Here is a 523519-nt window from a genome sequence, read left to right as displayed (position 1 = left end):
TACTTAACACCTCTTAATTTATTAAGTTCACCTTTTGTAGTTACTTAACACCTTTTTGTGATTCACCTTTGTAGTTACTTAACACCTTTTTGTAGTTAAAATCTAAAAATAGATTGGAACTTACAATTCTAGCTTCACTATAAAGGAAGAGCTAAGTATCTTCATTGTTACAATCAGGAGATAACTAAATCCAATCTTCACATTTCTTTTGAGATCCAAACCTGCATCTCTAACTGCCTTAGAGAACATCTTCCCAGAGATGTCTCCCCAGGTATTCAAATCACATAAACTGAAACACCACTCTCTCCTGGGTCTCTTACATCTCTAATATTTTTCTGTCCTAGTTTCCATTCTTTGTTCCTCTTCCTGACCATTCAGTGTGATGGTTCTCCAAGACCCAATCCTCAGATCACTTTCCTTCCCTCAGTAATGTCTCCCCTTGGAATCATATATATTTGCTAAGTTTTAACCACCATGTCCAAGCAGCTAAATCACTCATTTCCTACTATCTTATCTTCAGCCATGCCCTCCATTCATTCAAGTCTCCAATAACCCAAGGAACATCTTCACTTGAATGACCTATTTACGTCTTAAAACTCAACAAGTCCAAAACCAAAGTAATCATTCTTCCTCCTAAAACTTATTCTTCTTCTGACTTTCCTTTTTCTGTCAATGGCATCCACCATTCTATCCAGTGGCCCAGATGAAAAACCTTGGTGTTATCTTGGCTTTTTCCCTCCTCTCTTTCTCCCCCTGACATTTAATAAAATTACCAATTACTACTGTCTAGATAACCTTTGAATCATCTCTCCCACAGCATTCCCTTCTTTTTTATTCCCATAGTCCACACTGTTGTTTAGATCTTCATCTTCATTACCACTCATCTATTCTATGATGATAGCTTCCTGCCAAGTATTTCTTCCTTCAGTCTCTTTCCCTTTCTAATCCTTTCTTCTATACCACTTTTTAGAAAAATCATCTTTATGCTTAGATTTGATCACTTTACTCAGTACAACATTCTTTAATTGACCCCTTAGACCTCTTGTCAGAAGCAGTTGGTCTACAAGCTGTATATGCCAAGCACATAGAGCAGGTAAGTGGCACTAGGATTGGAATCAGGAAGACTCGCCTTCATGAGTTCAAATCCTGACTCAGATGCTTACTATCAGTATGACCCTTGGCAAGTCACTTAACCCTGTTTGCCTCAGTTTCCTCATCTATAAAATGAACTGGAGAAGGAAATGGCAAACTACTCAGACACAACTAAACAACAAAAAAATATGCTAGGCACTAACTTGGCATATGAAGCTTTTTTACCACCATAATTTTGCAACCTACATTTATTTTGTAGTTAGCTAATATACACCTCACATACTGCACTTTAATCAAACTATTACTTGCCATAGTTATAGAAATTACACATTTTCACACCATTTCTTTTTTATTCCATTATTTCCTAGAATACCTCCCCAACTATATCCACCTACTGAAATCTTACCCATCTTTTCATACCCAGCTCAAATGCTGAGGCCTCCATGAAATTTTCTCTGATTTTCCAGTAAGAAAAGAGCCAACTTTTCTTAGACTTTGTACAAATAGCACTTTGTTTTTATTTCTGAAAGGCAGAGAGGCATGATGGAAAGAGCACTGGACTCAAATCAGATGATCTCAGTTTTAGTCCTACTATAACATGGCTATTTCTTATAATAAAAACTTACATTTGCATTTAAGGTTTATAAAATACTTTCCTCATAACAACCCTTGTGAAATAGATTGATGACCCTGTGGAAGTAATTTAATCACTTTGAGCCTCAGTTTCCCTATCTCTAAAATTGGTATAAATTATACTTGTATTACTTGTCATTCAAGGTTGCCCTGAAGAGATCCTTTTGTAAACCTGAAAACATTATATAGATGTTAGCTAGTATTATTACCTCTTTATAATGTAATTAATTCTGTTTTCTATGATAATTATTTGCATGGACTATATACAGTTCTCATATTAGATTATAAATTAAACAAGAAACATGCATTTATATCTTTTTTGCATCTACCCTAGCACTAAACATACTGTTCTGAAAGTAGTAGGTGCTAAGTTTATTGAATGAGAGGGGAAGGATGAAGAGATCCCTAGTTTAATTTGAAGTGATTATTTTTTAATGATTTTATATTTCCAAAAGATTATTGCCTTCTCTAAGGTGATCTCCAGAGAGGTCTTACATTGATGCCCAGGAGGCTGCCATTTTAAAAAATATTCTTAAGAAATAGACTTAGGGATGGCTGAACAAATTGTGATATGATAGTGATGGAATACTATTGTGCTATAAGGAATAAAGAACAGTATGACTTCAGAAAGAGCTGGAGAGATCTGTGTGAATTGATGCTGAGTGAAATAATCAGAACCAGGAGAACTTTATACACAGTAAAAGCAATACTGTGGAATGATCAACTAGGATAGATTTAGGTACTATTACCAGTACAATAATCCAGGACAATTCTAAAGAATTTAGGATAAAGAATGCTCTCTAACTCCAGAGAAAGAACTGCAGAGAAAAGCACATACTTTTTCAGTTGTTTATTTCGGTTTGTGTTTTGGGGTTTGGGTTTTATGAGATTATTTAAAAAAAGAACAGTATAGAAATATGTTTTGAACAATAATACAAGTATAATCCAGATTGAATTGCCTGCCAGCACCAGGAGCTGGGAGGGAAGGGAAGAAGGGAGATAAGTTCAAATTGGTATCTTGGGAATGTTTGTGTGGAAATTTATTACATGTAATTGGTAAAAAACAAAATAAATAAAATATACATTGAGTCATCAAGAAATAGACTTGGGCCCATAAGAAAGGCATCCTTATGACTTTAGAATCACACTGCTAAAACCAGGAGAACATTGTACACGAGACTGAAATATTGTGGCACAATCAAATGTAATGGACTTCTTTACTAGCAGCAATGCAAAGACTTGGGACAATCCAGAGAAACTTATGAGAAAGAACGCTATCTACATCCAGAGAAAGAAATATGGGAACAGAAATGCAGAAGAAAAACATGATTGATCACATGGTTCGATGGGTATATGAGTGCAGATGTTGACTTTGAATGATCACTCTATTGCAAATATTAATGATATGGAAATAGGTTTTGAACAACCCAGTGGAATTGCTCTTTGGTTCTGGGAAGGGAGAGGGAGATGGGGAGGGAAAGAACATGAATCATGTAACCATGGAAAAAATTCTAAATTAATAAAATTTTTAAAAAATAATTTTAAAAAAGAATCACTGAGCTAAAAGGCTCAGTAGAGAGACAATCAAGCCTAGGGATGAGAGGTCCTGGTTCAAATCTGGCCTGACTTAACCTGATTTAACCCCAATTACCTACTTGCCTTGAAACTGATGAAACTTGGTATTGATTCTAAGACTGAAGGGAAGGATTTTTTTTTAAGCCTTTCCTTTGTAAGAATTAAAATGGGTTTTGGTCAAATTAAGAGTTATAAAAAGTTGTCATGGTCACCATTTATAAAAATTAACTCTTAAAGTCATGAGGCTATTAGTAGCTTTATTACAGCAAAGTAGAGATAGTAACCTCCAGCCAGGAGTCAGGTAGTCTCTTTGTCCAAGAGTCTCACAGAGTAAGTGTCCTTTAGCCTGAGCCACAAATGCAGTAATCTGAATCCAAATGGGAATTAGAATGGGGAATTGCTAAATCCAAATCAGAAACCAGAATCAGAAAGCAGATTGAGAATGTTACCAGCCCACAAGAGTGACTCCTTCAGTCAGCTCGCCAGTTCAAATCAGAATCTGAATCAGGAAGCGAAACCAAATCTGAAATGAGAGAGACTCACTTCCTCTTGGGTCTTGCCTTTTCTCCACCCAATAGTTCTCCCACATCTCAGGAACCAATCATAGTTCCTTAATTTGTCTAGCACTGCCCTCTGAGGGATTCATCTGTCTCTTGAGGGTGTGAGCTTTTTCTAGCAAAAGGTTCTTCAAGTGTCTGATTAAGTGGAACACTCCAAGTACTTGATTAAGTTAAAATTCCCTTTCACACCTCCCTTAGAATCAATAATATGTATTGGTTCTGAGGCAGAAGAGAGGTCAGGGCTAGGCAATAGGGGTTAAGTGATTTGCTCACGGTCACACAACTGGGATCCATCTGAGGCCAGATATGAACCTAGGATCTCCCATCTCTAGGCGTAGCTCTCGATCCATTGAACCATCTGGCTATACCCCCAGAAGAGAATTCCAAAAAAGGGGTGGGGGGGCATCTGGATGGCTCCATGGATTGAGAACCAGGCCCAAAGATGGGAGTTCTTGGGTTCAAATGTGACCTGAAAAACAGCCCAGCTGTGTGACCCTAGGCAAGTCACTTACCTCCTATTGCCTAGCTTTACTGCTCTTCTGCTTTAGAACCAATGCACAGTATTTATTCTAAGATGGAAGGTAAGGGCTTAAAAAATTTTTAATTTAAAATCACTGCCGGGTTTTTTTTAACCCTAACCTATCTTAGTATCAATTCTAAGTGTAGCATACCAGGCATGTTGGCATTTGGGAAGTATGTTTGATGTGTTGATATTGTACTACCAGACACATGGTCAGACCTCTTGATGTTAAAGGGACAGTCCAACGGACTAGAAACAGACGGGCAAATTCTTGGGCTGGGTGTCCACAGCCACTCTGCCTCAGCTCAGATTACTTTTATTTACAAAATGAGGGTACTTTCGCTTGGAGCACATTCATTTGCAAAGCGGGGGATGGATTAAACTCCACCTCTTTTATCTAGTCATTGTCAATTCAACCAATGTTAAAACCTATGTCATGTTACCTATACGTTCCTAAAACCCTCAATAAATACTGGGAACAAGTGGAAAACTTTGCTCTTTCTAACTCCACTCTTACTAACGCTCTCTTACCAGCTCTCTCGAACTAACTCTCTCCCTTCACTTCCTCTCTCCCTCTGTTCCCTCCTCTCCACTTACTCTCTTGCTTCACTGTATCTCTTTCATAGCGATGTGGTCGCCCCAGTGCCTTCTATTGCTATAGAGGCACCAGGAGATGAGACTCCACCTTTCTTATCGAAGCTGTTGCCCCAGTACCTCGGCACCAGGGAGTGGTGACTCCCCCCACTTTTCTAGCAACGTTGTCGCCCCCAAATCAGACTCTCTTGTCTATAGAGTATCAAGGGGTTGATACTCCCCACCTATTCTCTTGTTCCTCTTACTTCCTTGGAGTTCGCGTTACTCCCCATGTGTTTCTACTTTTGTCTTTGAGTCATTATTCTCCCATTTCCTTAGCCCCCTCTTTCCACCTCAGGTTATTCCCACAGATAAATGTTGTAGGACTCCCATGGGGAGGTGGGTCCCTATACTAAGATAGAAGAAAAGTAAAGGCTAGGCAATTGAGGTTAAATGACTTGCCCAGAGTCACATAGCTAAAAACTGTCAGAGGCCAGATTCAAACTTGGGACCTCTCAGCTCCAGACCTGGCACTCTATCCACTGTGCTATCTAATTGCCTCCATTTTGACATTTTGACATCTCCATTTTTGACACCAATGTAATGATAACAGACCAATGTGATGATCCACCTTTATCACCAGACTTTACTGGGAATGACTGATAGTAGTTTCCCCAAATCAAATCCACTCTCAGAGGAAAAAGATTTTCCCTCTCTTGGGGCATTCAAAAGTATATAACATAGGCCCCAAAGGCCATTTTCAAGTTATTTCAGGCAATGGTAGCATTTTGGAAATGAATTAAGATAAGTGTATATTGTTCACCCAAGGGGAGCATTTTGACGAGCATAGTATTCCCTTCTAGTCCTAATTTTTAGATAATAAAAATGCAATTTGACATGAATTTGTTACATTTAGCATTAAAGTTAATAGAATGTAAGGTCCTTGGAGTCCTGGTTGACTTTTTTTTGGGGGGGGAAGAGTTGGCAGGGGGGATTATTTTTGCATAAATAGCATCTTGAATAGTACCAGACACATATGCATAAGCACTAAACATTTGTTGAATTGAATATAGTCACTTCCTCATCTTATAGTCCACTCATGATTAGCAATACTTGAGTCAAGGGGAGGAAAGGTTACAAGAAGCAGTGACTCAATTCCCAACAAGGATAATCCAAAATTTATTTGCTTTTAAAATGAGAGGGCAGCTGGGTGGCTCAGTGGATTGAGAGTCAGTCCTAGAGATGGGAGGCCCTAGGTTCAAATCTGGTCTCAGATACTTCCCAGCTGTATGACCCTGGGCAAGTCACTGAACCTCCATTGCCTAGCCCTTACCACTCTTCTGCCTTGGTACCAATACACAGTATTGATTCTAAGATGGAAGGTATGTAAAGATTAAAATTTAGGGGAGACGGGGAGACTGAGGCAGGTAGAAATTAGTTTCTCTCTGCAAGGAGTATTATATTTTTTAGAGGTTTATTAAAGGTTAAAGATTAAAGAATATACAAGTAAGAAACATGTGCCTAGGCCAGAGGCCTAGACAAAATAACCTCACATCACCAAAGAGACCGCCTACTCCAAACGGAAGTCCAAAAGACCCAAGAGAGAGCCTCTCAAAAGCCTTTGAATCAGCTTAAATACCTTCTCGATCTCGGCCCAGGTGAGATTACAAGGCATTCTGGGGAAGTGGGGCAAAGGCTCATGGGGATTGTAGTCCTGTATTCGAGTCTATTTTTTACAGGTAAGGGTTTAAAAAAAATAATAAAGTAAAATAAGATGAGTTAGAGGACATAGAATTGATTTGTGGTCATTATAACTTTTCCTTTCATAGGAATTCTAGGCAAGCATGATCAAGTTGATTGATTACTGGATTTGGAATAAGGGAGAACTTTTTCAAACTCTGTATCTGCCACTGTGATCCTCAGGAAATTATTTACCTTCCATGAAACTCTTCATTTGTAAAATCTGGACTTTGGATAAAATGGCCTCTCAGGTCCCTTCCAACTGTGGTTCCCTTGTATCTTTTGCACATATTGGTTGGGCAACAGAATCAGGAGAAGTCTCCTTATAGTGTACTAAGTACAGAAGGAGTCAGCCTTGTCTGGAAAAATGACATCTGAAATTTGAGCTTAAGCTTTGGTATATTTGTTTAAAATTTAGTCTCGTTGATAACATTTGTACAACTTGGGAATTACTTGTTGGCTGGAGGGGGAGGGGAGAAGAAAATAAATCATGGAAACATGGAAAAATATTTTAAAATAAAAATTAATTTAAAAATAAATAAAACTTATTTTCTTTAGTTTAGAACTTCATGAGTTCAAATCTGACCAGATACTTCATAGCTGTGTGACCCTGGGTAAGTGATTTCATTCTGCCTCAGTTCCTCATCTGTAAAAACAAGCTGGAGAAAGAAATGGCAAACCACTCCAGTATCTTTACCAAAAAAACCTCAAATGGAATCATGAAGAGTTGGACACTAATGAAACAACTCTGCAACAGCAACTAACTGATAGGAGAGGGTTTAAAAAGGAAAAAAATTCAAAATTCAAATTCTTTAAATGAGCATATTCTTTATCACTTCACTCTCACCCTAATTTATTTCAGATATTGGGGAGGTAGAATTGTCAAATTTTCGAGTTAAGGAGCCTTAGAGGTCCTCTAGTAGACATTTTTTAGAGTTTGAAAAAATTATTTTCAATGGAGGGAAATAGTTCACATCCATTAAAAAGTCTGTGGTACAAATTGATTATAGCTATTTCATAAATTAAGACAGATGGAAAGCTGAATGATATTTCTAACTTTAACAGTTGGCAGAGGGAAGCTGAGTGTGTGGGGAAGCTGGGAGAAGAACCAGGAGGAAAATTCTATGATTAAAAAGAACTGACAGGGGCAGTTAGATAGCTCAGTGGATAGAGCTACAGACCTGAAGTCCAAAGAACCTGAGTTCTAATTTGACCTCAAGATATTTCCTAGATGTGTGACTCAGGGGAAGTTTCTTAACCCTATTTACCTAGACCTTATCCTTCTGTTTTAGAGCTGTTATTAGGACAAAAGTAAGGGTTTAAAAAAAATAACTATTAAACCTGAGAAGCCCTGCGCAGAACCAGACGAGAGTATCAGGCAGAAGAAAGAAAACCTTTGGTTCCTCCAGGAATATTGAAGGGTCATTGACATATCTCTAGAAGAGACTTTAGAGTTCATCTAATGACTACCTGTTAGTCATACGTTCTCATTTTACAGATGAAGAAACTTGAGGCCAAAAAAGTTTAAGTGCCTTGCCTAAGGTGTCACAAACAATATGGCAACCCCAGTCCCCAGACTTCTAGGTCCAATAGTTTTCCCATTGTACCACATTCTCTCCCTCTAGGTGGATATGTGGATTGTGTTCAGATATTTGGGGACAGAGAGCCTGAATGATAATAATGGTTTTAAAGTATAGCCCTTTATGATTTGCAAGTCTTATGCAAATATTTTATCCTCACAACAATACTGGGAGGGAGGTATTATCCCATTTTACAGATGAAGAAATTGAGACTGACAATGGTTAAGTGACTTGCCCAGCATTGGACAGCTAGTTAGTATCTGAGGTTGGATTTCAACTTGGGTCTTTTATCACTGCATTTTACCACTTAAGTGCTAAAGAAGGAAATGGCTAAAAGTGGTGAAACCAACAATACAATAGAGCTTTGTTGAGGGAGAGGGAAAGGGATGGCGAAAGAGAGACAGACAGAGAGAGACAGACAGACAGAGAAAACGTGAAAAATCAATACTATTTCCTCTTCCTCTATAACCTAGTCCAAAACCCTGACACTGTGTGGGATCTTAACTACCACCTGAGAAATGGCCCACCATTCACCAGCCACTTTTTCCTAAATGCACATGGATCAACATTGACTACCTTCACAATATCTCTTGTATCCATCCCTTTCTCTATATAGATAGCCACTACCCCAGTTCAGTTCATCACCTTTGCCTAGACTATTACAATAATTCCTTCTGCATCAAGTCTCTACTCCAATTCATGTGCCATTCAATTGCCCAAGTTATTTTTTTAAAGGATAAACTCTGTCACCCTCATTCTCCCCACTTAATAAATTCAAGTGACTCCATATTAAAAGGATCAAAAATAAAATCTATTATTTTATATTTAAAGTTCTTCAAAACCTGGTCCCTTCCTTTCAGCCTTCTTGCATCTGATTCCTCTCTACTACATATACTCTACTACAAATCAGTTCCACTAGGCCATGCCACTTTACCTCGCTTCATTTTGAATCTGTGTCTTTGTGCTGACTGTATCCTGTTCTTGAATTGTTTGTTCTTCCTTCTCACAACCTGTTTTCAAAAATCATTTTAATTTCCCCCTTCTGTGAGGCCTTTTCTGATCTCCCTCACCTATACTTGGTGCTCTGAGATTACCTTCTATTTTCTCTATATATTTCTGACATGTACCTTATGAGTTAACATGTTATTTCTACCTTAGACATGAGCTCCTTGAGGGCAGAGAATATTTTTTCCCTTTTCTTTCCCAAAAAAGCCACATGTCTCATTTTGGGATTTCTTTCAGGAGGTGTCTTGTGGATTATTTTGATTCTACTTTGCCCTCTGATTCTAAGATATCTGGACAGTTTTATGATTTCTCCAAATGTCTTCGCTTTTTTTGTTCATGATTTTCAGAAAGTCCATTAATTCATAAATTATCTTTCCTTGATCTGTTTTCCAGAGAAGTTTTTTTTTTCTGTAACATAGATCACATTTTTTTCCATTTTTTAAGCCTTTTGACTTTGTCTTATTGTTTCTTGATGTGTAATGGACTCCTTAGGTTCAATTTGCCAATTCTAATTATTAAGAAATTGTTTCCATTGACAAAATTTTGTACCTCCTTTTCCTAGCTGTAAACTCTCTTTTTATAGCCTTCTAACTCTCACTTCTTTTCCCACTTTTTCCTCTACTGCTCTCATTTGATTTTCAAAATCACTTTTAGCTTCTAATTTTTTACAGCATAGTAGTAGTCTATCACAATCAGATACCACAACCTTTGCATTCTCCAATTAATGGGCATCCCCTAAATTTCCACACTAAGTATATTTAGCAGCAACTCTGCAAAGGTTTCCAAGAAAAGCTGAATCTGGTAGACTATCCAAAAGGACTGATGATGTTAACCAATTAGTTATGGATACATAGAATCCTTCCTTTGAAAACCTGCCCTACTTACTGCTTAAGTTTTCCTGGCTTTTGAAATAAAGCCAGTCTTTTTTTTTGGGGGGGGGGGGGGAGCTGTGGAGGGATAGATGAGAATGGAGTAAGGGATAGGGCAAAATAACTTGACATTATCTAGAAGATTTTGAGAACCAAAGATGGTTTCATCCCTCATTTGAAAATAAAGAACTTTGGTGTTAGGAATTAGAACTGGGATCTAGTTTGGTTCCACAGCTTACTAATAGCCTTACAGAGGTTACTTTACCTCACTGAAATTTGTTTCCACATCTGCCTAAAGCAACTGTTATCTTCCCTTACTATATACCTCAGAGGATAGCTATGGAACAATTAGATAATAATGTGGAAGAGCCTCCCAAATAATTTAATACTAAACATTTACAAAGGGAACATTGTTCTATTATTATCCTGACCCAGATTTGTGAAGCAGTGCACTTCACAAGTGAGTTCAAACACCTAAAATTTCAATTATTGGAACCGTGATTTATTAATAAAAGAACAAATAAAGAATGTACCAGCTGGGACAGCCTTCCCTAGTGGAAGACTGCACTGGTTTAACATTAGGAAACAGTTTATATAAGGTTACAAGATACAGTTATTTCCTTTCACATAGAGATTCTGACAATAAAACAAACCTTAACTTAGGAATGTGAGGTCCGAGATGAGGAGACAATCCTCAGATTTATGTGGGGGCTGTTATTTAGGGGTGTTTATTTTCACATTCATTAAGTAACTTAGCTCTAGTTAGCCATATGTTATCTTGCTTCTATCCTGACCTTTTGATATTTCTGAAATTCCTCTTTGTCTCCTGCCTCTTTCTAATCCACATCCCCCAAGCTAAGTAGAGACTGGTGTAAAATGGAGATTTGAACCCTAGACTTCAATCCCCAGAAGTCCTTGGTATTTCCCAGAATTCCCTATAATCTCACCTGAGTTTCCACCTGGGTGAGATCACAATGAGTATTTAACTGGCTCTCTGCCTCAGATGCACTCTCTTCCATTGAAGTGATGTAGTGGGTAAGCTAAGCGCAGGGGTTTTGAATGGGCTAATCAGCCCTAGGCATGTGGTTTTCTTATTTTGTATTTCTTTATTCCTTGATTTCTAATAATCCTCAATAAATCTCATAAAATATAATATTTCTATTACTAGAGACCAAATTTAATTTTTATACTGGTCTGTGGTCTGCATAAATAGTTCAACCTCCTGGGAGGGGGGGGGGAAGCCAGGTCTGTTCCCTAAAAAATGCTGGCAGGGATCTGTCTGCTTTATCTACTTTTAATTTTTCCATCTTGCCCCTTTTTTGGACCACTTCATTTGGGCCCATCAGCTTGTTCCTCTAGGAAGTTTCAGTAGACTGCTGCCCCCAACAGAACTGGCTTGCAGTCCCTTTGATGTTGCAATGTTGCCTCCAGGAAACCACTGCCATTTACTTCTTGTCTTATTTATTAGTGCAATAGTTCTATCACTTTCAATTTTATTAATTTCTCCCTTAGTTTTTAGGATTTACAACTTGGTTTTCTTCTGGGGGGTTTTAATTTGTTCGCTTTCAAGTTTTTTGATTTGCATGTCCAATTCATTGATCTCTGCCCTCCCTAATCTGTTAACATATGCCCTCAGGGATATGAATTTTCCTCTGAGTACTGCTTTGGCTGCATCCCATAAGGTTTGAAAGGATGTCTCACCATTGTAATTTTCTTCAATGAAATTATTGTTTCTATGATTTGTTCTCTAACCAATTTTGGAGCATCATATTATTTAACTTTGAATTGATTTTTGATTTTGCTCTCCATGTACCCTTACTGATCATTATTTTTATTGCCTTATGATCTGAAAAGGTTGCATTAATTATTTCTGATTTTCTGCATTTGTATGCCATGTTTTTTTATGACCTAGTGTATGGTCAATCTTTGTGCCATGTGCTGCTGAAAAGGTGTATTCCTTTCTGTCCCTATTTATTTTTCTCCATATATCTATTAACTCTAATTTTTCCAAGATTTCATTCACCTCTTTTACCTCTTTTTTATTTATTTCTTTATTTAATTTATCTAAATTTGATAGTGGTTGGTTCAGATCTCCCACTAGTATAGTTTTATTATCTATTTCCTCCTTCAATTCTCCTAGTTTCTCCATTATAAATTTGGGTACTATACTATTTGGTGCATACATGTTGATTAGTGAAATTTCCTTGTTGTCTATACTCCCTTTTATCAGGATGTATTTACCTTCCCTATCCCTTTTAATCAGGTCTATTTTTGCTTTGGCTTTGTCAGATATCATGATTGCAACTCCTGCCTTCTTTCTGTCAATTGAGGCCCAATAGGTCTTACTCCAACCTTTAATTCTGACCTTGTGAGTATCTACCCGCCTCATGTGTGTTTCTTGAAGACAGCATATGGTAGGGTTTTGGATTCTAATCCATTCTGCTATTTGTCTACATTTTATGGGTGAGTTCATCCCATTCACGTTCAATGTTATGATTGTCATTTGTGAATTCCCCAGCATTTTAATATCTTCCCCTGATTCTGACCTTTCATCTTTTGCTATAACCTTTTGAACCAGTGGTTTACTCTAGATCAGTCTCCCTAGTCCCCTCCCTTGTTATGCTTCTCTTTATTGCCCCTCCCTTTTTGTTCCCTTCCCCTCCCCCCTCTCCTTCCCTCACTTATTGTACTCCCTCCCCCCCAGGCCCCTTTGGTTTCCCCTCTCCCTTACCCTGTTGGATAAGATAGAATTCAAGATCCCAATGGATCTAGATGCTCTTCCCTCTCAGAGTTGATTTCACTGAGAATAAGGTTTAAGTAATACCAATTAGCACTCTTTTCTTCTCCTTCTTATAAGAGAATTCTTCCCCTCCCCTTCCCGTGTGTATCTTTGTGTGACAAAGATTGTTCTATTTAATTTATTTCTATTTCTTCAAGTATATCTTAGTACCATCATTGATTTCCCCCTCCCTTTTTCTTTCTTTTTGTTTTTTCCCCTCCAAATCATGTTAATGCCCCAATCTTTCCCTATGAGTGATTCTTCTGATTACTCTATTATTGCATACAATTTTTGAAAGTTAAACATAACATTTTCCCCATATGTTAGTATATATGATTTGATCTAATTGTAGCCCTTAGAGAAGAGAGTTTGAATAAAAGAAAAAAAAACACTTTTCTCCTTTTCCCTTTCTTTCATATTTACCTTTTCATGTTTCTCTTGCTCTTTGTGTTTGGATGTCAAACTTTCCACTGAGTTCTGGTCTTTTCTTTACAAATACTTGGAAATCTTCTATTTTGTTGAATGCCCATACTTTCCCCTGGACGTATATAGTCAGTTTTGATGGCTAGCTGATTCTTGGTTGAAGACCCTATTCTCTTGCCTTTCTGAATATCGTGTTCCAGGCTTTGTGGTCTCTTAGCATGACCGCTGCTAGGTCTTGTTTAATCTTTATTGGTGCTCCTCTGTATCTGAAGTTCCTCTTTTTAGCTTCTTGTAAGATTTTTTCCTTAGCTTGGAAGCTCTTGAATTTGGCGATTACATTCCTGGGAGTTGTCTTTTGGGGATTTAGTATAGAGGGTGTTCTATGAACCCTTTCAATTTCTATTTTTCCCCCTTGTTTGAGAATATCAGGGCAATTCTCTTCGATGATTTTTTGTAGTATGGCATCGAGACTTTTGCTAATCTCTGGTTTTTCAAGTAGACCAATGGTTCTCAAATTGTCTCTCCTTCCTCTGTTTTCCTGGTCTGTCACCTTGTCAGTGTGATATTTTATGTTTTCTTCTAATTCATTAATTTTTTGACTTTGCTTTATTAATTCTTGCTGTTTTGCAAGATCACTGTCTTCCAGTTGCTCAATTCTGGTCCTTAAGGCCTGGTTTTCTGCTTTAATCTTTTGGCATTCAGCTGTAATTTTTTGGTTCTCTAATATAATTTGTTGATTTTCTTTTTGAACCATTTCCCACTTCTCTTTCCAGAGGACTTCCATCTTTCTGATGATAAACTCCATTTGAGACTCTTCCAGGGCTTGTAGACAATTTTCTTTTTTTTCAGTTTTGCCTTTGTTTGAGTTTCATCCAGTATTTCCTCTGTAGCCTGGGGTTTTCCTCCATAAAAATTTTCGAGAGTGACAGCTTACTCTTTTGATCTCCTGGTGGGATTTTGAGGCTCCTGTGCACAGTTAGCCATTTTTTCTGGATGTTTTCAGTTCCCTCTTTACTCTTCCAGGTTTTTTGTGTATGGAGTTAATGAGCAGGTTCTAGATTTTCCTCAGTCCTTTGCAGCTTTTCTCAGTACCTTCCTCCAGGGGGTGCTCAGTATCTGCACTCTCTTGCCCACCTGGTTTTCCGGTTTAGCTACTTTCGGGGGTGGGTCCCCTGCAGATCTAGTCAATTCCCAAGGACCCAAAAAACACTCCCTGTTCATTCCAGAGGCACTCCTGTCTTACTCCCTGGCTCCGGAAGGCGCGCTGGCTCTGGACACCTGAAGTCTGTGCTCTCTCACGTCTTGAGTTTTTCTGCCTAGCTGCCTTCAGGGGGGAGGTCCCCTGCTGTCCTAGTCAGCTCCCAAGGGAGCAGAAGTGCCCTCTCCTCACTTCAGAGGTGCCCCTTGCTCGTTTGTCTTGGCATTCACTGGCCCCCAGCTCTGGCCCTATAGGTGGGGGTGGGGGAGGGTGAATCCATTCGCCCTTTCCCCCTCTTATAGGCTGATAAAGCCCTGATCCCATGCACCTTCACTGCTGTGCCTCGCTCTACAGCTCCTCCTCTCCTCTGATAAAGATTATTAAGGTCTTTTGGGGTGATCCTTATCAGTGTATATCGGGGAAAGTGAGTAAGCCACGTTTAGCTGGCTGCCATGCTTACCCAAAAGTCCCCTCAAACACCTCATCTTGCAGGAGGCCTTCACTATTCTCCCATCTCAATCCCATTATTAACAGCCCACCAATTTGGATCTCACATAGTACTTTGTTTCACATCTTTCTAGCATGTTTATCATATATAACCCTTGAATCAGAGACTCATGACGCAAAGAACAAAAGGTTCTCTTTGAAGAATTTATTTACTCTCTTGGCTCCCACCCAGTAAACTAGAACAATGTGTACTCTTCAGATCTCAGGATTACCTCCCCAAGATATAACCTGCTTCAGAAAAATAATTCAAAATTCAACAGAAAAAAATTATTAAAAAAAGAGAGATGCTACACAAAAATCATCTATCTAATGAGCAACCATTAGCCCAAAAGAGAAAAAAAAATCTCCAGAGTTATTTATAGTCCCAGGTAAAGACTTCTGGAAGGATGGACATTCTCCCCACTCCCTTCAGCCCACAAAATATTGTTTTTTTACTCTCTGAAGGATCTGAGTTTTTGAGCTATACAGATGTTATGAAGGGGATCATACAATCATAAATTTTAAAGTTGGAAACAGTATTAGAATTTCTTATATTTGACTCCTGAATGTCAAACCAGAAGCAATGGAAAGAAACTGCAGAGAGGAATTTTAGACTTGATAGAAGGAAGCCCTTGCTAACAATTAGAGCTGTACAAAAGTGGAATGACCTGCTTGAAGCAAGTGAGTTCTCGCTTTGATTGCTTATCAGGTAAGTTATAGGGGGGGACTACTTTCAGGTAGAGTTTGGAATAGATGGCCTTAGACGTGCCTTCTAACTGGCAAATTCTGTGATTCTATGGAATCTTTATTATACAATAAAAAGTAATGTAAATTTTTTACTACATTCCTTTTCAGATTACCTATATATAACCTTTTAATCACCATAATAGCATTTTAATATAGTAGATAGATTTGTTTTTTTCACTGTAGTTTCTCAAAACATAGTGTCAATATTACTACAAATTATATTTTTACTAGTAAGTTGAGATTGACATTTTTGTCTCTATAACAGCTCCTGAAAAAAAAAACAATTTGCTTCACACAAATAAGATGCTATTAACAGTGATAAAATATGTATTACATTGATAAGTCAGAAAAAAAAAACATTATTCCTATCTAGTGACAATAAAAAGATTTATAGGCAAATGCTTGTTTCAATATCTCATCACAACACAAACTCAATGATTCTTGTTCAAATGGAGTAAAATTAAATGGATCCTCATTCACTTATATTTAGAAATATCTGAGTTTTTAAAACAACATAATAAAGGCAACTATAGGTGGCTCAGTGCATTGAGCAGCAGGCCTAGAGTTGGGAAGTCTTGGGTTAAAATTTGACCTCAGATACTTCCTGTCTGACCCTGGGCAAGTCATTTAACCCCCATTACCTAACCCTTACCACTCTTCTGCTTTAGAAATGCTACTTAGTAGTGATTCTAAGACAGAAGGTAAAAGTTTAAAAAACATAAAGCTTATATAGACTTGTCAAGCAGTTCTTCATTTTCACAGTAGTGCTTTTTTACAGGAAAATATAAAAATATTTTGTATATTTATTATCCATAACTCTCATAAATATAGCCACTCCATACAAATCTTAGGAGGAAAAGTTTGTTATAAAGTTAATTTCCTTCATCTTTATAATTGTTACTAAGAGCAATCACTTCTTTTAGGTCAAATACCTTTCAAAGTACTTTGGTGTGAAAAGGCCAGTATGTTTTTATGTAAGGGAACCCCTTCCTCCCAGGGTCGTGAACTTTCTGCACCTCCTGAGCCAGTCCATTAGCTTGGCTGGAGTACTCCAAACAGACTTTGATTGGCTCCTGAGATGCGGTAGACCAGTGCACAGGGAAAGGAAGTGAGATGAAGAAATGAGACTGTAGAGGAGAGGAGGTGCTTCTCTGGAGGTCTTGGGCTGGAGGTCTTTCTGCAATTCAGGGTTGGCAACTGGGCCGGTAGGCATCCTCATGGGCTGGTAAGATTAGGGTGGTAGGCTAGGAAATATTTTTATTTCCTTCCCTCCTTATTCCTTTCTTAGACTATATTTAAATTAAAATTATACTGTTAAAAGCTACTATCATCCTCCTGACTTACGGATAAATTTATAAATGGTGACCACAATCATCTTTTTTTTTTAAACTAATATTATATTTCCAAACCAATTTCTAAAGTATTACATTTGGCATAATATTAATTTTTCAATATTACATTTTGTTCTTTTAAAACCCTTAACTTCTGCTCGAGAATGGATACTAAGACAGAAAATCAGTAGGGATAATGTATAGATAGAAACCATTCCCTAAGTTTGTCCTACCCTGCATCCCATTTAACTGCACACTTTGTGTGACAGAGGGAGACAGAAATAAAAAGCTCTCTCTCTCTCTGTCTCTCTCTCTCTCTGTCTCTGTCTCTCTCTCTCTCTTTGTCTCTCTGTTTCTCTCTTTGTCTCTCTCTCTGTCTCTCTGTCTCTCTCTCTCTTTGTCTCTCTCTCTCTGCCTCTGTCTCTCTCTGTCTCTCTCTCTCTCTCTGTTGTTGCTGGGGTAGAACAGGCTTGAGCAGGAGCTGTGGTGCCTGCTGTAGGTTCCAGGGCTTTTGCAGGCTTAAGCCCTTTGGATTGCTGCAGATTTCAGCTTTCTGATTCACCTTAGGTATTTAGCTAGGCGATATTTTCTGTCTCCTTCCTATATTTCCCTCTCTTTGCTTTATCTCCATTTTTATTAAAACTCAATTGTTGGGGGCAGCTGGGTAGCACAGTGGATTGAGAGCAAGGCCTAGAGACGGGAGGTCCTGGGTTCAAATGTGACCTCAGACACTTCCCAGCTAAGTGACCCTGGGCAAGTCACTTAACCCCCCCCCCCCATTGCCTAGCCCTTACCACTCTTCTGCCTTGGAGCCAATACACAGTATAGATTCCAAGATGGAAGGTAAGGGTTTAAAAAAAAACTCAGTTGTTAAGAGCTACTAATGGACTTCTGACTTGAGAGTTAATTTTATAGATGGCAACCACAATCTTTTTTAAAATTAATAGAACATTTAATATTTTACTTTCATTATTACAGTAAGCAATTGGGTTTAAGTTTCTTGCCCATACATCTAGAAAATGTCCAAAGTCATTTTTGAATCCAGGTCCTCCTGACTTCAGGCACTGTGCTGCCCAGATGCCCCAAGCCAATATGTTTTGCAAAAACACAGATATGCCCTATGCTCTGTCCCCAAACTGTCATACAATCTGTAAAGAACTTTTTAATGGACTGCTTTTTAAAAATTGTACTTTTCATTGATACCAAATCTTAAATTAAATATGTAATTCCTCATACATAATAGAATAGAAAAGAGGATTATTCATAAAATTGTCAATCTCTTCTGTATAGATTATTCTTCTTTTAAAATACAAATTAATCTGGAGAGACTTTTTTTCCTCTCCAAGAATGACTGACAGCAAAGACAAAAAGCAAAAAAAAAAATTCAAATTTAAAAAATGTAACCATGAGGTATTGGTTGAACAAATCACACCACCCTATATCACTTTATGTATGAAAATAAATGTTTTAGTACATTAATTGGGTGAAAAGAATGATTTAAAAAATTAATCATAAATAAAATCATGGGCTTTAGTTTTAATTACTTAATCACAAAGGCTTTAGTCTAAGTGTGAAAAGTCCTTGGAACTGAAAGTTTCACAAGAATCATATTAAGATAGGCTGAGGAAATCTTGCCACACTCTGGAGAACTTAATATAAAATACCAAGCAAGTTGAGAATGTTAAGTCATTCTGTCTCCTGGAGTGAATTTGATGTTCTAGTGAAACCCTTGAGGAGGAACAACTTTGGAGGGAGATGGTGGGGTGGAGTGGGAAGGAAGAGAACATGCTTTGTTCTCATTCTAGGTCTCCTTCCCTCTTCCTCTGTTGAGGACCTTGTGGAAGTGTCAGGGTCTGGAATACTTTGGACTTCCCATTATAACATGGAAATCCTACCATTGTCCTACATCCCTAGACTATAGTAGCTAACAAAGAGTGTTTGCATTAGGAGCCAAGAACAGATTGAAATGTTACAAGGGAATCACTTTAAAAGACTGATATATATTAATTTAAGGTCGCCAAGGAATCAGCTATGTAATTCCTAAATGAAAAACTCAAGTCAGCCGTCAGCCTTTTTTGGAGTTTAATTACAATAGGAGCAAGAAAGGAATTAGAGATATATATAGAGAGAGAAAGGGGAGAGAAGGGAATAGGGCTTAAATACCCCTTCTGTTTAGGCTGGGCCAAAAGGCCCAAGCCCTTAGATAGCTGGGGCAAAGAAAAGAGATCAGTCCCTATTACTCACGTGTCCAAAATGGAGAAACAGTCTCAGAGGCCCCCACCTTCAGCTTCCTTCCGAGCAAGCTTCCTCAGAGCCCAGGAACCACACCGACCCAAAAACTCAACCCCTCCAGTCTCCAGACCCTCCTATCTTTAAGGACACCATCCAAGTTGCCTCCCCTCAGTCCTCACATCTACCAATCACTCTTCATCAATTTCCCTGTCAATGGAGGCTCTCACTTAACCCAGGACCGCCCAGAGGTTTCTGGCTTTTGCACATGTCTGTTGAAGGTCATATTTTTCAAATGATTAAATCTTTACTCCTTTGTTACAACCCTTTCTAAATCCTGTTAACTTGAGTATGGTAGAGATTGGAATAATTAAATTTTGATCTAGGCTGCAGCCCTTACTCAATCCTATTAGGACTGAATAGGGTGGAGATTTATTCCAAGTATCTCCATTGTATCAATTCTAAAATCAATCAAGACTCAAAGAAATTCCTGTTCTATAGGTCAAAGTCCTTTCCATTGTTCAGCAAAAGGTTTCTGTCCTAAAGTAATCTTAAGAAGGGAAGAGAAGGAACCTCCCATGCCAATGGGGTTCCCATTCCAATAGACTATCAGTAAGAAATTTTCCAAGTATGAAATATCCCAATGGTGAAATTACCAACATTTATAAGTCTAAGGAAATTTGAGGTTTACAGAATATAGATTCACAGCTCCACAAAGAGCCCAGAAAAAAAAAAAAGCTGGTCTGTGGTCCTAGGTTCAAATCTGGCCTAACACTTCCCAGCTGTGTGGCCCTAGACAAGTCACTTACCTCCCATTGCCTAGCCTTTACCATTCTTCTGCCTTGGAACCAATACACAGTATAGATTCCAAGATGGAAGGTAAGGATTAAAAAAAAAAAGAAATGACAAACTGGATGAGTTTAGAAAAACCTGGAAAGACATAGATGAACTGATGCAAAATGAAGTGAGCTTAATTAAGAAGACTCTGTATACAGTAACAAAAGTATTATACGACAATCAACTCTGAAGGACTAAATTGTTATCAGCAAAGTAAGTTTCTCAGATATCCAGAAGGAATTCATGATGAAAAATGCTCTCCACAGTCAAAGAAGGACTTGGAGCTGAGTGCAGATCAAAACACTTCCACTTTATTTCCTTCATGAGTTTTTTTTTATTATTATATGTGTGATATACATCTTCTGAAATAGCATGAACAATGTGGAAATATATATTGGATGAAAGTACTGGTATAATCCATATCAGGCTATTTACCACCTGGGGGAAGGGGCAGGGAGGGAATCTGTATCCTAAAATGTCAGAAACCAATTGTCAAAAATTCTACATGTAACATAATGAAAAAAGTTAAAAAGAAAAGAGTCTATACCATGCTGAAGGGGAACTGCTTGAGCAGGATACAAAGGCAAAAAGAGAACTTCCAGCAAGTAGGAGTATGAGTCTATCACAGGAGAGGAAATAAAGCCCCCTCATGAGCTGCCCATGTAAGTAGTCAGACATAAAGTCTTCATAAGTAGGGAGCTGGATGGACATAGGTGCAACCAGAGGCTATATTAGTGATATATAGAACTGAGCTATACTCTCATGTTTCTGTCTGGAGAATTCTCAGCTACTGACAAATCTTGATAGATTTTGGTCAGATGGCTTCAGACAGCACTGAAACAGGTAAAATGACACTAGAAAGGCCCAGTGTCTGGAGAAAAGTTGAAAGCAACAGCCAGTCTCTTCAGCTTCACCAACAGCCCTCATCTCTATGAAACTTCCTTGTGACTTGGCTTTTGCTCAAGGGCTTTGTATTTAGCCTAAGGAATGATTATTTTAGGGGCCAATAAGTGGTATAGTGGATAGAGGAAAGAGATTAGAGACAGGAAGATCTGAATTCAAATCCAGCATCACTTGTAGCTGTATGACCCTGGATAAGTCACTTAACCCCTATTTACCTCAGTTTCTCATCTATAAAATGGGATCACACTGGAAAAAAAACCAAACCACTCCAGTAAAATTTGCCAAGAAAACTCCATAGACAAGGTCCATGGGGTCAGGTAGAGTCAGGCATGTATGAACAATAGTAATTATTTTAGTACATTCTCTTCTCCAAGAGATCTGTGGCTTTCCTTATCACCCCTTCAGCTGATACTGAAAAGGAATAGTGTCTTCGGTTTCTTTAAAGGCAAAACCTCTTCCCAAACTTGCCCCAAACCATTTCATTCTTTTAAAAACTCTTACCTTCTGCCTTAGAAAATTGATACTAAGTAATGAATATAGATGCAAAAATGTTAAATAGGATACTAGCAAAAAGACTCCAGCAAGTGATCAGAAGGGTCATCCACCATGATCAAGTAGAATTTATACCAGGGATGCAGGGCTGGTTCAACATTAAGAAAACTATCCACATAATTGACCACATCAACAAGCAAACCAACAAGAACCACATGATTATCTCAATAGATGCAGAAAAAGCCTTTGATAAAATACAACACCCATTCCTACTAAAAACACTAGAAAGCATAGGAATAGAAGGGTCATTCCTAAAAATAATAAACAGTATATATCTAAAACCATCAGCTAATATCATCTGCAATGGGGATAAACTAAATCAGGAGTGAAACAAGGATGCCCATTATCACCTCTATTATTTGACATTGTATTAGAAACACTAGCAGTAGCAATTAGAGAAGAAAAAGAAACTGAAGGCATTAAAATAGGCAAGGAGGAGACCAAGTTATCACCTTTTGCAGATGACATGATGGTCTACTTAAAGAATCCTAGAGATTCAACCAAAAAGCTAATCGAAATAATCAACAACTTTAGCAAAGTTGCAGGATACAAAATAAACCCACATAAGTCATCAGCATTTCTATATAATTCCAACACAGCTCAGCAGCAAGAACTAGAAAGAGAAATCCCATTCAAAATTACCTTAGACAAAATAAAATACTTAGGAATCTATCTCCCGAGACAAACACAGGATCTATATGAACACAACTACAAAACACTTTCCACACAACTAAAACTAGACTTGAACAATTGGAAGAACATTAACTGCTCATGGGTAGGACGAGCCAATATAATAAAAATGACCATCCTACCCAAACTCATCTATCTATTTAGTGCTATACCCATGGAACTTCCAAAAAATTTTTTTACTGATTTAGAAAAAACCATAACAAAGTTCACTTGGAAGAACAAAAGATCAAGGATATCCAGGGAAATAATGAAAAAAAAACACAAAGGAAGGGGGTCTTGCAGTCCCAGATCTCAGAGTATATTATAAAGCAGCGGTCATCAAAACAATTTGGTACTGGCTAAGAGACAGAAAGGAGGATCAGTGGAATAGACTGGGGGCAAGCAACCTCAGCAAGACAGTATATGACAAACCCAAAGATCCCAACTTTTGGGACAAAAATCCACTATTTCATAAAAACTGCTGGGAAAATTGGAGGACAGTGTGGGAAAGATTAGGTTTAGATCAACACCTCACACCCTACACCAAGATAAATTCAAAATGGGTGAATGACTTGAACATAAAGAAGGAAACTATAAGAAAATTAGGCGAACACAGAATAGTATACATGTCAGACCTTTGGGAAGGGAAAGACTTCAAAACCAAGCAAGAATTAGAAAGAGTTACAAAATGCAAAATAAATAATCTGGATTACATCAAATTAAAAAGTTTTTGTACAAACAAAACCAATGTAACCAAAATCAGAAGGGTAGCAACAAATTGGGAAACAATCTTCATAAAAACCTCTGACAAAGGTTTAATTACTCAAATTTATAAAGAACTAAATCAATTGTACAAAAAATCAAGCCATTCTCCAATTGACAAATGGGCAAGGGACATGAACAGGCAGTTCTCAGCCAAAGAAATCAAAACTATTAATAAGCACATGAAAAAGTGCTCTACATCTCTTATAATCAGAGAGATGCAAATCAAAACAACTCTGAGGTATCACCTCACACCTAGCAGATTGGCTAACAGGACAGCTATGGAAAGTAATGAATGCTGGAGGGGATGTGGCAAAGTGGGGACATTAATTCATTGCTGGTGGAGTTGTGAATTGATCCAACCATTCTGGAGGGCAATTTGGAACTATGCCCAAAGGGTGATAAAAGACTGTCTGCCCTTTGATCCAGCTATAGCACTGCTGGGTTTGTACCCCAAAGAGATAATAAGGAAAAAGACTTGTACAAGAATATTCATAGCTGCACTCTTTGTGGTGGCCAAAAATTGGAAAACGAGGGGATGCCCGTCAATTGGGGAATGGCTGAGCAAATTGTGGTATATGTTGGTGATGGAATACTATTGTGCTAAAAGGAATAATAAAGTGGAGGAGTTCCATGCAAACTGGAACAACCTCCAGGAAGTGATGCAGAGCGAAAGGAGCAGAACCAAAAAAACATTGTACACAGAGACTGATACACTGTGGTACAATCGAAGGTAATGGACTTCTCCATTAGTATCAATGCAATGTCCCTGAACAATCTGCAGGGATCTAAAAAATACTATCCACAAGCAGAGGATAAACTGTGGGAGTAAAAACACCGATGAAAAGCAACTGCTTGACTACAGGGTTGGAGGGGATAAGACTGAGGAGAGACTCTAAATGAACACTCTAATGCAAATTCTAACAACAGGGAAATGGGTTTGAGTCAAGAACACATGTGATAACCAGTGGAATCGTGTGTCGGCTATGGGAGAGGGAAAGGTGGGGAGGGGGAGGGGAGGGAAAAAATGATCTTTGTTTCCAGTGAATAATGTATGGAAACAACCAAATAAAATAATGTTTAAAAAAAAAGAAAAGAAAATTGATACTAAGAATCGATTCTAAGGCAAAAAAAAAAGTGGTAAGGACTAGACAACTGGAGTTAAAGGACTTGCCCAGGGTCACACAATGAGAAAGTATCTGAGGCAATATTTGAACTCATGTCCTCCCTACTTCAGGCCTGGTGTTCTATCCACTGTGCTTCCTAGCTACCCCCAAACCACTCATTTCTTTTTAAATTTTAAATTAAAAAAATTTTTCCCCATGGTTACATGATTCATGTTGTCTCCCTCCCCTTTTCCTTCCCCCTCCCTGAGTTGACAAGCTATTATTCCACTGGGTTTATATATATATATATAATCACTCAAAACCCATTTCCTTATCTTCATTTTCGTAACAGAGTAATCCTTTAAAACCAAAACCCCAAATCATATACCCATATAAACAAATGATAAATCATATTTCTTCTGGATTTCTAATCCCACAGTTCTTTCTCTGGATGTGGATAGCATTTCTTTTTCATAAGTCCCTCAGAATTGTCCCAGATCATTGCATTGCTATTAGTAGCAAGGTCTATAACATTTGATCATCCCACAGTGTTTTAGTTATGGGCATAATGTTCTCCTGGTTCTGCTTATTTCACTCTGCATCAGTTCATGTAGGTTGCTCTAGTTCTTTTAGAAATCCATTGATTCATCATTCCTTACCACATAATAGTACTCCATCACATATCACAATTTGTTCAGCCATTCCCCGGTTGAGGGACATTGCCTCATTTTCCAATTTTTTTGCCACCACAAAAAGCACAGCTATAAATATTTTTGTATAAATAGTTCCTTTCCCATTAAAAAAAAATGTCTTTGGGATACAAACCTAATAGTGGAATGGCTGGATCAAAGGGCATGCATTCTTTTAAACCCCTTTGGGAGTTCCAAATTGCCTTCCAGAATGGTTGGATCAATTCACAACTCCTCCAGTAATGCATTAATGTCCCAATTTTGCCACACCCCCTCCAACATCTATTATTTTCCTTTGCTGTCATATTAGCCACTCTGCTAGGTTTAAGGTGGTACAACTCTTATTAAATCAAGCCAGTTCCTATTTTGTGGTTGCTTAATTTTCATTCATTTCAAAGGACATTAATTAGCAATGAAAAAGACAATAAGCAATGGGAGAAACAATCCAGATTTCTGGCAGCCTTGGGGCTGCAGCTAGATGGAAGAAAAGCCTTCTTCTGACTCCCTCCCTAGAAGATTAGAGATGGAAAGTAGACAGTTGAGCAGTTAGGGAGGACAGGGAAGAGAACAAAGATGTTAGGGGCTTGGGGTGTGTTTTGTTTCATTCATGCACTTGATCTTCTACTAATAATCATCATCTGTATGATTCATGTATTCTGTCTATAGTAACAACCTAGCAACACAGTCTTGAGGGCTGTAGAAATTGTAGGGGTATCATGTCTAATGCTTGATATCATCTCTCTAACCTTCATTCCTCTCAAGGACTTTTCAAGACAGTCACTTTTCAAGAGGAAAGGACCTACTTGTACAAAAATATTTATGGCTACTCTTTTTGTGGTGGCAAAGAATTGGAATCTAAAGGGATGTCCCTTAATTGGGGAAGGCCTGAACAAGTTGTGGAATATGATGGTGATGGAATACTATTGTACTGTAAGAAAGAATGAGTATAATGATTTCAGAAAGAGCTGGAACATGAATTGATGCAGAGTGAAATACGCAAAACCAAGAAAACATTGTACCTGGTAACAACAAAATTGTGGAATGGTCAACTGGGAGAGACTTAGCTACTATGAGCATTCCAATGATCCAAGACAATTCTGAGGGATTTAAGGCAAAGATTGCTATCTACTTCCAGAGAAAAAACTGTTGGAGTTGGGATGTATATGAAAATTTGGGTTTTTTGTTTCATATTTATTCACTTACAAAAATGAACAATGTAGAAATAAGTTTTGCATGATAAGACATGTATATCCCAGCTTGAATTGCTTACCAGCTCTGGGAGGGAGGAGGGGAAGGGAGGCAGAGACAATTTAGATCATATAACTTTGGGAAACGTGGAAATTTACCAACATGTAGTTGGTAAAAAAAAATTAAACTTTTTTTTTAAAAGGTAGCTTTCATCTTCTAAAATTTTCAGTGCCAGATTGAAATATGACTGTCAACTTTGGGGCAGAAATCTGGCTTGGATTACACCCTGTCCTCCTGAGTTCCTGTGGCATTGCTCACTACCTGGACAGTTGTATAAAGGATTCCACATCAGAGGGAAGAGAAGAAAATAAGCATCTATTTAGTGTCTACCATATATCAGGTGTATGCTAGGTTCTCTTTATGAACTGTATCTCATTTGATCCTCACAACAACCCTGCAAGATAGGTAGGTGCTATTATTATAATGCATTTTGCATTTGAGGAAACTGAGGCAAAGAGGTTAAGCAACTTACTCAGAATCTCACAGATATTAAGTATCTGAGGCTGGATTTGAACTCGGGTCTTCCTAACTTGAGGCTCAACTTTACCACCAGCTGCTGAATATTACATGTATGGTGAATTCTGAAATACATACCCTTTCTCCTCTCCCTTTCCCCATGTGGATGTAGTAAGTATGCTCTTGCTGATCTATCCCAGAGCTAGACTACTTACTACATCTCTCCCTTAGCTTTCTAGGGTACCATAAGGGGTAGTGGAGGGTCTTCTCTAATATGCTCAGCTTGAGCCATCAGAAGTTGTATTTCATCTACTGTCAAATGCCAGTGACTCATGCCCCAATTCCATTTGACAACTTAATATCAATTAGCTGTTTTACAAATATAGCAATAAAACAGCAAACTTCCCTTCCACCCCAATACCTTGGTGGGACACTTTCCCTTCTACCAGCTCCATCTCTAGAGAGAATGGGCTCAAGTTAAGTATAGTTTCTACATCACAGCTAAAGTTAGTATCACGGCAGATGAATCCTCATCTCTATTGTTTGTTGTTAGTGTTCAGTTGTTCAGCCGAGTATGATTCTTTGTGACCCCACATACTGATGTGGGCTGAAAGGTCCCACAAACCCTGCTAAAAAGCTGTACACAATCAAAACAATTTAGAAAAAAATAACTAGTTGATTAGAATGGGGTACATTGCATATAAGACATGAGTTGCTTAGATTCACAATTATGAGAAAACTCACGTAATCTTTAGATATAACCTAGGTCATTGAAGGTTTCTGGTCAACAAGTACAGGTTGTTCAGTTTCTCAGTCACACATGACTAGGATCAAACAATATTCTATTTCCACACTCACTGCCTTTCTTGGTGTCTATGCAAAAAAGAGCAAAACTTAACCCAAAGTTGCCCCAGGATATTTAACAAATTAATATCCCATTTACATTGCAGTTTGGACCCCCACAGTGGGTAGTAAACCATGGGTAAAGTAGCATAGACCAAAGTGAACTATGGGTACAGTAACAACAGTTCCTGGAGACACCGGGCAACAACTGCCCAAACAAATGTCCCCTTCCTTAGTGACTAATCAAAATTAAAAAAAAAAAAGCAGTCCTGAACATCCCTATCCACCTTTTACTCTCTATCAATCTTTATCTTTATTTACTAGACCTCCCTACCTTAATTACTTACTATACTAGCTATTCTTTTACTATACTCTCTTATAATAAAGCTTGGTTCCTTGAAATGGAGTCAGTTTGAGCCATCAATCAGTTCTTCGGACGAGACCCCAAAACTTAACTGCATCAATACCATAGCATGCCAGGCTCTTCTATCCCCCACTCTCTCCCAAAGTTTGTCCAAGTTCATGTTCATTGCTTCCATGACACTATCCATCTTGCCCTTTGCTGTCTCCTTGGCCTCAATCTTTCCCAACATCAGGGTCTTTTCCAATGAATACTGTTTTCTCATTGTGTGGCCAGAATAGTTAAGCTTCAGCTCCAGTATTTGACCTTCCAGGGGATAGTCTGAATTAATTTCTCTAAGTAGTGACTGATTTGATCTCTTCCCTGTTCATGGGACTTTCAAAAGTAGATGGACTGAATCCTTCATTCCTGCCACTCCATGCCCCTTGGAGTACAAAAACCTAGCCTCCTCTTGCCTTCCCAGTTTTCTCATACCTTATTCCCCTCCATATAGTTGGCAATTCAGTGATACTGGCCTCCTTGTTGTTCCTTGTACAAGACATTCCATCTCTCAAATCCAAAGTCTTCTCCAATTGTTCTCCTTACTTAGAACTTTCTCCCTTCTTATCTCTGTCTTCTGGTTTCTCTGGCTTCCTTCAAATTCTACTTTCTTCTCTTGACCTTTCAAAATACACAAAGTTGGAGCCTCCAAATTAATTTGCTTTAAACCTGAAAAGAGCATCTGGCAAAGCAAAAGGACCTAGACCTTTTTTTATATGGTCCCATGTCAATCTCAGGAGGAGAAAGTTCAAAGCTTTTCTTCATATAACATCTTCTTACATCAGACACCATTAACAAAGGGGTCAAATGAAGAAAGAACAGCTGGAGAGAATTGAGTGTCCTACCAAGCGAGTTTCTGCTCACTAGTGCCTGTTGAAGGCATCCACAGTTCAGCTCCACAACCAAAGAACCTATTATATATATATATATATATCACAATTTGCAAACCTGAACCAGTTAAGTCATATCTAGAAATGCACCAAGGCATTTCCATTACACATCATGATGATTCTCCTTAAGGTGGCTTACCCAGCCTCTGTTCTTGGGGAGACATCATCAGAGGCCCTTTGGACATGGGCCAGACCCTGTTATACCTATAATTAAGAAAGGAGAAATTATCTTGCTGAAGGAATCTGCATAGTGATAAAGACAGATCTTCCCCTGGAAAAATTACGGTAAAGAAGTTTTCCAGGCAGAGAAACACCAAAGGGCCTCCATCTCCCCTGCAAGGTAACAAGACATTAGAGAGAAAATCTTTTATTCAATCAAAACAGAAAGAGACTTTCCCTAAGGTTAGTTACAATAAACTTTCTCAATCCTTCCCATTTTGTTTCTGACATATGACCTCCCACCCACCTTTTTTTTTTCTTTCAAAAGGTCACTAGAGTCAATTTTCTCCATTTTCATCCTCTCTTCTCTATCCTGGAACCCTAACAAACCCTGGAACCACATAGTCCAAGTGATTCACATTACTAGTGAAGGGCAAAATCATGCTGGTTCCACTATGCCCCACCTCTGGGTTCCTCAGTTTTGGGGTTCCTTGGCTGACCTTTCTTTCCTGTTTCAACTTCAGACACCTCAAGGTGGTTTAGGAGTTGGGGAAGGTGGGAATGATAGGCGAAAAGTATTACATAGATGCAGCAGCTTTCAGTACCCACCTCACTCCAGGTCCACAGGTGTGACTCAACCCCAGGCTGGCACTAGCTCCTTTCCTCCAGGAATTGTACAAAGGCAGCATTCAGTGTTTTCATCTTTCTGGCTGACTGAAACCTCCAGATCTAAATGAAGTCATTTGCTTTAAATATCTCCCGAAGGTGTCCTAGTGCTTCTTATGCAGAAGTGGCACCCTTATTAAATACAACTGGGGAGTCTTTTGTGTACCAAGTAAGAGACACTTCCCCTGCCCCATAGTGCACGTCTGTTAACAAAAAAATGTGAAGTCTCTGGAAATTACTCCAGGCAATTCCATACAACCTAAAGATATACATTATGCAACATCTATATATAGGAAGGGGTCTTAGGAGCAGCTAAATTACCCAGTGGATAGATAGAGTGAAGCCTAGAGTTGGGAACTCCTGGGTTCAAATCGGGCTTCAGACACTTCTAGCTGTGTGACCCTGGACAAGTCACTTAACTCTGTTTGCTTTGCCTTTGTCCATGCCTTGCCTTTCTGTCTTAGAGATGTTACAAAGAGAGAAAGTAAGGATTTTAAAAATCCAAAAAAAGCAACCCCCCTATTATGTGCCAGGCACTGTGAATGGGTTACAAATCCAAGTGTAAAAAACCATTCCTATCCTCAAAAGGCTTACATTTTTATCAGAGGCAACATGTTACATAAGTAAATACAAAATTTATACAAAGTAAATAAAAGGCAATTCCACTGCAGAGGCAACAGTGGCTAAGAGAATGAGGGAAGGGGAGGAGGGGGCTGGCTTTAAAGGGAACTTTGAAGGAGTTTTAAAAGGCAGAAGTGAGAAGGGTATATATTATGGGCATAAGGGTTGGGTGGAGCAATCTGAACAAAATCTTAGGGATTACGGATAGAGTGCTGTGGGTGAGCAACAGCAGGTAGCCAGTTTAGTCCAACCATAGGGTGGAGTAATATATAATAAGCCTGGAAAGGGAATTTGGAGCCAGATTGTGAAGGTTGTCCTTCCCCATTCTCCAGTGCTATATCCAAACTCAAGATCTTGTTCATTTGAACTTCATTAAACCCCTACCTTCTGTTTAGTATCAATTCTAAGCTAGAAGAGTGACAAGGGCTAGGTAATTGGTGTTAAGTGACTTACCTGAGATCAGAGTTGAACCCAGATTCTCCCAGAGTCTAGACATGGTGCTTTATCCATTCTACTACTCTAGCTCTGGGGCTCATTTGTATATTGGGCTAGATCCTTCTGCTGATCCTTTGGTGCCAACTATCAAATGCAAACTACTGGATAAGACCCTTGTGGTAGTCAAAATCTTGATTTTTTCTATACTCTTGTCTTATTATTTCCAAGTTGTCCAACAGACTCTTTACTTGCCAACAAGTCATTGCAATGCAACATCTTTAGAAGGCCTCCGCCATTCAATGGCGTTATTGGGCAGACAGGTAGACTGTCTTATTTCTCAGCTATTTGGTGATGGAGCAGCTTGCCATCAGTCTTCAAGCTTGTGTTTTTCCTAAGCCATCAGCCATCATGGCAGAACTTTCTGTCATGGATGGAGTTCACTCATTTGATAAGTGTTTATGAAGTTGGGTTGGGAGCAGCAGTGTTGATGTCGAGGGAGTACATTCCAGGCATTGCAGACAGTCTGTGCAAAGGTTCATAAAAAGGAAATGGATTTGAGATAGCTAGATAGCTCAGTAGAGTGCGAGCCAGACATGGAGACTGGAGGTCCTAGGTTCAAATATTCCCTCAGATACTTCTTGACTGTGTGATCCTGGGCAAGTTACCTGACCCCAATTGCCTAGCCCTCACTGCTTTTCTGCCGTAGAGTATTGATTCTAAGACAGAAGGTAAGGGTTTTTGTTTGTTTTTTAAAGGAGATTGGAATGTGGAGTACAGAGAATAATAGCAAATGGACTGATTTAGCTGAAATATGGAGTATATGAAGGGATATAGTTTGCAAGCCTAGGGGCATAAGGGAGAGTTTCAAGACTGTTGAGAGGGTTTTAAGAGATAGAAGTTTATATTTTAAGCTAGGGCTAATAGACAGCTATTGGAGCATTTTGATTTGAAGAGTGACATGGTCTTTATATCATTAATACATAGCACAGTGCTGCTACATCCTTGACAACAAGCCTTTCTGAGTTCTCCCTTAATTCTGGTGCCTTCCTTCTTTGAATCATTCCTGGTTTTCCCATACAGAGCTCCTCTGTACAGATTTGTTCTTTGAGGGCAAGGGTTATATTTTGTCTCTTTTTGTCTCCCCAGGACCTAGGACTGTGTCAACACCTAATAAATGTTTATTGATGGCCTGCCTGATGGTTCCTGGATATTTAATAAATACTGGTCGAATTGAACCAGATCGTTTTAACCTTGTTTTTCTAGAACAGAAAAAGATCTGAAGCAAGCTGAAAAAAAGAGCCAAGAGCCTAGAAACTGCCCTACGGGCTAGAAGGTGTGGGATTCTTATTTCTTCCCTTTTCCTTGGGGGCCAAAGATGAGGTTCTGGAGCTCAGCTGCCAGCTTTACCCCCCCCCCCCCCCCATCCCAGTGTTTCTGGTGTCTTTTCCAGGCTTACTTATGCTTCTAGGTGATTTTCATGCTGGAGTACAGGGTCTGAGAAGAGGAAACAGGAGGCTGAGCTGAAGAGCACCAAGAGACAGGCATAGAAACACAGTATGGAGTAATCCCTGGCTCTGTGTCACACAGAACATGGCAGTTCTAAAGGAAGGCATGATCCACCAGAAGGGAAGATTGGCTGACTCCTTAGATCTTTCTGAAGTTAGGAAAGCCTCAACCCCAGGGAGCACCATCAGTCTGGAGAGACTGAGAGGGCTATGATGGGGGTTCACCAGAGAAGAAAGTTATTTTGGTTGTGCAGACCTAATCAGGTACACAAGTCCTGTATGTGCTATTTATAGCCTAGGAAAAAAAAATGAGTTCTGGGTTCCATGCCATGTTGCTGACTTTCTCTCTGTTTTTTCCTTATGAATCTCTTTCTCCTATCTCAGTGACTTTGCACTGCCCTTCCTCCCTGGTGCCCAAAATAGATTCCCTACTTTCTTCCACTCAATTTAAGTTGCAGCTTAAACGGTCTTCTGCATGAAGTCTTTTTGACCCCCATCTCCATCTGCCAGTGCCCTTTTTTCTATTACCTTGTATTTAACTAATTAGAAATATATTTTGGGGGGCAGCTGGGTAGCCCAGTGGATTGAGAGTCAGACCCAGAGATGGGAGGTCCTAGGTTCAAATTTGACCTCAGTTACTTCCTAGTTGTGTGACCCTGGGCAAGTCACTTAACCCCCATTGTCTAGCCCTTACTACTCTTCTGCCTTGAAACCAATACACGATATTGATTCTAAGGCGGAAGGTAAGTTTTTTTTTTTTTTAAGAAATATATTTTGTTGTTATTCAGCTGTTTTTAGTCATATCTGACTCTTTGTGATCCCATTTGGGGTTTTCTTGGCAAAGATATTAGAGTGGCTTGCCATTTCCTTCTCTAGTTCATTTTCCAGATTGAGGAAACTCAGACCAATAGGGTTAAGAGATTGCCAGGGTCACACAACTAGTAAGGGGTCTGAGGCTGTATCTGAGCACAGTTCTTTTTTTAAAAAATTTTATTTAATTAGATGATTTAGAATATTTTTTCATGGTTACAAGACTCATGTTCTTTCCCTCCCCTCCCCCCACCCTCTTCTCCTATCTGATGCACAATTCCACTGGGTTTAACATGTGTCATTGATCAAGACACATTTCCATATTATTAATATTTGCACTGGGGTGATCATTTAGAGTCTACTTTTCCAGTCATAGCCCCACTGACCCATGTGATCAAGCAGTTGTTTTTCTTCTAAACACATATCTTCTTGAATTCCAGGCCTTGGCACTCTATCCATTCTACTACCTAGCTGCCCTTCAAAATATCTATTCTCTCTATATAAATTATATATTCATGCTGTCTATATTTTCATATATATTTGTTCCCCCTTAGCATATAAACTTTTTAATTTAAAATTTAATTTTTTTACCAATTACATGTAATAACAAATTTCTGCATAAGTTTTCCAAAGTTATATGCTCCATATTGTCTCCCTCCCTCATAAACTTCTTAAGGTAGGAATAATATTTCATTCTTTATACTTTTGCCCCCAGAATCTAGCACCATGCCTGATGCAACAAATACTCACTGATTGATGGATTGAAGGGGACTGAAGATACATAGATGAGAGCTAGAGTGGGTCAGGTGTTCCCAAGGAAACCCTAAAGTATGATAGCATTATTGATAAAGTCTCCCGTATCCAACATGGGTTCCATGTCTATAATGCTTTTTAATATAATAATATAATATAATACAATAAATATAATTAATATAATATATAAACTAATAATATTTTTAGGAGACTGAGCAGGAAGAGCCTCTGAAAACGGGTCAGGCAAGATTCCTTTTCCTACCCTCACTATTTCCTACAACAAGCAATGGGAAGAATAGCAGAAAGGACTGTTGAAGGGCAGATAAGAGAGGTCTGGGCGATGGTGGATATTATCTCCCATACGCTCCACTGACCCTCTCTCTGCTAAGACATTCTGTTGTTTCCCTCTGTTCTGGGGACACATTACTAAATGTTTGGCTCCCGCGAAGGGGCGATCACCGAAAATTTGAATCCATAAACTGTTCCATACCAGGTAGCTTGGAGTCTTGAGTCACCTATGAACCTAAAGGACTGGCAGCTTTCCTAGTCAAATCCGCAATAAAGAGAACCATGGCGTGGTCTGCTGCCATCTTGTGGCCAAAGGTAGAATTGCATCTACTCAGTAATAAAAGGATTGGCTTCCTGTCAACAAACTTGTAACTTGGACTATGGTCACCTGAAGCAAGAACAGATAGGAAGGAGGTGGGGCAGCTGCAGGAAGTATCACACCCAGAAAGCTGTTCAACCACTGGGGGGTAGTACCCCCACATACCCCAGAAAAGGGGAGATTAACAGCAATGGGGTCCCAGGGAACAACCTGGTGATGGTTGTTCCTCTTGGCTGCTTAGTAGATATTCAGTTATTATTTTTTTTATTTTTAAATCTTTTCCCCTGGTTACATGATTCATTTTCTTTCCTTCCCCTCTTCCCTTTCCCCCCTCCCCCCCCCCAGCTGACAAGCAATTCCGTTGGGTTACACATGTCTTGATACCTCTTTCCATATTATTCCACTTAGCAGATATTCAAAACATGAGATGTGGGATGGGAAAGACTGACATTTTTTTGATGAAGTGGGTCCCTACCCCCACCTCCCATCCCCCAATGTCTGTACTACATTTAAGGGATGTATCAGTACCCAAAAGAAAAAGTATGCATACTCCACTTTTCAGTTTAATTTGGATTATTAACTTTTTCTTCATCACTTTCTTAACTCTAGGCAACCAAGAAAACAATAAATCTAGCCCTGCCTTATCCAGTGTGTTGATTTCAAAGGCTCACACTGAAAATTTAATAAGGCTCTCAGACACTTGTTAGAGCTGACTCTAGCATAATGCTGACTATTTCTATTGGAGATGGGATACTTCAGAGATATCTGATGCAAAGATTTTTCCCCCTAATAAACTATCTGTCTTTTTAAAAAAAAAAATACAATTGCATTGATTTTGTTCAAGTAAAATGTTTCAATTTCATGTTATTGAAATTATTTTATCTTTTGTGATTGCCTCTATATCTTGCTTGGTTAAGAGGTGTAAGGACCAGTCCCTGACCATTTTTAGATTTAGTCACAGACCTCTCCCACTTAAGGAGAAATGGGGTGTATATGATTTTGGCAATTAAATCTAAAAATGGGCAGGAGAGAGATTTGTATTCTGAAGAGGTTTTGTTTTTTTTTTAATGGGAAAGGTTCTATTCGTATTTATAGCTTTATATTTATAGCTGTGCTTTCTGTGGTGGCAAAAAATTGGAAAATGGGGCGATGCCCCTCAATTGGGGAATGACTAAAGAAATTCATAGCTTTTAAATGCTGTCTGAGCAAGTTAATGCCTTTTCAACACAAGGCAATGACCTTTCCAGGTTAACATATTAATCACATTTTATATTAACCACATTAATAGCATTGTGCCTTGACATTTCTTTTTGGCCCCCAATAAATGATTTGGGGATTCAAAGCCTAGGCTACTCATGTTTTTTTAAATCATGTTTCATACTTTTATGACTTTGTTTAAGTCATTTAACTTCTCTGGGCCTCAGTTTCCTCATTTGTAAAATGAAAGGGTTGGATAGATGGCTACTGAGGTCTCACCTAGCTTCTAATCTTTGATCCTATAAAATAAGGTGAAGGGTTCCAGGTATGAACGAATCATGAAAGTATTAAAGATGTATTCAAAAGCTGACTCTAATGAGCAAAGTGCTCATGGACCACACTTATGGATAGATTTCTGATATTTCACAACATTGATACTTGAATTAAATTGGGGCTCTAATTCTGTGGAACTCAAACCTCTCCCCATGGCTGCCATCTGGAAGGCTGACATGCAATTTCTATAGCTTCTTTGTAATGGCAAAGGCATGCATTCAACATTTGGAGGAGATGGTGCCAGAGTTATAGAGGAAGTAGAACTTCCAATTGAGCTTCTGGTTTGGAAACCAGCTAGACCAGTATGTTGGGTTCCTTTCTTTTGTCTTGTTGCTGATTGCTAATAGGATGCTAATGTCTCTATCACTCTACCTGTTTGATTGACTATCCCACATCCCCCATTCCTGAAAACCTCATTAAAACTCAGTTCACCTGCAGGTCTCCCTCTGTCACCATCAGAGGAGGACCAGACAGGCTGGAAGAATCCTATGTCTCTGTGTCTATTTTCTCTCTTTTTGTTCTTACTACCTTAATCTTTAACCCTTCCACCCATATTCCCTCAGTCCCCAGCTTCCCTTTCAGGTGCTCAACACATACAACAATATCTTGTAGCTGCAGGATGGCTACATGAGGTATAAGGGGCACAGTTTGGTAGCACACTGGAAAGAGCACCACACCTCAAGTTGGGAGGACCCAGATTCAAAACTGGTCTCAGACACTTCCTAGCTGTAGGAGTCTGGACAAGTTACTTAATTCCTCTTTGCCCATCCCTTGCCCTTCTGTCTTAGAGTTTTTACTAAGACAGAAAGTAAAGGTTATAAAAAAAAAATATATATATATATATATATATATATATATATATATATATATGAGGAAGTTGGATTGGAACACTTCTCAAAATGCTGACTGCATAGGCTTTGGCACTACGTACTTTGATCCCTCTGTGCCCAAGCATGCGTGTCAAAGTCCTTTGGAAGTACTATAATACAAACTTCCACTACAATTGTAAAGTAATAATCGTCAGAATCATTTTGTTTTTAGCCAGTTGGTTAAAAATTGATCAATGGAGTAATAACTAGATAAGGAAGAATTAAAAATAAATTAACTTATAAATCAGTGTTAGATGAACACAGGAATTCAGTTACTTGGAGAAGAACACTTTAACTGACAAAAACTACTAGAAAAACTGAAAGGCACTGTGGCATAAATTAAGTCTAGATCAGCATCTTACACCATATATTCTACTGATAAGCTCAAAAATAGACATGAAACATAAAGATGAGCCCACAACATAAAAAATTAGAAGATAATAAGATCAGGTGTCTTTCATAGCCAGAGATGGAGAGTGGTGGGGTATACCCTAACCTGTAAACAAAAAAAAAGAAGCAATCACAAAACATTTTTTTTTTAACTTTTGATTTTATGCAACAAAATAACAACATAAACAATAGCAATACATTTTTTTCAAACCCTTACCTTCCATCTTGGAATCAGTACTATATATTGGTTCCAAGGTAGAAGAACAGTAAGGGCTGGGCAATGGGGGTTAAGTGACTTGCCCAGGGTCACATAGCTAAGAAGTGTCTGAGGTCGAATTTTAACCTAGGATCACCTGGCTCTAAATCCACCAACACACCTATCTGCCCCTAATGCGTCTAGAATAAGAAGAAAGGGACAAATTGTGAAAAATGTTCACATCATATATCTCTGACATAGGTCTGATATTCAAATGTATAAATCCAAGAGTCATTCCTCAAGGGATAAGTGGTTAAAAACTATGAAACAGTTAATTGATTAAAGGATTAGATTTAGAAATGGAAGGATTTCAGTGGCCATCTGGGCTAACTCCTTCATTTTTCAGATAATGCAGCTGAGGCTTAGTGAAGTTAAGTGAATTACCCAAGGTTATACAAGTAGGAAGTATCATAAGTGGGATTTGAAGTCAGGTCCTCTAATTCCACAACCAGTGCTATTTTCACTATATCATGTTCTGAAAAGAAGAATTACCAAGTATTTAGTAATTCTATGAAATATTATTCAAAATTACTAATAATAAGAGAGACACAAATCAAAATTACTTTGAGGATTCACTTTATGCCAGTAGCTACTGGGGCAGATGTGAATTGGTCTAATCATTCTGAATAAAGAGGTGGAATTATGGGAGTAAAGTGTCCAAAATGTCTATGCCCTTTGACCCAGGGATCTTGCTACAGTGCATATATCCCAAGAAAGAAAGATCCCATATACACTAAAACGTTCCTTTTTTTGTGGTAGCAAAGAACTAGAAACCAAGATGTCTATAAAGAGTGGAATTTCTAAACAGGTTGTAGTATATTATTGCAACTGAATTTTAGTGCATTGCAAGAAGTGATTACAAAGAATCCAGAGCAGTGTGGGAAAACTTGTGAACTGAAAAAGAGTGAAGGAAGCAGAATCAGAAAAACAGCATATATGGCTATAACAAGGTGAATAGAAGGAACAACAGCAAAAGGCATTGAGTGCCACATAAACAGAATGTCTAAAGTTGGCCTTTGGAGAATAGGTGAGAATATGAACCTCTCTCTCTTCTTTACAAAGATTGGGGGTATGGGGGTGGATTATTGCCTATGCCATCAGATGTAGTGATTGTGTTGATTTTTTTGTTGACTCCCCCTTTTTTCTTTTTAATTCTTTTTAAAAAGGGATACAGAGGGTGGAGGACAGTTGGGTGGCTTAGTGGATTGAGAGCCAGGCTCAGAGTGTGAGATCCTGGATTCAAATCTGACCTCTGACACTTCCTATCTATCCTATTACTATCTATCCTATCTGGGGCAAGTCACTTAACAACCCCATTGCCTAGCCTTTACCTTTCTGCCTTAAAACCAATACATAGTATTGATTCTAAGATGGAAGATAAAGGTTTAAAAAAAGAAAAGGGATATCTGGGAGAGTAGGAAGGGATATAGTCAAAAATTAACATGATGCAAAAGATATCAGTGAAACTAAGATGGGAGAAAGTCTCCTTATGTCAAGACTCCTGATGTGGGTACCCAGAACTTCTTTGCTTATTTATTATCCAGATCTTGATTCAGTAACAGCCAAAGATGGATAAATTTGAACAGATGCTCTGCTCCTAGACAACAGTGAAGGGAATCTATGTCTTAGAGGAATTTGTATCTTGCATACATGCATAGAGGAATGCATGTATCTTGTCCTTCTTGCACATGCTCCCAGTTCATTACCTCCTGAGAGTCCATGTGTAGACTCTTTCTTTATCCTTCACATAAAATATAACTTGATGAAAGGCTTTTCTCTAGGACTAAAGTGAACTCTGTTGGTCAACATAGCCCAAAGTGGCATGACAGAGAAAGCTGTGATAGTGAACATGCCTGTAGGAGGCAATTGTCGGTCAAATTAACCTAGGTCTCAACTATCCAAAGCCAGAATATGCCAATATAATAATATTATTGATGATACTACTTCAATTAGTTTATATACTTAATGTTATACCACTCAAGCTATCAAGAGATTTCTTAATAGAACCAGACAGAATAATAGCAAAACTCATCTGGTACGAAAGGTTAAGAATTTCAAGGAAAATAATTTTAAGAATACAAATGAAGAAAGCCTGACCAGATGCATGACCAGATAGAAATTATCTAGAAATTAGCAGTAACTAAACTTATTTGGAACTGGTTAAGAAATAGAAAAGTTGATCAATGGAGTACATATTCAAATATAGTATCCTAGTGTTCAAGGAAGCCATGGAAACCAATTACTGAGATAAAGGAATCCTATTTTTTAAAAAAAGCATCTGGGAAAACTTGAGAATACTCTGGAAGAAATTAGGCTTAGACTGTTATTTTACAAATCATATTTAGCATAATAAGTTCCAAACAGATCCATGACCTAAATATAAAAGGTCATATTATTACAAAAACAAAATAGGGCAGACTAGAAGGCGGTACCTAACAAAATTATTACTAGGGTGAAAATTTCTAACTAAATAAGGGACAGAAGTCATAGAAGATAAAAGTTATCATTTTGATTACATAAAGTTGAACATCTATTGCACAAACAAAATCAATTTGGCTAAAATTATGGGAGAAGCAATTCATTGAGAGAAAATCTTCTCAGTAAATCTCTTTTATAATTGTCTGATGTCCAAGATATAGAGTGAATGAATAAGAATATTGTGATTGAAGAAAATTGGGCACAGATAGGAAGACATGATCTGCAGAGAAATCTTGGGGATTTGTGGAGGATCTTAGGGCAGTAAACAACTTTATAAAAAAGACATATACAGTGACACCTTTTCCAAATGATACTATCACATAGATTCCACCAGATGCCTGGTGGTACACAGTGACAGATCTGAGCAATGCATAATTCACCATACCATTGCACCCTGACTCCCAAAACATTTTTGCTTTCCAATGGGCACAAAATCAGCTCTTCTGGACAAGGCTTGTCCAGGGATGTTGTGAATCATCTTCAATGTTCTGTCAACTACTTCAGAGAGATCTAGCAACAATCAATTTCAAGCACAGCAAGTTGGTGCACTATGTGGACGATTTACTTTTAGCATCACCAGACCCAAAGACATTCTTGGAAGACTCAAAAAGGCTACTGATAGAGCTTTATAAGAGAGGATACAAGGTCTCTAGGAAGAAGATTCAGTGGGTACTCCCCAAAGTAGAATATCTTGGATTTATCCTGGAAGAGGGCACCAGGAAAATTTCAAGCAAAAGGATAGCTGATATATAGAAGCTAGGCATCCCTAAAACCAAGAAACAACTCAGGGCATTCCTAGAGGTTGCTGGTTTCTCAAGACAGTATATCATAGGGTATTCCCATATTTCAAAGTTCTTGACTGACTTGACAAAGAATGAAGTTAAAGAACCATTACAACTAACTAAAGAATGTAAAAGTTAAATTTAGTCTCTACTGATAAAAATATTATATTTTATGGGGTTTATTAGGATTATTAGAAATCAAGGAAATAAGAAAATAAAAAATAAGAAGGGCACGTGCCTAGGGCTGATTAGCCCATTCACAATTAACTTATATCTTGTTGCAATCTCTGAGTAGAGGAAGAGGAAGAAGTAGGAGTTACAGCCAGTTTAAATACAAATTTTGATCTCGCTCAGGTGGGGATCTTAGGTGAGATTATAGGGAATTCTGGGAAGTACCAAGGACTTCTGGGAATTGAAGTCTGGGGTTCAAATCTTCATTTTTACATTCCCCCTTTGATTGTTATTGGGAAACCAGTTTCCCCAAAAGGATCATGAAAACATAATCAACTTAAAGATTACAATAATTTGAGGATAAGAGGAAAAAAGAACAAAACCAATAATTGCTGGATGCATTGACAAATAACCAGTTAGGGGGCAGTCCCCTTTGGCATGAAAGTATGCATACAAATAAATATTCAATGAACCACACCCAAAGTTCATTCTTGATCTTCTCATGCAGCTTGTGGTCTGGAGGCATCTTCATGGTGTCTTCTCCAAACAGTTCCGTTTCTGGATTCGGAGAGTTAGCATGTTTCTTAACCTAAAATTATTCTCAAAAGAAATTTAAACTTTGCAATTTAAAATAAGAATATTTTTACATTTCCCCCTTGAAGAGGGTGCTTGAAAAACACAGGGATCATTTAGCAATGCAGTCAAGGCAGAAAAGGGTCAGAGGCTGGAAAGCTGCCCTAAGAGGGCACGAAAAGTCCTCCATACCAGAGATACTACCCCTCCCTGAGCACCCCATACACCCCAGGGGCAGCATGTAAACCTTAAAATTTCTTAGACTTATGAATGTTGGAAATTTCCCTATTGGGAAATTTCATACTGGAAAAAATTTCCTACTGATAGTAAGAAACTCTATTGGAATGTGAAACCCAATGGGGAAATTTCCAACATTCCAACATTCATAAGTCTAAGAAATTTTAAGGTTTACAAGCAGTAGTAAATAATGATAAAATGCTTTGGCATGCATCATTACCAAGTCATGGTAGTGCCCAGAGCACCTACTTAAAAGCAAATCTCTGAGCCCCAGAGATGGCAAAAAGCAAAAGAGTGAAAATTTTCACCAATTCCTCTTAACTTTTTTCTGTGATTCATCCCACAGGTTTTATTTGGAAGAACAGAGATTTTATAACAAAGCTGAAAAACCAATTGCATATAGTAAACTTATTGGTCGTCTGATAGAAGCTGTTGATTTGCCAAAAGAGTTAGCCATGATCCATTGCAGGGTACATACTTATGGCAAGGTCAGGATATCCCTAGGAAACCAAAGAGCAGATATAATAGCCAAATATGCAGCTAGATTTGGTCCCTACTATGTGCTGAATCTTTCCCTGGTAGAAAAGCATGATCTTACTAAGGCTTACCATGGAGATGAGGTTCAGCCATGGAAAAAACATCTAGGGGCTAGATTAGTTAAAGGCATCTGAATAGCTCAAGGAGGGAAACAGATTCTCCCCAGAAAATTATACCAACATCTGTGCAATGTGATTCATTCCAAAGGTCATTATGGAGTACAATCCATTCTAGATGTGGTACAAAGATTCTGGACAGCTCCAGAGATTTCACCAAATGCTATCAGAATTTATCAGGCATGTGACATATGTAGGAAATTTAATCAAGGTCATTTTAAGAACATAGCATTGAAAAGCAGACCTCTAAGTTATATGCCTTTCCAATGTCTGCAAATAGACTACATAAACATGCCTAATGACAAAGGATTCAAATATGCATTGGTTATTGTGGATAGATTAACAAGATGGGTTGAGGCATATCCGACTAGAAAAAATGATACAGCCACAGTAGTGAGATCTTTACTGAAAGAAATAATTCCTAGGTATGGCATTCCTGGCACCATAGACTCGGATCAAGGGACTCATTTCACCTCTCAGATGCTGCAAGAAGTATATAAGAACTTGGGTATAAAAAGCAGTCTACATGATGTATATAGACCCCAGAGTTCAGGCCAAGTTGAGAGAATGAATAAAGAATTGAAAACATCCATAGGAAAACTTTGTTCCAAAACCCACTTAAAATGGACAGACACTATTCCTTTAGCATTGTTTCAGCTAAGAATAAGACAGAGAGGAGACTTGCACATATCTCCATTCAAGATGTTATACAGTCAACTTTTATGGCATGGTAGAACTGCAAAAGCATCATATATATCCATGTTAAAAGGAGAATGCCAACTTCATTCCTATTTAGTAGAAATACAAAATAGGTTGGAGGAATTGAGGAAGCTAGGATTGTTAGTGCAACAGGTGCCACTGGATTTTTCATTACATAATATAAAACCAGAAGACAAAGTATCTGTGAAAAATTTTAATAGAGAGACATCTATAGAGCCAAGATGGATAGGCCCTCTAAACATGATTATGATTACTCCCATGTATATCAAAGGGTCTGGGGAAGATTAGTGGTATCATGCATCGCATGTAAAACAGCATTATTCCCATAATATTACCAGCAATGTAGAAGAGCAAGGAGTTACATCCTGAATCTGAAGTATTGCTAATAGTCCTAACAATATCTTAACAATTGTCCCTATAAATGGAAATCAATACATGAGAATAAAAGAAGAATAACAAAATGAAAGCGCTGTACACAACAACACAATAAAAACAACAACACAAATGAGAGAAATGAGAATACAAGATAAAACAGAATATAAGCACTAAAAAACAATGATGAAATAGTCCCAAATATGAAAGAAAATAGCTCCAATAAGAAAATATCTCTGCTAATAACAACAATAATTAATACTGAAACAAGGTTAATTAACAAAGAAAACACATCTCTGCAAAAAAAAAATATTACCTCATATATAATTCTATCTATGCCATCAAGAAAATAGGAACCAAAGAGTAAAGGAAAATTCTATCTCCAAGAAAAATTCAAAAGTCAAAACAATCTCCTAATATAAATATCTCAAAGAAGCCAAATCTCCATGAAATAAAATCCCATGATAATTAAACATCAAAGGATAAAAGACAATATCACATTTCAAAATTATAAGACATATCTTAAAATTTACTTAGTACAGCACATTACATACACCCATACATGAAGATTATCACATGGGAAAAGCATACATCCATTCATGAAGAATCAAACCATTAAAGATTGACAGGCATACATGAAGAATTCAAATTTCCATGCACATGCAAACAAGAAAAAAATCAATCTTACACACAGGCATAGAATGATCTTACACACATGTATGTTCCTGTATGTTAAAGAACACAGGACTTCAATCAAGGTGAAACAACAGACAGCACATGTAACCTGAACAGATAAAGAACCCAAGACATGTATGTTTCTTACAATCAAAACCAAGGACATGGAAAGACTTTGAAATCTAGAACTTATAGTGATAAGGTCATGTAAGAATTCATCCTACATGTTAACTTCACACATAGGTACATGCATATACAATCACATATAAGCACAATGTGGAAAGAAATCTCATGGATGGGGTAAGTATGTAACATCTCATAACTAGAACACACACAAAAATTCATACTGATATAATTTTGAGTTTCTGTGAAAAGCTCAAAGGAAAAAAATCTTATCTGCATGAACTTCGAACAGAACTCACATGCAAATGTATCATAATTGTACATATGTAAAATTTGTACAGACAGAACCATGTACATTTGTAAAATACTAATGAAACTAACATTCTAACAATATAATTTTAAGTTACTAACATTTCTAATGGCTAACACACAGAGTAAAATTAGATAAGGCAGTTGAAATTCTAGATAGATTAGGGAAAGATTGATATCATATTTAAGATAAGTTACATAGTTGTTTTAGGAATTGATATTGTTTATAAAAGTCTTACTTAGAACAGGTTATAGTTCATTAGGAAATAAGAAAGTTTACATTGTTGCTAAAAACTGTTTGAATTGTATTGGTTATTGTTTTCAAAACCATATTTCTGTATTTCATTTGTATTTTATGGCCTATTCCATTTCCCTTTAATTGCAAATCTTAAAATAGGGTTAGAGAGATTAGAATAGTAAAGATAGATTTAGATTTTTTATTTTGGGGGGTTGTAGAATACTTTAAAATAGTATAGTCTCATAGCTTAGACAAAAGAAATTAAGAGATAATAGGTAAGTATGAGAAATGGAGTACAGAATTTCTGGTTGAAAGTCTGCCAAAGACAGAAATGAGAATATTTGTGATTGAAGAAAATTGGGCATAGACAGGAACACATGATCTGCAGATCATCGGGGGAGGTGAGAGAGAGAGTTCCACAGAAGTTTGAAGGAGGGACAGTTGGACCCCCCAGCTGCCTGGACTTCATTATTCTTCTGCCTGAAGGTGGTTTGAGGACAGACCACTTCATCTCCTCTCTGGCCATTCCCTTACTACTTCTACTGTGAACTGAAGGAATAGTTAGTCTTGCCCAGAAGAGACCCTGACAGAGTTGTTGCCATCTTGCCTCTGAGGAAAATATTTCATTTCTTTCTTTTGAAGAGACTTATTTCAAAGCCTTCAAACTTACAATTCAAAAGAATAGGGAAACCTTTTTATCTTTTCCCCAACCTCATCACTATTCCCTTTCCCCCCAAAAGAACAAAAGAATAGAAGATCCTTTCACTAAAGAAATTAGTTTCAAGAATTATTGTTACTAGAGAGAAGAATTAATTTAGCATCTGTGAAGAAACCCTCCATTAGATTGATTGGTGAAGGAAGGACAGGAAGTAGAGAGGGGAGGGGCCCAAGATTCAGCCTCTCTCATTTGCTTACTTCCTGGTGTAACTTCTTTTGATTTCCCAATTATATCTCACAAACTTCCCTCTCTAGTATGTGATAATTAAAATGTTTTTGGAGCAAAGGAAATATATAACAATTATGACCGCTGAAATATGTTTTCTACTGTGTCTTGGGTTTATATAAATATAAGATGGTCGCCAGGGAATATATTCCCAATTTATGAATATGCCCAAGCCAACTGGGTTTTATAGAGAAATTTAATTTATAATACACTGATTAATCAATAGAAAAAGAGAGAAAGTAATAAAGGAATAAGAATGAATAAATCAGTCAGTTGGTTTTATCACTCACCCAAGATCTCTCTAGGTAAGGCTTCTCATGCCAACCTCAGGCTCCACCTTCAAGAGAACCTCCTTTCAAGAAATGTTCCAGATAATTCTCCTCCATCAGAGCCAGCCTTCTCTCCTGGTCCTCCAACAGAGCAACCTCCTCAGTCCTCCTTCAGAGCCACCTCACTCAGAGCAAAACCTCCTTCCTCTCTCCTCAGACTCCACTATCTTTAAGGAAACCATCTAAGTCCCCTCCCCTCAGTTCTCACATCTACCAATCACTGTCGATGTCTCCCCTGTGCCAATGGTGGCTCTAGCTTAACCCAGGACCGCCCAGAGGTCTGTTTCCTTTGCACATGTCTGTTGTAGGTCATATTCTCAAATAATTAAATCTTGATCTATGCTACAGCCCTTCCTAAATCCTGTTAGACTGAGTAGGGTGGAGATTGTAAGTTCCAAGACCTGGTTCTGTCATTCCAAGTATCTCTATTGTATCAATTCTAAAATCAATCATGACTCAAAGAACTTCCTGTTCTATGCTTAAGCATAGGTCAAAGCCCTTTCCATTGTTTAGCAAAAGGTTTCTGTCCTAAAGTAGTCTTAAGTAGGGAGGAGAAGGATCCTCCCATGCCAGGGGGTTTCACATTCCAATAGAGTTCTTACTATCAGTAGGAAATTTTTTCCAAGTATGAAATTTCCCAATGGTGAAATTTCCAACATTCATAAGTCTAAGAAATTTTAAGGTTTACAATCCCCCCTGATGATCTTTGGGAGACTAGTCTCCCCATTGATCATTTAACGTAATCATTTTGTAGTTCTAAACGCACTTCTAACTATAGATATACACAATATTCAATTTTCTAAGAGAAATTAGAATAGTGAGAGAGGACATAGAAAAGAAAAGAAAGCAAAACCAATGTTTTGCTAGGCACATTGACAGAAAGCCAAATTAGGGGCAGTCCCTTTTGGCATAAATGTGTACAATTACAATAAATGTTCAATCAAAAGTTCAGTCCAATCAATCATATCCAAAGTTCATTCTTCATCTTCTTGATGAAGTGTAGGTTTTCGGCATCTTTCTGCAACAGTTCATTCTCTGGATATAAAAGTTTCAAGCTTATTTCTTGAAGATCTTTTCTCGAACAAAATCAAATCTTGAATTTTTACAAAAGTACAATCTTAAACAAAATTCAAAATTCTTGGATTTTTATAAAAATACAATCTCAAACAAAAAAATTCAAAAATAAAAAAATTCTTAGATTTTAAATTAAAATACAAGTACAATATCTAAGAGAGATCTGATCTTAGTTTAGAAGCCACTATAGGACATAGAAAGTTTTTAAAGGAAGAAAAGCATACTGTCAACAACCATCTGAAAGAATGCTCCAAATAACAATAGGAGAAATACAAATGAAGACATCTCCCAGACACCAAATTGGCAAATATGGCAGAAGATAAACATGGAAAAGTATTAAAAGCACAGTAGAAAAACAAACCAACTGTTGGTAGAGCTATACATTAATCCCACTATGCTGGAAATATAGTCCAAAAGTCACTAAACTGTAATATATATCCTTTAATCTGGCAATACTATTATTACACACATATCCCCAACAATGTTTAATACAAAAGACAAGTTTCAAAGATTCTGGAGACAGTTTGACCTGCCTCTCAAAAGCTTATTGTTAAATTCTCATTGTGAGTACATATATATATATATATATATATCTTGGAGGTCATTGAACACTACAAATCAGGTTTTGACTTATAGTTTTCTTGATTTCTAGGTTTGAGAAAGTGACGAAGAAAATGTTAATAATTCATATTAAACTTAAAAGTGTGTGGCAAACCATTTCAGCATCTTTGTCAAGAAAATCCCAAATGGAATCATGAAGAATTAGACACTTGAAAGAATGGGGAGGAAAAGTGTATTGTATTTAGATTTCTTTCAGAAGACCAATTGTTAAAGATTTTCCAGCATACCAGTAGAAAAATTCCACCTATACTAAAATATTAGCCACTTTTTGTCATAGCAAACAAGTACACACAGAACAGATATCCATTATTTGGGGAGGGGTTAACAAATTGTGGTATAGAAATGCAACATATTACTAGTATGGTATAGACATGATGAATATGAAGAATTCAGAGAAACTTGGATAGTCATATGGAATGGAAGCAAAACAAAATAAGCAGAACTAATAAGAGGAGCTCTTATCTTTCATAGGACTTGACCAAGATCCTAAATAAGGGACTTTGGGAACTATAAAATTGTGTATACCCTTTGATTCCATGATACCACTACTAGATTTGTATCAAAGAGAGTAAAGAAAAAGGAAGAAGTAAGAATCTCTTGTATCTACTCACTTCACTTTATATCTGTTCATATAAATCTTCCCAGGGTTTTCTGAACTCTGGCTCATTTCTTATAGCACAATAGTATTCCATCACAATCATGTGCTGCAACTTATTCAGCCATTCCCCAAATGATGGGCCTCCTTTCAATTTCCAACTCTTTGGTACCACAAAAAGAGCTATTGTTAATATTTTGTACATATAGGATCTTTTCCTTTTTCTTTGCTCTCTTTGGGATATTGCTGAATCAAAGGGTATGTAAAGCTTTATAGCCCCCAAAATCCCTTAATTGAGATGTTAGTCAAGATCTGGTAATGGAAAAGGGCTCTCCTTGTTTATTCACCCTCAACAGTACCTAAGGCAATTTATCTATGGAATGATGCATTGGCTCAAAAGAAATGACAAAGTGTTCAGGATCTTCTAGACCCTAAACTGATTCAGAAGTGACATTGATTTTATGAGAAGGAATGCTATCCACATCTAGAGAACAAACTGTGGGAGTAGAAATGCAGATGAAAAACATATGATTTATCATTTGTTTCTATGGGTGTATGATTTGGGGTTTTGGTTTTAAAAGATTGCTCTATTACAAAAATGAATAATATGGAAATAGGTTTTGAGTGATAATACATGTATAACCTTACTCCATATCTACTTTTCTTATGACCCCATTGTATCTGGGCAACCTCCAATTAGATATTATTTCAATCTATTGACCTCATCTTTATTCCCTTCTTCAATGATGGAGACATTTTTAGTGGAATATAACATGGAACATATAATTGGTTAAGTAACAATCCCATCCATAAAGATCAACACATATATTGTTAACTATATGGTTGGAGTGAATATTTAATTGGTTGCCAGGGATTTAATTTCTAAATCCCAAAAATGAATTACTAAAGTAAAATGGAATTTATGGTAGTTAATTTTTACAATAGAGGGAAGATATTAAGGAAGAGAGAAAAGGGGGGGGGAGAGAGAGAGAGAGAGAGAAAGAGAGAGAGAGAGAGAGAGAGAGAGAGAGAGAGAGAAGAGATGTAAAAAATGGACTCGAATCCAGGATGTCAATCCCCAGAAATCCTTGCTCTACTTCCCCAGAGTGCTTTGTAATCTCACTGGGTTCTCACCTGGGCTGAGAACAAAATCATTATTTAGAGAGTCTCCCCCCACGGCAGGTGCTTCTTTTTTTCCTGTTGCAGCTTCCAAGCAGTTGCATCTCTTTTGATACTGTAGGTGAGGTTGTGTCTAGGCCTCTCTGGGCCTAGACACGTGTTTTCTTATTTTGTATTTTCTTTAATCCTTAATATTTAATAAAACCTCTAAAAATATAATACTCCTTGCAGAGAGAAACTAATTTCTACCTGCCTCAGTATCCCCAAAATTTTAATCTTTACAGAAAGGCGAGAGAAAGAGAGAGAGCAAGCTCAGGCTTCCTCTGAGCCAGATAGAAATTCTAAGGCCTCAGCCAGGGGAAAGGAGTCTCAAGATAATGAGCCTTTCCTGGAGGCTCACACCTCCAGAAAGGGCAAGGAAGGAAGTCAGCCTTTACACTCACCACGTTGTCAGTTCAATCAGCAGATTCTTTTATCAGCCTCAACTCCAAGTGACTTCACTCCAAGTGACTCCCTTTAAGTCTGTCTTCACTGTAAGTCTGAGTGTCTGTCCTCTGTGTGTCTGTTACCACTTTTAAATACCTTTTTCTCTTGTGTCACTTCCCCTAAATTTTTACATCTACCAATCACAGCTGATGCTCCACTCCAGGACTGCCCACTCTTTCACACATGGGTCACAGACCTCCCACTCAATGTATGAAATAGATGTTCACATCTTTTTGTGGTTAAAATCCAAAATGGATAGATCTCCATACTCAACTTTAAATACTGTGCTTTACACTTTGGGGATTAAGTACCTCCATTGTTACAATCAGGGGAGAGCCAAATCCAATCTTTGCAATATGCAGCATCTAGAGACTCTTATCAAGCACAAGGAATTCTCTTTTAACTTGATTTTGTATTGGTGTCCTCCATCTTGATGGTGAATACCTTTAGTGAATATATGTAGTCTTTTTTTTTAATATTTTATTTGGTGTTTCTGAACATGGGGTCATTTGAACAAAATTATTTCTGCTCTTATATCTTTCAAGGAATCTTGAATTGTTTTGATATATGGATAAGAGACTCTGCGACTTCCGGTTAAGATGGCGGCTTAGAGAAAGCTAAAGCTCAGATCTCCTGAAAACCCTTCCTGACCGATCTCAAACTATAAGCTCCTAAGGCGCCGAAACTCAAAACGATCAACAGCACAGACCCTGGGAACCCTCCTCCTGGACCTGGACCCGGATCAAAAGGTACGGCTCCCCTTAAAAGCCAGAACCCGAGATCCCTCGGACCTCAGGGGTAGGAGCGCAGAGTCCAAGGCTCCCGGAAGCCGCAGCCGGCGGGGCTCAGAGAGCAGGGTCCTCAGAACAACAACCCTCAGGGCCTTCTATCCGAGTCCTAGTGAAAGTCACTGCCTGGAGCAAGACAGCCTCACGGGCTGGATCCTGCTATCCAAGTCTCAGTGAAAGTCCCTGCCCTCGGAGCTTGGGTTAGCTGCAGCCCATCCCCCCGCAGGCCGATGAAACAGCCTCACGGCCAGCGATTCTGAAGGCAACTTCCTGAAAGCAACGTGGTCCGACCCTTCCATTCCAGTTCCAGTGAGGCATATTCAGTTTAACCCAGGGAAAGCTCATAGAACCATCTGCCCAGGACTAAAGCCTCTGAACACCAGACAGAGACAAGAAAAGCTAATCCTCCACATTCAGAAATGGCAAACTCCACAGAACCACAGAAGCCCCAAAATACCAAGAAAAATAAGAAGAAAGGGGCGACTTTGGACACATTCTATGGAGCCAAAATACAAAATACAGAGCAGATAGGAGATAATATAAAAGAAAATGCTCCAAAACCTTCCAAAGGAAATGGATATATGGATAAGACTCCTTTTTGTAATAAAGCCTATGTGCCAAGGGGTTTTTAACCAGGTCTCTGGAGAGATTTCAGGAGGTCAGTGAATTTGGATGGAGGGGAAAAAATTTGCATCTTTATTTTCACTAGTTTGGTTTCCTTTGTGCTCCTATTTGGATTTTATTTTATCATTTTAAGAACATTCTTCTGAGAAGGGGTCATAAGCAAATTATTAAAGGGGTAGATGATATACCAAAAAATGTTAAGAAGTCCTTTCCTGATTTAAATGCTTTTTCATAATCAACAAACAATAGAGTAAAATTTAAAATTTGTCTACATCTTTCAGTTAATTAATGGGAAAAAAATAGTCAGCATTGACTACTGCATGTCAAAAATCTATGCTTGGTATATAGGTGACTCAGTGGATAGAGAGCCAGAGAGCCTGGAGAAGGGAGGTCCTGGGTTCAAATCTGACCTCAGACACTTCCTGCCTGTGTGACCCTGGGCAAGTCACTTAACCCCATTGCCTAGCCTTTAGCATGCTTCTGCCTTGAAACCAATACACAGTATCAATTCTAAGATGGAAAGTATTGGTTTAAAAACTAAACAAAACAATCTATGTTTATTCTTTCCTAATACCCTGATTAAGGATGTCCATGATTCATATACATATATGTATATATGATTATCATAAAGATTTGTATATAGGTGGGAGAGGGGACACAGATTGGTGGTTATTGGTGTTCTCTCAGGCCCCTTTTTTGGTATTAATAAGTGCTGAGATTCCCCCACATATGCCATGCCTTTGGCATCTTCCCCTTCCTTCTAATATTTTATATTCCTTAATACTACCCACAATTATATTTTCTCAGCACTAATTGCCTCTATCTACACTCTGCCAAATGTGTCTGATTTTTCCATTTTTGATCTTTTCAGTGTCATTTCTACCCCTTCCATAAACACACTTAGGACTGATGTTATGGTCCAAGTGTAGCAGTTCCATTGTCTTCAATGTATAGCAGTTAAAAATTAGTTTCTCTGCTAGAAGTATTATATTTATGAAGTTTATTAAAGATTAAGAATTTAAGACAATACAAGTAAGAAAACACGCGCCTAGGAGGGCCGAAAGGCCCATTCAATTCCACTTACATCATGAGAGATGCATCTGCTTGGAAATGGAAATAGGAAGAGACCTCAGTAGGCTTTTACAGCCAGTTAAATAGAAATTTTGATCCCGCACAAGTGGGAACTCAGGTGAGACTAGAGGGCATCCTGGGAACTAGAGCAAGAACTTCTGGGGATTGAAGTCCGGGGTTCAAATCTCCATTTTTACAAATGAAGAAAATGGTGTGTTATAATGGTTTTTACAAATCTTTTCCATTTTTTCTTGTTCGTTTGTTGACCTTCCATTTTCATTCTTGGGATGACTGCTTAGTTGTATATCATGCTAAGCTTCATTTAAATTTGATTAAGGAACTTTCCTTTACTACTTCTCTCTTCCATATGAAATGATACTGCTTGAAATTGTTCATTGTGTTGTATGACAACATTCCTCCAGTGGAGAAGCTTGCCATTTTGTGCCAGATCGTTGATATGGGGGAGGAAGGGATTTGCCCTGATATGTGTTGACATATACTCCATTTGGCTTGGTATTCCCAGGTTGCTGAGCAACAGCAGAAACAACCTTTTGGGGGTTTACAACACTTGACATGCTGCCATGGTGCTCTATATTCTATTGGTGAAACTTTTCCGTTCGAGTGCCCAGAGGACAAATTCAAACTGTGAGCCCCAGAATCCCTGAAGAAAGTTGAGGCAGAAAGAGCTTCCTTTGAGAGACTGGATAGAGGGATGGGGCATGCAAAAAATGTCATGGAATGGAGCACTTACCCAAGTGCCAGCTCTGCACGCGTGCCATGTCTTCCTCAATGCTGCTCTCTAGCTTCTGGTGAGACATCCCACTTGACCACTAAGGAAGTCTCAAGAGCGAGTCCATTACCACAGATTAAAATGGTCTTTCTATGTACCCTCTCACCCTTATATAGCTGACATTAAAGAACACTAGAATGGGCTGTAAAAAACTCAAATAAAGTGAATGTTAGAAAGCCAATCCTTCCAAGTGTAGGGGAGTGTATGACAGGCAGCAGGCATCTTAATGCAGTCTCTCCTTTGGTTAAGACGCAGGGGTTAGATGAGTGAATAACCATAGTTAGTTGGAATGGTAAAGCTTTACAAAGACTTTAATATCTTCCCAGTCCACTTGGGGACCATCTTGTGCCTTACAATGGCTCCATGGTGGTGGAACTCTCCCATTCTATCCCTCTAACATAGGTGGTGGCCAGCAAGCAATATAAGGGAATATCTACCAATGGGCCTCTCAGATATCCGTGGAGATCACTTATCTGCTCTCACAAGGGTGTGCTCCCTGTTCTACTTGCACTACACATATTATATGCTCAGAATATTACAGTGCCAGCTCATGTAAGTTCATGCCCTGCCAGGCAGGTAGATGGTATGACTGGCAGAGCACTTGACCTGGAGTTGGAAAGATCTGAATTGAGCCTCAGCCACTGACTAGCTGTGTGACCTTGGGGGCATCACTTAACTTCTGTCTGTCTCAGTTTCCTTATCTGTAAAATGGGGTTAAGGGTAAGACTTACCTCCCAGGGCTGTTGTGAGGATAAAATGATTAAATATTTGTAAATAACTTTGCAAACCTTAAAGTGCTATGGAAATGCTATATGACATCCTCCTCTTCCTCCTTGTCCTCATCTCTTAACTATAGAGAAAGCTCATGTGTTACCAGTTTTCCCAGCAAAGTAATCCAATATTTAAATTGTCCAGCAGGTGGTGCTATATTCAAACCGCTAGCTAAGTGGTCTCGGAGCTTTTCTGGCCCACTTGTAAAAAAAAGCTTCTAGTGCTTCAGTCACATGGTTCTAAGTGCTTGGACAAGGAAAAGCTAGCTGGGTTTGGGACTTAGTCCAGGGGACGAGTGATTAAATAGTGTTCAGAATTATTTTTGAAAATTTGAAGTCAAATGAGATAATTGTAAGGCACTCCTGCCACATAGTAAACACTATACCGATGTTAGCTGCTGTTTTATAATAGCTGTTATTAGTAATTACATATTAGAGACCCAGATATTATTAGCTATCTAATTTTATATTACAATAATAGCTAGTATTAGTTCTTGTAAAATAGGAAAATTTACTACTCCATTCCCATTCCGAAACTATATTTTCCTTTCTAGCAAACAACTCTTTAACATGATGAAATACAGGCAAACAACAGGCTTGACTAGATAATTAATTAAATTTTTTTTTCGGTTACATGTAGAAACAATTTTTGACATTTGTTTTCTGACATTTTGGGGTTCAGATTTTCTCCCTTCCCACCTCCCCTCCTCCACCCCTGGTGGGTTTATATATATATATATATAAAACTGATACAGGTTATAACAGTACTTTCATGCAACACATATTTCAACATTTCTCATGTCAGACCACAGAATTTTTTAGGCAAAGTAAAAATGAGAAGAAAAGGATTAAGAATGCCCTCAGACATGGGAAATCATATGGCGGAGTCTGGGAATAGACCAACATCTCACACTGTATACCAAGATAAGGTCCACGTGGGTATGTGATCTAAACATAAAGGGTAATACCATAAACATACCATAAACAAATTAGAGGAGGCATAGAATAGCCTACGTGTCTGATCTATGGAGAAGGGAAGGCATTAGGACCAAACAAAAGCTGACATGAAGCTGATGACTCCTGTGTCTCTGTGTCTATTTTCTCTCTTTCTGTCCTTACCACCTTAATCTTTAACCCTTCCACCCATATTCCCTCAGTTCCCAGCTTCCCTTTCAGGTGCTCAACCCACATAAGAATATTCTTGTAGCTACAGGATGTCTACAATCTGCATGCCCTCGAACAGATCGTGCCATTCCTGAGTAACTCACAAATCAATTTCCCCTGTCAGAACTTCCATATGCCCCTCAGATCCCAATAGAGATGAGATCTCTGCCACTCTGGTAAAAGAGAGAGGGAGGTGTTAGCAGTGTAAGCATTGTGTGCTGTATATTTGGAATGCTTGATAAGTATTCTTATAGAAGATGAGGGCAAAGGGATGAGGAGGCTGTCCAAGTGTTATTACACATATCTATTGTTAGTCTTTTGTTTCCAAAGAGTACTGATGACTTCATGGGTGATATCTTAATTTGCTCCTGGATTCAATTGAAGTGAGACAGAGTTGCACAAAGTCATCAGCCTCACTTTCTCTTCTATAGTCAACCAAGCCCAGTGGCAAGACAAGTCAGGACAACTGGCAGTGGCCCAGGGTGCAGTGGATGACCACGGCATCTTTGAAGTTGACCTAGCTCTAGGTGCTCCATAGAGCCTGATTTGGCCGCCTTCGTGGCTATTTGAACAGATTGTTCTCATCCTTCCGTTCCTCTGGTGGAAGTCTTCACACACTTGGAGTAGACACTCCCCTAACTCACTGATGGGTTTGAAGTGTGTCAGTTATCCTCCACCTGGTTTAGGTCCAATTGCTAAGACAATTTTATTGGGGTCTGGCCACTGAGCATGCTACAGCTTCATGGAGCCACAGGTGAGAGTTGGGTGACAGGTAGACACCAAAGGTGGATGAGCAGCCCTGAAAAGGGTTTGACAAGTTCTCACTCTAGAGGAGCTGTTCCTCCCTGAATACTCCGTACACTACTACAGATACCTATGATGCCTAAAAACAATGATGGCAAAGAAAGGGAGAATATGAAGAATATCTATATCAACAGGAATTAATTGCTGTTTGAAAGTTAATTCATGATGTGTGAGATATCAAAGATTGATCAGTATTGCTAAATAATATATATAATCTCATTGTTTTCTTTTAAGATGTTCTTGATCACATATATGATAAGAAAGGGGTGGAATGTATTAGGGAAAGTTGTGATATTCAATTTATCATAAATATTCTATTGTTGTGCTTGTAACTGTAATTCTACCTCTGAGATAGTGTATCAACCTGTACTTTAACTCACAATTTAGGTTCCCAGAGGATTATTGCTACCTTGGATGCTAGGAGTAATCCAATGGGCTATTCCTCCTGCTCTAAGCTCATGAGCCCCCACTCTTCTGCTTCTCATGAACAAACAGAGAGAGTAAATTTAATTAGCTTTTATTTTATTTATTTATTTTTTTAAACCCTTATCTTCCATCTTGGAATCAATACTGGGTATTGGCTCCAAGGCAGAAGAGTGGTAAGGGCTAGGCAATGGAGGTTAAGTGACTTGCTTAGGGTCACACAGCTGGGAAGTATCTGAGGCTAGATTTGAACCTAGGACCTCCCATCCCTAGGTCTGGCTCTCAATCCACTGAGCTACCCACCTGCCCCCTAATTAGCTTTTAGGAAAGGCATTTAATAAAATAGTATGGTTAAAAACATTCCCCTCAAAACCTGGCTCCCCACACAACATTCTTGGAAAGGGTGGGTTGACATTTTAAGTATGATGTTGAGACAGACATTGAGATGGGGAGGGAACTCCCTTCTCTGCAGTGATTACATTCTAGAACTTCTGTGATTATATTAATTGCAAAGGTGGATGCAAAAATTAATTTTGACCAGTGAAGGAATTTCCCTTCCCCCATGTATTTTTATTTTCCCTTGATACTCCATTACTTAGAACTAGGCATTGGTTTAACTAATTGATCAGAGTTGTCATAGAAGGATTTTTCATAAGAAGAGAATAAATTTTGTCAACCGTTTGGTTAAGTGCAACTTTGGGAAGTACCATTTGGAAGCTGCTGTGGCCAAAATGAAGACTATAAGAATTTAGTTGGACATTAAGACTGAAAAGGCACTGAGTCAGAAGTTGTTGATAAATGTAATCTCGGGCCTTAAAAACCAATTAAAATTTTCTGTACCTTTAGAGACAGGCAGACTGGACTCTGAACCTGCACAGGAATCCTAGATGAAAAATTTGCACAATCAGTTGGTACATGTGATAACCAACTCTGGCCCCAAGAGACAGCACAACTTCAGAATTTGTGGCTTCAGGCAATTTCAACATGAACTGTGGCGAAAAGGCAGCAGTGCCATTGCAGTGCTAACTTCCCAGGCAAGGCACCAGATGAGTTGTGACCACCAGATCGGAGTAGGAAGTCAGTGCTTTCTCTGTGGTCCAATTCAACCTCCAACCAAAGAAATACAATAACTGGACTTGGCCACAAAACCATGGTTATGCATCAGTTTTTGCTCTGATGTATTATTGAAACAGGAAGACAGAGGCTGCAGAACAGCCTGTTACTTGCTCATATCTCTTGAGGTCTATTAGAAGGGAATTTGTGACTTCTAACTGGACAATGTGGCTGTCTCAATGAACTCAGGCTACTCAGTTCCCTCACATATTACAAGAAAAACCTGAAATTCATTAATAGGCTAAGTAACTACCAAGAAATCTAATGAGAAACCAGTAGCTTCTTCCATTCCAGAACTGTACGAAAAGTCAGCCAGAAAGCAACAATGATGGAAATAGGAAAATGTGCCACCAGCAAAGTTGGAGCCAACCCAGACAAGCCCAGTTTCCATTGTCAAGGGATGAGAAACACCTTTCAGTAAGACCTGAGGGCATTCTTCCTCCCCCATATCCTCAAGAATGTCCAAAAGCTCCAAGGTGGGGCTCTTAGAAGTCCCAGGGAATAGCAGTAGCAGGATTCAAACCAGGACACCCTAGGAAACAAGGAGCTTTGAAGTCCCACTTTGTCTTAAAATGCCATAGAGGGTCCTGGAGGTCCAGTGCTCTGAACCTAAGAGATGTATGTAAGGGAGACTAACCGGAAAGGGTAGTCAGTGCAGTAACTCAGAGGACTCAAGTTAAGAATAAACAGGGCAGATAATCTCATTCAAATGTTCTTCTTCAAGTATTAAATCTGTATGAACAACTGTGAAAACTTGATTCCTGTAAGCAATGTAATGATGTGGGACAATCCTGAAAGACCTATGCCAGGAAATGCTCTCCACCTCCAGAGAAAGAGCTGGTGGAGTTGCCTTTCAAATCAGTGTATTTAGGGGTTTATATTGGGGTTTGGGTTATGTATGAGTGTGTTCTTACAACAATGACCATATATGGAAATGTTTTGTATGATAATAAAAATAAAAATTTAAAAAGTATTAAATCTGTACCTGATATTCTCATCATTTTGCTGTTCATTGCCATGTAGGTGTAAAGATTAAAATTTAGAGGAGACTAAGGCAGGTAGAAATTAGTTTCTCTCTGCAAGGAGTATTATATTTTTAGAGGTTTATTGAAGATTAAGGATTAAAGAAAATAAGAATAAGAATAAGAATAAGAAACACGTGCCTAGGCCAGAGAGGCCTAGATAAGACCTCACCTACATTACGGAAAGAGCAACGTGTGCCCCAAAATGGAAGTCCAAAAGAGCCCACAAAAGCCTTTGCGATCAGGTTAAATCCCTTCTCGATCTTGGCCCACCTCAGAATTCCGTGAGACTACAAAGCATTTTGGGGAAGTGGAGCAAGGGCTTGTGGGGATTGAAGTCCAGAGTTTGAGTCTATTTTTACATAGGTCTTTACAAGTTTGTTTTTGTTTTTTTAAATTGGCCTGCTCATTGTTTCTTATTGTGCAGTAATATTCCACTGCAATTATCTAACACAATTTATTTATCCATTCCCCAATCGATGGGCATCCTATTGGATTCTAGTTTTTTGCCACCACAAAGAGAGATGCTATAAATATTTTGGGGTTTGTAGATTCTTTTCCTTTTTCTTTTTTTTTTTTAAAACACTTACCTTCCATCTCGGAATCAATTGATTCCAAGGCAGAAGAGTGGTAAGGGCCAGGCAATGGGGGTTAAGTGACTTGCCCAGAGTCACACTCCTGGAAAGTGTCTGAGGTCAGATTTGAACCTAGGACCTCCCATCTCTGGGCCTGGCTATCAATCCACTGAGCTACCCAGCTGCCCCCTCTTTTACTTTTTCCTTGATCAGACATTTTTGATGAAACAAAAGCCTAAGGTAGTAACTTTGAAATACAAATACCAGTCAAGAAAAATTAATTTATTTGAGCAATTGGAAGAGTTTGTTATGATATAGTGCTAACATTCTAAGTAGTAAAAGAAACAAATGTCCCTCTAGAACTTTAATGTCTTTGAAGAATATTGAGAGAGTTAAAGAAGAAAAATAAAAAACCTGAGGTGGATTAATTTTATTCTTTTTTTTTAATTAAAATATAAAACCTCCCGGCCTGCGAGAGGTTTCAAGGAAGGAAAATAGAAACAGGATAGAAGTTTTGGATTCTGCGAAGGGCGTGAACGAGCCGGCTTTAGAGATGTAAATAATCGAGTCAGTAATCAATTATTGAGCAGCCACAGCCTGCTCCGACCACTGGACGTTACTACTCAGGCTATTCCCATCCAATGATCTCAATTTAACACTGCACTGGTCAGAGGATAATGCTAGCTCAGAAGGAAAGGAGATCAGAAACTAGAGGAGGTAGATAATGCTAGGTATTAGCAGACCAAAGGCCAGGCCTCAGGGAGAAAGATAGAGAGGAGAGAGAAAGGGGAGAAGTTGTTCCATTGCAAACCTGTCTATGTCCTCCAAGTGCTCGAGCTGGCTGTGTCTTGTTCCCCTTATTCTCTTTGATATACAAATGAGTTCAATACATATTGATCAGTTACATGATGCCTCAATACATATGGATGAGTTACCTAGTGTATTGCCATTGGATAATTGCAACTTATGACAAGGTGAAGGTGGGGTTATTATCTTCAGGTGAGTGAGACAGGAGGAAGCAAGGTTTCGTGCCTAAACTTCAGCCATGCTGGGAATAGAGCTCATTGCCATGCGCAGGATGGCCATGTGCTCACTCACAATCCTTGTCTCTCCATAACACCTATGGGCTGGACTGCTACAAAATACATTTTATTTTCCAAATAACATGTAATCATTTTCAACATATGTTTTCCAAAATTTTAAAATCCAAATTGGTTCCCTCTCTCCCTCCTTTCCCTCCATCATCCCAGAAATGGTAAGTAATTTGATCTGGTTTATACATGTATTATTATGCAAAACATTCTTCCATGTTGTAAGAGAATACTTATGTAGAAACAAAACCCTAAAATAAACTAATGTGGACGATCTACTTTGTTCTGCTGCCGGGAGCCATCAAAGACCATGCTGTTTGATATGGTCCACGTGGACTACAAAGCAGCCCCCAGGAAGGATGGAAACACTCACTGAAATCCCCCTAAGTAACTTTCCTTATTAACATCCCCTTATTATTAGAACTTCTATGATTATTATTCTTACTTGGCGCCAGGAAAAATAGATGAGAGCAACATGCTTGCAGGGTTAATACATTTTCCATCTTTGTCACTTTAGTCAATATTGGTATGAAGTGATACGTCAGAGTTGGTTTGGTTTTTTTTTTAAACCCTTACCTTCCATCATAGAATCTACTGTGTATTGGTTCCAAGGCAGAAGAGTGGTAAGGGTTAGGAAATGGGAGTTAAGTTAAGTCCAGGTCCTCACAGCTAGGAAGTGCCTAAAGTCAGATTTCAACCAGGACCTCCAGTCTCTAGGCCTGGCTCTCAATCCACTGAGCCACTCAGTTACCCCTTGGTTGTTTTAATTTATATTTTTCTACCTGCTTGCAATTTAGAGCATTTTTGTATATACTATTGATAGCTTTGATTTCTTCTGCTGAAAATTGCTTAGTCATAGCACTCGGCCATTTTTCATTTGGGGAATGGCTCTTATTCTCATGAATTTGACAGTTTACTATATATCTTAGAAATAAGACCTTTATCAGAGAAATTTACTGCAAATATTCCCCTTCCCCTAATTTCCTGCTTTTCCTCTCATTTTAACTGCACTGATTTTGTTTGTTAAACAAAAACAATTGTTAAGTTACAATTTTTTAATCTAAACTTTTAAATATTATATATAACCACAATAGTTTCTTTTACCTTCTACAAATCTCTCTATCTCATTTGGTCATGAACTCTTCCTCTACTTTTAGATCTTGCAGTTAATTTCTTCTATGCTTCTCTCATTTACTTATGATGAAGGACAACAAAATTATAAAGAGAAACCACTTTGAAAGACTTAAAAATCTCTAATCAATGCAAATACTGGCCATCTTAATTCTTGAAGACCAATGATGGAGCACATTAAGGTAATGGGCTCAAAATAGAGAATGAGACACATTTTTGGACATTGCCAACATGAGTATTTGTGTTGCTTAATTGTACTTGTTACAAGGTTGTTGGGGGGGGTTGTTTTGTTTTGGTTTTTTGCTATTTTAATTGGGTGGATGGGTTAAAAATAACAATGCAAAGGGCCACTGAAATATTTTAGAATGCATAGAAAGAAGTTCAAAAGGAAGCACAGCCAATCAGTACTGTTTTAAAAGAAATGTAGAATTATATACTGTTTAAAACGATCAAGTGGTACAAAATGGAGATTTACAGTATTATTATAACCCACTCTGGGTCTTCTAATAGAAATGCTCTTTATTGGGTGTTTGAGTTTATATGAATATGACTGTTATCCAACTTCAGGCTGTAATCTCAAAAATTATCACAGGGAAGCAGCAGCTTTTGTTCCCTTTCCCATAAGATTGTGTCCTAGCTACCCTTTTAGAAGACAGAATTGTGTCCCAGAGTTCTCCACCAAGGTTTTTCACCCTTGGAGAGATGCAGTAAGTGGGGTAGAAAGTGGAGATCTCTGGAGTTAGGGTATGTGGGCTGCCCTAGGTGGCTGTGATGGAGATGATGTGTATCAGATACTGGTCCTATTTATAGGAAGATCTCTCACTCAGGACCATTCTTGGCACTAACTCAGTCTTTCCTTTCCTGCCCCCCCTCCCTAAATTATAGAGCAGCATCTGACATATTGTAGGATGGGAGGTCCGTTGAGTCCTTTGTGATTGAATCTAAGACTCTCAGGCATTTCAGGGAGTCACCTGCCACAGCTCTCTCTGCCCACTTATCTCAGAGGGAGCTCTTTTTGGTCAGTTATGGTGTGGGCATTGGATCTGTGTTCCTCTCCTCCTTATCTCCTGGTGTTTAAGTTTTTCCTCGTCAGAGCTGGTTGGATCAGAGCAGGAGGGCTTTCCCCCCTTAGTCACACAACCACTATTCAGAGGATTTGGGGCTCAAGCTGGGGTGCCCAGTGGTCATGCTGCCTATTTCTGGATTAGTAAAAAAAAAAAAAAAGTTCCTGTGTTTCACTTTGCTACTGTCTTGATGTCTGACATTGGACAAATGTCTTCCTTTCTCCTGGCCTCAATTTCCTTTCTCCATAAAGCAAGGGGGTTGGACCAGTGGCTTCCAGGGTACCTTCCTGCTCCAGCATCCCAAGGGTCTTATTGACCTTTGAGACCAAAAGTGTTGTACATGCCCAACACCATTAGATGGTGCCAGAGACCATCCCTTGCCTCCTTTCTCTCTCCTTGGCCAGACATGCAAATGATACTTCTCTTAAAAAGGAACTGCTTGTGGGGAGGGCTACGGGCCAAGGAAGTTTCTGGGCTGTTGCAAGGATACCCACACAGCATTTAGCCCAGCGGTTCTCAACCTGTGGGTCGCAACCCTGGCAGGGGTCAAATGACCAAAACACAGGGGTCTCCTAAAGCCATTGGAAAATTCATATTTCCGATGGCTTTAGCCGCTAAGAAATCCCGCTAGTTTACAGCAAGATCTTGGAAAGAACGGGGACCCTGCTGCCAGTACATTGTACTAATATTAGTTACCTATCAGCAGCCCTCCCCCTATGAGGGGCGATGGATTTACCCTGTTGCCTGGAGACGGGACTCAAACAGAGACCCAGAGAGCACCCTGGTGCTGGCTCCGGAGGGGTTAAGAATGAATCCTGGAGCAGATAACTCATGGAGCGGATGACAGAGCTGAGTAACCCCAGCAAAGTGAAGCCTCAGCTCGAGCTGGAGGGAGACGACAAGAAGAAGAAGGCAGCGTCTGCAGACCCCCTCCCCAGGCAGAATTTACCTCCTGCTGTATTAATATTTCTCAACATATAATTAAATATTGTTTTTGTGATTAATCATTATGTTTAAATTATGTTTGATTTGTAGCAATGAAAATACATAATGCATATCAGGAATTTACATTCTGAATCATAACTGTAGAAAAATTACAGTTTTGAAGTAGCCACCAAAATAATTTTTTGGTTTGGGGTCACCACAACATGAGGAACTGTATTGCAGGGTCAAGGCATTAGAAAGGTTGAGAACCACTGCTTTAGCCTCTTACCTCCCCGAGGGCAAGGACTGCATTATCTTGGGCCATACCTAATCTAGAGGTGTCTGCACAAATGACTAGTTTGACATATGAAAAGAGCCTAGTTTTGAACAATGAGACATGTGAAACCCAGTGGAATTGCTGGTTGGTTCCGGGAGGGAAAGAACATGAATCGTGGAACCATGGAAAAATATTCTAAATTAATTAAATAAATTTATTTTGAAAAAGAGAAGAAAAGAGCCTAGAATAAAGGATCTGGAGACTTGGGTTCTAGTTCCAACTTTGCTACTAATTCATTAGGTGACCATGACTCCAATGCACCTCAAGTTCTTCATCTGTTAAAGGAAACCAACATTATTCTTCCTTTAGAACCAAACATCGGACACGTGACAAGGTAGAGGCAAAGTGTAAAGTGCAAACCAAACATTTATTTATTGCAAGGCACCAGGTCTGGGCTGTATCCTTCTGTCTTTCCTGGGATTGGGCCCTTTTAGGTACCCAACTCATCCTCTGTCAGCAATGGCCTGCCGAAGGAGCTAAAGAAAGGGGGTGGAGAGGGTTTCCCAGGCTGCTGGTAAAATCAAATACCTGAAATAGGGTCATTCAGCCTTGCTACCACTGATGGGGGTTATGTCATCCATTCATGAGGGTTCTATCTTGCTGCCTAGTGGTAGTGGGGAGCCCAGTGGCCAGCCTCAGCTTCCTTGTCCTTGTTTCTTCTGTAGTTTCCTCAGCCTGGGAGATTTCCAAATCCCCTGCCTTTCCTCAGCTCTCCCTTCTGAGGAAGAGGGATAGGGGATGGCGTGGGGTGAGAGAGGAAAAGGGGACAGCTCTAAGTTCTAGGGAGCCAGCCAAGAACCCCAGGGGTTTTTTTCCTTACCCTCAATGGGGAAGATCCTTGAGCATTGAGGCTAAAGGGGGGTGGGTGTATGGGTGTGACCTTAAGAGAGATTCTCTGGGCCTCAGTTTCCATCTACCTTCTGTCAAAAAGAGCAGGCAGCTGGATAGCAGTTCCCTGGCCCTAGCACCGTGGTGGAGAAGGGGAGTGGTTTGCTGTAGTTCTGGGAAAGAGGTGTGGGGAATCACAGTGGTAATGGCCCTGGTTTTGACATAGGAAAGGAAACACCGAAATGAACAGCAGCGATCTCTCTCCCCTGGACCTAGGAAAGCCATGATTTCTTCCAGCTACTCCTGGTTCCTGGCTGGAGACCTTAGTATTTCCTCTGCTTGTGGAGGCTCACTCATTGATCCGTAGTCAGCCCTGAGAGCTGGGAGGGAGAGAGTAAGGAGAAACCAAAAGGGAGAGAAAAAAAGAGCAAAACACAGAACCAGAAAGAGACAGGAACAGAGAAACAAAGAGTGAGGAAGGTGAAACAAAGACAAGAGGGTCACATACCCAACCCTGACGTCCTAGAAGGCAAGAGAGTCTTGGCCAGAGGACCAAAGGATGAAGGTGCTCCCAAGGTCTTCTCCCTCCCTCCCTCCCTCCCTCCTTCTTCATGGAGCTCGCTTACCCCTCAGCTAGAGCTCATCGTGAGAAGTGGAATGGAAACTGTGTCCACTGCTGCCCACCCTGTCCAGCCGCGGGTCCCTAAGGGTCTTTCGAGAGCCACTCCAACCAGTGGCCTGAGTGTCATCATCCCAGATGGTGGACGTCTCTGTGTCGCTCAGCCACTGAGCATCCCCTGCGTAGTGGGTGGGAAAGGCAAGCAGGGGCCTCACAGCAAAGGCTCTCAGGTCTCGGGGAGAGAAGTGCCCCTTGTAGTCTTCACTGCAGGGAAGAGGTGGCCAGGAAGCCTGGTGTGAGTGAGGCTTCCCGTACTGGGCCAGGAGGGGAAAGCCAACCAACTGGAGCTCGCAGAGCCCCAGGGCGAAGGGCATTAGCCCCATCTCCACCCCAGCCCCGAATCCCGAGCCTCACTTTGGATGCTGGTCATACATGATGGGCAGGAACTCATCCACAGGAAGCATCTTGCCCAGCGGTTGAGCGGCCAGCAGTTTCCCAGCCCCACTCAGAGACAGAGCGTAGGCCAGAGTCCAGTAGGAGTAGTTGGCCACCACGAGGTGGCGCACCCCTTCCACGGCTGGCTCCTCGTCCCAGGTAACTTGCTTGCGCCCTAGGTAACTAGAGGTGGAGAGAGAAGCTGGGAGAATCACAGAGAGTTCCCCACCCCAGCATCACCTCCTAGCCTGGCTCTGTCTGGCCAGCTCCCTCCAGGGCAAGCTCAGAGGCCCGCCTGGACAGGAAGGGCCCCAGCTAGTTAAAACTTGTTCCACCGGCCCAAGCAGTTTTTTGCTGGCACAGGTCCTAAGGGGGCCGCACCACCCCCTCCCCATCATTTACATCAGGTCCCACGGCAGCTGCTCCTGGGCCACCTCCTCCATCAGCCGCTCCAGGCGCTTCCTGAAGCCGGCTTCGAAGCGCACATCATCCTCAAACACCACGACCCTTTCCAGGCCCCGAGTGACCATCTGTAGGCACAGGGTAGGAGGGGATCCACCTTCAGCTCCCCCCAGCTTCTCCTGCATCCCCATCACCTCTACCTTCATTCCCCTAAAAGCACCACCTGCAGGGTACCGTGACTCCCCTAATTCTTACTCCAATAGACTAATTCAAACGCCACCTCCTCTAGGAAGCCTTCACTGATCCTCCCAGACAGGACCCAATCTCTTCTTTCTCTGAAACCTTTAAAGCACTATTCCTGTTTCTCACAAACTTAGTGCATTCTACCTAGTTTGTCCGTTTCTCATCTCCTCTACGAGAAAATAAAGTTCTTGAGGTAGGCACCCCACCTTCAATTGTTTTTGTGCCCTCTTCCATCCCTGGCACAGGGTCAGGTAGTTTTCTGTTAGCAAAGGTCCCAAGGGTGCTACTCCCTCCTTACAATCATTTATTAAGCACTCATTGTATGCAGAGCACTGTGCCAGGAGATTCCTGCCCTCTTGAAACTGTAAGGATAGGAATATCCCAAAAATTTTAATGTAGGGGTAGCTAGGCTGGACAGAGAGCCAGGCCTAGAGATGGAAGGTCCTGCATTCAAATCTGACCTCAAATACTTCCTAGCTGTGTGACCCAGGACAAGTTATTTAACCCCTAGTGCCTAGCCTTTACTGTTCTTCTGCCCTGGAACCAACATACAGCATCGATTCTAAGACAGAAAGTTGAGGATTAAAAAAAAAAAAGAAATAAGAAATAGGGACAGACTCCTGATTGCAAGGAATGGGGCTGGATTAGTTAGGGAAGGTGCAGAAACATTACGCGTGGCCTACTTCTTTGAAAAGTGGCAGGGAAGGGGAGGTGGGCCAGCAATTGGAATGAGGAGAAGAGTCAAAGATCGTTTTAGAGCAGCTTATCTGTGGATAGGGAGACAGAGAGATTGGAAGACGCGTGAGAGGCTGGCTGGCATCTGGGGCAAGAGCCTAGGAAGGGCCAGGGTGAGGAAATATCAAAGGTAGTGAGAGAAATAACCCTTAGAGAGGCCCTCCTTATGACCGAAGAAAAGGGCTCTGCCTGGGTGTTCGGTCAACATTTATAAAGTTGAAATGCACACTTCCTCCTGCCTTGATTTAGCCAAGGCCTTTATGCTCACCTCCTCCCAGATGGAGTAGTGGCTGAGGAAGCAGCCCACCTCTCCCTTGGTCAGCGTGCGGCCCGAGTAGGGGTCATAGTAGCCAGGGAGAAGGTCCACACCCAGGCTTTTGATGGTGCTGCTGTTGAGTGCCCTGGAAGGAGATGTGGATGGGACCTGGCTTGGATTTCAAATCATACTCTCCCTACACACCCATCCGAGTCTTCACATCTGACATAGATTTCCCCCCTCCGCTTTCATCAGCCATTCAGGGGTCAGTTATGCCCCTTTTTCTGGATCCCTGTCAGGTCAGCTCAGGGCCCAGGGTCCTCACCCGCCATCCACAGCTTCCAGTACTCGTCCAGCAACCTCCATCTCCCACAGGGAGCTCAGCATTCGTTGTCGGCGTTCAGGCCGACGGGCTAGACTGATGACAAAAACCTTGGAAAACAGAATTAGTAGGCATCATCTCTCTCTCATTTATCTTCAATATCTCAAAATTAATTAACCCAAAACATTGCTAAGGGCTGGAAATACAAAATCAGGCAAAAGATAGTCTTTGCCCTCAAGAAACTTATAATCGAATCGCATCTACATTTGCCTACAAATGTACTCAAGAAGGCAGAATAGGGGTTCAAGGAAGGAGATTCATCCAAGCCCCTCCCTCCATGATCTGGAACCTCCAGGACACATACCTCATCAAAGCCCATTTTGTTGGGCCTTTTCGGGGGCAGGAACACATGGGCTGAAGGCTGCATAGGAGGGCCATCCACTGTCAAGGAAAGATTTACCCCCAGAATCTGGTTATGAACTTAGCCTAGTTCCTTCTGGCTCTCAGCCTCTTCCACACCTTCTCCCCAATGCCATATATCATAGGATATTAAAGTTAAAAGGGATCTTAGCCATCATTTAATCCAACCCTATTATTTTATAGCTGGGGAAGTTAGCAGCAAAGTAATGTCCTATCTGGGAGCCAGGAAACTTGAGATCCAGGGAAGAAGAATTCCAAGGGAAAGTTAGGGACCCATTATCCTATATTCCACTGTAGAAAGAGTTCAGAATTGGGTAACAGCAACTCTGGACTCTGGTTCTGGTTCTGCCATGAAATTAGCTACATGGCTTTTGGAGCATCATTTTCTCTTGCCTGGGTTTCCCTTTCCACAACTGTAAAATGAGGGGATGAGCATAACCTCTAAGACTCTTCCAATTCTAACAGCCCTTGGTGCTTGCTGGGCCACTGAGTGACACTGGCAGCTTGGTCCAGGGCTTTGGAGCTGTTTGAAGTAATGGACACAGTTCTGAGGCCTTGGATTAGAAGGTCTGAGGTATTCTGATAGAGCTACCAGTGGAGGGCCAGCTACCATGGACAAGTCCTTTAAACCCTCTGAGTTTCAGTTTCTTTATCTGTAAAATGGGGGATTTAGATACAATGACCCCTGAGATTCCCTTCTAAGTCTAAAACTACTCTCCTATAATCCTGAGTGCTATAACAAGGCCAAGAGTATATGGAGACCAAAAAAAGGGCTGGAACTAAAATCCAGGGAAGGTAAGAAGAGAGACAAAGCATGAATGTACGGGGAGGGAAAGAGATTGTCACTGAAGCCTTCTAAGAAAGAGAAGGTGCTGCTGTCCGTGGCCCAACACGTACCCAGAGCCTCCAAAATCAGATGGATAAAATTGATCTTCTCATCTTCCAGCCCCTGATATGATTTGACTGGAACATTCATGTACCCAAAACGATGCTGATTGCAAATGTGGACCGAAACACCTGAAGGAATGAAGCAAAGTAGAGGGGAAGAGAAAAGATCTCAAAGCACCAAGCTCTACCCACCCTTTAACGAAGTCTCCTTCCTAGTGGCACCCTATCTAGCAAAAAAGAAAGGAATGCTCTGCCCTACCCCATATTCCCATCCTGGGCTGGTTTATCTGCTTTCCTCCCAGGGAGGATCTCAAACTTTTTTTATGGTCCCATCATTCTATGAATATATTTTTTTTTCTTTAATCCTTACCTTTATCTTAGAATTGATACTAAGTATTGGTTTCCAAGGCAGGAGCATGGTAAGGGCTAGGTCATGGGGGTTAAGTGACTTGCTTAGGGTCACACAGCTAGGAAGTATCTGAGGCCAGATTTGGACCCAGATCTCCTATCCCCAGATCTGGCTCTCTGAATCTATGTGCTAACATGTTATGGTCTAAAGTCTCTTCTAGTTCTAACATTCTGTGTTCTAAGATCTCTTCCCACCCTAACACTTTATGTTTTAGGGCTCCTTCCAGCTCTAACACTTTGAGTTCCCTGGCCTCTTCCAGCTCTAATATGGTGTTCTAAGTCCTTTCTAGTTCTGATATGGTGTTCTAGGTCCTTTCTAGCTCTGATACTGTGTTTTAGGTTCTCTTTTTGATCTAAAATTCTATGAGTCTAATTTCATGATTCCAAATCCAACTTGAGACCACTCACCTGCAGCCTGGCAAGAGTAGGCAAAGACAATAATGTCATCAAAGGGCCATGTATAGTTGGGATGTGGGGGATAGAAGGCCAGTTGGTCAACACCCTCGCCCTGAAGGGCCAGCAGAAAGGTGGAGTGTACCATGGGCACTCGGAAACAGCCCTGACGCTGCCGATTCTTGGTAGGGAAGTAATCTGATGTACGCCGGTAATAGCCCTGAGGTGGGGCAAAAGGGACTATGACTGTTGGAGAGTCACCAGGCCCTTGTCTCCTCCAGCCCCCCAACCCCACTCCCATGCAAAATCAGACGCCAAACCTCCACACCAGCCACCCTTGCCATTAGGGCTAGATATTTTCTAGGAAGAAGTTATTCCAGTCTCAATGCCCAACTCCATTTAAATCAGGTTAAGAAGGTTGTTTGCTCCTTGAATATCAAAACAGATTACGTTCTATCCATCCAGGATCTCACCTGTGGGGTGATTCCACACCAGAAGTTGGAGTAGTAAGTCTGGGAGTCCAGCATAGGGGCCACCACTGGCAGACCCTCTCCAATCAGGAACTTCAAGGTTTGGTTGTTGGTTAGGATGTTGTCTGTGTCTGCAAACTGAGGGTGGATGATATAGGATTAGTCATGGCCCACTCACAGATCAGTGCTCAATCCCTAGCAAGGGTCAGCCGAGGAGGGTCCAGAGTAGCTGCAGGTCCTGATTTGGGGGAACTGATGTAGTGCCTGGATCCAGGATCTAGCCCAATGGAGGTGAGGAGCCTCCCTGAGATTCTGTAGGTCAAATGGCCAGAAGAGACGATGCTCTGAGACTCTTACCAGGATGTAGTCAGCCCCCCAAGCCCGGGCAAAGTCTAGGGCTTCTTGTTTTAGCTCCATGAGGAACTGGTGACGTTCCTTGGTCCACTGTTTGGGACTCTCTTCATCTGGGTACAACCTGTACCAAAGATCAGATCAAGTCAAAGATCAGAAACCAGGACAGTTCTTCAGGGGAAAGGATCTCACCTACCCTTTGGGGTAACTGGCCTGGGAGCCCAGAGAGCTGGGTCCTAGAATTCCAACTTTCCCAACAACCAACTGTGTATGACCTTGAGCAAGAGTTCCTTTCCTATCTCTTTAGTTTAAGACTTAGCTCTATTAAAATTCCACTATAAGAGACTTGCTTTACTCAATAGCAGCCATTAGTAATTTAGAATAAATTAATTAATTGGAACCTGTCATGTATGCCCTTTCATGCACTGGGTTTTGGGAAGGAGAGATCATTCATTCATCATATATTGCCTACTACATAAAAAGCTTTGTGCTAAGGGCCTGTTAGAATAACAAGTTAAGTAAGGGGGCAGCTAGGTAGCTCAGAGGATAGAGAGCCAGGCCTGGAGATTGTAATTTTCTGAGTTCAAGTCTGTATAAATTTCTGAGTTCAAATCTGGCTTTAGACCCTTCCTAGCTGTATGATTCTGAGCAAGTCACTTAACCCCAGTTGCCTAGTTTTTACCATTCTTCTAGCTCCATACTAAGTAGCAATTCTAAGACAGAAGATAAAGGTTAAAAAAAAAAGTTAAGGCACATAGTCCCCATTAAGACTAGCCCCCTATCCAATACTACCAGCTTTATAGGATAAGATGAATACACTCAACACTATTGTCTCCTTGACAATTGCAGGTCCCAGGTAATATAAACAAGAAGAAACTTAGAATATCATACCTAGAAGAAGACTTAGAGATCATTAACTCAATCCATTTCAGAGGAAGAAAAAGGAGAAAGCTAGGAAGAGGTAAGTAAGCTAAACTTTATGGGGAAATGACTCAGGCTTCTTAGTGGACCACAAGCTTGACATAAGGAAACTTTTTTGTTTAAAACAACAGAGCTAAATGGAGTGGGGAAAAGACCTAGAATTGAGGCTGGGAATTCCAATACTAAACTTCACAACTTATATTTTTGTTAAGGCCGACACAGTTTATGGCCCAGCTACTTCTATAGCTTGGCTTCTAGCTCAGAGAAGGTTAGATACAGGAAGAGCCCTCAGAGCCTTTCTGTGAACTAGACATTCTCTTACACTCCTCCCCTTGTCTCTACCTTACCTTTCCAATTTTATTCCATATTATTTTCTTCACACATGCTACATTTTAGCCAAACTCTCCCAATAGCTGTTCCCTGGACTTGGCATTTTCCTCAGACTTCATATTCCATCTCTCTGCTCTGCACCTTCACACATGTTTGTTCCTCCTTCCTGGAACCCTTTTCAGGTCTGCCTCCTAGAATCCTGAGCTTCCTTTGTGTCTCAGCTGAGGTGCAGCCCTAACCCACAGGGCCATGCTGGGCCAGGCCAATAGGTTTCTCAATATAGTATAGGCCAGTGATGGTGAACCTTTTAGAGGCTGAATCCTAGGCCCTACCCCTACTACACCCCTCAGACTGAGTGCAGTGTCTGCTTCCCCCAGATTCCAAGTGCCCTCCCCCATACTGAATATTCCCCCCACCCCTTACCCCATTGGGCTGCTAGGAGGAGGGGTGGGAGAAGTGAGAAATATCCTTAGCAAGTATAGAGAGGGAGAGGGGAGTGGCCCTGAGCACTCTGCTCTCCTCCAGCTCTGCCACCTGTGAGCCACTCCCCTTACCCCCATGCATTCCTATTGGCTGCTGGGCAAAGGGATGGGGCATGTGAAAATGTCATCAAGCATGACAAGTATAGAGCGGGGGAGGGGAGCAGTCTGGCCTAAGGCCCTTTGCCTTTTTAGTAACAAATTCTGGGAAGTGGGGGTTGGGGGTGGAAAGTGAGATGAGTGCCTACAGAGAATGCTTTGTGTACCATCTTTGGCACCTGTGCCATAGGTTCACCATCACTAGTATAGGCCCTTTCTGGCTTTTCCAGTTGGGAGTGCTCCCCATGCCCCTGTCCTTTTCTCTGTGTCTGTCTTGTCTCTGTGTGGCTCTTTCTGTTTGTCTGTCTCTGTCTCTCTGTCTAAATTATTTTGCTGTTTCTTATCTGATTACCAGTTGTATATCCCAGTAAAATGCAAGCTCTGGGAGGACAGGTGCAACAGTTTCATTTTTGTCTTTGTATTCCGATCCTAGCACAGTGTTTATATACAGTAGGTACTAAATGGGTGTTGAATTCAGTTGATTTGAATAAACTCATGATCCCCACCTTGGTTCTCCTTCGGGGCGCCATACCACCTCAGCATACTCCTTGCCCATAGCAGCCAGCCACTCCTGAAGTATCTCTGTCGTGTTGTCTACATTATGGTCTGTGGCACACCTGAGGTCAGAACAATAATGAGGATGGGGCAACTCTAAATCATCTGTGACCTGGGCACTGGTGTAGAGTTGGCTCAGTGGGGGAAACTGGACAGTCACCAAGGTCTTCATCTGGGGTCTGAATCCCACATTCTGTCCCAGACCTGTCCAGTTACATCCCCCCCTGAACTCTAAGGGCAAGGTTAGTAGCCTCCAAAGAGTCCTAACCAAGACAGGGACACAGGAACTTTGCCCAAGGGCTGGACAAGCTTTCAATCCTTCAGCAGCATTGCAAAAATTCAGCTTACTGCCCCCTAATAAAATAATTAGTGACCATGAAAAGTTGAGGATTAACTGATGGAAATGAAGTAAGCATAAGGGAAAACAATATAAGTGATATATGCAGAAAAAACACCAGGCAGAACTGAATGCTATAAAATGATAACACCCATGTTTTGCCATGAAGGAGAAATAGCAATAGATACTTCTTGGTCTGGTTTGCAGAGGTGGAACGCTACCTAGAACATTAAATTTTGTGATATTTTGGTTAGCTTTGTTAGACGTTTTTGTTGTTGTTACATGGGTTAGCTTTCTGGGAAGAGGAATATAGTTTCCTAAAAGCTTTAGTAACTTGAGTTTTAGTAGCTTAAATCTGCACTAAGACTTTGGGAAAATTATGTTGGGAATTGTAGGTGATTTAAATTAAACATAAAATACAATAGGAAACCACTAGATGCTGACTTGCCCCCACTAGAGGCACCCTTAAACTAGCTTCTCCCTGGTTTGGTCCTAACTCCATCCCCAGAGTGGCCTCCTCAGCAACCCCTGCATGATGCCTCCAGAGACTCTGCCTCCCCTCTTCAACTCTTCTCTCTTGAAAGTCAGTTTCAGGTTGTTTATCCAGGGCACAAAAATTGCAAGTTATGGCTCTGAGGTCAGGCCTTCAGAGCTAACAAAATTGCATGTGTAGGGGGAGGAGGAAGTATATACAGAGAATCCTCATTTTGCAAATAAGGAAACTGAGCCCCAGTGAGGATTGGTTGATTGGGAAATAGTTCAAGTTGACCTCCTGCTCAGTGAAAGATTGCCAAGAGTTCAAGGAGTGGGAGTTGGGGAGTTGGGAAGCTGGGGAGAGACCCCTAGGCTGTGAGACTGAGGCTGGACTCTGATCAGGACCCTGCCCTTGATTTAGTGGTAACCTTCAACAAATTGCTCTCCCAGTCACAGTCTCCAGATCTATAATACTGGGAGTGCGACCACTCCCATGGATCTCCTGTCACAAACTCACTGTGAAGGAGGACAATTAACAAAAGATACACTGTGTTAAGTCAAGGGTACCATTAGGCTTAGGGGAGAGGGGAGCAAATTTAAACAGAATCTCCAGTTTTAAATGTTCCTGGCCCTTTAAAGAACTAAGAGATGAGAGCACACAACGTGTCATTCTCAGCTAGGGGTGGGGACCAACTCCCAGTCTCCAAAATTGTGGGAATTGTGGGAGACCTCACTTGGTCACCAGCCCACACCACCCCTCACTAGCCAAGGGCTGAAGGTTAAAGGGGGGAGTTAGTCACTCCACCCAGTACAATCCAGCTCTCTCTCCCTAACAAGTCTGATCCCCTTACTGGTTTCCAGAGATGAAGGAGGCCTTTTGGGCTGCAGGGTGTGTCCTCCGATACCCTTTTTAGTCTGCTTCAGGGCCCAGGATAGAAAACACACTATGGGGGAGCCTGAGAAACTGACAGGTCCCAAGTGGGATACCCTTAACCCTTTGATTTCCTCCTTTTTTTCCCAGGTCTTTGAGATGAGGGCAGGAATTCCCCTGTTACTCCCCCAAAGGGAAAGATGTATGAGAAGAGAAGGTATATCTTCTGATTTGATTGGGTCCCAGACTCTAAGAGATCTTGTAGAAAGTGGGTGGAATTCTCCATGAGAGAAGGGATGAGTTTCAGAGGGAAAGGGATGGGGTCCTATTAGAGCTGAAGATGCCAGTCACTTGAGACTGTTCCCTGGCTTCAGAGTACACCCTTTCTCCTCCACAAGTCTAACCAAATCCAGCTGGGGAAGGAAAGACACTGAACAAGCAGCCAGCTGTACATACTCCTCTCCACCAGATCAAACCACAGGTCCCGAGAGAGCAAATAAGGTTGGAATGGGAAGAAGAGAATGGAGATAGTTGTTAGGGAAAAGAGGCTAAAGTTTGGAGACAGGAGGGTGGATAGAAGTGGACATAAAGGAAGGGATAATAGGTAGGTAGGGAAAGCCAGGGAAAGTGAGAAAGAAAAGAAAGGGGTGAGGCTAAAGGAGAAAATTCCCAGAAAGGGGAACCAAGGAGAAAAGCCAAGAAGAAAGAGGCAAAACCTCAGCTTGAGCCCAGTGTTTAGGACCCCAGTCCCTCTTGGGGTGGGAAAGGGGAAGTGGGGTGGAGCCCTCGAGTCTGAGGAATCTCCGAGACTGGGGATGGGGCGCAGAGAGGTGGTCCTTCTCCCTCTCCCGCCATGGGCAGTGTCCTGGCAAAACAGATTGTGGGGGGAGAGCAAAAGGAGGGTTCTCGTGAGCTGCGGGCAGGGAGGTTCCCTGGGGTCTCTCACCAGAGGGCAAGGCGGGCCCGGGGGTAGTCCAGACGCTCCAGAGCCCCAAGATAGTGCGGCAGGGAGTATCCGGCGTTTCGAGCCAGCACGGCGATGACCACGGTTGGGAGCGGGGGCTCAGGGGTCCCCCGGGCTGGGCTGCCTCCGAGCAGCAGGAGAAGCAGGAGGAGAGAAGAAGGCGGCAGGGGCATTGCAAAGCAGGCAAGGGAGCAGCGTCGGCCCCCAGGGCTCGGAGAGCCGAGCCAGGCTGGGGGCAGACTTAAGCTCCAAGAAATGGGGGGACCGAGGTTAGAAGAAAGGGGGAGGATGGGGGCGGGGCCAGGGGAGGAGCGACAGGAGGGGTGGGGCTAGCCCCGGGGCTGGGGAGACAGGTCCGAAGGGTACCGGTTCTGCAGCCCCTCCCACTTCCAAATCTGGGAACCTCCAGGCATCTCCTGCCCTCCTTGGGATCCAAACTTCCCAGAGAATCACAGCCTCTCGGGAGCTCGAGTTCCCGCCGAGGATGGAGCTCGGAAGGCCCCGCCCCCCGGCTTTGACCTTGGGGCGTGGCACGATGGGTCTGAGGGCCGTGGCTCCCCGTGCCACCCTGCCAGACCCCTCCTCCTCCGCCCCACCTTCTCTAGCCTCCCGACTGCAGACGCAGGGTCTGGCCGGGACTGAACATCAGCTTCTGGCAGAGACCCAGGACATGATCTGATGGGGAGGGGCGGGGCGGGGGCTGGGACTGGGGGATTCTCAGGCATAGTCTTAGAGTACTAGGACCAGAGAATGTCAGAACTGGGAGTCGGAGAGAACCTCAAAGAGTAGCTAGCTCAACCCCTCTCATTTTACAGATGGAGAAACTGAGTTCAATTTAGTTCTGACCCCAAGGAGGAGGAAAATACCAGCTGCTATTCCTTCTAAGGAAGAGCGAGGGATCGCGGAGATCTTCGAGCAAACTTTGCCAGGATTCCCCGACACCCCTCTTACTCAGCCCCCCTCCGCGCCATCTCCTGGCTAAAGACTAAAACGGCAGGAAATGAGAGAGTGGAATCTGGCAACTCCAGGCTTCCCAGGTTCTCCTTCTGCAGTAATGAGGTGGAGGGGGAGCAGGAAACGGGGCTTGCCTGGGAGTAGCCGGGGACTTCCCCCACCATTCTGAGGCTCTGCATTAGTTGTAGGGTCTAGGAAAGAGTGGGCCAGTGCTGGGGATGGCAGGCGAAGGAGTCTGGAGTGGGAGGAAAGGAATCGAGCAAGTGTTCATCTGACCTTTTTTATTCTTTCAGTCTTTCTCCATCAGTCGGTAGCGTTGAAATGGGAGGGAGATGTCCAGCGGGCTAACTGTCCTCTTTCTCACGGTGGCTCTTCTGAGACACAGGTCAGCAGTTCCACCGAGGGCGAGGACATATAGACCTTGATGTCCCACCACTTCAAACTGCAAAGTTAAAACCAAAGTCTTTATCTTTCCCCCAAACCTGCTTTTCCTCACTTCACTCCTGATCTCCCCGTATGTAATCCTGGAGTTACTTTTGATTTTTTCCTCTTCTTTAGCTCTCATACATTGCCCAGGTCCTGTCAATTCCAGCCTCTATCCTGTCTTCTCTCTCCTTCTTGCTGCCACCCCATCCAGATGGTCCTTGTTACCACCAGCCTGGGTTACTGAAATAGTCTGTGAGACATCATAAGGGGGGGAAGGAGGGAGGGAAGTCTTGGATTTAAATCTGCCTAAGACACTTGCTAGTAGCTGCCTACCTTGGGACAAATCACTAGACCTCTCTTCCTCATCTGTAACATTAAGAGCTTGGACTCTGAAGTTCCTTTCAAACCTTAAATCTATTGTTCTAACAAGTTATCCTGCTTCTAGTCTCTCTTTTCCACTCCCATGACCGAATAATCTTTCTTATGCATGGATCTGGTTATGTCATTTTTCTACTAGTCATCCGTGCCTCCCAAGGAAAATCCAAAGTTTTGAAAGGGTTTGGGCTTTGTATTAAAAACTCTCCAGCCTGTTTTTATGATAATACCACTAAAATTATAATTATTTAATGTGATATTCTGTATTTTTATTATGTATAATGAATTATATTGATATATGTATCAATATAATTATTATATTATATATCATATATTATATATACAATATATTATTATAATAGTTAAAATTTATATAGCCTTGTCCATATATTATCTCATTTGATCCTTAGAACAACCCTGTGAGTCGAATGCTTCTATTCTGTCCCTTTTTAGAGATAAGGAAACTGAAGCCCTGAGAAATAAAGTGGATTTTGAAGAACCTTTTAGCTAGCCTGTGACTCGGGTAGGATTTGAATTCCAGGCCTCCCAGCTCCAAGTCCAGCACTCTATTCACCTAACTGTATCTAGCAGGCTATGGACAGACATGGCTCATATTCGTCTTGTCTGCTTCCTCTTTGCTCTAACCCAACTGAACAGTGTTTTGTCTGTTTCTTATGTCTCGGTGGAATAATCGTTGGTTTTTGAAAGCTCAGCTGAAACCACACTTCCTCCAAGGAACCTTCTTTAATAGATGGACTCAGTTGGTAGCAATTTTCCTCCTTTATTAAGAAGAAAATCACAGGTTCTGTCGCTATCACTATCTAATGCATTTATCATGTATCACTGTGTGTTCTGGTCATCTGTGTTTTATCGCCCTGCTTTGATTAAACTTAGAAAGCAAAGACTGGGTTGATTTAGGCTTTGGATCTTCCCTCAGACTTCACAAAGTGCTTTGTACACTGTAGACATTAAATAGATATTGATTGATTGATGTCACCTTTATCGTCATTATCATTGATATAAGCTGCATAGTCAGTGGGCCTCATCTTCAGACACCTGCTTCCTTAGAGTGGGCCTGAATCTACTCCAAGTAACCGTCTCACACTCATTCCATTCATAAAACTGCCACCCTAGTTCAGGATATTGTAGTTTCTCCCTTGACTAGTACAACAATTGCTGTCCTCCGGTCTCTTGTCTCTACAACATATCCTCCATATAGATACAAAATTATCTTCCTAGGTAATAAATCTAACCATATAATAATTCTCCTATTCCATAATCCGCAATGGCTCCCTATTACTTCTAGAACAAAGTACAAATTCCCCTGCTGGCATTTAAAGTCCTTTATAGTCTGGCTCCAGCTTATACCTTTCTAGACTTATTTTCCATTAGCCCCCCCCATTACACCCTTAATTGCAGCCACACTGGGATGTGATGCTCAACAGTCTTGGCAGTCTCTTCTGCCTTTATTCCTTTGAACATGCCTGGAATGCCTGCCTTCCTCACTGCCAATTATTAGAGTCCCTGGCTTCCTTGAAGGCCCAGCTCCTGTGCCAATTTCAACAGGAAGCTTTTTTTGGTCCCTTTAATTGTCAGGGTTTTCTCCTTCCTTAAATAACAGTCAATACCTTTTGTTTTTAAAAACATGTTGTATTTCCTTAGAGTTTGTAAGCTACCTGAGGGCAAGGATTGTTTATCACTTTGTTTTTATATGGGAAAATACCTAGGAGATATGTATATATGGGAATATACCTAGGAAGTTCCTATTTTTTTTTTACTGTTTTATTTTTACTTTACTTATTTTACTGTTCAGGCATTTTAGTCATTTCTGACTCTTTGTGACCCCCATTTGAGATTTTCTTGGCAAAAATATGGAGTGGTTTGCTATTTCCTTCTCTAGCTCATTTTACAGATGAGGAAACTGAGACAAACAAGGTTAGGTGACTTGCCCATGATCACACAGCCAGTAAGTGTTTGAGGCCAGATTTGAACTCAAGAAGATGAATCCTCCTGATTCCAAGCCTAGTGCTATATCTAGTGTGTCACCTAGTTGCCCTTGTGCCTTTGAAAATTATTTGAATTGGATCGAAATTAATTGGTACCTTAGCAACAGCTTCAGAGTAGTTCACTGAAAAGAATCCTGGACTGGGGGTTAGGAAACCTTGGTTCTTCTTAGCCCTGGCTCTATCCTAGATTGTTATATATGATTTTGGGTATTAATTGTGATACCTCACACTGATATTGCACATTTTTCAAATGTGGTGGTGCTCAGTTGTTTTTCAGTCGTATCTGACTCTTTGTGATCCCTTTTGAAGTTTTCTTGGTAGAGATACTAGAATCATGTGCCATTTCCTTCTCCAGCTCTTTTGACAGATCAGGAAACTGAGGCAAATAGGGGTAAGTGACTTCCCCAGGGTCACACAGCTAGTAAATGTCTGAGACCAGATTTGAATTCAGAAAGATGATTCTTCCTGACTCCAGGCCTGGCTACCTGAATGTACAAATGGATTTTCAGACAGGTAGTAAAAGTCTTATTATCTTCATTTCATAGATGAAGAAACTTACCCAAGGTGTCATCAGGTTGAAGAGCTAGAATTTGAATTTGAGATTTTTAATGCTCAAGACCAGGTCTCTTTGCACTATGACAGTCGAGTTCCCCTTCTATTAGCCTCAATTTTCTTATCTGTAAAAATAAATAATAAATAGATTGGGTTAAATGGTATCCAAACTTTCTGTCTCATTATCTTCTCCTTCAAATTTCTTCCAAACTATCCTTCTTACCTCTTGGACTGGAAACCTTGGAATCATCCTTAACTATTTTTTCTCCCTCCCCACCTAATCCACTGTCAAGTCTTAGCAGTTCTATCTCCTCAATATATCTTGAGTGTGTCTCTTTCACAGCTACCTCCCCTACTTCAGGCCCTCACTAGCTCTCACCTGCAACAGGTTAGCCTGCCTGCCTCCAGTCTCTTCCCTTTCTGGTGCATTTTCCACACTGCTGCCAAAGAATCTCCTTAAAATCATGTCACTCTCCTGCTCAAGGAACTTCAGAAGGAGGGGCAGCTAGATAGCTCAGTGGATTGAGAGTCAGGTCTAGAGACGGGAGGTCCTAGGTTCAAATTTGGCCTCAGACACTTCCCAGCTGTGTGACCCTGGGCAAGTCACTTGAGCCCCATTGCCTAGCCCTTACCTCTCTTCTGCCTTGGAGGCAATACACAGTCAATACACAATACACAGTATTGACTCCAAGATAGAAGGTAAGGGTTTAAAAAAAAAACTTCAGAAGGTTCTATTACCCATATAAACTCCTCTATTTTGCTTTTATCGCGTTTCAGAATCTTTTTTAATATTACTCCTCTTTCAATACTCCTAATTCCAGACAAACAGGCCTACTTTTATCCCCTATACAAGATCCTATCACCTACCTCCACCCCTTTGACTGTACTGATTCACATTTGTGGAATGCTGTCTTTCTTCATTTTCTGCCTTATAGGATCCCTACCTCCCATCAAGGCTCTGCGGTAGTACCATCTTCTTTTTTTTTTTTTTACATAAAACCCTTACCTTCTGTCTTGGAGTCAATACTATGTTTTGTGTATTGACTGTGTATTGGCTCCCAGGCAGAAGAGAGGTAAGGGCTAAGCAATGGGGGTTGTGAGTTGCCCAGGGTCACAGAGCTAGGAAGTATCTGAGGTCAGATTTGAACCAAGGACCTCCCAACTCTAGGCCTGGCTATCAATCCACTGAGCCACCCAGCTGCCCCCTGTAGTACCACCTTCTAACCAAAGTCCTTCCTGCTTTCCTCAATCCTTAAATCCCTCTCCTCAAATAATTCTATATTTATTCTGAACCTGTTTTGTATTTATCTTCCTACCCATTTGCCCTACTAGAATATAATTGACTCCTCCTTTCACTTTTGCTTCTGTGCCCCCCCTCCAGCTCCTAGTGAAGTCTCTGGCACACAGTAATAAAGTATTTAATAAATGCTTGTTAGATTTACTGGAATTGAATTTCCTGCTCTAATAGTCAATCATTTTCATTGATTTTATAATCAATATTATTGTTCTTTTAAAGGAAAACAGTAGCCCAGATGCTACTTGAGGCATTGGATCGTGGTATTTAAAACAAGAAGGGCACCTTAGACATTATCTACTTATCTACTTCTTGTAAGATGAAGAAATCCATCTTCTAAAGTCCAGTGAAGTCAAGTGATTTAATTAAGGTCACAGTGGTAACAAGTATCCGAGATCTCCTTTAAACCCAAATCTCTGGTTCCAAATCCAGTGCTTTTCCAAATCCAGCAGTGTTACTACCTTATGCTATATTAACAGCTGTGTGACTCTGGGTGAGTCATTTAACCCCAGTTGCTTAGCCTTTACCCCTCTTCTGCCTTGGAACTGATTCTTAGTGTCGATTCTAAGTCAGAAGGTATTTTTTTTTTAATTCAAGAAGGAAAGTCTAAAGTTCTTTAAATATCTTGCTCTAGATTTTCTACCTTAGGAGGGAGCCAGGATGTGAAAACTTCCACCACGGGTGAGGAGCCTTTCCCTAGGAGGCCTGACTTCTGAGCAGTTCCACCTTCCAGAAAGCATTCTCCTTGTCTTCTTTTTTCTGTTTCAAGGAATCCTGCATCCAGATTCTCTTTCATGAGATTAGGGAGGGAACAGGGTACAGGAAGGAGGGAGGGAAGGGAGGTTAAGTCAAGGCCATTGGCTGATGGAGAACAGAGAGGAAGGAGACTGAGTATGCTCAGTGAAAGCCCCATCCTCCAAGTCCTTCCCCCCTTACACCATCCAGCTCCAGGTACGTCTTCCCCTTGACTTTCTTTTTTTTTTCTGTCTTAGAAATCAGTTCTAAGACTGAAAAGTGGGAAAGAAGGTTAAGTGACTTGCCCAGGGCCATTCAGTGAGGAAGTGTTTAAAGGCAAATTTGAATGGAGGTCCTGCAGACTCCAGGCCTGGTGCTCTATCCCACTGTGCCACCCAACTGCCCCTGTCCCTTGACTTTCTTGGGCCTCTCTGGAAAGAAGGTGGGAGAGAAGAAACCTCAAGAGACAAGTGCGTCCCTGGAAACAGACTTATCAAGTCACCAGGTCTGAGGCTTGGGGGAGGGGGTGTCAGGTCCAGTCACTTGTTCCACTGCTCCTGCTTCCAAGGCCTTTTGTCAATTGCCTACTAAATCTCGATCAGATAGGCAGGGGCCACATGAGCTGATTTCACTTGACTGAATCCCTGAAATAAAAATTTTAAAAAAGTATGTGAAGGACAGTTGAACAAAGGCCTAAAAATGGGGGATGAGGGTGAGAATGAGAATGAGGAAAAGCTCTCATCAGCCACAAAAAGCTTATTTTGTAGGTCTCTAGCTATTTTCAGGTTATCTAGAATGCGAGTTCCTTGAGAACAGGGAGAATGTTTTGGCCTTTATTTGTGTAGCACTTAGCATGTTATCTGGCACCTTGTGATTATTGGAGTTGTTGGTCAGTGGTTTTCAGTTGTGTCCAGCTCTTTATGACCCCAACTGGGGCTTTCCTGGCAAAGAAACTAGATCCTTCTTCAGCTTACTTTATTATTTTTTATTGGTTTATTTTTAAACTCTTACCTTCTATCTTTGAATACTGTGTATTGGTTCCAAGGCAGAAGAGTGGTAAGGGCTAGGCAATGGGGGTTAAGTGACTTGCTCAGAGTCACACAGCTAGGAAGTGTCTGAGGTCAGATTTGAACCCAGGACCTCCCATCTCTAGGCCTGACTCTCAATCCACTGAGCCACCCAGCTGCCCCTCAGATCACTTTAAAGGTGAGGAAACTGAGGCAGATGGGGTTAAGTGACTTGCCCAGGGTCACACAGCTAATAAGGATCTAAAACCAGATGTGAACTCTGGTCTTCCTGACTCCAGGGCTTTGGCACTCTGTCCACTGTACCACTTAGCTGCCTCTAGAATACAGTGTCAGGGTGAAAGGGAAGAAAGTTTATCCAGGATGGAGTGGTCTGAGGTGCCCAATACTGCCACAGGGTTGAGGGGAATCAGAGATAAGGGAATGTGGTGATGAAGTCATTAATGACCTGAGAAAGCTGCTTCAGTAGAATGGTTGGGGCACTCCCCAGACTGGCAGGCATAATCTAATTCACCAATAAGCTTAGTCTAAATAAAATCTTTCTATCAAGCGATAGCATTTGTACAACCCAGAGGAATTACTTGTTGGCTCTGGGAGAGGGGAGGGAAAGAAAATGAATCATGGAAACATGGAAAAATATTTAAAAATAAATGAACACATAAATAAATAAAACCTTTCTAACCAGGAGATCCAGCTATTTGCTAACTTTCTCCTCCCTTAAACCTCTTTAGTTCTCTTCTCTCTCCTCTCTGCAACCTAATGAGGGACATCAAGTCATCTATGCTGTTTTATCATTCACTGGCAAAAGATCTTAATTCTTCTAAACCTACTTTATAAAGCAAAGGCTGAGCTTGATGTACTGGTTTTTAATCAATCAAGTAAGATTTATTAAGCACCTACTATGTGCCGGGCACTGTCCTGAGCACTAGTTTTCCAAGAAGTAATTTATCTGCATCTAATATCTAATAAACACACACACACACACACACACACACACACACACACACACACACACACACACACCTGAGCAGCCAATGAGGCCTCATGTTTCTATTGCTAGAATTACTCCTCTCTTTTTTTTAAACATACCACCTTTTCTTAGAAAAAGAAAAAGGTCCAGTTAAAATGCACTTTGACTGTGTAAGGACACAAGATTTATAAGGGAGTAGACTATCCTGACAACTACGCCACACGTAAGGGGGAAAATCTATTTTACATTGATTATGCCAATTGTAGGGTGGCACATCCTCCGGGAGAATACTGAGATGCCAAAGAAAGAGGGACCCATGCCAGCTTAGCTATTCATTATTGTTGTGTTTACTGTTATGCATTCATAGGTAATATTTTATTGGTTTGGATTTATTAGGATTAATTAAGTTAATTGAGGGGAGTTTACTCATAAGGAGCCAGTTGTCCTGGGCAGCATCAGGACAAAGTAAATGGACCTCTGCACCAACTTCAGGTCAGGCCAGGGGTTACACAGAAACCAAATAAAGAAGGCATAATGCCTCAGATGGCCCAGGGTCACGTGCAACTTCTCCCGTGGGACAGTTGGAACTTCCTTTGCTGTTTACATTTCTTCAAGGTAGTTTATATTCTCTGAGGAGTCATAGGTGATGTTTCCAGGCTCTGGTGACCCCTGCACACCCTGAAAAGCCATTTTGAACTATTCCCAGAAAATAATTAAACAGCATCACCTTTCACTTTGCAATATCACTGTTAGGCCCTTATTCCCAAAGAAATCAAAGAAAGAGGACAGGAAAATATGTACAAAAAATTGATAGCAGTTCTTTTTGGGGTAACAAAGATTTGGGAACTGAAAGGCCTCCTCTCGTTGTGGAACAACTAAACAAAATACAGTAAATGAATGTAATGGAATATGATCATACCATAAGAAATGAGGAAATGGACAATTTTAGAGAAAATTGGGAATATTTAATGAACTGATGAAGAAGGAAGTGAAAAGAACTAGGGAGACAATTCATATGATGATAACAGCACTATCAAAATGAAAAAGCCCAACAACTTTGAAAGACTTTAGAACTCTGATCAATGCAATGATAAACCAGAAAACCAAAAGATAACGATGAAGTGCTCCATTGCCTCCTGGCGATGAACTTAAAATTTAGAAAGAGACATCTATTTTTGGATATGGCTAATATGGGAATTGGTTTTATCAGACCATGCAGATATGTATTGATGTAAAATGACTTTATTTTTCAGGTTTTAAAAATATTATTTTATTTGCCCATTTGGGATGAGATAAAGGTAACTATTGGAAGGAACAAATTAATTTTTAAATGGTTATTAATTGAAAAGATAAAAACAGTAAACTATTAAAAGTAAACTGAGGCTCTAGATGAGAAAAAATAAAATGCCTATATAATCATAGAACTAGAAAGAATCTTAGAGCCCAGTCATTTAGTCCAAATTCTTCATTTTACAAATAGGGAAACTAAAATCCAGAGAAGAAATGACTTGCTTAAGTTCACACACAATTAAAATTACCACTCACAATTAATGTCAAAGCCAGGACAAAAACTCAGGTCTACAGGCACCTCCATCCAATAACCTGTGCTTATGTAGGATCTTGTCCATACATTATTGGAGGAATTCAGTGAATGTCTGCCATCAGCATATCAGCATAATTTGGTTTATCCAATTATTGATCTGTCACTTCTAACCTGGGGTGTGACCTGAGTAGAGTGAAAGAGGCATAGTATGGGATGCTAATGGAGGAAGAAGAAATGAGGTTCTTGGGACTAGAACTACAAGGAAAAGGAGGAGGACCACAAATGGACTGGAGTCACCAAAGGTGAGGGAGCCTAGAGCTAACAGGGACAGGAATGCATTTTGCCATGTGCCCATATGTCTTATATCTTGCTTAAGAGCTAGGCCACAGGTACTGAGCTAAAATATTGGGAGAGCCTGAGCCTTCATTCCCTCTTTCCCAAGGACTCTTCTTCTAAATAGGGGCAGCTGGGTGGCTCAGTGGATAGAGCAACAGGCCTGGAGTTAGGAAGCCTCATCTTTATGAGCTGATCTCTGGCCTCAAACTCTTTCTAGATGTGTGACCCTAGACAAGTCACTTAACTCTCATTACCTAGTCCTTGCTGCATTTCTATCTTAGAATGTATACTAAGATAGAAAAGAAAGGATTTGGGAAGAAAAGGAGAAAGAGAAAAAAGAAAGAAAGAAAGAAAGAAAGAAAGAAAGAAAGAAAGAAAGAAAGAAAGAAAGAAAGAAAGAAAGAAAGAAAGAAAGAAAGAAAGAAAGAAAGAAAGAAAGAAAGAAAGAAAGAAAGAAAGAAAGAAAGAAAGAAGAAGGAAGGAAGGAAGGAAGATGAGAATAAGTGGAGGGAACTTGAGTAAGGTGATGAAAGCATGGGGAAAGTGTGGGATATATTGGGGGAACAGATAATTTAGTTCAACTCTTTTGTTTTATAAATGAGGAAACTGACACCAGAAGGGCTAAATTCTCTTGTCCAGAATCACATAGGTAAGGAATGATTTGCACTCAGGCCCTCTGACTATAAGCTCCATTTACTTTTCACCAGATCGTGATTTTTAATCATGACCATTTCAAAGAATCACAGAATGTGAGAGTTGGAAGGGACTATATAGTCCAAACCATTAAGAGAACCCTTCTTTATAACATACTCCAAAAATGATGTCTTAGCTTCTGTCTCAAACTCTCCATTAAGGGAAAAGTCACTACTTTGAAAGGCTGCCCATTTCCCTTTTTTAAACCCTTACCTTCCATCTTAGAATCAATACCATGTATTGGTTCCAAGGCAGAAGAGCAATAAGGACTAGACAATGGGGGTGAAGTGACTTGCCCAGGGTCACACAGCTAGGCAGTATCGGAGGCCAAATTTGAACCCAGGACCTCCCATCTCTAGGTCTGACTCTCAATCCACTGAGCAACCCAGCCAAAGAAGACTCTATTTGTTATTGAGTTTATCCTGACAAACCCAAATTTACCTCCTTGCAATTTCCACCTGTTACTACTTGTTCTATCTTTTGGGGACAATCAGGACAAGTTTGGCAGGAAGTTCAAATCTTTCCTCAGATACATATTAGCTGTGTGACCCTGGCCAAGTCACTTAAACTTTGTCTGCTTCAGTTTCCTCATCTTTAAAATGGAATTAGTCTCAATGGCCCAAAGGTCCTTTCCAGTTCTAAATCCACAATCCTATGAAGTTTAGTCCATTCTCCATGTGACAGCCCTTGAAATATTTAGAGGCAAATCTCAGTTTTCTCTTCTCCAGGCTAAACATGCCCAGTTCCTGCAAATGACATGGAATCAAGACCATCTGATTGCCCTCCTCTGGAGGGTCTCCAGTTAGTCAGTGTCTTTAAACCATGGCACCAAAGGGGATGCTCCAGATAGGACCTAAAGAGGCCAGAGGACAGTGAGACTATTACATCTCTGTCCCTGGAAGGGAAGTTTCTCTTAATGCAGCCCAAGATCACATTAGTTCTTTTGGAAGCCAGGTCACCCTGAGGATTCACATAGAGCATTAAAGCCAGAAGTTCTCCCCCCCCCCCAACATAGAACAACTGCTATCTATCCATGCCTCTCCTATGGCTCTATATTTGAGAAGTTGTTTCTTGGACCGATATGCAAGACTTTTACATTGATCCTTATTGGGTTTTACCTTATTAGAATCACAGGATCACAGATGTAGAATAGGAAGGGATCTTAGAGATCATTTAGTTCAACTTTCATTTTATAAATGAGGAAACTGACATCCAAAAGGTTAAATTTTCTTGCCCCCAAATCACACAATGAAGAATTTGCACTCAGGCTTTCTAACTATAAGTTCCATTTACTTTTTACTGGATCATTATTTTTAATTCGGCAAATATTCATTAAGTATCAGCTCTGTGTAACGTATAGTTTTGGGTACTGGACTATAAAGACAAAAAAGAAATGAATAGTCTGTCTGTAAGAAGTTTACATTCTACCACTTTGGCTTCAGTCCTTGTTGTCTTCTTTTTCACTTAGGATTATTCATTGGCTCAATAAACACGAACTGAAAACCTACTGGTCCGTGTACATGTGGAGTGGGGTACTAATTACTAAAGACCAACAAGATTGTGATAGTTTCATTTTGCATCTTGTGCAAGTGCTTTCATTGGCTCAGACTGCTTGATATTGACCAGATGAAACTGGTTCCAGCTTGTTTACTTAATTTAATTGTATGTCAATTAAGTGCTGAATTTCATGCCACACACAGGTGTTTTACTGCTCTTTTATTGTATTTTTTAATTTTGTAGTTTAAGATATATGTATATACATGTACATTGATTAAAAGAAACAGACAAAAGTTGTAGATCTTAAGTGAGCATACTCTAGTTACTGTTCCAGATATTAATAACAGCTAGCATTTTATAGAGTGCTTATGTGCCAGGCGCTGTCCTAAGCTCTTTACAAATATTATCTCTCTTCATCCTCAAAGCAATCCCTGGGAGGTAGATGCTATTATATTATCCTCACTTTACAGTTGTGGAAAATGAAGCAAAAGGAGTTAAGTGACTTGACCGAATCACCTAGCACATAGAAGTCTGAGGCAGGCTTTGAACTCAGATCTTCCTGACTTTACCTACTATACCACTTAGTAACCTCAAACCCAAGGAAGTCACTTCAAGGATCATTAAAGCTCACAGGAAACAGGTTCAATTACACCCAAGTGCAAGAGAGAGAGAGCTATAGAAAATTAAAACAATGCCAAGAACAAATAAATTATAGCTACAAAGCAACCTATTTAATTGTTAGAAAATAAACAGATTTTTACAAGGAGTTGGAAGCTTGAGAGATTGTTATTAATGTTTTTATGGTAATTGTCATTTTCCTGAAGTTGGAAAAATAGTGAGAAGACTAATAAAATACGGTTCCTAATTATTGATATGAAGAAAAATCACTAATTGTGGGCAAGATGATATGAAGACTAGAGCACTCAAGATAAGAAAAAGGAAATTTTTACTGCTGAAACTTACTTTTTCATTCAAGACTATGCCAGAACTCATCAGAAGAAGTTCAGGTGAGATTTTATGATCAGGGCATCTTCATCATATTATAAGTAGACTACCCAAAAAAATGTTTGGGGGATTTTTTTACATTTTCAGTCAGCCTGTAAATCTTGTCTCTCTTGGGGGAATGATGAATTTTGATGAATATCAAACCCCATTGAAAATCTATGGGGTAGGAGCAGGGGCAGGTAGGTGGCACAGTGGATAGACCACCAGGCCTGGAATTTGGAGGACCTAGGTTCAAATTTGACCTCAGACACTTCCTAGCTGTGTGACTCTGGTCAAGTCACTTAACTCCCATTGTCTAGCCCTTACTGTTCTTCTGCCTTGGAGCCAATACACAGTATTGATTCTAAGACAAAAGGTAAAGGTTTAAAAAAAAATCTGACCTCAAACACTTCCTAGCTATGTGACCCTGGACAAGTTATTTAATTCCTGTTTGCCTGAAAAAGAAAGGAAGAAAAAAAAGAAAATCTAAGACCAGCCTTAGAAAAAAACAGATATTCTTCAAAGGTGTACTCAATCATCCAATGGTTTCATAATAAAGAATTAAAGACTATGTGTCAGAATCTTGTGACTGCAGTGCCAGATTTCATGAAACAAGTGATTACAGCAAAAAGAGGTACTGAATATTAAAGCATCTTATTTTAAGATGTAACAATTTGTAACATTTTCTATATATTATGTCAATAAATGTAATTATTTTACTTTTGTCCCAGTTCATTGATACAGAGTGGCATCGAAAGCTAAAACTACTCTGACAATCCTTCCAAAGCAGTTAATTGGTACACTACTATATTTCTGTTGCTCAGTGCCATAAGGGCAGGGACTGTTCGGCTTTTGTCTGTCCCCTCAGCACCCATGAAAGTGCCCTGCAGATAGTAAGTTCTTAGTAAATATGTGCTAAATGGGACTTTCCAACAACCTCCTTGTGAGACTGGAACTAGGGTAATATCTTCCGTTTATAGATGAGAAAAATGGGGCTCAGATCTGTAGTGAGTTGTCCATGGTCACATAGCTCATAGCTGTCAGAGCATATTAGAGATGGATAAGATCTTATTCTCAACTAGCTTGACACCTTTGTTTTTCAGTTGAGGATGATCATATGAGAAGTCAGTGGCTAGACTGGAGTTAAAATCCCAACTCAGCCATCCATCTCTAAATCTGTTTCCCCTATGATCCTTTTGAGAGACGTAACCCTATTGCCTTAATACCAGGCTAAATGGGGCAGCTGGGTGGCTCAGCGATAGAGAGCCAGTCCTAGAAAGGGAAGATCTTGGGTTCAAATGTGGCCTCAGACACTTCCTAGCTGTGTGGAGCTGGGCAAGTCACTCATTCCCAATTGTCTCACCCTTCCTGTTCTTCTGCCTTGGAACCAACCCACAGTATTAACTCAAAGATGGAAGATAAGGGCTTAAAAAAAAAAAAAGGAATTGGTTTTCCAGTTCCAGCTTTCTCATCTGCCCATTCCTTTCAAGGGTGTTGGCCAAGGCCATAGGGCAATTCTTGGGTAAAAATATGCAGGTTCACTCAATACAGAGCTAGAACCTTGGACTCCCAAAGGGAAGACAGAGTTAACTGTGTGTAATGGCAAAATTAGAGAACATTTTCTAGAAACACACCATTTGTTTGTTCACACAAATCTAGCAAACTATTTAGTAAGGTGTTTCTTGTTCCAGAGACTTAAGGGATAGAGCAGTCTCCTTTGTGATAAGTGGTATTATTTGCTTAGAAGTCAATTTTAAAACAGTGCATTTTCTTGAGAAAATTAAAAGTAGCCATGGCAGGATTGCTTAGGATCTAAGCTAATTTAGCAAACCAAACCTTCAGCCCAAGGTTGCAAAGGTAAACATAATTCTGCTGAAATCCAATCCACATCCATTTCAAATCAATGGGATTTGAGTTGGTTAGATTTGACCCAGATGACATAGAGCCTACTTTTTTCAGAGGACCACAGATTTAGAATCAGAAAGGACCACAGAAGCTATTTAGTTTGACCTTATTTCATGGGCAGTTAGGTGGAACAAGTACATAGTGTCAGGGTTAGAGTCAAGAAGACTCATTTTCTTGAGTTCAAATCAGGCTTCAGACATTTCCTATCTGTATGACCCTTGGCAAGTCACTTAACCTTGTTTGCCTCAGTTTCCTCATCTGTAAAATGAATTGGAGGAAGAAATGGCAAACCATTTCAGTTTCTTTGCCAAGATAATCCCAAATAGAGAGAAGGATACAACTGAAATGATTGAACAATAAAGGATAAGCAGCCAAAATTTCCTAGCCCAAGTCCATCTCCCTTAGAGACCCTGAAGCCCAGGCAGGCCACATTGGGCAGGTCTAGCCTTGGAAATTAACTGTGCCCCCTCCCTCCCATCTAATTTTGGGAAGCCAAGAACCCATGACCCATTTCTCTTTGGCTTATCTCCTCCGTCCCTGGAAATATGTCCAATCCAGGCAGATGCTATTTCCACAGAGTCCAGGAGGTGGTGTTAGTGTCCACAACTTGACCAAGACACTCTGCTCCTTTCATTCTGCCTGGCTCCCTGGGAGCCCATCAGCAGAAGCCACCAGGGATAAATAGGGTAGTTTGTCCAACACTCAGATCTCAGGCCTCTAGAGAGCCCCCTAATCTGATTCATTTTCCACAGCTACAGGTCAGGGGACATGGGTCTGTTGTTCCCTGTGACCCAGGTTGATGCTGCCTTTTTCAGGGTGGTAGAAGCGGGGAAGAGAGTCTGGGTATGGCCCAGGATGCTAGCCAAGGTTTTTTATTTTGTTCTGTTCTGTTGTCTTGGTGTTTGTTTTTGTAAAGCATCACAGGAAGAGGTAGAGCATGAAGCAAGCAAGATGGGGGAGCAAACCCAGAAAGGCTGAAGGTGGGGTGATCAAGCTGTGGAGGCTAGAGCTTTGAGGGTACCTGATGGAAAGCCCATTTTAATCATCAAACACACGTTTAGGGTCCCTGGCTTGGTGGCTAGAAGCAGATCTGCTTGCTACAAATAAATCTTTGTTTTACCCTGAAACTAGATGTCTGGGAGAGGTAGGGAGGCACCACCCTCACCTCTGCTTTTTTGCCCATCAAACACTAGGATTTTGCCATGGGGTAGAAACATTCCCATCTAGGGGTGCCAGATGAGTGAGATGTGGGGTTCACCTCTTTAGTGAATCCAGGAAAAACAAGAAAAACAAGCCCAGGTTAGGGGTCTCTCTGGAGAGAGGGGCAGGGATGAAGAAAATATATTCTTACCAGGCAGTTGTCTCTTCCTCCCTCCTCTGTTATCCTCTTCTTCCCTCCCCAGGGCCTTTCTGATCTGCTGGATGTCCTCCAATTTCCTCTCAGGCAAGGGGCCCCAGGATCTGCCCCAGTGTCAGTGTTAGGTTCTCTCTCCTCCCCAGAAGTTCCAGTCCATGTGTCCCAGCCAGTTCTGAGTGAGTTCTGGGATCAAAGGACGGCAGCTAGAATTGTTCTGTTCTGCCCTGGGAGGACCCAAGGCAGGGTGGAGGCAGAGCCCACTAACTCGCATCTCCTCCCCTGCCTAAAGGGATACCAACACCCTGAAATCTCAGCCAGATTCATTCCACCACCAGGGCCTGGAACATCTGGGCACCTGTTCCAGAAATCTCTCTGCCCCCCCAATCTCCTGCCCCTGCACGCTGTCTCCCCTCATCGTTTAGGGACCCTCACAACAGGGTCCCTGTCTCTGGAGTGGAGGCTGTGCCTCTGTCCTCTGGAGGCTGGGACTCAGCCAGCTATTTTCCCTGGGAAGCCAGCTGGTTTGCCCATTAGGAAGCAGCTCTGGCCAGTCCTCCTGTGCTGGACTCTGCTAAAGTCATTCTCTCCCTGCTGCAGCGTGGCAGCCCCATTCGGTGCCCAGCCCAGTAGCAGTGTTAACTCCTCCAGTTCCGGGGTCCCTACCCACCACCACTGACCCTACCTTGGTCCAAAGGGTCTGTGCCCCCATTCCATGCTAGCCCCTCCCAAGGGAGCTGCTCCCTGTCTCTCCCCCCAGGCCCTGGGCACCGACGGGCACCCTCCAAGCCTCTTCCTTAGCCCAGAGATTGTCCTCGGGTGACCCCATCATTCAAGCAGCAGGCATGGCCCAGAGCCATCAGGGAGGGGTGAGGTGCATTTCTTTTTGTCCCTACACCTTCCTGGCAGAGCAGAGACCCTCTCAGGTGGCACTATCAGGGTCTTTGGGGGGGGACGAGATGGGGGGACGCTCCAGTGTGCTTAAAGAGACACGGATGCTGGATCACAAGTCACCACAGCGCCCTGAGCTAGAGCTGGAGAAATGCCCAGGAGGCTAAGAGGGGCTCAGGAGATCATTCAGGGCCAGGGAGCAGAGCCAGCAGCTGGGAGAGATCCAGCACCAGAGAGGACATCGCTCTCCTCTGGGTTGAGCCAGGCATCCCTAGCCCAGGAAGACAATGTCCAGGAGCCCGGGGACTCTCGCCCATCAGGGAAGGGACCAACGAAAGGCTCTTAGACCCAGCCTAGGCGGCAGCTCAGGCCGGTCAAGGCTGGGAAACACTCCAAAGGAAGGAGGCAGAGCTCTGAGGGCCGCAGTGCTGCCCGGCGTGGAGTGGCCCGTCCCCCAAGGAAGCTGAGCCCTGGGGTCCCGGTCACCGTCGCCCGGCCTGTCTGGCCTCCAGGCTCCTTTGGGGATCCAGCTCTGGGTGACGACCCCACAGGAGGCAGCGATCCGTGTTCTTTCTCCACGTAGCTGCCCCCTCTCCCTCCCCCTCCCATGGGTCAGTCTCCCAACCTAGACAGCTGGAACTGGGCAACACAAAGGGCCCGAGGGCAGGACAATAACCTTCTGTCCATTCCCAGATGCCGGCCTGCAGGCCCAGTCCAAGCTGGGGGCCGGAGCCCCGGAGGGGCCGTGCCAGGCCCCCCGCGGGCAGCAGACAATGTTGGCAGTGATGGAGGGGAGGCATTTCAAAGGGTTTTGTTCCCGGCTGACCCCCGCCCCCCACCTCAGCCAGGGGTGAGGCCCCGGCCCCACCTCCAGCCACCCAGAGCTGCCGAGGAGCGGCCGGGAACCGGGGACTGGCCACATTCTTGACCCCGGGGGAAAAGTTTAGAAACTCAGAGCCGAGCGGAACAATAACAGTGTCAGGGAGCAGATTTAGGAGTAACTCTTACCATCACAAAGCAGGAGACAAAGGGGAAGGGGGCCGGGTGGGGGAGAGGGAGGGAGGCCTGGAGAACTGGGGAGCCCCCCCCCCTCCTGCTCCCAGGGCCCAGGGCCGGTGCCCCAGACCACCGGTGGATAGGAGAGGATGAAGGCAGACTAAACAGACGGGGGAGGGAGGGAGGCTCTATAGTAGGAAGGACTCAGAGATACGGATTATGATCTTATGCCTCATTGCAGGAAAAGCAGATTAAACACCTGAGGAGGAATAGGGGACTTCAGTGAGGGGGTCTGGCTCTGGGGGAAAGCAGCACCTCAGGGCCAGAGTGGGGGCTACCTCCTCCCAGCTGCAGGAAAGAACGGGGTGCCCCCAGGGCCTGAAAGGGACAGGGAGCGCCTTATCTCGCCGGGAGAGAAAGTCCATTCCCTCGCACCTTCGAAACAAAAAGATTAATTCTAAGCCCTCTGGGAGTAGAGACGAAGGGATGGAGGACCGGACGGCCTCTCCTGGCCCTTTGCATCCGGAGACGGCTCTGACTCCAGGAGGGTGATCCCATCACCATTTCCACTCCGCCGTCGCCGCCGTTAGATGGGGGCTCTCTCCTCACGCCAGCAGATGAGGCTGGGACCTGGATAGGGAGGCCCTGGGCCGGGGACTCTAATGCCCTCGAGAGACTGAAGAATTCAACCCCCAAATTACATGCCCTGAGGCCTAGATAGGGCTAAACTAAGGATATTGTGTGGGGTGAGGATAGAGGGTCTGTCTCCCTGGAGGGACTGGGCTTTAACTACAAGGAGAGAGCTTAAGGTTGGAAGTCACCAGGAAGAGGCCGGGTAGGTGGCTCTGTGGATTGAGAGCCAGGCCTAGAGACTGGGTTCAAATCTGGCTTCAGACACTTCCTAGCTGGGTGACCCTGGGCAAGTCACTTAACCCCCACTGCCTAGCCCTTCCTGTTCTTCTACCATGGAACCAATACTCATCTAAGATGGAAGGTGAAGGTTTAAAAAAAAAAAAGGAAGTCACCAGGATGTGATTTCTAGGAAAATCAAGGAAGTCTGGAAAATTCTCTTTTCTAGAGATATGTAAGGAAGGGGAATGATTTAAAAATTAGTTTAAGAGAAGGGTTATAGAATCTGCTACTATGTTCCCAAGATTACTAAACTGACTCAGTGTTATCACTGCTAGACCTCCAAAGAGATCAAAGAAAGAGGGAAAGGATCCATATGTACAAAAATACTTCTAGTAACTCTGAGGTGGCAAAGAATTGGAAACTAAGGAGGTGCCTCCTTACTGGAGAATGACTGAACAAATTATGATATATGAATATAATGGAATACTATTGTGCTATAAGAAATAACAAAGGGGATGCTGTCAGAGAAACCTGGAAAGATTTGTAAAACTGATATAAAGTGGAAAACATTTATTTAGTAACAACATTATAAAGACCAAAAAAAGCTTTGAAAGACTTAAGAACTCAACACAAAGACTCCATGATGAAACTCATGCCATTCCTGACAAAGTCATGATGGACTCAGGGTACAGATGAAGAGGTACATATTTTTGAGTAGATGGCCAATGTAAGAATTTGTTTTACTTAATTGTACATGTTTGTTACAAGTTTTTAAGTTTCTTTTTCCTTTTTTCTCAATCAAGGGAGAAGGTTGGAGGGAAAGATTTTTGTTCAATGAAAGAAAATTTAAGTTTTTTTAATTTAAAAGGAAAATTATCAATATAGTAAAGCTATATTAGTAACAAGAAAAACAAAAATGATCATACTAACATGTACAGAAAAGGCTTTTGATAAAATACAATATTTATTTCTGGTTTTAAAAAAACCAACAGTAGAAAACTTAGATAGGAATAGACTTTTCTTAGGGGAAAAAAGATATAAGGGCAGGATAAGTTCTCAGTCTTCCTCCCTTGATTCTATAGAAATATGATCAAGAAGTAGTAAGGACTAGGGGTAGCTAGGTAGCACAGTGGCTAGATTGCTAGGCCTCTAGGCCTCTAGTAGGAAGGATTTGGGTTCAAATCAGACCTCAGATACTTCCTAGTTGTGTGACCTTGAATAAATCATCTAACCCCAATTGCCCACCCTTTACCAATCTTAGAAGTGATTTAAAAAAAAGAAGGGGGAGGGAGAAGTAGTAAAGACCAAGAATCTCTCTCTTCTCTCTGTCCTCTTACCCATCTCCCAACCCACACCAGTCTGAGTTCTTGACACTTCTCAAAAGAGGTAGGCATTATGGAATTATTATCAGAAAGACCTGAGTTCATGTCTCCCTTCAGGCATTTACTAACTAGCTGTAATCCCTGTAAAATGGGGACAATAACAGTATAGTACCTCCTTCCCAAGGTTGTTGTGAGGCTAGAATGAGATAATATTTGTAAACTCTTTGCAAACTTTAAAATGTTGTATAAAAGCTAGCTATTAATATTATTTATTCCTTATCAGAGGAAAAGTGAGATTCATTTGGGGAAAGTTCACAAAGAATCTGCCTGGAGAAGGAACAACAGCACAGAACTAGTGATGAAAAGAGCTAGATTGAGAGCCTGCTCAGCCCCTGACTCACTATGTGGCATTGGGCAAATTACTTAGTCTCTCTGGGCCTCAGTTTCCTCATTTGTAAAATGTGGTGGTTGGACTATATAATCTTTAAGGTCCCTTCTACAGAACTGGGTCATTCATCTAGAGCTAGAACAGACGGCAGAGGTCATTTAGGTCATTTAGCCTCCCCCTTACCCTTTTTGGGATGAGGGAACTGAGCTGGAGGGAGGTTTGGTAAATGACAATGGTTACCCCCCAACTTCAAAATCGGCGCCCTTTCCACTGTGCTCAGCTGCTTCCCTTAGTTTTAACTTTTTGTGGCTTCATGATTTGGAGTCACAAAGATGACAGAAATTCCAAGATTTCTGGTTCCAGACCTCCAGATTCTGCCTCTCTTTCTCCCTACATTTCATCTCCGTGCTCTCCCTCACCCCACTTTTCCCTCCTTCCTCACTACCTACATTGACTAGAGCCACTTGCTTCCTGTCTGATAAAGGCCACCCAGACAGAGAGATGAAGAGATTCAAAGACCCAGGCTTACAGCAAGAAGGAGGGATGGATGACAAATGGTATAGGACAATGAGAAATGGAGAGATGGGGAGACTCCGAAGCAGGAGAGGGAAAGAGCAACCTTTCCAGCATCTCCAATATCTGGGATAATAACCTCTAGATGTAATGGAGAGCATTGTCAAGTCCTGAGCCATCTTCCCAGAGTCAATTCTGCTTTTATTTTCCCTCCCTCCCTCTCCTGGGGTTCCATCTACCTGCCCCTTGAATCCAGGTCACCCACACAAGTTTATTTCCTTTTCCCCAGTGAACCCTGACCATAGCTTTCCCCGACATTACCCTTCCCACCTCCCCTATGAGAACAGCCACTCACCCCAGGACAGGGATGCTCTAAGGGCTGGCTCCAGGGTCTCTTCAGCTGGGGGTTGGTAAGGGAATAAGGGGATCTTCACTGCCACAGACTGATTTCCCTGCCTGATTCCTGTCAGCCTGGGCTGCCACCTGGCCCCAGACTGTATTTGTTCTTCCTGAGGTTTTTTTCCTGGCAGCTGCTGGACAGGAAAGAGGCTGGAAGGGGGTGGGGAGGGCAAATCTGGGGGGGGGGGTTCTGTAGATCAAGACCTGGCTCCAACTCTCTCCCCCCCAGGAGGGAATGAGACTGGAGGGGCACCCACCTGGCCACCCTCCACCCCAGCTGTCTCTCAGGAGAGGGGAAGGAGGGAGGGGGACAGAAAAAGATGGGAGAAAAGACAGGAAGGGAGGGAGTGGGTTGGGAACACCAGAACTGAATCCAGTCTGCTTCCCCACACCAAGGTGTTTGCCTTTCCTTACTACACACTGACTCCATTCAAAGCCTTTGGATCCCTGGCCAGGATGAGTGTGCCAAGGCACTAGAGAGAGCAATCACTGCCTCCTCTCTCCCTTGTCTCTTTCCATTCCCCTCTAATAATCTGAGGTGTTAGAACTTTTTATAGGAGGCAAAGACAGAGGTAGAGAAAGGGGAAGGGGGAAGGGAGAGAGAGAAAATGGGGGGAGGGAGAGAGAGAGAGAGAGGGAGGGAGGGGGAGAGAGAGACAAAGAGAGAGACAGACAGAGATGGAAGACAGGAACAAAAAAGAAGGAAGAGAAAGAGAAGCAAAGAGAATAAAGGTAGAAGGAAAGAGGGTTGGGAGAGAGGGTGAGACAAAGTGGTTTTAGTAAAAAAGAGGAGAAGAAAAGCAAAAGAGAAATGTGGTTGTAGAGATAGTGAATCAGCAGCAGAAGAGGGATACTGAAAAATAGGGAAGTAGACAAATGTGGAGAGCAGGAGAACCAAAGAAATCCAAGTTAAGGACTGAGTTGACAAATAGATCAAGGCCAAGAACCTCAACTGAAAGCGTAAGAGGGCCTGGGAGATGAAACATTGAAGTCTGAAAGAGGAGCCTTAGCAGCTGCAGTGAGCTGGGGAGCACCCCAGTCCCTGACTTCCTTAAACCTAGCTTTAAGAGCTGACCCATACCCTCATACTCAGCACCAAAACTGGGGACCTGCAGCAGCCGGTGAGGGGAGGGGCTCAGGGGCAGAGAAAAGGGCAGTGGGAGTGGGTTAGGTGAAAAGTTCCCTGAAGCCAGAGAGGCACCGATTGGGGCCAGGGGTTCCCATCTCTGGGGGTCCTGCCCTCTACTCGGCCTGGCTGTCAGGTTGGTGTATAAAGGGGGTGGAAAGGTCAGCCAGGGCCTTTCAGGCCTGTGGGAAAAACCCGGCCAATCTCCCTAATCCATATTTATTGGTGTGAGACACGAGGGGGATGCCCCCCTCTTCAGGCTGGTCCAGGTTAGCCCTAAGACAGGCCCCATGTCACCCAAATCCTCTTATTTGCTTCTGGATTGGCTACTTGGGGTCCTCCCCCTTCCCTCCTCCCTATTCCCTCTCCCCCCCATAGTCACCCCCCCTCCAATTGGGGTTGCCAGGCAACCATGGAAGGGTAGCCGAGATATTTTCTTTATTACAAGCGGCAGCAAGAAAGCAGCATGGCCCCAGGGAACTGGGATGGGGATGGGGGGAAGGGCTAGGGGGGCAAGTATCCCCTTCTCTGGGGGGAGACCCAGTGGCTTCATCAGCTCTGGTTCCTCCAGAGGGAGGAGTAGGAGGGTGGGTAGGGGCTGAGCAAGGAGGAAAGATGTGAGGGAGGAGGAGGAAGAAGAGGAGGAGGAGGAGGAGGAGGGAGAAATGGAGACTGACTAGTCTAGAGTATATCAAGTATAAGATCTGGGTGGGTGTATATTCACTACTAATCAGGAGATGTTATGGGCTAGGAGAACCAACCATTTCAAAATTAGTTCAGAGGGCAAGATATCCAGGCAACTTTGTCACATCTCCAGGAAATTTCTAACCCCTATAAATACCAAAATGGATTTATAGAGTGGACTCCAGAGATTTTTTAACCCATTCCACTCATTTTACTATTGAGAGAATTGAGAGCTAGTTAGAGAAAGTGACATGTCCAGGTTTACCCAGTAGTTAATGGAAGACCAGAAGACCAGAGCAAAAATAAATCCTGATTCCTCCTCTTAATCCAGGGCTCTTTCCATCACACTAGGTTTCTTGGTCAATAGGATTCTACTTAGGTGTCCCTTAGCATCAGATTCACCTGAACTATAATATTCAAAAGGGGAAAAGAATACAGTAAAATTCGTATTATCCAGGAAACTTGGAGAATTTTATGAGCAGGACTAGCTCCAAAGTTCCTTTGGCTTCCTTCCAAAATGCCAGCTCCTGCTTCCCTGCCTTAGTGAGCACTGTTAAGTGACAGAATTAGATGTTGGTCTTCAGTCGGGCACTCTAGGTCATAGTCCAAACAACAGTTTACACTGTGAAGTATTGGAGGCCTTACCTGTTTGTCGGCATGGGGAACAACCTATATATGACTCGAGGAGACCATAGGAAGTCTCTCCTACCCTGCAAAGTATCCCTCCTTAGGTCTCTTATTCCTCAAATTCTTCACGTCTTTGCTTTAAGACTTCTATTCCTTCAAAGAAGCAAAATCTTTTGGGGAAAGAAAGTTAACTTCTGTAGGAAAGGAATAAGCCTTTATTAAGTGTCTACTGTGTACCACACAAATATTTTCTCATTTTGATCCTCACAGCAGCCCTGTGGGGTAGGTGACATTATGATCTCCATTTTCAGCTGGGACGAATTTTTTGGAGACTTTTAAATACATCAGCTTTTAGAAGGGAGAGAACAGAAAAGACTTGGGATAGATGTTTGGCTGGGGGATGAGTGTCAGAGAAGAGAGAAAGATAACAAAAAAGGGAGAGCATCTGAGATGATGAACTTCAAAAACTTTTCTGTCTTTAAGTATAGCCTTTGGGCTGCTGAACGCTGACCCAGGGCCCTCTCCTAAGAGTTATTGTTTTCAGAAAAGTACAGACTTATCATTTACCTCTTCTACCACTCCCCACCCCTAACCCAGCTCCCCTTTATGGGGAGGCTAGGAAAAGAATTCCATCACTTGGCAGTGTCAGGAGACAGTATTTCTAATCCTGAATCTGCATGCCGCTAAATCCTAAATGTAATAGGAGGTTAAGTCACTTTACTACTCTAGAGGAAACAAGCATTTAGTAAGTGTCTATCCCTCAGGCACTATGCTAAGTGCTTTACAAATAAGGTCTCTTTTGATGAGGAAACTAAAGGAGACCGAGGTTACAGAGCTTGCTCTGGGTCACACAGTTCTGATTTTGAACTCAGGTCTTCCTGACTCCAGTTCAGGTACTATCAACACTGTGCCACCAGGCTGCCTTAATTTTCCTTATTTACAAAACGAGGGAGATGGCCCTTTAAGCTCTACATTCTAAGTTCTAGCATCTGATGTTCTAAGATCGCTTCTAGCTTTTGAATTCTCTATTTCCAGGGACATCCTGGGTAGTTAAGATTAGTTTTGAGAGGTTTTATTGTCATCCATACTAGGCCAATACCTTGACTTTCCTCACCAAAAATTCTAAATAATGTTAATTCATTTATCTTTGGGATAGGAACTAGTCCTTAGAGGTCCTATTCATATAGCACCATAGCATTGAAATTGTCCTGAGGAAGATCCAGAAATTTAGACTCCTTTAATTAGGGCTCCAGAGTTGGATTCTAGAGTGTAGGGCTTATTAGTAGAACTTGAGACAATCATCTCCTCAAATCATCCCCTCCTTTAGGAGGTAAGTTGAGCAATAAAGTGGAGGAAACTGCCTAGAGAGGATGAAGAGGACAGGAAGGGAAATCAGAAGGGAGAGGTAGTGGGAAGGCTCCTGGAGATCAGGGATGCTATTTCACTCCAGGTAGTCTAGGTACTCTAATCCTTCCATGAGGTGGCCAGTTTGTATGGATTCTATTATCTCAGGCCCCATTCCCCTCAGTGGGGCAAGGGAGTGCTGGGAGTTGGGCTTAAAGAGTTTACAGACTCCAAAATGAGAAAGATTAGAGACCACTGTGGAATCTTTTCTGTGGTTCCCTCTCTAGGTTCCTCTTCCAAATCCTGCCATTTCTGCCCTGGCCCCCTCAGATCTTCCAGGAGCCCACCTAGATCTCTCTCAGATCCTAGCAGGACAGGGAGAAGTGAGGGCCCCTAGCTTTGTCTGCCTGGGCCCCACCAGAGCTCTGGTAGGGGCCTCTAGCTCATGGGCATCCATAGCAACAGTTCTACATCCCCTCTCCCCCAAAAAACTTTGATCTTTTCTTCCCATCTAGGAGAACATTAGCCTTATCTAGGCCCTACAATAAAGCCCAGGGAATTTCCCTTTACAGATATTGCCCTACTGTGCCAGACCTCTATCCAACAACCCCACGAAGAGGCAGTGAGAGTCTCAAGATGCTTATGGTAGGGACCAAAGGACCTCAAACTCAGGCTCCAAAATTGGGGAGAGCACTTAAGATTTACTTAAGTTTAGACTGGGGCTGGGGGACCTGGGCTCTCAGACTGCTGGGGATAGTGCTGAGGGGAAAGAGTGTGATAGGAACCTTATGAGGGGGACTTAAAGGGTTGGCTGTGGAGAAGGATTCCAAGTTCCATCTTTAGGGCTGCTTAGGGTGATTAAGGAGGACACCAGGGATAGTGGTCTGGGAAGTAAGGAGGGGTGTCTGGGTCCCTTGGTGGGGCCCTTGGGGAGGGAGCAAAGAAGTGCTAGGAATGGCAGGAGCCAAGGAGAGGGAGCCATAAGGTTGGGGGGAGGTGAGATGATGGGGTCTAAGGCACGGTGCTCAAGGACTGGGGTGCGGAGTGTTGGGGGGGGAGACCCATGGGGAGGGCGCGCTATGTCTTTAAGAGCTGCCTGACTGCAGGTTGCAGCTGTCGTGGTGGGGCTCTGGAGACAGCGGAGATTCATTACTCCACCGACACAATGACCATTGATCTCCCCGTGGTGTTATTCAAATCCAGTACCAATTGCAGCCCATCCCCATTCTTCGGCGGCCGCCGCAGCAAGGCCCGTATTGTTGGAGGGGACGACTAAAAGCCCGCCCCGAGGCCCCCGAGCCGCCAGAGGCGCCTGCTCCGGCTCAGCCCTGCGCCTCGCCCTGCGCGTCCGGGGGGACGGCGGGCGCCCCCCCTCCCAGCCTGGCCCGGCCCGGCCCGGCCCAGCCCCGGCCACCCACCTACCCACCCCCACCCCCCCGCTCCCAGCCTGGATCTCCAGGGGAAGGAGTGACTCCGGCTGCAGGTGGCCCGGGGGGCCCCAGCTCCTCTAGCCCGGCTCTCTCGCATTCCTCCACTACTGGTCTCTCCAGGGGCAGGAAGAGAGAGAGAGAGAACAGAGAAAGAGATACAGAAAGAGAGAGAGAGAGAGAGAGAGAGAGAGAGAGAGAGAGAGAGAGAGAGAGAGAGAGAGAGAGAGAGAGAGAGAGAGAGAGAGAGAGAGAGAGAGAGGGGGACCCCTATCCCCAGCGCGGCCGAAGGGAGACAGCACCCGGGAAGCGGAAAGCTCAGGAGTCGGTGCGTGCCGGGGCCGCGGGGCTGGAGGAGGGGGGAGCCGCGGGCCGAGGGACCCAGTAGTAGGGCAACACACCCCCCTCCCCGCCAGCAGGCGGACTAGGAGCTCCCGGCCGGTTGTCGGGGTCCCCAGATGCTGGGGAAGGGGCAGTCGGAGATGCGCCCTCGATTCTTTCTGTTTGATGCTTTCCATGGACCGGGACGCGGGCGCCCGGCCAGGGAGCGGGGACCCGGGAACCCAGAGTTCGGGGCCGACCCAGTCCGGGGCGCCGTTGGCCGAGGGCAGCCCGCCCCGCCCCGCCCAGAGGAGCTCGGGGAACCAAAGCCGAGGTTCCCCGGCAAACTGGACCTTCTATCTGGATTCGGGTTTGAACTCGGCCACAATCGATTTGGATTCGTCCGAGAGGACTGAGAGAATCATCGCGATTGAACAAGATCTGTCCCGGGGGTAGGGGGTGGTGGGCGGCTGGATCTGTTGACCACCTACGGAGGTCTGCGAAGGATACGGCCGTGGGGAGATCGGTCGGGCGCCGAGCTCCGAGACCCAGGTGTCCGAGGTGGCGCTTTCCAGGAGCTGGGCGGCGACTGGAGGTGGGGAGAGTGAGGGGGTTCGGGGAGGACGGGGAGCAGGGGTTCCGCCGCTGATTGTCCAAACGCAATTCTTGTGCGAGTCTGCAGCCAACCGAGAATTGTGGCTGGACATCTGTGGCTGAGCTCCCGGCGCAACCGGGGAGATCAAGAGGTTGATGGGGAGCGAGAATCCAGGAGTGGGCAGAGAGGGTAATCAGGGCAGGACAAGCCCCCTCTGAGGGCAGAGTCCCTGCCCCGGGTTCTCGGAGCTAGCTCGCTGGGGCTTGGGAGTGAAATGCGCCAAACGGATCCCTCATCCTTCGCGGAGGGGGAATCGCTGGAATTCCCTGCTCCGATGGGGCGCGCGAAAATCATTTTTCCTCACCACCCTCATCAGCACCACCATCATCGCCACCACCCGCGCTCTCATAGTCACCTCCGCTGTGATCGCGATAGCAATCACCGTGGTTGCTTTTGTTGTGATCTCCCACCCCCCAAATCCCGGGTGGGAAGAGGAAGGCACGGCTTGGCTGGGCGCAGGGTTAGGGTGGAAAGGATGGGTCCGGGGGCCAGTCTGAGGCCAGGGGAGGAGGGAGAAGGGAGGAGACGACGGAACCTGGAGAGCCGGCTCGCAAACTCGTTTAGAATTTGGTGCGCATTAGAAAGCGAACATATAACCCAAACGAAATTGGAGTCAGTCCTGGTTCCTTCTGAAACAGTCAGATTCGAAAAGCTTCGGCTACCGCTCCCGGAGCTGAGAGTCAAGCCGGGCGGGTTAGAGCCCAGCCCAAGCCGGAGCCTGAGTCGAGCGGGAGCCCGAGGACCGGGCGTAGTCAATTGCCTGCACTTTAAAAACGGATCTTGGAAAAGAAATTTCATCAATTAAAAAACAAACAAACAAACAAACTGGAGAGGTTTACATTCATTGTAGATATATTTAAAGAAAATAAGCGCGTCTTCCCCTCGGAGCCTCGGGTTTCACCTCGGGGCCGAGCTGGGGATCCTCGTGGGCAGGGAGCCAGATCGAATGGGCCTGTGGCTGCCGGGGCACAGGGACGACACTCAGAAGGACTGACTTCAGCCCCGGTCAGTTTCAGTGGAGGTGGTAGGGGACGCTGGGAAACTCATCTTTCCGAGCCTAGCCTCTCACTGAGACTCGTGGGCGTTTGTTTGGAAACGGGCAGGGGTTCTCTAGCTAGGAGAGACTGGGGGACCCAGGTGCCTCCCGCCTCCGCTGCCAAGTCTTCTTGGAGAGAGATGAGAAACACCAGGTCCTTCCCTCCCGGGGAACAGACAGGCGGCAGGGGCGGGGGAATCCCGCGTGGGGCGACTGGCCAAGGGGAGCTCCCTGCCGCAGCCGCGTGGGTGGCTGTGAGAGGCGGAGGGAGTAGGGCTGCCCAGCTAGAGCAAGGTGACTGACTGACTGACTGAAGGAGCTGGGTCGCCCAAAATGGGACTAAATCGAAAGGGGATTTAATTAACTCCAAAGCATCAATAGCACGCAGTTCCATTTCAGCAGACTGAAGCCGATAGCTGCCATTGTACCCAAAAAGACGTACATGGAGACATCCGCCTCAATAGGCTCGCATAGACACTGCCTCCTCCTACAGACTCAGAAGGCTACTTGCTTCAATAAATTCCTAATAAGAACTAGTCCGAGACTCAAAGCATACCCACATAACCAGAAACCAGTAGAGGGGTGCATACAATACCAGGTTAAACTGATCCTACTCAGCCCAGGGGTGTTTTACAATCAATACCCCATCTCTCCCTCCAGACACCCCAAGACCAAAAAGATAAAAGTCCCTTGGAAGGACCGAAGATGAGCTTTTGAGAAAGCCTGGAGGTGGGAAATGGATGGATGGTATGTTTATCCCCTCCCTCTTTCAACTTTTCTGGAAAAATACTCTTCTCTGTCCATGGCATCCTTCCCACTCCCAGCTTTCATCTCTAGTCTTGGGACTGGGAGGATCACATTGTCTTTCTGGATGTACAAAGGATCTTTGAGGCCTAGCTTTGCCTAGTTCTAGACTGAGTTTGGGGTACAAGTGAACAAAACAGCTCTTCTTCCTAACCTATAAAAAGGTCAACCAACACCCACAATTGGGAACGGGTATCTAGCTGCGTACAAGAATCCTCAATCTCTTATGAACAGGAGACTTTTCTGGAGATGGAGTCAGTTGGGGATATGACCAGAAAGCTGGTGAGATTGGGAGGTACAGGCTCCAGAATTGGACCCTATGGGGGATGCCAAGATACTCAGCATATGTATACGAGGGAGAAGGGGATGAGCAGGTACCCAGATCTCAGCTTTACTGTGGCCCTGCTGAGAGGTTCCAGCTCAAGCTGGATTCAACCTTTCTTGGGCTCCCCAAACTTCCCCAACTGCATCCTACTCCCAGACCTGATCCCATTTTGGAGTTGGACCCTTAAGCTGCTCCTGGGAGGTAAGAGGATGATTCTCAGAATCCTTGGGACATTTGCATCAAGCCAGGAGCTATTCTATGAGGTCACTGGGATACCAACGACTGACCCAGCCCAGCTGTATCTAGGATAAGGCTCCAAGCAATAAAGAAAAAAAAAAAGACAGGCATGAAGGCCTTTATTTGCCCAATGCCGGCTGTTACAGGCACTGCCATGTTGACTTCCAGATGGGTCTGAATGCTGAAGGGAAGAGAAGCTGGAAGGTCACAAAGCAGTTTTTTATGCCCTGGTTTTCTGGAAACCCTTAAGTCCACAATGGCAAAATCCTAGGCAATGGAGAGGAAACTGAGGCACAGTGAGGAGACCCGTAGCCCTCCCTAGTGAGGCAGAGCCCAGGTGTCTTCAGATGGTATATGACAAATGGCAGTTTTTTTGTCTCTGGGGGAGGGGGTCTGGGAGTCCATCTGGTGGCCTCTATACAGTGGGGCAGACCTAGGTCAAGGGCTAGGGGAGTCAGAAGAGCAAGGCTGGAGCAGCTGGGGGCATCCAGGCAGAAGGAGGAGGAAGAGGCAGCACTCAATAGGGGCCCCCAGCTGAGGCTCAGTAATGACACTGGAGGAAGCAGGTGGAGCCTTTGGCTTCTGAGACGGGGAAACTGAGGCAAGAAATCTCACAGAATTCTCCAACTTGAAAGGGTCCTTAGAGATTATCAAAAGACAATTTCACAGGTAAGGAAACCAAAGCCTCGGTGATGGATGACTTGTCCAAGGTGACACAGTTTTTAAAGTATTGGAATGGTTCCATGAGAGGCAGGAGGATAGGGATTCAGAGCTCACAAAGTTGTCCCCAGAGGGGTTAGGGGCAGAAGGACCACTAGCCTCCTTCATGGCACAGATTTATAGATGGGGGCAATCTGTAGCAGGTTTCTTGGCAAAGCTGCCCCACCCCACCCCTGTTTTGGGGAAGGAGGTGGTAGTGGCTTCTTCCACTTGCATACAAGCTGTAAGCAGCACATTTTTAGTACCTGGCCTCATTTCCCTTCCCGGAGGGAGAGCTGCTAAGGCTAGTGAGGGAGTGGAGGGGGAAGGGGGGGAGGAAGGGGCGGGAGAGCAAGACTGCCTGGTTCTTTTGCTCCTGGTCCTTCCCCATAAAGACAAAGTCATGGGAGCCCTAGTGTCCCACATGCTCCGGCTGTGGGGGAAGGGGGAGGGGAAAGATTGCTGTCTCTTTTGTTCCCCCATTTTGGATGTTTTCTGCACTGAAGGTCCCTGGGAGTTTCGAGGGACTGAAGGACAGAGGAGGCCAGATGCTTTAACCACCATGCAGTGTGGAGATGAAGAGAATGCTGTCTTGGTCCTGTAACTGGTAGTCCAATTCACCCTGAGAGAGAGAAAGAGAGAAGGGAAAAAAACAGGAAAAGAGAGAAAGGAAGAAAGGGTAGGTGGGGGGAGGGAGAGGGAGGAAGAAAGAGCAAGAAAGAGAGAGGAAGAAAGGGAGAGAGAGAGAAGGAGAGAGAGGGAGATGGAGGAGGGGGAAGAGAGGGAGAGAGAGAGAGAGGCAGAGAGAGAGAGACAGAGAGAGACAGAGAGAGAGACAGAGAGAGAGAGAGAATCAGCAATGTTTTTGACACTCAATCTGGGTATGCAGAGGGCTTTGAAGCCTGAGGGGTAATATGGAACAGGGAAAGATGTGATTGCACCTGAGAGAGATGAATTTTGGCTCTAACACTAGTTCTCTCTCAGTTCAGGTGCAGCTTTATGGAGTTTTGACCATTCTCAGTCTGGGTTCTCCTTCCATGGTCTCCTACAATTTGAGGGCATTCAAGAGGACAGGGGAAGGAGGATGCTCACAGTTCTGATGAGGAGAATCAAGAGAAAATTGGGGTAGGGTCTAGTGAGGGAAAAGCTGTCCACTTCTATACTGACCTGAAGCTCCCAGTCGGCATCATTGATTAGTACCAGAATCCCTGGCCGCCTGTGGGAAAGAGAATTATAGAATTTGAAAGCTAGAAGGGGCTTTAAAGATCATCAAAGACAATCCTGTTATTTTATACAGCAGGAAGCTGAGACCTAAAAGGGTATACAACTAATCAAATGAGATATTATTTGTAAGGCATGACACTACAGGTCCAAGGCATGTTTGAAGCTGCTTGTTATCAGTCCCTCCTACCCTTCTCTTTCCTTGCTCAAGGTCACTAGCAGCAAACCTGTGTTTAGAACACAGTTCTACTGAAGCTTACTCCACCAGACCACACTGGCTGATGAATACCAAGAACTGGGACATGGGACAAGGGAAGCTTCTAGGGAAGAGAGAAAATGATAAAATTCTAGAACTCTTACTGAGTTGGGAGTGGGGTTCTCAGGGACATCTCTCAACATCAGCTCAGGAATTTGCATCTTCAAAGACCTCCTAGGAAAAGGAGTCTTCAATCTTCCAGGGCAACAACCTGGAGTCCAACAGCAAGTTCTTTGTAACATGTCTACAGACTTCTTATCTCCCTGTATGAGATTAAGAGAGCCCCTGATCCTCCTACTCTCCTTACCATCATATAGTGAGTGAAGAAGCGAAGAAGATGTCAATAGCCAAGCAAGCCCCTGGAAGTTCTTGAATCAGATAGGATTAAAATGTCTGAAACCCTGATGCTCAGTCTGGAAGATGTAAATCAGGTTTTTAGGAAACTCCATGGGGATCACTTGGCCAAAGGCTGGAATATATAATCTGGAGATTCCATGATCCCTACAATTCTCTCTCTCTCTCTGTCTCTCTCTCTCTGCCTCTCTCTCTCTGTCTGTCTGTCTCTCTCAACTCTTACCTTCCGTCTTAGAATAAATATTACATATTGGCTCCAAGAGAGTGCTAAAGCTGGGGCAACGGGGTTAAGTGACTTTGCTCAGGGTCACCCAGCTAGGAAGTCTGAGGCTACCTTTGAACCTAAGACCATCTGTCTCCAGGCCTGGCTCTTTATACACTGAGCCACCTAGTCCCCCCCCCACCCCCCATTCTCTTAAAAGTTATGTTAGCCTCCAAGTTAACCCCTGAAGCATTCCATTTCTGAGATCAGATCAGTTCAGTGAAACTGGGCTCAGTTCATGTTTATATGCTAGTCTGGCTCTGTCAGCAGTGCCCTAAGGCTATGCAAGAGACCTGCTCTATCTGTTAAAGGAACCAATGATGGCTTTGGGATCTCACTCCCCAGGGTGACCTGCACCCCAGGGAGGCTGTACACAGGCATGCCCCACTCTTCGACATGACCCCAGGCAGAATGCAATGATTGTCCTTTTTTCCATCAGGTTGGCCTCATTTTAAAAATAAAGTGATTTCCCAGTGGATCAATTCTGGCTGCTTCTCTGAGAGGATGGACCAGACGCTGTGAGGGATGCAGGAGGCAGATGCTAAGGCAATGGACAGGGAAGAATGGATCTCATTGTTTCAGTCACATTTCCTATTAACGGTAGGGCAGGGGAAGGTCATAACCATGGGAAAGTGCCCTGTGTAAGCTAGTGGCTGAGTGAAAAAACCTGGTTTATGTCATAGGCAGAACATCAGTTCTGCATATACCCATTTCAGTAGAGGCATGGCTATGTTCCCCACTCAGGTCTAACAGAACACCTGTGTGGTCACACACACACAGAGCAAAATAATTCACTAGAAGCACAGGGCTGGAACAGGATCTCAGAGAACCTCTACCCCTTTTAAAGATGGAAAGACTGAGGCCAGGAGAAATAGCCTGTCCAGGCTTACACAGAGTTGGGATCAGAACTTCTTTCTTGAACTATACCCACCACTCCCCCTTTATCTGGGAATAAAACTTTTAAGCTCAGTCCACAGGAGAGATCCTCTGAGGGGAACAAAGAGAGACACAGTAAGTGTAGGTTTTTCTTGAGCTGACTGTTAGATTTGGTTCAGTCACCCAAGATTTCTATCCCTCTTTTTTGACTCAAGTATTTCCTCTGTCTATGGGGAGGAGTAACCACCTCAAGAAAAGGGTGAAGATTAGAACCCTGGCTTGTCCTCAACCAGGGAAAATTGGTGGCACCCAAGGTGATATACCCAAATGTCTTGTTCCCTAAACCAATTTGGCTTCAATTAATTAACCAGTCAACAAGTATTTATTAGGTAGCTACTATGTATCAGGTACTATGCTAAGTGCTGGGGCACAAGGGCTAAGAACAGAACCATCTTCTTCTGTGAGACATCTACCCTCCCCCACATAGTGCATCCCCTCCCCAATCCAACACTGGTGGAGGGGAAAAGGAATGAGGGGCTTACACACTATCTCCCTGGATGAATAACTCTGGCCGCTCCTTTAGTAGGTTCTTCCTTATCCAGATGAGAAGGTTTCGGACATCCCCTAAATTAAAAAATAGAGTAGAGAGGTAAGTTATGCTTGCAGGGATGCAAGTGGAGCTCAGAGCAATCCAGAGCAACCCAGTTTGGTCCCATCTGATCCCTCCATAAAACAACCAGAAGTTCTGTGATTGAAAGGGTAATACTAGTGTACAAATAAGGCCTCTTTAGATCTCATTCAGTCTGAGCCATGAACACACTCAGCTTTAGAAACTGGTAGATAGTTATGCTAAAATTGTGGGGGTAGGAGAGGGAAGGGAATACACCTTTATTAAAACACCTACGACATGCCAGGCACTGGGCTACATTTTATTTCATCTGCTTCTCATAATAACAGCCCTGTAAAGTAGGTGCTATATGATCCCTATTTTACAGGTGAGGAAACAGATGCAAGACGGAGTTAAGACACTTCAGAAAAGGCCAATAGGAATGGTAGGGATGAAGAAGAGAATAAATTTAACTCAAAGCTAAAATAAACAAAAGAAAATGTTATGGGGCAGCACAGTGGAGAGAGTGCTGGGCCTGGGGAGGGCCTAGATTCAAATCTGACCTCGGGTATTTCCTAGCTGTGTAACCCTAGAGAAGTCACTTAACCCTGATTGCCTAGCCCTTGTTGCTCTTTTGCTTTAAAATTGATACTAAGACAGAATGTAAGGGTTATTTAAAAATAAAAAAAGAAAGAAAAAAGAGAAACGTGTTGGTTGAGAGACTAGGAAGACTCCAGAATGGGCAATCAAAATAAGCTCTGGAAGGGTACTTGCAATGGGTTATGAGATATTATGGCTGGAGGGCAAGTCTTTTCAGGCAATCCTTGGTATAACTAGGCTTTAAATACATCTGTCTATATGGGTAAACCCTTGTTCTTAGTACCCTTCCTACCTAGAATATCTTTCCTCCACCTTTATCTCTCCTTCTCAGCCCCAGACTGGGAGGATCCATCTTTGCTCCTGGCTGGCACACATTTCTCTTTGTGAGAGAAGAAAAACAATTGTAGGAGAGATAATATCAGTTAATTTCCTCTGGAGGAGGGAGGTTGAGGGGAGAGAAGAATCCATCAGTAGGCTGGGAGACACTGACAAATAGCTCTCTGGTTCCCTCCCTCTGGCCTTGAACACCTCAAGCTGCCATGCCCCAAATGGGTTGCTCTTGGTGAGCAGAAAGCCAAAAGACTGGTGAGAAAGCTAGGGGGAGGTGAGTGACACTAAGCAGAAATAAGTCTTTATGGTTTAAGGATCTTGGTCTCTATGTTCTTCTAATCCATGGGCTCCGAGATATGGTGTAATATAAAGAATCACTGGGCTTGAAAATGAGGCCTGGGTTCCTATCTCAGCTCCAATATTTATTAGATGGTTGATCTTGGGCAAGTCTGTTTCTTCACTTATAAAATAAAGATAACTACCTATATTACTTACCTCATAGGGCCATTTTGAGGAAAATGTTTTCTATGCCACAAACAACTATACAAATATGAGTTCTTGTTCCTCTTTTAGACAGGCCATGATTATATATGCGCTAAAACATCCCCAGAATCTATTTTGGGTCTTCAAGTCTACATTGGGCTACCTGGGAGGAAACAAGGCCAATTGATGGAGGTGCCACCCCAGATGCCAGTAACATAGACTCAGAGAAACCCATCATCTTTGTCCTTTTAATTCAGTATAGATTTGTTGGCTAAGCTGTGGAGTAGGGCTACTCAGGTTTCTCTGAGGCCTTCCTCTTAGTGAGGGGCTTAGTTTCCTTACCCATGATGAGCTCTGAGCTCAGGAGTATAAGTAGTACTTGGGAGAGATTAAAAAGTTTAAAAATATTTGGACAACCTGGTTGGACAGCCAATCCAAACATATCTTTCAAGGAAGTAATTTCTTTGAATGGCTAAGAAGGAAAGGGGATCCTTCCATCCATCCCTAAGCCCTTTCCTCTGTGCCCAGATTTTGCTGGGTCAACAATCCATTGAGAGGATATGCATAGAATGGGGTTCTGCTTTAAAAAGAAAAATTCCTTCGATCTTTGCATTAGAGTAGCAGAGAACCCTTCTCTGGTTTATGGATGAGAGAAAGAAAAATAGAGAGAGATAGAGGAACTGGAGGTAGGGGGAATAGAGGAGAGAGGTGGAAGCGCATGCGCATTGTGCCTAATGATCTGTGATGATTTTTGTCTCCTGGTGGGGCTCCTCCCTAGGGCCTTTCAGAGCTGGAAAGGGATGGGCTTGGGTTTCCCCTTGGCCTCCATCTTGGCACTGTCTGGTGTGCAGTTAGCCCATAGATCTTCCTACTGCTCGATAAAACTGCCCAGGCCTGACAGATCCATCAGTGAGGCCTTGGTGAAAGGAGAGGATGTGCGTCTGTATACAGAGAAGAATTACCACTTATAGGGCAAGTGCCTGGAATGAGAAATGTGGGGACTTTTAGGCTGGTCTATGTAAAATTGTAAAGCCTTGAGAATTCATTTCCCCCCTCCCCTGAACCACTACCCCCATATCCTTTCTGGCAACCCAGAGAGATGAGGTTCAGTCATGTTCTGGCCTTCTATGTTTGCCAATTCCTTGAGACTGAGTTTTCCTTAGGTTTAAGCAGTGTCCTCCCAACAGAGAAGGGGACATTGTCATTTGTCTGGGTTAGGACCATGGATAAGGATCCAGGGCTCTGTGGTCACCATGGGGTCATCCAAATGACAGCACCATTGGCTGCCTTGCCTAAAAAGTCTGGGAAATGTGGGGGATGGGGGCTATTCCTTTGACCCAAGCCTGGCTCGTTCATCATGGTGCCCAAAGCCGGGCTCTCATTTGCTGAGGTCACTAACTTCAGCCTAGCCCACCCCCTAACCCCACCCACATTCTTGCCAGCCTGTTACCATGGTTTGGGCCCTGCCTCACCACCCTTATTGTTTAGGGGTGAGTTTGATGGCTGATGGCTCCCTTCACAACGCTGCTAAGAGAAACACCTAAACTGTATTTCTGGGTAGAATCTCCTGTCTCTTTTTAGCCCTATCCCCCACCCTATTGGCAGACATCAGGAAAGTCCAGGGTACCCAGAAAAGGAATACAATAGCTCATATCTCAGCCCTGTTTTGGGTCAGACAATATGCAAACAGCCTCCCTAGCCAGATGGTGGGTTTCCAAAGGCAGTCAGGGAAACAGAAGGGTTAAGCAGTCAGGTGTTGGTAAATAGAGGACATACTTGGGAACTAATCTCTTAGAGGTAAGAATCTTACCCTCACTCTCCCAGTTTGCCACCCTCCTCCAGTCACATTCTCACAGTCAGTTGTGCCATCTGAGTTCCAGTTCTAGAAATGACCTCTTACAGTCTGTGCCCTTCACCTGGGTCTCAACACATCTATCTTGTATCCTATCATCTGTGTCCATATATTAGTTTCCCTATTAGACTGTGAGGGTTATGTAATCTATTCATCTCTGTACAACCCAAAGGGCCTAGCACAGTGCTTTCCTTACACAAAGAAAACTGAGAAAATGCTCAGTAAAACATTTCATGAGTGAGTGAAGGAATAGACTGCCTAGCTGTTGGTTGAGGAGAGTTAAGAATGGAGCGACTCACACAGAATCATGGGGCATGTGGCTGGTGGCCTGGAAGATAACCTACACCATTCACACTTTTTTAATGGCTCAATCAATTAGCAAGCATTTATTAAGCATCTAATACCTGCACTGCACTCTCCTCAGGATACTAAGACAAAGCAAACCAATCCTTACCTTTAAGGAGTGGTTTGGCCTCTGTGCAAGTGGTCAGATTACTCTTGGAAAATAACCCTTGATCTTGTCTTGCATCATCCCCAGAATCAAATGAGTTAAGTGCTGGGGCTGACTGGGCACCTTCCTCTTTGGAGTACTTCACATGGCTTACTCCTCCCTTCAAATCATCTGGGAATCTCTCTTTCTCTCTCTCTGACACTCTCTCTCAGATACTATCCCCCACATGCTCTCTCTTACACACAGACTGACTCTCTCTCTCTCTCTCTCTCTCTCTCTCTCTCTCTCTCTCTCTCTCTCTCTCTCTCTCTCTCTCTCTCTCTCTCTCTCTCTCGCCAGGCAAGGAATGAGTACTAGCCTCCTCAGGGAGCTGTCAAATGTCTTCTATGAAGGAACCTAAGGCAGGGAAGTGAGGCAGAGTCACTGGGGCCCAGAGTACCTCCCCAAAACCTCTTGCCTCAGGCACAAGTGATGACAATCCTAAAAATAAAGTTTCTGGGTCTAGATTTCAGCCTCTTCTAGTATCATATTCAGATTAAGCCATGAACACCCAGGGTTTTGCCAACCCTTTGCTAGTGCATGTAAAGCACAACATGAATGTCAGTTATTATTATTATAGTTCTCTTGGTCTTTTCACAAGGAGCAGCTGTTGAGGACTGAAGTAGCTATCTGTTCACCATCACCATGTAGGGAGCCATATACTCTTATATGTAGGAATACAGACATCTCTTCTGGGAAACTTCAGGGAAGTTTAACCCTTAGTAGATGTGACTTCCTTTTTACTGCTAATGGTAGGAATGCTCCCATCTTCCCTTGGCTTAGGCCCCAAGACAGCATGACTTCTATGCCCCAAACTAGAGAGCCACTGGGCCCCTTCCACTGCCCCAAGTCCACCAGCCACCAAGGAAAGGCTCTTCTCTCCAGCAAGCCCAGAGACTTACTTGAAAGGGGAGAAGAAAGGCCCAAAGGGTGGGAGTGGAAGAGGGGAATAGGGTGAGGGGAGGGGGGGGCTGGGTGTAGGGCCCATTTACAAATGAATGGAAGTAAGAATGGAGCAGTTTGTGGGATAAAGGGCCTGCAGAAGGAGGTTTACAGATGTGCAGAGAGGAGCGCTCCTCATTGTTTAATTAAGCAGAAAGTGGCTCTTTTCAAAAGCAATTTTGCACAGGAGCTGGGGGGGCTCAGCAAACAGGCCCCAAGAGCGAGGGTGAGCAGGAGAAAGGAACAGCTGGTGCTGGGAGCCACAGAGAAGCATGCTAAGCAGTTTAAAGAGCTGGGGAGCTCCCTCCCTCCTATTTTGGCCACCCTTTAAACTGCGGAGTCATGACAGGCACAAAGAGAAAAGAGAGGAAGAGAATGAAGAGGGGTGGGATGGTGGGTTAGAGAGAGTTTGGGATAGGAGGGAAGGTTATCTTACTCCCCATCTGTGTAGGAATGTATGAATGGCTGGGAAGAAATAGGAATTCTGAGCTTTGTCCTCAGACTGGAAAAGCTAAGCTTGGAGGTGAACTGACCAGGCTTCAGCCCACCTCCCCCTGACTCTGAAGGGTCTAGAGCAGCGGTTCTCAACCTCTCAATTTGTAGCAATGAGAATACATAATGCATATTAGGTATTTACATTCTGAATCATAACTGTAGAAAAATTACAGTTTTGAAGTAGCCACCAAAATAATTTTTTGGTTTGGGGTCACTGCAACATGAGGAACTGTATTGCGGGGTCACGGCTAGAAAGGTTGAGAACCACTGGTCTAGAGGGTAACCCAGGCCAGGTCTATCTTCTAACTCAAGAAACTTACAGGCCACTTCCTGGGGAGGTGCTAGTTACAGTCTCTAAAAGCCTAACACTTCTGGTCACCATTTTCTCTTCTCCAGGACTATCCTTCAGGAGGAACAAACATCTCCTCACTGACATGAAAACAGTATTATTCATCCCCAGTCACCAGAGGTAAAAACTTTCTCTTCTTCAGCAGGAAAAAATCTTAATTCATAGATAGGATGGCAGGGTAGGAACAGTTCTAGAAATGATCTCTCTAGGGTATGGTGGAAAGTCAACTCCCTACCTAGTCAGAAGAGCTGACTGCCATGGGCTATTGGGACTTCTGGGCAAGGTTCTAGACTTCCCTGAAGCCTCAGGCTCTTTGTTCATCTGTAACACAAGGATACCAGTTTAAATGTTCTCTAAGGTCCCCTCATCAGCAATCACCCTGTATAAAGAGGACCATACTTACTATAGGTGAATGGAGAGAGATTAGTAAAGCTTAGGCTAGGATCCAGGCAGACTGGCTCCATTTCCCATCAATGTAGCAGCATTCCTTTCCCCATTCCTGGTGGGTTCTCTTTGGAAATTCTACTCATTTTGGATACTTTCTCCTGATCCTGCTGCCCTGTGCCTTGAGTGATCAGTTTGTCTATTTCTCCAATCTGAATTACAGTCTAGGAGAACTATAAGAAATCTTAAAGAGATCAACTCCAATTCCTTTCATTTTACAATTGGAAAAACTGAGAGCCAGAGAAGTGACTGGTTCAAGGTCACATGCTGACTGGAGAGGTAGGGCAGTGTGGCAGACCAAGAGCTGGTCTTGGGGCCAGGAAGACCAACTGAGCCCAATGGAGTTAGGTAACTTGCCCAGGGACACACGGCTAGGAAGTATCTGAAGCCACATTTGAACTCAGGACCTCCAATCTCCAGGCCTGGTTCTCTATCCACTGAGCCATCTAGCTAGTCCTAATAAGACAATGATAGAAGAAATTTCCAATACCAGTCCCTATCCCTATTTATACAGTTGGGCAGTTGCAGAAAAAAGAATCAGAATTCTGATTCCCAAATGCAAACCTCATTCCAATCTTGTGGCTGCTGTTTTCTCCACTGGGATTGCTGGGATCTGCTCAGCCAAGCAGTAGCAGCTGGGCCAGGCTGGCTGCCAGGGAACAGATCTGGGCACCAGCTCGGTGGCAAAGTGAGGCTGTCCCAGTGGCCCGACAGGGCACAGTGGTGTCAGCTCAAGGCCTGGCAGTCATTGCTTGGTATTAGGGCCAGAATGACACTTTTAACCTCGACAGGGTCCCAGCTCCTCTTCCATAACAAATGAATGCTACTTAGGTTATACATCCTGCCCACATTTAAAGCTTGTTGGGCAGCAGAACATACATCACTGGGCATAGCCTGGCAACTGTATATTATATTCAAGCTACTTCTCCTCTTCCTCCCTAGGAAGACTATAATAGAAAATTAGAAGACCAGGGTATAGTGGGGGAGAAAATGATTAGCAAGAGGGACATCTGGGTTATATACTCAGTTCTGCCCTTAATTCGTTGTCATCTTAAACAAGACATTTGCCCTTTCTGCCTGACTAGGGAATCATATTTACAGAGAGTTTTGTAGCACTAAAACTATGATATCCTTTGAATTCTTCAGAAAGGAAGCAAAATGCATGGAGTTCTAGATCAAACTGAGTAACAATAAAAAAAAGTCTTAGCTTTCATCTTAGAACTAATACTGTGTATTGATTCCAAGCCAAAAGAGTGGTAAGGGCTAGGCAATGGGTGTTAAGTGACTTGCCCAGGGTCACACAGCTAGGAACCAGATTTGAATGGAGGACCTCTGACCTCTAGGCCTGGCTAGTAAAGCCAGAAGTCCTGAAGGGACCTCAGAGGTTTTACTTCTGAGCCCCATCATTCAGAATGCTTGCCATCCTGTTCATGCCAGGATTGCTTGGATGGTAATGAAACCCATGATCTGGTAATTTTCAATATCACATCACCTTCCAATGGCCATCATGATATATACCTGCAGCAGTTCACCCAATCCCATACTGACACTGTAGCTCCCTCCATAGATATCCTGCCCTCAGTTCAATGGGTAGTTTTGCTAATCTGAGAATTTCAGTGTCTCTCACTGAGGCAGACAGAACAGAGCCATCACTGTCTCAACTTCTCAATGGGAGCCAACAGATGTGGACAATGATCTATTTGACTTCAAATGGGTCTCAGAAGCATAGCATCCTCCTCACCATGCCAGAAGGATGCTGCCAAATCCAGGTGAGTCTCCTAGAAATCTAGGAATTCAGGTTCCACCCTACAGTATGCACTTTTTCCCCATTGGACAGATCATGGTTATAGACAAGAGAACAAAGTGCTATTTACAAAGGAACTGTCACTTAAAGAATCAGGAAGACCACAAATCTGGGCTTGGAGAGTTAAAATGAGTTCAATCTAGGGGTTAGCTGGGTAGCTCACTGGATGGAGAGGCAAGTCTGGAGATGTGAGGACTTCGGTTCAAATCTAGCTTCAGACACTTCCTAGCTATATGACCCTGGGCAAGTCATTTAACCCTCATTGCCTAGCCCTTACTACTCTTCCACTTTGGAACCAATACCTAGTATTGATTCTGAGATGGAAGGAAAGTGAAGGTTTAAAAAAAAAAAGTCCTATCTCTTGCCTTTAATCTGCAATAAGCTAGGACCAATGATTATTTACCCTAGACTCCACAATTGTCCTCAATCATCCTGTCCATTCTTTGAAACTCTTAAATATCAGGACATTTTTTTTCCTAGGTCTAACCTAATTCTGTCCCGTCATAATTGATCTTTCATGTCTTTGGTGACCCCCAGGCAGCAGGTTACCATCCTCCTAGAAACTACTATCCAATGTCAGCCTTTTCTTTTTCAGACCAAATCATCCCACTTTTTTTGTCTTTTAGTCCCTAACCTTTTAACCATTTGAGTTGCCTTTACCTGGATCCTGTCCTATTTTCCATTTTCCTTTTAAAAAGGCAGCAATCCTTGGGGGCAGCTGGGTGGCTCGGTGGATTGAGAGCCAGGCCTAGAGATAGGAGGTCCTAGGTTCAAATCTGGCCTCAGAAACTTCCTAGCTGTGTGACTCTGGGCAAGTCACTTGACCCCCATTGCCTAGCCCTTACCACTCTTCTGCCTTGGAACCAATATATACAGTATTGACTCCAAGACGGAAGGTAAGGTTAAAAAAAAAAAGGCAGCAATCCTAGACTAGATTTGGGATATTGGAAACATAAGGAACAAGGTAGATGACACAAAGAAATAAAATGATAACTTGACAGTTAAAACAAACCTTTATCAATATCAGGGAAGGTAGGTAATTAAGGGATCTCAAACACTGTCAGATAATTACTGTCAGATGATTCTCTATTCCTGTCTCAGCTTTCTAGGAGAATGTTCAAATCTCTCATTATTCCTCTTGGGAAGAAAAATTGGGTAGGCTATGAGGTCCTTGATCACAGATAATGTCTTTGGCTGAGTCTACCCAGACATAAGACATTGAAGACGTATGTAAATAAATGGCCAAAGAACATATGAGTAGACTAGACATTTGAGCACAGAGCCAATGGGATCTTTGTGATCACTGGGAATCATTGCACACACTTAGGAAACTAACCACTCATAGCAGAGTGGGTCAGGGGTTAGGATAAAGTGGAAAGAGGAGATCTCTATTGAGAAAATGTGGTAAGCTTTTCTTCCCTTCAACTTAAACTTTGCCTGTGGGGATAACTAGGAACTTCTGTCTGCTACCTCCTACGATGCCTGCTTAGTAATCCCTGTCTGCCTTACTGCTTCCATAGCCTATTGTACCCATACTTCCTTAGTAGATTAGGGTGAGAAGAAAAAGTTGATACTTACAGGGCTCATCTTGGCTGGGTAAGGTGACCTGGTGCTTCTTTACACCATCAAATAAGAGCTCTGCCCCACCTCTGCAAAGGAGATGATAAAGATCCTGGTAAATTCTCGGGGAACAAGGGGTTGTGGGTACAGCTAAGTAGATAGCCAGGCCTGGAGTCAGGAGGACCTAGGTTTAAATCTGACCTCAGATACTTTCTAGCTATAGGACATTAGACAAGTCATTTAACCCCTGTCTGCCTAGGCCTTGTCACTCTTCTGTCTTAGAAATGATATTAAGACAGAAGATAAAGGTTAAAAAAAAAGGTGGGGGTTGGTTGTGTCCTAAAACAAGACTGAATAGGTAGAAGGAAGTAAAACGGGTTGACATGTAAGAATCCAACTAACTTAGCTAAGAACCCAGCCATATAATACATCTGGCACATGAATATTTCTTTATATATCAAAATGCTGTTTTAAAATTCTTTCTCAACCTGATCCTTTACTTCTCCATCTTAAATTATTTAATCTTCTCTACTCTCTTCACATGAAGTTTGCCATCCAACATTTTAATACATTCTATATATAATACTCAGTTTAAAGAAGGGATTGTGGGGGCAGCTGGGTGACTCAGTGGTCAAATCTGGCCTCAGACACTTCCTAGCTGTGTGGCCCTGGGCAAGTCCCTTAACCCCTCATTACCTAGCCCTTACCGCTCTTCTGCCAGTACTGTGTACTGATTCTAAGATAGAAGGTAAGGGTTTAAAAAAAAAAAAAGAAGGGATTGTGTTCTACTTCCTAGCTATACCCCCAAAGTGTAGTATAGTACTTTGTACACAGTAGGCTTAAATAAATACTTGTTGAATTGAATTGACACAAATACAAGAATGAGATATCAACTCTCAACCAAGACCACAGGGAAAGAACAGACATAGGACTCCTAGTTCAGTCCTCTATCTACTATGGCTGGTAGGGTAAGTCAGAATTTTGGCAAAAACCAAATTTCATAATTTCTGCTTTGTTCTTTAGCTCTGTAAACTGGGAAGAGGCAATGGAAGAAAAAGAATGCTTTTCATTATTTACCTTTCAAAACAAATAGCAATGTGATTAATCGAAAAGGATACTGGACTGGAAATCTGTAATTTTAAGCTTTTGGCCCCAATTGTTGTGACCTTAGGCAAATCAATCTACCTTGTCTTAAGTATAAAAATAAGGGGCTGGATTGAATAATGTCTAAGATGCTTTCTAACTCCAATATTTGGTGGATCTGGTGGATCAATCTAGAATCTCTCCAAAGTAACATCATGGGACCTCTTCTTGACTATCCAAGAAGAATCAGTAATCCCCAGCCTTAAAGCAGAAGAGCCTGGATGAATGAGAATTCTTAATTCCTCATCCTTCTCAATCTACCCAGTGTTTTCTACCCTTCCTTTTTAGTCAATCACACACTTTTGGAAAACAGATTCCATAGGGTTTATAGAGGTAGGATCTCATAAACTAAAATTCTATAGGAAAAGTCGGTCTAGGAAGGATGGGAAATTTGTTGGAAGATACAACAGGAAACAATCTTTCTCTTTTTTAAAGAAAGTTTATTTTTTCTCAATTACATGGAAAAACAAATTTTTCCTAAAATAAGGGGATAGTTAGAATATCCAGTTGCCCTTGATGAGTTCAAATCACCAGGACTTGAGTACTGAAATTACTAAATTGTCATTAGCAGTGACAGTTGAAAGATGGTGGAGAAGGAAAGAGCTACTATAAGACTGGAGAAGGGAAAATAATGTTCTGATTGTCAAGAAATGGACAGAGGTCTGCAAACCACAGGCCAGTGATCTTCATCTCAATTCTTGGGGAAATTCTAGAAAGGATCATTTACAAAACATTTAATCTCTCTGAGATTTAGAAAAAGGAAGTGGTAATAAAAAGAGTCTGCATAGTTTCATCAAAAATAAGTTGTGCCCTGACCTCAGATAGTTCCTAGCTGTGTAACCCTGGGCAAGTCACTTGACCCCCATTGCCTAGTCCTTACTGTACTTTTGCCTTGGAACCAATACCAGTATTGATTCTAAGACAGCCAGTAAGGGTTTAAAATAAGTTGTGCCAGACTCACCCTCCTTTCTTTTTCAAAAGGATTCCCAAGTTGTTTGATACAGTTTACATAGATTTTAGGAAAGTATTTGATAAAGTATGTCATAATATTCTTATGTTGAGATAGAGAAATGTAGGCTAGATGATACTATCAGACATCCAGAATGGGCATTAATAAGTCAATGTTAACTCAGCAGGAGGTTTCCAGGGGAGTGCCCCAAGGAACTGTGCTTGACTTCTTTTTCATATTTCTTCTAATAATTTGGATAAAGGCATATATGGAGTGCTCATCAAATTTGAAGATGACATGGAGCAGGAGGGGAAAGCTAACATACTGGACAAGAACCGGGATATAGAAAAGAACTTTACAGCGTAAAGAAATGGAAATTAGAAAAAAAGCAATTTCATTAATACAAGGTAGGGTTTATCTGAAAAAGATCTGAGGGCTTTAGCAGACTCTAAGTTCAATATGAATTTACCAGATGTAGAAATAAACAACAAAAAAGGTAAGGCCATCCTCAGCTGCACTGAGTAAAATCACTTTCGAGACTTCAAGACTGGGAAGGTGAAGGTCTCCCTGTACTACACCCTCGTCACACAGCATCTGAACACAGTGTTGATTCAGTTTTTGGTACTAGAGTTAAGAAAGGATATTGAAAAACTGGGAAATGTTGAGAGGAAGGCTACCAGAACAACAAAGCACCTTGACTGTCATTTGACGGGGATTTTTTTAACAGGGTAAAGAGAAGCCTCGGTAGGGACATGATAGCTCTGTTCAAGTATAAGAAGGGCTGACACATGTAAAAGACATTACTGTAGACTTATTCTGTTTGGTTGTAAAGGGCAGAGCCAGAAACAATGTTTGGAAGTTGCAAACATGCAAACTGAGGCTTGATATCCTAACAATTGAAGCTCTCCAAAAGTGTAACAGGCTGCCTCCAAAGGAGCAGATTCCCTTTCACTGGAGGACCTTAAGCACAAGATGAATATCTACTTGTCAGATAAGCTGTAGTGAGACTAGATGAACATGGAAATCCTTTCCAATCCTAAAATTCTGATTCTGCCTCAACTAGCAATTTGATTTCTTCTTTCTCTGTTAATTCCTTGGTGGACTGCCAGTGGGTATCCAAAAGACTGGCAGTAAGAGGAAAGGCTTCCAGAAACCAAGGTCCTGCATAATTAGCCCTTGAAAACCGAGTTAGAAAAAAATCAAAACATAAAAATGTGCTTCAATTCTCACCAAAACACTACATCTTCATTTTTATTTTCCTCAGACTTTCTTCTAACTTCTTATATCAATGATACTCCCAATCTTCTGCCTTTCCCCCTCAACCCAGCAGCACAACTTCCCAGATAAAAGGAACAGAGGCTGAACAAATTTTTTTTTTTAAGTTCAGGATCTATATTTTCTAAAGCTCTAACAGGGAGTGTCAGGGGACATCATATTCTGGCTCACTAAGCATCTAGAATGGTCTATCTAAAGATGGTCCCATTTAAAGGATTATAGATTTCCATGGAGCAGTGCAGACAAGAGACAACTTCTCCCAACCAGGGCAAGACCAAGAGGCCCCACTTCTTAGCAGCTACCATATGGCAAGAATATTGCCATGGAAAAACAGATTTCTGGGCATATTTAACTGCAAGTAAACTGCAGTTCCCCCTGACTAGATCTGTTGGTCCATACTGAAGCACATATGCTTCAGCAGAAGTTGGTCAAGTGTCAAACCCAGGATCCCTAGGGAGACAAGTAAGATAGGCCAGTATCTGACACACACTACCCTAGATTCTATAACAATAAAAGTAGAGGGCAGCTAGGTGGCACAATGCAGAGTGCCCAGGCTAGAGGCAAACTCATTTTCCCCAGTTCAAATTTGGCTTCAGAAATTTCCCTATTTACAAGACCTTGGGCAAGTCACTTAACTGCCTTTAAAAAAATTAAAAGTAGGTACAATCCTTTATATTTATATACAATAGATAATATAATGTAATTTGTAAAGCTCTTTCACATACATCTATATGTATATGTGTATATAGATGTATACATATCTGTAGATGTGAATGATTTCCTTTCATCCTACTTGTGAAATTAGGGCAGAACAGGCATTAAAACTCTTTTTCCAGAAAAAAGAATCTGATGGGGGTCGGGGTAGCAGGGGCAGAAGGAGTTGTCCAAAGTCACAGGGCAAAGAAGTTGTTAGTGATCAGAGCTGGAATACAGGTCTCTTGTATTCTTACCATCCTGCAATGCTATTGCTCTGCAGCTCTCTACCAGCCTGCCTTAAACTCTATCTAAAGGGACTTCTAAATGGGAGGAGAAGCAGTCCTTTTAAATCTACAAACACTGCCCTCCCAGGTGGTGAGAGGCCTTTCTCAGCTAAAACACTGCTGAGCATTAAGCAGGGATGGGGAACTCGCACAGCTGACAGTCACATACAACCACCCTCCCCCATCATTATCAACTGGAGGGACTGGGATGGACAGAGACCACTGGAAGGCCAAGGCAGGCATTGTGATGGGGAAAACATGGGGTGTCTGTAATCACAACAAGGTCATACTTTGTTGCTGCAAGAGTGTGAAGGAGGAGATAAGGCCCATCTGTGACCCACTTGCTGGGACCATTTCAGCTGTGGGCCATGCACAGAGCTTCCATTTATATGCCTCCAAGAGCTCAGCTCTCTTCTCTTCTGGGGTGGGGGTCGGGACATGCAGCAGCTGGGAAGAGTGGGGGTTGGGGAAACAAGCAGACTTGCAGGGGTTCCATAGTTGGGGGCAGGTCAGGAAAATGTAGAAATGAGGAGAACTGGGGCTGATGGGTCCCAAGCAAACAACAGGCAGTGACCAAACCTGGCAGTGCCAGCCACAGACATTGGGTTTCTGGTGGGGCTTGTTCATCTTTTAAAATGAATGACTGGAGAATGAATCTGGATCAATGGGGAACTTGCCAGCAGCTGTGTTTACTGTTCCACAAGTAAGGGATGGTGAGGCTCTGGCTTCTCCAAAGATACAGTTCTTCCTTCAGTGATGGGAAGTATATTCTTATTCCTCCCCTGGGATCAACTGGAGGAGGGTTTGGTGAATGGTTTTTTGAGTGGAAGGAGGTTAAACAAATGCTGAGAATTAATGCTTTGGGGGCTTAAAGTCTGTGGCATAAATTTTATAAGAGGGGTTGGTCTTTTTAGTGGAATTTCTTCTGAAATAATCCAACCTCAAAATTTCATTTTCCACACACAACTCTGTGATATGTACTAAGATGTTTGTCCTGGTGGCAGAAGCAGGGCTTCAGAGAATCAGCTTTCCTTCTCCAGATCAGACTAAGAGGTTCGTTTACAGAATGACCTTCTCTCTCCCTCCCTAACCTGACCTTCCCAACATTTCTGTTTGGTAAAATTTCCCTCTCTTAAAAAGGAGGAACCAAGAAGGGATGAGAGGTTGAGCAAGAAAACTGGGGTTAATTCCCACAGTTCTCGCTGCCCTTAGAACCCTACTTCTTACTCTAAGCCAAATTTTCAATGTCCAGATTGTTGTAATGCCAAACAATCTAGTTTCCTCTAGAGACTTCGTATCTTATATTACTTGACATCTTTTACTGAGCATATCATAAAAAATATCTAGTATAGTGATGGCAGTGTGTCTCTGAAGAGAAGGTGGAAATAGATAAAAAAATGAATGCAATATTGTTTGTTTTTGAAATGTCCAAATTTTTTGATATATATCAAGTTAATAATAAAAGAAAAAACTTTTGTTTAAAGGCTTGTGAAACAGAAACATGTGGGAAGACAACCTTATATGGCTCTCACACCTTAAGAGCTAGAAAGACTAAAAGTGTTACATTACAAGACAGTAGAAAAGGGGCAGTTAGGTGGCTCAGTAGATAAAGCACCAGGCCTGAAGCTGCATTCAAATCTGGCCTCAGACACTTTCTAGATATGTGATCCTGGGCAAGTCACATAACTAGCCTAGCTAGCTGTTTGCTTAACCCAGACCCTTCCATCTTTGAATTGTTACTGAGACAGAAAGTATAAGGTAAAAAAAAAGGCAGTGGAAAAAGGAAAGTCCACATCTTTGGTTTAAACCAGATTCTGAGGTTAGGGGGATCTTTAGAGAATAGAGGGGAAGAGTAGATGGGTGAATGCAGTGATATTTCTTATAATATTTGTTTAAGCACAGAGATCAGAAAGATGATACTGAAACTAAAAGGAAGCATCATCACATAGCAGAGAGACCTTCTGGGAAATAACTGAATCATAACAAGAGACAAAGGAAAAGAACAAAAGTTCATATGAGTCAACAGTAGTGGCTAAAAAAGCTAATTTTTGATTGCATTAAGAGGGATACAGTGTTCAAAACAAGGGAGATAATTGTCCCACTATACCTTGACCTGGTAGGACCACACCTAGAATAGTGTTCAAATCTGGTACATTTTAAGGACATCTTTGTGTTGGAGTGTCCAGATCGAAACAACCAGGATAGTGAAGGAACTTGGTTTATAGGAAGTGGTTGAAGGAATTGGGGGGGAGGGGGGGAAGGGCTCGGCGGCGGCAGCAAGAAGGAAAAAAAAGGGTTATATAATAGCAGTCTTCAAGTATTTGAAAGACCATCATATAGTAGAGGGAATAGACTGCTCTTCTTGGCCCAGATGACAGAACTAAGAATGAGTAGTAATTTCAAAAATGCAAACTCAGACTTGAGGCAATGCAAATCTTACTAATAACTAGTAATCCAATAGGTTGTCTTAGGGAGTGGGTTCCCAGTACTAGGAGGTCTTCAGGCAAAGGTGGTAACCATTTTAGAAGTTATGTTATAAAGAAGATCCAGTTTGGACTGTATGGTCTCTGAGATCCCTTCCAACTTGGAGATTGATTTCATGAAGTCTGGAGGCAAAAATAATCAAGAGGTTGAGGAGACATATGGTATAGCATACTTATTTTCTTTCTATCTGAGAAATCCCATTTTTCCAGGAAGTTTCCTAAATTAGGCAGAAAAAATATAGTTTTCTTGGAGGTCAGTAATGGCCTCCGTGGCATGAGAAACTTAAATACAAGTTTTAAAAAGACAATCAGAACACTAGGAAGAGTCCCAATTTAGTCAGAATTGACTGAGATATAGAAGAAAAAAAAATTCCCCAAAGATCTGAAAATTAATGGACCTTATCAACTATTACTCCAAATTGATGAAGTGGAAGATATGGAGGGTCCACAGGCTTTAAGAGTTAAATGTTCCAAAATGATCCCTCCCTAAAAGTAAGCTTTGTCATTGACCAAGTGACAACCAATGACTCACAGAAGAATGGAAACATATATGACTGCATCCAACAGAATTATAGGGCTAGCAGTAGTAAAAACAGCCCCAACTAAAATACTCTTCAATTTTAAAATAACATTCACAGTACCTAAAATGATGCTATTGTCCAGACCCATCTAGAGGTTACTGCTAATATGGGAAGTTCTCTGTGTACACAAATAAGGAGGATTGCCTGTGTAGTGAGACTGGAAAGAGTCCCAGATCCTCCCTTTTATTCATCATAAGCTTTGGGTTTTGTCTCTTCCTTCAGAAAGGAAAAGAGAATCAGATTCAAAGGAATCCTTGGCTCTGATTTAATGAGCTCTGGGACTCTGACCAAGTCATCATCCCTTTCTGGGTCTCAGTTTCCCCACTTGTAAAATAATGAGCTCTATTCCAAGTTCTAAGGCATCTATTTGTGAAGTGCTTCCTAGTTGACCAATAAATTCTAAGGATCTTTAATATTAAAAATCAACCAATAAACATTTATTTAAGTGCTTCTAGTCAGTCAATAGATATTTATTAAACACTTCTTATGTGCCAGGCACTGTGCTAAAGCTAGAGGTACAGAGATTTAAACATTTAAAAAAATTAAAAACAATCCCTGCCCTCAAGGAACTTACAATCGTTTTTAGGCTGAAAGAACTAAATTTGCACTCCACTGGGGGAACCAGTCCTTCCTCCCAGGATGAAGCCAGATTTTCCAGCGATGCCTATATCCATTCATTGATCGGGCTGGGTGATGTAAAGTGGAGCGAGTTTTGGATCCTGGGAGCTCAGAGGCCAGACTCCGTGCGCCTGGTTTTCAGGCCCGAGGAAGAAGGACAGGAGCGGCCATTCTTAAAGGGCCCCAAAATCCAAGCTGTGGCTCAGAAAGCAGAGGAGGCATGCACGTTCGCATCGGCGTACGCGCGGATCTACAGGGGGAAATACGGTCACGTCGTTCTCATAGCAACTCTGCTCTGCCCAGGCAGCATACCAGAGGTTGGAAAGAGGCGATGTGAGCAAAGTCCATTCTGTTGCGACAGATTCTGAAGGAAGGAGAAGGAACTGCCATCCCGATACACCACCCTTCTGTATAGAGCTACTGGTCCTCCCCTCCCTTGGGCTCCAGACCCCCAACTCACCCGAACTCCACCTGCACTGACACGGGGGCCGCCATCTTGGGGAAGAAGCAGGTAGCGGAAGTACACGCCCACCTGACTTCCCCTGCTTCCGCCCTACCCGGACGGGCTACTAGATCACGTCCCTGGGAAGCTTCCTTCTTTTCAGCTATTGGTCAGGGACCTCCACGAAGCCCTGCCTATTTGGAAGGGAAGGCGTTGGGAGAGAACTAGGAGGGAGGATTTTAGAGTCCTGGAAAACGCGAGATGGAAGAAGTTGTAAAGTTGGTTCAGTCCTTTTCACTGATGGGGAAAACTGAGGCCCAGACAGACAATTGAACTAACGAAAGTTGCAGAGCCACTGAATGGCCAAGATCACAGACTTTAGAGCCTTGAATGAAAATCCGCATCCTCACACTCCAAATTCGTTGTTCTTTCAACCATACCATAGAGCTGAAGGCAGGATCCACAACTTCTAACTCAGGCTAGGGCTCCCTTTACTCAAGTTGAAGTCATCAAAGCCTTGGGAGTGTATCAACATAATGAGGGTAACTAGGGGTAACTTCTCCCCATCTCCTGTATCCAGGGCTCTTGCTTTAGGACTTCTTGATTATCCCCATTCTAATTCTGTTTCCTTTGTGTATCCCTTGTTCCCTTTTCCTTGGTGTTATTTTCTCTCCATCTTTTCTTGTCAGGGCTCTGCTTTCTCCTAAATTTTCTCTCTCAAATATTCCCCTGCCAGGACAGCCACATGGAATTAGCAGCCCGTCAAACTAAATTGTCATCCCCCAAACCTCAAAGAGACAAAAAGTCTTCGCTTTAGACTAACCTAACCTCCCATGTCTGTAGTGTTTAACTAGAAAATATATGCCCAGGACAATGTAGGATGGGACAAACTAGATGTTATTTCTTAAAGCAGAACTTTCTGACTTCTCATTTTTCTGTGGATGGCCCAGCAATCCTTCTAGGCTAAAAACCTTGTAGTCCTGCATCAGTTTCCTTACCTTTAACATGAAGATAGACTACATGCCGGCAAAGGCTCCTTGGCTTTTAACATCCTATGTAGCAAATATTTGTTAAACGATTAGCACAGTGCCTGGTGAATATTGGTTGCTTAATTTAAACAAACAAACAAACAAAAAACCAATCCTTCCTATATTCTAAGGTTCCTTGTAACTCCAATAATTATTGTGTTCATTGTTCTAAGGTCTCTTCCAGTTGTGACATTCTGGGATGCTATGATCATCTTCTTTTCCCGACTTTAGTTCAGATCTTTCTTCTGTCTCCCTTATTGCCTAGCATACTGTTCTGTATTCCTTCATAGATATTTAATAAACATCTTATTGAACTGGATCCAAGCAGTTACCAAGTCCTTTCAAAATTTCCTGCATAATTTTTTTCACAATCACTACCCTAGTCCATCACCTCTCCTCACTATCTCAATAACTTTCTCACTGGTCTCTCTGCTTCTTTTATTCCCCTCAAGCCACTCTTCACAGGTGGTCAGGTAAATTGATAAACCTGGCTTTTATCAGGAGTCTACCATGCTCAGAAACCTTCTGGGACTCCCCAGGGGAAACAGGATGAAGTCAAATTTCCTCAGACTGGCATTCAAAGCTAGGCTGGATCTAACTGCCAACATACAGTTTCGTCTTATCATGTCCCTTCTTTGGGACCTGGAGCATCCTTTTCTCTGTAAAACCCAGGCTGATGGAAGTGAATTCTTGGATTGGATCTGTGTATGATTTTAAAGATTACAATTATTGGGGGAGGGGGGTAGTACGGAAAGGGAGGGACACCAGGGATTCCTGCAGGACCCGCCTTCAGTTCTTTCTGAAGCATCGAGGAAGACAATGGGAGGGTCGGGAGGGGGCTTGGGGGCTCTGGTGGGGACCACAGTCCACTGGCCTTTGTCTGAATCCCCCGGGCTCAGGCCTGAACCCTCGGTGGCTCAGAGAAAAGGCAATGGGGGTGGGGGGGAGAGGGGCGGGGAGGGTCAGGGGGAGCTGGAGTCTTTTGCAGGCTTCCTATCCCATTCTTGTGCTAATTGGATGTCAAGCTGAGATCAGTGAGAGGGAAATCAGTCCCAGCGCTCGGGTTAAACTGCAGCCAAAGAACGCTCTGATGGAGAGCAGAATATCATTAGTGCCCAGAGGAGCTTGGCTGGGATGGGAGGAGGGGGGGGGGGTTAGGGGGGTGCAGTGGGGGAGGAACGTGGGGCCCCATTGAAAGCTGCTCCCTCCCCTCCGGCTGGCTTCAATAGATCTCTCTGAGGTATTTAACCTTCCCAAGAGTTGAAAGCGATACAGCAAGCGGTAGCTCTGAAGGCCACTTGCCTGGCAGCCTGGGACATCCTGGGGCAGGACCGCAAAGAGACACTTTTTTTTAACAGATGAACAGCCCTGGTCTGAGTCCCTGGAAATGTCTGCCTTGGGGGCACTGGCCCTGCCTGCCTTTTGAGGGGAGTGGGATTGCAATTCTGCCTAGCTCTTGACTCCTTTGATCAGTATTTCTTCAGGGAAGTTACTAGGGTGCCTTTGGTTGGTCCCCTCTATCACCTCTATTCCTAACTCCAAAATTAATCTCTGATCAAGGGTCTAGATAGATGCTGAAATCATTCTCATAGCCAGAAGCTACCTTAGAATTAATTTCATCTCATTTTACAGATGAGGAAACTGAGGAAGAGAAGGGACCTGCTCAGAGCCAGTCAACAAAGTCAATGGCAGAGATTTAACAGTCAGGGCTTCATGGCAGTCCTACTTCCATTACCTCACACAGTCTTTCATGGGGTTGCTCTTTCTGTAATTCCAGGTTGAATCAACTCTCTTCAGAGAAGAGAGGCCCATAGGATTGGAATGAGCATGGCTACTTGAGATGGAGACAGGGCTGGTGACCCTGAGATGGCACTTTGGGATGTCCCCAAGAAAATGAAATCTATTTCTTTTTACCCACCCTGAGGGAAATATGAGGGCAAAATGAATTTTAGAGAGAGGAAAACGGAGTCCTTCCCAGCAGTGACAGGAATAGATCTAGTTTTAGTGCTTTCTTCATCTGGAGGCCAATGAGGTCTCTAATTCCACTTTTTATAAAGGTTAACAGCCAATTTCATAGGCTCTGGAGGGTGAGAGAGAGGGTCTAGGAACCATATTACCCTGGAATAGAGGTGACTCCATATTTGGAAACAGAGGCCCAGATCAGTTCTTGTTCCCCATTCCCTTAATCCCTTCCACTGCTGGTATATCCCTCCAGCCCCATCCTGTACCAACAGAACAAGCAAACCTATCCCTGGAGCAAGGGCACGTAGATGACTAAGTGGATAGAGCACTGCCCTGGCATCAGGAAAGACAGGAGTTCAAATGTGGCCCCTTGGGCAAGTCCCTTACCCCAGTTTGCCTCACTTTCCTCACCTGTAAAAATGATCTAGAGAAGGAAATTGCAAAGCACTTCGGTATCTTTGCCAAGAAAACCTCCCAAAAGGGGTCACATAGAGTTGATAGGACTGAAAAAACTAAGAACAAAATCCCTGGGATAGTGGGGGGCCAGGTGGGGGGTGGTGGTGGAAATTGTGGTTGGACTAGAAGGGATTAACCAAAGTCAGCTTGCCCTCTACTGGCTACATGGGTTAAGTGCAACCAATCCAGGCACTTTTGACAATCCCAACCTAGAACCCCTGGAAGGGGCTTAAAGGATCTTAAATCCACCTTTCGCATTTTACAAATAGGGAAATAGAATCCCAGAAAGGAGTCCAGGGCTGAGTCAGATGCAATGCTGAGACGGGAATCCTTGTCACCTGACTTCCAAGTCAGGGTTCTTCCCACTACATCAGGCAGCCGGCCAGAAGAGCCAGGAACACAGGGCCTCCAGTACCCAGCATGGGGTGGGCATGAAGGGCAATGGCCCCATTCCAATCCAACGAGAGGGGGTGGATGTACAAAATAGTGGGGGGCTCTGAAGGTACTAATAGGATCCTAAGGAGAGAGAATGCACTGTGATCTGGGGCAGGAGGTTCAGGAAGGTCTTCCTAGAGATGGAGAACGAAGAGCTGGAGACAGGTATGGGGAATGACATGAGCACAGGCATGAACAAGGAAAGCCCAAGGCTTATTCAGTCACTCTCTCAAACATTCACATTAAAGGGGGGGAGGAAATCAAGTCTGAATTTATTTGCCATATAGACACCCCATCCCCATGCTCTTCCACAGTAAGAGGTATGAGCCAGGCCAAGGGATATGAGGGATAAATGGAGACAGAGACATAAACAGTAATCCTTGGTGGGGCGGGGAAGGGGAAAGGCTGCAGGGACAGGAGGTGGGAAGGGCAGCTCCTGGAACGGAGCCAGCCTCTTCCTCTCTCTGCAATGGTCCTGAGAAGCTTTGGAATTATCTACAAGGCCAGACAAGAGACTCCACTGAAGAGGCTTCGGCCAAGGAAAGGAAGACAATTGGTGGGTGTGTAGGGGAAGGGGATGTCTCCAGAGCACCCCCTAGCTCAAGATTTCAGGCAGGGCTCTAAGCTCTTGAAGCTGTAGAGGTTGAGTCCTGCAATTCTTTACTGTGATCCCTTTAGCTACACCACCCTCCTTTGTCTACACCTCTGAAGTCATATAGTAGCTTAGATAGCAGCCATAGCCCAATGAGAAACAGAACCTTTGTCCTAATTCTCTTGGGCAAAAAAAAAAAAAGGGGGGTTGTGGGTGTGTGTGAATGCTTTTAATGTCTGCTGGCTGTCTTCCTGAATTCAGGGTCTTCACCTTTTGAAAAGGTCTGGTATGAGACAGCAGGAATCGTAATTAGAGCACCTCCCTCTCAACTCTCTCAACCCCTCTGCCCTACCTGCACCCCCTACCCAAGACATCACCCTGAGAATGCTCAGTCAGTCTCTGCTCTCTGAGGTGTGGAGACAAAATGAAGGATTGAACCTGTCCTACCCTAAGCCTTCCAGCTCCTCAGACAACAAGGCTTTCATGGAAAACCTCTAATGTGGGGGCAGAGAAAGATGGCAGTAAAGTCACTTGGCAATTTCAGAGCAGAAGTGTTCCTCCCTCCACCCCAGTCAGCACTCTGGAGGAGGGGGAATGGCCCTTACCGCTGCCTACTTTGGTCTGACACCCTTCTTGTCCCCCAAGAACCCTCCAGGGGCTTAGCCCCTGACTCAGTCCAGCCCCTGGAGAGGGAGCAGGGATGGAGACAATCACAGCTTCACTTCCCCAGCCTGGATACGGGCGTAAGCCTTGGAGTCCAGGGGAAGATAGCTGTTGAGTTGGATATCCAGATAGAAAAGGGGGTCTTTCACCAAAGCTGGGTTGTAGGCCTCCCTCCGTAACTCCGTCTTCTGGAATTTGTAGGTCCCTGCACAGGGATAGGAGAAGGAAAGAGAATTAGATAAGAGGTAGGGGAATCTGGTTGCTGGGGACAGGAGAAGCCAGAACAGTCCTGGTTTAAAAAGACTTAAGAAGTAAGATCAGATTAGAGAAATATTTGCCCAGGAAGAAGAAGAAAAAGGAAGGATCCAAGGATCATGGCTTTGGGACTAGAAAGGACCTCAGAGGCCATCTCCCCCTAGCTTTACAGATAAAGAAACTGAGGTCTTAGAAAGTTTGAATGACTTGCCCAGGGCCACACTGGTAGTAAGTAGCAGAGTTATGATCCCAGCTCCTGACACTCTAATTGAATGATTCCATAATTGAATGCTGTGATATCTAGAAGAAAGGGGAGCTGGCAGGGGAGGCAGTGGAGGAAGGGGAGGTCTGAGATGGAAAAGACTAAGGAAAAGAGGGGTTCATAAATGATTTAAGGAGGAGTCCAAGCCAGAATCCCCAGAAGGAAAGAAAGGTGGGGGCCCTTCAGTTATACCTGTTTTATGAAGCTCAGGCAGGAAGCGTAGAAAGATGGGACGGGCATAGAGTGGGAGTTCCTTCTGCAGCACTTTGGCAAATTCGGTGAGGTCACAGCCACCTTTGGGGTCTGCAATGGCAGCCATACCTGCCCGGCCCTCCAGACCTGCAGCAGCACAGGGAGATGGTCAGAGGGCTTTGGGGGCACCTGCTAGGCTTGCCCACAGAGCACAGTGTCATTCACCTGAGTGCGAATTCCACAAAGTATCATTGGCAAACATCCTAAAAATGACTAATTCAGACGTGATCTATGCAAAAACACTGAAAGAGCCACAGAAATGTCAGCAGTGGTTAGATGCTGCTGAACAAAGGTTTGTCACAGAGAAGGCATGACACCTAGTGGCCACTCTGGGTGCTAGAGAGGGCTGAGCTACTCCCCCTTCTCCCCCTAACAGATAATCCCAGAAAACTTTCAAGTGACTTCAGGGGCCATCTAGTCCAACCAGCATCATGTGAATAGGCACACACAATTATTATTTTTTAAATCAAGTATTTTGAATTTCATTCTTAAGGTGTTTTTAAAAAATTAAACATTTAAAAAGTTTAAAATATATATTTAAAAAATTCATTTGGCTCCTCAGTCACTTACTAGCTGTGTGGTGATCTGGGACAAGTCATTTAGCTTATCTCAGACTCAGTTTAGCTATCTGTGAAATGGGTACAGAGAATGCCATTATGAGGATCAAAGGAGATAATCCATGTAAAGGGCAAAAGAAAGCCTACATCTAGAAGTAAAATGTGCCTCTCCAAAATGTATCACAAGCCCCCTTTAGCCTACTTCTGCCATATGGGAGCTAAACAATCTAAATGAATTATTAACATTTGTTAAGTGTCTGCTATATGCTGAGCCCCTCAGTGAAAGACATACAAAGCTACAGATCTAGCCAAAATACTTGGGCTGAAGAAGGGGCATCAAAAGTGACCATGGGTATACCTGAGGGGAAAAAAAAAGAAAAGGGAGCTTGGGGATTGCTGGGCTGTCTATCCAAAGCCTTCCTTGATCCCTTAGCTTTTAGCACTTGCTTCCTCTCTCCTCCTCAAATTCCTACAGATATCCTGGCCTGATCACATTGGCTGATAGAGGAACATTGACTTAGGCTTGGAAGAGATCTTAGAGTCAGCAGGAGGCCAAACAAGGCCTTGAGGCGTGAATGGCCTCGAGTGCTGCCAGTACAAAGCTGGCAGTTGGACTTGGGTTAGATCCCAGGGCCTTCTACTGCAGATCCAACATTCACTTTGGACCATGGTGGTCCTCTAAGGTCTGTATGTCCTCGGTGGAATAGAAATTCCTTATGGGCAGGACTCATTTGGTCTTTACAACCCCAGCCCTTGAGGGGTATGGGGGTGTAGTGGAGAGCCAGCCCTGGAGCCTGCAGATCAGACTGTATCCAGCTGGTGACACCCACTGGCTATGAGACTGTGGGAAAGTGAGTGCACAGCGCTCTAGGCAACTCTTTGAGGTGGTGCCGATCTAAGCTGGTGGAGGTTTTCTCACCTGAGAGTGCTTTATGCCAATGAAAGCCCAGGCTCACTCTATTCCAAGTCCTGTCCCTAGCATGTGACATGTTGCTTCAGGGATACAGTAGTTGCTTAATTAATGCTTGTTGGACTTGATCCCCGGAAATATGACAAGATCCAGAGGAAAGAGAATTCATGTGCAGACAGGAGTAAGGACTGCTCAGGGCGCACTTGCAGCAATGCGATTTTGGCCCCATTGAAATAGTGGAATACTTACATGTTAATGTATCAGAGGGCACCCGGCCCAAAGAACCCTGGCTCCCACTTACCTGGCACTTCTACCCCATACACGGCCACATCAACCATGTTTAAGAGTCGGCTCAGAGTTCCCTCCACTTCAGTAGTGGAGACATTCTCTCCTTTCCACCGGAAAGTGTCACCTGTTCGATCCCGGAAATATAGGTAGCCCAGCTCATCCATCACCAGCACATCACCTAAAGGGAGGGGGAGGAAAGGGCTCTGGTGAGGCCCAGAGGCTGAGATTAGAAGTCTCCTGCTTGGATTTACCCCACAATTCAGGGAGTCAGAGAGAAGGCAGGCAAAGGGGCTATGCTCACAAAAGCCATGAATTATGGGATTTAGAATCAGAAGGGTTTTTAGAGACAGGACAAGTCCAATCCTCTCATTTCCAGATGAGGGAAACTGAGGTCTGAGGAGATTGTTTATTTTAAGGACTACAATTATTACTCCTTTTTTGAAATTCTTGCCTTCTTAGTTCTAAGACAGGAGAGTTGTAGGGACTACAAAAGGGGTCAAGTGGCTTGCCCAGAGTCACAAAGCTAGGAAGTGTTGGAGGGCAGATTTGAACCCAGGTCCTCCTAACTCTAGGTCTAATGTTCTATCTACTGAGCCACCTAGCTGCAGCTTATTATTTTTGTTAATTCATTTCAATTAATGTTAGTAATAAATAATAATAATCATCATCTCAAGAGGAAGTCATGGTAGAGTGGACAGAAAGTGGACAGAATCAGGAATTACTGAATTCAAGTCTGACCTTTAACACAGGCTGATTGGTTACCCAGGACTAGTCACTTAACCTCTCAATGGTCCCAGATGACTCAATAACAAGGCTGCTTGTAGCTGAAGAGCTGCAGATTGGCACTGGTAGAGGGAGCTTTCTGCTATTGTTCAGTTGTGTCCACCTCTATATGAACAAAGGCCATAGGTTTTTTTCTGGCTAAGAAAATGGTATGAAAGGCAGCTTGGTAGCAGAATAGATATAGTGCCAGGCTTAGACTAGAGAAGATCTGGGTTCAGATTTGACTTCTAACACTTCCTAGCTGTGTGACTCTGGGCAAGTCACTTAACTCTGATTGCCTGGCCCTTGCTGCTCTTCTGTCTGAGAACTGATATTAAAACAGAAGTAAATGTTTAAAAAAGGAAAAGAAAAAGGAAAAGAAACCAAAAGAAAAGGAGAGATTGAGTAGCAAAGCCCAGGGATAATGGAAAGGGGTCCTGACCACTGAGGTAGGCCATGTCTCCTTTCTTGAAGACATCATAGGCAATCTTCTTATTGTTGGCACCGGGGTTGACGTATCCATCAAAGCGCCGAAGAGGATCATGCTGCACGATTCGGCCAACGAGCTGGCCCGGCTCCCCTGGGAAAAATCAAAGCTCAGCTGGGATGCTTTCTCCCACCTGGTTACCCCTTCTCATGTTCTATTCCTGCTCAAAAACCTTACTTGACCCGCAAGGCCACTTAGACCACATCCATTCCCACTGTTCAAGGCTCCTTCCTACTAACCTTTTCTCTCTGACCCCTCAGCTCCAGCCAGACCATCTCTTCAGTGTGCCTCAAGCCCTCCTTCCTTGAGCCAGCCAGGAGGCCCTCTTGGCCCCTTCATCTTCACTGGGATTGTAAGTCATCTTTCAAGGCCCAGCTCCAGGCCTGCCACTAGCATCAGGTCCCAGTGTCTCAGGGACCCCTCTCCTCTGACATCTCACGGCCCTGTCTGTGTGTTCCACCCATCTGGCACTTAGGTCAGGATGTACTATCTTTTAATTAGTGTGTACATATGTACGTATGTACACATATATGTACTGACATACACACAAATAATAACAAAAGAAAGAGGTTTGTAAAGGGAGTGATTCTAGAAATGTGGAGGAAGGGGTCATAGCTAGCATTTAGATAGTGCTTGAAAATCTCATTTTATCCTTACAACCACCCTGGGAGGTAAGTGCTATTATTATCCCCATTTTTCAGATGTGGAAACTGTAGCAGAGTGCCTAGAATCATGCTGCTAGTAACTTAGAGGCCAATTTTGAACTCAGGTCTTCCTGATTCCAGGTCCAACATTATCCATTGTACTATCTAGCTACCTCACTATATATTTTTACTTCTTTCTTCCTTTAAAAAACAAACAACCAATCCTTCCTTTTATCTTAGAATCAATACAAGTATCCATTCCAAGGCAGAAAAGTGGTAAGGGATAGGCAATTGGGGTGAAGTGACTTGCCCAGGATCACACAGCTAGGAAGTGTTTGAGGCCACATTTGAATCCGATCTTCCCAACTCCAGACCTGGCATTTTATCTATTGAATCACCTAGCTACCCCCTCACTATATATTTCTATTATTTATTTTTTTTGTTCAGTAATTTCTCAGTCATGACTGACTTTTCATGACCCCATTTGGGGTTTCCTTGGCAAAGATACTGGAGTGGTTTGCCATTTCCTTCTCCAGCTCTTTGTACAGATGAGGAAACTCAGATAACAGCATTAAATAACTTGCCCCAGATCACAGAGCTACTGTCTGAGGCCAGATTTGAACTCAGGAAGATGATCTTCCTGACTCCAGTTTCCTCACTCTATCCACCGTGCTATCTAGCTGCCCATCTCTATATCACTATATTGATAACCCTCTCTAACTATACTATAGCTATCTCTTTAGACAGAAACATAGAGAAGGATGGATTGATGGTTAGAGAGAGATCAGTGTGGAAGGATGGTTAGAGATGGATGGATGGATGGACAGATTGAGTCATGGATGGATGGAGAGAAAGAAAGGGAGAGGGAGCAGTGTGACACGATGAGTAGAGAGCCGTCCTTGCAAGTCAGGAAGGTATAGATATAAGATCTACCTCTACACCTATTAGCTGGTAACTGGTAAGTCACTTCACCCCTTTAGTGACCTGGGAAATTTTCTAAGAGAATAAGTTACAGCCAATCTGCATCAGAGAGAGTAATTTCCACACCAGGATTTCCCTAAACCAATGAAATCACAGGTCTAGAGATAATGTATGTGTCTGTGTGTAGGGTCTCCTATTTCCCCCTTTCTTCATGAGGCCAAGAGCTATTCTTTATGCCTTTTTACATCCCCTAGAACAGAAGTGTCAAACACAAGGCAAACCTAATTAGAATGTCATTGGGAAATATTTAACGAAATAAATTAAAATGTAATAAAATAGATATTAACTTGTAGTTTTCTAAGTGTGTGTATATATATATATATATATATATATATATGAGGATATGATTCTATTTGAGTTTGATACCACTGGCCTAGAATGTGTAGAACAGCCAGGGCTTATGGTAGTGCTCAGCCTAACATCATTTAGACCCAGAAGGCACCTCAGAGATGATCTAGTCTAACCCAGAGGGAGGAAACTGAGGTCCAGGGGGATGTGGGATACAGGATTGGCTAACTCCAGATCTAACATGACACACTTCCTAATGCTCCATTCCAGGTTTCCCATCTCTAGTCCTCACTAGGTAATCCCTTTCTACAGGCCAGTTTCTTCCAGGTTTTTCCATGCCCCCCTCCATTCCCAGCACCATCCATTTTCCAAGACAGACCTGGATTACAGGGAAGGCAGATGCCTTTATGGTCCCTGATCAACTCCATGGTGTCTTCATTCACCCGGACCAGTCGAATGGGGTAGACAAAGGATATGATGCGGCTATTGAAGCCACAGGCCCCCACCTGTGAAAACCAGGAGGTAAGAACCCTGACTCAGAGATGCCAACCATTCTCCTGGGAATTACTTCCTCATCCTTCTCCCCAGATGGGTCCCAGTATTCTTTGGTGGGAGTCTCTATTTTGGGAGGTAATGAAGAACCAGCTCCTATGCCCTTCCCTGACTCCCTCACCCCTAGACCCCCTGCAGGCAAGTCACCACACATCCTGTATACCCCTTCCCTGACCCCCTAGAGCCCCTGCAGTCAAGTTACTGAAGAACCAGTGACCACACCCTGGAATGTGCTAGGAACTGATAAGGACCCCAGCCCCACAAGTTTCTGGTCACTCCCCCTAGCCCAGGAAATCCTGTGCACTCCCTCTACCACAAAAGTGTATAAAAAGCCTGTAAACCCCAGACTCGGAGCCAGCCATTTTTTAGGGCTGAGCCCCAAGCTGCAGTTTGGTTAATAAAACTACCTTCTATGTATTATATTGTTGGTTATCATTTCATCTTTGGGATCATAACCGGGCACTTCAGTAGGAGTGCTTCTCTTTGAGACTGGTACTCTATTCCCCCCTGCCCCATATGATCCAATGAGCCCCCTCCAGACCCTTTGCCCAATCTTCCATTTTTCCCAGTATCTGACTAAGTGTGTACCCAGACCCTCTCTGTAAGAGTCTCTGACCTGGCTATTGAAGTTCCCCAAGCTGCAGTTGCATTCAGTGGCCCCATAGAACTCAGCCACTTGGGGGATGTGGAAACGATTGATGAAGTCCATCCAGATAGACTGGCGAAGCCCATTACCTAGGGCCATGCGCACACAGTGCTGTGTCTCTGCTTCTCTTGGAGGCTGGTTCAGAAGGTAGCGGCACAACTCTCCAATATACTGGACAATCTGGGGGGAGGGGGAAAGGAAGGGAGGCAGGTGGAAGCATTAGTTCTGGGTCCAATCTCCTTGCTCCTTGAGGCCACTGACTCAAAGAATGTCAGAGCTGGAAGGGACCTCTGAATCCATCAAATTCAAATTCTTCATTTTACATAGTAGAAAGCTAATAGCCAGAGCAAAAAGCCCCTAATGTCAGATCACATGGTATGTTAGTGGCAGAGTCAGGGCTAGATTCTAAGGCTCCTACTTCCATGTTTCTTTCTTAGTTACATAGGTTTGTTTGTTTTTTTATGTACAAATAAAATTTAACAGTAATATCAAATTTTCCTTTTGTTCCTCCTTCTGAACTTTTCTTCTCCTGTGTATTTTAAAAATGTTTTATTGATGTTCTTCTGCCTTTCTAAAAATATCTTTATTACTGTCCACTAACTCACCTCTTTACCCTCTGCATTGCTCTCCCCCCAAAATAAGTACAAATGAACAAAACAAATAAGCTTTCAGTGTTCCTCCCAAACACCATCCTGTCTCCCCACATCACAATGACTTGACTGAATCTTCATCTCAGAAGAATCCAAGAGACGTCAGTACTTTTTTTTTTAAGCCCTTATCTTCCATCTTAGAATCAATTTTGTGTATTGGCTCCAAGGCAGAAGAGTGGTAAGGGCTAGGCAATGGGGGCTAAGTGACTTGCCCAGTGTCACACAGCTAGGAAGTGTCTAAGGCCAGATTTGACTTCAGGACTTCCTAGCCTGACTCTCAATCCACTGAGCCACCCAGCTACCTCAGACTTCAGTACTCTTAATCAACATTTTGTCCCTTCTTACTAGATTGTTAGCTTTTTGGGGGTGAATTCTTTGTCTCCCAGGCACTACCTACTATGGGTCCTAGTCCAGGAAAGGTTCTTTAAAAATAGATATAGATAGACTGATTTCCTCATCTAAAAAATGAGTAGATCACAGGGATCAAATGGGCCACTTAGATGGAAAGTACTTTGAAAAGTGCTATCACCAAAGGAACACAAAGCACCTTACCAGATCAGTGATCCCTTTGGGACCAGTCCCTCTCCTCCATAGCTGACAGTTCCTTTCTTTCTCGTTCTCTCTCTCTGTTCCCTCCCTTTCTAGTTATCTCTTTCTTGTTCCCTTCCTCCCCCCCAACCAAAGTCCTCTCTTTCTCCCACTCCCTACCTCTCCAAACTCTCTTCAGCTGCTCTGCTTACCGTACAGTTATACTTGATGCAATCATCCCAGAATCGAGAGGCAGAGAATTTCTTTCTGATCACCACAGTCATCCCATGAATCAGACACTGTCCAATCCCCACAATGTTTCCTGAATGTGCAAGGGGAGCCCAGAGTGAGTGAGGGAGAAGAGGGGGAGTAAAAGAAAACTATCGAAGGCTCCCAGAGGATTCCCCTTCTCTCCCAGGGCCAGAAGGCAGAGGAATAGCCCCCCAGGGAAGTCAAGGGAGATTCTACCCACCCACCCTTACCACTTTCATGAGAGCCAGAAAGTGAGAGGGAATAAGACCCTGACCCCTAAGAGTCTACCGTTACCTGCTGAGTGGTAGAGGGGGAGGCAGTCATATACAATGTCACTAGAACGCATTCGGAAGCCATAGTAGACCAGGGCAGCCATCCGGTAATACCTGGGACAAGTCGGGGTCAGTAGAGGGAGAGATTGGACACCTGGTAGAACTTGGGTTCCCAGCTTGCCTTCCCTGGGCACCGCCCTCACCTCCTCACCTGCTGTGCACCACGATGGCAGCTTTGGGCATCCCCGTGGTGCCGGAGGTGTAGATGTAGAAAAGCTTGTCTGGGGGAGGTGGAACACAAATGGTTGGCCAGAGTTAGGTGAACATGAGAGACAGGCTAAGGAAGAAGGGAGCTGCTATCTCAAGTGGATACAGGTGATGAGAGCCAGGCCAGGCAAGTGAGAGGAAAGAAAGGAAAACGGATCCTTCTAACACTATTCGGCTCTAACACTATTCTAACACTATGTTGGCTCTAGGAGACCCCTGAGTCCAGCCAACTCCAAGAAGTCTTCATCCCTGACAACCTGAGCTCAAAGCAACCTCTTCTCTGAACTCTAGACACATTTAGTATCCAGGCCCCTCCCTCCACAATAATCAGGTGTGGGCTTTTGCTGCTAGCCATGCATATGTCTTATCTCCTCAGAAGGTTCCCCTAAAGGGCAGGGGACATTTCATAAATGTCTTTCCTGAAGCTCTGTACATATCTAAAAGCATCATAGACACTATGAGGGGAATCATGGGAAGCTAAAGTCCCTGCCTTCAAGGAGTTTGTCATCCTGTTGAGGAGACAAGACAGAGGCATATGAAAAGTTACATGATACAAGAGATTTCACAAGGCAGAATGGGGTAAGTGCCCAGTGAGGCAAGCCAGTATGTGTTGAATAATTTGAGAAAAAGGTGTGATCAAGGCAGGCTTTATAGAGGAAGAGGAAGAAGGAGGTGTATACATTAGAAAGAGCCCGGACCAATTCCAGGGGACTCATGATAAAACATGTTACCTTTCTCCAGATAGAGAGGTGATAGGTGTAGCATCCCAAGCATATTCACATCTATGAAATATAAATGACTGTATGGCTACTGTGTCTCCAAGCATAAGGTTATACCAATGAGGCTTGTGAATGTAACCTTGAACTGGCCATGGAGCCCTTGGCTAAGACAAACTCATTAACATGCTCGGACTCAATTCCCCGGGAAAGCGAGGTTTGTAATCTACACGCCCAAAGGTGTTCCCTCTACCTTGCCACCCAATCTTAAGTGTCTATACTTTGTGATGTGGTTACTACGTCCTTGGGAGTACCGCCCAGGCAGGACAGGAATAAATTCAGAGGCAAACCCATGAACTTCCTCTTGGCTTTTGGCCTTTCTCCCCTTCCATGGAGCTCCACTGGGCTCCTCAATGATTATCTCTCTCCCTCCTCTTGACCTTCTCCTTCCCCGAGGCTGTAACCATCTCGGCCGGCATTTCCTATCTTAATCTCCTCATCCACCTCGTGTTCCTTTGTACTCATACTTTCCTATCAAAGGGAGTATCATAGGGATTGCCAGCCCTATTCAAACACTGACTTGTCCGTGTCTTTCATTTCCACCCTGGTTCTTGGCTCCTATCTCTCCTCGGTCCCATTACAAAGGTGAGCCCCTTCCCTTGTGGGACCCTGCCGGTCAGGGAAGTCCATTAAGGAAAACCCCACAATAGGTTCAGAGTATAGAATCAGGACTATTTTTTTCCTTTTGGTTATAACCAATATGGAAATTTGTTTTGCTTGACTATACATATTTGCAATAGGTTTTGTTTTTCTTGTTTTCTCAATATGTGTGTGTGTGGGGGGGATGGAAGATGAGGGGAAAATAAATTAGAGTTGAAAATAAAGAAAGGAGAAAAGAAGGAAGAAAAGTGAAAGAGGGAATGAGAAAGGCAAAAAGAGAAAGAAAAGAAGGAAGAAGTAAAAAGAAAGGATAGAAGGAGGAAGGAAGGAGAGAAAAGAAAAGAGAAAGCAAGCTTGGGCTCAAGAGTAAGCCATGTATACATTAAATGATCAATAAGGACCTGTTCAATAAATTAATAAATAGTGAGACAAGAGCCCTGCCCCAAACCCTCTCTCTTGTCCAATAGTGGAGATCATACCAGTGAAGCCTTTTTTTGGTTGTGTGGGCAGGTTCTTGGAGGAATTCTTCAGAAGGGGTTCCAGGTGCTCAGTTCCTGCTGGCACAGAGCTAGGGTCCCAGTCCCCTGAGCAAAGGAGACTCAAGGAGGGGTTCAGGGTGCTGTGGATTTCATAAACAGCTAGAAGGAGAGAAGTGGGAGGAGAGCATAGTTAGCATTTCAGGAAGCTCCCCTGCCCCAGACCCAGGGATAGGTAGGGCCTCAAAAGCTAGTCTGCTGCTCTCAGCAACCTATAATCCCTACCTCAATATACAGGGTACAGTACCAGAAGGAATACTGAGGAACCTGGAGCTTGGAAGATTGGGTGAGATTCTTTAGAACATTTCTAGGGTGAGATAGAAGAAAATGCGGAGGGAGGATAGGGATATAAAAACCAGGGATCAGCAATGAATAGCTCCTTCTCACATCTGGAAAAGCAGAAGCAATTCCTCCAGGTCAATGCTTAAATGAAACCTGTCATAAGCTAATTCTGGTTTTCTCAGTTCTATTCCCACCCTCCAAGTTCCCTCAGATTCTCTACTCTCCATCCAGAGTGCTGAATTAGGAAACCAAAGACGGGTTCTAGTTCAAATTCAACTTAAAAATGTGACCTTGGACAAATGACTGTTGATTTCCTGCCCTCAATTTTCTTCTCTGTAAAATTAAGGATTTGCTTCAGGGATCTCCAAGTCCCTTCTAACTCTGCCCTTCTCTGTTCTAACATCTCTCCTTCCTATGCTCCAATCTCCCATCCCTATTCTTGGGGGCCTCAGGCTTGGTTCCTAACACTCACCAGAAGCTAGCTCACTGCCAAAAATGAGGATACGGGCCTGAGAGGTAATCAGGCAGTGACGAAGGGCATCGCGTCGCAGATTAGTGTTAATAAGGGCTGCCTCCACCCCCAGTTTGGCCATGCCCAGCCAGAGGCCCACAAACTCATTTCGGTTCTCCATGAAGAGGGCCACCACATTCCCCGAAACCAGGCCCCTTGCTTCCAACAGGTTGCCAACTGCATTGGAGTAGGTGTCCAACTGGCGGAAAGTCCAGTGGGTATCTGTGCCCTCGAATATTAGGGCTGTCTTGTCTGGATGGCGCTTCAGGGTGGTAGCAAAGATTGTGGGCACAGTCTGGCGCTCCTGGAGGTACTTCCTCACTTTCTTCTTTACCTTCAACAGGACAGTCCCAGCACTGTCAAAGGAAAGGAAGGGGATCTTTCAGGAATATGTCCTACACCCACATCAATCATGGTACTTACCAGCTGTCCCTCTTGGTATTAGCATCCTGGCCTCAGGACTACTAACCTAAAGTGCTAAAGCAACCATATGCCTGCTTGAGGACAGTGCCAAACCTACTTAGGGTGGGTGCTCTATGTAGGGGACAAAGTGTCTTTCTAAATATACATTTAGATTTATATAAGAATTTCTATGCTTATGCTATATAAAGAAAAGAGGACCACCTGAGTTAGTTTTTTTTTTAATAAACCCTTACTTTCTATCTTAGTAACAACTCTAAGACAGAAGGGCAAAGGTTAATTGTCAAATTAAGTAACTTTCCCAGGTCACCCAGCTAAGAAGTGTCTGATGCCACATTTGAACCCAGGATCTCCCAACTCTAGGCCTGGCTTTCTCTTTACTGAATCACCTAGTTGCCCTCAAGTTTTATTATCTACTTTAGGTAGGATCCAGTTTGGCATCTCTTTCCATTTGGTACTATGAACTTAGAACAAAAATTCCTGGAGGACAGGGACTACCTCACTTTGATATCTGTAGTTCCAGGACCTAACACAGACCCAGGACACATAATTTGTGCTTATAGATTGATAGTAGGTGCTAATAAATGCTTGCTTGCTAGATCTCTTTCCCCAGACTTCTCATAGCCATTTCTTTACTTGGCCAGTATATGCTTGATGTTACTCTACCAATCTGAGAGTAAGCCACACATCCTCATAATATTATTCTTGACATGAACCAGCCCTGCTGTACAATGATCAGATATGGTCTCCTCTAGGCCCACCTCTACCCTTTTAGGCTATGTCTGCCCAGCAGTTCATCCTCTTAGCAGTGGATTCAGGTTAGTTCCAGCCTAACCCTGCTAGTACCAGCTGTCTCTAGCCCAGACAAAGCTCCTAAAAGGCATATATAGCCATGGTATCCTCTTGGAGTCAGACTGCAGAATACCTCCCATACCCAGCACTGTAAAGGGACCTCTTTACCCCAGCAGCTGGTCCATCCCCTGGTCCCCAGAGCAACCAGGACAAAGAGATCAGAAATCTAAAGTCAAAGAGATTGCCTGGACAGAGAACTTTGAATTTTGGGCTTCAGATGCCTAAAGGAACACAGGGAATCAGGAAGAAGTTCGAAATCTCAAAAGGTAAGACTATTGTCCTGGGAAGCAAGGGGAGTGTCCAGAGGAGACTGTAATCATGGGAACTCAGAGGTAGAACCCTTACCATTGGGTCAAAAGAGCAGGTACTCACAAGATATCACGCCCAAGGGTCTTCCAGATGATCCAGATGAACCTCCAGCCTCCAAAGGCAAGGTAGAAACACAGGACAGAGAGGCCCACCTGTGTCCAAGGCACCTGGAACGCCAGCTTGGAGAGAAGAGCTACCCCCACCTGGGTCACATTGGACAGCATCTTGGGTCTGTAGGGCATCAAAGCTGGTCACTACCTGAAGCCTGGGTTCCTCTCCCCTGGCCCCCACTTTGGCTGGGTGCCTTAGAATTCTCATAGTAAGTCAATTCCATCTTCCCCAAGGATCCTTTCCCAGGAAGGCAGACCACTGGTCAGAATGTCCAGGGACTCTATTGCTCTTCCCTTTCTTCTCTCCTCTACTGGGAATAAATTCTCTTTGAGTAAACCTCAGTCTTTCCTGAGATGATTTACGGATTGGGGCTGAAGAACAAGAATCACTCCAAGCACAAGCCAGAGGAAAGAAGATTTGGGAATTGTTCTATTTTGTAATGAGGGGCAAGGGAAGATGGCATAGAAAAAGTCCCCAGGCCTGAGGTTCTAGTGCCCAATTTTCCAGTAAGAGCTGTATGACTTTGACAAACTTACTTCTAGTCTGTGGGCCTCCATTTGGTCTTCCCTAAGGTGGAGGGAACTGGGGAGGGTGGATAATCTCTGAGGTCTTAGACAAGGGAGAAGGAACTTAAGCAGGGATGGCCATTTTTCAGGCCAAAGCCTCCTTCCTTGAATAAGAAAATAAGGCCTAACCAGGATTGGGACAAAGGAAAGTTCTGAGAAGAATCTGAGTCTCAGAATTCACCTTCTGCCCATCAAGGGCCCCTTCTTAGGCAACATCAGATAAGTCAGTACTTCCTAGTTTCACTGCCCCATACCCCGATGTCATAGGGAGATAGGCTTCTCCTCCCAGCTTCAGGCCCTCACCCCAACACAGAGTTACAGAGAAGCTCAGCCTTGGAGCCCTTATGGCTTAGGCAGCTTCCTGGAAAGTGGTAGCTCAGACTAAGAAGCAAGTCAAATGGGATAGGTGAGTCTCTAAGAGGGAGTGGGGTGGGGGTTGGGGGGGTCAGTGCCCCAGGATGACCACTAGAGGGCAGAGAAATGCGGGTTAGGGCTAGACTTCGGAGGGGACATTGAGGAGGTGGCATAAAGACCCAGGCCTGTCAGAGTGGTTCCTCATAACAGATCTAAAGCCTGAGAGGGTGGGCCAGGCAGTGGGGAGAACCCACCCAATTCTACATTAGCTCAGTTTTGATCTTCATGGCCAGAATTATGCTGGAAAAAGGCCTCTGGGACTGGGTGTTTCCTCCCATGTTGACCTCAGAGGCGGGACCATACTCGGGCTGGCTTATCTACAGTTGGACTCCTGGTTTCCAATCTTGCTCTGTCATAGACTTCCTAGGAAGGGAGGTGGTAGCAAAAGGGGCACGGTTTCCCTCCGAGGTCCTAAAGAGATTCAACCCCACCCTCCAAAATGCTGAAGGGCAGGTATGCATGGTGCTATGAGGTCCTTAAAACCAGGGCACCTGCTAGGTACCAAAACCATTCCCGGTCTCAGCCAGGCTGGGAACTGTTAAGATACCTCGGATACCTCAGATTTAAGGCCCTTAAAGACTCTCCCCCAAATACTACCATCTGTCCCCAATTTCTGCCGCTTCTCCCTCAGGGAAGGTGCCCTGGCCCAGGGGAAGCAGGTGAGGCTTGCTGGTGGTGGGTTGGAGAGCTTCTTGGGTCTGCTGATTATCTGTTCCTCCTCAGGCAGGAACCAGTCCTGAGGTAAGGGGCTGTGGGGGAGGGCTGAACATCCCTGTCCCAGGTCCTGGCAGGGCCTATGGTGGGGTGGGGCCCGCAGCCCTTACTCCAGGAAGGAGGGGGGGGGGGTGTTGCTGGGATAAGGGAACCAGAAACATAGGCTACGTTTATGCGGTTAGGCGGAGTGGTGAGGATTGAAGATAATCAGTTAGGTTGACAGACATGCAGACAGTCTTCGGGGCTACAGTGTCCTCTGGGCTCTGAAAACGGCCCCGCCCTACACGTACCCCTCCTTATTGGCTCGGCCCCGCGGCCCACAACACCCATCCCGGGGCCCTGGACCTCTGGCCCCCTCACCCCTGGCATCCGGGGTAGTCATCGCCGGAGAGCCGAGGGGGCCTGGCTGGGGGCCATCCAAGGTGCAGCCCGTCTCCCGGGCTGCAGGGAGCCGGCGCGGCTCGAGGAGCCGAGGTTGCCTGCGCGCAGGTGGCGCCGGGCGCCAGCCCGCACTTCTGCCCTCCCCTCCAGGTCACCCGCAGCGGGCATCGGAACTCACCCCAATCTTTGTCCCCGCCCGGCTGATGGCTGAGCGCGACCTCCCGCGCGCTCCAGAGGTGGCCCAGCTACGGGCGGGGAGCCGGCGCGGATGTCTGCAGTGGGGAGCCAGGCTCAGTCCCGAGCTTCGGTTAGGGCTCGGGCTGCGGCTCGCGGACTTTACCCGGCTCCTCCTGTTTGCCCTCCTCCTCCTCTTTTTTCCCCTCCTACGCCACCACCTGCACCGCCCACCTCATGCATGTAAACCGGCTACGCCGGTCTCGGCCGCACCTCCGGCTTCTCCTGCTCCTTCTCCTCCCCCCCCTTTCCCCGCGGTCACGGCCGCCGCAGCAACGCCGAGAGCCCTGCAAAGCGACAGGGGAAACTGCCACTCACCTAGCCATGCTCACGGGCGCGAGCAGTCCCGGAGCTTGCGCGCTTCTGAACAGAAGCTGCAGCGCATGCTGGGAGTTGTAGTCCTCTTCTCCTCGCGGTCTTCACCCCTTTTCTTACTTTCCTGCCTGGGGCTCAGACCTGGCGAATTCTCTGTAAGACCCCAGGACCCAATTTTCTGGCATCTTGGGGTGATCATTTTGATGCCACCCGTTCCTCGGTGCTGAGAGGAGGAAACGAAATGCTTCCTCTTCCCCGCTTGAATCTGAGCGGGAGACTTAACTCTCCCAAGAGAGTCCAAAGTGGTGACATAAGCCTGGTATATGGGATAAAGTTTTGCAAACTTTGAAAACGGGTGCTGGGACATCCCCAACTGGACGCAGCAACCCCAAACACCGAGAAAAATATAAAGGGGCTTGGAGAGAGAGGAAGCGAAAAGGTCACGAAGATAGTAAGGTACCAATGAGGGAAGTCAGAACAAGCAGGCTCTGTGGCGCAATGGATAGCGCATTGGACTTCTAGCTTTGTGACTTGCGAAGTCATTCAAAGGTTGTGGGTTCGAGTCCCACCAGAGTCGCATTTTGAAATGTACTACTTTCCTCTCTCGGAAATGTTTTAAAAGTTTCTAGTTCTGCTGTAAATGGGGCAGGAACACTTAAAGAACAAATTTTAAACAAAAGCGCCATGTGGCTGGAAATGGGGACTCGTACGATCCCGGAGGTCTACTATTTGTGTAATGATAGTTCATTTGCTTATGGTTACTTCCAAACTACTTTGTGAATGACTGCGTTATGAGAGAACATTGTGCTATGGTTACTTCCAAACTAAACTTTGTTTACTCGTTACTAAGTTTCTTAATTAACTTGCATTTCTTCTTGGTTTACTTCTTTCTTGAAATGCAGAAAACAATAAAAATAATAATAATTCACATGCATATAGTGCATTCAAAGCAGCACTACCCTCAAAATCATTTTATTGATGAGGTTTAGATAAAATCACTCTCAAAATTAGTAAGCCTGATTGGAACCCAGGTGCCTGGCTCAAGTTCAGTATTTTAACCACTATTCCATACTCTACCTCCTCTCCTATAATTTGAGAGAGTGAGGATTATGTAAAGAAAATAACTAGCAATTATATAACTCCTATTATTTGCCAGGCATATACTAAGCACTTTACAAATATGTTATTTCCAGACAGGTAGGTAGTACAGTGGACAGAGCTCCAGGCCTTGGAGTCCGGAGGACCTGAATTCAAATATGATCTCAGGCATCCTAGCTGTGTGACCCTATCTTCTTTCTTAAAGTTATTACTAAGGCAGAAAGTAAGGACGAAGAAAAAACAAATACATTATCTCATTTGATCCTCATAGTCCTTCTGGGAGGTAGGTACTTTTTTTTAAATCTCCATTTTACAGTTGAAGAAACTGGGAAGACAGAGGTTAAATAACTTGCCCAAGACTTATGAAAAGAATGCTATCCACATCTAAAGGAAGAATTATTGGAGTAGAAATCCAGAAGAAAACAGGTGATGTCACTTGTTTATATGGGTATATGATTTGGGGTTTGGGTTTTAAAAGATTACACTTTTATAGAAATGATTAATATGGAAAAAGGATTTGAGTCATAATATATGTATAACCCAGTGGAATTACTTACCAGCTCCAAGAGTGAGAAGGGAAGAGGGGAGAGAGACAAGAAGAATCATGTAACCATGAAAATTTTTTTAAATTAAAATAAATTTAAAATTAAATTAAAAAAAAAAAACCTTGCTCAAGGTTACACAGCTAGGAAGTATCTAAATCTGGATTTTAGCTCAGGTTTTCCTGATCCCAGGCCTAGCTCTCTGACCATTGTGCCACCTGGCTATTTAACTTTGGATTCCAAGCATTTGGGTTTGAGTCTTCACCCTGCTATTCATTAGGGAACCTTGGGCAAACCATTTAACTTCTCTTCCCCCCCAGTTTCCTCATCTATAAGGATCCTGCCCCAACATTCTCTATGTCTGTGACTTTAGACAAATCATTCTTTAGGCCTTCTCTAGGCATTAGTTTCCTCCTCTAAAATGAGGGAATTGGACTAGATGGGATCTAAGGTCTCTCTTTAAATCAGTGGTCCTCCTAGGTGGTCCAAACATTTAACAAACCTCATCTTATTTCTTCTGCTGCTGCCTGGTTTTAAAAAAAGGTAAAGTAAAAGCACAAAGACTTTGACTTAACTCAGGTTAGAAGACCTAGGCAGCTTGCTTTCAGGCATAGAACCAGAAAATCTTATCTTTGGAAGGGACTTTGAAGATCAAGGCCAACCTCCCACCCAGAGCAGGGACTGACTTTACAATATTTCTGACTGATGTTCACCTAGCCTTTGTACAAACATTTCCAAGTAGGTTTTAGCTAAGGCTTGAAGGATCTGGAATGCCAGGCTAAGAGATTTTTAGAAAGGAGATAATTGAAAATTTCTGAGCAAAGGGGTAATATGGTAAAGCTAAGCTTTAGCAAGATTCATTCAGCAACAAATGATATCTTGGAGGGAATGGTGGCTGGGAGAGCATCCTGGCTCTTGGCTCTGCTCTCCTCCAAAATGCTGACACAGATTTCTCTCCAGCTCTTTTTAAAAGCATCCCTTTTCAGCTACCAACACTTATTATAGTGCTTCCTCATGACAGATATTTTATAAACTTCCCAGATGACACTTTATCCCATATGGACTCTGTTTTACAAGGGTGTCTTTCTGTTTAGGAAGCCCCCTCTTCTTAGCAAGGGTTTAAACCCTTAGTAAGGTGTTAAAAGAAAAAAAATAGTGAATCAAAGCCATGGCAGAAATATCAATTAGTGTAGGGTCCTGGAACCAGGTAGGTGCCCAAGGTGATTTATTGATTTAGATGGCACTTGGTGTGCTTGAAGCACTGTTTCAGCACATTTCTGAGGTTGGGCTATTTCTGTATGTGATGGGTCTTATTCAATTTGTCAGTTATTATTTCTAATTTATTTCCAGATTACACATAGATACAATCTTAAAGAATTGTTTTCTGACATTTTGCTATCCATATTCCCTCTCTTTCTCCTATCCTTTACCCTTCCCAATATGGCAAGTAATATGAGTAATATATAAAAATGTTTAACATGATATAAAATCCATGTGAGATTGCTTATTATCTCAGTGGTATGGGATGAGGGGGAGGGGGAGAATTCTAGACTTAATATTCTTTGGAAAACATTGGAAGTTGTTTTTACATGTAATTAAGGGAGAAATTAAAATTTTTTAAAGATGGCAGGTAATACAATATAGGTTGTATATGTGTTATTATATTATACATATTGTGAAAGAAGACACATATCACTTATTCTAGAGAAAAATTAATGGTGGAAAAAGGTGAAAAATAGCATGCTTGAACCTGTATTCAGACTGTCAGTTCCTTCTATATTCCAGTGGAGAGCCTTTTTCATCATGAGTCTCTTAGAATTGTCCTGGATCCTTGCATTGTTGATATATTGCTGAATACATTGTTCTTATATCAGCCCCAAATTCTGGGAAGGCACCTTGTTTGCATCCTCCAGATGCCCTATGCATAGAACATTAATGTGCTGTCCATTCATAGGCTTTCTAAAAGCTTACTTATGAAAGTGATAGCACTTTGTTTATAAAGCGCTTTCCTCATAACTCTGTGAGGTAGGCAGGATATTATTATCCCCATTTGCAAATGAGAAAACTAAGTCCCAGAAAAAAAAAAAGTAACCTGCCCACAGTTACACCTTAGGTCTAGTTGTTTCCACTCCAGTCACCATGGTGTCTCTAAAAAAAAAAACAAACCTTCAGGGTTCTAGAATTTGCCATTCAGTCTACCATTTAATATACATATTGATAAAATAATAATTTATAATCTTCTCACTATACAAAGGAAATAACATTATGCAGCCAAGTTGCTTAAAACTGAATTAAGGGGCAGCTAGGTAGCACAGTGGACCTGGGTTCAAATATGGTCTCAGAAACTTCCTAGCTGATGCTAGGCAAATCACTTAACCCCAATTGCCTAGCTTTGCCACTCTTCGTCTTAGAAAGTAAGGGTTTAAAAGGAAAAAAAAGTGCCTTAAAGCCCTGGCAGAAATTTGAATTGGTGTAGGGTCTTGGACCAAGGGTAGGTGCCCAAGGTGATTTATTGATTTAGATGAAGCATAATCACTTGGTATGCCTGGAACACTGCTTGCCCTGGCCACAGGAAATATGTCTACATGTATATGAGGCATATGTATATGCATATACATGTACACTGAGGATTATACCTTGGGTGGGTGCCAAATTTATATACTTTTTGGTCAACTAAATATTGGTTGATTTCAGAAACCTGGTATTATGTTAGTAGCCTAACACAGACCAATGCCAGGGATATCCACACACCTGCAACTACCTAACAGGAAAAGGGGATTAAAATGAAGATTGGGATTCACATGAGATTAAAACATTTTCTCTCACTTGCAAGCAGAACATTAGCAACCTGGGAATTAGACCGTGTGACAAAGGTATGTCTTACTATGCCTATCTGGACCAGCATTCTATCACCAATATAGACACAAAAAGAGCAGGGAAGGGTCATATTATCCTCCTGACATCAACCTCAAAAGTTAGATCCTTTCTAGATTCTCGTAGGAATTTGCCACTCACATTTGTCCTAACTTAAAAAGAAAATTCGATTTCCTACCTATACCAACTCATTTTCCCCTTAGGTCAAACATTAAAGTTGTTATTGTTGTTGTTCTAGTTATTCTGTCCCTCCTATTATACTTCCACATTTGAGCAATTAAAAAAAAAGAAAAATAAATGCCTCAGTATATATCTTTGTAATCCACCAAAACAAATTCCCACATTCATTGACCATAGCTGGAAAAGAATATCTATTTCTGCATTTAAAATTCATCACTGTCAAGAGTTGAATGGCATGCTTTATTTTCATTCTTTTGGACTCATGGTTAACATTGCATTGGTCAGAGTTCTAAAATCTTTCAATCGTATTATCATTGTATAAGTCAGTGATGGGGAACCTTTTAGAGACCAAGTGGCCAAACTGCAGCCCTCCTTGCCTTACCCCAGATAGGAGAGGGAGGAAGCACTCCCACTGGGCTGCTGGAGCAGAGGAATGGGTCATGTGAGAAATGTCCTCAGGTGAAGTGGAGAGGGGAAGGAGAGCAGCCCCCTCCAGGCATGCTCTGGCACATGTGCCATATGTTAGCCAACACAGTTATGAATTATTCTAATTTCACTCGTTTTGTTCTATATCAGTTCATAAAAGTCTTCTAGCTTTCCTCTGAAATTATCCATTTCATTATTTCTTATGGTGACAGCATTCTTCCAATCACCCAGGTGATTGGTGTGACCACCCCATATTCAGACTGTAGATTCTACCTTAATACCATACCCTTCTCTGTCCTCTGAAATTGCCACCACCCAGATATAGGCCTTCATTACTTCATGACTGGATTACTGCAATAGCCTTTTTTTTTTTAAACCATACTGTCTTTAAGAGTCTATACTGTGTATTGGTTCCAAAGAGCTAGACAATGGGGGTTAAGTGACCTGCCCAAGGTCACACAGCTAGGAACTGTCTGAGGCCAGATTTAAACCTAGGACTTTCCATCTCCAAGCCTGTTAGTCTATCCACTGAAACACCTAGCTGCTCCCTGCAATAGGCTTCTGTGTTTCTCCCTAATCTAGTCCATCTTCTACTCAGCAGTCAAAGTAACATCCTCCTCCCCTCCCCATTCCTCAATCCTTATTCAATAAATTCTAGGGCTCTCTGTCAGCTCCAGGATCAAATATAAAATACTCTGTTCAAAGCCCTTCACATCCTGCTCCACTCTTCCCTTTCCAGTCTTTTTACATCTCATTCCCTAACAAATTCTCTACAATCCAGTAACACTGGCCTTCTCAACAGGAACACGTCACCCCCATGCATTGTCACTGGCTTGTTCCCCATGCCTGGATTTCTCTCCCTCCTGTCTCCCTCCTGGCTTCCTTCAAGTCCTAGATAAAAGTTCTGCCTGGTACCAGAAGCCTTACCTGATCCCTCTTAATACTAGTGCTACCCCTATGCTGATTATGTCCAATTTATTCTAGAGATTTTATACATAAATAGAAATATATGGATATAGATCATATATCATAAATGTAAACATAATTATATAAAGTAAAAAGTATAATTCTATACTTATATATCATATAGTATAATATACTTATATGTCAGATGGTACATATCATGTCTATATACCTATAAATCTATGTGTTGATACACATACTAATATATTTACACAAATATATTAAATATAATAAATTGAAATTATGCATGTATATAGACTTATTTATAAATCAGTACATGTCATCTCATTAGACTGTGAGCACCATGAGAATGTGGATTATTTTTCTGCCTTTATCTCCCCAGTGTTTAGGACAGTGCCTGGCACAAAGTAGGTGCTTGATAAATGGTTGCTGACTCAGTTATATTCTATTGCATTCATATATGATCATGTTTAGCTATTCCCCAATAGAATAGTGCTCCCCCCCATTCGTTTTCATTCTTAGGCAACTAAGAAAGGAGGCATTTTACATTTTTTGTTGTTGCTTTACATATAGATCATTTTCCCATTTCTTTGATTTCTGCAAGGTATAGGCCTAGTAGTGATATAGATAGGTCAAAGGTTATGTAGAGTTGGTAAATCTCGGGGGCATAGTTCCAAATCGTTTTTCAGAATAACTGGACCAGTTCATAGTTCTGCCAACAAAGCACTAATGTACCTATTTTTTCACAACCTCTGTCATTCTCTTTTGTCATCTTTGCCAGTCTGATAATTGAGGTAGAATCTCAAAGTTGCTTTAATTTGCATTTCTCTAATTATTTGTGATTTATAAAGTTTTAAATGATTGTTGATACTTTCAATTTCTTCCTTTGAAACTGCTGTTCATAGCCTTTGACTGTTTATCTACTAGGAAATGGTTCTTATTCTCATAAATTTGAATCAGTTCCTTATATACCTGGAGAGTGAGACCTTTATTAGAGAAACATCTTGCAATGTTATTTTTCCCCAGTTACTTGTTTCCTTATTTTTCTATATATATTTGTTTGTGCAAAATATTTTAAATTTTATATGCAACAAACTTTCCATTTTATCTTGTGTGACCTATCACAAGTCTATTTATGACCCCTTTCCTATCTGATGATCTGAAAAGTAATTTCTTCTAATTTATGATATGATCCTTTATATCTAAATCGGTGATGGCAAACCTTTTAGAGACCGAGTGCCAGGCCCTGCCCTCACCCCTAGACCAAGTGCTGTGTCCCACCCCAACCCACCCTTACCCCAGACAGTAGAGAAGAAGCACTCCCATTGTGGCCTGCTGGGTGGAGGGGTGGGTGAAGTAAGGAATGTCCTCAGTGAGTGTAGAGAGGGGAAAGGGAGTGACCAGAGCATGCTGCTCTCCTCCAGTTATGCTGCCTGTGAGTCACCCACCTTACCCCCATGTGCTCCATTGGCTGGGGGGCAGAGGAGTGGGGCAGTAGCTCTGCTGGAGTCCCTCTGCCTTTCTAGTAATGAACTGGGGATTGGGGGGGTGGCCTGAGTCCCCACAGAGAGCTCTGTGTGCCATCTTTGGCACCCAGGCCATAGGTTCACCATCACTGATCTAGGTCATGGATCAATTTTGGACCTTATCTTGGCGTATGGTGTGAGATGCTGATCTAAACATAATTTTTACCAGACTGCCGTCCAGTTTTCTCAGTAGTTTTTGTCAAACAGTGAGTCATTCCTATAGTGAGAGAAGGGGAAGAAAAAGGGAGGGAAGAGGAAGGGAAAAGCAAAAACTTGGTTTTTTTCCCTGAGGATCAAAATGTTGGAGTGAGTTCTCAGGACTGCCAATAAGTCATATGGCCAAAAAAGAAGAGGAAAAACAAATATCTGCATCCAAAAGAGGGCTTTATTCAGATTATGGAACCAATCTCTTCTTACACCTCTTCTAGATCCAAAAAGTTGATATCCTGGTATCCTGGCCAATATTCCCGAAAAGATTCCTGAACTTGAAGGGAAAGGGAGAGAAAAGGATGACATAATGGTAGAGGTATAATGAAGGAGAAATAATTCTTTCAGGGGGAAGCAGAGTGATTAGAGAATTAAATCAATTCATGGAGCCATGGTTTCCTGTGTTCCTAAATCAACAGAATAAAGGAACACACATATCCTTTTATGATCATTTAGTTGAACTCTCATCATCTCCTTATCTGGGGCTAGATGTCCTTGGGTAGAGAGTGCAAAGGTTTTAGGCAAGGAAGCCCTTTACCCAGTGGACAGGAGTTGGGATGGCATGAACTTGCTGGCTCAGAGCTTTAAGGATTTAGTAAGGCCTGTGTGCACAGTAGGGGGTGGAGTGATGCCTAGCTCCTCCCGAAGGGCTCTTATGGGCTGCTCCCACCGTTGTTCATAGTAGAGGTTGAGGACACATCGGGAGTTTTGACCATTCTGAACTGCCCAGGGAATCAGGTCTGACACCAACACTTTCAACTTTCTGTGGAGACAAGGAAGCATTCATTATGTCAAACCCAGCCCATTCTTGCCTCATTAGAATGTAAGATCCTTGAGGGCAAGAAGTCATGTTTTACTCTGTACCCACAAGTTAGCATACAGTTAACAGCTTAATAAAATCTTATTGAATAACTACATCCTTAGGAGTGTGAATCTTAAAAACTACTCAGTCTCTACTTTAGAAGATTTGATTTAAACTATTCCCTTATTTAACCATGGAGATGCTTGGTCTAAGAAGAATCAAGAATGTATTGGGAACTTTTAAAATTACTCCATCCTACTCAGACAGTGCCTTAGGGGAAGATAGAGTTGTAAACTCCTGATTGAACAATGAAAGTCCCTAACTCATATCTTATAGTAAAGCTAGAACCTTAAGATAGGTCTATTTTTAGATCTAATACAAAAAGGTGTTAAGTACCTGTAAAGGTTAAATTAGTACCTAAAAAGGTCAAGTAACTTACAAAAGGCAGGCTTAACAAAGAGGTGTGAAGTACTCAGAAGATATAATCTAACCAGATAAAGTGTGAACTAAAGAGTGGTGAAAACTAAGAATGGGCAGTCCTGGGAAAAAGTGTCTACTGTGATTGGTAGATGTAAAAATTTAGGGGAGGTGACATAAGAGAAAAATCTCTTTAAGTCATTAAGTTAAAACACTAAAATTATCCTTACAGTTTTGGCATTTACAGGAGTAGCTAAAAAAATAATCCAATCAACTTCTAGGTCCAGGATAACTAAAAAGTTTGAAATCTCTTTGCTCTGGGATTGACTGACTGTAATGGGACTTCTCTTTGGCCCACCACTCTTATTCTTAAATATGACATCTGTCTAGCAGCAAAGAGATTGCTAAGGTCTGAGTGCAGGGACTAATGGGGCTCTGGCTTCTCCTATTACCTGCCCTTCTGTACCTTCAGCTCTTCTTCCTGCCTAGACACCTATACAAGAGGCCACAAAAGAACTTACTTGGCACTGAGACGGAGGGGTCCAAAGGCAGCTCCTAGGGCACACATGGGCAGGCCTGTCTGGATAGCTTCAAACCACTTGACCACAATTTCTCCTGACCAAAAGGAAAAAAGTGAGTAGTGCTAGGGACAGGACTGTGTGTCCTACCAAACATCACTAAGAAAGGCACCAGCATGTGCAGGAAAAGCAAGCTACCACCTCTTCTTCTTAGCCCCTTATGGAGAGGCTCCAGGAACCTGAACCTCCAGACTACTGGTCCTGCTTCCAGCTCAGGCTTTACTACCATCATTAAGGGGAGCAACCACTATGAAGAAGAGGTCCAAGATCACTTTTCTTTCCATCACCACTGTTAATCCACTACCATCAACAAGCAGGAAGGCCCAAGAATCTGGGAAATGGCAGTGCCCACTTCCCCTACCCTAACACTCTCCCACCCAGTCTCCTGGTTCTGCTTCTAGCCCAGTTCCCAGGGTCTTTATCTCAGGAAGCAATACTATACTGGTTCCTTCATTTGATATAAATTCCTTCAGAGTATGATGGTTTCTGTATTTCTATTTGTATCTCCAGTGCTTAGCACAGTGCTTTGTACTTAATAAACTCCTAATAAATGTTCATTCATTCACTGACTTGGGTTGGGCTATAGCATGAAGGAGGTGGCATGGGCAAACTACTAGCTCCCTTCCTGGATCTGATGCATTCACAGTTCTTGTCCCTTTGGATTGAGATGCTCCAAGAATACAGCCCACCCCAACCTCCCTTGGGCCCACCAGAATGGGTCACTCACCAAGTATGGTGGTGGGCATTCCCAAAAGGGTGTGGAGTAGATCATGAACCTCACGATAACGCTGGATCACATATGCCAGTTCCTCATCATCCACAAAGCGGGTGGGGGCTCGTGTGTCTGGGGAGACCCTCTGAAAACCATAGCCCGCCCCCGCCCCCCCCCCCAGCATTCAGTCACATCAGCTTCCCTAGCTAGTCTTGTGCTAGGCCAACTCTTCACTATTTGGGGGCCCAGCACCTTCTACACATTTATACTAATTGAGAACATTTGCAGAAGTTAGCAAAGTCTACTATGACTATCTCAAGGACTGTTACTAAGGGTATATGAGCCATAAGAATATCTTTAGAGTTATTTCTATGGGAGAAGAAAGGTATTTAAATGTGGGGAGAGAATCACACTTCTTAGTCCCTGCCTCCAATACTTGCATCTAGATAAAATTGTGTTATAATGACCATCAAAGGCATCACTGAAGGGCAAAGGAAAAGTTCCAGAAGCCCTTTACAAACTGAAGGAAGACTGAGGTATTCAAGGAAGTAGGGTAGTTCCTCTGGTGATAATAAGGATGTGTATGAACTAATGAGGTGTAGATAAGACACAGACCTTTTTTTCTTTTTAGCATAAGCTCACTGAGCTGCTTCTTCCCTCTGCTACTAGAGCCTTGTGTAGTCACTGTCCATACACCATCAACATCAAGCTTAAGCCCTGAATGCTTGGAGTCCTTCAGATTCAGGCTAGAAATATCTGGTTTCCTCTTCCCAGAAGGCACTTGACCCTCTGCTTGCACACATGACAAGGGTTTTCATTTGTTTAATTACTGCCCTTTGTGGATTATTTCCTCCATAGAGTTCTGTAGCACAGGATCCAGCACCTCTTTCAAGCTGGAAAGTGCTGGAGTACTTGTTTCCCAATGGACTGTTGGCTGTTCAATCCCCTCTCTTCAAAGCCATTAGATTTAGACAAGAGACTCTACAGAGGATGAACTCTTTCAGCCACAGTCCTCACAAAGGTGTGTGCAGGAATTGTCAACTTCATCACCTATACATGCTGATGAAATCACAACTCCCTTTAGTGATGAAGAAATATTTTTCTCTTCACTGTTAGTTTGATTATCTTTAGGTCTTCTCACATCAAAGTTCTTAAGGAAAACTTAAAATTCCTTAATTTGCTTAGTGGAGTGCCAGAGGTATAAGCCTGATTAAACCTTTGATAATGATCCTTAATTCTGGTCTCCTTGAAGCAGTTGAACCTTGGGCTTAATCACCTTTAGGGCAATTTTGTTGCTCCATCCTTTGTGGGTAAGCAGGGCCTCAGGGCACAGTTGTGTCATAGCTAGTTGCTACAATAATGCGCTGGGGACTGGGTCAGAGGTTATACCTTCTCTAGGTCCTTGACCTCAGAGAGCTACCTGGGGATACTTTCTTGACAGGTGCCTCCATCAGAGAGACTAGGCTGGAAAATCATAATGTTGAGGAATTAGAGAAATCTTGTTTTCTAGATTAAAAATATATATATAAGTGAAATCTGATCAAAGCGAATGTGAAAAGTAGCCATGAGATTTAGGGTTAAGAAGGTTTTAGGAGGAGTTGTGAATTAATCCAACCATTCTGGAAGGAAATTTGTAATTATGCCCAAAGGGCTTTAAAAGATTGCATGCCTTTTGATCCAGCAATACCATTGCTGGGTTTGTACCCCAAAGAGATAATAATGAAAAATATTTGTACAAAAATGTTCATAGCTGCGCTTTTGTGGTGGCAAAAAATTGGAAAATGAGGGGGGTGTTCCTTGATTGGGGAATGACTGAACAAATTATGGTATATGATAGTGATGGAATTCTATTGTGCTATAAGGAATAATGTACTGGAGGTTTTCTACATGAACTGGAAGAACCTCAATGAACTGATGCAGAGTGAAATGAGCAGAACCAGGAGAACATTGTACACAGAAAGTGAAACATAAAACTTTACTACTAGTAGCAATGCAATAATCCAGGATACTCCTGAAGGATTTATGAGAAAGAATGTTAACCATATTGAGAGAAAGAACTGTGGGAGTAGAAATGCAAAAGAAAAAAATTATTATGACTTGTTGCTTATCCCAGCTCTGGGAGGGGGAGGGAGGAAGGGAGGGAAAGAAAATGAATCATGTAAATATGGAAAAATATTTTTAAAATAAGTTTTAAAAAATAAAAAAATAGCTCTCTGCTTCCGCTTCTAAGCACACACGTCTCTCAAGATATAGAGTAAGTGAAATTGAATGGGCTTATCAGCCCTAGAAATGTGGCTTATTGATTTATATCTTTGATTTCTAATCATCTTTAATAAACCCCTAAAAAAAATAAAGTTACATTTGGCAAATTCCTAAAAAAAAAGAGAGAGAGAAAGAGAGAAAGGTGGTTTTAGGAGATCAAGACTATGTTAGGTCAAGAGGTTACTACTAGCCTTGATGACTGTGAAAAGAATGGGAGTAGGTAGGCAGTTAGATGGCTCAGTGGATTATAGCCAGTTCCAGAAAAAAGGAGGTTCTGGGTTCAAATCTAACCTCAGACACTTTCTAATTGTGTCACTCTGGGGAAAGTCACTTAATCCCCATTGCCTAGCCCTTACCAATACATAGTATTGATTCTAAGACAGAAGAAAGGGGGAAAAGGAGGGAAGGAGGAAGGGAGGGAAGAAGGAAGGAAGGATTTGATGACTAATATGCTCAGATTGATTATACTTGTATTCTCTTCTACTGGACTGACTACCGCTTGAGTCACTGGATGGCTATGGCTGCCAGGTTGGTGGGGGAGTAGAGGACGCAGAAATGACCCGAAGGCCATGTTATTAGGCTACTAATCTTCTCCTATCTTTGATAGAGGTTTTTATAGGCTACTGATCTATTTGCCTACAATATGACAAAACCTAGGTAGGCCTTCCAGGTCAAAAGGTGACGGTGCTAATAAAAATGACTCTCAGGATATTTCTATGATAGATCCTGGTGGTTACCATAGTTCTGTCTCTACCTATTCCCACTATCCCCCAGGGCCCAATCACCGTATAAGGAACAAATACTCACATTAACATCAAGAAAGTGGACATATTCCCTGCCAAAGGAGCCCTCTGGAAGTGTCCGGAGTTTGTTCAAGTTCAGGGTAGAAAGCTGAATCCGAGGCCGTTCCCTGTGGAGTAGAAGGGAAGATGTAGGAGCTAGAATGGGTAGATTAAGGTGGACTAAAATACCAGACATGAATGACATGTAGAAAGCTTATGTGAGGAAGCAGCTGGGTGGCTCATTGGATTGAGAACCAGGCCCAGAGACAGAGGTCCTGGGTTCAAATCTGACCTCAGACCCTTCCCAGCTGTGTGACCCTGGGCAAGTCACTTAATCCCATTGCCTAGCCCTTACCACTCTTCTGCTTTGGAACCAATACACAGTACTGATTCTAAGATGGACGGTAAGGGTTTTTTAAAAAATCTTATGTGAAATTGACAGCTAGATTAGGTCTAGATTAGAGGATGAATCAGATAGAATTGCATAAACAGGAAGGTGGCAATCTATATACATTTATGGAGCTACTTTGTGCAGGGATACAAAGAAGTTTAAGATACTGACCCTACCCTCAAGAAACTTTTTTTGGGGAAGGGTGCAAACATGAAAAGATAATTAACAGAGGAGAAGACAGTAGGAATAGTAGAAAGAGTTTAGATTCTGGAGAAAGTCAAATTTCACTTCCTACACTTACTAGCTGTACAACTATGAGCAAGTTATTTAAGCTCTCTGAGCCTCTTTTCTCATTTGTAAAACGGGAATCATAGTACTGGCAGTAATTACTTTACATGGTTGCTATGAAAATGAAATAAGACCATATGTGCAAATCTTGAATTGCTCCATAAAGGTCATTCATCATAATTATTCCAAGGTATTATAAATAAATATAATGTATATTTAAACTGCCACCTTCTATCTTAGTATTGTGTCTGAGAAAAGCAGCAAGGGCTAGACAATCAGAGCTAAGTGACTTGCTCAGGGTCACAAAACTACGAAATGTCTGAGGTCAAATTTGAACCCAGGTCCTTCTGACTCTAGGCCTGGTGCTCTAATCATTCTGCTACCTAGCTGTCTTGGCATTATATATTTTAAATGCAAATTTAGTGGTACTAACAGTAAGCTCTTAAGAAGTTTAGAAATGGAAAAGAGCTCACTGTGGACTAGAGTAGTCAGGGAAAGCTTCATAGAAGAGGTGTGACTTTAGCTGGAATTGATAGGATATAAGAATAACTGGAAAAGAGAGTGAAGACCATTCCAGGAAATGGATACAGTATGGCTAAAGATGGGTCATGTAAGAAGTAATAGAAAATACGTCTGGAAAAGTAGGGAGTAGAGGGTCTTCCAAGACAAAGAATCAAAAATTTAAAATTGAAGATGTTAAAATCAAGACTTTATCTTGTAATTTGTACAACCCAGTGGAATTGCTTGTCGGCTGGGGTGGTGGGAAGAAGGTAGAGAAAGAAAATTAATCATGTAAATATGGGAAAATAGTTTTAAAAGATAAATAAATGAAAACAAAAAAAAGATTTTTATCCTGTAAGCAGTGAAGAACCATTAGATGTTTCTATGCAGAGAAAATACTATATGGCATATAGTAATACTATATGTAAGGGTCAGGACATAGGCAAGACTGGAAGGAACCAGAGAAGTTATCTTATCCAACCCTCTTCATTTACAGATGAAGAATTGGGGCCAAGAAAGGCTAAGTGCCTTGTCTAGAATTACACAGCTAGTAAGTATCTAGGCCAGGATTTGAACCTCCTTCTTCCTGACTTCAAGTCCAAAACTCTATGTACTATGCCATTTTGCTTTGGTTTAAGAGATGTCAGAATCCTCATCCTATACCCACCCCCAAATCCTCCAATTAAGTAAGATCCCATCCCAAGCCCAAGATGGGACCTACTGCAGAATCTGGGCACCCTCGGGATCCCTTCTCATCCGGTCCCTGAGAGCCTGCAGAGCTTGGTGTCCTGTGGTCTCACCCAAAACAGCAACCATGTCTGAAAGGACAGAAATGAGCATATGTGGAAAGAATGGGGGGAGTTTCTCATTCAACTCAAAATGCTCTGTTGTATGTAGAATCCTGTAATAAGGTTTAAGAGAGGAAGTCAAGGTGCTCCCAAACACTCATGTACAAGGCACCAAGAATATAAAGATGAAAAATGACACTGATTATGCCTTCAAGAAATTTAAAAGAATTAAGACAAATATACAAAAAAAGTATAAAGCAGAATAGGATTATGTGAAAAGGATAAAAATAGACAAAGTGAAATGAGAATTCTGAGTAAGAAAATACTACCATTTTCAGGTGGGAGGAGATGGCATTTAGGGAAGGCTTCATGGAAGAAATAGCCCCTGAGATGAGCCTTAAAAGATAAAAAGAATTTTAACTGCAGAGATGGGTTCATGAATAGGATACATTTATGGAGGTCTAAGACCTAAAATATAGTATAGTAGAAAGAGCACTGAACTAATAATCAAGGGACCTAGATCTGCCACTAATTCCTGGTGTGACTCTGGGCCAGGAACTCCATGTGGGCCTCAATTTCCTAATTTTAAAAATGAGAAGACTTAACTGGATGACCTTTAAAGGGCCTTCCAGCTTTCAAACTGTACAATTCAATCTATATCAAGGTTTGGAAGAAACCTATACAATGAGAGTCACTGGTTGGAAGTCAGTAGAGTGGTAAAGAAGACTAGAAATAGAAGGGCCTTTAGAAGTTATCTAATCCAACCTCATTTTATAGATAAGGCCTGGCAAGCAACATACTGAAAACAGACAAGGCAGGTGTGACCTGGCTAGGACCTTAGTGATCATCTAATAGCAGGGTGTGGTAGAAAAAGCAATGGACTTGCTAGCACACATTCAGGACTGATAAAAAAAATTTCAACACAAAGCAAGATTTACAAAAACAAAAGACTTGAATAATTAATATTCAATGTTCATGACTAGGCCATGCCAATATAATAAAAACAAATTACTTTTCAAATTTAGTACTCTATAAAATTACTAAAGGTTACTTTATAGAAACAGACACAATAATAACAAAATTCATGGAGTAATAACAGGAATAAGATAGTAAAAACCACTGAAATAGGATAATGAAAAGAGTAGGAAGGAGGGGCAACTTGGTGTTATCAAATCTTAAACTAAAGTATAAAAGTAATAATTATAAAAATTACTTGGTACAGGACAGAAAATAGAAAAGTAAGAACATAGAATTAGATTAGATAAGCAAGACCTAGAAAGAAAAGTATAGAGAGAGGTCTAATGTTCCATAAATCCAGGAACACAAACTTGAGGAAAGCAGTCTGGTAAAAAATAAATTTAGATCAACATCTTACACTTTATACGATGATAACAAATGGATAAGTATATATCATATATATTGTATATACATTTAAAAATTTATGCCTCTAAAAAATAAGAGAAATGAAGGTTTTATCTTCCATAATTATGAATAGGAGAAAAATTGCAATCAGACATGGCATAGAAGGGATTATAAAAGATAAAATGGATCATCTTAAATATAGGACATTTAAAAGTTTTTACACACATAAAATCAGTGCAGCCCAAATTAGAAAAAAAAAAAGATATGAACTTGGGGTAAATGGCTAAAAGTATGACTTACAAAATGCAAATTGAAACAAATATATATTTCCCAAGTAGCTAAAGGATATGAACCAACAATTCTCAAAAGAAGGCATGCAAACTATTAATTATCTAAAATAGTATTCAGAATAATTAGAGAAATGTAAACTAACACTCTGAGGCAGCAGTTCACACTCTTCAAAGTGCCAAGATGCTAAAAGACTCTAAAGGGAATATTTATTGGTAGGGCATAGTTTGTGGAACTATGAATTGGTTCAGCCATTCTGAAAAACAATTTAGAACTATTTAAGAAAAGTTACCAAGTTGTTTATACTTTTTGACCTAGAGATTCCATTAGCAGGCCTATGGCTCAATGAGGATATTGACAGTAAGAAAAGACTCATATATACAAAAATGTTGACCGCACTATTAATTATGATGGAAATATGAAATAGAATAGATAACCAAAGATTGGAAAGTGACTGAACAAACTGTGGCATAGGAATGTATTATTATCCTCATAGAAGACAAATGGGAAGAATTCAGGGGAAAACATAAAGTCTTGTAAAATCATACAGAGTAAATAAAGCAAAGCCCAAAGAACAACGACTTTAAATCACCAGAATAATGCCAATAAAATCAATATGGTAAGATAACAACATCATGGTGCATCATAACAATCAATGTTAATACCATTCTGTTAAAATTTAAGGATTCATTCCTATGAACACCTAATAAACAGTTTTCAGGGGGAATGCTTATTGTAAGGGAGGTTTTGGGGTCCCTTAGAGCTCCAAATATATAATCCTACATATCTTCAAGTATTTTAAAAACAAAATGTACCAGAACATTTTAAAAATTTATTGGACGGAAACTCAAAGATCCAAGACTTGGCACTACTTTGCTTCAAATTACGTTCCCTTGTTCTGTTTCTCCATAAAATGAGGTTATTATGGGTGACTTCTGATTTTCTTTGTGTTCTAAAGGTTGCAATGGATGGGCCCTGCTTGGACTTTGGGTATAGTCATTAGGGCAGGGTGCTGGCAAGCAGGATAATAAACACTCAGAAGAGTAGTAACCTGTTCAGGGTTTTAGCAACTAAATACTGGCAGAGCACTTACTGGTCTGGGAGTTGGGTGTCCTGGGTACTAACTAGTCCCAACTCTGCAACTGACTGACTCTCTGTGTAATTTTGAATGAAGTAACTTTCTTTTACTGGGCCATGGTATGATGTTTTCATTATCTATTTTTAAAAAATCTTTTTACCTTCTTAGAACTGATACTAATTGTAGATTTCAGGGTAGAAGAGTGGTAAGGTCTAGGCAATTGGGGTTAAGTGACTTGCTCAAGATTACAACAGCTAGGAAGTATTTGAGTCCACATTTGAATTCAAGTCCTCTTAACTCTAAGCCTAGTGTTCTATCCACTTAGTTGTCTCGATTTGATCTTTTAAAAAATGACAAGACTAGATTAGATGATTTCTAAGCTTCTTTCCAGCTCTGACCTATAATTCTGGCCTAAAGTTCATCTAATTAATTCCATATATAAAATCTCAATTTTTCTCCTTTTTTTTCTTTCCAACTAAAAATATAAACATTAAGTATTGAAATTATATGAATTCAATTATCAAAATGGGCAAGTGGATTTTTGTGGTTAGGCATAACTGAGTAGAGGAAATTATAAAATGCTGATCCTATAAAACAGAACTATAATAATCATGGGATAGTAAGACTTGGGTTCTGGTCTTAATCCTTCCACTTACTGTGTGACTTTGAGCAAGTCACTTCCCCTTTTTCTATATGTCTGTTTTTTTCATCTGTAAAATGGGTATATTAAGGTTTCCATCTTATTCTAAAGGTGTTAGGGTTCTACCCAGCTCAGGGCACTACTAGATGGGGTTAGGGAGAGTTATCTAACAATACCCTAGACTAGGAGTTAAGAAAACTGAATTTTAGTCCTGATTCTGCCACTAATTCAATGTGTGACCTTCAGCATATTGCTTCTTAGCTCTGGGTCAGTTCTCTCTTTTGTAAAATGAGATGTCCAAGGTCTCCTCCAGCTCTAAAAGTGGGGAAGAACATCACAAGGAGGGACAATGGATGGGATTAGGAAGATACTTAAACCTAGGGGGTGAGCAAGTAAGCAAAGTATAAAGGTTAGGGGGCAACTGGGTAGCTCAATGGACTGAGAGCCAGGCCTGGAGATGGGAGGTCCTGGGTTCAAATGTGACCTCAAGATACTTCCTAGCTGTGTGACCCTGGGCAAGTCTCCCCATTCCCTAGCCCTGTAACCAATACATAGTATTGATTGTAAGGCAGAACATAAAGGTTATATTAAAAAAATCAGAATGTTAGAAGCAGTAGGAACCAGACCAACCTCCTTATTTTATAGTTTTGTTCTGGAGAACAAGATATTTAGCAGACCACAGTAGCCTCTTTTTTTATTTGGGTCTGATTTCTTTTTTGTAAAATGAAGAGATTAGACTGGAAGAACTCTGAGTTTCTTTCCAGGTCTAAAGTTGGGACCTACTCAAGGATAGGGCCAAATGTGGGTCTTTGATTGAGAGGGAGGGGCACAAGACTTGGGTGCATTGACAGAGATAAAGCGATCCTCCAGGACACCAGTGGAACTGGAAATAGGAATATTTTTGTCTTGGCTTTGCTCCTACCCCAGAAGTTACTTTGCTATTGACTAGATTTCACCTCTCTAGGATCTAATTTTCCCATTTGTCAATTGAATTCATTGGATGAACTTATCTTTAAGGTCCCTTTAAACAGGAAAATGCTCTACTCCCTAGCTTGAGGATTAGCGGGGCAGGAGTCAAGGCATCGTGGTAAAGTGGGAAAAGAGCCCCCCTTTTGGAATCGGAAGAGCTGGGTTTGAATCTCAGATGTTACTTTACTTCCTGTGCAACTTTGGGAAAGTCTGTTGGCCTCTCTGAGCTCCCTTTACAACGAGAGGGGTGGGCATGATGCCCTCCACGGCCCCTTCTCGTTCTCTGCCTTCGATCGTAAGACGTTAGTTAGTAGGCTCTGGTCAGGCTCACCATGGCGGTAGGGGTCGTAGAGCGCCATGCAGGCGGCACCGGCCGCCAGCAGCATCTTCTGCAGTGGGCTGGTGGGGATGTGGTCTGGGTAGAGCAGCCCCATGCTGCGGCCACCGGGGAGAGCAGCCGAGTCCGAGGCAGGGCGAGGGGTTCCAAACCGGGGTCGGGGTCGAAGGCGAGTGAGCCGCGAAAGACCGGACAGCGTCGCCATGGTAGCAGGCAGTAAAGGGGTGCGCCCCCTAGGAAAGGAAGGGCAAAATCAAGCCGCCTCCCGACCAGCTGCGACGGAGCCGCGCAAAGGCCAAAAGTCGTATGATCGCGCTCGTCCAAAAGTCGTATGATCGTGCTCGTTGGCTCTCAGTTATCCTCTTTTCTAATCTTCTGAGGGCTCCGCCGACCCTTCAGAGAGATACCGTCTCCTTTGTATTTTACTCTTACCGCAAACTGCAGAGGAACTACAGTCTTCGCGGCAAATGACGCTAGTTATTTCCAAATAGAGCCGATCCTTTTTGTCCCGAGTCGTGTTTCTCTCCGGAACAGTATAGAAAGGAACCACTTCTGGCCTAGGAATATGGCCGCGCCCATTGAAGGAACCCATTTCCTAGGATGCTGGTTGCGTCACTTCTGGCGACCTCCTAGTGGAATGCCGGCATGGGTTGGAGTCGCCTGCATGGGCTCTTCGCAGTCTACAAGCCCCCTGGTTTGAACTGGAAACACCTGCGAGATACTGTGGAATCGCAGCTCCTGAAGGGTGAACCACTTTGTTCCCTGGGCCTTGTCCTTTTCTTTTACTCCACGATCTAGTCTATGCACTAACTTCACTTAAAGCTAAGAACCGCTTACTAAGAGCCAATTGTACTTCTGGCTTGCTGTGTGATCTTGGATAAGTCACTCCCCCTCTGTGTTAGTTTTTCCATCTCTAAACCGAGCAGCTTTCATTGATGATCTCAAAGGTCCCTCTTTGCATTCTTCATAGTCCACCCCCATCTAAGTGACTGGACCTCTCCTCTACTCTAGGAAAGATGGCAACAAGCATGTTCTAGAGTTCCTTCATAGCACAGTGTCTGACACATAGTAAGGACTTGATAAATGGTCTGATCTGTGTGTATTTTCCTGATTTTCTGTCTTTCTTGTCCCTGTCAGATCCCTCTCCTCATGTAAGATTCTCCCTAATGTCCTAGATTTTAGGATCATAGATTTAAAACCAGTGGGGATTTTAGATAGCAGACATCTAGTGCAATCTTTGTTATTTTTGTTGTTTAGTCATTTTTCAGTCATGTCTGACTCTTTGTAATCCCATTTGGAGTTTTCTTGGCAGAGATACTGGAATGGCTTGCTATTTCCTTCTCCAGCTCATTTTTACAGATGAGGAACTGAGGCAAACAGGTTTAAGAGAATTGCCCAGGGTCACACAGCTAGTAAAAATGACTCATGAAGATGAGTCTTCCAGACTCCAGGTCCAGTGCTCTATCCATTGCACCACCTAGGTGTCCAGTCTCCCCACCTCTTATTTTGGAGATGAGGGAACTGAATTCTATAGGTGTTCTTCTTTTCCTGATACTTCTCTTAGAGCAAACATTGATATAGGCTGTTTTAAAGTTTACAGATAGCTTTATGAAGGATATAGCATTTAGTTCTCACAACAACACAGGTAGGTGCTGTTATTATCCCTATATTATAGATGAGGAAACTAAGGGTGGCAGGGGTTAAGTGATTCCCAGGATAATCAGCTTAGTATATATCTGATGGAAGATTCAAACTTAAGACTTTATGACTTGAAGTCTAATATTCAGAGGCAGCTAGATGGCTTAGTGGATTGAAATCCAGGCTTAGAGATGGGAAGTCCTGGGTTCAAATCTAGCCATAGACATTTCCCAGCTGTGTGACTCTGGGTAAATCACTTAATCCCCATTGACTAGCTCTTCCTGTTCTTCTGCATTAGAACCAATACACAGAATTGATTCTAACACAGAAGATTAAGGTTGTTAAATTTGTTTTTTAAGTCTAGCACTCTACCCACTGGACCACTCAGGATGCCTTATCTCTGACATTCTCTACTAAGAATTGTTTTTGTTCTCTGAATTAGATGGATAGGCTTTTAAAGGTAATTTCTATTCCACTACTCTTCTTTTACAAGAAAAATAGGGACTTGGTATTAGAAGTGTCTCGACTAAGGTTAAGAGGAATAACTTCAGATCTAGAACTAGTTCCTGAAGTCCAAACTGAGTGTCATCTTTTTTGTTTTCCTCTACTACTTCACCCTATCTACTCATTTTCCAGGTCTTAACGCAGAGAAGCGATTTACTCCACAGGAGCACATCCGATTCCTGCTTGCCCCCACAGAAGAAAATGAAAGAAAAGAACTGACCCTCATAGCCACCAATGTTCCAGTCCTTTCTGAGCACCCATTAGGTAAGATGCTTCTGGGGCTTGTCAGTGGGTTTAGACAACCTCTATAAAGCAGGCAGGAAATTTAGTTTGATGCAACAAGTATTTAAGTATCTACTAGGAATCATGACAGATTTTGGGGGAGAAGGGAGGGAGTTTTATTTTTAAAGCTTTACCATCCATCTTAGAGTCATTACTATGTATTGGTTCCAAGGTGGAACAGGGTAAGACCTTCACCAGTGATGGTGAACCTTTTAGATACTGAGTACCTAAACTATGTGTGAGCCCCTGCCTTACCCCAGAGAGGGGAGAGAGGAAGTGCTCCTATTGGGCTGTTGGACAGAGGGGCAGGTGATATGAGGATTGCCTTCAGGCTTGTGTGGAGAGGGGAAAGGGAGGAGCCCCCTCCAACACACTCCAGCACTTGTGCCATAGCTTTACCAACATGGAGCTAGGAAATTGGGATTAATTGACTTTCCCAGAGTCACATAGGTGTCTGAGAATAGATATTTTTTTAACTTTTGAGTTCCAGATTTTCTCTGCAGAGTCCCAGACCCATTGGGAAGGGAAGTAATATAGTTATACATGTGAAGACATTAACAGTTAATTGGTTATAAGAATTTTTTAAAACGAAAGTTTCTGTCCTCAAGGAGCCTACATCTTAAGGCAGAAGTTCTTGTTTTGTTTTGTTTTTTAGGTATCCAGTAGACTTTATTATTATTTTAAAACTGTTACCTTCTGCCTTAGAATACATACTGTGTATTAGTTCTAAGGCAGAAGAGTGGTAAAGCCTAGGTAGCTGGAGTTAAGTGACTTGCTAGGGGTCACACAGTTGGGAAGTATCTAAGGCCATATTTAAACCCAGGACCTTCTGTCTCTAAGCCTGACTTTCTATCTACTAAGCTCCCTAGCTGCCCCTCAGTAGATTTAATTATAAATTCTCTTCAACTCTCCACCAAACTAGAATCTAGTTCTAAAGACAAATGGAGTCCTTTAGCTATGCAGGCTGTTAAATCCTTTCAGGAAGCCACATAGAAAGCTCTGGAGGGAAAGGAGTCTCCTTATTTAACTACATTGTCTTCAGCCTAGGACCTCTTCCCCAATGGAGACATTAATCAAACTATTGTGGTGGGAAATGGGTTTTAAGCAAGTTCATTGAACATGATTTGAGATTTGGATAATTCTAATTCTTTTCTTTCATTTTGAGAATGAACATTCACTCCTTCCTGTGTGTTAGTAGTAGAGCTATGTACCTCCAGCTCTTCCCTTCATTCCTTCCCTCCCACCTGGCTTTGTTTTCTCTGGGATCTTCCTCAGAATGTTAGCAAAAGATATCACCTGCTTTAGTCAGAACATAAGATCTTAACCTTGTTTGTGTCCTGGACTGTGAAAGCCCCTCTGGGGGGGCAGAACTGGGACTAGAGTTCCCCAGGTAAGGTAGAGGGGAAAAGATAAGAACAGAGACACAGTGTGGGGTCAGAAGGGCCTCACCTGCTGGTGGTAAATTAGTGCAGTTTAATGCAAGCTGGTTACATCTTTTAAAGGCAAAAACCACAAAAAGTAAAAACAATCCTCTGAGAAACATCAAAGAGAAAGTGAAGCAGATATGGCTCTGAGCATCATCTGGATTCATGGAACAGTCAAATCAGCAGTAACATGTTTTGCCAGCAATAGCATGTTTTGTTATGTTAAGCATAAAGAAGGTGAGGGCACTCCCTGGTCTTTAACAGATTCTGAGTTATCGACCTCTGACAATGGACTCCTTGGCAATCCAGTGAAAGCAATAGATCCCATCTATGAACAGGTTTTTTTTTTTTAATTCATAAAATAAATGCATAGTATTAAAAATGAAACCCATTATATCCTAATAAAATTGTACTTTTTTCCATTTAAAATTCATGGATCCCTAGATATCTATCCACCAACCCTTGGGCATCTGTGGGCCTCAGGTTATAGATTCCTTCTTCTAATGGGAAAGATAACATGTGTATATAAACGAATGTACAAGGCAGGAAAGAAAGGGAAGGCAGTTGGCAGGGAAGATGTTCAGGAAGGACAATGTAGAAGGGGGCACTTGGGTTGAATCTTCTCAGTAATTAAAGATTCTAAGAGCTGAGATAATGAAGGAGTCAATTTCAGAGAGTGCTTTGGGCAGGAGCCTGGGGGTTTGAGGGTGGGGAACAGTCAAAGCAGAGCACAGAGATGGGAAATAAGAATGCTGAATGTATGGCATGGTAATTTGGCTATAGAGTGTGTGTGTATGGTGACTGGGATGGGAAGGGGCATGGCAGTAATATCTAAAAAATGTATCTGGTTGTGAAGACCATTAGGTGCTAAACAGAAGTATTTATATTGAATTCTATAGGTAATAAGGCTCCAAGGGAGCTTCTTGAGTATGGGGGTAGAGGAAGGGTAACAATGTCAGAACTGCACTTTAGGAAAATGAATTTAGTGGCTGCTGGAGGATAAACTGGAGTAGAAAGAAGTATGAGGGATGGAGACCAACAGAATTTTAATAGTGTCATGGTCATGTGAGGGAAGAAATGGGCAATATAAGAGAGATATAGAGTCAGAAATGGCAAGATTGGGCAACTGATTGGATATTTGAGGTGAGCAGAAGTCAGGAGTTCTGGATGTAGCTGAGGTGATAATCTGAGTGACAAGGATGATTAAGATACCCTCAACAGTGATAGGGAAACTAAGAGAAAGGTTGTCCTTGAGGAGGTAAAGGGGGTTTTCTTTTAGACTTGGTGAATTTTAGATGCCTATGGGATAACTAGCTCAGAATATCCACCTTTCTTTTTTTAATTTTTAAAAATTCTTTAATTATTTTAATTTTACTTTATTTAGAATATCCACCTTTCATTTCAGCAGGTGATGCAGGAAAGGAAGAAACTAGAATTCAGGAAAGTAGCTAGAGCTACATATATAAATTTGGGTGTCATCTACATAGGGTTAATTATTTAACTTATGGGAGCTGATAATTTCACCAGATGAGACAGTCTAGAGAGAAGAGAGAAAAAGACACAGGACCAAATCTTTGGGTTTACCCAAAGATGAAGATCTAGAAAAGGAGACTGAGAAGGAAGGGTCAGATGGGTAGGATGAAGATCAGGAGAAAGCAGTATCATGAAACCTGAATAGGACAGTGTTTGGTAATGTCAACAAGGTCAAGAAAGGTGAAGGTTGAGAAAAGGTCATTAAATTTGACAGTTAAAAGCTTTGTGAAGAAATGACTCAATGGAGTGATGAGGTAAGAAGCCAGATTGCAATTTAGAGAAGAATGAGAGGAGAGGAATTGGAAGGCTTTCTTTTTAAACCCCTACCTTTCATCCTAGAATCAATACTGTGTATTGGTTCCAAGCCAGAAGAGAGGTAAAGGCTAGGCTTGGGGTTAAGTGACTTGCTCAGGGTCACATAGCTAGGAGGTATCTGATGCCCGATTTGAGCCCAAGATCTCTGGGCCTGGCTCTCATTCCACTGAGTTACCTAGCTACCCCTGAATTGGAAGTTTCAAGTGTAGAGAGAGGACTTTTTCAAGGAGTTTGGCCAAGAAATGGAGGAGAAATTAGAAAGGTAGGATCTAGTGAAGATTTTTTTAGGGACTGGAAGAATTTGGAATGTTTATAAGCAATAGGATAGGAACAGGTCATTAGGGAGAAGTGTAAGATTAAAGAGAGTTAAGAGATGAGAGAGTTAAGAGAAGACAAAAGGGGATGGCATCAGGTGTACATTTAGAACTATCCACAAAAATAGGGGATGATTGAAAGCACAGGGCAATTTCCTAAATGTATTTTTCCTATATAATTATGGGCCTGGTATACATATAATACATATATATGTAGTATTTTATATAGTGCAAGAGACCAGACTGATCTTTGGGAGCCAGTAAGGGATGAATAAAAGGATTGCCTTGTAGCAGCAATGGCCCCAGTGAGGTTAGATAGTATAAATTTCTAGTAAATGCATGGTTACAAGAATAGCTATTTCATTATTCAAGACTGGCGTAATGAAATAAATTGTTGGAGAATAATTTCCAAGGGCTGTGGGATATGAATGAGGGGAGCATCATACAGTCTATTTTTCGAGGATCCAAAGTCCTAGATGAATAGCTACAAGGGACCTGAGATGGCAACATGGTTGATAGAAAACTGAGATTCCAAGAGATAAAAGTCACTTACTATTAGGTTTCACAGAAAGTGAGTGACAGATTTTGGGTTTTGAACTCTAGTCATCTGACTTTAAATCTATTGGCTTTTCACTTTCTTGTCCCAGTAGAAATAAATAAAAGTAAACAAAATAATTACACAGGAAAATCTTTGTCATGTCAGGTCATTTATTCTTATGCTGCTGACTATTTCCCCAGTGTTGTCCTCATCTAGAAGCGGTTATCAGACCAGTCTAAAGGCTAAATCTGGCCCACTCCCTGTTTTTGTATGGCTTGGTTTTGTTTTCGGTGTTTGTTTTTTAAACCCTTACCTTCTGTCCTAGTAGAGCAGCAAGGGGATTAAGTGACTTGCTCAGAGTCACACAGCTAGGAAGGGGTCTGAAGCCACTATATGGCTTGGTTTTGACCAAAATTAAGAATGGTTTTGCCATTTTTAAAGAACAAGTTTTAAAGTTTCAGAACCATCTTAGCCTTATAAAAACCAGCCTGGGGCATAGTTTGCCAGTCTCTGCTCTAGAAGTACAAGCATTTTTGTTGCTTTATCACTTATGATGAAACATTCAGTTGTCCTATAGGTAGGTCCAGGAACACTTTTTTTTTAAACCCTTACCTTCTATCTTAGAATCAATATTGTGTATTGGTTCTAAGGCAGAAGAACAGTAAGGGCTAGGCAATGGAGGTTAAGTGATTTGCTTAGGGTCACACAGCTAGGAAGTGTCTGAGGCCAGATTTGAACTCAGGACCTCCCATCTCTGGGCCTGGCTCTCCATCTACTAAGCCACACAGCTGTCCCTTAGGGACACTTATTCTAAAGTGGGTCTGAACATGGGTATCCTTGACTTATATTTTCAGGCTACTTCATTATAATCATTACAATTATGGGGCAGATGACAGGGTTTATGATATCCATTAATAAGAGTATTTATTCTTATTGGCCAGAGATAGTCTGGGAACCTTTTGTGCACAAGGAAAATCCTTTGACTGTATTTTTTCCAGAGCATTTTTTCCTTCCCACTTATGAGAAGCTTAGAAGCAATCATAGGTCAGTTTAATGACTGTGTCTTCAGATAGGGGAAAATAGACTTTTCATGTTCATTATAATAGGACATGCAAGTCAGCCCTGTCTCTGGTTAGGATTTCCTTGAATCAAAACATTTTAGGCAAATAAATCTTGAAAAATAAAGTCATTGACTAAAACCAGAAAAAATGGGGGGAAATAATATGGGATCATTCCCTATTTCAAACCTAGGCTTTTTTCCAGAATCCCCATTGGTTCTTCCATCTTCTTGAGCCCCAGAGATGCTATTGCCACATTACTCTGTAAAATGTAAATTAATATCAATAACAATAACTCCAAGTATTATGTTTCCATAGAATTTTATTAATAATCACTAAAGGCAGAGAAAGCAGATTGAAACCTAATCTAACCTGACTACCGCCTGGCTCTCCACATGGCTGGCTGATTCAGTCATGGTGCTCCACTGCCAACTCCAAGGAAATAGAGAGTCTATGTGTCACCCATCACACCATTATCCTTTCTCTTGAACTCAGGCCTATAACCTTTAGTTCCAGTCATGTTTCTAGGGCTCTTCACCTGTGACCTCTGTTTGGAGCATTCACATGACATCCAGCCATGCAGTAAGGTGGGACAAGCTGGGGGAAAGGGAGCGGATCTACACAACTTCAGGGACCTCAGATATCTCATGTCTTTCTAGTAAGAGGACTAAACTACACCAGTGTGAAGGTGGGCGTTGGGCACCGACTCGATGTCAAGTCATCTGGAGTGCTCGGTAAGCAGGGTTGGCATGCTTTGAATTGTGTGGCTTCCGTATGGGAGATCAAGATGTCTTCTTGGAGGGTGGGATTAACAAGTGACAACTGCTGTATGGAAGAGGGGCTGGATAAAAGAGAGGTAACTACTTCTCCTACCCGCCACCAAATGCGGATGAAATTCTGTATCAAGGCCAAAAAAAGTTCCTGTGAGACTTTCCTACAGGCACTCCTTGTTCATTGTCCTGCTATTCTAAAACCCTCCCTGACCCTCTTTTGGCCCATATCTTTGATATATTAGGATAGAGGACACAGGCCAAGGAGGGGAGTTAAAACTTTTAGACTTGTCCCAGAGCCAGGAGTCAGGAAATGCATGATGACATTTAGGATGTATGAACATGTGGTTCTGGACCTGTTGGTAGGCACTTGGACATATCTGTCATCAGAGACCATAGTGCCCTGGTTCAGAGGGACAGGAGCCAGCTGGCAGCAGCTTCTGTGCTGTCTGTGGCCCTGGAGTCAGTGACTACATCCTCTGGATGGGGCCAGTCACAGTCATCCTTTGTATTTTCCTACATCTTTCTCCCCTACATCCCTCCAACCCCCCAACCCCCACCCAGCAGGAGTCAGGCTGGACAGACATGATCTCATTTGCTATCCTTTTTCTTCCCTCCAAAAGAGGGAGTAGGGGAAATTCTTTCCTTAAACCAGAATGAGAAATTGAGGCCAGAACTTGCTCAGAAAAATCCTCTGCTAGAATTTTACATGCTTGTTACTCTTCTGTGATTGGATAGGACAACAAGGTTAGGAGACCCAGGCAATAAATTGAGGCAGGACCATCGAGTAATAGTTTTAGCAACTATTGGACAATTATTCCAATGGTGGTAACCCCCAAACATAAGGGGCCTGGAGAACTGGGAGCTTGGGCATAAATTGTCAAATTGGTATCTTTTAGTGCTCGGCGTGGGACGTGGAAACAAACTGCTCACAGACATCCACAATGCCCATCTCACAAAGGTACCTGCTTCGGGTGCTTAGCTCTAGTGATTAGCTATGTGGCCTTGAATAAATAATTTAACTTCTGAGTCTCAGTTTCTTTGTTTGTAAAATGGGCAGGGATCATAATTCTGATTCTCCCAAACTTCAAAGGTTGCTGTCAAGATCCTTGGAGGTAATAGATTGTGAGATTCCTTGTTAAGTAACTGGGTGTAAAGAAAGTCAGGAGGTACCAGCTTATTATTTTTGTGCTCCTGAGGTTTGAACCTTGCCATGCCTCACGCTACAGCAACCGAATGGTCTCATGGCCTCTCACCTACATCTAGGATCTGGTAGAGAAAGGATTTCTTGGAGCCTCTAGGGAATACATTAACTAACTTTGATGTCCCTCCAGTGTGAAAGGCCATGTGGTTGCTGTTATAAGGGCTACATAAGAGCAGAAAACATATTCTCCACCCTTAACAACCTTAAAGTCATTCAATTTATTTGTTCCCAGAAATGCTCACTCAGCACCTCAGCACAAATTCACTAGGCACGAATATGTGAAAAGTTAAGTAATAATGAAAAAGATAGTATAAGGCTGTGCAGGTGTGTGGCCCATTGAGAGGAACAGAGAGGCCTGGCTGGAGTTGAGGTGGGAGAAAAACTCCATTGTACTTTAGGAAGGGCTCATGCATGGAAGAAGTGAATTGAGCTGAACCCTAAAGGATAGAGGGGATGAGTGTGAACAGGTTATTGAAGACTAAGGAAGGAGAGGAAGTTGGGCACCGAGGTTCACTGTGCAGTTTGTGTTTGGGGAGGTAGCACAGTTTTAAAGTGCTAGATTGAGTGGGGAGGACCTGGGTTCAAATATGACCTCAGATACTCCTAGCTGCTATATAACCTTGGGCAAGTTACTTAACCCTGTTTGCCTAGGCCCTTAACATAAGTCTTAGAGTTGTTACTAAGACAGAAAATAAGAGTTTTAAAAAGAAAAAAACAAACAAACATATGTTTTCAGGACAGTGGGCCAGTTCAATGAGAGGAGAAATTTTGTGAAGATGATTATTGACAGATAAGACTTGTTTTGAGACAAATTATGGAAGGTTTTTTTTTTTTTAACCCCTACCTTCCATCTTGGAATCAATACTGTGTATTGGTCCAAGGCAGAAGAGTGGTAAGAGCTGGGCAATGGGAGTTAAGTGACTTGCCCAGGGTCACACAGCTGGGAAGTGTCTGAGGCCAGATTTGAACTCAGGACCTCCCATCTCTAGGCCTGGCTCTCAATCCACTGAGCTACCCAGCTGCCTCCTGGAAGGTTTTGATCATTGGGATGAACATTGGGTAAGGGCCATCTTGTACTTTCATGGGACTCAGATCTCTTTAGAGCCCTGGTTTTATTTACCCACTTCTTAGAAACACAGCCAAAATAGAGAGGCAAAGGAGGACAATAGACATAAATCGGGAGCAAAGAATACAAATTTTTGAGGGCAGGGCCTGCCTTTCATGCTACTCTTAACCTAGCAAACTGGGTATATATATATATATATATATATATAGTAAATTTTCACTAGGTTGTTTGCTTCACTGTCCCAACCTCTAGGGGCATAGTAAATATTAGGTGACTTGCTTTATTGTCCCTTGACTTTAGGACCTTTAGTTATCATAGCAAGAGACATGTTCCATTTAAGCTGTTTTTTGGAGTGTTCAGTTGAAAGAGTGAGGATTGATGCTTCCCATCATCTACCTTCTCAAAGGATTACACAGTTCGTGGGCTCCTGGGAAAAGCCACCGATGACTTCACTGATGAGGGCAGGCTGATTGAAAAGACCACTTACGGTAAGAGCATTTGAGAGCCGAGGTAAAAGGGAATAAAATTAAGTGATTTGGGGCTTTTGTCCATGTGGAGTCTCTAGTCCTCCTCCAAGGACTCTGAGACTCCTGAGCTAGTGCTCAGCAGAAAGAGACAAGCATAACTTGGAGCTTCAGTAAGCAAATTCTTGTGATGGAGAAAAGAGCACTGAATTTGGAGTCAGAGAAGCCAGGTACCAGTCCCAGCTAAAGTATTTACTGTCTGTGTGACCTTGAACAAATCACAAACTCTCAAACTGAGGAGGCCAGACTAGATCCCTTTTAGCTCTGTCTTTGATTCTTGTGTCCCCTTCAGGGCAGGGCTAATACTTGTGGTAGAAGTCAACAAGACAGATTTTTTTTCAATCTAAGAGAACTCCCTAATAAGCAAGAATTCTGACAGTGAAACTGAGTGCTTTAGGAGCTTTCTGTCATTCGAAATGTCCACCTATCTCCATGTGATGCTATGAAGGGGATTTCTGCATGGACCTCGTAGCCATCTGCTCTAGGTTAGACTAGATAGTCTCTAAGGTCTGCTCTCCTGTAACTTGAAGATTCTAGGAGTCTGAAATGATCTAGGTCAGCTTCTTAACCAGGTAGTTGTCAGATTTTTTGTTTCCTGTACAGACCACTTGACTTCCCCTTAGGCTGGGGCTCCCCAGTGGCCTGAGGCTCATCTCTTGCCAGAACCTTTCTTGTGTAGGTGCAGGCCAAGGGTAGATCAAACAGCATGCCCTTCAAACAGCTTGTTTTTCCAGATGAAATTCTGTTCAAATGAACTTTGAGAAGAGAAAGAAATAACTACGGGAATAGGGAGCCTGAGGAGGAGGCATGTAGGTGAGATTTGGGTAGCCTTACTCATTTGCCTTAGCGATGGTAACAGAATTTAGTGGCAAGGAGGCAAGTAAAAGCACATTAGATCTTTTATAGCACCATCAAGAGAACCCGTCCTCTGCTGGCCAGAGTTCAGCTTCACAAAGTCATCACCCCCATGACCTGGGCGGGGCAAGCTGGGGAAAGAATCACTGCTTGATCTCCAAGTCACCATGAAGTAGTAGGACCTTGGCTTCTGATGGATAAGTTGTGTGGGAAGGTGTGAGCATCCCAGGAATGTGCCAGAGGGATGATGTGGGTACAGCAGAATCTGTTTGTTTCTAAGGGGCAATTCTTCCCTTGCCTTGGTGCATACCCACTCCAGTGGTTGGGGAGAGAGAGAGAGAGATAGAAGGAGGCGATTTGAGAAGGTGTAAAGAGACTATAGGCTGAGCTGGGAGGCTAGGAGTGGGGGATAGCTTCCCATTGTGATTCTGCTCTAATATCCATTGGCTTTCCCAGATCATATAACCCAAGAGAAGCTCAGCAGAATCCTGGCAGTCATCCAGGGCTCCCATCAGAAGGCACTGGTAATGTAAGTGTCACGATTGGACTGTCTACCCTTGCCCTTTCCCAGTAGGGTCAATATGCCAAGCTGGAATCCAGCCTGTAACTGGTCCCTGTGTTGTGTTGGCTAGAGTTCTTTTCTTGGGACAACTTTTCCTGGTCATTTCCTGAAGCCTCTCAGGGAAGAAACCCAGATCTACTCTCTGACAGTCAGATTTCCCACAATGCCATTCCCAGAACTTTTCCACTCCAGGTCCAACTTCAACCCTGGTCCCCTCATTCAACAGGTGATCCTGCTTGTTACTTTGCTGAAAAGACTTGGGGGTTAAAAAAGAAGGGAGCTAGGGATAGCAAGGTAGCTAGATGGAGGGAGGGCCAGACCTAGAGTTGGGAGGACCTGGGTTCAAATCTAACCTCAGACCCTTCTGTGTGATGCTGGACAAGTCATTTAGCTCCCATTGCCTAGCCCTTGCTCTTTTGTCTTAGAATTAATACTAAGACAGATGGTAAGGGTTTAAAAAAAAAGGGGGGGTTTAGATGCTGAAATAATTTCCCTCATTTCCTTGAAAAAGGTCTTCCTCCTTTTAAAAAACTCAATTTTTTTATTCAGAAGTTGACTATGAAAAAAAGTATTTTCATACATATTGCAAAAACATAATAAAAAAAGGATTATATATGAAACTATGAGCCTCCATTTCATACCACAGTTGTCCTGTTTATCTGTGCTTCCTTCTGTTTTCTTCTGTGCATTTAAAAAATATGTATGTATATAAGGTATACCTTCTGTCTTAGAATTAATACTGTGTATCTATATATTCCAAGTCAGAAGGGCAGTAAGGGCTAGGCAATGGTTGGTAAGTGTCTTGCCCAGGGTTACAGAGTTAGGAAGAGTTTGAGATCACATTTGAACTCAGGACATTCTGTTTAAGCTTGGCTCTCAATCCACTGAACCACTTATCTGCCTCCCATTAAAAAAATATATATTACAATGCCCCCTGCCTTTTTTTTGGCTGCACTAATGCTATCCCCTACTCTGCCCAGACCCTCCTCCCAAATAAAAACCAAGGAAAGGAAAAAACCCACCCTATAACAAGTAAGTAGAGTCAGGCAAAAGGAATGCAAAGTGACCCTGTCCAAAAACGTCTTGTTCCTCATCTTGCCTCTCTTGATTCTGTCAACAATAGGCAGGTAACACACTGTATCCTTGGTCCTCTAGAAACACTGTTGATTATTGCATTATTCAGAGTTCTCCCTCAACTCCTACTTCAGATTGCCAAGACCTATGGTCTGGCTCTTGCAGTGTCTATCAACCTTGTTAGCCCTTTCTTGAAGTCTCCTTGTATATATTTATATGCATGCATCCATGTCCCTCCCAGTATAACATAAGCTCCTTCTGGGCAGAGACTGTTTCCCTGGTTGTGGGTTGTTTTGTTTTTTGCCTTTTAATCACTAGGCTTTGTACACAATTTCTACTTGATACATGTTTGTTGAATTACGTATCTTGCCTTATCTCCTTTCCTACCACTACCACCAGAATTCTTTATTAATGCAACAAGATCATAATTGATCCTTTGGCTTCTCCTCTGATGTGTGTTGCATAGATTGCCACATTAATAATCTCAAAAGACAGTTCTGATCATATCACCCCTCTGCTCAAAAATCTTCACTAGCTCCCCAGTATCAAAGGCAGCTGGGTGACTCAGTAGATAAAGAGTCAGGCTTAGAGGAGAGAGGTCTGGGTTCAAATGTGGTCTCAAACTCTTCCTAATTCTGTAACCTTGGGCAAGTCACTTAATCCCCATTGTCTAGCCCTTACCATTCTTCTGTCTTGGAACTGATACTTAATATTGATTCTAAGACAGAAAGTAAGGGTTAAAAAAACAACAACTCAAAACTCAAGTAGAAACAGATCCCTGTGCTTCATGTTGACTTAGAAAACCACAAATTAACATTATCTATGTTATACATATATTTTGTGTGTGTGACACATTTCCAAATACATTTAATCTGATTTTGAAGTGCCCAGTGAATTGATCCCAAAGATGAAACGATAACCAACAATGTAACACACAAGAGGGAGTTTATTTAAGCAAACTGCAGTTTGGGCTCAGCACTAAAAATGGCTGGCCCTGAGACTGGGGCTTGCAGGCTTTTTATACACTTTTGTGATAGAGAGAGTGCATAGGAATTCCTGGGGTAGGGGAAGTGAACAGGAACTCCTGGGGCTGGGGTGTTATCAGTTCGTGGCATATGTCAGGATGGGGAGGGACAAGAACTCCTGGGGTTAGGGTCATTATGGCTCCTGGCATATGGGACTCCTAGGTTTAGGGGTCAGGTTGGGGAAAGAAGGGGTTTGGGAGCTGGCTCTTCAATTTGAGCTGGACAGGCATTTGCCATGAGTTTGACATCTTTGACCTATTGCAAAAGCAATTTTCTGAGATGTAAATAATCCTGAGTATGAATACTCAGAAAGTATTTATACACCTGTATATATGGCTCTATCCTACCTTTTCAGCCTTATCTCCCATTACTTCTCTGTTTGACTTTTGCCAAATACTTTCTGAATGTGCCATCTCTGTGTCTGTTTATTATTCTCTCTGCCCTGAATGCCCTCCTACCCAGTCTACTCTTTAAAGCTTATCTCAGATGCTATTTCCTTTCCTGATTTCCCTCTAGCCACATGTGATCCCACTCATAAATCAGTATTTCATAAGAAGTATATGCCTTCTGTGACATATCCCATATTCCATTCTACCTTGTATCAGTTAGTGGCCTTGCCTTATTCCCCTACAGGGATTGTATCTTTCACTTGTGTATCCTCAAAAGTGCTTTATATATGCTCAATAGGTATTTGCTGAATCGACTGGATTTACCTTGCCTTTCATGACATTGAATTATTTCTGGTTAGGCATAAAGGGCTTCATTTGGAGTTAGGAATGGGAAGACATCCCATTTTCATTCTAAGCCCTTATTGTGAAGTGGTCATTGAAAATTGTCATCCTCTTCCCTAGGCATTCCAATCTCAACTTGAAGACCCAAGAAGCCTATGAAATGGCTGTGAAAGGGTTAATCCGACCCATGTGCAAGACTCCAATGCTGATTACAGGAATCCGATGCCTCCAGTTTGCTCCTCCTGAATTCCTCTTAGGTAGGATTTGAGAGCATAGAAAGTCAAGACAGCATGAGAGTAGAAGAATAAGGCTAGTCTACTTCCATGAAAGTAACCTTAGGGTAACCCTGGAAGACAGTTCTCAATCTTTATTGATATTACTCCCTTTCCACCAAACCCAGATGGTCTGAGCAGAGCTGTGAGGCCTCACAGCATCATTCTCTGCCACAGCTTTTAGGGTCTCCAGCTTTTCCCACCCCCAGTGCAAGGACCTTGCCAGATAGCAGACTTCACACAACAAATGTTCTCATATCTCATGCCAAATCACTCTTTGAAGCAGAATCTTAACAAGCAAAGGTTATATTTAGCGGCATGTTCCCAAGGTTGGATGGTATTTCATGTTGCTGTCAAAGCTCTCCCAGTGAATTTCTCTATTGCTTTGGCCTCATTTAGTTCCCTGCTTTCTTTCCCATCCCTCTTTGATTGCTTTTCCTCTAGCTTGCTTCCTATACTTATACCCTTGCTAACACTCCTTTCTCTCTAACTCCTTGTCTTTTTCCCTGGTATAGAGATTCAGTGCATGCATGAGACCCAGCAGCTGCTTCGTCGAATGGTACATGAGATTGGACTGGAGCTGAAGTCAGCTGCTGTCTGTACCCAGGTGCGCCGGACCAGAGATGGGGTCTTCACCCTGGAGGATGCCCTCCTAAGGACACAGTGGGATATGCACAGCATTCAGAAATCAATCCAGAAAGTGGCACCCCGAGTGGAGGCAGAACTTAAAAAGTGCCAAACAGTAGGACCAGTCCAAAGAGGCCTTGTGGGACAGCCTGCCTCCTAACAGATCCAGGTCACAGACAAAACTCAAGTAAACTTTCCCCATGAGCTAAGTAGAATGAGGGGTACACAGCCTCAGGAAAGAAGAGCAAAGGAGGATGCTGTGATGGTGTAGGAACTAGTAAATAACCGAATTGCAGGGGACAGATAAGGGCAATCCATGACCTGACTCAGGTAAAAGTTCATGGATCCGCAGGAGAAAGATTTGGGAACCTTTGAAAATGATCCTAATCCATTCAGTAAATAAAAGGCCCTGCCCCCTGGCTTTTGTATAAGGAAGTCAACCAGTGTTACTGCTCTAGTGGAAGAATTGAGAAACAGGCATTCTTGGCTACCTCTGAATCTGGCCCAAGCTTGCCAATGTCAGTGGCCAAGTGGTTGTAGAGAGGTGGAGACTCCAAGATAAAATAGTGAGAAGACAAGATAGCAAAGGATGAGCTGATAATGGGCTTAGAGTTACCCTTCTAACCTATCTTGGGAAGGAGGAATCGGAAAGAACTGAGCTTTCTTCTCTGAAGAACTTGGAGCACTCAATGAGAGCTCAGATTGTTTTGGTTTTTGTTACGAGAGCGGGAAATGAGATATGGCTTTGTGGAAATCTCTTCCTTTCTTCCTAACCCTAAATCTCTAGGCAGGGTAAGTTAGGGGAGAAAGAACACAGGAATTTGTGTCAGAAGATCTGAGTTTGAATCCCAGCTTTGCCATTTTCTATCTAGATGGCCATGGGCAAATCACCTCACCTTTCTGAGCATGTTTCCTCAACTATAAGAATCAGGATTATGACACGCATTTCAGGCTGCACAGGGTTAATTGTGAGGACCAAAGGAGATGGGGTGGATGTGTGCATGGATGTAATTTTGTAAATTTTGTAAACCTTTTAAGTGCTGTATGAGGGTTAGTTACTGCTATCCAACAGTAAATCAAGACCACTTTCTAACAACTCAGGATGATGGACATCTGGGCAAATGGCCGAACAGCACAGGTAATCTTTTTTTTTTTTAGTTCCTGTTCTAGTGCTTGGGCATTGCTTTTTGGCTTATCACTACCTAAACTCAAAAAGGACTGTGCCTCATATGTGCTCCTGGGGATAGGGCCAAATTATAGGTGAAGAGGAGGGTGATTGCAGAGCTTGTTCTATGTTGCCTAACAACCACATGTGGAAGAGAATGGGAGTTAGAAAACCCTGCTAAGGCAGGGAAAAATTCCATTCTAAATTGGTGACTTTTCACCTGCCTTCTTTCACCCTTCCTTCTCCTGCTGCTATGTAGGTGTCAGAGGCAGACTTAAACCTAAGGAGCTTCTAGTACCCTTGCTCTAGTCAGATATGGACTATGCATAGTAATAGTTAGGTCACAATGAATGGTAATAACCTTGCTGATAAACTTTAAGCATCAGCTCCACCCATCATTACTCATACCGCCCTTGTCCCCTCCAGAATGGATCCACCCCTTTTGTTAAGCAAAGCAAGGCTTTTGTGCTCCGGAAGTATGTTCTACTTAACAAGTGCAAACTCTCATAAAATCCAAATGGGAATGGACTATCAAGTCAAATGTCCTACCCTTCTGCCTTGATTCTCCCTGCCCAACATGGGCTCAAGGATGCGTGAAGAGTTTATTTGTTCTCTCTTTTCTTCCTAATTTCTACTGTGCCAGGATGGCTAATTTTTTGAAAGCTCAATTCCAGTGTATGCCTCATCTTGCACATAGTGGCTTCTTAAAAAGTCCTGCTGGATAGAATTGAATTTTTCCCCCATTCATGCACCATAGCCTAGATTTCTTTCAGGCAACACATTTTAAGTATTCACCTACCATTTATAGAACGCTTTCTGTGTACATAGCACTTGACTAGACTGCAGCTAATGCCTGGGTAAAATATTCCCTAGAGTTTACAGTCTAGTGAGGGGAATAAGAGATGTATACAAATAACTAATACATCTGAAAGTCTAGTAAGAGGGAGCAGCTGGGTAGCTCAGTGGATTGACAGCCAGGCCTAGAGATGGGAGGTCCTGGGTTCAAATTTGGCATCAGACACTTCCCAGCTTTGTGACCCTGGGCAAGTCACTTGACCCCCATTGCCCAGCCCTTACCACTCTTCTGCAGTGGAACCAATATATACAGTATTGATTCCAAAACGGAAGGTAAGGATTAAAAAAAAAAAAGTCTGGTAAGAGAAGTACCAAGTACTGTGATTTCACTGGAGGGAAAATATTAATTTCAAGGTACTTTTATACTTAGAACCGTGCTAGCTGCTATAATTACATGAGAAATATGAGACCCAGACCCAGTTCTTTCCTGCCATAGGTCCCTGTGTGCATTTACCTTACAAATAACCTTTGGTCCTTTTTCTCTCTATCCTTAAACCTACCTGGCTTGTTTTCCTTCACTCTCATCCCTAAGCCTGGCTCTTAAGGTAGTATTTTTTTCTGGCCCATTTATATGGGTACTTTATAAATGCTTATTAACTTAAGGCCCCAAATAAAGGAAACAGGAGTCCTCAGGGGCCACAGTTTGCATAGCATGCACATAAAAGAACATGCCCTTGATTATACTTTTGTGTTCTATCAAACTTTTCCTGGCCCCTCAGCTTGTCAGAATATGCTAAATACTTCACCTAAGGAAAGAAATGTAGGTTACCTGGGAACTCTTCCCTATCTGTAGTGATGGCTAGGCTGCAGTGAATATTTTCAGTATCAGCAAGCCAGATTGATGTTAGTTATCACTAACAATTTCCTGTTTATGTTGTGAGATAATGGTACATACTATTAAGAAAGGTCAGAGGATCATCTTTGCTGGAGATAGATGAATTGCTAGTTCTTTCTGCCTAAGGATTTTGCATATAGTAATAATATAAGTTGGTGTCATAGTTGCCTCTCCCCGATTACTCTAAGAAAAAAAAAGCCAAACCAGCTTAGTCAGAAAACCTGTACTCGTCATAAACCCCTGGACAAATTGCCAAATATGAATGAGCATTGGTTTCCTCATTTGTGAAATGGTGGTAATGCCCATCATACATATTTCATAATATTGTTGTGAGGATCAAAGGATAGACTGTACGTAATGCACTTAGCCATGTATGGTTGGTATCATTAAGGTTTGAAAGATTTGGGATACTTTGAGGAGTTCCAATGGCCGAACTCACCCCTTTTGTGAAGTCAGGGACTTATAAAGTGAGTGCCAGTGAAAGCAAAACAGCCCTGTTTCTTATCCTAAGAAACCAGCAGAACAGGTTTTGGGGTTTTTTGTTTTTGGTAAGGTGGATAAAGAAGCAAGAGACACAGAAAAAGTCACCTAGCAGTGAGCAATTTTTCTCCTGCACAGGTTTAGGATTAGGGAAAGACTGAAATGACTGTTTACCAAGAGGAAGTAACCCATTCATAGCTGATGCAAGTTGGCTAACATTGGCTTGCTGTTTAAGAATAAAGTTGTGTTTAGATCTAATTGATGATGGTTTGAGGGAATTTAAACATGTATGTAAAACACCTTATAAACCTTAAAGTACTATATAGTTGTGAATATGCCCTGTGACCAAGATCATCAGTGGGGAACTTGAAATTGGATAAACGAACTTAAGAAATTTTCCCCATTAGAATGTAACCCCTTCATTCCTTTTGTCTCTTGCCATTTCTAAAACGCATTTCCTTTTTTCCTCTTGAATTTTATTTCATTTTTCAATTATATGTAGGAACAATTTTTGAAAATTGTTTTCTGACATTTGGTGATTCAGATTCTCTCCTTTCCTCCCTGAGGTGGTATATAGTCTGATATGTTATCTCAGTGCTTTCATACAATAGATGTATTTACTTTTAACTCTTGTCTGCATTTTAAAGTTTTACTTGAATCTGGTCTTTTCATCAGAAATACTTGGAGGTCCTCAGTTTCATTAAAGGTCTATATAATCCCTGTAGGATTATACGAATTTTTTTCTGTGTAAATTATTCTTGGTGGTAACTTACTTTTGCCTTTGAATTATGGTATTTCAAATGCTCTCCTTATTTGTAGTAGTAGCTGCCAAATCTTGTGTAAACCTAGGATTTGTTTCTAGGTACTTGAACTCTTTCTGGATATTTGAAGTATTTATTTTAACTTGGAAACTGAATTTTAGCTTACATTTCTGGAAATTTTCATTTTGGGATCTCTTTCAGGAGGTTACCAGTGAATTTTTTTTGTATTTTTACTTTGCCTTGAAGTTCCGATACAAGAATCTTAAAGAGAATGCCCAAGAGAAGGCCTACTGTTTGATCCATTTTTATAGATTAGAGAGAAAAGCTAAGTGCTAAATCAGAAGCTTTTGAAAATCCCAAGCATATGGTTTTGAAGTCTGGGAGAAATGGGATGAAGTATGAACCTGCTTATCTCCTGACCTTGTATACCTGGATGCCTGTAGCATGTGGCATGGAAATATAAATTGTCTATTATGGACAGGATGACTTAATTTGAGACAAACATCTCTTCTCTGGAGGAAAGTTGTTCGTTGTTCTCATTACATGCCTGACTGACTATTTTGGTTTGTAATTTTAACCTTTTACCTGATTCACCATTCCCACCCAGCCTCTAGGGTTATGTACCCTCATTAACCCTTCACACAGACTCTAGCCTACAGAAAACATTTGAGTCAGGCAGCTTTCTCATAGTGCTTTTAAAGGTTCTAGAGATGAGACCTTCACCCAGAACCTCTTCCAGACCTGCACATTAAGAAAAGCTTAAGACTTTGCTTTATGAGGTTTTACTCCAGTCAATCAGTCATATAAAAAACAATCATTTAAATGTCTGACTACATGCAAGAAGCAGCATGCAGATAGTAGAGAGCTGGCTTCAAAGCCAAGACCATAGATACAAATCTTACCTCTGACACATATTGGCAGTGTGACCCTCAGCAATTACAATCTCTATACTCTAGGCCAATTTCTAAACCTGTAAGTTGAAAAGAAAATGCAAAATATAGTCCCTGCCCATTTGCTTCTTTAGGAACCCATGTCAAAGGAGAAATGGCCCAAAGGAAAGACAAACAGGAATCTAGACAGTATTCTGATATTTATTTACTTTATTATAATGCTGTAAGATGGCATAGCATTTATTTCCTTGTTATAGATTATCTCTTCCAACTCTTAAGAATCTGGAATTCCTGAGACCTTTTTATCCTCTTAGAGGGCTGAGACTTTGTCTTTAGAATATTTTATCTAGAATACTAAAATATTAAAGCAGTTGTATCCATGACTATGATCCAAATCTCCTGATTAGCTGCCTGGAATTCCTTCACCCTTCAGATGGGAAGTTGCCAGAAAGAACAGCTTTCCCTTACAAAAAAGAAAACAAAGCCTGTAGCCATCTCACCAGTTCCTTGCCTGAACCGTCCTGTGCAAGGCTGTTCAGCTGATCCTTTGTAGACTATGATCCAGGCATCAGAGAACTCTTTGAAGGACTTTGGTTTATTTCTGAGGTGACACTGCCTCCCAGAGGCCCATTCATATTGTTGCACCTCTAACAGGAAATTTATTCTAGAGATTTAGGAAATGAGTTGGCTACTAGGAAACAGGAGTTTACCTAAGATGTCATCCTACAGCCAGGGGCCCTCCAGATGATGTTTGGTTAGTCCAAAGTAAAGAGGAAGAATATGTCAGTGTGGTGTTGGGATTCCCAGCCAGTCAGCCAGAGAGTAGGGACAAGGGGAAGAAAGCTATTTTTATATGGCTACCTTTTGTCCTGAATACTCACTTTTTGGTGTGTGGAGTTACTACACTGCTCCCACAACTTGGAGAAGATGCTTTGAAGTGGGATCAGAACACTCCTCTGCAATGAGAAAAGGGAGTCTACCTGTAGGCATAGGGAATTGAGGTGAAATGTTGAAAACTTAACTCTTTTCCTTATTTTGTCATCTCTTTTACTGTCTGACCTCTTGTCATATATAATAACATGGTTCAGATAGATGAGTATATAGTAGATCAAAAGACTTTTTATCCTAAGATTTTTGCTTTTCATGCCGATAGTAAAGTGTATGGGAAATAGAATAGGTGAGCCATGGCTTGAAAAGTCTTAAGAACTGTTATTTTAGCTTTATTTTAAATAGTTCCTTGGGAGTCTACCCAAGATCTAATTCTTGGTGTTGGTCTTCTTTCCTAATCAAGTCTCCATCTCTTCAGCTATTACAAGGAATGAATATAGGACAGGGTCATTACTCCAAGCTTCCAAATACTTTACACATAGTAGAGCTCATTCAAATCTTCCCTGAAAAAATTGAACCAACTGGCATAAATAGGTACACATGCAAAAATGGGGAGTGGGTTAGGACAAACTTAGGGAGTGGTTTCTATCATCACACCATTATGTAAGACAAACTATCCTAATGAATTTGAATATACAAGCAGCATCATACAAATTAATAACAATTCCAAATCTATGGATTAGGTAAATTTTTTTAATATAATATATACACACAAAGGATATAGTAAAAAATGCTAGTTCCCTATAATACTCAATTCTCAGAGGTTGTAGAGCTTAAAAATCAACCCTTCAACACATACACACTTTCTCTCTTCCTTTCCAATTGAGTATAACCTTTCTAGAAAAACACTTGTGAATACTTTATCTGCCATGATTGCCTCTCTCAGAACTCTTGTAGGTTTCTTCTTCATGCTTTCCTTGGATCTTTTTGCTTACACCAAGCTAAGATGGATGCAGGGAAAGCAACTTTCTGCTTAGTCATTCACATCCAGATCAAATTCAGGATACAGCTCCTTGGTAGTGACCCCTCTGATGCTGGCTGGAAGGGCAGAATGATGACATGAGAGAAATGAAAGTTGGGAAAGAGGCTACTGTCAGAATCTGGGCACAAAAATGCCCCAACATTTTGACCAAAAAATTCCTTTTCTCAAATCCCTGTCAGATTGACACTATTTGCCCAAGGCTTCAAGACACGCTTTTGTCTTCCATTACTTTCACCCTTTCTACAAGGTCAAAACAATCTCTAAGCTGTTTTTCATTCTTTTTTCTATGGACCCAGGACATCATCTTATCATTCATGCAGAGATGTAAAGGGATTAGACTTCAACATTCTCTTCCTCTTCCTTTTGGGAAGTCTTTTCTGATGACATTCAGTTTTCTCTTTTTGTTCCAAATTCTCTTCCTCCTCTCCCTCTCACCACTGAGATAGTAAGAAAACCAAAATCCATTACACATATGTATAGTCATTCAAAATAAATCATGTTCCAAAGAAAAAGCAAGAAAGAAAATCTTTTGTTTTTTATATCACCTTAAATTCCTAATACAGCCTTCCCTCTAACATTATCAGAGTCCTCCCTTATAATAAAGAATGAAAAAGGAAAAACAAACATATCCAGTCAAATGTTATATATGGTAGTTAGTGTCCCTCACACCAAGAATGTCAGGAGGTGCATTCTCAAATCTCCTCTTTGAGGCTAAGCTTGTTCATTATAATTTTTTTTTTAACTTTGGGACCAAACACTTAAAAGATAAGCACTTCCATAGAACAGGAGAGGATTATACACGAAGCTCCAAATCTGTCATTTCATTATAAGTTCATATTTCATTTAGTTTACTGTTTTTTTCTATTGTTATGTAACATTTTCCTGATTCTGCTTACTTTGCTGTAGGTTCATATAAGTCTTTTCCTGTTTCCTTTATTCTTCACAGTAATTGTTTATTCCAGTGCAATATTATTCCATTATGTTAACATACAATGAGTTCAGCCTTTCCTCAGTGGATGGGGTGGTACTTTGTTTTGGGGTCTTTGCTACTGCAAAAAAGCTGCTACTCAACAGGAGAATGGCAGAGAAAGGGGAAAAGAAGGGAGGGGGAATGATCAAGAAGGTAAATTAAAGGAAGGATTGATCCTGAGGGGAAAAAAATCTAATATACAAAAATGTTAATATCTTTCTTTAAGGTGGCAAAGGGATGAATATGAGGGGATACCCATAAATGGATGAACATAAATGTGGTGAGATACTATTGTGTTGTAAAGAATAAGTTTCAGAGAAAACTAGGGAAAATGGTAGGAACTGATACAGAAAACAGAAGAACAATTTATACAATGAAAACAATATGGTAAAGCCAAACTCTGAAAGAATTATTTTTCTTACCAGTTTAATGACCAACCATGATTCCAGAGGCCTAATGATGAAATATGGTGCCTGCCTCCTTATAAGGAGGTAGCCTCAAGAGTACAGAATTAAAAAAAATTTTTTTGAGGCATGGCCAAAGTGGATATTTGTTTTTCTTTAGTTCTCAATTAGGTCTAGGGGTAGAGCATGGGGGTTTGGGTAGGAGAGTGAGAAATGAATTTTCATGGATTCGAAAAAAACCCAACAATTTTTTAAAAGTGTTACTATAAATATTTTGTTATGGGGTACATATTGTCTTTGGGTCAAAGGGTATGACTTAGTCTCTTCCTTAGTATAACTTAAACTGTTGACCAAAATGGTTAGATCAATTCACAGCTATATTAACAGCGTTTTTGTGTGGCTTTTTTCCCAAAAGCCCTCCAACACTGATCAATCCGTCTTTTAACATCTTTGCCATTAGCTTGATTGAGGTGAAACCTTGAGTTGTTTTGATTTTTGTTTCTTATTATTTGGAACTTTTTATATGGCTAATAGTTTGCAATTCTCTTAAGAACTGATTGTTCATATCCTTTGGGAATGGCTTATATGCTATATTTGTGTTAGTTCCTTATGCCTTGGTTATCCGAAATACTTGATTAGCTGGTTCAGTGGATAAAGTCAGCCCTGGATTCAGGATGACCTGGGTTCAAATTTTGCCTCAGTCACTTCCTAGCTATTGAAATAAAAATCATTCCTAGATGGATGGGAGATGATAACCACCTACCTAGGGACCTCTTCAGGGCCAGTAAAGCACAAAACCCCCTGGGCTCTAGAAACAAAGTTTATTCCCAAATGTCTAGCCCTTATTGCTCTTCTGCCTATTTAGTATTCCTTCCTTCTCTCTTTCTTTCTTTCCCTTTACCTTCTGTCTTAGAATCAATACTGTGTATTGGTTCCAAGGCAGAAGAACAGTAAGGACTAGGAAGTGTCTGAGACTAGATTCAAACCTAGGACCTCCCCATCTCTGGGCTTGGCTGTCAATCCACTGAACCACCCAACTGCCCCCTATTTAGTATATATTCTAAGAGAAAAGGGGTAAGGGCTTACCCGCCCCCCCCCTCCCCTGAATACTTCCCTTCTGGGAAGACAAAAATAAAAATGACTATATGGGGAAGAATCAGAAACAAATTGAATTTAACTCAATTTCAACAAGACATAAATTACTTGGGAACTCCCTATTTAACAAGAACTGCTAGGAAAACTGGAAGGCAGTTTGGCAGAAAGAAGTTTTAGATTGATATCTATATGTACTACAATAAGCTTGAAATGGATAGGACACCTGACTGATAAAAATCACATCATTAAAAAAATGAAAAGAAACTAGATTAGGTATCTTTTCATGGCTATAAAAGGAGGAAAATTCTATGGAAAATTCTCCAATTTCATAGAGCTGCCCTTAGAGACCTACACACTTTTGCTGGCACTCAAGAAATAAGCAGGCAGATCTTCTGACAATGATCTAAAATGATTATTGGTTGCTAAATAATTCGCTGAGCATGTACAACATATATTAGATGCTAGATGGGGTTGGAAAGGCACTTAAACAAATTTAAAACAAACTGGATGCTCTTCAGTTGAGGGAATGGCTGATGGTCCATGAATGTAATGGAGTATTATTTTATCATGAGAAATTATGGATGTTGAGAATTAGAGAGATTTGGGAAGACATCTAAATTTATGCAGAATAGAATTAGGATCAGGTCAATTAATAGGATAACTACAATAATGTAAAGAAAAAGAAGAAAGATTTCATGAAAAAGGCCTCTTTCCCCTTGGGAAAAAAGTAATGGACAAAAAGATAAATACATTTCCAGACTTGGACAATGTGTTGATTTGTTTTGCTTGTCTATACTTATTTACAACAATGGAGAGCTTCTTTTGTGGGGGAGGGGAGTTTACAGGGAATGATGGAGATGTTTAAAAAAAAAAAGCATGAATAAAGCATTAAGAAATATACAAAAGAAAACCAAATACCTCAGAAGACACAAACTAAGCAATTTTGTTTTACTATCTTGTTAAATTTAACATATACTTTAAAAAATTATGTAAAAGAAGTTCAGCTTCATATATGATCCTTTTTCATTATATATTAACATTTCTGTTGATAGTCATAATAAACAAAAGGAATTTTAAAAGAACTTAAAAGCATCTTCCCTCTATCTCTAGAACTTTATTTATGACTAAAGGCTGCCAGAGGAGATTCTTAGAAAGGACAAAAAGGATCATTAAACAACAAAGGGCTGTTCTTTTGCTGTTGTTACATTAACAAGTTAGCAATTTGAGGACAAATAGAATCTCTCAAATGATCCATATAGATAGATACATCAAAGTTCTCCAATTATTTACCCAAGTTGGGTAGGAGGGACATTATCAGAAAATTGTCCTCATTTAGGTCCTAGGGAAGTTAGAGGTACCTGTTACAACCTATAGGCAGCTCCCCAAACAAGCATGCCAATCGCATGGATAAGGGAAGTTGGGAACTAAAATACAAACAGCCTAGTCATTCGCCAGTTGGCTGTAATTAGTGAGTTTGAGACAAGAGGAGTTCTAAGAATGCAGAGCTGAATATATTGGTAGGAGGCATGGAGGTGGGGCAAAGGTGGTCTCTAAAGCCAGAGAACTCCCCACCACTCACCTAATTTTCCCATTAACATCTGGCCCACATCTTTAATGTCATTGTACTCATGGAGCAGGGAAATGTGGTCCTCCAACTCAGACACAACATAGCCTCTGAAACACAGAAAGAGAGGTAGACAAATGAAAAGCCACATAAGGATTAGAGGCTGCCATAGCAATGAGGAATAACAAATATATGCTTAATCAAAGTGAAATGATATGTGGGCAAGGGCTTGGTGCTCATGAACAAAATGATGGATTTGGACAGACACAGCTCTGCCGCTTTCTGGCTCTGGACCACTGACAAGTACTTACATCTCTGGACCAGTTTTCTTATCTATATGATGAGGTTGATAATGTTTACCCTGGCTACTTTACAGTGAGGTGGTGAGGAAAGCCCTTCAAATACTATGGAAATGTGAGTTACTGTTATCATCTAGCAAGGAAACCAGGCTGGAGTATGAAGGTGTGAAGAAGGGAAGAGAAGGTGCCTTTCTAGTTAAATATTAGGAGAGAGGCTCAAAAGTTCAAGAAATGGAGAGGTCATTTAGTCCAACCTCATTTTATAACTGAGGGAATGAAGCAAAGAGTGATATATGCCTGGGTCACAGTTGCACAGAGTGAAAGGGGCAGATCAGATTCAAACCTGGCCTTTGGATGTCATCCCATTCTTCCTACTACTTTTTTTTAATAACCCTCATTTTCTGTCTTAGAATAGATACTGAGTATTGGTTCCCAGGCAGAAGAGCCATGAGGGCTAGGCAGTGGGGGTTAAGTGACTTGCCCAGGGACACACAGCTAAAAAGGTCAGAACTAAACCCAGGACCTTCCATCTCTAGGCCTGACACACTGTCGGGTGAGCTGCCCCTTACATCTTACTATTTTGAAAATCAATTTCAAACTAGGCAAGAAAAGTAATTAAACTGTTTACAGTCAGCTACAGAAAACTCTGTGGGATATATACTCCATTCAGGTGAATGGCAATGAGAGAAGATCTGTATGTACCAATATATTCATAAGGACATTATCTATAATTAGAAAAAGCTGCAAACAAAACATGTGCCCAGCAACTGGAGAATAGCTGAACCAAATAAGTATATTAATGCCATGGTAGATTAGTGTGCTATAAGGAATGACGAAGGTGAAGGATGCATAGAAGTGTGTGGAAAGGTTCGAGTGTCATGAAGCCAAGTAAAAGATGCATAGCCAAAATTGTTTATACAGAGGGACTACAACAATGTCAATAAAAACAATACCAAAAGCAACAAAATGTGGGTCAATTTCAATGGGCAATCTTGGTACACAGTTATTTTTCTTTCTTTCTTTCTTTTTTTTAAACCCTTACCTTCCATCTTGGAGTCAATATTGTGTATCTGAGGTCAAATTTGAACTCAGGACCTCTCATCTCTAGGCCTGGCTCTCAATCCACTGAGCCACCCAGCTGCCCCTTATTTTTATTTTTTAAAAACCCTTACCTTCTGTCTTAGAAGAGACACTAAATATTGGTTCCAAGGCAGAAGAGAGAAATATGGGCTAGATGACTGGGGTTAAGTGACTGGCCCAAGGTTAAGCTAGAAGTGTCTGAGGCTACATTTGAACCCAGGACCTACCATCTCCAAGCTTCAGGCTCTGTCTACATATACATATCTATGGAGTCATCTAACTGCCCTGGTATTCACTTAATAATATTAAAGGGCACATTCTTCCTTTCAAACAAGTGGTAAATGACAAAAGTGCAAAATGGCATGATAAAAAAAAAGTGTATTTGAGAAAACACAATATGAACAAGAATTCCCAAAGAATTCAAAGGTCAATTTCTACATAAAAAATGAAAATCTAGCCAGTTGGTCATGTTGAGTGTTTATCAAACAGGCAGCTGGGAAAAGTTCCAAGAGGGTCACAGACATGAAAGTAATAGGAACTTCAACTAGATGTTTGGGGGTGTCTTTGTGATGGAGCCTTTTCTATCCTTTATGTCATCCCTCCATCCCCCATCATACCCAAAAGAGGTGTCCTACAGGCTTTTCACTTTGGGTAGAGGGAATGATATGAACCCTAAGAGGCCACTAAAATACAGGTTAAGGCACTGATCAAAATTTATAATCTGTCTAAAGACTCTCTGCAGTCTTAAGTAGTTCTATGAACTCTACAGAGGTAAGAAATCCTAGAAATGCAAAATCCTCAAACTGCTAATTCAAAGACAGTGAGATTTCATGCTGATCTAACTCTTAGCCCTCAGTCTTTCATACTATATCATCATATGTCTGATGATGTTTTTTAAAATTAAAATCCTTACCTTCTGTCTTAGAATCAATATTATGTATTGGTTCCAAGCAGAAGAGCAGTAAGGGCTAGGCAATGGGGGTCAAGTGACTTGCCCAGGGTCACACAGCTAGAAAGTATCTGAGGTCAAATTTGAACCCAGGACCTCCCATCTCTAGGCCTGGCACTCAATCCACTGAGCCACCCAGCTGCCCCCTGATGATATTGTTTTGTAAGATTTTGTAAGAATATTGTTTTATAAGAACTCTTAAGATCCAGGCAGCAAAGTAGCACAGTGAATAGAATGCCAGGCCTGGAAGGACCATGGTTCAAATTTAGTCTCAAACACTTCCTCTGGGCAAGTCAGTCACTTAACTGGATTGCCCAGCCCTTGCTGCTCTTCCCTCTTAGAACCGACATCAAAACAGAAGGTAAGAGGATTTAAAAAAAAAAAAGGAATTCTTAAGATTTTTTTTAAGGTGTTTTCCAGTTCAGTTACAAATGTTAGAATTAGAGTTAGCCTTCTAAGTCCACCCTCTCATCCTCAGCTGAGGAAAATGAAGATGTGACTGGATAAAAGTTAGTTCTAGAACTGGAGCCAAGAACTAGGTCTAGTCCTCTTGTCACCTAGATGGGGTTGGGCCTCCCTTGAGAGCCTGGAAACTCAAGGGAAGAAACCATGTCAGTGTGGTACAGTGGAGGCTGGGTCAGGGCCAGAATGTGGAAACCAAGGACTAAGATTCTAGTCTCAGCTCTGACATTTATTAGCTATGAAACTGGAGAGAGTAGTTTCTTCTCCCAGATTTCCAGCTTCTTCATCTATAAAAGGAGAATAAGAAGGTTTGTACTGTTCAACTTTACTGGGATTCTATGAACCTCAAATGTGATGTTTATAAACTGTAAAATGATATATACATGTACTACTCCTCTTCTTCTTCTTTCAATACCCCTAGAATACTTAATGATCATGATGCTTTGATATAGTGGGTCCTCAAATCATGGTATTTAGTAAACAAACTCCTGACACAAGTAAGAGATCTTGTAAAAAACCTACTCAGCCACCAGCTGGGAGATCTCCTGATCCAAAGCATCCCTTTTTTGCTTTAGCTCCTGGATTTCAAGCTGTAGGGAATCCTCATTGGTCTCATCAGCCTGGTCAGACTTGGGAGTGGGCACCTAAATGACATAATGAGAAAGGTTGTGAGTATTGACTGACTTACCTATAGGTCAATATGGTCAGCCTCCCCCCTACCCTGGTATCCATATCAACTGAACTGGGTTCTCTTCCCAATTCTATCCTGCCAAAAACAGCTTAATAGGATGGAGGTTGACACTTCCTGGTTGTGTGGCCCTGGGCAAATCAACTGAAATCCCTGAGCCTCAAGTTTCAACATTTGAACCTGTACAACCTCCCTACCAAGGTTGTTGTAAAAGGAAGTACACTGCAAAATTTGGAAGTGCTATTAAAAATTCTAGTTCACTATTTACCCTATTTACCAAGTGACAAGGATTGGGAGTAGGGTTTTCCCAATACTTGACTTTTTCCTTTGCCCTTCATTCCTCTCAGAGATACTGGGGAGATGAAGGTGATGTCTAAGCCTCAAAAAAATAAAAATTTAAAAAAAAAAGGGGGAAGAAGAAGAAAGTGGGACACCTAACGTTTTAAAGAGCAGGCCCCTGGAACATGTACCTAAAATGATCCAGAAAGAACTGAAGAAGACAGTCCAAGGCAAAGAACAGGAAAAACTACTTTGTGACAAAGAATACTGGATGCAGTATATCTCCTTACTCTCTCTCTGAACCACAGTTACCTCACCTGTCAAATGGTGAGATTAGACTAAATGATCTATGCCAAGCACTGAGAGATGCTAATGGAGGCAAAAAGATAAGTCATGAATCTAAAGGAGTTTATAATGGGTCAACAGACAGACACATATAATACTACAAAATAGAACATGAAATTGAACACTGATTCAATTATCACTAATCTCTCTCTCTCAACCTCTAGACACATCTCAATGCCTACTGGACAGTTTGAACTGGATGTCCCTTAGACATTTTTTTTAAACCCTTACCTCCTGTCTTAGAATCAATAATAAGTAACAGTTCCAAGGCAGAAGAGTGGCAAGAGCTAAGCATTTTGGGTTGTGTCTAGGAAGTGTCTGAGGCTACATTTGAACCCAGGACCTCCTATCTCCAGGTCTTGGTTCTCAATCTACTAAGCCACCTAGCTTTCCCAAGTTTCATAGATATCTTAAAAACTAGAACATATCTGAACATGAACTAGTTATTTTTTCCTTATAACACTCCCTACTTCTAAACTACCCTATTACTATTTTTTTTAAACCCTTACTTTCCATCTTAGAATCAATACTAAGTATCAGTTCCAAAGCAGAACAGTAAGGGCTAGGCAATTAAGTGACTTGCCCAAGGTCTTACTGCTAAGAAATGTCAGAGGTCAATTCTGAACCCAGGACCTCCCATTTCCAGGTCCAGCAAGCCACCTAGCTGCTCCTCTTAAACTGAGTCTTGAAGAAAGCTAGATATTGGCTTTACAGGCATGGAAGACAGCCAATGCAAATATAGAGAAATGTGAGATGGAATACTGTGTATAATGTAGAGCAGGGAGAAGAGTTTGGCTGGATCACAGAGCATATGGAGGGAAATAATGTGTGAGACTGGAGAGGGCAGGTAGGTGGCTCAATGGATAGAGTGCCAGACCTCAAGACAGGAGGTCCTGGGTTCAAATGTGGCCTCAGATATTTCCCAGCTATGTGACCCTAGGCAAGTCACTTTAATACTCGTTACCTAGCTTTTACTGCTCTTCTGCCTTAGAACTGCTACTTAGTACTAATTCTAAGACAGAAGGTAAGGGTTTAAAAAGAAAAGACAATTGGAATGATAGGAAGGAGCCAAATTGTGAAGAACTTTAAGTGACAGATAGAGAGGCTTATAACTGATCCTAAAAGTAATAAGGAATCCCCAGAATTTATTAAAGAGTGAGGAATGATACAATCAGACCTGCAATTTCAGAAAATGACTTTAGCAGCTATGTGGAAAAGTAGATTGAAGAGACTGAAAGACAGGGAGACTAATGAGGCTATTTTAATAGTCGAGAGGTGATAGAGGGGTTAAATAAAACTGAATTAAAGGGATGAGCTATATGAGGAGAGAGATGTAGTGAAAGAAATGACAAGATTATGAAGTAAAAGCGAGAAGTCAGTCAAGGCTTTGAGCTTAGGTGATTAGAGAATTGGTGGTGCCCTCTTAGGGCAGTGATGGCAAACCTTTTAGAAACAGAGTACCCAAACTGCTCCCTTACCCTAGACAGGGGAGGAAGGGCTCCCATTGGGCTGCTGGGCAGAGGAGTGGGGCCTGTGAGAAATGTCCTCAGGCATGCATGGTCAGGGGGAGGGGAACAAGCTACTCCAACATGAGTGTCATAGGTTTGCCAACAGCTCTAATGTAATAGGGAAATTCAAAAGAGATCAGACTTTGAGGAGGAAAATCATGAGTTCTGTTTTGGACATGTTAAGTTTGAGATAGTTATGGAAAATAGTTTGAAATATGCAGTAGTGATTGATGATGCAAAACTTAAGCTTAGGAAGCAGCTAGGTAGCAACATTGATAGAGAGGACCAGGCCTGGAGTTGGGAGGACCTGGGTTCAAATCTGGCCTCAGAAACTTCCTAGTTGTGTGACCCTGGGCAAGGCCCATTTGCCTAGCCCTTGCCCTCCTAACTAAGAGTTGTTGCTGAGACAGAAAGTGAAGGCTTAAAAAACAAATGAATTCAGGAGAAAGACTAGAGCTGATAGGCATGGATATAGATAGATCTGGAAATAATCTGCATAGGCTTATTAATTTAACCCATGGGAGCTCATGAGTTCACTAAGTTAAAAAAATGTCAAGAAGAGAAAACAATACAAAGCCTTGGGATATATCCACAGTGGATGGAAGGGTACAAAAATGAATTCCAGCAAAGGGTTCTGAGAAGGAATGGTTGGATAGGTAAGAGAACCAGGAGATAGCTGTGTCACAAAAACTCAGACAAGAGGGTGGTAAATGGTATCCAGGAAGAGGAGAGGGTGGTCATCAGTATCAAATGCTAAAGAGGTCAAGAAGGATAAGTGAAAATAGGCCATTAGATTTGTCAGTTAAGAGAACCCTAGTAATGGGAAAGAGCACTTTGAGTCTGAAGTCAGATTTTTTTTTTCCAACCCTTACCTTCTGCCTTAGAATCCATACTGAATCCATTGGTTCCAAGGCAGAAGAATGGTAAGGGCTAGGCAATGGGGGTCAAGTAACTTGTCCAGAGTCACACAGCAAGGAAATGTCTGAGGCCACATTTGAACCCAGGATCTCCCATCTCTAGAGCTTGCTCTCAATCCACTGAGCCACCCAGCTACCCCCGAGTCAGATATTTTTAAAAAAGTCTGACTGCAGATGTTTTATGTTTGCATTTTAAATTTATTTAAATTTTTTCTCCAGTTATGTATAAAAGCAGTATCCTCTCTGACCTCCCTCAATAAGATGGTAAGCAATCTGATATAGATTTTATATGTGTAATCATGTCAAACTTTGCAGAGGCTTTAGAAGAGAGAAAGAAGACAAGAGGAGGCACTGAGTATAGTTTTTTCAAGGACTTTAGCCATGAAAAGGAGATATAGAAAAAAAGCAAGAGTAATTAGTGATCTTTAATGATAGGAGAGACTTGTACATATTTGTAGATAACAGGGAAAAATAGGGAGAAACTAAAAATGTCTGGTTTGGGGTTTTTTTAATCTTTATTTTATTTTAATAACAAATTTCCACATAAGTTTTCCAAAGTTATATGATTCAGATTGTCTTCCTCTTTTCCCTCCCCCTTCCTGGAGTTGATGAGCAATTCAATCTGGGTTATACATATATTATCATGCAAAACTTATTCCATATTAATCATTTGTGTAAGTGAATAAGTAATTTTATAAAACCAAAACTCCAAACCATACACCCAAATAAACCAATGATAAATCCTGTTTTCTTCTGCATTTATATTCCAACAGTTTTCTCTAGAAGTGGATAGCTTTCTTTTTCATTAGTCCCTCAGAACTGTCCTGGATCATCGTATTGCTGTTAGCAACAAAATCTATCACATTTGATTGTTCCACATTTCAGTTACTGTGTATAATGTCTTCCTGGTTCTGTTTATTTCACTCTGCATGGGTTCACATAGGTCTTTCCAGTTCTTTCTGAAATCATCTTGTTCATCATTCCTTATAGCACAATAGTATTCCATCACCATCACATACCACAGTTCACCCATTCCCCAACTAAGGGACATCCCTTTAGTTTCCAATTCTTTGCCCACCACAAAAAGAGCAGCTATCAATATTTTTGTACAAACAGGTCCTTTCCCATTAAAAAAAAAATCTCTTTGGATTACAGACCTGATAATGGTATTGCTGGATCAAAAGGTATGCATTCTTTTATAGCTCTTAGGTGTTAATGGGAACAGTTTTGGGGGGAATTTGAAAGAGGATGGTATGAAAGGTATACATAATGGCACTGTTCTTAGTGAAAAAGATTATCTCGCTGTCAAGAGAATGGATTAAAGAAGAAAATGAGAGATGATATCAAGGGATTTTGAGGATTTTGTTTTCCTTCAGTAAAATGGGAGTTAAGGAATCTTGAGTACCACCTCACATCAATCAGATTGGCTAACATAAGAGAAAAGGAAAATGATAAATGATGGAGGGGATATGGAAAAATAGGGCCACTAATGCACTGTTGGTTTGGTTATGAACTGGTCTGACCACTCTGGAGATCAATTTGGAAATATGTTTTAAGAACTATAAGACTGTGCATACCCTTTGACTTAGCAATACCACTATACTAGATATATACTCCAAAGAGATCAAAGAAAAAAGAAAAAGACTTACATATACAATATATAAATATTTATAGCAGCTCTTTTCGTAGTGGCAAAGAATTGAAAATTGATGGAGTGCCCATCGATTGGGGAATAGCTAAACAAGTTGTGATATATGGTTATGAAGGAATACTGTTTGCTATAAGAAAGGATAAAGGGGATGGTTTCAGAAAAACTTGGGAAAGGTTAGATGAACTGATGCAAAGTGAAGGAAGCAAAACTAGGGGAACATTGTACACACTAACAGCAATAGTATAAAGATGGTCAACTGTTGAAAAGATTTAACCACTAATACAATGATCCAAGACAATTCTAAGACTCACAAAGAAAAATGCTATCTACATTCAGAGAGAAATGATAAACTGAGTGTAGATTGAAACAGGCTTTTTTCACTTTCTTTTTCTTTTCTTTTCTTTGCAACATGGCTAATATGGAAAAGTTTCCCATGATCATATTGCTTGCCTTCTCAATGGATGAGAGAGGGGTTGAGGGGAGGGAGAAAATGCAAACTAAAATGTTTTTTAGGGAAGAGCTAAGTGGCTCAGGGCATTGAGAGACAGGTCTAGAGACAGGAGGCCCTAGGTTCAAATCTGGCCTCAGACACTTCCCAAATGTGTGACCCTGGTTAAGTCATTTAACCCCTATTGCCTAACCCTTACTGCTCTTCTGCCTTAGAACCAATACACAGTATTAAGTCTAAGATGGAAGTTAAGGGTTTAGAAAAATGTTTTTAAAATGAATGTTAAAGTATAATTTTTAAAAATAAAATATTTTAAAATTTTAAAACTTTTGAAAAAAATAATTCAGATCCTCAGCTGAGAGGGTAGAAGGGAGAGGAAGGTATAGGAGGTTGGAGGAGAGAAGATAAAGTATGAAACAACCTCTGTGGAAAGTGAGAATAAAGCATCAGTTAGGGAGAAATAAAGACTGCTTTGCTATAGTGAGGGTCCCATTAAGATTAGCTAATATAAAATTTAAAACATGAGTGGTCAGCGTGGTGGAATGATGCATTCCAGCTCTGTTCAGCAACACAAGGACACCAGAGGCAAAGTGGTGGGAGTAATGTAGGGTTAATTTTTGGCAAGGAATGAGTGCCAACAGTACAAAGAAGTAAGGGATTTGAAATTAAGAGGGCAAAATAGAGTTTAACTGGTTAACTAATAAGATCAAAGTTAGAAAGGAGGAAAGTGAAATCAGAACAGAGGCAAAGGCCTGAGAAAGTACTAAAGGGTGAATTATGAGATGAAGAATTGGTTTAGGATGGTAAGGCATAGGGAGTGATGGAATGATATGCTATAAGAGGAATATGAGTTTTTCATTGTGAGATATAATGCATAAGGATGATGCTGAGATCTTAGAGGATGACCATCCCTGGGGATAAATCATGGGATTTGAATATATACCAGATACGGAATGCCTTGAAAAAGGAAGAAGAATGAACTGGGACCAGTAAATGTTAGACACTATGATTCTGAGTTTTTCAAAATAAAATAAAATAAAATAAAACAACAAAATGCCCTCTCAAGGGCATAATTTGTACATAAATTACATCAAAATCAGGAATTATATAATCTTTTTTAAAAATGAAGAATGAGTAGGAGTCAAGAGAAAAAGAAAGGGGAGGGCATTCCAGGTAGCCACAGAGGTAGGAATGAACTTAACTTTTTGTGGGGGGCAATAAGACTAGTTTGATTGGAGCAAAAGGAGCATTAAAAAATAAGGTTAGAAAGGTAGAACAAGATTAGATTGCAAAAAGTCTTCTATACCTGTATCAACCTGATGTTTTAAGTGGTCTGGGCATTACTAGAGATTTTTAAATTAGAGGGTAATATGATGTGTTTTGACAAATTTAACCTGGAAATGGCAGTGTGAATGGTGGATTAGAAGGAAGCTATGGTCATGGTAAGAGTGAAAAGGTGTGATTTTTAAATCTCCTCCATCTTGCTTGGTCTAGCATCCAAAATTGTGCACACCCACACTACACGGGCATGTGCTAGTCAATGACAAATCAGAAATAACTAACTGCCCACCTGGGCTGTCCTAAGCCAAGCTTGAGCCACTATTGGCACGTGTGAGGCACAGGAAGTGAGGTAAAGAACAGCCTCTGGAGTTCACAGACTTCCTGTGGATAGGGCTAGGAGCCAGTTCGTTCTAGGAGCTTGAGCAGGGAAGAGGTCTGCAGGCAGCTTTCCTTCAGATGGGTCACGTGAGTGAAAGGACTGATTCCCTTTCCTGCCTTGGCCTTCCAAGGCCTAAACTCCCTCTGGCTCTACCAGAAGGTTGAGCTAACCCCTTTCCTTGTCCCCTTCTTTCCTTCTCTCCCTCTCCTTCTTTCTTACTCCCGTTGTAATTAAACTGCCATAAAACTCCATTCTGACTTGAGTGTTTCATTTAGGAATTTCATAAGTGAATTCCTTGGCAACCTTAAATTAATATATATCAGTCTTTTAAAGTGATTTCAATATCACAGAGGTCAATAGTGAAATGGAAAGTGACAAGGAAGAAAGACAATGTAAATAGCATACAAGTTCTGATAAATGTGGAGGTGAGGGAGTGAGAAAGATCACAAATGGCTGCCATTTCTCAGCAACTGAAAATGAAAGAAAAAGGGAAGTTAAGAAGAAAAGGCAATTTTGAGAAAGACACTGATGAGATCAGTTTTGGATACACTGAGTGCATCTAGTGTAGTAAAAGCAAGACATAAAAATGGGAAAATCCAGGAGGTGTAGTTAGAAATGTAAAATGCATCTAAAAGGTTTAGATTTTAGAAGTCATCAGCAGAAGTTAGACAGAACAGGAGAAGAAATGCCCACAGACTAAGCAATCAAGTATAGAAAGAGAAAGAGACAATTGGGGAATGGCTGAAAAAAACCTTAGTACAAGTTGGTGATGGAATGCTATTGTGCAATAAGAAATAATAAGCAAGATGACTTCAGAAAAAGCTGAAAAGATCTGCAGGAATTGATACAGAGCGAAATAAGTGGAACTGGGAGCACATTGTACACAATAACAGCAATACTGTACAATGATTACCTGTGAAAACTTGGCTATTCTCAGCAATCCAATGATCTGGGACAATCCTGAAAGACCTATGATGGGGAATGCTATCTATCTTCAGAGAAAGAACTGTTGAAGTTCATCTTTCATATCAGTATATTTATGGTTCTTATTTTGGGGTTTTGGTTATGTATAAATTTGCTCTTACAAAGAGACAGAGGAATGACTAAGGGGGCGAAAAAGCAGAATAGTATTGCCTCATGAAGGAAAAGGGAGAATAGGGTTCCAAGAAGGAGGTAGCAGAGAATAGTATAGATTTCTTCATTAAGGTCATATTAAAAGACCATTGGAAATATTTGAAGGGTTTGGGTAGAGTGAAAAGGGCAGAAATAAGACTGTCAATGTTAAAGAGCAAAGAGGATGATGAAAGCACCTACATGGTACCATGTAGGTTTAGTAGTAAAAGGGAAGGGATAAGTAAGATAGTAACTAGTTGGAGGGGTGGGGATAGGATCAAGGGAGGTTGCTTTTTTCTCCCAAGATTAGGGAAATCTGTCTTTATTTATTTATTATTTTTTTTAATCCCTTACCTTGGTAAGGGTTAGGCAACCAGAGTTAAGTGATTTGCCCTGGGTCACACAGCTGGGAAGTGTCTGAGGCCAAATTTGAACCTAGGACCTCCCACCTCTAGGCCTGGCTGTCAATCCACTGAACTACCCAGCTGCCCCCAATCTGTGTGTTTAAAGGTAGAGGGGAAGCAACTAATTGAGAGAAAAAGATGGTAGAGAGAAAGTATGGAACAAGATTTTAAGGCAAGAAGAGCACAAAAGGGGTTAGCTTTGGACAGGACTCTATCTCAATCTGGTCAGGATGAGAAAACATACTTAGAGGCAGAAGGTAGAGGAGATGAGATGAAGATAACATCAGATATCCTGTCTGAACCAACTTAGTCAAGTAGGGAGCAGACAAGTCATTCAATTTATCAGATATTTATTAAACCTCTAATATAGCTGAGTACATCTAGTGGAGGTGGAAGGAGACATTGGAGGCATGAGAAAAAGAAAGGTTTTTAAGAGATGCTATGAGAACTTCTGCTATGGAATCAAAACAATCAAGAAAAGGATTGCAGGGCTGTAAAAGACCTAGAGAAACTGGGGAAAGATAAATTGCTAATGAGGCAGAATGGGATATTGAGATGTATAGGAAAGAAGGAAGGGGTCCTAGAAAGAAGCCTTTAAGAACTTGGATACATACTCACAGGAGATCGAAAAGTTGCCGAATGTCGTTTGGAGAGTCCTAGTCGTGTCCTGGAAAGCAACCAAGGAAAAGGGGTGGTTAGGAACCCAGAAATTGTGGCAAGGGGGGAGACCCTAAAAAGTTATGAGAGCCAGGAGAGCCTCTGGAGTGAGGGCAGGTGGGAAGAGAAACAATCAGATTATTCGGGCAAGCGCTTTTGAGAAGGGATGGAGACTCTAAGGTAAGTTAGAGTAGCCTCTAAAGGAAGACAGGTCCATAAATCTCTCCTAAAGGGGCTGAGTCTCTGGGGAAAGAGGTGTCAATGGAAAGGGTTGGAACTTTGGGTTGTGATCTTTAAAGGGAACAAGGTCTTTGAAGGGATTTACTGGAGACCAGTCTCTTGAGACCAGGGTTTCTGAAGTGGGTAGGACCTTAAAGGAGAAGGCGGGTCTTTTAAAAGGTATGAAATTTCTGATGATACTCATGATGGGGTTTGAGGGTGGTAAAGAAGCATTTATTAGCGTCCACTATGAGCCAGGCCCGGTGCTGGGTGCTTTTGGAGGAGGGGTCGCTGAAGGGGGCTGAGATTTCCCGAGGAAGAAGTTTCGAAAGATGCCTGATCTTAGGGGAGTCTTGTCCCCGTCGCACCTCCGGAGGCCCGGAGGCCCGGGCTCCCCTCCCGAGGGTCTCTGAAGTGCGCGGGGCTCCAGGGCTTCCTGGGAAGTGGAGCTGCGGGGAGGTTCGCTCCCAGAGCAGCGCGTTCTCGAAGAAAGTCCCAAAGAATTCGCGCCAGCGTGGAGAAGGCCGGGAGAAGATAGAAAGGGCCAAAAGCGAAAAGGCGGGGGGACTCACGCGCGAGCGGGGGGAACGCACGCGCAGGCGCACACGCAGGTGAACGCAGGGCCGTCCGACCCCGCCCTTCGCCCTCCCAATGGGAGGAGCGGGCGCGACGCGGTGGCTGCCGGATGGAATGCCGCGGTGGTTGCCGGGATCACGGTGATGTGGCCCCCCCTGCCTTTCCCCTCCCCGGCCCGGGATGGCGGACGAGACCCGACAGAGCAAATTGGCCGCGGCCAAAAAGAAGGTAAACGTTGCCAGAGCAGCCCCTATACCCGTGGGCTCTGCCCCGCCCCTTTCCTCTTCGCCGCCTGGGTCCTGACAGACCCCCTCTCGGATCCAGCCTCTTCTTGGTCCCCTCAGATCCCCACTGGTCCCCTTCCGGATCTCCTCAGATCACCCTCCTAATCTCCCTCGCGTCTCCCCCACCGGTTCCTGAAGGGCCTTCACCAGTCTCCCTCTCCGATCCCTTCAGGGTCCTCATCTCAAACCCTGCAAGTCTCTGTTCTTGATCCCAGCAGACCCCGCGCCCCGAACCTCCCAGGACTTCCTCAAACCCCTGGCGGCCCGCGCCCCTCCCCCGCCGCCCCCTTGGTGACTTTGGGCCCGTGACACCCTCTCTCCGGGCCCGGGCCCGTGACGTCAGGCCCAGCTGTTGGCCTCTCCTGAAAAGCCTCCCCTCCTGTCACACACAGCTGGTGCCGGAGGGAGATTCCCCCCCTCCTTGTCTCGCTGCCCCAGAAACCTCCCTCCCCCATTCCTCCCCAAAATCCCGACACCCTAGAAGGGGCCCCCAAGATGAAGGCTTGGGCAAGCCAGCTGTTAGGCCCGCCCCGCCCGCCCCATGGGAATCCGACGCCTTCCTGGACTTCCTCCCTCAGGGCCCTTCCCAAACCTCTTCCAGCTTGTTCTCCACCCAGGATCAGACTCTCCTTTGCCTCAGACCCAGGCCTAGGGTTCCAAAGTTAGGGACGGTGGGAATTGGAGCTAGGGTTGGGGAAGGTATGTGTGGAAGGACTACATATGTGATAGTATTTGTCGGGGGGTAGAAAATTGTTTCTCTCTTCTTGGAGTAACTCCTGTGGGGAGGATTTGGAATGTGGTTAGGGTAACCATCCCCCTTCCCAAGTTGTCATTATAACCTCTTGGCCTGGGAAAACGGACAAGATATTTAAAATTATTCCCTCTTGGGAACATACTTTCAGAGGCTGCCTAAAAACCTGGAATGACTCTATCACTGTGCAGATTAAGAAACCTAATTTACATTGATGATCAGTAATTTCTAAATTTATCTAGTTCTTGATTCTTAAGATCTCAAAGATTTCAAAACATGTTTGAGAAGTGAATGAGAATATTGTTTCTGCCCAGATTCCAACTCTTTGAAATGTTCCTGGTTTCATCTTTCAAATTTTCTCACCATACACTTATTACCTAAATTATTAGAACCATTATTCCCTTTACTAATTACCCTCAAGGTTAAGATATGCTCATCTATCAGGGGAATGGAGAGGGCTTAAAATGGGAAGAATTCTATTAGGTTGGGAGAGAATTTACTTTTGAGGGGTAACAGGATTTGGAGTTGGGACACTTAAAGTTGAGTTCAGGTTTTCACACTTAATTATCTGGGCAAGCCATTTCTCCTTCTTTTACCAACTAGTTCTGAGAACATGTTTTGTAAACCTTAAAGCACTATGGAAGTATAACTTATTAAAGAAACTGAGCATCTGAGCTGTGAATCATTCCTCAACACCTAGAGAGAGAGCCTTTGGGCAAAGTTGGAATCCAAACCTAACTGTTTGACCTCCTAACTACAACATGCTTTCTTCTTGAGCTCACCTTATTGTATAATTTGCACTCTCCTGTGGAGGTGGTATCCTGGATCATGACCCTTCCCATTTCCAACCCTTCCTGCAGTTGAAGGAGTATCAACAGAAGACCAGCCCCAGTGCCCCAGCAGGAGCCAAGAAGAAAAGGAAAACAAAAGATGGCAATAACCCTGAGACTCCTCCGTCTGGTGGCCGACATTCTCCTGAGGATGTGAGTCTTGACTAGAAACACTCCCTTGGATAGACAGAAGAAAAGATGTGATGTTTGAGCTGGTGACCTGCCTCAGCTGGTAGTTTTTCTCTATCCCCAGAAGAAGTCTTCCAAATGAAAATGGCATGAAGCCACCTACCTACCTTTCCCTCTAAGAGATACTAGCAAAGTCATGGTGGGGATGAAGTAATATAATAGAAAGACCTTGAAATTGGAAATCAAGAGATCTAGCTTCTAGTCCCATTTCTGCTATTCACTATCTGTATGACCTGTGCAAGTCACTTCACTCCTCTAAACTTCAATTTAAAGGAAGTAAAAGGGATATACCTAGGTAATTTCAGACATCTCTTCTAGCCTTATTGTTTTAGGACTTTGATTCTGTGCTTTTCTTTTCAGCTCTAATGGTTTACATTAACATTTGCCTGTGGCAAGGCCAAAAGTGGATGTTAGAAAGGCTATCCCCAACTGTGTTTGTGTGTCTGTGAATTGGGTCCTTTCCCTAGCCATCTTCACCCTAACCCTCACCCCATTTCCCCAAGCCCATCCCTTTCACCCTTCTCAACTCTGCCTTCTCCCTCTAAGCCACCTCTTTTTCTCTCTTCCTCCCTTTTTTTGTTTCTCCCTTTTCGCCTCTTGTAGATTCAGGACATTCTGAAGGTGCTGGTGTCCGACCTTAACCGTTCCAATGGGGTAGCGCTACCCTCATTGGACAAGCGGAAGGTGAGACAGTGCTGAGGTCCCCTCTCACTGGCTTGCTCTCAGAGCTCTGCATGCCCCCCAAGATCTCTTTGGGTTTTGGGATAACCTCTAGCTTCATTTTTTTCTGTTGCTGTCATTAACTCATGGGTGGCCTGATTACACCTTCTCATTCACCTATTTGGTTGGTTGTGTTTTCCCCTAGCTCCTACCCCTTTATTATCTAGGAAGAGGCAAAATAAGTTCTGTAGCTAAAGACAGAGCAAAAGAATCTTCTCCAAAAAGTTACTGTTCTGCTGGTCACTGTAAGAGATAACTTGAGTTTGTCCCTAGGCCATTTGTCCAGCTTAGGTGGGATGAAGAAGTAATTGGATTTTTAAGTAATTAATAGATGTGGTTTGCTTGGGATAAAGAAAGAGAAATGGATTTATATTGTAAATAGAGGGATTCTGGTTAGATCTTAATAGGGGACTGTCTTCTTTAGAAGAATGTGTATCAGTGAAATGGGCTAGTAGGTGGAAATGTTGCTCCAGAGGTCTTGTAAGACTAGACTAGATTTTTTTTTTTTAAGATAAGCTAGACAATTATCTATCTGAGATGGTTTTAGTGCTTCCAAATAAAAGAGTATTTTAAATAACTTTTGAAGGGTATTCAACTTGAGAATTATGTAAAACATGGGGAGTCCCATTTCCCTTTTTTGAGGTTCCTGTCTTTAAAAAGTTCCCTTAAAGAAATGGTTGAGACACATGGGGAAAAGAGTTGTTGGGTGGGCTGGGTAAGATTCTGTGATATGAAAATGTAAGAGTGGGCAGAGGGCTGGAGAGCCTTGGAAATAAGCAATATGCTTCTTGCTGCTTGTAGGAGAGGAGGGAAATTAAAGTAACAAGAAAGTGATCAGAGGAGTGGAGGAAGATTGGGTAAATGGCTGCCCCAGTCTAGGTTGTCAGGGCATTCCTGAGAACAGCCTCCTGGATTGGTTGGATTGCAGCCCAAATTGCAGCAGAACCCAATGGAGCTCTAGCTAAATGCCCCAGTGGGATTGAGAAAACTACCTACTTTGCCCTTTATGAACACTACCAGCTATACTTGGGATACTGGTTGGCAGGATTCCTCAGGGATTGGAAATGAAGTTAGATCAGGCTATTGGTAGAGGGTTTGCCAACTCTGGTTTCAGCCTATTCCCAGGAGGTAAAGTTGGAAGGTGGATAGGTGGTAGTTCCCACCTCCTGGACATTGGATTTCTTCTACCAAACCAGTTGGCAGGTGATCCACAGCAGGAAGTGATAATGGCATTTTTTTCTGTGGCAACATGCCCAAGAGATGCTTTGCCAGACTTGAGAAGTGGGGTTGAACTGGGACCAGATCTTATTTCTGATGGTCATGGGTAAAGAGATGGGGAAGAGAGAAGCACATGGTATTTCGGTTTTTCAAAACTTCTCACACTTAATTGGCCAGGCAGGGAGAGGTAATATGATTTATCTACTTGGGGAAGAGACAGTATGATATTAGAAGAAAGACTACTGATTAGAAGAAAGGAATGAGGAAACTTGCGTTTGAACTCAACTCTTGTCACTAAGGAACTATGTGACCTTGAGCAAGGCACTTTACTCTCTGGGCCTAAATTTACTAGCATGGATCATGAAGGAAGTTGACTAGTTGATTACCAAAGTTTATTCTGTGATTGGAGACTTGATCTCCTTTCCTAGCCAACTCTCTTCCCCATATCTTTGGAGATTCATCCATTCAAAAGGAATTAAATAACTCTCATCCACAAGATATAGGGCTAGGTACTGAGTGAGTTAAAAATAAAATAAGACATGACACACACACACCCCCTTGGGGAACTTGTAAGACTTGGAAGGGAGATCAGAGATATATACAAGTAACTATAACATAAAATAGAATATGAGATATGTTCAAGACAGGAACAGCCCAAGTACTTTGAGATTTTGAGAGGCTTTGTGAAATCACTTTGAAAATACCAGATGACCCAAATCGTATTTCCCTTGCACTCACTCTCTCTCAGCAGTTTCCCCTCTCATTTTCACAGGCCCTCCGATTCTAAGAGCATTGTCAGGTTGGTCCTAGATAAAAATGTAAAATTTCTTTAGTGGGAGAAGAGAAAAAAATGGAAATATACGTGACATATTTTCAACCATCCTTTATAGATATTCAGTAACTTAGTATGGCAGTAGAAAAAAAAGCACTGGATTTGGAGTCAGAGGATCTGGGTTTGAATTCCAGAATTGCCAATTACGACCTTCCCCTGTACTTTGGCACAGGTGACTTAGCCTTTCTGGGACTCATTTTGCTCATCTATACAATTAGCATCCATCTGTGCTAATCTTGATGACCAAAAAAAAAAATTAAAAATGGCTAGGCAAAACTGGGTGCAAGGGACAGTGATCAGACATAACACGGTGAATAAGCAGATAGAAGATACAATTTACCCATTTCTGAGTCTTCCTTCTCCTTGCTCTTATGTATCAGGAAAGTGAAATGGGTTTAGAAACTCAAAGTAGTGCTTTCATTTTTCACACAGAGATGTGCTTTTCCTTTCTTCTCCATACTGACTCTTCCCCAGAGAGATGCATTTCCCTTATCTCCTACTCCATTCTCATTTCTATTCAAGTTTGGACTTGCTTGGTTAGGATAACATCTCATTCTCTTTTCCCATCCAGCTTCGAAGAAAGGGTGGGGGTGGGATTGGGGCTGGGGCTTGGACCCCAGCCAGATCCTAACATAAACTCTAGATAGTTGCTTGGGCTTTGATCTAGAGTTGAATCTCTTTCAAAGGTTGAGGCTTGAAGTAAGGTTAGGCAGGGAGCCTAGGAGGAGGAGAGCAAGGGGATTGGATTGTACATTATTCCATAGGACACCAGGCCTCCCTCTATTATAAAACTTTGAATCTGCTGCCACCAAGGGGAAAGATCTGAGATCTCCAAGATGCTATGAATCTGGAGGGTGGGCTTGGGCAGCCATTATTCTCTGGCTCCTATAGTTGCTTTTTGACTGAAAGTATCTTTTCTGTGGAGATGACAGGTTTAGGTGATAGTAGTAAGATAATTGTTATGTGTTCTCAGTACTTCTAGTTAGATAATTTCTCTACCAGAAGAAAAAAATAACTTGGAAGTGAGATATAGAAAAATAAGTCTCCCAAGCATGGCTGCATGTGTTCATCTTTCCTACCATTCACCACTAGGCAAGCAGCAGAGAAAAGGTTCCCAAAGCAGCTAGGGTCACTCCTAAAAGCTAACTAGATTTCTTAGAAAGTAATCTTTTTCCTTTGGCAACATTCCACCCTCCCTTTCTGGCACAGTGACCGCTACATAAATTAGAGCCTTTCATTGCCATCTTTTCAGGATTCTAGAGAGAATAAAATCTATATGTAAAAGTGATTTTACCACCCTTACTTTGAACTTTGGCACTTCTCATGTTGCCCTTGTGGAGGGGCCTGGAGACAGATTGGACAGGGACTAGTCCCAGATTCTGAACTGGAGTGTACAACCAGTTCTTTGATTATTACAAGGGGTATTCCTTGACTGAAAAGCATCTGTTCATTTTCTCCTCTCACCACCTCCCTTACCACATATTCCACTTCTACTCTGAGATCTGCCAGTGCCCTCCTTCCCTGCATGTCACTGTAACCCCCTTGCTCTGTTCTGTAACAGGCATCCAGAGACAGTGCTGCTCCTGCCCTGCTGCCTGCAGATGTCACCGTGCCCTTTGGCAGTGCCCATCCCCCCCGTACCAGTCCCCCCTGCCCCACTAGCATGGCCTCGCCTCAGGTTTGTGCTCCTTACCATCCCACCTGTTTGTCATCTCAACTCTGTCCCTGGGCTTGGTGATGGCATTGTACCTATCGGACACATTTACTCCTTCAATTCTCCCCTCTTCCCTTTCCATGGGTAGCTTGGTTCACAAAGTCAAGGGGTCTACCCCTCTGGCTTAAGATGGGAGCCCAAGTCTGTGACTTACTATCCCATTTGGCTGCCCTTGGGATAGGAGGGAGGGGATGCTGAAATTAGCAGGACCCATTCTGTCCCTGAGTGGTAATTAGACCAGTTTTATGTGACCCACCTTTTTTATTTCCCTCCCAGCAGAACTGTGACATTGAAAACGGTCCAAGTCCTATGGATGAAAATAAGTAAGTGTTTATTGAGGGCAGCTGTCTCCCAGAGACAAGTCTAGGGGTCCGAGTCATCTTACTCTCTGCTCTTTCTTTTTTCACATAGTATATTGAACCTTCTTTGTGCTTCTGTCTTCCAGGTCTCTGTCTTCTACTGAGAGTCTTCGGCAGATCTCAGAACAACTCAATGGTCTCGTTTCCCAGGTAGCATGGGGTTTGAGGTAGGGTGGCATATGGGACAGGAGGTAGGGAAGGATAGTGTGGTCTGGGAAGTTTGGGGCAGAACTAGAGAGAATATATTAGTACTTCGGATGTAGAGTACTGTATTGTATAAGGAGTGAGGGAAATTGAGTTCTGTTTATGATTGTGTTTCTCAGACAACTGGGGGGGGGGGGGCGTAGTGCAAAGAGCACTGGACTTGGAGTCAGGAAGACATGAATTCAAATTTGGCCTCAGAAACTTAACTAGCTGTTTGACTATAGTCAAGCCTCTCTTAGTTTCAGTTTCTTCATCTATAAAATGGAGATAATAATAGTTCCTACCTTCTAGAGTTGCTGTTAGGATCGAATGAGCTATGTAAACATATGTAGAATGCTTTGCAAATCTTAAAACACTGTTTAAATGCTAGCTGCTCTTTATTAGTTCTGTGACCTTGGTCAATTGATATCACCTTCTTAGTCCTCAGTTTCTTCCTTTGTATAAATAGAAAGTTAGACTAGCTCAGGAGTTCTTAAACTTTTTTCTGTCATGTACCCTTTCTTCCTTTGGCAGTCTAGTAAAGCCTGTGGACCTGTTCTCAGAATGTTTTTAAGGGAATAAAATAAAATTCATAGTATTATAAAGGAAATCCATTTATATTGAAATAGAGCTATCAACATACTTTAAAAAAAATCTTTAGCTTCTCTCTTAGAATTGGTACTAAGTATCAGTTCCAAAATAGAAGAGTGGTAAGGGCTAGGCAGTGGGGGTCAAGTGACTTACCCAGGATCACAGAGCTAGGTAGGAAGTGTCTGAGCCAGATTTGAACCTTAGGACCTTCCATCTTTAGGCCTGGCTTTCAGTTCACTGAGCCATCTAGCTATAACCACATTGCCTATTTCTTACCACTCTTCTGCTTTGGAAAGGTAAGGTAAGGATTTTTTTATAAATTACAAAAAAATAAGTTTATGGACCCCAAGCTAAAAACCTCTGGACTAGAGGATCTCCAAGTTCTCTTTTAGCTTTAACATTGAAATTAAGAATGTATTAGTATGAGGAGAGTAGATTAGGAGGATTAGATGGAGAGGGAAGTTATGGGCTATAAGAAAATAGGCTGATGGATTGAACAGAGAAGGATCAGGCTAATGAGAGAGAGAATATGCGTGTATGTATGTATGTATGTATATATAGAGGAGAAAAGGAAGTTGAAGGATGTGAGGGAAATTGAGATTGAGAAAAATCCCAATTGAATTTCTTTCTTCTAGTCCACATCCTATATCAATGGGGAGGGCCCAGTGTCTTCTACCAACATGAAAGACCTGGAGGTAAGTAGGCTAGGGCATTTGGTGGGCTAGGCTAAAGACTGGACTCCCATCTTTAAACTTGGTGGGGAATAATATGTCTTGTACTACCCAGTAAAGCTATCCTAGCTGTTCCTCCATCCTAATAATTATTTTCTCCACTTCTACCCCAATTCTCTCTTTGTTTCTTCTTCCTTTCTGCATGCGCCTCAGAGTCGGTATCAAGAGCTAGCAGTAGCCCTGGATTCCAGCAATCTAACAAACAAACAGCTCGGTAGCAAGATAGAGGAATTGGTAAGATCCCAGCATGGTCCTTTGTTCACAATCTCTCTTACCCTGGTCTTAAGTCTCCAGGATTTCCTGGAGGCCTTAGAGCAAGATCCCATCCATTATTGGAACTAGGAAAGAGCTTTGGATTTGGGGGTGGCCTCAGCTAAGGTACCAAAAAGAATAGGGATTAGTTCTCAATTATAAGGTTTCCAAGGCATTGAGCATGTAGCATGGCTGTTTCTTTTTACTGCTCTCTTCCATTTCCCCTAAATTGCTCCATAGTCCCTCCTCTACCTATCCTTTCTCCCACTTTCTCTGGGAAGTATTAGGGTGTAGTGGAAAGGCTGCCAGATTGAAAGTTGGCTTCTGCTATGGCCTCTACATGACAGCATTGTGATCTTACATAGACACTTCACCCTTCTGAGTTTCAGTTTTCTTCTCTGTAAAATGAGGAATATACAGTCATCTTTTGTTCTTTTTTATGTGTTGAAACATTTATTGATGATTAAGTTCCTAATAAAAAATAAAATGTAAGATCAGACTAAACTGTCCAAATCCCCTTTCAATGCTAAAATTTTCTGTTGCTGTAATTCTTTTTCAGTGCCCATTCCAGGAGGCAGGCAAAATCTTCTATATCTTCTTTAGAGGCTCCTAAGATTGACCTCTAGAATGGACAGTCAGTTATCTACATGTTGGCCTCCTAGGTGTAATAGTTTATCCAGTTACCATGACTCCCTTGGGAAACCCCAAGGGACTTTTAAGAAAAATGAAGAGTCCAGTCTAGGTCTTTTCTAGGCCCTGGGAACTTTTTCTTCCCATCAATTCTTTTTTTTCCCAGTATCTTTCTCTCTCCTCTGTCCAGTGGCTTGGGGAGTATGGACACACTAGACACTTCTGAGCAGAACAACACCTTGTTTTTGCTCTCCCCACAGAAACAGCAGAACCAGGAGGCCCTGGATCAGTTGGAGAAGGTAAAATGACTGTGCATGGTGTATAGGTGTCTTAGACTAGAGCCTATTGAAGCTTGGCAGACCTGCCATCTGCCCCCTATGAGGAGGGCTTCCTTTGACAATGCATCTCTACTACAGGTAACTGATCTCTTTTCTTCCACAGGAGAAGAAGGAATTTGAACAGAAATTTGCCAAGGAGCAGGGAGCCCTAAGGGAACAGCTGCAGGTAAGTGGATGTGATACAACAAAATGCCTGCTACCTCATAGAAATTCTCTTCTTACCTTTCTTTTCTTCCTAAAGGTTCACATCCAGACCATTGGGATTCTTGTGTCAGAGAAGACAGAGCTACAGACAGCTCTGACCCACACACAGCAGGCTGCCCGCCAGAAATCAGGTAGAAGAAGGTCATTGTCCCCACTAAATGCTGTCCTAAAGGGGCCCTCTTTGGTTAGGCAATTCCTCATTCTGACATCCTTTTCCATTCTCTAGTTGGGTCCCATGTATTTTTCTTACTTCACCCCTTTGGTGGAGTTTGGAGGATATCATTTTATTTCTACCCCCATCATTTCAGGAGAGTCAGAAGATTTGGCCAGCCGCCTACAGTCCTCCCGACAGCGTGTTGGAGAGTTGGAACGGACACTTTCCTCTGTATCCACACAGCAAAAGCAGGCTGACAGGGTGAGCTCACTTCTCATTAACTCCCATTTCTGCTCTTCAGTGGTATTGCCAGTCTCTTGTTCATGCTGGGTAACTTATTAGAACAAGGTCCTTGGATAAGTTAAGTAGATTTTTATTTTATTTTCCCTGATTACATGTAATAATCATTTTCCACATAAGTTTTCCTAAGTTATATGATTGAAGTTATCTCCCTCCCTCTCTTCCCTTTCCTCTCCTAGTGCTGGCAAGTGATTCTGTCTGGGTTATACAAAACATCTATTTATTTGTTTTTAAGCCCTTAACTTCTCTCCTAGAACTTCTACTAAGTGTCAGTTACAAGGCAGAAGAATGATAAGGGCTAGTCATTTGGGGTTAAATGACTTGCCCAAGGTCACACAGCTAGGACATATCTGAGGCCATGTTTGAACCCAGGACCTCCTGTCACCAGGCCTGGCTCTCAATCCACTGAGCCACCCCTGTTTGGCTGTTATAAGGTTCAAATGAGATCACAAATATGAAAGTGTTTTAGAAGATAGGAAGTATTAAACAATATGAAGTTTTATTATCAGTAGGATTAAAAAGCAGTTGCCTGAATTTCTGCCCTCTCCTGCTGTCTGACCTCTTTCACTCTTCTTGCAGCATAACAAGGAGTTAACAAAAGAGCGGGATGCTCTCAAACTGGAACTATACAAGCACAGGTTGGTGGGGGAGCAGACAGAAAAGACTTGGGAATCTCAATCCAACTTGATAGGCTAGGGATTGGGAGGCAATTTGGACTAGGTTTAGTTCTCATGGGGAGGGCAAACTAAAACCTTATTAGAGGCAAAACCATGTGTTTCAAAGAGCTCTGGGTTTAGGAGCTAGCCCGGCCTCAATAAGTGACTTGGGTCCTTGCTCCTCCTTTGTGGGTCTGTTTCCTCATCTGTGAAAGGAATAAATAGTATATGAATAGTCTCTGAGCTTTGAGTTTTTGGAGAGATTGTGAAAGATGTCAATGGATGTGCCCAATGTTCCCCTGACACCCCTGTCTCTTGCCCTGTGTTTTTACCCCACACTGGTGCCTGTCCCAGCAAGAGCAGTGAGGAACTGAAGCAGCAACACTCCGAGTTGGAAGAGAAGCTCCGGGTGCTGGTGGCAGAGAAGGCGGCCACACAAATGGAAGTGGAGGAGCTGCACAAGAAACTGGAGATGACCGAGCTGATGTTACAGCAGGTAACTAGGGAGAGTGTTCCAGGGAATCTAAGCCCCCTCAACTGCTTGCCCAGCCCCAGAATTCAGAGGTGGGTCTGGGATTTCTGCTGAGCTGAAGAATCTAGAGGAGAAAGGCAGCTAGGTGTTAAGTGGAGAGGACTCCAGGCCTGGGGTTGGGAGGACCTGGGTTGAAATTTGGCCTTGGACACTTCCTAGCTGTGTGACCCTAGATAAATCCGTTAACCCCATTTGCCTAGCCCATCATTGGTAAACCTTTTAGAGATCCCATGCCCAAACTGTACCTTCAAGCTGCCTGTAAGCAACCCAACCCCCCATTACCCCAGATAGCAGAGGGAGGAAGTGCTTGTATTAGAATATTGCCCCCAAGAGGTGGAGATGGGGAACAGAGCAGCCCTCTCTGGCACACTGGGGCACACATGCCACATCTTTGCCAACATGGGCCTAGCCCTTGCTAGATAAATAGAGTTGTTGCTAAGAAAAAGAGTAAGGGTTTAAAAAAATCAAAAAAATTCACATGTTCTTGAGGCAGCCCATTCCATTTTCATTATTGTTAAGTGTTGGCTTAAAAAATTTTTTTTATACCTTCTCTGTCTTAGAATCAATACTGTGATTGGTTCTAAGGCAGTAAAGACTAGGCCATGGGGGTTAAGGGACTTGCCCAGGATCACACAACTAGGAGATGTCTGAGGCCAAATTTTAACCCAGGACCTCCTGTCTCTTGCATGACTTTCAATACTAAGCTGTTCCCTATTAAGAGTGTTTTATTTATATTGAGCCATACTCTGCTGCACAGTATCTTTCATTCACTGCACTGCTCTTAGTCCTGTCCTCTCATATCAGATAAATCAAAACAAAGATAGCTGACACATCCCCTCAGTTTCTTTTTTGTGGCAAGTCTTTAAACAAAGCCTCTTGGGGCATGTTTTACAGTCCTCTCATCCTATGGTCCTCCTCTTGATATGCTGTACTTCAAAATTTCTTAATCTGGAATTGATAACTATGTTTCTATATAATTGATTTCATAACAACCATATGTTTCCTTTTATGCATTTTATATTGTCCTAAATTGCTATCCATAATCAAAAAGTAACTATTGGAATCTGGTTGCAGATCAAAGCATGCCATCATCACTTTATTTCCTTCATGAGGCTTTTCTTGTATGCATGATAGGACAACATGGGAAATATAGAAATATGTATTGTCTAAAAGCACTGGTGATAGAATCTATATCAGCCTCATGGAGGAAGGGGGAGAGAGATCTGAACTGCAAAATGTCAGAAAACAATTGTCAAAAATTGTTTCTATGTTAACTGGAAAAAAAAGTTTTTAATGCAATTAAAAACAGATAAAATATTTTTCTGAGAAGGGGTCTAAGAGACTTCAACAGATTGCCTAGGCAATAAAGAAAGTGAAAAGCCACTGGTCTAGTCAATCAATGTCCATCCTAGAATATGGTGGGCAGAACTGTACATAATATGCCATATGTTGGCCAAGTATAATGGGTCGTGCACACCCTCTTTCTGGACACTGCTTCTGTCACTGCAACCCAAGATCATATGAGCATTTTTGTGGTTGCCCTCTTACAAAGCTGACTAATCAGGCTTGCAGTCCATGAAAACTCCTCTCTCACATGGGCTGCTATCTAGATGTGGTTTCTAATCTGCCACTGACTGGCCAGTTATGTGGCTTGGGCAGGTCACTTTGCCTCTTATTTCATCAGCTCTAGCTTAGAGTTTATAAAATGGGGGGGGTTACCCACTGACCCTTCCTCAGGGTGGCCCTGGCTTTGACCATTTCTGATTCCTCTCCATCCAGTTTTCCAGTCAATCAGGTGCCCCTGATAGTAACCAGCAGTTGCAGCAGGCCCTAGAAGAACGAATGCAACTGGAGACCCATGTGGGCCAGGTAAGCAGGGCTGTGATGAAGAAGGAGATTCATTCACAGGTGATTTGTGTATTGCCCATGGCCACCGTCCTCCAACTTAATTTCCTTCTCTTTTCCTAGCTGTTGGAGTCACTGCAGCAACTTCAGGCTGAGAGGGACCAGTATGCAGAGAAACTGAAGGAGGAGGGCACTATCTGGCAACAGCGGGTGCAGCAACTTTCAGAACAGGTTGGGACTTAACCTTAAATTCAGGGGAATGAGATGGCCTGGGAGTGGAGGGAAGGTGAGGGCTGGGGAAAATAAAATTTCATGTCTTCCTCCCTTCATCATCTCTCCTTACTGTGCTGTGGGCAGGTGCGGATTCTGGGGGAGGAGAAGGAACACAGTGTGAACCAGGTGCAGGAGCTAGAGGCCAGCTTGGCTGAACTGAAGAGCCAATCTGGTAGGCTGGGACTAGGAGAGCCAAGGGAGGGTGTCAGGGTGGGGGACATGTGATACAATGGCTGAGTGAGACATTCTGTTAAGAGGAAATACTGAAAGTAGTGGCAGTCACTATGCTGTGCTCTGCTTGGGCTCCCCCACCCTGTTTTGTGTCCAGTAGGTAGAGATTCCTTTAGGGTTCTGGAAAGGACAGTGGGCAAGAAGGAGCCCTTTCATCTCAGGAAGTAGAACTTTGGGACCTGGTTGGAATCAGCCTCCAACTGTCCCTCATATTCCTGATGGGGATCCCATAGACTTTTTAATTCAGAATCATAGACCTTCCATTTGTCCTCTTTGGGGACAGGAAAACTGTCTCTGTTACCATTTCCTTATCACCAACTGTTTGTGATTTGAACTTTAAGAAAATCTCTTCAATAACTTTGCCAGGTGGAAAGATTAAAACTTGGCAGAATCTCTGGCTTCAGCTGGTTAGGGATCTTAGCCAAGATTCAGAAGACTCAGATTGTACCTCTAGTTCTACTTTTTCCACCAGTGGACTGTATAATGTTGAGCAAGCCCTTTCTCTCTAGGCCTCAGTTTCTTTATTTATAAAATGGGAGTGATTACCCTGTGTTCACATAGTTGTGAAATTTTAAAAATGAAATAAATATAAAATTTATTTGAAAAAAGTTTTAAAGTACTTTAAGAGGATTCTCTTATATACTTTTAAGGGCTATTGTCTATCACAGATTTTTCTCTAAGCCCTTTTCCCACCTTTCTGAGGTGGCCCAGAGGGGCTGGGACAGTTGGATGATGGGCTTTCTGATTCCAGCCAAACCCCAAGCAGCAAGTAGTGAGGCCTGAATACCAGGGGCCTGATGGAGGGTCCTATGTGCTTCTCTAGCAGTGCCCCCGGCCCCAGAGCTCCCAGCTGGTCCTTCAGAAGCAGAGCAAAGATTGCAAGAAGAGGCAGAGCAGCTTCGGAAGGAGCTCGAGGGCATGGCAGGGCAGCTCCGAGCCCAGGTACAGGATAATGAGGGCCTCAGCCGGCTAAACCGAGAGCAGGAAGAGCGACTCCTGGAGCTAGAACAGGCAGCTGAGCGCTGGGGGGAGCAAGCAGCTGAGCGGGAACAGATCCTGGAGAGCATGCAGAGCGACCGCACCACCATCAGCCGGGCCCTCACCCAGAACCGGGAGCTGAAAGAGCAGCTGGCAGAACTACAGAACGGCTTTGTCAAGTTGGTATGTGGGCCCTTCCTCTTTCTTCTCCTGCCCTTTCCTCCTTCCATGATAAGATCCTAGGATTAAAGAACACTAGTTCTGGGAGGGGTCCTAATTGGCTGTCTAGTTCAAAGCTGGCCATTTTATAGAGGAAGCTGAGCCCAGAAGGGAAAAGTGGCAGTGCCAAGACTAAAGCTCAGGTTTCTGAACTCCTAAGTATTCTCCTGGCCACACACAAACTCCTCTTACCTTTCATCTGGGAACTTTGCTTTGATGAATCTTCTTTGTCATCAAACCACCTGTTGCTAAATCTCACTACAGAATGTGCCACCAACCTCAGTGACCCCAGGATACATTGTATGTGCTCCCTATTCTGTGGTCTCACTTGGTTACTAATGACTGCTTCCTATCCCTTTTGTGTCTCCAGACCAATGAAAACATGGAGGTAACAAGCGCTCTGCAGTCAGAGCAGCACGTCAAGAAGGAACTTGCCAAGAAGCTGGGGCAACTACAGGAAAAGTTGGGGGAGCTGAAGGAGACGGTAATGCTTTGTACCATTTGAGAAGCATCCTTTGGGAAGGGAAGGGAAGGGGAAATGAGTTTTTTACACATGGAACATTATATGGGGTCAAAAGCTAACTGGGCAGAGAGAAACAAACACATAGGCACATCAGCACTATTATATAGAAAAAGATGTGGTTAGAGTTAATTTGAGTGAATCTTGTTCCAGCTTGGGGCAAGGACAGGATGATATGGGGGGGAGGGGGAATGAGGCCTATATTTGGGGTGAAAGAGATGAAGAATATGGTTAGGTGAAGAGGCAAAGCTTTGAAAGGTAGATGAGAAGAGCTAGAGCAGTAATGGTGAACCTATGACATGGGTGCCAAAGATGGCACTTGGAGTGCTATCTGTGGACACATGGCCAACCTACCCCCCCCACCCCAACACCCATCTATTCACACCAGAGTTTGTTACTAAAAAAGCAGAGCTGTTCCCCTCCCCCTCTCCACTGTGCCTGATGACATTTTTTTTTTTACATTCCCCACCCTCTGCCCAATGAGAATGCTTTCTCCCTCCCCTGTGTGTGGTAAAGATAAGGCAGGGTACACTCAGTACTCAGTCTGGGGTGGGTGGGCACAGCACTCTGTCTGGGGGTTGGGGACAGGGCACAGCACTCCATCACTAAAAGGTTCACCATCACTGAACTAGAGGGTACAGGTTTTGTTAAGGTATTTGAGTTCTTGGGAGGGGGTGGCTTATAAACCATGGGAGCAGTAAGCAGTGAAAGACAATTTTTAGAAAGCAGACTCAGCTGTTGTGGCTCCCTCCCTGGCTCTAAAAGTGAGAAAGAGCTGGGCATTTGTCTGACTACCTTCCCCCTCCCCCCGGGAGGGCTCCACCCAAGACAAGGCTAGAAACTGGAGGTCATTTTGGACAGGGCTGTAGACAGGGCTTCCCACCCCCATTGCTCATTGGATCCTGGGCCTCATAGATGGAGTTGAAGACCCAGGAAGCCCAAGGGCTACAGGAGCAGCGGGATCAGTACCTGGGCCACCTGCAGCAATACGTGGCAGCCTACCAGCAGCTGGCCATTGAGAAGGATGAACTTCACAAGCAGTTCCTACTGCAGACCCAGCTCATGGACCGGCTACAGCATGAGGAAGTACAGGGGAAGGTAGCGGCAGACTTGGCCCGACAAGAACTGCTTCAGACTCAGGTGAGAAGGCCTTTGGCTCCTCCCTCAAAGGACAATAAGTGAGCCACCCAAAAGCTAATGTCATCCCTTCTCCACAGGAGCGCCTGGAGGCTGCTACCCAAGAAAACCAGCAGCTGCAGGCCCAGCTCAGCCTTATACCAGAACCTAGGGAAGGTGAGAGGAAACTACAATCCTGCTAGGAGAGTATAAAAGGGATCAGATGAAGGACATTTCCTAGAACCAGTTATTTTTTTTTAAACCCTTCTGTCTTAGAATCAATACTAAGTATTACTTCTAAGGCAGAAGAGCAGGTAAGCGCAAGTCAATTGAAGTTAAATGACTTGCCCAGGGTCACATAGCTAGGAAGTATCTGAGGCCAAATTGAAACCCAGGAATCTCCTATCTCCAGGCCTGTCTATCCACAGAACAACCTAGCTATCCCATCTAGAAATGTAGATAGACCAGTAGTGCTAAAAAAAAAGCCTTGGAGATCATCTTGTCTGGTCCCCTCATTCAGATAAGTAGCTTAAGGAACCCAAAGAGATGATGCAGTTTGCCCCAGGGAACACATTCACTCAGTGTCAAGTCTAGAATTAGAATTCTGTTTGGTGTTAATTGCTAGTGATCTTCCTACTGTATCATACTGCCTCTCTCTAACTCCAATAGGAGATGAATTGTCGGCTGAAGAAGAAATGGAGGGAGCTCCTCGACCAGCATTAAGCATCCCTGAGGACTTTGAAAGTCGGGAGGCCATGGTGAGCATGATTTTCTCCCTTTCCACCAGCTACACATGTTCTATCCCCTACTTCTAGTTAAGGTTCCCAGGCCCATGGATGGTGGCTTACCTTATAGGTACCTGCTCCATTTCTAACACTACCTCCCCCCTAAAACCTCTCTTGTTTAAAGTTGCCTGAACTGGTTCTTTTCACCATCTCCCCCACTCCTGCCTCTCTGGCCCCAGGTGGCATTCCTGAATTCAGCTTTGTCCCATATGGAAGAAGAGCGGGGCCGACTATGGCAGCAGCTAAAGGAACAGCAACTACAATGCCGGCGTCTGATGCAAGAGGTGGCCCGGCCCCAGCAACAGCCTGGCCCTTCCCTCACAGTGCTGAGTGGGGATAATGTGCCCAGGGAAGTACACCAGGCACTGCAGGCTGCCATGGAGAAACTTCAGGTGAGGTCCTAAGGGGGATAGGGGCATAGGGTCAAGTTAGGGAGGGGATACAAGCATAGTGGTTCTGCAGTGAGGAGCTGACCCCTTTGGGGCCCTAGGCCCGATTCACAGAACTGATGCAGGAGAAAGTGGATCTTCAGGAACGAATGGAAGAGCTGGAACATCGGTGTATCCAGCTCTCTGGAGAAACAGACACCATTGGTGAGGAGAGGCATGGGGAGCAGAAGTGGGAAAGAGTAGGGGGAAGGCGGGAGAGAGGAAAGTATGACTGATGGGGGAGGCCAGGTATGCAGGAGTAACATAAGTGGGCTAAATGTTCTGTTGTGAGGGAGCCCAGGGCATTGAAGAGTCTCACCTGAATCAGATATCCTCCTATCTCCATCCTAGGTGAATACATTGCACTATACCAGAGCCAGAGAGCCGTGCTAAAGGAAAGGCATCGGGAGAAAGAGGAATATATCAGTCGGTTGGCCCAGGACAAAGAAGAGATGAAGGTTGGTTAGCATCTCTGCTTCCTTGAGAAGGAGAAGAGCTAGGTCTCACTTCAGGATCCTAGCCAATCCTTTTTTTCCACCCTCATAACTAGATTAGGGAACAGTCATACCCGGAAGAGCCCAGGAGCTCAAGTCTCTCCTCTCCCTTTGCCAGATGAAGCTTCTAGAACTGCAGGAATTGGTGTTGCGGCTAGTGGGTGAGCGAAATGAGTGGTTCAACAAGTTCTTAGCTGTCACCCAGGCATCTTCAGGGCCTGCTGGGGAGAGCAGCCCCAACCCTGGCCCTGAAGGCCACCTGGATCTCAGTCCTCCAGACAAAGAGGGTAAGTAGAACATGGGAAAGTAAATATAGAAGCAGCCTCTTGGGGGTTAAGAATAGGATAGCAATGGGGGTGAGTTACAGCCTGCCAGAGTGTCTTACTACCCTGTCTCTCCCAGGCCTCCGGGAAGTGAGCCTGACTGATGAGACGGAGCTTGTGTCCACTGTGAGTGAGCCCCCCTTGAACCAGCCTCGCCCAGATGATCCCACAACCCAACAGATCATGCAGTTGTTGCGGGAGATCCAGAACCCCAGGGATCGGGCAGGGGGCTTGGGAGAAAACCCTTGTATCCCCTTCTTCTACCGAGCCGATGAGAATGATGAGGTCAAGATCATGGTGATCTAATGGTGGGGTGATAGGAGGAAGTGGACTTGGGCTCTAAGCTAAGGGCAGCAGGACCTTTTGTCCCACCCTACCTCCAACTCTAGAATAGTTAGGTGGGCTCAAGGGAATGGTGGTCCCCTTTTCCACCCCTGGCATCTGGCGTGGGGGGGGTGCACAGGTTAGTGTGGGGCCCCTTGATGCCCACCCCACAGGGCTGTTTATCCCTTCCTAGGCCTGAGTCTTAATTTCGTTCCAGCCAAAAACGGGAGAGCAAGTGGCTGAATAAAGGCAGTTTGTTTGGAAGGCCTAGGGCTTGGCTTACCTCTCTGGGGGACAGGGAGTGGCTGGGGGTGCTTGGTGGGTGTGGGGCAAGAAGGTACTGCCTCATATAAGTTGGCATCTCATCATGGTCCTTGGGGCTGGAAGGTGGCAGTAGGCAGCACTTTTGGTGGGCATCAGGGTGGGCAAGGCTTGCAATAATGGGATATATGGGATAGGGTAGCAGAAGGGGCAGGGACTCCATTGGACAAGGGAGCGAGCTTTGTAGCCCTTGAGTGTACATACTGTATCTGTGTAACATTTTGTATATTCTAGGGGTGGCCCAACTGAGGGCAGATACCCCTGAGCAGGCTACCACCCTGTATGATAAGAGTTGAAGCAGGACAGGTTTAATATGGAGCAATGTTCTAATAATTATTTGGGGAATGGGGAAACTATTTATTGGTGGCACAATGCAGGGGAAGGAAGAGGGGACGGGGTTCTAATTCCTGGGTGATTCGACTCCTGTTTCTTTTGCTTTTCTCTTTCGGAATAAATGAATTCAGCCAATGTTGTCAGTCCCATGTCTTCTTGCCCTATGGTTCCTAGGATTATTTGTCATTAGGCCTTCTAGCTGACCCTACCCTCCCTTCTTCCTGACCATGTCTGCAACTGGGTTGTTCTCACTAGGGGCTTAGCTGTTCCAATCTTAATTCCATCAACTGCAAGTAATGTAGGGCACCCTGCTGTTCTCCTCTTTACCCTGTTACCATCTAGGCTTTCCCCACTGTTTTGCCTTGGGTCTCTTCTCTGGGGCCTAGACAGTGGGGGAGAAGTCATTCTGGCACAAATGGGCTATTGCTTTATGAGATACACACAGACAGGTATGACTTCAGTGTGTGACTCGGGCATACTTTAATGTTTCTCCCAAAAGTTGTACCATGTTCTTTAAATTTGTATTTTTAAGTAAAACTTAGCTGTTCCAAAAAATGTTGATAAATTAAAATGTTCTTTATGATTGGATTCATTCCATTATGAAAACATTCCTCCCCTTAAAAAAATTTCCTTGGGTATACATTCTCAAGAAATGTACTACATGTGCCTTTTGAACAGGATATGAATCCATCCTTGCAGGAGGCCCATCTTAAAGCCCCCTGGACCACAAAAAGCCTTCAGTGTTGGAGTTGTTGTTGGAGCTAGAAAGGACTTGTGAAATCTTCTAGTTCAATTGACCCCATTTTATAAAAGGGGAAAGTGATTCATTCACCTCAGGGCCCACAATAATCAGTGAGAGCCAAAAAAACCCAAACACCTGACTCTTTGCCAAAGACTTTTCTCCCTATCAATTTGTGGTGCTAGACTAGATCATGCTGACATGCATAACCCAGATAGAATCTCCTGCCAGCACCGGGAAGGGGAAGGAAAAGGGACGGGAGAATAAGTTCAATCATATAGCTTAGGAAAACTTGTGTGGAAACTTGTTATTGTATATTATTTTTAAAATGGATCATGTTAGTCCCTGGTTCTCCAAAAAAGTCCAGAGCAAGAACTCCTCTTTCAAGCCTAGATTGAAAGAATTTAACATTCATTCCTTGGAGCATGACAGTTATAGGAGTTCATGGGACCTAGATGAAAAGACAGGAACCCAGTCTCTTTCCCAAGTTGGCATCTGGTGCTCTTTGTTCTTCCTTTTCACCCTGGGAGCTGGTATCTAGACCTCACACCCCAAGACCCCCTAGTCGACAGAGACAGCAATCCAACCAAGGCAAGTTTGGTGTCATACAGAAATGAATTTTATTCTCGGCCAAGAGACAGCGCAACAGAGAGAAGTGACAGAGCCATAGCAGCCACTGATACAGCACTCACACATCAACAGGAAGGAGGAGTGCCCCGCTGTCCCTGGCATGGGTGAGACAGTGGGGCTCAAGGAATGGCCAGGTGGATGGAACGTTTTTGGGGGTGGGGAATCCAGAGCAACAACATCCCCTTCTACTTGGGCAACAAAACTCCACAAGGACAGCAGATGGTTTGACTTCCAACCTGAGCAAGGTTGTGTTCCTCTCTCTATATATTTTTAATATGTATGTATGTATGTTGTGTATTTATAGATATTTATAGAAGTTTTGGGTGGGAGAAATACCACAGAGGGGGCATTTTCTGAGCACAGGTTTTCACTAAGGTCACACCTGGATATATGTCAGCTCACAACTATGACAGACCAATTCATGGAGAAGTTTGGGAGGGCAGCCACCATCAGTCACAGAACAGCAGTAAAAGGGTTAGGGAGAGGGTGTCACCAAGGAGGAAGGAGCTGGTTAGAGGTCGAAGGGGGGTCTAGGGCTCTCAGGACGGGATGGACTTGCCTGACCCGCTCGGCTGGCAGTTGAAGAGAAAACAGGGAAAGAAAAGGAGGGGAAGAAAACTGGTAAGGTAGGAAAACCGCAGATGTGACCAAACCCCTTCCCACCCCACCATTTGTAGCAGCCAAATAAGGCGGAAAGGAAATTGGATTGCAACCAGAAAGGAGAGAGGAAGCACTGGAATGGAAAGGAAAGGTAGGGGCACCCAGAATTAGCCGAGAGAACCTGGGCTTTGTAGGGAGATGGGAGAGGAGGCTAGTTTGATTCCCTACTCCCCACCAAAGAGCCAACATTTCCCCACACATCCATACGCTCTCCATACATTCACTGCACCCAAGGCGCCACACCAGAAGCTGCTAATCATATGCTCTGTCTCTATATTCCCACAGTCCCAGACCTAGGCCTGTCTGCCCCAAAGGAGAGCCCCTTTGTTTTAAGACAGCTCCATGGTTTCTACCCCACCCAGCAAACATCCAGTTGGAGATTAGATTTAAAGATTGGAAAACACTGGGTGAAGAGGGCTAAGTCTAAAGGTGAAGCTCCAGGGGCAGGTGGCTGAGGATACTATCTGTTCCCTCAGGCACTGACAGCCTCCTTGGTAGGGGTGGAGAACCTAAAGGTTCCTCCCTTAGTGTGAACATGCAATGGGTGCCAGTGGCCTACAGGCCTCAAGGTTATAAGTCTAAGAGGGGAGGCTCAGCCGGTCGGGGGACAGCAGGTCGCGTAGGTGAGGCCGGGCCCTTCCTGCTGGGGAGAAGCAGAGTTAAGAATCAGTGGGGCACAAATATGTTGGAGAGTTTACTGGTGCTCTGAGCTGCTTCATTTTACACTGGGCAATGCCCAGAGGCCCAGCTTGGGATATCTGTTAGACTCGGGCAGCCAGGAAAATTCCAGGCCAGGTCACCAAGCAGAGCCCATAAGTTTAGGGTACTGCTGCCGCACAGGATACCTAGGTCAAGGTCCGATCACTCTCTGGCAACTCCAGAGGATATGTCTGTCCCTGGGAGGATACACACTACCACACCAGAGCTGAGGAAGCTGCTCTTGGTTTGACAGCACATGCCCTCCCAAGGACTGGCCAGACAGACACCAGTAAGCAAGTGGAGGTTCCTGGGCAATAAGCCCAAATGAGCTTTACAAGGCCCCTACACAGTGATAGCTAGTGAGAGTTCTTATAGAGTCTCCAATATAACCATCTTGTTCAGGGTCAAGGTTAAGGGTGGGGAATACAACTAATCCAACTAATAGCCCAACGTTGGCAGGGCAGTGCAGACCCTGAAGTGACTCTCCATGGGCTCACCCATAGCATGTCTGTCCAAGTGATACTGGATTAGAATGAATGCCAAGGAGGGGCCTCCAAAGGACCAGGAGTTTTCCAAAATAGGACCTAGACAGATGGGATGCTAGGGGTGCTTGTGTATCAACCTCATGGCCTTTTGATCCTTTCCTGGGGTTGCTTCTACCTTCTTGAGCCACTGTTCAGATGCTAACATGGGTGGGAACCAAGACTATTGTATCCTAGAAAAGTTCTAGAACTCAGAACCCAGTTTTTCAGGTACTTTGCTATTCTAGATCTGAGGATACTGAAATGGGGTGAGGTTGTATCTCCATCTCAAGTCCAAAAGAATTAAGCTTTTTCCAGAAATCCAAGCTGAAATGACCTCTTAAGACACTGGGGTTATATCCCTGCCACACTAAACATTTTGTCCTCTGACACTAGAGAGGCCCTGCAGGAGGGATCCCTGAGCACAGAGCATATGCTGGCCTTGACAGCTTCCCAGAGGCCCCTGTTTGCCTCCGCTAAGGGGGTGCCTGCCTGCCTTGCCTTCCCTGGGCATGGTACCAAAGCTTTGAGACCCAGAATGTCGGCAAACAGCCAAGAGGAGAGAATGAGTCAGAGGTGATGAGGCAGTGCCCATAGGGGGCTGATAGGGTAGAAAGAAGACATCTGGAGCTGGAGGAGGGACTGGGTAGGACATCTGTTTGGAGCTGGGAGCCTGGCTTCCATACCCTCTGCGGCTGCCCTCTCCCAAGGCAGGGAGCTGGCAAGGTCAGGGGGCAGAGGATGGGACACACTGATTCATGCAGCACAGGCTGGGAGACCAGCACCTACCGTGGCGGGAGTCCTCAGGGGTCACTGATAGTGATTCTGAAAGACAACACGAAATCAACAGGGCAGTTCACATTGATCAATGCAAAGGGCCAGGCTGGGCTGTTGGCAGGGGGCGACACACATACACACACACATGCACGGAGGCCCACAGCTTCGCATGCACACTGACACAAATGCTCACAGGAATGCCAAGTCCTCTTTCTTCTACCCCCACTGAGCCCATACTTTGCTCTCACCAGCCTGCACGTGCAGCATGGTTCAGACATGCATCCACTCAGCACATACATGGGAACACACGCGTGGGCCCGCTCACAACAAAGAAGCTTGCCCTTCCAGGAGCAGCAGGCACACAGAGGCATGTGCAAATGCTCCACAGTGTGCTCACAAAGGGACACGCAACTTCACCCACATGCTCCTGGACCTGATCTGTTGAGGGACTCCCCATGACCACTCCCTTTGCTCTCCAGTGCCTACTCGATCTAGGAAGTTCTGTTGGAGCAACTCAGGGCACAGAAGCGGGGATGCTGCTCTCCAATCAGAAACAATGTCCAGTTCCAGGCTCCCCAGATAGAGGTTGCTAAGCTGTGGGCTCAGACCTCTGAAAGGGGCCATATTTTAGCTAGGCTAGTCACCTGCATGACCCCATGCCCTCTGGAAAAAGTGTGGCTCCCAGAGGACAATGAGAAATATGCCTGCTCTAGATCCTAAATAGTGACCTTCTGCAAATCCACACTCCTCAGACTGGCACCCAATCCCTCCCCGTACATGCACTCTGCTCTGGAGAGGCTAGTTTTTTCATTGGTCGCCACATATTTCTGTCTCTTTCTTTCTGTCCAAGAGGGCCTTCCCCAACCTCATTCTCAAAGCCTTGCCTAGCAATTTTTTGTACATGGCATGCAGCCCCAGGAAGGAAGCTTGTCCCTAGAAGAGCATGAAATTTCTATAATACTCAAAGACTGGCTTCTGACGAGAAGGAAAAAAGGTGCAGGGCCAGAATGCAACTTCCAAGGGGGAAAAGGACACGAAGTTTTCTATATTGCTGAAGGACTGACCAGCATGGATGGGCGGGAGAAGAAAAACATCTCCAAGACAGGGCTGTCTCTAATTTGATTTTTTTTTTGCATTTTTCAAAATTAAATTTTAATTTTTAATTAATAAAGACAAAGCCCTACTGGTCTTACCCTAGTTACTGTTCTGTCCCTCTTTATTCCATCTACCCTCTTCCTCTCCTTAAAATCCTTCAAGACCCAACTCAAATGCCACCTCTTTGAAGACTTCTCTCCAGCCCCCTCAAATCTCTCCTTTCTCTGAATTCCTGGAGCATTTCTGGTCCAGACCACACTGTTTAGATCTTAATTGACCTCTCATTGCTAGATGTCTTAGCCACATTGTGAACTACTTGAGAGCAAGGATTCCAATAAGTATAGGGCTGTGGTCAAAGTATAAACTGAATGATCCAATTTACTAGAGCACCTAAGGGATGAAGGAATCAACTCCTAGCTCACAATGCTGCTCTGACTATAGGGAGTCTCACTCCACTTGTCTCTTGGTCTTCACAGGCCAAAGAAAGAAGTTAATATCTCCTAGCCATTTACTCTAAGGAAAAATCAGACTTCTACTGGGCAGCATGGAGCAGGAGGAATAGTATTTAGAGATGAGATCAGGGGACCTGGATTTGAATTCTGTCTCCATCGATTACTAGCAGCTTCCTCCTCTATTAAATAAGGGGGTTGGGCTAGATAAACATTAAGGTTACCGAACAATTATTATTAGCTTCTGGTAAGCTAATAATTATTATTCGAAAATAATCATGATTAGCTCCTGGTGGGGTCCAGACAGGCTACTGTTCTCCATCCGGCCCTTCCGACTATGACATGATGATGCTGATTTCACTTTGATTCCTTACAATGAATAGAACCCCCCCCCCCAAAAAAAATCAGACTAAAATTAGTCTTTGGGGTATGAGATAGGAAGATGCAATAAAGAGAGGATCTGGAACCTCTTTCCTTATGTTTAGGACTTGCTGGCGTAGGGGTAGGGAAAAAACTTTGTCAGGATGCTCAAAGGTCTACTCGGGGCATCCTGTTTCCCAATTCCTGAATGGAAGCACACGCAATGTTCTCTTGTACACTCAGACATCTGCACACCCACGCACGCACACACGTACCACATACCTTCCCCACTGCACACAGCTGTGGCCTTTGCTCTAGGGGACCCAAAAGGCAGGCCAGGTGTGCCAACAGAGGGGGCCATGGGGGCAACTGATAAGACTCAAGGCCATTGGGGAGGGGAAGCATCAAGAGGGACAGCTGCTTCCTTCCTGGCAGGAGATGGCGAACTTCAGAGGAAGCCACTCATTTTATACTTAGGGAGGGGGCAGAGGCTTTTCAGGGTGCCTCAGGGGGCTGCAATGAGCACAGGAAGCACCAGGCAGCCCTTAGGGGTACCCAGCTCCCAATGTGTCCCTTCATCCACTGAGGGAGAGGGAGGGGCACAGGCACCCTGTGCCCAGGGGATAAAGAAGAGGGGAGAAGGGAAGGAGAGAAGGGAAGGAGATCAGTTTGCAGAGAAAAGACAGAGGAGCTGGGCAAGGCGGGGTGGGGAGTGCAGAGATGAGTGAAGGTAGGTGAAGAAGCGCCATGCACCCCAGAGCCCAGATCCACAGCCCATTGAGTTATTACAGGCTGCTTCTGCTGGAAGAAGGCATAGAATGGTTCTGAATGAACCCTTGCCAGGCAGGCAACACCCCTCCCCCTCCTCCCAGGCTCTCTCATTGGGCTCCAAAAAGATCAGTCAATTGAAAGCTGCATCCTAGTCCTCAGGAAGCTAGCAGCTTTCCTCCTCCAACTACTCTCCGGTCCTCCCCAGGACTCTGGAATCCTGGGCAGTTCCTTCCTGCCCACTGCCGGAGGAGGGACACAGAGCCCCCGGCTTACCTGCCTGCCCTGTCCTTCTTTGGGGGCGGGGCTGCTGCCAGGGTGCAAAGAGCGCCCCGGGCATCATAGGAATTCTGCAGACCTCTGCCCTCCCTGTCCTGAATCCTGAAAGGCGGGGACCCCAAGACACCTACCCTCCCCTGAACCACCCTCCCCCGCTCACCTGGGAACCCCCGGGGGGGCACGGTTGGGCCTTGACGGCACCTGAGGGGGTGGTCCAAATGGGTCAGGGGAAGCCCCCGGCCTGGAGGGCACGGGGGGCGCCCCCCCCAGGGCGGACCCAGCAGGCGGAGGCCCAGGAGCAGGGCCCCGGGAGCCGGGCCGGGCTGGGGGCACGGCGGGGGCTCGCCTTTGCGGGGTGGGGCTGGACGTGGGCGACCTGCGGGGAACCCATGGAGAGAAAGGAGAGAGAAGGTGAATGACGGCACCCCCAAAGCAAGTCCAGCAGGTCCTTCCCTCCCCCCCTGGTACTTAGGGAGCCCCGCCTACGAGCCTTGCTCTCCTCCCCTCCCCACCCCTTGGAGCAAGCTCCACCCCACCCTCATCTCTGCTCCTGGGCCAGCCCATCCCCCTAGCTCTAGCCGGGAGCCCCCAAAGCCCGCCTCCCTCCGCCCCGGGGTCGGGCGGGGTTAGGGGGCGGCCGGACCCGCCCCTGGTACCTGCGTCCGGCCGGTACACTCTGCACCTGCAGCCAGGAGTCGTCCACGGGCGGGGGCATGGGCGTGCTGATGGTGGTGGTGTTGATGTCCCCGATGATGCCCAGGGCCTCTTTCAGGGCGTGGTACATGCGCAGCATCTCATCTCTCCGCTGGGCCTGCTCCGCGGACTCCTCCATCAGCGTGTTCTGGTCCCCGCACGAGTACAGGTTGGCCAGCAGCTCCGAGTGGATGAAATCCTTGGTCTGAAAGCGGAGCGGGTGCAAAGACTTGGGAAGGGGCGGGGCTTTGGGGCTTGCCAAAAGCCAGGCAGCTTGACCCTCATCTACCACCTGCCATGCTACTGGGTCTGAGTCACCTTGGACAAGTCACTGCTCTCTGATTTTGTTTCCTCCTCAGCAAGAAGACTGGTTTGGATTAAATGGTCAGACGTAAGGCCCCTTAGGACAACTAGGGAGCAAGGTGGGTAGAATCACAGAGACTTGGTTCAAATGCTGCCTCAGCTACTTTTTAGCAGTGTAACCCTGGGAAAGTCATTTAACTTATTTCAGTTTCATCTCTAAAATGGGGATATTGATAGCACCTACCTCACAGGGTTGTCGTGAAACTCAAATAACAAGTACGGCACTTTGGAAACCTCAAAACACAGCAGTTAGCTAACACTCTATGAACTTGGCCAGACATTTTCAGAAAATCATAGAACACAGAACAGAACAGCATGCATAACAAAATATCAGCGTCAAAAGATCTTAGAACACGTAATGTTAGAGCTGGAAGGGACCATAGTCCCTGGTCCAATCTCCTTTTTTGGAAGGGAAAACTAAGGTCCAGAGCAGCCTTACATCAGACCCTCGGGCAGAGACAGGGTCTTCCTGAGGAGGGATGGGGGGGGGGGGGGAGAAGGTGGGGAGTAAGAGATCATCGAGTATAGATGTATGTTGGATGTGTGTATGTGTGTTCTTGTTCATGGTGTGAATGCGTTAAAAGCAACTTTGGGGAGACAGGGAGCTGAAGCATAGATACGTTGAGGGCTGTTATTAAAAAATCGATTTGAGATTCCTGTTTGTACCCACATCCCCAGATTAAGTGGGACTTCCTAAAGCAAGAAATTGTGTAGGAACCATTCACAGGCCATACAAAAAAAGGGGATTGGCAGGATTTGGCCACGGATCATGGTTTGCCGACCCCTGCCCTAAAGCAAAGCCAACAATGTTGAAAGAGAAGCAGAGCTCTAGAAGACACACAAAAAGTATTTTCAAACAGGGATTTGGGGGAAGATAGAGAGAACTGAGAAAAACATACCCAAGGAACACTGCTAAGGGTCAAGGAGTCACAGAAGGTACTCCACAAGTGGCTGGGTGCCTGCAGATAATTTAATAACCTAGCTCACCCAAGAGCCTTCTCTTACGGGTGCCAGGACAAGACTGCTGCCTTGACCAGAGTGACAATCTGCAGCAGCTGGCCACAAGCTCAGCATCTTGGACACATTTATATATTTGTATATATATATATATATATATATATATATATATAATTTTTATGTATAGTACATAAACAAACAGGCACCCGTGTGTGTGTGTGTGCATGCGTGTGTGCACACGAGGAGGTGAGTTTGTGTGTGTGTGCGTGTGCACACATGAGGGATGTGTGTGTGTGTGTGTGCATGCACACACGAGGAGGTGGTGGTGACCAAGATGGTCTCTAAGCTCTCATCAGCTCTAAACCCTATGACCTGTCTCTCTCTTTCTCCTCCTCCCATCGGATGAGGAGCTATCCAAGGAAAACAGGAGTTATTTTCCCAATGAAACTTTTCTAAAGTCTGGATTTCCTCTTCCTAAGCCCTTGGCATAGAGCCTTAGTCTAGTACCAAGAGTTGACTTACGTTGTTTATCATGAGGTGCATGATAGTTTTGGGCATGAGGTCACGGATAGTCTTGTTCACGATGGCCATGTAAGAATCCACCAGGTTGCGGATAGTTTCCACCTGCCTTTCCAACTGGGGGTCCATGGAGTGCATGAAGTTGTCCGAGCCATTCTCTTCCGTCTCACTGGCCTGGGGAAGGACAGGGAAGTCCATCGTACCAGAACTACCTCTGCCCCTCACCCTGCTACTGTCCTCAGAGGGCTCACTCCAGAGAAGCCGAGACCGCACTCATCTTTCAGCCTGATCTCATTCCCTCAGCAAGCAGGAAAAGCATCTGGGCACACTTCAAGGCTCTGCTTAAATTCCATCTCTTCCAGGAAATCCTTCCTTACTTTCCCTTCATCTGGTCACAGAGCACTTACTTTGTAACCTTTTTTATGAACGTATGTTCCAATTTGTATTCTATTTATCCTAACCCATTTCTCATCACCCCACCAGATCACTAGCTTCTTGAAGAACTCTGTATCCCATCCCATCTAGGCCCAGCCCCTAGCAGCCTAGCAGGGTTTTTTGGTCCCTAATTGTCATGTATTAGTAAATAGCTGTTTGTTAGGTAAAAGCACTTACTTTCTCCTTGTCCTGTGGGACCATCCGGAAGCAGTGCCAAAGCCCAGGTGATCACGATATCATTGAACATTCGGAAGAAGCAAAGGAGAGAGATTCAGTGACCCAGGCAAGGAGAATGGCAAGGACTTGAGACTAAAAGTCTAAAGTTGGAATTCCTAATTTGGAGTCTAAAGAACCATAAGGGGTCTGTGGAGAGAGTTCAGGAGGGTCTAGGAAGTTGGCTGGGAAAAAACACGTCCTTGTTTTTGCTCAAGCCCAACTAAAATTTAGCATTTTTCTCAATGATTTAAAAACATTCTGAGAAGAGGTCCATGGGTTTCACCAGATGGCTAACGGCATCCAGAAACAAAAAAAGACCATGAACACTTGGTCTAAAGGAAAGGATGGGAGGCTCCTTGTGGGAAAAGGGTAATGGGGCTGGGATAGGGAATGCTTAAGAAGATTCTAGAAATGATAGTAGATACCTGAGAATTATTAAAAACAATGGGGAAAATATCAAAAATCATCAAGTGGGACATATACTGCTAAGAAAAAAGCGGGAAGCATAGGAAATTGTCTCCAAATTGGAGGAAACCCAGGAAGCTGTACTGTCTGTGACAGAAAAGGGAGTGCAATACAAAACAAGTCAGAGAAAGGGGAAGATTATAGAGAGATCGGAATTCTGTTTTTCTCTAGAGAATAGTCTGCTTAACGTCTGCTCTTCCTTCTGGCTCCCACCACTTTTACCCTGGGATTTTTGCTGCCAGCAGGGTTATCTCTGTAACCTTGGAGGCCCCAGGCCTTGGAGCAGGTAACAAAAAGGGGCCAAGAAGGGGCAGTTAAGTAGCACAGTGGATAGAGCTCCATTTCAGTAATCAGGAAGATCTGGATTCAAATCTGACCTTAGACACTTCCTGGTTACCCTAGGCAAGTCACTTAACTCCATTTGCTTACTTCTTGTTCCTCTTCTGTCTTAGAATTGATACTAAAACAGAAGGTAAGGTTGGTTTGTTTTTTTTTTTTCATAGGGGGTTGCCTCTTGATGTCTGATTCCTTGAGCAAGAAGACCCTCAGGACACTGAAGAGGACTCAAAGGAAAAAAGGCTAAGAGGCCCCTCTCAGATAGGCTTCCCCATCTTCTACAACAGGAGAGCCCTCTTGGAGTCCCTGGAATGTTTCAATCAGGGAAGTAAGGCTCTAACTCTCTTCCCTGTCCACAAAGCCTGGACTTACCCCAACCCGCTCAGGGTATACCCCAGCCCTCAGGAAAGATGCTTTCCAGCTGTCCACCTCCTCCTGAGTTTCACAGGCCAACTCCAGCTGTCTGTAATCCTTGTAGACATTCCTGTAGAATAACACCCAACCCGGACCCAGGCACACAGTAAACAGAAGAGGCTGGGCATCCTGGCCGCCAGCCTCCGTTTGCTTTTCAGGTTCCCTTTGCTTAGATCTAAGATGCCACCATGCTTATCCTTTGTCCTATCCAAGAGAGAAAAGGCAGTGTCTGGGCATCCTGCAAGACCCAAAGTCCATGCTGCTTCCTCTGGGAAGCCGTCTTCCATCCTTCCTACCCTACCAAACTGAGAATGATGCTGCCTTCATTTGAACTTATAGCACTTTGCATCTCTTTTTGCATGCATTTATCATATTCTGATTTGCATTCTATTCATCTGTGTACATGTCTCTGGGGGCAGTAAGCTCCTGGAAGGCAAAACTTGGAGGGACGCTCTTTAGGTGCCAGGGCGAGGAGTGCGTTAGGTACCTCTGTTCAGTGTTGAAGAGGGCAAAGATATGCTTGCTGGACATAAAGCCCTTTTCCACGTCCCGAAGCTTCAGGTTGTCCACAGGGAGCATATATTTTTTCTCCTTCTCCTAAAGATAGGGGTTAGATGGTAGGGAGTTACGCCCAGGGTCATGCTGGGAGCTCCCCAGCATCCGATTCACCATCCAGACAATTAATGCCTGGCTCTCAGCAGAGTTCATCTTGGCAGCTTTTGTATATCCCAAAGTAGGCACCAGAGGGCACCATCGGCTCAGTTTCTCCAAGATAAGGCAAGCTGAGGGCGCTAGCAGGGCACAAGAGTGAAGTTGGGAGAGGGTGCACGGGAAGTGGGAGCCAGTCCCAGGCCGCTTCTCGGACTGTCTCCTCACACCTCGTTTTGTAAAGGCCCTTCTGCCCCACCGGCAGTGCCATTTCCTGAGCAGAGAAACCCGGGGGAGAAAAGGAGGCTGGAGGCTGCATGGTTTTCTCTAGTCAACCAAGTCAACCGTCCCAATGGTGTTCAGTACTTCTTTGTTTTCAAGGGAGAAGGCAGAGGCCACAACCCCAAAGCCCCTGTCCCTGCTGGCAGCCCTGCTGTAGCCCATCCTTCTCCTGGGGGCAGGGAGAGGAGGTGCCACTAAGGCGGGCATCCATAGCCCAGCTAGGCGGAGAACGAGCCCAGAGAGAGGCTATCCTCCCCCAGTGGGGGGTGGCCAGAAGCAAGCCTGAGGCTCTCCTTCCCTACCCGCTCCCATCCTTCCAGCTCACCCCTTCCCAGCCCTGGCTCTGGGCTTTAGGGCCTGGTTTAGATCAGCCCCTCTGACTTCATTTCCTGAGTGCTGAGACAGGAAGGGGGGGTGGAGCGGCCTGCCTGGGGCCCCCAGCTTCAAAGGGCTGGCTCAACCCCCAGCCCATGTGTTAGCAATCAGGAGGCTCTGTGTGTGTGTGTGTGTGTGTGTGTGTGTGTGTGTGTGTGTGTGTGTGCACGTGTGCGCGTGCATGAGGGTGCAAGAATGTGTATGTGCAGAGGGGGAGGGAGGCACGTAAACAAGTGGGTGTGCACATTTTTATGGGTGGGTAGGAAGGTTAGGCTGTGTCTGTGAGCCCCGTGTATATGTCATGTATGGCAAAATCTGCAAAGGAGTCCTAGGGCAGAGCCTCAGGGTGATGGGGTCAGAGACCACCTCCCCGGCAGGCCATTTGGCAAAGGCACCACGCCTGGCTGAGCCCCATGGGACTCTCGTGTATTGGCATTTGTTGGCGGGAGCACCCATGGATCCCTGTGTTGGCGGGTGTCTGTATGGGTCACGGGTGTGTTGGCTGGGGGGACAGTTTCAGTTTTTAGGAAGTGGGGGAGGCCCTTTTGGAAGACGTAGGCCAGTTCCCCAGAAGGCACTGAAAACATTTTCAAAGGTTCATTTGCCTTGGTGGGGAGGAGGAGATCGCTGTCCCCTTTGCCTCCATCCTTGGGCAGGGATATGGTGGCTGGTAACTGGAAGCTCTCCCTGCCTGGCCAGCCCCAGCTCCCCCCTTCGCTGGCGGGCCCCACTGACCAGTTCCTCCTCAACTTCACATAAAGCTCTCTTTATCCTGGGCAGGGCAGCCCCAAAGAGGAGAGAGTGGTGGGGCTGCGAGGGGGGAAAGGAGGAGGAGGAGGAGGAGAAGGAGGAGGAGGGAGGGAGAAAGGGAGGGAGAGGAAGTGGGACACATGGCCCAGAGAACATCTGGAATCATTAGAAGGGGGAGGCCAGGGCTGCCGCCAGTCGGGATCCCCTCCATTTCTGGGCTTGGACACCAAGGTACAGAAACTGCCTCTTCTCCCCCCCAGCACAACCTTATCCCTTCTTACTTCCTGTTCTCCCCAGCCCCTGGGCTCCCCTCCCGAAGGCCCCTCCTTCCCAGGCTCGAAGCTCACCCCTGCCACGTCAAATGAGACAGAAGGGGAGCTGGGAGTGGAGGGGGGCCACCGACGGGGCGGGAGGCCCCTGCGGCTGGGGCGGGGAGAGAGGGGGCTCAAATCACAGAGACCTGGTTTCAGGGGGCATCCGCACTCCAGAGGAGAACCGGACAGACTCAGCAGCTGCAGCGGCAGCTAGACGAGGGGATGGGGGAGAAGGGACCTCCGCTGCCTGCCCATCCGCCGCCACCCCGGCCAGATGCTTCAGCAGGACAGAAGGACGCAACAGACTCCACTCCGTCTACCCAGTGTTTAGACTATCTGTTCAGGACTCCAATATTGTACAGTAGTCTGCACATTGGTTAGGCTGGGCTGGGCTACACACGGTGTCGCGCCCGGGGCATGGAGGTGGCATTGTGCGGCACAGCAGTGGTGGGGATCGGAGCCAGAACCACCCTCCCACCTCTTTTCCAGATGCCCGAGACTCCCCACCTCTTCTCTCTTCACCCCTGGACCAGGGAGGGGGTGGAGGGCAGATGGGGGGTGCCATCAGGGAGGGTAAGGGCTCTGCTTTGCATGGAGCTGCCCATGGGAAAAGAAGCCACCGGAGGAGGGAAGGGGACATGCATGGGAAAGGGCCAGAAGGGAGATGATGGAGCCAGTGGATCAGCCCTGGAGCTGGCTGGGGAGTTGTGGGGAGGCTGGGGGAAGACTGCCTGCCTCTGGCTCCCAAGTCGGAGAAGGTGCTAAGTTTGGGGCAGATTGCTACATCATCTGAGACAATTTTCTCCCTGTTTTTCCTTCCCTCCCCTCCCGAAAAGTTCTTCAGGGCAGGGGAGAAGGTGCTACCCACAGGAGCCGGGGATTGGGGGAGACGGTGACGAAGAAGGGACTCCTGGCTGGACCCAAGCGGTCTCCCGGTCCCCCACCTTCCCCCAAGCATGCACACTTCCACCATCAAACATTGCCAAGCATTCCTCCCAAACACACAAATGCTCCAACATGGCACGGGGCACACATCATTAGCGCCTCATTTCAGTCCCCAGGCAGATTCCCGTCCCACACACTCACACCCTCCAGACACACTTGGATGCCCCAAGCATGCCTTCATCACCCCCAAACACATGCACCCGAGCATTTGAGACCCTCACCCCCAACACATACACACCCATCCGAGACTTAAAGCCTCATCCATCAGACACACGCCCAGCACTCGCACCCCAAACACCCCCACAGAAGCATTCCCCGACACACAATCCCGCCTAATGTTCCCCTTAAGCATGTTCACATGCCTGTGCACACAGATACACGCACATATAACGGTCCAATAGTGGGCCATGTATTCCCACTCCAGCTTTCCTCATGCCCTGCCCAATGCAATCCAGCCCTGAGGGAGACGGGGAAGCGGGCAGGGGTTCGGGTTTGGGGCTCATCTCTACACCCTCTGGAGGGCCCAGAGCCACGAGGAGCTGTGGTCACAATGAAAGCTGACTCCTTCTAGCCCCTGGACTCTTTGATAGCGAGGGGCCAAGGCAAATCTAGAGGGTGCCCAGACCTGAGGAAGGACACACAGGCACACAAAAAACTCCCCCCTCCCCAGCTATTGCCTCTGTCTCCATCCCTTTCTTAAAAGGGGCTCTGGAGCTTCGAGAGAGGCCCTGGCTGGGGAAAGAGGCCCAGACACCCCCTCCAGGCTGCCCCCACAATGAGGGGAGTCTGCCAGCCACTACGGCCCCACCCCAGAGGAAGAAATAGGGAAATAACACATCCTAGAATGAGTAGACTCAGGGTAGGGGGTCAAAGAAACCAATGACAAGAATTTAAGGGAATCAGAAATCTAACCCCCCTCTTTTTCTGCCACCTCTCTTGGAGAGATTTGGCCCCCCCATACCCCATCTTCCCCCTAGTTCCCCCAAAGATGAAAAAGACTCATTCCTTCCCCCCATCCAAACTCCTCCCAACTTCTTGGCCAGCTGAAGTTCATTACCATGAGTTTCCCCCCTCCCTCCCCTCTTCCCCCATTCTCAGGACTCCTCCCGGTCACCTCTGGAATCCAGATGTTAGAGCCAAGCAGCCAAGCTCTTAAAGGAGCCCAAAGGCAAATGCAGGGATATGGGGCATATGGGGAGAGGTCCGGTCTCTGAAGGGGGGAGCTTGTAGAGGGGCCATTGGGGAAGTCCTGGCAGCTCCCACCTTCCCAAGAGGAGGAGGTGGAACCTCACAGAGATCCTTGACCACTGGGTCTGGGAAGGGGTTGGGGGGAAGGGGTTAACAAGGGTGCTGGGCTCATATGTGTCATGGGCCTATGGGGCCACAAAAGAGGAACGCCCTGAAGCTGGGAAAACAGGAAGGCAGCTGGGCTTGGGGCTAAGAGTGGCACAGCAGTCCCTCTCCACCAAATATCTCTAATGCCCCCTTCAAGCCCCCTGCAATAGAGAATGACTTTTCCTGTCCTTTCCTTCTCTGTTAACCTGAATGCTTTAAAACCCAGCTCAACTCCCATCCCTCCTCCAAGAAGCCTTCCCAGATTAGCCCAACTCTAATGGCTTTCCTTCTCCCCCCTCTTGGCACTCACAGCCTCAAGCCTCACTATACAAGTTTCCAAGTGTTTTGTCAGTGTTTTCATGTTTCCAAGGTTTGCTGGAGTTCTCTGTGTTCTCTTTCTAGGCCCTGCCTCTCAATCCTTTCCCCTAGAGGTTTTGGGGATATACGAAGGGGAGGTTTGCCCTGGAGAGAAGCCAGTTCCTTCTTGCCACACCGTTCTCCCCCACAGCCCAAGCTAATATCATATGGTCTGGATCCTGAGCCCTGGGCCCCTGCTAACCATCTATAGCTACAAGGATAGACTTCTCTATTGGCACCCCAAGAGTTATGGCCACTCAAGATTCATCAGGTGGGAAGGGGCTGGGTGGCCTCACAGGCAATGAGACTAGATAATCTCTATTCTGACTCTAGGAGTCCATGCTTCCAAGATGTCCAACCCTTCCTAAAGGGTGGGGTGAGGCTGCGGTCACATGAGGGCTACATCCCATGCCCTGCCCTTTTGGGTGGACAGTCTCCAGGCCCCCGCCGGTGGGCACTCACCTCATCATCTTTATACCAGGACAGGTTTTCAGCTGTCAGCACAAACCAATATTCCTTGGAGCCTCCCTTCATGATGCCGATGTTGTTGATGGTCAGCCAGCCCTTTCGGATCACCTGCGGGTAGCCCAGGGAGTAGAATTGGATCAATGGGAGAAGGGAGGAGAGAAGGGCGATTCGTTCTCTCCCTGTCCAGATTCTCAAAGAGGGAAAGAAGGGGGGACGGGGGCCATAAACCCAAGGGAGGAGACACTAATATAGCTCAAACACATGCCCCGCAGCTTACTACTTGTCTTATTAAATGACTACAAGCCAATGAATCTCTTTGGGACAGAGTTGTGCTCATGTGCAGAATGGCATAGAGACTAGAAGGTTCCTGAGGTACCTCCCAGCTAAAGGCCTAAGACCCTATAGTTATCCAAGGCCAAACTGTCACAAAACCTTCCTCCAAAGCTGCAGCTAGAAGATCTCTCTCTTCCAATAGCTCTCAAAACAGAGGGTTTTGGCGACAGGAATGTGGGTCAGTGGATAGAGAGCCAAGACTGGAGATGGGAGGTTTGGGGTTCAAATTGTTCTCAGACACTTCCCAGCTATGTGACCCTGGGCAAGTCACTTAACCCTATTGCCTAGCCCTTACTGCTCTTCTACCTTGAAACCAATACTTAGCATTGATTCTAAGAGGAAGTTAAGGGCTTAAAAAAAGCACTTAGCCCAGGGCCTGGCACACAGTTGTTGGGGGGGAGGGGGGGAGAAGACAATACATATGGGAGCAGCTAGGTGGCTCAGTGGATTGATAACAGGTCTAGAAAAAGGGGAGGTCGTGGTTCAAATCTGGCCTCAAATACTTCCTATCTGTGTCACTTTGTCACTTAACCCCAGTTGTTTAGCCCTTACCACTCTAATCTTGGAACTGATATTTAGTATTGATTCTAGGATGGAAGGTAAGGGGGGGGAGAGAAAGGGAGAGAGGGGGAGAGAGAAAGAGAGAGGGAGAGAGTAGGAGAAGGAGAGAGAGAGAGAGAGAGAGAGAGAGGGAGAGAGGAGGAGGAGGAGGAGAAGGAGGGAGAGAGAGAGAGAGAGAGAGAGAGAGAGAGAGAGAGAGAGAGAGGAGGAGGAGGAGGAGGAGGAGAAGGAGGGAGAGAGAGAGAGAGAGAGAGAGAGAGAGAGAGAGAGAGAGAGAGAGAGAGAGAGAGAGGAGGAGGAGGAGGAGAAGGAGGGAGAGAGAGAGGAGGAGGAGGAGAAGGAGAGAGGGAAAGAGGGAGAGAGGAGGAGAAGGAGGAGGGAGGGAGGGAGGGAGGGAAGGAGAGAGAGAGAGAGTATGTGTGTGTGAGAAAGAGAGAGACAGAGAAGGAGAGAGGAGAGGAGGAGAAGAGAGAGAGAGATTATGTGTGTGTGTGTGTGAGAGAGAGAGAGATAAGGAGAGAGAAGGGGAGGAGGAGAAAAGAGAGAAAGAGAGAGACAGAGAGAGAGAGAGAGAGAGAGGGCATTTGTACCTCTCTGATATAAGATATCAAACTAGGAAGGGGCCTGAGCAGTCATCTAGTCTAATCCTTACATCACCCTTCAGAGAATCATCAGCCACAAGTAAACTTGCCAAACACTGTATTATTAGTGATCTGTGTAATGTCTTCTCCCCCTTTCTAAGCTAGAAGTTCCATAAGAGATTCCTCATATTTGCTTTTATAATGCTCACAAAACTTTGCCTATACTTAGTAGAAGTTCATGGAATTCAAAATATGCCCCTGAACCTTGCCATCTCCACCCCTGGAGAACTGGCTGGTCCCTGGGAACCTGTTTGAAGTCATGACTAACCAAGATTTTCATAGAGATTGATGATCATTAAAGGACCAGGGGGTTAGAAATCACCAGCAGCATATTTAAGCTTAGAATAAAGAGCTTTTTAACCATTGGAGGTGACCACAAGATAAGAAGGCTGACCTCATGACGCAGTGAGTTCCAACACTGGAAGTGTCCAGAGACTGAATGACACCCTGTCAAGGATACTCAGAGAGGACATTCCTGCACTGGGTGGGAGGTTACACTAGATGATATCAAAGGCACTTTCAGACTCTAATATTCTATGTCCCTAAGATGGAACAAGTCTGCCCAAAGATTGGGTAAGGGAGAAGGGGAGATAGAGGGCCAGAGTCTGGCCAGAGATTGTCCCCAAGTCACCTCACATGGGAATTTCTTCCAGCAAGAGAACTGATTGGGGTGAACGTCAGTGTTTGAATCAGGTAGTATATGGGAGAGGGAGAAGGAAGCCCAAGTCCTGGGAGACTAAAGAACCTGATTCCTTTCCCATGTATCGCTCCCTCCACCTCCAACCCTCCACTCAGATCTACAATCAACTCTTGTGCACTGACAACTGAATGCTAAAGATATATTATGATAAATGTTCTCTTGAGCATGGAAGTTCTTTTATCTCCAGAGAAAATCACTGCCCATTGGTGTCTCACAGAGCTTTCACACACACACACACACACACACACACACACACACACACACACACACACACACACACACACACACACACACACACACACTCCCGCCCTCCCCAAATGCCCTATTGCCTGCCCCCAATCCATCCTAGTTCCCTCCCAGCTTCCATCCAATATGAACACCTATCCATCCTTTCAAGGCCCCCTCAAATATTACTTTATCCATGAAGCTTTCCCTGATTTCCTGCCTCTCCTCTGCACTGCTAATGAACTTTCCTTCCTCAAAGCTCACAGTAATCTATTTTGAACTTTTCTTATACATGCCCCAAGCATCATTTTGTCCAATAGTTATCTGTTTATATGTCACTTTCCCAAGCACTGGTCTTCAGGCAGAAGATGGTTAACACTTATTATCCCAAATTAAATTGCCCTACACCTAGAAGTGAGTTATAGATTGGCTCAGGGAGTTAGAACCTAGAATCCATTCTTTTCTATGCATGGGGAGGAGACGGAATTTTTAATTTGGGAGGGTGGGAATCTAGGGGCAAGCCCCAGCTAGCCTCCAGTCTCTTGAAAGTTGAAGACAATTAATGATAGTCCTTGGAAAGTGAGACCCTCTGGTACATAAGACCCCTCTTCTCCGCCCCTTCCCCTGGAGACTATTTCTTCAGCTCATCTTCTCACTGATATATTCAAGACAGCCTGTACTTTCCCATAGACAGGAAAGTCCCAAGGAGTCCCTGGGCTGCTGGTAGGAAAGCCCCCTAGGGATCCTTGGGGGAAGACCCTCTTCTCCAAAACCCACTTATGAAAGAGAGACATTCAATAAATGAAAAGTTGGTCTCCAGTTCCTCCTACCTCTTCTTAGGATTCAAAGTACTTCTCATGTATTCTATTTTTCTTCCTCACTGGCACCCCTAGGGAAGGGGAAAGAATGATCCCCAAAAGAAACTAAGTCCCAACCCATCTCATCTCACAGGCATGAAACTTCTTGTTGATGTATGTTAATTAGGAAGGGTTCAACCACAGAAAGCTTGAGAGACAGGATAGGATTGATATCTTTAGCTCTGCCACTCACTAGTCATATGGATTGGGAGAAGTCTGGGATTCAGTTTCCTCATATGTATTTGGTACTAGTCCTTGCCTTGGGGCCTCCTGGGAATCAAACCCTCTCCCCTGAGGATCACATGAATTGTATGCCAAAATGATTTGTTGGCATGAGAAAGAAGTCACAGACTCCTCATTTTAGGGCCTTCCACAACATGATAGTCCCATGTCTCTCCAGCTATCCCTACATGAAACCAACTTGGGCTCCCCACTACACACATCTCATCACACCTCTCTCCTCTGTGGCCAATCAGTTCCTCTCTAGCTGAAGTAGACCCATCCTTTGAAACCTAGCTCCAACTTCACCACCTCAACAAAGACAGGTGGCCTGATGACCTCTTCTTCCTTCTAACATGGCAGCACTTCCTGCAACCCTCTCAGTTGGGCACTGGCCCAACACAGAGCCTGGAGGCACCTCTTGCATTAATCTGGTATCTATCTTTTCATCTATATACACCTTGTCCTTCCAGCCTCCAAAAGTATGTAAGTTCCAAAAGCGTTCATGGATGCAAAATGTTTTGAAAACCTTAAAGATATGACCCATTTATTCCTATTAAAGGCCGGGACCCTTTTCTATACATTTTTACCATCCTTCTCAGTGCCTAGCATAAACCTAGGAACACATGAAGCATTCAGTAAAGATGTTATATGACTGATGAAAATCATGTGTGCATGACTGCTCTTGAACCTTCTCCATCACAACTAGCACAAGAGGAAAACAGGCATGTAACATCCCTAGTGTAGCATAGGCCCGTATCACACAGTAACTATGCTGTCTCTTTGCTCTTCTTCCCCATGAATGGAGTTCCCTCATACAACAAGACCCCAACATGCCCCACTCCCAACCCCAAACAGTGACAGTCCTGATACTCACCAAAATCTCGTCCTGAAAAGAAGTAACCATAGCAACCGCCATGGAGCATCGGGGAGAGAGGAAAGACCATTACTGAGAGCTGCCCAGTCAGAGGGCACATTACTGGCTGCCACCAGGCATGCTCCCAGACCCTAAAGATCTCCCCGGGACTGATTTGCCTTAGCAAGGGGCCCTATTAGTTGTATCCTGGATCAAGGGAGGCCCTGGACCCTTTGGCTGTCTACAATCTAGCTTCCTAGGGCTGTGATTGCTCAGTGTGACTACACTTGGTAATTGGCCCATTAAAAAGCAGGAAGTCCCTACGACAATGTTTGAGAGGCCAGGGCCCAACTCTGGGGTAGGGTACCTGCCAGTCGGGAAACTTCTGGTCCCAAATTTCCAATACCCTCTGAGTATCTGAGGATGCCAGGCTCTAGGGATGGAGCCACCCAAGTCAGACCCTGTCCCCTGGCAGACAAATGGGTGCCACTTACCTGATTCCCTGCTGCCTTTTTCTTATTCATCTGGCTGCTCCTCTGTTGGGCACTGTTGGAAAGAAAGAAGAGTTCCCTTAAGCCTGAGGAGTAGAGTTCTTGACTTCTCTTCACAGTTAAAAGCCATCACCTGCCTTCAGATGCCCTTCTCTTATGTTATGGGCCAAAGGATTTAAGCTGAATGCATCTTTGATTCTAATGGGGCTCCCCAACTCCCAGGTACGTCCATACAATGTAAGCTCCTTGAGGGCAGGGGTTGTGCCCTTTTTTTATGTAGCACTAGCCCAGTGCCTGGCACATCATAGTCATTTCTAAATGTTTGTTGGTAGAGGCCCAGGGAAAAGTGGAAGGGCAAGTAACTCCCACAGAAGGCGGGGAACACTTACTTAGCAAAGCCGATGAAGTCTTCATGGTTAGTGTTCATATAGGCCAATTCAATGTCAATAAGAAGCATGACCTGAGAGAAATCATGAAAATCAGAGGGTAAATAAAGGAAATAGGGATGGATGGATGGATAAAAGGAAGGATAGAGAGATGGAGGGAAAGGTGGAGAAATGGACTAATGGGAAGGAAAGAATGGAAAGAGGCAGAAGAAAAGATTTTGGAAAAATGGATTGGGATGGAAAGGTAGAAAGGGAATAGTAGAAGACAATGACAGAAGAAGCTGGAATAGAAAAAGATTTCATGCAAAAGAGATTAAAACAGTGGAAAGAAGGGAGAAGACTAGAAGCTGGGGAAGAAGGGGATGCTCAAAAGGGCCTTACCTGGTCCTTAGTCTTCCCCTCTCTCTCACGAATATGAGTGGTGACGATGCGTTCCATTTCTTCTCGCAAGTGGGGGTACTGCTGGAGCTGGGGACAGGGAAGAGAGCCACGTACACAAGGGGAACATGGATGTGGAGTTCCCTATGCCCCCTGGGAGGCCTGCTTGGCATGGGAGACAGGCCTGAGGCAGAATGCATTTAGGTGACTCTTTGCCTGTGGGGCTAGGCCCCAAGTATACTCTGGGGGTTAGGGATATAGCTAAATGGCTCCGAGTTGGAAGAATAAAGAAGATGTTTCCTTCCAAGGCCATATCCCAAGCGCAAAGTGAAACGCCAGGTTCCTTCTGGTTCAGCTCCTGTCCCCTCATCATAGATGCCCCTCAAGATGTTTTAGGAGAGGGGAATGGAGGGGTGGTTTACAAAACTCATGGAGACAAACACTTCAGAAATCAGCATTGTCCTTGGTGGCTTAGAAGTGGCTATCATAAGAATTTCCATCTTAGACTGAGGGAATCTGTGAGAGAGAATGGAAACTGATAGCTTGCAAAGCCCTCAGTAGCTTCAGTACTACCTGTGTCCTTTGGGGGTCCCCGAGGGAAAACATACAGACCAGAGACTAAAGCCAAGGGTGGGTCAGGGGTTGAGAAAGCATTGGGGGAAAAAAGAATCAAACTGGGAACCACTCTGATTCCAATCCAAGATGGCAGCCGAGGCCAAGAGATATGAGAAGCCAGGGCCATGGGCACAGGACAGAGGTAACTGTCAATCACGGGCACAACATGACATGCAATAGGTGGAGGCCTGGGGCATGCAAGGGTATAGAGGAAGACCCAAAGCCTAGGGGGTGGGAGGAATAGGACATGCGCAAGTGGGGTGCCAGCAGCATGGGCAGTACCCCCATGGGGACATGGCTCAAGTGTCAGCCCTCTCCACAAACTCTATCATGCCCTGCCTGACACTGCCTCTGCTTTCTTCCCAAGGCCCTATTCTAAATGCCCTGAGTCCCTGAGCACTTCCCACAAGGGTAGTCAGATGGCACCTATAGGCAGGACCAAGACAGATCTCACAGGCTCTCCTACCAGAGGCCACCCTCTCTGCCCTTTGAGAAAAGGGTATACTCTGTTCTAGACCCGTAAGCCCTCATATTTTGTCCTCTCCACAAAGGAAATGGGGCATGCAGCTACTCTAAAGAGAAATCTAGTTTTTAGAGATCCCTGGGGTCTACCAAGAGCAAAGGGTTCCCAGGTCAAATGCTAAAGAGACCAGTGGGGCAGGGATGGAAGGAAGCTTCTAGGCCTCCATGATTCCTAGGAGGTTTCTCTCCTCTGGGCACACTGACCCAAAGCCTAGGCAACCTCCCAAATGAGAATAAACACGTGACTTTGTCCCTTAAAGTGAGCAGGCCACTGACCCAGGTTCTCTAGCATGTTGTACCCACCCCTCCAAGGGGGAGAAGGTCCTGCAGAATGTGGGGGGCTCTCAAAGCTAATCCCACTTAGATTGACCATCACTTCTCATTTGGAACTGGGGTTGTCACTGAGCCAGTGCAATACTGTGAGGGTTAGCTAACGGGTGAAAAACTGAGGAAAGCAGGGCTGGCTCACTCTTCTTGACCAATGAATCCTCCATCTCTCCCCAGTTCCTGCCTATGCCCCCAGATTCACCATGCCACCTTCTTCTGCTGGGTCACAGCCCTGGTTCCTCCCACCTCCCAGCCCCCTCTAAGATTCCCTCATCTTTGCCTCCCAAATCTTCTCTCCATGTGAGGGATTGGGAGGATCAGAGCTGCCCTGCCCAGGCAGAGGCCAAAGAAAGAGAAGGGCCAAGCTGAGGGTGGAGGTTGAGGAGAAGCAGGCAGGAGTTCAGAGAGGGAACAGGCTGAGAATGAAGAGAAGACAGGACAGAAAGAGAGAGAAAGAGAGCACACCAGTGGCAGGCTACGCAAACCAATTCCTCTCCCATCTGCTTCCCCAGGACTAGGGAAGGCTGGGGTTTTCCTGCTGGGACATAGATCTGGGGCTGTGCCAAGGGCACAGAAGGTGGGGGAAGCTGCAAAATAAGACTAATTCAGGGGCTTTTAAAATATGGCCACCTTCGCCCAAGAACTTAATGATTCAAAGGATATTTTCCCAAGGTATGGACACATTCATCATTAGCAAGGGCCTGCCCTTGACTCGGGAATCTAGCAACAATCTTGGATTTCCTTTTGAAACCTGGGCCCGCTGTCCTGGCCAGTCCCTTTGGAGTGGTGTGTGGCTCCCTCTCCTGGTCCCTTGTGGCCCAGGTCCCATTTTGGGGGCCGGCAGGATGAGGGAGGGGTGACACCAGAAGAAAGGAACATCCCCAGGGATGAAGAGTTTGGGGCTCCAAAACCGTGACCCAGAGCCCCTGTGCTTCTTACCACCAAGTGTCCTACCCAGTTCAAGGCTCCCCTTCGCGTGGATCCCACCCCCGATCCCACCCACTTACAGAGAGATGAGGGGCAAAAAAGAAGACGAGGAAGACAGAAAGAAATTCTTCACTTGAGAGCAGGTGAGGGCATTCACCAACCCAGCTCCTGTTCTCTCTGTTTCTGCGCCAGGACCTACTGGGCAGGGGTCACTAGAAGCAGCGGGGAAGTGCATGGAGGTGAGGGCAGACAGGTGCCGGTAGGCATGGGCCCCACGGTGCCATTGGGCTTGAGTGTGGGCAAGGGTGCTCTTCAGCCAGGCCAAGTGGGAAGAGGAGCCCCTCGTGTGGGAGGAGGTGAGTGGGAGCAGTGGGGGCAGGAGACGGCCCCGTGAGAGCCCCGTGAAGGGATGGGGGCATGAGCACGTGAGGCCTGGCATCGGGCCGCCATCTTTACCTTTGCGCTACACTTTCTGATGGTGGCTGTGAGCTCACTGACTACCATGTCCACACACTTGAGAGTGGGCTCCTTCAACTTCTGCACCTGCTTTTTCACTATGGCTTCAAAAGCAAGATCAGGTGTGAAGAGACCCGTCCTGCACCCGGGGAGGAGCCCAGCCAGCAGGCCCAGGAGGAAGAAAAAGAGGAGAGACAGAACCAAGCAGGGAGGCCGGGAGGTTAGGGGAGAGGGAGAGCCACAGAGGATGAGAGAGAGACACAGACACAGAGAGGGGGGAGAGAGAGAGAGAGACACAAGGCAAAGGTAAGAAATGAGACTCATCCTTCCCACCCCACCCCCCAGGTGCGGCCAAGTACCAGGGGGCTTTGTGGGCACTGCGCTGGGCAGCAGGGTAGGCCACTGGGCTGAAGGAGCGAGACCCCTTCGGGAGTGCACCCACCTGTCCTGGGCAGCCACTGGCACCATGCCACCCACACCACTGGCACAGTAAGACCAGATAGGGCCTCCATGGAGCTGGGGCCACACCTGCGAAACTCTTCACCTCCTTCATCTCATTTTTCCTATTTAAACACCAGCCTGTTCTCTGCTGCCCCCTGGGTCTGCCTGGGCTCCAGCTGGCTCTGCCCAGGGTTCACACCTAGCTCCAACCGGTCTTACCCTCGTCTCCCAAGTCCTTTTCTCCTGTCTCCTGCTCCCTATTCTTCCCACGGGACCATCCCAACCTCCCTGCAGGTCTTGGGATCCTCAGCTGAGAAAAAAATTGGGAAGAGATGGAGGAGGAAAAACAGAGAAAGGTGGGGAAGGAGAGAGGATAGGAATGGAAAGGAAAGAGAGAAGCAAAGGACCACAAGGCAGGAGGGTCTGAATGCTGTTTAGAGGTGAGAAGGAAGAACAATGGGGGTTTGGAGGTACTTGGCAGTCCACAGATTTCTGCCCCTTCTTTTGGAAGCTTATCCTAAAACCTCCAGCCTGTCAGATCTGTGTATGCACACTAGAATTGTTTCTCTATAGAAAAGCTCACAAATATGAAATTTAGGCCCCCTCCAGAGTCTAGTGCCCTGTTGTCCCCTTCTCCGCTTCAAAGATGCCCCCATCTCCTGGGCACTTAGAGAGGATTCAGCTGCCAAATGCTAGTGCCCATTGACAGCCCAAGGATCTCTTCCCCAAGTTTAGGGGAATGACTGAAGAACAAAGGAAAGGCTCTGGTGTGCAGGTATCTTGGAAGCCCAACTGCTAGCTTCATTCCATTAGAGGTCGCTACCAGAAAACCTGCCCATTCCCTGACAAAGAACTTAACCCTCCCCCATGCCCTTCAGTTTCACAAAGAATTCCTGAACACAAAAAGCAGAGAACCTCTCAGAAAGCACTGTCCCTTCTCTTCTGTGAGTGGATCCTGGGTCTGGCCCTATCCCTGTCTGGTGCCCAGTTGAGTTCTGGTTGGATAGTCCATGGCTGTCTGTCTGTGCTCCCCAACCAACCCTGCTGTCCCACCCACACACATACCCCAGAGGGGTCTGAACATGCTACCGAAAAGGGTGAGGGTGGTGTGGGAGTGAAGGTGGGCATCTGACTGCAGTGCAGGATGAAGGGGGATACAGGCGGGTAAGAGGGAGGCTGGCACCATGCTGCGGCCTGGTTACCTTCTTGGTGCACTGTCTAACGGTATTGATTAACTCCGAAATGACCATGTCCACACATTTCAGACAGGGCTCTCGGATCTTCTTCACCTGCTTTTTCACGATGGTTTCAAAAGCCATATCGGGGGTGAACAGCCCCGTTCTAAAAGCCCAGGGGCAGATAGGGTAGGGAGAAGGGGACAGCATTACAAACAGGGTCCCACTAGAGGGGAAAGGGGCTGATTTCCCCCCACTGAATACTTTCCCTCAGCAGAACCCTTCCACCCTCTTGACCAATGAGGGAACTTCTAAGGTCCCTTCCAGCTCTGACATTCTCTGTCCCAATGTCCCTTCTGGTTCCTTTCAGCTCTGTCTTTCTCTGCCTTAGATCTTTTTCAATTATGACATTTTCTGTCCTAAAATTTTTTCCAGCTCTGACATTCTCTGTCCCAAGATCCCTTCTAGCTCCTTCTAGCTCTTTCTCTGCCTTAGATCTTTTTCAATTATGACATTTTCTGTCCTAAAATTTTTTCCAGCTCTGACATTCTCTGTCCCAAGATCCCTTCTAGCTCCTTCTAGCTCTGTAATTCTCTTCCCCAAGATCCCTTCCAGCTCTGACATTCTCTTCCTCATGGTCCCTTCTGGCTCCTTCCAGCTCTGTCATTCTCTTCCCCAAGTTCCCTTCCAGCTCTGTCATTCTCTTCCTCATGGTCCCTTCTAGATCCTTCCAGCTCTGTCATTCTCTTCCCCAAGATTCCTTCCAGCTTTGACATTCTCTTCCTCATGGTCCCTTCTAGCTCCTTCCAGGTCTGTCTCTCTTCCCCAAGATCCTTCCCTGATCTGACATTCTCTTCCCCAAGATCCCTTCCAGCTCTGACATTCTCTTCCTCATGGTCCCTTCTAGATCCTTCCAGCTCTGTCATTCTCTTCCCCAAGATCCCTTCCAGCTCTGACATTCTCTTCCTCATGGTCCCTTCTAGCTCCTTCCAACTCTGACATTCTCTTCCTCATGGTCCCTTCTAGTTCCTTCCAGCTCTGTCATTCTTTTCCCCAAGGTCTCTTCCAGCTCTGACATTCTCTGTATCAAGGTCCCTTCCTGCTCTAACATTCTCTTCCCCAAGATCCCTTCCAGCTCTGACATTCTCTTCCTCATGGTCCCTTCTAGCTCCTTCCAGCTCTGTCATTCTCTTCCCCAAGATCCCTTCCAGCTCTGACAGTCTCTTCCTCATGGTCCCTTCTAGCTCCTTCCAGCTCTGACATTCTCTTCCCCAAGATCCCTTTCTGATCTGACATTCTTTTCCCCAAGATCCCTTCCAGTTCTGACATTCTCTTCCTCATGGTCCCTTCTAGCTCCTTCCAGCTCTGATATTATTCTCTTCCCCAAGATTCCTTCCAGCTCTGACATTCTCTTCCTCATGGTCTCTTCTAGCTCCTTCCAGCTCTGACATTCTCTTCCCCAAGATCCCTTTCTGATCTGACATTCTTTTCCCCAAGATCCCTTCCAGTTCTGACATTCTCTTCCTCATGGTCCCTTCTAGCTCCTTCCAGCTCTGATATTATTCTCTTCCCCAAGATCCCTTCCAGCTCTGACATTCTCTTCCTCATGGTCCCTTCTAGCTCCTTCCAGCTCTGATATTATTCTCTTCCCCAAGATCCCTTCCAGCTCTGACATTCTCTTCCTCATGGTCCCTTCTAGCTCCTTCCAGCTCTGTCATTCTCTTCCCCAAGGTCTCTTCCAGCTCTGTCATTCTCTTCCTCATGATCCCTTCTAGCTCCTTCCAGCTCTGACATTCTCTTCCCCAAGATCCCTTTCTGATCTGACATTCTTTTCCCCAAGATCCCTTCCAGTTCTGACATTCTCTTCCTCATGGTCCCTTCTAGCTCCTTCCAGCTCTGATATTATTCTCTTCCCCAAGATCCCTTCCAGCTCTGACATTCTCTTCCTCATGGTCCCTTCTAGCTCCTTCCAGCTCTGATATTATTCTCTTCCCCAAGATCCCTTCCAGCTCTGACATTCTCTTCCTCATGGTCCCTTCTAGATCCTTCCAGATCTGTCATTCTCTTCCTCATGGTCCCTTCTAGCTCCTTCCAGCTCTGACATTCTCTTCCTCATGGTCCCTTCTAGCTCCTTCCAGCTCTGTCATTCTCTTTCCCAAGATCCCTTCCAGCTCTGACATTCTCTTCCTCATGGTCCCTTCTAGATCCTTCCAGCTCTGTCATTCTCTTCCCCAAGATCCCTTCCAGCTCTGACATTCTCTTCCTCATGGTCCCTTCTAGCTCCTTCCAGCTCTGATATTATTCTCTTCCCCAAGATCCCTTCCAGCTCTGACAGTCTCTTCCTCATGGTCCCTTCTAGCTCCTTCCAGCTCTGTCATTGTCTGTCCCAAGGTTCCTTGCAACTGACATTCTCTGTCCTAAGGTTTCAGTTCTGACATCCTAACTTTTGTGACTGCTATTTCCTCAGATTTTATATTTAGATCATGTAAATAATCATTTGTCCCCATTGACTAGCCTAACTTGACCTAAGAGAAGTTTGGTACTTTAGGAGAGGCAAGATTGAGGAGAAAAACTGGGAGTTTTGAAAAGATTAAAACAAACTGCCAAAAACAGAGCTGAGTTCCGGCTTTGCTACTAATTTGCTGGTCAATAGTGAGAAGAAATTACTGTGGAAAATGGTGCTGGACTTGCGAGTCAAAAGACTTGATTTTGAATTTTGTCTCACTCTAAATAAAGTCACCTGACTCTTCAAAGCTTCGGTTTCGTTATCTTAGAAAATATGGGAGTCTGCCTTAGAGGGTTGTTATAAAGAAAGTGCAGGGCAAACACTGAATTGTATGTAAATGACGGTTATCTTACATCCTCTCTTGGGACCTCTTTTCCTCAACTGTCAAATGAGGTTTGGGTTTTATGAAGGGATTTCCTTCATAAGACAGGAGACAGAGTAGATGTTGGTTCCTAAAGAAATATTACCCTTAAGGAAAACAGGAATGCACCCCTTTCTCAGATTCCCCCACAGAGGAAAGGTTATAGTAGAGAATGCTGAACAACAGATTGTGGGGTGGGGTTGCAGCATGTAAACAATGTCAAGTCCTGATCTGTACCCTTTGCTGATTTGAGGTGTGAATGCTCACACTGAAAATTTAACAATCAGCTCTTGGGAGCAGGTACCCAGCATATCTCAGGGCTAGAGGCCGAAGAGGGGGAAACGATGAGTCCTGGCTCTGGAAGCAGAAATGAGTAGACTAAAGGCCATAACTTCAGTCCTCTGGGGATACCCAGCGTTTTCCCCAGGGGAGGAAATAAGGGAGAGCAGCAGCAATGATGACTTCTCTACCTTCCTCTGCTCCCTACTGACCTCAGAATGACATAGGGGATCCCAGAAGCTCCACTCAGTGACTGGGGCATTCTAAAACCTTGCTTTGAGGCCTGAGCTTGGGTTCTGATCCCATACTATCAGGTGCCTGGGGCCTGGGGGGGGGGGGGAGAGAAACAAACAGTGAACCTTTCTTTTGGGCAGATGTTTGATTTGGCCCAACTACAGTCTGGGTGAAATTCCTTCAAAGAACTACCCCAGTGGCCTAGGGAAGCCAGCACTACTTACAAAGAAATAAGAGGAAGGGCTAAAGACAACCTGAGCTTCTAGAAACCACCCAGTAGCCCCACATCTGGGGGGGGGGCCTGCCCAGCCCATCTGGCTACCCATGAGCAGCCCCCCATTGAGGTTGTACAACCCACTCTCCCAGCTCCATAGGCCCTTTCCTTTCTCTTGCCAGTTGAGAGGAAGGTGTTAGGGAGGGGATAGGATGGGGCAGGGAGGGAAGAAGAAAAGTTAAGGGTGAGGGGCGAAAGATGAATTTATATTCTTCCACCCTTGACATCTCCTATCTCATTTCCTGCAGGTTGGGTCTGGAGAGAACTGGGAAAGAAGGAGCAAAATATGGTAGGAATACACTGGCCTGCGGGGTCTGATCCTGATTCTGTTACTGTCTGGCCACGTGAACTTGAGTCATTCACTTTCTATTCTGGGCCTCAGTTTCCCCATCTATAAAATGAAGTACTTATCCTAGAGGGTCTATAAGTCACTTCTGGTTAGATGTTCTATACTCTAAAGGCCACTAAACAATATAGAAGGTTCTAGGAGCTGAATCTATTAAGCCAGGGCTCTTGGTGTGACTAAGTCCCCAAGGCAAGAACTAAATTACTGAAGCTGAAAGGGATCCTAACTCCCATTCTACCAGGAAAAAAAAGGGATGTCTGTTGGTGGTATCGTTTCCTTCACAATTCCTAACTGCCCAAAGTGGACTCACCAGGCCCAAAATGTTCCAGGGTGCCTGGAACCTCCCCCAGCATCCTCCCAGAAGCCAAAGGAAGCAATATCCTTTAGGTTCCCGAATCCCCTAAGTGCCCACCCATGTCCCCCTACGTGCCTGATGCCATGAATGTTCTTGATGGCGTAGCTGATCTCCCGCCTCAGCTCCTTTTCATCAAACTCCATCTGTACAAAGGGGAGGAATGAATGGAGAGCCTGTCAGAGGGCTTTTCAGACCCACCTCCCCATATCAGATTGGAAAAATAAAGGGTGGTTCCTTTGCTTGGCCATGGAACATAGTCAAACCACCAGGATGACTACCCCATTGGCAACCTGGGCATCCAGGCCCCTAGGACTGAAATTCCAGGCACAGAGAATTAAAGATTCAGAGACTTAGAGTTAGAAGGGCCTTAGAGGCCATCTAGTTCAATCCATTGCTTTTAATAATAAATAAATATTTTTAATTTTTAAATTCTTTAATAAGAAGAAAACAAAAGTGGCCCCAAATCACCCAGAGAGTAATTAGTAGAAGCAGGACGAGAGTCCCAGGCTCTCTGACTCCAGCTATACCCAATGCTGCCCTGGTGGCAGGACTGCACTCTTTTCTCTCTCTCCATTTAGCAAAGTTCCGTTGGTCCCTTTGGGACAGCTAAATGGCACAGTGGATAAAGTGCCAGGCCTGGGGTCAAGGAAGACTCCTCTTCCTAAGTTCAAATATAGCCTCTGACACTTACTAGCTGTGTGACCCTGAGTAAGTCACTTAACCCTATTTGCCTCAATTTCCTTAGCTATAAAATGATTTGGAGAAGGAAATGGCAAACCATTCCAGTATATTTTCCAAGAAAACCCCAAATAGGGTCACAAAGAGTCAGTTGGATACAGCTAAAATGTATGAACAACAACAGCTGCTCCCTTAAGACCCAGCTGAAGACCCTCCTCTTCTGTGACGTATTCCTTGATTATCACAGCCTGTCATATTCTCTTATTCCTTTGAATTCCTAATTCCACCCATTTGGAACTCATTACATGCTGCCCTATGGGTTCACTTACTATTTTATGTGGGTGTGAAATTTTTTCCTCTTAATTACACTAATAAAAACGCTCTTTTGTTTAAGCGGAGCGCCTAACCCAATACTTTGCTGAGAGTGGGAATTGAGCGCTAGAGAGCTGGTGTGCTTTAATGGAAAAAGCACTGGATTGAAAGTTAGGAGACGGAGGCTTACGTCCTAGATCTGCCATCTGTGAGATCTTTGGCATATCTCTTTCTGCCTCTAGACCTACTCTTTTCCTGGGGAAATTCAAGGAGTTAGATTAGATGACTTCCCAAGTCTCTTCCAGTTGTTGTTGTTTTTAATCCTTACCTTCTGTCTTAGAATCATTTATTTATTTGTTTTTATTGTCACACAAAACATACTTCCATATTGGACATTGTTGTACGAGCTGCTCATACAAAACCCAAATAAAACCAAAGCTACACAGCTCTTTCTCAGGAGGTGGACAGCATTCCCCATCATAAGACCTTCAGGATTGTCCCAGATCATTGCACTGAGCATCATTGTTAAGGCAGAAGAGTGACAAGGGCAGGCAATTGGGGTTAAGTGACTTACCCAGGGCCACACAGTTAGGAAGTGTCTGAGACCAGATTTGAACCCAGGAACTCCTGTCTTCTGGCCTGGTGCTCTACTCACTGTGCCACCTCCCTGCTCCTTCTCTTCCAGGTCTAACATTCTACGAGCTGTTTTCTAAGACTGAAATCCCAGGCCAGGTGAAGCTGAATCAAGGTCAAAGATGGAAGGGGGTGAACTTACTTTGACCAGCTCAAAGGGGAAACGCTCATGGAAGATGCGATTGATTCGGGCCCCTCCAGACAGTTCATAGGTGTCAATCTGGTCTCCTGAACCTTCAATTCGTTTCTCAAAGTCTACAGCAAACTGCTGGACCATCCTGGAAGGGAAAAATGGGAAAAGAATGAAAGGGGCAACATAGAGGGCCACGGCAAAACCCTGATGCTGGGTGAGCGCCAGAGCAGCCAACCACAGTGAAGGAGGACGGAAGGATGGGGCTGCAGATGAGGCTGGGCGTCCAGTAAACCAGGAAGAGGAGACTGGGCCTGCGGGGCGGGGGCCAGGCTCAGAGGTGGGCGAGAGGAGAAGCTAGGGGAGGCAGAGGGGCTACTCACTGCAAGAGAGCCTTGGTCTTGCGGGAGGGGTCATCAGGACGGAAGTTCTTGTACTCTTCCACCTCCTTCTCAATAGACAGCAGCTGACTCTGCAGCTTGTTCCGAAGTCCAGGCAGAGTGTCCCGGATATGGTTAGTCAGTTGCTATTCAGAGAGAAGAGGGAGAAAGGGTTGGAGCCAGCAAGTCCATAAGCATTTATTAAGCTCTTACTAGGTTCCAGGAACCATGCTAAGAACTAGGGATTCAAAGAAAATAGAACCCCCATCCTAAAGGAGCTCATATCTTAATAGAGGAATAAATAACTAGATACACATAAGATATATACAAAGTCAATGGAAAGGGGCAGCTAAGTGGCCACAGTGAATAGAATCAGGCCTGGAGATGGGGAGATCCTGAGTTCAAATCTGGCCTCAGACACTTCCTAGCTGTGTAAGTCACTTAACCTAATTGCCCGGCTCTTGCTACTCTTCTCTCTTAAAAATGATACTCAATGCAATGATCTGGGACAATCCTGAAAGATGTATACGTCACTTAATCTCATTTGCTTAGCCCTTGCCCTTCTGTCTTAGAGTTGTTACTAAGACAGAAAGTAAGAGCTTGTAAAAATCCAATCTAGGGAATGTTAACTTTAAATGATCACTCTATTGCAAATATTAATAATATGGAAATAGATTTTGAACAATGATATATGTAAAACCCAATGGAATTGTGTGTCAGCTATGGGAGTGGGGAGGGAAAGAACATGAATCATGGAATCATGGGAAAATTAGAATTTAATTAATTAAATACCTTTTTTATTTTAATTTTTTATCTCATCTTTTAAAATTATTAAATCCAATTTTTAAAAATTCAATATTGGAAGGAAGAGGGTAATACAGGGGTGGGAGTGGTAAGAAACTGAGAAAGCCTTGAAGGCAGCTAGGAAAGCTAAAAGGAGGAAAGGAGGAGGGAGAGCATTCCAGACTTGGAGAGCAGCCATATCCTTGCAAAGGCATAGAGTACCATAGGTGATGTATTGTCATGTGTGAAAAACAACTAAGTGAATCATAGAATAGGAGAAAGGAGGGAGAAGAATGGAAATTAGAGCAGGTAGGTGGCACAATGGACAGTGCACCGGACCTAGAGATGGGAGGACCTGGATTCAAATCTAGCCTCAGCTACTTCCTAACTATGTGACCCTAGCCAAGTCACCTATTAAGCCCAACTACCTAGCCCTCAGGTTACCTTCCCTAAGGAAGAAGCTGCTCTTCTTCCTTAGAACCAATATTTAGTGTAGATTCTACGACAAAAGGTAAGAGATTTTTTTTGTTTTTGTTTTTTATTTTTTAGAGAAGAATGGAAAGGTAGGAAGGAGGCAAGTTTTGGAAAGTATGTGTATCAAACAATTTGATTCTTTCCCACTGGAGTTTACTGAGTAGAGGGCTGGGATTGTCAAACTTGCCCATTAAGAAAATAGCTCGGGGGCAGCTGGGTAGCTCAGTGGATTGAGAACCAGCCCTAGAGATGGAAGGTCCTGGGTTCAAATCTGGCCTCAGACACTTCCCAGCTGTGTGACCCTGGGCAAGTCACTTGACCCCCATTGCCTAGCCCTTATCACTCTTCTGCCTTGGAGCCAATACACAGTATTGACTCCAAGATGGAAGGTAAGGGTTTAAAAAAAAAGAAAAAAGAAAGAAAATAGCTGAATGAAGGCTGGATTGGAGTGGGAGAGTGGGAGGTAATGAGACCACTCATAAAGTTACTGCAATGGTCCAAGTGAGAAGTGATGAAGAGAGAAGGGGGAGGGCATATTCAGGATATGTTGTGAAGGTAAAAATGATGAGACCTGACAACAGATGCGATACAAGTGAGGAGAAGTTGAAAATAAAAAATAAAAAAACTAGACATCCGAGAGGAGAGGGTCATCAAAGGAATCGAAGGCTGCAGAGAGGTCGAGAAGGCTGAGGATTGAGAAAAGGCCATTAGATTGGTCAGTTAAAAGTACTTTGATAGTGGAATTGTGCATCATATATGGGAGAGGGGAGGGGGAGAGGAGGGAAGAAACATGAGTCTTGTAACCATGGAAAATTATTCTGAATCATCTCATTAAATACAATTTTAAAAATAAAATAAAAATAAAAGTACTTTGATCACTGAAAAGAGCAGGTTCTATTACATGATGTAGTTGGAAGTCAGACTGCAGAGGGTTTAGAATTAGAGGAAGAAACATTTCACACCATATAACAAGATAAAATCAAAATGGATACTTAATCTAAAAATAAAGTGGCACCATAAACACATTAGGGGAACATGGAAACGTTTACCTTTTAGACTTATGGATAAGGAAAGAATTTAGGACCAAATAAGACATAGAGAACATTATGAAAAAAAACGGATAATTTTGATTTACATTAAATTAAAAAGGTTTTGTACAAACAAAACCAACAGAACTGAGATTAGAAGGGAAACAACAAATGGGGGGAAATTTTTATAGCAAGTGTCTCTGACAAAGGGGTCATTCTCAAATAAATAATGACACAAAGCATCACTAATAACATACAATGATCAAAAACAATTTTGAGGGATTTATGACAAAGAAAGCTATCCACCTCCAGAGGAAGAACTGTTGGAGTAGGAATGCAGATGGTTTATCACTTGCTTGTATGGGTATGTGACTTAGGGTTTTGATTTTACAAGATAACTCACAAAAATGAATAATATGGAAATGTTTTTTGTGTGATAATACATGCATAATCCAGATTGAATTGCCTGTCAGTTCTGAAGAGGGGAGGGAGACAGTTTGGATTACATAACTCCAGAAAATTGATGTGGAAATTTGTTATTAAAATTTTTTTAAGGTAAAATAAAAAATAATACAAAGCACCACCCAACTGATAAAAGGTCAACAGGCAGTTCTCAGATGAAGAAATTAAAACTATAGTCCTATGAAAATGCTCCAAACCACTATTGATTAGAGAAATACAAATGAAAATAACTCTTGAGGTTCCATCTCACATCTATCAGATTAGGTAATGTGACCAAAAAGGAAAATAATAAATGTTCGGGGGAATATGGGAAAATTGGGACATGAACACACTATTGGTGGAAATTCCAACCATTCTGGAGAGCAATATGGAACCATGCTCAAAGGGCCATAAAACTCTGCATACCCTTTGACCTAGTAATACCACTACTGGGTCTGTATCCAAAAGAGATCAGAGAGACGGGGGAAGGACCTAACTGTACCAAAATATTTATAGCAGATCTTTTTTGTGGTGGCAAAGAATTAGAAATGGATTTTTTTGCAAATTTCACAAATTGCAAACCTTTCCGTCCTTTATCACAGGGGGTGACCATCAATTGGAGAATGGCTGAACAAGTTGTTGTATATGATTGTGATGGAATACTGTTTCGCCATAAGAAATGATTAAAAAAACTTGGAAAGACTAATGTGAACTATTGAATGATGATCAACTGTGAAGGACTGAAGTATTGTCAGCAAAACAAGGTTCCAAGATAATCCCAAGAGACTCATGATAAAAAAATGCTCTCCACAGCCAAAGAAGGAATTGTGGATGGCAGATCGAAGCATACCATCTTCCACTTTATTAGCATTTTTGTAGGCAGCAAGAAAGGACTCAATAGATAGGGAGAGATGAGATTAGAGAAAGAGTGGAGATGACAGTGGGTTAGAGCCTCCTCATTCTTGGTGTGGAGTTCTTAACATCCAGGAGAATGGAGTCAAGAGATCAATTCAAGTTTATACCATTTCCCAGAGCCTTTCCTCTTAGGGCTTCCCAGCGTGACTGTGTTACAGCCCGCCTTCATGAGATCCAAGAGGAAAGGAATCCCTTGTAAATCTTGGGAAATTGGGCAGCCCCGGAGGTCACCCTGTCATCCTCAATTACAAAATTATCTCAAACCTACTCAGGATGGAAGATAGACTTCTGGGCAAGCAGTGTTCTTAGCTTGGCTCAACAAAGCTCTCCCAGTGCCTGTTTTCAATCCCCGTCAGGGAACAATGATCTATGATATTCCCATGTGAAAAGATAGTGAAATGGACAAGACCTGGCCATGGTTTTCCCTGTGGTTTTCTCATTTGGGTTTTTTCCAATAACTCCTATGTACACCCTGGCCTCCAGTTCTTGAGAGTGATGAGAGGGAAGGTAGGAAGAAGAGTGAAACAGAGAATCTTCATTCTGAAAAGGAGGAAGGGGGAAAGTATGCAGGAGCACTAAATCCTAGGGAAAAGGAGAGAAATCTGACTTCTGGTTAAGAGGACTGCTTGATCAGAGGCAAAGAGGCCAGCTTCCATACGCCTACTTCAGCAACAACATAAAAATACTACCAGAATGAATGACATTCAAGAAATCCACTAGTAAGCTATTATATTTACCCAAGTAATTGGATAAGTAATTCTATTTACTCAAGAACAGCACAAAAAGTCAGCCAGAGGCAATGGAATATAGGCCTCCCAGAAAAGTCATTGTCAGTAGAGATAACCAAGGCAGAAGCCTCCCAGCTTTACCAAAAATAATAATAAACTGGATACCTGTAGCCTGCAAGATTCTGTGGCCAATGCAACAAGAGTAGAAGCCTCCCACAAGAAAACCCTAGTGATAAATGGTCAAAGGATATGAACAGATAGTTTTTGGATGAAGAAATCAAAGCCATATAGAAGTACATGAAAAAATGCTCTAAATCATTATAGTAGTATAGTAGTAGTCTCTTGGTAACTGAGGATGACGATTGTCTTTGTGCGTTTTCATCTATGATAGATGAGTGTGCACAAAGACACTTGTGCATGAAGATTTAAGTGGAAAAGTCTTTGCACAGAGACAGTCCCACTCTCTTGGCGTTGGAAGCCTAGGTCCATTGGCACGAAAAGCCGTTACACCTGGAGACTTCCTCAGCTGCATTGGATGGCCGTGTTGTCCTTTGTGCTCCAACACGCCCTAAGCACTCCACAGTGCTTGCTGCGTTGCCATCTCAGCCGTTGAACCTTCTTATTGGTTTCTTCTGCCTGTTCCTCTGAAGCAGTCTTCACATGCTGGGTGAGCAGAGCCCTGGTTCACCAGGGGTCTACGACCCGATGGCTACCCTCACAAGGTTTAGCTGGCCTGTCAAAGCCGTTGCCCGGGGTGTGGCCGCTGCCGCATGCTAGCAGCTACTGGGAGCCACAAGTGAGAGCTGGGTGTCCGGTGGGGGGTCAGAGGCTGGAGAGCTGCCCTAAGAGGACACGACAAGCCCTCCATACCAGAGATACTACCCCTCCCTGAACACCCCATACACCGCCTATCATACCATAGAAATGATTATCATTACTGATTAGGGAAAATCATTACTGATTAGGGAAATGCAAATCCAAACAACTATGAGATAACATCTCACCCCTATCAGATTGGCTAAAATGATAAATGTTGGAGGGAATGCAGAAAAATTGGGATACTCATACACTGTTGGTAGAACTGTGAACTGAGGGAACCATTTTGGAGAGCAATCTGGAATTATGCCCAGAGAATTATAGAACTGTATATTCTCTTAGACTTAGAAATATTGGATCTGTTTCCCAAGGAGATCAGGGAAAAAGGAAAAGAATCTATATGTTCTATAATATTTATAGCATCTTTTTTTTTATGATGATAAAGAACTGGAAATCAAGAGGAAGTCCTTTAACTGTGAAATGGCTGAACCAACTGTGGCATGTGATTACAATTGAACACTATTGCACCATAAGAAATAGTAAGCAGGTCAATTTTTTTTTTAATGTGGAAAAGCCTACATGAAATTATGAAAAGTGAAACAAGTCAAACCAAGAGAACATTATATACAGCCACAGAATTAACATTTGTAGAATAACTTGTGAATGTCTACCTCCAGAGAAAGAACCAATAAATAGAAGCACAAATGAGGTAGTTTATACATTTTTTTTTGTTTTGTCAAATGTTATCTTCTAGTAGGGGAGAAAGGAAAGAGATACCTGGGAATTTTGATGAACCAACCAACAAATAAATAAAATTTTTAAAAAGAAAGAAAGAAAATCTCAAGATGACCCAAAAATTGCCCAAAGGGCACTAAAAGACTGTCTGCCTTTTGACTCAGCCATAGCACTGCTGGGTTTGTACCCCAAAGAGATAGTGGGAAAAAAGACTTGTACAAAAATATTGATAGCTGCACTCTTTGTTGTGGCAAAAATTTGGAAAATGAGGGGATGCCCTTCAATTGGGGAATGGCTGAACAAATTGTGGTATCTGTTGGTGATGGAATACTATTGTGCTCAAAGGAATAATGAAGTGGAGGAATTCCATGGAGACTGGAACAACCTCCAGGAAGTGATGATGAGTGAGAGGAGCAAAACCAAGAGAACATTGTACACAGAGACTGATACACTGTGGTACAATTGAACGTAATGGACTTCTCTACTAGCAGCAATGCAATGATCTAGAACAATTCTGAGGGACTTATGAGAAAGAACACTATCCACATTCAGAGGAAGAACTGTGGGAGTAGAAACACAGAAGAAAGACCTATGGAAATAGGTCTTGATCAATGATAAAGAAAAAAGATGACCCAAAAATGAGTTGAACCTTGGAGATGTCTGGAAGTAGCATCAACTAGTCACAGGCACAACAGAGCCCAAATAAGTCCCTCATAGGCCCAGAGGGTCTATCCTGAGATGCTTCTTGTCGTTAGAAGTTTCAAACATGGGGCAGCTGGGTAGCTCAGTGGATTGAGAGCCAGGCCTAGAGTAGGGAGGTCCTAGGTTCAAATCTGGCCTCAGACACTTCCCAGCGGGGTGACCCTGGGCAAGTCACTTGACCCCCATTGCCTAGCCCTTACCACTCTTCTGCCTTAGGGCCAATACACAGTATTAATTCCAAGATGGAAGGTAAAGGTTTTTGGTTTTTTTTTTAAAGAAGTTTCAAACATATCTAGCTCTTCATGGTCCAATTTGGGGTTTTCTTGGAAAAGATACTGGAGTGGTTTGCCATGTCCTTCTCCAGCTCATTTTACAGATGAGGAAACTGAGGCAAACAGGGTCAAGTCGACTTGCCCAGGGTAACACAGCTAGTAAGTATTTGAGACTATATTTAATGAGTCTTCCTGACTTCAAATCTGGCACTCTATCCACTGTATCACCTCACTCCCCCTGAGATACTATAGAGCAGGAATCCTTTACTGGGATTTTTGAACTTTAACAAAAGAGATTTTGGTAAATATATTTCAAAGTAATTGTTTTCCTTTGTAATCCTATATATTTTAATTTTTTTTTTTGCATTTAAGACTATTATTCTGAAAAGGGATCCACAGGCTTTGTTAGATTGCCAAAGAGGGTATGGCACCAAAAAAAAAGGTTTAAATCTCTACCATAGACAGTCCTGGAAGCCCAGTGCTTTGAACTCAAAGATATAGTAAAAGCTAAAACCTACCCTGGGAGATACTCCGAGTGATAAGTCAGTCAGCACTAAAACCCAGAGGATCCAGGGAAAGACTAGGCACAGCAAAACCACCTTACCCAAAAACATAGCAGAAGGCAGAACCTGGCCCTGACACAAAGTCCCAGTTCAGAAACCAAGTCTAGAGAGATGAGTAAGCAAAAGAAAACAGAGACCACTATGAACAGTTACTACAGATACAGAGATAATCGAAGATCCTGAAATGGAGTCTCAAAGGGAAAAAAAGGATTTTCTACAAGAACTACATAAATATCTAGAAGAAATGAAGCAAGGAATTTTTAAAAATGAAATAAAAGCTTTGGAAGAAAGAAGTAGAAGAAGAATTAATATCTTGGGAAAGAAAGTGATCAGTTTTACCCAAGTAAGAGAGTCCCTGAAATATTACAAACAGAAATTAATGTCTCTATGGACCACAAGAAATATTAGAACAGAATAAAAAAAAACCTAGAAAATAGAAGAAAACATAAGATATCTGCTGTGTTATATATACATATATGCACATATAATGCAAGAAATAATGCATTATATAAATGAAAACTACCCCAATCTATTAGAACCAGAAGGTAAAATGAAAATAGAAAGAATGCACTAATTACTTTGTGAAAGAAATCCTAAAAAGAAAAGTCTCAGGAATGTCATGACAAATCCAAAGCTTCCAACATATGAGGGAAAAAACAAGTACTTGGAAAGAATTCAAGTACCAAGGAACCATAGTCAGGATCACAAAGGCAGAAACTTCTATTTTAAGTGAGAGATTTTGGAATACAATATTCCAAAAAGCAAAAGATGAAGGCTTGCAACCATGACTAACTTACTCAGTCAAACAGAGTATAATCCTATAGGAAGAAAATGAATATTAACAGAATGAAGGACTTTGAAACATTCCCAATGAAAAGACCAGAGTTGAATAGGAACTTTGAAATACAAACATAAGATTGCAGAGAAACTTGGAAAGGTATCTTGATGTAAGCAATTGGAAGGGGTTTTATAATGATGAGGAGTTAATATTCTAATAGAAGGAGAAGAAACAAGTGCTCTTACAGAACCTTAGTGTCTTCAAAGGACAAGGGAGTTATAAAGATAAATGGGGTTTCTGGTCAAGATGGCAGCTTAGAAGCACAAAAGTTCAGCCCTCTGAAAACCCTTCCTTACCGATCACAAACTGAATGCTCCTAGGGGACTGAAATTCAAACTTAATAACAGGACAGAGGCAGGGAAACCCTCCTTCTGGACTCAAATCAAAAGGTACACCCCCCCAAAAGCCAGAATCCTAGAACACTAGAGTCTAAGGGGAAGGCAGAATGAAGGTCCCAGGACCCCTCCCTCCCAACCCAGAGAGCTGAGCCCGCAGCAGCAGCAGCGGGAACCTCAGGGCTGGCAAAGGTGCTGTTCTGCTGCACCTTGAAAACAACCTGGGCCAGGCTCAGGGCGTCCAACACTGAAGGCAGGGAAGTAGCCAGAGAAAGATGGAGGGAGCCTGTAGCCCTGTGACTGGGTCCTTCCATCAGAGTCTCATCGGAGGTTTTTGCCTCAGGGCACATCCAGACCAACCCAGTTGAACCTAATCCCATCAGGAGCCCTCAGAGCTCAGGGAGGCCACGACCCCTCCCCCCCTTGAGTGCAGGGCCTCCCGAAAGGACAGGAACCTCAGGGCAGGCAAAGGCATTGAGGTACCTTGCAGACAGTGCTGTGCCAGGCTTAGAGCATGGAAGTAAGGCAGCGGAGAAGCAACTGGAGAGAACTGAGAGCAGTAACACCCGAAACACAGGCAGGCAGGGGAGGGCAGACCCTGGGCCTCCCCAGGAAGACAGCGCAGCTGCGGAGAATGGAGAACGGACAATTTGCCTGGGGCTAAAGCCTCGGATAATCAGAAGCATACACTGAGAGCCAGTCCTCCTCACTCATATTTCTGACTGGAAAGGGGGGGGGGGAACCATAGAGATGGCAAACAGTGCAGAGGTGCAACAGCCCCCAAACACCAAGAAAAGCAAGAAGAAGGGGGTGACTTTGGACACATTTTATGGAGCAAAAATGCAAAATACAGAGGAGATAGAATAGGAAACACAAACAAATGCTCCAAAACCTTCCATAAGAAATGGGAATTCTCCACAAGCTCTTGAAGAATTTTAATCGGAAATTATCAAAAAGATGGAAGCCTTCTGGCAGAAAAAATGGGAAACAATGCAAAAGGAACTCAGCAATCTGATGGACCAAAATATGCAAATGCAGAAACAGCTCGAAGCCTCAAAAAACAGGTCAGACCAAACTGAAAAGGAAAACCAGTCTTTAAAGGTCAGAATCAGGCAACTGGAAGACAATTATCTTGCAAAAGAGCAAGAATTAATAAAGCAAAGTCAAAAGACTAAAGAATTAGAAGATAACATCGACTATTTGACAAAAACTGCTGGGAAAACTGGAAAACAGTGTGGGAGAAATTAGATCTGGATCAACACCTCACACCCTACACCAAGATAAACTCAGAATAGGTGAATGACCTGAATATAAAGAAGGAAACTTTAAGTAAATTAGGTGAACACAGAATAATATACATGTCAGTCCTTTGGGAAGAAAAAGACTTTAAAACCAAACAAAATGTAAAATAAATAATTTTGATTACATCAAATTAAAAAGGTATTGTACAAACTAAACTAATGCATCCAAAATTAGAAGGGAAGCAACAAATTGGGAAACAATCTTCATAACAAAAACCTCTGACAAAGGTCTAATTACTCAAATTTATAAAGAGCTAAAGCAATTGTACAAAAAATCAAGCCATTCTTCATTGATAAATGGGCAAGGGACATGAACAGGCAGTTTTCAGCCAAAGAAATCAAAACTATGAATAAGCACATGAAAAAGTGTTCTAAATCTCTTATAATCAGAGAGATGCAAATCAAAACAACCCTGAGGTATCACCTCACACCCAGCAGACTGGCTAACATGACAGTGAAGGAAAGTAATGAATGTTGGAGGGGATGTGGCAAAGTGGGGACACTAATTCATTGCTGGTGGAGTTGTGGATTGATCCAACCATTCTGGAGGGCAATTTGGAACTATGCCCAAAGGTCGATAAAAGACTGTCTGCCCTTTGATCCAGCCATAGCACTGCTGGGTTTGTACCCCAGAGAGATAATGGGGAAAAAGATTTGTACAAGAATATTCATAGCTGTGCTCTATGTGGTGGCAAAAAATTGGAAAATGAGGGGATGCCCTTCAATTGGAGAATGGCTGAAGAAATTGTGATACCTGTTGGTGATGGAATACTATTGTGCTAAAAGGAATAATAAAGTGGAGGAATTCCATGGAGACTGGAACAACCTCCAGGAAGTGATGCAGAGCAAAAGGAGCAGAACCAGGAGAACATTGTACAGAGACTGATACACTGTGGTACAATAGAATATAATGGACTTCTCCATTAGTGTCAATGCAATGTCCCTGAACAATCTGCAGGGATCATGGAGAAAAAACACTATCCACAAGCAGAGGACAAACTGTGGGAGTAAAAACATCAAGGAAAAGCAACTGCTTGACTACAGGGTTGAGGGGATATGATTGAGGAGAGACTCTAAATGAACACTCTAATGCAAATACCAACAACATGGAAATGGGTTCAAATCAAGGACACATGTGATACCCAGTGGAATCGCGCGTCAGCTGTGGGAGGGGTGGTGGGAGGTGGGGGAGGAAAAGAAAATAAAATGATCTTTTTTTTCCCAATGAATAATGTTTGAAAATGACCAAATAAAATAATGTTTAAAAGGAAAAAAAAAGATAAATGGAGGACCTGAGTGTGTATTGTTTCTTTTCTCATAGTTTTAGGAGGGAAGAGAACAGGAAAGGTAAAAGGAATACACTAAGATAGAAAGGGGATAAGCATAGTTGAAACTTACTATTTATCATAAATGGGGGATTTTAGAAGAAAATGGTACAAGAACTGAGGCAAAGTGAAGTAAGTAGAAGCAAAAGAATAGAGGATACAAAAAAAAACAAACAAACATCAATATTGTAAGGATAAACAACTTTGAAAAACTTAGGAATGTTAATCAACACAATGACCAGCCACAACTCCAGAGAACTGGTAAGCACTGTGCTCAACATTTTACAAATATTTCATTTGATTCTCATAACAACTCTGGAGCAGAGAAGCTATTATTTTCCCCATATTACAGTTGGGGAAATTGAAGTTAAGTGAGTTGCCTGAGGGTGGGGAGAAAGGTTTACATAGCTAGTATCTCAGGCTGGATTTGAACTCAGGTATTCCTGACTCCAGGCAGAGTCCTCTGTCTCTGTCTCTCTCTTTAAATCCTTACTTACCTTCTGCCTTAGAATGAACACTTACGTATCATTTCTAAGGCAGAAGAGTAGTAAGGGCTAGGCAGTTGGGGTTAAACATCTTGTCCAGGGTCATACAGATAGGAAATATTGGAGGCTAGATTTGAACCTGGGCTGGTTCTCCATCCACTGAGTCACATAGCTATCTCAAAGAAATACATTACTCACCTTCTGACCGAGAAGTAATAAACACAAGGTGAAGAAAAAGGCACATATTTTTAGACTGTGGAGATTTATTTTGCTTGAATGCTTATTTGTTGCAAAGAGATTTTTCTTCCTTTTTTTTAATGGGGGGGACTTAGAAGGGGAGGAGATAGTAATAAAAAATTTTAAAGGAAAATAAAAAATGGGGCAAGTGAAACATTTTTAATGCACAGATAAATATTGGCTAATATGACAGAAAAAAATTACAAATGTTGGAGGAAAAGAGGGAAAATTGGGACACTAATGCACTGTTGGAGGAGTTGTGATCTAATCCAACCATTCTAGAGAGCAACTTGGAACTATGCCCAAATGGTTATAAAACTGGGCACATACCTTCAACCCAAGAGTACCATTCTTGTGTCTGTATCTCAAAGAGTATCAAAGAAAAAGGAAAAGAACCCACATGTACAAAATCTTTATATTTATATATAATATAATAAAAATAATAAATAAAAATATTTATAGCAGTTCTTTTTGTGGTGGCAAAGAATTGGAAATTAAGGGGATGTTGATCAATTGGGGAATGGCTGAACAAATTATGACATATGTTGGTGATGGAATATTGTTGTGTGATAGGAAATAACAAGTAAAATGATTTCAGAAAAAGCTGGGAAGATCTGCATAAACCGATACAAAGTGAAGTGAGCAGAACCAAGAAAACATTGTACACAGTAATAGCAATACTATATGATGATCAACTGTGAATGACTTAGCTAGTCTCAGAAATACAGAGATCCAAGACAGTTCCAAAGGACTAATGATGAAAAATGCTACCCACATCCAGAGAAAAGAAATGATGCAGTCTGAATGCAGAATTTTGTTAACTTCTTTATTTTTCTTGGTGTTTTTTTTTCCTGTGCTTTCTTTTGCAACATGACTAATATGGAAATATGTTTCACATGACTACACATGAAGAACTTATATAAAATTGCTTACTCTCTCTATGGGGAGGGGGAAGAATCTGGAACTCAAAATTTTAAAAACTGAATGTTATATGTAATGGGAAAAAAAAACATTTAATCCGCAGATAAGAACAGAAGTTTAGAATAAAGGAGAGACAAGCAGGACAGCTTTAAAAATAGCATGTTGTGGGGCATCTAGGTAGCTCAATGGATTGAGAACCAGTCCCAGAAATTAGAGGTCCTGGGTTCAAATCTGATCTCAGATACTTCCTAGCTGTGTGACCCTGGGCAAGTAGCTTAACCCCCATTGCTTAGCTCTTACCACTCTTCTTTCTTGGAACCAATACACAATAAGAAGTTAAGGGTTTTAAAAAAAATAACATGTTGAATTTGCAGCATATTTTTTAAAATGAGTTAAATGAAATAGAAATTCATGATTTCATATACAGTCTTCTTTTTATGTTCTTTGTTTATAAAATCATGAGATTTTGGTATTTGTTAAGTCAAGAATTTTTAAAAATACATTTAAATTAAAAAATACATTGTTTTAAAAGCAGAGAAATCAAGCCCCTAGGAAGGTTAGAGAACAAAGAAAGAAAAATTTAAGGGGGGAAGTGACAGAGGAGACCCAGTTTCATTTGATTTTCCAGTGAGAACCATATAGAATTTTCAAGAGATTATTTTACTATTTCTGATAACTCTAAATCTTTCCCCCCTGTTAGGTTCCCACTATTTTCCTGTAGTTATTAATAGTGAAAAGCTCTATTAGACTTCATACAATTATGCACTGCCTTTGGGGACAGAAGGGGACAGATGAAGCTGTACATTTACACATTCTGGAACAATTGGAACAGGAAGGAGAACCTTGGATAGAAGAATGGCAGGTGGTAGCTGGAGGGTCTATAGGAGTCAAAGTCTCTAATGGTAGTGGTAGAAGAGACTTTCAAAGACCAACTGACCCAGTTCTTCATGTGATATAGGGCAGCTGGGACTCAAAGGAAGGGAAGAGCCCTACCCAAAGTCCCCCAGCTAGTTAGTTCATATAGATTATATCTTTTCACATAAAGAAACTCTGTTGTTCTTAGAGCCCTTGACTCTCACTTCCCCAAATACTCTGGGTCACTTCCCAGTGCCACCAGATCCCATTACCTACCCCACCCATCCCGTGCCCCTAAGAATCTGCCTAAAATACCTGATTGAGGACTTTCTGTAGGTAAGGTGTACCCATGCGCTCAGCCAGATGGCGGTAAGACGGATGGGACAGGAAAAACTTTCGTTCAGCTGCCAGGGCTGCTGTGATATCCTTTTTGCCATCAATATCTTTCTGGCTCCGATTCACCACTCCGATGTAGCCTGTGGGACCAGAGATGAAAGGCCAGGAGTTTTTCCCCCCCAAGTTAGAAATCATTCCACAGAGCACAAAGGGAGGGCCCCCTATGACTGGGAAAGTGGACTCTAAGCGATCACCTTGGTGCAAATACTAATAATAAAGAAATGGGTCTTGATCAATGGTACATGTTAAACCCAGTAGAATTGTGCATCATATATGGGAGGAGGCGAGGGGAGGGGAGCGGAGGGGAGGGAAGGAACAAGAGTCTTGTAACCATGGAAAATTATTCTAAATAATCTAATTAAATAAAATTAAAAATTAAATAAATTAAAAATAAATTTAAAAATTTAAAAAAGGGAGGGCCCCTACCTCTTCGCAGGGGCAGCAGCTTATTCTCTAGAACATCTCGGGCATCAGTCCCTTCATCCATCAAATCCAGTTTGGTGATGACCCCTATGGTGCGTTGTCCTGAGGAAAGAAGATGCAAATGTTAGGTTTCCTCAGCTCCCACAGTGGCACCACCAGGGATGGGGTATTCCGATCCTCTCCTCCAGCAGCCAGGCCAGGTCTTACCTTGAGGATCAACCTCCTTGGCAATCTTGAGGGCATCAGAGTTGGCAAGGTCAGAGTTGGCAGGGGATACAGCCAGAATGAGACAGTTTTCCTTGGTGACAAACTGCATAAGCATGTCTCGGATCTGGAACTCTATGTCTGGAGGCTGGTCCCCCACTGGGACCTTGGTCATTCCGGGCAGGTCCACCAGGGTCAGGTTCAGCACTGGATGGGGACAGTCAAGAGGTTGCAATGAGTAGGGGGAAAGGGACAAGAGGAGACTGTTAAGGGAGGATAGTTGTTAGAGGGGGCAAAACGGAGAGGAAGCTCCAAAAGGGGGCTTGCCAGACATATAAAGATGGAGAAAAGATTTCTAGTTCAAAAGATGCTAATGCAGAAAATGGAAGGAGCCCAGAGGAAGATTCCCAAGGGGGGTAGGTACAGGCCCAAAGGCAGCCACCCTCCTAAACCACCTTCTCACCATGTGGAGAATAGACCCGCAAGTTGATGGGCACTGCTGAAATGCCCTTGTTGGAGCCAGTGACACGATCAGTCTCTGCCTCAATCTCCAGTCGGACCTCTTCAAAGTCTGTAAACTTCTTCCCTTTGCAGTGGAGAAACTCAGCATATTCTGTCCCAAGGCACAGAGTGGATGGGGATGTCACATTTGGCTCCCAGAATTGCCCCTCCATCTCGAGTCCCTTCCCACACACACATGCATTTTTGTCCTCTCCCCTTGGGGAAGTGCCACCCTCAGATTCCCTCAAGAGGCTCACGCTAGTTTCTCAGTTTCTGAAATCCCCAGCAAGACACATTCCACCCTACGGTGTGCTCCCTTCCATGCCCCTAGCCCGAGTCTTCCAAGGAACACGTAGGCAGTCGAGTTCCAAGGGCAGCCCAGTCTGAGATAGCTCTGGGGTGGCCTGGCAGATGCCTCGGGCACTGGGTGGATAAAAGGGCACCCCTTATAGCCTATACCTGTGGTGGCATTCACCAGCTGCAGGACTAGAGGCCGACGGGTCACAATGCCAGATCCACGGGGCAGGAAGTCCCTACAATGGAAAAGGGTGTCTGAGAAGGGCCAGCGTCTCCCCTCATCTATTCCAAGGAATATCCTCCATCCTCAGGAGCTACAGCTCATTGCTCCAAGAGCAGCCCACGATCCAACCGGCTCCCAGAAATGGCCCAGCCTTCCCACTCCCTGGCCCAGAGAATACCTTAAGAGAGAGTTGGGGAAAAGGCAGCAGATGGGGTAGGAAAAGTAGAGAAGAAATAATGGGGAAAAGACAGCCATGAAAGGCACAGACTGGTACATCTCTGTTACACACCTCTCTCACAAACTCAGCTGTCCAGCTGAACGGGCTTGCTGGCCTTTCCCCAAATCCAATGTTCCATCTCTAGTCTTCATCTCTTTACACAGTCTGACCCCTATGTCTCTCCTCAACTCCATCCCTCTCAGAATTCTTAGCTTCCTTCAGGGACTGTTTCAAGTGCCACCAACAAAAAGAAACCTTCCTCCATTTCCCAGCTGAAATTATTTTATGCTAATCATATAAGCTGAAAAAAAACCCACCTCGGGAAGGGGATACGACTGAGGAGAGACTCCAATTGAACACTCTAATGCAAATACCAACAACATGGAAATGGGTTCGAACCAAGAACACAAGTGATACCCAGTGGAATCGTGCGCCGGCTATGGGAGAGGTGGTGGGAAGGGAGTGGGGGGAGGAAAAGAAAATGATTTTTGTTTCCAATGAATAATGTTTGGAAATGACCAAATAAAATAATGCTTAAAGTGAAAAAAAATTCCTGAAAAAAAACCACCTCTACCTTCCATATTAAAATCAATATTGTATATTGGTTCCAAGGCATAAAGGTGGTAAGGGCTAAGCAATGGGGGTTAAGTGACTTCCCCAAGGTCACACATTAGAATAAGTGTCTAAAACTGGATCTTATATGCTTTTCATTTCTGTTATGTTACATGTTGTTTCCTCTGGTAGAATGGATGTTACTTAAGAGGAAGGAATATTCATGTCATGTCTTTGTATCCCCATTTTCTTTCTTTTTTTTTTTTAAGTTAAAAACCCTTACTTTCTATCTTGGAATCAATACCATATATTGGTTCTAAGGCAGAAGAGTGGTAAGGGCTAGGCAATGGGGGTCAAGTGACTTGCCCAGGGTCACACAGCTGGGAAGTATCTGAGGCCAGGTTTGAACCTAGGACTTCCCATCTCTAGACCTGGCTCTCAATTCACTGAGCTGCCCGAGCTGCCCCAGCTGCTCCCAGCAATAAAAATTTCTTAAGAAAAATAATATGAAGAAAGGAAACTGAGCCACAGATCATATTTATAAAATTTATAACTCAAAAATCTGATGAAGGCCATTAAGCAGAAACCATTCTGGGGAAGGGAAGAGTCTCTTCCCTTCCACTTCCCCTTCCCCTGCCAGGTCTGTCCCGGCTATGGTAGAGAATAAGGGATGGCTGACTGTATTTTGTGCAGCTTCAGAGTCACAATCCAGAGGCAAGGGGAGAGTGCCCCAGATTGACACCACTTCCTCTTCCTCACATCTTTCTTTGGGCTTTCCTGTCTGTTTGCTGACTTTTAGTCCTTCCTCACTCCCTGCTTTTCTGCTGACTTTCCATCCTTCACTAGGACCCTTTGCCTTGGGCTTCCTGCGCTCACATCCTCCCTCCCCTGTGCCCCTGAGCCAGGCCCATTGGCCCATCCCCAGGCAGCATGGATACAGCTGAGTTTGGCCAGGAGAAGGCAGAGAGCAAGGCTGATGGGCTGAAGAAGTCACAGCTTTGTAGCGTCAGGGAATTTCAGTCAACGTGACCTTAGGGATCACCTAGTCCAAAACCACGTGCTACAGGCAGAGGTCAAGGAAAGCCACAGAGCCTTGGGCAGCAAGGGAGGGAATACAACCCAGGCCTCTCAGATGTCTCGCCTCCTTCCTAGACACCATGTGGCTGTAGGCCAGAGGCCTACTTTTCTGGCTGCCTCAACAGTGTGGGCCCTTCTCCATCCCTACTTGCCACCCACCCACTTGAGGATGGATGACGAGGCAGAGCTCAGAGAAGGCCCTGCGATGTCTCTGGATGAATCAGCAGGGGCTGGAAAGGAGAACTGTCTCAGGGGAAGCTGATGGACAGGAGCTGCGTCCTAAAAAGCAGGTCCTGCTCTATTTGGAGTCTAGAGGGTGGAACCTTAGCTCCTCATCTAGTTCCAGAACAGCAGCTGTGCACGAGAGCTACGGGGATGGGGTGGGAGGTGGTAAGGGCAGGGGAAGGCCTGATTCAGGCCAGGAAGGAGAGTTTTGTCCAAGGCTCCACTTCAAGTATCCCCCCGACACACCCCAGGCTCAGATGGCTCTCTTCTTCCAGCTCGTGCCACAAAGGATGGAGACTATAAAAATGAACTGACGAGGGGACAGCTGGGGGGCTCAGTGGCTTGAGAGCCAGGCCTAGAGAAAGGAGGTCCTAGGTCCAAATCTGGCCTCAGATACTTCCCAGCTATGTGACCCTGGACAAGTCACTTAACCCCCCATTACCTAGTCCTTACAATACATAGTATTGATTCCAAGACAGAAAATTAAAGATTAAAAAAAAAATGTCAAGCCCTTCTTTGGGCAGGGAATGGTAGAGAAAGAAGTTGGGGATAAGGACGAGGCCTATCCCCCACTTAAAGAGAGACAGAGGCAGGGAATAGTGGGAAGAACAGAGGTCTTAAGAGTTGGAAAACATTTTTTTTGTTGTTGTTAGTTTCCACGTATAATAGTTTTTGTGACCTTAGATTAGTCACTATATTCTCTAGGCTATTGTTTCTGAGGGGTCCAGATCTGTGATTTCATTCTTCAGAATAAGGAAACTCCCTCCACTAGCCCAGATCTTCAATTATTTAGCAATTTCTAGTCTTGAGAAAGTTGCTGGGAGGCCCAGAAAGGATAAAAGACCTGCACAGATCATGTAGCCTGAGCTCTAGTTCCTTGACATAGTGTAGGACCAAGAAAGTATCTGGGCTGTCCGTCACTGTTGTTGTTCAGTTGCTTTAGTCGTGTCTGACCCTTTATAACCTCAGTTAGGGTTTTTTTTAAGCCAAAATATTGGATTGATTTGCCATTTCCTTTTCCAGCTTATTTTATAAATGACACAAAGAGGTTAAATGGCTTGTCTGAAGCGCTTCATCTGAGGGATCACTCTTTCTAGCAAGGAAGTGGCCGTAAAATGGGGCTAATAAAACTTCCCTCACCTATCCACAGAGTTGTGAAAAGGACAAAGTTATGGAGAAATATGAATTCTTATCCTTAAGTCCCTAGAAACTCCCCAAGCCCCTTAGAATGGCGGTTCCTTGAGGGCAAGGGGCTATTTCACTCGTCTTTGTATGCCCAGAACTTAGCCCATAATCAGTGACTGATAAACCCTTGTGGATTGATGCGTTGCCCCTTCCCCTGGCCTAAGCATACATGGTTATTCCCTCTTCCCAAATTTAATCAGAGATACTCATCTATCTTTAGGGTTGGAGTAATAAGCTAGGAAGGATTCCTCCTTAGCCCTCCTCTGAGGGGAGAGAGGTAGAAAATTCAAGACTCTAACAAACCCTAGGAGCAGAGATCAGGAGGAAACTGAGGCAGACACACTTATCTACCTTGATCAGTGAGAGGTTTAGGGGAGAAAAAAGGACAAAAGGCATCCTGCCTTGGCTATCCAGATAGACTTTTTTTTTAAAGGCATCCTGCCTTGGACTATAGATAGACTTTTTTTTTTTAAATCCTGCCTTAGAATTAATACTGATTATTGGTTCCAAGGCATTAGAGTGGTAAGGGCTAGGCAATGGGGGTTAAGTGACTTGCCCAGGGTCACACAGCTAGGAAGTGTCTGAGGCCAGATTTGAACCCAGAACCACCTCCTGTCTCCAGGCTTGACTCTCAATCCAATGAACCACCCAGCTGGCCCCCAGGTAGGCTTTTAAAGGTGGTATCACAGAGTCACATGTCTGAAAGCCGGAGGGGATTGTGAAAGATGGTGCTTCTTCCTATCAGGTGGGGGATGGAGAGCGTAGATAAGAGAGCCTGATTCAATAAAGGCCGAGGGACCAAATGTCCCAGCCTAAGCAGGTGCAGGAAGCTTGATGAGGTGAGGGAAATGAGTCCCCAGATGGAGGTGCACTCATCATCTCCCTCCCCCAACCCCTCCACTAATGTAGAGGCAAAACCCCCACCTGGCCAGCTCCTCGCCCAGCAACACCATGGCAACAGCCAGTTCCCATGGTAACAAGCCCAGAGAAGATGAAAACCTCAAAGAGCTCCCTCACCTCAGTCTAATGGCAGCCGACTTCCCTGGCCCTAAGAACTGGGAGAGGAAAGTCTAGATGGCCGGTTCAGCCAGGATGGCAAGGCAGACAGATTTGGGGGGCTGGGGGGAATAGTACTCTCTTCTATCCTAAGAGCTCAATCTTGCTCTTTTTTAAGATGTCAGCCTCCAACACTCAGACAGCTAAAGCTCCACCTTGACAACAGGGCTTTAGATGCCTCCTCAAAGCTATAAAATAATAATGACGAGTATTATATAGGATTTTCTACAGGGAGAGTCAGGGGCAAGGCACTCATTCCAGTTAGACATTCAGAGCCTTCAGCCCCAGGAAGCTGAGGCCTCCCCAGGCCCTGGTCCTCCCGGGTCATGCCTGCCACTCAGGTAGCTATTAAAAGGACAATCAGCTTAAAGGGAAGCAGAGATTACAGGCAGAGAGGCAGCCTGGGCCAGGAATTCCCCAGTGAGAGTCCCTGCTCTGGAGAAAGAAGCAGGGAAGGTGGCCTATGGGCACTCAGTAATGTCTGGGCCTCTCTCCTTTTGGGTGACATCCAGAGAAACCTTCAAGGAACTGGTCCAAACTGAGCTCTCTATTCTTCCTCCAAGTTCTTGGGGAGAGCAGCAGCATCACAGAATTCAAGATGAGTCAAAGTCAGATAATTTATTTATTTTTAAAACCATCCCTCCTGGGTTGGAATCAATGGCCAGGATCGATTCCAAGACAGAAGAGCGGGAAGGGAGAGGCGACCGGGATTCAGTGACTTGTTCAGGATCATACAACTAGGAAGTGTCTGAGGCCAAATTTGAACTCAGGCCCTCCAGACTCCAGGCCTGTCACTCTACTATGCTACTGAACTGCCCCTAAATTTTAGTCACATAATTTAAACTGAGACTCACAGTTGAGCAAAAGTGCCTCCCTCTCTTCACTGGTGAGGTGGGGACCTCCAGATGTACAATACTGCATATTCTGTCAAACCCAGTCAAGGGATTAGCTGGCTTTGCTGAACTGTATTTTTCCCCCTCTTTTAATCTTTGTTACAAGGGAGAATTCATTGGGTAGCTAAAGGGAAGGTATATATTTGGAAATTAGTACAATATAAAGAGAAAAGTTGTTTGTTTGTTTTTTAAAGATGAGACTAAGACTATGAGAACTAAAAAAAGAACCCTTGTTAATGATGACTTTGATCCTGCTTGGGAATGAGGCTTCCAATTTGTGAAATAAGAGGTCTGGACCAGATGGTTTCTAAGGACCTTTATGGCTTTAATATTTTGTAATTCTGGGGGCAGCTGGGTAGCTCAGTGGATTGAGAGCCAGACCTAGAGACAGGAGGTCCTGGGTTCAAACCTGGCCTCAGATACTTCCTAGCTGTGTGACCTTGAGCAAGTCACTTAACCCCCATTGCCTAGCCCTTGATGCTCTTCTGTCTTGGGACAAATATACAGTATTGATTCTAAATTTCTAAAATGTTGATTCTAAATGTGGAAGGTAAGGGTTTAAACAAAATGTAATTCTATCAGCCTTACTTTATAGATGGGAAAACTGAGACCCAGAGGGAAGAAACAAAATCAGGGAAAGAGTCCAGTGGCTCAAAGTCAGGGTCTTAGATGCTGTTCTTCCTAGAAGATTCTTTATCTTAGGGTAACCCTTCTGCAGAAGTTCAGAAAGAAGTTCTGATATCTATCTAACTATATAGCTCATTGACTTGGGAGAAAGAACACTATCCACATCCAGAGGAAGAATTGTGGGAGTAGAAACACAGAAGAAAAACACTGCTTGATCACATGGTTCAACTGGGGATAGGATTGGGGATGTAGACTCTAAACAACCACCCTAGTGCAAATATCAATAATAGGGAAATGGGTCTTGATCAATGACACATGTAAAACCCAGTGGAATTGCGTGTCAGATATGGGAGAGGGTTGGAGGGAGGGGAGGGAAAGAACTTGAATTTTGCAACCATGGGAAAATATTCTAAATTAACTAATTAAAATTTTTCAATTAAAAAATAACTATAGCCCATTCAAAGAAAGAGAGAGAAGGGAATAAAAATTTAGTAAGGACTTATTATGTGCCAGGCACCATGCTAAGCACTTTACAAATATCTCATTTGATCCTCACAACTCTGGAGTATAGGTACTATGATTTATTATTCTCATTTTATAATTGAGAAAAATGAGTCAGATGGAGGGTTAGGTGACTTGCACAAGGTAAAGCAACTAGTAAGTGTCTACAATCAAATTTGAGTTCTGGTCTTCTTGACTCTATGCTCAGTGGCACTGAGTTACCTCAAAGAGGCCAAAGTGGGTGGCCAAGAGCCTACAGCTAATTCCTAGATTTCTGTGTACTTCCCTGAGGACCAGTTCTCCCCAGAGAAAGTCAGAGGCCAGAGCCACCAAATTCCATGGGCATCCCAGGGCCCAGGGGTCTTGTTTCTCAGTTCCAGTTCCTCTAAGCTCTGCTCTGGGTAGTCAGAGAAGGGCAGCTCCTGTTTCCTCTTTCCATGACATCTCTGTTTCCTTCTCCTTTCCCAGGATACAATCTGACCCCACTCTTCAATAAAGCTGGTTCCCCATTCCTCCTTTCCTCCACTCTTCCTGGTAGGCTCCCTATTGTGGGTCTAGGGACCTTGCCAAGCTCACCCATCTCTCCCAGGATACCATTCTCTCCTTGATGGCACAAGAATCTAGATGTGAGAGATGGCCAATAACAGGGCACCCAGAGAGAGGGGACCCAGCCTCATCATACACCTCCTGCCAGCAGTGTGGGAGAGTGTGGATGGGACAATGCTAGCTCTCACCATTCACCATTAAGTCCTGCTAAGGAGGGGGAAAAAAAAGGCCCCATGAAGGGGATAGTCAGGAGTGAAGCTGGGAGACTGAGAGAGTGATTTTCTTGCCATCTGCTGACTCATCCTCAAAACACACATCAGGAAGGAGGGGAAAAACGATATTTCCAAGGAGCTCAAAGCACTTTATAGGGAGCATCTCCATCATTCCCAAACCATCGGGGGAAAGAGGGAATAGAAACAACACTAGCATGGCTCAGGTGTCATATCTAGCAACCAGTGACCCCAATATCCAGTCCTCTGTTCTCTCCTATAGACAGGCCACCAAAGGGGGCCCTGCCATGCAAACAGGCAACATTTAGTGCCTTCTTCCAAGGGCTCCAGTGCGTGTAGAAAAATATTATCTATATCCAAGGCCTTGGGGCTTAGGGGAAAAAAGAGAAAGGCACTAACTCCTATAGGTGCTTCAAAACAGTGCATTCACTGAATGCAGGAGTGGCTAGATGGCTCAGGGGATTCAGAGCCAGGCCTAGAGATGGGAGGTCCTGGGTTCAAATGTGACCTCAGACACTTCCTAGCTTAGTGATCATGGGCAAGTCACTTAACCCCCATGGCCTAGATCCTACTGCTCTTCTGCCTTGGAACTAATACAGTTTTGATTCCAAAATGGAAAGCAGAGTTTTTTAATCAATATATATGTGTGTGTGTGTGTGTGTGTGTGTGTACACACACATATATGTATGTGTGTATGTATACACACACACACATATATAACCCAGTGGAATTGCTTGTCATCTCTGGGAGGGGGGAGGGAGAAAACATGAATCATGGAACCATGGGAAAAAAATTTTAATAACAAAAAATAATTTGTCCAAAAAAAAAATCACTGAATGTGGTCTGGCTATTGCCCCGTTTACACTGAAGGCCAGAACAGAGGGGACTGATAAGGACAGGGCCGATGATTACATGTCAAATCGTGAAGCAGATGGAGTTTGGCTGCTGAAGATAGAGCAGCCTCAGGCAGAGAAGGGATGCTTGGCCAGGAGTTAAGGCCCCCTGAGTTCTGGCCTTGGTTTTTCCACAGAGCTTTCAGGGAATCCCCTTTCTGGGCCTTGGTTTCCACAACTGGAAAAGGAGCAGGTCAGAAAGATCACCAAGGTTCCCTCCAGACCTGTAGGAATGGGGTGGGGTATCCTCTCCCCAGAGGAAAGACAGGAAGGGAGGAGAATGGGGGTGGCTGGATTCAACAAGTGCCTCTCTGTTCTTCTTCCCCTGGTCTTCCCCAGGAGGCATGCTTGTGGGTATGTCTGACTCACTGGTCTCATAGATTTCAAGAACAGTTTCTAACCTTAACAGTGGGGCTCCTTATGGGGCAGTAGGTGGCTCAGTGGATTAAGAGCCAGGTCCCGAGTTCAATCTGGCCTCAGACACTTCCTAGCTGTGTGACCCTGGACAAGTCACTTAACCCCCATTGTCTAGTCCTTACCGCAATTCTGCCTTAGAACCAATAATTAGTATTGATTCTAAGGCAGAAAGTAAGGGTTAAAAAAAGGGGGGGGGGGGCTAGGACCCAGGCTGCTTCATTTTTGTAGCCATAACCTAACAAAGAAGCAGGAAACCCAGTCAGGGATGGGAATGGCCAAGTCTCTTTTCTCCAAGGTAGGGCTGCTCTCTAAGAAATCCACCTCCCCTGGGGGAAAAGAAGGAAGGAAGGGAGAAAGGGCTTTCGAGGATCAGGCAGAAGGACCTGGCTGAGAAGCCCAATTTCCCATTTCCATTCTAAGTCACACTTGCCTGATAGCTGATTTCTCTCCAACCTTGTGCTCACAGAAGCCTGGTAGAAAAGGCATGGCTCCCATGCCAAATTCGGCACTAGCACATATTGGCATTCAACTTCCTCCTTATCACCACTGCCTGATTTCTTCTTGGACTGGAATTCAAGGAAAATGAGACAGTAGGCTCAAAAGGAAGACTGCCTCTCCCTTCGACTCCTTCGGTTTGGGATTTAAATAGAGATGAGTTATTTTGTGGTAAAGGGTGTTTTTTCCTAAAGGGGGGGGGGGCAGTGGTGGATGGCACTCTTGAATTAGGGGGAGAGACAGAGAGGAAACAAGGATGGATGATGTCGTATAGGCAGAACAAAACCGATTTCACCAAACTAGAGATGGAAGGGACTTCAGAGATCTGCCCTGACCACTGGTTATCAAGCCTCTGCCCGACGACCTCCAGAGCTGCCCGTTACTTTCTGAGGCAGCCCATTCCACGGTGGGGTACCTTTGATAGTTAGGAAATTATTCTTCATCTGCTGAAATCTATCTCTTTGCAACTTCTGCCCTTGCTTCTTGTTGGGTCTTCGGAGGCTGAGAAGAACACGGCCAGTGTCTCCGCGTGACAGCCACTCAAATACTGAGGACAACGGTCACGTCTCCTCCAGGCCCTGCAGACCTCCACAGGCCCTCACCATTCTGGTTGCAGACCAGTTTGTCCCCATGTTTCCTAAAATGTGTGCCCAGGACTAAACACGGTACTTTAGAAGGGGTCTGTCCGAGGCAGAAAGCAAACAAAATCATGACGTTCCCTATTCGGGACACTTTGCCTCTCTCTTAAAACAGAATACGGTCATATTAGTTTTTTTTTGGCTACCATGCCATACTGTTGACTCACATAAAGTCCCTGAGCCCTCCCACCACCAACCACCCCAGGCTTCTGTTCTCTCAGCCTAAGGCAGCAGGAAAAAAGGTTTGGGGTGGGGGTGGGGTGAAAAAGAAAGAGACTGGTTTCTAAACATATGTAAGACCTAGCAACTGACTAGGCCTGCAGATTCAGAAACACGTCTGCAAGACTGACTTCCTGGGGAAGTAACCAGTAGGGGAAAACATTTCTTTTTTTTCCTGGATAGATCAATTGGGGGGGGGGGAGAAATGAGGAGCAGGATGGCTTCAGAAAAGCCTAGGAGGATGAATATGAACTGATGCAAAGTGAAATGAGCAGAACTAGAAGAACATTGTATAAAATAACAATATTATAATGATGATCAACAGGGAAGGATTTAGCTACTCTGATCAAGACAACAATCCAAGACAATTCCAAAGGCTTCATCATGAAAAATGCTATCTACCTCCAAACAGAGACAACTGATAAACTCTGAGTACAGATTGCAGAATACGATTTTTTACCTTTTTTTGGTGCTTTTTTTTCTCACCATGGCTAAGATGGATATGTTTTGCATGACTTCATTTGTATAACTGATTTCATATTGCCCATAGATGGACAGTGTCAGAGGCAGGACTTGGGAACACCATTATCTCCCAGGTCAAATTCTGTGATTGCTCTACTCTTTCCTGTATTCTAGTTTAATTGTGAAGATATGACCTAGAAATGAGAATTATGTCATATATTTATTTATATGAAATTGGCAGTGCTTTTCCTTACAATCATCCTATACGTCTGGTAATGCAGGGATCATTATCTCTTGTTTATGGATCAGGGAAATTGAGTCTAGAAGAGATGAAGTGAGTCATTTAAAACCACATATTTTGAGTGTCTGAGGCAGAATTTGAAACTAATTCTCTCCAGACTTTAAATTTAGCATACTGGGGCAGTTGGGTGGCTCAGTAGATTGAGAGTCAGACCCAGAGATGGGAGGTCCTGGGTTCAAATCTGGTCTCAGACACTTTCTAGCTGTGTGATCCTGGGCAAGTCACTTAACCCCCATTGCCTAGCCCTTCTGCCTTAGAACTAACACACAGCATTAATTCCAAGATGGAAGGGAAGGAAGGAAGAAAGGAAGAAAGAAAGAGAGAGAAGGGGAGAGAGAGAGAGAGAAACTCAGTATTGATTCTAAGACAGAAGGTAAGGGTTTAAAATAATAATAATAAATTTAGCACACTATCCCCTAAATCATGCTACCTCCCCTCACATAGGCTTTTTTATCAAACAGATGTAAAATGCTTTTACTGTGTATATATATGATAGTGATATATGTATAATTATAAGAGCGGTCTTAATAGCAGATCAATAGATTCTTATCTAAAGATGGTGGTTTTATCTTTCTTCTAATGGACCTCTCAGAGCATGATATGCAGAAAAATCCTTTCCCCAGAACAAAATGCTGAAACCAAGTACTGTGTAATTTTAATGGCCAAACTTGGCCCTGGAGAAGAGACTTGAAAATGACTCCCAGTCCCTTATTTGCAGAAGTGGGCAGAGATATAGAACGTTGCCCCTACAGGGTGTCCCCAAAATTTTAGGGCAGTTTTAAGCTTAATACGTTGGCCCATGAGACTTAGTTGATATGTGGCTTAGTTGTTCTGAACGTTTTTTTTCTTTCTTTTTGCTATGAGAGATGGTTGATTGGATATTGAATTGGGGGAAGCTTATATATGGAAATTAATGTGATGTAAAAACAAAAGTTATCCATTTTATTTTTCATATATTTTATTTACTTCATTAAATAGTTCTCAATTATATGTAAAAAATTCATTTTTAAAAATTTTGAGTTCCAAATTCTCTCTTTCCCGCCCCACCTTGAAAAGGTAAGCAATATGAAATTAATAATGCATGTGAAGTCATACTAAACATATCCATTTTAGTCACAGAGTAAAAAGCACCCCAAAAAAGTAAAAAATTGTATCCTGCAATCTGTACTCAGAAATTTATCAGTTGTCTCTGTTTGGAAGTGGATAATATTTTTTATGATGGAGTCTTTGAAATTGTCCTGGATGGTTGTCTTGATCAATGTAGTTAAATTTTCCCAGTTGATCATCATTATAATATTATTGTTATTGAACCTCTTCTCATCCTCCTTTCTCCTCAGTTTCCTCATTGATTAAGTGGGGACAATAACACCTGGCAAAAGTACCTTTGAAAGTATACCCTAAAGGGGCATCTAGGTGGCTCAGTGGATTAAGATCCAGGCCTAGAGAGGGGAGACCCTGGGTTCAAATCTCAGATACATCCTAGCTGGATGACCCTGGGTAAGTCACTTAACCCCACTGCCTAACCCTTACTGTTCTGCCTAGAACCAATACACAGTATTGATTCTAAGGCAGAAAGTGAGGGAGAAAGAAAAAGAGAAGAGAAGAGAAGAGAAGAGAAGAGAAGAGAAGAGAAGAGAAGAGAAGAGAAGAGAAGAGAAGAGAAGAGAAGAGAAGAGAAGAGAAGAGAAGAGAAGAGAAGAGAAGAGAAGAGAAGAGAAGAGAGAAAAGAAAAGAAAAGAAAAAAGGGGCAGCTAGATGGGTCAGTGAATAGTCAGGCCCAGAAAGAGGAGATTCTGGGTTCAAATCTGCCCTCAGATACTTCCTAGTTGTGCGACCCTGGGCAAGTCACTGAACCCCAGTTGCCTAGCCCTTACTGTTTTTTCTACTTTGGAACCAATGTTTGGTATTGATTCTAAGATGTAAGGTAAGGGTTGTTTTTAAGTATACCTTGAGAATCTTTGAGGATCAAATGGGATTAGATTATACATGTGTGTATAATATCCTTTTGTAGGCCTTAAGAATACTGGTCCTTCATCATACTCTGGCAAAGGTTCAGGGGGTGGGCCTTCTGGATCCCCATCACCAGGGGCTTTTCCTCCTCACACAGCAAGGACCTATCGTCACATTCTGGTCCTTGCCAACAATGCCTTTCCTCTGTCAAGGCTTTTAAGATCAGATGCATCTGAGCAATACAAAAAAAGAGTCCCAGAGTTAAGAATAGGGCCCTCAGGAGTGGGAAAAGCTGCTGGAGCCTTATTCCCTCTCCCCAGCATCAGCCACACTCGGACTATGCCAGCTACTAGGACGTCTTCCCATCTCTGCTTCCATTCTCCCTGCTGACAGTCCTTCCAGGAAACTCACCCGGGGAATGGGCACAAGTGAGCCCTCCCAGTTCCCAGTCCTTCTCCTTCAGCTGCCATGAAGGCTGCATTCTGTCCTGTTAATATCACTGGGTGGGGACAGCTGGGTGGTTTAGTGGATTGAGAGCCAGGCCCAGAGACGGGAGGTCCTGGGTTCAAATATGACCTCAGACACTTCCCAGTTGTGTGACCCTGGACAAGTCACTTGATCCCCATTGCCTAGCCCTTACCACTCTTCTGCCTTGGAGCCAGAACACAGTATTGATTCTGAGATAGACGATATGGGTTAAAAAAATATTTTTTTTAATATCATTGGGGGGATCCTTGGGACATAGATGGAAATGGTGCCCCTTCCCGGGAGGCCTGATCTACTTTGCCCTTACAGCGTATAACCTATAATCATCATCATCATAACTTGTTTCTATAGCACTTTTACACTTTATGGAGATCATCTTTTTTCCTCCTCCCAAGAAGATGTGTAAGATTCACACCATTTTTCAGGTTAAGAAACTGAGGCTCAGCAAAAGAAGTCACTTGCCCAAGGCCACTCACAGTCAATCAGTGTCGGAGCTGGAACTGGGCTCCGAGCGAGCCAAGGGGGTCTTCTATAAAGGCATGCTGCCAAATGGGAGAGCTCTTTCCTCCCCTCCACACCCACTCACACGCTGACTCCAAAGGAAACCGAGTCCTAGGATCACAGACTGAAAACTCTGAGGGAACTCAGAGGGCCATGCATCCAAGCCCCTCACTTCATTCATGAGGAGCCGAGACCCCAAAATGAAGGGCCTGAACTGAATTCACACAGACGTTAAATGGCAGCACTGAGATTCAAATCCTGCTTCTCCTACTACAGAGCCAGTTCTCTAAAAGGTTCCTGCATTCACTGAAAAAGGAATCATTTCCCCCCAATCCTTTACTTAATCAGCATTAAACTACAGTTGGTTAACAAGCAATTAAAAAAAACAAAACCACCCTCACCTTCTGTCTTAGACTCAATACTATGTATCACTTCCAAGGCAGGACTAGGCAATGGGGGTCAAGTGACTTGCCCAGGGTCACACAGCAAGAAAGTGTCTGACTTGAACCCAGGACCTTCCCTCTCTAGGGTTGGCTCTCAATCCACTGAGCCACCCAGCTACCCTCAACAAGCATTTATTAAGCACCTACTGTGTGTCAGAGATTTCCTCTCCCTCAATGACTTCACAAATGCCCCTTTCACATCCAGCTCCTGACAATCCCCTCTAGTAGAGGGGCAATGACCACGCCTATCATCTAAAAATAGCTCAAGATCCCCCCAAAAAAACAAACAACCCATTCGTTTGGAGAAGGGTCTCTCAAGGGCATTTGCACAGTCTTCCTTCTTGAGCATATTTCACAGGATTACTGGACTTAGAGCTTCAAGGGAACTTAGATGGCTTCCAGTTGAACACCATCATTTTACAACTGAGGATCAAAGAGGTTACTCCATGACCCATTCAAGATCACACAAATGATAGAATCACCATTCGAACCCAGTTCCTCTGACTCTCTCTACTTCATTCCATTTTTTTTTTAAAATAAAAACCCTTACCTTTCGTCTTGGAGTCAATACTGTGTATTGGCTCCAAGGCAGAAGAGTGGTAAGGGCTAGGCAATGGGGGTCAAGTGACTTGCCCAGGGTCACACAGCTGGGAAGTGTCTGAAGCCAGGGACCTCCCATCTCTGGGTCTGGCTCTCAATCTGCAGAGTCACCCAGCTGCCCCCCTCCATTGCTTTTTGCTTTGCTAATGAATATGCAAACAAATTTCCATTTGCTGAGTGCTTCCCTGCTGGGAGGAGGTGAGGAGGGAGGCTGAGCATGAGTAAGGAAAGAAGATGGAGGCCTATTTGGGATGCAGCATTTCTAGTAAGAGCATACAGTGGGAGGACAGCTGTGGAGGAAATTTGGCTATTGTAAAGACAAAAGAGAATAATCAAAATTTATTTTTTTAAAAGAGCATACTTATGGGACAGCTGGGTATCTCAGTGGATGGAAAGCCAGGCCTAGAGATGGGAGGTCCTGGGTTCAAATGTGACCTCAGACACTTCCCAGCTGTGTGACCCTGGGCAAGTCACTTAACCCCCATGGCCTAGCCCTTGCTGTCCTTCTGCCTTGGAACAGATACACCGTATATTGACTCTAAGACAGAAGGTAAGGGCTTTAAATAAATAAATAAAATAAAACGAAAAGAGCATGCTTATGTTCCTTTGGCTACATAAGCCGTAAGTCTGGGTACCTATAAGGTATTTCTGATAAAGAAACGTGAAGCCTGGGGAAAGAGAAGTGACTTAGCCAAGATCACACAGCCACTGTCTGTGTGCCTTCTTCATGGCTGTTCCCCAGCTTGGGGTGCTGGTTTATTGGGGAGCAAGTCCCTGACTCTGTGGACGTTGGTGTCCCCATCTGTAAAATGAGCGCCCTGGAGAGAGGATGTTCTGCGGCTAATTGCAAAAGAAAGCTCCAGAGTTAGAGGGATCTGAAGATGTCCCCAAAGCCAGAGCTGCAAGCACGCACGTGCCTGCCTACTCGGACAAGAAAGGCCTACCTGGATGAAAGCACAAACCCAAAGTCCTGGTGCAGAGCGGGCTCAATGAGCCCATACTAGCTAGCATTTATTCATTTGTTTATTTATGTTTAACCCTTCCCTTCCACCTTAGAATCAATACTGTGCCTTGGCTCCAAGGCAGAAGAGTGGTCAGGGCTAGATAATGGTGGTTCAGTGACTTGCCCAGGGTCACCCAGCTGGGAGGTGTCTGAGGCCAGATTTGAACCCAGGACCTCCTGCCTGGCTCTCAAAGCACTGAGACACTTGGCTGCCCCCAGCAAATAAGTCTTGAAGTAGGATTTGAACCTGGGTCTTCTTGAATCTATAATAGAGAACATCCTCTCCATTATTCATTATTATCTACTCGAGTTTCTTTCATTCAAGGGTCCAAAGTGGTGGCTACCTGAATCTGGAAAGGAAGGAAAATTCTCTCTCTGGCTCTGGGTGCAGGCCTGAGGGAAGGCGGAGAAACAGCCTCCCTACCCTGGGGGCTATCTGGGAGAAGGAGCAGGGGAAAAGTGGTAAAGGGTGCCTGAAGCCCTCCTGGACCTCACACCCCAGGTCTGGCCTGGCAGAGGGCCTCTCCCAAGACCCGTGGGCAGGGCCCTTCCTGCCCATTGGCTGGCACAGCCCTAGGCCCTCCCTTCCCCCAGCTCCTTGAATTCCTGGCCCCAGTGACCCTAGGCAAGCCTAAAGACACCCGAGTCTGGGGCAGCTCTCCTATGGGCCGGCGCTAGGCTCCTTTTCCTGGCGGGTCCTCTCCGGGGCTCACTTTTCATCTCTGCCCCCTGGGCCTCCTGTGTGCTCCTCTCTCTCAGGGGCAGGGACCCGTCCTTCCGGATGGCCCAGGAGGCCCATGGAAGCCCTAGCATGTTCTGGGAGCACGGGGTCGCTGCATGCAGGCTGTGTTGCTCAGGGCTGCAACATGGGCTCGGGGTGGGAGGGAGACAAGATGTGCTCTCTGATTGGACCGTCTGGTTGCTGAGCTTCCCAGGGAAGAAGAGCGGGGCCTGGTCCTGCAGGATGCAGCTGAGCTTGAAGGGACCCATTTCCCAGCTAAAGAGCATCCCCAAATCAGGCTGTATCAGTGGGGGCAGAGACAAAACCCAAAGGGAGCCCCATCCGCCGAGCCCTCCCCGACTAGCCCAGCCGTCGGGCCCCTCCTCTGAACCCAAACGGATCGCTCGGCTGGCCTCGTGGGGTCAGTTCCCTGTCTGTGAATTTGTCTTCTCTTCCCTCGCCATGATGGCCACAAAGGAGGCAGCTGGTCTCTTCTCCCAGCTCCAGTAAAGCCAGGGAGGAAGTTCAGAGAAGATTCCCGGAGGAACCCGGGTCATCCGGGGCCCAGGCTGGCTCTGGGGAAGATCCATCTGCTCCAAGGTCCGTGCCACCCTTTCTTTGATCTTGAGCTGCCCCCAGACCAAGAATCTGCTTCACCATACGTCTATATGTGCCGTTCTTCTTCCCAGAATTAGAGGGAAGACCCAAGATCCGTGTGGCCAAAGGGACATAGCCTAGGGAGGCCTGGGCCGGCTCTCCATCCTTCAGGGGAATGGAAGGAAGGAGATCACCGACAGTCTGCGGGACTAGGGCCCACAAATTTACTGCCAGATCCAGACCCGGGTCAAAGCAAGGGGAGACACAGTGGAACTGCTTGTCAGCTTCGGGAGCGGGGAGGAAAGAGTGGGGGAGAATCACCATGGGAAAATATTCTAAAAAATAAAACAAGGGGAGACAGAGGAGGGCAGGGTTGGGGGAGGGGGAGGGGAAGATGGCGGATCTCTGCATTTATCTACGGTAGGAGGAGGTGCGCCCCAACCCCCAGCGCCAGCAAGACAAGGCTAAAAGATGGAGCAGATAAACAAAGGTAATTTGGGACAGACCGAAAGATCACAGCTCCCAGCTCAACCACCAATTGGCCGAATAAAAGTCTTTTCCCCCATTCCCGGCCTCAGAGCCAGGACCTGGCCTCTGGTTCTTTGACCCCAAAGGCAGCATTCTTTCCGCTCTATCACACCAGGTAGGGTTGGGAATACAGACCAACGGTTGCCCATCTCCAAACCCCAACTAGGTCATCATTAGTGACTTCCTCAGAGGGTCGGCAAATTGAGGCAGTAAATTCTCTAGGCCTCGGCCTCCTTAAGTATAAAATGAGAGGGAGGAAATGACCTGCAAGGTCCCTTCTACCTCTAAGAGCAAATCCTATGACGTGGATCCCAGACTTGGTATGGACGCGGGTGTGCTGGTGTCCCAGAATCCTGACTCTCAGAGCTCCTTGTTTCCTCTACTACATGGTTCGTTTCCTCCCTGGAGGGGGGAGGAGGGGAGACCTGGTCCGGAGGGAGTCTCATAGCCTGCCTTCATCACCATGCACACAGCCCCAGGGACAGGCTCATGCCTGCTGACACTGAGCGGAAATACTACCTGGGAACCAGAGAGGGGAGAGGATAGGCCAGTGTCCAGTGTTTTAATCAGATGCCAGTCCTGCAGGAATAAGAGCTATGAGCTAGGGTCATATCCCTGACTCTGTCCGCGTAACACTGGACAAGTCACACGCCTCCCCCAAGAACTGAGAAGAATTTACTTGGGGGCAGTTAGGGGGTACGGTAGAAAGGGCATTGGGTCTGGAGTCAGGAATACCTGGGTATTTGGTCCTATTTTGGACACTTACTAGCTGAGTGACCGTGGACAAGTTATTTAATCCCCATTTGCTTCAGTTTCCTCATCTGTAAAATGGGGATAACAATAGCAACTACCTCCCAGTGTTGAGGATTAAATGAGTACCCAGCAACCAGTTGGTGCTATATAAATATCTGCTATTCTTCTTATTCCCAGAATTAGAGGAAAAGTCCAAGATCTGTTAAGGGCTTTGTTTGAGATCTTGGATCTCTTAGATTTCTTTCTTCTTCCTCCCCATCTCATCTGCTCTTCATTTGACCCAAGTCTCAGTTTCCTTATCTGTAAAATGAGGATGGTCATATTTATACTTACCTCATGGAGTACAATATACCTATTCAAAAGAACAGTAGTTCTCAAACTTTTTGGTCTCCAGACCCTTTTATACTCTTAAAAATGATTGAGGGGGGCAGCAGGGTGGCTCAGTGGATTGAGAGCCAGGCCCAGAGATGGGAGGTCCTGGGTTCAAATCTGACCTTAGATACTTCCCAACTGTGTGGCCCTGGACAAGTCATTTAACCTCCATTGCCTTGCCCTTACCACTCTTCTGCCTTAGAACCAGTATTGATTCTAAGACAGAAGGTAAGGGTCGTTAAAAAAATGATTGAGCATACCTCTCAAAAAGCTTCTGTTTATGTGGGTTATAGCTGTCCCTATTTGAAATTTAAAATATTTTAGTATTATTGTAATGAAAACTGTTTTGACCTTGAGGAGTCCCTGAAAGGGGTTCTTAGGAAGCCCCTCGAGGTCCCTAGAAGACACTTGAGAACCACTTCCTTGAAGCACTATTTATACTCCCTCTGGCCCCCACCAAAAGTGGGCAGCCCCGGCATTCATTGTATGTACTGCGTGCCTCCTCACACTGACCTCATAGCATTACCTCACTGTACCTGGTGCACCACTGAGACCAGCTGCTTCTCTGGAAACCTGTGGCCACAAGGTGAGGGTGGCAGGGCAGGGCAGTGGTGGGGATAGTAAGGGGAAAGGAAGGCCTGAGCTATTTCCTTCAGCCCCTCCAGCCCCTGCCAGAGGCTCTGGGACCAATCCAGATCATCAGTGTATGCCTCTCTAGCTCATATCTCTGCAGCTATCCAGTCACATGAGCCCAGGGGAAATCTGCAGAAGTCAATTTCCCTGAGAGCTTGGGAAGGGGCTGCCAGTCTCTCCTGAACCAGCCCCGACTGGGGGTTAACCCCTATTGGGGAAGGAGGAGGGGCTTTCCCAGAATCTCTGGGGTCCAGAAGGGCCCCTACACCCACCCCTCCTTTCTCCCTCTCCCTCCTGTCTCCCCGGGAGGGTCACTGTAGAGGAGATGGGATTTATTTGAGCTCAGACACGGGCTAGCGGGAAGCTTTAACCCTTCTGGGTTTAGTCCACCCTGGGGAGGGAGTACAGCGTCTGCTCCCGGGCCAGTCCCGGAAGAAGGACAAAGATACATATCCCTTCCCCTACCTACAATCCCCTGCTAAAGATCCAGACTACACCATCGCTAGCCATGAAGGTCATCTGAAGGGAATGGTGCTCGGCGTCCCCGAGTCACAGAATGAGAGCCCAACTGGACTCCCAATGAAAAGGAGGGGGAGGGAAGCGATGTGGAAGGGGCTAATGAGAACAGGCAGGAGGAAGCCATTCGGAGGGGGGAGGGGAAACAGGTAGCAGCCAAGTCCACCTGGTCGGGGGAAGAGGCGCCACCATCTCCCTAGGAATTCATCTCTACAGCCCACGCAATCTGCCTTCCAAGCTGGAGAGAGGAGAGAGCGAGAAACCCCCTCCCCCATCTCTTCCCTTCAGAGGAAGATCCTGAGACCACTGACCCCATCCCCGGCGCCAATCAATTTTTAACCATTGCCGCCATCCTTCCCTCGGCCCCCGCACCCCAGAGCCATACAGGTTAATATATACTGGCTATGAAGTGGGCTCCAGTCGGGGCTTGACCTTCTGCCTTGCCTCCCCAATAGTTACATAAGCCTAGGCCCTTTGTCTCCAAGGCCGACTTGTGTATAGGTTGGGGTGGGGGAGGTCATTGCTTTCTCCCTCAGTTCCAAGAGGGGGGAGGGAGTGTCATCGGTCTCCCCTTCCAGTCTCAGGGTCTGTCCAGGCCTCCTCGGGATAAAGCCACTCGGATGAGTGAGTGGATGCTTCAAATGGCTCCTGCAGATTTCCAGGTCTCTCCTTCCTCCCACCCCTCCCCAAAGGGCTCCCTGCCTCCCAGTCTTAGTCATCTCTCCACCGCGGCTCCGCGGTCTTGTCCACCCCCTTCCTCCTCCAGAGATCCCCCCAATTCCTCTCTGGCTCCAGAGAAGAGCCCGGGAGGGCAAAGCTGCCCCGGCTGCCAGAGATAGATCGATATCATTCTTCCCTTTCCAGCCTGACAGTGACCCGCCCGCAGCCCTAGGGCTCCGTTCTCGGCTGCTGTCACCCCCGCCCCCCACTCCATCCCTGGCCCCCGAAGCCCGCAGTCCAAGTCTTCCCCCTCCCCCTCCGCCGCGCTGCGCACAGACGGCGCAGGGAGGGGGGAAGGGGCATTGCCCACTGCAGGGAGAGGGGGCGGGGGAGGACGTCTGGTGCCCACCTTGGGAGGCACTACCCAGTCCTGGGGTACCTTAAGCCCACGCTGGGGGCACTGCCTTATGTAAAGGCTCGGGTGCCCGTCCTGGGGCTGCAGGAGGCGGGGGTGGGGGGACTAGCTGCAGTGGTCCGTGGCTAAGCACAGTGCCCGGCGGGTGCAGACGGGGCGGACTGCGGAAAGGGTACCGCTGGGGCGGGGAGGGAAGGGCGCCTGGGCTACGAGGGCTGGGTGCCGCGGCGGGCTCATTACCTGCCCACGAAATTCTCCAGCACCGAGCTCTTGCCGGCGCTCTGGCCACCCACCACAGCGATCTGCGGCAGGTCCAGGTTGGCATTCTGGCCGATGGCGGAAAAGGCATCCTGCAGTCTGTTGACCAGCGGGATCAGGTCTTCCATACCACGGTTCCCCATCGCTGCGGCAGCCGCTGCTTGAGCCCCCCCTCCGGGGGCTCCCCGCTCCGGCACCGGCTTCCTCCGAGCCCGCTGCGCTCACTGCAGGCTGCTGACTGCCGGCTCCGCGGCAGGGACAGCCCTTGGTTCTCCTCTCCCGCCCCCACCGATGTTGAGGCTCCTACGTCTTCTCCCTCCCGCTGCAGCAGAGACGCTTAACCCGACTGCCTGTTCCGACAGCCGCCCGGCTAGCAAGCAGCCCAACCACCCCACGGGGATTGGAGCCCCGCATTGACTCGCGGTCGTCGCCAGAGGGAGCCGGAGAACCTGCGGGAGGCTCCTTCGCCCCGCGCAGGCGCTGGCGTCGAGACCTCACGGGAATTGTAGTTTTTTCTAGCGTGTGGGCGATGAAAGAACAATCCATTTCGAGGTATTAGTTTACCTGCGCTCTGGGCTGACACACTGCATCAAGGGCCGAGACAATGGGAGAAAAATGGACTTTTCCTTGAAGACCTGATTTCTTATCTATGTGACCTTGGCCAAAGCACATCACTCCTGACCTACTTCTGCACTATTTCTACCCACAACAGACCTTTAAAATCTTCTCTCTCTTCCCCATCTCCATCTGTTAAGTATCTACCCATTTTAAAAAGCTCAAAAAAAGTTGTAAACGCTTCGTTGAAGACTTCCATGTCAACTCCAACCCCCAGAGAGCTATCAATACTTGGAGACATCTATAATGCTCATTTGACATGTATATTCTTCCCTGGATTATCAGTCATCCTTTTATACTTGATTTATCTCCCTTGCTAGACTGTGAGTTTCTTGATAGCAGGGACCAAATCTGATTCATCTATGCCTCCTTCTCAGCAATCAGCAAAGGTTATGAATTAATGAGTGAATGCAGTGGGTATTGTTAATAGGCACAAAATGGCAGGACCCAGGACTGGTAAGCCCCACAAAGAATAAAATGCTACTTTCTTCATATTCTCTAGCTTTCTCTTCTAATTAAAATTTTAGAAAGTACTTGCTTATATACATGCTACTTTCTGATCCACACCCACTTCATCTTCTGATCATAGGATCATGGACCTAGACCTGGAAGAGACCTCAGAAGCCATCTGTTTCAACTCCTTTATTTTAAAGACAAGAAAACTGAGGCCCAGAGAGGTTAAGTGACTCTTGCAAGGTCGAACAGATAAGGAAGTGTCAGAAGTGGTCCTTAGACTCCACAATCCAATGATTTTTGTCCTATACCACATTTTCCTTTTCCTTTTGGAAGGCAGACTGGTATGATTGCTTCATAATAACAGACAGAGAATCTAATGTCCAGAGAGGAACGGTGTATGTTTGAACAACTTGCTCAGACCCACACAGTGAATCAGAGGTGAAACCAGGATATGAGGACCAGGTTCTCTGAACAAAAATCTGCCTCAGGTTTGGCTGTTTTATTCCCTCCTTAGCTGCTCTACCTGGGTCTGTAAAATAAGGGGGTTGGACCAGATAGCTATCTGCCATTCCTTCCATTTCTGATATTCTGAGATGCAGTTGCCTTCTGGATCCATTGTGCTTTTTCCAAGACTTCCTATCAGAAGATAGGGGTCTGAGTTGAGGGATGACCCAGGTGGCCCTTTGAGACTCCCTCTCCACAACACAACTACCCTCTCCCCACCCAGGTAGTCAAAATGTCCTGAGGAAAGGACACGGCTAATGAAGAACAGAGGAATAAAGATTCTGTGTGCTAGAGAGAAAAGAGCTCTATTCTCCAGATATCTACCAACTTACTTTGTGGAAAACCATTTCCTGTGACTCCATTTCCCCAACAGGAAGATATGTGTGAAATCCCAGTCTGACTGGGAAGGAAAGGCACTTGAGAGATTTCTGGGTATAATTTTAGCATTGGCTAACGTTACCAGCTAACTGAATTTGGCCTTTAAAAAATGGCTCTTACTTTTGACTTTGTTCTGACATAAGAATGGAGAAAACTCTCTGGGAGATGTCAGAGACTCAGATCATAAGTAATATACTATGCTTTCTTAGAGCAAAATAAATTCTGGTTCACGTCCATAAAGGAAATCCTCGCTCTTTTTCTGTAACAGTTTTAAAGGCGACCTATTTTTTAAGAGACTAGAGAGTTGAGTCAGAGTTGTTAGGTGGGCGCCTGTCTGCCAAGTATGTAGCCCATTAGATTAAGCCCTCATTGGGCCAGTGTTTATAAAGTGCTTAATGGGTAAGAGACAAGGGGAGAGGAAATACATAATAGAATTGCACAAGTTGTAAAATAAAAGGGCTAGGCCATTGGATCTATAAAATCTTCCCTTCTAGCTCTTTACATTCAATTCCATTCAGAGTTTGTTTAGTCATTTTCAATTGTGTCTGACTCTTTGTGACCCCTTGTGGGATTTTTTTTCTTGGCAAAAATACTGGAGTGGACTGCCATGTCCTTTTCCAGCTCATTTTACAAATGAGGAAAATGAGAAAAATGGGGCCAAACAGGGTTAAGTGAATTGCCCAGGGTCAACAGGCCAAACAGGGTTAAGTGAATTGCCCAGGGTCAAACAGCTAGGAAGTGTTTGAATCTGCATTTGAACTCAGGTCTTCCTAACTCAAGGCCTTCTATCCATTGCACCACTAGCTGCCCTTTCTATTCAAAGCACTAACTAGCAAAAAACTAGGAAGTGCAGTTGTGACAATGCTGAGCCTGGACTCATGAGGGAAGACCTGTGTTCAAATGTAGTCTCAGGTACTTTTAGACCTATGGCGTTAGGCAAGTCACCCCAGTTTCCTCAACTGTAAAATTAATATAATATCTGCCTTCCAAAATTGTTGTATCAAATGAGATAATATTTATAAAGTACCTGGCACATAGTATGAGCTATATAAATACTATTATGATCATTATTATTGTTGTTATTGTCATTATTAGCCCCTGGAACATTATCCCCTTAAATATGATGCTCCCAGAAAAGTGATCCATAGTCTATGGATCCGTATCCACTCAACACGATAGCTCAAAAGCACTCATCAATTTATTTACCAAAAATGAATAATGTGGAAATAGGTAGCAAATAATTAACACTTGAACAACCCAGTGGAATTGCTTGTTGGCTCTGGGAGCGAGGAGGGAAGAGGGAAGGAAAAAAAATGAATCATGTAAACATGGAAAAACATTTTAAAAAATAAAACTTTAAATGAAAAAAAAACTAGGAAAAAACATTTATTTACCAGCCAGAGAAAATAACAAGTTCAATGCAAAGATATTTCATGAAATAGCATAGTAGGACAAAGATCTGTAGACATTTCCCTTTATACTTGGAATGTATTAGTCTCTAAATACTCACACTATTAGTAGGAAGAGTGGACATGTATGAGGGACCACAACATAGGGAATATGTGTGACCAGCCCAAGAAAACAGAAGGACAATCAAACTGCTGATGCCCCAGGCTGCTCTCTCTAGACCTGATCTTGGGCATCACATCATGTCTTTGGTGCTCCTCATTTCTCTCTCCCACTTGTTCCTCTCCCTTTCTCCCAGGTGTCCATTAGAATCCTCATCTGATAATACACAGTGGTATGATAATAACCCAGTGGAATAGCTTGTCAGCTCCAGAATGGGGGAGAGAAGGGCAAAAGGAGAGAATATGAATCATGTAACCATGGAACATTATTTTAAAAAGAAAAGAAAAATAATATTAATTTTAAAAAGAAGAATCCTCATCCGAGGTGCTATTTCTCCTCCGTAAGAAAAATGGATTCTGCCAACTCTGTTTTCAGCTGTGCCCTCAGAGCCCAAGTAACACTTCCCTTAGGAAGGCAGTGCCTTCACACACATGCAGTCATCAGACAGGAAAGCAAGCCTCAGCTGCTTTCTCTGCATACAGAGTGGGAATCTGTCAGCTGCCAAAGTCTTCATTTCTAGAGGCCAAGGACTTTGGAATCTGGAAGAGTCAGCCAGCTAATGCTAGGCATTTAGTCTATCTTATCTGGGGCCATACCATGGAATATGCTTAGTTGCCCTTCGTGGCTCTGGTTGACCATATGGGAGCTCTGGGATGTTTCCATCCATGAGATAGTCAAATACTGGGAGTACTTGATATTTTGGCATGAAGTAGCAAGCCCTCAGTGGTCCCTTGGTCCTATAACAGTTGAAGGAGAGAACGGATTGTTTCTGGTTTGGCTGTTTCCTCCTATTTTCCAGGTGGCATATCATAACTTTGAGTCCTCCAGGAAGGGCAAAGAAAGGATGGCCTTTCTCCATCTCAGCATCCTGGCAACTGTACTCATATAACTTTTTTTTTTTAATTTAAACCCTTACCTCCTATCTTAAAATCAATACTATATATTGGTTCTAAGGCAGAAGAGTGTTAAGGACTAGGCAATGGGGGTTAAGTGACTTGCCAAGGGTCACACAGCTAGGAAGTATCTGAGACCAGCTTGAACCCAGGACCTCCCATCTCTAGGCCTGGCTCTCAATCCACTGAGCTACCCAGCTGCCCTCACATGTAACTTTTATGAAAAGAAAGAGGATTGGAGGAGAATGGGACAACCCAACCAGTCAAGATTTTGTCTGGGGCCTTGGCTGCCTTTCCACTGTTATCTTTGTTATTTCTTGATCTTAGGTGAATAACTCCTGAGATAAATGTGTTCAGACTTGGGGGTGACTTTGTGAGTTGAAGACTTCTAAAGCTACCATTGGGCTAGAGTTGAATGTCAGAAAAGCGGGTGAACCAAGCAACTCCTCCAGCACTCTTAGGACAAGAACTAACAAACAGAACATTTCCCTGTATACCTGGGATGTGTTAATTTCTAAATACTCACACTATTAATAGGAAGAGTGGACATGTATGAGGACCACACATAGGGAATATGTATGGCCAGGCCAAGAAAACAGAAGGATGATCAAGCTTTAGAAAGTCAGTGTCTTCTGGTGATAGGACCAGGTTACTCTCTCTGGACCTGACCTTGGCACTACATCATGTCTTTGGTGCTTCCCATTTCTCCCCCTTTTACCTCTTTCTTTCTCCCAAGTGTCAACTAGAATCCTCATTTGAGGTGCTTTCTTTCCTCCACAGGAAAAATGGATTCTGTCAACTCTCTTTTCAGCTGTGCCCTCAAAAGTTGTAAGGGTTAAATTAGGAGTTTTGACAAAATAAGAGAGCAACTTTTAACAATTTTAGTTTTAATAAGAATATAGTAGAGTTGTAAATTAATATTATCCCCGTAAACCAGAGAAAAGAAAACTTCTATCAGCTTTTAACAATTAACAATTTAGTTTTATTAAAATAAGAGATAGTAAAAGAATATAGTAAAATGAATATAGTAAAGGAGAGAAATATAGGAAAGAGGTAAAGAAAGAAATTGCCTAATATCTAACTAGCTACCCTACAACTACCTATAACTGCCTATCTCTGCCTATAACTGCCTAAACTGCCTATAACTGCCATTAGAGAAAGTCCAGCTTCAGCTCAGCTCACCAGGCAGAATCAATCAATCAATATATATAAAGATATAAAATATATATATATATATATAAATATATATGTAATATATATACCAACCACCAACTAACAATCAACAACTAACCTCCAACTAATCACCAACCCACACCAGCAGCAACCAACCATAACCTCAACAACCAATCACCAATGACCGAAGACCAACTACCATCTATCAACCACCTCCCAACCAAAAAAAAGTCAAAAAGCCAAAAGCCCCTCTCAGGCCTTGTGCTGGCCTTTTATAACCCCTTCTTACCTCACTTCCTGTCTCTGGTTTCTACTTCCTTTTACTTCAGGTTGGTATATCTTTACACATCTCTATGGTAAAAGGACTTCCAGGTCCCCAGTTAAATTAGAGAAAGGGATTAATTCCCTTTTACAGGAATAATGAACTGGAGGAATTCCATGTGAACTGGAACAACCTCTAGGAAGTGATGCAGAGTGAAAGGAGCAGAACCAGGAGAACACTGTACACAGAGACTGATACACTGTGGCACAATTGATGTAATAGACTTCTCCATTAGTGGCAATGCAGTGATCCAGGACAATTCTGAGGGACTTATGAGAAAGAATGCTATCCACATTCAGAGAAAGAACTGGGAGTAGAAACACAGAAGAAAAACAACCGCTTAATCACAAGGGTCAATGGAGATAGGATTGGGGATGTAAACTCTGAACAATCACCCTAGTGTAAATATCAATAATATAGAAATGGGTCTTGATCAATGACACATGTGAAACCCAATGGAATTGCTCATTGGTTTCAGGAGGGGGGGTGGGAAAAGGGGAAGAAAAGAACATGAATCATGTAACCATGGAAAAATATTCTAAATTAAATAAAATTTAAAAAAAAAAAGAATTCTCTTTTACAAAGCCTAAGGAACTCTTCTCTTAGGAAGGCAGTTCCAGAATTTTAGTCTGAGCTTGTCAGTTTTTACCAGCAGACATATACTGTGAGTTATCTGGTCAGTGCAAAACCAAGGTGAAATATCAAATGCCTTGTTAGCAGTCCTACAAATGGCTTTATGTCTGAATGGGGTTTAAGTATTAGCTTCCCAGAATATTTAGATCAGTAGTAATTAAAAGTTACTGAACTCTATTTTTAAGTCATTCAATTAATGTACACTGAGTCTTTTATGCTTAGCATTCCTTTTTTATTAATAGGAATACCTATCCCATATCTAACTGATTCTGTGCACTAAGTATCTTTCTACTCTCTCTTTTTGAGGGAAAATCAGGATACAAGCCTGAATCTAAGCTGTAAGTCACACTGATCTATACAAGTACAAAGCTAAGTTTAAAAAGCAAGGTCATTTTCTTCCTGCTGGTCCTAATGTCTACCTTTATAATGTATAGTGGTTTGCAACAAGCCTTGTAGGCCTTGTCTATCTACTATCTCTCTCTCTCTATCTATCTATCTATCTATTTCTCTCTCTCTCTCTCTCTATTTGTCTGTCTGTCTACCTATCCATCTATCCATCTATTCATCTGTTTTATCATCTATCCATCTATCTATCTATATCTGTCTATCTGTCTATCTATCTAAACATCTACCTATCCATCCATCCATCCATCTATCTATATATCAGTTGATCCATCCATCCATCCATCTATCTATCTATCTATCTATCTATCTATCTATCTATCTATCTATCTATCTGTCTGTCTGTCTGTCTGTCTGTCTGTCTGTCTATCTATCTATCTACCTATCCATCTGTCTATTCATCTATCTGCCTAATAATAACTAGTATTTATATAGTGCTTTAGATTTATAGCACTTACAAATATTATCTCACTTTATCTTCAAAACCCCAGGAAAAAGTAGGTGCCATTATTATCCCCAATTTATAGATGATGAAACTGAAGCAGATAGTAGTTAAATGACTTGCCCAAGTTCACACAACTAGTAAGTGTCTGAAGCTGGATTTGTACACTGATCTTTGTGATTCCTGGCCCAGCATTCTATCCATGGTACTATCTAACTAGATAAGTGTATGTATATATAGATATGTTTAGATAGATAGATAGATAGATAGATAGATGGATAGATAGATAGATGATGAATAGATGGATGATAGAGATAAATAGATAAATGGATAGATAAGTTACATATACGTTTATGCATGCACATATAATATATATTACATATACATACAACACGCATATATACATAAATATATATTTATGATAAAATAAAGAACAAGCATTTATTAGACATCTACTATATTCAAAGCACTGTGCTAAAAATTGAGACTAGAAAGAAAAACAAAAGTCTCTTTTACCAAAGAGCTTAAATTCTACTGGGTACTATATTTGAATGTCTTATTATTCTGGGCCATTATCCAGTCTCTTCTTCCTACCCCCAACCCCATGAAGGAGTTTAGTGGGACAGAAATGATACATACCCCAAAAGATCACTCATAGGTTTTGAAAGGTATGCAAGTGTTACCAATAGTCCAAGTGCTATAGTCACTCAGATGGACAAAAGATCATTTCTAGCTAAGGTTATCCTGGAAAACTTCCAGAAAGAGATAACATAGGGGAAGGGTGAGTAGAGTTTGAGTAGATGGAGATAGAGGTAAGACACTGTGGACAGAGGGCACAGTTTGAGCAGAGGCAAGCAGGCAGGAAAGAATAAGATATATTGAAGGAAGTTGAAGTAACTATTCTATCTGGAACAGAGGCTTGTGAAAGGGAGTAGTGAGACTGAAAATCAGTCTGAGGCTGGACTATGGAGGGCTTTGAATGCTGGGCTACTGATTTAAATCAGTGATATGCTGGGCAAACACTACCTATCAGGGTTTGATTTACTGTATTGTTGATTGCCTAAATCAGTGATGGCAAACCTATGGCACATGTATCAGAGAGGGCACATAGAACACTCTCTGTGGGCACATGGCTGCCCTTTTGCCCTCTCCCCCCAGATAGATCCTTCCTAGAAAGGCAGAGGGTACTGGGGCAGAGCTGCTCCCCTCCCCCTGTCCACCACTACTGACATTTTTTCATGTCCCCCACCCCTCTACCCAGCAGCCCAATGGGAGTATTTCCCCCTCCCCTGTGTAGGGTAAGGGAGTGGGGCACATGCAACAATCAGTCTGGGAGGGGGATGGGGCATGGCACACAGTCTTAGAAAACTAATAGAGAAAATGTGAATTATGGAGACAAAACTTTTAAAGGTGTCTTGTGCACAGAGATCTGGTTGTTAAACATTTCCCAGCACACTCCTGGTTAAGATTCCATCCATCTAAACTGTGCTGAAGTATCTAAACTGTGAAATGACTGCAAAGAGAAACCAAGAGCTGGGTAGCAGGAGGGAAGATTGGAAAGAGTCTGGAGCGTAGGAGGAGGGAGTTCCTTTCTGCTTGGTATCTGGATCAGATTCTGGAAGCCAGAAATATACCTCTTTCATAAGACCACTAATAATACCTGCCTCTAACAACTGTAGCAGAAAATTTTGAAGCTAAGAGCTGAGATGTGGAAACTGAGATTGTTTAAAGGAAAAGGGTCATGTAGAAAGTCATTATAGGGGCAACAAGGTAGCACAGTGAATAGAGTGCCAGGTCTATGGTTAGGAGGATCTGGGTTCAAATCTGACCTCAGATACTTCCTAGCTATGTGACCCTGGGCAAGTCATTTAACCCTCATTGCCTAGCAGTATTATGCTGGCAAATGTTTAATAACCAGATCTGGGAAGGGAGTGGAATATTTGTTGACACATTTTTAAGATGAATTAGCATTATTCACATCAGCTCCATCACTTAAAAAAAAATAACACTTACCTTATATCTTAGAATCAATACTGTGTATTGGTTCCAAGGCAAAAAAAAAGTAGAAGACTAGGTAATGGAGGTTAAATGACTTGCCCAGGGTCACCCAGCTGGGAAGTGTCTGAGGCCACACTTAAACCTAGGACCTCCCATTTCTTGTCCTGGCTCTCAATCCACTGAGCCACCCCACATCCCCCCTGTCCTCTTTTTTAAAAAACTCTTTCTATCTGTCTTAGAATCCATATTGAGTATCACTTCCAAGGCAGAAGAGGGGTAATGGGTAGGCAATTGTGGTGAAGTGACTTGCCCAGGGTCACATAGCTAGGAAGTATCTAAGAACCCAGGACCTGCTGTTTATAGGCCTAGCTCTCTACCTACTGAGCCAACTAGTTCTCCCTTTCCCATCTAATTGTATAGGTCAGTCTCTTAGGTTTAAAAATCTCAGAAGGATCCTTCACTATTCCCTTTGCCTACCAAACCTCATACCCAGTCAGTTGCCAAGTGCTTTTGATTCTCCCCTCATACTTTCTCTCCCATTGGTCCTTTCCCTCTACTCACACATCCACCCCTTTAGTTCAAGTCTCATCTTCTTCTCTTGGATTATTGCAGTTAGCCTCTTGGGGAAGCTAGTGGAGCACCAGATCTGTAATCAGGATGACTCATCTTCCCAAGTTCAAATATGACCTCGGACATTTCACATCTGTGTGACCTTGGGCAAGTCACTTAACCCTACTTGCCTCAGTTTTCCTATCTGTCAAATGAGCTGGAGAAGGATACACAAACCACTCTAGTGTCTTTGCCAAGAAAACCCCAAAAAGGGTCAGGAAGAGTTGGACATGACTGGAAAAAATGACTGAACAACAACAAACCTTTTAACTAGTGTCCTTCTGTCCAATCTCTCTCCTCCCCAATTCCTTCTTCACATAGCTGCCAAAGTGATATTCCTAAAGCAAATATAGCAGTCATTCCAATCTTGCCTTTCTTTTTTTTTCTATCTTTATGGACAACTTATGCTTCCAGAAGTTTCTAAGGAGGAGAAGAGAATCTGTGTGATACCAGGAAGCTGTAAGGCACCAAACTAGTTTTCTTACAACAGGCTACATTCAAAATACAAACTCCCCTATTTGGCACTGGCACTTAAAGTTCTCAACAGTCTGGCTCTAAGTTACCTTGCCAATTTTATTGCTCATTATTCCACTTAATTCACATTCCAGACAAATTTGCTGCTGCTCCACACAGCATTTAATTTCTAATCTCCATACCTTTGCACAGTCTGGAAGACATTCTTTCCTTTTTTCTGCCTTAAACTCCCTCTCTGACTAGAGGGGTTCTTCCACACTTCAATAGTTTTCAGACAAGTCTAACTCTTAGTGACCCCATTAAGGGTTTTCTTGGCAAAAATACTGGAGGGCTTTGCCATTTCTCCAATAGAAAAATGGCTAAATTTTAACATTGCCATCCCAACAGCTTTGACATGCACGTTGAAGGGGTGGAACCTTGGAAGGTGACTGCTATCTTGGGTTCTGGGGTAGCCCTGTGGGTAGACTTCTCTAACTCTTTTAGCTACACATTAGAAACATACTAGTTTCTGACTCAGTTCTTGGCATTTACTCAAATTGCACAGCTAGAAAAATGGTTCATTTCTAAGGTTTGTTATCTTCCAAGTAGGAGGTAAAGGCAAGAGTTTTTAACAATTTTTCCTTGTGCAGGTCTGGATTCGGTCAGTGAGAGACCTCACCCCTATTGATAATAACTATCCTGTACATTTCCCAAATCTTTATCTCTACAGGACAGAACATCACCACACAATAACCTGTGGGTCAATGAAAATAAGGAGTGGAGATCTAGGAAAGGAGTCTCTTGGGGCAGCTAGGTGACTCAGTGGATAAAGCACCAGGCCTGGAGACAAGAGGTCTCAGGTTCAAAGCTTCCCTCATATACATCCTAGTTATGTGACCCTGGACAAGTCACTTAAACCCAATTGCCTAATCTTTATTGCTCTTCTGCCTTGGAACCTGTACTCAGTATTCATTCTAAGTCAGAAAGGAAGGAAGGAAGGAAGGAAAGGAAGGAAGGAAGGAAGGAAGGAAGGAAGGAAGGAAGGAAGGAAGGAAGGAAGGAAGGAAGGAAGGAAAGAAGGAAGGAAGGGAGGGAGGGAGGGAGGGAGGAAAGAGAGAAAGAGGGAGAGGGGAAAGGGAAGAAGGAAAAGAAAGAAAGGGAAGAAAGAAACTAGTCTATGCCCTATGTACAGTCTCTTTTGGATTGCTTCTCCACCTTCAGGCACCTGGCCTATTCACATAGGAATCAGGGTCAGAATGGTTCAGTCACACCTGAAATAACTTCACCTTTACATCTTACTCTCAGGCCCTTAACTTTGCTGAAGTCTAAAAGGAAATTAGGAAATGAGCATTTATTAAGTACTTACTATGTGTTAGACACTGTACAAATATTATCTCATTTGGCCTCCATGACGATCCTAGGAGGTAGGCATTGTTATCATCCCCCTTTTATAGTCTGAGGAAACTAAGACATAGAGAGGTTAAGTGACTTGCCCAAAGTCAGACCACAAGGTAGTATCTGAGGCTAGATTTGAACTAGGTCTTTCAGACTCATCCCCAAACTCTAGTCACATTGCCATCTAGCTACCAAAAGGGGTATCCTGGCATAAAAAAAAAAAAAAACATTTCTAGAGCATTTTAAAATGAAGAAATGCCAACTATCAACAACCTTATGAAAGAATGCTCTAAAATGAGAAATGTTTAAAATTGCTTCTACATGTAATTGTGAAGGGGCATTACTGATAAGTGAAAGAAATAATGAAAATAATGAAATCCAAACCTTACAGAAACAAAAGAATGCTTCAAATCACTATTAGTGAGAAAAATTCAGATGAAAACAAATGAAGTTTCACCTCACAACCAACAGATTGGCAAAAATGACAAAATGAGAAAATGACAGTTACTCAAAGGACTGTAGGAGGAAGAGCATACTAATAAAATGTTGGTGGAGCTGTGAATTGATCAAAGTATTCTGGAAAACAATTTGGAACTAAATCCCCGAACCACTAAACTACTAAATATTCTCTTTGACTCAGTGATACCACTGCTGGACAGAAAACCCTCAAATAAGTCAAAGACATAGAGAAAGGACCCGTGTCTATGCAAATATTTCCAATAGTGCTTTTCATTACAGTAAAGAACTAGAAATAAAACAGGTGCTCATCAAATGGGGGAATGGCTGAACAAGTTATAAGAATGGAATGGATTATTACTGTTCTATGAGAAATTATCAATATTGGGAAGATTTTAATGAATTGATGTAGTGAGAAATGAACTGAACTAAAAGAAAAATTTATCTGATGATCACTAGAATGGAAATGAAAACTGCTTTCAAAGACTTCACAACTTGAATCAATATACTTATGAAAGATGATTTCCAAAGCAGGCGGCAGAAGTGTGCCTCTAGAATTTGGCAAAGAGGCAATGGACTAGAGTTACAGAGCAAGAGATTTTCAGAAATTGCTCTGGTGTTTATGTGTTGTCAAAGGATGAGAGATTTAGAACTGGGAGAGACTTAAGAGGCTCATGAGTCCAACCTCCTCATTTTATAGAAAGTATTTGAGTTCAGATTTAAACTGAACTCCAAGGAGTTCAATCAGTCAATCAACCAATATTTATCAAGAGTCTACTTTGTGCCAGGCACTGAGCTAAGTGCTAAGGATATAAAAAAGAGGCCAAAAGACAGTTCCTACCCTCAAGGAAATCTAATGATGGAGACAACATACAAATAAATATATACAAAGCAATAGGATAAATAGGAAATAATTAAGAGAAAGATGTCCTAGAATTAAGAAGGGTTAGGGGAAACTTCCTGTAGAGGGTGGGATTTTAGATGGGACTTAGTGAAGCCAGGGAGGTCACTAGTTAGAGGGGAGCAGGAACATTATTCCAGGCACAATGTGGGGGAAGAGGGAGGGGGCAACACCCAGAGAAAATACTGGGACCCAAGAGGTGGAGCATCTTAGAAGGCTAGTGTCACTGCATTGAAGAATATATGGTAGGGAGTAAAGTGTAAGAATACTAGAAAAGTGGGAAGGAACTAGGTCATAAAGGGTTTAAATACCAAACAAAATATTTTGTATTTAATTCTAGAGGCAATAAATAGGAAGCCGATGGAGTTTATCAAGTAGGACCTGTGCTTTAGGAAAATCACTTTAGGGACTGAATGGAGGATGGATTGGAGGGGGAAGAGACTTGAGGCAGACTGACCCACCAGCAGGCTTCTAGCAATAATCCTGGTGTAGGCGATGAGAGCCTGCACCAGGGCAATGTCAGAGGAAAGTTGGAATTGGAGAGATGGTGCAAAGGTGAAACTGACAAGCCTTGGGGGCAGCTTGCATTTGGGGTGAGGGGTGGGGGATGGGGGGAGAAAGTGAGGGATCCAGGATGATTACAAGCCCAAAAGCCTATCAAGATGGCCGTTATCATCTACAGTAATAGGGAAAGTAGGAAGAGAGGACGGTTTAGGAAGAAGGATAAGTTCTGTTTTGAATATATTGAGTTAAAGATGTCTATTACACATCCAGTTAGAGATGTCTAAAAGGCAGTTGGAGATGGGAGCTCAGCAGAAAGTCTTGGGTAGAATAGGTAGATTTGAGAATCATTGTATCATAGTTAATGATATCATATCATCATTATACCATATATTAACATCATAATTAATGAGTAAATCATCATTACCAGTCATAGAAATGGTGACTAAATTTATGGGCTGATGAGAACATCAAGTGAAATGGTGTAGATAGGGAAGAAGAGGAAAAAGGCCCAGAATGGAACCCTCAGAGACACTTACAGTTAGAAGAGTCAGAAAAGGAGACTTAGGATGGGCAAGATAGGTAGGAGGACAGCTGCTTAACTCTACTTATTGTAATAATAGAAATATCAACCCAAAAATAGGAGGAGGAAGAAGAAAAGAAAAGAACATCAATAAGGTACTAAAAATACACAGAAGAAAACTGAAGAAATGAATATAAACAAGGTGATAGATACTTTTCCTAAAAGTGTAGCACCCTCCTCTGACTTGTGAATTCTTGCCTAGGACCACAATTACAGGAAATGCCCAGGCCTCTCCTGGAGCCCTTCCTGATTCTTTTTTTCCTTTCCATCTCCCTTTTCTGTGTTGTCTATGCTCATTAGAATGTAAACTCCTTAAAGATAAGGCCTGCTTTGTTTTTGTTTTTTTAATTTGTATTCCCAGTACTTGACATAGTACCTAGCTGATTATGTCCTTCAGTCATGTCTGACTCTTTGTGACCCATTTTGGGGTTTTGCTGGCAAAGATACTGGGGTGATTTGCCATTTATGTATGAAGAACTGAGGCAAACAGGATTAAATGACTTGCCAAGGGTCATACAGCTGGTAAGTGTCTGAGGATGGATTTGAACTCAGGAAGATGTCTTCCTGACTCCAGGGCCAATACTTTATCCACTGTGTCACCTAACTAGCCACCCAGCTGATGGGGAATTCTTAATATAGTGGTACCTCAATACAGGAGCACCTTAAGTGATGAGCAATTTGAGATATGAGCAGTCATGATAGGGATTTTTTTCTTTAAGTCACCAGTGGATATTTGAATCGAAAGCTTCCGCCACCCTCCACTAGATAGTCTGCCCAACATTCGCCTCATTTAGTTAGGTGTTTATCTGGCCATGTGAGCATCTGTATTGAATTGTTTTTGCTTTCTTCTTTATTTTTGTCTTTATTATCAGTTGTTTTTTTTTTTTTTTGCAAATTTCTTAACTTTTAACCATGGGTCCTGACGATGAAGGAATTGAAGGAGTTACAGCAGCAGCAACATTTGGAGGTTTTGCAGGAAATTAGTGGGAGGATATTAAGGATTTGGGGGAAAAAAAATTAAAGAGTTTATTGAAAAGACACACCCAGAAAAGTTCCAATAGGTCATGTGTTAGAGCTGTGTAATGACACTTGTTTCACATATTATTATGTAATAAGAGTAAGTTATGTGAAGCGACAGGGAATGAGATGAAAATCTTCTCCAGCATCTCTGCCTGACCTTAAAGGTAAATAACATTTCATAAGGAAGTTTATTTCTTTATATTCTTTCTTATTCATAAATATTTTTGTTATTTATAAAGTACATTTTCATATTTAAAAGCATATAAAACAAAAAATTCATGTGTTTTTTTTTGGGCTGGAACAGACAAATTGCATTTCCATTCATTTAAATGGGAAAATTCTAGTTGGCACATGAGCAAATTGAGTTATAAGCTTGGTCATGGAATGAATTAAACTCGTGTGTCTACCTATATGTCCATCTGCCTGTGTTATCTGTCCAGCACAGCACCTGGAACATAGCAGTCACTTAATAAATGTTCACTGATTGATTGATTAATAAATTATCTAAGGGCAGGGTCAAAATTAAGACTTTATCTCTGATGCCTAGATTAGGTACAAGCACTTTTTTTTGATTGAATCAAACAAAGTCAGTTGTGAACAAGGTGTGTGTATCTCCTTGAATCAATTAAAGCCATTGTATGAGACTGGCCTAGTATGTGGCCCTGTGCGTAGTTTGGCTTTAATAAATGTTTGTTGCTCATGATGATTATAATTCAATCAAAGAAACCTTTATTATTGTAAACCTTAAAGTTTCACAGACTTATGAATGTTAAAAATTTTACTCCACATTGAGGAATCCTCCAATTCCCTACTTGAAATAATTCCCTACCAGATAGTGAGAACTCTACTTGAATGTGAAAACTCCTTGCTATGGGAGTATCCCTACTCCACCCCTACTTAAGACTGCTTTAGGGCAGAAAACTCCTTGCTAAACAATGAAAGTACTTGAAAACCATACTTATAAAGGAAAGGAGTTCTTTGAGCCATGCCTGTTTTTGGAATTGATACAATGGGATGCTAGGTGCGTATAAAGGTGGGGCAACTTGTAAACTACTTAGACCTAAAAGGTGAAAACTTACTCAGAGGTTTTCTCTTAATGAAATTAGTTGACACAGCAACATTTTTTTCTGACTTACTAAAGAGATTAATCTACTCAGCTGTGAATTCAAAATGGGCTGTCTTTTGGAAAACATCTACAGTGACTGGTAGATGGAAGAACTTAGGGGAGGTGACATAAGAGCTCAGAGAACAGCTGGAAGTCATTCTGAAACATTCAGATGGAGGAGGGAGCTGGTGAAAGCAGCTGAGATGATGCTGGCCTGGTGTCACTAGAATCCTTGCTTAGGCAGACCTTGTGGTGAGCGTTAAAAAACTGACTGACTGATCTCTCTCTCTTAAGACTCAGGTCTAGGCCATGTTGGCTTTAGGTCCTTCATACTTATTTCCTTTTTCTCTCTTTCTCTCTTTTCTTTAATTCCACATTTGTATTAATTAAAATCTCTATAAAACCCAGTTGACTTGGGTATTTGAATAATTGGGAATGTTTCCCTGGCGACCAACTTATATTTGATTTAAAAACCAAGACACTGTAGTGAAACATATTTTCTGCGGTCAAATTTACTCACCCTCTCTTATATCTATCACAATTTATATCTTCCACCATTTTAACTCACTACAGTTTACAACAACACTCTTTTAACTGTTACAGACTGTTACAGTTTAAGGCCTTCAACCATTTTAAATCTAACTTTAAGGGTCTCTAGATACTAAGGAAAATATGAAAGTAAAATAACAGTTTCTGCTTTCAGAGAACTTATAATCAAGTAAAGGAGATAATAATAGCACTAAACAGTGCTACCCTCCATACACAGGTATATGGGTCTCAGATATGAATCAGTTTCTACTCAAAACCATAAATCCCAATAATAATGTTATATAGTGCTTACTATGTGCCAGGCACTGTGCTAAGTCTTTTACTATTATTATCTCATTTGATCCTCACAACAATCCTGGGAAGTAAGTATCCTCATTTTACAGACAAGGAAACAGGCATACAGGTTAAGTGGCTTGCCCAAAGTCACACAGCTTATAAGTATGTCTGAGGCTGGATTTAAACTCAAATCTTCTTGATTTGAGGCCAGATAGGCCTGGTGTTCCTAGCTGCCCCCTTTATCATTTTAAAGTTTGCAAAGAACTTTACATATGTTAACTCAAACACATACATATGGTTTTAGGCCAATCAAAGGACACTCTGGTGAAATGTCTGGCTTTGAACCACACAGGAAAACAATGACAAGAAAAAAAATCCTCCTATATGAGCAGGGGAGAAGTCACATGTGAAAAACATATGAAGCCAAACCACATAGATAACTAAGGCAAACTAAGTTTCCTATACTTTGCAGGTGCCAGTCAGTCAGAGAATTCCTCAGAAATTTAAAAATCTATCTCTTTGGATTCTCCCAATCCACCTATTCCTGGAAGTGGAAAGTCCACAGGTATTTGCACATTTTTCAGACTTTTGCACTCTACTCATCAGTTGTGTTAAATATTTTTTCCACTTTTTTTTCTGGTCTTTAAAAACCTATTTGTTATATTCAATGACTCTCTGGAAAGGAAGGGGGAGAGATACTAGGAATAACTACGATGGTGTAAAAACATTAATAAAAACTCATTTAAAAATAAAATCAAGGTAATATATGTAAAACCTGGATCAAATTACTTGCCATCTCTGGGGTGGGAAGAGAGGGAAAGAAACAATTTAGATTTTATAACTGGAAATTTATTACATGTAATTGGTGAAATAAAATCTTTTAAATAAATAAATAAAATATCTCTTTTTTGAATTCCTCTTGGGGTGAGATGTAGTGGAAGAGAGGCAGACTCAATCTCAACATTTATTTGACTTAAAATGAAGAAAGGTCTTGCTCTTTTTCCAGTCCTATAATGCCCAGGGTGATCTATGGAAACCACAGGGCCTAGGTATACTCAAAAATCTTGCCAGTGGATTTGCATTACACAAAATCATGACTTTTCCTGAAGCAGATTCTCCAGCTACTTTCAGATTTGGAGATGGCTTGCCCTAGAGGCAGTTAGGTAGCACAGTGGACTGAGAGCCAGAAAGGCAGACCTGGATTCCTGAGAATTTTGGGTTAAAGAGTGGCCTCAAACATGTCCTAGCTGTGTGACCCTGGGAAAGTCATTTAACCCCAGTTATTCAGTCTTTGCAACTCTTCTGTCTTAAAAGAGACACCAAGATAGAAGGCAAGAGAGAAAGGAAGAAAGAAATAAAGGAAGAATGAAAGAGATAAAGGAAGGAAGAAAAGAAAGAAATTGTATTGGCCTGGATTGCTGATGCATTCCATAAGAGTTCATAAGGACTGGGCTTATCGACCAGTTGCCTGTTATCCTATATTAATGTGACAATTCCCATTTTTATGGCACATAAAGGTTTACAAAGCACTTTCCTCACAACTTTGGGATGTCAGTATTTCAAATAGTACTCTATAAATCATGGCACTGAGGCTCATCTTTACCTGGCCAATGATTATCAGCACAGCTTGTGATTGTGGTAATACCTAAAATGTATTATCACCAATGTTTAGCCTTTTACATTTTCCCAAGTGCTCTCTCATCTGTTAGGTTATTTAATCCTCATAACAAGTCTGTAAACTAGGCAACACTGGGGTTTCAGAGGACCTAGCTTGGTTTCTTCTTCTGTAAAAATGGCTGGATTCATAGGATTTAGACTAGGAGAAAGTCTAGCTCCTTTGTTTTATGGATGAAATTGTGGTCTCTTGCAGAACTTCGTTTCAGAAGTGAGTAGCTTGAGCTGGTTTACCTTTCCAGGTCTCTTTTTACTACATTATATTCATTCATTCAACCAGCATTTATTAATCAATTACTGCTTGAGAAAACAAGGCCTAGTGCTAGGCCTAGAAGATACAAAGAGGAGAGTCCTTGCCCTCAAAGGGGAAAAAAAAAGGCTCTCACAGAACATATGACAAGGAGATAGAAAGTAATTTCAAGGGACATTAAAAACCAGTCAGGTTGAGGGAATCTGGTAGGCCTCTGGTATGAAGTAGTACTTGCTAAGCTAGGGATCCTTAAAGGCAGAAGTGAGGGAGGAATCCATTGGAGGCTTCTGAAACAGCCGCAGAGATGGGAAGTCATTTTCGAGGTCAGCAAGTTAGCAAATAGACCCATTTGGCTGGAAGGTACAGTGCCAAAGAAATAGTGATGTTCCAATGCTGAGGTTTAAGGAGGCATGATTTCTCCCTTGGGTAATTGAAGGAAGGTGTGTATGTGATTGAGTGTGTGTATGAGGGACAGACCCAGAGAAATTGCTGAGACAGACAGAGAAACAGAGACTCTGTGTTGACAGTCAGAGAGAAACATAAAGGGAGAAACAGACAAATTGGGTGAGGACAGTCAGAGGAAAAAACAGAATTTGACAAAGAGAGAAGTTATGGGGAGAGCTGCCCTGATTCATGAGGATTTTCCCATTTAAAGAATTACAAGCCCCCAATAAAGTTAAAAAGGTTTATTAGAGAGATTGATGGCCAGGAGGCAGGTCCCCAATGCCTAAAGAAACAAAAAGTGAGCTTTTCATTGGTTTTACAGGAGGGCTGAGTACTAGATAAATCAGGGGGCAGGAGACATGTGACTTACAGGTGACTCTGGGGACTGGAGGGCTGGAGGTGGTGACTTCTGGGACTTTGGGAAGGGCTAGAGGTTGACATGTGTCCTCAAGGATGGGGGACTTTGGGGGAGGGGGGAGGCCTGGGGTTGAAATAGTGCCTGTTAAAAGCAAGTGACTTGGGGGTGGGAGCTGGAGGTTGAAGAAGTTGTTTATCAGGAGATAAGTAGATCTCCGACCCTGGAATACGAATGACATCTTTATCGGTCTATCATCGGTCATCAGGGATGGTCTTCTCTGGCTGGACCGGTTTTGGGGAATCCTTCATTTGTCCCCGGAAACTTCTAGTTTTTGCGTCCCGCTCCAATTTCCCCCTCTCTTTATTTCTGGATCCCACCAAAGAAAGCCAGAGACTGTGAGAGAAACAGAAGTCAGAAAGATGTGTATGTGTGTCTGTCTTCGGGCCCTGCCCATGACAGAATCAAAAATAGGCAGAGGCAGATGCACCAAGGGAGAGACAGAGGGAGAAACAGAGACACGGTGACAGACATCTACACTCTATGTATGTGAGTTCGTGTGGCACACAGACAAAAAGAGACACAGACTGCGCGTGAGTGTCACAGCCAGTGACCGAGGCAGAGAGAAACTGTGCGCGTGCGTGTGACAGAGAGGCAGCAACAGAGACTCTGCGAGTGTCGCAGCCAGAGAGAGACAGAGGCAGAAGCAGAGAGACACACCGTATGTATGTGTGAAAGAGACTGAGACACAAACACAGGCAAAACGGCAGAAACAGAAATGAAGACATACTGTACGTGTGTGCGTAAGACAGCGAGAGACAGACAGACACAGAACGAGACACGGACTGTGTGTGCGCGTGCGCACAGTAAGCGGTGGGGGGAGGGGAGAGGTAGAGAAGTCGGATTGTATGCGTTTCTCCCTCCGCCACCTGACCGCGGCAGGTCACCGGGCGGGGCAGGGCGGGGCCTAGCACAGCCCGAGACTGGGGCCCTGCCTCCTCCCCAGCCAGACCGTGGCCATCTGCCCCAGGTACCGAGAACTCTCTGGAAAAGCGGAGTGAGCCGCCTGTGGCCATCTGCTGCTCCCCCTCCGCCATTTACTCTGCCTCCCCCTTCTCTCCCCACTCCCGAGAGCAGATGGCTCCCACCTCCCAGTTCCCTAAGGCAAATTAAGGAGGTGGGGTGGAGGGATGGGGGGAGGCGGGCTTCCGAAGAGATCTGGAGAGCCAGTGGATCAGGATCCGAGACTTGAGGGTCCTGATTAACTTAACTTTGCCCCCTTCCCTTGCTCCCCGGAGCATGCAGGAAAAGCCTCTTGGAGCCGGGGAGGTAGGTGAGGCAGGGGCCGCCTCCCAACACACGCTCTCCCTGGGAGCTCCTGGGAGGGGGAGGGGAAGGAGGAGGAGAAGGGGAGGGTCCGCGGCCGCCATAGGATCTCTGGGACTCTAGAAAGCGCTTCTCCCACCCCATCTCCGGCGACCCCGCCCCTCTCCCCTTGCCGCCGATAGTACCTCGGGGAGGGGGAGAGAAAGGAAGGGGGAGAGGGTAACTAGGAGACCGAGAAGGACCGGGGCCGGTCTAGTCGGAGAGACCCAGCAGCCCGGCCCGGAGTGGGAGAGTTGCCCCGGCCGGTGTGTCCCATGGGGTGGACTCGGGGGGGATGGAGGGAAAGGAGGGGTTCAGCTGGAGCCCTGGGTTTCGGGGCTGCTCGCCCCTTGGGGCCTACCCTTTTCACTTTTCTTTCTTTGGGGGAAGGGAGGATGCTGCGGGATGCAGACCGGACGGGGCGGGGGTGGGGGGAGAGAGGGACCAGAATGGGGCAAGGAGTCTTAAAGAGGGGTGCGGATGGGAGGGTGAGGATGAATTTGGCGGGACGGGGGGGTGGGGCGTGGAGTAGAGAAGATGGAGTTGGGATTGGGGAAGCTAATTTGAGGCTGGGGTGCTGGAGGTATTTGTGGGCTCTAGAGTTGAGGGAGTTTGGCGGAATAGGGTTGAGGAACATGGGGAGAGGCCTGGTAGGATTTGTGGGAGGGACTCAGTGGCTGAGGGGATAGAAATGTAGAGATTAGAGAATATGGGTGTGCTTTTACAGGAAGCAGAAGCGAGGGGGGGAGCGTTAGGTGAGACCGTGTGGGCCCCCGGTTCTAATTTGCCCCCTTCCCCTGCGGCCCACAGCGATGTTCAGCCAGCAGCACCAGTTCCAGCAGCAGTTGCTGCAGATCCAGCAGCTCATCCAGCAGCAGCAGCAGCAGCAGCATCCTCCGCCGCCCTCCGCAGGCCGGTGAGCGCCACCACTTGAGGCTGGGGATGGCCGGCTCACCCGGGCCTGAGGGGGCGGGGCTAGCCCGAAAACCCCAGGCTGGGTTGGGTTCTGAGCTCTCACTTTCTAGGGGCTGAGGGCTATAATGGGTATCTGTGCTTGGGCCCTGGTCTGTTGTTAGTCTTGTTGGCCCAAGGTACTTAGCCACCTCCTGGAAGCCCCAGGTTCATTTTCCTTCTTGAGTTAGGAACTTGGGCCCAGTTACTTGTGCCTTACACACCCCTCCCTGGTCCAGCAACCTAAGTTTCTGAGCCATGCCTTCCTGGGCCAGAGTTTTAGCTCTGTATCTCATCTCACCATTCAGCCCACCCCAGAGATTTCATTGGACTGCTCTGAGCCAAAATGCCTTTTGCTGGTCAGACTTTGGTGTTTGGGAGTGGCCTTGAATGAGCCCTGTTCTGCTGGAGAATGGGAAGATCAAATTCCACTTTTCCTACCTAGCCTCAAGTTGCTTCTTTGAGGCCTTGGGCTCCTAACCTAACCCTTCTATTCCTATTGGTCCTCTTTTCCTTGCTTATCTCTGCCCTGCTGAAGGGGGAGACTTAGGAGCCCCAGGGAAGGGAAGGGATAGTCTGTTGAAGATCACTGCAGAAATCTTCTTTCCCTTCCTTCCCCTCCTTGTACACAGGGGGCTGCCTTCACAGCAGCAGCAGATCTTGAACCTCCGAGCCACAGGTCAGGCCTCCCTGCTCAGCTCGAACCCCATGCTGCAGAGAGTCCTGCTGATGCAGCACATGCAAGGTACATACCCTACCACCCAATTCCAGCCCTTCTTCTAGGCTGATATGAATGTTTGTGGCTCTAGCTGTTCTCAATAGAGCCTTCATTCCACACAAAATTCAGGACCTCCACATTATATGACTATCATGGAATTTTCTTAAAATATGGCTAGAAATGACATTTTCAAGCTGCTAAGGAGCTAAAGAGGAACCATTTGGCTTCTTGCCCACTCTCTCCATGCTAAATTAATTCTCAGAAACTCAGGAGAGAGCTATCTGACCCTTTTCCCCTACCTCTTGTATCTTTTGTAGAGTAGGAAGTAGAGGGAAGGAGAAAAGTTGTTGCTGCTTGATAGGTTAAAAGAACTATATAGAAAGTTCGACTTCTTTGGTTAATTGCTATTTTAAACAAAATGACTTGCAGAGAGCATTTTTGTTTTACAGAGTCATTGTTGAACTGAATTTTTTTCTACCAGTTTCACAAAGCATTAGTTCTGTGGGCAATTTCTTCGTTGATGTAGTTTGATTTAGTGGATTGATTGGTGGGACTGAAAATCATTTCCTGTGAATTATTGTCAAAGCTTCCAGTTGGAGGTCTCAGGCCTTGTGGGAAGATTGTTTCTTTTTCTCTGGAAGGACAAAGAAGGATAGGAAATAATTCCTGCCCTTGAGGAACAAAAAATTTTGTTGAAGTGACACCCTGATTATGCAAAAAGATACATCCTGCCTTGTATTATTAAACATAAAATGAGTGCCCTTGGCACAAATGAACAAAAAGCATCTATTAAGCACTTAATATGTGCCAAGCATTGGGTATACAAATAATTCTGAAAGGAAGGCCATTCCTACCCTCTCTGAGCTAAATTCTAATAGGAGGAGGCAACACTTTGCAAGGGAAGGGCATTTTGGTTTGGAAAGTTACTGAGAAGGGGAGTGGAGCCATAAGGGAGTAGATTGACACACCCTTTCCAGGAATGATGATAGTTGATTTGATTATGGCTCCTGAACTGGCAAAAGGGAAAAGGGGGAACTCTAAAAGAGAGGAGTTGGCTGGAGGGTGAGTGTGGCTTGGCTGGATCCAAGTCTAGAGATAGTGGTTAAATGAAGCTACCACCAGTAGGAGTGGTCATGGGAAAGATGAGCTTGGAAGAAGAAAGGTATACATATTTTGGGGTTTAGGCATCCATTGGAGTGGTACTGACTATAAATGCTATGATTTAGCCTGGTTTGAGATCCAAGACTGTCTCTGACACTTGCCATTTTACCAAGAGCAAGTCACTTGAATCTCTCTGAGCCAAATGGAGTCAGTAATACCTGTAGGGCTCCCTTCACCAGGCTGTTTAGGATTAAATGAAATGATGTATGTAAAAGCATTTCTTGAACCTTAGAGTGCTACAGATAGCTTAGTTGTTTTAATCCTTACCATTCAAGAGATGGAGAAATTCTTGAACACTGGTAGAAGGCAGGATGGGTTGGTAAGGGTCTGTCTGGAAAGTCTTTAGAGAAGGGGTGGGACTTGAACTTGGCCTTGAAGGACAAAGATTAGGAGAGAAGAGGAGAGCATTCTAGGCAGAGGGGTTATCATCCATGTGTATGATTAGAGGCACCTAGGTGGTGAGGAGATAAACTCTGGATGTGGAGTCCAGAAGATCTGAGTCTAAATCTGGCCTCAGATGCTTATTTGTACAAGTCACTTAACCTCTGTCTGTGTCAATTTCCTCAACTGTAAAATGCAAATTATAGCAGTGCTTATGTCCCAGAGTTGTTGAAGTGATCAATGAGATAATACTCGTAAAGTGCCTAACACATAGTAGATGTTTAATAAAAGTTCCCTCCTCACCTTTGTTAGGTCAGTGTTGTGTTTTATCTTCATTCTTTTGGACTTGTGGTTTATTGTAGTGTTGTTCAGAGGTCTAAAAGTCTTTCAGAGTTGTTTTTCTTTAGAATACAGTTATCATTGTATAAATTGTTTTCCTATTCTAATTTCGTTCTGTCAGTTCATGGAAGTCTTCCTAGTTTCCTCTGAAGTTGTCTAATTCATCATTTCTTATATCACAATAATATTCTATTAATATCCCTGTACCATAACTTGTTTAGCAATTTCCCAAATGGAGAAAATCACCTTAGTTTCTAATGTTTGTTTATTACAAAAGGAGCAAAAATATTTTTGTACATACAGAATTCTTCCCTTTTTATCTTTTTTTTTTTTGGTGGTATGAGCATAGTAGTAGCATTGCTGGATCAAAGTTTAGTAATTTGGGGGAAATAGTTCCAAATTGCTTTCCAGAATGGCTGGACCAGTTAGTTTACAGTTCCCAAACAGTACATAAATGTACCTATTTTCCCTCCAACATTTGTCATTTTCCTTTTAGACTTTGCCAGTCTGGTGGGTGTAGTATAGAACCTCAAAAGCTCCTTTAATATTATTATTAGTGATTTGAAGCATTTCTTTTTAAATATAATTATAGATAGTTTGAATTTCTTTCTTTGAGAAACTGTCTGTTCATATCCTTTGACCATTTATCAACTGGAAAATGGCTCTTAGTCTTATACATTTGAATCAATTCCTTCTGTGGCTTGGGAATGAGTGAAGCTTATAAAGATTTCCCTTCCAATCTTGGCTGTACTGAATTTGTGCAAAAGTCTTTAAATTTAATGTAATTAAAATTGTTCAGTTTCATCTTCTGTAATCCTCTCCATCCTTGTTTGGTCATACTCTTCCCCTATCCATAAATCTAAAAAGTAGTTTCTTCTTTGCTCCTCTAACCTAAAAGGTTATATTTAAGTTATGTACCTATGTGGAGCTTAACTGGGTATATGGTTTGAGGTGCTGGCCTAAACTTAATTTCTGCTTGAATACTGTCCAGATTTCCCAATAGTTTTTAACAAATAGTGAGTCCATCTACTATTGGCTGGGATCTTTGAGTTTATTAAACATTAGGCTATCAGGTTCCTTTGTGTCTGTATGTTGTGTACCTAATTTGTTCCAATGATCAACATCTTTTTTTTTTTAACCAATATCAAACCATTTAAATGATTACTTCTTTGTAATTTAAAATCTGATATGACAGATTCCCTTTTTTCTCACTTTTTATTACCCTTGAGATTCTTAACCTTTTGTTTCTCCAATGAATTCATTATTATTTTTTCTAGCTCTATAAAATATTCTTTTGGGACTACAGTACAGGACTAAATAAATTATTAATTTGTGTAGTATTTTTATTATATTGGTGTAAACTCACCATGCTCAGTTAGTTTTTTTATGTGTTTATATTTCTGCAAAGGTTGTGTTATAATTAAATTAATTTAAACTTTGGATGAATCTTACTATATATACTTCCAAATATTTTATAGCTTCTGCAGTTATTTTGAATGTAATTTCCCTTCCTTTTGGGTTTTGTTAGTTATATATACCAATGCTTATTTTGAATGTAATTTCCCTTTCTATTGGGTTTTGTTAGTTATGCTTATGATTTATGTGGATTTATCTCATATTATTCAAATTTGTTGAAGTTATTTCTTAAAGATTCCCTTAAGTAAATCATTTGCAAAAGTGATTTTTTTTCTTGGCCTTTCTTATTCCCTCAGTTTCCTTTACTTAACTTATTGCTGTTGTCAGCATTTCTAGCACTATGTTAAATAGTAGTGGCAATGATGGGCATCCTTCCTTTACTACTGATTTTACTGGAAAGGCCTCTAACTTTTATCCATTTCATATAATGTTTACTTTTGGACTGAAAGAAAAATCCATTCATGTATTTGGTTTTCTTCATTTGTAAAATGAAAATATACTTTCTTCAAAGAGTAATTGTAAGGAAAGTTCTTTGCAAACCTTAAAGTACCATATAACTGTGAGTATCTTTTATCCTTAAATTTTTTCTTATTGCTATCTTTTGTTTTTATATGACCTTCATTTACAAATATGTCAAGAGCCATCTCTGGCAACAAAGAATTAAAAAAGAAGCTGATAAAAGAAAACAAAGCAGTTGCAGGAAAGTCATCAGCTGAAGCTGATAGGATGTGCACTAGGAACCCATAGTTCCTCACTTCTCTAATGACAGGAGGGAGGTGCATGTTTTCATCTGTTTGGGGCCAAGCTTGACCACTATAATTACATGGTTTCTTTTTGTGTTCTTCCTATTTACATTGTTGTAATCACTATGCATTTTGTTTTCCAACTTTGGTTTACTTTTTGTATGAGTTCATATGGGTATTTCCACTTTCTTCATATTCATTGTTTCTTAAGGTACAGAAATATTACCTTTGTTCATATGGCACAGTTTGCTTAGCACTGTTATTTTCTGACAGGCTTTTAAGGTACCTGCTTTTGTTTTGTGAGCATGAAATGTGGGACCTTAACCTTGGTGGTTGCTGCCTAATACTATGACAAGTTCACATATCATGTTTCCAGCTGTCTTGAATAGGTACAAGTGCAGGGATTTGATGACTAGCAAAAAATAGATCAAAACCACTTTTACCTCAGTTTCCTCATCTTCAAATGAGGCAGAGAAGGAATGGCAAACCAGTATCTTTGCTAAGAAAATCCCAAGTGGGGTCATGAAGAGTCGGTCACAACTGAAATAATTGAACAACGACAACAACAAAAGCCCAGACAGTACTCTTAGAGTTGTTGCCTAATGCTTTTATTATTAAGTTGGCAAAACCTATAGGTTTGACAACTCTTAGTGAAAAATCTGTTGTCCCTTGCTGTGTTGTTTTGGGATTATGCCTCTTGAATTCCTAGCTGTCCTTTAAAATCCAACTCATTTGCTACCTTCTCTTTGAACCCTCCCCTGCATTTCTCTCCCCACCTCCAAAATTAGTAATGAATTGAATTTGTTCAATGAGATACAAGCCTTGCCTCCAAAGGATTTCTAATCCAAAAACTTCTCTACTCTGTTGCCTTTGGGGAGCTAGCCATGCTTAACTTTTGCCCTCCTAGCTGTGCTTCTAGGCATTGCCACCCCACCTCTATAGATAAGGTGTCCCTTTATGTCCCCTAGGTTTCTAAGGGCTTCCTCATTAGATTGCAAGTTCCTTGAAGGCAGAACCTGTTTTTTTTTTTAACTTGCATTTGTATCCCTAGTTCTTACTACAGGGCCTGGAGCACCCATTAAATCTTGCTGCCAGCTAGCTTTTATTGAGAGCCTACTGTGTGCCAGCCATTTTGTTAAGCACCAGGGATACAAAAACAAAAAGAAACTGTTGCTATTGAAAAGTAAATTCCAAACTGATAAAAATGGATTTCAAGGGGAAGAGAAAACTAGGCCAATCATGAAAGGATTCTTGGAAGAGATAGGGAGATGAGGAGCAGCTAAGTAGCACAGTGGATAGAGCACCAGCCCTGGAATCAGGAGGATCTGGGTTCAAATGTGTCCATAGACACAGCCTAGGTGTGTGACCCTTGGGCAAGTCATTTAACTTCAATTGCCTAGCCCTTATCACTAATGGTATTAATTCTAAAAGAGAAAGTAAGACTTTCTTTTTCTTGTCTTTTTTTTTTTAAGAAGTATGGGGCCTGAGTGAATTAACAATAATAATAGTGACTAACAATTCCATAGTGCTTTAAAGTTTGCAAAACACTTTATGTACATGAGACACTAATACCCTATTAGAGATCCTGAATGTTTCTTTGGCCCCGACTCGACTGAGACTTTGGGTTAGTTGTTTTTCCTTTTGCCTTGTCTTGTTGCCTTGGTTTTCCTTAAGAATTGATGGCACCTTCCCCTGTCCTTTTCATTCTACTGATGCCAGGAGATAGGATAGCTCCTAACACTCAGAAAGAGAATAAACATTTATTGAGTGCCTACCACATGTCAGGCACTTTGCTAGGTGCTTTTACAAATATCTTATTTGATCCTCACAACAGCTGGGGGGGAGGGGGGAGTGCTATTTATCCTCATTTTACAGTTGAGGAAACTGAGGCAGAAGTTAAGTGACTAGTTAAGCATGCCTGAGGCTGGATTTAAACTCCACTTGTCCTGACTCTACACCCAGCACTCTATCCACTGCTTTACCTAGCTGCTCAGGAGGGAACTTAGCTGGGTCCATACCTTGTGCTTGGGCCCTTTTCAATATCCATCTGCTCCAGCCTCAGAGAGGGGGGTAGAGCAAGAAGGTTGCCATCTGAGAAGCTGATCTCCATACGACCTGTTCTTGATGTACTTCAACACCTGCATGAAAAATTCAGGGTGCCATAGCCCATGACCTGTGACAAAAGGGAGGTGGGGTAAACACCATGCCTGACCAGCTGGAATTTCTAACTACCTTATGGAAATCAGAGCCATAGAATGTCAGAGCTGAAAGGCATCCTCTATCTCAATGTCCTTATATTACAGAGGTGGTCACAGGGACTCTAAGATGGAGAGTTACTTCCTCAAGGTCACAGAGTAATGATAATAACAAGAACATCTTATTCACTCCACAAATAGCTATTAGGAGACTCCCGTGGCCCTGGAGCAGGTGGGTTGGGTTTCCTAACTCCCTCTTAGGGTCACTTACAATGAGAAGCTCCTGGTGGGCAAGACTGATTTTTTATTTTCTTTGTGCAAGAGACAGTGAATGAGTCAGTAATCCCTTTTGGGAGATGTTTCTTCCAGGGTAGCTAGGGGAAAGCATGACAAATGGAAGAGAAAGAGGTGGCCTCCTCTCTGAGCAAAGGCCCTGTAGAGACAGTCCACAAATTTCTCACCACCACCGAGGCAGAAGGAGGCTTTACCTTCATCCCTTAATATGCTGCCTTGGTTTTCTTTTCATCATTTTTCATCATTTTTCTCCTTTCAAGTGGCCTCTGTTGTTGTTTAGTCATGTCTGGCTCTGTATGGCCCCATGGACCAGAACTATCCATAGGGTTTTCTTGGCAAGGTTACAGGAGTGATTTGCCATGTCCTTCTCTGGCAGATCCAGTGGATCCTTTTTTTAGGCAATCAGAGGTTAAGTAACTTTCCCAAGATTATAAAGCTAGGAAGTATCTGAGACAGGATTTTAATTCATGTCTTCCTAATACTAGGCCTAACATTATCCACTGAGCTACCTGGCTGCCTCCTAGGCATATGGAGATTAAGTGACTTGCCAAGGTCATACAACTAGGACAAGTCTGAGGCTAGATTTGAACTTGGGTCTTTCTGAGTCTAGACCCCATGCTCTTAATCCCTGAATCACAGCTGCCTCCTTTCAAGTATCGTCTAGTGTCCCATTTTTTGCCCTGATCACAAAAGGGCCACACAGGCTAGGGACAGGAACTGAATCTGAAGTGATTTATTCTTGGCCTCCAGTAAAAGTCTGCCTTGGTCCTGTTTCTTTAGGGAGAGCCTGGCCCTCAGATCCTAGTCCTCCTAAACTGTGATTGTGATTCCTTTCTTTCAGCAGGCAGATTCAACATGACTGCTCCTGGCCTTCAGCATTTCTTCCCCCAAGCTACTCGACACTCCCTCCTAGGCCCTCCACCCGTCAGTGTCTCACTCAAACCTGCCCGCATAGGCTTCCCAGGGCTCTCTTTCCAGAGGCAGAACCGGGGCTATCGAAAGGTAAGTAGAGGCCTGGGGTGTGGTGATGGGCAGCTCTTCCTTGGAATGTGGGGGCACAAGTGTATACCCCTACTAGTGCAAGAGAACAGTGGGCCACTTGGGTTCTTATCCAGGATCTGCCAGTAACTAAGTCAACTAAATCACTTCTCTAGACCTTGCTTTTCACCTCTATAAGATGAGAAAGTTAGACTAGGCTGCCCTAGAGGTCTCTTTCTAGCCCTGACTCCTAGGGCCCAGAGATGTGTGATGGAGGACAGTTATAATAGATTCCTCCTGGAGATGGACCCGTGAACCAAGTCTGGAGGGGCACAGTATTCTCTTGCACATCGGGGATCTTAAAAGAGAAGTCCTTAATGCCAGAGAAAGGCCACGGACTTCAGTTTCTGCCATATTAGAAAGAAGCTATGGCAGGGAGAGTGCTTAGGAAACAGGAAGGCTAGATAGTGAAGAGGGAGGAGGAAGCTTCTGTGAAGTAAGTCTAGTCTTTGCCTCTCATGTGGGATAGAGTATAAGCCTTTTCTACTCAGCCTGGATCTTGAGCAGCCAAGGTTTTAGAGATGTAAGAATCAGTCTTTCCTGAGACCTTTTGAGGATGAAGTATGCCAGGGTCCTACAAGATTGATAATAATAATAAATATACATGTTTGTATATAATTTGTAACATGAAATATATCATAATAGCTAGCATTTATATAGCATTTTAAGGATTGCCAAGCACTTTGTATATGTTCTCTCATTTGATCTTAACCCTATAGGTTAAGTACTATTATTATCCCCATTTTATAGATGCAGAAACTGAAGCCAAGAAATTAAATGACTTGCCCAGGATCACACAGCTAGTTAGTGGCTGAGGCTCAATTTGAACTTAGGTTTTCACAACTCTAAGTCTAGTCATTTATCCACTTTGTTTCCTAATTGCCAAGGATTAGGTGCTCAAGGCTTTTTATACTTGCCCAGGCCATATTATTGGCCCTGGGCAAGCAGCTGATTTTAAGGCTGAGTAATTGCTTCTAGGAATCCCCGAAGGGACCTGAACCAAAGAAAGATGTGGAGCTGGGCCCTTCACAGATACCCTGTGAAGATGAGAAGATAGATGTTCCAGAGGCCTCCCAGGAGGAGGCTGACTCCCAGACTACCTTGCCAGAAGGTAAAGGGGGAAGGAAGGTGGCACCTTTCCTAACAGGAGAAGCATAGTACACAAGTAGATTCCAGACATTTTTTAGTGCCTGCTATGTTTGATGCACTGTGATAAGACACATGATGGTAACCACCTGTGTTGTTGAGGCCACTACCTACCTCTGAGCTTGAGAGGGGCCTCTACATAATAGATTTGGAAGTGGAGAATACTAGCTTTGCTACTATCTCCCCTCGTGACTCCAGACCAATTATTTCATGTATCTGGACCTCTATTTCTTTGCCCCCAAATAAAAGATTTAGACAAATGTCCCTGTCAGCTTTAAATCTGTGATCCCGTGATTTGGAATCCTGGAGTAGTAACAGCTGCCAGATCAGTCTTCCACTGACCAACTTGATAAATGTCAATAAACAAAAACATTTCCATATACAAAGTACAGAGATTGTTTCTTTAGGTTTAGAAAAAAAGGAAGTTTTAAAATGTATATATTGAGTTTATAATGGGAATGTCACCCGTGCCTCACTTGTCTTTGTGTCCTGATGTGCTTCTGTGGATTTTAGAAAATATTTCATTGATACTTTCTTTTAAGCAAAGAATGCTATTATGCCTATCTGTATTCTTCACAAGTCTAGAGGATTGCTCGTGTCCATTAATGGCTTGATCAGAAAGTATTTGTAGACTAAGTGAATTGCCTGTCTTATTGAACTTTGCTTTCCCAGCCCACTCTATTTCTCTGGCCCTTTTTCCCACAGATCCACAGACTTCCCCCGAACCCAGTGATGATGGCAGCTCAGAGCCTCTGGCCAAGAGACTCAAGAGGTAATGTATGCTGAAATCATTAGATTGACTTCTTTCTTCTCCTGAAGGCAGATGAGATTGGAAGAGTCAGTGATGGGTATTAGGCCTAGTCTCATCCCTTCCAACTAGAACAAGGGAGCTGGGAACCCGCTTTCAGTCCTTCTTTGGCCTTGGCACACTTGAACTGGTGTCTGACACCCACCTAGTGGCCAAGAGGAGCAGTGCAGCCTCCCTTTGGCTCTAATATTGGGGCAAGAAAGGTTCTGACTTCAGAATTTTAGGTGAGATAGAAAGAAGTTAAGGTTTATAGGAGAAGGAACCCTTCATCCCTGGACTGGGCTGATCCTTTAATTCTCAATCCTTTGACTTTGGAAACCTAAAAGAGGTTGAGTTCAAGGATAGCATAAGTTAGGATTTGGTGATGGACTTAAGATAGGAATAAAATGAATTTTTGAAACAATCAGTTTTTAAATAGTAACAGAAGGATTTAGATTGGCTATGAGGAAAAACTTTTTGACAAGGTTGTTTAAATTCCTAGATGGGTGGCCATGGGAAGGTGTAAACTTTTCTCCTGGAATACTTACTGTATAGGTTAGGTTTGGTCATCTACCAGGGATAGAGAAGTGAATGGGTAATGTCTCAGGGCCCCAAGAAGACTCAGACATGGTCTCTAGTGTCCTGTCCTCTCCATCAAGGTTCTGAATAGCTCTGTTCTAGTGGGCCTAACAATGTCTTCCCTTTCTTCCCAGTGTGGAAGATAACACAGACTCTAAGGAGGAGACTGATCTGACTATAGAAAAAGCAGAACGTGAGTATTGGTGTTGGGTGCCAGAATCTCAGAGTTGGAAATGTCCTCAGAGGCCATCTAGTCTTAATTCTGACCTGCACAAGAATACTGACTAGAAGTCACTCTATGTTGTTCTGAAGAACCAGCCTCCAGCATGCCCTCTTAAGGCTGTCTATTCCATTTTGAACCATGAATTGTTAGGAAATTTTTCCTAACTTTTAAGCTTAAATTTGCCTTATTGCAACTCCCCTACCTTGCTCTTGTTCTGCCTTCAGGAGCTAAATGGCTCCAGTCAGGCCAGCTCTTTTCATAGCCATCTGTGCCCTCCCTGAGTCCCATTTTCCCCTTGCCCAGTTTTTTCAGGCCCTTTATAAATAAGCTACATTCTTGAGGCCTGTCTCCATTCTTTGGATGCTCTGCCTTATTTTTTCTAAAATTTGGTGCCCTATACTGAACACAGGTCGCTAGAGGCAGTCCGAGTAGGATGGACACCTCTAGGCTTCAGCTGTGGATTCCTTTCTTAAATCAAGATAACTTTTTCCCTTGCCACATTTCTTGTATGCTTCCTGCTGAGCTCCATTCCATTAACACTAACAGATGACATCCAGTTAGTCTTGTTGCTGAAGAAGGGTGGCAGGCTCTACCTACAGCTAGGCTATTAGCTTCCAGAAAGGATACCCTTCCCTTCCTGCTTCAGTCTCTGGGGGCTACTTTGCCTTTCTCTGCATATTCTGAACCTCAGGAGACCTTGCTTGGGGTGTGAGATGGGTAGAGATGGGAAACAGAGCGTAGGATCATGGTCCTGGATGTGCCCAGGGGAATGCTGGTCACGTGCAAGGGACAGTCTCCTGTTCTACTCCTCAGAAGCAGCAGAAGCTGATCCCCCAGATACTAGCAAGGATTGGAAAGTCCCTGAGGAGCCCAAAAGCCTGGAAGTGGTGAGTAGGCAGAACTAGGCTGAGGAGAAGTGAAGGTGGGTGGGTGGGTGCCAAGCTGTTGCTTTCCAAGCTGATGTATCTCTGGGGCCCTGTTGGGGGGAGGGGGGAATGTTATTACCAGGGGGAGAGTGCAGACTGAGCCAGGTCTCTGCCTTAGTCTTCACTCATGCTAACACTCAGCCTTAGTTTCCCCTCCTATAAAATGGGAACTTGACCTCCTTCTCTTGTGAGGGGATAGTGAAATTCAAATAAGATCATACATATGGAAGTATTGCTGTGCAGACTGGAGGGCCTGAGGAGGTAGGTATTTTTACCATACCTTTCCCCCCGAAGAGCTGAAAATGCTTTTATGATGATAATCCCTTGCAACTGTTCTCCTGTCTAAAAATAGTCTCGAGCATCCCTGCTGGGCTTTTAACCATTTAAAGTCTTTTCAAATTCTTTTTCTTATTGGATTCTTACATTAGGGGAGGTGGCGGGCAGCAGGGCAGGTTATACGCTCCTTTTTGAAGATGGGGACATGACTTGTCTAAGCTTATTCAAGATTTATTCAAGTTTATTTTAGGAGCCTATTATGTGCCATGCATTATGCTATGTGCTGGAGGGTAGGTACAGAAATAAAGATGAAACTGTCAAAAGAAAGGGGTGTAGGGCAGTTATGTGGCTGTGTGGATGGAGAGCCAGGCCCAGAGACAGGAGGTCTTGGATTCAAATCTGGCCTCAAGACACTTCCTAGCTGTGTGACACTGGCAAGTCACTTAACCCTAATTGCCTAGTCCTCACTGCTCTAGATAAGGGTCTTTCAAAGAAGATTCAGTAAATCATAGGAGCTTACTATGTGCCATGTAGTGTGCTATGTGCTTGGGGTAGATAAAAAAATAAAAGTAAACTGTCCCAGTCCTCAGGAAATTTACATTTTATTGGTGAGAAACAACATGGACATAGAGAAGTAAACACAAAATGAAAGGTGGAGGGCACTAACAACTGAGAAGGGAGGAAGATAGGTATACTGTGAAGGTAGCTAGAGAATTTTAACTGATAGAGGTGAGGAGGAGTACATTTCAGACATGGAAGGAAAGAAATAAGCATTTCTTAAGTGTCTACTACCTGCCAGGCTCCTGCTTGGCAATAATTAGGTGTTGCAGAGGTTGGGGGGTGGGGGGAAGATGACTTTATTTTGGGTGGAGGAGTCCGTGGGAAGTGACTGATATTTTTTTTAGAACATCAGTAAAAGTTTAAAAAAATAGGTCCCTCAGAGGTCCTAGTAAACCCAGGACTAGTCTGCCTCTTTCCTGGCTCCCAATGTAGTGCTCTCCCTAGACCACTACGATTCAAATGAGAATAGTGGCAGGGGATAATACAGAGAAGTGGCTAAGTGGGAAAGAGAATAGGAAAGGAAGGTGCCTACTCAAGGTGGGATCAGGGAAACCAAAGACCGTGAGATTTGGGGGACCACAATTGCCAAGTACAGGAGACCTGACTTGGCCTTTATTTTGTCTTTCAGCTAAGCTACCCTTGCCTTTCTGTTTTCTTGGTCTCCCCCAACTGGGTTTCAAGGACCGTTTTCCCATTGTCTATAGATGGCCTTAGGCAAGCTGCCTTCTCTGGGATTCAGTTCTTCCCTTGTGTTCTTGCATTTGGTAATTCTCCCCTCCAGATGGTGAGCTCAGGAAGCTCCCTGAAGGTGACAATCCAGCAGAGCAGTGAGAGCCGAGCCATCAGCACAACTGCACCAAAGCCTGGCTCCCGACTGAGTGAGAGCAATGCCCCTGCCTCCAGCCTAGAGCCTGGCCTGAAGTTCTTCTGTTATATCTGCAAGATCAACTGCTTCAACCAGCAGGTGAGAGCTACCTGGCAGGAAGTACCCAGAGAAATGGGCATGGGGGTGCCCAGGGGGCCATCCCAGAATTGGCTGATGGGGTCTGCCTCTGCCTGGTAGGATGATAACCATAGCTCCTTACACAGGGGCAGCAAAGTTTTAGGTTTAGTTAGCAGGAATTTCACACTTATATGTCCTCGGAGGTAGATGATATTATTCCAACTTTACAGAAGAAGAAACTGAGGTTCAGAAGCCAAATGACTTGCCCAAGGTCATGAGACTAGTTACTATTGAGTCTTTTTTCCCCTTCTAAACCAACCCTTTCTTTCTGTCTTAGTAATAACTGTAAGACAGGAGGGTGAGGGCAAGGGCTAGGCAATGGAGGTTATGTGACTTGCCCTGGGTCACACGGCTAGGAAGCGTCTGAGGCCAGATTGGAGCCCAGGTCCTCTGAGTCTGCCTCCTCTTGTCACCACATGTACCCACCCCTATCCAAGCCCTGCAGTCTCTCCATCAAGTTTCTCTGGGCCAGGGTTCCCTCAGAATAGGCCAAACAAGAGACCCAGAATGCTAGGCTCCTCCTAGATGGTTTTAGAAGTCCAGATTTTTTGTGTGTAGGAGAAAGAGGACCCAATTTCAGAGTTAGAAGATATGGAAAGAAGGGTGGATTTGGAGTCAAAGCTTACTGCTTATGTGACTGTGGGCAAGTCATCTCATTTCCCTGAGTTTGTTTACTCATCTGTAAAATTATAAGATTGGACTAGAGAACCTTTAAGAGGCCCATCCTTTCCAGCTTTGAATTAAATGGTGTTATTTACTACTAGTAGCATGACCTGGAGCAAGTCATTGAATTTTTGAGCCTCAGTTTCCTCATCTGTAAATTGGAGATAATTGTGCACATGAGTGTTCAGGAAAGTGATTTAAAAATCTTAAAGTACTTGGAAAATGTGGCTTATTCCCTAACCCCTAGAAGAGGATAGAAAAGTCCCAGCTACCATGCCATGTTCATTAGGTCTTCTAAGGTAAATCATCCTAATGCTTTCTAGGAGACCCCTATTTGGTTCTAACCCAGGTAGACAGCTATATATCCCAAGCCAAGACCCCGGTTTCCCAGAGGCCCCATTCCTCTCCCAGTTGCCCTTTCCCTTCAGGCCCAGAATCAGGTCCTAACTCCACAGCTGGCCTTCCCTCCCATGGCAGAACTTCCAGGCCCATATGGCCGGGCTCCAGCATCAGCAGCGGCTTGGGGAGATTCAGCACATGAGTAACGCCTGCCTCCTGTCTTTGCTGCCCACGAATCGGGAACAGGGTGCCCTTGCGGAAAGAGATGGGTAAGAGCAGGGCAGCTTTGGTAGGCTCCTGAGAGAGAGAGGGGTATTGGTCTCGGGCAGCCAGAAGCCAAGCATCAGAGGTGAGGCAGAAAGGTAGGGCCAGTCCCTCCAGGATCATCCCATCAGGGTGGAATCCCATCATTAGCAAGTCTGTCTGACCTTGGGCAAGTCATTTCACCTCTGGAGGTCTCAGATTCCTCATCTGTAAACTGAGGAGGTTGGACAAGATAATCTCTGAGGTGTCTCCCCATCCTAGATCCAGAGCTTTCCTTTGGGTTAGAATCCTGGGTTAGTGTTGGAAGGATCCTTAGAGAGATCATTGGGTCTAATCCCTTTATTTCATAGATGAGGAAACTGAAACTCCCTTACTTTAATTTCAAATAAATATTCTCCTTAACATTTGGGGACATGTTGACCACTCCCCTGCTGGTGCCACTCTTGACTTCTTAGACCTCAATGGTGACCCCTTCTTAGCCTTTCTATTTCCAAATGGAGCAGGCAGTGTTAAGCTGCTTTCTAGGGGAGAGAGAGAAGAGCTGGTATGGGTCTAAGGTAGCCAGGGGAGTCTGAGAAGAGGGCAGTGCACTGGCTTGCCCCCTCTCAGGCCTGAGCTTGCGTTTGCCTCTTCAGGGAACCCCAGTCCCAGAGGTGGTGCAATACCTGTCAGACCCATTTCCTGGGAGATCTTATCAAGCATCGAAGGACTCAGGAGCACAAGGTACAGGGATCAGAACCACAGTGTATTAGAAGGCTTCAAGGGGTTGCTGCCAAGAGGACATAGGCCTAGCTCAAGGAGACTGGCATCATTGAACTAAACCTTAATTTCCTTGGCATAAAGGGTGGCTGGGTATTGAGGAGGTGGCAGCAGCTCTCAGCCTGCTGGGGCGGGGGGGGGGGGGGGGGGAGGCTGTTCATAGGGTGCCTTCTTCATTTAAAAAGAAAAAGATGGGCTAGTGGAGATGATCGATTCTTTTCTAGCTTGCTTGCTCTAACATCTAAAATTAAATGATGTTTTGACTGTGATCTGGGCCACTGCTGTTATTTTTAGTTTTGCCTTATAGTCATGAAGTTGCTTTCTTCCTTTGCCCTCAGTATCTTTTATTCTCTGTCACTCTCAACTTTACTTCGTGATTCCCCCTTCCCCCCAATCTTTGGCCTCTTGCCTTGTCTGGCTTTTTCCTTCTGACCAAATCCAATCCTATATTGGAGCAGTGTTTATTGACTGTGTCTACTATGGAAAACACAGTTTTTATAGTGTCTAAATGCAAGAAAAGCATTTACTTTGAGGCACAGCAAGTATATCTTGGGTGGTCTACCACATTTTTTAGAAGGAGGAAAAGAAGAAACAGGTGAGAGGATTTGTGGGCACTGGTGTTGGTAGAATTTGAGGGACCAAGCTCAAAGAGGGGATCATTCCTCGCACAACCTGAAATGTTAAAGACCTCTCTTTTCTCCTTCCAGCTAGCCAAACACTCCCTTCGTCCTTTTTGTACTGCCTGCAGCCGACACTTTAAGACCCCCAGAAAGTTTGTGGAGCATATGAAATCCCCTGAACACAAACAGAAAGCTAAGGAGGTAAGAGAGAGAGGTGCTGGGGCCGGAGAAGTTAATTTAGGCCCTTTTCTGGAAAGGGGCCACTACTGATTTTTCTTTTCTTTACAACCCTTACCTTCTGTCTTAAAATCAATACTGTGTATTAGTTCCAAGGTAGAAGAATGCTAAGGGCTAAGCCAGTGATGGTGAACCTTTTAGAGACCTAGTGCCATGCTTCTCTCCCCCCCCCACGCCCCCCCCCCAGTCCTGGGTGTGCCCCACCCCACCCCTTGCCCCACACAAGGAAGGGAGGAATGCTCCCATTGGCTGCTGGGCAGAGGGACAGGTGATGTGAAAAAATATCAGGTACATGGGATGGGGGGGCCAGCTCCACCTGAGTCCCTCTGCCTTTCTAGTAAGGAACTGTGGGAAGGGGTGGGTGGAAGGCAACCATATTCCCACAGATAGCACTCCATGTGCCATCTTTGGTCTGTGCCATAGGTTTGCCATCATTGGGCTAGGCAATGGGGGTCACACAGCTAGGAAGTAGCCAAGGTCACATTTGAACCCAGGACCTCCCATCTCCAGGCCTGGCTCTCTATCTACTGAGCCACCCAGCTTCCCCCGACTGGTATCCTTTTGCTGGACTAGAAGCTGCTGCACTGGGCCCTTGGAGCTAAAGGGTCCCAATCCTTTCTGACAGGCACAACTTGGGGAGAAGGAGCCGGGCAGCCCAGAAGAGGCAGAGGAACTCATCACGGTGGATGCAGTGGGTTGTTTTGAGGAGGATGAGGAAGAAGAGGATGAGGAGGAAGATGCAGAAGAGGATGAGGGCAGCGAGGCAGTGGGAGAGGTCGAGGAGGCCAAGCAGGTACCCGGGAAGGCATGCCCAAAGGGCGGGCAGGTAGGACCTGCATCTCTGCTGTTTGCTGCTTACATGATTTTTGGAGCCCTGGTCTTCCCTCCCTCTGTTAAACAGGGCTGGGGATGAGAAAGGAGCGGCTGGCTAGATGGTCTCTAAGCCTTTTTTTAACTCTAGGTCTAGGACCCTTAGGCACTGAAGGTAGGGAGATGAGTGCCTGTAGGAAACAAAAGAGATGCCGCTAGATAGAAGCCCCCTAGGGAGGCTGCTGCTGGGTAGCTACAGGGAATAGAGAAGAGTGTTGGCTTTTCTTCTCTGGGCAGCCCTCTGAATTTCTCTTACCCTCATACTCAAAGGCCTGCATCATTGAGATTATAACCTCTGCTGTTCACAGACAGACCAGAGGAACACATGCACAGCCAATCACCCAGACTGACTCTTCCTCTAGCTCTCCCCCCTCCCCAAAACACCAAGAATGATGGAAGGGCTCCTGAGCTCAGATTCCATTCTAGGCCCAGGGGAACTGATTAAGACCTAGAGACTAACAAGGTCTGGTTTGAGCACTGATGAATGGGATCCAACCAGGGCAGGGTCTGTTCCACTTCCAACCCAAGTGTTCTTGCCAGGTGGGGCCAAAAGAAGTGGCTGTAGATGCCTGGAAAGGCCTAGAGGAATACTCTCCTGACAAGACGTATGGTAAGTCATGCTTCCCAGCTTTGGTTAGAAAGAACAATTGCTTGCGAGTTTCCCTTGTCAGGAAGCCATGCCTTCTGGGTTTTGTTCTGAGAAATGTAGCATCATTTTGAGTAAAATAATTCTGGGAGCTGAGTGGATCAGTACTAGTCTGGGGGAAAGGACTTCAAACAATATGCCTGTCCTCATTCAGATTCAAGGATTTTTCAGGTTCCCCATACCTGCCTTAAACCCTAAACCCTCTAAATTTCCTCTGCCCTGGGAAAGGAAGATGCCTCACCTTTTTTGATCCTTTCCCTATATAGTGTCATCTCACTGCCTCCTCCTATCCTGTGTCCCAGGATGTTTGAAGCACATGGGGAGACCACCCTATGCCACCCCCCTAACCCCATGTGGGACTCTCAGGCACACCCTTTGACCTTGGGGGGGGGGGCAGACATTAATCTCAAGGAGTAGTCAATAATGCTTCCCATTCTCCCTCTTTTGCAGGCCTGGATTTTCTGGTACCTGTGGTAGGGTATCTTTGCCGGCTATGCCACAAATTCTATCATAGTAGCTCAGGAGCTCGCCTTGCCCACTGCAAGTCTTTCATGCATTTTGAGAATGTTCAGGTTAGACCCTCTACTGGCTTCCCAGCCTATCCCCATCCCTCTCCTGCCTACTCCCTCCCCCCATCATCCAGTGTCTGCCTCTGGGTTTGAATCTTTTCTTTTCTCCTTCCACCCCCATTTACTGGGGCTAGTGATTTGGGAGGGCTCATGTGATCCGATAGGAGGATCTTATTCTAAGGCCAGCAGCTTTCTATAACCCCTGGGCCCCCTTGCACCCTCAGTGCAGTAAATGAGGGAGGTTGTGACAGGGACTAAGCCTAGGCCCTTAGCTCTAAGCAGTGGGACAAGAAACTTGAGGGACTAGAACTACCCTATGATGCTAGTATTTCTATGGTGCTGGGAGGTTTGCAAAGTGCTTGTGGTGCCTCATTTGATCTTCACAACTCTTTGACGTAGGTGTTATTGCTATTTTACAGATGAGGAAACTGAGGCTTAGAGGTTAACTGCCTTGCCTAGGGTGACCCAGCTGGCTAAATGCTGGGGGCAGGATTCAAATGCAGATCTTTCTGACTTTAAGTCTAATCAGTCATAGCTCCCCATTATCAGCTCTAGATGTATGATCCCATGATCCTTTCATTCCCTAGAAATGCCTACTGTACCCCCAAGAACTTAGCCTATGGATGTCTAGGAGGTAGGAATGGGACACCTGAGACTCCCTGAAATTAAATGAGTAAGTGAAGTTCACATGCCACATCCCAGGTTGAGTCAGGCCCAGAAGACAGGTTTCCAGCTCCCTCCACAGCTGTCTTTACCTTCTTTCTGCCCCTGAGGTCCAAAGGTAGAAACTCAAAGCTTCTAGATGTCACACATAAGGAAAAAATGTGTCTGCTGGCCATAATGTCTGTTTCTTTCTTCCTAGAGATACAGAGCAACCAGGAACCCTGGACCAGTCCCAGAATTCGAGTCAAAGCCTGAGCTCTTTGACATCCTGACAGGGGAAGGGATAGGAGCCCGGGGTTCAGAACAACAGGAAGGCACAGCTCAGCCCCTAGGAGCTGAGTGTAAGTCATGGGGCACAGATGCCCACAGAGATGCTGACAACACAGGGGGAGCCCAGACCCCCATGGAAGCAAGGGATGACGAGAAAGCTGGTCCTGGGAGGCAGAAGGAGCTAGAGGATGAGATCACTCCAGCCAAAGGTAGAGTGCCTGCCCCAGAGCCCTGCCGCCGATCTGCTCGTCATAAGCCAAGATAGGGGGGCTCCAGGGTAGCCAGCTGGGCAGCAGACAGTAAATTTTCAGAGCCTTTTACTAGATCGTTGGGAAGAGAAGCTGCTGTTTTTACTCAGAGACCAATAAAGAATTGTGGTTTAGTGTTTCACTGTGTTGTGAACTGTTCTAATGTGTTGTGAACTGTTTTTTAGGACTAAAGGCTAAATGGTAGTTTCTTTGTATTCTCCCAACCTACCCATCTCCTAGAGGGAAGTTTACCTGTTTGAATGAAGACAGACCTCATAATTCCTCTTATGTCTTCTCTTATCCAGGCTAAACACCCCCCCAGTTCCTTCAACTGATCCAAGTCCCATGGAACTCAGTTTCCTCATCTATAAAAACAACATGATTTTTAAGATGGCTTCCAGCTCAAAAAGCCTCATGTGACCTAGAGATCAGAGCCTAGAGCCTTTTAAGGAATAATTATGGTTATGAAGTCTGGGGTATAACGGGCAAAGTAGACAAGAGACAGTGAAAGACATCTGTTTAATGATACTGATCCTGTTCCCTTCCACACTCTGACCCTGGGGATTCCAACCTCATCCGGGTTGAGGTAACTATTCAAGCAACTAATCTCCCCTCAGATAGACAATTATTCCAGTCACAGGTGATCCTCTGGGATCAATCTGATAACTTGGGCCCAGGGACCAGGAAATACAAATGAGGAAATGGGAGACAACAGTCTAGAACACTAACTGAAGACAGGACCCAAGCCTAATGGGATCTTTGTGGCTGTCCGGATGGTGTTTGCATCCTGTTGGTTGTGAAAGCATCCTTGTCCCTTTAAGAAGGGATGTAAGAAGAGCCACTGACTCACCCAGCAGATGCCTTCTCCAGGACAGGAGCTCCTGAGGCTCTGTGGAAAGGAGAGGCTAAGGGACGTCCTCCAGCAGGGTCTATGAGTGGGGCTTAGCTGCAGGTGGACCCTCACTGAGCTGCTGCTGCTGCTGAAACTCCACTCTCGTCTGCTGGTTGGATTCCAGCAGCTCCTTGAGCCGGGCATGAAGATGGTCATTCTTCTCCTCCAGCTGATCCAAGCAGGTACTGATCTGGTCCAGCATAGAGTTGATGGCTGCATATTCTAAGAGGAGAAAGGACCAAGCACTTCTGTGGGTAGAGGGCAGAGAAATGCTATTGTTCACCTACCAGTGCCCTGCTCTAAAGCGTACTTTGAGGTTAACCTGAGATCACCTCTTGCCTGTCCTACAATATCAGGGACAGGTATAGGCCTGGGGGGTCAGGAGCCTTGGGTCCAAGTGTTAAATTATGCCATTAACTGGCTCTGTGACCAGGGGCAAGGATCTTGCCCTCCACAGGCCTGTTTCCTTCTCTGTAAAATGAGGTCTACCTAACTCCCTACCCAGCCTACCTGAAAGGATTATTGTTTACACACTAATTTTACTGGTAAAGATCAGATGATATTATTGATATGAAGATGTTTTGAAAAGTTATAAAACAGGGGCAGCTGGGTGGCTCAGTGGATTGAGATCCAGGCCTAGAAATGGGAGGTCCTGGGTTTCAATCTGATCTTAGACACTTTCTAGCTGTGTGACCCTGGGCAAGTCACTTCACACTCACACACACACACACACACACACACACACACAGCGCCTTTACCACTCTTCTGCCTTGAAACCAATACACAGTCTTGATTCTAAGATGGAAGGTAAGGGTTTAAAAAAAAATTAAGCTATACAACATTCAGATATAGGTAGCAAATCTGGTGTAGCAGAAAGGGCACTAGAATTGGAAATCAAAGGAACTGAGTTTGAATGTCAGCGCTGTACTTCCTGTGTGACCTTGGAAAAATAATTTACCCTCAGCCAGTGTTCCTTCACTTTTTGTTTTTTTAAACCCTTACCTTCTGTCTTGGAATCAATCCTGTGTATTGGTTTCAAGGCAGAAGAGTGGTAAGGGCTAGGCAATGGGGGTCAAGTGACTTGCCCAGGGTCACACAGCTGGGAAGTGTCTGAGGCTAGATTTGAACCCAGGACCTCTCATCTCTAGGCCTGGCTCTCAATACACTGAGCTACCCAGCTGCCCTGTCCTTCATTTTTTTTACCCTTATTTTTTGACTTAGAATTGATATTAAGTATCAGTTCTAAGGCTGAACAGTAAGAGTTAAGCAATAAGGGTTAAGTGACTTGCCCAAGATCTTGCAGTTAGGAAGTGTTTCTAAGGCCACATCCAAACCTAGGACTTGCCATTTCCAGGCCTGGATCTCTAACCACAGGGCCACCTAGCTGCCCTTCCTTCATTTTTAAAATGAGAGTTGGAATCCATGGCTTCTGAAGCCTCTTCTTGTTCTAAATCTCTGATCCTCATGACCCCAGTGATGACTAGTATAGAACCCACTGTCTTCTGGGAAACCCCATTTTACTGTTAGCCTGGAGAATACTCTCATTCTTTCCCCAATATTTATATCCAGTAGCACAGTAGATAGAATGCCAGGCCTGAAGTCAGGAAGATTGAGACATGTCCTAGCTGTGTGACCTTGGGCAGGTCATTTAACCCTTTTGGCCTCAGTTTAATCATTTGTTAAATGACCTGGAGAAGGAAAAAGCAAATTACTCCAGTATCTCTGCTAAGAAAACCCCAAAGGGAGTTACTAAGGATCACACACAACTGAACAAGAACACTTATGTTGTACTAAGTATGTGCCAGGCACTGTGCTAAGTAAGCGCTTTACAACTGTCTTATTTGGTCTTCACAACAACCTTTGGAGGAGGTGGGTGCTGTGGTCATCTTTCCTGTTTTACACATGAAGAAACTAGAACAAACAGGTTAAGTGACTTGCTCAGGGTAACACAGCTAGTAAATATCGGAGGCCAGATTTAAATTCTGGTCTATCCACTGCCCCACCTAGCTGCTGTTCCCCAAAGGCACAGGACTATCCCCAAAGCCTAAGCTGCATTCCTTGTTGGAAGTTTTTCTGGAAAGAGATTGCTTCATTTTGCATCATTTTATCTGTTATGTTATCTGTTGTTTTATCATGGATCTCCCTCCTCACCTCCTCCCAAATCTGGGCACAACCACTCCCTAACACCTTTCCCTTTATACAGGGCTGGGACTCTAAATCAGCCCCAAGCTGGCTCCCAGCTCTTCAGTGTCTCTCAAACAGGCACCAAAGTCCGCTCTTAAAAGGATCAAGAAGATGGTATGGATCTTGGAACTATTGACTGGGTAATGGCTAAACAAATTGTGATGCAAGAATGTCTTTTGTACTAATGGGCTGAAAGAATGACTATAGAGCATCCAGAGAAGCCCAAGAAGACATGAACTGATACAAATCAAAGAAAAGAGAACCAGAAAAACAATGTACAAAATGACTAAAAGGGTGTCAGTGGAAAACATGATGAGAAATGCTATGTAATTATGCTGGTCATGTGTGGACAGGAAGAAGAAAGGAGCCAGTGTACCTCCATGCTTGGGAAATGCTGCTTAAATAAATAAATCTCAGTTGATCTGATTAGTTTTGCTGAACACTTTCTCTTTCACTTTTATTCTTTGTTATATGTGATGGGCTCTCTGGGGAGAGGGATCTCGGATGGGGAGGGATCTAAGGAGGGATATCTTTGGGAATGAAGATTACGGAACAAAACAAGTCAATAAAATGAAGGGAAAAAATCTGTTAAGGGCTCTCCAGTCCTTAAATACCTTCACATGCATCTTTCATTTGAACCTCAAGCATCCTTGTGAGGCAGCAGAATTATCCTCATTTTACAGATGAAGGAACTTAAGCTCAAAGACATGGCCTGAAGTCAGTGTGGTATAGCTGGAGAGAAGTCAGTCTGGAGTCTAAGGTCCTGCATTTGACTCCCAGCTATGCTACCCTGTTGGCCTTTGACAAGTCATTGCCTTTACTAACCCCCTCTGACCTCAGTTTCCTTTTTCCATAAAAGGAGCAGCTTAGAGCTGATAATATCCAAGGTCCATTCCAATTCAAAATTCTACCATCTCAAGGCCAGACCTACTGGTTCACATGAACAGTGAGCAGCCAGTCATCTGATGCCAAATCCTTTTGTTGTTTTTTCTGCTATTCAGTCATTTCCAGTTTTGTTTGGCTCTTCATGATTGCATTTGAGGTTTTCTTGGCAAAGATATGAAGGGGTTTGCCATTTTCTCCAGCTTGTTTGACAGATGAGGAAATGGAAGCAAACAGATAAGTGACTTGTCCAGGGTCACACAGCTAGTAAGTGTCTGAGACTTCTCCCAGCCCACTATTTTACCATGAATAGACTTAAAAGAGTTTCAGAGCTGGGAGAGTGTTTCAGATGAATATAAGATGCCTAGCAAAGATTAAATGGCACTGCCCAAGTCAGAGGTAGGACTAGAAACCTGACTGTGTAGGGCACCAAGTGTCCTCTGTGGGGATACTGAGCCTCACCTGGAGTGGCTGAGGGAAGGACTAGAATTTCAACTCTTAGCCCTTTTAGGGAGCACTGGCCTCATGGGAAGGTGGGTCTATCCTAGGGTCAAACAATGGCACCAAGTTCATGAGTCCTGATGTTAGACCCTATATGGAAAAGCCAACATGTACTCCCTCAGAGCCACAAGTATAAATCCTCAGGATCTCAAGGAGTTAAGAAAAACTCACCATTACAACTTCCTCACTTAGAGCTGTTCCTGTCCTCTCCCTGGCTCCAGTCAAGACTATTCCAGATAGTCTGAGTCTTTTGTCCTATTCTTTTGAGTGAGTGTATTTTATTAATGCTTTTCCCCCCTCACAAACATCACCCACTTCTCAATGACTTCTCATCCCTCCAACCCTTCTTTGTAATAAGTACAGTCAGGCAAAACAAAGCAACACAGTGGCTGTGATGGGAAATATATATCTTATTCTGCAACTACCGTATGGAGCAGCAGGAGGCATGTTTCACTGTTAAGTTTGCTGAACTCATGGCTGGTCACTGCAATGATCAGAGTGAATGAATCTTGTCCTATTTGAACTCCCTAGGAAAGTGATGATTTAGGATGATCTTCAGGGGGCTTTGGTGAAATTTTAAAAGCGATACAAGCTTGTGGAAAGAAGACTCACTTGAGCTATGATTTTGATTATATTGATCATGCGGATTGGCCATTTAAACCTACTGCTGTCTCCCAGCAACCCTCTGCTACAGTGGAAAAGGGACAGGATGACATCTCTACCTTTTTAATCATTCCATACCTCAACCGAGTTATTTAAATCCAATTAATTCTACCTTCAAAATTTGTCTTCTCCTTTTGTCTCCCACTTGAAGTCATCCACTTTAGACCCTGACCTCTTCTTGCCTGGCCTATTTTAATGGTTACTACTTTCCATCTTCCACTCCATTACCTGAGTAAGTTTTCTAATGATTGTCATTCTTCCATTCCTTTCTGCCCAGAAATCATCATTGGCTCCCCAGTGCCTTTTGGAGTTTTAATTTCCGATCCTGGAATTTAAAGCCCACCACAATCTGGCTTTCACTTCTTTCCATTCTATATTGCAATCTAAATAGACAACAATACAATCCTGGTTTTGTCAAGCTCTCCTGTCTCTATCTCTTTGTTGCCTATTGTGCCCAAAATAATAGGTAATAGCATTTATACAGTGCTTTAAGTTTTGCAAAACACTGCACATATCTCATTTTATCCTCATAACAACCCTGGGAGAGAGATGTTTTTATTTCCATTCCACAGATGGGGAAACTGAGGCAGGGTTACAAAGCATCACAAGCATCCAAGTCTGATTTTGAACACAGGACTTCCCTCGTCTTTCCTTTTTCAAAGATCTCAAAGCATTTATTTCATTATCCTTTCAACCAATTATCTACATGCACATCTCTCCCCAATGCCAATTAGATAATAAACCCCAATGAGGGAGATTCCGAGATAAATACAAAGATAATTATATCTTTGTATCTCCAGTGCCTAGCACGGGGTAGGTCCTAAATTTTTTTTCTTCTTCTTTGAATGAATAACAAAGGCCTTCCCCTTCCCTTGGGGCTAGACTCCACCAAATTTTCCTGGAAGCATTTCTGGCCAGACTGGAAGAACTCTCGATCTTTTCACTCTAGGGGCTGCCTTTTTTGCTGCCTTTTTCTTCTTGTGTATGAACTTTCTCCACTAGGACATCTGAACACTTCAAGCGATTATTTAAATACCTACGACGGACAATCACACCTTTACTACAGCAGGGACCTGGGGGTGGGTGGGGGTGGGGCAATGGAAGGGTCTTCTAGCAGGGGATTCCCGTAAAGCTGACTCAGCAGGATGACTTCCCCAAGCCCTCACTAGATCCAAGCTCACCTCCTGCCCCCCGCAAACCCCGCGGTCACTACAGTTTGAGCCCCAGCTGCGGGCCTGGAGGCAAATCCAAACGGGAAGTGTCAGACCTCATGCAGGGATTCCCCCATCTTTCCACTACTTGGAGTTAGCAGTAGCTCCTTACTTAGAGGGGTCATTCCGGGCTGGGCGGTAGGCGCAGGAGCAAAGCCCGCACTCCTGATTCCCCGCGGCGGAAGAGAGATAGCACCTGGGGTGCCAGGACCGGTGGGAGCTCCGAAGGGCATGTCCGGGTTCCCCGTCCTAGTAAGTGTCCTTCCCACGGAGTAGCCGCAGAATCGCGGCCGGCCCACAAAGCTGAAGCTCATCTTCCTCACCTAGTTCGTTACCTGCTTCCCCCAAGCAGTTGTCCTCTTCTTCGAGGATAATCTCCATTGGCATAGGCAGGTCCCCGTTGGGCCCGGACATCCTGAAGTCCACGACTGTTAGGGATTCGGGAGAGGACGGAAGCGGGACAATAGCGCGGAACTCTAAGGGTTACAAATGGAACGTGACGCACACTTCGGGACGCGGGGGCGGGATTCGTCATCAGGCTGTCAGTCGAGAAGCCCAGGAAATCGCGGGACAGGTTCCCCCTAGGGAAGGAAGGAGGCTTCCTATATTCTGGGGCTGGTAGCCAAGGAGGAGGACCGCCGGCCTGGAGGGCCTTCTCAGTGCTTCAGCAGGGCTGACCCCCAAACTTGTTGGGTTCCTGAAGGTCCCCTGCGTGGCGTAGGAATAAAGTTTTCGTTTCTAGTCGCAGAAAGGAAGAAGCTGAATCGCGGGCGGGTGAATGAAAATCAAATGTTCTCACCTTGCTTTGGAGCTAGGTGCTGTGGACTCCCCGCCCCGCTATGTGGGGAGGAGGCGCGCCTGGTTCTCAGAGGGTCAAAGTTATTTTAAAGCTGGGTTTGGCATCTTTGGGCGCCTTCGCGGACGCCCAAAGTCCCACTGCCCCTCTTTCCCCACAAGGCGGAGACTTGTTGCATAGGAGACCTATACTACTAGGCAGTGTTACTGACGCAGAGGATCGGAGGGACAGGAGAGAGATGCCGTTTCTGCCTCACCTGGGCATTATATGAACTGAGGAAGGAGGACTACGAGGAGGTCGGAGTGGGAAATCGAGGCTTAGAGGATTAGATACTTTCAGGGCTGAAAATGGAATTTTGACATTCGAATTGGGATGCATCCCAATTGCAAAATGTAGAATTCTCTCAAGATTCGAGTTGGGTTCTACTTCGTACAAGAAGCCTGTCCTGATCCCCCACCCTTGCGAGTGTACTCCTTCCATGATATATTTATTATGTCTATATCTCATACGTATACTTTTCTGTGTACTCAGGAGGAGGTAAGCTACTTGAGGGCAGAAAATAATTTTTTTTTGGCTTTGAATCTCCAGTGGCAAGCAAACGGTAGGGGCTTTTTTTATATTTGCTTGTGAATGAATAAATGAGTAAAAGAATATTTTTTTAGCTAACATGACACTTTGTTGTTCAGTTGTATTTGACTTTTCATAATCCCATTTGGGGTTTTCTTGGCAAAGGTACTGCAATGGTCTGTCATTTCCTTCAGCTCATTTCACAAATGAGGGTTTGTGGCAGACAGGTTAAGTGACTTGCCTAAGGTCATACAGCTAGTGTCTGAAGCAACAAGTGAACTCAGGAAGATGAGACTTCCTTACTTCAGGCCTGTCACTCTATCCATTTCAACACTTAGCTGTCCCAGCATGATGCACACATGGCTTTTTCTTCCCAGATCCAGTAGTATCTTTTTTTTTTCCTTTCAGATTATCTTAAAATTCAAACTCTACTTCCCAAACCTTCCTACTGACTGTCTGATTTAGAAGCTTCAGACCTATTTTGCATGGCTATATTGCCCATCCTTCTATCTCCACCCAGAAATAGTAAAGGATGGAAATCTGTTGGTAGATGGAGCTCATTCTCCCCTTTCTCAAGTTACAATCAGAAGCATGTTCAGTGGACTTGGATCCAAACTCGGAGGAATTAGATTGAGCATTCTCCTCTAGTTGGTATTGCTGCCTGAATGTAACCAGCATCAATTTCCCTAGGATCAACAATTACATTGTCAGAGGAACAGAAATACCAATATTGTTAGAGAAACCAGGTAGTGTTAACATTCTCACATAGGTGTAGGAGTTTCACATTTATTATCAAAAACTTCTTAGTTAGACTGGTATCTTAGAGATCATCTAGTCCAACCCACATTTTACAGATGAGGAAACAGACTAAAAGAGATTACATGACAGGAGGCAAGTTGGGTGGTGAGAAAACTCCCTGTATCCATATTCCGTTTTAGACAGGTGTCCCAGGTTAAGGCCTTCCTGTCAAGATCAGAGTTCAAATACAGCCTCAGTTACTAGTTTCTCAGACCCCAGGTTAATTAACCTTTATTTGACTAATTTCCTTCATAGGCAAAATGGAAGATAAAAATATGACCCAACCCCCAGGATTGTATGACTATGGGTAAGTCACTTAACCTTTGTCTGCCTCAGTTTCCTTATATGGGGATACTAATAGCATCCACCTCCCAGGATTATTGTGATGATAAAATTAGATATTTGCAAAGTGCTAGCTGTTATTATCTGACTCACAAGTGGAAATAAGTCAGACCTCTCCCCAACCCAACTTCCATTGCATTTCAGACCCTGAAACTGAGGCCAGAGGTTGAGACTTGCTTAATGTCTCAAAGCAGTAAAAAATCAGGACTTGAATTCAGGTCTTCCAACTCCAAACCCAGTGCTTCCCCCTCATTCACCCTTCACACCCAAATAAACCACATTCCATTGGAGCAAATATGATTTGGCCACCTGATTTGTTCTAGCTAGCCAGAAAGGCTTTGGATGAGAATTTATCACAAGCCAGGGAAATGCTCTGGATGACCTCTGGCAATCGCCCTTAAACCAAATGTTTCCATTATGGTTATGAATGGCCCGATCTCTGAGTCAAGAATGCCCGGGGTTCTAGTTCAATTGTTTGAATGACCTTGGAGCAGTCACTGAAGCGAGTCTGTAAGGGAGGCTGAATGACCCCCGGATCATTTCCCCTCTCTATAGTCGTCCTTTTAAACCTTGGGAATTAGGAGTCTAGGGAATCCCAGGATCCTTTGCAGACCTTAGGACACGGATGAGAAAAGACCTGTGTGCAGAGTCACCAAACAGACCAGAGGCAACGCTGGGTCTTAGACCACGTTCCACGTTCGGAAGTACGTCCCCGCCCGCCCACAGCACCCTCTCTTCCTTCCGGGGAGTTCTTGTGGCAGTTTCCAAGGACAAATCCAGAGCCTGGGGAACTATGTCTCTTTAAGGTCAAAGCTTCCTTTGTTTCCCGAGCCCGCCCGCCTAGAGTTCGCAGCCCATGCGCAGTGAAAATGGCTGTGGCCGTGGCTGCCGTACGCGCGAGCTGGCGCTGTGCGAGGCCCGTGGGCTGGAGACTGGGTTGCAGTCCGGGCCAGAGCCGGGCCGGACTCTCCGGAGCTGCCGGGCGGTGGTCCGGGGCGACGCCCAAAGGGGCCCCGAGATTGCTAGGGGTGGCGGCGCTGGCCCTCGGGGGAGCGTTGGGGATCTGCCACACTGTGCGGAGTCGTCTGAAGTCCCAAGAGCAGCTGGCCGAGCAGGCGGCCCCCCAGGTGAGAGAGTTGGGGCGGGGCTGAGCCCCAAGGTGAGCGAGCGGGTGTGGGGCGGGGCTGAGCCCCCCAGGTGAGAGTGTGAGGGAAGGGCGAGAGGGCCCGCCCCAGGTGAGGGAAAAACTTGGAAGGGCTCCGGGAGTGAGTCTGTGATCCAGCGGGGCGGGGGAACAGGTGAATGGGCAAGAGGGACAAGACAGTGACCTACCTGCAGGAGGGCAGGATCCCCAGGTTATTGAAGCGGCTGGTTATGGGGCACCCTATCCAATGCACACAGGACTGGTTGCAAGCGTCTTCTCATCCACCATCCCGCCCAGCTCAAAGCCCCGTGGGGTGGTGATAGAGGGGGGCCTTCCCAGGGTAAAGACCCAGTCGTGCTTTTCGAATCACCCTGTATTTTGCAGAGACAGCAGTTGGGGATGAGGGTGGTGGTGACTGGGTTCTGTTACCACCTAGCAGCATGAGTGATTTTGAGTAAGCCACATCCCTTCTCTTGGTGCCAGTTTTCCCATCCTTAAAACTAGTGGTTTGGATTTGAGGATCTCAAGGTCTTTTTACTTTTCTTTTCTCTTTTTTAAGAAACCCTCACTTTCTTAGAATCAATACTTTTATTGGTTCCAAGGCAGAAGAGCTATAGGGGCTAGGCAATGGGGGTTAAGTGACTTGCCCAGGGTCACACAGCTAGGAAGTGTCTGAGGCCAGATTTGAACCCAGGATCGTTTATAGGCCTGGCTCTCAGTCCACTGAGTTATCTAGCTGCCCCTCCCCCCCAAGTTCTTTCAAACCTCTCCTGCTTCTGGGAATGGAGTGAGGAATAGGGATAATTGGATTTTCCCAGCACCCTGGGCAGAAACATGTAGATAAGGAGGAAGAAGGGATATCTGTCAGCTGATGCTAAAAAAATGATTTGAAGCTCATTTAGATAAAATCTAGGAAGTCTCCATCCTGCTCCTGTTGTCACCAAGGCACCAGAAGGTGTCACAGAAGGCTGAATTTGATTGTTTAGCAAAAGTTCCAGATCCTTAATCACCTTTCTACTCTCCTCCTGACTTCCCCATGGTGAAGCTTAATTCTCTTGAAGTTTTTGGTTAAGATATTAAGGAAAATCAGTTTAAATCATACAGTTTAGAGCTGGAAAGGACCTTGGAGACCATAAAGCTAACACATTAATTTTAGAGAGGAAACCATACCCCAAAATGGTAGATGATTCATCCAAGGTAACACAGTTTATAAGTAAGAACCACTTTTTGAACCCAGGCCTTGGATTTTTTCCTGTACATCAAGGGTTCTTAACCTCTACATCAGGGATCTGTGAACTTGTTTTTAGATTTTTAGAAATATTTATATTATATTTCAGTATGATTGCTTTGTAATCCATGTATTTTATTTTATGCACTTAGACATTCAATATAATTGGTTTCCCTTGTAATCTTATGCATTTTACTCATTTTAAAACATTCTGTGAAGGTATCAGCAAGCATCACAGACTGACAAAGGTTAAGGTGCCAGTTAAACAAGGTTAAGAATCCTTGATGGGAGCAGCTGGGTGGCTCACTGGTTTGAGAGATAGACCCAAAGATGGGAGATCCTGGGTTCAAATTTTACCTCAGATACTTCCTAGCTGTATGATCCTGGGCAAATCACTTAACCCCCATTGCCTAGCCCTTTCCTTTCTTCTGCCTTGGAACCAATCCACAGTATTGATTTTAAGATGGAAGATAAGGGTTAAAAAACAAACAAAAAAAAAAACTTGTTCTCTAAAATGTTGCTTCCTCTACAGCTTATAGTCAAACCAATCCACAGTATTGATTTTAAGATGGAAGGTAAGGGTTAAAAAAAAATCCTTGTTCTCTAAAATGTTGCTTCCTCTACAGCTTATAGTCCTTACTATGACTGAAGCTGCTTTTAAATGTGCTTTTTCACCAAATTTCTCCTCTAAAGAAATGCTATTGAGAAAACATGTGTTCCCAGGACTGGACTCAGAGTAGATCCCCTCTCTAACACACTGCTGTCTCCTGTCTGCAGCTTGCTGAGGGCCGTCTGCAACTGACTCTGTACCAGTATAAGACTTGTCCTTTCTGCAGCAAGGTCCGAGCCTTTCTGGACTTCCATGCTTTGCCATATGAGGTAGTAGAGGTAAACCCTGTTCGGAGGCAGGAAATCAAATTCTCCTCCTACAGGAAGGTGCCTATTCTGCTTGCCCAGGAAGGAGACTTACTAGTAAGTGAACCTGTCCATTCCTACCCCCATTTTCTTTTTTTTCTTTATAATTTTTTAAAATTTTAATTAAAAAAAATTTTACATGTTTACATATTTCATGTTCTTTCTCTTCCCTCTCCCCTCCCCCTCCCAGATTCAGTAAGCATTTCTACTGGATTATACAAATGTTATCATTTATACCCATTTCCATATTATTCATTTTTGCAATAGAGCAATCTTTTAAAACCAAAACCCCAAATCATATGTCCATATAAACAGATGATGTCATTTGTTTTTCTTCTGTGTTTCTACTCCCACAGTTCTTTCTCTTGATGCGGATAGCATTCTTTCTCATAAGTCCCTTGGGATTGTCTTATATTAGCAAAGTCCATTACATTGTATTATTCCACAGTGTTTCACTTTCTTTGTACAATGTTCTTCTGGTTCTGCTCGTTTCACTCTGCATCTGTTCATGGGGGTTCTCCCAGTTCACATGAAAATCCTCCTTTTCATTATTCCTTATAGCACAATAGTATTCCATCACCATCATATGTCACAGTTTGTTCAGCCCCCATCCCCATTTTCTAGAGCCAAAATTAGGCTCTTGGCTCCAAAACCCTGTGGAATATAGAGCTGGCATGGGGACTCATAGCTCTGGACTGAAGGGATTAGGACCTCCACCTCACCCCACCTTGGATTCTGATCTTTAGTTTGGCCCCTGGCACTTCCCCTCTTCCCCTCCTTCCCCATGTGATCCAGACTTTTCTGGCCAAAACTATATTATAGAATGTTTTGAGATCTTGTAGAACCAGAATGCACTAAACTAGATGGTAATTCTCTTTTTAGCAACAACTAAACGACTCCTCCGTGATCATTAGCGCACTCAAGACATTCCTGGTATCTGGGTAAGAGGCCAATGGAGAAATGTAGCATCTGTAGGCTAGAAGGGACCTCCAGAGGCCATCTCCACTATCTTGGATCTGCAATGTGGGATGGGGGTGAAGATAGGCATTAAAGTCTGTACAAGGAAACTGGACAGGAAAACTTTCTTCACATACCTTTTCCAGTGTTCTATGGCTTTTGCGTTAGGAGGTCCTTCTTGGTGTCTATACTAAGACCCTCCTATTGTATGTATTTCATCTCATTTTACCTGTAGAGATGGGGAATAGGTCCACTGGAAGACTCCTTCCTGGATTCTAAATTGAGCCAATTTCTATAAACTATCCTCCTGACCCCACATCCTCCAGTGACCTTGGAAGTTACTCATATTTTTCCAGGGATGACAGGGAGCAATAGCGGTTTGTGGCACAGGGGAAGTATTCAAAAAGCCCAATAGAGAGGTCAAATACTCCCCCCCCCCCCCCAGGCTTGTGTGGGTTGGAGCAGCAACCACTGGAAAGGGCAGCCAGTGAACATATGACTCTGACTCTCTAGGAAGAACCTGGAGGAAATCATCTCCTATTACCCTTCAATGAAGGCAGTGAATGAGCAGGGGAAGGAGGTGACTGAGATTGGCAATAAATATTGGCTCATGCTGAATGAAAAGGAGACCCAACGTGTCTACAGCGGAAAAGAAGCTCGAACGTGAGTTGTGAGGAGGGGACACTGGAACAAGAAGGATCTTCTCTCTGCCTTGTGGCACTGAAGCTTCTAAGATGAGAGATGCTTTAGTGGGAGGAGCTCTCTTAGCACCCAAGATAGAAGGTGGGGTGGACCAAGAAGCAGGAGACCTGGAATGTGGACGCATCGGTCTGACCTGGGGACATGTCCCCTTGACCTCAGTTTTCTCCTCTAGAAAATGAGGTGACTGAATTAAAGGATCCCTATATATATCCCTTCTAACTCTAACCATCTGAAACTTTTCATCTAACCTAATTGCAGCATAGAGCAGATTTATTTCTAAGCCATTCCACATTAATGGGCCTCAGCTTCCTCAACTATTAAAATGAGGGGGTTGGACTAAATGACCTCTGAGGAAAAGGTCTTCCATTTCTAATTCTATGATCCTATGATGGGTGATATCTCTGTGAAGGAGAGGTGACTACCCCTAGATGATCCTGGAATCAGGAAGACTTCACTTCAAATCTAGTCTTAAATCCCTGGCCAAGTTGCTTCACATCTTTCTACCTTCATTTTCTCATTTGTAAAAATAGCACTTCCCTCCCTGGAGTTAGCCCTTTGCAAACCTTAAAGTGCCATATAAAAACTAGCTATTGTTCTTATTCTTATTGGGGAAACTATCCCTCATTTAAACTAAGTCCTGTCTTACTAGAATAAGAACTTCCTTGTTTATCATCTCTGCCTTATCACCTCCCAGAGACAGAGTGGCCAGTAAGAGAACCTTGGAGAGAAAAAGGCAGCAGGGTTGGGCTGGCCTAGGGAAAAGCTGAGTCTTCATCACCATCCCCCATCATCCAGGGAGGGTAACACCTATGTGCTGGGCACCACACTACACTTTACACATCTTACCTCATTGGATCTTCACAGCAATCCTGGAAGGTGGGTGCTATTATCCTCAGTTTCAGTTGAGGAAACCGAGGCAAACAGAGGTTAGATGGCTTGCCCAGAGTCACACAAGCAGTAAGTGTCCGAGGCTGGATTTGAACTTAGGTCTTTTGAATTCAAGGATTCTGCCCACCGATCTCTGTATTACATCACTTATTTGCCTATAGCTACACTCACTGCATGACCTACACACACATACACACACACTCATACTTCCCCACAGGGAGGAGATGAAATGGCGACAGTGGGCAGATGACTGGCTGGTGCATCTCATCTCACCCAACGTCTACCGAACCCCCACTGAAGCCCTGGCTTCCTTTGATTACATCGTCCACGAAGGCAAGTTTGGGGCTGTGGAAGGAGCAGTGGCCAAGTATGTGGGTGCAGCCGCCATGTTTGTCATCAGCAAGAGACTCAAGAGCCGGTAAGCAGGGGTGCCGGCAGCGTCGCCTCTCACTTGTCACCTGCTTAGGTCATGTATGTTGCCTAAACAGGAAGCAAGGTGATGGATAGAAGGGCTTCCTAGTCTCCAGAGTGGAGCTCTTTGGGGGAACCTGCTCCCCAGGCTTCTGAGGATCACAGTGGGTGTGCTTCTCCTCTGAGCCGGGATCACCTGCGTGATCCCACGTGGCCCTGCCTCTCGGATGACACTAGAGAAGTACCTGGGGAACCACATGGCCAGGGAACCTTCTGCCCCCAGCACAGCCTGAGCTTTAATTTCCCAAGCCCCGGAAGGAGGTCACAGTGCTGGGGGAAAGTGGTCTGAGGAGAGGTGCTGCGAGATAACGCTGGGGAAAACAGTGGAGGGCTGGGCACAATCACTATTTTTGCATAGTGAGCAAAATGTAGGGACAGCAGGACACAGAACCAAAGCAGGGTCCAAATGGACCTCCCTTCCCCACTCCAGTGGCCAAAGAACCTAGGGCTCTAGCTTTGGGCCAGCATAGGTGGTGGCAAGCTATGGCCTAGAAGTCAGGATGCTTGGGCACTTTCCCTGAACTTGCTACAAATTCACCATGTGACCTGCAGCAACTCACTTCTCCCTGGGACAATTTCCTCCAATATGAGAGTTGGACTTACTAATCTCAGGTCCAATATACCCCCTATATTCTTCCAATGAACCCTCTCCCCAAATGCTCCTCATTGCATTCCTGTTTCCAGAAAGCCAGGAGGTAGGCAGATTTGTGAGAAATAATCCTCCCCTTCTCTCCCCCTCTCTCTTTCTCTTTCTCTCTCCCCCTCCCTCCCTCTTTCCCTCTCCTGCCTCTCCCTGTCCCCCCATCCTTACCTCCCCCCCCCCCCACACACACGTATATACCTTCTACCTGTGTTTGTGAGCTGGTTCAGTATGAGACAACCCATGGGCCGCTGAAAGAGAGGGCATTCTTCCCCCATAGGCATCACCTACAAGATGATGTTCGAGAGGACCTGTACCAGGCAGCAAACCAGTGGGTGGCAGCAGTTGGCAAAGACAGGCCCTTCATGGGGGGAAAGGAGCCCAACCTTGCTGACTTGGTGAGAAATTGGGGGTGTCCTAGGGAGGGATAGGAGGGATCTCTGGGCTAGGATCCCCTCTCCATCTTTCACTGTGCTAGATTTGGAGCCTGAGGACCTGGGTTCAAAACTTGGGTCTGCTACTTCTGTCCAGGGTTATCCAAGTGTGACCTTGGACAATTCATGTAGCATCCTAGCATGTAGCTTGTAGCATCGCATGTTCCTCCTCTGTAAAATGAGGGAGTTGACCTATAAGGGCCCTTCTACCTCTAAGCCCATCTGTGATTTACTAGTGCCATGACCTGGGCAGTCATTCAGTTTTCTGGAGTCTCAGTTTCCTCATCTGTAAAGTGAAAGTGAGTGGAAAAAGTCCCAGTTACCATGCCAGCTTGTCAGTCCCTCTAGGGCTAATGCCCCAGTGCCTTCTAGGGGCCCCCTGCCTATACATCCTGAGTTGTTCTCCTAGTTTCCCTGAAGCCCTGGCCCACTTTCAGCTTCTTTCCTTCCAGGGCTAGCATCAGGGCCAAAAGATGAGACCCCTAAGTCACTAGTTCCCCTAAGACTGGAATTTTTAAAAACTCTGTGTCTCTTGGGGCAATTTGTTGGACCCAAAATCCCTCTAACAACTTTTCTTCTCCAACTGCCAGGCAGTATACGGCGTGCTGCGTGTGATGGAGGGGCTGGAGGCCTTTGAGGACATGATGTGCCATACCCGAATTGGGCCTTGGTACCTTCGAGTGGAGAAAGCAATTGCTGAGGCTCAAGGAAACTACTGATTGTCCCTTGTGCTTCTCTCTCACAGGGGGCCCAAGGATAAGGGACTTGTGAATTCTAGAGCCATGGGACTGGCCACAAGCAGGGAGGGGCTGCGAGGCCTCCTGGTCCACTCTGTCTCTCTCTCTCATCCAGCTCCCTGGAATCTAACGCTGAGCCAGCCTATTTTTGATCCTAGGTGAGCTGTTAGAGCCCCAGACTGTGGAGCTGAGGAATGAGCAGAGTCCTTTTTAGGGCTGCCCTTGATCCCAGGAAGGTTGAGATCTCCACCCAGAACTCATGGACTGTTACTATTTATTTCTGGTCTTCCTTAAGGGCTCCATAGACTTCTCTGCCAGCCTGCCCTGGTGGCTTTCTCTGGACTCTGAATGTCTAGGAGGAGGGCCCTGAAACACTGAGAGAGGGGCCATAGAATAGTCCTAGGATATTTTCTGAGAAATTGCAGGATTTCTGGCCTCGGGCCAAATGGTTCCTTACTGCCCGGGTGTCCTTGCCTTCACTTGTAGGGGTCTTAGAGGAAGGCCTCTTCAGCTGTGAGTCATGTTTGCAATAAAAAAATGGTTTGCTGCTCCAACACTGTGATCCAGATTTGTGATGGAATTATAAAATATGATTGGCAGAGAAGTCATACATTTTAACACCTTAAGCTGAGCCTAGAACAAGGGTTCTTGGCTTTTTGTGTGGCAGGGACCCCTTTGGCAGGCTGATGAAGCCTATGGACCTGTTCTCAAAGTAGTGGTAAGTTTGTAAATAAATATATATTATAAAGGAAACCAATTAAATCAAAATAGTTATCAAAAAAAGGTTTGAGGGCCTTTGGCCTAGAAGAACCCAGAAAGTAAGGGAAACAGGTGTTTGCTACAATTGGACAGCTTTCTAATTCTCTTACCAGGCGAGGTAGGCTCTGTTTCCCTTACCTAGCTACCTTTAGGGATGGGGTGACATTCTCCCTCTTATGAGGGTCTATCTATATGACCATGCTGGATGGGAATTTAGGCCATCATCACCATGTTCATGCCCCTTTAACACAAGTAAGTTAAAATGACACAGAAAATATTGAAGTCTGGGGGCAGCTAGGAGACTCCATGGATTGAGAGCCAAGCCTGGAGACGGGAGGTCCTGGGTTCAAATCTTACCTCAGACACTTCCTAGCTGTGTGACCTGGGGCAAGTCACTTAACCCCCATTTCCTAGCTCTTACCACTCTTCTGGCCTTGGGATCAATACTTAGTGTTGAGTCTAAGACAAAAGGTAAGGATTTTTATTTTTAAAGAAAAAAAGATGAAAAGAAAATGTCCAAGTCATAAAGAGGAGATTTGTTCTGGAGCTGATGCAATTTTGCAAACATTGAACAATCTGAGGAAGGAAAATCTCTAGAACAGTGATGGTGATCCTAAGGCACATGTGTTCAAAAGGGCACACAGAGCCCCTCTGTGGGCATGTCTGTAGTCGCCCACCATACTAGAGAGCAAGAGTGACTTGGGACAGAGCTGTTACCCTCCCTCCTCTGTGTGGGGACATTCCTTACCTCCCCCTCCTCTCTGCCCAATTGGAACACTTTCTCCCCTGTATGGGGGGGGACAGGAACAGCACGGTCTGGGGGGTAGGGTGAGAGAGGCCCAGCATTCCCATCTCTAAAAGGTTTGACATCACTGCTCTATAACTACTCATATTCCTGCTTTCTCCATCTTATGAAGTCATCATCAGAATAAGTGCCACATTTACCTAGGGTATCTTTAATGGAGACATGAAAAGGCAAGAGAAGGCCTTTGCTAACAGCTGATCTTAGAACCCTCCTTATACTCTTAAAAATTATTGAGGATCCATATACACACCCAACCCACCAAGACCTATGTTTGTTGGTTATATCTATCAGCATTTATCATATTAGGAATTAAAGCATTAGTATTATGAAAATAATTTTGACAACATGGATCCCTTAAAAGGGACTTGGGGTCCCCTCGGTATACTTTGAGAACCCCCAGGATGGAGAAATTCATTAACTCTATAAAAGAAAACGGCCTTAAAAGCTCTCCTCTCACAAAGAACACCTGGATATGTTAAGATCACTGGAATTTCCTTAACAAATACAACCACAAAAAAGCCTATTCTGGGAGGCATGAAATGGGGAGATAGATGTATACTTACCAAAGGTGCATGCTGCTGTCATGGAAGATGCCCTTTGACTAGTCCAGATGGAAGAGAAAGTCATTGGTGGAATCCTCCAAATCCCCCAGCTTGTACGTGTAGCTATCCTGACTGCCGCAAGCTCAGAACATCAGAGGGTTCCCCAGTGAAGTCCATAGATGCTCAAAAGAGGTTGGCCTTGCAATCTACACAGGAAAAAATGGAATGAATGAAAAATGTCTATCATCCAGCGTACATCATGCCAATCTGTCACATTAGAGCTTCAGTTAATCGGAAAGCATTTGTTAAACACTGGCAAACATTTTTTTAAGTCCTGAAGATACAAAAGTAAGAATGACCCCTGCCCTCCAGATGCTCACATTCTAATGGGGGAGACAACATATAATGACAGTATATGTACGAGAGATACAATGGATTGGGAGGCAGTCTTAGGAGGGAAGGCACTAGCAGTGTGGGGGCAAGATGGCATGGGTGGCTTAGAGAGGACTTGAGGTAGGACTCAAAGGAAGCCAGAGATTCCATACAAGTGAGGCAGCCTATGTTGCAGAGGCCTGGGGACCTGAGACAGAGTTCTGGTGGAAGAGGTTGGAAGAATTCATGGAGGAGAATAAAGGGTAAGAAGACTGACATGGTCGAAATGTGCCAGGCTGTGAAGAACTTAAAATGCTAATAACTTTATATATTTGCTCTTGGGGTCATAAGGAGTCCCCAGAATTTAATGAGCTATAGTAATGATGTGGATAGATCTATACTTAAGGAAAATCGCTTTGGCAGCTAAACCAAAGATGAACTAAAATGAGGAGACCTGAGGCAGGCTGGGACAAACACTGAAGAAAATAATGAATTGGGGTCAGAATTAAATAGGGGGAAAAGAATGGGCTAAAATGAATGTAGAAAGTTACAAAGTGCTTTCAAAGATCTGACTGTTCCCCAGAGCAAATCTCACCTCTTTTTTTTCAACCTGTACTTTCTTAGGATCAATAGTGTGTATTGATTCCAAGGCAAAAGGACAGTAAGGGCTGGGCAGCAAGGGTTAAGTGACATGTCCAGGGTGTTATGGGGAATATTGATCTGTTATTAATAGGTCTTAATAGTTCTTTATAACCTATTGCTTATAGGGAGATTCTTTTGAGGTCAGTTGAGGAACTCAGCTAGATTAACAGTTGAGGAACTTAGTTGGAGACCAGTTATTTAAAAAGCCTATTTATTTAACTATTTAACATTCATTGGTTTCTCTAACAATTTTTTCCTTCTCCCATTTTGTCACTAGTTCATCAAGCAACATTTCAAACTCCAGATAATCAGGGTCAAATTTCTTCACTATTTTTTCAAACTTTTTAAATCATGGCCACAAGTTTCTCCTCCAATGAAGGAGTCCCCTTCTTAAAGCTATCTATATCTTGTTGTATAAATCCCTTATAATGTCTAACATTAATAAATTGGTGCTCTGGGGGAACTACCAGGACCTCACACAGTAGAAAAAACCCAGCAATATTGTTATTTAATTCCATGGATTCTTTTTTTTTTTTTAAACCCTTACCTTCCATCTTGGAGTCAATACTGTGTAAGGGCTAGGCAATGGGGGTTAAGTGACTTGCCCAGGGTCACACAGCTAGGAAGTGTCTGAGGCCAGATTTGAACCCAGGACCTCCCATCTCTAGGCCTGGCTCTCAGATCCACTGAGCTACCCAGCTACCCCCAATTCCACGGATTCTTTGTCTAGCTTGGTGTCCTTAAAAAGTATCTCAGTCATTTTGTTCTGCCTCATTATGACATTCTCTAGATATTCAAATCACATGTCCATTTGCCGGTCTTTCATTTGATTCTTTCTCCATATTGTCATTAAGTTTAAGATATAACATATAGACATCCTAACTATAAGCACTAATAGTATTCCACAACCACCTATTGGAGTGAACTGCAATTATACTTCCCAGACCCATATTCATTCCAATCATTGTTGTTATTTGTACTGCCTTTTTATAATCTCTTTTCTTTAGGTTCTTGTCCTTATAGGCTCACCACTTGCTATGGGGAATATTGATCTATTATTAATAGGTGTTGATAGTTATTGATAAGTTATTGCTTATAGGGAGATTCCTTTGATGTCAGTTAAGGAACTCAGCTAGATTAACAGTTGAGGAACTTAGCTGGAGACCAGTTATTAAAAAAAAAACAACACTATTTAACTATAGAGATCCAGGGAAAGGAAAAGAAAGGAATATATTGATTATTGGTCTATATGCCCTAATTCTAAATTATCTATCTATAAACCCTGATCCCAATCTCTTCCACAAGGAAATTCTTCTTCTCTGATGAAATCAGATCTAACCTGACTTCCTATCTATCTATAATTAATTTCTATCTTACTAGACTAAGCTAATTTAAAAATTATAAGTAAATTCATTCCTTATATTATTGTTCAAAGATTTAATGAAACTCCTTCTGTCACTCCACCCACGGAGAGATTCAGCTACGGACAGGTTCAAAGATGCTGCTCTCTTGTGCCCCCTTCTGTCCCTGCTGCTCCCCTATAGTGTCACAGGGTACAGCTCAGCCACTCTCTCCAACAGATGATCTGCTGCTGCTCTCCAACTCTCTTCGGAATATCATGGTGTTTTCTCAAAGCAATTTCTACAAAATTCTTCAAAGATGATCAGAGGAAGAACCAACCAACCACTCTCTGAATAGTCTGTCCCAGAAAGTGTACAGTTTTTTCCCAATTGCCTCTCCTAAGGGGTTCTGGGAATTCCATCTCTCCAACCTACTCAAAATTCTCCTGCTGGTTAATGGAGCCCTGGTAAGCTTTGTACCTCTATCTCTTGTCTGGGGATCTTACTTTTAAACAGCCTTGTTCTCTAATTAATGCAATTTACTAATGAACTCTTATAAGGGTCACACCGCTAGGAAGTGTCTGAGGTCAAACTTGAACCCAGGACCTTCCACCTCTAGGCCTGGCTCTTTGTCCACTGAGCTACCCAGCTTCCCTTAAAACCCCTTTTCTTTAAATACATCTTTTCCTATCGATGCTATATGGTTGAGAATCCAGGAATTCTCTCCAAAGAATCCAAGGTTTACATAACCCACAGATCAATGGAGGGTTGCATTAGTGACCTATGTCCTGTAATATCATCCCACCAATGTATTATTGGCAGACAGGATAGTTTTAGCAAGAGCCTGGGACTGCAAGACAGTTGTGTGCTCTGGGATTTTTAGAAGCTCCACTGAGATAATGCAAACCTTATAGCCCTGTGTAAATGCCCGTCATTATTATTCTGATGATGACTTCATCCCCTGAGCCTCTCACTGAACTGCTGAGCTCTAGCAATAAAGGGCTGTGCTGGTCAATGGTTAACCAGCAGCCTCTCCAGGCCAAAAAAAGAAATAAAAAAAAAAGGATGCACACACTTTTATCAGTACTATTAACACTTTTTAAGGCTAGACAATCAACAAAACAATAAATCAAAGTGATACAAACTGCCCATTCCTGAGGCGTAGATCCTCTTGCTAAAAATTATAACAGTGGATTCTCATAATCCAGTTGAAGCTGGCTCTGGCACGCCCTGTGTTGGGTGTTCCTCCAGAACCCATGGCACTGAAAAGGACCCTAAAAAAGGCCTGTACTATGAGCACATCAGAGAGATCATCTATGGAGGATTTCTAGAAGAACCTGACAGGGTGTACCATCTATTGAGGTGCTCCCGAATAAAATCTGAACATATTTATTGTGTAATTATGAGTCTCAGACATAGAGGGAAGACTGGGAAATGGAAAGAGCCCTGTGTTTGGAGTCTATAGACCTAGAATTCTGAGAAGGGAGAGAGGAAAAATTACATTTTTGAGATCACAGCCCAACATCAGTGCTCTGAGCTGAACCAGCTGCCATTGCAGGGAAGAAGGGTTGTTCTGGAGGTGACCCTTTCCCCCTAATTTAAAAAAGTTTTATTTATTATTATTATTCTTTTACACTACAATCTTTTCCTAGAAACCAAGCAAAAAACTCAGGAAGATTTGTGTGAACTGATGCAAAGTAAAGTGAGCAGAACCAGAAAATGGTGTATATACAATGATAGTAATATGACAACATGATAATCTTCAAAAGGTGGAATAACTGATCAATACACTGGACTATTCCAAAGAACTAATTCATGATGAAGTGTGATTTCCACTTCTGAATAGAGAGCTGATGGACTCAAAGGGCAAACCAAAGCATTTTTTTCTTTTTTCTTCCTTATTTTTTTTTACATGGCTAATGGTGGAAATCTGTCTTAAATGAATATACGTATTTGTAATGAATAATGAATAATGGGTGAGGGAGGAGGAGAGAGAAGAAAATTCAAAACTAAAAATAAGATAAAATAGAATCTTTAAAAAAAAATTCTCCCTTATAACAAAAACAGTTCAGCAAAACTGACACCACAACTAACTGTGTCAGAGTATATGCAACACTTGGAAGCAGCAGGCCATTACTCCCTTCTCACCTTCTCATTTTACCTACTTCCACCATTTTCCTCCACTAACTTCTCCTTCATTCCAATCTAAAATAAAGAGATGATTGTTCTCCTTTGTAAGATCAATCCTTCTTCCCTTGATCTGACTTCTCTCGCAGGCTCTCTCCACACACATCCCCATTCTCTCTTTTTCCAATTTCTTCCTGATGCTGGCTCCTCTACTTCCTACAAGCAAACGCATTTGTTCCCCCCATCCTTAAAAGCTCTCCTAGCTATCATTCTAGATCTTGCCTCATCTTCCCTTGGCTAAACCCTTGAATAAAACCATGTACACTAAATGCCTGCACTTTTCACTCTCTCCCAAAATCTTTGCAATCTGGCTCCTGGCCCCATTTTTCCACTGAAATGGCTTCTCCAAAGTTACCAATGATTTCTTAATTGCCAAATATAGTGATCTTTTCTCAGTCCTCATCATTCTTAATCTCTTTGCAAGCCTTGACACTGTTACCTTCTCCTTCTGGATACTCTGTTTTTACTAGGAATTCCTGAAACTGCTCTCTTCTAGTTTTCCTTCTAATCTAACAGAACCTTCCTCAGTTAAATTTTCTGATTCTTCATCACCAACCATGACTATTCCCCCAGGTTCTGTCCTGGTTCCCCTTTGATCTCTTTACTATTTTGCTTGGTGATCTCATCAGCTCCCAAAGATTCAATTACCATCCCTGTGCAAATTATTCTTAGATCTTATATCCAACCCTAGTGTCTCACCTGTTTTATTCTTTTTTAAACTCTTACCTTCTATCTTAGAATCAATACTGGACATTGGTTCCAAAGCAGAAGAGAGACAAGGGCTAGGCAAAGGTGGTTAAGTGACTCACCCAGGGTCACCCAGCTAGGAAGTATCTAAGGCCTGATTTAAACCTAGAACCTCCCCTCTCTAGGTCTGACTCAATCCACTGAGCTACCCAGCTGCCTCATCCATATATCACCAACTGCCTTTTGTATATCTCAAATTGGATGTCCAATTTAAGCATCTTAAACTCAATATGTCCAAAGTGGAATGTATTATTTTTCCCTTTAAACCCTCTCTTCTTCTCAAGGACACCAACATCTTCTGAGTGAATTGGGTTCACAATCTTTGTCAATCTTGATTCCTCTCTTGCATTCACCCCACAGATCCAAATCCACTGTCAAATCCTGAGTTTCTGCCTTGACAACATCTCTCATCGACTTTCCCCATTCTTTACTCATATAACCACCACTCTAATTTGAACTGGCGTTATGTCTTGCCTTGATAATGGGGTACCCATTTATCCAATATCCCTGCCTCAAATCTATCTCCACTCCAATCTCTTGTCCACTTAAGCTCTCAACTGATTTCTCTAAAGCATAGCTCTGATATACTGTGGCTCTCTATTATTTCCAGGATCAAACAGAAACTCCCCTACTGGGACAGCTAGCCTAGAAACCTTCCAAGTATAGAGATGGGAGATCCTGGATTCAAATTTGATTTCAGACACTGTGGGCAAATCTCTAAATCCCCATTGTCTAGCCCTTACCACTTGTTTGCCTTAGAACTAATACTGAATCAATATATATATTTTAAACCCTTGCCATCTTGGAGTCAATACTGTATATTGGTTCCAAGGCAGAAGAGTGGTAAGGGATAGGCAACGGGGGTCAAGTGACTTGCCCAGGGTCACCCCACTGGGAAGTGTCTGAGGTCAGATTTGAACCTAGGACCTCCCATCTCTGGGCCTAGCTCTCAATCTACTGAGCCACCCAGCTGCCCCCATACTGAATCAATATTGATTCTAAGATGAAAATTATGGGTTAAAAAATTAAAAAGAAACTCCTCTGTTTGATATACAAAGTTCTTCATAATTGAGCCCATTTGAATCTTTTCAGAATGTTCTCTCCTTCATCTCTACCTATTCATTTCTCTGAACAGGAATGCAGTTCAAACCCAATTATTCTAGGAGACCTTTCTCAATCCTTGTCATCTCTTAAATCCTTCCCCTCTGTCTTCATTCACTGGGCATATGCCTTATATGTTCCTACATATTTAAATGTTACTTCCCCATTAGAAGGTGAGCTCTTCAAGGGCAGGAACACATTTTGATTTGGTTTTCTTTGTAGTTCCGCTGCTTGGCACAGTGCCAGACACAGAGTAAAGTGCTGAGGAGAAGTTTGTTGATTTACCTGACAATTTATCTATCTACAGAGTCAAGAGGCAAGTGAGGTACACTGATCCTCCAGAATCAAGATTTTATCTTCATCCTTATATGTAACCATTTTGAGAATAAAGATTGTGTTGTTTTCCTTTTTTTATGGAGAGAAATAGATGGACTGAGAACTGTGGAGGCAGAATTGACAAGATTTGGTAACTTATAGGTTAAGGGGATGAGGGGTGGGGAGGATGGAAGAAGAGACAAAGATGAGACTCCAAGATTGCAGACTTGGGTAACTGGAAGGATGATGGGGTCTTCAGGCAGAAATAGGGAAGCTTGGATGAGGAATGGAGTTTGCGGGAAAGGCATGAGTTCTCTCTTGGACTCCAGTTGAGTTTGAGATGCTAGTGATCCCTCCAATAGGAAGAAAGTGATTGGGATTGGAGCTCAAAGGGCTGGATAGATATAGACTTGGGCATCACGAGATGGCAGTTGAGCTGGTGAGCTCACCAAGGAAGAGAAAGGAGACTGGGGCCTAGAACAAAGCTTTGGAGGACATCCAGTAAGCAGGAAAGAGGACGAGAATCCAGGAAAGGAGGCTGAAGCATAGACACAGGTCAAAAGTCAGGGGTGGAGGGATCCAGGGCAAGGTGGGGCTACTCAGTCCCTCCCCTGGCTTCTTCTCTTTTCTCCTCCCCACAGGCCAAGTAAGGTTGGAATGACTTCCTGTCTCCAGGGGATACTTCTGGGGCCTCTGACTACCTGTTCCCCATGGATGCTGGGAAAATATTCAACACACATTGATGAAATACCTACCGCATGCCAGGTCTTGGGCCACAAAGACAAGAACAAAAATCCCTGACCTCAAGGAGGTCTTATTCTGTTGGGAGCAGGAGGGGAAGATGGGTGTATGGATAGAATTCAGTCCCCAGGCTCATCCTCCCCACGCTCCTCCGACCCCGCATCCCATTTGGTGCAGCCGAGGAACACAGACAGGAGGGGGCGCCCTCCAGGGCTTTTGTGGCTTTGGCGGCTTGGAGCGCTGCGGATTTGGGCTTCCTGGTTTAGCTCAGCGTATTTGAGTTAGGTGATATTTTCTGTCTCCTTCCTCCATTTCCCTCTTTTTACTTTATCTCCATTTTGATTAAAACTGAATTGCTAAGAGCTACTAACAGCTGCCTGCCTTGAGAATTCAGTTGATAGAGGGCACCACAATCTTTTTAAATGAATATTAGGGTTACTATTTTACTTTCATCATTACTTGGGGAGGGCAAGCAACATCTACATAAGTAAACACAGTAAGAGTTAAACTGAAAAGAAAGAGAATACTAATAAGGAAGGAGGGATTAGAGGAGTGAAACCTGAGGGAAGATAAGAGTCTAAGAACAAAGATGAAGATCCTGTACCATACAATCACCAGGGACCTCTTCCAGAGCATCATTGTGGTAATGTGCTGCCATCTTAATATGGTGAAAAAACTATTAATATTTTTTTGTTTTCATTCATTTCCTGATATACTCTCCCCTTACCCACTGTGCTAGCTGGTGCAATGGAGAGTATACAGCCTGGAGTCAGGAAGACCCAAGTTCAAATTTAGGCCTCAGATATTTACTAGCTGGGTGACTCTGGGCAAGTCACTTAACCCTGTTGACCTCAGTTTCCTCATCTGTCTAATGATCTGGAAAAGAAAATACAAACCATTGTATCTTTGCCAAGAAAATCCCAAAAGAGGTCAGACTGACTGAAAACAATTAAACAGCAACATACTCACTGAACTACAGGCAAACAGTTAAGTAATAACCACATGGCCAATAGCCAATACCACTATACCCATAACCCCCCCCCACACTTTTATGGGGGTGGGGCCATGTTTCATCATCTATGCTCTGGCACTGAGATTCATCACTACAACTCAAATGAGGCTTGAGATTCTCATTTGTACAAGGTGGGGTAAGAATGAATTTCAAACAGAAATGAGGGCCACTAAACTGTACAGAAGGATTCCTGTGAGCTGTATTTGACTTAAAAAACCACATGTTCACATTATTTACATTTTATTATATTTTTATTTATTTTGTTTAATATTTCCCAATTACATTTTAATCTGGTTTAGTCCCTGGGTGTCTGAACCTCCGAGGCAGAGTATACAGAGGCAGAGTATACAACATCGGTATGATAGAGGGATTGGTTAAGAACCTGCCACAGATAAAAGACAGTTGTGAGACAGTGTGGAACAAAGGAAGGAACGGCTGTTCTAAATCTCAGACCTTGGGTTCTTTTTGGTCCTGTTTCTGAAGCTTCCTACTTGAGTAATCTTAGACAAGTGAGTTGGCTTCCCTGGGGTCTGTGTTTTTTATATAAAATAAGGATGTGTGGAGTGGGAATTTGGGGGTTTCTTGATATAGCAAATCCACCTCCTTTAATCACTCAAATAATCAGAGAGGTCAGGATAAGATGCAGTTAGATGTGTCTTTTTTGCCTATTGTGCAAAGGACAGAGACACTGTGCTCAAGTCAGAGATCCAAAGGAAATGTCCAAAGATACAGATGAACTCCCAATTTATAGGAAACTAATACAATACCCTCCACCTGTGCAAAAGAGTACCATCAAAAGGTTTTATGTGAAAGACTGGGAAGGGGAAGGGATAAGGGAGAGTGAAGTATCTAATTAAGCTAATGATTTAAACTTAACCTCTACTTGGAGTTTCTATTGCTAGCCAGTGTTGACTTGGGAAAAAAAAAACATAGAACTATTAAAGAGTCAGAAAAAAAATAACTCTTTAATTAAGGAAAAGGGGTTCAGTGTGATGCCCTCAAGACTGTCTATGGGCCATTAAAACCCACCACCACTCCCTTGCTATCCTCTGATGGTGACACTCTCATAAAAGATAAAAAAGGCATCAGCAACAGGTGGAAAGAACACTTCAGTCAGCTTCTCAACCGACCCTCTTCAGTGGACCAAAGCGCCCTTGACCAGATCCCCCAAAACCATTCCATTGAACAACTTGACATCCCTCCTTCAATAGAGGAAGTCCAAAAAGCCATTAAACAAATGAGTGCAGGCAAGGCACCCGGTAAAGACGGGATCCCAACCGAGGTGTACAACGCCTTAAATGGAAAGGCGCTCCAGGCATTCCACATAGTGCTGACCAGCATATGGGAAGAGGAAGACATGCCCCCAGAACTCAGAGATGCCTCCATCGTAGCTCTATACAAGAACAAAGGCTCATGAGCAGCCTGTGACAACTACAGAGGCATCTCACTACTCTCCACTGCTGGAAAGATCCTCGCCCGTGTTATACTCAACAGACTCCTGTCATCTGTCTCAGAACAGAACCTGCCTGAACCACAATGTGGCTTCCGACCAGATCGTAGCACCATCGACATGGTCTTCACAGTGAGGCAGATGCAGGAAAAATGCCTTGAGCAGAACCTGAGTCTCTCCATTGTCTTCATAGACCTGACAAAGGCATTCGACACAGTGAACAGGGACGCATTGTGGGTGATCCTCAGCAAGCTCGGTTGCCCAGCAAAATTTGTCAAACTGATCCAGCTCTTTCATGTCGACATGACAAGGGAAGTCCTATCTGGTGGAGAGACTTCTGATCGCTTCAACATCTCCAGTGGCGTGAAACAAGGCTGTGTCCTCGCTCCGGTACTATTCAACCTATTTTTCACCCAGGTATTACGACATGCTGTGATGGATCTAGACCTGGGCATCTACATCAAATGCCGACTGGATGGCTCACTATTCAACTGTTGCCGCCTGACTGCAAAAACAAAGACAACAGAGAGACTCATCCTGGAAGCTCTCTTTGCAGATGACTGTGCTCTCATGGCCCACCAAGAAAATCATCTTCAAACCATTTTGTAGACAGGTTCTCCACCGCAACAAAACTGTTTGGCCTGACTATCAGCCTCAGCAAAACAGAGGTGCTATTCCAACCTGCACCAGGGAGGCCAACTAACCAGCCGTGCATTACAATCGATGGCATGCAGCTTTCTAATGTCAACACTTTCAAGTACCTGGGCAGCACCATCGCCAAAGACGGGTCCCTAGACCACAAGATTAATGCCAGGATCCAAAAGACCAACCAGGCACTTGGGCAGCTGCGCTGCAAAGTCCTCTAACACAGAGGTGTAAGCACTGCGATGAAGCTCAGAGTGTATAACGCAGTGGTCCTCAGCTTGCTCCTGTATGGTTGTGAGACATGGACACTGTACCGGAAGCACATGAAGCAGTTGGAGGAATTCCATCAATGCTCCCTCCGGTCAATCATGAGGATCCCATGGCAGGACCGAATCACCAATCAGGAAGTCCTCGACAGAGCCAACTCCACCAGCATCAAAGTCATGGCCCTCAAAACCCAGCCAAGATGGTCTGGACACGTCATCCGCATGGACCCAGAGCGAATACCAAGACAGGTATTCTATGGTGAATTGTCAGCTGGACTCAGGAAACAAGGCCGACCAGAGAAAAGATTCAAGAATCAGCTAAAGTCCAACTTGAGGTGGGCTGGCATTACACCAAAGCAACTAGAACTCGCTGCCTCTGACAGAAGCAGCTGGCGAACCCACATTCACCATGCCACCACCACCTTTGAAGATGAGCGACGTCGACGTCTTGTCGCTGCATGTGAACGCCAACACCAGGCCACAGCCGCACCTCCGCTAACAACTGGCGTTCCATGCTCCATGTGCCACAAAATTTGCGCCTCAGCCTTTGGACTCCAAAGCCACATGAGGGTACACCGTAGATGAAGCTGCACAAAGACAATAGTCATTCTCGATCACCGAGAGACTACCACTACAAAGAGCTGTGCGCTAACAACGACACAGAGTCCCAGGATTGAAGTTTGGATGCTCTGGCCACTGAGCCCTGGGAGAGCCAACCACACTAGATTGAGAACTCCCAGGAACAAAAGAACTTGGGGACCCTATATAACATTTGGGGAATATAACCCTTCCTTCCTTCCTTCCTTCCTTCCTTCCTTCCTTCCTTCCTTCCTTCCTTCCTTCCTTCCTTCCTTCCTTCCTTCCTTCCTTCCTTCCTTCCTTCCTTCCTTCCTTCCTTCCTTCCTTCCTTCTTTTCTTCCTGCCACCCTCCTTCCCTCCCTTCCTCCCTTCCTTCCTTCCTTCCCTCTCTCCCTCTTTCCCTCCTTCCTTCCTTGTATCACTTTTTCTTTTAAACATTTTTATTGTCATGCAAAACACACTTCCATATTGGTAATCTCTGTAAGAGCAAAGATACATAACCAAACCCTACAAATAAAACCCTAAATACACTGATGTGAAAGGTGATTCCACCAGTTCTCTTTCTGGAGGTGGAGAGTATTCCCCATCATAATTCCTTCAGGATTGTCCCAGATCATTGCATGGTTGAGAGTAGCCAAGTTTTCATATATGATCATTATCTACTATTGCTATTACTGTATCCAGTGTTAACCTGGTTCTGCTTATTTCACTCTGCATCAGTTCATGTAGATCTTTCCAGCTTTTTCTGAAATCATCCTGCTAATCATTTCTTGCAGCACAATAGTATTCCATCACTATCATGTACCACAATTTGTTCAGCCATTCCCCAATTGAGGGACATCCCTTCAATTTCCAGTTCTTTGCCACCAAAAAAAGCGCTGCTATAAATAGTTTTGTACAAGTAGATCCTTTCCCCTTTTTTACGATCTCTTTGGAATACAGACCCAGTAGTGGCAATTTAGTATCACTTTTAAGACAGAAGAGTTGCAAGGGCTAGACAATTGGGGTAAAGGGACTTTCCCAGGATCACACAACTAGAAAGTATTCAAGGCCACATGTGAACCCAAATCCTGAGGAATCTAGATCTGTCTCTCTATTCTCTGAGCCACCAAGCTGTCCCTAAAATCTCATTTTGAGAATTCCACAAGCTCATCACAAATTTTAGGCATTATTTCTTTCCCTCTAGGTTTGTGCCTCATTTCCCATTAAGATTCCTATCTCCTTCCCTATTTTGTGTGACCCAAGGGGAATATGCTTTCATTCTGGTCTAAAGTACAGGAAATCATACAAGAAATAAAATTTAGAAAAGCAGAGTAATGAAAGACTCCACTCTGGCATGCTGCTTAGGGCAAAGGCCGGCCATCTGCATTCCAGGCTGCAGCCACCCTGACATTTATAGTTGAGCCCACACCCAAGGGAACAAAAGTTCCCAGAAATTTTTGGCACAAAAGATCCATTACTCATTTCCCCTAATATTACAGTCATAGAATAGTGGAATGGGAGGTCTTACCCCAGTTAGCTCAGAAAGAAGTTTTTTACCAAGGATCTAGCTTTCCCCATCCAGCTAGTGGTACCATGTATATAGAATGATGGGCTGGGTGTCAGGAAGTCCTGAGTTTAAATCCAGTTTCAGACACTTCCTAATTATGTGACCTTAGGTAAGTCACTGAATTTCTATTTACCTTAATTTTCCCAACTATAAAATAGGGATGGAAATAGCATGTACCTTGCAGAGTTTGTTGTGAGGATGAAATAGGATATTTGTAAAGCCCTTAATATAGTGTCTGTCAAAGAGGAGGCATAGAATATAGATGCTCATTCTTTTCAACCCTTTCTCTGTATTCCCCTCTTCCCATTTCAACTCAGTAGTTTGACACACAATCCCAGCCAATCCAATCAGGATTTTTAAAAAGCCTGGCTCAGTGTGGCAACCAGCAACTTGGCTGTTTGTGGGTTATTTCCTCTCAACCACCTGCTTTTTATACCCTGGAAGAAGATATCCAAAGATAAAATAGGAATAGAAATAAAAAAAATCTGCCTGCATAATCTCATCTGTTTTACAATTAATCTGCTTTTTACTACCTTTCAGTATTGTGCTTATTTACATTATGCTCTTGCTAAGTATATTATTGTTTCCTTGGCTCTGCTTCTTTCAACTAGTTCATACAGATTTTCCAACATTTTTCTAAATTCCCCTTATTCATTGTATTGATGGGACCCAACCATGAACAATGAATATCTCTCTAATTATTTAAATGTTCTTTTGTTTCTGTAAGAATATTTGTACATAACTGGAGTGTGTCTTGGTAGAATAAATCTCAATATTTTATTCATTTTGTAGTTATTTTAATGGAATATCTTTCTATAATTCCTCCTGGTTTTTGTTGTATACAGAAATGCTGATGATTTTTGTGGATTCATTTTGTAACCTGTCCCTTTAATGAAGCTATTAATCCTCCTGATTCTAGAGAGTTCTCTGGTTTTCTTTTCTTTCTTTCTTTTTTTTAAACTCAACTTCCATCATAGAATCAATACTGTGTATTGGTTCTGGATGTTTTTCCCTCTCAGAGTTGATTTCCCTGAGATTAAGGTTTAAGTAAAAAACCCTCTCTTCCTCTCCTTCTTATAGGAGTTTTCTTCCCCTCCCCTTCCCATGTGAATCTTTGTGTGAGAAAGATTATTCTATTTGGTCTTTCTTTACCCCCTATTTATACATTACATTTTCCCCACATGTTAGTATACATAGATTGATAGAGATGTAGTCCTTATAGAAGAGAGTTTGAGTAAAAGAAGAAGATAACATTTCCCCCCTTTCCTTAATATTTACCTTTTCAGGTATTCCTTGCTCTTTGTTTTTCGGTATCAAACTTTCCACAGAGCTCTGGTCTTTTCTTTGCAAAAAGTTGGAAGTCTTCTATTTTGTTGAATGCCCATACTTTACCTTGGAAGTATATAGTCAGTTTTGCTGGGTAGCTGATTCTTGGTTGAAGACCCAGCTCTCTTGCCTTTCTGAAGATCATGTTCCATGCCTTACGATCATTCAGAGTAGAACTTGCAAGGTCTTGTGTGACCCTGATTGGCATTCCTTTATATCTAAATTGTCTTTTTCTGGCTTCCTGTAGGATTTTTTCTTTTGTTTGAGAGCTTTGGAATTTGGCAATTACATTCCTGGGAGTTGTCTTTTGGGGGTTTAGTGTAGAAGGTGTTCTGTGAGCTCTGTCAGTGGCTGTATTACCCCCTTGTTCTAGAATCTCTGGGCAATTTTCTTTGATTATATCTTGTATCACGATGTCGAGTTTGGTGTTTATTTCTGGCTTTTCTGGAAGTCCGATTATTCTTAAATTATCTCTTCTCCCTCTATTTTCCAGATCTGTCACCTTGTCGGTGAGATATTTTATGTTCTCTTCTAATTTCTTGGTATTTTGGCTTTGCTTTATTAATTCTTGCTCTTTTACACGATCGTTGTCTTCCAGCTGCCTGATTCTGGCCTTTAAAGCCTGGTTTTCCTTTTCACTTTGGTCAAACTGGTTTTGTAGATGCATGAATTTCTTTTGCATTATTTCCCACTTTTCTTCCCAGAAGGCTTCCATCTTTTTGGTCATTTATGATTCAAATTCTTCATGTGTTTGTGGAGAGTTTCCATTTCCTTTGGAAGGTTTCAGAGCATTTTCTTGTGCATCGTCTTCTATCTCCTCTGTATTTTGTATTTTGGTTCCATAGAATGTGTCCAAAGTCGCCCCTTTCTTCTTATTTTTCTTGGGATTTTGGGGCTTCTGTGGAGTTTGCCATCTCTGAATGGGGAGGATTAGCTTTTCTTATCTCTGTCTGGTGTTCAGAGGCTTTAGTCCTGGGCAGATTGTCGGTTCTATGAGCTTTCCCTGGGTTAAATTGAGTATGCCTTCCGGCAATGACTTTCACTGGAACTGGAATGGAAGGGTCTGACCAGGGGGCCACACTCTCCCCCGGCTCTATCTGCTTCCCTGCTGCTAAGGTGCCCCCTCGACTGGACTGGGTCGGGTTGCTTTCCGGAAGTTGCCTTCAGAATAGCTGGCCGTGAGGCTGTTTTGTCAGCCCTGAGGGTTGCTGTTGTTTCAGACGACCCTGCTCTCTGAGGGATGATGGGCCGCGGCTTCCCGGAGCTCTGAGGGCAGTGACTTTCACTGAGACTTGGATAGCAGGATCCAGCTGGTGAGGCTGTCTTGCCTGCCCTGAGGGTTGCTGTTGTTTCAGACTACCCTGCTCTCTGAGGGGGGAGGGGCAGCGGCTTTCCAGAGCCTTGGACTCTGCGCTCCTACCCCTTAGGTCCGAGTGATCTCGGGTTCTGGCTTTTGAGGGGGGCCGTACCTTTTGATCCAGGTCCAGGTCCAGGAGGAGGATTCCCAGGGTCTATGCTGTTGATCGTTTTGAATTTCGGCGTCTTAGGAGCTTATAGTTTGAGATCGGTCTTTCCGGAGATCTGAACTTTAGCTTTCTCTAAGCCGCCATCTTGACCGGAAGTCTCCTGTGTATTGGTTCTAAGACATAAGAGTAGTAAGGGCTAGGCAATGGGAATTAAGTGACTCGCTCAGGGTTACACAGCTAGGAGTGTCTGAGGCTAGATTTGAACCTAGGACCTCCCATATCTAGGCCTGGCTCTCAATCCACTGAGGCACCTAGATACCCTTACATAATAAATTTTAAATGTCAATAGGACAAAGGTTCCTAACTTGTTTTATGTAATGGACTCCCTTAGCTATCTGGTGAAACCCGTAGACCTCAGATTGATGGTTTTTTTTCATTTTTTAATTGTCATACAAAATACATTTCTATAGTGGTCATGTAAAGGGTGAAATTATGGTTGAGACTGAAAAAAATCTAAATTTAAGTGGTTGCCAAGGGAAATCCCAAATAATAAAATACCCAAGTCAGCTGACAAATTTTATGGTGATTTCATTACAATAGGAGGAAGAAAATATTAGAGGGAGAGAAGGAAAGGAGTTTAACTCAAAACCCACTCTGGCTCAGGCTGAGCCAAAGCAGGAGTTTAAGGCCCTGGAGAGCCAAGGCAGAGAAGGGAGTCAGTCCTTATCACTCATGTGACTGGTCTGAAGGAAAGCTGTCTGCGGGGCTTCTCCAAGCTAGAGCTCCAGGATTGAAGTGCCCTCTAGCCCTCTCCACAGGAAGTCAGGAGAATTCCAGAGGCTGTTCTCTACCTCACTTCCTGCATCTCACATGTGCCAATGGTGGCTCAAGCTTGACTTAGGACAGCCCAGGGGTCTGTCCTTTTTTTTGCACATGTCTGTTGAAGGCCATTTTCTCAGATAATTAAATCTAGAGTTAGATGCAGACCTTCCTAATCTTGTTAAACTGAGTAAGGTGGAGAATGTGGGTTTCCAAGACCTGATTTTCTTATTCCAGGCATCTCCATTGATATTGAGCAGGAAGTAGCTAAATCAGATCTTCTAAAGAATGGTCTGATTAGGGTGGAATAGTTTTAAAATTCACAGTCATTGTTGAAAGAATATGCTCATGCATAACCAAAACTCCAAAATAAAACTGGAAATACACTGATGTGAAAGCCAATTCCCAGGGTTCTTTCTCTGGAGGTAGATAACATTCCCTATCAGAATGATGTTTTTAAATGCATAAAACATATAGGATTACAAAGGAAACCAATCACATTAAGTTGCAGTTATAAAAAACATATTTTTTATAAGTTCCAAGTTCCCAGGTTAAGAACACTAACAATGGGACACAGAGACAGGAGTGTTCTTCAGGAAGCTGGTGACATGAGATTGGGGCTCAGGAAAGAGAATGGGGCTTGCCAGGTACATCTGAGTAAGCATTTGTGTAGAGATGATCACTGAACCTCTAGGAACTGAGGAGATCACCAAGAAAGTGAATATAGAAAGAAGAGAATAAAATCCTCAATAGAATCACGGGGGATACATCAGCTTATTGGGTGGAATAATGATTCAGTTAAGGGAACTAAGTGTGGTTCACCCTTCGTTTCCAAAGAGGACCAATGACATCACAGGTGATGTCTGGACTTGCATGTGAATTGCATTGAAATGAGAAAGAGCTGCACAAAGTCCTCAGCCTCACTCTCTCTTACAGAGTAATCAAAGTCCAATGGCAGGACAAAAGTCAGAACAATGGGCAATGGCCCAGAATGCAGTGGATGACGTTGGCTTCTTCCATGCCTGACCAAGTTCTAAGCCCTCCACAGGTGCCTTCATGATTATTGGAACAAATTATTCTCATCTTCTCATTGCCCTGGAGGAAAGTCTTCCCATGCGTGAGGTAGACATTTTCTAACTTACCAAAGGGCTGAAGCCCATCAGTTACCCTCAATTTGGTTTACCCAATGGTTTTACCAAGGTGTAGCCACTGAGCATGCTACATACAGCTTCTTGGACTCCAGCCACAGATGAGAATTGGTGACAGGTAGACACCAAACATGGATGTGTTCCCTGCATACCTTATTCATCAGATGTGTAGTAGAATCAAGAAAGAGCAGTGTCACAGAAGATAGGAGGGAAGTAGGTGGGTTAAGAAACTATTAAGGGGCATAGATAAGTGATTCAGTGGATAGAACCAGGCCTGGAGTGAGGAGAACCTGGGTTCAAATCTGACCTCAGACAATTATTAGCTGGGTGACCCCAGGCAAGTCACTTAACCCCAATTACCTAATCCTTACCACTCTTTTGCCTTAGAACCAATAATTGGTCTTGATTCTAAGACAGAAGGTAAGGGTTTAAAAAAAAATAAAAGAGACTATTAGGTCTGAAAGGGATTTTAGTTCTAGAATACACATACATATATTTATACATATTCTATGTATATATGGAATATATAATAATATCATAACATAGAATATAGAACGAAAGAATTAGAAAGGGCCTTAGCTTAGATTTCATTTAGTCCAGTCCCTCGTAGAATTCTATTCTGTAGCAAGAGAATCTAGCATTCAGTGAAGTAGAAAGCACTGGGGTCCAAATCAGATTCATTCCTGTCCTGTCCATCAGAGAAGGGAACTGATCAGGAGTAAATGAGATAAGTGGTGTGAGGAAGTTATGGAAATAGCAATACATAATGGAAAGGTAAAGTATTGTTAATATTACTATAATTACGTCTCTGAGAAGAGGGTGAGAAGGGAAGGAGGGAGATAATTTGGATTTTATAATTTTGGAAAATATGTTGAAAATTGTTATGATGCATAATCAGTAAAATAAAATATCTCTAAAATTAATTAATTTTTAAAAAAGAATAAAAAAGTTACAATAATTAACTTCAATACAAAGCAGAACATGCTATGTTTAATAAAAGGTACAATGGACTAAGGTATTTTATCAGAGAGAAATTAAATCATGGCCTGGGATAATCCAAGAAAGCTTCATGGCAGAAAATTGTCTTTGAACTAATCTTTAGAGAAGAAAAATAGGACTTCATAAGTGGATGGAGTTGACTGTGCTATAAGAAATGATGAGAAAAGGATGATTTAAGAAAAACCTGCATGAACTGACACAAAGTGAAGTGAGCAGAATCAGGAGAACATTATACACAGTAACAGTAGTTTAATATGATGATCATTTATGAATGACGGAGCTATTCATAGCAACATAGTAATCCAAGACAATCCTCAAGGACTCATGATGAAAAATGCCATCTGCCTCCAGAGAAAAACCTGATGGAGTCTGAATGAAGATAGAGACATAAACCAATGTATTTATTTCATTTTCTTTCTTTACTTTTCTTTTTTTATTAGTTCTCTTTGACATGGAAATATACAATAAATATATTTTATATAATTATATAGCATGTATAATATAGAATACAGAATAATTATGTAATATATATATAAAATAAATTAAAACTTGGGAAAATATGTAAGTATATTTTTATATAACTATAGATTATATCAAATGTAGAATAATTATATAATAGATGTATAAAATAAATAAAAATATGGAAACTATATAGAATAATTATATAATGGATATATAAAATAAATAAAACTATGGAAAATATAGAAGTATATTTTATATAATTATATATTATATAGAATAATATATAATAGATATATAAATAACTAAATATGGAAAATATAGAAGTATATTTTATATAATTCTATATTATATAGAATAATTATATAATAGACATATAAAATAAATAAAAATATTTTAAAATATGGAAAGATATTTTACACTCTTCCACATGTAAAATCTATATCTCATATATTGCTATCTTAAGAAGGGGGAAGAGAAGTTGGAGAGAAGGTGGGGGAGAGTTTGGCTCAAACTTTATAAGGAACTCCAATGTTAGAAAATGGATGTTTTCTTTTTTATGTGGTTGAGGAAAAAATTAAATATAAAAAAAAAAACAAATAAAGATTAAAAAAACCAAGTGGCTGGAGTTGGTCGGAAGGCACTCTTGGCATTTATTTACTTGAGTTCATATTGTGTTCCCTCAGTAAAATGTAAGCTAATTAAGGGCAGAATTCTATTTTTGTCTTTGTGTGACACACTAGTTAAGATTGTACATGCATGTTGCGGGACCCTGGGAATATTGCAATGGCAACAGCAACCCAAAGAGGTCATGAGCTCTACTATCTAGCTCTACTAGTCTACAGGAAAGGAAGCTGTCAGTTAAATCAACTAGAAAAGGAGTATGTTACAGAGTCTGTCCGCCAGGTGACGCTCTATTCATGCCATTGACCAAAGGAGCAGGTAGGCCAATGCTTGGCCAAGGGATTCTTTCCCAGCCCTGTTGGGCAGCTGTGTCGGTTTAGTTATCCTCAATAGCTAGATTCAAAATTCATTCGAGGAGAAAAGAATGAGAAGAATTAGGGAAATCTCCATCTGATTCCATCCTTATTTTGCTCCGGTGATCGACACTGGGGCTTCACACATTTTATTGATCAAAGAAAAGGTAGCAGAAACTTGAGAGCTGCTCTGTGGCATCCTTTGCCGGGAGAGGTTCAAGCACGTTGACCAACTTTGGCCTGGGGAGAAGTTCCCAATCTACAGGGCACCTGAGAGTTGTGGAAGGATTAAAGGTAGGGGCTGTGCCTCATCCACAGCCAGTGTTAAATGAATACTTATTAATTAACTGATGGAGTAAATGTATTTCTGGGGTTAGGAATCAGGGTGGGGGATTGCCCTAAGGGAAGGCAAGGGAAAGAGAGAAAGTGAGTTTTCTCTTTATTTTACCTTCCAGTGAAACTTTTCTCAAATTTCTCATTCGATCTTTAAAAAAAAATAAATAAAATGAGTCTATGTTTTGGAGTTTTGGCTCTATAATATTATTCACTTATAAAAATGAACAATACAGAAAAATGTTTTGCATGATAATATTTGTATAATGCAGATTGAATTAGTTGTCAGCTGGGGGGAAGGGGAAAGAATAGTAGATAATATGGATCATATGACTTTGGAAAACATGTGGAAATTTATTAAAATTTTTTTTAAAGAAAAAGAAATGAAATTACTCTTTGTCTTAATATTACTTCTTTTCCCAAAGCCTTACTTCCCATCTTAGGATCAATATTACATATTGGTTTTAAGGCAGAAGAGTAGCAAAGGTTAAGTGAACCAGTCATAAAGTATCTGAGATTAGATTTGAACCCAGGACCTCTTGTCTCTAGTCCTGGCTCTCTAGCCACAGCTGCCCCCTTCCCCCACTCAGTCTTAATCTGTTCTGAACTAGTCTCTTCTGCAACACTGGTTGGAAAAATCAGAGAATCATAGATTGATTTATTTTTAAGTTTTTAATTTAATTTAATTTTCATTTCCAGATTTTCTCCCTCCCCCATTATCCTTCTATCCATTAAGAAGGAAAGAAATTCAAAACCCAAACAAATATGAAGTCATCCAAAACAAATCTCCACATTAGCTATGTTCTAAAAGAAAGAGAAAACAATGCTTCAATCTGCACTCTGCATCCATCAGTTCTCCATCTGAAAATGGATAGCATTTTTCATTATTCATTGGAATTGTGATAGGTCATCATTATTGATCAAAGGTAATAAGCTTTTTATATCTTTATAATATTGCTATAAATTGTTCTCCAAGCTCTGCTCACTTCACTTTCCATTAGTTCATACAAGTTTTCCCATATGAGTTTTGGCTTTTGAAACTATCCCCATCTTCATTTCTTTTTGTTTTTTTAAACCCTTACCTTCAGTCTTAGAATCAATAATATGGATTGGTCCCAAGGCAGAAGAGTGGAAAGGACTAGGCAACAGGGAAGATTAAGTGGCTTGCCCCAGGTCACACAGGGAGGAAATATCTGAGGTCAAATTTGAACCCAGGACCTCGTGTCATTATCCACTGAGCTACCCAACTGCCTCCTTCCATCTTCATTTCTTCTAACACAATCATATTTTATCACATTCATATACCATAGATTGTTCGACCCTTCCCCAACTAATGGACATAGTCCGTTTCCAATTCTTTGCTACCACAAAAACAACTGCAATAAGTATTTCTGTACATAGAAGTCTTTTTTCCTTTTTTCTTTGATCTCTTTGGGCTGTGGACATAGTAGCAGTGTTGTTGGGTCAAAGGTATGCACAGTTTAATGACTTTGGGGCATAGTACCAACTTGCTTTCCAGAATGACTGAACTACTTCACAGCTCCATCAACAGTGTGTTAGTGTACCTATATTTCCACATCTCCCCAGCATTTGGAGGATCATTGATTTAGAAATAGAAAGGGAACTTGTGACCTCTAAATAGAGAACTACACATTTTCATCAGCTTCCCCAAAGAGTAATTATGTTCAAAAAGTAGACTTACAACTGTTTCCATCAAGAAAGCAAGAAGCCTAACCAGGCAACAGCTTTATGAATTAACAGCAGAGAATGATAATCCCTAGAATGCTCTCTTAGCACCCACCATGAGCAGGGACCATAACTCCATCCAGCGGCTTGTGTTCTAGGATCCATTGGACAACTTCTTTGCTGCTGCATTAGTCTCTGCTAGCACCCTGCTCCCACTGCACCCAATTATTATGTGGTAACAAGCAACAGATCTCAATTCTGCTTACCCCCTTTCTGAGGAGATGGAGAGACAGAGAAACTAGGAGTGAACTCTGCCTTGGGACAGTACCATGGAGCCAGAGAGAATGGAGGGAACTGGAGCAGAGGGCCAATATAGGGGTAGAATTACACTAGGCCTAAAGGAAAGGGGATTGGCATCTAGTGAGGGCCAATTCTGTCCACCCAGAAGTCACATTAGGTAGAGAGTAAATACAGTGAAAGGTGACTTCTCAGTGTGGGAAGAAGCCAGGACAGCCTTTAGGTACAGCTTTCCAGGGACCTGGCATCAAAAGGGAAGAGTTAGAAAATGAACAATAGGAAAATATACAGAGAGGGGGAAACAACAACTAACTAAAACTACTATAGATCTTAGAAGGAAGAAAACTCAGTTAAAAAGCTAGAATACAAAACTGATTCAACCATTCTCAAGGACAATATGGAACTCTGCCCACAGAGCTATAAAACTGTGCATATCTTTTGATCTGGTAATACCAACACCAAAAAGATAATAAAAAAGGGAAAAGGACCTACTTGTAAAAAAATATTTATAACTGTTCTTTTTGTAGTGGCCAAGAATTAGAAAATGGGGGGATCCATTGGAGAATGGCTGACAAATTGTGGTACATGAACTGATACAGAGTGAAATAAGCAGAACCAGGAGAACACTGTACACAATAACAGCAATATTGTATGATGATTATATGTGAAAACTTGGCTACTCTTAGCGATGCAATGATCTGGGTCAAACCTTATGATAGGGAATGCTCTCTACCTCCAGAGAAAGAACTGTTAGTCATCTTTCACATCAGTGTATTTATGGTTTTATTTTGGGGTTTTGGTTATGCGTGAGTGTGTTCTTAAAACAATGACCAATATGGAAGTGTGTTTTGCCTGACAATAAAAATAAAATTAAAAAAGAAAAAGTCTTAAAAAAAAAAGAAAAAGCTAGAACACAAGCAGAGAGACCAATAGAAAAGAAATCAAAACAGAAAGGAAGATGACTATCAAGACATCTTAATGTCTGAAAGCATTTCTAAATAAATACTGACAGATGCAGGAAGTTGAGCAAATATCTGATGAAACAGTGCCCTGTGGGTTCCCAAGAGAGCATGGCACCACCAAAAGATGTTCCTGAATGATTAGAGAAAGAAATTAGAACACTGGCAGAAGAAATTAAAGGGAAACAAAATGACAGAAAATTATGGCCTGCAGCAAAGAAATAATTAGCAAAATAGAAAAACTTAAATCCATGGTGGTAAGTCATTGCAAAGAAGTGAAAGAGAAAATAACTGGTTAGAAAAAAAAATATACCAAGATGGATGGATAATGTCAAAAAGTAATGGTAAAAGAAAATGTGATCTTGATATAGGCAAAACACACTTATCTGAAAGACCCTTCAGATGGGTAGATAAGTTGTGCAGTGGATGGAGTGCTGGGCCTGGAGACAGGAAGACTCCTCTTCCTAAGTTCAAATATGGCCTCAGACACTTACTAGCTGTGCGACCTCGGGCAAGTTACTTAACTGTTTGCCTCAGTCCTTCATCTATAAAATGAGCTGGAAAAGGAAATGGCAAACTACTCCAGTATCTTTGCCCAAAAAAACCCTCAAACAGGGTCACAAAGAGTCAGACACAACTGAACATAATTGAACATCACACACAGGCCCTCCAAAGGAACACAACAAATTAAAAAGCCAGAATGCCATAATTCAAGGAATAATACAAGAAAAGTGACCTAAATTTCTGAATATAGAAAACAAAGCAGTAAATGAAAGACTTCATGGTTTGCCTCTAGAAAAGAATCTTATGCTGCAAACTTCAAGAATGTAGTAAATTTTATAATTCCAATGACGAACAATAAATTCTACAAGAAACCAGAAAAACAGTCATATATAAAGAAAAGTAAATTCTAAGAATATATAAGACTATTCCACATCCACTAGAAACCACAAAAAGTAATGAAAGAATATATTCCAAAAAGCAAAAGAGATCAAAATGAAACCTTAAAAGACAAGCTTTACAAATATGAATCTAATCATAAATTTTAAAAGGATGGACTTTCAAAAAAGAGGTATTTGAAGCATTCCTTAAAAAAAAGAAGCCAGATGTGTAGATTATTTAATTTGTAAACAACAAAAACAAAAACAAAAGGTAAATAAATATATTATTAAGAAAAGCACAAATAAAGAAATAGATTACCCATCTCTAGAGATTATTAAAGGAAAAAAAACTAGAAGAAGAAAGGAACCCATGGAGTTAAAAAAGAAACAACATCAGGAGACCATTAAGAATATTCTTTTTTTCTAAAAATTCTTAAGGGTATAAAGATAAAAGAAGTATTTAAAGAAATAGAAATAACATTGAGACAGGCCTGAAACACTGTGATCTTAACCTCCCAAATGCCTATACATGTATTATATTTTAATGTAGATCATATGTATTTTGTGTGACCAAAATACAGAATGGAAGGGTGCATGAAATAGGAGAGAGGGAAGGTAGTAGATGAAGGTGAATGTATGATGTGCCCTCATCAAGTCAATAGCAAGCAATGAGGGAGAAACAATTCCTGTAACTTCTTGGGAAGAGTTGATACAAGAGAAAGGCAAAGGGAATGCTTGAAACAATGGGGAAAGGGAGCAGAGAAGAGATCTTGACTAAATGGTGAGAGTAACCTACTAAAAAATACCTCCAGGAATGTGTAGAGAGATATTCTGTAATGGGAAATGGGATCTTCCAATGAGTATAATCTGCCAAGATTTGATGCCAAGAGACCACTTCCTATGAAAGAGTTCTGTGTCTCTGTGGACAATATCCTGTTTCAGGAGAAGGGAAATTGGAGGCAACCAGCATTCAGAAGGGTGAGAGGGAATGGATCCAGAGATGATATTCCATGACAAATGAGAAGGAAGGTCATCATGAGTACAGCAGAGGATGGAATTGTACCATATTATCAGGGATACAAGCACATTTTCATGATGAGGCAGTTTTTCTACCCTCATTACTTCCTACAGAAATGGACACTTCTAAGAGTGCCCAACAGAAAAGGGGGTGGATCTACAAGGCAATAAGAGAAAATTTTTAGATGTGGGAACTCAAAATTGGTACTTTAGAAGCCTTAATTCCATGAAGAACACAAAAAATTAAAGTTATAAAACAATGAATCAAAGAAAAAAAGTTTTAAATAGACAGAATGGTAAGAAAATTAATGAAGAGAACAAGAGAGAAATCCTGTCTAGAAAAAAGTGAGAAGAAAAAAACCTGAAACTTAACAAACAAAAGAAATTAAAAGGAGACAAGAAGGGGGATTTCAATTAACTACTTGTGTGAGATGGGGGAAAGGATAAAAGGAGGGATAACTAGATAATTCAATAAAAGGAAGAAGGGAAAAAGAATCAATATGATAAGTGAAACCCTCCAAATAGAGGTAAGGATGATAAATGCTAAGAGCGATTAAGGATTAAGAGAAAAGAAGCTATGAGAATAGTTGCCCTAAGAGAGATTAAGTCAAAATTATTATAGGGACAAAGTGCTATCTTAAAAGAGGAAGGGGAAACAACTATAACAATAACAAAAAAAAAAAACCTTATTCGGAAAAAAGCAATACTAAAGACACAGATGGAGAAAAATATAAAAATATAAAACTCTCATAACTTTAAACATGAATGGGTAAACAATCCAATAAAAGGAAACAGTAACAGAAGTGAGAGATTGAACAAAAACCCATCATGTCCATTATCTGTTGCCTATAAGAAACACATCTGAAAAACAAGGACATACACAGAACAAAAACAAGAAGTTGGAACAAAATTCACTATACATCAAGTAAATCCAAAAAAAGCAAGAGTTGAAATCATGTCATCAGACCAAAAAAAAAAATTCACAATGTAAATAGAGATAAAGAAATGTAGTTATGCAGAAAGAAACCATAGACAACAAACTAATACAATGTAAAACTAATGTTCTTCAAGTGCCATAACCTATAAATTCATAAAGGAAAATTAACTGAATTATAAGAATACAAAAAGTAACAGAATAATAGTAGAAGACTTTACCATCCCTCTCCCAGATGTGGATAAATCTAACCAATAAACAAAGGAAAGGAGAAATATACAACTGAACAAATCACTAGAGAAGGTAGAGCTACAAGACTTACAAATTTTTCTAAATGGGACTACTAAAGAATATATGTATTATTCAGAAATTTATGGAATTTTTATCATTTTTAATTCAATTTTATTTTCAGTTCTGAATTCTGTTCCTCTGCTCCCCTCTCTACCTCTGAAAAGGCAAAAACAAAACCCATTGCAAATATATATGTGCATATATATGCAGTCATACGAAACAAATTTCCTCATTCATGTGTCCCCTCCTCACAAAAAAAAAAGAAGAGAAAGAGAAAAAGAAAATATACTTCAATTTGCACTCTGAATCTACTAGCTTTCTAGAGGTGGAAGGGATGTTTTATCAGCAGTCTTTTGAAGTTTGGCTGGTCATTGTGTTGATTAGAGTTAACTAAGTCTTTCAAAGTTGATTATCTTTAGAATATTGCTATTAATGCATAAATTGTTTGCCTGTTTCTCCTCAATTTAGTTTGCATCATTTAAGTTCATAAAAGTCTTTTCAGGTTTTTCTGAAACCATCTCCCTTATCATTTCTTATAGCACTAAATAATACACCATTTCATTCACATACCATAACTTGTTCAGACATTCCCCAAATGAGGGGCATCTCCTCAGTTTCCAATTCTTTGTCATCACATGTTGAACCTTTTCCTTTTTCTTTCATCTTTTTGGGGAATGAGTCTAGTAGTGACATTGCTGAGTCAAAGGATATGCAGTTTTGGTGGCATAGTTCCAAATTATTTTCCAAAATGATTAGACTAGTTTACAATTCCACCAACAGTACAATGGCGTACCTGTTTTCCCAGAGCTCCTCTAAGCATTTATTATTTTCCTTTTATTTGTCATTTTAGTCATTCTGATGGAGTGTGAGGTGATACCTCAGAATTGTTTAAATCTGAATTTCTCTAATTATTAATGATTTAGAGCATTTTATATGACTATTTATAACTTGGATTCCTTCCTCTAAACACTACTTATTCATATCCTTTGATATTTATCAACCGGGGAAAAGTTCTTATCCTTGTAAATTTGATCCAGTACTTCATGGAAATGAGAGCTTTATCAGAGAAACAATGCAAAAACTTTTCACCCCCAGTTTCCTGCTTTTCTTCTAATTTTAGCTGCATTAGTTTTGTTAGTATAAAATCTTTTTTAATTTTATGTAATCAAAATAATTGATTTTAATTCCTGTGAATCTCTCTCACATTTAGCTATAGATCTGACAAGTAATTTCTTCCATGTGCCACTAATTTGCTTATGATGTCACTCTTTATCTCTTACTCAAGTGGTACCTTGATACAGGAGCACGGTAAGTAATGAGCAATTTGAGATAGGAACAGTCACTATCAGGATCTTTTGCTTTAAGTCATAAGTGGATATTTTGTTTTCAGGAGGGCCACTGAAGCTGGTCAATCAGAGGCAAAGTTTATTTCATCACAGTCAGTATTTATTTTTTATTAAAAAATTTTTTTAATGGATTAATTTAGAATATTTTCTATTGTCACATGATTCATGTTCTTTCCCTCCCCCACCCATAGCCCAGGTGCAATTCCACTGGCTTTTACATGTGTCCTTGATCAAAACCTATTTCCGTGTTGTTGATGTTTGCACTAGAGGGATCATTTAGAGTCTATATCCCCAATCATATCCCCATCGACCCACGTGATCAAGCGGTTGTTTTTCTCCTGCGTTTCTATGAGTGGATATTTGAATCACAAGCTTCCACCTGGGGGAGGTGGATGAGGAAAACAGTACAAGCAAGATTAAAGAAACATTGAGGATTTGGGAAAAAATTAAACAGCTTATTGAAAAGACACACCCAGAAAAAGTTGCAACAGGTCATGTGTTGGGGCTGCATAATGATACTCGTTTCACACCTCATCGAAATGTTCTAAAAGGGAGGAAGAAACAAACTTCCATGGAAAGGTTTTTGTTGAAATGGCCTCTAATTGAAATCGAGGAAAGTGTGGCAAAACAGCCAAAATTCATTGAAGAAAATGATGATAATTAAGTAAAGTTAAAAAATAGCAATTAAGTTTAGCAATAAGATTACATATCATAAGTAATGTGTAAGGTCAATTTTGCATTTAAATATCGCATTATGTGTGTAGAGAGTAAGTTATGTGAAGTGAAAGCCCATAAGATGAAAATCTTCTCCCCAGCATCTTCACCTGACCTTGAAGGTAAATTACATTTCATAAGCAAGTTTATTTGTTTATATTCTTTCTTATTATCTATAAATATTTTTATTTGTTATTTATAAAGCACATTTTCATATTTAAAAGCACATAAAACAAAAAAGTGTGTGTTTTTTGGGGGACAGAACAGATTAATTGCATTTCCATTCATTTAAACGGGGAAATTCAATTTGACACACGAGCAAGTTGAGTTCCGAGCTTGGCCATGGAACTAATTAAACTCGGATGTCAAGGTACCACTGTATATATTTTGAACTTATCTTGGTACACAATCTGAGATGTTAGTCTATACTCAAGTTACTTTTACAAAAATTAATTACATGGGGCAGTTATAACACCAAGCTTGGAGACGGGAGGTCCTGGATTCAAATTTGACTTCAGATACTGCCTAGCTGGGTGACCTTGGGTAAGTCACTTAACCCCCATTTCCTGGTCCTTACTACTCTTCTGTCTCAGGAAAAAAAAAAGAATTAATACTTAGTATTGCGTCTAAGGTAGAAGTTATTGGTTAAAAAATAAATCATGTATTAGAGCACAGAGCTAGTGAAGGAAGGAAAGAAGGAAGGAAGGAAGGAAGGAAGGAAGGAAGGAAGAAAGGAAAGAAGGAAGGAAGGAAGCAAGCCTTTTTTGAGTGCTTATTATGTGCAAAGTGCTGTGCTAGGTGCTGGGAATACAAAGAGGAAACTAAGATAGCTCCTGCTTTCAGGGAACTCCTGTTCCATTGGGGGAAACACACATATGGAAGGCTTCAACTGCAAGTCAGATAGAAATGTCCCATGGTCCTTAGAGAGCAGCAACAAAGCAGATAATTACATGAGTTCTTTAGTGTCATTTTCACTGAGCAAATCCTATTCTAAATCCTCTCTAAATCCTCAATTCTCATTTTTTTGAGCACTTGAACAGTGCAAAGGGCTTTGTTGTGACAAGAACCTTCTTTTTGTGTTATATTGCAAATGAATGTACAAGGGCAGAACTCGTAAACATATCCCATACCAACAATAACAAATTAAAAATAGCATTCGGTTCATGGAACATAAATAAAGACACAGACCCAAATGGAGACCTAATGACAAAATCCTAAATAACAAATGGGCCAGAGAACAAAGCACAAAAACAAAAATGATGGGAAAGATATTAATGAGGATGATGAAAGAACATGACAACATTGCTGGGATGAAGCTAGAGATGGAAAGGATCTTACTGGCTATCTACCCCAACCCCATCATCTTGTATTTAAGGAAACTGAGGCCCATAGAGACTAAAATCATCCAGGATCTCACAGCAAGGAGGAACACCATGGCTGACAGTTTTCTGGACAGCCTGGCCAACAAGGTTGCCCAGTTTCTGGTATCTGATCTGAATAAATGAATGACCAATGTTGTCCTTCCCATGGACAAAAGAATTTCATTTCCAGGCCTCAGGAACTGGGTGCCCCGCCTTTCCTGGAGGCTTGACCACCTGTCTATTTCCCCCTCTCAAACTTCCAGAGGAGAATGAAAAAGGATGCTCTCTGTATTTGAATCACCAGCCCCTTGCGCGGCACCTTGGATGGAGCAGTCCTGAATGTTTGTCTGTGGACCTGAAAGAGCAAGGTGTACAGGAAGCACAGGCTATAACTGGGAACCGGAGAATAGTTTGTTTTGATTGTTTGTGAGAGACTGTGGGAAATAACAGTGGAAGGAAGGTCAGGGCTGGAGGTATTTGTATATTCACATACCATCACGGGGACTCAAGGCTTTTTAGAGCGTCAGATCTGACATAGGATTGGAAAGGGGGGTGTGGTGTGCTCCAGCGTGTTCACAGGATGGTTGTAGGGAATGCTCTAGTATGGTCACAGAAAGTCTTTTTCTCTTTTCTCTTCCTTAAGAAAGTAGGAGACCAGGGGGCAGCTGGGTGTCTCAGTGGATGGAGACTCAAGCCTAGAGATGGGAGGTCCCCAGGTTCAAATCTCGCCTTAGACTCTTAGTAGCTAGGTGACTCTGGGCAAATCATTCAACCCCCATTGCTTAGCCCTTACTGCTCTTCTGCCTTGGAGCCAATACACTATTGAATCCAAGACAGAAGGTAAAAGTTAAAAAAAAAAAAGAGGGAACATAGTTCCTCAGTGCTCAATAATATTTTCTACACACGCACATAGATTTATATGTAGGAAGATAGTGGAGAGAAGCAAGGTATCATGGCTGAGGTAGAGACCTGAGTACATAAGCTCTTGCTGACCTCTCCAATTCTGTTTCCATCAGTGCAAAATGAGGGGCATGTCTTGATGATCTGGACCACCCTCCCTGGCCTAGCATCTTCTTGCTGTCTACAACTTGTCTTAGTTCCTGATTTTCTAGGACTCACCATTAAGTCTTGGACCATTTTGATCCTCACATCCCCACAGGCTGTCTTACCTTTCCTTTGTTTTCTCACTTCCCTCCTCACCATAGCCTAGTGATGGAGAACCTATGGCACAGGTGCCAAAGATGGCACACAGTGCTCTCTGAGGGCATGTGAGTCACCCTCCTCCTACCCCCTCAGTCTCCCAGAATTCCTTACTAGAAAGGCAGAGGGACTCAGGCAGAGCTGCTCCCCTCTCCCTCTCTACCATGACTGACATTTTTTTCACATCCCCCACCCTTCTGTCCAGCAGCCAGTGGGAGCACTTCCTCCCTCCCCTGTCTGGAGTAAGAGGGCAGTGCTGGAGCACAGCACAGCACTCAGTCTCTGGGGTGGGGCAGGGCAGAGCAGGGCCTGGCACTCTGTCTCCAAAAGGTTTGCCATTGCTGCCCTAGACAGTTATCCTTTATCCTTGGTTTACAAAGGCCAAAAAGAAAAGTTCCAAAGGGTCAGGCATGGAAGGGAAGAAAGAAAGAGTCCCTGGGATGATGTGGAACCACCTGCAGTTTCTACTCTGAAGCACCAGATAGGGATAGGATAAGGAGATGATTTGAAGGGTGTGAGGAATTGTGGGTCTGAGAAATCATCTCATATTCATCAGAGTGGCTAACATAACAAAAAAGCAAAATGACAAATGTTGGAGGGGATGGAAAAATGGGGATACTGACACACTATTGGTGGAACTGTGATCTGATTCAATTATTGGAATTGGAATTATAGCCATAGATCTATAAAACTGGGTATATACCCTTAGACCTAGCAATATTCTTGCTGGGTCTGTTTCCCAAGGATATTAGAGCAAAAATGAAAGAACCTATGTTACAAAATATTTTGGGACTCTTAGTTCTCTTTGTGGTGACAGAACACTGGAAATTGAGGGGATATCCAATAATTCAGGAATGGCTAAACAAATGGTGGTACATGATCATGATAGACTGCTACTGCACCACAAGAGATGATGAGCAAGAATGGTGGAAAGATTGTCAGCTGCCATTCGGAGGGGACTATTTATTTATATCCTTACTTTCTATCTTAGAATAAATACTATGTATTGGTTTCAAGGCAGAAGAGTGGCAAAAGTGAGGCAATGGGGGTTAAGTGACTTGTCTAGGGTCACCCAGCTAGGAAGTATCTGAGGCCAGATTTGAACCCAGGATCTTCTGTCTCTAGGCCTGGCTCTCCAACCTCTGAGCCACCTACCTGCTCCTGGGATATTCATTTAAAACCCAGAATCTTAGAGTACTTTACCTCTCATATAGGAGAAGACAATCATGGGTGAGGATGCCAGAGAAGCTGCAGGGAGAGTGCATAGCTTTAAACCTGCCTCTAGTGTTCTGGTGGTGATCACTCTGACAGGGACATAGTAAATAGGGGATTTCCCCCAATCCGTTTTGCCTTGATGCACCCAGGCTGTGAGAGAGTACAGCCACTAGCACATGTGGAAAATTTTGCCTGAGAAGCTGAATAGATGGGAAACCTGTCAGGTGACTTAGAGCAGAGGTCTTTAGATTTTAGAGCCTGTCTCCATGGCTCTGTCATCTGGAGTTGGAGCACAGTTGCCATTCACCAACAGAGGCTGCCACTTTTTCCTTATATCTTTAACTTGTGATTTTGAGAGGGCATATCTGTAGCTTCCCTCCACTAATGACCTTGCAGACCATCTTCTCCCTCTTGCAAAAATGAAGTTGTGAGCTGTTGGGCATTTCAGATCTCACCAAAAATATAAGGTCAGATCACTGACTGCCTGGAAGCATGACTATATATATTTTTAAAACTCTTTACTTTACATCTTAGAATCAGTACTGTACATTGGTTCCAAGGTAGAAGAGCTGTAAAGGCAAGGTAATAGGGGTTGAGTGACTTGCCCAGGGCCACACAACTAGGGCCAAATTTGAAACCAGGACCTCATATCTCCAGGCCTGGCTCTCAATCCACTGATCCACCCAAGGCTATATCTGTTAAAAGAATATATCTTTTAATTTTTAAATATAAGACTATAAAAATTTTCCATTTTATACAATAAATCTATTCGACAACACAAGCATGTTTGCCTTTTGGGTCGAAATAGGGAAAGACATAAGAATCTTAATGGGAACTGAGGGAAAATAAATTGTGTTAAATTTGTGAAATGTGGTATAATTTTATATTTTCTTTTTCTTTTTTTTCCTTTTAAACATTATTTTATTTGGTCAATTTCAAACATTACTCATTGAATACTGTGAATCTTAAAATTTCTCAGACTTGGGAATGTTAAAAATTCTCGGACTCTACATTAGAACATTTGGTTAAGACCATTCCCCATTTTAAACAATGAAGGTACTTGATCAGGAATGTGAGAACTCTAACATTACTCCACCCACACTTAAGCATACTTTAGGGGAAGATAAAGTTGTAAACTCTTTACTGAACAATGAAAAGTACTTAACCCATACTTAAAGCAAAGCTAAAAAACCTTAAGCTGGGTCTATTTTTAGATCTAATACAAAAAGGTGCTAAGTACCTATGAAGGTCAGGCAACTTGCAAACTTGCAAAGGACAAGCTTAACAAAAGAGGTGTGAAGTTTTAGTCTACTCAGGTGTGAATTAAGAATGGTCAGTCCTGTGAAAACATCTACTGTGATTGGTAGATGTGAAAACTTAGGGGAGGTGACATAGGAGAAAATTCTCTTTAAAAGGAGGCCAGAAGGCCTCTGAAAGGGTCAGTTTGCCAAAGCTGAATTGGAGGGCTCAGTGGCTGAACTTAGTTGAGCTGAGGAACTGAACTGGTGAGTCTCTCTGAACACTAGAATCTTGCTTGGGATAAATCTTGTGGTGAGTGGATTGAAGACTGACCGATCTCTCTCTTAAGGTTTAAGCCTAGGCTGGCCTAGCCCTTTTCTCATTATTTACTCTTACTCTCTCTCTCCCTTTCATTAATTCCTTAATTTGTATTAATTAAAATATCTATAAAACCCAGCTGACTTGGGTATATTTAATATCTGGGAATTTTCCCATGGCAACCACTACATTTTTGATTTGAAAACCATATTTTCACGGTCACAGTTTATGCCAACCACTCTTTTAACTGTAACAGTTTATGACAACCACTCTTTTGTATGTAACAATACAAAGATAATTTTCTTTTTCTTCCTCCCCTCCCGCCACCCTTCCAATAGCCAATGAGCAATTCCACTGGGTATCACGTGTCCTTGATCCGAACCCATTTCCATGTTGTTGGCATTTGCGCTAAGATGTTCATTTAGAGTTTACATCCCCAATCATATCCCCTTGGCCCCTGTTGTCAAGCAGTTGCCTTTCTTTGGTGTTTTTGCTCCCACCATTTGTCCTCTGCTTGTTGATAGTGTTTTTTTCTCATAGATCCCTGCATGTTGTTCAGGGACACTGCATTGACACCAATGGGAAAGTCTATTACATTTGATTGTACCACAGTGTATCAGTCTCTGTGTACAATGTTCTCCTGGTTCTGCTCCTCTCACTCTGCATCAATTTCTGGAGGTTGTTCCAGTTCACATGGAATTCCTCCACTTTATTATTCCTTTGGGCACAATAGTATTCCATCACCAACATATACCACAGTTTGTTCAGCCATTCCCCAATTGAAGGGCATCCCCTCATTTCCCAGTTTTTTGCCACCAAAAAGAGCGCAGCTATGAATATCCTTGTACAAGTCTTTTTTCTTTATGATCTCTTTGGGGTACAAACCCAGCAGTGCTATGGCTGGATCAAAGGGCAGAAGTCTTTTATTGCCCTTTGGGTATAGTTCCAAACTGCCCTCCAGAATGGTTGGACAAATTCACAACTCCACCAGCAATGCATTAATGTCCCGACTTTGCCACATCCCCTCCAAAATTTATTACTTTCCTTTGCTATCATGTTAGCCAATCTGCTAGGTGTGAGGTGATACCTCAGAGTTGTTTTGATTTGCATCTCTCCGATTATCAGAGATTTAGAACACTTTTTCATGTGCTTATTAATAGTTTTGATTTCTTTAATTGAAAACTGCCTATTCATGTCCCTTGCCCATTTATCAATTGGAGAATGGCTTGATTTTTTGTACAATTGATTTAGCTCTTTGTAAATTTGAGTAATTAAACCTTTGTCAAAGGTTTTTGTTATGAAGATTGTTTCCCAATTTGTTGCTTCCCTTCTGATTTTAGTTACATTGGTTTTATTTGTACAAAAACTTTTTAATTTGATGTAGTCAAAATTATTTATTTTACATTTTGTGGCTCTTTCTAAGTCTTGCTTGATTTTAAAATCTTTCCCTTCTCAAAGGTCTGACATGTATACTATTCTGTGTTCACAAAATTTACTTATTGTTTCCAAGTCATTCACCCATTCTGAGTTTATCTTGGTATAGGGTGTGAGGTGTTGATCCACACTATTTTCCAATTTTCCCAGCAGTTTTTTATCAAATAGTGGATTTTTGTCCTGTCATAGACTGTCTTGCAGAGGTCACTTACCCCAAGCTTTTCCACTGATCCTCCTTTCTGTCTCTTATCCAGTACCAAATTGTTTTGATGACCACTGCTTTATAATATAGTTTGAGATCTGGGACTGCAAGGACACCTTCTTTTGTATTTTTTTTTTCATTATTTCCCTGGATATCCTTGATCTTTTGTTCTTCCAAATGAATTTTGTTATGGTTTTTTCTAGTTCAGTAAGAAGTATTTTGGAAGCTCAATGGGTATGGCACTAAATAGATAAGTTTGGGTAGGATGGTCATTTTTATTATATTAGCTTGTCCTACCCATGAACAGTTAATGTTTTTCAAATTGCTCACATCTAGTTTTAGTTGTGTGGAAAGTGGTTTGTAGTTGTGTTCATATAGTTCCTGTGTTTGTCTCGGCATAAAGATTCCTAAGTATTTTATATTGTTTAAGATGATTTTGAATGGAATTTCTCTTTCTAATTCCTGCTGCTGAGATGTGTTGGAGATATATAGAAATGCTGATGACTTATGTGGGTTTATTTTGTATCCTGCAATTTTGCTAAAGTTGTTGATTATTTCCACTAGCTTTTTAGTTGATTCTCTAGGATTCATGAAGTAGACCATCATGCCATCCACAAAGAGTGATAGCTTGGTCTCCTCATTGCCAATTTTAATACCTTCAATTTCTTTTTCTTCTCTAATTGCTACTGCTAGTGTTTCTAGTACAATATTGAATGATAAAGGTGATATGGGTCATCCTTGTTTCACTCCTGATCTTATTGGGAATACATCTAGTTTATCCCCATTGCAGATGATGTTGGCTGATGGTTTTAGATAGATACTGTTTATTATTTTTAGGATCCTTCTATTCCTATACTTTCTAGTGTTTTCAATAGGATTGGGCATTATATTTTGTCAAAGGCTTTTTCTGCATCTATTGAGATAATCATGTGACTTTTGTTGGTTTGTTTGTTGATATGGTCAATTATGTGGATGGTTTTCCTGATATTGAACCATCTTTGCATTCCTGGTATAAATTCCACCTGATCAAAGTGAATAACCCTTGTGATGACTTGCTGGAGTCTTTTTGCTAGTATCCTGTTTAAGATTTTTGCATCTATGTTCATTAAGAAGATTGGTCTGTAGTTTTCTTTCTCCATTTTTGGCCTGCCTGGCTTTGGGATCAGTACCATATTTGTGTCATAAAATGAATTTGGCAGAACTCCCTCTTGGTTTATTATGTCAAATAGTTTGTATAGTATTGGGATTAGCTATTCTTTGAATGTTTGATAGAATTTACTTGTGAATCCATCAGGCTCTGGGGATTTTTTCTTTGGGAGTTCTTTGATGGCCTGTTCAATTTATTTTTCTGATATGGGATTGTTTAAGAATTCTATTTCTTCTTCTATTAATCTAGGCAATTTATATTTTTGTAAATATTCATCCATATCACCTAGATTGGCATATTTATTGCCATATAATTGGGCAAAATAGTTTTTAATGATTGCCTTAATATCCTCTTCATTGGAGGCGAGTTCTCCCTTTTCATCCCTAATACTGTTAATTTGATTTTCTTTTCCTCTTTTTTATCAGATTGACCAATATTTTGTCTATTTTGTTTGTTTTTTTCAAAATACCATCTTCTAGTCTTATTTATTAGTTCAATAGTTCTATCACTTTCAATTTTATTAATTTCTCCCTTACTTTTTAGGATCTCTAATTTGGTTTTCTTCTGGGGGGGGGTTTAATTTGTTTGCTTTCAAGTTTTTTGATTTGCATGTCCAATTCATTGATCTCTGCCCTTCCTAATTTGTTAATATGTGAACTCAAGGATATGAGTTTTTCCCTGAGTACTGCTTTGCCTGTAACCCATAGAGTTTGAAAGGATGTCTCATCATTGTCATTTTCTTCAATTTTTATGAATGTGCCATGTGCTGCTGAAAAGGTGTATTCCTTTTTGTCCCTATTTATTTTTCTCCATGTATCTAACACTAATTTTTCTAAGATTTCATTCACCTCTTTTACCTCTTTCTTATTTATTTTTTATTTGATTTATCTAAATTTGATAGTGGTTGGTTCAGGTCTCCCACTAGTATAGTTTTGCTATCTATTTCCTCCTTCAATTCTAGTTTCTCCATTAGAAATTTGGGTGCTATACCATTTGGTGCATACATGTTGATTAGTGATATTTCCTCATTATCTATACTCCCTTTTATCAGGATTTATTTACCTTCCCTATCCCTTTTAATCAGGTCTATTTTTACTTTGGCTTTGTCAGATATCATGATTGCAACTCCTGCCTCCTTTCTGTCAGTTGAGGCCCAATAGATCTTGCTCCACCCTTTAATTCTGACCTTGTGAGTATCTACTTGCCTCATGTGTGTTTCTTGTAGACAACATATGGTAGGATTCTGGATTCTAATCCACTCTCCTATTCATCTACGTTTTACGGGTGATTTCATCCCATTCATGTTCAAAGTTATGATTGTCACTTTTGAATTTCCTAGCATTTTGATATCCTCTCCTGGTTCTGACCTTTCTCCTTTTGCTATATCCTTTTAAACCAGTGGTTTACTTTTAGTCAATCCCCCTATTCCCCTCCCTTGATATGCTTCCCTTTCTGGCCCCTCCTTTTTTGTTCCCTTGTTTTTTTTTAGGATCTGTTAAGTTCCCTCCTCCCTCTCCTTTCCTCCTTTTTTTGAGCTCCCTCCTCCTTACTACCTCCCATTAGTTTTCCCTTCTTCCTTACACTGTAGGATAAGATAGACTTCAAGATCCCAATGGATCTAGATGCTCTTCCCTCTCAGAGTTGATTTCACTGAGAGTAATATTAGAGTATTACCTATTAGCACTCTCTTCCTCTCCCTCTTATAATATTCTTCCCCTCCCCTTCCCATATATATCTTTGTGTGACAAAATTATTCTATTTATTTTATTTCTTCAGGTATCTTAGTAACTTCAATTCCCCCTCACCCCGTTTTTTTATATCATTTTATATCCTTTAATGCCCTAATCTTTTCCTATAAATGATTATTCTATTTACTATAATAATGAAAACATTTTTGAGTTACAAATAACATTTCCCCATATATTAATATATATAATTTGATCTAATTGTAGCCTTTAAAGAAGAGTTTGAATAAAAAAAAAGAAAAAAATTTTCTCCTTTTCCCTCTCTTTCATATTTACCTTTTCATGTTTCTCTTGATCTTCATGCTTGGATATCAAACTTTCCAATTAGTTCTAGTCTTTTCCTTACAAATACTTGGAAATCTTCTATTTTGTTGAATTCCCATACTTTCCCCTGGAAGTATATAGTCAGTTTTGATGGATAGGTGATTCTTGGTTGAAGACCATTCTCTTGACTTTCTGAATATCATGTTCCAGGCCTTGTGCTCTTTTAGTGTTGAAGCTGCCAGGTCTTGTGTGATCCTGATTGGTGCTCCTTTGTATCAGAATTGTTTCTTTTTGGCTTCTTGTAGGATTTTCTCCTTAGCCTGAAAGCTCTGGAATTTGGCAATTACATTTCTGGGAGTTGTTTTTTGGGGGTTTAGTGTAGAAGGTGTTCTATGAACTGTTTCAATGTCTATTGTGCCCCCTTGTTACAGAACTTCAGGACAGTTTTCTTGGATGATCTCTTGTAGTATGGTGTCAAAGTTTGTTTATTTCTGGCTTTTCAGGTAGACCAATGATTCTCAAACTGTCTCTCCTTCCTCTGTTTTCCTGATCTGTTACCTTGTCAGTGAGATATTTGATGCTTTCTTCTATTTTGTCAGTCTTTTGACTTTGCTTTATTAATTCTTGCTGTTTTGCAAAATCATTGCTTTCCAGTTGCTCAATTCTGGTCCTTAAGGCCTGGTTTTCTGTTATAATCTTTTGGTTTTCTGCTTTAACCTTTTGATATTCAGCTATGATTTCTTCATTTTTTAAAAACCATTTCCCACTTCTCTTTCCAGAAGGCTTCCATCTTTTTGATAAGCTCCATTTGATATTCTTCCAGGGCTTGTGGACAATTTCCGATTTTTTTTTTTTTAGTTTTGCCTTTGAGTTTTGTCTAGTATTTCCTCTGTAGGCTGGGTTTTTCCTCTGTAAAAATTCTCAAGGGTCAGTCTTCTTTTTAGTTTTTTTTTTGGAAGGATTTTGAGGCTCCTGTGTGCAATTAGCCATTTTTCCTGGAAGGATTTTCCTTCCCTCTTTAGTCAGAAATCTGAGTCAACTGGGCAACTTCTCTGTGTATGGAGTTAAGGAGCAAGGATTTTGCCTGGGGCAGGCTCTCAATTCTCCACAGTCCTTTGCATTTTTGGGTGTCACCCTCCCAAGGGCACTCAGGATCAGTGCTCTCCTGCCTGCCTGGGTTTCTGGTCTAGCTGCTTTCAGGGGTAAGTCCTCGGAGGGTCCTAGTCAGCTCCCAAGGACCCAGAAGTGCCCCCTGCTCATTCCACAAGCACTCCTTGCTTACTCCCTGGCTCCGGCAGGCGCGCTGGCTCTGGGCATCTAAGATCTGCACTCTCTCATGCGCTGGGGTTTTCCACCTAGCTACCTTCAGGGGTGGGTCCCCTGTTGTCCTAGTCAGCTCCCAAGGACCCAGAAGTGCCCCCTACTCACTCCAGAGGTGTCCCTTGCTCATTTGTCTTGGTGTGCGCTGGCTCTGGCTCTGTAGGTGGGGGTGGGTGGATCAGTTTGGTTGGAAGCCCTTTCACCCTCTTATAGACTAGAAAAGCCCCAATCCCATGCACCTTCAATGCTGCGCCCCACTTTACAGCTCCTCTGCTTCTCTGAAAATGATTCTAAGGTCTTTTGGGGTAGTCCTTGTCGGTGTGTACTGGGGAGAGTAAGTAAGCTGCATTTAGATTGCCGCCATGCTTACCCGGAACACAATTTTATATTTTCAACCTGGGTCAAGGCACTAGTAGGCCAAGATCCAGATGGGCCCTGGGACCTGGTATAATGGAAGCTCTTAGAAGGCAGGGACTAGATCAAGCAGCAGGCCTGGAGTTAGTAAGACTCCAGTTCAAATCTTGCCTCAGACATTTATTAGCTGTCTAACCTGTCTGCCCCAATTTCCTCATCTCTAAAAAGAGTATAACACCTATCTCCCAGAGTTGTTGTGAGGATAAAATGAGCTCTCTGTAAAGTGCTTGGCCAAACTTCAGGTGCTATACAAATGTATACTATCATTTCAGGCGTTTAGCATATAGTAAGTGCTTAATAAATATTCACTTATTACTTTATTCATATATGAACTTCAGCTAAGGAGCCAACCGGTGGTGCCACTTTCCCTTCATGGTTCCAGTCGCTGTGTAGACTAGAGGGAGAACACCAGTATTTCCTGAACCCTTGTAACCTTAACCCCATAGTCCAGAGCCTAGTACAGGGCCTTGAACATATTTGGTACTCAGAAAACATTTGTCTGAAATCTGCAGTGGGATTATCACTAGGTGGCAGCTGATAAAACAATCCTTTGCAAGGCCTGGGCTTAATCCCCTGGAATTTGCATGCCATAGGCTGACTGCTCTGTCAGGGGTTAAGTGCTGCCAAAAATTACCAGCAACTGTTTCCCACTGCGTCTCGTGGGGCTGAAGCATAAGGTTGCACAGCCTAGCCCTGTAACTTGATCGTTAATAGCCCACAGAACCAAGCTCTGGGCACAATATAGGAAGCAGGAAGATGCTAGTAGAAAGCCATGGGTTAGCAGCAGCTAGGTGGCTTGGTGGCTGGTGGAAGCCAGGCCTAGAGACAGGAAGTCCTGGGTCTTCCCTGATGGGTGACCCTGGACAAGGAACTTAACTCTAATTGCCTGGGATGGGACAATACAAAATACAAGGATTTGGTTGCCACTGTGCCTGGTTCAGATTTCTTCCCAAATGCCTAGGAAAGGAAGGAAACATCAATCCCAAACCTAAAATCCAGATCATTGTAGATGCTTACTCGGGAAGCTAGAATTAAGGGGGCTTAAAGGAAGTATAGCTTTGTCATATTTAGGGGGGAATACACTTGACTTGGCCACAATAATGGAGTTAAGAGGAGAGGCTGTCTGGGTAACCATGGAATCTCAGGGTGGGGCAGAGGAGTAAAATAAAGCCTGGCAACTGCCCATCTATAGAGAGGAGCTGATTCAAGGAGAACAGGTTATATCAAGAACTAATGTTTAGAAAATTATTTCTAGAATGTTACAGATAGGGGTACATATTAACCACTTTCATTTTACACAAAGAAGTGACTTTTCTATATTGCTGGCTTACTGATTCCCAGGCCAGTCCTTTCAGGCCTACACTGGCAGGTGGTTTGTTCGTGTATAACCATTATGTGTTGTTATACATGTGTACAAAAGCCAGTGTACCCAAAGTAAATGGGTCCCAACATTCCGAGATGAGGAGAGAATCCAAGAAAATAGGGGAGTAAGACAGAGATGATTAACTCGCCGAATAAACAAACCCCTTTAAGCCACACATCACAACCACCACAGTCTGATTAGCATTGAAATAACTTTATTAGAAGGCTGTTCTAAGTGAAAACTTCCATGTTGGGTTGCTTAATTTTGCTTTTGGACAAATTCCAGTTATAACTAAAAAGACAGTAATTTTGCATTGATCTTTGCATCCTGTGTTTTTCCCATTAGGCCATACAGGTGGAATGAAAGTATGACTGTCTAGTCAAATGATTTACAACCACTATTTCAAGAAGGGGGAAGAAGGAAGCAGCAAGACCCAAGGCTCCAAAAAGCAGCTGGTGGTCTGGCTCCAAGAAGTGGGGAATGTCAGTCTGAACAGAAAGGGGAAATGGGGCAGATAAGCTGCAAAACCATTCCCATTTAGCCATCCAGTGGACCAAGCCCTCCTTTACCAGAAGGCTCCTCCCTCTTCATAGGCACCTGGAGAGTCAGGTCATTGTAGCCACTTGATTCAAACAGAAATAATGTTTTTGAAAAAATTCTTCCTGATTCTGGGAAATTATTTGGATTTTCATCTTGGAAATCCCTGAGATTTCTCCTTCCCCACTCTCCCTCTCTCCAAATAAATTTTTGTGCCCATTAACCCCAATTGTCTCTCATTCACACAACCTCATCCCTTCTTGAATCACATGCACTGCTCCAGGAGAGCAAGGTTTTTGACTGTCCAGCAAAGGCAAGTCTCTTCCTCACCATGATCCCATTTCTCTCACCCACAATCCTCAGGCTCCAGCCTAGAAGTAAATTTCTCCTGATTGATCTTGTAGACCTAAGGCAGGCAGCAAAGGCTACATGGAATGAAGGGGCCCTTTTCACATGCCTATCTAGGGTCTTCCCCATAGCTTTCCTGCTGCTGCACAGTGCTAAGAAGGTATGATCAACTATGAACATAAATAAGGATAAAAAAACTAAGGACAGACTAATAATTAAACACATCTATAAAAATAGTTAGGACATAACTCTGTTCAAATAAATACAAAATAAATATGTTTTAAGAGTATAATACATTGCTTCAGTGGAATGGGAGGCTGATCCCTTTCTGCCTCAATTAGGAATTGGACAAGAATCTCTTGAGATTAGAAACCTGTCCTCATACAGACCTTAATGAAGTCAGAGAAATAATGCTTCCACCACTCCCTTCTTCCTACTCCATAACAGAAGCAAAGGAGGAATTTGCACACCTATTTATTTCTCCTTCTGATGAACTAAATCTGATGAACTTTGACCAACTCCACCAGAATTTAAGGCCTTTAACTCTCACCAGGGAAGAAAAATACACCAAGGAGTCCTCTTCCTGATGGAGGAACAGACTGACACCTACACGGGAGAGTGGCTTAATCTCTGAGTGGACTCTTGGCCTGGACCCTGCCTGGGAGCCAGCTCAAGGTGCCTCGGGGCACCAAGTAGGGAGGAGAAGCCCTTCAGTTCCAAGGGCTGAACAATATTACTCAATGAAGTCATGCATTATGACGTGAGGCTGCTAAGATAGATAAGGATTAGCCTTACCCACCCTTGCCATGCATATAGACATGCAGGGCACCAGTTCATTATTCAATGAACTGTACTGTCTCTCTCCTGGATGACAAGTGCTCTGCTTATAGCAAATACACAAGTTGGTCATTCTCTTTCCTGCAGGAACCAGGCCAGCTTTGTACATTGGAAAATGCTATTTGTGAAGTTTAAGGTTAAATCTCTTCTCACCATGGGAGCATACATGATAAACAGGTGTGACCTGGGAACACTGAATGTCCCACCACAGTGTGTTTTAAGAATTAAAACAGCAGATAGGAAGTGAGCAAAGATTGAAAAGGGAAAACCCTTAGCGAATCAGAGGGTTAAGATCCTCTGGAACAAATAGCTTGGTTGCTTAGTGCAAGATGGTGGAAGTAAGCCAGTTCCCAAGCCCCTATTTTTTTAGCAGGCCTGGCAGGGAGCACTTTTCTCCTTACCTGAAAGCCCCAGGTCCTGTTCCCACCCCAAGGCCCCTAAGAAAGGCTTTGTAGGGAACAAATGGGGTTTTCTTAGGGGTTTACAATGAGATCTGGGACAGCAAGACTGACTGATGTGTTGACCAAAGGCTCAGACCTCTCCCTACCCTGCCTCTTAAAGCTGTCATATACATTCTGGGGTTTTCACAGCTTGGCTTAAGTCAGCTTAGTGTTGACACATTCACAGAATGAGATGGCTATACATCCTGGGACTTTGGCCCAAGATCGTTAAGTCCAACAGTCTGGAGCCAACCTGCCTGTCACCGAGACTGCACCCCTAAAGTGATCTTCAGGTTCTCATAAACCACATAGCTGATGCTCACAGCTGGGATCACCTTCATGAAGTTGGGGGCCAAGCCTCTATACAGGCCAAATGCTCCTTCTGTCCGAAGGATCTGTTTGAAGAGGCTGCTCATGGTCACTTCTGGGGCTCCCTCAATTGAAGCTTGAATGAGAAGATAGTGAAATGTCAGAGATCTTTCTCAGGTACCTCCCGAAGCCCTCTAAGCCCCCATTAGCGTTTCTTTTGGGACTGGCCTAGAAGTGTTCTTACCCTGGGCTTGCATCCGAGTCCTCACAAGAGCCAGAGGGTAACTGGCCAGCTGTCCACAAGTACTAGATATTGTGCCACAAGCTAAGAGGACAAATACACCAGGGTCTGCACTGTTGACTGCATAACGCTGTAACCAGGTATTTTTTAGTGTCTAGAAGGAAAATGATGGTGGATGAGTTAACTAAACAGGCCACTAAACACCAGGTAAAAGATCATAGGGAAAGAAGAATGTTTTGCAAGGGGGAATCAAGACAAAACAAGAGATGAGTTATTTGGAAATGAGATAGTAAATATTCCAGATTCTCTTTTGTATTATTTCAGAGAGAAATGGAGGTTTCATTCCCATTACTCTTCCCTCCCCAGAGGGCACACTACAGCAATAGGCATTAAACAAAGCCTAAGATTTAAAAGGGGGGGGGGAGGGCTAGGGCAAAAAATCCATTTATTCTCTGCCATAGTTATGCAGTCAGTTACCTCATAAACAGCCAGATCTATTCCAGCATAAGGAATAATTCCAAGCATGTTGGGGACATAGCCTTTGTAGAAAGCTGTCATTCCCTCCTTGGACAGGATCTTCTTGGCACAATCCAACATGCCCAAATACTGTCCTGTTTTCCGAAGGGCCATCCTTGTTTTTAGGACCTAAAAACAGAAAAAGGACATTGGCATCGAGATAACCTCACTCCTTAAATTCCACCCCACAATTCCAGAGACATCAGTGCCCCTTTCTCCATCCATGTAACCAAGACTACTCCTTACTTCCATGGGATAGATGCTACTCTGGGCAATAGCTCCTGCCAGAGAGCCTGCCACCAGCCTCTCATGAATCCTCAGTGTTTCTTGGTCACTACCAACAAGACGCTTGATCTGGAAGAGAGAAGCAAAATAAAGAATTCATTTCAGTTCAAATCTGGCCCCAGATTCTTCCTAGTTATATGACCCTGGGCAAGTCACTTAACCCCCACTGCCTGGTCCTTACTGCTCTATGGCCTTAGAAGCACTCCTTAGATTTCAGGAAAGCTCTAGTATGATCTATATTCGATTATTTACTGCCTTGGGGAAGGGGAAGGAGGGAGCAACGAAGAGAATCTGAATAGCAAATTGTCAGAAAACAATTGTCAAAAATTGTTTCTAAGTTTAATTAAAACAAAAAAGAAAGTTTAACTAGGAAAAAAAGAATCAATACTTACTATCAATTCTAAGGGTTAAAAAAAAAAAAGAATGAATTCTGGGGTTAAAAAGGTCTGCTCCCAACCTCAGTCCTTACCCTGGAGATTCCTCTTATTGACCAGTTTAGGTTAAATAGCCAAGCTCTATTTGCTCCACTATAGTCACTTCCATGTTATGGAAGAGGAAGGGAGCCTGTGAGGATTGATGCCTTCTCTGGGTTCTGGGTAGACAGATATAAAGTTGGGCAAGTTCTTGAATGGGTGGTGCTCAATCCATATCTGACATCAGAAAGTACCCTCTTAAAACAAAGCAACCCTTACCTGCTCATAGGCCATAAATTTAATAGCTGATTCAGGGGCAATTTTGATGACGTTGATGCCATTGCCCCGCCAGAGAGATTTGGCCCCTCCTTCTCGGATCATCTGTGTGAACCCTCCAACAATACACATGTTGTTGCTTCGGGAAGCATGGACCTGGGAGAAAAAAATTGCTCAGTACCAATGAGACAGACTTTACCATTAGAGGGCTGACATTTTTTGTCCAACAAAAGATGAAGGAGGCAGCAAGGGCTCTTCAGGCCTCACTCATTTCTGTCTACTCAACAGCACCTAGTCAAGTGCTCTGGACACAGACATTCAATAAACATTTGTTGTTGCTTAGTGAACTTTCACCCACTTTCATATTCTTAAAATCAAACAAGCACTTTTGTTCCAAAATGACAGACAGCAAGTTAATTTTTATTCATTAACAGACTTTCAAACAAGAGGAACAGAGGGCAAGGGAAAAAAAGAGAAAAAATGACGACTTTTCTTGTGCCCATAAGTGGACTCTAGCACACAAGGGGCCAGAAAACAAACAGGGACCAAGAGGGAGGGGAGACGGAGAAGAAGAGAACAACGGGTCACTGTTAATACAGATATAAGCAAAGTCCACTGTACTGTCTGCTTGCAACCCAATTTTGCAATGCTGCCTCTGACATCAGTTCAGATGATCTCTCAATGGCCCTGTCAACATGGACTTAGGGACTCTGCCAATGCTACTGATATGTTTCCAACTGGCATCTGGGTGAAGTGAGAATCTGCTCCCTTCCCAGTACCCTGCACAAGATGTGCTGAAGGCCTCCTGACACACTCACTTGGTCATTATACTCCTGGGCTAAGTCCTATAGCTCAAAGTAGCTCTTAAATGATTCAGATAAAATTAAATCATCTTGATTAAATCTCTCTCAGACCATGGTTGAATGTTGTGTTTGTCTGAGGTAAGAGTGCTCTTCCCATCTGTTTCACTAGGCAAGGAAAGTTTGGGATCAAAGCAGCAAGCTAAACAAGGAAGTCCCCAGGCTTCCTTTTTCTCTTCATACCTGCATCAGCACCTTCAGCCGGTCCAGGGGAGCTGTGCAGGTCCTAGATACAGCCCCTGCTCCTCCTCCAGCTACGAGATGTCTCCACCACATCCCTGTCTGCCTCTCTTCCACAGTGAATTCATCAGGGACAGTTAGGTTCTCTCCCACATCAAAGATCTGTAAGAATAGTCAACAAAAGACAAAGTGATTATCATTCACAAGCAGAAGCCCCAGAACTCTCAAGGACGTCACAGCCAAATCCTCTTGTTCTAGTACTCTCCCAGGGCCAAATCACTAATTATGCAATAGCAGCAAAGCATCTTTTCCTGGTATTTATGAGGACATGAAGCTAGCTTAGTCAATGACCAGGTGGATCTATTATTCTCAATACTTGATTTGTGATGTTAGAAAATGCTTTTTTTCTTTTCTCTCAACTTTAATCTTCCATAAAATCTCATTCTGCTCAGATGTAATAAGCATGAATTTTAAAAGCCTCTTAAAAGTGCTGAAGATTTTTTGGAGACTTAGTCCAAATATTAATAGAGGACCACAGAATTTTTAGAGCTAAAAATTCACTTGGGAAAAAAGGGGCTAAGAACAATTACAAATATATAAAATTGCTCCAGCCTGGGACGTCTAGATGGGTTACCTGACATTTCCATAATTCAGATAAAATGTCTAAAAGGAAAGGTCCTGAACAGAGTGCAATGGGGAGGAAAATTTCTGAAACTTGACATGTAACCAGATCACACTGGCAGAACATTATGCAACCCCTAAGCAAATATCATCGAAGCTCTAAAGCGGGCATATCACTTTCTAGTCTTGGCAGGGTACAGAGCAAGGCAAAGCCAGCTCTGAGATGACCTCTAAAGTGGCAATCCCTGAAAACCAATACATCTGCTCTTTTACCCTCTCCTCCACTGGAGATTTATACCTGCAACTTTTAAAAAAGTAAAACTAATGATGGTGATGGAATACTGTTGTGTTGAAAGGAATGATGAACTGGAGGAATTCTACATGAACTGGAAGAACCTCAATGAACTAATGCAGAGTGAAGAGAACATTGTACATAGGAAGTGAAACACTGTGGAATGATCCAATGTAATGGACTTTACTACTAGTAGCAATGCAATGATCCAAGACAAAACTGAGAGATTTATAAGAAAGAATGCTATCCATGTTGAAAGAAAGAACTGTGGGAGTAGAAATAGAGAAGAAAAAAATATGGCTTATCACTCATTTATATGTGTATATAATTTAAGGTTTTGGTTTTAAAAGATTGCTCTATTTTAAAAAAATGAATAATATGGAAATAGGTATCAAGTGATAACAGTTGTATAACCCAGTGGAATTGTTTGTTGGCTCTAGGATGGGGGAAAGAAGAGGAGAGGGAAAGAAAGTGAATCATGGAAACATGAAAACTTTTTTTTTTTTAATAAAAATTTTTAATGAAAAAAGGTAAAACAAAAAAATTTAAAAAGTCATACTAAATGGCCTCAGCCACCTCCTAACTGGGTGAACCTAGTCAAGTCACTTAACCCCAATTGCCTAATTCATACCATGCTTCTGCCTTAAAATGGATACTTGGTATTCATACTAACACAGAAGGAAAGGGTTTATTTTTTTTAAAGTCATACTAGAAGGGCAGTTAAGTGGCTTGGTGGAAAGAGATCCAGGCCTAGAAATGTCCTGGGTTCAAATCTGATCTCAAACATTTCCTAGTTGTGTGACCCTGAGTAAGTCCCTTAACCCTAACTGCCTAGCCCTTATCACTCTTACACCTTGGAATTGATAATAAGTATTGATTTTAATACAGAAAATAAGGGTTAAAAACTAAGTTACACTTGAGCAAGCAGAAGGCACCCTGGGAATGGCAAGTATTTACTGAGGTAACCATGTAAACTGTGGATTACTAAAACTAAGCTGAAAAAAAAAAAAGGTCAAGACCTAGGAGTTATTGATTGTACCGTGGAATGCTTCCAGTACAGAATGATCTCAGGAACATTTTCGACTGGATGTAAAAGATGATAATCTCTCCATTCATTCCAGTCAATTGTCATAGTTCCGTTTTTGTCCATGCTATAGGGCAAAAACAAAACAAAAAAGCAAATGTGAAAACTTTCTGTAGATGGACTACAAGAATCTGTAGGTTCTCTCCCTCCCAAACCCAGCAAACCCAAATACTAACAGCAGTTACCACAGAGAATGGTCCTGAAAAGACCAATAGCTCTATATCTGGCAACTCAATGTAAACAATTGAATTAAATTCAGAACAGTCAGGGAAGGCAGTCACCAAGGTGACACAAATACTTACTAGGTGACAGGGCCCCAGAAATGGCCCGTTCGTATTCTGACAGACAGACAAGGGTAGGATGCAAAGGAGAAAGGAAAAAACAGTACAAATAAACACTCATTAGCTGATGTTAGCAAAGCAAGCATACAGTAATAGTAACAGATAACTGCATAAAAAGTATGGGCACCCAGAGCACCTCCCCTCCAAAGCAGCAACCAAAGCAGCAAAGGGACCATGACTTATGATAAATTCTGGCTCATCAGTAGCTAATACAGTTAAAAATAAGATTTTTAACATTTTTATTAATTATTAATAGCTGTTAATTAAGATTTTAATAGCTATTAATGCTTAAAACTCCAGAGACTTTTGGAAAGGTTTCTATAGATTCTCAAAGTTTTTGCAGGTCCCAAATTTATCAAGGGAGGTAGCAACAAAAGAATTGTTAAGTCAGAAGGTTGACTAGGAATAGTTCTGATTGCTTCCTGGTAAGACAGTAACTAAACCATGACAGAAAACTCATGGTTTATCCTAATAAATATCCTCAGAAAAGGAAATTTCTACTATTATTCATGTTCTAAAAATAACAATTCTAGTCACTAATAAAGTTAACATTTCAATTCTTTGGGAAGAAATTTTATCTTAAATTCCTTTTGATGCAATTTAAAATCATTCCCTCTTAATAGTATGAAAACATGACTTGTCACTCTTTTCACAATGACCTCTCTGATGTTCAATCCCCTTTCGTTCTTTTTAAAACTCATAGTATCAATTCTAAGACAGAAGATAGGCAAGGGCTAGACAATCAGGGTTAAGTGACTTGCCCGGGGTCACAAAGCTAGGAACTGTTTGAGGTCAAATTTGAACCTAAGACCTCCTGATTCCAGACCTTGTACTGTGCTACCTAGTAGTCTCATGTCTAATTCCCTTTCACAACTAGTCTGTTCTTCTTTGTATGCAGATCAAACAATTCACTAGTAGATAGGAGAATCACTCTAGGTTACTGAGAATTGCTCCCAAACATGTGGTATAATGAAAAGGCTGGATTTGGAGTCAGAAGACCTGTTCTGCTATTATCACTCCACTAAGCACACTGGCATATACACTGTATGGGCTCTGCCAAGTACACTATACTTAGTGGACCAATGTAACCATGAACAAATCACCTCCCTTCTGTGGGCCTACTTCCTCATCTGTAAAATGAGGAGTTTGGATCAGGTTTCCTAGAAGGCCCATTTGAGCCAGATCTCTCATATGATGATCCTATATGATCCTATAATTCAGCGGTTCTCAACCTTTCTAATGCTGTGACCCCACAATACAGTTCCTCATGTTGCAGTGACCCCAAACCAAAAAATTATTTTGGTAGCTACTTCAAAACTGTAATTTTGCTACAGATATGACTCGGAATGTAAATACCTGATATGCATTATGTATTCTCATTGCTACAAATTGAGAGGTTGAGAACTGCTGCTATAATTAATAACCCTTGCCTAAAGGAGCTGATTGCTTCTAATGCTTCCAAGCCAAGCTTATTTTTTTCTTTTCAATCATGAAAAGTCAAAGATAGATGAATACAGATTGGGCAGTAGCAGGAAAGCCACCACAGTCAGAATATGTGAGGCCACCAAGGGAAGAGTTAATCTCAGAACAAGTCTTTTGTTCTTTTTTGCCACACATGTGTTGAACTGCTTGCAGAGGCTGGTTAACTACTTACCTCTTAAGAATTTTTTCAGCCTGCTGTTCAGAGATCTTGACCCCCAGATCCCGCAGGGACTGCATGATCTCCTGAGCATCGATGCGGCCTGCAACAACAAAAGCCAATGAGCTAAGAACAAATGTCCAGAAATTCAAAAGGGATGGGTGGAAAGAGAGTGGTAAACCAGGCAGAAATTGTGCCAACAACCTTGTCAAAGTAATGGTGTTTATTAACTAGGCCAATATAATGAACTTAAGTTTTACCATCATTCTTTTTGTCCAAGCTCTTAAAAACAAGCCTCAGTTTCTTCTCGTGGTCTTGAAGATAATGAACAAATTCCTCAAAGTCCAGCTGCCCATCAAGGTCCTTATCACCAGCTTTCACAATTTTCTAAGGGGAACAAAAAGTTTGATTTTGTTCTTTAGCTGGACTATACCTTGGTTCCTACCCCCCCCCCACACACACAAGTAATACCCATTTGGCATGAAATGCTGTGCCATGTCAAGTGGCATACTTGGGCTACCCTGATATCACAAGGGAATTCTGCTTGTTCCATTTTCAAGAGCGCTGCTTTGTTCTGTCTATGGAATTAAATCAGTTTCTAAAAGCTACCACTTAAGATGCAAAACAGAAGCCTCCAAGTTTAGGCCAACGTCTCTGAACTATCTGACTACAGTTTGTGTTCCTCAGAGGCAAAAAAAAAAAGTGACCAGAGTATAAGAAAAAAATAAAACTTGAGACACAGGATCAAGGTAAAGTTCAGGGCTCTTTGAGGTGACCTGAAAGCCAACTTCTTGAACAGCCAGTATTAGCCAGTTAGCTGGCTGGTAGCTATGTACTTTTATATTGACCCTAGTTCAGTCCCTGGGAGGGAAGAAGTTCTCATAGGAGGCTCTAACTTGGACCTTGAGATCATATACTTAAGCAAACTTAAATAAATACTGCTTCTCTCTTTAACCCAATTTAAGAGGTAACATTAGCCCAAGAACATACTGGTTCCCTATTCCTGCTCCCCACCCCCACCCCACCCCCCGCCCTGTCAGACACTAAGGAATTAAAAAATCCTGCTGGACCTTGGCAAATCCTGCTTGGCAGAGGTACTGCCCAATCTTAGGAGGCCAAGGGGAGTTTTCCTGGGCATGTGCTGAGTGGTACTGCCAGTACCTAATCTCAGGCAAGAATGATGTGCATAATATCAGATCTCTCAAATGGGTATTTAAAAGCCTAATGCTCTGCCATGGGAACTGTACTTAGTAATATCTAACTGATGCCTTTGACGAGTTTAGAAACCCTAGATCCTTATATTGCTTTACAGAGAGCCTTTCAATAGCCGTGTGTTTCAAATTCAAGTTATCTGCACTCAGCAGTTGTGTTCATTTTTAGATGTTCAGTAACAGGAGAGCATTTCAGTGACTTCAGTACCCTGAGGAAGGATGGTCAGACAGGATCTTGTCGCACCTCCTGAACTGCTCTAGCCCTGGGACATCCCTCCCAGAGCCAAGCAGTGTGCCACAATAAAGAAAGAAAGAAATGGTTTGTCCCTCTCTAAGAGTTAAACCTAACCATTAGAGGTAAATTAGCACTAGAACCAGGTTTTTTAAGTTGAGGTTTGAAGCTGGTTATCCTATTTGCTGGCTTATTCTCCTGAACAGTCAATTCATCATGTTCTTCTGGCTGCCAGTCTAAAGCTCAATAAGACTGCACGGACATTAAAAGCGCTGAAAGGAATTCTTGCTGATGAAAACTTCTACTTCCTAGAAACTCTTCCAAAAGAACAAATATAGATGAGGCAGTTAGGTAGCACAGTAGATAGAGATCCAGGCCTGAAATCGGGAGGACCTAGGTTCAAATCTGGACTCAAATGCTTCCTAGCCATATGACCCTGGACAAGGCATGTAACTGCAATTGCCTAGCCCTTGAGGCTCTTCTACTTTAGAACTGATACTAAGACAGAAGGGAGGGAGAGATGGAAGGAAGGAAAGAAGAAGGAGGGAGAGAGGGAAGGAGGGAAGGAAGGAAGGAAGGAAGGAAGGAAGGAAGGAAGGAAGGAAGGAAGGAAGGAAGGAAGGAAGGAAGGAAGGAAGGAAGGAAGGAAGGAAGGAAGGAAGGAAGGAAGGAAGGAAGGAAGGAAGGAAGGAAGGAAGGAAGGAAGGAAGGAAGGAAGGAAGAAAATACTGATACGCAAGGGTGGCAAAGAGATACTATTTTATACTTCAGCAGTTATTTAGGTCTAGATAAGTCCTCCATGGTCAGTCATTCACTTGGGCCCAGTGGTGTCCAGCTTCTAGGGTTACTGGGAGAATTTATTGCAGAGGCCAGATGGAATTTAGATTCCCATCAAGGATAGCCACCAACCTCATCCACATAGCTTTTCAATGTTTGGACTAAGGCATCCCACAAAGTGCTAGAATACGGTATTTCCTTAAGCTGACAACTGTGATTTACACCATATCCAATTGCTTGCTTCAAAATGTTCCCAAATGACTCTGCTTTAGACCTTTTAAAAACCCTTTAGAACCTTTAAACAACAAGGTACAATATCTATACACTTCCAGCAGTGTAGAATTGCTATATCTGATCAAGTCTTTCAAGTCCAGGCTCTGCCACTCCTTAGCTATAAGACTTTAGGTAAGTCATTTTGCTTCTCTGGGCCTTCCCCATTTGTAACAGATGATAAAACTCCAATAAAACATCAGGCCTGGAGTAGAGAGGAATAGATTCAAATCTAGCCTCAGATACTTCATATAGCTATGTGACCCCAGGCAAGTTGCTTAACCCTCTTTGCTGAGCCCTTGTCCTTCTGTCTTGGAATTGATACTAAAACAAGAAGGTAAGGGTTTTATGTGTTTTGGGGAGGGATGGGGATGGAGATCCAACCTAATTTAGGGCTCTGTGGAGAAAGTACTTCATAAAGCACACTATGGAAATCTGATGGTAAATCCAGGCCACAGGGTTTGGTGTAAAGGGAATGACCCATGGTGCTACTGAAATCGTCACTTTTTTTTTTGAGAATGGCCAGGTTTCTTTATCTTTAGAGAAAGAAGAATCTTTGGCTCTCCCTTCCTTATCCCAAAAGGACACCTGCACCAAGTGATTACACACAGAGCTAGCTCACCTACATCTATTGTAATGAGGTTTGCCTAGATGGATGAGTAATAATCAAATGTTTCTTCTTATTCATTCAATTTGTAAACAAATATTTGTGTCAATTATGTTGTTGCTTCAACATACTGATAGACAAATTCTCAAAGACAGTTGGCAGTTCATTTAGCCAAATACCAAGCATTAACCAAGGTTATTAGATTATAAAGAAAATCAGAGGGCAGAAAATGCTTATACATGACAAGTAAGGAAAAACATTCTTGAATAAGAATCAATAAAAAGATAAATCGACTATAAGCAAAATCACATAAGTCATTAACAATCTATACAAAATAATTGATAATATTGTTTGTCCTCTCAGTGGGTGGCGGAGGTGGCAAGAGGGAAGGAGAAAATTTGGAAAACAATATTTAGAAAACAAGAGTGTTGGGGCAGATAGGTAGTTCAGTGGATAAAGAGCCAGGCCTAGAACAGGGAAGTCCTGGGTTCAAATCTGCCCTCAAGATACTTCCTAAATATGTGACCCTGGGAAAGTCACTTAATCTCCACTGCCTTGCCCCTGCTCCTTCTGTCTTGAAGTTGTTACTAACAGAAAGTAAAGGTTTAAAAAAAAGAAAAGGAAGTTTAAAAAATAAAGAAAATTTAAAGAAAAAAACCCTACACAATAAATCTCAAACTAACCTTTTTGGCTGTGTGGTTTCTGTAAATAATCATTAAAAAAAGTTCAAGTCTTTTGCAACTGTGGTGCTATTCTCAGACTTCTCCCTATCTCTCTCAATTAATAGGAAATCACTTGGAACATAATTCATTTTCTAGGATTCATTTACACGAAAGGTTGGTTTCCCTGTAATTCCTGCCTGCCTGGCTAAGTCACATGGAGGTTAGTCACTGATGACAAAGAAAAGGAACTGGCTACTGGCCCAACCCAACTGAGGAAAAAAAAAAAAGTCTCACCATTTTATACATTTTTTTTTGTTAGTCTCTTCCATTCATGTTCTATCTACCTTCTCCTTCTCATCTCAAAAGTTACACCCCTTTACCCCCCAACAATACCTGATTTCCTCCTTTCACTCCCAGAAATAATGATGAATACAGACCTGCTTCCACTGGCGGTAGGTAGAAAATTCCTGAGAAGGGATAAAGACACTAAGTTTGAAGATGGACTTAAGTTCTGCTGGAAGCCCTTTGGATTCAAAGTACTGGAACTCTGTCTGGGCCTCCCCAATCAGCGGCACATAGAGGCAGAGGCAGAGCATTCTGATGGCGAGCCGGGTGCTCAGCCACTAGCGCAGGGAATAGCTTTAACAATCCTCCTAGAGAAGCTTGAGCATGAGGAATGGAAATGCCGGTGCCCGGCCTACTGACACTCACACATGAGCTATCTCTGCTCAGCTGTCATTGGCTGTTCAAACCCTGCCCTTTTACTTAATTGATAAAGTCCACTGTAAATCCTTTCTAAGCAGCCAATGAAAGCTAACTCGCAGACGAGCACCCAGAGAAAGATTGCTCAATGTCTAGATGTGTAAAGAGGTTTGCGTCACCTACTTCCCCAGAATTAACTCTTTCCAATCCAAAGGACTGATGAGATCTATTCTCTTCTATTGAAACAAATCTTTTTTTACGTAGGTCTCAGGCCCCATGATGAACAAACAGCCTCTCACTTTTTTTGGTAAATGATGTTCTTGTAAAAATACACCATATCATGTTACACTTCAAAGGCCAGTGATCTTTTCCTTTGGGTAAATAATTCCCTCTATAGTAATGGAGAAAGCTGGGTGACATTTATCATTAATTAAATGCACTTAATTCACTGAATAATAACAGTGTTTAAAGAAAAAGCTTGAACTTACTCTAGAAAAATCTCATTACGAACTTTAGTCTCATGATAGGATATTTCATGCTTAGAACAGAGAGAGAACACTAGAGGGTTGCTAGAGACTTACCCTGCCCACCCCTGTCACCCTAAGCATCTACTCCAGGAGAATTCAGTTGGTTCCTGGTCCAAAGAAACCCTGCAAAGACTCAAGTTTCAGTCCCTACAGAATTTCAAATTTCTTTCAGGAGTCCCCCCGGAAAAATCCCCTCAGGAAAAAAAATCACTGAGATCACAAACAACTCAACCTTAAGAAGTTACCTAGAGGTCCCAAGGACTCTAAACATACAAATGGCTTTTGTGATGATGAATGAGGGTGCCAGTTTGTTGCTACCAGAATCATCTAAAAGCCAGCTGTGGCCTAAAAATATAAGATATAGAGCTAAGCTCCAAGTCTGTATTAGCAGCACAGAACATCTTAAATAATTCAGTGTGGGGAAAAGTTATTTATATAGTCATCCTTTTTTGGGTAGACTGCAGATCTCAATGATTCTGTGTTCTGAGTACTTGAAAGGAGAGGCCCTGGATGAATTGGAGATGATGTCATCAACTGGAAGCACTGCTGCTCCTTCTTTAGTCAAATGTGTACTCTTCATCCCACTGAGTTACATGTAATAGGAAAATCAGTGAGAAACTGTTCATACTTGTTGTGTTTTGTAATATACTCTAATTCTTATAATGGCAAAGACTGAAATCAATAATTATAATTTTAAAGTTAAAATTTTAAGTGGATTCTTTTAGTTTGCTAAAGAAAAAAGTATTTTAAACATCCACAAAAGGATGTCTAGGTTAACTGATGCAATTTGGTAAATAAAAGTCAACTCTGTTTTGAAAGAAATGCAAAATTCATCTTAAAAAATCAAAACGAACCCATGCTTTGGAATTGTACCTTCTAGAAATAAAATCTATAACTTTGTATTATGAAGCTTACATATTAAACTGATACCAACTGTCAATTCACTTCTAAAAAATAATTTAAGCCTTTCCTAATACAATATAACATGCTACTTCAAAAACCATGTACACCATAAGTCAGAGTGCTCAAATGGAATATAGGTGGCATTAATTTTGTCCCAAAAATCTCTCCTTCAAAAAGAAAGGTTGTCTAAATGGTCTCTTAGGTCCTTTCTACCTCTAAATCCTATAATCCCATAAAGGCCAAATGAACCTTAACAAATACCCCCCCCCCCACACCCACCCACACACCACACCATAGAATTTTAGAAGTATAAAGTGCCTTAGAAATCTATTTGGAGTAACTTCCTTATTTTATAGATAAGGAAAATAAAATCTGGAGGTAGGAAGAAATGTCTTACCTAAGGACACTGGACATGGATGCAGGGCTACAATATGGTCCAGACTCTTTCTATTACCCATATCATGTCACTGTGCCAAAGGCCAGGCACTGCCAAACAAAGGTTTTTAGAATTCAGAATAGAATAGGACCCCTTATTGGTCAATTGTCTGCAAGATACTTATGGACACCTTTGCAACAAGGAATATGCTCCAGTTTTCTAAATACGACTTTTTGAAAAATGCTACTTTGGGAAAAAAGATATTATTTTGGGGGGCAGCTAGGTAGCTCTGTGGCTTGAGAGCCAGGCCTAGAGACTCTAGGTCCTAGGTTCAATTCTGGCCTCAGATACTTCCTAGTTGTGTGACTCTGGGCAAGTCACAACCCCCATTGCCTAGCCCTTACCACTATTCTACCTTCATAGTATTGATTCTAAGATAGAAGGTAAGGGTTTAAGAAAAAGAAAAATGCTACTTTGAAAAAGGTCGTTTTAGTCCTTGTATGGTCCAAGGGTTTTGATGAAGGGTGAAATTTACTTAAATTAAAATTCAAAACCAGGTAGCAGCTTCTCTAGCTATATTCAATAAGGACACAATAAGGAAGATAAAAATAGAACTTATATTCCATCACTGACAATTCATACTCAAATAATAGCCAAGATTTCGGCTCACTTTAATTCCTCCCCGAGTGTGTCTTATCTCGATTTGTCTCTATCTTCCCATATACCACTTTAATTTACTATGCTGAAATAAACTTAGCACAGCCTCCTCTGATGCTGATTCCATCCCAAAATAGGCTCCTCAGACAATGACACTAACTACAGATACCCTTGGAGCTTGGCTGTATATTTCCTTTGGCCTATAAACCTGTAATTTATCACTCAGGTATCTTCTCACCCCCAGACCAATTAACATCACCAACAGCTTCTACCTGCTACACTGCCTTTTCACACAGCAGTGAAGCACGTGACAGAAGATCTCATGGAAGAAAAGGGCAGGTACAGGGAGCAGGGAGCTTTTAGAGTATTAGGGTAAGGTCAAATGGCAACTCCCTCTACCCCCATTTGCAATGACTCAGTTTAACTCCGGAAATACTAATTAGTTAAGGAGCCATACCAGAGGCTCCATTCAATCTCCACCTACCCTTCAGGGTAGCCCACATCATTCGCTGCCAGGGCTGCAATATCACTGATGATTGAGTTACCATGACTGCACAGGGCTGCGTTTCCAATGACACCGGCCTACCCGTAGCAATTAGACACACAATGAGGGAACTCTTCAAGCTTCTGAGAAGAAAGCCAGCCCCTCAGGATTAAACCACTCCAAAGCCACATTGAACACCTCTCATTCCAGAAAAACTGCTTCCTGCCTGTCCCCCCCCCCCCACACACACACACTGAGTATTAACTGTAAGACAAAGAGAAAGAGAAAAATTGGAACAGTTCCTGGGGCAAATGCTTCCCAAGATGAGAGAGATTCAATACCAAACAGATCTAAATGGTTTGGGGAGGCGGAAAGGAATGGCAAAAGAAGTAAAATTAAATAACATCTCCCAGAGTGTTTAAAGCCCAATAACTAACATGAACTTCTCTATAAAGAGAAGAATTTAACATTCTAGAGACTTCTTTTTGTAGGAAAGATAAAAAAGCAAAGCTCAGGTTACCAGTCTCTCTGTTCACAGGTAAAAGCGATAGAATCTGTGTTCCAAGAATCACGGGATTTAGCAATGAACAATGCTAGTACTTATCTTCTCAAAATTAAAGTAAGGTCCTTCCTTTCCTTTAAGGAAAACAGAACTTACAATAGTATAGGTGGCATGAACTACCTGGTTCAAACACTCTGTGGGTTTTTTAAAAATTAGTTCTTGGGAGTATATATTTGTTTTTTATTTGTGTTAACTATGTTGAAATATAATTTGTCAATTAAAAAAGTATTATAGGACTTAAAGCTAGAAACCACCTTAGAAATCATTATACCTATAACCTTCATTTAACTGATAAGGAAACTGAGACCTGGAGATGATTTTTCTTTTTAAATGCATCATATCCAGCACTTACTATTTCTAAATGTGGGGGCTTTGGAAAATTCAAGGTGACTGATCCCAGAAGGCAAAGCAACTTAAATAAAGCTCAACCTTAAACTACTTCTAGATTTAATCAGAATATAAAGAGGCAACATGGGAAAATTTTAGGCAATGGGGTCTATAATTCTATTTGTAATCCAATTCTAGATTTCTCTGCTTTTAGCAAGACTGACCCTGATGTACCACTTTCCTACTTCCTTCAAATCATCTTTCAGGAAATGCTGATTAAAAATACAAGTTAAATCCAGCCCTGCCTCTCTAAAACCCAAATTCATTATTCTCTTTAGTTTAGCAAATCTCTCAACTCTCAGACTGTACCCCTATTCCACCAGAAACAGCATTGTTCTATACAGAAAATTCTATTATGGGTTTAGGAAATATAAGCTAATCCAAGAATGAAAAAGCAGTCAACTCAAAAAGTCAGCTAGCCAGCCCATCAGTCCAGGCTATAGGGCAAGTCACCCTGAAGATAAAAGCATTACACAAAAGATTACACAACTTTTATGCTCCTAACAATCTCTTTCAGTCATTAAAATGGATAGTGTTTGAACATGATCAAAACTATCCTATATACTCCATAAAATATTCCCAGTTAGTTAACCCACAATCTAAACAGGAAGGTGGAATCTTGCCTCTGAACAGAATTGTTTGTAAAATTGTTGCACCAAAGGTCCTAGATACAATAGTAAGGGGAAGATGTGACTTCACTTCTAAAAGAACAAAATCACCTTTCCCTCTCAGCCAGACTTAAGTATTAGGTCAGAGACATTTTATTTTTCAAATCAGAGTTCAAGAAATAGATAAATGATTACAAATTTTACTACCTTAAGTAGGAGACTGTGTCAATTGCCAATTTTAACACCTGGTCCCATAATCCATTAAATAGTTTTAAAGATATAGATGACTAAGCTGCTTTTAAGTAGAGATGCACCACTCTGTAAAGATCATCAACTCTCAGCACAGCCTTGCCCTCTTACTGTTTTCTCCTGGAGATCTCAATTCCCAGACCCTTACGATCCCCTTTAATCCCTTTATTATTCTCCTATATTTTAAAGGTAAAGACAATTTGACAATTTTTGCAGGCCCAAGACAAAGGGCATCTGACCTTTACAAAACATAAAACTAAGGACTGATCTACTCAGCTCCAGTTCAAACTGAACAAAGTACAAGCTATTCTCATTTTAACTCAGGCAATCCTGGAGATGGGCTAGGATACCCTGATAGTTTTACAGAACTTTAAAATGGCTTTCTGGAGTGAAACTGGCACATTCTGGGTTAAAGCTTCCACTGAAAGCAACTTCCTTAGCTCTATGTGTTCATCTTGGAAGAATAAAGTTTTTTACAAGCGCTCTAAAATTTCCTATTGAACATGTACTTCTTGGTTACTTCTGCCTCAGAATGGTTCTCCTCTGACGAAACCTCCCTACACACACACACACACACACACACACACACACACACACACACACACACACACACACACAGAGAGAGAGAGAGAGAGAGAGAGAGAGAGAGAGAGAGAGAGAGAGAGAGAGAGATAGATAGAGAGAGAGAGAGAGAGAACGAGAGAACTTCAAACCTCCTTAGATGGTTTCTCTCAGGGAAATGACCCCCTAGAGTTCCTTCTCTTATTCAGGAAAGCCTCTCAGAATTGCCATTACCTTAGGAAACTGCTCTGCAGGTCCAACCACTAGTAAAATGGTTGGTCTCTTTTCCGTGGAATCAGCCCCTCTGTCCTGTTTCCCCAACAGGTTTGACACCTGGTCTCCCTGGGCAGAATCTTGTTTGCCTTTGGCTTCATTATCTTTTCTCTCTGTAGAGCCTTGGCACATAGCCCTAGGGAAAAAACTAGACAGAAAATGCCAGAGCATCTGCAGCATCACTGCTCCCTCCAATCTCCCAGTCAAGAAAAACTCCGCAGTTGGTGACTGTTCACTTTCAAGGAGGGTTGTGGCCACAATACCAAATGTTACAGGCTATACAGCAGCTTGAAAAGACTTGACCTGGGAGTTCCAAGGCTGAAGAAACTATGCGTTCAGCGATTGCTTCCTCCCTTTTCAAATTTGCTGTTACTGCTGTCGTGCCTGGCCTGAGAAGTAGCTTACTGTAAGACGCTTCACCAGGCTGATGGGGGAAAAAAAAAAGGCTGGAGCTGAAAACCTAATCTTTCAGGTGAAAGATGAGAAAGTACTTAGTTTTATTAAAAAAAATAAAAATAAAAAAGGCCAAGAAAAAAAAACAACCCTTCTCGTGATAGAAGCCACTTAGTGCTCCCAATTAACCAGCTGTCCCCAGATCAACTAATGATCAGACAAGCTGAGGACCTGAGCATCCAGCCTGCATTCTCACTGCAGCAGCGCCTGGCCAATCCCCTCTACCGACACTAACATGTTCATTATTCAAACCAGCAATATTCCTCCAATCACAAGAGTGCACAGCCGGATGATTTCCTGCATGCAGTCCAACAATTCTGCAGGGAAGTACTGCCTGCAACCTCCAGATGAGGTTCTATTCTCAAAGAATAGACAGGAAGAATGATTAGTAGAGATTCAACTCTCTACAACATGACTGGACATCTAGCATAGTGTCCTTTGTGGAGTCTCTTTGCTAACATTTCCCAGATATCTAGAGATCTATCCCACAACACCATTTCACACAGTCCTCTCTAAACACTGGATGCATAATAATTCCTCTAAAAGCAGATTCGTGTTTGGCCATCTACTTCTTAATACACAGACACATAAATTTGATGGTCAACTTCTTTGGGGAGTACAAATCTCTTGATGTCAAAGTGATCATCTTATGGCTTTCATACACATTTCTAAGATGTCAAATACAAGAATTGGAAAGCGAGACAAATGACTTACTGTCTATCTCTCATTGATAAAAGTTGAAAGTGAGGTTATCACATTCAATATACTCACTTGATACATGCAAAGCACTCATCTAATATTTGGAAGAAATTTTCAGGAAATCAGATAGTTGTGGGCAAGTAATTTAATTTTTCTTTTTAAATTACCCCCTCAAGTATGGGAAAGTCTGGCAAAACTTTGAAAGACAGCTAGTTTGAATAGTCTCTGAGATCATAATATGAAACTCATTTTTGTTGTTATAGGTTTCTAAAAAACGGATCCATTTTATATAATTTAGACCCATCAAGAATATTTTTACTTTGAAACATTTTGCATTCTATCTTTGAATGGCTTTTTTCAAATGAATTTTATTTTTATTTAAGTTTTATTCAAATAAATTTCTTTATATCTTGGTACCCATTATACTATTGCCAGAAACATCAAATTTAATGGCAAGCAGACCAAATGTTTTCTTTTGGTTGCTTTTCAATTAACATCTTAATCAGAGTCCAGGCATACACAGTTAGATAGCATTGTTTTACTACAGTAGCTTAACATAAAGTTGTACTGTCAGGTACACAGTAAACACAAGAATAATGCTTCTTAGTTGGTAGGGAATTCTATAAAGTCAGGAAACAGATTAACTGAAATAGTCATCAAATATTTATTAATAACTATCCTCATTCACATAGCACATACACATAGTTTACACTTATACAGTTTACAAAATATTTCCTTTAACCCTGTAGAGAAGATAGTATCCCCATTATATACACAAGAAAACTGAGGCTCACGAGTTGAGTTATTCAAGGTCATACAACTAATGTGAGATATGGAACTTAAAGTACATGGCCAAATTGAAAAATAAATGCGGGAGAAGAGCAAGTAAATGATTTAATTCCTAATCTATTATAATCGATTCTGACTTAAATAGGAAAAATAAATTGTCATTTTTTCCCCCTTAGTCTTAAGCTCTTACTTTCTGTCTTAGTAACATCCCTAAGACAGAATGACAAGGGCTAGGCAAACAAGGTTAAGTGACTTGTCCAGGGTCATACAGCTAGGAAGTGTCTGAGGCCACATTTGAGCCCAGGTCTTCCTATTCCAGGCCTGGTTCTCTATCCACTGAGCCACCTAGCTGTCCTAGTACTTTAAATTTGAGGAAAAACAATGTAAAATTTAACTTCATAGATACATTAGCAGGTTTATCTCATTGCATATGCACCGAGAGAAGTGAAGCAAGATTCAAATTTCTAGGTCTGTGGGCAATTGTGAACAGTATGAGTTTCAAGAAGAAAAGAGATTCCTGCCCAGGTAATTCAGCTCACAATTAAAAATGAAGGAGTTAGGCACAGGTCTCATTCACCACAAAGGAAACTAGGAAATGAATGATAAAACTTCAGTGTTAAAAAAGTATAATACATGAGGGAGTATTTCTGTTTTAGGAAGTGAAACTGGAAAGTCCAGCTTTGAATAAAATTTCCAGTAAAGGTCTGCAGCTAGAACAGAAAGCAGATTAATAAAGAAATGCAAGAGTACTTCTCAAAGAATCATTAATTTCTTCAAACTGCAAAGAACTAGTTCCATCGAGGTACCAAATTATCTAGAAGCAACCCTGATTTGAGAGAAGACAATCTGTCTGTAGGATGTTAAGAGAAATGTGAGGCAATATAAAAGTTCAAATTATAAAGCAACTGAACTCATATCCTAATGATTCTGCCCAAGTGAGGATCTGCATGGGTTCAATCTCTTTTCTCTGTCAAAGAAAGTATTCTTTGAGGTAGAAATGTGACAAGCTTGATCTCAGGGGAAAAGGTAAAGGTAAAGTTCTTTAGGTTAGCATGAAAAAGCCCAGCTGCCCATTCAAAGGGATCAGCCAAATTTTTCACAACTAATGGTGACAAAAGAATTGTTATTTAAAAACTAAATGGCCTCTGCCACAACTACTACATGGCATTCTAAGGTTTTCAAATCTCTTTCTTTAGAACCACCCTGTGAGGTAGGTAATGTAAGTACTATTGTCAGAAAGGTTCAGTGACTTGCTCATAATTACACAGCTATGTATTATTATAGCAAGGGTTGGCATCCAGGTCTCTCTTTTTTATTTTACTTTTAAAACTGTTACCTGTCTTAGAATGGATACTAAGAGGGGCAGCTGGGTAGCTCAGTTAGATTGAGAGCCAGGCCTAGAGATGGGAGGTCCTAGGTTCAAAACTGGCCTCAGATACTTCTCCTAGCTGTGTGATCCTGGGCAAGTCACTTGACCCCCATTGCCTAGCCCTTACTACTCTTCTGTCTTGGAACCAATACACAGTATTGATTCCAAGATGAAAGGCAAGGGTTTTTTGTTTTTCCTTAAATGGATATACTAAGTATCAGCTCCAAGGCAGAATACTCATAAGGGTGAGGTAACTGAGGTTAAGTGACTTCTCCAGAGTCACACAGGTAGGAAGTGTCTGAGGTCAAATTTGAACCAAGGACCTCCCATCTCCAGGTTTGGTTCTCTATCCCCTGAACCACCTAGGTGCCTCTGGATCCATCTCTTGACTCCATGTTCAGCACCCATTCCATTTGCACAATGTTATCCTATTAGATCTACTTGCTTCAAAACAAAGACTACTGGCTTAATAATGTACTAAATATTTTCAATTTTCAAAACTGATTTGAGGAACTCAATCCTAAAACTGAGAGCATCTGAATCACTGAATGTGAATTCAGTATCCCCAGCTGTCTGCTCTGACACAGGGGAAGCACTCCAGTGTGAAAAAAATAGGCAAATGTGTGAAATGCAGCAAAGAATGCCTTCTGTGGATATTTATCAAAATTGTTTGGTACCAGTTTACCAATTATGCTAACATTGGTTAATAACAGTCAAACCCTGTCCAAAGAGGAAAGAATAAAATCTAACACTAATTACTTGGATACAACTATAAAATACACTTAAAAAAGTAATTGTTTTGCTATGTAGCCAAATGTGCAATCTACAATGCAACCACAATTAGAAGGGAAGCAACAAATTAGGAAACAATCTTCCTAACAAAAACCTCTGACAAAGGTCTAATTACTCAAATTTATAAAGAGCTAAATCAATTGTACAAAAAAATCAAGCCATTCTCCAATTGATAAATGGGCAAAGGATATGAATAGGCAATTTTCAGTTAAAAAAATCGAAACTATTAATAAGCACATGAAAAAGTGTTCTAAAACTCATAACCAGAGAGATGAAAATCAAAAGAACTCTGAGGTATCACCTCACATCTAAGCAGATTGGCTAACATGACAGCAAAGGAAAGTAATGAATGCTGGAAGGGATGTGGCAAAGTTGGGACATTAATGCATTGCTGGTGGAGTTGTGAAATGATCCAACCATTCTGGAGGGCAATTTGGAACTATTCCCAAAGGGTGTTAGCACTGCTGGGTTTGTACCCCAAAGAGATAATGAGGAAAAATACATGTACAAGAATATTCATAGCTGCACTCTTTGTAGTGGCAAAAAACTGTAAAATGAGGGGATGCCCTTCAATTGGGGAATGGCTGAACAAATTGTGGTATATATTGGTGATGGAATACTATTGTACTCAAAGGAATAACGAACTGGAGGAATTTCATGTGAACTGGAATGACCTCCAGGAAGTGATGCAGAGTGAAAGGAGCAGAACCAGGAGAGCACTGACTAATACACTGTGGCACAATCGAATGTAAAGAACTTCTCCATTAGTGGCAATGCAGTGATCCTGAACAACCCAGAGGGATCTATGAAAAAGAACACTATCCACATTCAGAGGAAAAACTGTGGGAGTAGAAACACAGAAGAAAAACAACTACTTGATTACATGGGTCGAGGGGAATATGATTGGGGATGTAGACTCTAAATGAATATCCTAGTACAAACATCAACAACATGGAAATAGGTTCTGATCAAGGTCACATATAATACCCAGTGGAATTGCGTGTCCATTATGGGCAGGGGGAGGGAAAGAATGATTCTTGTAACCAAGGAATAATGTTCTAAATTGACTAAATAAAATTTAAAAAAGAAAGAGAGAGAGAAAGAACCTTGGGAGTAGAAACAGAAGAAAAACACATGACTTATCACTTTTTTATATGGATGCATGATTTGAGGTTTGGGTTTTAAAAGATTATTTTATTACAAAAATAAATAATATGGAAATAGGTATAAGTGATAATATTTGTACAACTCAGTGGGATTGCTTCTTGGCTCTGGGAGGGGGGAGGGAAAGAAAATGAATCATGGAAACACGGAAAAATATTTTAAAAATAAAAAGAAAAAAGTGCAACCTATTATATACAGATCCAATTTTGTAAAATTCTGACTAACAAAATATATACCAGATGTGAGTTAAAAAAAAAAAAACACGAGGGGGCAGCTGCATAGCCCAGTGGATTGAGAGCCAGGCCTAGAGACAGAAGGTCCTAGGTTCAAACCTGGCCTCATTAACTTCCCAGTTGTGTGACCCTGGACAAGTCACTTAACCCCCATTGCCTAGCCCTTACCATTCTTCTGCCTTGGAACCAATACACAGCATTGATTCTAAGAAGGAAGGTAAGGGTTAAAAAAATGACAAAAAATACTAAGCAAGATCCAGAAACTCATCACTGAACAATTCAAGAAAGCCTTTAAAAAACTATTTTTTATTGACGAATTCTTCTAGAGTCTATGCTCAAAATTAGCAGCGTGATACTGAGCAGATTATATTCATTCCCCTCTCTGGGACTTGGTTTTCTCAATAAAATTTTGAGTGTTGAAATAAGGATCTTTTTGAGTTCAAGAAATCTCATTCAGCTCTTTGAAGATGAATCAACAAAAATGTGACTAGCTTAGGGTTTCACACATTGAGAAGACAAAATCATAGTGGCTGATTGAGCCCAGCATTGTGGCTGGCTATATCCAACAGGACTATTCACTTGTGTTAGTCCCACAGGTAAGAACTTAGCAAATAGCAAATTCTTATTCTTGGCAAATTCTCTTTGTGCTTCTCCAGCATTTAAACAGTTTTGAATTTCCTTATGCAATGCACATAAGTTTTCTTTTGTGTTTCAGTCGAAGTGTTATATTAAGCTCCAAGAGCAAAGAAGGCTTAAGGGATAGAGAAAAGAAGGAAAGTCATTCCAGTAGTCTATTGAACTGACTCTAATGGTATCTGCTTTCTTCCCAATGCAAAGAGAACAGGAACAGCCACCATCTCCGATTTCTCCAATCCACTCTGTAGAAAATGACAAATGACTCATCTCATTTCCAAGCTTCCTGCAAAACTCAAGCCAAGAACTGAAAGATAAGAAATTTGCTCAAGTTGCCTTGGCTGTTCATTTATTACTTGAAATGAAAGTGAATTTTTAAGTCTTTAATTCATCTTTTAAAAAAGGCAATGAATTGTGGAGCATTTCTGATTTCTCACTCGAGAATAATTCACCAGTCAGTTTTACTCATTGTTTCTTGTCTAACATTACAGTGAGACTTCCAAACTGGTATATTAGACTTGCATAGGCTACTGTGTTATAAACAAGCAAATTGGTTTATATTTTGTTATGCTTCTATTCTCATAAAAGGAGGCAGTAATGGTACTGTGGAGGAAGTACTGGCCCAGGAAACAGGAACCCTGGGCTCTACCCCAGTCTACTATTAGCTCTCAAGGTTATGCTCACTCCTTATCTCTTCATCTATAAAATTATAAAATAGGAATAACACTCATTCTATCTATTTCAGGGTTAAAAAGGTCAAATGAAATAACATGTACAAAACATTTTGTACACATTAAAAGTGTTACTTAAATGTCAATTTTTATGAAAATAGATGTGAATGCAGTTAGTAAACTACAAAGTGATGTCATTCTTCTGTTTCCTTTTTTTTTTTAAACAAAGTGGCCCATAGTTGTGGTCTGTACCTCTCTCATCCACAGGTTGAAGATATTTTTATCTTTCTATTATTTTCTAAGATATTGTGATTTTCTTTCTCTTTTCCCAACCCCTCCAATGACCAGCCAGTGATTCTCTCCCTTTGTTTGAGGGGTCATAATGGTAATCCCAGCCTCCACCATCTATTTACTCTGTATTACCCTACCAAATTTCTCATTTCAGATTTATCTCAAATTATACAAATCGGGGTAAAATTAAGTCTTGTGTTCACTTTTTGGCCTTACATATTTGCAAATTTTTTTCAAACAAGAATTTGGCAAACATTAACAACATTTCCAAACACAAAAGAGATTATTTATGAAACCATAAATGTTGATCACATATAGTCTATTTTGTTTTTAAGAGTATACATGAAATTTTGCAAAGCAGTACCAGCCAGTCCCCTTCTAGACCTTCTTCTGGTCTCCATATTTTAAATGTATCACTGGTGGATTTTTTTCATTTTATGATGGCTATCACTATTTCCCCAACAAGTGTCTGCCTCCTTCCCTAAAAATCCTCCCTTGTATTGTCAAGCAACACAAAGTCACACAATAATGGTTGTATCTGAAAATGTCTGTTTCATTCTGTACCTTTTGTCATCACCTTTCTGCCAAAAGGTAAGAATAAGAAGCCTCTTCACCATGAGGATGTGATTGACTATTGCATTATAGTTAAGTCTTCCAAAGTTACAGTCATTGTATATATTGTTCTCATTATGTTCAGCATCACTTCACATAAGACTTCAGTTTCACTAAATCTGTTCCTTTGGCATTTTTTAAATGGCAAAATAATATTCTATTACATTTACATATTTTTTCAGCCATTCCTCAATTGATTTGTTTCTATTGTTTCCAGCTCTCTGCTACTAGTACTGCTATAAATATATTTATACATATAGGTCCTTTCCTTCTTTCTTTGGTTCCTCTGGGATATATCTGACATTGAATTTTCAGAAAGACAATGACAAACTTGAATGTGTCCAGGAAGGACACGAATATAGCAACAGATCTGAAGATCACGTCACAGGAAAAACTACTAAAGTACATGGAAATATTTAGTCTACAAAAAAAATCTAAGAGACAACAAGAGAGTCCTTTAGAGAGTCAAAGATTGCTATTAAGAAAAGGGAAGAGACTTGAGCAAAATTACAGAAAACAAAGTAGAGCTAATGGATAGAAGCTCTACTGAAGACTATTCTTCAATTTCATGCTTGCTTCCTTGCAACCTTACACATATGAAGAATGAAGACTCATCCAGGGAATTTCTGAAATAAGTAGCAAATCACAACCTTATAACCATTAGGTTAAGCATTCAGCTAGGATTTTCCTAGGAGACAACACAATGCTCTAACAATTAAACTATTCACCTAATTAGTAGGATCTAACATACTTATTGGCATTTCTGAGACAAGTAAGCTCTTTATGAGAGTCTCAAGCATTTTTTTAACACTCCAATACAACAAAGTAATTCTTATGGGAGAGGAAGGTGGTAGTGATGCCTACATAGTTTATAAAGTTTCTATCCTTCAGGTTCATTTTAAATTCAGAATCCCACTTTGATGGTGAACTAAAAAAATCTTTTACTTAAGATATATAATTTAATTAACATCAGAAAAAAAAAAAACCCTTGGCTGATAGTTTAGGTTTAGCCACAATAAATTCTTCCAAATGAAGTCTCTGTTGGAGCTTTAGATACCTAAGAGAAAAATTAAAGGTTATTAATAAATGTTATTGATTTATCAATGAAGAAACTGAGGAACAGAGTTTAAATGAATTATGCAAAAGTCCAGAGCATGTCAGAGAACCAGCTCAAGAATCCAGATCTCTCAGGGGGCAGCTGGGTAGCTCAGCGGATTGAGAACCAGGCCTAGAGACGGGAGGTCCTAGGTTCAAATAGGACCTCAGCCACTTCCTAGCTGTGTGACCCTGGGCAAGTCACTTGACCCCCATTGCCTAGCCCTTACCACTCTTCTGCCTTGGAGCCAATACACAGTATTGACTCCAAGACAGAAGGTGAGGGTTTAGTTAAAAAAAAAAAAAAAGAATCCAGATCTCTCCAAGTCAAAATACTTTCCACTACAAAATGTCTTTTATATTGAGCTTCTAAATGAAAAGTTTTTTGAAGGTTAGGGCAACTCCCTTCTATTTCTTCCATATCCCTCTAGAGTATTTACTACAGTGTTTTATGTAGCAAATTCATAGTCTGTGATGATTACCTAAATTATGTCAAATCTTCATTAAAAGGTGTATCACTGCTTCACTGGATGAGATATCAAAGACATCGATGCTGCCCATTGTACAAATTTATAATCTAGTCAAAAAGAAAACAAAAGCATGCATATGAAAAACAACTAGGAAAACAAAACGAAATTAAGTGCTAGAGTATGGTACTGGTTATATTCGAAAATACTCAGAGAGGATGACCGACATAGCTGGGCATGAGACAAGAATTTTTATGTAAGAGGCACTGTGTTGTGGTAGACAGAGCACTAGATTTGGAGACAGGAAGATATGGGTTCAAAGCCTGCCTCAGATTCATACTTGGCACAATAGAGAAAACACTAGGTCTAGTAAGGAAGAATTAAGTTAGAATCTGGACTCAGACACCAGCTGTGTCGATGTGTTTTCTCAACTATAGAAACAAAAATAGCAATCATGTTTATCTCTCAGGGTTTTTGTGGGAATGAAATTTTTGAAGTGTTTATTACAGTGCCTGGCACATAACAGGCACTTAATAAATGCTTGCTTCCATCCTATCTATCTGACAGTAGATCAATCACATAACTTCTTTCTACCTCAGTTTTCTCAAATATAAAATGAGAGTAACAGCCAACATTTATCTTGAGGATTTATGTGAGGATCAAATGAAATGATATATGGAAAGATGTCTTCCTTCTTTAAAGTACCATACAAATGCCAACTATTATATAAAAATCCCAGCTGATTTGGATTCTATACTTCCTTCTCCTCATTACCATAGTATATGTTCACAGTAGATAGTCCAACATTTTTTCTAAGTTAAGAAACACTGGCTTGGCAAGGAATCTCAAACTGTGTCAATAGATGACTGCACCACTTATACTGCTTAGGTCAAGGAGAAGAACAGGGGCAGGATGCTTTACAATTCTTTGACCTATTAACAGGGATTAGCATACTGGGTTAGGATAGTGGTTTAGGATGTTGGCTTTGCCTCTTTTATGCAGCTTTAGGTGAGATTCATATGTAAAACAAGCTAGTTCTACTATATATCCTCCAAGGGTCCTTTCCATCTCTACATCTAATCTTAAAACTGGACAAATTATTAATCCTAAAACATATCTCTGTTCACTCTTCTGCTCAAAAATTTTCAATAGCTCCCCATTGCCTACTTAATCAAACTCAAATTTCTTGGTTAGGCATTCCAAGCCCCCCACAAGTTAAGCTCCACCTTACCTTTCCAAAGTTACCTTATCACCTGCCCCCTCTTCCTAATTCCCTTAGGTCACCAAATGCCCTGGAATGCTATTTCCTACCCCCCCTTCAAAGGTCCAATTCAAAAGCAAACCTGTTCACCTGTCCCAGAGCCTTCCTTTATATCTGTTTTCTTCTAATTGACCAATCACTAAAAAAATGTTTGAATATGTTTTAAGACAAAGGTTGACTGGTCCTATTAAAGTGAAAATTATGCAGCATAATAAAACGTTAAAATTATCTTTTGATGTAGTAGTTTCAAGATCATCTTTTTTTTTTTAAAGAATTTCTACACTTCCCTATCCACCTCTCCCTCCACCCTCTCCCTTTTGTTCCTGAAAGGGCTGTTTGCCTACATTCTCTTTCCAAAGAAGTTTCCCCTGGCTTGCTGCCACAAGTTTATCTGTCCACTTCCATTTTAAGTAATTTTCCTTTGACTTTCCCAATCTCTTCTGCAACAAAGATGAGTCCCAGGGTTTATTTTTAAAGAAAACTTACCACAAGCTGCTATAATACACAGTCTAAGAGAGTACAGTCACGAGGCCTGGACTGACTCACTGATTCTGTTAAATCCTCACAACTGATTCCTATTCCAAGCCTACCTACTTGAACACATCACACTAAACTGCTTTCAGAAGCAGTTTGATTTACATTTGGTTTTTATTTCTACAGAAACTTGCTCCATTTCAACCCAACCCATAATCTCTTTACTGGTTCTTCTCATCTCTGTAGGTAAGACTGCAACATAGTTCTATCTCAGAACCATCTAAAATGACATGATTTATGATAATGTTAAGAAAAGGAGGGGCAGCAACAGGGCATTTGAGTGGGGAGAGGGATATGCATGATGTAGGATTTCTTCTTGTTGTAGTCAATTACAAAGCTGGTATTTTCTCTGATACTTGAAAATTTGCCCAAAGGCTAATTTTTCTTTCTTTTTTTTTTTACCCTTATCTCCAAAAAAAATTTATGAACTATCTACCTAGTACCTTGGAACATAGTAAGCTAAAAACAGTAGTTCCTGCTCTCATTTATTACTGCTCATTTTTTTTTAAACCCTTACCTTTAAGGCTTATAATCCTAAGGACTAGGCAGATGGAGTTGTGACCTGCCAAGGGTCACTCTGCTAGAAAGTGTCTGAGGTCATATTTGAACCCAGAACCTCCCATTTCCAAGCTTGTCTCTTTATCCACTGAGCCATTACTTGCCCCTAATCATTTTCATTAGCTCCTTGCATTACAATTTAACCTCTCAGTAGCTGAGACTTGCAAATGCTTTCAGAACATAAACTTGAAGTTCACATAAGAATAGGTTAATATCATAAGATCTGGGTCACGATTTTGACTCAACTACATCTTTCAGCCCTGGAAAAGAAAACTGATTATAGAATATACAAAGTACAGAAGGTTTTTTTTCATCATTTACCCTTGGAAATTCGTTGCCAAAGAATACACATTACAATCAACAGCTAATGAGCTATGAATTAAGAGTACATCTTGACCCTTATTACTGTAACTATTCACAAATCGTAATTTAAAAATATAATTTACCTCTTGCTGACAAATGATCCAGAGCTACTTGTTGACAAATGAATATTGATATAAACTCACATTTACAAAGTGCTTTAAAGGTCATTTTCCTCAAAACTACTCTGTGAGGCCAGTACTGCAAGTATTATTGTCAGGAAGATAGAATTCATCAATTGATTGCACCCTTGGAATAACTAGAGAGTCAATGTCAACAGTAGGTAGGGGAAAATGGCTCAATTCTATCATCTCTTTATGTTAAAATGTTTTGTTTTGCCCTATGTCTCTTGGACTAATTACTACTCAAATGCCATCCAGAACAAGTTCACCCCAAATTTTCCAAGTTGATTCAAATAAAATAGCACTAATTATTAAAAAATCATCCTGAAAAGAAGCACAACTCATCCATTTGGTTTTTAATTCATTTCCCTATACCAAACATTTGATAATAGGTTAATTCACTAATGGTTCTATGCAAATCTAGGCAAAAAAAATTTACATCAGAAATATATTTTTGAATTAATATATATGTATAGACTTACTCCCTCTTGCAACAAGGGGTGATAGATCTCACATTAAATGAAGTGATTTTTCAAAATGGTGCAAAAGACCTCTGGTAAAGTACTAGACACAACTATATCACAAGAACAAATGAGGAAGAGTCCCATTTTCAATATATGTATGTATGTAGGGAACACAGTGTCCCCAGCCTAAATACCCCTTGATGATAATGGCTAACACAATAAGCTTATTTCACACGTTATCATTACATCCTCACAACTACCCTCTGAATATAAGCAAGTTCCCAATTTTACAATGAGAAAATTGAGGTTTAAAGGAGTACAGGAAGATGCAGCTTCAAACCTCCTCGGAGACATGATGTCATAAGACCTGGATTCAGGTTCTCACTCCCATAAGCAAGCCATTTCATCTGAGCTTCAGTTCCCTATGTCTTTACCCACAGACTGCATGTCTACACTCTGGGCATCATAAATCTAGCTAAGTCTGGAGAGGTTCACCATCACAGATTGGGCCAACAGGTGGGGGATGCTATTTTGTTCAGTCACAGCAACTACCCAAGAGGCTGCGGTCTGCATTCTTGAGGGCGGTCAAACCACAGCTCTACTGTTGGTCAAAGTGGGACACTGGCTAGGGAAGGCTGGCTGGGGGGGCAATCCTGCTCAAGGCTATCGTGAGCCATATCCACGGGGGCTGGTATTAAATCCTGCGAGCTCCTCGCCTCGCAGTACCTCCCCTGGGCTCCTTCCAACCGCGTAAGTGCCTCAGCGGGCGCTGGGACCCAAGCCCGGAGGGCGTCTTCTGCCGGAAACCCTAAGGGAGGGCCAACGCTCCCAGGTGCCGGCCCCCTCGCCGGAAGCCCCAGTTCCGGCTGCCCGCGGCTCCCACACTCGGGTTCCTCCCGGACGGAAGGAGGGGTGAGGGAGGGCCGAAAACAAAGGGACTGCTCTTGCCTCTCGGGGTCCTGGCCGGCCCCAGACCGCAGCTTCCTTACCCGGAGCTCGACTTCGGTGCGGTGCAGGCCAAGCCTTCGCAGCCCCACGGCCAGGTCGTTGACACAAAGGCCGCCGTCGCGGTTGACATCGAGCTCCTGGAAGAGGCTCCAAAGGCGGAGCCGGTGGTCAGGGCCCCCGCACACGGCGCCGCCACACGGGTCCCCGGACGGCGACTGGGTGGAGGAGGCTCCAGGGGCCGGTGGGGAGGCCACGCAGCGACACAACACGCTGCTCACCATCGGGCGCGGGGCGAAGTAGAGGAGGCGGGGGCGACGGGGATCCGCGGCCGCGACAGACGTCCCGTACTCGCGCGTGCTTTGAAGAAGTCGCCGGCTTCTTCTCTGAGTGAAAAAAGCGCCGGCAAACGGGCTGGGCGGGGCCGGGCTCCAACCCGCACCTCGCGCGCTTCCGGGAGCCCCGCCCCACGCCAACTCACCTCCCCACCCAGCCCCAGCGGCCAATCGTCAACCCCTATCCCAGCACGAGGCGGGGCTTGGGAGGAGGTACCGGGGCTCGACGCCCCACCCCGGTGTCCGGCCCAATAAGCGTAAGGCTCTTCTCGAAAAGATTCAAACATCTGTTGGGTTCCCGAATTGCCTGAGTCGGGATTTTGAAATGGGCTTTCCTCAACAATGGGTAGACAGCCTGTGATTGGAAAATGGATTGGCGCCAGGAAAACTCCGTCTTACAGAAAAAAACAAGAACGGAGAAAGGCGTGTAGCTTCCAAGCTGGAAGCCGCTATCTTTTGAGTAGCAAACGTAAAAGCCAATGGCAAAGAAGAATTCCTATTGTGGGCGGGACCTAGAATAAAATTGGCATGGATCATTGCCAATAGTCCCTAAAGCAGTCCGAGCTTTTGTACACTAACACTGAAGACCACCAATAAAATGGATACATCAAGAGAGCGGGTGGAACATTGGTGAATAAATGATGGGAAACATATCCAATAGAGAAACAGAAAAAAAAAAGACAGAGGGTATGGCGTCCTACTCGATCGACATGACTACTGGCCAATGAACATTCCAAGTCTAGAAATAGGGTGGCTCGTAATCATGATGGACAGTAATGCCAGCCAATGAAAGCGGCAAACTCCACGTTGTGTCCAACCGGCACGCGAGGTTACCGTGGAGAAAAGCCGGCGCTCGGCCCCAGCGGGGAGGGGAGGGAGGGAGTACTCCGCACGCCCCGGCGGAAGAGGCAGATTCAGGAAGCCATTACGCAGCTCCCTGGCGAAGGTTCGGGCGGCCGAGGCCGGTCCGTACGCACTTTGCGTAGCGCCAGAGGTTGTCAAGGGCCTGGGCCTGGGCCTAGGCCTTGGCAGTGGGCAGGGGAGGCCCATCCCCTGTTGGGGGCGGCAGGCTAAGGAGGAGGAGGAGAAGGAGGAGTAGCAAGGGGCTGGTAAAGGGGACTTTGGGGAGGCCATGGCGGTGCCAGCTAAGAAGAGGAAGATGAACTTCTCAGAGCGTGAGGTGGAGATCATCGTGGAAGAGCTAGAGCGGCAAAAACACCTGCTCATCAACCACTTCAATGCAGGCGTGCCCCTGGCGGCCAAGAGCGCAGCCTGGCACAACATCCTGAGACGGGTCAATGCCGTAGCCACGTGCCGTCGGGAGCTGCCCGAAGTCAAGAAGAAGTGGTCGGATCTGAAGACTGAGGTCCGCCGCAAGGTGGCTCAGGTCCGGGCTGCCGTGGAGGGCAGTGAGCCCCACGGCGGGCCAGAGGAGGGAGGCCCAGGTGGCCCTGGCCCTGGCCCGGGCCCTGGAGGTGCTGGCCCTTCCGTGGCCCCTGTCCTGCTGACCCCTATGCAGCAGCGCATCTGTAACCTGTTGGGTGAGGCCACCATCATCAGCCTGCCAGGCGCAGCTGAGATCCATCCGGTGGCTCTAGGGGCAGCCACAGCTGCGGCCACTGTCACCCTGACACAGAGTGAGTGGCCCCCTACCGCCTGGAGGGCAGGAGGTCGGCGGGAAGGGTCTTTGGGAAACCATAGCATCATGGCATGGCAAGGTTGGAAGGAACCATAGAGCATCAACAAGGCCCACGATATTATTTTGCAGAGGAGGATAAACTAGGCAATAGAGAATGATGTCCCATAAGGTTAATGACCTTGTGTCCAACAGAATAGAGGATAGGATTGGAAGGTCCCTTAGTGGTATAATTCAGCCCAATCTTCCCATTGTTTTATTAAAGAGGAAGCAGAGGCTCACAGAAGGAAAGTCCTGGCAGAAGGTGACCCAGAAGGGTTTTGGCAGAACCAGGACTAGAATCCCAAACTCCTGACTTTTGATCCAGGACCTTCCCCACATATGTAAATGGATTAGCTGTTTAGAAAGGTTGTTGATAAAAATAAAATTTCAATACCACCTGCTTTAAGGGCCTACCTTGGTTATTCTGTTGGTCCCTACTGCACCTGGGCACTTGGGGCTGATAATAAGTATCCACAGTGTCCATTCTTGGACCTCCATTTTCCCTCATGTCTTGAGGTAATATAATGGATAGAGTGTTGGAGTTGGAGTCAGGAAGACATGAGTTCAAGTGTGACTTCTGATACATCTTTGGCAAGTCATTTAACCTCTCCATAAATGATTATTATCTTTTCCAGGAAGGGAATAGAGCAGCTAGTCATAAATATTGAAACTGTAAGAGAGTGTGCCATTATGGCCTCCTAGATCCTCTACCCAACTAGTTCACTAGTGGACTACCACTGTGGCTCCCTCCGTCTTGACAAATAATCATTTTGACTTGGTTCTCATTCTCCTTAGCAAAAAAAAAAAAAGAAGCAAAGAACATAAGGGAGGTTTGGTCAGATGGGCAATATATAATAAGTCTACATAGGATGAAGTTTGTATTTTATTGTACCTATTGTACCCATCAAAATCCTTTAGTCACCTTCTGTCTTTTTTCTACCACTAAAGGAGTGCATTCCATGGCCTCACCTCAAACATGTTATCTCTTGCACAGTTTCAACTGGTTACTTTGGTAGCAATTACTAATCTTTCTAGGAGACCTTGACTTTTTTTTTTATCTGTCCTTAGTTCCCACTGAGACCACCTATCATACATTGGAGGATGGAGTGGTAGAATACTGTACAACAGAGACACCCACGACAGTGACTGCTGAGGCACCTGTGGAGATGATGGCCCACCAAGCTGATGTGTCTGTCAAGCCTCAAGCACTGAAAAGCCGCATTGCACTTAACTCAGCCAAACTCATACAGGAGCAGCGGGTCACTAACCTGCATGTAAAGGAAATTGCTCAGCACTTAGAACAACAGAATGACCTCTTGCAAATGATTCGGCGTTCACAAGAAGTCCAGGCTTGTGCCCAGGAGCGCCAAGCCCAAGCAATGGAAGGGACCCAGGCAGCTCTGAGTGTCCTCATCCAGATCCTCCGTCCTATGATAAAAGATTTCCGCCGGTATCTACAGAGCAACACGCCAAATCCTGCTACACCATCTGATCCAGGTCAGGTGACCCAGAATGGACAACAAGATAGTCTTATCCAATGACATTAGGATTAATTGAACTCCCTCTTTTGTGACTGAATGGATTCTCTATTGTGTTTCAGGCAGGTCCTATGGTTGTCCTTAGAATAGGATAAACTACATGGATAACTTCCTATTAGATAGGAATTCAGTGCTCGTGGTGCATGATGTTTTTGAAAGCTGGAGGAAATTGGGATATGGAACTTAATGAGCTTCTTGGAAACAGAGTTCCCTTCTCTGTCAGGCCCACTGCTACATTCCCAAAAGCTAGAAGATTTGTTGGCCAAGGCATCTCCTTGCTGGAGGACCAGGCTCATCTTTTGTGAACATTACATGACCTGGTCTCATGTCTAGAAGATCTCCTATGAAGGTCATAACTGGAAGTAGTGCAGCCAAGAGTGACAATCCCAGGTGCTGCTATCTTGAAAGAAGATAATAATGGTGCTGACACTCATGCAATACCACCTTTATCCTTTAGGAGGCAGTATCACTGGGATTGAAGCTGAAATTGCACCCCTTCCTCCTCACTGTGCCTAGGTCCCCAGGGGAACGTAGTAATGCATTCTCCCACAGGACAGCAGATTTCCTTGCTCACACCCTAAAAGGTTTCCCCAGAACTCCGATGCCAGCAGTTATGACTTGAAGCTAAACTCCACCAGTGCTGCTCAGGAGGGATTAGGTTGGAGGGGAGTGTCTCTGGCTGCCAGCTTGTTTTCCAAAGACTCTCACCACTCCTGGCGCCTGTTTTTCCCAACATCCTTTAGTTGGGTGGTATGTTTATTTCCAAGTTCAGGCTCTGGACTATAAATTGCTGGGGAAGCTATGCAAAGGAATAGAGGATCATTAGCCTTCAAACCCTTAGCCTAAAGGGATTGCCCTTACTGAGACTTGTGTTGAATTCTTGACTTTAACTGAATAGGCTTCACCCAGCTTGTCCACTTCTACACATGTGTTACAGGAACAAATTCAGGATTTTCAAAGTATAGATCTGCAGTGCAGATTCTTCCCTTTTTTCTCTATTTCCTTCAACCTCAGAAGTTAAATGCAAAGAAATTCTGTGCAGCATCACTCTGGAGCACTTCTCCCCAAAATGTTAGCTTGCTCCATGGTATTGCTACCAGATATCCAGGCTCCAGTTGGGATGACTCTAAAGCCATGATTGACGCTGAACATATAGGAAGAGTAGGGTGAGGTTACTGTAAAAACTAGAACTTTTGGATTCTTGGAAATTTGACCATTTCAACCTTGCTTCCAAAAAAATGTTCAGCATTGAGAAAATCTCTGCCTTTTGGAAAGGAGATGGTACCTTGAGATATTTAGAATTGGACTTCAGTATTCAGTCCTTTGAATCTACTCACTTTTTTTTTTCAGGAGCCACTGTAATTTTTGAAGGTTGAATTCTAATCGAGTGGCTTTTTTTGGTTTTGTTTTTTAATTTTCACCTATCACTGAGGCCCTTGCAGCTACATAAGCCCATATCACCTTTGATGTACAAGGTTGGGCAGTATCACTGTATGTGCCTTGACTAGATGTGGCCCATGGTTGCAACCCAAGGTACCAGCCCCCAGCTTTACAAAGGGAAGATGCTGCCTCTGTGGGCACTTGCATTTAGAATTGCTAACTTCCAGTATTGCAATCAAGAGAGACTCTTCCTTACCCCCTATTCCCCAGTTCTGTTATTACTGTAATGCTGATTCAGGCTTTTCTGCAGAGCTGTTCGTGGAGACCCAGGAAAGAACTGGGCTCACTTGATGGAGGTAGAAAGTTTTTGAAGACATCAGTGACTAATAGCACCCCCTAAGCCCTTGGTCCCAATGGTACCAGCAACTCCATCAGGTTTTAACTGCAGTGGCCTCTTTGAAGATTTATACACAAGAGAGCTCAGCTGAGCCAGTATTGTGTCTGATCCAATTGACTGGGTACAAAGAAGATTCCTGGGGGCACTTGGACCGACTAGTTCTTTCCAAGTATTTTTAATAATAAAAGCCCACTTTTTTTACATAATGTTTCTCTGCCTATTTATTGGTCACATATAATAATCGTCACAGATTTGAAGAATGGATCTGTGGAGTTAGATCTGCTAGAAACTTGCCCTCACTTGAGGTATCACTAGAAAAGATTGCATAGAATGATGAGTAGATTCGTATTTGATGACTAATTTATTAGTCTTTTCCTCTAAATAGCTAAAGGGATCTTAGAATATCGATTTAGATCTAAAATAAACTTTAAGGATTCTCTAGTCCACCCCCCTCATTTCACAAATGAAGGAAATGGTGCCCAGAAAGATTAAGTGTTTTGCCTAAGATACCCCAGGTAAGTAAATGGCAAAGGCAGAATTTGAACTTGGGTCCTCAGATTACATATCCAGAGCTTTTTTACCTTACTGTGTTGAAGCATCCTTGCACTGTTTACAATGAAAAATATCATTAAAAAAGTCTGAATAAAAGTCTGTTGCTAGCTGAAAATAATTATTCTTTGATTGACCTGTCATTCTAGAAGAAATCCAGCCATGGAAAAATTTAGATATCATTGACATCATCAACTAACTTTATGTTACTCAGATGTGCCCTTGAATTTGGTGCTGATGATACTTGATTTGATCTGGAGTGGGGGAAAAAACAAGTAGTTTATAGGCCAAAGGCCTCTAGACAAGTTGCTTTTTCACTTAATGCTTTCCTGGGCTCTAATGTGAAAAAAACAGTAGCTTCCACCTACTATAAGCTCTTGGCCTTAATATTGAAAGGATGAGTTGGTTATAATTGGTTCAGTTTAGAGGGAATAACAATGACATGCATTTATTAAATTCAAAATTCATCAAGCATTTCATTATTTTCCTAGAAACATTTATGAAATGTACCATACATACCATCACCCAACCTTCTTGGACAATATGCTGGACATAATGTAACCTGATATCTTGGCTCCTCCATCCTGAGTTTTCCTCTCTAGATTGCATTGGAAACTATCCCCAAAACAAACCTGACTATTACCAATGAATCCTGTTCATGAGGCTAGTGATTGTAATGGATTCCATCCCTCTGCCCCAGCAATTTACTTAGTTCTTGACACACACTTAATGTTCATTGATGTTGGAGGATTGAAATCACTAAGTTAAAGTCAGGGTACTGAACCAAGGAAGAAGCAATGCAGAAAGGTGAAGCTAGAGGAGTTTTAAGAAGTAGAGCAGACTGGCCAAAGAGAAACAATCCGTCCCATATTGCCTGTTCTATCCCCCAAAGTATTTGGCTCATCCCCAACCCATCCTTGCTGGAGGTACGCATGGTGATGGTTATTTCTGTTTTGGTCTCTGAAAATGACCAGGCAGAACTGCTGCTTACCTGGAACTTCATGCTGACAAGGCTAGAGGAATATGTAGGGTATCCAGAGAGCCAACTGCTTTCAGGTGATAAAGAACTCAAACTCAAGGCAGAAAGAAACAAAACTCCTGCTTCACAGATGAGGATCTCTAAGGAGGGCCTCCCTTTAAAAGCTGGATGTAAAGATTTGAAGCATAGACTTACTCATAGGAATTGAGCCAGTTTTGCCCACAACAAACTAGCAATTGCTGCCTAGTAAACATGACTGGAATGGCAAGTTCCATCAGGTAATGAATGACCTTCTCTGTTTTTGTAGCTGCGTGATTGTGGTCATGTTTTCATCTAAGGACATAGGTAGAATAATAGAGCTTAGGTGGCCCTTTACTGCTCCAAGTTATTCTCACAAGATGAGAAAAACAAAGCCCAAATTCATTTCAGTTCATTCAATTCACCAAATTTTAAGCTAAATGCAAAGAATTAGGGTTATAAGAACAAACAAACGAACAAAAAATGAAAACAGTAGCTACCTTCATGGAGCTTACATTTTCCTGTAAGCAACATACCTCAATATATATGCAAAATATGTGCCAAGTAATTTTGGAGGGCTGGGAGTCCCTAACACCTAGGAAGATGGGGAAAGGCCTTGGGTAGGAGGTGGCATTTAAGCCACTCTTTCAGAATATGAAGGATTCCAAGAGGTGGTAAGAGCATTTCAGGCATAAGAGAGACTGTACAAAATTGAGATAGAATGTCATGTCCCAGGGTCAGTAAGGAAGACAATTTGGCTGAAATATAAAATGGTATATGAAGGGAGCTAATGTGCTATAACTCTGGAAAGATAAATTGGAACCAGATTTTGAAGGCCTTTTAATACCAAAGAGAGGAATTTATACTTTTTCTTGAAAGCAACAGGGAACCACGGAAGCTTCATTAAATAGGGTAGTAACAGGGTCAAACATGTATAAAGTAGGTTGATCAGGATAGCCCTTGATCTATTTGATGAGTCCTTGAATCAGTCTGGTAAGGCTCTAAAGCATAGACCTTTGTCTGAAGGATCCCTGAATTGGAGGTACATGTGCTTTGACTCTAACTGATTTCCAATGACTATAACTACTTCCAAGAGATCGGTACCTGAGAACCAGAGAAAATGGATTCATGTCAAAAGAAACATCCTTTCCTCCTTCCCATTCTCCTTGAAACATTCAGTTCTGAAAGTTCAGGGGACAGAAAACCTGAGGGAAAGGACTGGATCTATTTTTCAGCTAGATTTTATTGTGGAGAGAGAAGGTAGGGAATGGTTCTTTTATCAAGAATTGTTTCCCCTATAAATCTAGCCAATATCTTATAGCTAATCATAGTCATTGGGAACCAATTAGAGAGGTTGGATGTCCATAGTTGGATGTCCATTCAGGGTTCAAGTCATGAGTTTACCTTCATTGGAGGTGCCCTTTAAGCATAGACCTGAAGGTGTCATCCCATTGGGTTGATTGGATTCATCAAATTGATTAGGAGCTCTTCTAATCAATCCCCCTTTCAAGTGCTTTAGGACTATTAAGTTGGTACCTGTGTGGAGGATCAATTGGAGAAGGGAGATATTGGAGGATGGAATACTATAGTAGGAACAATATGCTAAGACTTCCACAGAGGCTAAGCTAGTTTTTCTTTAAGATGTGCTAAAACTGTCTCTACAACTTAATTGGCCAAGGGAACAGAACTTCCTAGTAGTCCAAGTGCAAAAGCAGGAAAAAATTAGTTCCAACTTCTCACCAGGAGCCAACACAAAGACAAGGACGCTGCTCCCAACTGAGTCAATGTTGCTGTATTCTTGCTGAATATGCTTTCTCTTCCATGTATAAATAACCCTTTTATTAACAGTTATATGGTCTATGAGTATATAATTTTGTTCTCATCTTAACCCGAAACATCAAACCGGCCTATATCAGAGACCAATTGGGAGGCTATCACAGGACTCCAGATCAGAGTGGAAAAGGTTCTGAAAAAGACAAGTGGCAAATGGCATGAGTGGAGGGAAGGGGACATGTGTGGGATGTGTTGTGGATGTAGAGTCCATGAAGCTTGGCAACTGACCAGATATGGAGAAAGAGGGAAAGGACAAAGTAGAGGATAACTCCACAATTTTTGAACCTGGGTGATTGGAAGGATGGTGATACCCTCCACAGAAAGAAATTAGAGTGGATTTGGGGCTAAAGATAATGAGTTCTGTTTTGGCCACATTGAGTTTGAGATGCCTAAGAGACATCTAGAAAGAGAAGGTCAACCAATCAATAAGCATTTATTAAGTGTCTTCAAAGGGTCAGTCACTATACCAAGCACTGGAGCCAAAAGAAAATGAAACAAATAGTCCTTGCCCTCAGGGAGCTTATATTCTATATGGTGAAACTACATGTATATACATATATAAAAAAACAAAAATACAAAGTGACCATAAAGTAAATTGAGTGGGAAACCTTAGCAGCTCATCAACATCAGAAATGTTTATGAAGGAGCTGAGCTCTGAAGAAAGCTCAGGCTTTTAGGAGGTAGGCAGGAGGTAATGCATTCCAGGTATGGGCAAAAGCTGTGCAAAGTCATACAAACAAGAAATCAAATGTTGTGTATGAAAAACAGCAAGACCAATCATATTTCTTACTATCTCCAAGAGGGAGGAAGGGTGGCAAGGGCTGAGAGAGAGAGGATAGGAAGGAGGGAGTGAATTTGGAACTCAAATTAAAAAAAAATAAATGTTTAAAAAGTTTTTTTTAATGTAATTGTGGAAAAATATTATATTATCAAGAATTTTTTTAAAATAGAAAGAATGAATGAAAAGAAGTAATGTATAACAACCCTAAGGGCAGCTAGGTAGCAGAATGGATAGAGCACTGGGCCCAAGGTCAGGAAGACTCATCTACCTGAGTTCAAATCTGGGTTAGATTTGATAGTCCCAAACTATGTGACTCTGGGCAAGGCATTTTATCCTATTTCCTCAATTTCCTCATCTGTAAAATGGAGAGTGGAAAATATCAGATCACCCCAGAATCTTTGCCAAGAAAATCCCAAATGGGGTCATGAAGAGTCAGACACAACTGAAAAATTACTGAACAACAACAAAGTAATAACCCTGGAAAGGTAGGTTAGAGCCAAATTGTGAAGTGTTCATAATGCTAGATGGAAGAATCCTTGCTTGAACCTAGAGTCCCTAGGGAGCTTACAGAGCAAAGGAGTGATATGATTAGGTCTGTGCTTTAGGAATATCACTTTGGCATCTGATCAATAAGCCGTTGGTAATACACTGGAATGCAGGCAAGAAACGAAGGCTGGATATGGCACTTTGGGAGTCATCTGCATAGAAGTGAAAACTGAAAAAAATACTTTTTCTAAAATGAGTTACTTAATATTTCCTAGTCCTCAGGTCTCCTTGAATGGGTCAGTCACTGACTAATGGGGTGGATCACAAGAAAGACCCCTGTTGTCTTAGATGGGTTGAATCTTAAACACTAAATCATAACACTGAAGTTCAGCCTTGGCCCTTCAGTTGTGATGGGGTGCAGGAGAAAAAGGCATTTTGTGCAAAACACTTCAAAGCAAAAACTTCTTCTCTCTACAATACAGGATATATATTCTCCAGCATGTGGATGGCCCATAGTAACAGAGCTTTGTGGCTATACTCAGTGGATTAAAGGACTCTGCACAATCAAGCTTCTCAACTAATCCATCCATCCAAAAACACAAGGATACTCTCAGTGTATACTTGATACTAAGCAAGTCATTGAAGGAGGATCTGAAGGAAGGACTGGTAGGATTTGAAGAATGGGACTTGACTTTTTTCAAAATCACTTTCCCATATTGAAAGACAGTCAAACATAGTAGACAGAGAATTCAGTCAGAGGGAGTTGGGTCTGACACCTACTAGTTCTTTGATGATGAACAAGTTACTTAACCTGCCAGTGAGCCAGGTAACTTTCTGAAACTGTGGCGAGACAGCTAAGTGGTGCAGTGGATAAAGCACCAGGCCTGGAGTCAGGAGCACCTCAGTTCAAATCTGACCTCCAGATACTTCCTATCTGTGTGACCCTGGGCAAGATACTTAACCTCATTTGTGTAACCCTTGCCATTCTTTTTGTCTTAGAATTGACACTAAGGGTTTTATTTATTTTTTGAGAATATTTTTCCATGTTTACATAATTTATTTTCTTTCCTTCCCCTCGTTCTTCCCCCCTCCTGGAATTGACAAGCAATTTCACTGGGTTATACATGTGTAATCACTTGATCCCTATTTCCTTATTATTTATTTTTGGATTAGAGTAATCTTTTAAAACCCAAACCCCAAATCCCATGCCCATATTAAGCAAGTGGTAAATCCTATGTTTTTCTTCTGCGTTTCTACTCCCACAGTTCTTTCTGAGAGTAAGAGTTTTTAAAAAATTATGTTATTAATCTGCATTAGTGGAAAGAATTTCTATGCTGGGAGTCCCCTACTATACTAATGAAATCCCAGGTCTACACACATACACACACCATTTTCCCCCTATACATTATCTTATTTGATCCCTTACCACATCCCTTCAAGGTTGTTTTTGTTTATACCTGGTTTTCCAAAGGACCTATCACATCATGGGATGGTGTTCTTGACTTTCCAGTCAATCGGATCTCAGGGAGGCAGTTTCACAAAGTCCCAGTCTCTGTTCCAGAGTCATCAAAGACCAGTGGCAGGCCAAAAGTCAGGATGACTGGTGATAGCTGGAATGCAACGGATGATCAAGCTCTAAGGCTCCACAGCACCTGCTTCAGCCACTTTCTTGGCCTCTGGAACAAATTGTTCACATCTAAGGGGGAGTGGCCACTGGGCATGCCACAGCTTCTTGCAGTCACAGGTGAGTTTGGGTGGATGAACAGCCCTGGGCAAGCCCTCACGCCAGAGGTGCTAGTCCACCTTAATGCTACCCCTCCCTTCCAGATAGGCAGTCTGGCAAAGATTACCATGCCCAGTTTAGAGCTAAATAAACAGAAATGCAGTGTGTTTCCAAGTAACAGAAGTGGTTGATTGCTAGGCTCAAGGCCACTTCCTCCTTCCTGGGCTGCCTTTTATCTTTTGCTGATAAGTCCTTCTTCATTTCAGAGTTGCATGCTGCCTTAAAAATCCATTTTGACTTAATGTCAATTCCAACATCTCCCCAACGATGGAGATAGTTCTATGAAAGCTCCCATTAGGGATGTAGAGGGGATTCCTTTTCAATTATTGATGGGCTGAATTAGGTAGACTCCTGAAGTTCCTTCCAACTTTGAGAGTTTATGATTTTATGATTCTGTGATGTGGGGATGAAGCCTGAGAAAGGGCAAAATACTGTGATATGTTTCCTTCTTTCTTTCTTTCTTTCTTTCTTTCTTTCTTTCTTTCTTTCTTTCTTTCTTTCTTTCTTTCTTTCTTTCTTTCTTTCTTTCTTTCTTTCTTTCTTTCTTTCTTTCTTTCTTTCTTTTTAAACCTTTACCTTCCTGCTGTTGGTTCCAAGGCAGAAGAGCAATAAGGGCTAGGCAGTGGGGGTTAAGTGACTTGCCCAGGGTCACCCAGCTAGGAAGTGTCTGAGATCAGATTTGGACCCAGGACCCTCTTGTCTCTAGGCCTGGCTCTCTATCCACTGAGCCACCCAGCTGCCCCCTACAATAGGTTTCTGAGCTGGGCCCTGAGGGTGGAAGTATTACTCCTTGATCTTTGGGTGAAATAGCTGATCTTAAGGGCAGCTAGATGGCTCAGTGAATAAAGATCCAGATCTGGAGTTAGAAAGATATGAGTTCAAATTGGGCTTCAGATTCCTTGTGACTCTGAAAAAGTCACTTAATTTCTGTTTGCATTAATCTGCTGGAGAAGGAAATGGCAAACAGCTCTAGTATCTTTGTCAAAAACCCCCGATAAGGATGAAGAAAGAGTGGGGCATAACTGAACTACAACAGCAAACTTTGTGGGAGGTAGAGGAGATAAGTACCACAAGATTGCAGTGTTATAGATTAGAGCTGGAAGGTCCTTAAAAGTCAGCGTTCAACATTCATTTAGTAGATGAGAGGACATGCAGGGAGTTAAGTCATTTGGCCAGGTCACACCATCAGTAAGAGTCCGAAACTCCACTTGAACACAGGATTTCCTGACCCCAAGTCCAGCACTCTATCCACTTATAGTGTGGGGCCTCTCTATTGCTCCCTGTTATGATTTTTTTTTAAACCCTTACCTTCCGTCTTGGAATCAATACTGTGTATTGGCTCCAAGGAAGAAGAGCGGTAAGGGCTAGGCAATGGGGGTCAAGTGACTTGTCCAAGGTCACACAGCTAGGAAGTGTCTGAGGCCAGATTTGAACCCAGGACCTCCCATCTCTAGGCCTGGCTCTCCATCCACTGAGCTACTCAGCTGCCCCCTATGGTTTTTAATCATAGATTCTCACAAGTAAAAATGTGGCTTCCCACCCTTGGGAAGTAAAAACTCTCCATCTCATCCTTTGAAGTCCGATGGGGTACCACACCCTGCTTCTTCCCTGCCAAGAGAGGGCAGTTGGGATGAGCTTCAGGGTAAAAGTTCTTGGACTGTGCTAAGAAGTTCAAATCTATTCTGACCTGACAGGCCCTCTGAGTGCTGGACCAAGCCCAAAGCTATCTCAGAATAGGCTGTGCTTAATCTGAGACCTAGGATAACCCCAGTCAAGTGGGGAGGGAGGCTGGGGTGCTCTTTGCCCAGCAAACACCCAGCAACGCTGGCGTTGGCAGACTTCGAGTGCTTGAAAGGGTGAGGCCTCCCTTCAGCAATCAGCCATGGGATGACAAGGTGACTATCTCTATTAAATAGTATAGGAAAAAGGAGTGGCTAAAGAACATGTAGTACTAGAAAGAGGCAGCTGCGTGGAGAATGAGGACTCTCCAATCTTGGTATCATAGATTTAGGGGCAAAAGGAAGGCAGTGGCCATCTAGTCCAACCCTATCATTTTCCAGAAATGGACACTGAGAAAGAAGAAGGAGGTAAGTCTAGAGTCACATTGAAAGGAGATAAAAGAACCTGGATTCAGATCCAGATCCAAACTCTGCACCTCCCTTACCCCCAAACCCTTAGGTCCGGTCAAAGTAGGCCTCTTGCTGATGGCACTCCCTTGCCTATCCCTGGGCCTTCCCACTGGCTCGACCCCATGACTATAAAATAAATCAAAATTTATTTATTTATTTATTTATTCATTTATTTGTTTGTTTATTTTTTACACCCTTACCTTCCATCTTAGACTCAATACTGTGGAACAAAAACACCTAAGAAAGGCAACTGCTTGACTACATGGGTCGAGGGGATATGACTGGGGATGTAGACTCTAAATGAACATCCTCGTGCAAACATCAACAGCATGGAAATGGGTTCGGATCAAGGACACATATAATACCCAATGGAATCGAGTGTCGGCTATGGGAGGGATGGCAGGAGGGGAGGGAGGAAAAGAAAATGATTTTTGTATTCAATGAATAATGTTTGAAATTGACCAAATAAAAATAATGTTTAAAATCAGAAGGGAAAAAAAAGAATCAATATTGTGTATTGGTTCCAAGGCAGAAGAGAGGTAAGGGCTAGGCAATGGGGGTTAAGTGACTTGCCCAGGGTCACCTAGCTAAGAAATGTCTAAGGCTAGAGGGAACCCAGGACCCCCTGTCTCTAGGCCTGGCTCTCAATCCCCTGAGCCACCCAGCTGCCCCACAAAGCAACTTTTAAATAAACTTTTATTTTATCTTACTTTTATAAATTTTTAAGTATTTATTTTCTTTCCTTCCTCTCTCTCTCTCTCACCCAGTTTGGAAAGGAAAAAAAAGAAAAACATAAACTAACACTTGTAATAAATATGTATCATCCAATAGTATGAAAATGGGTCTTGATCAATGACACATGTAAAACCCAGTGGAATTGCGAGTTGGTTACAGGAGGGGAGTGAAAGAACATGAAACTTGTAACCTTGGGAAAAATTCCAAATTAATTAAATAAAAATTCCCCCCCAAAAAAAACAAAAACAAATATGTATCAAACTAATACATTCTCATACTGACCTACTCCAAAAAAATTTGTCTCCTGCATCTTGAGTTTGTTCTCCATCAAGAGGCCCTTAGAGAGCTTTGTCATCAGTCAGTGCTGGGTCATTGCATTGATCAGAACTGTAAAGTCTTGGAGCAATCTCAGGATATTACAGGGGAAAAACTATTCGATGGAATGGAAGCGGCCCATGATAACAGAGTTTTGTTGATGTAATTGGAGATTATGATACCAAATAATATTTGTGCTAAGAGAGACATAGAAAGGGAATTAGAGGAATAATTGGTAGGATTTAGGTAATGAATGTCCTCTCTTCTGTCTCTCAGAATCTCTTAATTGCCTTCAAGGAATACATTCTTTATGAGACCTTTGGGGCTTTCCTCATCCTCCCTGCTCCCTCTTGTTAGTGCCCTCTCCCCCACAAATCACCTTATGACTCCTTTGTATATGCCCGTATAAAGTGTCTCAAAAAGTCTCAGGGCCCTGTGACTTTTGGGGACACCCAGTAGAGTTTGTATAAATGCTCATTGAGGGTGAGAACTGATTTCACTTTTGTTTTTGTAATCTCCACAGTTTAGCACAATCCATATAGTAGGCATTTAATAAAAGCTTGAAAATTGATTGACTAATTCTAAGCAAGTCACTTATTTCTCTAGACCTCAGTTTCTTCAAATGTGAAATGAGGAGGTGACACTAGATAAGTTCTTGGGCAGTTCCATTCAGCTCTGAAATGCTATGATTTTTACATAGGAAGAAAAAGTTTTGGACTCTAATGGGGGTAGAAGTAGGGAAAGGGAAGGGAATTCAAATCAGAAGGAAGGAAGGAAGGAAGGAAGGAAAAGAAATAAAAGAAATTTGTTGGTGAGGGCTGTTGAGTAAGGAAATTGGGTTCCAGAGGAAAATTGTAGGATTTCCTCCCATGGAAATCAAACTGATACATATCTCTCCCTAGTACCTGGAGGGTGGATTAGCCCTTCTTTGACATTTACTAGCTTTGTAGATTTCCATAAGTCACTTCACCTGTCTGTGACTCATTTTTCTCCTCAGTTAAAATAAAGGTGTAGGACTAAACCATCTTTGAACTTCCTTTCCTGCTCTTTCTGATATTCTATGATCCTATGCTCCATCCCCAGGTTTATAAGAAATGTTTTTAAAGCAATTTATAAACTGTTAAGCACATACTTGCTCCTCCTTACTATCCTTTCTCCTCTCCCCTTTTTCCTTCTCCTCTCTCCTACTTTTCCCCTCCTCTATCTTCTCTTCTCTTTTCCTTCCCTCCCCTAACCCATTTCCTTTCCTCTCTTCTCTTTTCCTCTTCTCTCTCAATCCTCTCCTCTCTTATCCTCTCTTCCTCTCCTCTCCCTCCTTCCCCTCTTTTCCTCTCTTCCCTTATTTAACTATATCAGAAGTTCTCACAGGGTGGTCCTGAGACCTGTTTAAGGGATCTGAGATGTCAAAACTATTTTATAGTAAGATTTAATTTCCCTTTTTCACTCTCATTCTCTCAAAAATATACAGGGTCCCCCCCCCCCAGATTCTATATTCCATAGTGCAGCTATCCTTTAAGAAGCCACCGTTTGTCTAGTTCTGATGTGTTGTCAAAAAGATATACAATTATCTGAAAAGACTATCAAAATATTCTTCCCTTTTTCCAATTACATATTTGTTCAGTTCAGATTTTCTCCAAGAACTTCAACAAAACAATGTATTAAAACAAATTGAATGCAAAAGAAATGAGAATCCATTGTTTTCTATTAGACAAGAGATTAGAGAGATTTTTAAAAATATATAAAGCAATTCCATCCTTCCCATTAATTATTTTTGTTTGGAGAAAGTTGTTTTTCACAAAACTATTATATTTATGCTAATGTGTGAGTTGTTTTAAACTAGATTAATCAATACATCTTTTAACATTTTATCCGTTTTAATTTCTAATCCAGTAAATATTAGTATATAGAACCCATGTAAACAAAAGCTCCCTGGAGTTCTCAGTTTTTGAGATTGCAAAAGGATCCTGAAACCCCAAAGTTTGAGAACCCCAGATCTCTGTGGTCTCCTGGTCACTTTTCCTTAGCTTCCAGCAGATGGAGCTGTCTAACATGTCTGGAAAACCTCTGTGCTCTCCTTCCAGAAACTTTAGCCTCGCCTCTCAGTCTCTCAACTGGTGCCAGAAAGTAGGGATAAGGAAGCTGGACTTGTGGGGGTCTAAGAGGGAAGCCATTGACCTCCTTCCTGTCTCATTGGGTCACACAACGAAGGCAAAGGAAGAAGTGACAACCGGTCCAACCAGTCCATCAAGCTCAGGGAAAGGCTTTTGTCCTGGAAAATGCTGGGCAAAGAGTCAGGAGACCTTGAGTCTAATCCTGGCTGTGTGACCTTGAACAAGTTAATTTCCCTCTCTGGGCCTCAGCTTCCTCATACATCAGATGAGGAGGATGAGGACTAGATGCTCCCTAGCGTCCCTCCGGAGCCTAAGAATCCTGAGACAGCTTCTGTCAGCAGTTGGATTCCTGCTGTGGGCAAACAGCTCCTCCTTGGGGTCTGAGCTGATAGTCTCCCTTCCTTCCAGATGTGTGGAGCCAGCAGGAGCCCTGAGTCTCTCTGTGGTGCCTGGGCTGGGTTAGTAACAGCATCACATACTTGGGGAACTATAAAGTACTTTCACATCTGTTTTTGCATTTGTTCTTCCAACAAGTCCACGAGGCTGGCAGGGCAGGAGGTTTTATCCCCATTTTATAAAGACCCAGAGAGATGGAGCAATGGACCCAGGGTTTCTCATCGACCTCACAGCAGAGCTGAGGTTATTAGCCTCACCATTTATCACCTCCTTGGGTTATTTAGAATCCCCAGGAAAGAGGGACGAGAGGCCGACTAAACTTCTTGGTTAAAGCCAATAGAAAAATACCAAGGAGCAATGATAATGATTATGAGGCTGAAGGCAGAGACGCAGAAAGGAAGTCAAGGGGCTGCGGATTCTAGTCAGGTTCCCATAGCAAGAGGATGCAAAGGAAGACAGAAAGAACTGAGGCAAGGGAGAGAGAAAGGAGAATGTGTGAAGGAAGGCCTTTAGCCTTTGGTCCTAATCTTCAAGGATTAGCAGATGTATCCTTGGGTCTGGCTGGCCAAGTAACCCAAAGAACCTTGAGCAAACCTTTCTGAAGGACATTAGTTCCCTCTTCCCTTCCGCTCTTCCACTATACCTTTCATAGAATTTCTCCCTTGCAGACTTTCTGATTGCCAGCTTATTCTTCTTTGAGTTCAAGAGAGTTGAAATACTATTTTTTAAACCCTTACCTGCTGTTTGGGTATCAATTCCAAGTCAGAAGAGTGATAATCAAGGGCTAGGAAATTGGGATCAAGCAACTTGCTCAGGGTCACACAACTAGGAAGTGTCAGGTCACATTTGAACTCAGGTCCTTCCAGCCCCAGGCCTGGCACTCTGTCCATTGTGTTACTCAGCTGCCCCTTAAAGCCAAATGAATTAGGGGACTATTTGGAAAGGAGCCAGGAGTCCTCATAGAAATATTTATTCTATGACCACTAAACTCTTGCACACAAAGAAAGTAGGATCATACCAGGGTAACCAACCTGAAGGCTTCTCTCTGAGTGCTTAGAATTGCAATGTTGGAATTCAAAAGGGTCTTATAATATGGAAAGGTAGTCATCAATAATCATATGAAAAAATGTTCTAAATCCCTCTTCATTAAAGAAGTGCAAATTAAAACAATGATGAGGTACCACCTCACTCCTATCAGATTGGCCAATATGGCAGTAAAGGATAGTGGTAAATGTTGGAGGGGATATGGCAGAATTAGGACACTAATGCATTGTTGGTGGAGTTGTGAACTAATCCAACCATTCTGGAAGGCAATTTGGAATTATGCCCAAAGGGCTATAAAACTGTGCATACTCTTTGATCTGGTAATACCCTCTCCTGGGTCTATATCTCAAAGAGATAATAAAAAAAGGGGAAAGGACCAACTTGTACACAAATATTTATAGCAGCTCATTTTGTGTTGGCAAAGAACTGGAAATTGAGGTGGTGTCCATCAGTTGGAGAATGGCCAAACAAACTATGATACATGTTGGTGATGGGATACTATTGTGCTAGAAGAAATGATTAAAAAAAAAAAGATGATTTCAGAAAAAGCCGGAAAGATCTGCAGGAACTGATGCAGAGCTAAATAAGCAGAGCTGGGAGAACATCATACACAATTAACAACAATATTGGATGATGATTATCTGTGAAAACTTGGCTACTCTCTGCAATGCACTGATATGGGACAATCCTGAAAGACCTATGATAGGGAATGTTCTCTCCACCTCCATAGAAAGAACTGGTGGAATCATCTTTCACATCAGTGTATTTATGGTTTTGTTTTGAGGTTTTTGTTATGTATGAGTTTGCTCTTACAACAATGATCAATATGGAAGTGTGTTTTGGATAACAATGAGAATAAATTTTTTAAAATATGAGAAGGCAGAACATAGAACATCAATCTTAGAACTGGAAGGGACCTTTGAGGCCACTGAGATTTAAAATTTTTTTAAATTTTATCTTTATTTTATTTCAATAACAAATTTACACTAAGTTTTCCAAAGTTAAACAATTCATGTTATTTCTCTCCCTTCTTCCCTCTCCACTCAGGAGTTAACAAGCAATTCAACTGGGTTATACATATATTATCAAACTAAACATATTTCTATATTATTCATTTTTGTAAGAGAATGAATAATCTTATAAACCAAAACCCCAAATCCTATACCCAAATAAGCAAGTGACAAATCATATGTTTTCATTTGCATTTCTACCCCAACAATTCTTTCTTTGGAGGTGGATAGTATTCTTTTTTATTAGTCCCTCAGAATTGTCCTGTATTGCTGTTAGTAGCAAAGTCTCTCACATTTGATTGTCCCACAATATTGTAGTTTCTATGGTCTCCTGGTTCTGCTTATTTCACTCTGCATCAGTTCATGGAGGTCTTTCCAGCTCTTTCTGACATCATTCTGTTCATCATTCCTTTTAGCACAATAGTATTCCATCACCATCATATACCACAGTCTATTCAGCCATTCCCCAATTGAAGAACATCTTTTTAGTTTCCAATTCTTTGCCTCCACAAAGAGAGCAGCTATTAATATTTTTGTACAAACAGACCCCTTCCCAGAGACCGTTAGCTAATAGATTAACCCTAAATTTTAGAGCTGAAGAATCTATTGGCTGAAGGGAGATAAAAGACTACAGTGGAAATTGTTGGATCTGGGACTAGAGACCCCGCTTGAAATTCTGCCCTAGAGACTCACTACTGAGACTTTGGCCAAGTCATTGAAGTAATCTGAGCCCCATTTTCATTATCTGAAAATTGAGGTGTCTGGACTAGATGACTTCTGAGGTTCTTTGTAGCTCTTCTCCATGAGTCTACCTTTGAAATGACTTTGGGGCAGCTAAGTGTCACAGTGGATAGAGTGTGGGGCCTGGAGTCAGGAAGATTCATCTTCCTAAATTCATATCTGGCCTCAGACACTTACTAGTTACGTGACCCTGGCACTTAACCCTGTTTGCCCCAATTTCCTCATCTCCAAAATGAGCTGGAGAAGGAAATGGCAAACCACTACATTATTCTTGCCAAAACCCCAAATGGGGTCACAAAGAGTCAGGCATGACTGAATAATGAAGTCAGAGGGATGAAGGTGGAATTTTCCCTTGAGAGCTCTGCTAAGGAGGACAGCTGGGGAATTTTGCTCCATCAGACCTGAGGTAGGGTTCTCAGCTCTGATTTTCCAGTCTCAATGAAAATTCATAGGACCAAATATTCAGAGCTGAAAGGAACCTCATAGGCCATCTAGTCTAACTCCCTCATTTTAGATAAGAAAACTGAGGCCCAGTGACTTGCCCAAGATCACACAGACAGTAAATGACAGAAGTGGGACTTGAATCCAAATCCTTTGGTTTTAAATCCAGAACTTTTTCCACTGTATCAAAATGAACATATGCTCCCTACATAGTTTATTTCTATCCATTTCTTGACCATAGCAGCTAGGTGGTGCAGTGGATAACCCACTGGGCTTGGAGTCAGAAAGACTTGAATTCAAATCCTGACTCAGACAATTTAGCTATGTGTCTCTGGGCAAATTATTTTACCTGTCTCCTTCAGTTTCCTCCACTGTAAAATGAGCATAATAATAGCATCTACCTCCCAAGTTGCTGTGAGGATCAAATGAGATCACACCTGTAAAAAAGGCATAACACAATACCTTGGCACAGAGTAGGCAATTAATAAATAATTATTCTCTCCCTTCCCTTACTTCTACATATCCACAGTCATACAGGACTCTACCCTTACCACTCCTTCTATACCTCCCAAAAAAGGAAAGGAAGAAATATTGTATATTCTGTTTATTTCATCTCAGAGTGCTTAGGAACCGTGAAAGGCAAACACCATGTCTCTTTTATTTTAGAACATTGCTGTATTGAACACATATGACTACTTAATAAATATTGATGATGACGATGATGGCCAATGACGATCCAAAAGGAAGACCTAGTCTTGACACTGTACCCTCTTCCCTCGAACAAAAATTCCAAGCTCTCATCATCACTTCAACCCAGGTAATTCTGCAAATGGGCATTTATTCATACCCAGCTACTACCGAGCTTGTGCTTCCTTCATAGCCTCCATGTCTTTTCTCTTAAGGGGCTAAAAACACTTTAGGAATTTGATCTAATTTATTTTTTTCCATCCCCATGGAAAACTTTGAAGGAATCATGGGCTAAAAGCAATCTGAAACCACAAAGAGGGAATAACAATACTAAATCTAAGGTGGAGATAGGATTTGATCTAGGGTGGGTATCAGGAGGTAAGGATACATTTCTTAGTTTGGCCACCAATTCATTGCATTGTACTTTGTTGTTGTTCAGTCATTTCAGTTAAGTCCAGGAGTTTTCTTGACAAAGATACTGGAGTGTTTGGCCATTTTCTTCTCTAGTTCATTTTGCAGGAAACTGAGGCAAACAGGGTTAAGTGACTCCTGACCAAGTCCTAACACTATATCCACTGCCCCACCTAAGCTACCCCATCACTCCTTTACAACCATTCCCAACTTGAATTTAAAAAAAAAAAAGATACCCTATTTTTCTACAATCTTGGGTCAGTACAAACCATCTGCAACATATCACTACTGTGCCCCAGGTACTGGACTAAATGAAGTCATGGCCTAATGTGCTGGAGGGGAAACAGGAGGCTCTTGAGAGGCTGGCACAGTCCCACCCTCCTCAGGCTTTTGTCTCAAATTCTCTCTTTAGTCCCACCTGTCTCTTCCTCTCAGTTAAGAGTGGTTTTTTAAACTTGTCTAAAGCTCTATGGTTTGTAAAGTGCTTGACCTAGATTATTTCCTTTGATCCTTAAGACACATCCTGTGAGGCTGTAGGACTGGCACTATTATTTCCACTTTACAGATGAGGAAGCTGAGGCCCAGCAAAGTTAACCAATTTGCCCATAGTCACAGTGCTAGCAAGTGTCAGAGAGGAGATTTGAACATAGCTCCTCCTTGAAAAAATTATTTTTAATTCAACAAACACCAACTAAGATGAGCATTTCCATGCATAAAGCAGAACAGAAAAAAAAAAGACTTCATATGCTGAATCTACCCAGCTACAAGAAATTTAACATTTTTTTCTTTTCTTTTCTTTTTGTTAAACCTTTACTTTCTATCTTTGAATCAAAACTGTGTATTGGTTCCAAGGCAAAAGAGTGGTAAGGGCTAGGCAATGAGAGTCAAGTGACTTGTCCAGGGTCATACAGCTAGGAAGTGTCTGAGGCTAGATTGGAACTCAGGACCTCTGATTTCTGGGCCTGGCTCTCAATCCACTGAGCCACTCAGCTGCCCCCTCAATATTTTATTTTTAAAAATGTTATTTTATTTTTTACCAGATATATGTAATAACGAATTTCCACTCAAATTTTCCCAAGTTACCTGATCAAACTTATCTCCCTCCCTCCCTTCTCTTCCTCCTCTGGGTACTGGCAAGTGATTTGATCTTGGTTATACATGTATTATCATGCAAAACATATTTCAATATTGTTCATTTTTGTTGGTCAGTAATATTTCTTATAAAACCAAAACCCAAAACATTAACTCAAACAATTAAAAAATCATATGCTTTCATCTTCATTCTGACTCCTCACAGTTCTTTCCTTGGAGATGGAGAGATTCTTTGTCATAAGTCCCTCAGAATTGTCCTGGATCATGTATTGCTTAGAGGAGCTAAGTCAATTATAGTTGATCATTCCACAATATTGCTGTTACTGTGGATAATGTTCTCTTGGTTCAGCTTATTTTATTCTACATCAATCCATGAAGGTCTTTCCAGCTCTTTCTGAAATCGTCCTGTTTATCATTCCTTACAGCACAATGTAAGGGTAAAAAGTTGGTTTGACAAAATATGAGTTTAAAAAAAGATTGTGGTTGCCAATCATAAAACATTAGCACTTAAGTCAATATTCACAGCTTTTATTTACAACAAGGTAGAGATATTAAATTGGGAAATGTAGGAAGGAGGTAGAGAATTGTCTAGCCTAACATCCTAAGTACTGATTCAATGAAGTCTGGCTCAGCAGCTGGCAAAAGCTCCTTCAAGTCATGATCTCCATGTGGAAGTCCTGGTGGCATCTTCAGTCAGAAATCCACCAAGGCAAGCCTCTTCCTTAAGCTGGAAGTCATTCATCCAGCAAGCTACTCCAGCTCAGGATGAATCCAGGAAAAGTGACTGCTTCTCCCTTTAGCAGCCGGCTCACCATCACATAATGAATGACTGAATCCTCAGGCTGGCTTTTTTGAAGCAGTTTTCTCCACATCACTTCCTGTTGCTCCCCAACTTTACAGGAACCAATCACAGACTCCTCCCAATTTGCCTAGCAGTGGGGTTTGAGGGGGAGGTGTAGCAGCCTTTGGAGGTTTCTCTAGTAAATGACTTGTGAATTCTCTTAATGGTTAGCTAAGTACTAAGTAGGGGTACTTTAAGTTCTTGATTTGATTAAATTAAAGGTTGCTGATTGATTACATTAAAAATAAAAAAAGAGAGTTTAATTCTCTCTTCACAACAATAGTATTCCATCACCATCATATCCCACAACTTGTTCAGCCATTCCCCAATTGAGGGACATTCCTTTAGTTTCCAATTCTTTGCCACCACAAAAAGAGCATCTATAAATATTTTTGTACAAATAGGTCCTTTCTCACTTTTGTTATCTCTTTGGGATACAGACCTACTCTTGGTATTACTAGATCAAAGGGCATGCATTGTTTTATAGCCCTTTGGGCAAAATTCCAAATTGCCCTCCAGAATGGTTAGATCAAGAACTCAAAATTTAAAAAAACTAATGTTAAATATTTTTACCTGTAAATAGAAAAAAAATTTAAACCCACAAATTTCTACAATGGCCACTTTGGAAAATATTCTCTTATTGTATGTTGAGTTCATCATCTCACTGTCTGAGAGTTGTGAACCCAAATCTTTCTCATTTCCCAGTTCAGTGCCTCCAAGCTTTTTCAACTGCTGGCTCTTAGTTCTCTTTGGAATGACCCAGTTCCACTTCAACTCTCCATTTCCCCTGTATTTCTGCAAATGGACATCCTGCCTCAGAGACCTGGACCTCTATTCTCATCTTCCTTTTTCTCTGCCCCACCTCATTTTCCTGAGTCTATGACTGGAGAAATTTGGGAAAAGGTCACTCCCCAGATACCCAAGGAAGGAAGTGCTGATGTTGCACCTTCTCCTCAGCAATAATATTTGTTATAGGAAAAGATGATGGGAACAATTCAGAGAGACATGAGATTAGGTTTGGCTGATGCTCTTGCAGTAGAGATAACAACATTCTTTCTCACTACTAACCTCCTCCCTCTCATCCCAGCCTTCTGTGGGCTCTAGCAGGGGGGAGGCTGAGTATAAGCAGGGTTTGTCTACCCTGAGCCTTTAGCCTTCTTCCTGCTCAGTAAATTGTGGTTTTTAGCACATCCTCTTTCTGCTGATGCTTCTCAGCTTTGGGGATTATTGTGTTGCTCACTGAACTACATTTTTTAACCAAGCTATTCATCCATTTCAGAGGCTTTGGAATAGAAAGAGCTTGAGACTTAGAGAAACAGGAGCCCTGGGTTAGAAGTCTAGCTCTAGAGAATAGCTAAGAGGTTTGGTAGGTAGAGACGGGAGGTCCTGGGTTCAAATCTTGCCTCAGACACTTCCCAGCTGTATGACCCTGGACAAGTCACTTAACTCCCATTGCCTAGCCCTTATCACCCTTCAGTTGCAGAACCAATACACAGTATTGATTCTAAGATGGAAGGTAAGGGTTTAAAAAAAGAAGCAGCAGCCAGCTCTGGCACTTTCTTACCAGATATGTAACCATGGGAAAAGTCTTTTAGGGAGGATTTATAGGAACTGATGCAAGGTAGTTTATGTAGTCAAGAATGCCATTTACACAGTGGTTACAAAAATCTAAATGAAAACAACTTTGAAAGAGTTCAGAACTCTGATCAGCAGAAGACACTAAATGTAACTTCAGGGAACTGTGGACAAAATATGCTTCCCTACTTTATCTTGAGAGGTATGGACTGTCAAATATGGCCCACGTATGTATGATTTGTTTCACTTTGATGCATGCCTCATACAAGGGAGCGTTCTCCTGGGGAGGGGAAGTCACTTGGAAGGGAAGGAAAGGGAGGGGAATAAGTATTTATATATCACCCACTTATGCATCAGATCCTTTTACAAATAGCTCATTTGATCCTCACAATAACTAGGAGGAAGATGTTAGTATCACCAGTTTACAGTTGAGGTAACTGAGGTGAACAGAGATTAAGTGACTTGCTCAGTCACATAGCTAACTAGTAAGTGTCCTGGCTGGGTTTAAACTCACCTCTTGAGTCTAGATCCAATGTTCTAGCCTCTGTGCCAACAACTGCCTCTGAGATGAAAGAAGTGGAAAATTTTTTTTTATTTTTATTTATTTAAAGAAAATTCTGTTAGTATCTCTGAGCCTCTCAATTCCTTACACTCTAACCTGGGATTATGTATGCCATCCACCTCAGAGAAGAACTATGAGGAAAGATCTTTGTATACTTTAAAGCTCTATAGAAATGTGAATTATTATTATTATCTAGAATGGGGGAAAGGAGAGAAGAGAATTTTATCTTTCTCCCCCTAAAAATCAACCCAGATAATCTATTTTAATTCAGAGAAGCTTGAGTTGTCTGGCCAAAATGTAGGCTATGAGAGATCTCAAAAAAGGAAATCAATTCCAATGTTCTCTTGGGAAGATCCTAAATTGTCCAACCAACTCCCCAGCTAAACCCAAACCCCAAGCCCTCTAGTTTGCTACTCCCCCTGCTTTTAAATTTCTTTAAGACTTCCCTCAGGCCTGGACAGAATAATTCCCTCTTTACAAAGTCTAAAGGAGCCAAGAAACATGCCTGAAAGTTATCTCTATTTATCGAAACCTTTATTTATTTTTTTATTTCACTGGTATAGACAACTCCCAGATAAGAAACTTTTTTTATCAGTACATGTGGACCCCTTCTCTGTAAAGTAAAATCTTACAGAGTTTTCCAGAACACTGACAAATTAAATGACTTGCCTAGGGTTTTGTTGTTGATGTTCAGTTGTTTTTCAATCTGGTCCAACTCCATTTGGATTTTTCTTGGCAAAGATCCTGGAAGGATTTGCTATTTCCTTCTCCAGCTCATTTTCCATGTGAAGAAACCGAAGCATGCAGAGTCAAGTGACTTGCCCAAGTTCACCTAGCTGGGAAGTGTCTGAGACCAGATTTGAACTCAAAATATTGAGTCTTCCTGACACCAGGCTAGGTACTCTTTCCACTTCACTGCCATCTATCTGCCCTGTGTGTAGAATAATACAACTCATATTTGTCAGAAGCAAGATTTGAACTCAAGTCTTTATGGTTTTAAGGCCAGTTCCTTATCTACTGTATCATGCTGTCTCTTCATTGATCCTGAAATTTACTGATGATACCTTTTTTATTTTCATATCATCTTCCTTTCCTAATGTAACTTTCCCCTCCCCATTCTTGTAACAAACTCCAAAAAAGAAAGAAAAAATGAGTTCACTGAGTTCTTTAAAAGAATAAATAAACTTATTAGCCATCAACAAAACAGTCAAGTAAACAAACAAAACATAGAATATATACAACTATTAACTCCAAATTAATGGCATTTTATTTTATTATTATTTTTTAAACCCTTACCTTCTGTCTTGAAGTCAATACTATGGTTCTAAGTGTAAAAATAAACTTGAATCCAGGACTTCAATCCCTAGATAATACTCCTTGCAGAGAGAAACTAATTTCTACCTGCCTCAGTTTCCCTAAATTTTAATCTTTACATAAGGCAGAAGAGTGGTGAGGGCTAGGCAATGGGGGTTAAGTGACTTGCCCAGGGTCACACAGCTGGGAAGTGTCTGAGGCCAGATTTGAACCTAGGACCTCCCTTCTCTAGACCTGGCTCTCAATCCACTGAGCCACCTTGCTGCCCCTTTAATGGCATTTTATTAAAAGAAAGAATGTAGGTATACACTTTATCTTATTTTTCATCAGTACACATTTTACCAAAATAAAGACATCTCATTTGTGTCCATGTCTCTTTCCCATTTCCTTTTCTTTTTCGTACTTTACTATTTTGTAGCTGTTATTATTTTTATAAAGTTGCAATTTTCATTGCCTGTTCTCACAGAGAGGAACCTAAGGCTTTCAAAGTCTCAGATTCCACGGTTCCTCCATTCCCCTTTGCTATTTGCCAGGGCCTCTCCAGCCCATTTGACCTTTTCTTGGTTTACTTCCAGAAACTGTGGGATCTCGGTTTAAGGACCTCTTCAGCCGAGGAACTGAAAGTCCTGACTCCTGTAAGTGCCTGTGTTATAAACAGGGAATGGCCCTGCCATGACCTCCCAGATTTCAGATTTACCAGGCTCCCACACAGGGATGCCATCTTCCCTGCCAGAGGCAAACATTTACATTGACTCAAGTACTTCCTGCTTTGGGATCAGTGGTAGTAAGGGACTTACAGATGTTTCCTGAAAGAGCCAGGGACCAGTCTACCCAGGACCAAAAAAGAGCTTTGTAAGTATAATCCTCTCTTGCTGCTCTTTATCTATCGCAGTCAATACGAGTATTTCCTCTACAAACCAAAACAGTGTTCTTGTCCTTCCCCTCATCAGGTGGGACCCAAACACCATTTTCTGAGGAGTGATACCAAAAGAAGGGTGAAGACTCTACCATTCCTGGAGCCGAGTGTAGATTGAGGGCCAGGCCTGGGGGTAATAGGTCTTGGGTTCAAATGGGACCTCAGACACTTCCTGGCAGCTAAGTGGCTCAATGGATTGAATGCCACTTCTGGAGACAGGAGCTCCTGGGTTCTAATCTGGTCTCAGACACTTTCTAGCTGTTGGAACCTGGGCAAGCCACTTAATTAAGTCACTTAATCAGGGGGTTGCCTAACCCTTACCGCCTTGCCTTGGAGCCGGTACTTATTATGGATTCTAAGACAACCAAACAAAACCAACACTTACCGATTCTGAACCAATCCCCAAATGCAATGATTGGCTTAAAAAATGACTTAATCAATTGCTTTCAGCCAAGGACTTCAGTTATGACCAGCTGGAGACGGAGCTGTCCATAGGATAAAGGAAAGCCCCAGGTCTGTACTTCATGGGCCCCCTTGCTGGTCACAGGACAGGGATTCAAAGAAGGCCACCAGGGGGTGAGAGGAAGGCGTTTTCTCTAAAACCGGGTGCTAAAAATTACCTGAGGCATATGTAGCCATGTAATGGCTACGTAGAAATCATATATATAATATGATATTATATGACATTATAATATAAGACAACACATAGAATAACAGCATAATAGAACATAACATGACAACATAACAATATAATATAACATAACGACAATATAATGTAATATAATATGTAATGTGATATAATGTAATGTGATATGATGTAATATACATAATATATGATATGATATGATACAATACAATATAATAAATGTTATTTTTCCCTTCCTCTCCCATTTGAGTAACTAGGGAGAACAATTGATATGAACAGAATTAATAATTGATGCTGGCAGAGAAGCAGCATCAGTCTTTGAAAGAGGAGGAACATGGGAAGCCTTCCTCTTGTCTCATGTGTAGAAATGACAGAGGAAGATTAGAGAATGCTGAAGACTCATCATTACCCAGCTCAAGGAACTGGTAGAAGGCATCATGAAGAATAACAAGGAGTTGGGGGAAGAGAGACAGAGACAGCAAAAGAGACAGAGAGACGTCTCCCTTAGTGTAATTTGACTCACCGGGATTAGTGATGTACCAAAACCAGTCCCATGAGATATGAAAATAGAAGGTATTGATAACATCCTTCACAGAGGAGTCAGGAATTGCCTCATAGAGAAGAGAGACAGGGGGGAAGAATGAGACAAGCTGTGACCCTGGAATCGGGGACCTGTGTTCAAATCCTACTTCTGCCACTTTCTACCTGTGAGACCTGGTTCCAACATTCAATTATCTTAAGGTTTTGTTACTTCATTTGTCAAATGATGTGGTTGGGAAGAAAAGACAAAGCTGAAAGAGATACTAGAAACAATATCTCAAATGAATATCAATTTTAACATTGAATTGAATACAATATTAACAAGGAAGCTACAGCAACATATTACAAAGATTATATACTATGACTAGGTTGGATTCATACCAGTAAGTTTTAAGGAAAACCATAAGCAGAATAAATTATACTAATTAAAAAAAGAAAATTATGTGATAAGAAAGTCAGCAAATGCAGAAAGAACTTTTAACAAAAGACAACATCTATATGTATATTGTATCCAAAGAATATCACCAAAGTTTGGAATCTGAGAAGCCTTAGGAGACTTTTGTGAAATGAGAATGTGCTAAGTGCTTTTCTGTTAAAAGCAGAAGAAATGGACCTTTTCTAAATATGATAAAACGTTTATAAAGCCAAGAACTAGCACTATCTATAGCTGAGAAATTTTAGAGGCTTTTCCAATAAGATCAGGGATAAAGCAAAGATGTCCATTAACCCCAATGTTGTTTTTTTTTTTAATATAGTAAAAAAGTGCTAACTATAGCATTAAGACAAGAAAAGCAATGGGATGAATAAGTATGGGCAAAGAAGAAACAAAATTATTGCTTTTTTCAGATGATATGATCTTTTTAGAGAATGTTCAACTAAAATTCATTTAAAAAATAACTTGAACAAAGTAGCAAAAAACCCACACAGATCAGTAGCCTTCCTGTATATTATCAACAAAGCCCAGGAGGAAGAGATAAAAAGAGAAATTTCTATTCAAAATAACTGCAGAATGTTTGGGAGTCCTATTATTAAGAGATACATAGGAATTATAGGAATACTTCCATAAAAAAAACTCTTTACAGAAAAAAAGATAGATCTAAATAATTGGACAAATATTAATTGCATATAGTTGGGACATGCAATAAAATGGCAATGCTACCTATATTAATTTATGGCGTGATATCAGTAAAACTACCAAAGGATTACTTTATAAAATTAGAAAAAAATAACATCTAGAAGAACAATAGATAATCTCAAGAAAAATCATTATACCACTACTCCTAGGCAAAATCCTTTTTTAAAAAATAAAGATATTTTATTTTCCCAATTCCATGTAATAACAAATTTCCACAAGCTTTCTGCAGTTATATGATCTAAATTGTCTCACTCCTCTTCCCTTCTCTTTCCCCGAGCTGACAAGTAATTGGATCTGGGTTATACATGTATCATCACACAAAACATCTTTCCATATTGTTCATTTTTGTAAGACAATAATCATATAAAACCAAAACCCTCCAAATAAACCAAAGAGAAAAATTGGATTCCTAGGCATGTTCTTCAAAGAGATGAAGGAAAGAGAGAAAGGAGAGAAAAGGCTCATTTGAATAGGCAAGTCTTTTTGTATATCAGAGAACAGAAACCTAAAAGAGATGCCCATCAACTGGGGGAAATGACCAAACAAATCATCATATATGAATATAATTGAGAGTTGTTGCTAACTAAAAACTGATGAATGTATTCAGAGAAACCTGAGGAAACCTTTATGAACTATTCATGAAAAATGATGTGATTAGAAGCAGGAGAATAACTGTATAATAACTCCAGCATTATAAAGAAAAGCAACTTTGAAAAGCTGAAGCACTCTGCTATGTGCAAAGATCTTCCAGGACTCCAGAGGAGCAGTGATGAAGCAGACTTCCTACTCCTTGAGGGATTCCAGGAAGACCAGAAGTTCAGAATGTGCCATACGTGTTCAATTATGGCTATTGGAGGAATTTGTTTTGCTAACTTGTTACAAGAGAGTTATATTTTGGGGGTGACAATGAGAGAATTAGGGGGAAACAGGGAGATAGTGATTAATGATACCAAAATGGAAAGAAAATGCATCAGTGAAGCATTTAAAGAAAAGTACAGAAAAAAAAATCAAAAGGTTCAGAAGGCAATATAGAGGGGCAGCTAGAAGGCTCAGTGATGGGAGATTTGCAGTTCAAATTTGACTTCAGACACTTCCTAGTTGTTGGACCCTGGGCAAGTCACTTAACCCCAAATGTCTAGTCCTTACTATTTTTCTGCCTTGGAATGGATAATTCTAAGACAGAGGGTAAAGGTTAAAAAAAAAAAACAGGGGGCAACTGGGTGGCTCAGTGGATTGAGAGCCAGGCCCAGAGATGGGAAGTCCTGGGTTCAAATCTTGTCTCAGACACTTTCTAGCTGTGTGACCCTGGGCAAGTCACTTAACCCCCATTGCCTAGCCCTTACCACTCTTCTGCCTTGGAACCAATACATAGTATTGATTCCAAGATGGAAGATAAGGGTTTTTAAACTAACTAACTAACTAAATAAATTGATTAATTCATATATTAATAAATAAAAGGCTTCTAAAGTTTCTTCCAGCTTGTGACCTATGATCACATGACCATATTTGGGGCTAGTTGTGTCCCTTTTTAGGTACCTGTTATTTTCTTCCTCTTAAAAAGAAATTTCTTCTGTATTCTTGTGAACTGTATAATTCCAAAGTACCTTGTATACAGTATTCCAAGTTTCCTGGGTTATGGCTGTGATCTAAGAGTGAGAAAATCTCTCAAATGATAATCAGTCCTTCATGGCATGAGAGTCTCTGACACAAGAGTGACATAAAAGCAGCCTGTGAGAACTGAACTGAAGATGTTTAAGCCAGGAGAATTTAAGACTCAGAGGGTGATAGTATTACTGTCTACAAGAATTTGAAGGGATGTCATCTGGAAGGGAATTAATTATCCTTGTCCTTGGGTCCCAGAAAAAAGAACTAGCAGCTAAAGTTCCTAAGAGGGAAATTTAGGTTTTATGTCAGGTAAGAAGCTAGGTGATATGATGGTTAGAGCATCAGAAAGTCCTAAGTTCAAATTCAGTTTTAGACCTTTACTGTATGACCCTAGACAAGTCATTTAACTTCTATCTTTCTACATTTTCTGATCTTTAAAATGAGAATAATAATAGTGCCTACTTCTGTTGTGATGGAATAAAATGAGATATTTATGAAGCATTTTGTAAACATTAAAATACAGATATCCCTTCCATATTGGAACTCATACTTTTTCACATCAAATTTCGAATCTGGATCTGCATAAGAAATTAAATGAGGATTTTTGGAAAGTTCTACTGAAGACTGCCCACATGCAGAGGATTCACAAAGGTCAGTGGAGGACAGAAAAAGTTTAGAGATTTAGAAATGCATGAAATATATGTATAGTATTATATAATATCAATACATTTTATCTTTCAATACCAAAACATACCCAATTTCTTTTTTAAAGTTGAAATAAGTAAAGGACATGAACAGGCAGTTCTCAGCCAAAGAAATCAAAACTATTAATAAGCACATGAAGAAGTGTTCTAAATCTCTTATAATCAGAGAGACGCAAATCAAAACAACTCTGAGGTATCACCTCACACCTAGCAGATTGGCTAACATGACAGCTATGGAAAGTAATGATTGCTGGAGGGGATGTGGCAAAGTGGGGACACTAATTCATTGCTGGTGGAGTTGTAAATTGATCCAGCCATTCTGGAGGGCAATTTGGAACTACGCTCAAAGGGTGATAAAAGACTGCCTGCCCTTTGATCCAGCCATAGCACTGCTGGGTTTGTACCCCAAAGAGATAATAAGGAAAAAGACTTGTACAAGAATATTCATAGCTGCGCCCTTTGTGGTGGCCAAAAATTGGAAAATGAGGGGATGCCCATCAATTGGGGAATGGCTGAACAAATTGTGGTATATGTTGGTGATGGAATACTATTATGCTAAAAGGAATAATAAAGTGGAGGAATTCCATGGAGACTGGAACAACCTCCAGGAAGTGATGCAGAGCGAAAGGAGCAGAACCAGGAAAACATTGTACACAGAGACTGATACATTGTGGTACAATCGAAGGTGATGGACTTCTCCATTAGTAGCAATGCAATCTCCCTGAACAATCTGCAGGGATCTAAAAAATACTATCCACAAGCAGAGGATAAACTGTGGGAGTAAAAACACCGATGAAAAGCAACTGCTTGACTACAGGGGTGGAGGGAATATGACTGAGGAGAGACTCTAAATGAACACTCTAATGCAAATACCAACAACAGGGAAATGGGTTTGAGTCAAGAACACATGTGATAACCAGTGGAATCGTGTGTCAGCTATGGGAGAGGGAAAGGTGGTGGGAGGGAGGGAGGGGAGGAAAAGAAAATTATCTTTGTTTCCAGTGAATAATGTTTGGAAATGACCAAATAAAATAATGTTTAAAATTAAAAAAAAAAGTTGAAATAAGTAAAAAGTTAAAGTTTGAAAAGAAGGTGAAAGCCAGTAGACAGCACACAAAGGATAGAAATGTAGACATCTTTAAAAATTTAGTAACTCATAAATGTATAAAATGTATGTATTATTATGTATGTTAGTTGTTTGGATATATTTTACTATTTATTAACATCAATGAATAGTTCCACAATTTTTCCCCTAAAATGAAATTTGTAGCAAAAAGATTGAAGTTCTGTGCATACAAGAAGGTACTGTAAATATTCCATCAAAGAAAAAAAAATTCAGTCTTCTCTGGTACAAAGGGAGGGCCAAAATTTTTTATGAGAATTTTCTAGCCTCCTCATTGTGGTAGGGTTTCCTGTGTTCTTTAAATGTTAGCTATTATTAATATTTTTTTTAAATGAGCTGTCCAAAAATAGAATGGGCTGCCGCAGATATGGTGGATTCACCTTCACTGGAGGTCTTTGATCAGACTTTGTGACTACCTTTCTGGTATGCTATGGCAGAGTATCATCTTTAAATATGGATTGAACTAAATTGCCTCTGAGGTCTCTTTCAAACCTAAAATTCTGGGATTCTGAGTCTTCTTGTCATTATCAAGATATATCATTAGGACTGCTCACTTGGATGCTCCTGTTTGATTTCTCTTCTTTGCTGCCCAGAATGTATTAGTGCTGACCCAGATGAACATGTGGCAGGTGGGGTGAGGAGAATGCCCATGTGATGGCTGGCCCCACTCTTCCTCTCTTGACATATTTTCTTGTGCCCACTCAGTACAACACTGGCTGTTAGATATTATGCCTTCTGGAAAATAACCCTAGCAACTGACTCAGAGAGTACAGGCAGCCCTGAAAACAGGCTTAAAAGAAGCTATTAGTCCTTCTGGGCCTTACCTGACATTATAGATACTATCTTGGGGGCTGTGACCAGCAGATAAAGTTATGTGCCTTTCTAACCAATTTGTCATTCTTAGATAGTTTTGATGTCACTGAATCATAGAACAGTAGACTTTTTGGTTGAAAGGACTTAGGAAGTCAACCAGTCTAAGCTCCCACTCCAGTACCACCATTCCCAAACCTTTGCTCTTACATCTCCAGAGATAGGGAGCTCACTATCTCAGAAGGCAGCCCCTTCCATTGTTGTACAGCCTTGGGTTGATAGGGAGTTTTCTCATAATAAACTGAAATCTACACCCCTCCCCCCCAAAAGTTTCCACTCATTGGTCCTAGTCCTTCAATCTATAGATCTGTAGAACAAGGCTGCTCCCTCCTCCAAATGACAACATTTGAACAATCAGAAGATAACACCTTTCTTTAGTTTTTCTCCATTCCAAGCTAAATATGCTTATTCTTTCAATTGCGTCTTTCCCAATATGTTCAGTTTAATTAATGTTTCGTGGGGCTCTTTATGACCCCATTTGGGGTTTTCTTGGCAGAGATATTTAGAGGGATTTGCTATTTCCTTTCCAAATCACTTTATAGATGAGGAAACTGAAGTTTGCCCAGGGTCACATAGCTAGGAAGTGTCTGAGACCAGATTTGAACTCAAAAAGAAAAGACTTCCTCACATCAGGCCCTGTGCTATATTCTCTGTGTCACCTAGCTGTCTCTGTTGAATTTAATTGAACAAACACCAAGTGCCTACTCTGTGTAAGACCCTGTGATTGAAAGAATTTGTTCCTAAGTCCCACTCTTCATGACCCCAATTAGGGCTTTCTTGACAAAGATATTGGAATGGTTTGCCATTTTCTTCTTCAGCTCATTTTAGAAATGAGGAAATTGAGGCAAACAGGATTGATTGACTTACCCAGGGTCATGTAGCTGGTAAGTATCTAAGGGGGGATTTGAACTCAAGAAGAAGAATCTTCCTGACCTAACTGCACCATGGATTAAGAGGATAAAACAGGAAAAAGAAACAATTCTTGCCCTCAAGCAACTTCTTTTCACTGCCATATTTTCACATCAATGCCATTCATGTGAGGAGGGAGAATCCTAGAAAAGGGGAGACTCTGACATCTCTTCCTCCTGTGATTCCTCTCTAAAACTATTCATCCTTTTCTCTTTCTTAATTTTAACCATCTTCTAGGACCAATTCCAATCTCATTCTCCATGAAGTCTTCCCTGCTCTGATTCCAGGAGCCCACAATGGTCTCTCCTTCTTTAAAACTATATGTACTGTATACAAGTGGGTTTTTACTTATCTATATTTGACCTCAGAATATCTCTTCTGTGGTCTTCTATTTGAGTTCTTATTGTCATTTAACTTTCTAGACATACATGTATGCCACTTTCGAAATTAGATTATAGACTTCATGAAGGCAGTGAAATCTCAGTATTTCCCATGGCATTGAACATAGCACTATTGATGCATAAAAGTGTGTTGAATGAATGGATGGCTTATTTAAAACATTTAACCCAGTTTTCTGCCCTACCAGGCACCAAGGACTATCTCAGAGCAATGCCAGTTGATTTATTCTGCCCTATTTATTTGCCCACAACAGACAACCATTTTTAACTCTAAGTTATTCTTATTTAGCAACATGAGATCACCAAATGATACTCTCTCAGCTGATCTGAATACAGTGATGGGAAGGGGGATTGGGTGGGTCCCAGAGAGCAAAGAACCAACTGAAAATCCACATTCCATTTTCATATATATCTGTTGCCTCAAGTCACCCTGTCAATAAACATTTATTAAGCTCCTGCCAACAAGTTATATACAAGAGAAATTGGACATATTCAACAGAGAGAAGGCACCAGAATTAAGACTTCCTGTATAAGGTAGAATTTTAACTGTGTCTTGAAGAAAACCAGGGAATCCAGGAGACAGAGTTGAGAAGAGAATACCAGATGAAGAAGACAGCCAGTAAAAATGCTGGGAATTGGGAGAGAGAAGTATCTTTTTCGAGGAACAGTAAGTAGGCTAGTGTCATTGGATGGGAAATGTGTGTGTGTATGTGTGTGTGTGCTTAAGATCTTAAGTATAAGACCTAAGAAGACTGGAAAGGTGGGAGGGCAGCTTAGGAAAGGTCTTGAATGTGAAGCAGAGGATTTTATATTTGATCCTGGAGGTGATAAGGAGTCTACTAGAATTTAGAGTAAGGGATGTGTGTGAACATAATTAGGTCTGATACATCAGAATGGGATATAATCAGTATCTTTCTCATAAGTGTTTCACCCCAATATTTTCAAGAACCTAGACAGAAGTTAGTATTTTCCCTTCCTCTCAGAACCCACCCCCCTTGTCTAAAAACAAAGCCCTTCAAATTTCAAAGGCCTCTGGGGTGGAATAGTTAACTCACTTATTTTTTAAAGATGTTGTCAACTGGGTTTTGAGAAACCCTAAGTTTGCCCCACCCCTTGGGAACTTACCTTAAGGGGAGAGCCAGATTGACCTTGTTTCAGCCTGAACAGTAGACCTTAAAGTACTTAATAATCCCACTTTAGGTGGGACTAGTAGATATAATCAAATGTTAAGTACCCTTTTGTCATACTTTTTGTCTTAGAAGCTTCTCCCATTATGCAGAAGAAAAACATATGATAAATGGATCACATGGTTCTATGGGGATATGATTGAGGATGTTGGCTTTAAGTGATCACTCTATTGCAAATAGTAATAATATGGAAATAGGTTTTGAACAATAATACATGTAACACCCAGTGGAACTGCTTGTTGGCTACAGGAGGGGGTCAGGAGGAGGGGAGGGAAAGAACAAGAATCATGTAACCATGGAAAAAAATTCTAAATTAATTCATTAAACAAATTTTTTAAAAATTAAAAATGTTTAAAATTTAAAAAAAATTTTTAAATTTAAAAAAAAAAGAAGTATCTCCCATTGTATCAAAGTCCTCTCCCAGGTAGCCCAGCCCTTGGCTGGCCTCTTTCTTTAGTATCCATTGTAAAGCATCCACCGCTCCCTTATGATCCTGTCATGGATTTCCCATTTCCTTGTAGTCATTGTAAAGCCAATCAATCATACTTCCCTGTCTTTAGTTCCCCAAAAGATATCTAAAATCCCTATGTCCCATTGTTCTTTGGAGAATCATCTAGTAGGTAGGGTCATTTTCTCAGAGACACTGTCCTCAGAGCCCCAGAGTTTTGATTCTGGTATTTAGGGCTGGGCTCTGTGTGGTGGCTGAACAGTAAGGACTTGTTTCTTTTCTGATTAACAATTTAGTTTTTCTGACTACTTTAGTGGTTCTGTATTTTTCCAAGTCGACAATGTCAAAGAAGAATCCTGTTATGACAGGCTCGCCTAAGAGGAAGGGAAGTGGGGAGGGGGTAGTTTCCTTGAGTAGAAGACCCTATAAATTGGGTCTTTGAACTCAATACTTTGACATTCCCCGAGCATCCAAAGTGGGGAATGTCCTTTTCCTCAAAGAATAAACTGCTGTCTTATGCCTTGACCTCTCAACTCCCATGTCTGTGAACTTATTGCAGTAGTGGTCCCAAAACTGTCCCACTCATATCTGTTGTCTGTTGTCAATTCCTCAACTTTTCTCATTTACAAAATGGGATTGGAGGGATAATTTTATAGCCAAAAACTAAATAAGTGAATAATAATACAGTACCACTCTTCCTTGGGGAGCTATGAAGACAAGCATGTCAGTGTGTGTCTATAGAAAGTTTTGCTGCTCAAGTTGTCTTTAAAGAAATAAATCATTTTTGCGACAATTTTTCAGGACTCACGATGACTCAGGAGGAGAACATTGCTTGTCCCATTCAGAAAGAGTTCAACCTGACCAACAATCCATGCATAAAGATGCTGATCTGAAACTCATTCTTTGGACCGTGGCAATGAAACCCCTAAATATTGGGCAGCAGTTGTTTACCATTTCAGATACTCTGGGCCTCCTTCCAAGTGAGTTTATTTTTAACATACTGACTTTATTAAATGAATTAAAAACTGAACACTGAGGTTTTCCAGAGGGCTAGGTCTGAGCAATGGAGTGAACCTTCCAGAGAACAACTAATCTCTACACCCTAAAGACCAGAACTGTTGATATAAACAGAGAGAAAGAACAAGTCACTCCCTAGGCAGAAACAAAACTTTGACAAGGGTGGAGTAACACCTGACTGTTTGAGTAGAGGTGTAAGTATGGGGAACTGGGTTCAAATTCCAATCCTTCTGGTGATTTCAATCCAAGAAACCTAAAGGGCATGGCCTTAAGTGCTGAGGATATAAAGGCAAAAATGAAAAAGCTATGTCTGCCCACCAGGAATTTACATTCTGTTGGGAAATTATAAAATATATAAGCAGATAAATAAATGGATGATTTGAGGAGAAAGCATTAATAAGTTGGAGGATTGAGAAAGAGTTGGGGGGGGGGGGGATCAGCTAGGGAGGATAGAACCAAGTCTGAAGATAAGAAGGGTTCAAATCTGACCTGGGACACTTCCTAGATATATAATCCTGAGCTAGTCACTTAACCCTCTTTGCCTAGCTCTTACCTCTCTTCTGCCTTTGAACAAATTATAACCTGGAATCCCACACAGAGTTGTAGCACTGGGGTATCCAATAAGATACAGAGGAAGTCTTTTAGACGTGAGGAGGGGGAGGTAGGGCTGACCACAGCCAGGTAATCTGTCAACACAGAAGCCAGAGGTTAGGGTAGGTGGGAATGGGCTTCTTGTACTTTGGATTTGGTTGTCCTCTCTAGCTTCAGTCCTCTGGCAAAGGAGGTTCTAGAAAGTTGGGGAAATCAATTCAGTCAATTCAGTACTTATCTGTCTTCTGTGTTCTTTTTGTTAATACTCTGGAGCAAGTCAGAAGATTCTACTTTCTTATTAGTAATGAGCCTCTCTCTAAATTTAACTAGATTATTAATTAAATAAAATTGTCCAAATTAAAAAATAAATAAATTTAGTGATTTAACTAGATTGTTAATTTAACTAGATTATTAATTAAATAAAATTGTCCAAATTAATAAATAAATAAATTTAACTAGGCTGGTAGACCAAGAGCTAGAAAGGACCTCAGGGGTCATCTAGTACCATTCTTTATAGAGGAGAAAACTGAGCTTGAGAGAGGTTAAATCACTTGCCCTAAGTCATATAACCATTCTGCCAGTAAGTCTTTAAGACAGTATTCGTACCCAGGTCTTCCTGATTCCAGTGGCCACTATGCTATGCTGTTTCTTAGGAAAGAGATGTATTGTCTATCATTGGGCCCATACTTGCTGGAGCTTGTCTATGGCACAACCAAGATGCAGCCTCAGGTAAATATTAGAGGGAAGAATAAATAGTTGACATTTTCAGAATCTCCAGATTGACTCTTTCCTAGGGTTAAAACAAACTACCCCAAAAGACAGACAGTGATTGAATTAACTATGAATTGGTTTTGCCCCAAGACTTAGTTAAAGAAGACAATTAAATCTTAAGTACCTTTCCAATCACTCTAGCCAATTTAATGTAATTTGGCTGCTGTCCCTTTTCCTTTTTCTTTTTAAACCCTTACCTTCTGTCTTAGAATCAAAACCATGTATTGGTTCCATTGGCAGAAGAGTGGTAAGGGCTAGATGGGGGTCAAGTGACTTGCCCAGGGTCACACAGCGAGGAAGTGCTTGAGGTCAGATTTGAACCTAGGACCTCCCATCTCTAGGCCTGGCTCTCAATCCACTGAGTCACCTAGTTGCTCCCTCCTTTACCTTTTCAAAAGAATACTTAATCACTTCCTTTTCTACAGTTTAGTGGAAATCCAAATTATAATCTCAATGTCACAACTCTGTGTGGTTTTCTTGATTATAATCTCCTTGCACTGGTTTCAAGACCCATTATTATTATAAATACTTTTATAGTTCAGTATTTTTTCAGTTCAACAGGATATGTAATACTATTTGTAAGGACTAAACTGAATATAATTATTATAATAAGTATGTATGGCAGAACAAAAAAATGTGAAAGACACTTAGGATCTCAGACTTCCAAATTTTAAAAGTGAAAATTTTAAATTTTCACTTAAAATTTTCACTTTTCTAGTGAAAGACCCTTAGAGACCATCAGTTAGTAAATGACAAGAATGTAGGCTAGAACCTGGGCCTTGGGATTCTTAGTCTGGTATTCCCCTTGCATCCGGAACAAAGCCAGGATGATGATTTCTGCCATTCATACTCAGGGTGCCCCAGAACAAAGAAAGGGCCAGTTTTTAATGTTCCAGAGAGTTCTAGAAACTTAAAGGGAGGCTACAAGAAGTCATGAAAATAGACTCTGTTGTAACTAGATATAAAAAAGAGGGATTCAGCACTGCTCTCTTCAAAAATGGTTAATATCTTTTTTCTTTGCCTCCTGCTTTGCCCAGAGTCATCCCCTGTTATAAAGGATAAGAGGAAAAAAAATTGCCATTGAGCATTATTGAAACCAACACATCAAAAAAGACTGACAATATATCCAATGTTTCATTCAGAATCTCCTCACTTCTGTGAAGAAAAAAGGGAGGTGTTTTTTTTTTCATTTCTTCTTCAGGCCCAAGTTTGGTCTTTATAATTAGACAGTATTTAGTTTTGGTTTGGTTTCTTTCTAATTCCATTGTTGTCATCAATGTGCATATCATTTTCCTGGTTCTGCTCATTTCACTTTGCATGAGTTTACTTAATTCTTCTCATACTTTTCAGAATTATCTGTATTCATTGTTTCTTGAAGCATAGTAAAAGTATTCCTTCCATATCATGTGAATAAAGGGCATATCACCCTGCCCTCCCACTTCTGGAAAATCACTGTAAAATTTTTTTGTTTTTTGCATTCTTTTTGCCAACTTTATCTTTTTATTTAGCTTAACTTTATTTTTTTTAATTTAACTTGAAAAAGAAATTATATATATTTTTCTTATTAAAAGAAAACAGGTTGATATTATACATGTATTTTATGCATTTCTGAATTTCTAAAACGTTTTCTGTGTAGTCTGCTGGCCTTCCTGTGTTTTCTGAGGTTTTCCTTCTGTGAAATTCCCCATAGATTCCCATTTAAATTCTTATGCCAACCCATGATAAAGCAGAACTGTAATGGGGAAAGTTGCAATGGGGAAATGATACCTGCAATATCTGTAACATTCTAAAAAAAGGGAAAATAGTTCCTTTCTTCAGGTCTTCTTTGAATCCCTTCCTACAATATAAATAAATGTAAATTCTTCTCTTTTGCTAGCCAGTTTAGAAGCAGAAGGCATCAGTAAGCTACATCATCCTAGAGCAGGATTCTTAATTTTTTTTTGACATGGACTAGACCCCTTTGATGGTCCAATGAAGCCATTATTTACTGTGGCTTATGGTTTATGGTCAACATTAAAGAAAATGCTCAATTTCGGTTATAGATAAATGAAAATAAAGATGTAATTTTTCCTCCTGTTATAGACATGCAGTAGTGGTGAGATATCAGGATCATTTTATAACTGGAAAGAGACCTAGATTCTAGTCCCAGTTCCCCCATTTTACAGACAAGGGAACCAAAACCCAAAGAAGTGACATGATTTGCCTAAGCTCATACAACTGGCTAATGGCAGCATCAGGACTAGAACTCAGGCCTCCTGACTCCCCATCCTCTGCTCTTCTCTTTCACATTTTATTTTAGTCATCATTATCTTTGCAATTGGGCATTTTGTCAGACACTAATTTTGTAAAAGCAATTTGTGGGTGCTCTTTTCACTACTTTATAGTAGGGAGTGTTCTCCTAGACTATAAGCTTCTCTACTTATTGCTAAGCTCTCTTGAAGGCAAGAGCCAAGCCTCATTCATATCAGGTATCTCCAGCTTGCAAAGCCTATATATATTGGGGGAGAGGGAGCGACAGAGACAGAGAGGGAGGGAAGGAGAGAGAGGGAGAGGAAGAGGGAGAGGGAGAGAGAGACAGACAGAGACAGAGAGAGAGGGAAGGAGAGAGAGAGGGAGTGGGAGAGGGAGAGGGAGAGGAAGAGAGAGAGACAGACAGACAGAGACAGAGAGGGAGTGGGAGAGGGAGAGGAAGAGAGAGAGACAGAGAGGGAGGGAAGGAGGGAGAGAGAGGGAGAGGGAGAGGGAGTGGAAGAGGGAGAGGAAGAGAGAGAGACAGAGAGGGAGGGAAGGAGGAAGAGAGAGGGAGAGGGAGAGGGAGTGGGAGAGGGAGAGGAAGAGAGACAGACAGACAGAGACAGAGAGAGAGGGAAGGAGAGAGAGAGGGAGTGGGAGAGGGAGAGGGAGAGGAAGAGAGAGAGACAGAGAGGGAGGGAAGGAGGGAGAGAGAGAGAGGGAGAGGGAGAGGGAGAGAAAGAGTGAGAGAGGGAGAGGAAGAGGAAGAGGGAGAGGGAAAGGGAGAGAAAAAGGGAGAGGGAGAGGGAGAGGGAAAGAGATCAGGTATTTAATGTTTGTTGAATTGCATTACCTATACAAAGAACCAAGCCACAGTTAAGTGAGGATAATTGCTAACAAAAATGAGAAGGATGAAGAATTTAGAAAATGAATAGGGCTGGGTTTTGCAAATAGCAAATTTTTACTCCTCATATTTTTTACTATAATTTTCTATGCTTTTCAAAATGCCATTGAAAGAATACTGGATTTGGAATCAGAGACCTTGGGTTCAAATCTTAGCTATTCTATTTACTCCCTTGGACAAGTCACTTTACCTTTCTGGTCCTCAGTTTCCTTATCTGTAAAATGATAGGTTGGATTAAATGGCCTTTGAGATCCCTTACAGCTCTAACTCTGTGATCATACAGTAATGAGAAGTAATAATGAGGAGGGGCTGGGCTCAAATGTGGTTTCAAAACACTTCTTAGCTACATGACCCTGGGCAAGTCACTTAACCCTCTGTCTAGCCCTTCTGTCTTAAGCAGAAAGTGAGGGTTTAAATAAAAAAAGAGAAAAGAAAAGGCTGGTTAGGACACTGATTAGACACAAATGTTGCACCAGGCTTCTGACTTGTCCTGGGTTTCTGGGTGAAAGGTCTGGTTGTCCCAAGGGAGTTATATAAGCATGGGTGTCCTTCACCCTGACTTCTGACTAAGGAAGTTGGAGTTCATGGGTTGAGTTTATCGCTGCTCAAGAGACAAAGTCTCAAACCTTAGAACACCTTGTGCAATCAAATTTGCCACAGCCCACATGTTCCTAGGGCAGATTCCCTGCCAAAGTTACTGGGCTTTGCCCTTGCCTGGTTCTTTGGCCCCTTGGTTAACACTTTGGAGAGGAAAGTGAAAGATTTCCAGCCTACTTAGGGGCTGCTTCCTGCTCTTCCCAGATAAAGGGAAGGCGGGATCCCCTCTTTCCTTCTTTCCTTCAGCACTTGAATTAAAAGCCTCCTGTGTACAGAGCACTCTGCAAAGTGCTGGAGAGATACAGCATTTAGGTAAGACTTGATTACTGCCCTCGTGAAGCTTTCGTTTTTTTCCCTTTAGTCTAGACCTGTGACTTCACCGATGGATGGAAGTCCAGGTATGGAAACTCACTCCACCAATACAGATCAGCCCCCCCTCTGTCATTTTCTAGTCTTGGAGAGTTTAAGTGACTTGCCTAAGGTCATGTACCCTCCAGAGGTGAGAGAAAAGACTTAAACCTGGGTCTTCCCAACTCCAAGGTCAAGCCTCTAATCGTGCTATACTACATTCTCAGTACACAGTCTGTTGAAGAAAAGATACAGCAATAATGATATTAGGCAGTAGGTTAGGATCATAGATTTAGAGGTAAAAGGGATCTTGGAGGGTGTTGAGTCAGCTCCTGATTTTAGAGGGGGGGAAACTGAGGCCCCAGAGTAAGCAACTTGCCCAAGTTCACCCTGGTGGAAAGCAAGAGTCAGCATTTGAACTAAAAAAGTCCTCTGACTCCAAATCCACCTGAAGGACATTAAGAAGGAATAAAATCAAGCTCTCTGACCTGGAGGGATCAAGGAAGGATGCATGGGGGAAATGACACTGTAACTGGGCTTTGGAAGAGAGGTGGGAGAGCCAGCATTTCATGCATAAAGGACAGAGTGAATTCACCAAAGCACAGAAGTAGAAAGGTAACTGTGTTTGTGAGAGGGATTCAACCCATTTAGCTATAGCACAGCATGGACAGAGAGAAGGGAGATGAGAGTCACCTGGAGAGGCAGAAGGCTGTCAGAGACTAATGGGCCTTGAATGACAGGTAAAGGAGTTAGAGCTTTACCCAGTAGGCAACAGGAAGCCATGGAAGTTTCTGAGTAGAGTCATATAAGATAGTAGTAGAAAGAGCACCAGATTTAAAGTCAAAGGACCTGGATTGGAATCTTGATTTAACAATATATTTCCTGAGGGCAGGAGATAGAGAATCAAGCCTAGAGTAGGGAAGATCTGGGTTTAAATGACCAGATTTATGTCTGAGGAAGATATTCTGGCAGTAGTATGAAGGAGGAATTGAAACGAGTTGAAAATTGAAGCCAGAAGACCCTTTAGTAGATAGTTCATAGTGATGAACAACAACAACTTACCTTCAGTCTGAAAACCAGAGTGGCAAGAGTTAGGCAATCTTGGTTAAATGACTTACCTAGGGTCACACAGCTGGGAAGTGAGTGAAGCCAGATATGAACCCAGGTTCTCCTCATTTCAGGCCTGGCACTCTATTCACTGAGCCACCCAGCTGTCCCTCAGTTCTTTGTGATTTAAGACATATTGGAGTTTTGAAAAAGGATTTGTTCCCTTTAGATTCCAAATAAGTCCTCAGGATACTAAATGCATATTATGTAGAACAACTATTATACCATCCCAAAGAAAACAAGATAAAAAGGACTCATAGGAGCCCAATGATAGATATTTTTGTTCACTTGTTTCATTTGTGTCTGACTCTCCAGGACCCCATTTGGGGTTTTCTTGACAGAGATATTGGAGTGATTTGCCATTTCCTTCTCCAGCTCATTAGAGGAAACTGAGGCCAACAGAGTTAAGTGCCTTGCCAGGGCATACAGCTAGTGTCTGAGACTAGATTTGAACTCAGGTTTTCCTGACTCCAGGCCTGGTGCTCTGTTCACTATGCCACTTAGTATTCCCTAAGACAAAGTAGTCCAGTGGAATGGGCACTAAACTTGCTCTAACCACTGTACTACCAAGCTGCCCAATGACAGATCTAGAAACACATAGAGTACCCAAGTAGCCCATTACCCATCTTCAGAAAGGAATAAGATAGCCACTGGGCAATTCTGACATTCCAGCAGATTCCTAGAACTCATCTTATTCAATTATTTCCAGACACCTGTGGAGGCTTAGATTAAGAGGTATCAAACACAAACACCTCTGAATCAGATTAAAATACAATTGGGAAATATCTAAAAGAATAGATAAGATTACAGTAGAATACAGATAATGTATAATGTGGTTTTCTAAGTCAATATGTAGAAGCAGAGATGCATAGGTACCTGGTTAGTGACCCAGTTTTTATTTGAGTTTGACCATCCCTGGTTCTGATTGCCCTTAGGAGGCAAATACACTTTAGGGCTTCTGAACATGCATGCAATCTCCTTCTCATTGGGACTGTGCGGTCCAACTAACTCAATGGATTTTCTCTGCAAGTAGGTGACAGTGAAGGTGCACTTCTCTGTACAAGGAGCATGATGCATAAAGGAATCCTTGTTTTCTTTTTAGAAGCTCTGAACCCTCCAATTTGGGATTACTTGGGAGGTAAGCTCCAAGCCTGAGAGTCTTCTCTTTGACTCTGTGGACACACACGTTTGCTACTGCTACGTGCTTCTATTTGTACAGGCCGGTTCAGCTCTTGAAATCTATGATTCTCCTGTCTGAAAGGTTCTCCTTTTTGACTTGGAAAAATTCCATTCTAACCTGGATACTGCCCTTGAGCTGGGGTGCTGCTGCTCCCACTTTCAGCCTGGCAGAATTAGGGTTCCATGTTAGCCTCAAAGGTCTTAGTCATAAAAGGTAGTAGTGGAAAGAGCACCAGATTTAAAGTCAAAGGACCTGGATTGGAATCTTGACTCAATAATATATTACCTGAGGGCAGGAGATAGAGAATCAAGTCTAGAGTAGGGAAGACCTGGGTTTAAATCTGGCCTCAGACACTCTCTAGCTATGTGACTCTGGGCAAGTCACTGAATCCCAATTGCCTAGCCCTTGCTGCTCTTCTGTTTTAGAACTGATACTAAGACAGAAATAAGGGTTTTAAAAAATGATGCATTATCTGTGTGACCTTAAGTAACATCTCTGGACTTGCTCCATGTAAAGAAAAAAAGGAGTTGGATTAGATGATCTCTGAGGTCCCTTCCAGTGCTTGAACTAGGACTCTATAGTATTTAAGGTCAGTCTGTGTTGGACACAACCTTCCTCTCTAGCAATATCTTCTACTGTTCTAAAATAATCCTTCTGTTCCAGCTTGACCAATCTCACTATCCCTTGTGCTCTCTTTCCATGTTTCCTCTGTGTGCTGGAAGTTCCTTTCCTTCTGATTCTCTAAATCTTACCATCTTTCCAGGCCAAGCTCTAGCCCAACTTTCTCTCTAGTACCTTACTGAATTATTCAGACAAGAATGTTAGGGTGGGTTGGAGGCCCTATGAGGAATGATGATGCCCAGGTTAAGGGATTGGACCTTTATCCTTGGGCAATAGAAAGACTTTGGAATGGGGAAGCAAGAGGGTGAAAATAGTAATTTAGGAAGTTTGCACGGTAGTAAGTGCTGCATTTAAAGTCAGAAAACATAAGTTCTGGTCTCAACTCCAACATTTCTAACTAACTTTTGGAAAACCATCGAGTATTAGATTTGGAGTTGGAGAAACTGGATTTCTTGGTCTGTTAGTTATTTCTTGTGTGATCTTGGGTAAGGATTGTAATTTCTTTGGTCTTGATTTCCTAGTGTGTAAAAAAGAGGGGGTTGGACTAGATGGTTTTCAAATTCTTTCTCAGATGGAAATCCTATGATCCTTGACCCCATCCTAGCCTTAGTTTCTCTTTCTGGAAAATTCTCATAATAATCCCTGCACTACCTACCTCACAGGGATATTGTAAGAAGAACTTTATGAATTGAATTGAAAGTGAAACCTATAAATGCTACTTCAATGTGAGCCATTACTATCAATTTGCAAAATGGAGAATCTAGAAGCTGAGAGTGAGAGATGGCAACTTCCCTCCTTCTATTCCAAACATCCCAATATCAGGAGAGAGAGGGTGATGAAGTGCATAGAGTCTTAGCTTTGGACTTTTAACTCCTGAGTTTGAATCAGCAGACTCACTGTAGAAGGAGCTTTGGACTCACCTACCAGGCCTAGTTCAGAACTTGCTTCTGACATTTACTTATCTAGCTGACTATGAGCAGTTCCCAACCTCTTTGGGCTTCATCTATAAAATGAGGGGTTTGGATTAAATGATCATCACCTCCTTTTTTTAGCTCTAAATCTAGGTGATATAAAAGTTAGAGCACTGGGTCAAACTAACTGGTGGACCCTGGGACAGTCACTTGAGTATTGTCTGCCTCAGTTTCCTCAGCTGTAAATGGAAGATAATAATAGTACCTAACTTTGTGAGGATCAAATGAGATATTTGCAAAGTATTTAGCATGATGACCAGCATATAGTTGATGCTTAATAAATGACTCTTTCCTTCTTAAATCTCTTATCTCAACAGGACTTCACAGGCAGAAGAAAGGACATTTTAAAATTGAAAATATCCACTCTTCAGTACATTGGAAAGTTAGAATTAATAATTGGGATTAGCAATTAGTAAGCCATTGTAGGAAAATACCTCTATGTTACTTTTCTTCATAGGAAACTTGAACCTAATTTGATTTTTGTCTCTTACTTAAATTTTACTGGCAAGTCTACTCTGAAATTCCTTAGGCGTAGAGCTCAGTAGAGTCCCTTGGAACCAACTTAATCACACTGCCCCAACCTTTCCTCTACCAAATGGGGAAGTTATTGCAGAGGTAGGGGGCAGGGAGCTTTCCCTGCTCCATATGTGTGAGCTGAGTAAAGGTTAAATAACCCTAATGATGTTGGCACTGGCCCTGCCTGTCCTGAAAAAGGCGCAAAGGGCTGATTAATGGGAACTGGTTCACAAGGAGATGGGAGCCCTACATTCAATTAAGAATAGCTCTTTGAGAGTTATATGAAACCTTTATCTGCTTGTGCACTAGTTCAAATATTAGCAAGTTTCAAGCCACAGATCAATAGGTCTGTTAGCCTATGGGTAGATAGATCTATCTTGAACTTGACTGCTTCATCAGCTCTGTAAACAGTCTGAGTAATAACCATCAGTGATTCAGCACTGGAGAGCCCAGCCCAGTCTTCACTAATGGGGGTGAGCAGGAAGAGAGACTGCTTAGTAGTTAGTGGAAAGACTAAAAGCAGTGGTTCTCAAACTTTTTGGTCTCAGAATCCCTTTATAGTCTTAAAAATTAATGATGACTCCAGCCAAAGAGCTTTTGTTTATGTAGGTTGTATCTATCAATATTTATTATATATATTATATTAGAAATTAAACATCCTAGTATTATTATAAAACCAGTTTTGACTTCATGGACCCCCTGAAAAGGTCTCAAGTCATCTGGGGGTCCCTGGACCACACTTTGACAATCCCTCAAATACAGGATTTGAAGCTGAGACCATGGCTTTAGTCTCAGTTCTGTTACTAATTTGTTGGATGACCTTAGACAAATCATTTCTCTTTTCTTAGTCTTAGTTTTTTCATCTGTAAAGTGAAGGGGCTGAATTAGATCATCTATAAGGGCCCTTTCACCTCAAAAATCTTAGGATTTAGGGCATCTGGGTAGCACAATGGATAGGGAGCCAGGTCTAGAATTGGGAAGACCTAGGTTCAAATCTTACCTGAACCCTTGGCAATTCACTTAACTCCAGTTATGTAGCCTATTGTGGCTTTTTTTTTTTTAAACCTGTACCTTCTGTCTTAAAATCAGTACTAAGTATCAATTCGAAGGCACTGTGTTCCTTTTGTATCAGTTCTGCTCTCCACTGTGCCACCTAGCTGCCCCTTGCTTTTTTGACTGACAGAAGTTATGGGTTTAAAAAAAAAAAAGTCCATGGAAGGACCAAAGTTGAGTTCTCCTTTCTAATCGAATCAAATTGGAATAGTACTCTTCTAGAATTCAGCATTTGTCTCCTATGTTTCTCTTCCCATTACTCACTATTTTTCACTAGCTTTTGAAATCCTTATCTTCCTTCAGCAACCTAGCTACCCTTCCTGGGAGAGTTCCCTGATTCTTCCAGTTGTTAGTGCTTCTTCCTTCCTCTTCAAGTTACTTTGCATTTATGTGTATGCAGTATCCAGCCAAGAGAATGGAAGATCTTTGAGGACCCTTGTTTGGCTTCTGCAGCTATTAGCACAGTACCAAACACTGAATAAATGATTTCTAAATATCTGTCAAATTGAATGGATCAACAACCCTCCTCCCCCAACATCCTGGTCAATGGGTTTTATACTTCTTCAGTAAAAATGTGGCCTTCCTGAGACAGAACCCTCTAACCCTACATCATGACTTCTTAGTATCCTTGTATGTCCTTGAAAACACGGACCTCCACCCAGCCTGTGACCCTGGACCTTACTGTCCATACCCTTAGGCTTCAGGGACTGGAGGACAAGAGCAAACAGAAACAGCCATCTCTTTGGGAGGAGTGGGGAGCAGCCAGGGGTTGCAGATCCCTTCTGATTGGAATGATTCCAAACTGCTTTGGATCTTTAGGGAATGATCCCAGTTGGTGTTCCACTGAACTGATAAAAAAGCCTTCCAGTCACTTACACAACCCTTCCCCTGTACCAACCCGGTTACATATTCAGATAGAAAGCAGTTACAATCAGAATCCAAGAATCTACTCTCTCATTCCTTCAGGCCTGGGAAGGCAGACACCCGGATGAAACCTGCTGGCCCCTGCCTGGAGCCCCAAAAGGAACGGGGAGGGAGAAAGGCAGGGAAAGCATCCAAGAGCCCAACCCACATGCCATAGAGGGATATCTGGCAATCAGATCAGCTCTGTTCTGTTACTGTGGTTACATGTACAGTCCTAGTGTTCACAGGCAAGTGGAGCCAGTTAGCCCAGGGATGGTCCATGGCCATTTACCTCCTTACAAATCCCACTCCTGGGGTCAAGAACTGCAGGTTCTTTTCCTTTAGCCTGGCAGTACTGAGCTGAACCAGAAAGGTGGAGTGGGCGGGGGAAGGAAAACCTACCACCGTGTAAAGTTGGAGGACTATTGTGGAAGAAGGATGTTCATCAGTTATTCTCTTCATGCAAGATGGAAAAATAGCCTTAAATAAGAAATGGACAGACAGGTCTCTGAGGAATAACGTGGGAGTCTGGGAGTGGGTCTAGGTATCAGGTCCCACATCTTATCAAGACAAATTATGCTAAATTAGCATCATTAACATAACCCCTATAGTGCAGAAGGGTCAGTGCTAGGCCTCAAGAAGAAATTGAGTATTTGTGGTCAAGAAGTTGGAGAACATAAAGTAAAACCCCTAAAAGTTTAATCACAATACAAGATTTAAAAGAACATTCGGACAATTAGGAAGACCTTTCACGCACAAGGAAGTACTGATTAACTAATAAAGTGCTTCAGGAATTGAGGGGGAGGGGCGGTACGGAGGCTGGGGTAATGATCCTCCTCCGACCGGGTGGTCTAAGGATGCTCGAGGTCGGGAAGGGGGAACGGGGTTTTAATCTTTTTACTGATTTTAGCTGCCCGCACAAAACTAAGGTTAGGATGGCACGTATTAAACATTGAATTCTGACTGAGGGCTACCTCAAAGTTGTTAGCCTCTAAATTCCAGCCCCTACACCACTTTCTCTCTTATTGTCCCATCTCCTCCTCCCGCTTCCAGGCCGGCCCACCTCCCCCAACCCGATCTCCCACATCACTCCTCTCTTTCCCTCTCCAGCCCGGTTCCCTTTCTTTTCCACTGAGCTTAAGGGAAGGAGGCGGGCTCAGTCTTCTCCTCCCACCAATCACTCAGACTCAACCTATTCTTCGTTCAGGACCTCCCTCCCCTCCTCCATTTCACCAATCCCTGAAAGCGCTACTCCTCCCCTCCCTCCCTTTCTGACTGGCCAATCCTGGGCTTATATTCGGGCCTCCTCCCCGCCCTCCCCTCCTTTCCCCACTTTCCTTCGGCTACGCGGGCGGCCGTGGGGCCGGCATTCTAGAAGGGGAGCCGTCCGCCTCTTCGCTTCTCCCGCGGGTGCCGGCACTGCGTAGGGAGCTGAGCAGAGAAGCCGCGGACTGGAGGCGCTGCTGTGTGGGGGTGCTGCTGCGGGGGGTGGGGAGTGCTGCTGCGCGGCGCTCAATAGCTGGGCTAGAGCCGGGAGTTGCTTTGGAGCGAGCCCGCCGCTTGTCCCGGCCAAGGCCCCTGGGGCGGGAGGGGTGGGCTGCTGGCGCTGGCCGTGGGGTGCGGTGAGGCCCCGTTCTCCCGTCTCTCCCTGGTCCAGAGCAGCCCGGGATTTGGGAAGGGGACTGTGCTGAGGCTGGACCCAGCTGTCCGAGGAGGAGACGCAGCCCGCGCACCCCGGCAGGCGGCTTGAAACCCTCAGTGCCTCGCATCCTCCTCCCGCTCTCACCCCCAGGTAGCTGCAGAGAAGCCCCCTTCTCTTGCTGTCGGGGCTCCCTCCTTGGACGATCTTGAAATCCTGGGAAGGAGGACGAGTGTACTAGGTGCTGTAGCCGACCGCGGCCGTGAGCTGGGGCCTCCCTCCCTCCATCCCAACAGGTTTGGGGGCGGGGGGCGGGGAGGAGACACTCCGAGCTGGCTGGACCCTAGCTCTACCCGGTTCCTTCCTCCTCCATGAGATTGCAGAAACTCGCCTGGAGCCCCTTCCGACTGTTGAACTGAACTCAGGGGACGAAATAGCTGTGCATGGACTTGGGGACACTTGGTTAGATGCAATGCAGCGAAGCGCGCCCCTCAGGAGACCACTTCGGAGTCTCTGACCTGGGAAGCCTTTTGGAGTTTTGTTTCTTTCTTCTCCCCTTGGAGATGCACGGATTGTTTCCTCCCTGCTCCTCCTCTTCCTCCTCCTCTTGCGAAGCCTTTGGAGGCTGTAAGCTCCCATCCAGGGCTAGTGAAGAGACCCAGGAGTTTGAACTTGAGACTTTGTGCTTATTCAAACTGAGACTTCCCTACCCCACCTCCACCAAGTACCCATTTCTCTGACTGTTTGCATTTTACTTGACGACTTTTGGGCCTATTTGATCGCCCTTATTCTTTTTGAGAAAAAAGGGTGGCGAAGAAGACTGTTAGGTAGTTTTTTTGTTTTTGTTTTAAACTCACGGTACAGGGCTTCTGACTCCGGGAACTTGCTCATGGCTTTCTTGATGAAGAAGAAGAAATTTAAATTTCAAACCACTTTTACCCTGGAGGAGCTGACTGCTGTCCCATTCGTGAATGGCGTACTGTTCTGCAAAATAAGGCTTTTGGATGGCGGGGATTTTGCCAGCTTGTCGTCCAGGTAGGAATTGTGTGCATGTTCTTTTCCTAATCTTGGTTCCAGCTCTGCTGGCCTACAGTTCCAACCTGGATGTCTGCCCCATTCCCTTGGAGGGAAGAGGGAACCTGTTTGGGGTCCCAGAGGTTCAGCCTCTTGTAGGGAATTGGAGAGGGCGAATCTGGAAAGCCCTAAGGCAGGGGTTTGTGGCTTCCAATAAGAAGTGGGTCAGGGACTTGAGAAATTATTTTGTATTACTCCCATTTGCATCCAGGGACAGATTTTTAAATGGCTTGATGTGCTTAATGGGAGACTGGAGCATTTTGGGTCACATCATTTACTTAGCTAAGAATCTTTCCTCACAACAACCCTCTGAGGTAGGTAGGTAGTAGTAGTAGGTAGTTGCAGGTATTCTTATTTCTTTATTGCAGCAGAGGAAACTTGAGGCTCTCACTCATTGGTAAATGTCAGAATCTGGTTTGGCACTCAAAGGCTCTTTCCACCATTCCTTGATAAATGGGCTAATTTCAGGACCTTTAGAAGAGCTTCTAACAGGAGCAAAGTGTTTAGCCGATTATCAGTAGTGATGCCAGTTAAAAGGGGTCTGCAATATTTATTTCTACTTTTTTTCCTCCCTTGAGACTTCTAAAAGCACTTCTCCATTAGACATTGAATAAATATTGAGTAGTTATATATCAGCTGGTTTGGGAGAGGATGGGAGGCCCCAGCTCCTCCATCTTGCCATCGTTCCATCTCATCCTCCCCTTCTAAATTTCCAGATCGAACTCCTGTTTTCAGAAAGCCTTCAGGTACAAATGTCCTGAAGCTTGCTTGAATTTAGAACATAGTAGGAGCTTAATAAATGCTATTTGACTGACTTGTTGCCTGAAATAATTTTCTCTGTCCCACAGAATGTAAGGTACCCAGATTGTCTCCCCCTCCCCCCTTGGCATTACTGTCCTCTTAGGACCTCAAAGAAGTTGCTTTGCATTGCAAATAGCCTTGTAAAAAAGGACTACTTGTTGCCAGGATTTTAGGAGTCATGGATTAGTTTGGTGAATTATGCTCCCCACCTGTACAGATCCAGCTGACTAACCACCAGCTGGGAACAGTGTGTAAATGGTGGCGAGGCCCTTTGAAAATATGTGGGCAGTCTCAATGCTACACCTTGTTCTGCACTGTTAACTGGCGCTGGGCCCTAACTGGACTTCCCTGCCCTGCCCCCTGTTTGCTTCAGAAACCTTCTTCCTCCTGTTCTCCCGTGAGTAGAACCTGCCCCAGATAATCCCCTAACCTTATGTTCCATGACTGCCTGCTTAAAGCAGTTAAAAGAACAGGACCCGGCTTACCTTAAAACCTGTTGCTCAGTTTTCCCAGAGGACAATATATCCCTCTTAGAGCTGAGGCCTCTCTGCTTTAAGGCAATTCACCGAGGCACCCTTTGCTGCTAGGGAATACTGGCCTGGGGCCTTGTTTTAGAAAGAATGTCCAGATTTACCAGGTGGAAGAGATTTGCACATCTAGAGAGGAATGCAAGTCTCTCACTCTCTGAATCCACACTTTCTAGCAAAACTGTTGCCCAAATAGAAATCTGCTCTGGGAAGAAGAGTCATATTATAGCAACTTTCCTTAGTCTCCTTCACTTGGGAATGTGATTTCTCCTTCTGAGTGGTGGAAGCTGCTTATCTGAGGAATTCTCTCCACCCTTGCCTGTGGTGGGGGAGGGACATAGATGTTTAAGGTCTTAGAAATCTTGTGAGGACCACCCAGGCCTGGGTGTGCTCCCTTCCCCTGGCCCAGGCAGGTTGCAGAATGCAGGCACAGTAATCACTAGCATTGCTTGCCAGCTTTGGGGTCTGGCTGGCCCAGCTTCAGGCAGTTTCTCAGCAGGCAATGGGGTGCTGATTGCCGCCAGGCCCTCGTAGAGGATTTGGCTGTAATTTAAACCAAGCCCATGGCTGTGGATTTTCAACTGCCCAGGCCAGTCATAAAGCAGCCTCTGGAGCAGGGGGTAGCTGGCTGGCTGGCTGGCTGCTAGTTGTTCCAGCACTCTTACCTGTCTGGCTTTTCTAGACAAAAGCGGTATAAGCCTCCGGTCCCCATCTGGAAAGTTACTGGTCTTGGCGAGAGTTGCCTGGATTTCACCTTTTCTTAACCTTTCTTCTTTTGGCAAGGCTCTGTGCTTCCCAGAAACTGGCTGAGTTTTTAAACAGTTCTGTATCAGAACCTTTTATCTGCTCTCTAATGCTTCTGTTCTCTTTTTTGTCACCTTGAGAGGAACAGGAGGTTGAAGAAAGCCTAGGAAGTTGCTTCAGAGGTCCCTTCCTTGACTGAAGCAGGCTTGCTCAGTCTCTGAGCCGGTTTAGGGCTGCCGAAGCAGTCAGGGGCCTTGCTAGTGCCAGCCAAAGTCCTAGGCCTTAACTACAGGAGAGTAGGATTGTGGAGGCCCCCATCCCTGCTTGTTCCAAAGGGTGTGGGAAAATTGGAAAGGGCTTGCTCTTGGGGTGAGTTGGGAGTGAGGGGCAGCAAATGATAAAGGAGGGATTTAAAAGGGAAATGGCCTTTCCTCTTTAGGCCTGCTGATGCCCCAATACTGTGTCAGTTCAGTGTGATAGGAAATTAGACTAGAGTGGCTACCAGGCCCATTTGTACTAAGAAGAAGCCATGCTCAGACCACACCTCTGCAGTGTCTGTCTTCCTAGTTGTCTCCAAGACTGTTCAGCACCATAGCAACTCCCTGAGTACACAGCTTTTTTGCCTGACCCAATTTGAACAGGTAGAACAGGTGGTAGTGTTCTCAGAGGATGGAGGCTGACTTGTTTGTTTCAAGCCTGTTGGGCTTGGGAGGAGCAGTAGAGATCTCAAGTAGCCACAGAAACAAGACCTGCCTTCATCTTTTCCTCAGGGGTCTTTTAGGTATGCTGTACTGAGCACAGAATCCCATATTTGGATCTTTCAGGGACAGATGAGTAGATTGGGAGCTGGTCCAGGGAACAGAATAAACAGCCAAGACCAAGAAGGGTTAGGGAGTTTGGGAGGTTGTATTTGACACCCCTAGAGGATGGGAGGCAGCTGTGGTACCAAATAGAAAGAACTTTTCACTGCACTTGGAGGCAAAGGACCTGGCTTTGCCTGTGTGGTCTTGTCCCTCCTTTTCTCTGAGTCTCAGTTTCCTTATCCAGGAGGTGAAGAAGTTAGACTAGATGGGATTCAAGGCTCCCTCCAGCTTCAAATCTGATTTCCTCCTTTCCCAGCTCTCCAATGGGACTGGAGCCCTAAATCAAATTATGAAGGTTACCCCTCCTCAGACAAGTCATTTATTTAGTGTCTACCAATGTATTGGGCTAGATATACCAAGGCAAAAACAAAAGGGAGTCCTTGCCCTCCAGGAGCTAAAGGACTTTGAGGGAATGATTGGATTCTGGCCACCTAACCATCTAGTTTCTAGGGCTTTGGAGCATTTTGAAAAGAGTGGGTCAGTCAGCAGCTTCCCCAGCTGACTTAGCAAAAGCCAAGTTCCCTGGGCCTCAGAGGAAACCGGTCCAAGCCTTTAAAAGCTCTTTAATGCATAGAATATTTATCCCACATGTCCTGGAGTGGGTTCCTGCTCTCTCAGCCAGGCTGGAGAGCAGGCCCTGCTGGCTTGCACCATTTTGTGGAGCTGATGGCCCCTCACCCAGGTGAGAGACAAATCCTGGATGCTAGCTGAGTGGGAAGGTATGAACATAGACTTGTTCAGAAATATGCTCTTAGACCTTATTCAGAGGGACAGATACTGTCAACTTTGGAAGGCAGTTCTTGCTCTTTTCTTTATCTTCTGCTTTGACTTCTGAGCAGCTTTCTTTTTTTCTTTTTTTCTTTTTAAGACCTTTGCTTTCTGTCTTAGAATAGATGCTAAGTAGTGATTCTAAGACAGAAGAGTGGCCATGACTAGGCAATTGGAGTTAAGTGACTTGCCCAGGAACACACAGTTAGGAAGTATCTGAGACCAGAATTGAACCCAGGACCTTCCCATCACAAGTCCTGGCACTCTATCCACTGAGCCATCTAGCTGCTCCATGACTAGGTTTCTAATTGTCCTTTCCTGGGTCTCTGGCTTGCTTCAGAGAGTCCTAACAATAGTTAGTGCCCATCATTCTAATCTGGTTTGTGGCTCCTCAGGTCATTGAACTTGGTATTTGCTTGATATAGATGCCACTCTGACTCAGGCCAGCAAGGTGTAGTCCCTGGCTTCCCTGCTTGTCTGACCATTGACCTGACCTGAAATTGCCCTACTCCAAGAGTTCAAAGGCCTTTCACCCTTTGGTGTTCTGGTGGTGGTTCGGTTTGATAAAGAAAAACCATGACTGAGACCTTTTTGTAGTAGTTAGGATATTTCATCTGTCCATAGACTAGATAACCCTGATAGAGTTCTGCCTCTGACATGTACTGGTTATATGACCCAAAGCAAGTTGATAATTTTTTTTAACCTTTACCTTCTATTATGGCAATTATAAAAAGGTTAAATGGCTTGCCTAGGATCACACAGCCAGTAAGTGTCTGAGGCTGCATCTGAACTGAGGTCTTCCTGACTGTAGACCTTGCCCTCTATTCCCTGAGCCATCTAGCTACCTAGATGAAGGTTAGCTTATTATAATTACTCATTTGTGGTGTGCTAGCTTCAGGTAGTAGTGAACTCTCATTCTCTAAGGATCTCTGAGTTTGTGGCATCCCCACCTCCTCCCAGGAGCAGGGAGAAGCTAGTCTGTTACACTAAGAAAGATGGCCAGTCATTAGTGAAGGTTCGATTCAGTTAAAGCATTTGTTAAGCACCTACTATGTGCTAGGTGCCACATATGCAAAGAGAGAAATGCAGTCAATAGTCCTTGCCCTTAAGCAACTCATATTCCTGATGTGGTGGGCTGGAGAGAAGAATTGGGGTGTAAAGGTGGTGATAAAATAGATACCCCAATAAAGAAATACAAAGTTATAAAAACTGGTATGATGAGGAAAGACCTGAGCAAAAGGTAGCATGGGATCTTTGCTTTGAAGAAAGCTAGGAATTCTGCAGAATGGAGGAGAGTGCATTCCAGACTGGGACTTTGGACCACTTGTTCAAAGATAACAGAGGGGAGATGTGGAGTGGCATGTATGGGAAATAGCTGGGCAGTCAGATTAGAACAGAACAAGGAGAGTGATTGAGGCCAGTTTGGGATAGATAGGAAGGTAGATGGGAACCAGATTGTGGAAAGTTTTAAATGCCAGGGCAATGGTTCTGTATTTTTTATCCCCACAGGATTTCTGAGCAGGGGAAGCGACATTGTCAGAGTTTTATGTAGCATGATCATTTTTGTAGCTTTGTGTGGAGGATGGGTTAGAGGAGAGACTGGGCAGTTAGGAGACTAATTAGGAGGCTCACACTACTTATAGTCCTTATGATAATCCTGTGAAATAGATTTATTAGGATCTCTATTTTACAGTTGAGGAAACGGAGTGACTTGCCCATGGTTACTCAGATAGTAGTAAGTGTTCAAGGCTAGATTTGAACTAGGGTCTTCCTGACTCCAGGCCCAGCACTTTAGATGGGTTTGATAAGACATAATATCTGATTAAATGAATTTGAGAGAGAGGAAAGAGTAAGGATGATTTCAAGAGGGCAGACGTCTAGGATGCTGCTGGAACAGGGAATTTAGATTTGTTCTCCTTAAGGGAGGCATATGATGCCAGTGTTAAAACTTGCTGAGAGCCCTCCTTTTCTCCATAGTCTGGATTGGTTTAACAGCTTTCAGTGGTACTGTTGATCATTCCTGTGCTAACAAATCCCTATGTCTATAGTTAATGGATGATGGATATTGAAGTTTGCATGCAAAATATAAAGACCTTACAAAGCAATAAATTATACCCTCTAACGTGGCTAGATTTGCCTCCTTACCTGAGATCATTTCTGTCTTTGGGCTACTTTCTCATTATGAAGAATGGAAGCAAAGCTTTCCTATTTGTCCTAAGACTAATTTAATTCAGAGAGTCCAAAACACTTTCTCCAGATGTCTGATCATGAATTTTCATCAAGTAGGGAACCAATTATGGGACAGACTAGTACACTGTACAGATGCTCAGGTGAGGTTCTAAGTCCCTCTTGAGGAAGAAGGAAGGATGCCCTTTCTAGAAGGAAGGTTGTGGGTGTGTCCTACTACCTCTCATACATTTTTTTTTAAACCCTTACCTTCCATTTTAGAATTAATACTGTGTATTGGTTCCAAGGCAGAAGAGGGGTAAGAGTTAGGTAATGGGGATTAAGTGACTTGTTCTGGAATCTCATAACTAGGAAGTTCTGAGGCCAGATTTGAACCCAGGACCTCCCATCTCTAGGCCTGGCTCTCTATCCACTGAGCAACCCAGCTGCCCTTTCCCATCCTCTCCAGTATATGTCTGTGCTTATTTACATGTTGTCTTCCCCATTAGAATGGAAGCTTCCTGTAGTCAGGGACTATTTTTTGCATTTTTTTGTACTGTACTTATCGGATAGTAATCATTTAATAAATGCTGGTTGCTTGGCTGACTGAAGGAAAATGGAGGTGGGGGTGGCAACAAAGGAGTTAGGTACAATAGTGGACCTAGATGCCTTTGGAGTATTGCCATGGGTCTGAGTCACTGTGGGCAAAAGTTGATCATGGCTAGCAGCAGCTAAGACCCCTCTGACACAGTCTGACTCTCCTATTGGCTTTGTTCAGTTTCTTCAAGCTGGAACTGACTAAGTTGCTGACTCTCTGTCTTGTGATTTAAAAATGAAAAAAAAAACTGTTCTGGGGTAAGGAAAGGGCATTTTCTTCTTTGGACTGCCTATGCACTAGCATAAAGAAATGGAGAGTAGATCTATCATTAGGGACAGCTTTAATTTCTGGGACCTGAGCTCCATCTGAGTCAGGGGCTCTCTGTTCCAGAGTTAGGGGGACCCATCCACCCCTCAGCTAGGAACCTGGGGGAGCGGGTAACACAGAGAATTCTCTTACACTCTAGCCTGTGAAAGACTAGAAAAAAAGGCCTGCCCCATGTTGAGCGAGTCAGACAGAGGGTCCTTTGTGCTGTGATCATGGTACTCAGCTCAAAGAGGGTGAGAACTGGAGTTCTCCACTATAGACTGGGGGGGTGGGAAGGAGGGGTATGGGGAGAAAGAAGAGGCATTTTTGGACTGTCTTTTGGAAAGTGCTATACAATCCCTCTTCCTTTGGTTGTCACCTCAGCAAATGGACTTCCCCAACCCCTCTAGAAGATTAAAATAACGAGATGGAGACAGAAAGGAGAGAAAAAGAAAGCCTTAACAGAAATTCTTTTTTTAAATTTTATTTAGTCAATTTATTCCTTGGTTACAAGAATCATATTCTTTCCCTCCCTCCCCTACCCCCACCCTTCCTGTAGCTGACGTGCAATTTCATTGGGTATTACATGTGTCCTTGATCAAAACATATTTCCATGTTGTTGATATTTGCACTAGGATGTTCCTTTAGTGTCTACATCCCCAATCATATCCCATCGACCCATGTATTCAAGCAGTTATTTTTCTTTGGGGTTTCTGCTCCCACAGTTTTTCCTCTGAATGTGGATAGTGTTCTTTCTCATAGATCCCTCTGGGTTATTCAGGATTACTCTTAGCAGAAATTCTTAAGGGAAGGTAGAAAGGGGGTTGGGGTTCCAGTTAGCCAATGTGGGGAAAAATTAAAAAAAAAATTAAATGGTATAGAAAGATTGAATCATCTCAAATTCGAGAACCAGACAGAGAAGTCTATTCTGATATTTCAGGGTTTGTCTGATGTCTCCCAGTCTAACGCTGTCCTGTATTTGTAATCTTAGGTTGGGTTTCCACACCTATATTTTTTGTAGGTGGCATTCTGCAAAAGCCAGGTCAGTGGCTCACTTGAAATTTTAAACTCTTTCTCCTTCTTGTCCTCCTCTCACATCTCCCCTTCTTTAACAAAACTTTCCACTTGACACATCAATTCAAGCTTCTATCCTATTATTTTTCTTCTTGGTTAAACTCCTAGAAAAAAGCTGCCTATACTTAATTTTCATTTCTTCTCTTCTCACTTCAATTCTCATTGCAGAATAGATAAGTAAAATGCTGGATTTGGAGTCAGGAATGGCCACCTCAGTTCAAATCTCATTTCTACCACCAACTATCTATATGACTTTGAGCAAGGTATTTAATCTCCCTGAACCTCTATTTCTTCATCTGTAAAATGAGGGTATACGACTAGATTTCCTCAAATTTATTCCAGTTCTAAATCTATGATTTTTGAAATCCAGCTTCTGACTTTATCCCTCAACCAATCTAAAATTGCAAATAATCCCTTAATCAATCCTACAGTCTTCCCTCCCAGTCCTTATCCATAAATACTTCAGGATATCCATAAATACTTCCTCCTCCTGGAGGAACTTGAGTTTCTGTGACATTGCTCTCTTGATTGTCCTACCTGTCTGACCACTTCTTGGTAGTCTTTGTTGTATCATCTTCCTTAGGTTGCACCCTAACTGTGGGTGTAACCCTAAGACTGATCTGAGTCTCTTCATCTTTCTCTTGGTGATCTCATTGACTCCCATGAGTTCAATTAGATATCTATACAGACAACATCTATATCTATCCAGCCCTACTCTCTCCTGGGCTATAGACTCATTACCCAACTACTTTTTTTCCCCAACTACTTATTCTTAACCTTTCTTAATCCTTCCAGTCACCTAGGTTCCCACGTTCAGAGCCATGCTTGACTTGGCCTTATCCAGGCAACGTGTGTGAGTTTGTTCAGGGAGGACTAGCATCTCTAGTCTGAAGGCACCATTGGCATCCCACCCAACTCTGTGGTCCCAAGAAGCTTGTAGCCATGCCCCAGAAAAACCATTTGGGCAGATGGAATAAACCAGGTTGAGGAGAAATGACAAACCCATGAAGCAGGCACTGTAGAACATTTAGAACTTGGTCAGACAATGAAGACTCCAGCATCATTCACCAGATCCCTGGCTATTGCCAGTCTTTCTGAGTTTTGTCTTTTTTTTTTAAGCCCTTACCTTCCATCTTAGAGTCAATACTGTGTATTGGCTCCAAGGCAGAAGAGTGGTAAGGGCTAGGCAATGGAGGTTAAGTGACTTGCCCAGGGTCACACAGCTGGGAAGTGGCTGAGGCCACATTTGAACCCAGGACCTCCAGTCTCTAGGCCTGGTTCTCAATCCACTGAGCTACCCAGCTGCCCCCACTGAGTTTTGTCTTATCCAGAGAACATGAGACTGTACCTCACATGGTCCTTTTGAAAATGAAGGGTTAACAACAGCTATCCAGTTAGTTAGTAGTTCACAAGACTTATCAGTTCTGCCTTCATTCACATCTGCCCCCTTCTTTCCACTTAAATAGCTATCACCCTAGTTTAGGCCCTTATCACCTTAAGAATCTATCATGTTGTGTACCCAGATCAAATTACTTACCAGCTTTGGAAAGGGGGAGGGAATGGAGGAAGGGAGGCAATTTGGATCATAACTTCAGAAAACTTTTTATGTAATTGGTAAAAGAAAAATCTTTACCAAAAAAAATCATCTTGTTTTTTTCAAAGTTATAAGATTTATGTTTTCTCCCTCCATTCTTCCCACCCCACTCCTGGAGTTGAGAAGCAATTCATTCTGGATTATACAATATTTCCAATATAATATTGTTCATTTTTATAAGTGAATAATCTTATAAAATTAAAACCCCATATCTTATACCCACACAATAAAGTGATAATTCCTATATTTTCATCTGCATTTATACCCCAACAGTTCTTTCTCTGGAGGTAGATGGCATTCTTTTTTGTAAGTCCCTCAGAATTGTCCTGGATCATTTGTATTGCTGTTAGTGGCAAGGTCTATCACATTTGATTGTTCCATTATATTGTAGTTACTATATATAATAGTCTCCTGGTTCTGCTTATTTCATTCTGCATCAATTCACATAGGTCTTTCCAGCTCTTTCTGAAATGATCTGGTTCCTCATCCCTTACAGCACAATATTATTCCATCGCCATCACATACCACAGTTTGTTTAGCCATTCCCCAGTCGAGGGACATCCCTTTAGTTTCCAAGTCTTTGCCACCACAAAAGGTACAGCTATAAATATTTTTGGACCTGGTCAAACTGGCTCTTTCCTATTTAAGAATCTATCATCATCTTATAAGGAAGTTATCTAAAGGATTTAGGGCTAATATCTTTATGGGTTCAGGCAAAAAAAAATAGACTAAGTCTCCTTGCCTCCTATTTCTCCTGTCTCTAATCCATTTTCTACCCAACTGCCAAAATGATTTTCCTAAAGTGTAGGTCTATCCGTGACACTCCCCTGCTTCCTATTATTTGGTTCCCTATTACCACTAGGATCAAATACAGATTCTTTTGTTTAATGTTTAAAGTTCTTCACAATCTGACTCAAGCCTATTTTTCTGGCTTTTAAAATATTTATTTGCATTTTGTGACCCACAAAATTACACAATTCCTATATCTTTGCCTTTCCATAAGCTGCCCCCTGCCTGGGATACCTTCTCTCCTTCCTAGTGCCTCAGGCCAGCTAAGATTGCCTCTTCCTAGAATCTCCTTTTACTGTATTTATTAGATATATACTTATATGTATAGATGTGATCTCTTCAGATAAGTTATAAGTTATTGAGAGCAGGGATTATTTCATTTCTGCCTTTGTATCCCCAGTACCCAACACATAGTAGGCACTTAATTGCTTGCTGATGGATTGTTGTCCCCTTCAACCCCTTCCCCCCCAAAAAAACCCTTAAGTGTATAGATGGTCTATGTAGAATTAATATCCTGTTGTTTGTCTTAAGAGGTAGGGGAAGGGCTGGAGGAAGGGTGAGAATTTAGAACTCAAATTTTAAAAATGAATTAAAAAAATTAAAAGTAAGAAGTATTGTAAAAATTAAAATTAATATATAATTTAAATATATTTTATAAGACTTATTAATAATCACTAGAAGTAACAAAATAAGGCCACTTGCCCATGGCTAATTTACCTGCTCAAACAGCCAATCCACCAGTGTCCTGACCCAGGAAAGAAAGAGACCCAGACATGGAACTACCCCCAATTTATCTTCTGTCTACGTCAGCATGTGATGACAGGAAGTCAGTGGGCTCCTGAGAAATGTAGTTCAAAGGCCCAAGATTTCCAATTACACAGTATTTAGTGAAATACAGTAAATAAAAATATATTAAAAAAGAAAGAGGGAGCAGCTGGGTGGCTCAGTGGATTGAGAGCCAGGCCTAGAAATGGGAGGACCTGGGTTCAAATCTTGCCTCAGATAATTCCCAGCTGTGTGACTCTGGGTGAGTCACTTAACCCCCATTGCCTAGCAGCCCTTACCACTCTTCTGCCTTGGAATCCATGCACCGTATTGATTGAGATGGAAGGTAAGGTTAAAAAAAAAAAGCAATAGTGGTCACAGGACCCCATTTCCTGAAGTTCATCCTAGCTCACTCCAGAAAAAGGCAGATGTTGGCCCCTGAGGACAGGGTGGAACAGCTGCTGCTTGTGATTTCTTTGTAACAAAGCAGGTGTTGGGATCTGGTCTTCTTCCTTCCCCTTTTCTTTTCTTCTTGGTCCCCCGCTCTCTCTTCCCACATCTGTTGCAGGGTATTACCCGCCTCCCACCATTATCAGTCAGTGTCAGGAACAGCTCTTCCCCTTGTCCCAGGCAGCTGGGCTCCCACTCCCATCCCAGCCTGGATTCTGAGCTCCAGAAGCCCCTCCCCCTGCCACATAGGCAAGTTTGTGTTCTCCAGCCGTGAGCCATGATGCCCTGGCCCTGCTGGTTCATGAGGCGGGGAGGAGATGAGATGGAGATTGTTCCTCCCAGGGCAGACGTCCATCAAAGTTGCCTTGTCTCCCCTCGACGGCCTCGAGGAGTCAAGGACTGGCCGATTTCATCTCTGAGATGGATTTTAAAGGAGGCTCAGCCTGTGACCTGGAGGCAGTCCTTACTTCTGTTTGTTCACTGGAAAACTGCCTGTGAGGCACAGAGATGGCGCTGAGTCTCTGTGAAGACTGTCTCAGTCACATAGAGTACGGAAATGGGTCTAAATAGCTGAACCAGAACCGGCCTAGGTCTGGGCCTTATGATTCTATAGCCAGTTAAGACAACTCTGTTGTCAAGACACGGATTGATACTCCTCTGGATGGGCAGACAGCCCGCCGGCCTGGCGTCTCCCCCTGCATGTACCTTGGGCAGATATTGGTGTAGATGGACCAGTGAGCTTAGCCGCTGCTGATCAGGAGGCACTCCCGGCACTCCCGGCACTTGCAGCAAACTTGTTCTCTTGGAAACAAGACCCCGATTTTAAAGGTTGCCATTCTTCCTGTTACATGGTTGCAAATTCTAGATAACCGCTTTCTAGAGTACTACAAATGAGGATTGTGGGCCGCCCATAGGGCAAGGCAGAGATGCCACCGCATATGACTAATGCGGATTGGCATAGGGAGATCTCTGCATTAAAAGATTATCATCAGAGAGGATAAAAGGCAGGCGAGAGGACCCGTCATCATGTAGAGTGAGATGGAGAGATAATGGACCCACAGTCTGTGTCCTGCACAGATTGGGACAGCTAAGTGGCTCAGAGGATAGACTTCCAGGAGAATTTAGGTTCAAATCTGGGCTGAGATGCTTTCTAGCTCCTGGGCAAGACCCTTAACCCCCCAGTTGCCTAGCCCTTGCCACTCTTCTGCCTTAGAATACTTTGGCAACGGATGGGTTGAAAAAGAGAAGAAAAGGTGGGCATGGAGTTTGATTTAAAACATAGATTTTGCCTTTCAACAGTGAAATATTGTATGGTTATAAAGCACTTCAAGGAAATTTTCTCTCTCTCTCTCTCTCTCTCTCTCTCTCTCTCTCTCTCTTTCTCTCTTTGTCCTGCTGCTCTCTTCCTTTCTTTCTTTCCCCTTCTCCCTTTCTCTCTTCCTTTCTCCCTCCCTTTTTCTCCCTCCCTCAATCTCTCCCCTTCCCTCTCCCTTTCCTCTCTGTCCCCTTAATCTCTCTCCCTTCCCCCTCTTTCTCTTTCTTTTTTCCCCTTTTGCTCATTCTCTTCCCCCCTCTCTCTCTCTCCCCCCCTCCCTTTTTTTCTGATCCTCCCTCAATCTCTTCCTCTCAATCTCTCTCCCTTTCCCCTCTTTCTCTCTCCCTCCTCCCCTCTCCCTCCCTCCTTCCTGTAGGTAGTAAAGTTTTTAGGTCTGCCTTGGCCTAGGTCAAATAAATGAACAGGGAGCTGGGAGGCCCATTTTTTTCCCCACTGAAGCATCTTTTAAAAAAATGATACTTCAGGGCAGCTGGGTAGCTCAGTGGATGGAGAGCCAGGCCTTAGAGACCGGAGGTTCTAGGTTCAAATGTGGACTCAGACACTTCCAAGCTGTGTGACCCTGGGCAAGTCACTTGACCCTCATTGCCTAGCCCTTAACAGTCTTCTGCCTTGGAACCAATACATACCAATATTGATTCCAAGAGGGAAGGAAAAGTTTTTAAAAAAATGATATTTCTTCTCAGTGACTCACTCTCTCCTCCTTCCAACCCACCTTGCAGCTTCTCCTCTAACATATGACTATAAAGGCAAGCATTCAAATTCCTACATTGACCACATCTGAAAATGTGTGCCTCATTCTGCACCAGTATGTTGTTTCCCCTCCCCCCCCACACCTTTTTTTAAAATTTCCTTCTGTCTTAGAATTGTTACCAAGTCTCTGTTCCAAGGCAGAAGAGGGGTAAGGGCTGGGCATTTGGGATTGAGTCCAGGGTCACATAGCTAGAAGGGATCTGAAGGCGGATTTGAACCCAGGGCCTCCTGACTCTTTATAACCATCTACTTGTTTATAGCCTGTTATAGAAGACTGTCTATTGTGTTCTTCTGAGGCAGGAGTTAGGTGGGACATTTTCCCAGTCCCCATTGGGTGAGAGGGTGAACTTGACTTGGGGTCCTGTTTTGTAAGTGGGACCGTGGGAGGGTGGGATGGAGGCAGGGTGGCTCATGGTTTTAGGGAGGAGGTAGGAGCAAGTATTCTGAGAATCAATGGTTTTTAGAAGAATTGGGGCTTGATTTCACGGGCATCAGAACTTTGTACATCTGTGCTGTCAGCTCCAGTTGCATGAGAATGTTGGGTGATATGTGTGCCTCATTGCATGAAAAACAAATTTGTCAAATTTGACTTCCAATTGCTCTTTCCTCTTCCGTCTTCTTTGTGAACAACAGGAAATGTAGGTACAAAGCTGGTAAAGTATCTTTGAAAAACCTCCTGAGAAGTCTGATTATTTGACTAAGAGGTCTTGGTTCCCTAATACAATTTCTTTGAAAATGAATCAGGATGGGGGTACCTGGGTGGCTCAGTGGATAGAGAGCCAGGCCCAGAGATCCTGGGTTCAAATCTGGCCTCAGACAGACACTTCCTAGGTGGGTGACCCCACACACATCACCTAACCCCCATTGCTTACCCTTGCCAATTTTCTGCCTTAGAAGCAGTACACAGTATTTATCCTAAGATGGAAGGCAAGGATTAAAAAAAAGCTTCTGAGAAGTCTCTGCTTATTTGATTAAGTGTTCTTAGCCTCCTAATTCAATTTCTTTGAAAATAAAACAGGATGGGATGCTCCTGAGCTCCTATGATTCTGATGTGGGGGTATGGTGCAGTGGAATTTGTGCTATATTTGGAGACACAGAACCTGGGTTTGGATTCTATCTCTGCTTAGGTGACCTTGGGCAAGTCACTTCTCCCTTCTGGCCTCAGTGTTCTCAGCTCTAAAATGAATAGATTGGAATAGATAACTTTTTTTTTTAAACCCTTACCTTCCGTCTTGGAGTCAATACTGTGTATTGGCTCCAAGGCAGAAGAGTGGTAAGGGCTAGGCAATGGGGGTCAAGTGACTTGCCCAGGGTCACACAGCGAGGAAATGCTTGAGGTCAGATTTGAACCCAGGAACTCCCGTCTCTAGGCCTGGTTCTCAATCCACTGAGCTACCCAGCTGCCCCCTGGAATAGATAACTTTTGAGATCTTTTCTAGTTCTTAAGACCCTGAGTTGATGTTTGAATGGGTGATTGAGGACTAAGCTAGCAACCCCTGGGCAAGAAAGGATTCTGGATTTGTAGTGGAAAATCCTCAGATCTCCCCTTTAGGGGACCCCCTTATGCTCTAAGGGCTGGCAATAGATTGACAGATAGGAGGGATCTCAGAAGAGGCCATTTAGACCAATGCCTTTATTTTACAGATGAGGTTAACTGAGGCCCAGGGAGACCATCTTACCCAAGGGTCACACAAAGTGACCCCAAGCACCAGAGGCAGAACTCTGGGTTCTCTGACTCTAGAGCCATGTTGAAATGAAAATTCTTTCTGCTTGGTGCTGGAGGAAATAAAAGGATAGCTGTTTACCTAGGTAGTCATTTATTAAAAATGCTTAAACACATAGAAGTTATTCACCTCCAGTACTTTTTTTTTCTTAAACCCTTACCAATACTGTGTATTGGCTCCAAGGCAGAAGAGTGGTAAGGGCTAGGCAATGGAGGTTAAGTGACTTGTCCAGGGTCACACAGCCAGGAAGTGTCTGAGTCCAGATTTGAACCCAGGACCTCTCTAGTCCTGGCTCTCAATCCACTGAGCCACCCAGCTGCCCCCTCACCTCCAGTACTTTTGATAAAATTCTTAAACCATCCCAACACTTTGGAGACTTTACCAGGTTATGAGTTCACCTCCTAGTTCTGAGGCTAGATGATACTTGAGCTGTTTCTATTTTAACAGCCCTTATTTTTAATAACCATCTCAGGATCTGCCTGACAACAGCTGTCACCTCCTACAAAATCTTCCTCATATCTAACCCAAGTCCTTCCTGCTCTCCTTATCTCCCTCTCTGCCATAGGTCCCTCGTGCTCCTCAGAGGCCTCAGGGCCCAAGGCTGAGGCCCTTCTTCCCTTCAAACCCTGCTCTGGCAGTGCTTAGTTGCTTTACCTGTAAAATGGGGATAAGATTACTTACTGTTCAGTCAGCACTTCCTGCCTTAGCAAGGTTGCACAGACCGCAGCAGAGTGCTTACTAGAGATGCTGGTTGACTGGTTGTGGGGAAAACCCTTTGTGTAAACTTAGATCTCTTACTCTGGGCCTAGAGGAGCTAGAGCTTTGGGGAGGGCACCTTTCCCTGCTGCATGTTGCTTGTTTGCCTTGCTCCCCAGGTTTTTTACCTCTTCCCTCCTCCCTGTGGAGAAGCACACCCCCCTCCCATCTGTCTTCTGTTGGAGCTGGGCCTGCTTGCCAGGCATAATCCTGTACTGTCTTAGAAAGCTAGAGAGCTTTAGCCTAAGGATGCCGAACACCTTTTGGTGTTTAGAAATTTCACCAGCTGTTTCCCAGAGTCACTGCATTACTGTAGGGTGATCAAGCAAGGTCGTCAAATCTGTTTTGTTTTTGTTTTTGTCATTAATTCATATTTTTAAAATTTCATTAAATATTTCTCAATTGCATTTTAAAATAATTTTAACATTTGTTTTTTAAAACTTTGAGTTTTGATGGAAGGGTTTTGTCTGAGATCACATGGGTAAATCAGCAGTGGAATGAGAGGCCTTCTGTGGTCTGACTCTCAGCTGACCCATCTTGTCTCCTTCATGAGATTAGAGGCCAGAGCTCTGTTTTCACTGATACAAAGAATTTCCATATTTCCAGTGAGCAATGCATGCCAGCGTGAGGGTTATGTCACTTAACCCAGGGGGTGCACAGCCAGGATGTGTCAAAGGCAGGGTCAGAACCAAGGTCTTCCTGGCCCTGAATTCTCTCTGCACTTCCACATTACTGCCTTGTCCTGTCTATTCCATGAAATTGACCTGTGAGGGAGATATCAGAAAGACATTGGGCAAATGGTCATCATCTTTTGAGGAGCACACAGAAGGGATGTACATATCAGTGGCCAGCAAAAACGGGAGACTCCAGACCCGGAGAGCTCTTGGCTAGCACCAGAGGCTGGGTGGTGATTAATTCAGTGTCCAAGGGAGCTCCAAGGGTCATCTGTTCAGTGAAGTGCATATTTGGGAATAGACTCAAAATGTTTTTTCCATTTCTATGGGGGGGAAAAACTCCAAAACAGTCATCAGTATGAGGATGGCCACCTGGTTTTTCATGGGGGAAGAGAGCTGGAGAAATGAGGCTCAGATTTCAGTGAGAGGGATTAATGTTAGATTTTGGGAGTGACTGCATTTATAAGGGATTAGCTGATTCCAAGGCAAATCTTAGAATCTCTTTTCCCGGAGGTCTGTCTTTTGAACAAGAAGAGAGATATACCCTTTCCTTTAAAACAAAACAAAACAAAACCCTGACTTTCTGTTTTAGAATCAATACCGTATATTGGTTCCAGGGCAGAAGAGCAGTGAGAACTAGGCAATTGGGATTAAGTGACTTGCCCAGGGTCACCCAGCTGGGAAGTCTCTGAGGTCAGGTTTGAACCCATCTCTAGATCTGCCTCTCCATTCCCTGAGCCACCCAGCTGCCCCCATCTGGCCCTTTTCTTGAAGCAGAGGCCTGAGCCTGGGAGTTCCCAATTCTCATTCCTTCCCATTTCTTTTCTGGAAAAGGAGAGGGAGAGAAGGAATAAATTAAGGCCATAAAAATCTTTTCTCCCAGCTTCTTCTTGGACTGCCAAGTCTAACCATTGTTGATGCTTCAGGATCTTGCCATATTCATTCTTTGCTCCCCCACCCCTTTTCCTCCCTGGGTGGTCGGGTATTTAGCCAGGACATCTTCCAGGTGCTAGGCCTGCCTAAGATTGGGGCACCTGGGACTGACTCAGGAGGATGCCTGCCTGGGCCTGTGGGTTGAACCCCTCCTTCAGGGGCTGAGCTCTCTGCTTTTGCATCAAGCAAGGGGGCTCCTAAAACTTTTCTGGGGGGTGAGGGGTGGGGCATGAACAGCACTGTATTCCTTAAACCTTTATGACTACCTGGGAATGTCTGGACTGAACTCTGGCCTCGGAAGCACATTTCTGACAGTGTATTTGGAGATCCGTGATTTGGAGAATTTTCTGGGGTCGTATGCCTCCATTAATCACTGCATATGCTTTGACTGTTTAAGCAGTTTGAGGCCAAGTCTTTCTCTTTATCCTGGTTGCAGTGATGGGCTGGGGGCCCAGAGTTAGCCTGGGAAGAGTAGAGTGTAAACTTGGTTGCTAGCTCCTTGCAAGTAGGTCTTATTTCATTCTTTGATTTTCTATCCCCAGCTTCTAGCCTGGCACATAGTAAGTGCTTCATAATTGCTTGTCAATTGATTCCAGAGATCATGTCCTAGGATCCTAATACTTTCCAGACAGTTTTTATTTATTTATTTATGAGATATTTTTCCTTGTTTCCATGATTCACTTTCTTTCCCTCCTCTCTTTCCTCCCTCCTCCCAGAGCCAGCAAGCAATTCTACTGGGTTATATAAATGTTATCACTTGATACCTATTTCCTTATTCACTTTGCAATAGAGCAATCTTTTAAAGCCCAAACCCCAAATCATATACCCATATATACAAGTGATAAGTGATAAGTCATTTTTTTTACATTTTCCAGACAGTTTTAAAAATCTTTAAAAATGTTTTATTATCTTTTTCAAAAAGACACTATCACTTCCCAATGAGTTGTCTCCACCATAGAATCCTCCCTTGCAACAAATCAACCCACTTAAAGCAATTCAATTCAGTACATTGTCAGTATCTGAAAATGTACCCCTCATTCCACATTTCTGGTGGAGGGGGAGGCATGTTTCTTCACTGAAATCACCAGACACTGCATTGATCAGAGTTCTGAAGTCAGATGCTATTCCTCTCAATGACACACTTCTCTGGTGTGTCATTTAGTCTTACCCTTGTGAAGAAGTAGGAGAATGAGGGGAAGGTTTGCCAGAACGGGTTTAGACTCTGCTGGCTCCCTTTATTCTTGAAAGCTGGCAGTACCTGAGCAGTTAGTCTGGACTTGGGAGAGAGGTTCTCTGGGAACAGGAGGCAGCCAGGTCCAAAAAGGAAAATACTAAAAGCAGCCACAGTTAATACCTCTGTTCCTCCTTAGTAATAGCAGGCTAGCTTCATTTTCTTCCATTTCTGTGATGTGTGGAAGGTCAGAATCTTTTCATTTTGACTTAAAACTTAAAATTCTTTTTCTCCTTTTTGCCTATTTTTCTTTCAGACACCATCTCCAGCCTTTTGCTCTCTCTCTGGAGACCCAACTATCTGGGGATGAGATAAAAACCATGAGGGGAAGTTTTATTCTCCCCACCTTATCCCTGATATTGTACTCACACTCTCCACTGAACCCCCAACTCCTGACAGATTTAGCCTCTGTGATCTGTGATGACTATCTCTCTACTCTGGGCATGGATCCTCTAAATTCATGTCTCCAATTCCTGGAACTGGTATATTTAGAAATCAACCTCAGACATACTGGAATTAAAGACTCAGGTTGAAAGGTTCTTTATTAAGTAAATTTAACTATATTGCCGAGTGGCATTCTTTTTATACTACCTGCAAATATTTAGACAAATACTAGCCTCTCCAGGGTGAAAATACACCCATTTTTATTAATAAGTTCTCTTTTTTTTCAGCTTGTTGCAATTTGTAGCTTTCCATGAGTTATATGACTCTCTTTGGAATTTAAATGGATCTGAGCCCTAGATAATCGAGCATAAACCAGGATAAGTGAGGGAGAGCTTTCTCTTGGATCCATGAAGTCTTACTCTGCTGTCTATAGAGCTAGAAAGAGTGAGTCATTAGCCTTGGTGTGAATGGCATTTATGGATACCACCATCCAAGGGTGTCAAGCCAATTTGCATTGTGGGGAGGGCTATCAGAGCATAAGTTTCTATCATAAACCACTAGTCTGTTACTTCCAAGGCTAGTTGTCTATTGAAGACCCCAGTTACAATTAACAGTATCCAACATGGCAGCTATGTTGTTGGAATATGTTGCTTTTGCTTCATATACAGGTGTGGGTGCCCTTTTGACTAGGGTCAAAGAATTGGGGCAAATAGTCTCCTCTTCAGCAGTGATTTTTCCCTAGAAGAAAGTACTGTATAAATATGAATTGTTCTTCTCTGAGGATTCTCCCCTCTCAAACTTCACCTCTTTGTTTGAATATCTAATGGCTGGCCAAGGCTCATCTACCCCAGCCTCTACCTTTAGTGAGGTTTTTTAGGCTTCTCCATGGTTGGATCTGAGGACTGAAACAAGTATTTGTGTCTTGAGTGGTGAGAAGTGCTTTATCTGGCAGCCCAGAAGAATAAATTCTCTCTCTGGAAATATTTATCTGCTGGAATCTCTGAATGCCACGCTTATCAGAGAACAGTGACTTGCAGAGAATCTACTCACTGAACATTTTCCATTTGACTTCATTTGTGTTTTGGAGGATTGTCAGTGGAGGAAGGAACTGATAAGGTCAGATCCAGAGCAACCTACATTCTTGTCCCCTCCTGAGAATCTGTAGCCAAAGGGAAACAAGGGGGCTGTGGCAGCAGCATTAACATTGTAGCCCAATGGTTTCTCAGTTCAAAGTGAGCCCCTTCCTTGGGACCCTGATGGTAGCAGATGTTCTAGATTTAAATTGTTTCCTTATTAGACATTTGCATCTCTGGGCTGATCTGGCTTTCATCAGTTGGAAACTTCTATTGCATCATCATTGCTGTGCTGGCCTTGCCAGGGAGTCAACTGACCAGATCCCTGTCCTTGGGAGAATTGGGTTTGTTGTTGTTGTGGTGTGTGTGTGTGTGTGTGTGTGTGTGTGTGTGTGTGTGTGTGTACACATGTGTATATATACACATACCCTGGCCCTTGATTAGATGAAGGATTTTCCTTATAGACTGCTCTTTGGTTCTGGGGATTCCAGGAATAGCAGTTTAGTGGGGAAAAAATTGAAATCAGAAGACCTAGATCCTTCTGTTTACTATCCATATTAACTTTTAACATTTATTTAACATTTATTATCCATATTAGTATCAGAGCATAAGGGGAAGGAGTGGGTCAACAGAATCACTGCTAAGGATTCTTTCTGCTTGAACATTTTATGATCTAAGGCCCAAGATTATTTTTATGCCATGCAGAGATAAAGAGTTTGGGAGTAAACTGTGGTTTGTTCTTTGCTCTGGAACCATTGAACTACACTCCCTAAATTCTTTATAGGTTAGTTAGAGGGATAAAGGCAAGACCTTCCCATCAAAGAAATTGGAGACTGTTAGATTTGAATTAACCCATTTGAAACAAACCTAATTTTAGCTATCGTCTGCCAGACTAGCTAAGGGTGTGAAATCAGAAGCATTTTAAACTGTGAGAATCTGGAATTAGGAAAATGTTTTTTTCCCCTCCCTCCCCTCCTGCCTGCCTCCAGCTTCCCTGGCCCTAACTACTGGCTTTGTACCTGTGAAAATCAGTTGAAAAGGATGGTGGTGGTGGAGCTGAGTGATCAAAAAGCTACATTTGAGTGACTGATTCTTTAATGTGTCTGCTCTCTTATTTGTATTGTCCCATTAAGGCAAGGACCTGGAATAAAGAAGATTTCAGACATTTAATTGCCTTTGCTTTAGTTGTCTCATCTGTAAAATGGGGATAATAATTGTACCTACTATACAGGGTTATTGTGGAAATCAAATCTCATATATATATATAAAGTGCTTTGCAAATTTTGAAATGCCACATATGTGCTAGCTATTTTCTTTTTCTGAAAGCCCCCAGTAAGGCAAAACAGTACTTCAGGGTGACTTTCTTCTTGTCTTTCTCCTTTTCTACTGTCCTAAGACCCAAGAAGTTTCAAGAATGGGTTAGGTGCTGAGTGGCAGGATAAGGTGGCCAATGTAATCCCCAGCTGGGGGAGGGGGGTGTCCAGGATCAGGAAAAGCCACACTTAAGGAATCTTAGTCTTTTCATTCTTGAAACACAAAGCATGCAAGATTCTCTTTTAATTTCTTTCACTAGGGTGAAAGACTTGAACATGTGGCAGTAACATTAGTAACATTTAGTTTTCCTAAACCTTTAAAATGCTTAAGAGAAGGTCTGTTGGAGAGGAGTCCATCCAGCCTGGTATAGTTTTGTCTATTTCAGGAGGACCCAGAAATAGAGCTGGGTTTTGTCCCTCCCTGGTTTGGGTTAGGCCCACTGCAGCAAGAGACCTGTGATTATTGAGGTGGGCTGGGGGTGGTCCCCTGCATGAGGCCTGGGCCTCATTCAATCATCCTCCCTTTGCAGTCCTCACCTCCCTGGGATTTGATCTGGCTAATTGTATATCCAGAGAATCTCAAAAGCTGAAAATGAAACTCTTCTGAAGTCACTTTTGAAACACCGTCCCTATAATTACCTGCCCTGAGACAGCAGACAGGACTTTTAGGCACCCAAAATATCAGGCTGTTGGGATAGCTAAAACCACCTCTCCCAGGCACATAGAAGATCCCTTTCTTTTCTATGTGTTATTTCCATTCTGTGACCCATGTAGAGTAGAAGGGACTTTAGGCTGTTAAGATATTTGAAATACTTATATTTAATATTTTAAAATGTAAATGAAATAATTTTACAGAAGATGGTTCCTAGCTCAGCTGTAGTATTAAATAAATAAAAGAATATCCTTCCCTACAAGTTCTGCAGATCAATCTTTTGTTATTGTGCTAAGTTTCTCAGACTTGTTTTCAGAACTGATAACCTTCATATTCACTGCTCTTCCACTAAATATCTGAATCTCTCTTCAGTTCTTATATTAAAAGGGAATCCAGAGACTGTAGTCCAACCCCATCCTTTTCTAGATAAAGAAACTGAGGCCCAGAGGGGCTGATTGATTTGCCCAATTTCACACAGGTAGTATCTGAGGTAGGATTTGAATCTAGGTCCTTTGTCTCCAGAACCAGAGCTTTTCCCACAGTACCAATCTAACTTCTGGTACCCTTTCACTTTAAAAACAACAACAACAACAACCACAAAAAACCCTTACCTTCTGTTTTAGAATTAATGCTGTGTATTAGTTCTAAGTCAGAAGAATAATAAAATCTAGGCAATAGGGGTTAAGTAACTTGCCTGAGTCACATAGCTAGGAGGTATCTGAGGCTGGATTTGAACCCAGAACCTTCTGTCTCTGGGCCTGGCTCTGTATGAACTGAATCACCTAGTGGTTCCCTCCTCTTTACATTCTAAAGTAACCTATCTGATTTACTAATTAACCACTTGCAGTTATTATTCCCTTCTCATAAATCCCTTCGTCTTTCCAGCTATAGCACGTTCTTTTAAAAATCTTTCTTTATTTTTAACATTCTTTAATTCATTTAGAATATTTTCCCATGGATACAAGATTCATGTTCTTTCCCTCCCCTTCCCACAACCCCCTCCACTAATGAGCAATTCCACTGGGTTTTACATGTGTCATTGATCAAGATCTATTTCCATATTAGTGATATTTACACCAGGATGCTCATTTAGAGTCTACATCCCCAATCATATCCCCATTGATCAATGTAATCAAGGAAATGTTAAAATCTTATTTTATTGATGTTGTTATTGTCATGTCTGAGTCTTCATGATCCCATGGACTATAGCTATCCATGGGGTTTTCTTGGCAAGGACACTGAAGTGGTTTGCCATTTCCTTCAGTGAATCCTTTCATCAGGCAATCAGAAGTTAAGTGATTTCTCTGGGGTCACACAGCTAGGAATTGTCAAAGGCTGGATTTGAACTCAAGTCTTTGTAACCTTAGGGCCAGCATTCTATCCATTGAGTCTCCCAACTGCCTCCTAGGCCTACCAAAGTTAAGTCATTTGCCCAAGATCACACAACTAGGAAGTGTCTGAGGCTGGATTTGAACTCTGGTCTTGTGACTCCAGGGACCAGTACTTTAACCAGTGAGCTAAGGCTGCCTCTATTTTATTGTTACCTTTTGTTTTTTATAGTCTTTGTTTCCTAATATAATCCTCTTTCTCCCCACACCAAGAGCCATTTCCTGTAATCAAGAATGAAAAAGAAGTCTGTTTGATATTCCATACTCATCTCTCTCACCTGCCAAGAAAGGAGGGAAGCCTTCTAATGGGAATGGGGATCTTTGGGCTTTGGGGGGGAGGTGTCTCTGATCTCCAGGATTCCCTTCCCTCTGAAGCTTTGGAGAGTTTGCCTCTTCTTAAACCCCATCATCAAGCTTCTATTTCTCCACCCACTATTATCAACAGGAACAGCTTTTTTTCTCTGTGTGTTTACCTTTCATCCGTGTGGACAATAACACCTCATTACTCCTCATAACATCTCGTGACAGGAATGCCCACGTTTCCTCTCTCATTTTTATAGATGGAGAAACTGAGGCTGAGGTCTCAAGAGAAGTTGGTCTGAAGCCTTGTAGCAAGTCAGAAATAGACCCGCTTTCATGACTCAAGAACCTAAGCTGTTCAGGTCAATCAATATTTAATGAACAAACATTGACTGGGCGAGCCTACTGAACTGTCCTGGCCAGAGCCCTAGGGAACATTGAGGCCTGCACCCAGAATTATAGCTCAGGCCCTCCCTCTCATGGTGTCCCTGCCATCTGTGGGGCCCACCCCCAGGGACTTTTTTTCTTTTTTAAATTGAAAATTTTTATTTAATTAGAGCATTTTTCCATGGTTATATGATTCATGTTCTTTCCCTCCACTTTTCTTCCCCCCCAGCCGACACGCAATTCCACTGCATTTTACATGTGTCATTGATCAAGACCTATTTCCATATTATTAATATTTGCACTAGGGTGATCATTTAGAGTCTACATCCCCAATCATAACCCCATTGAATCATGTGATCAAGCAGTTGTTTTTCTTCTGTGTTTCTGCTCCCACAGTTCTTCCTCTGAATGTGCATAGTGCTCTTTCTCATAAGTCCCTCAGAATTGTCCTGGGTCATTGCATTACTGCTAGTAGACAAGTTCCAGGGACCAAGAATAAAGATGGGCAGAGAGTGATGAGAAATGATTGTTTTATCAACTTGGTGGAAATGGGAAAGAAGTTACCGTGCTAAGCTAGTAAACAACCTACTTGTCTTAGAATAGGCAAAATCTGTATAATGATTTCAGTTCCTTTTCCCAGAAAGGAGAGGGACAAAGAGCCAGTTTCCTAAGCCTTAGAAGTCTTAAATCAATGCCCTTTAATAGGATCAGCCCTCCCCACAGAGATTTGAATCATGCATAGGCCTTACCTGCATTCAACCCAAAGCTAGTTTTTTACAAAGAAGGGGGAAAAATCCCACAGATTGTTAAGCATTTTGTTCCAGGTGACTAATCTCTTTTGGGTGTTCCAGCATGTCTAACCTGGGATCCATTTAAGTCTTTTGGAGTCTGTCATCCGACTCTCTGGTGGGGGAGGGCCAGTGGGTAGGGTGAGAAAGAGAGGAGGGAGGACAGGGAAGTATTGAATAGTCTCAGATTCCAATCTCAACCAGGGGAGAATCCAACTGCAGCCTCCATGTGATTTCTCCGATACTTCTCTACGGCTTCCCATTGGCTGTTCCTAGCTGTTGTTTTCTAGGATCCGGTGGCTACCTGTCCTGCTTTTTAAGGTTATTCCACAGACCATCCTTGTGTCTTCAGTGGCCTTTCTCCCCAGCCTCCATATGGCCCTTGTTTCCCTGAAAGGTCCTCAGGTCCTGAAAAGTATGTGCCTGGAGTCAGGGAGTGGGCAAAAATTCAAGAGACAGAAAGAGCAGGTTGTTGGCAGCAGCTTGGAAAGACAGTGATAAGTTTGAAATGCTGTGATAAGAAAATAAAAGGTCCTTGTATGTCTTGTTAAGACAAAGTGTTGTTACTGTTGTTCAGTTGTGTCCAACTCATCATGACCCCATTTGGGGTTTTCTTGGCAAAGATGCCCAGAGTGGTTTGCCATTTCCTTCTCCAGATCATTTAACAAACTGAGGCAAATAGGGTTAAGTGACCAAGGTCACAAAGCCAGATTTGAACTCAGGTAGATGACTTTTCCTGATTCCAGGACCAACTAAAGCTGGACTTTCAGACACGTAGGACTGGGTCCTTGGTCTCCTTCACCCATTGGAGCTACCCAGGGAAGTAGCAGGTGATGATTCAAACCCAGATCCTCTTGATTCCAAATGCAGTGACTTTCACTAGACTACTTTGTTTTAGGGAATGCTAAGTGGCACAGTGAGTAGAGCACCTGGCCTGGAGTTAGGAAGACCCAAGTTCAATGCAGCCTCAGGACATTTCCTAGATGTATTACCTTGGGCAAGTCATTTAACCCTGTTTGCCTTAGTTTCCTCATCTGTCAGATGATCTGGAGAGGGAAATGGCAAACCACTATTTTCTCTGCCAAAGAAAACCTCAAAGAATCTGACATGACTGCACAACAGCCAAATGAAAGGAGAAGTATTTTATTTTATTTTAAACTTTTTTTTTTTAAACCCTTACCTTCCATCTTGGAGTCAATACTGTGTATTGGCTCCAAGGCAGAAGAGTGAGTAGTAAGGGCTAGGCAATGGGGGTCAAGTGACTTGCCCAGGGTCACACAGCTGGGAAGTGTCTGAGGCCAGATTTGAACCTAGGACCTCCCATCTCTAGGCCTGGCTCTCAATCCACTGAGCTACCCAGCTGCCCCCTAAACTCTCTTTAAGATTGATTTCTGATTCTGATTTGATTTTAATTCCTGTTCGTATAAGAGATCAAAGACAGGAATGAAATGACCAGACTGAGATGACCAATCAACTTAAGATTTCAGGAAAATCTGAGATCTGGGACTGCCTCTGATCAGCTGAGTGACACTGAGTAAACACTTCCTTAGGCCTTGTTTTTCCTTGTCTATAAAATTACTAAATTACCTGGAGATTTCTTCTTTGTCAGAACTGTGTTGGGCAGCTAAAAAGCACAGTGGTTAGAGCTCTAGTTCTTGGTTAGGAGGTCATGTGTTTGTATTTGGCTTCAGATGCTTCCTAGCTGTGTGACCCTAGGCAAGTCACTTTAATCCTGTTTGCCTAGCCCCTTACCTATTTTCTGCCTTAGAATCACTAAGGGGACAGCTGGGTAGCTCAGTGGAGAGCCAGGCCTAGAGATGGGAGGTCCTGGGTTCAAATCTGGCCTCAGACACTTCCCAGCTGTGTGACCCTGGGCAAGTCACTTGACCCCCATTGCCTAGCCCTTGCCACTCTTCTGTCTTAGAACCAATACACAGCATTGATTCCAAGATGGAAGATAAGTCTTTAAAAAACACAAAACAAAACAAAACAGAACAAAAAACCCCAACAGAATAAAACCTTGTGATGCTGATTCCCAAAGGTCATCCTTCCTTTCCCCCTCAGCATTCTGCCTTCCTCATGTCTTCATTTAGCAACTATATATCAGCCCTGCACTACATTGAAAGCCCTGCCCTTGCTGAGGGATTTAAGTGCAAAGCTGAGCTTCCAGTCCAAGTTAATAGCTGACTTAGTTTAGAAGGCAGGTCATTTTCCAGGAAACAAAAAAAAGGGGGGGAACTGATAGGGAAACTGGCTAAGCCAAGACAAAAGTAAGGGAGGGGTAGACGGGGAGAGCTGCTTAAAGGAAGTCTTGATCATGGATTGACCAAGAGGCATGTGGCCCTGTGTGTGGCAGTCCCTGTTCTGCCTTCAGATCTCATCCTAGGATAGCAAGTCATTTAGCCACCCAGCCTCAGTTTCTTCATCTGTAAAAATGAAGGGGTCGCAGCTCTTTAAGGCTGTGATCCCATGATGGAGGCCTCCATGTGTAGAGAGTGGGGAAGGAAGATGGGTTCCAAACAGTGAACAAGAGTAGTTATTTAGGAGGCGCTTTCTATGTGCCAGGCCCAATGTTTAATGCTGGGTATGTAAAGAAAGGCAAAAACATAGTCCCTGCCCAGTGAAGTAGACAGCAGGCAGCAATTTACATACGGGGAAAGCTATGCCAGGTAGTAGTGGGAGATAATCTCAGAAGGAAGACACTGGAAATGGAGGGGGGTGGGAGGGGCAGTGGGGGGACTTCCTGATGACTTGACGATATTTCTGTGACTCATCGATGGATGAGATTGGATCACACCCCAACTGGTTTATAACCTGGGTCTATACATGCCAATTTACTGGAGAATTCAGAGGTTCCAGGGTCACAGGCAGTAGTGGAGTGGAGAATGGCTCTGACCCATGGCAAGGATTAGAAGGAAGGCCTTTGTTCATTGTGGGTTCAAGATGCTATAGCTGTGCAATTAATCTCTGGGGTGCCCCCAAGTTCTCCAGAGAGCCCCAGAAGTTCATTCTGTTCATTCTCTACAATACTAACTTTTAAAGAAATGGGGGAAAATGAGTGGGAATGGAGGGGGTTATACAAACCCTCCCCAATTTACAAAAAGGAACCCAGAGAGGATGATACTATACTACTAGCCTGGGAACATGATGACTTTTTAAAACTTGGGGATAGCTCTTGAGCCCTCAAGGAATGGCTGTGAAGTCTTCCGCCTCACTGTTTTAGATCATTTCTTCTTTAGATTCCGCAGAAGGGAGGGCCAATGGTCCTTTCTCATCCTTGGCATGGTTTATGTTGATTCTTAGCTGGTACGATAGTTTAGAGCCGCGCTCTTCACCCTTCACCCGCTCCCGTGGAATTCTCAGGATCATCTCAAGGAGGATAACAGGTTTTCGTCCCAGGACTTGTCTCTGGGCATCTCTTAACCTACAACAGGCTGCTGGAGAAATAATTGTGGTGAATCATTGGATTCATTTATCTCATTAAGATCATCCAGCACATGCGGCCTTATCTTCTTCCCTCTCCCGTGACCTGGCTGGTAAGCTGGGTTCCTGGTGGGTGTGGAGGAGATGGTCATTTTCTCAGCTGCCCTCCACCCTCTCTTCTCTTCCCTTTCCTGTTGTGCTGGAAGACCCTGGAGATAACTGATTTCTCTGTGTTCTCCTGTTTGGATTCCCCAGCTTCAGGGATCCCTCCCTGAGTGCTTCCTCAGTCAGGTCTACTGGGGCACTCCAAAAAAAAGAGGAGAATCATCTCTTTTCCCCTCCCAACCGGAATAGGGCTGTCGATGGCTCCAGGCAGCCTCTCCCTGTACATTTGAGCCAGATGTGCTTGCTCCTGCCTGCACTCAGATCCAACACCCGCCTTCTCACGAATACAGATCCGTGGCTCCGAGCACACCCTGTTCAGCGCTTCCCAGGCCTGAGCACAGGAGAGGCCCCTCAGAGTGGGTCTACTTGCTCTCATGTTTCCACCCTCCCCCTTTCAGTCCACCCACATACCCTTCTCCCTGCATACACCCCACCCCCAGATCCTGCTGCTTGGAGAATGTTCGATCAGCTTCCCCTGCCATCTCCCCACACACCCTCCACCCCACTCCCACATCCTCCCTGAGTTTCCAGCTGTCGGGAAATAAATTATGTGACGGCTAAATGGAGCCGATTTTTCTGCTTTTGGTTTCCTCAGCTATCGATCCTGTTGGAGAGCTCTGGACATAGGAATCCTGTGGTTCTGAAAGCCCCAGTTTCGAGCACTGGGCTTTGAGACCTGGGATTTGGGGCTGCCTGGGTGACCCTGGCAAAGTCATTTTATTTCTCAGCCGCAGTTTCCTCTTCAATAAAATGGGAGCTGGATTGTGAGGATCAGATGAGATCGTATATGTGTCACTCACTTTGTAAACCTTAAAATACCATCTAAATGTTAGCTATGTTAGAACCTTGAGTTGGTAACTGTCAGTCTAATGTTTTTTACCCTTAGGGAGGAAGTCCAAGAAAACTGTGTCCGATGGAGGAAAAAGTTTACTTTCGTGTGTAAAATGAGTGCTAATCCCGCCACGGGTCTCCTGGATCCCTGCATCTGCAGAGTGTCTGTCAGAAAGGTGAGCTAGTTTTTATGGCAGGCAGGAATAGTGGCTATGGGGGGCGGGGAGGGGTCAATTAATGGTTGAGTGTCTATAAAGGAAATAAAATGACTGTTCTAAGTTTAAATGAGGCAGATTGAAGTCACAGGGGGTAAATTCGGGCCTAAGTTATATCCTTGATTTCCCTGTGATTTTTGAACCCAAAGTTTCCTAGATTGTCTCAGAAAGCCTGGCTCAGATCAGATCTCAGAGAGATGCCTGGGGTTGTTACCTGGAAGTTTCTGCAGACAATCTAACTAGGGATGGGGGTGTTAAGTCCCTGAGGTAGATGAGTGACAGGTTCTTCAGTTTCCTTAGTAACCTCCTCACTGACATGCCCTCCTCTTTCTGCAGGAGCTGAAAGGTGGGAAGGCCTACTCCAAGGTAAGAGTCTTATAGAATAGTCCCCCAGAGCTATAGAATACTAGAGAAGGAAAAGGACATTTAACTTTCTGCCTATTGGGCAGGACTGCCCTAAATATCCCAGATTAACTGCTTTTTAAAAAGCCCTTCCTTCCCCTCCACCCCCTTCTAGAATAAAAGGTTCTTAATTTGTCTACTTTTATATTTAATAGGAATTAAATTCCCTTTGCTGTACTTAGAGCCTACCATCTATTCTCAGGAGAGATAGAGAGTCTCCTGACTGCTGAGGTGGGGCAGCCTTTTAGTTCACTTCTTGTTAATAGAGACACTAAACCTAGGTGTCACTTTCTGGCAGGGCCAGATAGGACCAGATCTGTCATCCCCATCATTCCTGTGCCAGTCTGAGTCAGAGAAATGGCATTGCTGGGCTGTATTATGCCCTAGGGGATTTGGCCTGGCCAGAGGAAGAGAGGGAAATGCCTTTGGCTTGACCCTCTCATCTCTACTCAGCAGTTGGAACGGTGCTGCCAAGGGCACATCCTTTAGCTGGGCAGGCAGCCCATTCTGTTTATTCCCAGCTGGAGGTCAGGAAGAATAGTGGAGCTGGGACCAGCTCTTTGCCCTATCTCTGATGTCATGGGAGTGGAGAAAGTGATGGACCCTGGAACCCAGCCAGGTGAAGAAGCTTTTAACACGGACACTTATCCATCCTCTTGACAACTCTGAGAGCTGCATGAGAGCAGTAGTTCCTAGCTGGGAAAGAAAGCCACAGTTAACATGAGAGTTCAGGGCCACATAATGTCCTTCTCCTTCCATCGTTCCGTACCTCCAGCTAGGCTTTGGGAGGCACCTCTTTTCAACAAAGCCAGGCACTTGGATCCCTCCAGAGAACAATGCTTGATCAGAATGAGGGGCAGAGGAGGAGAATGCAGCTGTCCTATATATATATATATATATATATGCTACCTCTGGCATTCTGATAAAGCTCTTCCTCATGTTGTCCCTTTAACGGGAGTGAATTATTCTCAGGAAATGATGAAAAATGCTTTAAATACTGCGCCATGTGCCTGATTGGAGATCAGTGTATTTTTTTCTCTAAGGTAATGAGCTAACTCACTGAAATCAAGAGCTTCTCAATTGGAGACCCCACCCACTCTTCCTCTACCTACTAACTCAAAATGTGTGTGGGTTCTAAAAGTGTTCAATTTAATGCAAAGCACTACTTGACTAGGCCTTGTTAAGCTTCCCAGAATTCACTTACCATCACTTTACCAAAATAGGAAATTGGGCATCAACATAAAAACCATTCTTCAGTTTCTCCCGAAGAGTGTAGAGATTCAGCTTGAGCTGGTACCACCCTGCCTCACCACAGATGGGCATTATTTCAGAGTGGCCATAGTTGGGCTTTTTGGTGAAGGGAAATTATACTGTCTTGACTCATTGATTTTTGTCAACTTGGTTTCCCCCTGCTTCTACTTTCTTCCTTCTCAGCCACTTCTATCACTACCCTTCCCTTTTAACTCTATTTTCTATCATTTCTATTACTGGCCCTGGTTATCTTTTTAAAATTTTCTCTTACTTCTGTCCTTAACTTCTGTCTTCTGCTAAGTATCAGTTTCTGGGCAGAAGAATAGGAAGGGCTATGCAATTAGGGTAAAATGACTTGTCCAGGGTCACTCATCGTGGAAGTGTCTGAGGCTAGATTTGAACCCAGGACCCCCTGTCCCTAGGCATGGCTCTCCATCTGCTTAGCCACCTTCTTATCTATGGGTTTGGTTCATCTTGAGATGTCATCTCTCAGTGGTTTGTTCCTGGGAAAAGGGGTTCTGTGCCCTCCCCCACATTTTTTTATTCTTTAGACAGACATGGTAGGTTTTCAAGAATGGACCTGGAAGACCAACATAGGATTTTGGGTATTGGGATCCTGCTCTTGAACTGTCTTCTTACCATATTCACTTGTCCTTCACTAACTTCTTATCCATCATGGGTTATGAGTAATAATCTTTTGGAAACATTTAAGGCTTCTTTCTTCTCTGTTCTGACCAGTTAGTCTGTTATTCTCCACCAGATACTTTTCTGTAGCTGATCCTAAAATCTCTGGGGTTTTCATATAGTGGAGATGGAGGTAGGGGAGGTGTTGAGTTGTGTCCAGGTGTGTCCAATCCAGGGAAACCTACAGGGAACTAACTGCAAGTTTAGAGCTGATTCTTTTATTCTGCCCCCAAGTCCAGTAGCCACTTCTCCCATTACCGGGGGTTTCCAACAGACCCCAATTCTTGTTTCTATGGAACAATGTGTCAGTTTCATCGACAACAATATCCTTTCATCTCTTGTCATTCCTGGCCAGGGTGCATGCTGGGAAGACTGAGGACAAAGAGGGCCTTATTATGTGGTGTGGATGTGTGATTCTATTTTTTTCCCACATCTTTGACCTAGTGCCTTCCCTGTCCTTGGTTATGCAACAGCCCAAGGGCAGTTTAACACTCTCTTGACTGACTCAGAACTTGCCCTTTCCCCTACCTTCCCCTCTGGATTAACTTTACCTAGCTTCCCTGGGCTGAGGCTGCCAGATTTTGGCCTTCAGGAATCTCAAAGTATCCCAACTCCTGACTGCAGTGCTATTCTTAGCCCCTTTCTCATCTTTTTCCAGGACACCTGCATTTTCCTTCATTGAATGACCATTTCCTCTCCCTTGACCTGTTCTGTCCCTCACCCCCCTTCCTCTCTTTCAGCTAGGATTTGCTGACCTGAACCTGGCTGAATTTGCTGGCTCTGGTTCCACTGTTCGATGCTGCTTGCTAGAAGGATATGATACCAAGAACACCCGGCAGGACAACTCCATCTTAAAGGTATCCCCAGTAACAGGAAGACCAGGTTCTTCTGCATCCTTTTCTCCTCCATCTTCCCCTGCCCTCCTTACTTCTAGCAGTCTGTATGGCTATGACAAAATCAGATAAGAACCAAATAGTTCTAAAGCTGGAAGAAGCCAGAGATAGATCATAGATTTGGATCTGGAAAGGACCTTTGGAGATATATGGATCCATCTCCTTTGTTTTGCATATGTGGGAACAGACCCAGAAAGGTTAAGCTAGAGTTCCAAGGACTTTTCCTTAACCTTTTTAACTTCCTTGGGATAGTAAGTACTCAAGGAATAAAATGAATGAGAAAGCCACTTTTTCCATTTCCCTGGTATAAATTGTGATTTCCAACCCACCCTAAGCAGGGTGGTTTTGAAGGGTGACAGAGTCACCTGGTCTGTATTCACATACCCATCTCTCCCAGGCCCAGCCACGTGCTGGCAGAGGCTATTAGAGGGAGGCAGCTTCCTCTGAACTCTGCCTCCCCCAGGAGAGAAGGACAAGAAGGGCTTCCTCCCCCGGAGGAGCCCAGTTCCTCCTTGTTATCCACACCCATCCATCTGCCTAAGAAAACAATCTGGTCCTAACAACATCCTCCTTGAGCAGATAAAATACGAGCATGTTTGTCTCCCTGGAGAGTCTGGGGGATGTGTAGGAGTAGGGAGCTAGCTGGCAAGCCTGGCTGCCAACATTAGACAGCTACCAGGCTACCAGGAAAAGATGAAGGGTTCTCAGGATGCTCCATGCTGGGGCACATGTACATTCAGGCCTTGTGGTCAATTTGGGCTCAGAACACCTGATGTAGGGGGAGAGGTTTATTTAGTCTTTGTTTTTGAACTAAGGAAATTTATGTTAAGAGGAAGGAAAAAGTAGATAGGAAAAGAAATCTGAAAATAGAGAACCAAACTTTTAGGAGTCTTTGTACTTCGGAAGTATAGAGACTGATACAGAGCTTGGTCGAGAATCAAATATACATTTCAGAGCTAAAAAACTAAACAATCTGGCAAGCAGGACTGCCCTAGGAGAACATCTCACTTGAGATGGGGATTGTGAGGGAGGGGGCAACTCCACAGTTTTTGGATCAGGGTCTGGAGCAGAGGTCCTAATCTTTTTGTGTAGATCTCTTTGACCTCCTGATGATCCCTTTTCAGATCAGTGTTTTTAAAAACACAAACTCTAAAGTATTTATGGTTACAAAGGAAACCAATAGTATTGAAGTGTAGATATCAGAATATTTTTTTAGAAACCCAAGATCACAAATATCAGGCTAAGAATCCCTGGACTAGAAACTTTTAGGTCTTTCCCTTAGAGGAGGTTCATATTATTGGTTGGTGATAATCATGGCTAATAAGAGGTTCTGATTATTATTGAGTAGTGGTAATGGCTCATAAACCTACGAGGCCTAGAAATTTAGGAGGAAACATTGTATAAACATCCCAGGATTATAAATATAGGTGAATTAATATTTGAAGTGTTAGCTCCTTTTTCACAGATAGGGAAAGTAGGTCTCAGAGAAGTAAATAATGATAACAATATCTAGTGCCTTTAGGGTTTTCAGAACACTGTGCATGTTAGCACATTTGATTCTCCCCACCATCCCAGATGGGGAATAGCTGCAGTTATTATTATCCCCATTTTACAGATAGGAAACCAAGGCCGAGAGAGATGAAATATCTCTCCCATTGTCACACAACTAGTAATCATCAAGGTGGTATTTGAACTTGAGTCTTATTGACTCCTCATTTAGCACTTTTACCCACTGTATTACTTTACCATGTCTCTGTGAAATGAATTTACTCATAATCACCCAACCAGTAATTTTCTGAATAAAGATTTGGTCTAGCACATTTTCTTTATGCCTCGCTTCCCTTCCTTTGATTCCGACGTCTTCTCATTTCCTATAACAGGTCACCATTGGAATGTCCTTGCTCTCTGGAGACCCCTGCTTTAAGACGTGAGTTTTTGGTGGTGTGTCATACGTTCTGGGGAATAAAATGTTGAAGTGAGGGGGCAGAAGTCTCCATCAGTGGCTAAGGTAGTGACTTGAGGATGGTCATAGTAGGGAATGGAGAAAGGGGGAGAAGTTCAGGAGACTTACATTAGAAAGGGAATTCCTTGAGAACCTGGATCTTATTTTTCTGTTTGTATCTCAGTGTTTAACACAGTGCTCTTTGCACATGATGAACACCTAATAAATGCTTTTTTTTTTTATTCCTTCTAGTTCTACC

The 523519-nt window shown here is 42.9% G+C and overlaps 14 protein-coding genes, 2 long non-coding RNA genes and 3 other non-coding genes across 72 annotated transcripts in view; 9 read left to right on the top strand and 10 right to left on the bottom strand.

Annotated features, from left to right (window-relative positions):
- Positions 1-63833: 63833 nt before the first annotated feature.
- CERCAM (cerebral endothelial cell adhesion molecule) lies at positions 63834-92481 on the bottom strand. Of its 4 annotated transcripts, XM_056812517.1 has the most exons (17): positions 91932-92481; positions 82130-82271; positions 81536-81679; positions 79606-79723; positions 76516-76681; positions 72591-72701; positions 70262-70379; positions 69908-70042; positions 69450-69654; positions 68643-68762; positions 67690-67766; positions 67329-67435; positions 67016-67148; positions 65770-65897; positions 65347-65550; positions 64940-65196; positions 63834-64693 (listed from the first exon to the last, which is right to left on the bottom strand). In XM_056812517.1, exons 6-16 carry the CDS (start codon positions 72638-72640, stop codon positions 64947-64949), a joined length of 1527 nt encoding a protein of 508 aa, XP_056668495.1. In that variant the 5' UTR covers positions 72641-72701; positions 76516-76681; positions 79606-79723; positions 81536-81679; positions 82130-82271; positions 91932-92481; the 3' UTR covers positions 63834-64693; positions 64940-64946. The 4 variants fall into 4 exon arrangements, with proteins under 4 accessions (XP_056668495.1, XP_056668496.1, XP_056668494.1 ...); XM_056812518.1 differs by lacking the exons at positions 81536-81679; positions 82130-82271 and having other exon boundaries at positions 91932-92429; XM_056812516.1 differs by lacking the exons at positions 76516-76681; positions 79606-79723; positions 81536-81679; positions 82130-82271; positions 91932-92481 and adding an exon at positions 75268-75581 and having other exon boundaries at positions 63834-64686.
- A 10974-nt stretch (positions 92482-103455) lies between these two features.
- On the top strand, positions 103456-103546 carry MIR219-1 (microRNA mir-219-1). Its single transcript, NR_032199.1, has one exon. It is a non-coding gene; the product is annotated as a microRNA mir-219-1 (primary transcript).
- A 2437-nt stretch (positions 103547-105983) lies between these two features.
- Positions 105984-128109, bottom strand: URM1 (ubiquitin related modifier 1). The gene is made up of 5 exons (XM_001363076.5): positions 127995-128109; positions 119524-119594; positions 110092-110173; positions 107748-107796; positions 105984-107202 (listed from the first exon to the last, which is right to left on the bottom strand). The coding sequence occupies exons 1-5, from the start codon at positions 128027-128029 to the stop codon at positions 107134-107136; spliced, it is 306 nt and encodes a 101-aa protein (XP_001363113.1). The 5' UTR covers positions 128030-128109; the 3' UTR covers positions 105984-107133.
- A 3990-nt stretch (positions 128110-132099) lies between these two features.
- SLC27A4 (solute carrier family 27 member 4) lies at positions 132100-149035 on the bottom strand. 3 transcript variants are annotated; one of them, XM_007475074.2, is made up of 13 exons: positions 148990-149035; positions 146315-146482; positions 144632-145026; positions 143821-143979; positions 141910-141979; positions 141721-141812; positions 141387-141496; positions 139967-140176; positions 139178-139304; positions 136841-136978; positions 135650-135814; positions 133822-133968; positions 132100-133317 (listed from the first exon to the last, which is right to left on the bottom strand). In XM_007475074.2, the coding sequence occupies exons 1-13, from the start codon at positions 148995-148997 to the stop codon at positions 133160-133162; spliced, it is 1947 nt and encodes a 648-aa protein (XP_007475136.1). In that variant the 5' UTR covers positions 148998-149035; the 3' UTR covers positions 132100-133159. The 3 variants fall into 3 exon arrangements, with proteins under 3 accessions (XP_007475136.1, XP_001367256.1, XP_016283747.1); XM_001367219.4 differs by lacking the exon at positions 148990-149035 and adding an exon at positions 148616-148823; XM_016428261.2 differs by lacking the exon at positions 148990-149035 and adding an exon at positions 148417-148585.
- Positions 149036-149470: 435 nt separating this feature from the next.
- TRNAR-UCU (transfer RNA arginine (anticodon UCU)) lies at positions 149471-149563 on the top strand. Its single transcript has 2 exons — positions 149471-149507; positions 149528-149563. It is a non-coding gene; the product is annotated as a tRNA-Arg (tRNA).
- A 7358-nt stretch (positions 149564-156921) lies between these two features.
- On the bottom strand, positions 156922-169165 carry COQ4 (coenzyme Q4). The gene is made up of 6 exons (XM_001367129.4): positions 168953-169165; positions 164218-164314; positions 162342-162444; positions 159288-159417; positions 158504-158597; positions 156922-157526 (listed from the first exon to the last, which is right to left on the bottom strand). Exons 1-6 carry the CDS (start codon positions 169161-169163, stop codon positions 157340-157342), a joined length of 822 nt encoding a protein of 273 aa, XP_001367166.1. The 5' UTR covers positions 169164-169165; the 3' UTR covers positions 156922-157339.
- Positions 169166-169563: 398 nt separating this feature from the next.
- TRUB2 (TruB pseudouridine synthase family member 2) lies at positions 169564-189345 on the top strand. The gene is made up of 8 exons (XM_007475073.3): positions 169564-169703; positions 171233-171364; positions 177224-177298; positions 178234-178295; positions 180011-180092; positions 181440-181512; positions 184496-184632; positions 185163-189345. Exons 1-8 carry the CDS (start codon positions 169604-169606, stop codon positions 185432-185434), a joined length of 933 nt encoding a protein of 310 aa, XP_007475135.1. The 5' UTR covers positions 169564-169603; the 3' UTR covers positions 185435-189345.
- Positions 186222-229211, top strand: GOLGA2 (golgin A2). Of its 15 annotated transcripts, none has more exons than XM_056812488.1 (27): positions 209483-209646; positions 211314-211436; positions 212076-212156; positions 215804-215920; positions 216236-216279; positions 216402-216465; positions 217725-217784; positions 217974-218054; positions 218963-219001; positions 219144-219206; positions 219282-219375; positions 219553-219659; positions 220278-220336; positions 220709-220850; positions 222666-222755; positions 222855-222962; positions 223089-223176; positions 224059-224396; positions 224803-224916; positions 225868-226092; positions 226170-226245; positions 226738-226826; positions 227033-227245; positions 227344-227446; positions 227633-227739; positions 227894-228062; positions 228178-229211. In XM_056812488.1, the coding sequence occupies exons 1-27, from the start codon at positions 209599-209601 to the stop codon at positions 228402-228404; spliced, it is 3069 nt and encodes a 1022-aa protein (XP_056668466.1). In that variant the 5' UTR covers positions 209483-209598; the 3' UTR covers positions 228405-229211. The 15 variants fall into 15 exon arrangements, with proteins under 15 accessions (XP_056668480.1, XP_056668479.1, XP_056668472.1 ...); XM_056812489.1 differs by having other exon boundaries at positions 209491-209646; positions 224062-224396; XM_016433664.2 differs by having other exon boundaries at positions 209491-209646; positions 216233-216279.
- On the bottom strand, positions 190453-209410 carry SWI5 (SWI5 homologous recombination repair protein; the record flags this gene model as incomplete). The annotated part of the gene is made up of 5 exons (XM_056812514.1): positions 190453-192186; positions 196179-196273; positions 199476-199597; positions 208585-208633; positions 209211-209410. Coding segments are annotated over 5 exons (531 nt in total), but the record flags the coding sequence as incomplete, so codon positions are not given.
- Positions 229212-230411: 1200 nt separating the features above from the next.
- DNM1 (dynamin 1) lies at positions 230412-299723 on the bottom strand. Of its 15 annotated transcripts, none has more exons than XR_008915337.1 (23): positions 299274-299721; positions 278261-278334; positions 277764-277913; positions 277304-277507; positions 277100-277198; positions 276593-276753; positions 262527-262669; positions 262156-262291; positions 260466-260533; positions 256063-256201; positions 251576-251662; positions 251198-251268; positions 250812-250863; positions 250339-250350; positions 245920-246033; positions 240939-241048; positions 240410-240521; positions 239198-239209; positions 238589-238759; positions 236736-236951; positions 236214-236429; positions 233115-233150; positions 230412-231745 (listed from the first exon to the last, which is right to left on the bottom strand). XR_008915337.1 is itself a non-coding variant. In XM_056812512.1 (23 exons), exons 1-22 carry the CDS (start codon positions 299432-299434, stop codon positions 233129-233131), a joined length of 2556 nt encoding a protein of 851 aa, XP_056668490.1. In that variant the 5' UTR covers positions 299435-299722; the 3' UTR covers positions 230412-231745; positions 233115-233128. The 15 variants fall into 15 exon arrangements, 12 of the variants coding, with proteins under 12 accessions (XP_056668490.1, XP_056668489.1, XP_056668481.1 ...); XM_056812512.1 differs by lacking the exon at positions 256063-256201 and adding an exon at positions 254420-254558 and having other exon boundaries at positions 236710-236951; positions 299274-299722; XM_056812511.1 differs by having other exon boundaries at positions 236710-236951.
- On the top strand, positions 243126-243214 carry MIR199B-1 (microRNA mir-199b-1). The gene has a single exon (NR_032190.1). It is a non-coding gene; the product is annotated as a microRNA mir-199b-1 (primary transcript).
- Positions 299724-319883: 20160 nt separating the features above from the next.
- CIZ1 (CDKN1A interacting zinc finger protein 1) lies at positions 319884-341639 on the top strand. 14 transcript variants are annotated; one of them, XM_056812482.1, is made up of 16 exons: positions 319884-319968; positions 321423-321528; positions 322196-322308; positions 329652-329812; positions 330827-330959; positions 331700-331766; positions 332495-332553; positions 333397-333470; positions 335128-335310; positions 336490-336620; positions 337251-337338; positions 338082-338195; positions 338857-339024; positions 339642-339711; positions 340198-340319; positions 341179-341639. In XM_056812482.1, exons 2-16 carry the CDS (start codon positions 321425-321427, stop codon positions 341512-341514), a joined length of 1923 nt encoding a protein of 640 aa, XP_056668460.1. In that variant the 5' UTR covers positions 319884-319968; positions 321423-321424; the 3' UTR covers positions 341515-341639. The 14 variants fall into 14 exon arrangements, with proteins under 14 accessions (XP_056668460.1, XP_056668461.1, XP_056668459.1 ...); XM_056812483.1 differs by having other exon boundaries at positions 319892-319968; positions 333400-333470; XM_056812481.1 differs by having other exon boundaries at positions 319898-320038.
- On the bottom strand, positions 322717-328459 carry LOC130456459 (uncharacterized). The gene is made up of 2 exons (XR_008915333.1): positions 323710-328459; positions 322717-322915 (listed from the first exon to the last, which is right to left on the bottom strand). It is a non-coding gene; the product is annotated as an uncharacterized LOC130456459 (long non-coding RNA).
- A 358-nt stretch (positions 341640-341997) lies between the features above and the next one.
- On the bottom strand, positions 341998-348959 carry BBLN (bublin coiled coil protein). Of its 3 annotated transcripts, none has more exons than XM_056812487.1 (2): positions 347943-348959; positions 341998-342611 (listed from the first exon to the last, which is right to left on the bottom strand). In XM_056812487.1, the coding sequence occupies exons 1-2, from the start codon at positions 348142-348144 to the stop codon at positions 342427-342429; spliced, it is 387 nt and encodes a 128-aa protein (XP_056668465.1). In that variant the 5' UTR covers positions 348145-348959; the 3' UTR covers positions 341998-342426. The 3 variants fall into 3 exon arrangements, with proteins under 3 accessions (XP_056668465.1, XP_007475132.1, XP_001366830.1); XM_007475070.3 differs by having other exon boundaries at positions 348154-348918; XM_001366793.4 differs by having other exon boundaries at positions 348166-348912.
- Positions 348960-350918: 1959 nt separating this feature from the next.
- PTGES2 (prostaglandin E synthase 2) lies at positions 350919-359003 on the top strand. Its single transcript, XM_056812486.1, has 7 exons — positions 350919-351460; positions 353483-353677; positions 354503-354561; positions 355091-355240; positions 356385-356585; positions 357559-357676; positions 358303-359003. The coding sequence occupies exons 1-7, from the start codon at positions 351203-351205 to the stop codon at positions 358429-358431; spliced, it is 1110 nt and encodes a 369-aa protein (XP_056668464.1). The 5' UTR covers positions 350919-351202; the 3' UTR covers positions 358432-359003.
- Positions 358757-368173, bottom strand: LOC130456460 (uncharacterized). The gene is made up of 2 exons (XR_008915334.1): positions 368015-368173; positions 358757-360761 (listed from the first exon to the last, which is right to left on the bottom strand). It is a non-coding gene; the product is annotated as an uncharacterized LOC130456460 (long non-coding RNA).
- A 34399-nt stretch (positions 368174-402572) lies between these two features.
- On the bottom strand, positions 402573-435952 carry SLC25A25 (solute carrier family 25 member 25). Of its 6 annotated transcripts, none has more exons than XM_001362729.5 (11): positions 435199-435952; positions 411855-411981; positions 411610-411697; positions 409917-409952; positions 409570-409681; positions 407621-407779; positions 406581-406733; positions 405850-405957; positions 405565-405732; positions 405091-405241; positions 402573-404982 (listed from the first exon to the last, which is right to left on the bottom strand). In XM_001362729.5, exons 1-11 carry the CDS (start codon positions 435436-435438, stop codon positions 404798-404800), a joined length of 1527 nt encoding a protein of 508 aa, XP_001362766.1. In that variant the 5' UTR covers positions 435439-435952; the 3' UTR covers positions 402573-404797. The 6 variants fall into 6 exon arrangements, with proteins under 6 accessions (XP_001362766.1, XP_001363024.2, XP_007475130.1 ...); XM_001362987.5 differs by lacking the exon at positions 435199-435952 and adding an exon at positions 421604-430146; XM_007475068.3 differs by lacking the exon at positions 435199-435952 and adding an exon at positions 415791-416638.
- Positions 435953-436082: 130 nt separating this feature from the next.
- Positions 436083-440688, top strand: NAIF1 (nuclear apoptosis inducing factor 1). The gene is made up of 2 exons (XM_001362648.4): positions 436083-437126; positions 438236-440688. Exons 1-2 carry the CDS (start codon positions 436622-436624, stop codon positions 438706-438708), a joined length of 978 nt encoding a protein of 325 aa, XP_001362685.1. The 5' UTR covers positions 436083-436621; the 3' UTR covers positions 438709-440688.
- Positions 440689-486921: 46233 nt separating this feature from the next.
- EEIG1 (estrogen-induced osteoclastogenesis regulator 1) overlaps positions 486922-523519 on the top strand; it is a 45953-nt gene continuing 9355 nt past the window's right edge. Inside the window, exons 1-5 of the mRNA XM_056812469.1 lie at positions 486922-488281; positions 517929-518049; positions 518425-518454; positions 521166-521282; positions 523199-523245. Coding sequence (XP_056668447.1) covers positions 488136-488281; positions 517929-518049; positions 518425-518454; positions 521166-521282; positions 523199-523245 — 461 coding nt within the window. The 5' untranslated portion in view covers positions 486922-488135. The remainder of the gene's footprint in view (positions 488282-517928; positions 518050-518424; positions 518455-521165; positions 521283-523198; positions 523246-523519) is intronic.

Source organism: Monodelphis domestica, chromosome 1 (assembly GCF_027887165.1).
Source record: "Monodelphis domestica isolate mMonDom1 chromosome 1, mMonDom1.pri, whole genome shotgun sequence".
NCBI classification, from domain to species: domain Eukaryota; kingdom Metazoa; phylum Chordata; class Mammalia; order Didelphimorphia; family Didelphidae; genus Monodelphis; species Monodelphis domestica.
Note: the sequence above shows the minus strand (reverse complement) of the source record. Positions and strands in the feature narration are given on the sequence as shown.

What these genes read in the sequence shown, in the direction of transcription:
- CERCAM (XM_056812516.1), bottom strand. Translation starts at nt 75,458, where the DNA reads ATGCCCCTGCCGCCTTCTTCTCTCCTCCTGCTTCTCCTGCTGCTCGGA. An exon ending in TCTGATTTTGGAGGCTCTGG is followed by an intron (nt 67,767 to 68,642) that starts GTACGTGTTGGG and finishes TTTCCTTGACAG; the next exon opens with TGGATGGCCCTCCTATGCAG. An exon ending in ATGTATGACCAGCATCCAAA is followed by an intron (nt 65,197 to 65,346) that starts GTGAGGCTCGGG and finishes TCTTCCCTGCAG; the next exon opens with TGAAGACTACAAGGGGCACT.
- URM1 (XM_001363076.5), bottom strand. Translation starts at nt 128,029, where the DNA reads ATGGCGGCCCCCGTGTCAGTGCAGGTGGAGTTCGG. An exon ending in TCAGTGCAGGTGGAGTTCGG is followed by an intron (nt 119,595 to 127,994) that starts GTGAGTTGGGGG and finishes TCTCCTTTGCAG; the next exon opens with AGGTGGGGCAGAGCTCTTAT. An exon ending in ATGCCGACTGGGAGCTTCAG is followed by an intron (nt 107,203 to 107,747) that starts GTCAGTATAGAA and finishes TCTCTCTCTCAG; the next exon opens with GGTGAATTGGACTACCAGTT.
- SLC27A4 (XM_007475074.2), bottom strand. An exon ending in ACCAAAAAAAGGCTTCACTG is followed by an intron (nt 141,980 to 143,820) that starts GTATGATCTCCA and finishes CACCTCCCCCAG; the next exon opens with ACAAGCTTTTCTACATCTAC. An exon ending in CCCCCTCTACCACTCAGCAG is followed by an intron (nt 141,497 to 141,720) that starts GTAACGGTAGAC and finishes TTGCACATTCAG; the next exon opens with GAAACATTGTGGGGATTGGA.
- COQ4 (XM_001367129.4), bottom strand. Translation starts at nt 169,163, where the DNA reads ATGGCGACGCTGTCCGGTCTTTCGCGGCTCACTCGCCTTCGACCCCGA. An exon ending in TCCACTTTCTTGATGTTAAT is followed by an intron (nt 159,418 to 162,341) that starts GTGAGTATTTGT and finishes TATGGTTTTCAG; the next exon opens with AGGGTCTCCCCAGACACACG. An exon ending in CCCCTCCGTCTCAGTGCCAA is followed by an intron (nt 157,527 to 158,503) that starts GTAAGTTCTTTT and finishes TTGTCTCCACAG; the next exon opens with AAAGTTGAAAGTGTTGGTGT.
- TRUB2 (XM_007475073.3), top strand. Translation starts at nt 169,604, where the DNA reads ATGGGTTGGAGTCGCCTGCATGGGCTCTTCGCAGTCTACAAGCCCCCT. An exon ending in GGAATCGCAGCTCCTGAAGG is followed by an intron (nt 169,704 to 171,232) that starts GTGAACCACTTT and finishes CTCATTTTCCAG; the next exon opens with GTCTTAACGCAGAGAAGCGA. An exon ending in TCCTCCTGAATTCCTCTTAG is followed by an intron (nt 184,633 to 185,162) that starts GTAGGATTTGAG and finishes TCCCTGGTATAG; the next exon opens with AGATTCAGTGCATGCATGAG.
- GOLGA2 (XM_016433664.2), top strand. Translation starts at nt 209,599, where the DNA reads ATGGCGGACGAGACCCGACAGAGCAAATTGGCCGCGGCCAAAAAGAAG. An exon ending in TGGAGACCCATGTGGGCCAG is followed by an intron (nt 222,756 to 222,854) that starts GTAAGCAGGGCT and finishes CTCTTTTCCTAG; the next exon opens with CTGTTGGAGTCACTGCAGCA. An exon ending in TATACCAGAACCTAGGGAAG is followed by an intron (nt 226,246 to 226,737) that starts GTGAGAGGAAAC and finishes TAACTCCAATAG; the next exon opens with GAGATGAATTGTCGGCTGAA.
- DNM1 (XM_056812503.1), bottom strand. Translation starts at nt 299,434, where the DNA reads ATGGGGAACCGTGGTATGGAAGACCTGATCCCGCTGGTCAACAGACTG. An exon ending in GACTTCATCGGCTTTGCTAA is followed by an intron (nt 250,864 to 251,197) that starts GTAAGTGTTCCC and finishes TCTTTCCAACAG; the next exon opens with TGCCCAACAGAGGAGCAGCC. An exon ending in AGTGTACCGGCCGGACGCAG is followed by an intron (nt 236,430 to 236,709) that starts GTACCAGGGGCG and finishes GGTTCCCCGCAG; the next exon opens with GTCGCCCACGTCCAGCCCCA.
- CIZ1 (XM_056812471.1), top strand. Translation starts at nt 320,026, where the DNA reads ATGAAGACATACTGTACGTGTGTGCGTAAGACAGCGAGAGACAGACAG. An exon ending in CCAGACTACCTTGCCAGAAG is followed by an intron (nt 330,960 to 331,699) that starts GTAAAGGGGGAA and finishes TTTTTCCCACAG; the next exon opens with ATCCACAGACTTCCCCCGAA. An exon ending in CATGCCCAAAGGGCGGGCAG is followed by an intron (nt 339,058 to 339,641) that starts GTAGGACCTGCA and finishes TGTTCTTGCCAG; the next exon opens with GTGGGGCCAAAAGAAGTGGC.
- BBLN (XM_056812487.1), bottom strand. Translation starts at nt 348,144, where the DNA reads ATGAGCTTCAGCTTTGTGGGCCGGCCGCGATTCTGCGGCTACTCCGTG. An exon ending in GCCCGGAATGACCCCTCTAA is followed by an intron (nt 342,612 to 347,942) that starts GTAAGGAGCTAC and finishes TTCTCCTCTTAG; the next exon opens with AATATGCAGCCATCAACTCT.
- PTGES2 (XM_056812486.1), top strand. Translation starts at nt 351,203, where the DNA reads ATGGCTGTGGCCGTGGCTGCCGTACGCGCGAGCTGGCGCTGTGCGAGG. An exon ending in AGCGGAAAAGAAGCTCGAAC is followed by an intron (nt 355,241 to 356,384) that starts GTGAGTTGTGAG and finishes ACTTCCCCACAG; the next exon opens with GGAGGAGATGAAATGGCGAC. An exon ending in AGCAAGAGACTCAAGAGCCG is followed by an intron (nt 356,586 to 357,558) that starts GTAAGCAGGGGT and finishes CTTCCCCCATAG; the next exon opens with GCATCACCTACAAGATGATG.
- SLC25A25 (XM_001362729.5), bottom strand. Translation starts at nt 435,438, where the DNA reads ATGGTGAGCAGCGTGTTGTGTCGCTGCGTGGCCTCCCCACCGGCCCCT. An exon ending in TAGATCTGGCTGTTTATGAG is followed by an intron (nt 405,242 to 405,564) that starts GTAACTGACTGC and finishes TTTTCCTTCTAG; the next exon opens with ACACTAAAAAATACCTGGTT. An exon ending in GACTCGGATGCAAGCCCAGG is followed by an intron (nt 404,983 to 405,090) that starts GTAAGAACACTT and finishes TTCTCATTCAAG; the next exon opens with CTTCAATTGAGGGAGCCCCA.
- NAIF1 (XM_001362648.4), top strand. Translation starts at nt 436,622, where the DNA reads ATGGCGGTGCCAGCTAAGAAGAGGAAGATGAACTTCTCAGAGCGTGAG. An exon ending in CACTGTCACCCTGACACAGA is followed by an intron (nt 437,127 to 438,235) that starts GTGAGTGGCCCC and finishes ATCTGTCCTTAG; the next exon opens with TTCCCACTGAGACCACCTAT.